At 43.3% G+C, this 488465-nt stretch overlaps 3 protein-coding genes and 1 non-coding gene across 6 annotated transcripts; 3 read left to right on the top strand and 1 right to left on the bottom strand.

The window, feature by feature from the left end:
- Positions 1–1116: 1116 nt before the first annotated feature.
- Positions 1117–206054, top strand: LOC143924325 (neurobeachin-like protein 1). The gene is made up of 53 exons (XM_077448575.1): positions 1117–1256; positions 5183–5264; positions 20906–21033; positions 25957–26039; positions 26148–26233; positions 33521–33827; positions 39514–39620; positions 45875–45961; positions 48544–48627; positions 52040–52138; positions 53676–54256; positions 56283–56415; positions 64335–64463; positions 70454–70754; positions 70926–71011; positions 72517–72606; positions 80625–80793; positions 83882–84015; positions 95631–95790; positions 96237–96339; positions 106178–106325; positions 106417–106575; positions 109869–110028; positions 124029–124117; positions 128299–128883; positions 132602–132777; positions 134088–134238; positions 134342–134470; positions 141236–141541; positions 143287–143436; positions 148537–148694; positions 151763–151887; positions 153447–153567; positions 154586–154734; positions 157237–157370; positions 157516–157617; positions 161823–161918; positions 162065–162189; positions 165443–165583; positions 167462–167592; positions 169814–169923; positions 170002–170119; positions 170445–170542; positions 176867–176983; positions 177154–177243; positions 180461–180570; positions 180731–180903; positions 182325–182419; positions 183602–183718; positions 185075–185236; positions 188680–188828; positions 189937–190072; positions 195634–206054. The coding sequence occupies exons 2-53, from the start codon at positions 5241–5243 to the stop codon at positions 195730–195732; spliced, it is 7800 nt and encodes a 2599-aa protein (XP_077304701.1). The 5' UTR covers positions 1117–1256; positions 5183–5240; the 3' UTR covers positions 195733–206054.
- On the top strand, positions 160102–160290 carry LOC143925775 (U2 spliceosomal RNA). The gene has a single exon (XR_013262048.1). It is a non-coding gene; the product is annotated as a U2 spliceosomal RNA (small nuclear RNA).
- Positions 206055–208848: 2794 nt separating the features above from the next.
- LOC143924323 (alpha-aspartyl dipeptidase) lies at positions 208849–285779 on the bottom strand. 3 transcript variants are annotated; one of them, XM_077448573.1, is made up of 9 exons: positions 285651–285779; positions 258817–258964; positions 258380–258468; positions 234615–234689; positions 225898–225977; positions 220012–220185; positions 214410–214469; positions 212154–212236; positions 208849–209006 (listed from the first exon to the last, which is right to left on the bottom strand). In XM_077448573.1, exons 2-9 carry the CDS (start codon positions 258918–258920, stop codon positions 208949–208951), a joined length of 723 nt encoding a protein of 240 aa, XP_077304699.1. In that variant the 5' UTR covers positions 258921–258964; positions 285651–285779; the 3' UTR covers positions 208849–208948. The 3 variants fall into 3 exon arrangements, with proteins under 3 accessions (XP_077304699.1, XP_077304700.1, XP_077304698.1); XM_077448574.1 differs by having other exon boundaries at positions 285744–285759; XM_077448572.1 differs by lacking the exon at positions 285651–285779 and having other exon boundaries at positions 258817–259040.
- A 578-nt stretch (positions 285780–286357) lies between these two features.
- Positions 286358–406789, top strand: CYP20A1 (cytochrome P450 family 20 subfamily A member 1). The gene is made up of 13 exons (XM_077448571.1): positions 286358–286562; positions 298456–298505; positions 302647–302813; positions 304898–305043; positions 311623–311790; positions 317641–317719; positions 322022–322137; positions 337076–337130; positions 351735–351855; positions 364911–365022; positions 380521–380585; positions 381925–382014; positions 404847–406789. Exons 1-13 carry the CDS (start codon positions 286491–286493, stop codon positions 404995–404997), a joined length of 1392 nt encoding a protein of 463 aa, XP_077304697.1. The 5' UTR covers positions 286358–286490; the 3' UTR covers positions 404998–406789.
- The last annotated feature ends 81676 nt before the right edge of the window (positions 406790–488465 follow it).

The raw sequence follows: 488465 nt of genomic DNA, 5'->3' as shown, positions 1-488465 counted from the left end.
AAATAATGTAAGTCAAATCTGCCACATATGCATTTTAAACTCAAAGTCTATTTTCGCCTATGGGAAAGCAGCTGTAATGCATTAAAAGCCTGGGACACAATAATGGTGCAACTCATTGAATAGAGTGAGGGCTGCATGGCAGTGTATCATTTTGTGCCTTCGGTTGAGAAAACACTTCTCAATATAATTACAACAGTACATACTTTTCTTACCGCTGTTATTTAAAAAAGCTTACCTGTTGTGAACATCATCCACTTTATTCAGGGTTCCAAAGTAAGTTCCACAGAAACAAGAGGAAAGTACACACTAGAGCACTATTGGTTCACATTTCTTAAACCACAAGTTTAGTCGTGGTCAGGAAGGTGTACAGTGGTTTATAAATTATATAGAATAGTGGTATTGTGATATAGTGGCTATTTTGTGACTTTTTTTTGCTTTAAAGGGCAACTCCACCTTCATTGAAAAAAAAAAAGAATATATAAAAAAAAAATTATAATATAGCACATACAATTGCAACAAGTCATATTATAGTTGAATGTTATTTTCAATCTGCAGCCGCTGAATTTTCACATTTAATGTGACTTTATAACTTGACCCACTAGTGTACTTGGTGACATTTTGCTTTATCATTTTAATGTTGCCTCGCTCAAAGTATCATATATGAAAAAAGGAAACAAAGTTAAAATGAAAGGGATAGTTTTGTATTGGTATTGAGATTTCTGCCTTGTAGTTCCAGGTGAGCCCAAGAAAGATGACGCTGAGAATTTTTTTTAAATCCTGTTTTTATAGCTTGGAAGTGTCCACCAAAGTTTTATTATCTGGATGCAAAGAAAAATATGCACATAAATAATGACAAACAGGTGGTCCATTAATAGAAGAGAAATGTTTCCACTCTCTGCACAATCCAGGACATCCATGGACTTACCCCCACACTGTGCTGGCAGTGCTTTATAAATGTGCTATAGGAAGCTTTATTTGAAAAACAATAATATGGCCGCAGTTTTAAATGGGCCCCTGTGTGACTAACCTGGCCATATCTGGCTGGCTTTTTCTATTACCATTTTATCCTATTTCCTATTATTATTGTCTTGTAGGATTGATGATGAACCTCCAGGTTTATCGCTGCTTCCAGATCATATACTGCAAGTGCTCAGGCTCCAGCTGCTGTATTGTGTGCAGAAGACCGCTGATGGGCTGGAAGAGGAACAGCAGACACTTTCACTTTTGCTCGTCAAATTCTTCATAATCATTTGCAGGTAGATATTGTTAAAATATTTTTGCAAATTATGTTGTTGCAGTCTTTTGATTGAATAAAGAATGTTTCCTGTATACTACTAGGAATACAAGAGGGTAATTTTGATTCAGATGGATTGTGATCTTGTTGGTCCTATGATGGATTTGCCATAAGAATGCAGTCCATTGAGGGTACCCAGAAACATCTGCCCATGGAAGAGTTATGGCTATCAGTGTAGGACCAGTAAGCTTGGTGTAATGTCCCCTACATCCAGTGTTCTCACACAGGAGCCATGCGTCTGCATTTCTGTTTTTCTTTCTTTCTCTCTTTCCTTGTTAGGGTTTCTTTGTCTTTTTGTATTGGTGTCTTTACTTTTGCACATTCATGTCCCCCCCCCCCCCTTCCTTTTCTCCCTAATTTTTTCTGTCTGGCTTCACACTTTTTTCCCTCCTTTTCCTTTTCCTTTTCCTTTTCCTCCTTTCCTTTCTTTTTTCATCCTTTCCTTTTTTCCCTCCTTTTGCCTTTTTACTTCCCTGTTTTTCTTTTTTCTTTTTCTTCCTCTTTTTCTTTTTTCTTTTTCTTCCTTTTTTTTTCTTTTTTTTTTTTTTCTTTTTTCTTTTCATATTTTATTTCTTTTTATGGTTATTTTTATTTTTCATTTATTAATATTTATTTTCCTTTCTTTTTCTTTTCTTTTTTTCCCTTTTTTTTCTTTTTGCATTCATATTTTCCTTCAAATATTTTTATTTACCTTTTATTTATTTTTATATATCTTTATATTTATTTTTATTTATTTTTATTATTTTTTTTCATTTATTTTCATCTTTGTTTTTGTTTTTTATTTTGTTTTTTTTTTCTATTTATTTTTTGTTCATCCACCCCCTTCTTTTCTTAATTTTGGCAGTTTTCTCCTTTCTTCTTTCTTTCTTTTCTATCTATAACGTTTGTGTATTTGGTTTTCCTCCCCCTGGCTCTCTTTCTCCTTTATTCTCTACTAATGGGTCTTCCTTATTCGGCTTCTCTGTTCTATCCTTGTTGCTCTTCTCTTGCGCCTTGCTCGCTCTTCACTGATGTGCTCCTGCACTCTCACGTATTCCTTTCACATTTTTTACATTCCTCTGACGCTGTGGCGGCCGTACGTCACTGGTTTCCGTGAAGACGGCGGCTCCGCGGCTAGGCGTCCTCCCTATCCCCGGTTGCCATGGCTACTACACATGCGCAGCTACGTGGCTGCCGTGATTGGCGGCCAGAGCTGCTGACTGAAAGCAGGATGACTGGGTCCTAGTGGTATTGTGTACCGCTCGGACATTGTTCGCTAGTGTACCTGATCTAGCGTGATTATACTGACATATTACATGTGGTTTGCATTATGAGATTTTATCAGCCAATACCCCTGTCTGCAGTAAGTTACTTTTATACATAGTAGTTTTTAAAGTTTTCTAGCAGGATACTGACGTCATTTGACGTCACAGTGAGGATGTGTAACTATTTTTTTTTCTTTTTCACATGTTTTGATTGGTTATTGATGTGTATATAAATTCTGTCTTTGACACTTTTACACTGTATCGCATTCCCGATGAAGGGTCCTGCGTGGCTCCGAAACGTGGCACTTTTTTTTGTGATGTGATTCTTTCCATTAAACCTTTTGGACGAAAAATTGTCTATCCATGGTGTGCTGGCGAATATGTACGCTCATGGAAGAGTTATGACTATCGGTGTAGGACCAGTAAGTTTGGTGTAATGTCCCCTGCTCGAGTTCCATTAATGCCCTAGTATGAAATCAAATGATACTTTATGCCACCCAAGATATAAAAAAAAATGTGTAGCATTCCACATCTGTTTGATGACTTAATACTCTTTTGAGAGGGGGGTACAGTACATTTGCTCTAAAAGAAAACAATCCTTTACATTTAAAGCAGCGTTCCACCCAAAAGTGGAACTTCCGCTTTAAGGCCTCCTCCCTGACTCCTGTTTGCGAAACGGGGCTTTTGGGGAGGAGGGGGGGGGAGCAGGTACACAAATTTGACAGGTACCTGTTCCCACTTCTGTTCCGGTCGCCTAGGCGAATGGATAGCGAAGCTCTCGCTCCCGAAGTCTTTTTGGACATATGACAGGTCCTAGAAGACTTTGGGGCTAGTCACAGAGCACAGCGCAGCTCGCTGATGCACAGTGGGCACCCGGCTGTGACAGCTTGCGGCTTGACAGCCGGGTGCCCACTGCGCATCCCCGAGCTATGCTGTGCTCTGTGTCCATTGTATAGATGCCGGTGCCGCCGAGGGAGGACACAGGGAGAACACCACTGTGGTGAGTACACACTGGGCCATGGGACAGGTAAGTGGCTGTTTAATAAAAGTCAGCATCTACACTTTTTGTAGCTGCTGAATTTTAATAAACATACAAATGACTGGAACTCTGCTTTAAATTTTTTGTAAGTGTAAAGCTCTAGTTTATACTCTGATGGGATATCAGCCATAATATTCAAGAGTATGTTTTCATTATCACTATCGCTCAGTTTTATAAAGCATTAAATGAAAGTTAACTCAATTGAATATTTGGAATGAGAAATTTTATGAAGCGTCAAATACTCCAAGTCCAACAAATAAACTATATAACGGACAAATAAACACTGGCCTATGTCTAGCAGGCAAGCAGAATGATATTTTTCATTTAAACTACATCTAAAGCCAAAACATTTTTTGTATTTTGGATAGAGAAGATATTTATTAAAATCCCCTTTTTTTGTACATTTGTGTCCCAATAAGGTGATCCCTATACTTCCTTACTTGCAGATGCAACAAGAAGTGAGAAAAATTGTCTCTGCCTGCATCAGTTACAGTGGATGGCTAAATATGTTGCAGGTTGACCCCCCTGTACCCAAGGACCTTTTTGGTCAAGTTTAGACTTGCTACACATTGATATCTAAAGGGTCATATCTCACAAGGGAAGAATTAAAGTACGCTGCATGGGTAGGTTTGGCTGAATATTGAATTGGGTCTTGATTCTCCAATAGCACGTTGAAGGATGGGCAGATATCTTCCCTCCTATCTGTCTCAGGTAGGGATTTGCTCACCCGACTGCAATCTAAAAATTGCTATACAACAGTCTTATTTCGTTAAAAAAAAAAAAAGCTTGTTTGATTTTCTAAACCTTAGTAGCGTTAAATGGATGTTTGACCGTAGTGATAACATTTTTTAACGGAGCAGGTGGGGAAATCTTTCACTAAGAAATTAATTCCTAAAAGTTTGTCATTTTTCCTCTGGGAAATTACATTATGTCCAAAATCCAATGTTAAAAAAACAATTTTGAAGTACTTCAAACAACTTTTATTCAGTCTTCAAATATACAAAGAATTTTCATATAAAACATTAATTTGAGAATCTATCATTGTGTAGCCAACTTAAAGTAGAATTCCAGCCTCAACCTAACTAGTATTAAAAATGTCCCCTCCTCCTACTAACACCTAGGCTATGGGGAAAAAAAAAAAGTAAATACCTATTCGCAACCCTCTCTGGTCCAGTCACGTGATCCCATGTGCCAGCCAGCAGCAGCTGCAGGGGACAGGAGTGAGTACTCATCAATGGCTGGGAATGCTATGGGGCATTGATGTCACCTATGGGCTACCATGTCTCAGCCATTGTCCTTGTACCCTCCACTGCCCTGCAGCTACCGCACAGGGGGGTCAGATCACATGACCAGACTGGAGCGGGCTGGAAATAGGTAAATACATACATCCTTTTTTTTTTTTTTTTTTACACAGGTTAGTCAGGATAGGTGTTAGGGGGGCAGAGGGGACATTTTTAAGACTAGTTAGGTTTAGGCTGGAATTCTACTTTAAGCATACCTCTGAAACGAAATTACATGTTGCTGTGAGCTTTGGTCTTTCTCTTTGTGGACATAGATGGTAAATAACAAGACATTTTTCCAATATATTTTTTTTTCTTTTCTCAGAAATCTTTCCAACGTAGAGGAGATTGGATGCTGCTCATACATTAACCATGTCATCACAATGACAACACTTTATGTCCAACAGGTGATGCCTATTTTCCCTTTTACCAATATAGTTGTTTTCCATTCCTTTAGCAATGGTGATTATTTAAAATATCATGTAAATGCTATGAAGATTGTTTAGTAAAGGTGGAGCAGATTTGGAAAGTTGCCCATATCATCTGAATTGGTATTAATTAGTATTAAAGTGTAACTAACTTTTTTTTATGTTTTTTTTCGTTTTTTGTTTAGTTTTGGATAGAGGGGAGAGGGATTAGAACACCTGTCAGTTTTTATTGCTGTCAGTGCTCCCTGTTAAAGAGATTTACCCTCTCTTTTTGTCCTGTTTACCATTATCATTGAAAGTGAAAGTAAAAGAAAATCCCACATTTTGGGTTATTCCCAGAAAAGTAATTTAGGAGAAATCTTCCAATGAGGACACTAGTTTTGGTGACCTTGGGGTCCCCAAGGGATTCTCTTAATTTGCAGGGATTTCCTCTCGCTTCCAGTTTTGGCAATGAGACAAGAAGTGAAGGAAAATCTCCAAAATGGGATACAAATGGTAAGAAAAATTATGACAGGGGTTATAACCCTCCCTTGCGCTATCCAAAATGGAAAAAATACGTTTCTTTCTCATACATCATGGGACACAGAGTTAGACTATTATTCGTTACTTACTGGGTTATACACCATCTTCAGGTGAATGGACACTGGTAGACAAAGTCTTAGACAGGAAGTCCACCCCTATATAACCCCTCCCGTACAGGAAGTACTTACATTTTTTACCAGGGTCTGCAAGGTGGATGGGCTCGTTTTATTGAGCTCTCTATAGCTCCAGGTCTTGAGTCCCTAAGTAGTTCTTATAATGAATCAAGGGATTGACCAATCAGATCCATTTGAAGAAAAGCTTATATGCTTAAATAAATGGTAATCGAGCCTTGCAAAGAAGACGCAACGATCCTGCAAGCTTTTGCCTGTAACACGACCTTTTGAGTACCTTTACCTTGTTGTCTTGGCTGTTTTTTCTTATGGTTGGTCCGCGCACGAGGGGGCACCATTGTGCATCTCTGTTTGCCAGAGTGCACGAGTGTTCGCGGCTCTTTGGTGGCCATGGCGCACGAGGCTTCACCACAGATGTGCACACTCATGCAGTCGGGCATACGCCGTAGCCTGATCTTGGCGCGTGAAGATTTGTGTCTTGTGCGAATACAGCTGAGTGCGTTTGCCGGGACCGCTCATGTATGTGCATCGTGTTCAGTGAACATTTAAACAGAGAATAGCTGACATACGGTGCTTCCAGGAGAAAGCTGTGGGACAGAGAACAGGCTTTGAACCATTCACTTCAGCAGTTCATTTCTCCTTACCCGGGTCACGTGAGTCACCAGGTGTTGGTTGACAGGCTAAGGTGCTTAGCAGGATTGTTGCATAGGGGCTTAGTGAGTTCTATTTAAGGGTCTCCCTTCTGCGGTGTGTAAATACTAAACCCAGGTACTCCCTTTTTGTGGCTTGCAATGTCTTAAACAAAGAGAGTGGAATGAACGCTACAGGGAAGAACACATCTGTGTACATCTGTTGACCCCAAATGATGTCTACTTAGATGAAACGCTTCGGGACAAACCCTGCGGATGCCACTGCATTGGCCATGTTGTACATTTTTAAGCGCTTTTTATACACCTACTAAATGTGAGTGTTCCATTTATCTTTTATTAAACGTATTATATTTTTTTACTGGTTCACACTATATGGAGTTCTTTTTTTGGCTATACTGTTTGACTGCATGAGAGGATCCAGTACATCATTGATATGCAATTAGCGGACATCCAGCTGTTGCTAAACTACATGAGAATTGTAGTTCTGCAACAGCTGGAGGTCCGCTAATTGCATATCCCTGCAGTACATCATGCTGGCACATTTCTGCTTTGTGTTGATTTCTGGATGGAGGGACCATCTTCCACTCTGATCCTGGCTACATACCTAGATGCTTCATGTATTGGTGTCTTACACCACAAGCTTTATCGACTCATTGAGCGTAAGCCCATTGGAGTCCTATTTCTCGGGTAAGCCTTATTACAACTGGTGGTGGTTTTGTCACAGTTGTTTAACATAATACTGCTGTCATGTGGATATTTCTTTTTTGGTTTAGAAGTTATTCTTTTTTTCATCACTCCTTTATGGTCTTTTTTTTACATCATACACATTTTTGTATGATTACATATGGACTCATTGAACACTGGATGCTTTTTTCCATGTTGGTAGTTTATATAATTATGCTTACTGTTTGTAATTATAGATGTTTCAATATTATCTTTTCACACCACTATTTAATGTATTGTATATGGCTATTTACATCACTCAGAATGTGTAGAAGCACATCATTTTATTTTATTTGTATTAATTTTTTGTTTGTGGTCATTCACATTTTACTTTACTACTTTTGCATATACATTTCTGAGTGTTGCCCATTATTTTCATCTCAAAGTTTTTATTGAGTCTTACCAATAATAAATCCACACAGAATAAGAACATTGTCTGTCCTATGAATGTCATAGTATGATGAGCATCTCATTCACAATTTACAGCTCAGAACCCCCATGAAGTGAGTACTGCTCGGTGAGACCAGAAAAAATAATAAAAAGAAAAATGTAGAGAAGTACAAGAGATTGGGTACCATCCCTCCCTCCCTGACACCCCATATGGGATCTCACTGTGTTGAAGGGGATAGACAATACACCAAAAATCAATAACAACTCTACTCAAAGAGACTGCTTTGCCCAGTACCCATGCATATGAACAATAGGAGGAGACAAGAGGTCTGAACTATAATTATATGTAATAAGAATCATTGAACGATTGAAATTTTAATCTAACAACTTGTCCATTGTTATATTGCCAACAATAACTACCAAGAGGACTAGTTCCCAGTACTGAAATGAGAGCACATAAAGCTTTATCATTGGACAGGATGAGTGAAAGAGATGGAAAAGCGAAGAAGAAAGGCAAATAGGAAGGAAGGGTAAGAGGGCACTATGGAACATCTTTGAGAAATAGTTCACAGCTGAAAATCACAAAGGCACTTTAAGATAATTCTTCCAGGGTTCCCAAACAGTGTCAAATTTATCTGAAGTATCCAGGATATGACTAGCAGTCTTCTTCGGGGTGATTATCCATGATATTTTCTGTTTAGCAGTTGCAAAGGAAACTGAGGGTCGTTTCTAGGCTCAGGTGATCGTTATCTTGGCCCCCAGTAACATAAAGTGAATACGTTTCCGTAAAGATTCATTACAACCGACCGGCCCACTATTTAATAAAGCCAATTCGAGTGTTTTTTGCAGAGCTTGACCGGTTACTTTGCGTAGCAAACAGAAAATTTTATTCCAGAACACCCGAATCCAAGAACATTCCCACCAGGTGTGAAAGAATGAACCCAGTAGGGAGGCCAGTCGGGAGGGAAACATATCAGCGGGTGATAACCTTTTAGATTAGCTTCCATCAAAGAGATTTTTACCATTCCTTTAAAAGATTCCACTTTCCAATTGACATCCACATCAATTTCCCAGTTCAGGGCGTATGGGGTTTATCCAGGCTCTCCACCAGCGATGCATAGATTAATGATATACCTCCTCTCTGGTCCATGGCTTCAGAACACCATCTCTCATACATGGTAATTTTCGATGGGTCTGGTTTTGAGGCCCAAATGGAGGATAGAAAGTGCCGAATTTGGTGTAGGCAAAACCTTTTGGAAGGGGCCATATCCAGGTTACTGACACAGTGGCCTAACGTATATATAAGCCCTTATACGTTCACCATTTAAACACTCTAATATCTTGTCCAAGAGGGAACTAGGGGTCATTAAAAAGATGATTTAAAGGGTGGGTACCCAAGATCTTGTAAGGCGATTTGTATAAAACGTCACATAGAGCCATTAAGTGTGAAAAGGTAGGGGCTAAAATTGGAGGTCTCTGTTTGGGGGGAGCCCATATCAAAAAGTCAATAGTGTGTAATGGAACTGCCTGTCTATCCATATCATACCCAATCTGGTTTATTACCGAGAGCATAGACAGTAGAAAATTGTGCTAGTTGAGCCGCCTGATAATATATAATATTTCCATAGGTTTGGTAGCCTTAGACCTCCCCGTGTGTATCTTCTATACAGAACACTCTTAGGGCATCAATAGCCTTTGTTACCCCAAACAAATTTCATCATCTGGGATTGAAACTTCTCTAATTGTTGTTTCTTTACCGGTATGGGAAGGGAGCAAAAAATATATACGATCCTGGGAAAGAGGGTAATTTTGATCGAATGCACCCTAACCAGGACAGGTTTCCCTGTCCCCAGCTAGACCTATCCGCACTCAATTTCTTAAACACGTGAGGGTAATTACTATTATATATTTGATCTGTATTGGCTGCCAAGTTGATTCCTTATTTCGGTATGTGTGACGAATTCCAGTCAAATTCAAAATGTTATTAGCCTTTATACAAGTGCCGATGGAGTGGTGACGTTTGACTCCGCCAATTTGGTCACATTTACTCAAAGTCCCGAGGCCCTCCCATATTCCTTTAAGAGTTTAACAATATTTGGAGTAGAGATAAGGGGGAAGTGATGAATAATAGCAGGTCGTCTGCAAACAGGGCACATTTATGTGTACGTTGGCCACATCTCACCTCATGAATGTCAGGGTTATCCCTAATTGCAATTGCCAGGGTTTTATTTATAATGGCAAAAATTAAAGGGGAGAGAGGGCACCCCTGTCAAGTTCTTTTTGAGATTGGGAAAGGATCTGAGTAACAGCTTTGAAGCTTGACCTGGGCCCTGTCAAGTTCCTTTTGAGATTGGGAAAGAATCCAAGTAACAGCTTTAAAGCTTGACCTGGGTTCTCGGATGGTCATATAGAACCAGTAAAATTTTCACAAACTTTGTGCCAAATACCCACCTATTGAGGGCCTCGAATAGATATGACCAGTTGACCATGTCTAAAGCTTTCTGTAAGTCCATTGAAAGTAAGAACCCCTCCTGATGAGGACCCCCGTCCCAGTTTGACTGTAAAAGGGATACTGTATCCACGGCCTTACGTATCTGATCTGGGCCTTGTCTCTCTGGGATAAATCCCACCTGATCTTTGTGGACATATCTTCCTATGAATGCAGACAATCTGTTGGCCAAAATTTTGGTAGTACTTTTAGATCATTGTTAATCAAAGAAATAGGCCTATAATTACTGATATCCAAGTGGTCCTTACCTGGTTTGGGGATGACCTAAACAAACGCTAGATTAGCCTCGTTGTCCAGGGAGGATCTGTCACAGAGGGAGTTAAAAAACCTTGTTAAGAATGGGGTAAGAGTAGGGGCAAAAACCTTATAGTATCCAATAGAGAACCCGTCCAGGGGCCGAGCCCTTCTTTAGGTTTTTGATCACTTCCAGTACTTCTGAGTCTGCTATTGGTTGATCTAGGGCTAGTCTATGTCTGCATTCCAGCTTGGGGAGCGGACTCTCATCCAAAAAATCTGTGAGATTGGAAGGATGGGGTCTCTTCTCCCTCCGATATAGTTTGGTGTGGAAATCGTGAAACGCGGCCATAATCCGTTAAGGAGTTTGTGTGAGAGTTCCCGCAGAATCACAAATTTTAGGAAAAGAGAGAGTGGAGCCTGGGGGTCAGCTTGGCAGGCAGTTTGGGCCCTATTCTGTCTTTTTGGAGGTAGGAATGGGCATTCTTCTACTGTATATACCTCTCTGCCTGGGTGGTTAATGCAAGATTTAGGGTTGCCCTCCCTGATACCAATAATGTTTTAGAATGAGGAGTCGGATATTTTTTTAAGGTTTTTTAGATTTAAAAAATTCCCGTTCTAAGTTTGCTATATCAACCTGTCTTTCTTGTTTAAGTTTTGTGGAGAGTTGAATAATCTTACCCCTCATCACTACTTTGTGTGCTGCCCAAAGAGTTTAGGAGGTGACTTCCCCATTGTCATTAACTCGGAAGTATTCCCCATAATCATTATCTAGCATGGTGCAGTGGACTGGGTTGCATAAAAGAGATTTGTTCAAGCACCATCAAAATGATCCCTTGGGACCATGTGGTGTCATAAGAGAACACATTACCATCGCGTGATCTGACAGTGGGAAATCCCTAATTATCGACTTGGCGATGAATGGGATTGTTGAACTTGCTGTCAAGATATGGTCTATTCTTGCTATAGTTGAGTGGGGAGCAGAATAGTAAGTATAGTCTTTCGTAGCTGGGTTAAATTCCCTCCAAATATCTACTAGCCCTTGGGAGTGTAGAAGTTTGGTGATCTTAAGACTTTGCTTGGGAGGACGCAGTGAGTGAGCGCGACCATTTCCCGATTTGTCTATGTTATCCAATGCAATATTGGAGCCGCCTCCGAAAATTATAGTGCACGTAAAATAAGGGGAGAGGGTGTTTATTGAGTGGAAGAACCGGGCCAGCCTTCCAATGCTCCTACCAAAAGAATATATCTCTGATTTCTTTATGGGGAGAGAAGGCAGTTTTTTTGGAAAAAAATATTCCCACCCCCTTAGTCTTGTGTGCTGCATTAGCCAAGTAGAATTGGGGAACTTGGCATGTAGAAATTTAGAGTTATGTTGTTTTAGGAAATGTGTTTCCTGCAAGAGGAGTACCTTGAGATGTTGGGGGTGGGAGAGCTGAAAATATTTCTGATGCTTCAATTCAGCCCTTGGACGTTGTGAGAAGCTACGTTAATGGGGGTAGATGTTTTGTTAGATAAAGCCATGGATCAAAAAGGAAGGGACATGCATTGCTTTATAGAGACCTACCTTCCTCCAAGAGAAGTCCATCAAGAACCTTGTAGGAGAATAGAGGAGGCATACCTGCTTTGGAAGTTTAAATATATTGCTTCCATAGTGCCTGAAAGAAGAAAGAGAAGGTAAGAAGAGCCAGGAAATGAGGAATAGAAGAAGAATCGCAGCAAGAAAAGGCAAGAATGGGCCTGGGAAGTTAAATGTTAAACCAAACATAAACGAAACATAAATCAAACAGTGAAAATAGTAACACTGTATAATTGACTAAACATCCCAACAGAGTAGAGCTGCACAATTAATCATCAAGAATCGTTATTGTGATCTTAACTAAAGTGTTTCACAATTCTTTCTATGCAAAGAATTCTCTCTGCTCTTCTGAAGCCACAGCCCTCAAAAGAGACAAAAGAACTGGGCAGTCTGCCAAGAATCAAAACATTCTTTATCAGTTGAACTTAAGTATAAACATTTGTAACAATTTGTCAAAGGAATAGAATTTGTGTGTAAGTGAAAAAAGTTTAACCACTTAAACCCTAAACCTTTTTCTGACATTTGTTGGTTTCAAGTTAAAATAATTTTTTTTAGCTAGGAAATTACTTAGAACCCCTAAACTATATATATATATATATATATATATATACACATACACATATTTATGGTGGTTGTTGCAATATTTGATGTCAATGTATTTGCACAGCGATTTTAATACAATTACTTTCATTTCATTTCAATTACTTTCATTTAATTAAAAAACAGTAAAGTTAGCCCATTTTTTATTTTTTTTTGTATAATGTGAAAGATTTTACGTCACGAGAATCGTGAGAGAATCGTGATCTTTTTATTCTAAGCAAAAAAATTGTGATTCTCATTTTGGCCAGAATCGTGCAGCTCTACAACAGAGGAACCGTTAATTCAAAGGAGAACCAATAGACTACCAGAAGGAGGAGTATAAAGCCCTAAGCTGAGAAGTCACAAGCCAACTCCTGTAAATCGAAAAAAGGGAAGGCATGAATATGGAAGTTCAAGGCGGGTGAGAGTCCTTTGATCTCTTCGGCTGTTGCTTCTGCCACATCGGAGCTATTGGACTCTGTGGCGAAGGTTGCTTTGCCGATCCAGAATTCTTGTGGCCTGCGGAAGATGCAGGGTCTTGGGAGATGAGGCCAAGATGATTTAGTAGACGCACGCCCTCCTGGAATGTGGACAATCCATGAGTCTTGTCTTTATAAACCAAGGACAGGCGAAAAGGGAATGACCACCGATATTTGATGGACTTTTGGGTTAAAACTTCGAGAAGAGGTTTCAAGAATCTCCTCCTTTGGATTGTGTAAAGGGATAGATCTGCAAAGACTTGGATAGGGTGACCTTTGATAGAAAGCTGCGATGCATTTCTAGAGGTGCGCTTAACTTCTTCCTTCACTCCGTAGTAGTGGAGTTTGAACACTATGTCCCTGGGCAGGCCACCTGAGTGAGGGGGATGCAGGGGTTTGTGAGCCCTGTCCAGTTCTAAGTGGTACTTCGAGATATCAGGAATAATATCTTTTATAAAGAACTGCCTGCTGAACATCCGTGACAGATTCAGAAATTCTAACGCCTAGAGCGATTTTCCAAGTCGTTGATTTTAGAGAGGGCAGTGTCTAGTTGGTCCTGCAGATCTTGAAGGCAGGAAATGTTCTCCAGTGTCCTCTCAAGGAGGGACACAGTGGAAGCAGGTGATAGCAACTGGGGAAGCAGATTACTTACAGTATCCAGCCCTGACTGAGAAGATAGCTGTGGTCCTCCATCTGCTCCTGCCTCCATGTCCTCCTCCCTGTCCTCCTCCCTGTCCTCCTCCCTGTCCTCCTCCTCACACTGTGCTCCTGATGCCATCTTGCCAGCTACTGGGGCTGAGTAAAGGAATCCGGGTTGGAGGGACAAGTTTCTCCTAGCTGACCCTGAGCATATGGGCATTATGCCCAGCTAGTTTCCTAGATACTGGGCTCCAGTGAAGAGGGGAAATGTCCAGCTGACTGTGGCTGTGGAGCTGGGAAGGCCAGAATCATGGCGAGGCCTAGTAGGCCGGAATGGTGACAAGGCTAAGTAGGCCGGTGTCAGGCCGGGTAAGCTCCGTCAATCTCGAGCGATCCTGGCTTCTAGGATGCAGTCTCTGGCTTTGCTAACCCCGAGGAGAGGACCAGGAGTCTGGCCTCCTGCATCCGCGGGATTGTGTAGGCCGTACTGGAGGCAAGATCATGAAGCCGGGATGTCTGAACCTAGACGGGGCTCTTCTGTCCCCTCTCGGATGCTCCCCCGTGTCCGGGTACCCTCTCTGGCTGGTTCGCCGCTAGTTTAGCCAGGGGGGTAAATTGTAGGGCCGGCTGGTAGCTGAGGTGGTGATGGGTAGGCCGGAGCGTGATGGAGCTCCGAGTTCAGGCTGCCATCTCGGACACTCCTCCTGCTGCACATTTTTTTTATAGACATATATGAGTTTTTAGCAACACTCATTCTACACGGCTTGGTAGGATTTTTGCACATATATGTGTATCGTCAGTAGCTCCTGAGGAGTCTAGTCGGAACCCTAGTGTTGTATCCCCTAAAAGACCAGAGGCTTCCGGGCAATCTGAGCCACTGAGCCTGTCTAGTATGGTGCCTACTGTCAACGTTGCTGCTTCAGCCTTTATCACCAGGGATGAGCTGTCCTCAGATCTATCCGGATTAGAGGACATAATTGTTGGCATGATTGTCTCCATCTCGCAGGGTGGCAAGAAGCGTGACTGATCGACCTCCCCTGATCCTCTTAAATTGGAGCAGGAATGTGTTGATGGGAAAGAGCTAAATGCCAAGGATTCTGGGCCTGGCAGATGAGTCTACTTCTAAACAATCTGGGCCAGAAGATGTTCAGCTGGTATCAGCCTTAGTCGCAGAGGCTTTTGATCTAAACTCTTACCGAGATGGTTCATTCTGCCCTTAAAGTGGATGTAAACCCAAAATAATTTTTTTTATTTTTTATGTCATAAGGTAGAGTATAAGATTTCCTATCATTTGCGCTCAGTCTTGCCACAAAGAGTTAATCCAGCTTTGAGCAATCCTCTTTTTTTTTTTTATTGAGATAAATCTTGACAAACAGAGAAAAACTTTGTCAAATCCTCCCCCTTGCTGTGAGTGACAGGTGATTTACATATCTCGTGCACTAGCCTAAGAGAAATGCATTATTTTATAATTCCCTCCAACTCCTTTCTTCTGCTGCTCTGCAAGGATTGGCTGTTCCACACCTCAGCATGATTTGACATGCTGAAGTCATGTGGGGACTTTCTGGGTTTTGACTGGATGTTAGTGATTATAGCAGAAGTTCAGTGTAAGGAATACACAGAAGAAAATGCATGTTGATAAGGGGAGTGTAGAGGTGGGTGGGGAGTCTACGACTTCAAACATTGAGCCCTGGAAAACAGACACACCCACAAAACCTGCAGTTTTTTGGATCTCATAGCAGACAGAGGGAAGACATTTGACAGATAGGTATACATGCAGGAGGCATGTATATCCTTCTAGATAACCAATATTGCAGTAGCTTAGAAAGGATGAAAGTGGTTTTACATCCACTTTAAGTTACCTCCCACAGAGGTTTCTGAGATCCCCTGGTGCTCTTTGGGGTCCTTAAGGCCTTCTCAAGCTGCACAGGCTTTCCCTTGCGCCGACTGTTGGAACAGGTGGCGTATGCTGAGTGGGAACATCCTGACAGAATTTTCATTCTCTCCATGAGGTTTTCCCTTCTATATCCCATGGAGGAAAAGTTTGTTCAGAAGTGGAGCATGCCAGCCGTAGATGTGGCAGTCTGTTCCTTAAACAAGAACTTAACTTGTCAGGTGGATAACGCACAGGGCTTGAAGGACCCTGTTGACAAGAAACTGGAGTCACTATTAAAGGCTTCCTTTTCTTTGGCCAGTTCAGCTATTCAGCCAGCTGTCACAGCAATTGGAGTTTGCCAGTCCTTAAAGGATCAGATCAGACGGCCTGATAGGCCTAACCAAGAGGACAATCCAGCTGAAAGCAGAGTAGATATACCTGTGTTTTGCTGTAGATGCCTTTAAAGGACTCGCTACAGCAAGTCTCTCGTATGACTCTTCTGTCTGTGCACATGCAGACTTCTATGGTTTAAGAACTGGTCAGCTGATCTTCCTTGTAAGAAGTTATTGGCAGGGTTCCCCTTCCATGGGGAATGTTTGGTGATGACTTGGACAAATATATCCAAAAGATTTCCGGAGGTATCAGATAAGGGGCACCAGGCAGCCCTCCATTCAGCTCTGTACGAGTTTTCTGGGAAGGATGGTGTCCTCCGAGGCAGTTCCCTACACCCAGTTCCATTCCAAGCCTATACAACAGGACATCTTGTCGACTTGTAACAGGAGAGGGCAAGCCCTTGATAGCTTAAGCCTAAACTGGTGCTTGCAGTATCAGAACCTGCGAAGGGGAAGATCCTTCCTCCCGTTGTCTTGGAGGGTACTGACCACAGACGCCAGTCTCTCCGGCTGCGAGGAGCGACCCTAGAGGGGCGTTACAGCTCAGGGGAAGATGGTCAAGGGCAGAGGAAAGCCTGCCCGTTAAAATCCTGGAGTTGCTGGCAGTACATCTGGCTCTATGTTCCTAGACAGTGGAGCTTCAGGACTGCCCTATAAGGGTTCAGTCTGACAATGCTACTACGATGGCTTAACCCACCAGGGCAGTACCAGAAGTCGTTCAGCTCAGGAAGAGGTGAACCACATATTTCCCTGGGCAGAGGGACATGTGCCGGTTCTATCAGTGGTCCATATCCCAGGGGTACAGAACTGAAGGGCAGATTATCTCAGCCGCCAGCAGATTCCAGGAAATTTGTCAGTGCTGGGGATGGCTAGATGTCTATCTGTTGGCATCCAGTTTCAACAAGCTACATCAGTTTGTGTCCCGAACAAGGCAGTCGGAGCAGATGCTCTGTTAGTTCCATGGACCCAGTACTCCCTGGTTTATGCTTTCCCCCCTGATCCCTCTCCTTTCACATTTGTTGTGCAGGATTCTGAGAGAGGGGGTTCCAGTCGTTCTGGTGGCACTAGTCTGGCCTAGAAGGCCCTGGTTCCCAGAGATTGTGAGATTGGCAGTAGACGGACCATGGACGCTTCCACACCACCCCTATCTACTGTCTCAAGGTACTATATTCCACACCAATTTATCGTCTCTAAATTTGACAGCATGACTATTGAAGCCAGGGTGCTGAAGGTTCTTGGCATCTCAGGACCGGTGGTGTCTACCCTAGTGAATACTAGGAAAGTGGGTCACTAGGAATATCTCTCATAAAGTCTGGAAGACTTATATTGCTTGGTGTGAAGCCAGAGAATGGCATCCTCAGAAATACATGATTGGGAGAACTCTTTTCTACAGTCAGCTGTGGAAATCAGATTGGCTTTGAGTACAATCAGAGATCAGTATCGGTATTCTTCCAAAGGCTTTTAGCCTCCCATTCGCTGGTCTGAACCTTTATGCAGGGGGCAATTCGTTTGCTTCCCCCCATAAGGTCACCTATGTTTCCTTTGGACTTAAATTTCACATAAGCTAGCCTTCCTGATGGCCATCACCTCATCTAGAAGGGTGTCGTAATTGGCGGCCCTTTCATGTAGGGAACCATACTTCATTCTTCACCACAACAAGGTGGTATTGCGTCCTATTCCATCCTTCTTGCTAAAGGTGGTGTCGGCCTTTCATTTAAATCAGGACATTGTTTTGCCTTCTTTTTTCTTTTTGCCTCACTTGGCGGAAGAGAGACGACTGCATTCCTTCGATCGTCGTCTAGGCATTCAGTTTATTTGTTTAGATCTGTGGAGATCCCACTCCTTTTTTGTTTTACCAGAAGGACCCAAGAAGGGGCAGGCAGCTTCCAAAGCTTCCATTGCTAATTTGGTCAGCCAGTTGGCCATTCAGGCCTATGGTCTGATACGTAAGGCTCCTCCCTTAAGGGTGAGAGCTCAATCTACCAGGGGTGTAGGAAACTCCTGGGCGTTTCATCAGGTATCTGTGGTTTAGATTTGTAAGGCTGCTACCTGGTCTTCAGTGCATACATTCACAAGATTTTATCAGGTAGATGTTAGATGTTTCGGCCGTAGTGTACTACAGGCTGCCGTTTAACCACTTCAGCCCCGGAACATTTGGCTGCTCAATGACCACACTTTTGCGATACTGCACTGCGTCGCTTTACCTGACAATTGCGCGGTTGTGCTATTCTGTGCCCAAACAAAATTGACGCCCTTTTTCCCCCACAAATAGAGCTTTCTTTTGGTGGTATTTGATCATGTCTGCAGTTTTTATTTTTTGCACTATAAACAAAAAAAGAGCAACAATTTTGAAAAAAAACACTATTTTGTACTTTTTGCTATAATAAATATCCCTAATTTTAAAAAAAAAAATCTTATTTTTTCCCTAGTTTAGGCCGATATGTATTCTTCTACATATTTTTGGTAATAAAAATCACAATAAGCGTATATTTATTGACTTGCACAAAAGTTATAGCGTCTATCAGGACTGCGACATTATGGCAGACAGATCGGACACTTTTGACAAATTTTTGGGACCGTTGACAATTATACATCGATCAGTGCTAAAAAAATGCATTGATTACTGTGTAAATGTCACTGGCAGGGAAGGGGTTAACACTAGTGTGTGCTCTAACTGTAGGGGAGTGGGACTGACTAGAGGAGATGATAGATCACTGTTCCTAGCTAGTAGGAACTCACGATCTGCCTCCTCACAGAACAGGGAGGTGTGTGTTTACACACTTGCGCCCCTGTTCTGGCTCTCGTGCCTGCAATTGCGTGTGGCCAGCGGTTATTGCGACCACCGTCCATGCACATCGGCACCCCTGAAGTGCAGCGGGCACGTGTACACGCCTGCTATCACGCTTAATGGAGCTGACTGCTTGTGGTATTCATGCCGAACCTGCCGCAGTATAATGATGGCGGCTGCTTGGCAAGTGGTTAAAGTCTGATGGCTATTTTTGTTTGGCAGGATGTCTCCCTCCCCTCAAGGCTATTGCTCTAGGATGTCCCAGTAAGTTATTAATAATAGCCTAACTCTGTGTCCTGTGATGTATGCTAAAGAAAATTGTTTTTTTTCGTCATACCTTTGGAATCCTTTTCCTAAATACATCACGGGACACAGAGGTTCCTCCCATCTTTTGAGCATTCAGTGCTTGCTACAAAACTGAAGTACTTCCTGAATGGGAGGGATTATATAGGGGTGTCTAAGACTTTGATACCAGTGTCCATTCACCTAAAGATGGCGTATAACCCAGTGAGTAATGAATACCGGTAATAGCCTAACTGTGTCCCGTGATGTATTTAAAAAAAAAAAAAAAAAGATTTTGTGAAAAAATATTGAAAAAAACTATTTTAGCCTATAGTGCTACTTTAAAGTCAAACTGTAATGTTTTAGGATCACCTTATTTATTTTTTATTTAAGTTTTCACGATAATAAAGAAAGAAAATGTACCCAAAACCACTATTCATTCCATTTAAAGGTAATGATGTTCTCCCAAGCCTGATGATTTTTTTTTAGGATTGGTGGAAGATCTGATGTCTGTAGATCTTGACCTCTTGGGACAAGTTAGAAATTTTTCCCTGCTTGTTGTTTTTGGAGACTGGAGAAGTCTTGGAATTGTCTGTGTGACCGTAGCATTTCTGGGCCTGGAAACAGTGAGCGTTTTATTTTTATAAGACTGGGGAGTGCAAAATATAGCATGAACAAGCTGAAATTAGATGCTGATTGGCTACCATGCACAGCTGCACCAGATTTGCATTTTCCAGTTTTAGTAAATCAACCCCATTGTGAGATGACCAGATCATGCTTGTAACTGTTACAGTCTGGTCAGCCTTTATTTCTTTTTACTATTTTATAATATTAAAAAAAAAAAGTTTGCTGTACCTTTATTATTATAATACCTGTATGTAGGTGAATGACTCTCCTAACTATACAGTATATCAATCTAAATGGTCGAGATTGTAAACATAATGTTATTGTTTGAAAAATAGTGTGGTTTTAAAGACCTGATTTTTTTTTTTACCTTCATGCATTCTTTGCATGAAGGGAAAAAAACTTCTGTGTGCAGCTCCCTCCAAAGCCCCACTTATACTTACCTAATCCCCATCGTGATGTGCATGACAGCAGCTCCTGCTGCTGTCAATCAAACTCTATGACAAGGGATCAGGGACTAGGCCATGTCCCACTGTGTATGTTTATGGTGGACACAGGAAGTGGTGCTTGGGACCGTGCTCGCACGAGTGCTCCCATAGGTAGCAGCTTCCTATGGGGGGCACTGGATGAAGAGGAGGAGCCAGGAGCACCTCCTGGGGACCTCAGAAGAAAAAGATTGGGCTGCAAAACAATTATACAGAGAAGGTAAATATGACATGTTTGACATTTTTTTTGTAAAAAAATTGAACTCTGGGAAACATGAGAATTCTTAACGGCTCATTTAGGTTTAGGAGGCATAGAAAAAGATTTACCTACCTCGATCCTCTGCTCCTCTGTGTTGCTAGATTGGTCCCAGTAGCATCTTCACCCCCGCCTGCTCTAGCAGTCTATGGTCATAACTTCATCTAGGCTAATGTAGGGTCCTGCTTTGGATATGATGACACCAGGGCACAGTACAACACCAGAGCATGAAGGGGAGTGACATTTGCTGGGGGAGTGATGGATCAGGTAAGTGAAAATAGTTTTACTCTCCCTTATAATAAACAAGCAGTTAAACCTTGATGTGGTCAACCCCCCCCCCCCCCCCCCCTCCACTGCAAGTGAGAGTTTTCAAGTTTCCCAAAGTTGGGCTTAAAGACCCAAAATCTGCAGTACTTTGTCAAGCAGGTCTGAGATTGTAATACTACTTACAGTTTACTAACCATTTTGAATTGTTATGTCTGCAGTTGAAGAGTAAAACTAAAGAAAAAGAAGTCACAGACCAAGCCCCTATTGAAGAATTTGTAAGACATGCTTTGGTGTTTTGTGAAAGCCTCTATGACCCATATCGGAATTGGCGGCATGTTGTGTCAGGGTATGTTACCTGAAGAATGTACAAAGCATTCCAGGCTTACTGGTCTGCTAATTAGACACTTGAAATATGCCATTTAAAGATGTGTCCTTTTCAGTTGGTTAAGTAATGTGACTACTTGTGTAAAAGTTTATGGAATATATGATTACTACTTATCTGCCTTACAAATAAACACATTTTCCACTTAGGCCATGTTTAGATACGCCTATGCCTAAAAGGGACAATAATAATGTTTTATAACTTGCTGAAACACCTGCTTTTTTTTTTATTGTTTTTTGCTTATGTGGTAGTTTAGTCATTTGTGGCACTCATTCCATTTTACTAGGTTTATTGGAGTCCTGCTTTAATCGATTCTTTAAAATTCAGTTGTTTACAAGTCTGGATAAATAAAGTCCTGGCATCACAATATGTATAGTTTTAAACCAAAAACCACATCTTTTATTATTAAAAGTCCTTGAGCTTTATGCAGATGATATTACTGTTATCTGTCAGATACATGAAATTGAATTGATTGCATCGCCCTCAGGTGGCAATCAAACACCTAGGTATAAATGTGCCACATCCTATGTAATCTATAAATGCTGAATAAAGGAATAATGGACTTTGTAGGCACGTATAAAAATATATAACAATTTTTAATAATTAGAAATATGGAACACAGTGGTTTATCCTAGAGGTTACACTTGACTAATACTTCATATGTGGCAATATTGAAGAAATGCCCACAATGAGATGTATGCATTCCTCTTGGTAGTTCCGACAGTCCTCATAGATTAAAAATAATTGCTCGCTCTACATGTTTTTTGCGACCTAAAACATTGCTTATTCAGGAGCTTCAATAATTCTAGTTGGAGAAACCTACTCAAATTAAAATACAGTACATTTTATTGACATGAAGATACAGGTGTGTGTGTATGTACATGAACTCGCCAATAATGAGGTTGTGGTGCTCAAACAAATGGTCTCAACACTCATCTATGCCGGGAATGCCGTGAACACCAAACAACCCCCTCCAAATGGATATGACAACCAGGGACACCAGGGCCAAGTGGTAGCTACAATAAAGGCACAGGGGTCGGGATATGGGGATGTACACGTAAACTGGGTATAAAGCATATGGCAATAAATATTAGTGTAAGCTACTTCAATTAGGATTGGGATATACTATAGTATTAGGTCCCATACTCACATATCAGACAGTATACCTCCACTACTATGCATGTCGCCTTAAACCTGATGCTTTTCAATCTATGGAAAAAAAAACATATAAATGGAAAGTAAGGGAACTAGCAAGGCTCAAAATATCTTGATTGTCTGGTCCTGGATAGAGAAATTAGATCAGAATCATGTGTGCACAGTCACAAGGAGTATACAGGCACCCAGTACAGGCAGGTTTAAACATTCACTGTCTGGGGAGCAGAACACATACTAAGAAAATAAAATTATGCAAACCAAAAAGTGCTAGGTTAAATACCTGGGTATGGGTTCTAGGTTCCAGGTGTGAGGCTGCAAGTTTGCTGGTTCCAGTGGTTGAATGGATGTCAGCTTCCCTCAGCGCGCCCAGGGAACATCGTCCTGACTTCTCTATATGTACACTCCAACCGAATTATTGAAGCTCCTGAAGAAGCGACATTTTAGGTCATGAAACATGTAGAGTGAGCACTTCTTTTTAACCACCTCAATACAGGGCACTTACACCCCCTTCCTGCCCAAGCCAATTTTCAGCTTTCAGCACTGTCGCTGTTTAAATGACAATTGCGCAGTCATGCTACACTGTACCCAAACAGACATTTTATCATTTTGTTCCCACAAATAGAGCTTTCTTTTGGTGGTATTTGATCATCTCTGCGTTTATTATTTTTTGATAAACAAATAAAAAAAGGCCTACAATTTTGAAAACACTGATGGGTACTTATGGGTGGCACTGATGGGCACTGATATGCGGCACTGATAGATGGTATTGTTAGGCATCACTGATGGCACTAGCAGGCATTGGGGATGGGCACTGATTGGCAGCTACCTGGGCACCAATTGTCATTTCCCTGGTGGTCTAGGATGGCATCCTGGGTTGGCATCCAAGGGGGGGCTGCACTGATAAACTTTCAGCACAGACCCCTCCCTGTCAGTAGAGTAGCCTCTGCTAGCGTCTGTCAGACGTGAGTGAGGAAAAGCCGATCAACGGCTCTTCCTGTTTACACCGTGATCAGCCATGATTGGACACGGCTGATCACGTGGTAAATAGTCTCAGTCAGAGGCTCTTTATCAAGACTTATACACCACACCACTGATCACCGCGATGCACGGAGGGCACGCGAGAGCAGTCGTTCTGGGTGGCTGTCATATGACTGCCTCCCAGAACGAGAGCCGCACCGCCTAGCCTTCATTTGACGGCCAACGAGCGGGAAGCTGTTAATCTGAGGACTATGGGAACTACCAACCGGAATGCATACATCTTAGTGTGGGCATTTCTTCAATATTGCAACACAGGAAGTATTAGTCAAGTGTAACCTCTTGGATAAACCATTGTGTTCCATATTTCTCTACCACATATATTATGTGTCTCACAAAAGTGATTACACCCCTCACATTTTTGTAAATATGTTATTATATCTTTTCATGTGACAACGCTGAAGAAATTACACTTTGCTACAATGTAAAGTAGTGAGTGTACAGTTTGTATAACAGTGTAAATTTGCTGTCTCCTCAAAATAACTCAACACACAGCCATTAATGTCTAAACCGCTGACAACAAAAATGAATACAACCCTCAGTGAAAATTCAGCCCAATTAGCCATTTTCCCTCCCCAGTGTCATGTGACTCGTCAGTGTTCCAAGGTCTCAGGTGTGAATGGGGAGCGGGTGTGTTAAATTTGGTGTTATCACACTCAGTCTCTCATACTGCTCACTGGAAGTGCAACATGGCACCTCATGGCAAAGAACTCTCTGAGGATCTGAAAAAAAGAATTGTTGCTTTACATAAAGATAGCCTAGGCCAGTGATGGCGAACCTTGGCACCCCAGATGTTTTGGAACTACATTTCCCATGATGCTCATGCACTCTGCAGTGTAGTGGAGCATCATGGGAAATGTAGTTTCAAAACATCAGGAGTGCCAAGGTTCGCCATCACTGTATCAATCGCTATAAGAAGATTGCCAAGACCCTGAAACTGAGCTGCAGCACAGTAGCAAAGACCATACAGCGGTTTAACAGGACAGGTTCCACTGAGAACAGGCCTTGCCATGTTTGAAGTTGAGTGCACGTGCGCAGCATCAAATCTAGAGTTTGTCTTTGGGAAATAGACGTATGAGTGCTGCCAGCATTGGTGCAGAGGTTAAAGGGGTGGGGGGTCGGTCTGTCATTGCTCAGACCTTACGCCGCACACTGCACCAAATTGGTCTGCATGGCTGTCATCCCAGAAGAAAGCCTCTTCTAAAGATGCATAAGAAAGGCCGCAAACAGTTTTCTGAAGACAAGCAGACTAAGGACATGGGTTACTGGAACCATGTCCTGTGGTCTGATGAGACCAAGATAATCTTATTTGGTTCAGATGATGTCAAGCCTGTGTGGCGGCAACCAAGTGAGCAGTACAAAGACAAGTGTGTCTTGCCTATAGTCAAGCATGGTGGTGGGAGTGTCATGGTCTGGGGCTACATGAGTCCTGACGGTCCTTGGGAGCTACAGTTCATTGAAGGAACCATGAATGCAACATGTACTGTGACATACTGAAACAGAACACGATCCCCTCCCTTTGGAGACTGGGCCGCAGGGCAGTATTCCAACATGCTAACGATCCCATACACACCTCAAAGACGACCACTGTCTTGCTGAAGAACCTGAGGGTAAAGGTGATGGACTGGCCAAGCATGTCTCCAGACCTAGACCCTATTAAGTATCTGTAGTGCATCCTCAAATGGAAGGTGGAGGAGCGCAAGGTCTCTAACATCCACCAGCTTTGTGATGTCATCATGGAGGAGTGGAAGAGCAGTGGCAACCTGTGAAGCTCTGGTGAACTCCATGCCCAAGCATCCATGCTGTTATACAAGCTGTACACTCACTGGTTTACATTGTAGCAAAGTGTCATTTCTTCAGTGCTGTCACATTAAAAGATATAATAAAATATTGACAAAAAATGTGAGGGGTGTACTCACTATTGTGAGATACTTTATATGTATGAATTTTATGCGAATTATTAAAAATTGTTATATATTTTATATATGCCTACAAAGTCCATTATTCCTTTATTTAGCATTTATATATATGTCAGATACAGGCAGAAATAACCATTTCCTATTGTTTATTGATTGGATTACAATATTGTGACTTGGTACCAAGTGAGAGGCATAGGCTGATCTGTGTTAGAAATTTGTGAACACAGCCAAGAACTGCACAAATAAAAGGATTTACATGATTGTTGTTTTGGAGCCAGCATCTCAGTCCAGGAGTTTGATGCTGATCCTTAATAGTGCCTGAATAAACATGACTGTCGTTCTTGAGAGAAAAATAGACTGAGGTATTGCAAGTGAGAGTACTGTGGTCTTTGAGAGGTAATAGATACCTGTAATTGTACTTTCATATTACTTAGAACACACACGCTAAATATGATATCTAATGTTATGTCTAATTTAGTCTTCATTATTTGTAGTTGTTGCTATGTGCTATCCAATGGGCACAGCCAAATGTTGTAGCCTCACCTTTTTGTTTGTCTAATTGTGTATAGATCCTCTAAGGCTGGCCATACAGTATACAATCCTATGGTACAATATTTCTTTAGATTTACCAAAAATATAATATGAGGTCAAATATAAACACTTTGTATGCAATCAGGCAGACACTTTCACTACATAGTTGAAGGTAAATCTAAAGGAAATTAAATAAAAAAATTGTATAATATATGGCCAGCCTAAAGATATTTTTTTTGTTTTGTAGAAGAATCATTAGCCCAGTAGAGAAGAGCAGACAGAAGTACAAAGCGGCCCCCCTTACAGTGGAATTTATACCCTTCTTTTACCGTGAGTACAGCCATTGTATGACTGCTAATAGCATGGCTCCATTGTTTTATTTATGTAAAAATGTAATTATGTAATAACTTAATTATATAATAACTTTCTCTATTGCAGAATGCTTTCAAGAAAGTGAACATCTTAAAGAAAGTTTAAAATGTTGCTTGTTACATCTTTTTGGAGCGGTTTTGTCTGGAGGCCAAGTAAGAATCATTTATACTGTTCTCTTTGTGTAGGGATGTTGGCAAAGCCCACTGCTATTTTCTTATTACGTGATACAAATATTTTTTTTGTGGTGGTCATCTCTGCTGTCCTCCTGTCTATATTGTTGATAGGTTAGATTATTATTACAAGTTAGAACCTTTTAAATCTAATCAGCCTATAATAATTTTGATGGACCATTCTTTAAAGTGGTTATAAAATCAGAAGTTTTTTTATCTTAATGCATTCTATGCATTGGGATAAAAAGCCTTCAGTGTGCCTCAGCCCCCCTAATACTTTTTTTTTATAATTTAAATTTTATTATATTTTAAAAAGGAAACAACATCTCATACAGTGCAAATACATATATTTTCACCTTTAATCTCTTTCAACTTAATCTTATTTGCGTTTCTTTTCTGTTTTCCTTATAAACCCTCCCCGCCTCCCCGTGGTCTGTTGGCCCTCCTTGAATCCATTCTCATTTATTCCGATAGTGCCTGAATGAAATGTTCCGTCTTTTTGAATGATCTCCACTTTTCCCAGATTACTCAATATCTTTTCATTTTATTTTCCTCCATTTTACTTAGATATTCCATATTATTAATATATTCTACTCTCTGTATCCACTCTCTGATGGAGGTTTTTTTGGCTTGTAACCAATTTTTAGGTATCAAGGCTTTTGCCAAATTAAGCAAAAACGGTACCAGAGTGTTTTTTATTTTTTTTTCCTAAATTGATTACTGTTTTTTTCTTCTGCCCCCAGAAACAAACACTCCCCCGGATCACATGATATTCTTTCACCAGTTATTATTTCTATATAAGCTATTATGTTGTGCCAATATTGGTTTATCTCTGGGCATTGCCACCATATGTGAAATGTTGTTCCGGGTAATCTGCATTCTCTCCAACATTGTTTGGATTAGCCCCCCTAATACTTGAGCTCCCCTTGATCCAACGTTGCTCGAGAACCTCGGCTGCCTGGGACTTTCCCTCCTGATTGGCTGAGTCAATGAGCTAATGAGGGGAGAGCATGGGGGCCGGGCTGAGCCACAGCTCCGTGTCTGAATAGACACACAGAGTAGCAGCTTGGCTTGGGTTCCCCCATAGCAAGATGCTTGCTGTGGGTGCACTCTGCAGGAGGGAGGGGACAAAAACACTGTCAGGGGACCTGACAACAGGAAGATCTGGGCTGCTCTGTGCAAAACCACTGCACAGAGCAGGTAAGTATAATATGTTTTTATTTTAAACCCCCCAAACAATAAAAACAAGACTTTAATATCACTTTAAGATCATTTGTAGTTTGCATGGCCAATTCTGCTCATGTTAAACATGTAGGCCTACCAATCTGAGCAGCTGTGCTGTTTTTGATATGGCACATTATGACGTCCCTGCTAACACAGACAAGCCCCGCCCCCCCGCTCCTTAATCACTGGCTTTGATTGACAGCAGTGGGAGCCAATGGCTCCAACTGCTTCAGCAAAGCCAGAGAGACCAGAATATGAAGGGAAAGAAGAGCTGCAGATGGGAGCGACACTGGATCGAATGAGGGGCAGGTAAGTGTAAGGGGGGTGAGGGGGTAAAACTTGTGCGTAAACATTTTTTATCCTAATGCATTAAAGTTTAAAGTGGATGTAAACCCGACAAAAAAAAAAAAAATTTGATTAAGGCTTGCACCTTGTACACTACAGTACAGAATTTCATGTCATCAGTGCCCAGTCTTGCCATGAAGAGTTAATCCAGCTCTGAGTAGTCCTATAATTTTTCAGTGAGATGAAATGGACAGAGAAATAGATGTCAGTTTCTTCCCCTTGCTGTGATTGACAGGTGATTTACATGTCTCATGCACGAGGGTGAGAGAGGCATTCTATGTACATTCTGTGTACTTCAGATCCCCAGCTCTCCCAGGATTGGCTGCATCACACCTCAGCATGATTGGGCATTCTGAAGTCATGTGGTGACTTTCCTGGGTTTTGACTGGATGTTAGTGATCATGGGGCATAATCCACAAGACCAGCAGAAGTTCAGTGTAAGAAATATCAATGCCTGGCCAAGAGGAGTGTAGAGGTTGGCAGGGAGTCTACTGACATCACGACTCCACCCACCGAGCTCTGGACAACAAACCCACCCACAGAATCTGCAGTTTTTCGGGTCTCATAACAGACAGAGGGGAGACATTTGACAGGACATGAAGGAGTCATGTATATCCTTATAGATAACCACTATGGCAGTAATTTAGAAAGGATGAGAGTGGGATTGCATCCACTTTAAGCTTTGAAACCACATTAACCAACCTAGAAGCCCCCCCCCCCCCTCTTTTATTTCACTCATTCTTGGAGGTTGATGTGGTACACTTGGTATGTCTTTAGCTCCATATTTTTATAATGTTAGAGCAATAATAAAGAATGTTATCTGTACTTTGTTTTAAAAGTATTTTTTAACTGGAGTAGTTGATGCTTGGAACAGACTACAATCAGGGGTAATGAGTCAGTCGACAAAAAGTGAATTTATACATAGGACAATAGATCTACGCTCAGACATAAAGTATATACTTATACTGCCCTCACTTTTCTATGTTTAGATACCTCTTTGCACTTTTTGAATTATTTGACAGGTTTTGCTTTTTCTGGTTGTAGATCCCCAAAAAATAAATAAAAGTGCATAAAAATAGCAAGCACATTCCACCTGTCACCATGTGTTTTTTTTTGTTTGTTGTAGAGCCACTTTAAATACTAGATAACTATTTATGTGTGTCATCAGGTTACCTCCAATAGTGATCTAACATTCACAAATCATTCACCAACATTGAATGTTTGGTGAAGGTCACATTCACTGCTTTATAAATATGCCTTTGTGTTCGCCGAATTCCTGTGCTTCATAAGAGTAAAAATGAAATAATCTTTGTACGAATCATGTGTACTGTTGACAAATCATTATGACGTGACAGTGCTAGAAATTGGAGTTAAAATTCAACTACTACCATTTACGAAATCAGTTCCTTTAGGTGTGTCCTTGAAAGTGTTTTCAATTTCCAGAAAAAATGTTCTCTACCTGTTTTGACCTTACATTGTTTGCCTAAAGGTGACATACATTGATTTTTTTAATAGCAATGCAACAATATAAAGCATAACCCTAACCCAAGACTTTTTCTAGATTGGGATGGTGGGGAAGGCTGATTAGAGGCTCTATAGGTTTCATTGTTGTCTGTGTCCCTATTGAGTATATTTCATTCCTATCAGAAGCAATTGGAAACAGGGACATAAGCAATGTTTTTATTGTTGTCTGTGCCTTTCTGTCTCAGTGATACATCTTCTTGTATGGGCATCACAGAGACGGAGTGAGGGAAAATTTCCCTCTGGTGTCAGAGTCACAAATAACCTGCTAATAATAATAAAATAAAATAATACATTCTTACTGTTCCCCACTTCCCTCCAAAATGTGTATTAGCTGGAGGGGTTGGTCAGTGGCTATGACTTTTGTTTATACTTAAAGGGATTGTAAAGTGTCAGAAACCATGAAATCAGACCGAGACAGAAGTACAGTTAAATCACACTTGTTTAATAATAAAAGTAAAAAGAACACACGAAAGGCCCATACACACGATCAGACTTTTTGACAACAAACATGCAAATTAGCTGTTTTGGAGCAACATCCGACCGTGTGTACGCTCCATCGGACAAACTTTTTTGGTTTTCATCGGACTTTTGTTGGCTGTGCGAACGGACAAACTTTCTGGCAACAAAAGTCAGATGGAGCAAAGTCTGATCGTGTGTACAGAAAACCATAGGACTTTTGTACAAAGTACAAACAGGTATGCTCAGAACCAATGCAAAAGATCAGACGACAATACAGAAGTTGACCAAAGGTGGTGGTAAAGAGCAGAAAAAACCACGTGGTTTGGTGAAAGTTGGCTGAAAAAGTCCTGCCGTGTGTATGCAATACAAGTTCAGGGCCGACGCCCTTTGTACAAAAATCCAAGGGAAAGTTTGTACAAAGTCCTATCGTGTGTATGAGGCTTTAGTCAAAACATAGCCAAAGTTCAGTAACCGGAATGGATAGTCAGCCAAGCCATAAGTCAGGGATCAACGTAGAGAAACAGCACGCAGGATCTGAAGCCAGAAGGGATGACAGCAAGGCAAGTCTTTAACTACTTGCTTACTGGGCACTTAAACCCCCCTCCTGTCCAGACCAATTTTCAGCTTTCAGCGCTGTCGTACTTTAACAATTGTGTGGTCATACAACACTGTACCCAAATGAAATTTTTATAATTTTTTTCCCCACAAATAGAGCTTTCTTTTAGTGGTATTTGATCACCTCTGCGGTTTTTATTTTTTGTTAAAATTTTTTTAAAAGACAGAATAAAAAAAAAAAATATATATTTTTTTTATAAAATTTTGCAAACAGGTAATTTTTATCCTTCATTGATGTACGCTGATGAGGCTGCACTGATGGGCACTGATGGGCTGCATTGGTGGGCACCAATAGGGTGGCATTGGTGGACACTGATAGGCGGCGCTGGTGGGCACTGATAGGCGACACAGAGGTGGCACTGAAGGGCATTGATAGGTGGCATTGGTGGGCACTGAGAAGTGGCACTGATAGGTGGCACTAATTGGTGGCACTGATAGCTGGCAGTGATGGGCACTGATAGGTCACAGTGATGGGCACTGATGGGTGGCAGTGATGGGCACTGGTAGGTTACACTGAAAGTCAGCACTGCTAGAGGTGGCACTGATGAGGCACTGATTGGCACCACTGGTGGGCATTGATAAGTGGCACTTATGGGCATTGATAGGTGGCACTCATGGGCATTGATAGGTGGCATAGAGGAGGAGGCAGATGTGCCTCCTTGCTCTTTGGGACCAATGTCCCTTGAACATAAGCCGGTGATCGGCTTTTTTTCTCCTCACGATGTCAGCTGACGACACAGAGCCGCTCCAGACTCTAGAAGGATCCTGACCATATTGTCAGGATCCACCCAGCTGCCTTCCAGGGTCTGGCTCTCATTGCACAGCTGAGAATCGAAGCCAGTTCAGAAGAACTCACACTATTTCAAAGCTGTGTTCAGTGTGAACGAGGGCTGACAGTCACTTCTCTTCACTTCAAGAAGACCAAAAATTGAGTAATCAATGGTCATGTGATTGCTTAGTTCTATGTCTTAGAGCGGGCAGGGGGCATCTGCAGCATTAAACGGATGGTGTAGCATAGAGGTGGGTATGTGTTTTGTTTTGTTTTTTATTAACCCCATACATCTCCTTTAAAGGTACTTTATGTGAGTTTTAGATTTTTAGATTTTTTTTTTTTTTTTTGCACCATATTTTAATAAATGCATTACATGTACATATTTAGTGGTTGTTAACCCACCAATGTAACTCTACATTTTCCTCTCAGTTTTTTACTGTAATGGCCCCGTGTGACTGTGCTTTATAAAAATAATGCTGTATACACCTTGAGTACAGAGCACTGATCTGCGCTCATTGACCTGCCACCTATCTCCTCTCTCAGCCCGACAGATGCTGCGGGCGGGGCCGGGTGGAGGAGGAGAGAGTTGGCCCCACCTGCTGCATCTATCAGGCCGAGGGAGGAGATAGGCGGCAGGTCAGTGAGCGCAGATCAGCGGTCTGTATACAAGGTATATACAGCATTATTTTTTATAAAAGACTGTCACAGGGGGCCATTACAGTAGAAAAAAGTAACTTGAGCAGCAGGATGGGAGGGGGCGGCGCAGACACGAAGCTGATAGGCAGAGAGGAGAGGGGGGAAGGAGAGGAGGAGGGAAAGGACACAGGAGACATAGAGAAGGCTGCAGCTGACGGCTCAGCAGCCCTGATATATTGTGGTCAGCGTACAGGGGGAGGGTAGAAACTGGCAGGATCAGCCTGGTATTACAGGTGATACAGGGGGCCAAATTACACAGCACAAGCACTGTGCTTCATAACATGCTTTATAGGAACAGGATCTTTATTTATTTCTTTGGGTTAACAAATGCTTGAACCACTAGCCGACCAGACACCGTCATTATACTGTAGCAGGTTGGCTCTCTCCTGCAAATTGCCATAGCTGTATGTCGGCCCTTTAAACAGTTATAGCAGGCTCATGCGCTGCACGGCGAGGGACCTGATGCACGTGGCATGCGGTCACGATGACCGCCAGCCAATCGCGAGCATGAGAGACAGAAAGGGGATTTGTGTGTGTAAACGCACAAATCCCTGTTCTGTCAGGCGAGGAGAGACAGATCATCTGCTCCTACTAAGTAGGAACAGCGATATGTCACATCCCCATACAGTTAGAACACACACTGAGGGAGCACTTTTAACCCCTTGATCGCCCACTAGTGTTAACCCATTCCCTACCAGTGACATTTATACAGTAATCAGTGCATTTTATAGCACTGATCGCTCTATAAATGTCAGTGGTCCCAAAAATGTGCCAAAAGTGTCCGATCTGTCCTCCGCAATGTCGCAGTACTGCTAAAAATCGCAGATCACCGCCATTGCTAGTAAAAAAATAATAATAATAATAAAAAGGGTATAAATCTTTCCCATAGTTTGTAGATGCTATAACTTTTGCACACGCCAATCAATATACGCCTATTGCGTTTTTTTTTTTTTTTTTACCAAAAATATGTAGAAGAATATATATCGGCCTAAACTGATGAAGAAAATAGTTTTTTATTTTTGAGGATATTTAACAAAAAGTTAAAAATATTTTTTTTTTAAATTGTCACTTTTTTTTGTTTATAGCAAAAAAAAGAACAAAAAAAATGCAGACGTGATCAAATGGTACCAAAAAAGGATGGCAATTTTGTTTGGGTACAGCGTCACATGAAGGTTAAAGCGACGCAGTGCCGTATTGTAAAGAATGGCCTGGTCGGGAAGGGGACAAATTCTTCCGGGGCTGAAGTGGTTAAAGGTTCTCTGTTTATTGAAGTATTAATATATCAAGAAAAGGAATCTATATCCTTGACAACTGCTAAGAGAAAGCTATTACAGGATATGTTTCTATAGATTGTAGTGTGGTCAGTTAATCGTTAGGAGTGTAAGAAAAACATAGACTTAAGGGACAAGTAAACTGGAAAAAGTAGAAAAGTACTATTATAATGTACTGCTAAGTAAAAGGCACAGACTAATCAGTAAACAGAAAAAACTTGAATGGTCTCCAGGAGAAAATGATTATTTGTAGGCATTTACTTAGTATGTATAGTGAGAGCTATACATAGCAAATTCACTTTCACTAAAGGCCACATATCAATTCTAATTTATCAGAATATCTGATCTATTTTGTTCCTCTAGAGAAACGCCCTTCAAGTCATTTCTCCTGCCACAATGGAAGTTCTGATGCGTGTATTAGCAGATTGTGACACATGGGATGAGCGGGACCCGGATGAAGTGAGTCGTAAAGCAGAGCTAACCCTTAAGTGCCTGACAGAAGTTGTACACATCCTACTAGTGAGCAGCTCTGACCAGAGACAAGTGGAAATCGGGACCATCTTAGAGAACTACTTCAAGCTGCTTAATTCTGATCATTCAGCCTTACCAGGACTGAGAAGGTCCAGACAATGGGAGAGCAGGTTCATCACACTACAAATAAAGATGCTAAGTAAGTTTACTCACCAGGTTTACAGATGTTTTTATTTTCTCAAGACAATGTTTTCTTTTCTATAAGTTTTATGAATTTAACTAAAATGTAATTACTTAAACTGTACATTAGCGTAAGAAGAAATATGGGCTCCCAATAAATTACATGTATATAGCTAGGCTGCACATACAGTATATTGTGATACAACATATACTTCATAATAGTGCAAAGGTTTTCTCCGCCTTCCACAGAATACCCCATCCAGGATAAAAGTTTGGTTCATTGAATCTGATGTGTTTTTTGTTGGCTATGAAAATATTGTTATTAATCTTCTAACAAAACTTACATTTAGGCCCCTTTCACAAGGACGATCCGTTCAGGTCCGCCTGTCAGTTTTTCAGGCGGACCCGGATGGATGCTTCATAGAGCTCTGTGGAGCGTCGGATGTCAGTGGTGACATGTCCGCCGACATCCGAGCCGTTCTGACCCCAAAAGCTATTTTTCCATCCATCATCGGATTGGATCGGATGACGACGGACACTGCGGTCCATCGTCACCCGATCTCCCATAGGGGAGAGCGGACCTGTGACAGGTCCATCCCCGCACAGTGTGCAGAGACGGACCTGTCATCTTCCTGCTCAGAGCAGATCGCTCCGGCGATCCCCGCTGAGCAAGCGGATATCCACGGGGCGGATCATCACTGATCTGCCCCGTGTGAAAGGACCCTAATAGTCCAGTCAGGATGAATGTTACATTAGTATTAAAGTGGTAGTAAAGTCTTTTTTTTTTTTTTTAACTTGTACCTACAGGTAAGCCTATATAATAAGGCAGGGCTTGACAAATTTGCTTTGAATTTAGGAGCTAGTTAAAAAAGTTAGGAGCCAGTTTTTTTTTTCAGCTCCGGGGGTAAGGCCACTCATTTTCACCCCCTATCCCTAACTCACAATGGAGCACCCAGTCAATAACTCCATTGAAACGCTGTTACATCAGGGGTATGGGCTGACCAGAAAGAGTAAGGCTGGCAACAGATGGAACTGGCTGGCACTGGCAGGTGGCACTGGTTGCCACTGGAAGGCACGTGGAACTGCCAGATGGCACCGGCAGGTGACACTGGTTGGCATTGGCAGGTGACACTAGTTGGAACTGGCAGGTGACACTGGTTTGGAACTGGCAGGTGGCACTATTGGCACTGGCAGGTGGCCCTGGTTGGTGATGGCAGGTGGCCCTGGTTGGCGGTGGCACTAGTTGTCACTGGCAGATGGCACTGATTGGCGGTGGCACTGGTTGGTGTTGGCAGGTGGCACTGGTTGGCTGTGGCACTAGTTGGCACTGGCACTGATTGGCGGTGGCACTGATTGGCAGTGGCACTGGCAGGTGGCACTGATTGGTAGTGGCAGGTGGCACTGATTGGCAGTGACACTGGTTGGCATTGGCAGGTGGCACTGGTTGGTGGTGGCACTGGTAGGTGGTGGCAGGTGGCACTGGCTGGCGGTGGCACTGATTGGCAGTGGCAGGTGGCACTGATTGGCGGTGGCAGATGGCACTGGCAGGTGGCACTGATTGACGGTGACACTCAGCACTGGCAGGTGGCACTGACTGACGGTGGCACTGGCGGGTGGCACTGATTGGCACTGGCAGGTGGCACTGGGTGGTGGTTGCAGGTGGTATTGATTGGCAATGGCACTGGTTGGCACTAGCAGGTGGCACTGATTTGTGGTGGCAGGTGGCACTGATTGGCGGTGGCACTGATTGGCGGTGGCAGGTGGCACTGGTTGCCGCTGGCAGGTGGCACTGATTGGTGGCACTGGCAGGTGGCACTGGTTGGCACTGGCAGGTGGCACTGATTGGCGGTGGCAGGTGGCACTGATTGGCAGTGGCAGGTGGCACTGACTGACGGTGGCACTGGCAGGTGGCACTGGTAGGTGGCACTGATTGGCGGTGGCACTGGTTGGTGGCAGGTGGCACTGGTTGGTGGTGGCAGGTGCTATTGATTGGTGGTGGCACTGGTTGGCACTAGCAGGTGGCACTGATTGGCAGTGGCAGGTGGCACTGGTTGGCGCTGGCACTGGTTGGCGCTGGCAGGTGGCACTGGTTGGTGGTTGTAGGTGGTATTGATTGGAGGTGGCACTGGTTGGCACTAGCATGTGGCACTGATTGGTGGCAGGTGGCACTGATTGGCGGTGGCAGGTGGCACTGATACTGGCAGGTGGCACTGATTGGCGGTGGCACTGGTTGGCACTGGCAGGTTTCACACGGAGCACTCTGTTACTGGCACTGGTAGGTGGCACTGATTGGCGGTGGCACTGGTTGGTGGCAGGTGGCACTGGTTGGTGGTGGCAGGTGGTATTGATTGGCGGAGGCACTGGTTGGCACTAGCAGGTGGCACTGACTGGCAGATGGCACTGGTTGGCGCTGGCAGGTGGCACTGGTTGGCGCTGGCACTGATTGGCGGTGGCAGGTGGCACTGGTTGGTGGTTTCAGGTGGTATTGATTGGAGGTGGCACTGGTTGGCACTAGCAGGTGGCACTGATTGGTGGCAGGTGGCACTGATTGGCAGTGGCAGGTGGCACTGATTGGCGGTGGCACTGGTTGGCACTGGCAGGTTTCACACAGAGCACTCTGTTACTGAAATGTAACAGAGGAGCTGTCAGAATTGAGCTTAATGTCGGAATGGGCGGGACCCTGCCGGGGTGTGAAACTGACAAGTAACAGAGAGGCGGATATGTCAGATTTCAGCCTGATGTCAGGGTGGGCGGGAACCGGCCGGGGTGGGCGGAACTCAGCAGCTATCAAACACCAGCCAATGATTGGGCTGCTTAAGAAAAGGGGCGGGTCACATACACGTAGCGGCCCGCCCAGATCCCATTGGCTGGTGTTTGATAGCTGCTGGGTCCCGCCCCCACCCCGGCCGGGTCCCGCCCACCCCGACATCGGGCTGACAGATCCTCCTCTCTCCATTGCGTGTCAGTTTCACACACTCAGCGCGGCGCTGCTGAGTGTGGAGAAGGGAGGAGGACGGCAGTCAGTGTTAATGCTGCTGCATGTCTGGGGCATCGATAGTGAGTGGGCTGGTGGCAGCTTAGGCGCCAGGTCGCGATTTCTGGTCGCATTGGCGACCTGGCGCCTGGGGTTTGTCGAGCCCTGTAATAAGGCTTACCTGTAAGTACTGTGAATATCTCCTAAACTTGCACTGTTTAAGATATATTCACACTGATGTCATCAAGGGACAGCATATCTGCGCCATCTCCAGAGCTCTGTGCCGCAGCTGTGACTGTCATCGCAGCGCGGACATTTAGATGGCCGGAGCATGCAAACCCGGAAGGAAGAAGAAGGGGAAGATGGAAGCCCTGTATGGGTGACAGCGCACCGCTGGAGGGCTTCATTCTAAGGTAAGCATTTCAAAATGTGCTAGTATGTGATGCAGACTAGCACATTATGACATTCATTTACAGAGAAGATTTTTTTTTTTAAAGGCTGCGGTTTACTATCGCTTTAAAATAGATTTTTACTATTATTGCACACAGAAAATACTTTTTTTTTTTCCAGTTAATGTTGGAACAAAGCTTTTCTTGCATACTTGACTGGAGATCAGGAGCCTAGCCTAGATTTATATTGTTCATTAAAAAAAATTGTAACAGAATAAAATTACAGGTACAACATTGCCTTTAACAGACCCTACAGTAGAGTCACTGGGAGTGTGGCCTTATTTAAGTACTGTAAATGGTGATTTACCGTGTGTACAGTGCTAAAGCAGGCTTCGGCACTGAGGCTGTAAACCAGCCTTTCTCTGCTTTTTCAACAAAGAGGAGCCCTCTAAATAATGTTCTGGTCTCAAGGAACCCCTGATAAAATGACAATATCTACAACTCATGACAGCCCTCCTGTCACGAAACTACAATTCCCATCATGCCTCTGCCTTCGGGAGTCAAGCTTGTAACTGTCAGTGGCTTGCAATTCCTCATGGGACTTGTAGTTCCGCAACAGCTGGAGGGCCACAGGCATTAGTGTGATGGCCATTGGAAAGAATATTCCTAACGCTTGTGATCATTGGTAAGGATTACCCCCTTACAGATGGCTAAAAAAAGATCAATAGTGTCAATGGGAACTTATTTGAGAGGCAGAAATTGCTCAAGGAACCCCTAACCCTGCTGTAAACTCTGGTTGAGAAAACCTGCTGTAAACATTGAAGGATGCTGCCTCCATCAGGAAGAGTGAGCCTGTGACTGGGCAGCTGTCACCTTTACAGGCTCACTCTTCCTGATGGAGCTGCGGCCGCGTTAGCGCTAAACTTCTGCTCCCTTTTAACCCCAAAGAAGGGGTCAAAACGCCCATATTGCAGCGCTTCTAAAGTGCTTTTCATTTAAATGGGCAGGGTGTTTTGGGAGTGCTGTATACAACGCTCCCAAACCACCCCAAAGACTTTTCATAACGTCCCACAAGCGCCACGCCCCAGTGTGAAAAGACACACTGAAACGAATGGGAGGTGGTTTTCTGGCATTATTTCGAGCCTATTCCTAAAACGCCTAAAACCGCCTCAGTGTTAAAGGGGTCTAAGCCCTTGTACACATGGTCGGAAATTCAGACGGAAAACATCCGATCGGACCGTTTTGTCGGATAATCCGACCGTGTGTGGGCTCCATCTGACTTTTTGCGTCGGAATGTCCGACCAACAAAGTTTGAGAGCTGGATATAAAATTGTCCGACAACATGATCCAATCAGACTTTGTCCGATCGTTTGTAGAGAATTCTGATCGGACAAAGTGCCACGCATACTCAGATCAAATTACGAGACCAAAGCTATTTGCTACTAGCCTGAACATAGTCCCGTCGTAACGAACGAACGTCATCACGTTCTGAACGATCAGATTTTCCGACAACTTTGTCCGACCGTGTGTATGCAATACCAGTTTCCGAAAAAATCAGACGGATTTTGTTGTCGGAATGTCCGACCGTATGTACAAGGGCTAAGAGACAATAACAGGATCAGCTGTAGCCATGATCCTGGTATAACCGCTTGCTTCTGATATAAAGCGGTTAAAGTGTATTTTCACTTTTGCAGCCAGGCTGGGATAACACCTACTTTATATTTGTTACATATCCCCATTAACATAGCATAGACTAAAAAAAAAAAAAAAAATAAAGTAAAAATTACAGTTTAACTTTTTGGGATTATCTATTCTGTGCCCTCTTGCAAAAAAATAAACTAAAAAAAATCCTAGGTAGTTCTTTGTTTATAAGGGGGTGGCAGGCTGTATTTGTCATAATTAACCCTGTCTGTATTGTGTAGGCAGATCTTCATTATCAGTTGTCACTAGATTTGAACACTCCCTGTCCTAACAAAGAGTTGAAGGTGTAGAGGCTGGCCTTTTTTGCATTGTATGTTAATGAGAACAGACTTGGGACAGGTTCACTCTAACATTGTTCAAAGAACCAACCATGACACACCTCCTTCTGAAAAAACATCCAAAAGATAAGAAATATAATTTTTTTTATTTTTTTTAGGCACACTGTGTGAAAGGTAACATCTAACAACCATATAGTGGGGTTTTCGCAAATTCGACTGCAAAAGTGGACACACTTAAAATAAGTAGGGGCATTTTAAGTAGTGGTACTGGAAGGTTGGGCATTTTGAGTTGTCTCTTAAGAACTTATTTTGGGATTATTATAATGACTTTTATTATATTTTGTATTTTTTTTTTCTGCACAGACTGTATGACTGATATGTTAAACTGTACAGACAGGCCGGTACTGCAAACTATTTTCTTAAACAGCAACTGCTTTGAACACCTTATCAGATTGCTGCAGAATTGTAGGGTAAGTCGCTTTAGACAGCAATCTAATTTTGTATTTTTGTCAATGTACACAAGTGTGAATTGCCACATGGGAAACTATTTGCAGCTTCTCTCATCACTATTGTAGTAAAATTATGTTTTTAAACAGAATGTGACCTTTGTGTTTAAACTAAAACATTGTACTAGTTACAGTATTTCTAGAAAGACAATTAGTAACTTCTGTTTCTCAGGCTAGTTAGCATGTCCTTTAATATAAACCCAGACTCTGCAGCATACCATCCTATTTCATTTAACATGCATGTGCAGTTCGTAACTTGAGTTCTGTTAAGATCACAGAAAGATCTTTGACTTTTCTACATTACTTAACCATTTTAACCAGTGCCTGGAACTTACAGTGCATGATGCTAAGAAGACTAATCCATCATTGAAAGCAGCATTATGAGGTTGTGTTTATTGTTTTGCTTTTCTTGGCCCATCAAAACTTTATTTTCTCCAAAATTAGTTTTCCTAAAGTATAAGCGCTTCAGCCAGTAAAAATAATAACAGTCAGCAGTTACAAATACTGTAACTTCTGACTTTTAGTGAAAGGGCACTTACCTGTCCAGTAATCCTGTGGTTTCACATCCTGCTTCCCACTGCGAATGCGCGAGTCGTACTTCGCATTGTGAATGGACCCGTTGCAGGGGAGTGGGGGCACCAACTTACATTTCAATTGCTTTGATGGTCAGAGCCTGCTCCTCAAAAAAATAAAAGTGCAAAATATAATAAGGGGAGGGGCAGAATTAAAAACGCTTTAACTTCCCTTTTATGGTGAATCTCTGATTTAAATAGAGACTAGAATATTGTTATCTTTTTTAATGACACATGACCTCATTTGCTTTATGATATATTGCTCAGAATTATAGTGAACATGTACTTTGCCCATGCAGGGCAAAGCAGCAGCTGACCATTCTGGTTCCTGTAGCAATCTGTCTTCCTTTTGGCCACTGGACGGGGAAGAAAAATAATTGGTAGTTCTGAGTTTGAGGGGCATGTCTTTGTCTCCTCTTCCTCACATGTGACATTCCTAGTGCTTGGCAATTAGTTTATCAGGCACTCGGAGAGTCTTTAGATCTTCAAGTCATGAATTAAAGAGGAAGTAGTCTTCCTTTTTAATTGTACCTACAGGTAAGCCTATAGTAAGGCTTACCTGTAGGTACTGTAAATATCTCCTAAACCTGCAACGTTTAGGAGATATTTACTATATACGCTGCCGCCAAAGTCATTGGCACATGTACACTGAAGGAACGGCTTGCTCGTGCCGTTTCTTCAGGGCCCGAGCCCACGCCATGCCATAACTCTGGGAAAGATGTCCAAAGCTCATTATGCCTATGTCGGCCGGTTTCTATCAAACTGGCCAATGCCCCCTGAAAATTCGTCCATGTATACTAGGTTTTAGAGCTCACACATTGCTTTTGCTTCTTCCCCAGAGCAAATATATTGGCAGGGGAGTGAAAGAAAGATGAGCATAAGTTGCTGCCAAGTTGGAATTAAATGAAACCAATTGCTTTAAATAAAACAAGGGTTTATTATCACTTTAATATAAGTCTGACCTACTTGGTGAAAAACCTTTTAGGGGTGCTTCTTTCCATGTCAATCATATATGGAACATTGCAATTATATCCTCCTGTTTGGTTAGAATTTCACACCTGCATCCCGCTTACTTCCTGTTTTCAGTGTACGAAGTAGTTCAGTCCCAAGATTACAAGAAGGCATGTCGAGGGTAGGGCTTTAGTACACGTACCTTGTTCGTGCTGCAGTGGTTACATCTTTATGTGAACAACATCTGAATTTTAGAAAATCCTAGCAAGCTGAATATTGAAATAAGTCTTTTTTTTTTTAATAACCTTTTTTACAAAATGGCTAATGTGGCAATTGTTTTTCTGGTAAAACGAAATTTACTCTCAAATAAACATTTTACATTATGAGTTAACTAAATGGCTTACATCTCATATAAGCGTTAACTTGTTAGCGCAGGCACTGCAATAAAATGCATGGTCTGTTTATTAGATCTGGGCTCCCTCCCTCCTGTAAAAATTGATGTACGTGAAAAATTTACCTGTAAGAAAAACCTTGGCAATTCTATCATAAAGAACATTGTGCAGCCCTGTTAAAGGATAACAATGCTTTTGTCTTTGCCATTTAAGTGTCCTTTTGTATTGTCCCCTTGTCACATAGTCAATGCACATTGAACAGGCATGGTACACTGTCACCACCAGCAAGCCTGCCTTAAGAAATGATGTGCAGAAGTTGCTGAAATGCATGTATGTAGATAGAGAGAGGTTGCAAGTGATCAGTGGTTCTCATATGTAACAAGGAATGAAAAAAGTATTTTATTTAAAAAAAAAAAAACACAGTTTATGATGAAATATGCTATAGTGAACTAAATGTAATTCCGTTGAGATTAAATTTAAATAGCTGTTAAGGATCCATGCACACTAGGCAGCTGAAAAAATGCCTTGAACCTCTGGCAGAAAAAGCATCATAAAACTGGGCATAGTGGCTTGTATTGCAAAAGAGTTTATAGTGCCTTGACATTTTACACATTTTGTCAAGTTGCAACCAAAAGCGTAAATGTATTTTATTGGGATTTTTTTGGGGATAGACCAACACGAAGTGGCATATAATTGTGAAGTGAAAGGAAAATGATAAAGGGTTTTCAATTTTTTTTACAAATATCTGAAAAGTTTTGTGTGAATTTGTATTCAGCCCCCCCGTCAATACTTTGTAGAACCACCTTTCGCTGCAATTACAGCTGCAAGTTTTTTGGGGGATGTCTCTACCAGCTTTGCACATCTAGAAAGTGAAAATTTTGCCCATTCTTCTTTGCAAAATGTCTCAAACTCTGTCCGATTGGATGGAAAACATCTGTGAACAGCAATTTTCAAGTCTTGCCACAGATTCTCAGTTCAGGACTTTGGCTGGGCCATTCTAACACATGAATATGTTTTGATCTAAACCAGGGGTCTCAAACTGGCGGCCCTCCAGCTGTTGCGAAACTACAAGTCACGAGTCATGCTTGTAACTGTCAGCCTTGCAATGCCTCATGGGACTTGTAGTTCCGTAATAGCTGGAGGGCCACCAGTTTGAGACCCCTGATCTAAACCATTCCATTGTATCTTTGCCTGTATGTTTAGGGTCGTTGTCCTGCTGGAAGGTGGACCTCTGCCACAGTCTCAAGTCTTTTGCAGACCAACAGGTTTTCTTCTACGATTGCCCTGTATTTGGCTCCATCCATCTTCATGTTTCACGGTGGGGATGGTGTGTTCAGGGTGATGTGCAATGTTAGTTTTGCACCAAACATAGTGTTTTGCTTTTAGGCCAAAAATTAAAAATATTGGTCTCCTCTGACCAGAGCACCTTCTTCCACGTGTTTGCTGCGTCTCCCACATGGCTTCTCGCAAACTGCAAACAGGATTTCTTATGGCTTTCTTTCAACAATGGCTTTCTTCTTGCCGCTCTTCCATAAAGGTCAGATTTGGGGAGTGCGTGACTAATAGTTGTCCTGTGGACAGATTCTCCCACCTGAGCTGTGGATCTCTGCATCTCCTTGGAGTTACCATGGGCCTCTTGGCTGCTTCTCTGATTAATGCTCTCCTTGTCTGGCCTGTCAGTTTAGGTGGCCAACCATGTCTTAGTAGGTTTACAGTTGTGCCATACTCTTTCCATTTTCGCATGGTGGATTGAACAGTGCGCTGTCCAAAGCTTGGGATATTTATTTATAACTTAACCTGCTTTTAACTTCTCCACAACTTTATCCCTGACCTGTTTGGTGTGTTCCTTGGCCTTCATGGTGCTGTTTGTTCATTAAAGTTCTCTAACAAACTTCAGAGGGCTTCACAGAACAGCTTTATTTATACTGAGATTACATTACACACAGGTGGACTCTATTTACTAATCAGGTGACTTCTGAAGGCAATTGGTTCCACTAGATTTTAGTTAGGGGTATCAGAGTAAAGGGGACTGAATACAAATGCACGCCACACTTTTCAGATATTTATTTGTAAACATTTTTGAAAACCATTTATCATTTTAATTCCACTGCACAATTATGTGCCACTTTGAGTTAGTCTATCACATAAAATCCCAATCAAAATACATTTTACGTTTTTGGTTGTAACGTGACAAAATGTGGACAATTTCAAGAGGTATGAATACTTTTTCAAGGCACTGTATGCACGGTTATGGGCATTCATTTTTATAAGTGTTTTTACAAAACATTCCCTGTGCTCATTTTCACTTTGCTTTGGCAGGCAAGACCGTTATGCATAATTAATTCAGTTGCCCTTTAAGCTGTTTACCTGCAGTTCAGCTTTAAAGAGTATCTCTACTGTTTTAGAAAAGCATAAAACAAATTAAAAATAATATAGTATATGCAATTGCTACACAAGCCTATTTTGTTATTTAAAGTTTTTAAAAATTACCTTTTCCAATCTTCAGCCACTGTAATTTCCTGCTTGTGTGATTTGCTTACGGTACTTATTTTTCCAGAAGTCTGCACAAAGATACAAGTCAAATTTTAGACACCATCTGCAATAGAAATTTCAGTTTTTGTAAGATACTTCCCAAGGGTTAGATACTCTTACAGGGATGTTGACCCTGCAGCTTTTCTCATTAAAATACTGAGAGCGCACCAGCTGATTATAATGAACCAGCTCCTCCCCCACATTCAGAATCAGTCTGGTGAAAGAAACAGCTAATTCTTTAGCGCAATTAAAAGTAGGAATCTGCTACAAAGTCTGCTAAAATTCCTTCAGGCTAGGTTACCACTAGTGCAATTTCCCCATGGCCACATTTGCGCGGACACAGCAGCCCATTCATTTGAATAGTCTGCTGTATCTGCTGAAAACGCAGGGAAAAGCTGCCTGCAAAGAGTGCACAAATAACTTTTTTTGTAGTCATGTACATATTGTAAATATATTAGATAACCAAATAAAGATTTGCTTTATGTCAGACTAGCAAAATGGTGCCCATTTGTTGAATAGATGAATACCAAAGTGTGCGTTGGTGCAGTAGCAGCGGGTACAGGGGTGTAGACATGGTAGTTAGATGTGGGATACGGGGGGTGCGGGCACAGTGGTAAGATGAAATGTGTAGGCAGGTTTTAGTGCTTAATTGAAATATAAAGGGGGTTTACCAAAAGTTTTGAGATTGTTCACACAATATTTGTACAGATTAAATAGGTAAACGGGGGTTTTCTTTTTACATGATTTGATAATTTTAGTGAGACTTCACACAATATATTGTTTAGCATGAAGGAAGAAATCTATGTGTATATGGATAACCAAGAGTTCAGATCTCAAACAGACTTCATGTTTCCTGTAGAGGTTATGCACTCTAGGTTGTAAATCTCTCAAAGGCAGCCCTTTCTAAGTGGAAGGGATTTCACACTTTCCCTAAATATACTTTAATGAACAATTCCACCCGACACTGAGAAGTCAGACTTCCACAGCATTTTGGTTTGCAAACCACACAGTGTCTTGTGACCTAACATGGTGGTTCCTGATGAGACACCAGCTGCTGATAAAATTCCCATTCTGTCTTCTCAGCTGCTGCATTTCCAATTGCATTCTAAGTAACACAAAATACACGTGTTACAGCTACCCCATCTGATTTCTCCATTCATTTTATTTGAGTTGGGTGGCAAGATTGTGACAGCTGCATTTTAGTTGACTTTAACTATGGCAGCTGAGAGACCCAGCACAGAAGTTTTACTGCTGGCTCTCATTAATGAGTGTATTAACTGTCCAAGGATTTTAACTGTTGGATGAGCTTGGGAGTTTTTAAAACTCACCTCTATCTGATCATCAAAGGCTGTGTCCGTCATTGGCCAAAGCACATGCAAAGTGAGGGGATGCTGGTGACATCTGTGCCCTTATGTGAACACATGACACCGTGTCATTGACTAAATATGGGCACATAATGTCCCTGATGTCACCAGCATCTCACCCCTTTGTTTAAGTGAGCTATAGGGCAATGAATGACCCAGCTCGCAGTTGATTGGACTAACTTGATGTTGGGACATAGCTACGTTTGGAGGACGCCTGAACTCATCTCTATAACACGTTTATGTGCCATGTTTAAACCTTTAATAAAGCTGTTTTCTTTATATGCATTATGTGCAATGTGCCAAAGGTGTTAATGTGCATGTTCCTGTTGAAACCTGTCCCCCTTGCCCCTTGGCTGCTGCTAACTGATAATCCACCTCTCTGCAATGTTCTTGTCTCCATCCTGCAGCTCTTGTTAAACGCTAACCCTAGAGGGGCAGACAAGAGTGAGAAAGACCTTGCCAACAAATTACTGACAGAAATGAATGAAAATCAGGTACACATAGCTGACAACACAGCAAAACTAGACTGAAGACTCCCCAGAATAACATTGCCACCACCTTACTTCAACCCAGCTTGTTCATCTGCTTTATTTGTCCTGTTCTTACCAACATGTTTTATTTGAGAAATAGAAATGAGCAAAATTATAAGGCTTACTGAGATTTGTGAAAGAAGATTTAGAAAGACAAGGCAGTACAATATATCACCATGTAAAGCAGTAATATTTTGTAGTGTACTTCCTAAACAAGCCATATACAACTTTCTTTTCTTCAACCACAGGTTGAAGGTAAGAAAATTGCTCAATTACGCATCATCACAGTCATTGTTGATGGGGGAGTTCCTATCGCTGTGCTTGTGTATTCTGACAGCAGGAGATTCCCAGCTGTCAGAATACAATGATCACTGCCAGTAGCTATAGCCTCTGGCAGTAATCAACTGAAAAAAAAAAAATGCAGACAGGCTGGTTGTACTGAAGTTGATCAGTGGATCGACTTCAGTACAACCAGCCTGGCCATAGGGGGATTGAAATTCGTCCAGTTCCAAGCTGGCTATATTTTGATCCGCTTATGGTTGGCCTTCAGGTAAAGTACAGGTGTATCTGTCATTTTTTTGATACTACTAAGCAGAAAAGTCACTTTGTATATCTAAAAGCTCATAGATCTACCCCCATTTGAAAAAAAAAAAAAAGACGACATTTTCTACACAAAAATGTCATACTAAACACAAAAGCATATTTATGAAACATTAACACACATTGCAAAGAGCATTAATGTTAAATTGGAACTTTTATGAAATAAAAAATTTAAAGCAACAGTATGGTTACGTATTAAAATATATTAGGATGAACATCATCTTTAACACCACTAGTATAATAACCTAAGAACACTGATTGAAAACAATACTGTCCAAGTAATCTTTAGATACTGCAAGGATTCTAGAAAACCTTATTGCAGTAAGTCGTATAACACTGTTCTGGAACAGACCTCTAAGTAGGAGAGTCTACCTTTAATACTATCACATGAACAATCTCAAGTAAAAAAAAAAAAACAGTCCCATTATGCTTTAGGAGTGAAAACTATGAGACTGCACAGAACCCCTAAAATAAAAAAAAATTGAGGCAAACAACCAGCAAGAACCACATCCCAATATCATAAATTATACAAAGGTAAGGAAGCAGGACTTGGGTGACAAAAAAATCCAACAATCTTTGTTAAAAAAAAGATTATAACAATTTTATTGAGACACTGCATATAAAATCATGTAAAACAAGACAAAATAAAGAAAAAAAAATACACGTGGAACTGGCATACCTGAAATTTTAACTCATGCCCAAGTGGCATTAAAAATTAGATTTTTAGCTAGAGGAATTTTCCTTCAAAGTTATTTGAATGATCAAAGTCAGTGCTGTAGCTCACTTATTTTCTGTTTTTACATTATCTGCTGTAGGTTTAGTGGCCACTTTATGAAGTGCTGTTGCTGTTAATTGAAAAGCACTAGAAGCAACTATAGCATGGCTGCAGAGTTTGCTTGTTCCATTTCTACAGACTTCAAAGTGGATTGGCGGTGGGCTCCATGTTCCTGATTGAGATATTGCTTCAATCAGTGCTCTTATCTTCAGATAGTAGATAAAGCTGTATGCAATAATGGTAAACTATACCCAGTTTTCATGTAAAAAAAATCGTAAGGCAAGTAACTTTCTCCTGCCCACATTCCCCTAAGTATATACAAAGTCATTGGGATTTGTCTGACGGTAGTTGCTTAACTGCCTGTAAAAATGTTATGAATTTAACTTATGAGAGGGATATGAAAGCTGACCACCAACACAAATTCCTTCTTCATAATCTTTGCTTGGTATTTATTAATCTGCCATTTTGGCTGAATTGGAGCAATGTGCTGGCAATGTTTTTTTTATTGTAGACATAGTGATGCAGTGAAATATTTCCATATTTAAAGTACAGTTATAATTTTAGCCTTTCGGTGGACTGGTATTCTGGGCTTTCTGTGTATGTGTGGACATCTGTGTGTGCGCGCGTGCATTCCTACTCTAAAAAAAACCATTTACATGACAGTTTTCCTTATGTTTAACCCTATAGTTTGTCAGCTTGTGGATTTTACACTGGTAATTATCACCTCCCAAAGAAAGCCCAATTATTACCAAACAAATTAGTAGTAACCACTTTTATAAAAAAAAAATAAAAAATTATTTATAGAGACACAAAATCAGATCCTTCAGCTATTGGTTAGCCCCTAGAATTCTGGAAACACCAAATCAACAATAAAAATTTAATTTAATATTTTTATTTAAGCGGGTGTGATAGATTTGTTTTCCTGTTTGCCTACATGAATTTCTGAGTGCGTGTTCTGTCTTGCTTTTCTTTTATTGCTTTACAGGCTGTTTTATTTTTAGAAGTACTGGTGGTGGGATTGTGTTTATTAGTGATAATAAAAAAAAAAAAAAAAAAAAAGCTAAAACTTTTAAATGAATCACACTTTTTTTTCTTTTGATTCCAGCTGAAAGGTCCAAATGCCTTATTTGAAATGATCTCTAGTTCAGTATTTGTTTTTCTACCATTTTAGGTGTTTCAGGAACAGTTAGACTGTTTGTGTGTCTCAACACTTAAAGCACTTACAGCTGTGAAGCACAAATCTCCTGCAGCAAAGGTAAAGCATGTGAAGCTATGTCCGCTTTGCTGCAAATTCTATTTTAATTTTTACAACTTTATCAGTGTTTCTTGGTTTCGCATCTTGGTTAGGTTACTGTTGTGCCAGTATGTATTTATGAATAAGATTTAGCACTTTAACATGATCAGCGAAGGGCACTTGAAATGAATAAAAATGCAAACAAGGGCAATGATTTTTCTTTCATGTTGTGTTCTTGAGACCACGGCAGGAGCTGTGGGAGAAGAACTACAATCCCCAGCTGTACACTCTCCTTGATAGATAATAAAAAAAATGATTACAGTGGTTCAGCTCATTACCATCCACTCATTCAATTGTTTTTCTTTTAATAACAGACCAATATTTTATAATATTGCTTGTGCAGTAGGCAGTGAGGGGGAAGCGCCATATTGCCAGCAGGGATCCACTGTTGCAATCCTTTATGAATATGTATATAAAAAAAAAAAAAAAAAAAAATCATTGGGTCAACTTAGCACCATCCCATTATAATTGAAATCATCAGTATGCGTATTAAAATGTTGTCTTTCAAATACACCTGGGGTCTCAAAACTTTCTAACAAAGCGTCAGTTTACTGTTCTTCAGACTTTGGGGGGGGGGGGGCACACTTTGGCCTTTGGGAGTAGAACCTATCCCTGTGTCAGTGGGAGGAATAGTGCCCCATCATTCGTGTCAGTGGGAGGGAGAATGCCCCGTCATTGGTGTCAGTGGGAGGAATAGTGCCCTATCATTGGTGTCAGTGGGATGAATAGTGCCCCATCATTAGTGTCAGTGGTAAAAATCGTGCCCTATCATTGGTATCAGTTGGAGGAATAATGCCTGATCGTTGGTGTCAGTTGGAGGAATGGTGTCTGTGAGAGAAATATTGCCCCGTTGTTGGGGTCTGTGGAAGGATTGTTGGTGTCAGTGGGAGGAATAGTGCCTCAAGGGCCAAATAAAGGCAAGCAGAGGGCCACATCCAGCCCCTGGGCTGCAGTTTGGAGTCCACTAATATACACAGACACATCTTTGACGCCTTATTGTAAACAATTATGACTGTAAATTTCCTCTGATGACCACCTCCTCTTGCTGATCCTTCTGGCACTGCCTGTCAACTTTTGGCCATATGGACATATTGTAAATGAGGAATCCTGCAACGACAAGCGAGACAACCAGCAACATCTGCAGTGGAGAGGAGTTTTTAGGCAGAACTTAGGGGAATCATGTTGATGATATTAAACTACATTTAGGAAGCAAATATGAGTAGAATTTTACATAGGATCATGTCTTACACCCTCCCCCTAAAAGAAGGTTTATAATTTCAGAGTTCTCAGCTCTGATACGACCTGAGGTTATTTATCCATTTTAATCAGAATGATTCTAGTCAGCTTTTTTTTTTTCTTTCTGAAATGCTGCATAGCTTGTTGGAACAGTGAAGTTAGCCCCATTTTCTACCCCCCTGGCTAGAGTATAGGGAGGCCGATTTTTATGACAAGGCAATATTTAATAATGCTGCTTGTGAAATAATTACTGCCAAATGATTGTGTATGTATAGTACACTTTAAGCAACAATTGGAATTTTTTTTGGTGTTGTACAGTAGTACCATAGTAAAACAAAGATTGTGTATGTTAAAAAAAATAAATAAAAAAAAACTCTGATTTAACAGAGTAAAAAGCTGGGGCTCGAAAACCTTTTATTTCCTTTTGATGTGAAAAACATTTATTTGCAGTCCAGGATCTCTCACATCATTTTGGTTTGTACAGTTTATGTAGAATTTACAAAAATAAGTTCCTACTCCACACAGGGAGTTAAGATTATTATTTTTTATCTTTTTTTTTACCGGGTTCAGTTCTGCTCCGCTATGACATTCAGAGGAGGAAGAGCTATATAAGGATCATATTTTATATTCAATATGTTCATGCTTGCTTGATTATTAACCTGTTGCCGCCATTGTAACACATACACACGGCTTTGTGGAAATTAGCCTTCTGTCGAGGTGCCACTTATTTGAGCACTGGCGTTTTTACGGTGGACTTATACTTCATAGCACACAGAGACCAATTTGTTTTCAACAGCTCCAGGTCTCATACTAATAATTTAACTGGAAGGACCTGCTGTAATTTGCCGTGATTGCTTGTGATTAGCTATCACAATAAGGAGTCAGTAATACCTGTCCCTGTACTCGTTCTCCTTCTGAATGGAGAAAAAGATACATTCTAATCAAGGGGAGAAGAATGTAAACATAAACGTCTGTAAAAAAAATAATACTTAAAGTGGAAGTAAACCCTTCTATCGTTTTCAGTCAAGGAAGCTGCCATCTTGGCCTCTAATGATTCTTCAACTGCCATAATGCTGCACATGTGATCAGTTATGAAACCAGACATTGGATGGTTTGAAAGTTTGGTTGAGAGCACAACCAATGTGAAAGTTAGCATTTCCGGCATGCCGGGAATGTAAGTGTTTTTTTAAACTGGGTTTACTCCCGATTTAATAATAAAAAATAGCTAGATTATGGCTTAATCCAGGTTAGTGGGAGGGTCTGGTTCAAATGCAGAGTATGTTTATTATGTAGGATAATAAGAACTTTTTAATATTTAGTGACAGTGTGTTTTATGTAGGATTTTTAAAATAAGCAAAACGCAAACTATTATTTCTTGGGAACAAACATCAACTAATGTACACATATATGGTATCCCCATGAACATCAAGAGAATGTATTAGGGTTTTTTCCTTGGTATTGGGTAATGGCAAGAAATATGCTATACTAACATGGGGTGTTTTTCTTTGATTAGAAAAAGTCAGCAAAATATCTAGTTACATTTACCACCAAATGAAGGTCCAATTTATCTTGAGAAGTGATATGAACAGTTCTAACACATGACAAAGCTGCAAAATGTATTAGGATTTGTTCTACCTTCAGGCATTAAGAGGGTAAAGACACACAGATTTCAAAAGTGCTTTTTTTTTTCAATTTGCATGTTTCTAGTGAAACTCTCCTTTATCATTATGGTCACTATATTGTGTATTAATTATATAATTCAAAAAAGTCTAAAACTTTGCAAATTGGAAGGGGTTACTTAAAGTCTCTTAAAGTATATTTCAAACCAAAAAGTGTTTTCTAGTCTTGGTTAGAGTGGGAAAAGATTAGAACCTTGTTTGAATTTTACTGCTATTCAGTGCTCTGATAAGAGTAGGTTATCATCACTTCCTGTCCTGCTGGCAATCATTTTACCAGACAGGAAATGAGAGAAAATCTGTGGAAGTCACAACAGTAAAAGGTCCCAATTCTTTGACATTCTATCCAAAACAAAGAAAAAATAGTTTAACACATGTGTTAATGCTGTAACCTACTTATATATGTATGTGTTTTAGTACAAAATGTGTATTATTGTTTTATTGAATGCTTTTTGTTTTAGGAAGTATTTAAGGAAAGAATTGGTTACACTCATTTACTTGAGGTGCTGAAATCTCTTGGACATCCATCTCGAATGCTACTTGAAGAGCTTCTTAACATGGTAATCGAATTCGTTTTTTTCTTTCTTGGACATGTCTTTTTGTTAAGCAAGTGCTTTTTGTAACAAAATAAAAAATACATAAAGGTTTTTTCTTTATTGTGCGTAGGGACACAGGGTCAGCAGTATTTCATAGACAATAGGTTATACTGCTGCCTTCAGGAGAAACTCTGCATCAGCAAGCAAAAGAGTCATCGACAAGCCAGCTATAACCCCCTTTCTTTTTTATTTGGAGCATCTCTTGCGGTATAACACTATGGGGGTTATTTACTAAAGGAAAATTTGCTTTGCACTGCAAGTGCACTTGGAAGTAAAGTCGCTGTAGATCCGAGGGGGTAATGCAAGAAAAATAAAAAACAGCATTTTAGCTTGCACATGATTGGATGATAAAATCAGCAGAGCTTCCACTCATTTCAGATCTACCCCTTAGATTTAGAGTGACTGCACTTTCAAGTGCACTTGCAGTGCAAAGTGGATTTGCCTTTCGTAAATAACCCCCTATGAGTATTTTGCTTTTTTGGTATCCTCCAATACCCACTTTGGAGTGAGTGAGGGGGATTTTTTCTAAGGACACAATATTGAGAGGTCACAAGGGAGTAAAGATAATTCAGTAGCGTTAAATAGAAAGCTTGCTTTTAAAGTTGGAGGGTTAGGCTCGGTCCACATAGATGCAAATTTAATGCATTTTAAACTGCATCCAAATCGCATACTATGTGAACCGGCAGCCTTCACAATGCAGCTGTGGGGCTGCCGTGGTGTGGTTTTAAAAAGGGTCCTGTGCTTTCAGGTAAAAATTTGCATCTGAATCGCACCTGAACCAGTGAACAGAACCACACCAGACTCCTGAAATGAAACCGTGGCCTCATATGTGTGAACCCAGCCTAAGAGTACATACAAAGGTGTCATATGAGCAGACCAAACGGTTATTGTAACACACTTCTTTAAATGTGAGCACATTTATTGGTATTTTGATCATTTTTGGAGTGGAACATACTGCACTATATAGTTTTTTTGATTTTTCTTTTGGAGATTGGTTATCCTGGAGATTGGAATTCCATAATAAAATTCAAGACAACGAGAGACATTTAGGATTCAGAGAAATTTGCTTTATTGGACATACAGATCAATGAGGGCACACTTCATGGACAAATCTGAGAATACCATTTGTCTAAGTGCTGGTTTTAACACATAAATGATTCTCTTCTACTTGGGGTGGCAGATTGTTTCCAGCTGTTGTGATTGCCTAAGAGGATTTGGTTCTAGTGCACTGGTGCTTGGTATTAATGTTGCCAAAACCACCTTGTACCACATCTGTATTTAGCTGTGTATTTATTAAATAGTGAAAAATGAAGAATTCCATTTGGCCGAAGAAAATTTAAACTGCATTTCATATAAGAGGCATCTTGTAACACAGGTTAATATATGCTTGCTACCCTTTTCCACTTCTATGTCCTCTTCAAACAGATGATGTTAGGTCTATACTGCATGCGTTTATTAATCTTCCACTCTGCTGACCTGTTTGTTCTTTCTCCATCTTCAGGCTGTGGAAGGTGAACATGCTTCCGTTGGGATTTTTGGCATCAGCAATGTCCAGCCTTTGCTCCTTCTTATACAGTGGCTACCAGAAATTGGGTCTCATGATCTACAGAACTTCATCTCAGACTGGTTAAAAAGGATTTGCTGTATAAATAAGCAGAGTCGGACTATGTGTGTCAATGCCAGCATGGTCATTCGGATTATTGAGACACTCACTGCTCACTATTCCTTGCACCGAATCTGTGCGGAAAACTTAATCAGTCTTTTGGGGTCATTGGGCAGCCAGTCAATGAGCTCGGAGGAACTGTTTCATCTTACTGCTATGCTGAGGACAAGTGAACCCAAAAAGGGCCACCCTTATGTTGTTCCTGTCACCCGAGCCATGCTCACTATTGCCCGTAAACAGGGACTTGAGAGTGCCTTGCAGTACTTTAATTTGTCCCATAGTTCATCGGGAATTGCTATACCCACCATTCAGAAATGGCCTGGCTCTGCATTCACTTTTACTGCCTGGTTTTGTCTTGACCAAGACCAGTCCACCTTTGGAATTTCCAGCAGTGGCATGAAAAGAAAGCAGCTATATAGGTAGTGTATCTGGACAATATAAACACAAAGTCAGTCAAAACTTTGCATTACTTTCTATGACAAATGTTACATGCTGTTATTCTTACTGATTTTTGTAAAGAATGAATGATTCATACAAAGCAGCCTGGAATAAGAGTAGGTAAAAAGGACATTGCTTATGAAAGAATTGTCATATTCTAAAATGTAGAGGGCATGTAACGAACATTGATAATATAAAATATTAGCGACACACAAGATGTAGAATTCATTTAACTAACATTTTTAATATAAAATATTATTGACACACAGAATGTAGAGTGCATGTAACTTACATTTATAATATGAAATATTAGTGGCACATAGTAAACATATATGGACATACATGTTTGTTTTAGATCATGGTGTAATTATTAATATGGTTGGAAGTTGGTGGAATTAAAGAAGGTCACTATTCCCTGAACTTGTAGATACATTTTACGGCATGATCAGATAAATCCTTCTTATTGACTAGCTTCATCCACCAAAAGTGATATTTTAGTTTTATGCTGAAGTCAGACACTGGCTACTTTGATATTTTGCATACTCTAAAAGTTAAATGTCCTTGTTGTTTCTGACTGCAAGATGTGGACATCTCCACTGATTTTTGTCTGCTTCAGCTCCTCCTGTAGCAAACATCAGGTAGAGAAGAAGGTATGTATGCCTGGGAATTCAAATGCAAAGATGATATCAGTATTGAAATATCAGTTTTGGGTAGAGTGACCTATTAAAACAAGTAGACAAATTATACATTTGAGGTTACTATGCCTATGAACTGTTTAGCCTTAAAATGTAACAACTTAAAAGTAAAACGAAACCCACTGATGTAACAGTTTCTGATAGCATGTTACATTCAAAGCATGCCACTAGTGATGGCTCACGCACACTTGAGCTGAAAAATGCTGCTTTTACTGGCGTATGAACTTTTTATTTCTCTGCCTCCATTTTGGCCTATGAGTCCATACACACTATAGTTGTTTACATGTAAGAACCCCCCCCCCCCCCCCCCCCCCACCAAAGTCACATTCAAGAGAGGAGTTTTGAGCATAAATAGACTGATGCTTCTAAACACTCCGAAGCACTAAGTGCGTTTAGCGCTTGTGCTTTTTTTCATTTTAATTCCCAGAATAAGTTAATATTCTGCCCTATGAAAGAAATGCCCAAGCTCTTGATGCTCCTAAATGCATCTTCTTATGCATGTTTTTTTAAGCCGCTTTTCTTCTGCAAGGAGAATAGATTTTTTTAAAAGCCCCAGTGTGCGCGAAGCCTCAAGGTTTGCCAGTGTTCTTGTATCAAATGAACCTTCAGGCCTTTACATGGATGGTGTCATAGCTGGTCACATGTGCAACACCATGGCCACTGCAGATCTAGAGGCCAAGATGGCACCTTTCATGGGTGTAAAGGATAGGCGAGTATAGTGTTTCCAAAACTATTTTACTGAGTGGTTAAATCCCCTGCCAATTTTCCTAGGGATGCAAACTGGAAGTGAGGAAATCTTCCCAAATTTAGGGGAACCTCCACCTTAGACAGCCGTCACGAGAACGTTTGTCCCTATTATAAGATTTGCCCCCACCACTTGCTGTCATACCAAGTCAAATATTTTAGAATTTTCCCTTTTTGTCTCGGTGACCGTGGTTAATAGGACAAAAGCATAGGCAAATTTCCCCAGTGGGGATACAGACAGCAATAAAAACTTGGCAGGGGGTCTAATCCCCTCACTCTGTTCACAATTAAAAATCAAACTTTTTTCTTCACATACTCATTACTTATACTTACTTTATTAGAATGTGCTATGGTAGCTGACATTCATTTTGGTAATAGATGATGAAGCTGGGGTTTTAAGATTTTATTTTCTTGTCTATGAGCATCATTTGACTAGTGACCTTCAGTGTTACCAAGTGACACTCAAAAGCAGTGTTTTTGGTTTCAGAATTCAGTTAATGAATACTTGCAATAAGATTTTGCTTTACAGCTAGTCTCTCTTTCATTGACTGATTTTCTTTGATTGCAGCTTCTTTACCAGCAGTGGTATGGGGTTTGAAGCCTTTATCACATCCTCTGGATTCCTGGTTGTTGCAGTATGCACTAAAAAGGAGTACACAACTGTTATATTGCCTGATCACTGCTTCTGTGATTCTTTGTGGGTAAGTACAGTTTACTACACATCAGCTGTAGATAAAAGGTCAACATAGAGCCTACATTACATTCATTTGTTTAAACAGAATGTATAGTAATTTCATAGCGTTTTTAGGTATACGTGTACAATAAAAGAGATTAGCTTAATGTAAAAATATCAGTGCTTTTTAAAACCTTGTTTCTATGTATCATAGGAAGTTACAGTACCGGTATCTTACAAAAGTGTGTACACCCCTAACATCTTTGTAAATATTTTATTCTATCTTTTCATGTGACAACACTGAAGAAATTATACTTTGCTACAGTGTAAAGTAGTGAGTGTACAAAACAGTGTAAATTTGCTGTCGCCTCAAAATATCGCAAAACACAGCCAGTAATGTCTAAACGGCTGGTAATAAAAGCGAGTACACCCCTAAGTGAAAATTTCCATGGGCCCTATTAGCCATTTGTGACTCGTTAGTGTTACAAGGTCTCAGGTGTGAATGGGGAGCAGGTGTGTTAAATTTGGTGTTATCACTCTTACTGGTCACTGGAAGTTCAACATGGCACCTCATGGCAAAGAACTCTCTGAGGATCTAAAAAAAAGAATTGTTGCTCTACATAAAGATGGCCTAGGTAATAAAGATTGCCAAGACCCTGAAACTGAGCTGCAGCACGGTGGCCAAGACCATACAGCGGTTTAACAGGACAGGTTCCACTCAGAACAGGGCTCGCCATGGTCAACCAAACAAGTTGAGTGCACATGCTCAGAGTCTTATCCAGAGGTTGTCTTTGAAAAATAGATGTATAAGTGTTGCCAGCATTGTTCCAGAGGTTGAAGGGGGGATGAGGGGTCATTCTATCAGTGCTCAGACCATACACTGCATCAAATTGGTCTGCATGGCTGTCGTCCAAGCAGGAAGCCTCTTCTAAAGATGATGCACAAGAAAGCCTGCAAACAGTTTGCTGAAGACAAGCAGACTAAGGACATGGATTACAAGAACCATATTCTGTGGAGTGATGAGACCAAGATAAACTTATTTGGTTCATATGGTGTCAAGCCTGTGTGGCGGCAACCAGGTGAGGAGTACAAAGCCAAGTGTGTCCTGCCTACAGTCAGGCATGGTGGTGGGAGTGTCATGTCTGGGGCTGCATGAGTGCTGCCGGCGCTGAGGAGCTACAGTTCATTGAGGGAACCATGAATGCCAACATGTACTGTGACATACTGAAGCAGAGCATGATCTCTTTCCTTCGGAAACTGGACTACAGGGCAGTATTCCAACTAGAGCTGCAACTAACGATTAATTTGTCTGTCGACTAATCTATCGATTATTTTTTCGATTAGTCAACGACTATCCGATTATTTTTTTATTTTATTTTTAAATTAATCTAGTGTGTTCTTTTTGTGATTAGATAATAATCCTTTGGATAACTTTACAAAAAAATGATACGTACAACTTCTAAATATAATATTTCAACTTTTATTAAATTGTTTCCAAAAAGCACTTCAATGTGGTAAAGTCGTTACAGTATAAAAAAGTGCCAAAAATAAAATGTAAACAACACTTTAGCATCAGGCACGAATAATGGTTATGCCATTGCCATTAATTCAGAGCCTGAAGCATTAAAAAAAATGCCATATAAAAATGCTACAAAAGCACTGCTGCTCTGCACTGCTGCTCATGCTCAACACTGTGTAGTGTGTACAATACACATGAAAGACATAATATACCAAAATAAAGTGCCCAAAAATAAAAAGGTAATGCTTTAGGGCATGAGGCATGAAAATTCCATATAAATTCTGCCTAACACTTTGCAAAAGATGCATTCTGAAGGCATTGTGTGTTACCTTACTACTCAACCACACATAATGCCTTCAGAATGCATCTTTTGCAAAGTGTTAGGCAGAATTTATATGGCATTATGCCTCTTGACCTAAAGTGTTGTTGTTTAACACCACAAAAATGCTGGTCAACATACAATAACACTATGTATTGTAATTGTAATCATCATTGATTGAATTAAATACATTATTGTAGAGAGTGCTGATTGAGCAGTATTTATGTGGTGTGTTACTTTAATTGTAATGTAAAACATACCCGAGGAGGTAACATAGTTTTCAAGAAGGAGGCGGAGCCATATCCACAAAAGCACTGCTGCTCGAGTCTGAACTGCTGCTCAACACTGTGTGTGCAAAAACACAAGTGCCAAAAAATACAAGGTAACGCTTTAGGGCATGAGGCATGAAAATGGCATATAAATTCTGCCTAAAACTTTGCAAAAGATGCATTCAGAAGGCATTGTGCAACAATGTGTGGTACTAACGTAACTAACCTTACCTTACTACTCAACCACACATAATGCCTTCAGATCAGAATGCATCTTTTGCAAAGTGTTAGGCAGAATTTATATGGCATTATGCCTCTTGACCTAAAGTGTTGTTGTTTAACACCACAAAAATGCTGGTCAACATACAATAACACTATGTAATTGTAATCATTGATGATTGAATACATAGTGTTATTGTAGAGTCAGAGTGCTGATTGAGCAGTATTTTTGTGGTGTGTTACTTTAATTGTAATGTAAAACATACCTGAGGAGGTAACATAGTTTTCAAGAAGGAGCCATATCCAACAAAAGCACTGCTGCTCTGAATCTGAAGTCTGAACTGCTGCTCAACACTGTGCAAAAACACAAGTTCCCCCAAAAAAACGTAACTCTTTAGGGCATGAGTCATGAAAATGCCATATAAATTCTGCCTAACACTTTGCAAAAGATGAATTCAGAAGGCATTGTGCTGGGTAACCTTGCTACTCCTCAGCCACACATAATGCCTTCAGAATGCATCTTTTGCAAAGTGTTAGGCAGAATTTATATGGCATTATGCCTCTTGACCTAAAGTGTTGTTGTTTAACACCACAAAAATGCTGGTCAACATACAATAACACTATGTAATTGTAATTATTGATGATTGAATATATAGTGTTATTGTAGAGTCAGAGTGCTGATTGAGCAGTATTTTTGTGGTGTGTTACTTTAATTGTAATGTAAAACATAACTGAGGAGGTAACAGTTTTCAAGGAAGGAAGCAAGGAGGAACAAAGCCCACCAAAAGCACTGCTCAACACTGTTTGGCTGTGCAAAAATATGGCCAATACAACACTGAAGGCAGCCATGAGCCATCTCAACATAAATACACTAATACAGCCCAACAAGAACACAACACAGTCATGACAAGTGCAAAAGGTTGGGGCCCTGTGTTACTTCCTCCATTACAATGCTATATTTTAGCATTGCAATGGAGGAAGGTTAGCATATCAACATGCTCTGCTGTTAGGCTTGCTCTTTTTTTAGTCAAAATGTTGCCAGCAACTGAGAAAAGCCTTTCAGATGGGGTTGATGTTGCAGGCACAGACAAGTAACTCTTTGCCAGCATGGCCAAGATGGGAAACCTCTTTTCATTTTCCTTCCACCATTTCAGCGGATTTTCTTCCTTTAGAATAGCCTGCTCACTGAAATACATGTCTATCTCATTCCACACAACTTCACTGTGGGTTTCTTGATCCTGGATGTGACCAGTGTCATCCTCGCCATTACTGTGGTGGTCATCTGAATCTGAAGAACCGAGCAAAGTGTCTAACAGAGACACTTGCCTCTTCTCAGAAAATTTCATGTCTGCACTGGTTGACCGTTGTTCCTCACATCGATGTTGCGTTTGCTCTTCCTCGTATCTTCTTTTCACTTCAAGAGCAAGAGCTTGGACCTTGAGGTGAACTTTTAAACTGTCCTCTGCTGGCAGGAATTTTAGTTTGCAGAATCTGGGGTCCAGGGCTGCTGCAATAAGACATATATTTTCTCCACCATCATCTCTGAATTTAGTTTCCCGCTCCCATCTTGATGTCATCTCCTGTGCAGCAACACTTTGGAAAGCTTTGACTGCTGCTGTCTCGCAAATTGTGCTTTGTATGGATTTCTGGAGGCCCTTTACCAGAGGAGGTAGAGCGGAAGCAGTCACATAGGACTCTCCACTCAAGAGAACAGTAGCACACTCAAATGGCTTCAGGACTTGTTCCAGTTCCTCAAGTAAGCTCCACTGATCATGTTTTAAATCTAGGAAGCGCTTCCCTTGTGGTGTGACATCAGGATCGGAAAGAGTTGCAGTCACAGGCCACCTCTGTTCAAGCAGGCGGCTGATCATGTGTAAAGTACTGTTCCATCTTACGGATACATCATTTATTAGTGCATGCTCAGGGGTACCCATTTGTTGCTGCTTTGCTTTAAGCTTTGTAGTGGCCAGCTCACTTTTTTTTAAATGTTCCACAAGGCACTTTGCAGCCCTCAGGGTCTTGCTGATCTGGGGATCCCTCAGGGCATGGTTGACAACTAACTGCAATGTATGACCAGCACACCTGAGAGAAGAGATGCCATGCTTATCTTCCAAAATACGCAGAGCAGCGACAACATTTGCAGCGTTATCATGGACAACTACATTTACATTGGCCATGGATATCTCAAACTTTTCAGCTGCTTTTTCCACCCAGTTAGCAATGTTTTCAGCTCTGTGCCGATCTTCAAGTGGCATAGTGGTCAGATTGTACGATGTAAGATTCCAGTCTTTGTTGATGAAGTGGCATGTGACACCCAAGTATGCCTCTGTGGCAATGCTGGTCCATGCATCTGTGGTGAGAGCTATTTTTGATTTCACATCTTTGAGTGATGCTTTCAATCTTTCAAAATTCTCCTCATATTTCTTCTCCATCAGCTTAGTGAAATGGGACCTGGAGGGAAGTGTGTATCCTGGGTAAAACGTGTTGATCATCTCACGAAATCCTTGACCGTCTACAATAGAAAGAGGTCTCATATCTTTTACAATCATGTGGAGTATGCTATTGGTATATGCAACGGCCATTTGGGGTGAGCAAACAGTGACATCCTTTTTATGGAAGAAGAACTCCTGTGCACAGCTTTGCCTCTTCCTGAGAAAAGAAAAAAGACACACAATAATAATTAACATTTAGGAACCTGAACCAAGTTTAACCAACATGAATGCTCAATGCTGCTAATAATGTACTCGTACTGCATATTTAAAAGAGGGTATGGGTAGTGTAGTAAATGTCTGTCTGCAATTAAATTAATATTATATTGTTGCTGCTCTGTGTATTGGAAGAAAAGCATGGCATCTCTTCTCTCAGCTCATACATTGCAGGAAGTTGTCAAACCATGCCCTGAGGGATCCCCAGATCAGCAAGAGGGCTGCAGTGCAAAAAGTGCCTTGTAAATGTGATTGTGAAACATAAAAAAAAAACATGAGATGGCCACTAAAAAAAAGAAATTAGCAAAGCAGCACAGCAACAAATATGTACCCCTGGCCCCTGAGCATGCACTAATAATGATGTATCTTACTTACTAGCAGTAGCAGCATGAGCATATAAAATATATTAATAAATATTGACCACAAATTACTCCCAAAATGAACAAAATACTAGTAAGTAAGTAGTAAGTACTTACAAAGATGGCTCGTCCGTTTGAGGCCGTAGTGCGCCAGGATGTTTTCTTCTGAGGTGCTCGTGCATCGCAGTAGTGCTGCCGTGGTACGCCAGTTCGGTTTTGCAGAGGGAACAAAGGACCATTTTATCTGGCCTCACTTTAAAGAATTCCCATACCTTTGAAAGTCGTGGTCTGGATTTTCGTGCTGCACCGGAACTTTTTTCCCCATTCCCGGGAGCAGGAGCAGGAGCAGCAGCTGCCGCCGCCGCCTCCGCCATTACGGCCATTTACCCGCGAAATGACACGTGCGTGACGCGTCGACGCCATTTATGCACGTCGACAAATTTTATTAGTTGACGTAGTCGATTACGTCGACGCGTCATGGCAGCTCTAATTCCAACATAACGACCCCAAACACACGTCCAAGATGACCACTGCCTTGCTAAAAAAAAGCTAAGGGTAAAGGTGAAGGACTGGCCAAGCATGTGTTGAGTTATTTAGAGTAGACAGCAAATTTACACTGTTATAGAAGCTGTACACTTAAAATGTAATTTCTTCAGTTTTGTCACATGAAAAGATATAATAAAATATCAGCAAAAATGTGAGGGGAGTACTTACTTTTGTGAGATAATATATATATGCACATGGGATGGGACAGCCATATTTGTGTGTGTGTGTGTGTATATGTATGTATGTGTGTGTGTGTGTATATGTGTATATATATATATATATATATATATATATATATATATATATATACACACACACACACACACACACACACACACACACACACACACACACACACACACACACACACACACACACACACACACACACACACACACACACACACACTGAGCAAAATTTTAAACGCAACACTTTTGTGTTTGCCCCTATTTATCATAAGCTGAACTCAGAGATCTACGACTTTTTCTATGTACACATAAGGCCTATTTCTCTCAAATATTATTCACAAATCTGTCTAAATCTGTATTATTGTGCACTTGTCCTTTGCCAATGTTGGTCCATTCTTTTTCAATGGATGTGCGAAGTTGCTGGATATAGACAGGAACTGGAACACGCTGTCGTATACGCCGATCCAGAGCATCCCAAACATGCTCAATGGGTGACATATCCGGTGAGTATACTGGCCATGCAAGAACTGGGATATTTGTGTACTGATCCTTGCAACATGGGGCCGTGCGTTATCATGCTGCAACATGAAGTGATGGTCGTGAATGGCACACCAATAGGCCTCAGGATCTTGTCACGGTATCTCTGTGCATTCAAAATGCCATTAATAAAATGCACCTGTGCTCTTTGTCCATAGCATACGTTTGCCCATACCATAACCCCACCACCACCATGGGCCACTCGATTCCACAACATTGACATCAGCAAACCGCTCACCCACGCGACTTCATAAACGCTATCTGCCATCTGCCCTGTACAGTGAAAACGGGATTCATCCATGAAGAGAACACCTCTCCAAAGTGCCAGACGCCATAGAATGTGAGCATTTGCCCACTCAAGTCGGTTACGACGATGAACTGCAGTCAGGTCAGGACCCCTATGAGGACAACAAGAATGCAGATGAGCTTCCCTGAGACTGTTTCTGACAGTTTGTGCAGAAATTCTTTGATTCTGCAAACAGATTGTTGCAGCAGCTGTCCGAGTGGCTGGTCTCAGACGATCTTGGAGGTGAAGATGCTGGATGTGGAAGTTCTGGGCTGGTGTGGTTCCACGTGGTCTGCGGTTGTGAGGCCGGTTGGATGTACTGCCAAATTCTCTGAAACACCTTTGGAGATGGCTTGAGGTAGAGAAATTAACATTCAATTCAAGGGCAACAGCTCTGGTAGAGATTCCTGATTCCTGCAGTCAGCATGCCAATTGCATGCTCCCTCAAAACTTGCGACATCTGGGCATTGTACTGTGTGATAAAACTGCACATGATAAATAGGGGCAAACACAAAAGTGTTGCATTTATAATTTTGCTCAGTGTATATATACAGGTTCTGCATCCAACTTTTAAGTGCTGAATAATGGATGCACTTTACACTCCTCCTTGCAATACAAGCCTATAAGTTGGCTGACTTCTAAGGGGGGGGGTTCGGTCTCATGTATAAAACAAATGAAGAATTTTGCTCAGTCAGGAAAGGGAGAGGAAGTTCTTTGTTTACATTATGAGGTTTGTGCATCACTTAGTACCAACATTTGGGATTTATTTGGACTGTCAAACAGAGACTTTAGTAGTAACTTAACTTGCTTCAAACTAATCAATCCTTGTTGGTGCTTACAAAAAACATATATTATAGATAAAGACATGCTTAACAAATATATTCATTAGAAGGTTTTCAAATTGTAACAGTTGCAAAAAAATTAAATTTTTGAGTCTTGTATGTTTCTGACATGTGTATTGGATTGACATTTTAATGGGCTTTGTATTTTCTTTCAACAGCACAGTGTCACAGTTGTCCATGTACCAGCAAAAAGGTCCTTGGGATTCTTTGGCCAAAGCAACGTGTACATATATGTTAACGGACAGCTAAAATTATCGTCCCCTCTCAAGTTTCCCTCAATGAGTGAAGTAAGTAAAGCTTAAAAGGAATCTTTTTGGAAAATATAATACCCATTTAAGAATCCAGAGGCCACTTTCCCAACACTTGGGCTGCAGGATTTTGTAGTCATGCTACTCATACAGAACTGGATTCTAAGTGTGAGCTAGTGAAGCTGCTTCTACCTGTAGCTTTACGCAGAAGAAATTTGGGTTGTGGCAGATTAATTTAAGTGTACAATACATACAGAACACAGACTTTTTAATCATTATAGCAGGATGTTATGCAGCTACTTTCAGGTGATTGGACAGTCAGGAAAAAAAAAGAAGGCTGAGGGCCTACTCACATCAGAATGCAATACAGAAAACCCCCATTCCGTATATGTTTTCTGCACTGTGTTCAAATGCGGGTGTCGATGTAAAGCTAATGACACCCCAAATGCAGGATGTAAACACAGTGGGTTTGCCTGCACTGGATTGCATGGTACAGAAATACCATGTGATCTGGTTGCAGTGCGTTTTTTTAAGTAGTGCAAGCACTACTTTTGGTGCAGTGCAATGTCAGCATGGGTTGAAAATCCACTGCACTCAAATTGCTTCTGTGCGAACCAGCGATAAAAGGATATTCCCGTATAAAACCCCTCCCACTTCCAGCTAACCTCAGTTTTCTGCTAGTGTCCCTAGGTATTGGACCTCTTCTTTCTACTAAGAGATGGCTACCTTCGCTCTATCTTTTTCCAATGATAATATGCCAGATTTTCCCTCTTCTGCTCCACAGAATCAAGATGGATTCTTGTGATTCTTTTTGCCCCAAATTGATGCAGAAAGACGTAGTACCCAGACATTTTTAGTCTCCTGGCAGATGCTTCCACCTGTATCGTCCAGACCTTCTGTCCCAAGGTCCATTGTTCAATCCTGCTTCTCAGTTGCAGGCTTTACCAGCATGGCTCTTGAAACCATGATCCTGAGGGACAGGAGCCCTTCAAACTTGGTCATCCCTCCCCTCTTGAAAGCGAGGTAGAGAGATTTACTAAAGCTGGAGCACTCAGAATCTGGTGCAGCTGAGCATGGTAGCAAATCAGCTTCTAACTTTAGCTTGTTCAGCTAAACTTTGACAATGAAACCTGGAAGCTGATTAGTTTCTCTGCAGAGCTGAACTATATTTCTGATATTGTCTTTCAGGACAGCAACCTATGAGAGACCTCGGCTCCTCCCTTCTTAGGAAACACTGCCCAGCCTAGATTTAAAAGGCATGCTTCCCCGCCGGCTCCTCAGTTTTGGTGTTTCCTCTGGCAAAGAGACACTGTGAGGAGCCATGGCTAAAGACAGCCAGGGAGGCTGAAGCCTGTATGTCCAGGAAGGAAACAGAGGTCTCTGAGGACTAGTGGTGCTATGCCTTGGAGAGGGGTAACTTGGCAGCCACACTGTTGTTTCTGTTGCCACCCCAGCTCTCCGAAAGTTGTGTCATGGGATGCTTGGGGGCCTACCTTCAGGTTCTCAGTGGAGACTTAGGAGGAGTCGCTGTTCCCCCCTTGAACTCTGGTGCGAGCCTCGATGGAGCTTACAGCGGGGCCAGGTGGAGGGTGACGTCCATTTTGGCAGGGAGTGTTCACCTCTCCTTGATTCGTGGCTTCCGGTTCCAGCCGCGGAAGCTGAAGGTGGGCCGTTCCTTGGGCTTATGGGGACCTGGAAAGGTCGCATAGGCGGTTGGAGGGCCCAGAGGCAAGACCTTCCTTTTCACGGCGGGAGCATGTCAGAGGCAGGGGCCATCCGGGCGGCTTCTGCCATTGCCTACATCAGCCATCTTAAGGTAAGGAGGACCAGGGGGTTGCATCCCTTACCTATCACCTGTAGCTCCACAGGTGGGGTTCCCTCTTGGTGGTCGGAGGGGAGGAGGCACATGGGACCCAGGGGTTGGTGGTTCTATGATGTGCTCTCCTGGTGGTTGTCCCTACAGGTCTGGCTGGTGGAGGGAGGAAGGTCCCAGGGTTCTGGACTGCCTCACAGAAACAAGGGGTGGGTGGTAAATCCCACAGCCCAAGACTGTACCTCACCAGCGGTAGTAGGGTACCGTACCCTTTTCTTCAGGTCACCCCCTCTGGGGGAGGAAAGGGGGGCAGGAGGTTTCCATTCTTTGTTGCATACAAGTCGGCCCCATTAACGCGATCGCATAGGTGACATGGTGGCATAATTTTCCCTTCCGACAGCATGGCTGGTATGTCCAGGGGAAAGAAGGAAGCAGCAGTGAGCGAGGGGGCGGAGCTATTGCGCTCCAAGCTGGCCCACAGGAAGCATCTAGCGAGGTCGCTTCCGGGGCGTATGACGTCATCAGCGGGCACCGGAGACACTGGTTGCAGTCTACATGTGGTGCAAACAGGGAGCATGGATGGTAGCTCAGAGGCTAAGGGCTCTGATTGGTCTGCTGGGACCTAAGTTCAAATCCCAATGAGGGAAAGCCGTTTGTATGCTAGGTACTGCAAAGCACCTGCACCTTCTGCTGGACATGTGGCGGCCCTGTGGCCTAGAGGTGAGAACTTTGGCCTGGCATCCCTGCTGCTCTTGTTTTCAAAAGAGGAAGACCCAGCAGCAGCTGCGCACCACCAAAGGGGTGGGATGGACTTTTCTGCGACACCTGCACAGGCAGCGGAAGCAGACCTCAGCATCATTAAGCCTGAAGTGTTTGTACTTTCCATGCACATCCTTTGAATGTTTTTTCCCCCTTGTAACCAGTAAGGACTGGGTGAAGGGGAAGATTTTTTTCTCCCTCCTGCATGAGGTGTATAGAGTGGGTATGGCTGAAATCGCACTGTGTGGGAAAACACGAGGCTGGCGCTGAAAGGCAAGTCATGGCTCACAATCAGTGCAGCCATGGAAGTCTGCCTGGAGACATAGGATCTTGTCCTCATGTCAGCTCCTACTGACCTTTGACAAGTCACTTAATGAAGTGGCTCAACGGTTAACATTTCAGCTCTGGGTCACTGATTTGATGGGGCTGAGAGTAAGTTCCCTAAGCAGTCTCCTGGTGACTCGGGCGTGTCTAGCTAGGGGAAAAGGCCTGGGAGGCTGTTACTTCTACTTGGCAACACTGGGGTGGTTAGTTTAGATCCCCCAACATTCTAGTGCTTGCATCAAGTTGTGGGTTCTCCCTGTGTTTGTGTGGGGTATCTTACATGTCCCAAACTCAGGCTGGCATTTGATATACTTGACACATTGGCTGGGTAGAATGTACTCATGACCAAAAGGGTCAGTTCATACCAAGTCTGCACTATAGACACTGCAGAGAAAATGTTGCCTGTTTAGGACCAGCAAACCAGCTTGCCTAAAATTTTAAAGCAGGGGTCTTCAGGTTCTCCTGGTCAACTCACAAACCGTGAGGAAAAAGAGCTTGCATTGAAGGTATTGCACCTAAACTGTGCCTTAAATACTGAAATCATGAGTTTGAATCCCAACCAAGCTAGCACCCTGCATGTTTCACTAGTGTTTTGTTACAGGGTTGCTGGCCGGATGGTGCCTGATGGCTATATCAACTGTATGCACCTGATATAGGAAACTAAACAAGGGATCTCTGGTGACCAGGGCCCTATATCAGGGGGTGGCCCCCTGTATGGCATCATGGAGGGTTAAAGACCTTCAGGTGACCAGAACCTAGTAAGTTTTTAGAACACTTGTTAAGAAGTGGGAGAAGGCCTGGATGGTGAATCCAGTAGACCCCTTCATTACAAAATTTATCTGGAGGAGTTGGTTGCAGGAGGACAAGAAAAACACTCCTGCTCCACGACCAGGGATAGAGCAGTGGAAAAGAGAGCGTTCCTGTTCATTGGGTCCGTTGGAAGCCAGGAAAGTCTAGGGTCCAGCTTCTCTGAAGGCTTTGGTTCAGTACAATCTACTCCCTCCAGATGCAGTTTTTTTCCACAGATCCAGACTTACCAGCCTAGTACTGGGAGACGGAGGGGTATTGTTGGATTCCATTTTTGAATCGCATAACAGACAGGAGCAGAGCCCTTTCTGTGAAATTAAAGGGGGACCCAGGTGGGAAGGCTGGGCTATGGCCACAGCACCCTGAATGCACCCGATCGCATCTGCGACGGAAGTTATGATTAAACTCAGTGGAGTCCTCTTCTTGCAGTTGCAGGCACTTCCATAGGAACCGTCTATAGGGCGGTTAACCCTGGGATCTCTAGTTTCCCCCAGGAACTCTGGTTTCCTCCCATAAAACCTCCTCTTTGGGCCTAAGCCAGTAAAGGGTTGGTGCTCCTGGGTAGATGCTGTCACTCAGAGCTGGCATTTTCCCCAGGTGCTATGCCATCTCGCCCACCCACAGTCTTACTGGTGGGCATAGAACACTTTGGTTTTTCTCATTGTATCACACTGGCTTAAAGGACCACGGTTCTCTGTCTTGAAGGTTCTGGGAACCAGGTGGTCTGGCTACTAAGAGGGATCCCTTAAGATTATATTTTATTCTCCACTTACCTGAGATTTTGAGGCATTACGGCAGCTGGACCAGTGTTAGGTGTACATTTTTCCATGTAGGACCAAACTTTACTCATTGTAGGCCCTTGTGGGATCTTTCTTTGAACTTTCATGTGTCAATAAGGGGTTTCCTTCCTAAAAAGTAAGGGTTAAAATCTCTAGTAGTACCTGGGCAAGATGACATTAGCTAACAATCGGACGAGCCTATATGTAGGGAAATCTCAGAGAAGCTGATGCTACTCCATGCCAGATCTGTGCAGCAGCAACGTGATTCAGCTCTCCTTCCTTTTACCTGACACTAGAAGCTGATCTTGTTGTCAGCAAAGTGATCAGGCTCTTTGGACACAGAGTCCTGTAAGCCGTAGTCCCACCCTAAGGGTAAGTGCTCGCTTATCCTCTCATAGGTTGCTGTCCTGAAAGACAATGTGGGAAAATTAGTTACTTACTGGTAACCTCTTTTCCGGGAGTCTTTCAGGACAGCACCATATACCCACCCTTGTTGGGTTATCATTTTGGGTTCCTGGCTCGGGAACCATCAAAAAAGCAGTTTAAGGTGTATGATGCATTCTTGTGTCTCCCCAGCTGGCCGGAGTTGCTCTTGAATTACTGAAGAGCCGGCGGGGAAGTATGCCTTTTAAATCTAGGCTGGGCTGTGTTTCCCAAGAAGGGAGGAGCCAAGGTCTCTCATAGGTTGCTGTCCTGAAAGACTCCCGTAAAAGACGTTACCAGTAAGTAACTCTAATTTTTGCACTCTCTAGTTTCATTAAATCTGCCCCATTCAAGAGGAACTGGCCAAAATCTGATCAATATGTGGTCAGTGCCGCTCGACAGAAGGTGGATCCATCTGTCAGAATACAATGTCCCAGGTTAAACAAAACACAGCCCACTGGCTGACCGAAGTTAAACAAAAAAAAAGTTTATTTAGGTTAGCCATACAGGTCTAGATTTCTCACTTGAATCTCCCATCCACACCAAACAGCATGGAGGAACCACTTCCAGCTGTTTTAATCAGACATCCGCACACCCATGGCTGCTGATTCCTTCAAATTTTTCAGAGGGATTTCTTTACATCCTGGTGGTGCTGCCAGGGACACCCACAGCGAATTTTAAGCGATTTAACAAGGATCAGCTGAAGTTCAAGTCGAGCAAGGCTAGCATGCGAAAGAGCAGTGAGCTGCCCAGGTAAATGAGATAAAGCATATTTTTCTGTGTCTAGGCCTGCAATAATCTTTAGTGTTAAAATGTTGGAAGCTATTAATCATTGTGCTTTAGACAAGGTTGATAATAAGTAAATTATTTCCAAGACAAACACCTTTTTTTATTTTTTTATTTTTTTACTTGTAATTGTAATTTTTGAGTGAGTTGATAGAATGTTGTTTTTCATTGTAAATACAAAAAACGGCTTGCATAATACATACCATAGAGTGAATTATCCTTCAGAATATTGCAAAATTGGATCATCATTATTCAAATTTTGAATTAATTATGGGTAATATTTGTATCTTTTTTTGGTCTTGTTCGCCACTTAACCTTTGTCTCATTTTGTCTTTCAGCCATTTACTTTTTGCTGCATTGGATCTGCAGGCCAAAAGACCAACACGCCACCCCCTTCTCAGATTCCAGACCCACCTGTTTCACCACCATCCAACACAAGCCGGTCATCACTGGGTGGTATTTTATCTTCACCCTCCAGAAGTGGCTCTCAAGGAAAAACCGATTCTTTGAAAGTAATTTCTGCAGGAACTCAGGATAGTGAATGGGGAACGCCGACATCACTTGAGGGTCAGCTTGCATCAGTTCTCATATTTCATGATGTATTGCAAGCTACACATGTGAAGGGACTGTATTTGGCAGGTAAGTGCCATCAGCTTCATTTTTTATAATTATCATTCGTATTTTATATGAAGCCAAAACTATTGCATGCAGAAGATTGCAGACGAAAGCGCTGCATAAACTGTTGGCGCTATATAAATCCTGTATAATAATAATATTGGTATTTTTATATCTTTTCATTTCATTTTTCAGGTCCTAATAGCTTGAATCCTTGGAAATCAGGAGACTCAGAATTAGCAGATTTACCTAACAAACTTCTCCTTTATTACACACCAAAGGTTAGCTGAAACTTTTTTTTCATTTGTGTGTAAAAAACGTATGACAAGTATCTTACATTATTGTATGTGACTCCTTCTGCTCTGTTTTATTTTCTCAGAACCAATCATGACTAGGCAAGATACTAAATTCAAATATTATTGCAATCTTGCATATGAAAGATTTATATTTACTTAATGTATCTTGTCTTAGTCTGGCTGTTCAACTTGAGTAGTCTCCTGAGGTAGTATTGTTGCCTTTGTCTCCTCCCTGAACCAGCAAACTACATAAACTTTATAGTGAGCATAGCAGTGTCAAATAAAAGAGCCTTGTAGGGATGAGCTCCCGCGTGTTCACATACTCCACGGGCAGAGCCCGCCAGGAAGTCGGCGTAGCGCTGCGACAATCAGGCAGTGAGACATTGGCTGATCTCTGCAGCCGCACATTGGAGCAATGTCTCACTGCCTGTGATTAGCGCTGCGCTGACTTCCTGGAGTCTGCACGTTGAGTATGCGAACACGCCGTAGCTCATCCTTATTTGTTAGGAATATAAGCAACTACTGGATGATATTATATGGCACTGTTTTGCACTACCTGAAAAAAGTGAGAAAGACCTGTCCCCAACTAGCATACCTCAAGTGACCACTCACTTTTGACTATGAAGCTGAAGAATCGCTCAGTTAGTAAAGCCAAATCAATTAAGTGGGACTAATATGAATATTTCAAAATTCTTGCATGACGGTAATAATATGAATGCATTATGAAAGCTAGCGTCACCATGTGCACATGGCATCTCATTTATACAAATTACATTAAATTAGAGATGCATGCAACATCATATTGTTATAACAGACTATACTGTTTCACTGTCTATTCATACTGTGCTGCTCAGTGATGGCCCAGTGCAATGACAAGCAGATATCTGTTGTTTGCAGTAGGCCCACCTTACACCTCTGCACTTTGTTAGTGTTCACTGGGTGGAAATAGAACATGCTGTATTTAAACAGTGCAATGCATTACAACACGTCGCACTCACAAAGAAAAAAAAAAAGGTAGTTTGGCTCCTGTTGTGAAAAAAAACTGCACATCAACATCAACAAGTTTTATGAATTCATTCTTACTAGGATGCATACAAGAGACTAAAATGTATTGAAGTTGACATAAGTATACATGTATTTGTGCATGGACAGGACGTGAGTATGGTACAAATTTTCCACTGTAAGCATGCCTGCAGAGGGTCAGTCCTTCAAAAGCTAATCTTGCAGTTATGAATATACTTAAATTTGCTGAAAACATACATTGAGTTATCTTATTACACAAGGCTTCTTAACAGAGTTAAAATAGAAACATAAAGAGCAAGACGCTTTAACAGGTGAATGAGTGTGATGGATAACAGTATCAACTTTGCAGTGCTTAGGTCAAAGTCAAAGAGGTCAGCTGACTCGTTCATACAGCCGTATGCTAATATTTGTGTTGGTTTATGATCTGATGGTCAGTATAATGCATTTTGTTTAATCTGTTTGCACAGGCTTGTGGAAATCCCATCTGTCTCGATTTATCGCAAAATCTATTGCATGGACGATTAACGGGGAACAAAGTTGTGAACTGGGACATTAAGGTATCTGGTTTTATGCTTTCCTCAGATAACAAGTCATCATATATCATAATAACTTATATCTAGGGGTTTATTTTTAAACCTTTTAACAAATTATTTAAACATTTGTTCAATCAAATTAAATTAGAAAATATGTAAACAAATATGTAAATCTTGTGTGAAAACATTTTTAAACAGACCCCTTAGTGTAACTTGACTATTTTCCAGACGATATACAATATTTAACTGTTGCATTAGATTAGCTACATATAATTAAAAATAAAAGTAAGCATCTGCATGCATAATATTAGGAAAGCATGAAGATTCACAATTTAACATACTGCAGCCTGCTGTGGAAATTTAGTAAAATGCAAACTAAACTCCAAATTAAATTTCTTGTGCCTTTATTAGAACATCAGGAGGCACGAGAAATTTCATTTGAAGTGCGGCTGTCCAGAATTTTCTACTCACCTTGATTTGCTTTATGCATTAGCTGGCACTTGGGGCTCTTCATTTGCTGGAAGAAAAACCTTTTTGTTTCAGCAGACCTACCTGGAGCGGTGGTAACCCCATCTCTTTATTTGGTCATTATGAGTTACTGTTTTCCATATTATGTAGGGCAACTTCTACCATTATAAAATTAAGTAATTTACTTAAAGTGTTTAGTTTCCTAAAATAAGCTAATGAGTGCATACTTGTCCCTGTACTCCGTCAATTGTGTGTTCATAAACTAGAATCTTATCTTGCCAGCTCGCCAGACCCCTTTGCTATCAACTTGTTTTTGCCTGGATTATAACTAAAGGAAACGGAGGCAAAGACATACAGTGTTTCTGTGAAGTACGTTCCGTAGCTGCCCCGTAGACATGTCAACCGGCTCCATAGAGAGCCGGTCACCTTCTCCTGCTATGCGAATTGGATGGGGGAAAAGCCGCATCCAATTTGCATAGGTGTGAACCCAGCCTTAAGCTCAACTTCAATGAAGTTTTTATTTTGGATACAATGGAGGTGGGTTAAGACTTTATAAAAAAATTTGTTGCTGTCTCTGGTTTTTGTTGGAGATATTTTCCTCACTTCCTGCCTTAATGACCACACAGGAAATAAAGTGTGATGAGCATGAAACACACAGTAAAATGATATATTCTTTTTACATGTATACAGTGCCAACAATTTAAACAGTACCTTACATACGATACATTCCCTACCCTTAACCACTCCCTGCCCAAGGTACGTCATATGATGTTCTGGACTTTTAGTAGGGATATCTGAGTGATGCCGCCCTCCAGTGCTTCTCCCAACTCGGCCCTGCGCTTGGCGAGCTGGAGAATGAATCGTTCGCCGCCGGAAGTTTACCTTAGAGATTTCTGGTGACCAAATGGTCCCCAGTCATCTCTATGAGCCTCTGAGGACAGGGCGCGACGTTATGATGTCACGTCTGGGCCAGTGGAAGTAAAGAAAGCTGAGGACACCACTGGAAAGGCCAAGAGTTTTTCTTTATTTTTTGATCTCAGCCTTTCCTGCCTGAAGGAGTGATGTGGAATCTTATTGATCCCACATCTCTCCATAAAAAGTACCTGTCACGCATTATTTCTATTACAAGGGATGTTTACATTCCTTGTTATAGGAATAAAAGTGATCAATATTTTTTTTTTTAAAAGAGAAAGTGTAAAAAAAAAAAAAAAAGTTATAAAAAAATTAAATAAAACAGCATTCCCTGCATGCTCACTCACAGAATCAAACGCATATATAAGTCGCGCCCGTATATGTAAACGTCATTCAGATTACACATGTGGTATATTGCCATGTGCGTTTGAGCAAAGGCAACAATTTTAGCCCAAGACCTCCTCTGTAACTCTAAACATGTAACCTGTAAAAAAAAAAATGTAAAGTGTCGCTTATGGAGATTTTTAAGTATTGAAGTTTGGCGCCATTCCATGAGTGTGTGTAATTTTAAAGTGGGACATGTTTAGTATCTATTTTGCTCAGCGTGACATCATCTTTCACATTATAAAGAAAAAATCCCAGGGTCTCTGCTAAAAAAAATAACATACATAATGTTTGGGGGTTCTGAGTAATTTTCTAGAAAAATAATTCAGATTTTTTTACATGTAGGAGTGAAGTGCCAGAATTAGCCTGCATGGGAAGTGGTTTAGAAACTTAGTCTAAAGCTGGCCATAGACATTTTTTATTGTTTTTTTGAGGGGTTTATTTATTTATTGACAGCAGGATTGATTCCTTCATCCACACTTGCGAGGTGAATGTAGGAGTTTCTCTCAGATTGTATTCTGACAGTGGGACTTGCCTCTGTCAAAATACACTGATCTGTCAAGTTAACGATCGACTTCTACACAGGGGCAGCCACACATGCATCGAAATTCGGCTAATCACTGCTGAAAAAGCTGAATTGTGATTTATCCATGGCCAGTTTAAGGTCCCTAACACATATGCATTCATACATACAGTGTCTTGCAAATGTATTCACCCCCTTGGCATTTTTAATTTTTTGTTGCCTCACAACCTGGATTTGAGGTATTGCATAATTTAATTTACAGAACAGGCCCACAGCTTTGTTTTTTATTGTAAAGCAAACAACAAAAAAGGACAAAATAGCATAAAAAGTAAATGTGCATAACTATTCACCCCCCTAAAGTCAATACTTTGTAGAGCCACCTTTTGCAGCTATCACAGCTACAAGTCGCTTTGGATAAGTCTCTATGAGCTTGACACATCTTACCACTGGGATTTTTGCCCATTCCTCCTCGCAGAACTGCTCCAGCGCCTTCAAGTTGGATGGTTTGTGCTTGTAAACAGCAATCTTTAAGTCTGACCACTATTGGATTGGATCCATTTTAACACATTTACATGTTTCCCCTTAAACCACTCAAGTGTTGCTTTAGCAGTATGTTTGTGGTCATTGTCCTGCTGGAAGGTGAACCTCCGTCCTATCCTCAAATCACACACAGAGTGGTACAGGTTTTGCTCAAGAATATCCCTGTATTTAGCACCAAACTCTGACCAGTTTCCCAGTCCCGACTGCTGAAAAAATCCCCACAGCATGATGCTGCCACCACCATGTTTCACTGTGGGGATGAGGTTCTTTGGGTGATGTGATGTGATGTGTTGGGTTTGCACCAGACATAGCATTTTCTTTGGGTAAAAAGTTAAATTTTAGTCTCATCAGACCGCTGTCGCTGTCACCTTCTGCTTCTTCTTCTCTTCTTCTTCTTCTTCCGATGTTGACATGACGCTCTCTCTGGCCGTAATGGCAGGGACACGTTGTGTGGCGAACTTATAAAGGGACAAGGGGCGTGGTTACCGGGCGATGTCACATGGCGACCCCGCCTCTTATGATGTCACAGTCCCAGCATCCTCTGGGGCTGTGACTTCATAAGGGGTGGGGTCACCATGTGACATCACCCGGCGACCCCGCCCCTTAAAGTCCGGTCGTGTGTGGGCAGGTCCGCTCGTTCAAAGTCTGGCGGGTTGTCCACCGGATAGTCCAATCGTGTGTACGCGGCATTAGATTGCACAGGTGGACATCCTTTCACTAATTTTGTGACTTCTGAAGGTAATTGGTTGCACAGAGCTTTTTATGGGCTTCATAACAAAGGGGGTGAATACATATGTACATGCCAATTTTCATTTTTTTATTTCTGAAAAATAGTTTTATGATATTTTTTATCAACATAGACTATTGTGTTCTGAGCCATCACATATAATTCAGATTAAAAAAAAACATTGAACTAAAGGCTGTAATGTAACAAAATAGGTAAAAAGCCAAGGGGGTGAATACTTTTGCAAGGCACTGTACATGCATACATTCTAGGGGCAGTACAGACATGTATATAGTACCAACAATTTAACCACTTGCCGACCGCCGCACGACGATATACGTAGACAGAATGGCACGGGCAGGCATATGGGCGTACCTGTACGTCCCTGCCTTCCCGCGGGTGGGGGCCCGATCGGTGCCAGCGGCGGTCTGTATCCGTGCAGGAGCGATCCGGGATGAGGGGGCGGCCATTCATTCATGGCCACCCCCTCGCGATCGCTCCTGATGAATGGAAGTGAAGCATTGCATCACTTCCTCTCCTGTAATGTAAACACAGGCAGAGGAAGTGATGTAATCTCTCCTCCGTTTCGGTATTTTTCGTTCCGGCACCGAGGAGAGAGGATCGGTGAGTTGCACCAACACGACACTACACAGTAGAACATGCCAGGCACACTCACACCCCCCTTCACCCCCCGATCACCCCCCCAATTACCCCTGCCCCCCCAGTCACAGTGACACCAATTGCATTTTTTTTTTGCATTGGTGTCATTTGTGACTGTAATAACTGTTAGGGCAGTTAGGGTTAGCCCCCTTTAGTTCTAATGTACCCCCCTAACCCCCCCAATAAAGGTTTAACCCCGTGATCACCCGGCGGGTGTCATTTGTGACTGTAATAACTGTTAGGGCAGTTAGGGTTAGCCCCCTTTAGTTCTAAGGTACCCCCCTAACCCCCCCAATAAAGGTTTAACCCCGTGATCACCCCCCGTCGCCAGTGTCACTAAGGCTGGGTTCACATTGCAGCGGTTTATGAGAACGGATGTGATTCGCACCGCACTGCAGTGCAAATCACATCTGATCTCTGTGCGATTCGAGTTCAGCCATACAGATAGTATGGCTGAATTCGCGCCGCACCCGCCGCAAACTCGCACGGGACCCTTTTTTTGGTCCGCAGCAGAATCGGATCGCATGGGTGTTCACACCATGCGATCTGAGTTTGCAGATCGCACTGCGATGTGCAAACTGATCTGGGGGTGTCATTAACATTTCACTGACACTCCCAGCAGTTCGCATAGGGCAGTGTGAACTGCCGCCGGGAGCCATGCGATGCGGGAACCCGCCGCGGATTCGTGGCGTTCCCGCATCGCTCCAGTGTGAACCCAGCCTAATAAGCGATCGTTTTTCTGATCGCTGTATTAGTGTCACAGGTGACGCTAGTTAGGCAGGTAGGTATTTAGGTTCGCCGCAGCTTTTTATAGCGCCAGGGACCCCCATATACTACCGCGTAAAGCCCCCTGATTGCCCCCTAGTTAACCCTTTCACCAGTGATCACCATATAACTGTTACAGGTGACGCTGGTTGGTTAGTTATTTTTTTATAGTTTCAGGGCACCCGCCATTTATTACCTAGTCTCACTAGTGTACCCCTAAATTTAGGGGTGTCTACTTTCCAAAATGGGGTCATTTGGGGGGGGTTTGTGCCATCTTGGCATTTTATGGCCTTCAAAACTGTAACGCCCTTAGAAAGCCTGAAGGCGGTGCTTGGTTTTCGGGCCCCGTACGCGGCTAGGCTCCCAAAAAGTCCCACATATGTGGTATCCCCGTACTCAGGAGAAGCAGCAGAATTTAGTTTGGGGTGTCATTTCACATATGCCCATGGCATGCGTGAGCAATATATCATTTAGTGACAACTTTGTGAAAAAAAAAAAAGTTTGTAATTTTCCCGCAACTTGTGGCAAAATATAAAATATTCCATGGACTCAACATGCCTCTCAGCAAATAGCTTGGGGTATCTACTTTCTAAAATGGGGTCATTTGTGGGGGTTTTGTGCCATCTTGGCATTTTATGGCCTTCAAAACTGTAATAGGTAGTGAGGAGTGAAGTCAAAAATTTACGCCCTTAGAAAGCCTGAAGGCAGTGCTTGGTTTTCGGGGCCCCGTACGCGGCTAGGCTCCCAAAAAGTCCCACATATGTGGTATCCCCGTACTCAGGAGAAGCAGCAGAACTTATTTTGGGGTGTCATTTCACATATGCCCATAGCATGTGTGAGCAATATATCATTTAGTGACAACTTTGTGAAAAAAAAATAAAAAAAAATAAAAGTTTGTAATTTTCCCGCAACTTGTGCCAAATATTAAATATTCCATGGACTCAACATGCCTCTCAGCAAATAGCTTGGGGTGTCTACTTTCTAAAATGGGGTCATTTGTGGGGGTTTTGTGCCATATTGGCATTTTATGGCCTTCAAAACTGTGATAGGTAGTGAGGAGTGAAATTACAAATGTATGCCCTTAGAAATCCTGAAGGCGGTGCTTGGCTTTCGGGGCCCCGTACGCGGCTAGGCTTCCAAAAAGTCAACCACATGTGGTATCTCCGTACTCAGGAGAAGCAGCAGAATGTATTTTGGGGTACAATTCCACATATAACCATGGCATGTGTGAGCAATATATCATTTAGTGACAACTTTGTGTAAAAAAAAAAAATTATTCAATCTCTTGAGGCAAAAAAATAAAATATTCAATGGGCTCAACATGCCTCTTATCAATTTTCTTAGGGTATCTACTTTCCAAAATGGGGTCATTTGGGGGGGGGGTTTGTACTGCCCTGCCATTTTAGCACCTCCAGAAATGAGATAGGCAGTCATAAACTAAAAGCTGCGTAAATTCCAGAAAACGTACCTTAGTTTGTAGATGTGACAACTTTTGCGCAAACCAATAAATATACAGTTATTGACTTTTTTTTTACCAAAGACATGTGGCTGAATACATTTTGGCCTAAATGTATGACTTAAATTGAGTTTATTGGATTTTTCTAATAACAAAAAGTAGAAAATATCATTTTTTTTCAAAATTTGCGGTCTTTTTACGTTTATATCGCAAAAAATAAAAATCGCAGAGTCAGTCAAATACCTTTAAAAGAAAGCTCTATTTGTGGGAAAAAAAGGACGCAAATTTTGTTTGGGTACAACATTGCATGACCGCGCAATTACCAGTTAAAGCAGCGCAGTGCCAAATTGTAAAAAGACCTCTGGTCTTTGACCAGCAAAATGGTCCGGTCTGAAAGTGGTTAAGCAGTGCCTTACATATTGTACGTTCCATGCCCTCAAGGAGCTTACAGTCTACAGCTAACCTTAAAGGGTTTATTTTTTATTTTTCGTTCAGCCAGCAGGATGGATTATTCCATCCACACAACCAAAGTAGATTGGGGAATCTTCCCTGCTGAGTTGTATTTTGACATTGGAACACTGTCAGGGAGAACACAAAAACTCAATGCAGATTGCAGCCTGGCTGAGATTAAGTACTGGTTCACACTAATGCAGTATGAGAAACCACATGTGATTTGGACAGGAATCACAACCGCATTCTTGTTCAGGTCATTCATTTTGTATGGCTCAAATTACACTGCACCCACACATAAAAGGTGCATTCACCTGCACTGGAATCAGATCACATTGGGTGTCCACACAGTGGTGTAGCGGTTAGCACTCTCACCTAGCAGTAAGAAGCGTCACTGGTTCGAATCCCAACCAATACACTACCTGCTGGAGTTTGCATGTTCTCCCTATGCCGCGTGGGTTTCCTCCCACAATCCAAAGACATGCAGGTAGGTTAATTGGCCTCTGTCCAAAATTGGCCCTAGTATATGAATGGGGACCTTGGATTGTGGGGACTGATGTGAGTGTGCAATGTACAGGGATAGGGACAATTGTAGACACTCACTCAGGTTGAACTGGATGGACTGGTGTCTTTATTCAACCTTACTAACTATGAAACATATGATCCGATTCAGCCAATTGCACTGCGTTTTATGACCTGTTTTTGGGGTGACGTTAACTTAACATTGACACCCTCAGCAGTTCATATGAATGGAGTATGATTGTGATGTGGTGTGGGAAATGCATAGAAATCGCTGCAAATCCTGCACCCCATCAGTGTGTTCTGAGACTAAAACTAAGGACCCCAGTGTTGTAAGGCAGAAGTGCTATCAGCTAAGCCATTGTGCTGCCACTAAGCTCACTTTATAGCAATTTTATGTACAGCAGTGTTCAGATAAAGACTCTCTAGTACCATTAAGAAATTTACAGGGAAAGAAATCTCTTGATCTACATCAAAAAGTGATACAGAGAATCGGAACAAAGAGGTATTGTTGTACAGGAAACAGGTGTGCTCTCAGTTTTATGGCTGTATCATTATACCTGAGATTATTGTGCTATTAAAAGTAGACACCAGGAGTGCAAATGAATTATTTTACTGACTTCCTTTTATTTCTTTTTTAGGACATGATTAACTGCGTTGGTGGACTAAATATATTATTTCCACTGTTGGAACAGATCAGCTTATTAAATGAATCAGCCTGTGAAAAATCAGAGCCTGTCATGCTGCCCCCAGAACTAATAACCCCAACAGAAGGAGATTTTGTAGTTCTGTCTTCTACAAAAGCTTCAGGTATAAATACACAGATAGTGTGTGTGTGTATGTGTGTGTGTATGTATGTGTATATATATATATACAGTGGTGTGAAAAAGTGTTTGCCCCCTTCCTCATTTCCTGTTCCTTTGCATGTTTGTCACACTTAAGTGTTTTGGAACATCAAACCAATTTAAACAATAGTCAAAGACAACACAAGTAAACACAAAATGCAATTTGTAAATGAAGGTGTTTATTATTAAAGGTGAAAAAAAATCCAAACCATCATGGCCCTGTGTGAAAAAGTGATTGCCCCCTAAACCTAATAACTGGTTGGGCCACCCTTAGCAGCAACAACTGCAACCAAGCGTTTGCGATAACGTGCAATGAGGCTTTTACAGCGTCCTGGAGGAATTTTGGCCCACTCATCTTTGCAGAATTGTCCTAATTCAGTTACATTAGAGGGTTTTCGAGCATGAACGGCCTTTTTAAGGTCATACCACAACATCTCAATAGGATTCAGGTCAGGACTTTGGCTAGGCCACTCCAAAGTCTTCATTTTGTTTTTCTTCAGCCATTCGGTGGTGGACTTGCTGGTGTGTTTAGGATCATTGTCCTGCTGCAGAACCCAAGTTCGTTTCAGCTTGAGTACACGAACAGATGGTCGGACATTCTCCTTCAGGATCTCTTGGTAGACAGCAGAATTCATAGTTCCTTTTATCACGGCAAGTCTTCCAGGTCCTGAAGCAGCAAAACAGCCCCAGACCATCACACTACCACCACCATATTTTACTGTTGGTATAATGTTCTTTTTATGAAATGCAGTGTTCCTTCTACGCCAGATATACTTGGACACACACCTTCCAAAGAGTTCCATTTTTGTCTCATCGGTCCACAGAATGTTGTCCCAAAAGTCTTGGGGATCATCAAGATGTGTTGTGGAGAAATTGAGACGAGCTTTGATGTTCTTTTTGCTCAGCAGTGGTTTTCTCCTTGGAACTCTGCCATGCAGGCCATTTTTGCCCAGTCTTTTCCTGATGGTGGAGGCATGAACGCTGACCTTAACTGAGGCAAGTGAGGCCTGCAGTTCCTTGGACGTTGTTGTGGGGTCTTTTGTGACCTCTTGGATGAGTCGTCGCTGTGCTCTTGGGGTAATTTTGGGCGGCCGGCCACTCCTGGGAAGGTTCACCACTATTCCATGTCTTCGCCATTTGTGGATAATGGCTCTCACTGTGGTTCGCTGGATTCCCAAAGCTTTGGAAATGGCTTTATAACCCTTTCCAGACTGATAGATCTCAATTACTTTCTTTCTCAATTGTTCCTGAATTTCTTTGGGTCTCGGCATGATGTGTAGCTTTTAAGGATCTTCTGGTGGACCTTACTGTGTCAAGCAGCTCCTATTTAAGTGATGCCTTGATTGTGAACAGGTGTGGCAATAATCAGGCCTGGGTGTGGCTAGAGAAATTGAACTCAGGTGTGGACAACCACAGTTATAGTATGTTTTAACAAGGGGGGCAATCGCTTTTTCACACAGGGCCATGATGGTTTGGATTTTTTTTCACCTTTAATAATAAACACCTTCATTTACAAATTGCATTTTGTGTTTACTTGTGTTGTCCTTGACTATTGTTTAAATTGGTTTGATGTTCCGAAACACTTAAGTGTGACAAACATGCAAAGGAACAGGAAATGAGGAAGGGGGCAAACACTTTTTCACACCACTGTATATATATATATATATATATATATATATATTTATATATACAATTTATCAGGTTTATTTCAGTAAAGCACAGCAATAACCTCATCACTGGTTACTATTCTTGGCAACTGCACACAATCTATCTAGATTTACTTTAATCCCCTTAAGTCAGTTTAGGAGACTAAACTTTGCCACAGTTTGCACTTTGCCCTAAACTATACATTTACAGTTTCCTAAAGTACATTTAAAAGTACAACTCTGATTTTAAAACAAGTTGGATTAAATTGACTTGCCCCCTTCACTCTCCCCATTTCATAGACATGCCCCATTACAGACTATGCTTGCTCTGAGCCAACGTACTGCATATTCCAGCCATTTCCTTGTAGGCTCTAATAGAGAAGTCACCTGATTTCGGGCTTTCAAAGTTTCAACTTGCCCTGTAAAAGGATTGATTAACATTAGTTATGTGTTCACTGCTGAATGCAATGTTCTAATTATATTCTCTGAAATATCATGTATTGGATAAAATAAATGATGTACTCCACTTCACTGTTGATTGTATGAAGTTCCAGAAGTTTATTGTTTTTACTTAGCAAATAAAAAAATAAGCTGATGATGCCAGTACTTTAATAGAATCATAGAAAGTCCTAGGATTACATTTGTATACTGTGATGGTGTATTTGACCTTTGAAAGAGGTACAACTCTAGAATGAGATATGTATATCTATTTTTGCAACCATATTGTGATAACACCTAGTTTATATTTGTTGCATGTTCTTCCCATTTCCATAACTTAAAGATTATGTTACCCCAACAAAGTACCCCTACTTTCTTATTTCAAACTGATCACACTAGGCATAGAAGCATATCCTTCCCAGTGTGGTCAGTTTTCTCGCTGTGCTGGGGGAACAGCCTTCCTGTCCTCCGATGGACAAGACTTCTGCTGACATGCCCCACTCCACAGCCATTTGCTGGGAAGATCAGGGCAGTGTTGCTTCTCCACCCCCAACTCTCTAAGCCCTTTATGCAGAGGAGAACAGAGATTATGTGACCATTTATAAAAATAAATAAGAAAAAAAGGTATGTATAATGAGATACATGGATTGAAATTCAGCCGGTAGAGCAGGGACTGGCCAAGATTTGATCAATCTATGGGCAGGCTGATTGTACCCAAGTCGATCCATCAGTCGACTTGGGTAAGCCAGCCTGTTGGATTTTTTACATACGATTACTGCCGGTGGTTATAGCCGCTAGCAGTAATCTGCAAATGTTTGTGTTTTATCAAAAAAGAAGAACTAATTATGAAGTTAATGATGAAAGTTAATGATGAAACCTGTGTAATTGGTATTGTGGCCTCACTAAATAGGATGATACCTGGTCACTTTATGCAGTTTTTTGTTTCATGCACTGTTTTTAACTTTACAGAGGCCCGTCTGGAGAAGAATATTGTTGCTACTTTCATTTTGATGCTCAAACACTTTATTCAGAGACATCCAATCAACCAGGATAATCTTATTCATTCCCATGGAGTAGCTACACTGGGGGCTTTGCTACAGAAGGTAACACTGAGCTGTGTACTATTAAAAGCTGAATTCTAGGCAGCTATAAAAGACTCAATAATTCAGCTCTGTGATCATTAATATGTCAATAAATACATTTTTTAAATACAAGCAGTGTACGGATCTGACAATGACCAGGCATCATCAGCCTGTTGCAGTCTCTGTGCAGAAGATTAATGGATTATGAGAAAAAGCAGTATAAGGAGCAAATCAACTTGTGTGCTGACGCATCACATACTAGCACATTATGTGACACTTACCTGCAAACAAAGCCTGTGTCGTCCCCGCTGCTGACCACATCCATCTTCGCCCGTCATCTTTGACAGTGTAACTGCCGGAGTTGTGTGACGTCCCTCGCATGCATGGGCACAGGAGCCGCCGGTCACGGCATACGATCCAGAAGAAATGGCACATAGGTTTATAGTAAATATCTCCTAAATGGCACAAGCATTTACAGTAAATATCTCCTAAATGGCACACGTTTAGGAGATATTTACAGTACCTGCAGGTAAGCCTTATTCTAGGCTTACCTATAGGTACTAAGTATACAGGAGAGTATACAACCTCTTTAGGAGGGAGGAGAGAAAGGAAAGAATGAGGAAGGAAGGGGAAGAAAACTGGAAGGGAAAAAGGGGAATCACCCCCGGGGAGCAGAAATTACCATCTCCAATTGGGCAGTATAACCGGTGAGTGGCGCAGCTTATGCATATTGGAGGAATTCATCAGAGAAGTATAAGTGATCGCAGTAAAACCATCAAGTCTGTTCTGCAGATTTATCCTGAAGAGCAGAAGCCGGTTCTTCCATTTGTTCAATGTCATTCACTAGGAGTATTTCTTTAATATTTTCCTGGCCTATTTAGGCTTTGGAAAAGTTTTAATGTGCCTATTTTTTCCTTTATGGAAAGTGCAAAGTGAAGGTACACATCCTGTCCATTTTTTGCTGGATCCCCCATAGACTCCGATATCTTTGAGTGTCATCAGCAGATATCCCTGGCCGGTGGATCTTGGCCAAAAAAGTCTGTTGATTAGGTTGGATTGCTTTAAAAGGAGATTATTGTTCTCCCTAGATAAGTGAAGCTGGGTTACCTATGGTGCACATCATGTTGATTAAATAAATGTGCTGTATGTCTGTGTGCACATTTATCAAATAAAAATCTCATCAGGTCCATGTTACAGAAAGCCAGAAATGAAAAAAGAAAATAGATGGCAGATGCGGCTGTAATTTGGTAGTCATCCATAGCAACCCAAAAACCAGATACTAATACTGGAAATGCTGAAGGAAGAGGATTGGCAGACATGTCCTCATGTATCTACCAAATGTAGATTAACTCAAGCTTTTTCATCAAATATAGTATACCCCATTTAGATTGTATGCACTAGGCTTTTAATCACCAAATACCTGCTGTAAGAGATACAGTAGCTGACTTTCTTCATACAATATGGTATTGTAAATATATTTTGTGAATTCTGGCACCAAATCACAGAATGCATTGCAAATTCCTATGCCTTTCCTAACATTTATAGTCTTAAAATTTGCTTAGGACTTCTGGAGGACCTGTGCTTGTCCACTCACTAGTGAAAATGTTTTATTTTTTTATTTTTTCTAAAAGCAATGTATCTGAGATGGACGACTCCGTACTGTTCAACCTTAACTGTGTGGATACAGTTGATCAATACCAGTCTTGCTTTATATAACATGACATACGAGATTAGGGACACCCTAGGTTTTCTAATAAGGTGTGGGATTCCTGAATCTCTGCCTTAGCTGATGTGCGTTTTTTTTCTTTAGGTGAACTTATCCATTAAGGATATCAAATGTTATAATGGGAGACTTCCACTGTAATTGTTTTAACTGTGTCTATTGTTTATTTGATGTGGATGTGGATCTTCCTCATTATTGGCAGAGAACCACTTTATGAAAATCTCTGCTAAGCATGAGTATGCTATGGGAACCTGGGAACTGTGTGCCAGTTATTTCAATCAAGCTTAGGGGGCAGAGCTGGTAATAGTAGAAGCCATCTGAATGGCTGCAGTGTTCAGGACAATCAATAAGAGTTTGAGAATATGGCAGTATGAAGAAGAGTGGATCTACACACAAATATACATAGATCTACAACTAAGTGCAGACCTCATTCCCATGTCAGTGCCATGTTCTTGGAGGTATATGTTCCAAGAATGAAAAGAAAAACATAATGACCATAAGGTATACTTTTTGGCAAAAAGTTTAGAAAATGACAAGAATAATCATAAAAACAGATTTCCAATCGTAAACCTGGTAGCAGTTGAAGCTTAATATTTAGGCAGAGGAAGGTGGGGGGATTATTTAATCCTACTTCAGATTGTGTGGGGAAGTGGGAGTGTACCTCTGGATTTGTATATACTGTATAGGTATAATAGGATTATGAAAGGAGACGTACAGCCAAAGCTTGTGCAGCCAAAGGGTGCAGGGCAGAGAGCTGGTGACTGACCGTCGCCAGCTTTTTGCCTAGAGAGCCCTGAGAACCAAGCAAGCAGTAGAGTTTGATCGCTCGGTTCTCAGTCTTAGAGCTGGCAGGGGATGGATGCAGCATTGGACCAAAGCAGCTTTAACCACTTGACCACTGGGCACTTAAACATCCTTAATAACCAGACCAATTTTCAGCTTTCGGTGCTCTCACATTTTGAATGACAATTACTCAGTCATGCAACACTGGACCTATATGAAATTTTTGTCCTTTTTTTCACACAAATGGAGCTTTCTTTTGGTGGTATTTAATCACCGCTGGGTTTTTTATTTTTTGTGCTATAAAAGAAAAAATACAGAAAATTCTGTAAAAAAAATGAATTTTTCTTCATTTCTGTTATAAAATTTAGCAGATTAGTAATTTTTTCTTCATAAATTTTGGCCAAAATTTATACCACTACATATCTTTGGTAAAAATAAGTACAAATTGGTGGATATTATTTGGTCTTTGTGAAAGTTAGAGTCCACAAGCTGTGGTGCCAATATCTGAAAATTGATCACACCTGAAGTACTGACGGCCTATTTCAATTCTTGAGACCCTAACATGTCATAAAATTACAAATACCCCCCAAATGACCCCTTTTTTGGAAAGAAGACATTCCAAGGTATTTAGTAAGAGGCATGATGAGTTTTTTGAAGTTGTCATTTTTTCCCACAATTCTTTGCAAAATCAAGATTTTTTTTACTTTTTTTTTTTTTTTCACAAAATTGTCATATTATCAGTTTATTTCTCACACAGCATATGCATACCACAAATGACACCCCAAAACACATTCTGCTATTACTCCCGTGTACGGCGATACCACATGTGTGAGACTTTTACACAGTGCGGCCACATACAGAGGCCCAACATGCAGGGAGCGACATCAGGCGTTCTGGAGCACCCAGGACAATTCTGACATTTCTCTCCTACATGTAAAAATCATCATTTATTTGCTAGAAAATTACATCGAATCCCAAAACATTATATATGTTTTTTTAGCAAACACCCTGGAGAATACAATGGTGGTCGTTGCAACTTTTTATCTCGCACGGTATTTGCGCAGCAATTTTTCGAATGCTTTTTTTTGTGCTTAAAAAAACACAGTAAAGTTAGCCCAATTTTTGCATAATGTGAAAGATGAAGTTACACCGAGTAAATCGATACCTAACATGTCACTCTTCAAAATTGCACAGGCTCGTGGAATGGCGCCAAACGTCGCTACTTAAAAATCCCCATAGGCGACGATTTAATTTTTTTTTTACTGGTTATATGTTTTGAGTTACAGAGGAGGTCTAGGGCTAGAATTATTGCTCTCGCTCCAACGTATGCAGCGATACCTCACATGTGTGGTTTGAACACCGTTTTCATATGTGGGCGGGACTTACGTATGCGTTCGCTTCTGCATGCGAGCACATGGGGACAGGGGCGCTTTAAAAAAAAAAAAAAAATTTATTGTTCATTTTACTTTATTTATTTTAGTTTGACATTTTTTTCTCCAAAAATAAAATTTTTGATCGCTTTTATTCCTATTACAAGGAATGTAAACATCCCTTGTAATAGGAATATGGCATGACAGGTCCTCTTTACAGTGAGATGTGGGGTCAATAAGACCCCGCATCTCACCTCTAAGCTGGGAAGCCTGAAAAAAAAAAAAAAAGATTCTGGATTTGATAGTATTGGCGAGTTGGTAGAAGCACCGGAGGGCGGCGGGAGGGGGGGGGGTGTCTATGGCTGGGTATTGCAGGGTATCACCGACTATGGCTGGGTATGGCTGGGTATATCAGAGTATGGCTGGGTATCTCAGAGTATGGCGTTGCAGAGTATTGCGTTGCAGAGCATTGCAGGATATTGGAGGGTGTTGCAGAGCATTGCAGAGTGTTGCACGGTATTGGCAGGTGTTTCAGAGCATTGCAGAGTGTTGCAGGGTATTGGTGGGTGTTGCAGAGCATTGCAGAGTGTTGCAGAGCGTTGCAGAGTGTTGCAGGGTATTGGCGGGTGTTGCAGAGCGTTGCAGGGTATTGCAGAGTATTGCAGGGTATTGCAGGGTAATGCAGGGTATTGCAGGGTATTGCAGGGTATTGCAGGGTAATGCAGGGTAATGCAGGGTAATGCAGGGTATTGCAGAGTAATGGAAGGGTAATGCAGACTATTGCAGACTATTGCAGACTATTGCAGGGTATTGCAGGGTATTGCAGGGTAATGCAGGGTAATGCAGGGTAATGCAGGGTAATGCAGGGTATTGCAGAGTAATGGCAGGGTATTTGCAGGGAATTGAGGGGTCATTTTCGGTGAGCAGCGATGTGGGCACTGCAGATGCAGCCCACATCGCTGCTGACACCGATCTCTTCCCCCTCCCCTGTTCCGATCGGTACAGAGAGGGGGGGGGGGGAGGAACCGGCGTCATAACATGACGCCGGTTTGTTTACAAGTGATCACTCCGTCATTTGACGGAGCGATCACGTGGTAAACGGCTGCGACGAGCGGCCGTTTACCGTGATCCGTGATGCGCCGGGTCCTGTGGACCCGGCGGTCACGGATGCTCTCGAGTGCGCGCCCCAGGGGGCGCGCGACAGCGGAATTCTGGGAGGACGTCATATGACGGCCTCCCACAGTTAAGAAACCGCCCTGAAGCCGTCATTCGGCTATAGGGCGGTTATTAAGTGGTTAATCTAGGTAAGTATGATTCTACAAAAAAAAAAAAACTTCTCTTTTAGCTGCTGTAATCCTGAAAACTTATTTTTAAAAGCATGAAATGTGTGGATTTCATCAAAAAGTCTGTTTGAGGTGATTATGTTCTAAAATCAAAAAGCCTTAAAGTGGTTGTAAACCTCAGACATGACATATGAACAAAGCATATCCCTCTAGTGTGTACTTGTCTCAATCCAGAGCACTAAGAGTAATTTCTGTCTGCTGCCCCAGTCTTCTACTATCAGCATGAATCACTTCTGACAAGTTTTCCTGACACCAAGAGAAAAATGGTGACAAGGGAGGGAGCTCCAGCATATTGACAGCCTAAACTCTGTTCTTTGTTTGCTTTCTGAAAGGAGGTGTGTCCCTTTCCTCCAATCAGCTCTGTTCACTGATGACACTTCAGCTCCCCGCCACCTGCTTTTCAGAGCTGAAATATCCAGAGTAAATTCTGCGCTTTGAATGGATATAGGGGAAAGACAACTGTATTGCATGTACATCTTGTGTAGGGAGATTTTTCATCCCTGTGTACCACCTAAAGCCAGTCACTTCACTGAGTATATGTAAGGGTTTACAACCACTTTAATGGCACACGCATTGAATGATCGAGTAAACCCATGACTCCTGTAGTAGGTAAGTAAGCAAAAAGTAATTTTCCTGCCAAATGTTTTTCTGCACTTGTATAATAAGCTGTGTGGGATCTCTAACTGACTATTGTAAATGAATAATATGTAATTGTATATATCAGTATAGTATAATGGATTATTGGTGGTTGAATTTATCCTAAAAATGACAGGATATATGTCACTTATTTTCTTAAATGCCTTCATAAGGAGAATGAAAGAAAGTTTCACTGTTCAAAAAGACACAGGTTTTAAGTAAACCCTTTTACTATTTTACTGGTCAAAAATATATTATTCCTTTGTGTAGATCCCCTTTGATTTATACTTCCATACCGTTTCATGTTCCCTCATATAATTGTGCTTAGAGAGCACTAGTCATGCTTCCCACTGTGGTCCTGCAATACCTTCTTCTATCAGCTACACTGCATTATCTCAGAACCTGAGACTTTTCTGAGAATATTATTATTATTATTATTCACGATTTATATAGCGCCAACAGTTTATGCAGTGCTTTACAATGTATAGGGGGGACAACACAATTACAGTACAATACAAAAGGTACAGGAGGGCCCTGCTTGTAGAGCTTACATTCTAAAGGGAGAGGGTGGTGGTACAAAAGGTAATAGCTGCAGAGAATGATTTGATGGGGGTGGCTCTGGGACAGTTAGGTTGGTGTGGGATAGGCTTCCCTGAATAAATGAGTTTTCAGGGAACTCCTAAAGGTGGACAGGGTAGGGGCTGATCGGACAGACTGGGGCTGGGAGTTCCAGAGGATGGGAGAGGCTCTGGAAGGCGAAGGCGAGCATGAGAGGAGGTAACAAGGGAGCTAGAAAGCAGAAGGTCCTGGGAGGAGGAGGGGATGATTTGGACGATATCTGCAGATGAGGTTGGTGATGTAGATGGGGGCGATGTTGTGGATGGCATTTTGAATTTTACACGGTGGTGTAGGGGAAGCCAGTGAAGCGATTGGCAGAGAGGGGCAGCAGTCACGGAATGATTAGTGAGGTGTATTAGTCTAGCAGCAGCATTCATAATAGACTGAAGGGGGGATAGCCTGCTTAAGGGTAGGCCATTAAGGAGAGAGTTGCAGTAGTCAAGGCGGGAAATAATCAAGGAGTGAACGAGTTGCTTTGTGGTGTCATTAGTCAGGAAGGGTCGAATTCTGGAGATGTTGCGGAGATGAAGGTGGCAGGATTTAGCCAGTGATTGGATATGGGGGCTGAAGGAGAGGTCAGAGTCGAGGATTACACCCAGGACCCTGGCATGTGTGGAGGGACCAATGGCTGTGTTGATATTAATGGTGAAGTCACGGGGGGGGGGGGGGGGGGGGGGATCGTGAAGGAGGAAATATAACAAGCTCAGTTCTAGAAAGATTGAGTTTGAGGAAGTGGTGTGACATCCATACTGATATGTCATTCAGTAAGTTGGAGATCTGTGAGGAGATTGAGGGGGTTAGTTGAGGAGTGGAGAGATAGATCTGGGTGTCGTTGGCATAGAGGTGGTATTGGAAACCATGGGAGTTTATCAACTGGCCCAGGGAAGAGGTATAGAGCGAGAATAGGAGGGGCCCAAGGACAGAACCTTGGGGTACCCCAACAGAAAGAGGAAAGGGAGCAGAGGAGATGGAGTTGTAAGTGACACTAAAAGTGCGCTGAGATAGGTAGGAGGAAAACCAGGATAAAGTAGAATCGCAGAGGCCAAGGGAGCGTAATTTGCTGAAGAGGAGCAGGTGGTCAACTGTGTCAATCTATGTATGAGATCTCATTAAGGTCCCTTTCACACTCCCGCAACTTCAGAGTCGCACAATTTTTGCCGCGATTTCAGGGAATTCCTGTGTAACTCACATCAAAGTCGGACCAAAGTAGTGCAGGGACTACTTTGAAGTCGTACTAATATGAATGGTTGTCATTGGAAATCATGGGGAACGACTTGTCATGCGACTTTGCAGTCTCAATTCACAGAACAAGTCATACAAGTGTGAAAGGGGCCTAAAGCTGACTTGAATTATAAAAGGGACGATTGTCTATAATTTCAGGAAGATTTAGAAATGTTAATTGTGCCTACACATTGCCTTGAACAGTATACAGTGCTGTGCAAAAGTGGTCGGAACTTGTGGAGAAATGCTGCAGAATGAAAATAATGGGAAAATAAAATCTATATTAAATCAGTATTTGGTGCATCCACTCTTTGTCTTTAAAACAGCATCAATTCTTCTAGATATACATGCACACAGATTTTTTTTTCTTTTAAGGAACTCAACAGATCAACATGGCTATTGTAGCCATCTGGGAGAACTACAGAGCTTCTTTGGATTCTCATTTTCCTCTGTCTGTATGTAATCCCAGACAGACTCAAAGATGTTGAGATCAGGGCTTTGTGGTGACCAACCCATCTTCATCAGTACTTTACAACATTGGCTGTATGTTTGGGGGTCATTGTCCTGCTGCAAAATTAATTTGGGACTCATCAGACACTTTAGGGATGCATTATGGACACGTATCTGACTGCACTTTTCAGCACTGTGGAGACCAATAATTCTGACCACATTCCCCAATCCATGTGCAAAATTACAGCCCAAAACCTGCAAGAAAATCATCTTTATATTGCTCTGTTCCTTTGGGAAACAATCTGCTTTAAGTTACAGAAACATTTCTTAAATTGGGACATCAGCCCAAAGCACCCTCTGGCATTTTTCTAAGCGTGGGTCTTTTCCTTGATACATAGGCTATTGCTTGGCATTGTTTCCATAGAAGGGATGTGGCTCTTTGACCACAAGTAATTCTGAGAAGACTTCTCCAGACTGTAGATGAGTGTATTTGGGTTCCACAAGTCTGTTCCTCAGGATACCTTCCAGTTGTAAATGGAAGTCAGTATGATAAGTCTTTCATCTGCCACACTAGGTTTGCTTGACTGACCACTGACTCCCTTTCAATTCTCTTTTTCGCAATATTAATACAAGACAATCCTGTGTCTCATTACCGTGTTCAGTCTTGCCATTGTGTAAGATTTTTTACATAGAATTTTCTTCAGTGATATCTTTACCCAGATTTGTTAGGGCTCATTTACATTATCAGCCTTGGGCACTGCAAGAACAGGGCAATTTCCAAGTCAAAAACAAATAAAACATGGTTTAAAATGGTATTAAACCCAAAAGCAAAAATGTATTATTTTACAGTTTACAAATTCTTCAATGTGATGGCTGCATTCTTTTTCATTTTTAGGCTTTCTTACTTCCTGACTTAGACAATTGCCCCCAGAAAATGCATCCCCATTGGCAGATATCCCATTGTCTCTTATTCTGGGGATAACGCAAACATTTTGGATTTCTCCTTCCTTCCTCTGCAACAATGGTCTCGGTTAAAGGGGCAAATCTCCCCAGTGGGGACACACTTTCCCCACTCTATGAAAAAAAAGTTTTCCTAGATATACACTTTAACCAGTTCCCAACTGGCGCACGCCGATGTACTTCTGCAGAATGGCACGGCTGGGCAAATGGGCATACCTGTATGTCCCTTTGAATTTTCTGCCATTGCGTGCGCGCCCGCTGGGTGCTCCGTGAGTAGGATCTCTGGTTCCGCGGACTCGATATCTGCAGGGATACGCGTGATCGTCTCACGGAGAGGAAGAACGGGGAGATGCTAATGTAAACCAGCATCTCCCTGTTCTGCCTGCCACAGTGTCACTGATCTCTGCTCCCTGTTGTCGGGAGCTATGATCAATGATGTGTCACAGCTAGCCCATCCCCCCTACAGTTAGGACACATCTCTAGGACACACTTAACCCCTACAGCGCCACCTAGTGTTAACCCCTTCACTGCCAGTCACATTTACACAGTAATCCATGCAATTTTAATTGCACTGATTGCTGTATAAATGTGAATGGTCCCAAAATTGTCCGACATGTCCACCATAAAGTCCATAAGTCGCCCTTTTTGCCTTTTCTAGTGTCCACCATAATGTCGCAGTCACAATAAAAATCGCTGATCGCCACCATTACTATTAAAAAACAAATATATTAATAAAAATGTCTCAAAACTATCCCCTGTTTTGTAGACTCTATAACTTTTGCGCAAACCAATCAATAAACGCGTATTGACATTTTTATTTTTACCAAAATATGTGTGAAAAAATGTTTTTTATATATTTTTGGGGGATATTTATTATAGCAAAAAGCAAAAAATAATGTTTTTTTTTTTCAAAATTGACACTATTTTTTTGTTTATAGCGCAAAAAATAAAAACCGCAGAGGTGATCAAATATCACCAACAGAAAGCTCTATTTGTGAGGGAAAAAAACGCCAATTTAGTTTGGGCGACATGTCGCATGACTGTGCAATTGTCAGTTAAAGCGACGCAGTGCCGAATCGCAAAAAGCGCTTTGGTCTTTGGCCAGCAAAATAGTCCGGGGCTTAAGTGGTTAATGATTTGTTTTTTTTAACCTACGTGTTCTCTTGTTGATCATTTAGCACCTGTTTGGTACAAAATAATTATGCATGCTTTGGACTATAAGCCCTGGTTCACACTGCTGTGACTTGTCATGCATCAAAGTCACATGACAAGTCGCACCCCATTAATGGCAGTGGAATCATTCTAATCGGTCACTCCGACGTAGAAACAGGTTCCTGCACTACTTTAAGGCGACGTGACACAACTTAAAGAAGTTGTATGCAAGCCATGGTGAAGTGGTACAAGGATGTCGGCTTCAACGGTTATGGATTCCTTCTATTTATTATAAATGTGTATTAACTTGTGTCTATTCCTATAGTTAGCTAGTCTATGAAAGCTCTGATAAAGTTTATGGTGATAGTAAAACAACAATGCTAGCTATAAAATAAACACACTGCTTATATAAGCAAGGATCTAATTTATTATAAAGAAAGTAGAAACGCTAACATAAAACACTAACAGAATATTACAGAGCATATAAAACAAAAGAACATATATAATTATGTAAGGTCATCCTAGAGATGCTGTCTTGACTGAGCTCACTGGAAAAGAGGAAATAACTCTAGCTGGCCACTACTTTTAAAGCTCACTCAGACACCACCCACACAAACGCCCTGTAAAGCCCTCTGTCCAATCAAAAATCCATAAGAGGCAGTCCTTCTTAATGAATAGGAAGTATATTCTTCTTCTGCCCATCCTCCAGGAAGCATGCTGTAGTCTCCACTAGGGGCAGCATTCGTTCATGAATCACCGCTATTTGACCCAGGTCATTCTTCAGTAACAGCTGGCCTTTGATGTTGGTGTAACCTCCCCAGGAGGTCTTATCTGGTGTTACTCTAACCCCATACCTCACATCAAGAGGCCTATACGAGAACATGCTGTTAGGATATTAATTCCCATTTATGACTTCTTGTTTCAAACACCCTGCTGGGTAAACTTGCTGTACTGGCATTCTAAGAGGCAATTTCCAACATGGGCCAAATGGCTTTATCAACCAGGCGGTACAACTCCAGAAATAAAAGACATTAAGCCATGTTGCCTTCCAACAGAACTTTTTACTTTCCTTTACTGCTTCTGTGTCAAGAACGTGAAGTGGAACAAGGGGCAGATGGATTCCAAGAAGTAAATGCAACATGAATCATCTGCCTTTACTTAAGATGGCCACTGCCAGAAATGCTCTGGTCTTTTTTTCTCAGACAAAAGCATGGATATATGGATGGTTGTATGAGTTTGATTTGAATATTAAAAATGTATTAAATAGTATTTTGGTTTGTGGCACTAATATTGTCTATAAAAGGATCAGTGACTGGTTTACTTTAAAAGTAAGATTTATTTTTTGTAAATTAGTTAAGTTATCCTCATGTGTCTTTTCAGGTACCAGGGCACCTAATGGATGTGAATGTGCTCATGTCAGTCCAGTTACTAATAGAGCAAGTGTCGGTAGAAAAGAATACCCCCCTGCTACAGCAGATGTACCAGTATCTTCTTTTTGACTTCCGTATCTGGAATCGTGGAGATTTTCCCTTTCGAATTGGTGAGTTTCAAATATGGTCACATATTAAGGTCCAATATCATGCAATGACCTTTCGTTTACAGTACAGTCCAGTTTCGTTTGGGATAGAATGGGAATGAATTAAAAATGTATTTTGGGTTTTTAGTTGTCTGACACCATTGGCGAGACCTCACTTCCTGTCCTTATGATGCTGTACAAGAAATGGCATAGGCTGTGTCACCGAAACTTGTAACAATACAACCATTGTCCGAAGTTCTAAACACCCCTCTCAACTCTGCTAAATCTGTATTTTGTTCCCATTTAATAATTGAGTTGCCTAAAAAGAACTTTAGATGTTTTACCACAGCCAATAATGTAACACCAAAAATTTCAGAAAAACCAAATAGCTAGCATCTTTATAATTATTCATGCAAATTGTAATTTGAATAGATCATCCGTTTTGAACAATGTCTTTTCTTTCTTTGTAGGGCACATACAGTACTTGTCCACCATTATAAAAGACAGCAGAAAACTCTTCCGCAAAAAGTACGGTGTTCAGTTTCTCCTTGACACAATCAGGATATACTACAGGTAGGAATAAAATAGTTGTATTATTGTCATGTGGGACAACGGTAATTCGAAATTCTCTCCACTAAAGAAACTGTTCAACACAGCATTTCTTCTTAAGGGGAAAAGTATACTCAAAGATATTTTGGCTATGCTTCTTCTATGGATCACAGGAGTGCAGTTAATTCTGCAATTCTGTAACACGTTGATGTCACCAGACATTTGGCTTCAACCTGTCGTCGGCTGATGTCACTCAGCCAGTCCAGGCTTAGGAAAGATCCTGACTTTAGTAGTATCTGATTGTTCTTCTTAACCTGACCCCTCTTTCCTGTAAAAAGTACCATAAATCTTTGCTTAAGCATTTACTTAACGCAGCTAGAGCATGTATCCCAGCCTTGTAGAAACAACAATCTCTCCTCCTACTTTTGCCCAATGGTTTGCCAGATTGACTCACATAGAAAGCATGGAGCATCTGACCTCTGCTTTCCGGGACACATTGGAAGAACGTAAGAGCAGATGGTTTTACTGGGATCAGTTTAGTTTCTCTTATGAATATTCTCAATACTTATGAACCATCTTATTTATGCCTATCTTGAACTGAATGGTGTGTGGCCATCCTCTCCATTTGCCCCCTCCCCCTTTTTTTCCCCTTTTTTTTTCTCTTCCCACGACTTTTTCCTTTCCTTCCTATCCCCATTCATCCCTCTCCTCTCTTTCATAATCTTTTTTTTGAGCTTAAAAATTGATGCACATTGTCACTGTGCCGTTCATTATATTCAGTCATTGTTAGATTCCATCTTGACAGATGTTTTGTAATCTTTATTGAATTCACATGACTGCCCTTTTCCAGTCCAATTTGCAGGTACTGTTGAACTGTGGTTGTTTCGTTAAGTGTTATTACCCTGTTGACTGTATTGTTTCTTGGCACACTAGCCACTTGATGTTTACTTTTGATTGTCGTCATTTGTGCATCTTTGAATAAAAAAATAAAGAACTGAATGATCAGTGGTAAATTAATTCTGCTATATAAATGTGTGTTTCCTAGGTGTGAATTCCCATTGTTAATTGAGTCACCTATTGTTTCTGTCTGTTGGCTAATTATATCTAACTCTTGGAGGTTCTTATGGTGGGATTGGCCTTGCATCAGCTTTAGCTCATTATCTAACCATTGTGTGATGTTTTGGGTAAATATTTGATTTTATTGTTAATGTGGTGACTGACCTACTTTTTCTGTTAAATAAACAGTCATTCTTTTGGGTTCTAACTCAACATCAATGTCTGTGTACAATGTTTGGGGTAAAAAGGCTGGTATTAGCTCTCAGTCTGGTGGAAGGGTTTGCTTGGCGGAAGCACCTAAGCGAGGCCCCGGGCGGTAAAATCACAAGGGGCGTGATCTCCAGATGATGTCACTGTATGGCCACGCCCCATGCCTATATAAGAAATGGCAGACAGCGGGAGCCGACACAACAGTGGGAGACAGCGTCAGGAGAAGAACCGGAGGAAGAAACAGAGGAAGAAGACTTCAGCGCAGTGAGAAGAACCGGAGGAAGACTTCTGCTCACAATACGAACTGGAGGGAGAAGAGCTCACCGGAGAAAGAAGACATGTTGGAGCTTTGATGGGACATATTTAATAAAGGACTTTGTCAAAAACCTGTGTACTGTTTTTATTTTTGACACTTTTTTTTTGTGTGAATGAGTTGGGGTACAGTGTACCTCAACTCATTCACATGGGAGGGTAGGGATCTGGGGGGCCCCAAGCTTCCAGATTCCTATAAGCTCCCTGCCCACAACATGTAAACAAGGTGCTTTGGGGTGGAGGAGTGCAGAGCCCCCCTTGCCCCAAAGCACCCACCCCCCCATGTTGAGGGTATGTGGTCTGGGTGGGAGGTGGGCGCTCCCCCTTTCCTGACCTGCCAGGCTGCATGCTCGGATAAGGGTCTGGCCTGGATTTTGGGGGGACCCAACACCTTTATGTTTTTGCGTGGAGGGTTCCACTTACAATCCATACCAGAACGAAGGGTCTGGTATGGTCTTGTGAGGGACATGACGCAGTTGAATCAGTTAAGACGATCCGACTTTTATGCGGCTTCAATTAATGGGCTGAAATTGTGCCCGATTCAGACCAAAGTAGTGCAGGAACCTTTTTCAAAGTAGTACCAACCAACTTGTGTAGGACCAGTTATGATGGCTCTCATAGGAAATCATTGATTTATACACGTCATGCAACATGATCTCCCAAAGTTAGAGCCCCAGTGTGAACGGGACCTAATGCACCATTCAGTCCATTGTGTAATTTTTCTTTTCTATATTTAAGTACACATATGTAATGGTGAACAAGTATCCTTGGATTTGGTTCTTCTCATTTATCTGGTGGACTAAATTTTAAAGTGCAGATTGAATCTTTATGTAGTGCCAGCTGCCTGAGGTAATTTTAACTGGAAATGTGTGGTTTAACCAGTTGCCGACCGCCGCACGCCGATGTACGTCGGTAGAATGGCACGGGCAGGCATAAGGACATACATGTACGTCCCTTGCCTCCCGCGGGTCGGGGGCCCGATCGGGCCCCCGCCCGGTGCCTGCGGCGGTCGGTTTTCGTCCGGGAGCGATCCGGGACGAGGGGGCGGCCATTCATTCATGGCCACCCCCTCGCGATCGCTCCCGACGAATAGAAATCCCCGGTGACATCACTTCCTCTCCTGTAATGTAAACACAGGAGAGGAAGTGATGTATTCTCTCCTCCGTGTCGGTATTTTTCATTCCGACACGGAGGAGAGCGGATCGGTGAGTTGCACCAACACTCTACACACACAGTAGAACATGCCAGGCACACTCACACCCCCCCTTTACCCCCCGATCACCCCCCCAATTACCCCTGCCCCCCAGTCACAGTGACACCAATGTCATTTTTTTTTTTTTTTTTGCATTGGTGTCATTTGTGACTGTAATAACTGTTAGGGCAGTTAGGGTTAGCCCCCTTTAGTTCTAATGTACCCCCCTAACCCCCCCAATAAAGGTTTAACCCCGTGATCACCCCCCGTCGCCAGTGTCACTAAGGCTGGGTTCACATTGCAGCGGTTTATGAGAACGAATGTGATTCGCACCGCACTGCAGTGCAAATCACATCCGATCTCTGTGCGATTCGAGTTCAGCCATTCGCCACACCCGCCGCACCCGCCGCAAATTCGCACGGGACCCTTTTTTTGGCCCGCAGCAGAATCGGATCGCATGGGTGTTCACACCATGCGATCCGAGTTTGCAGATCGCACTGCGATATGCGAACTGATCTGGGGGTGTCAGTAACATTTCACTGACACTCCCAGCAGTTCGCATAGGGCAGTGTGAACTGCCGCCGGGAGGCATGCGATGCGGGAACCCGCCGTGGATTTGCGGCGTTTCCGCATCGCTCCAGTGTGAACCCAGCCTAATAAGCGATCATTTTTCTGATCGCCGTATTAGTGTCACAGGTGACGCTAGTTAGGCAGGTAGGTATTTAGGTTCGCCGCAGCTTTCTATAGCGCCAGGGACCCCCATATACTACCGCATAAAGCCCCCTGATTGCCCCCTAGTTAACCCTTTCACCAGTGATCACCATATAACTGTTACAGGTGACGCTGGTTGGTTAGTTATTTTTTTATAGTTTCAGGGCACCCGCCATTTATTACCTAATAAAGGTTTAACCCCCTGATCACCCGGCGGGTGTCATTTGTGACTAATAACTGTTAGGGCAGTTAGGGTTAGCCCCCTTTAGTTCTAAGGTACCCCCCTAACCCCCCCAATAAAGGTTTAACCCCGTGATCACCCCCCGTCGCCAGTGTCACTAAGGCTGGGTTCACATTGCAGCGGTTTATGAGAACGGATGTGATTCGCACCGCACTGCAGTGCAAATCACATCCGATCTCTGTGCGATTCGAGTTCAGCCATTCGCCGCACCCGCCGCAAATTCGCACGGGACCCTTTTTTTGGTCCGCAGCAGAATCGGATCGCATGGGTGTTCACACCATGCGATCCGAGTTTGCAGATCGCACTGCGATATGCGAACTGATCTGGGGGTGTCAGTAACATTTCACTGACACTCCCAGCAGTTCGCATAGGGCAGTGTGAACTGCCGCCGGGAGGCATGCGATGCGGGAACCCGCCGCGCATTCGTGGCGTTCCCGCATCGCTCCAGTGTGAACCCAGCCTAATAAGCGATCGTTTTTCTGATCGCTGTATTAGTGTCACAGGTGACGCTAGTTAGGCAGGTAGGTATTTAGGTTCGCTGCAGCTTTTTATAGCGCCAGGGACCCCCATATACTACCGCATAAAGCCCCCTAATTGCCCCCTAGTTAACCCTTTCACCAGTGATCACCATATAACTGTTACAGGTGACGCTGGTTGGTTAGTTATTTTTTTATAGTTTCAGGGCACCCGCCATTTATTACCTAGTCTCACTAGTGTACCCCTAAATTTAGGGGTGTCTACTTTCCAAAATGGGGTCATTTGGGGGGGGGTTTGTGCCATCTTGGCATTTTATGGCCTTCAAAACTGTAACGCCCTTAGAAAGCCTGAATGCGGTGCTTGGTTTTCGGGGCCCCGTACGCGGCTAGGCTCCCAAAAAGTCCCACATATGTGGTATCCCCGTACTCAGGAGAAGCAGCAGAATTTATTTTGGGGTGTCATTTCACATATGCCCATGGCATGCATGAGCAATATATCATTTAGTGACAACTTTGTTAAAAAAAAAAAAAAAAAAAAAAAGTTTGTAATTTTCCCGCAACTTGTGGCAAAATATAAAATATTCCATGAACTCAACATGCCTCTCAGCAAATAGCTTGGGGTGTCTACTTTCTAAAATGGGGTCATTTGTGGGGGTTTTGTGCCATCTTGGCATTTTATGGCCTTCAAAACTGTAATAGGTAGTGAGAAGTGAACTCAAAAATTTACGCCCTTAGAAAGCCTGAAGGCGGTGCTTGGTTTTCGGGGCCCCGTACGCGGCTAGGCTCCCAAAAAGTCCCACATATGTGGTATCCCCGTACTCAGGAGAAGCAGCAGAATTTATTTTGGGGTGTCATTTCACATACGCCCATAGCATGTGTGAGCAATATATAATTTAGTGACAACTTTGTGTAAAAAAAAAAAAAAATTTTTTTTTTTGTCATTATTCAATCGCTTGAGGCAAAAAAATAAAATATTCAATGGGCTCAACATGCCTCTTATCAATTTCCTTAGGGGGTCTACTTTCCAAAATGGGGTCATTTGGTGGGGTTTTGTACTGCCCTGCCATTTTAGCACCTCAAGAAATGAGATAGGCAGTCGTAAACTAAAAGCTGCGTAAATTCCAGAAAACGTACCTTAGTTTGTAGATGTGACAACTTTTGCGCAAACCAATAAATATACAATTATTGACTTTTTTTTTACCAAAGACATGTGGCTGAATACATTTTGGCCTAAATGTATGACTAAAATTGAGTTTATTGGATTTTTCTAATAACAAAAAGTAGAAAATATCATTTTTTTTCAAAATTTGCGGTCTTTTTACGTTTATATCGCAAAAAATAAAAATCGCAGAGGCAATCAAATACCATCAAAAGAAAGCTCTATTTGTGGGAAGAAAAGGACGCAAATTTTGTTTGGGTACAACATTGCATGACCGCGCAATTACCAGTTAAAGCAGCGCAGTGCCAAAGTGTAAAAAGACCTCTGGTCATTTACCAGCAAAATGGTCCGGTCTGAAAGTGGTTAATACACATATATTATATTATTCAATTTTTAGCATGAAAATGTTAGTATAGAGCCATGCAAAAATTTATACTATACAGGGTTTTACAAAAGCACAAAGATCTCAGCACCATGATAAACAGCATATGTTTGAAGCTAACAGCTAACCAAAGTATTTTAAGATATGGTAGAATGAATATATTGTGCTATAAATACCAACGTAATAGTGAAATAAAATAAAGCAATATATAACAAACTTACTAATACCAGATATTAGATCGCAGAAAGGTGTAGCCCCTGGATATCTTCAGAATTTCAAGGTTAAACCCACTTCATCAAGTCCATATCCCACCTACAGAAGCTTGTGCTTAAAGGGTATGCATCCTATTGTATATATTAAACATTTTAACTGGAGGCATACTGAGTGGAACAAGCCAAAGCAAGAACAAAAATATTCTCTAAAAAGTATAGTAACATGATGGGCACAAAAAAATATATAATTTCTTAAACTATACTAGTCATCTCTATATTTAAAAACAATATTGCAGACCATTAGACAGACTGGGAGTTTGGCTTATCCTGTGTGTATCCTGTGGGTGTTTTGAGAATGACACATTATAAATTTTCACAAAGTCTGCTTCCTCCGTTTTTATGATGGTAATTTGCATATACTCCAGAATGTTTGAAGAGTGATCAGATGAATTGCAACTAATTGCAAAGTCCCTCTTTGCCATGAAAATTAACTTAATCCCAAAAAAAAAATTCCACTGCATTTCAGCCCTGCCACAAAAGGACCAGCTGATATCATGTCAGTGATTTTCTTGTTAACACAAGGCTGGAAATCACTCTGTAATGCTGATTGAGTTAGAATAACAGACTGAAAACTTTAAAGGAGGGTAGTGCTTAAAATCATTGTTCTTTCTCTTTTAACCACGATTACCTGCAAGGAAACATGTGCAATCATCATTGCTGTTTACAAAAAGGGATTTACGGACAAGGATATTACCGCTACTAAGACTGCACCTAAATCAACCATTTATCGGATCATAAATAGCTTCAAGAAGAGACGTTCAATTGTTGTGAAGTAGACATCGGGGTACCCAAGAAAGGCCAGCAAGAGCCAGGATCATTGATTCAGCTGCAGGATCAGTGCACCACCAGTGCAGAGCTTGCTCAGGAATGACAGCAGGCAGGTATGAGTGCATCTGCACGCACAGTGAGGCGAAGAATTTTGGAGGATGACCTGGTGTCAAGAAGGGCAGCAGAGAAGCCACTTCTCTCCAGGAAAACTTTGGGGAAAAAAATGATTGTGATAGACTCACCCAGGACAGAGGTTTTTGGAGGGGACTGTGTGCTAGCCTCTTGCATACCGACTATGGGCACTGGCATTTGAGGGAGCTACAATCATTTAGGAAGATACTCTGTTAAGTAATGCAAAAGGACATTATTAAGGAGGCCACGATGGTCTCTGCCAGTCTGGACTCTTGGACAGATATATATGAAAGGAATGCAGATTAATGAGATCTGGAAAGCCTGAGTCTTTCACCCAATAGTTTATTATGTTTGTTAACACACCTTTGTCTCCTAGCAAACTATTGAAGCATGTGTTTATACTGATGTGTATTGTAAGTTGTGAGTGAGGAGACGGCAAGTCTACCATGAAAGGTCATATCTCTGAGTCACTTATTCTGGTTAAATGATTCGATAACTAGCTCATGTTAATTGGGTTTTTGGTTACAGTTTGTATTGTCGGCCTGCTGTATATATTTGTGTGTCATCTCAAATAAATCAGACCATGTTCAGCAACCAAACGAGTATTGTTTTGTGGTTGTTAGCAGTTGGAATATCTGATAGCTATATTCAGGCTGGGAGGAAGCGGTATATGATGAAAGCACTCAAGCGGCGTGTGGGATGTTTTGTCATACTGATATTCTGAAAAAGGTACAGGGATTGGACTGCTGAGGACTGGGGTAAAGTCATTTTCTCTGATGAATACCCTTTCCGATTGTTTGGGGCATCCGGAAAAAACCTTGTCCAGAGAAGAAAAGGTGAGCGTTGCCATCAGTCCTGTGTCGTGCCGACAGTAAAGCATCCTGAGACCATTCATGTGTGGGGTCGCTTCTCAGCCAAGAGAGTTGGCTCAATTACAATTTTGCCTAAGAACTCAGCCATGAATAAAGAATGGATACAAAAACATCCACCACAAACATAAAAGAACAGTTTGGTGACAAACAATGTCGTTTTCAGCATTATGAAGCACCTTGCCATAAGCAAAATTGATAACTAAGAGCCTTGGGGAACAAAATATCTACATTTTGGGTCCATAGTGACTGAAAGTATTAAGACCAGAGATAGCCAGACAGCTAAGTATTTGCCTCTCTGACAGCACATGTAATACCCATTGAAAAATATGACCAGTGATTTCTCATAAAAGCCAACTTCATTACAAAGCAAGGGGCAAGAAAAAATGAAAATATTTACACATCAAACAAAAAGGGTATACACGAAGGGCTGAGTTACTAAAGACAAATTGACTGTTCATTTTGCAAGGAAATTTTACCCTTAAGCCTGGTATACACCACAATTTTTTTTTTCGTTCAACCTGCTGGCTCGGAGCTGTTATACTAACGATCCGAAGTTAGTGCAGCGTTCTCCCCTGCTGTTCTATTGTGTTCTGACAGGGAGGCGACTTTGGCGGAGAGCACTGATTGGAAGCTGGTCAGCTGTTGGTTTCTCAGCATGTTGGTTTTCCAAACAGCCAGTCGGCTCGGCTGCCACACAGGCCGCATGTTGGATGTTTTTTATTGTCGCCCAACATTTGGCCCATGTGTATTAGGCTTTAACCTAGTGAATAGGGTAAAGCTCTACTCACTTCCATCGTCCAATCATGACCACGTGAAAGTAATGTGTTTTTTTTTCCTTTTTATATGATTGGCCATTCTTTGCAAAGTAAATTTTTAACCATGATCTTTAAGCTTTGCTCATATTTGCTGGTTGAACGAAAAAAAAATGATCCAAATTCCCCCATCCACAATTTGAGGTGGATGGGAGATTGCTATTGTGTTCTAACAATGGGGAGAGTTCCCTGCCTTCAGAACACACTAATCATTATTGCCAGCTAAAACCCAACAGGCTGCTTGTACAGAAGTTGATCAGTAGATCAACTTTTGTGCAACCACCCTGCCCATACATGGTTCGAAATTCAGCCAGAAAATGTCCTTGCAAAGTGAACAACCAATTTGCTTTTAGTAAATCAGCCCCTATGACTTAAAGCCTAAATCACATACATAAAACTAGCATGATGTGTTTCTTGTGTAGAGTAAATTTGTGAAATCATGCCTTTTACATTGTGCTCCGTTTATCACACAGTAAAGGGTGGTCAGTTAGCACCAAATTGGAGTGGCGAGGTTGGATCTGCAGGGCATGTTGCAGGTGAAGATACCTGAAAAACTGTTGTCTAGGCAAAGCAAATTCCCCTTGTATGTAGATTAGAGAAAAAATTTAATATATTTTGGCTGTATAGTTGAGATACAGAACGGATACCCACAGCCACCCAGATCTAAAACCCCTCCAATTTATGTAGCTCAGTGTACATGAGATTGTGCCATAGTGTTTCTTGCAGGAAATCCAACAGTCCCAAGCTATGCATAACTACAGATCAGAGCCTTTTCAAAAAAAACACAACAGACCCTGAAGCTGAGATAGATGGAAACATTGCTGTATAATTCGAAGCCCCAAAAAGCAACAGGTTGTGAGTCGGATCAGAATAGTTGAGAAGCCCATATCCCCCTAGATGCTGGAGCTGGGAGGCCAGAAAATAAAGTCTGGGATTGGGTACGGCTAATCCACCCTGATCCTTGCTATACTGCAACGTGGATAGTAGTTGTATTCTAGCTAGCAACAGGTAGCTCAATCTTTGCTTGACACATACGCTGTCGCAAAGTCCACATTTATGAAGCAGTCATAAAGCTGTTGTCGTTTCTTACTCATGAAGAGTTCTTCAGTTCTTTTGAATATGTATATGTTGATTTTGAATGTTGAATAAGTATCACAGAATTCATAAATCCTCATTGCCTGGATTAATAAATGTTTTGATTCTCCACAGACTGGTCAAACCTGCAGGCTTTGTAACTTTTAATATTTTCTTTATCTAAAACCTCCAGCAAAGAAACTTCATTGGCATCAGAAGATCTAATAACCATTAGAACATCTCTGTTTGGACTCATTAAATATTTTCTGAGCAAAGGTGGAACTCAGGAGGAGATTCAAAGTATTATTGGTTACATAGCAGCCACTAGTGATGAACAACAGGTAAGACCATGTTTCATAATTCTAGTTTGGAGAAGTTTTATATTCTGAAAATGTTACACAAAAGACAGTTATTGGTTTTATTTTATTTTAGCTGAATGGCATCTTGGAGATTATCTACCACCTCCTAATGACCACTCCCATGATAGATCAACTTTTTCTGATTTTGTTTGAACCAGGAAGCGCTGATATGCTTTATGCTTTGCTGTTGAATCAAAGATACTCTGATCGACTTAAAGAACTTGTGTTCAAGGTATGCTTTCTATTTGTTACTGAAAAGTGCATGTTTACATGAAGGAATACAATATTTTGGCTTAATGAATAAAAATAATTAAAAGTCAGCAGCTATAATCCTGTACCTGCTGACTTTTAATATAAGGACACTTGCCTTTTCTTTTTTTTTTTTAACAATCTTTTTATTAAAAGTTTCACAAATTAACATTCCACAGATACATGTACATGCACAGTGGAACAAACATAAAAAAAGAGTACATATCTTTTACAGTAACGTGAATGTATGAATTATAAAAAAGAAAGCAGTAATACCTTTTCCTATAGCAATGTTTTACCTTAATGGGCGGGTCGATAAACGATCATATAATTTCAACATATGGATGAGACAATGGCAGAATTTCAAACAATTCACAACAAAGCTAGCAGATAGATTCAAAAAACAGTGTAATGACGTTTTCTAAATTTGTCCCATAATGCCCATTTTCGAAGAAAGGATTTTAATCTATCTTCCTGATATGCTACCGTTCTTTCATATTCAAACGAGTGGTCAACTAGGGTCACAACTTCTGAAACCAAAGGAGATGCATTTGATTTCCATTTTCTTGTAATGCTTAGCTGAGCAGCGAATAGTACATGTGTCACTAATGTGCGCTATGGGATGGGGTAAATATCCAGATCCACCCCTAGGAGAGCTTGTTCTACTCTAAGGGGATTTAAAATTCCTGTCAGTTTAGCTATCATCTTACTTATTTCTCCCCAGAAGCTTCGTAAGGATATGCAGAACCAAAATATATGTGCCAGGTTTCCTACCTGGCCGCATCCTCTCCAGCACGTGGTCGAACCCTCTCCCGCATATTTCGCTATTATGTAAGGAGTCCTGTACCATCTAAATCGTAACTTATGTGCGCCTTCCCTAAAATTGGAGCAACGGGTGGAGTTGTAACTGCCTTTAATAGCTCTTACCCATTGGTCCGGGGATATAGTGATATGTAATTCCTCTTCCCATTTGGCCAGCTGATTATACACCTCAAAATGCAGTTAACCGTGTAAGAGATTGTATATAGCCGTAATACCTTTTTTTTGTGTGGATGCAGGTTGCCACAGCTCCCAAATACACTCCGGGAGGCTAAAGTACTGTGTATGTTCTTTAGGAATCATGCTAGTCAGTCTGGCGAAAGTCAGATATTCAGTTTTAGGAATGCCCTGAGTAGCCATCAAATGTCCAAATGACCGTATGCCACCCTGCGTAAAAAGTTGGTGCAGAAAACGAAGTCCATAGTTTGCCCAATGTGTGACTTGTAAGTCAGGGGTAAGGAAGGACATGGCCGAAAGGGGAATAGGGAGATGTTTAAGGTCGATATTGGATGGTTGGTGTTTACGTAAATAAGCCCAGGCCTGCAGTGTCGCATTTATGATGGGGTGGTGTCTATGTGCTCTAGGGTCACCTATCAGTGTGGCATATAAGAGCCCTGGGAGATCCTTCTGTTGAGTTTGTTCTAGTTCACATATATGCCACCGTTTCTGTTCAGGTGCATGGAACCAGACTCTAAGTTGGTCCAAAATAGCCGCCATATGATAGTCTCTTAGCTCCGGAACTCCCATTCCTCCCACCTGTCTGTGCTTGACTAGAATTTTGAAGCTACATCGGGCAGGCTTCCCTTCCCATAGATATCTACTTAGTTGGTGTTGTAATGTTGTATAAAAAGAAACTGGCAGCACAATTGGAAGTGTTCTGAAAAGATACAAGAGTTTTGGTAGTAAAAACATCTTATACGCGGCTAACCTGCCGGACCAGGAAAGGTAAAACTTTTTAAATCTAGACAATTCCCCCTCAAAGCTTGACGGGATAGATGCAAAGTTGCATCTATAAAGTTGAGACAGGGAGCTGGTTAGTCTTATACCTAAGTATTGGATGGATTCAGATGCCCACGTGTAAGGTAGAGAGAGCATAATTCGGTTCTGCATATCCGAAGGAATATTAATACCCAATATGCTGGACTTAGTGGCATTAATCTTGTAATAAGAAATCTCATTAAAATTCTCCAAGACTTCGTACACCTCTTTCAGGGATTCCTCCGGGTCAGCAAGAGACAGAATCACATCGTCTGCGTATAGAGTGATAGGGTGCCTTGTCAAACCAGAGCTAATACCTCTTATATTCGGATGAGTCCTAATCCTCTCCGCCAATGGCTCCATCACCAGGGCAAAGATCAGGGGTGACAAAGGGCACCCCTGTCTTGTGCCATTGGTAATAGAGAACTGTTCAGAAAAAAGGCCTTCTGTGAATACATGTGCTGACGGTTTAGAGTACAGTGCAGAAATGGCAGAGAGGACCGGGCCCGAAAAGCCAAACCTCGACAGAACCGCTGAGAGGTACCTCCAATGGACCCTGTCGAAAGCTTTTTCGGCGTCCAGCGAGAGGAGGACCGCTGCCCCCCCCCCCCCCCCACTGGAGACACTTGCCTTTTCAATCAACATCCAGTCCAGGTACCGGCACCTTACGTAAAGGAAACTGGCTATGTAGCTTTGGGCTTCACAGCCGGCTGCGCATGTATAAGCTGCGCTGCACTTTATGAATAGTCCTGCAGTCTTCCGGGACCTGTGACGAGAGGGGGTAAGAAGTACTTCTGCTTGGATTGCCAAGGTAATCCAAGCAGAAATGGGAGCAGTTACCTCTCAAAACCAGGTACCCGCTCCCCCCAGTCTCCCAGAAACTTCCAATAATTAAAAAGGAGGGGGAGGAAAGGATGCAAAGAAGTGAAACGTTCCCTTTTGGGCGATGTTCTGCTGTAAGATTTTACTGGATAGAATAGTGAATTCTTAGAGGCTTTCTCTCTCCTTTTTTTTTGCTGTCTCTGACCCTATTGAGGAGAATTGTTACTTATTTTGAGATGTGCATGGAGAATCTCCTGAATACAAATATAGTGATGACAGTGGATGCTGCAGTGACTGCAGGAGAAAGTACTTCTACTAGGACCTCAAAGTGTGCCAATGCTGAAACAGGCCCTGAAGATGCATGACATTGATACATGAACCTCTCTGCACCTCACTATTACATTTTTGCTCTGCTTATATTTGCTCTTAAATCATTCCTGAAAAGTGTTGGGGACTGGCAGAATCATAAACCTTCTAGGTCCAGTCAGCCTGATCTTGGTTTAGAGTCCCAGTAGGCTGGCACAAATTAAACACTTGATTCAAGTCAGTAGATAATTAGCATCTCCTAATATTTTTGTGTCTGTGTATACACTATATATATCTCAGCAATCTCTTTCAACCTATGGTGTGATTTATTCAAACATTTTATCTGTGCAGATATTAGAACAGATGCTGAACTGCAATAAGGTGTATGAGAAAAGCAAACAACGAATTCGGCTGAGAGAAGTAGGATATTCAGGGCTAGGATTGCTACTTAATGAAGCCCATGTCTCTACATTACTGATAAAAGGACTTCTTAATCAGATCCTTAGGGCAGGTAAGTTTTTTTGCTTTACTTTTATGTGTCTTTTTTAATTACTACATCCTAAGGGCTTGCAGTTTACAACTTGCCAGTGTACATCAGATACATCATAAAATGCACTCATTTTGAAAGGCCCATTCATTCACTGCCCTAGAAAATGCAGGCTAATGCAACAGAAATTCAGCATACATTCACAACAGAAATAAAGAACATAATTTTCGACAAAACGTTTCTTAATAGTACATTAGGGTACACAATGTGGTAATTCAAAGGCATAGGGCTATGCTTCTGCCTTCAAGAGATTGGACGCTAGCAAAGCAGAGAGTCTAGTATAACTCCTGCTACTTGCGTCATCTTCCAGTTTTTCCTTTTTTTTATTTTTATTTTTTATTTTTTGCTAATGTCCTAGAACAAATGTCTTCTCTCCACTGTGAGAAGCAAATTAATTCTTGCTTTTTTTTTTCTGCTATTTTATCAAGATACATTTTTCGTCCAGAAAGATTCATAGTTGCTGCAGAGCCTTTGGGGCTCATTTTGCAGTTATCTGGATTGGTTGATCCACAGCATAACCTTGGAGGCTATACCCAAATCCCACCATGAGTAATAAGTGGGGCAGGTCTGTAATGTCTCTTCCAGAGCACCGGAATCTGCTGAAGGCTCTCTCCTAGACACTTGGTGTAATGTTGGTGTTAGTGCTTTACAGGGCCAAGGTCATGATCCATCTGTCTAGTTGAACTCTGTTTCTAAAGACTCCTTAAGGGAAGTATGCCCACTGGGAGGGTGAAATCATATCCCCGTTAACTTCTTATCTCACCAATCTACTTGGAGACTGCAAGGGCCCTAAGTACCCCTGCTGTGGTAAGGCCACCAGTCTGGATACTCTTAAAGAATCCTCAGCCTGTTAAAACCTATCCCATAACCTCACTTTTACAATCTGGTGGTGATTGGCCTAATCCTGAAAAAAATCTTTCTCTTTCCAAGCATTTTGCCCAACAATATCCTAATGAGGTTCCCTAAATGGTTGGCCATCCATTCAGGAGCTACAAGCTAGAATTTTATTCTCTTCCTCCACTCCGCTTTATGTTTCGAACCTGCCAATGTCTTTATAAAGAACAGAGGAACCTTTACACTGCACACAGCTCCTGTCTCCAGTATTCATTGTTCAGCAAAAGGAGAGTTTCCAAGGTTTTTACTCAAACCTTTGTACAGTCCCCAAAGGGAAAGGGGGTATTTACTCCATTTGGACCTAAAGGTTGGCTAAAACCAACTTACCACTTGTAGTACCTAGTTCTTCTCCTAGATACTGCTCTTTCTACGGTCTTCCTCCTATCGGGCAAAGTCCAAACTCTCTGCTCCCAAGTTCAGATACTAGAGTCCAGGTGATAACAAACACTCTGTTTTTGCATGAATGTTCTGGGCTTAATGGTAGCCTTTTTCAAAGCAGTTCCATATGGCAAATTCCATTTCAGACCATTGCAGCTCAAGATTCTGGCTGTGTGGGACAAAATGACCAGTCTCTGGATCATCACATACACCCAACATCTAAAACCACACTTTCTCTGGCTGGTTGACTCCCAAGTCCTGCCCTGGAGTCTGTTAATCCTTCCTACCGCTGGTCCGGAAGGTTCTTATGATAAGGTTCTTATGATAAATGCCAGTCTTTTGGACATGGGAGTCCTGGACACCTTTTTGATGCATAGAACTTGGTTGTTCGAGGAAGCTTGTTTCCCGATCACCAAACTAGAATTTAGAGTGATTTGGTTATTCTTTCAACACTGGACCTCAAGGTCGTATAACCAGGAATATGTTGAAGAGTGCCTTGGCAGTGACTTGCATCCACCACCAGAGGGGAACCAGAAGTCCCACAGCTCAAAGAGAAAGTGTCTTTCCTTGATCATCTGGATATTCTATCCCAAGCACTGTTTTACCATCCTGCTTCTTAATTACTGGCTTTAATGGTCTGGCTGTTGAAGCCCAAGCCCTGAGGGATAGGGACCCATCTTCTAGCCACGTAAGTACTCCATTGGATGACTTCTGTCTTTTCCTCAAGTCTGGACTGGAGCAACATCTGGCTTTGAGTACCATCAACAGTCAAATTTCAGCCCATGTGAGTCTCTATTAAATGCTGCTGGTATTTCAATGCCTAGTGAAATTTTACAGGGGATTGGCACATTGTATCCCTCAACTTTCATTCGTTACTTTATGAGATCTCAAATAAGTGCACCTCCAGTGGCTCAAGGTCTCTCACCAGAACATGTGCATTTATTTCTTTTTTGGAAAAGGTGAACTTGGCCTTTAATCTAATTTTGCTTCTAGCTTTGTATTTTTTTAGTTTAAATAGGATATTAATACAGGTGCTTGTTTAGGAGAGGGGATTGTAAATTAGTAAGTGCAGTACCATGGAGTGTGTTTACAGAGACAAGGTTGTCTTGAGACCTAATGCCTTTTTTTCTCCACACTGTGGTTCTTCCTTCCACCTTAACCACTTCAATACCCGTCCATAGTAAAATTACGTCCTCTAGTTTGTGAGGGGATATCTGAATGATGCCAATCGCTACAGGCATTATTCAGATATCAATCTTTCCGGCCGGTGATTCTGTGCACGATAAGAACAATCATAGCGGCAGTTCCGCCGCTTCATCGTTCTTATAGGTAGGGATGAGCTCAGGTGTGTTCGCATGGAACACGTGCAGAGCCCACCAGGAAGTCGGCGCTGCGCTAATCACAGGCAGTGAGACATTGCCCCGATGCGTGGCTGCAGAGATCGGGCAATGTCTCACTGCCTATGATTAGCGCAGTGCTGCGCCGACTTCTTGGCGGGCTCTGAACGTGTTCCATGTGAAACACACCTGAGCTCATCCCTACTTATAGGCAACGGGAGGAGATGTCCCCCCCCCCCTCCCGCTGCCATTTGGTGAAAGATTCGCCCGCCGCCGGATGACGAGCATAGAGATTTCCGATGACCAGATGGTCACCAGTCATCTCTATGACCGTCGGAGGCCCAGGCGCGACGTTATGACCCGGAAGTAAACCAAGCCGTGATCGCGGCTGTCAGCATGAGATCGGTGAATGTTTTTTTCCCGATCTCATGCTTTCCAGACTGGAGGAGAGATCTGGGGTCTTACTGACCCCATATCTCTCCATAAAGAGGACCTGTCACATAGATTCCTATTACAAGGGATGTTTACATTCCTTATAATAGGAATAAAAGTGATAAAAAAAAAGAAAATGTAAAAAAAAGTGCAAAAAAAAAAAAATTTAACGCCCCTGTCCCCGCTAGCTCACGCTCAGAAGCGAATGGTGACGTAAGTCCCGCCCACATATGTAAACGCCGCTCAAACCACACATGTGAGGTATCGCCACGTGCGTTAGAGCGCGTGCAACAATTATAGCACTAGACCTCCTTTAAAGATTTTTATCCAAAAAAGACTGAGTACTATAATAAAATCAAAAGGCGCTTCAACGTATTAATTTAAGGGTGTGCACGCTTATGCAACCATGTTATTTTAGTTTTTGATTTTTACTTCCCTCCACCCAAAAGATTTCAGTTTGTTATTAAACTAGGTCATATTAAAAGTGGAAAAAGTTCTGAAATTATTTATCTGTCTTATTTTTTTCCTTCACAAAAACCTGACATTTTAACAGGGGTGTGTAGACTTTTTACATCCACATATATATATATATATATATATATATATATATATATATATATATATATATATATATATATATATATATATATATATATATATATATATATATATATATATATATATATGAAAATTGATCAATCCTGATGTATTGATGGCCTATCTCTTAAGGCGAAAAAATGACATGCTGTTACTAGTGTAGTACAGCATCATCATATAACTGGTGTGGTGGTGATCATGGGCACTGACTGGTGACAATACATACAAAAAGAAAAAAAGATAATATTAATCGTTTTTTCATTTTTTTTATTTTTTTATTACGTTTTTGTTTTCTTTTGTGTTTTTTTTATTTTTTATGTAGCACTGTCTCCCGAAGGAGCGGCTGATTTGATTTGGGCCTGCACTCTAGTAACAAAATCCCACTGACTTGCCTCAGTCCCCTTGACACAGCTGTGGTGCAATACAATACAATATAATATATCACAATATACCTGTATTGTCCTCTCAGGATCCACTGGCTCTACCTGCTGGGAGAAAACAATACTCCACACAACGAGATACTTAACCAAAGTATATTTTAATATATATATATATATATATATATATATATATTTGTAAATAGGTGATTACAACAATTGTACTGTCATCCAACATAGATTGACAGGACAATGAACTTTGGTAAAACAGTTACAAACAATATATATATATATATATATATGTGTATATGTATGTGTATATATATATATATATATATATAGGAGCAGGGCCAGTGCTACCACTCGGCAAACTAGGCAGCCGTCTAGGGCACACTGCTGCCTAGGACCACTGATTTCCCTCCGTGCCTGCATGGTCTACAGGCTGCAGCATGTATCTAACTCAGTCTCAGGCAGCTGCTCCGTCTGGCCGGTAGTGTAATTAGAAGCGCAGCGCAGCACTGGAGCCAGTGCTAGAGGAAGCAGAGCCGAGGCTTCCTGTATAGCGCCGCCTCCTCTGAAATGGGCAGGGCAAAGTGGGTGGAGTTAGGGGTGGAGCCAATGGGGGCAGCAAAATGAGGTTTCGCCTAGGGTGTCAAAAATCCTTGCACCAGCCCTGTATGGGAGCCCCCCCTACTTTTGTAGCTATGCGTGAGATCTCACTTAAAGTGCTCAGTCTTTATCTTCGGATCTTCGCTAGCAAGGGTAACACCATATAAATTTGTAATCCAAGGTTAAAGCAGTTAAAATTAAATTAAGGATGATCCTACTATTGCTTCCACAAATATAATACAGTGCTTGAAGTATGATGGTAAGTAGGCCTTATGCCTGCCTAGCGTCAGTTGCTATACTCCTTCTCCGTGGGACTAGGTATCCCAGCGAGGCCTGTATATAAGTCTGACTAGGTGCAATGGTTTAGAAAACTGTGGGTAGCAACCCGCTCACCAACTGGATCAGAACCTTAGTATGGTAACTTTGGTCTGGTAGTTGCAGCTGGCTTCTGTGTCAGTCACGCCGTCCCGTTCCGACAGGTGGACCTGGCCTTCCGATGCTCAAACAAGTGTCTCTGGATCCTCTCAATCTGATCTCTGAGTCGCTGGCACTTCAGGTCACTAACACAACCAAGCAGGGTTGCGCTCCGCACAGGCAATAGGTCACTTCCTCCAGGAGGCCTCTGCACAAGTCCTCACAGGCAGGCCATGCGTTCCCAAGAGACCTAAAATGGCCGCTCAGGGTCCTTTTATGTCCTACCCAGCATGCAATGCAAGAGAAGGTGTCCATGGGTAGGTCACTCAGCATCCTGGGTAAAGGGGTCAACTCTCCAATGTAAATAACAGTCACTTCCTGTAAATAGTTCAATGCTTGAAAGCCAAATATCATTTAAGTTCACTTTCAGTATTTGGCTGCTAGATGGCGCTAAAAACACTAAGCTATAGAACCGTCCATAGACTTTCATTATAATGCTAATACACATCAGAAGACAAGGATATCAGTGCTACATTTATTTTTCTTAACACACTGTGACCAGAGCAATATAGTGTTACCACAGTAACATTGTACTGCTCCGTGGAAGTGATTAGGATTTTTTTTTTACACAATATGATTGCTTATACCAGTGAATTTCACTGTTTATTACCAAATTTTTTACTAAATGAAATTGATTCATTCAGTGTCTGAAGTAACTGATCAATACACTCTATTCTTATTATTATCAGTTATGTATTCCTTTGTTTAGTCCCTATAGTTTAGCTATCAATCAATAAGCCAAGCACATGTTATTGTTACTATCACAATGCTATCACCCTTGGCTATGAAATCAATACACGTTTAAGGTCAATTAAATCTCATTTATTTCCCAAGGAAATAAGGAAAATGTGCATCAAGTATCAATAAAAGTTACAATAATATACATAGCATACAATCACAGTGCAATCTAAGCCATACTTATCCGACCTTCGCAGCCACACCTCATGACTGGATCTCCTGATGGAATACAGAGGGACAGAGAAAGACCTCATGGTTGCGAACCTTTTTGTTAAACATACCTCACCCATACCACACCCTACTGCCAGTCCCATTTGGTTTGGACCAATCAGTGTTCACATGACAGCCCTCCTAATATCACTGACTGTTCTGCCATATTTGGCTTTGTGGCCAGTCCCATCTGATGTGCCCTGGGCCGTCTTTGTCATCAATCTCTTTGAAGCTTGTGTTCACCATTTGGGCTGAAGGTAACTCCTTTGATATGCAGATTCTGCCACATTCCTCTACACATTCTAAACATGTGTCATGCAAACATCAACATGGCTGAGTTCGGCTGTACAAACAGCGGTGTAGATGTATAATAATAACTCCTGTCTGATTCCAACATATGCCGCTTTGCGCCTAAAAGGCGCATACCACCCTTCTTCAGACACGGCTCCTTTTGAACAGTCCATAACTGTCTTAACGTGTGTGGTTCCCCAACATGTGCTTCCGAACCAGCACCTGTGGCACAGTCCTTAGCTTGTGTAACGCGTGGTTGTTTCCAACGAGCGCTCCAGAGACATCTCTTATGGAACAGTACACAAGTGTCTTACCACGCTGTGTTTTCAACGTGTGCAGAAACAGGTCCTATGGAGCAGTCCATAATTGTTTTACCACGTGATGTTTCCCAACACGTGCCGCTTTGCCACTGAGTGACACATCTCCACCATTCTTCAGCGACAGCTTCCATGTCACCATTCTGTATCTTGGGTATCTTCAGGACGGCAGTACAGGCAAGGGGTGCCCATTCATTCACCATTCACCAGTACCCATTCAGAGCAACATATCACCCAGCTTTCAGACCCAGAGTCTTGAGGAGGGCCTTCTTGCCCATATTACTAGCCTACAATACCCATAGGTCATACTCTACCACAAACATAAATCAACTCATTACCATAATATATACTTATATGTGTATTCCGCACCCCGCTCCCAACCTCCTATAACCTTTTACTGTAAATACGGGTCGGGATTAGGCAGGCTTGCTCGCAGCGGCGTTGCAGGGCTCTGACTTGGCAGAAACGTCTCCAATTTGTACACAGAGAGCTCACTGTCAAATCGTCCCTCAACTTGCATAGACAACTGGGAGACCCTTCTAGATAAATATCGCTTAACTACACATATAAGTTTACAACAATTACCAAACCCACACAATTCCACCCCTGTGCCTGGATTTCAGAGATCATGCCCATTGTGTACCATGCACCTCTACCTACGGTTAGGTTCAAGGAACCCTCGAGTCCCATGACTAACACTACACCGGTATTCTTTAGGACAAAGAAACAAAAACTCGCCTATGTCCTAAATAATACCTGGGTGCCTTCTTCCCAGCAATGACCTCTCCATCCAGAATACAGAGAGAAATAACTTCCCAACATTACTCGTTCATCCCCATGTATTGATCTAGCCTAACCAAGGACATCATGGTCATGCTTCCGACAAAGGGAAATATCACCCTGCCTCCAGCGTTCATCTTCTCTGATCACATGTGTGATATAGCCTCAAATGCAACAAGATAGAGTCCCCAGTCAGTAAGCCCATTGATGCCACCAAATATACAGACCAAGTCTGCACTTAACTCCTTTCACAATCCAACTTAGTACCACCCATACAGGCATTCGACCGCTATTTTGGATTAGTGTAAGCAACGTGTTTTGGCAAAATCTTACTGAGCGGTGACGCTAACTCATCAGGCCACTGCCCCTCATACAGAGACAGTACAATCAGCTTGATGTTGGCTGATATTTCCACCTGCCACAGAGTGCGCGCCAGAGCCAATGACAGGTTTCTGTCCTCCCTACCAACCTCTCAACATGGTTGACAAAATCCGGAGCCACTCTGACCTGAGTGTTTCTGTGACTTCATTGAATGTTATCAAGGATGCCACCAATCTCCCAGGGTAACAAAGTCACGCTCCTTTTCTGAAGCTATGGCTGTGAGTTTGTTCCTCAGGAGGTCGATGTCCCCTCCATTAATAACACCCCTCCCAGCTATTGTTCCCCCCCAATATAGTGCTGAATACATCCCTCCTCTTTCGGGTTACTCCCCAGAAATAAGCATCCTGCATGGACCTCATTCTCATCTCTGGGAGTAAGTCACTGGTACAATAACCGCACCTGATTCAGTGTATACTCAGCACATATAGGGTGATAGGTTTTGTCAACCACCATGAGATGTTGCAGCACCATGTGGTGAAGTCCTACGGTACCCTGGTAGCCAGCGTTTGTTCCCTTTATTTTAACAGAGCATGCTCCTGTGTGTATTCACTGGCATTATCTGTGCAGGGTTTCAACCTCTCAGGTGAGACACCAACCGGGCGTATCTTCCTCGTGTCTAGTTCTGGTGTCCCGCATGTCCTGTAACCGAAAGCTTCTCTCTAGGACCACTAGGATTGAGACACCACCCCTACGAGGAAGTTTTCACCCCATTGATGTATCACCTGGCACCCTTTAGTCTGATCCACAGCTACCTTATTATGCATAAGCGCCAGTATGCCTCCTGGGTACCTGCACCATATTAACTCCGTTACACCAATACATGTAATACATTAAAACCTTTCTTCTTTCAATTCCTCCTTCCAACAAAAAACCACATATTTTACATTTTCATGTTTTGACGGATTGGATGTGTCATAACTCTTCCCCAACCTCCAACCCATTGCACATGTATAAATAACATGTTTGCATTCATCAGGAGAGACTTCAGCAAAAATATTTCACAAGTTCTCTTGCTAGGCACAGTCTTTCAGATTCAGCATTAGCACCAAATTGTCCATACCAAAAAAAACAAGTATATTCTGAATCTTTCAAGTTTTTCCTTTTTTCCTCTCCTGATGTTTATCAGAACAAATTTGTGGTATGGTGTGGCACAGACAAACTGCCAACCAGATGATCATCTGTCATCCATCTTCCAGAAGCCTCTCCAATTCTCGCTCCACTTGGATTCTGGAAGTGAAAACAAGAGCAGTATCAAATTCTTATCCACAATATCTGATCGCTTACCATGTTTACTTATAGTTCCCTCCTTGGAGCCCAGGACCTCAGTATTCCTGGCTTCTGCAACTCTGACCAAACTATCCAAACAACCATGACCTCTTTAGGCTACACCCGCTGTAAAATGGATCCCCATGGTATGATCAAAAACCGTTTAAAACTGAACGTCAGTGTTGCTTCTCAAAAACTTCAAATTTTACAAACTAAAAAAAACAATGCATCTATCTGTATCTTTACGATGTATGTACTACCCCCTTTCAGGTGACTGGTTCTAACTGAGGGCATTGTCAATTCCCCCCCTTTCAGGTGGATTAGACCTACTACTTTTCCACCTGAATAAAAATATAACTAACATAGAGGACTAAACCAATATCAACAAAAAAATTTTTTAGAAGAAAAAAAAAATAAAAAAAAAATACAAATAAAAAAAAAATAAAAAATAAAAATGAAAATAAAAATAAATTAAAAAAAAAAAAAAAAAAAAAAATCTGGCCATGATCACACAAACAACATGACAAGACAACCATCATAAAACAATGACAAACACTCAACTTTTAGTTAACACCATCCATGGACTTTTCTCCTGCAAAGAGTGCTTATTCCAATCTGAAATACAATTAGTTAATGGGGAAAACAAAAACAAAACAAAGCATATGTATCATCACAACATTTTAGCTTCATTTGTAACTCTTTTTAGTACTATTTATTTTTCATTGTTTGCAAACAATTACTAACTAATGAGCTCATGGTACCATGTGATAATCGATTATGCATTTACAATAACCTAACCCATGTTCTGCTATATTTTCCCATTGTTCTCACTTTGAGAGACCTGCAAACAAATGCAAATGTCTGTATACGAACCAGTTTAACTCCTTCCTGGTCTCTGGAAAAAGGAACACACAAGTGATTACACCCAATTCTTATGTTAATCAGCAGTATTGGATACTCAGGAAAAGTTTACAAAGACTGACAATAAGAGAAGAGTAAAGAAGCATAAGATTAAAAAAAAAAACCTCATAACAGAAACATCTTTTAACCACACAAACGAAAAACCACAATACCAATTCAGGGGTTTATCCCTAAAAGTACAAAACAAAAAAAAATGTATATCTATATCCAGGTCCTCTATCATATTCTGAACTTGAAACTTACATCAAACCTTTTTCATAGCCGGGAAACATTGACCAGAATATTCTTACCATGCTTGCAGCTCACTAAGTTCTGCTAACATTGTTTCCCCCAGTGCTATATTTGAGTAACCATGCGTCTATCTCCATTTTGACTCTACACAACTGTCCTACATATTGCTTTTTAGTTTCTAGACCCCGCATTTGCGTTTTACACGGGAAATGGGTTTGATTACCATTGGTTCTGTGCTGTGGATGGCTACCCCACCTGGCTGAATAACACACACGAAGCCTTGGGGTCGTTTTCGGGTATAATTTCCTTTCGATATCATTATTCGCCGCCCGACAATATTTTGAAGTGTGACCCCCCCTTTTACACAAAAAACATTTTAGTTCTGGTTTCCCTGCATAGGCCATTTTTTTAGCATATGGCGCTGGAAACCCACATTGCTGGATAATATTACTGCGATTGGAATGCACAGACTTTACACTTTCGTTGTCTGAGGAGTCATCCGAAGTGTCAACTCCTGAGTCAATTTCAAGTGCAGTTATCCCACCTTTATTTGCTTCTTCCACATCGATTCCCATCACATTACTATCATTTGCAGTGATAATAGCATACGGGTTTTCTTCATGTTTCACTTCTAGCTTTTCTCTACCCTGAGCATGTGCGGAGGGTACCTCCACTATTGCACACTTGGAGGATAATTCCATTATGGCTGCTTGTGCCTTAAGCCTTGTGATAACCTGCAAATTCTCAGCCTCCCTTTGATTCAAAGAGGCAATGCAACTTTCTCTCAATTTACACGTTTGTTCTAATTCATCTAATCTCTGTTGCAATACACATTTCTCAGCCACTAATTGTTTAATCCGACTACAAGCATCCGCATCAGCCTTTTCAATCCTGATTGATATATCACTTACCTGTTCCATCACTTTTTCTCTATCAGCAAACCATTCTAATTCTTTTTGTTCCGCAATTTCTTTCATTCTCATTAACATGCATAAGGCATTGGCCATTCTCTGTTTCCTGCCTTTTTTTGATGTATTAAATATGCGACTGTTATGTGCATCACATTGTTTTAAAAGTTCATTAAACTGATATGTTAATTTACCTTTGTGAGTAATTTGAAATCTAATCCCACCATGCTTGCTAACGAAACCTTCAATGGCTTCCATTGATATGCTAATTAGCCTATCCACACCAACTGGTTGAGCAATCTTGCTTAGACAAAAGAAAACAGATAACAAATGGACAACAAAAAAAAAAAAAAAAATACGAACCGTTTAAATTTCCAGTGACTTGTGGTTCTACAGCATACAAGACACAAGGCACACTCTTAATCAATGCCTTGGTCTTCTATTGGACCAGAGCTATTTCACTCTCACGTGTGTAGAAATAAAAAACCTATACTTCTCCCACTTTTTCCTCAAAGATGTATGGTAATTCCTGCCACTCTCTAACCAACACTGTGCATTAGCAATACACTAAACAATCAGATACCAAGCACACAACGACATAGAGGAAGCTGTTTAGAAGCTAGCTTTGACCTGTGGTCCCAGTCCAAAAAAAAAAAAAAAAAAAAAAAACAACAACAACAAATACAAATCCGTTTACCCACGAATTTCTGTAGGAGAACACACTCTTATTCAATGCTCTTCTACCCGATAGCAGGTCATAGGGAATTTCTATTGGGACAGACCGCTTTTTCACAATCACGTGGATATTTCCACTTTTCCCTCAAAATTGTATGATTTATCCTGTCAATCTGCGGTTATATCACATAACCAGGGATGATCAGTCCCTTATCTCGCCAGTGCGCCAATTTGCCCTCTGGTTACAGTTTCTGCAGCAAACACAACAATAATGTACATATATATATATATATATATCAGTCACAATTCTCACCAGGTTTTACGCGTCCGTTCTACCAGTGGAATATCTCCCAGAATCCTCCTGCTCATCCAAGCGTGGTTTCAGAATTCGCGAGCCAGCGCTAATCTTGTCCACACTAAAGATGACTTCCAGTTCTGGGTGGCTTTGAGCATCTGTGCTTACAGGGACTCAAACAAAAATACCTTAGATTTTTGTGGATTCTGTGTAAAAATACGTTTTACACGCCTTCTGGGGTGCCAAATGAAGTAACTGATCAATACACTCTATTCTTATTATTATCAGTTATGTATTCCTTTGTTTAGTCCCTATAGTTTAGCTATCAATCAATAAGCCAAGCACATGTTATTGTTACTATCACAATGCTATCACCCTTGGCTATGAAATCAATACACGTTTAAGGTCAATTAAATCTCATTTATTTCCCAAGGAAATAAGGAAAATGTGCATCAAGTATCAATAAAAGTTACAATAATATACATAGCATACAATCACAGTGCAATCTAAGCCATACTTATCCGACCTTCGCAGCCACACCTCATGACTGGATCTCCTGATGGAATACAGAGGGACAGAGAAAGACCTCATGGTTGCGAACCTTTTTGTTAAACATACCTCACCCATACCACACCCTACTGCCAGTCCCATTTGGTTTGGACCAATCAGTGTTCACATGACAGCCCTCCTAATATCACTGACTGTTCTGCCATATTTGGCTTTGTGGCCAGTCCCATCTGATGTGCCCTGGGCCGTCTTTGTCATCAATCTCTTTGAAGCTTGTGTTCACCATTTGGGCTGAAGGTAACTCCTTTGATATGCAGATTCTGCCACATTCCTCTACACATTCTAAACATGTGTCATGCAAACATCAACATGGCTGAGTTCGGCTGTACAAACAGCGGTGTAGATGTATAATAATAACTCCTGTCTGATTCCAACAGTGTCTATTGTTGTACAGATGTGCTGTGATTGGCCCTGTCTGTACCATGTGATCATTTTGACCAATCACAGCTAGCAACACAATTGTACATAATGAATGGCATAAACAAAAGCCATCTATTGTTTACAATTGTCATGTCACCATCATGTGATCCAGTGGACACAGCCGGTGACAGATCATGCAAGTCGTGTTCTGGGAGGACGTCATATGACAACCCCGAATGAAGAAGGTCCAGCCCAACTGTCATTTAACAATAAGCTGGGCAGGAAGTGGTTAAAAGTCAAGTTGAGTCTTTAAGACAAGTCATTTTTTTTATCTCAGTAATGTAAATAAACTGTTACCAGGTGCAGAAATTTAATCTAGCCCTATTGTAGGTTTTGAGGTCATTGGTCCAGAGCACAGAATAAGCATTGTGTTGAATTTCTGTGTTTCATTGCATTTGGCTGGTTACCGGTGTTCTGCCTAATAGTGTCTGCCCATCAAATGGTGTCCGAAGCTGAACGGCGCCTGCGCCGTGAGTGGAGGTGGTAGCCCCACCATCCAAGCGGACATAGGGTTGTGAATTTTAGAGGGCCCCTCACGGGCGAGCTTCGCTCGCCACACTTCGGGCTCGGCCTTGCTCCGCTCGGCTCTTTTTTATTCTAACTCTATGTCCACTTGGATAGTGGGGATAGAACCTGGACTCACGGCGCAGGCGCCGTTCATCCTCGGCAATTTTCGGAATCTGTGTTCCTGTGTACTGCACATGCGCAGTACGCAGGGGACACTATCTGATGGAGGACGCTATTTGACAAGACACCTATAAATGAGGTTTGCCTGTGACACCTTTTTTTTTTTTTTTTTTTTTTTTCATGCAGACTTAAAAACGATGGCTTCAGTAATTTGCTGTTTTTTTCCCCCTGACTTACAGACCCAGTTGTAAACTATAAAGATCTGTTAGCAGTTGTGCATATGTCCCACAAATCTGACCTATCTGTACGTGTGGCCATCTGTAGAAAGGTAAGTAAAAAGGTTTATTTAAACAAAAACAATTTGATGACCACACACACATGCGTATAACTAAACCATAGAATAAAAATGTAATATATTGCAGCTTATTAGTCCTCCTTAGGTGTGGCGGCTGCATTTGTTTTACAACAAGTACAGAACATTTCTGTTAATCATGCCAGTCACTTTTTGTGAGGTGAATTGGAAGCAAAAACAATGTTCTATATCTTAAATAAACTACTAATTCCATCAAACCCCCCCCCCCCCCCCCATGTAGTGGAGTGGAGAAAAGGCAGACACCATTGACAACCATGGCTTCCTCACTAGATGTAGTTAAGGAGTGCGCATAGCCACCCAGGGACGGCAAATGTGTTATTCACAAAATTACCAGGTAAGAATTAATTAAAGTGGAAGTAAACTTGAAATCTCAAAATTGAAATAAGCAGTCTACCTCACACAGCAAAGCAATAGAAGCCATCTGCCCCCAGTCTGGTCAGGAAAGGACCAGCCAGTCATCTACAATCCTCTCCAATTTCCTACAGTGAAGGAAACGGACACACAAAAAATTTTGGGTCGTTACCTCCCGTATCCTGTGACCGACAGACTAATTAGGAGACTTATGCATGGGCATGAAAGAAGGGGCATGTCTCCCACAGCCAATCTCAGATCGCTCCTGAAAGAGCTCCAGCCCCAGGAGAGAGGGAGAGGGAGACATCACTGTCATTATCAACAGAGCCGAACAGCTTCACACAGCCGAGCAGGAGGATACAATTAACCCCTCAATGGCTGGGCACTTTTACTTGAAAGTAGGGCATTACAGTAAAAGTGCCCCACCATTGAGGGGTTAATTGTGTCCTTGGCTCTCTCCCTGGCAGTTGTAGGGTTAAATCTGTGTGAAGCTGTTCGCTCTGTCCATATTGATGTCCATAGTGATGTCTAGCCCCCCTTCCTCCTCTGTTAGCAGAGAGAAGCACAGATAAGCAGTGTCCATGTACTGATTACTGACATTTGCTCTCCTGCTATAAAAGTTTGCATCCCCCTGTGCCCCAAATGCTGCCTTGTTTATGAGAACTAATTTTACAGATTTCAGCTCAGCATTTAAGCTGAGCTAGTGTGATTGCTGGGGGAAGGGGGCGTGTACAGATGGGAGGGGAGTCCTGTGATGGTCCCTCGACCTACTGAGCTCCAGCCTGTAGACACGCCCACAGATTGGCATTTTTCGGAGGGCTGTGACACAGGCACAGGGATGAGAAAATGCAGGTACAATTAATGTACCTCTTTAAAGAAAGGGCTAACACAGTGTGTTTATCTCTAATTGTTTAACATGGGGTTTACATCCACTTTAACTTAAATTTGTTCATTCGATGCCAGAGATTTTTTTTCTCAATCCACACCGATCAGAAGAAAGCCCGTAATGACATTGAATTATATTCAGTGACCTATAGAGTGATCTGTCTTTAGCAGCAAATAAGAGGATGTGATTATGCTGGACACATAAAATGTGTTAAAGAACCACAATCACACGTCTTATAGACATATCTGCTGACTAAAAATGTATTAATAAGTCTCAATGTATAACCAATATGCCATAATCAGTCTCGTAGCAAATAATGCTCAGTACAAATGCAAAATATCACCTAACTTAATCTGTATGCTACAAATGCAATAAAAGAGAAAATACAAGAAAATTGTCTAAGAAATAGTCTGTCTCTTTTTCCAACTAATAACATTTTATAAATGCTTCTGCGATAGTGTAAAATATAATTTGGGTTCATATCATCCTTGTGAAAGGGGAAGCTCCCCTTGTTTGCCCTAACACCCCCCCCCCCCCATCACATTTGGCACCTTTCGGCAGGGGAGCGGGTACCTGGTTTAGAAAGCTACCCACTCCCACTTCCGGCTGAGCTCTCAGCGGTGAACTCAATCAGAAGGTCGGCCTCCCTCCTCCTCCCACCATCAGGCCATTCACAAAGCACAGCGCGCTTCGCACATGTGCAGTAGGAAACCGGCTGTGAAGCCTCAAGGCTTCACTGCTGGTTTCCCTTAGATGAGATGGCGACGCCAGCACCCCGAGGCCACAGAGCTTCTTCTGTATGCTTGCCATATGGTGTCACACTCCTCCTATCCACAAGGGTGCCACAGGACTCTCTCAGGCTCTGCCCTATGCGGTGCATCACAGGTCATGTGACCTCATCAGGGGAATCTACATTTTAAACTTTCTAATTTTGTAACTATGGTTTTAGGGACTAGGTTCAGCTCTGTGATATTATCGACTTTATGCTTGTGGTGTTACCCACAATCGGTGTTCGCAGAGCTGATCTCTTTGACAGTTGTTAAATAGAAAGAGTGTGTGTGTGTGTGTGTGTGTGTGTGTGTGTGTGTGTGTGTGTATATATATATATATATATATATATATATATATATATATATATATATATATATATATATTTATTGTGTGTGTGTGTGTATATATACCTCTAAGGTATTCATACCTCTTGAAATTTACCACATTTTGCCATGTTCCAACCAAAAACAGAAATTTATTTTACTGGGATTTTATGATAAATGTGAAGTGGAAGACAAGTGATAAATGGTTTGCGATATTTGTTTTACAAATAAATATATGAAAAGTGTGTCATGCATTTGTATTCAGCCCCCCGAATCAATACTTTGTGGAGCCACCTTTCACTGCAATTACACCTGCAAGTCATTTTGTTTATATCTCTACCAGCTTTGCACTTCTAGAGTGACATTCTTGTTCATTCTTCTTTGCAAAATAGCTCAAGCTCTGTCAGATTGGATGGAGATTGTCTGAAATTTTCAAGTCTTGCCACAGATTCTCAATTGGATTTAGATCTGGACTTTGTCTGGGCCACTCTAACACATGAATATGCGTTAATCTAAACCATTCCATTGTAGCTCTGGCTGTATGGTTAAAGTTATTGTCCTGCTGGAAGGTGAATCCCCGTCCCAGTCTCAAGTCTTTTACAGACTCTAACAGGTTTTCTTCTAAGATTTCTCTGTATTTGGCTCCATACATTATCCCATCAACTCTGACCATCTTCCCTGTCCCTGCTGAAGAAAAGCATCCACACAACATGATGCTGCCACCACCATGTTTCACAATAGGGATGGTGTGTTCAGGGTGATGTGCAGTGTTAGTTTTTTGCCACACATATTGTTTTGCTTTTAGGCCAAAGAGTAAAATTTTGGTCTTATCTGACCCGAGCAATTTCTTCCACATGTTTGCTGTGTCCCCCACATGGCTTTTTGTAAACTGCAAACAGGAGTATGGCTTATGGCTTTCATATGGCCATAAGCCATGTGGCTTTCAACAATGGCTTTCTTCTTGCCACTCTTCCATAAAAGCCAGAGTTGTGGAGTGCAAGACTAATATTTGTTATGTGGATAGATTCTCTGCAGCTCCTCCAGAATTACTATGGGCCTCTTGACTGCGTCTCTGATTAATGTTCTCCTTGCCCAGGCTGTCAGTTTAGGTGGATGGCCATGTCTTGGTAGGTTTGCAGTTGTGCCATACTCTTTCCATTTTCAGATGATGGATCGAACAGTGCTCTGTGAGATGTTCAAAGCTTTGGATAGTTTTTATAACCTATCCCTGCTTTAAACTTCTCCACAACTTTATCCCAGACCTGTCTAGTGTATTCCTTGGCATTCATGATGCTGTTTGTTCACTAAGCTTCTCTAGCACACTTCTGAGGGCTTCACAGAACAGCAGTATTTATACTGAGATTAAATTACACACAGGTGGACACTATTACTAATTAGGTGACTACTGAAGGCAGTTGATTCCACTATATTTTGGTTAGGGGTATCAGAGTAAAGGGGTCTGAACACAAATGCACGTCACACTTTTTAGTTATTTATTTGTAAAAATAAAAATAAAACACATTTATAATGTTCCTTTCATTTCACAATTATATGGCACTTTGTGTTGGTCTATCACATAAAATCCCAATAAATACATTTACATTTTGGTTGTAACATGACGAAATGTAGAAAATTGCAAGGGGTATGAATACTTTTTCAAGGCTGTGTGTGTGTGTGTGTGTGTGTGTGTGTGTGTGTATATAAAAAAAAAATATATATATATATATATAATGTGTATGTAAAAGCAGGTAACAACTGCTTTAATTGTGTAATTTCTCTATTTTGTTTTCTTTCCTTTTGTGTAGGTTTTGCAGCTCCTACAGTTCCAACCAGATGCAGCTTATCAGATTGCCCAACAAGTTAGCTGGCAAGACACTTTTATTAGATTCTTCTTGAAGGAAAATTCTGAATTCAAGAGCAATTCTAAAGTAAATTGTCCTGACAGTATTAAAGAGGAAGACAAAAACAGCACAACTGAGGAGTCTCAGAGAAGTTATTCAGGAAGGGTGACTGTGGATAAAATGGATAGCATCAATTCAAATAATATTAATCACAGCTGGTGCTCTGAAGAACCCAGATCCTTGAATTCAAGTATCCAGTCTACTTGCACACTGCTGGATGGTGATGACCCTTCTTTCAGTGAGGCCCAGCTTAGAGTGGAAGACCCAGACATGTGGCCCAGTGATCATTCCCATCTAACCCTGGAACTGGCTTGTTTTGACTTGGGGGACACTGAAAATCCAACACCTGGAAGCCAAATCAGTACTCCTTCACCAATAGAGTCTTCTAAATCCTTCCCTACTGATCGAATGGACAAAGAGTCTATCAGTTCTACTAATCAGCTTTTCAGGGATGACCTATCCCTCACTGTGAACTTAGAAAGCAAAGAGGTGAGACTTAATTTAGGGCTATTACAACACGGGGCTAATTTTATAAATCTGAAAATGTATTGTTTACAACTATTGTAAAACTGGCTCTTATGTAAGAAAGAGAGCAGAAATTGTTGTCCCAAGCTTTTGTCTCACCGCCTTTCTGCAGAAAGATTCCCTGATGTACAGGACATCTGGGGGAAGTGTGTTCCTGCCAGCAGGAATAGAAGCAGAAGTTCATGTATGTGCTCAAATGTACTGCAGAAATATTGCAGTCATGTGTAAAATGTGTAAAAAACATCCATCTGTCTGCTGGTCTACAATAGATCTTGCTACGGTATCCTTGGCAAGTATGCTTAGATAGTAATTGACATTAAGTGCCAGCAGTTTCAGTTTGATAATTGCTCTGTGTATATGGTACAGATACCATTGGCACTTTGGTAAAGCTTCTTTACAATAAAGGCAGGTCTGAGACTGGTAGAGGTAGAAGAAGAATACTGAGAAAAAAAGAAAATTTTCAAAAAGTACTCCAATCTACATAACTCTTGAATCCTTTCCTATTCTGGAATGCTTTAGATCTCCAAATGTAGCCTGTTGACATTTTATCTCAGTTTCTAAAGCTGGGAGGGTATGCCAATTAACTGGTTTCCTAAACAGACAAAATAAATTGTGGTCTATGCCGGGGCTCAACAAATTTTTGGTATGAAATATTATTCTGGCACCTGAGCTGCCGCGCACCCTGCCCATGCTATGTATCCCAGGCTTCGCTTGCCCACCATCTGCACCATCTGCAGGCCTGGGACCGGCATAGCGGGTTGCATCGGGAAGAGAGGAGAAAGGAAAGCGGACATGCGTGCGTCCCTCTCCTTGTTGCTGACCCAGAAGTGACGTGCATGATGTCACTTCCATGTCTCAGTTGACAGTTTCCCCGGCTTCAAGGTTGGGAAGGAATGTAATGCAGTGCGATGTACATTCAGTGGAGCACAGGGGAGACACGCCAGAATGAGAGCAGTAATGTTAACACCAGACCTCCTTTGTAACGCTAAACTGATTACCTATAGGGGGCTTTTAAAGTGTCGCCTATAGAAATTATAGGGTACTGAAGTTTGTCGCCATTTCACAAACGCTTGCAAATTTAAGATTTGACATGTTTGGTATCTATTTACTTGGTGCAACCTTGGCTATTATCGTTTACCAAAAAATTTAGCAGTTTATTGTGTTTTTGTGCCCCCTAAAATCAACTTTAATGTTTTGTTTTTTTACTGAAATGTTATTACTTTTGCAGTAATATCATGGGATATATAAAAATTGGAACTAACAATATTTTATTTCCTAGCATGTCTGCTTTCAGAAAATATATAATGTTTTGGGGGTTTTATTTTATCTTTAGACCTAAAATTATTTTTTTAAACGTGTGCAAAAACGCAAAAATGGTTCAAAAAAGGGTTAAAGGATAAGTTCACCTTCCGGAACATGTTACATGTTCTTCTACCTATAAGCTTTGTTAGATAAAAAACACTGGCTTCTAACTTTTTTTAGCTGGTTTCTAGTTTCAAAGCAAATTTGTTAAGGCTTGGTCTATGCCGTCACCTATTTCAGTGGGCCTGGCATGAAAATACAAGGTCTGCTTATTTCTTAGCACCCCCCTTCCCCCAATAATTAATAAAGCTAGTTTAAACTTAAAGATAATATTTATAATAAAACAAAAAATTACCTTCCTTACACCTGGATTCTGGTGTGTTCGATAAGGGTAACACCACTTGGCCTTCTTGTAAAATTTAGGGAAAGCTGAGTGTCCCTTATCCCACAAGAATGTGCTGCTTTAAAAATAATTGGGAGTCATGCAGTGTCTATATCTTATACATGAAAACCACACACTGGAAATCTAATAGTTATATATTATATGTCATACTTACCTGCCCTGTGCTTTTGCTCAGAGTAGCCCCGATCAGGTCCTTTGACGGTGCTCCTGGCCCCACCCTCCTGTTGAATGACCCCGCAGCAAGCAGCTTGCTATGGGGGCACCCAAGCCGAGCCACAGCTACCTGTGTCTATTCAGACACGGAGCTGTGACCTGGACCCGCCCCCCACCCCCTTTCTCTCCTCATTGGCTGACTGTCTAAGCCAATGAGGAGGGGAGTCCCGGGCAGCTGAGCAACTCCTGCAACATCGCTGAATCTAGAGGGACCTCAGGTAAGTGTTGGGGGGGGGGGCTGCTGCACACAGAAGGCTTTTTATCTTAATGCATAAAATGCATTAAGATAAACAACCTGCCTTTACAATAACTGTAAATATCAGACAAAAAAAGTCACCCAAAAGCTAATGAAATTCATTATTCTGTTCCACAAACATATTGAACTTCACACACCAAAATATTATAACATGAGCGTGCTGGAAATGCTCATTACGTACAGTAATCTATACTTGTGTGTTAGGCTATAGAACCATAGTTGCCAACATTTTGAAAAAATAAATAGGGACACTTTTTTGTGTGTAGGTAGAGTGTTATTTTAATTAGGGGAGGGACATTAATTTATTGGAGTGATTTATCACTGAGAAAAAAGGTGGCATGATTTAAACTAAATATCGGGTGTGGCTTAAAGGGGCTGTGGTTGGAGTCTGAGGTGAAAAAGAGGGATGGAGAGAGGAGGGATGGAGGAAGAAAGAAAGGGAGAGAGAAAGTAAGATAATGGGAAAAAGAGGGAGAGAGAACAAAGAGAAAGGGAGGGAGAGAGAAAAAGAAAGAAAGGGAGAAACAGAGAGGGAGAGAGAAAGAAAGACATACAAAGGGAAGGAGAGAGAAGGAAGGAAAGAAAAAATGGAGGGACGGAAGGCCCAGATCCTACACCACAATAGCAATATGTGTATTCAAGAAAGTTTAACAATCAGCAGATAAAGATACTCCAAACACCACCCCCCCAGGCTGATCCCATCAAACAGATACAAGAGATGGTCAGAGACTGCAGACATTATACAAGAGCGGGTCAGAGAGTGTGCGGACATGATACAAGAGACGTTCAGAGAGTGTGAGGACATGGTACAGAAGATGGTCAGAAAGGGTGAGGACATGGTACAGAAGATGGTCAGAAAGGGAGAGGACATGGTACAGAAGAGGGTGCAGACATGGTACAAGAGACAGTCAGGGAGTGTGCGGACATGATACAAGATACGGTCAGAGAGTGTGCAGAAATGATACAAGTGATGGTCAGAGAGTGTGTGGACATGATACAAGAGACAGTCAGAGAGGGTGTGGACATGGTACAGGTGACGGTCAGAGAAGGTGGGGACATGCTTAATGAGACAGTCAGAGAGGGTGCGGACATGCTACAGAAGACAGTCAGAGAGAGTGCGGACATGGTACAGGAGATGGTCAGGGAGGGTTCAGGCATGCTACAGGACATAGAGAGGGTTCAGGCATGGTACCGAAGACGGTCAGAGAGTGTGTGGACATGGTACAGAAGACGGTCAGAGAGGGTTTGGACATCATACAGGAGACAGTCAAAGAGTGGAGAGGGGAGGGGCCTCCGACCCGGGCAGCTAATCTGCTTCAGTTGCCTACCGTATTCCGGGACAAAGCCAGTTTCCCGTGATTTTTCCCGGGAACATATAGGAGCTTGAAACAATTGATCTATGGGTCCAAGTATTGGATCGCTCACTGGTAACATCAGGTGAAATTAAATCATGTCTTTCTTTGTAAACCACCTAACATTAACATAAAAATCCTTCTCACTCTTTGCAGGACTGTGAAGAGGAGCTCGTTCAGCTGCTTACAGATATTCTGCTCTGCCTGATGTGGAAAGGCCTTGACAAATCTGACCATATGACGTGGATAGAACGAGGACAAGTATTCTCAGCACTCACCAACCTTGGGATGTCCAATGAACTGCTGCGGCCTTCAGATGAAATTAAGCTTAAGTATGTGCATTGTCCACGTTTTTTTTCTGAATTCCTGAGAATTGGAGGCCCAGAGAGATTTCTTTTGCATCATCACGCTGCAATTTTGTACAAAGCTTGGTTAGAATGGGACTTTGAGTGAAAAAAAGACTGGGGTGTGGGCAGGGGTGTAAAGATACAGAGTATAGGATTGATTTCATGTATAAAAATACCATTAAAAAAATAGAGACTTCCATTGTTGAACTCCTTTACAAAACAATACATGACTGTCTGTTGTCCTGGAACAAATTTTCAGATCATGAAAGTCAACAGGCCTTATCTGCACATAGGGTCCGGTAAGTCAGAGGGTCAGCATGACAGCTGGGCTACTAGAATAATTAGAAGGCGACTTTAGCAATGGCAGCTTCTATATTTCTCTGAACACTGCACATCTGATTTGTGGCACTGGGTTTAAAACCAGTGACCTGAGTGATGTAGAGCCAAAGGGTCTAAAATCCTGACAATAGAGGGATATGTCTCACTGCAAAGAACTTATGTCCTTTGGTAAATGCGTCTTTTATTTTAAAGTGGTTGTAAACCCTTCCATATACCCAGTGAAGTGACTAGCCTCACTTGATACACAGAGATTAAACAAATCTTAATCCATAAATTGTACCTGTTTATCTGCAGTCTTCTCTTCTCTACATCAATTCAAAGTGCACAATTTACACAGGATTTCTCAGCTCTGAAAATGAGGCAGAGAGCTGAAGTTACATCAGCCAAAAGAGCTCTGAGAGCTGATTGGAGGGAATGGACACTCCATTAAATCAGCTGGAGCTCCTTCCCCTGTCACTATTTTTCTCTTGGTGTCAGGAAAACTTGTCAGAAGAAACTCATGTTAATAGCAGACGAATGAGGTAGTGAAAGGAAATTACACTTAGTGCTCTGGATTGAGACAAGTAGACACTATAGAGGAATATGCTGTGTTCATATTTCATGTTTTACAACCACTTTAAAGAATCAAATGACGGGAATCTGTCATGAAGCCTAGCTCTTGTGTGGAATTTCTCTGATCGAAAATGCCAATTCCAAAATCTGAGCTACATACTAGTTCTAAAACAATGCAACTTAACCTGTTTAGCTTCAATGTGAGTAAAGTCTCTGGGCAGCATCTAGTATGTAGTTTTTGATTTGGGAAATGGGTGTTTCCATCAGAAACTACTGACACAGGTGTTTTGCTTGGTAAATGTTCCCCATAACATTCCGCATTATAATTCAGAAGTTTAGTTCCCAATGACTTGTGTGATTGTGCTTATGTAATCTATTTTGTATTTTCTTCCTATTATGCACAGTTTACTGGAAAAAATGCCAGAATGGGCTGTAACTGAAAACAGAGACCCCAAATCTCAGATTCATGCTGAAAATGCTAACAGATTGTTGCATATTGTACAAGACTTCTTGCAGTCTGAGGGCTACGTAAACCCCTCTTTGTGGACAGAGAAGGTCTGTAATTTTTTATTTTTTGCTTTAAATAGGTGAATGATTTATTTTTAAAGTATTTCAGACAAATTTACCTTTTTTTTTGTTCCTATTTTGTCTTTTACAGCTGTTGGAAGAGATAGTGACTCTTATGGATAGCCTGTCAGTGTGGTACCCTGCTGGGCTTGAATCGGAGACGCTTTCCCAAGTAGAGTTCCGTCTTCTGCTTGGTTTCATTGCCCAGGATAATTTACAGGTTGGTTGAACTAAATAATTTTTCATGTAAAATTTTGAATGGGAATCGTGGAAATTATTTAAAAGATTTGATGAGTTACATGAAAGAATGGTCTGTAGAACATTGAAAGCGACCTAAAAGCTTCAGGTTTTTTTCTAATTGAAAGAGCAAACATGTCATACTTGCCTGCTCTGTGCAATGGTTTTGGACAGAGCAGCCCCCAATCCTTTTCTTCTGGGGTTCCCCGCTGGCTCTCCACACTCCTCCTTTTCGGCAAGTGCCCCCATGGAAAGCCGCTTTCCATGGGGGCACCCCTGCATGCTCACTCCTGAGCCACCCTGTCTGCATCTACTGATACAGAGCGGGCGGCTCGGCCCCACCCCCGCTCACTCGGCACAACATTTGATTGAGAGCAGTGGCCCCCTAAAAATGATGTATTGTGGAGCTGCCACTTCCTTATTTTTCCAGTTTATTGGCAAATTATAAAAAAATAATAATAATAAATTGCACTACCTTTTCCCCCCAAGGTGTATGTATAGTAATTGTTTACCCTTACAATGTGCCACAGGAAATATTTTTTTTTACAGAGTACTGAACACTCCACAATAGTAAGCATGCATTTTCATGTTTTGAGCTTGATTGCTGCGACTGGGCTAATAATGGTGATCACATGATCAGGAGTCATGCAAAGTGTTTAATGTTATTCTGTGCAGGGTTTGAAACTGTAACATAAAAATTGTAAAAGTTAGCTGCGGAGCACCTTCTAAGTCCAGACTCGCTGGCATTGCCAGAGAACTTGCCTTTAAAGACTCAGTAAGTGGGCAGGTCTAGCTGAACTGAAGCTGTCTGGTTTGCATAGGGAACTGGGTGCCTTTATTCCCTTTCCCTGCCTTTTTTGCTACAAAAGGGGTTAATACTGTGATACTAAGTGATAACGTAATCTATAGATTCATGTGTGTGCTCTGTGCTCTCTTGTCCGCCATACAGGGTCAAGTAAGCATCTCCGCTGCTGCTTTTGCTTTGCAAAGAATTGTGGAATTTTGATCTTTGATAATTTCCTGCTCCCTGCCTTCAGTGGCTTTAGTATGATCCTCACTAGCTGTCCAGGTTTCATGAGTGCCTGAGTACATGAGGGGACAGTTAATTTATGGGACAACTCATGCAGTTACTAACTCTAATTGCAGAGGCCACAAACACTGTCTTGCACTCTTTCCTGCAGATGCTATTTCTGATTTGCCTGTGGCCTTGGTGGCTTCCAAGCCATCTGCTACAGAGAATGTTGTCTGCTTCTGAGTCACTCAAGCCCTTGACTGATGAGCTAACCTCTGAGAAGAAGCATAGCATACTGCTATTACTGCCAAATTAACAGAGACTGGTTCAGCTCTTATCAATGCAGTGTGAACCACTCTGAAACTACAACTAGAAGATTTATCCAATCCACACTCAGCCCAACTCGATTTTGTTTTGAGAGTGAGTGTTCCTCAATGGACGAGAAAGAAGATTTTGCCATTCACTAGAAAATTATTTTCTTGGAGTCAATTGAAAGACACAGGTCCCACCCATCTTCGTATATAATCATGCTCCCAGTACTGCTACAGAACTGAAACATGCTGATAGCAAGAGGGGTTATCTTAGGGTAGCCTACAGTTCGTATTTTTGTTTGCCAGTGTAGGTGTCAGTATGGCACAAAGGTTAAGGACTTCCTGTGCCTCAGAGTGGACTCCAAGAAAGGAATTTTATAGTGAGTACAAAAATCCCATAATTTTAATATTCATTCTTAATGGCAGGGTACATTCGAAAAGCCAATGTGTTTCTTTATCGTACATCATAGGACACAGGGCCTTAAGTATTAACTTAGTGGGTTATAGCTACCTTCAGGTGTTGACACTGGCACACCCAATAGAGGAAGTTGACTCCCCTATTTAACCCCTCCTCTTTCCAGGAGTACCTTCCCCAGTGTCTAAAGGCACGAGTGAAGATGTGCTCTGCGGAGCTCCAGGAGAGATCCAGGCTGGATTTAAAAAGCCTCCACAACCGGATCCATCCCACCACTGCGGTTCCAGGATGGTACCTGGGGCTCGCATAGAAGAATAAGGTTTTGCCTGTAATTCTCCTCTTTGAGGGCTGGACCCTAGGAACCAGGACTCTTTTTGGTCTTGCTACATTACCTAAAGCTGTCCTGAGGGGTGCTATACATGGTCCAAAGGAGTGGAACCCCTATTAAAAAGGGACCCGGTCTTTGAAGGTTTAACCACGCTGCCCGTAGTGATGGGTGAAGTTTGGATCTGTCTGTTTACAGCAGTATCCTGCAGCAAGGAAAAGGTAAGAGGAAAGCATAGGAACTGCAAAGTCCACCTATGACTTTTCTTTTAATTATATTGTAAAATGCCTTAAAAACTCCTCTAGCGGGAGTAATAGTGTATAAACCCCATTTAAATCTGTGCTAATACAGCGTGTGTCTCAGCAGCTGGGGGGGCTCTCACCTGAAAAAGCTTAAAGATGATACTCTGGGAAACAGACAGTGTCTGTCAGAGCAGCTGAAGCAAGGCTGCCACAGGACACAGAAGCGCTGTTGCACGTGAGCGGTTTACACAGGCATTTGCAGTACAGGATAAAACTTATTGTTTAGCATTAGATCATTCTAAGCTACCACTGTTTTTCCTACTATTGTTCAAATAAATAGAACAGTTCTTAGAGTACCTTTGCTTTTTGTGCTTTGCACTATGGCTTCAAGGCTTACTACTAAGGCACCAAAACCACCCCCAGGCTCTGGGAACTCCAGCCATGCCTCCACATTGTCATCCTCTCCAGAGATACCTGACATGACAAGCCAGGGTGAGTCATTGGAAGCAATTGGTGGTGCAACTGCTTCTCACACTTCAGCCCCTGTATACGTGACTGAAGATGCATTTTCCTCTGCCCTGCAGGGCTTAAAAGTAGGGATGCACCGAATGGGTTTTTTGGTGCCGAAACCGATACCGAAAATAAATCTTCCTTGATCCCGAAAACCGAAACCGATACCGAAACAGCACCAATACCGAAACTGACTATTTTTTAAAAATATTTTTATACAGGAGATGGTCAGAGACTGGGGACATGCTACAGGAGATGGTCAGAGACTGCAGGCATGCTACAGGAGATGGTCAGAGACTGCAGGCATGCTACAGGAGATGGTCAGAGACTGCAGGCATGCTACAGGAGATGGTCAGAGACTGCAGGCGTGCTACAGGAGCTGGTCAGAGACTGCAGGCATGGTACAGGAGCTGGTCAGAGACTGCAGGCATGGTACAGGAGCTGGTCAGAGACTGCAGGCATGGTACAGGAGCTGGTCAGAGACTGCAGGCATGGTACAGGAGCTGGTCAGAGACTGCAGGCATGGTACAGGAGCTGGTCAGAGACTGCAGGCATGGTACAGGAGCTGGTCAGAGACTGCAGGCATGGTACAGGAGCTGGTCAGAGACTGCAGGCATGCTACAGGAGCTGGTCAGAGACTGCAGGCATGCTACAGGAGCTGGTCAGAGACTGCAGGCATGCTACAGAAGCTGGTCAGAGACTGCAGTCATGGTACAGGAGCTGGTCAGAGACTGCAGGCATGCTACAGGAGCTGGTCAGAGACTGCGGACATGCTACAGGAGATCAATGCAGCCTCACTGTGCCCAGCAGCCTACCAGTGCCTGCCATGTAGCCTGCCTGTGCCTCACCAGTGCATATAAACATACACATATAAAAACGCGCACACACACACATATATAAACATACACACATATAAACATACAACACACATATAACACTTACATGCGCGTACACACACATAGAAACATACACATGGCAGCTGCAGCTCTGTACATTAATCTCCATGCTGGGTACTGCACTCTAGGGGGAGGCAGAGAGCACAGAACACACTGCTAGACGCCTCTCCTTTGCTTTCACTTTCACAGTAAACATCGTGCCCAGCTCCTGCACAGTCGATTTACACATCGGCTGAGGAGACATATGCAGCCACCGCTGTGGAGAGGGGGACTTTAGAGCGAGACCCCACAGGCTGACTGCAGCATGGGTGAGGAGGGAGGGGAGGAGGAGAGCTGAAGACAGAATGACACCCCTGTGATGGATGGCACGGGGGCGGGGCCAAGCCCCGCTCCATTTTCGGTACCAGTATCGGCGGAAATTCTCTTTCGGCTTTTTGCCGAACGGGCCATTTTCAGACTATATGTTTTGTGGCCGAAATTTCGGTGCATCCCTACTTAAAAGGAAGATTAGTAGCTTTAATTTCATTCTCCGTTAAAGGGGATAAGAAGCGCGCTGGATACCTCTCTGCCACTCCAACCCTCTTATCACGATTATTGACTCAAGGGGTAATCATACAGATCCCCACAGAAGAACAAGGTTTCTATTTAAACGTGTTTACGGTACCAAAACCGAATGGAGATGTCATGCCCATTCTGGATCTAAAAAAATTTAAATCGGTTACTAAAAATTTGCTAATTTCTAATGGAGTCGATCAGGTCAGTGGTCTCCATCTTACAAGGCAGAGAACTTCCTTCAATTTGCCTTTGCATGAGGTTGTTAGCAAAGATGGTAGCTTCATTTGAAAGCAGTCCCCTATGCCCAGTTCCATTCAAGACTGTTGCAAAATCAGAATCCTCTCTGCTTGGAACAAGACAATCCAAGCTTTGCACTTGCCAATGCGGCTGTCCCCAAGAGTGTCTCAAAGCCTCAATTGGTGGTTACTAAGCCAGAATTTGCTGAAGGGGAAATCCTTCAGACCAATAATCTGGAAAGTAGTAACGACAGATGCCAGCCTCTGGGGAGCTGTACTAGAGGAGACGACTGTCCAGGGACAGGGGTCAAAACTTGAAAGAGCCCTGCCCATCAACATCCTAGAAATTCAGGTGGTGTATCTGGCTCTGAAAACCTGGAACTCCAGGTTAAAGAATTGTCCAGTCCGGATTCAATCCGACAATGCCATGGCTGTAACCTATATCAATCACCAAGGGGGCACCAAGAGTCTCTCAGCTCAGAGAGAGGTGAACCATATCCTAACTTGGGCAGAAAGGAATGTCCCATCCCTATCGGCAGTTTTCATTTCGGGAGTAGAAATTTGGCAGGCGGACTATCTAAGTTGCCAGCAGTTATTCCCAGGGGAATGGTCTCTTCACCCTGAAGTGTTTTCGGTTGTTTGCCAAAGATGGGGGACTCTGGACATAGATCTTCTAGCGTCCAGATTCAATGTGAAGTTAGTCAACTTTGTGTCCAGAACAAGGGATCCACTCGCATACGGAACAGATGCGCTGGTAACCCCATGGGATCAGTTTTCACTTATCTACGCTTTTCCCCTGATTCAGTTGCTACCTCAACTTCTTTGCAGGATCAAGCTGGAAAGAAAGCCGGTAATTCTGGTAGCACCAGCATGGCCCAGAAGGTCATGGTATGCAGAGATCGAAAAGATGGCAGTGGAGAGTTCTTGGCCTCTCCCACTAAGGCCAGACCTGCTATCGCAGGGGCCAGTATTCCATCCTACTTTACGAATGCTAAATTTAACGGCTTGGCTATTGAAACTCACATTCTGAAGAAGCGTGGGCTTTCCAGGTCTGTTATCCCAACTTTAATCAATGCAAGGAACCAGTTTCCAGAGCTGTATATTATAGAGTTTGGAAAGCTTACGTTTCTTGGTGTTGTCACCCTCTGAGATATATTATAGGCAGAATCCTTGCCTTTCTACAATTGGGCGTAGATGAAGTTGGCCCTAAGTACTATTAAGGGCCAAGTCTCGGCCGTTTTGGTTTTATTTCAAAGACCACTTGCTACGCATTCTTTAGTCTGGGGTTTTATGCAAGGGGTGATGCGGATTAATCCGCCAGTTAAATCACCTTTAACCCCTTGGGACTTGAATTTAGTTTTGTCAGTGTTACAAAAACCGCCATTTGAACCATTACAGTATGTTCCCTTAGTCCTGTTGATATTTTTGGTTGCTATATCCTCAGCAAGGGGGGTTTCAGCATTGGCTGCTCTTTCTTGTAAAGATCCATATTTGATTATTCATGAGGACAGAGTGGGGTTACTCCCTCGTCCAGGCTTTTTGCCAAAAGTGGTTTCAGGCTTTCATCTGAATGAAGATATTGTCCTGCCGGCTATCATTTTTCCCAAAACCATGTTCCAGGGAAGAAAAATCACTACATTATCTTGATGTAGTGAGAGCAGTGAAAATCTATTTAAAGAAAATTGCTCAGATTCGTAAGACTGATGTCTTATTTATTCTGCCAGAAGGTCCTAAAAAAGGACAGGCAGCCTCGAAATCCACTGTTGCTAAGTGGATTCGGCAAGTTATAATTCAAACTTATGATTTCTCAATCTTTTGTTGGCTCAATCATGTTCTCAATCTTTTGCTGGCCGAAATTCCACCAGCAAAAGTCCGATGGAGCATACACACAATCGCATTCTCCGACCAAAAGCTCTCTTCGGACTTTTGCTGGCGGAATTTCCAATCGTGTGTATGGAGCATTAGGGGGCTATTTTCACACAACTTTCAGCCAAGATGCATTATTCTGTGGTGAAAGTTGTGTGAACCTTGTAGGAAAATGTATAAATAAACTGCCCAGTGTCTATTTTGTTACTTTTGTAATGTGTATACCATATACTGGATCTATTCTGAAGTTTGTAACATTTGTTTTAGTTTTATTTTTTAGCCACTCCTTTTACTAGTAGAAATATGATGTTTGCTATTTTATTATTTTTACTTCATAAAATTGTGACAGCAAATGCATACGCTTTAATGTCTTTGCATAGGTATGTGCTATGGCCACAGCGAAGCTGAATACCTTACTGCAGACCAAAGTGATCGAGAACCAAGAAGAGGCTTGTTTTCTGTTGGGGAAACTGGAAGGGATTCTCAGCAAATCTATCCGAGAGAAATCAGAAACCTATTCATTCCTTGTTCCCATTGTCAGGACTTTGGTGTCTAAAATCTATTACTTGCTTTTCATGAATCTCCATCTACCTTCACTTCCAATAACTAATGGCAGCCCTTCCTTATTTGAAGACTTCCAGGAATATTGTAGTTCTGAGGAATGGAGAATCTTTATAGATAAATATGTAAGTATTTTTTTTTTTTTTTATTGCCATTGATTTTCCTACTAACATGTTCATATTGCAGAATGTGTAGGTAAGCTGCATCTGACTCTGTGTATAACAGAACAGGCACATTCATGCTGTGTATAATGAGGAGCAGATACAGACATATTCTGAGGTATTCAACAAAGCATTCCCAACAACTTTCTTTAAATTTACCTGGACCTATTACAAACAAGCATTTGCAACAGTTTTGGTAACTGTACCAACACATGTAAAACAATCAAGTCATCCTTACAACCAACACTTGCTATGGCTGTAACAGATTCATAAACAATTGTCAGCAGTTCACAGAATACATAAAAAACGAACAAACTCTGGACAGCCGCACTCCGGATTAGATGAAAAATAAAAGTGCCTTTATTCCTTCAAATGAAAAAACTCCACATCACACGAATCACCACAGCAAAGGGAGAAAATGTAGAACAAAATCCTGACGCGTTTCACGCTGAAATGCGTCAGAATTTTGCACTACAAAAGGCACTTTTCATCTAATCCGGAGTGCGGCTGTCCAGAGTTCGTTTTTTATGTTTTTGGTTTGTGTAATCAGCCTGCACCTGGAACCCCCACCTGCCTGGAGAGCAAGCAGTCTACCGGTGGACTGACCTGGAGCGGTGGATCTTTGCTTTCTTTGTCAGCAGTTCACAGACTAGGAAGCTGGTGGTAATTTAGATCAACTGTAAGCTGGCATACAGTGATGCAAGTGCAAGCATGTCTTTGCCTTATTGAATTCCCCAAAATACATCTGAACTTGCTACTTCATCATCCATAGCATGTACAGATACCCTATGTATGAGAGAGAGCAGGTACAGCCACTCTGTGTATGACAGAGAACAGGTACAGACACCCTGTGTAGGACAGAGAACAGGGACGGACACCCTGTGTGTGACAAAGAACAGGTACAGACACCCTGTGTGTGACAGAGAACAGGTACAGACACCCTGCGTGTGACAGAGAACAGGTACAGACACCCTGCGTGTGACAGAGAACAGGTACAGACACCCTGCGTGTGACAGAGAACAGGTACAGACACCCTGCGTGTGACAGAGAACAGGTACAGACACCCTGCGTGTAACAGAGAACAGGTACAGACACCCTGCGTGTGACAGAGAACAGGTACAGACACCCTGCGTGTGACGGAGAACAGGTACAGACACCCTGCGTGTGACAGAGAACAGGTACAGACACCCTGCGTGTGACAGAGAACAGGTACAGACACCCTGCGTGTGACAGAGAACAGGTACAGACACCCTGCGTGTGACAGAGAACAGGTACAGACACCCAGCGTGTGACAGAGAACAGGTACAGACACCCTGCATGTGACAAAGAACAGGTACAGACACCCTGCGTGTGACAGAGAACAGGTACAGACACCCTGCGTGTGACAGAGAACAGGTACAGACACCCTGCGTGTGACAGAGAACAGGTACAGACACCCTGCGTGTGACAGAGAACAGGTACAGACACCCTGCGTGTGACAGAGAACAGGTACAGACACCCTGCGTGTGACAGAGAACAGGTACAGACACCCTGCGTGTGACAGAGAACAGGTACAGACACCCTGCGTGTGACAGAGAACAGGTACAGACACCCTGCGTGTAAAAGAGAACAGGTACAGGTTGTGGAAGAATGTTGTTATTAACTGGCCTCCTCCTGTAGGCTAAACATAGAGTATATTCCAGAGGTCTGATTGTGTTTTCTCTCAATAGATTATACCATACATGAAACAATATGAAGTGGATACATTCAGCAAAAGTCATGAGCAGATGGCACTTTACTGGAAAGAATGTCATGAGGCTCTCATGGTGAATATGCACAAACGGGAAAGAGAGCGTGGTGAAAGCAAGCTGAAATTTCAGGTAGCTTTTATATAAAAAAACATTTTTTATCCATAATGTTTTTATTTTATCAAAAGAGAGCATAACAATTAAGATTGTTTCAAATGGTACATATCATTGTGATGAAAAAACATTGTAAAGGTATATAAAATAGGCTTCATTCAAATCTTGATGGCCCAATCCAGCCTACCCCAAATGGGTTCACGCTGTAGGTCTGGGAGGTCACCACATTGAGCTGCTAGTTGGCCTGTACAACTATAAGTAAGGGAATAACATTGGGAAGGGAAGGGTAACAATATAGGAAATTCAGAGAGTAGAGGATAACATAGATAGTGTTCTACGTCCGCCTATTACTTAGTTAATTGAACAGATTGTTTCAGACTGTGGGGTAAGTTAGAATTTGCATTCTTTTAAATAATTGGAGGCTCTAGGGTGAGATATCGAAAGCCCTAGGGTGGGATATACAATTATAAAACAATTTCTATCCTTTATTTTCTTTCTAGCTCTAAAATATTTTGGAGCTGATTTACTAAAGGCAAATAGGCAGCTCACTTTGCAAGGGAATTTGCCCTTGCAAAATAATTTGCCTCAGAGCCTAATGAATGTGGTGAAGTTTCACTTTGAAAAAAATACCCAATCACGTGCAAGGAAAAAAATAATAACATTGCTTGCACAATATGGGTGATTAAAATCATCTGAGCTTCACCTTGTTCATTAGGCTCTGCTAAGAATTCTCTTGCAAACTGCAACTACCCTTGCAAAGTGATCAGCCTATTTTCAGTTCATAAATCAACCCCTTTTTGTGGCAGAGTTTGCAAAACCTTTCTCTGACTATTTAGATAATGTACCTTGATTATTACTGCAACATGAATGTCTGGGCTCCCTCTCTACTGAGCTTTCTAAAGTTATTGTAAAGTCAGAAGGTTTTTTATTCTGTTGCATTCTATGGATTAAGATAAAAAACCTTCTGTGTGTAGCAGCCCCCACCAGCTCCCCCTCTCTATCCAGTGATGTCCATGAGTACCACAGGTATCTGAGACTTTCCCTCTTGGTTAGCTCCTGCTGCTGTCAATCAAACTCAGTCAATCAGGAGAGAGATGGGCAGGAGCGAACCACAGCTCCTTGTCTGAAAGAATACACAGAGCTGCAGCTTGGCTCGGGTGCCCCCATAGCAAGCTACTTGTTGTGGGGGTACTCAACAGGAAGGAGGGACCAGGAGCTCCAGCCAGGGACCCCAGAAAAGGAGGATTTGGGCTCCCCTGTGCAAAACCACTGCACAGGGAAGGTAAGTATAACTTGTTTGTTATTTTATATAAAAAAAAAAACAAGACTTTACAATCACTTTAAGGTATTTTGTTTAAAGGGTCAGTGCACCCATAACTGATATTTAAGTTCTGCTAGATTATTTTGACTTGAACCTATTTTTTTTGTTTTGTTTTTTTACTTTGGTCTTGGAGTTTTCAGTAATGAGGCCTCTGAATTATCATCGTTAATATTTGTAAAACATAGTTACATAGTGGTTGTTGTAAAGAAAAGACATCTTTGCAGGCAACATACACATTTTAGTAAATCCTCATATAAATACCTGAAAGTTACACGTGGTAATAAACATAATAACTAAAACTATTATTTTCCTGCCAAAAGTCCTCCTCTGCTGTATAATGCTAGTGATGGTGGGAGGAGTTCAGCAGAGCTAGCATGTCCTTTCCTTCCACTGTGCTAGAATCTGCATCTCCCACAGGGAACTACAATTCCCATGAGTCCTCATGCCTTTTATCATGCTCAGTCAATTTTACATAACACACACCCATCTGCCAATCAATAGCTGGGTGTGTGCTGTGTAAAACAGTACAAGGTTTTTTAACTGTAATATCTTATATATTTTTTTTTAAATAAAAATCTGTGTTCTATATTTTTTAAAAATATCTTCATTATAAGGCCTCATGCCCACAGATGATATAAAAAAATGAGCTGTAAAGCTAGTACCGTCACAAGGAAAAAAGCGGCGTTAAAAACTTGATTTTTATCAGTGTCTTGCATTGACGTCAATGCATGTTTAGCCACACTAGCTTTCAGCCGCGTTTCACCTATGCCAAGAAAATGGCATAGGTGTCCCCCCAAGATCCATACCAGACCCTAAACCAAGCACGCAGCCTGGTAGGTCAGGAAAGGGGGAGAACAAGCGAGCGCCCCCCCCCCTCCTGGACCATACCAGGCCACATGCCCTCAACACAGGGGGTGGGTGCTTTGGGGCACGGGGGACCCTGCGCCCCCCACCCCAAAGCACCTTGCCCCCATGTTGATGAGGATAAGGGCCTCTTCCCGACAACCCTAGCCATTGGTTGTTGGGGTCTGCAGGCATGGGGGCTTATCGGAATATCTGTAAGCCCCCTTTAACAAGGGGGCCCCCAGATCTTGGCCCCCTACCCTATGTGAATGTGTATGGGGTAAATTGTACCCCTACAAATTTACCTAAAATAAAAATGTCAAAAATAAACACAGATTTTTAAAGTATTTTATTTAGGCAGCTCTGTTGTCTCTTCCAATTTCTTCTCACCTCTCCGGCTCTTTTCCCTCTTCTGGCAACGTCTTCTCCCTCTGTCGGTCCTTCTCCTCTCTGCACTTCTTCTTGCTTTTTCGCCGGGTCTTCTCCCTCTGCTCTTCTTCCAATGTTGACTTGACGTGATCTCCCGGTGTAATGCGGGGTCCGTCGTGTGCAATGACCTACTGACCTCATCCATAAGCCCCCGCCCCCTTGTGACGTCATCGCCCCAAAATGCACCGGGCAATGACGTCACAATGGATGGGGCCTCCTGTTGACATCAGCGGGTGGCCCCACCCCATGCCAATATAAATCATTGCACACGGCGGACCCAGCATTACACCGGGAGATCACGTCAAGTCAACATAGGGAGAAGACCCGGCAAAAGAGTGAAAAGACGCAGAGAGGAGAAGAACCAGAGAGGGTGAAGGACCGGCAGAGGGAGAAGACGTCACCAGAAGAGGAAAAAGATGACGCCAGAAGAGGGAGAAGACATCACCAGATAGGGGAGAAGAAATCGGAGGAGACGCTGGAGCTTCCTTAAAAAAATACTTTAAAAATCTGTGTACTGTGTTTATTTTTAACACTTTTTTTTTAGGTAAATGGGTAAGGGTACAATGTACCCCATAGTCATTCACATAGAGTGGGGGGCCAGGATCCAGATTCCAATAAGCCCCCCGCCTGCAGACACCGACAACCAACGGCCAGGGGTTGTCAGGAAGTGGCCCTTGTCCTCATCAACATGGGGACAAGGTGCTTTGGGGTGGCGGGGCGCAGGGCCCCCCCTGCCCCAAAGTACCCACTCCCCCTTGTTGAGGGCATGTGGCCTGGTATGGTCCAGGGATGTGGGGGGCCACCTAACTTCCCCCTTTCCTGACCTACAGGGCTGCGTGCTTGGATAAGGATCTGGTATCGTCCTGGGGGAGAACCCCACACCAATTTTTTTTTCGTTTTTGGCGGGGTTTCCCTTCAAAATCCTCAGCACACAAAGTCGTGCCGCAAGTCGGATCATCTTGATCCGATTTCTGGTGTAACGTCTATTCAAATCAGTGGGATCCCTTAGGGAACCATTGATTTTGAATAGAAGTAAAGAAGCCTGACGAGGCTTAATGCTCTGTATACAGCGTTAAGCCACATTTAACAGCTTTTAACAATGTCTGGCGTTTTTACAGCTCTGGCGCTGCAGCCTCGGAATGTGCTGGTCCTGGGTTTTGTTTTAGAGCTTAAAAACGCCTATGCCATTTACAGCTCAATAATGCCTCAGTGGGCATGTGGCCCTAGGCTAACATGGAGAGGCATTTTTAAGCTTCAAAAAACGCTCTTAAAAGCGGCAGTTAAAACACCCGTGGGCATGAGGCCTGTTTTTACCTGCATGTTAGTTTGCACAAATATTTTTATATTAAGCCACATTTAACAGATTTTAACAATGTCTGGCGTATTTACAGCTCTGGCGCAGCAGCCTCGGAATGTGCTGGTCCTGGGTTTTGTTTGGAGCTTAAAAACGCCTATGCCATTTACAGCTCAATAATGTCTCGGTGGGCATGTGGCCCTAGGCTAACATGGAGAGGCATTTTTAAGCTTCAAAAAACGCTCTTAAAAGCGGCAGTAAAAACACCCATGGGCATGAGGCCTGTTTTTACCTGCATGTTAGTTTGCACAAATATTTTTATATTAATTCTATTTTCTCGTCTGTTAATTGGTAAACTAACAGAAGCAAAGCTGGGAGCAGCCTATATACACAGAGCAGTGGGCGGGCAAAGGCGAGACATAGGCAGGAGTAGGCGGGGCTTCACTGGCTGATCATGAGAGGGCAGTTGGCGGAGCATCTTCAGGACTTCTGGGGAGAATGAAATGCCAGAGCTTTCCATGGACTGGAGGAGCACCTCCCCCTCAGGACGGCACGCTGTAGTCTCTTCAGAGAGGCAGCACGCAAGGTTAGAAACAGAGGAAGCACCGTTGTCTCCTCATTAAGCCTAGGTTCACATTTGTGCGAACACAGACATAGCATGTGATTCGCACCTGCACTGCAGGGCCGATTGCATGCAATGTTTGTGCAATGCGAGTTCAGCCATACAGTTGTATGGCTGAACTTGCATTGAATTTGCACAAAAAAGGTGCAGGGACTTTTTTTTCCCCCATACTGAAATCGGATCGCATAGGTGTTCTCACCTATGTGATCTGATTCCTGTGCAAATTCACTGTTCGCACTGCGATCTGTGAACAGATCTGAGGGTGTCATTAACAATGTATTGACACCCGCAGCGGTTCACAGAGGACAATGCGAACTGCCTGCGAGAGAGATGCGAAGCGAGAAACGGCGCTGTAATCGCGCTGGTTCCCACATCGCACAAGGATAAAGGAAGTGAACATGAGAGCTTTGAGCTGCAGGGGACAAGGTAGATATCTCAAAAGATATTTTTGAGATGAGATATTTTTTAACAGAGATCTCAAAATCCTTACCGTTTGTTTGCAAAACGGACTGTATAACAATAGTTACACAATATATTGATTGTTTTCATTTTGACCATAGTTCTTCTTTAAGAACAATTTTGTCTTAACACTGCTGTTTTACTACTCAGGAGTTTTTTCTGGAGCCATTTAACAGGAAGGCCCGTCAGGAGAACTTGCGCTACAACAATATGCTGAAACAAATGAACAGCCAGTGTACAGCCACTTTAAGACAGTGGAAAGCTGCTCAAAGATACTTCACCTGTGAGCGAGGCCCCTGGAAAGAAAGGTCAGTTTTATGCCATTTGTTTACAATGTTTTCCAACTTTGGTTCTCAACCACACAGAGATCATGTGTTGTAAACTTCCGAAAACATACACAGCTGTGATCATCAGTGTATATGAAGCAGCACACTAGTAATGTCATATATGATTCCGTGAGGAGATCTGGAAATTATGACCTGTAACCAATCCCTAAAGACTGGTTTAGGAAGCAGTGTCAGGTGGCTTTGCTTGGTCATTGTGTAATTACCATTATTTTCTTTACCAGATCCATACAACCACAGGCGTTATTCTCTATGCAGCAGCATTTCATGACTCTCAAAATGTTACACACCTTTTGTTTAAAGCCACTTTTACACAGGCAGACCAATCGGGTCCACCTGTCAGTTTTTCAGCAGGCCCGATCGGACCATTCGTTGCCTTCTATAAAGCAGTGGATGTAAACGAACATGTGTCTGTTTACATTCACCGAAATCCAGTTCTATCCGCTAAAAACGGATGGGGGATCCTTTCCCCATCGGTCTGGCAGATTGGATCGGATGACATTCAGATGTAAATGAATAGGTGGTCCCTTTACATCCAAACACCTATAGAAGAAAGCAGGCTGTGTCTGTGTCTGCTCTGCATCAGCAGGATGGACACAGACCTGTTGTTCACCTGCTTAGGGGGGGATCAGCAGACAGATTCCCCATCGAGAAGGCAGATCTGCTGACGGCGTCCACCAGTGTAAAAGAGCCCTAAAGGAAAAAAAAATCTGAATTTCTGAGATGCATATAGCAAATGAAAATCTATACCGAAACCAATATACATTACCTCTGATTGTCTGCAAAACATTGCAGTTATCAGTTGGAATATGTGGTTCCAGCATGGTGTTAGGAGGATACAGCAGGATAGCTCATTTCTAAATCTATTTAATCTCACTGTCTAAACCTCCTGGAACAGCCTTAAAGCTGAATTCCAGGTATGGATTTTATAGCAGAGTTACATTGCTCCAGCTTGCCAAACCTTTGGGATCCTTGTGAAAGCTGGAAATTATTGTAGTATTTTCTGCTACTATAGTAATTGCCATTGCTTTCCAGGTCCCATGGTGAGCAGCTGCCCTACTGCTTAGTGAACACAGGGGATTGTTCGCTTGGCCACAGGCACCATTTAGAGAACCCCGTGCATTTCCTTCAATTGAAAGCAAGGTGTTCCCTGATGGATTAGGTGAATCCGATCCACCGCTCCCCCTCCACCATGTCCAATCAGAGAATGCCTTGCATTTATTAAGAAAAGTGCAAGGTGTTCTTTGATGCCCATGCAGAGCAGGACTCCCTTTGGGTACTGTGCAGCAGGGCAGCTGTTTGGTATGGACCTGGAAGACTGTTGTGATCACTGAGGTAGCAGAGCCTACTGCAGTGATTTACAGCTTTCGCAGGGTTCCCACAGATGAAGACTATGCATACTTACATTGCTTCAGTCTGGATCAATGTATACAGTACATACTTGGAAATCAACTGTTAGTGCCAGTTCCCACATGGAATCGCACAGGAACGTGGTCAGTGTTGCTGTGAGATTCCTGTTCCATTCAGTGCAATGCGATTTTCAACCCATTCATTTGAATGGGCTGAAATCACACTGGATTCCATCAAATGTAGTGCATGCACTACTTTTAACAATGCCCTGTAACCATATCACATGGTACTGTAATCTGGCATAGGCAAATGCACTGCGTTTGCGATCTGCGATTGAGGTGTTGTTAGAATTACGACAACCACAGCAGATTGCACACACAGTGCATTTTGAAGATGGTGTGGGAGACACGCATGAAGCATGGGTTTCCCACACCACGTTCATGTCCTTCACTTTCTGTCCTAGAGACGCAATAGAAAGTGAGAAGAAATCATGGGAACTCCCCCTCTTAGTTGCAACTGGAACAGGTCTCCCTTTTTGAAGATTTACCATCACTTTTTGTTCTGGTGGCTACTCCAAATTTTTAGATTTCCCTTTAGGCTGGCCATATATTATACAATTCTTTTGTACAATGTTCCATTACATTTACCAAAACCATATATTATGAGGTCAAACCTAAACACTTTCAATTTGTATGCAATCAGGAAGGCCCTTGCACTACATAGTTGAAGGCAAATCTAAAGGAAATTGAATAAGAAAATTGTATAATGTATGGCCAGCTTTACTTTTGTATTGATGACAATGACCACAAAGACAAATAGAAGATGGATTTCTTTAGCCTAATAGGGCTTCTAAGAAAAAAAAGTTGTAGCTATACATACACTGTAACACATACAGTGCAGAACATTTTCATTTTACTGCTTGGACTGTGGCTATACAGATATTGCCCCCAATTTGGCACAGGTCATAACCACAGTCCTGGATACATAACATGCTGTATACATGTTAGTATTTGCTACACTTCAGGTGCTTGTGATTGGCTGACAAAGGGCAACCACCTTTTTTTTAACAATCCTTAAAGCTGTAAACTTTCTTTAAAAAGAAAAACAAGTTTACTGCCGCTTTAAGTTGGGATTTTTTCTGTTTGTCTTGTATTATTGTGGCCATTGCAGTCTGCATATTCATGTTTTAACATGGCTAGCTACACCTGGTTTCTACATGATTCCCTTCGAGTGGTTCCATCTGGTTCTCATCTAGTTCGGGAAATGAGAGGCATGTATTTTCATTTTAGTACAATTGGTATATTTTATGCTTAAACCACTTGTACCAGTTGTCTAGGGCTTGTTTGTTCTTGTCCTTGTGTATAAGTGGTCATCTTATGTCGCACGTAAGTCTTTTAGCTGGGTCCAGCGTTGGCATCTTTGCTTTGTTTCCGTTAAACTGGAATATGCTAGGAGAGGTAGGCAAGGAAGAGGAGCAGTTCTTAACTTTATTAGTGCCCTAATTTCATCATTTGTCTCTGTGTTCACCTACCCAATATGTACTTAAAAAAAAATAAAAATTAAGGTAAGTCAATATCTAAAATAAGAGAAGTCTTTCTTTTTTATTTTATTTTAGTGACCATATTTTAAGGTGTTGAATAATTTCATTTGTTGTTATTTAGTGCTACATTTCCTGTTGACAGGAAAGACAACTTGGAACATTGGAAACTTTCCAATGTTGAGAATTACTCCCGAATGAGGCTCAAACTGGTCCAAAACATAAATTTTGATCCCCATTCTGAAGCAAGTAATTTGCGTGATAACCTTGGTAAGTTTACACTAATAAGGTAGTGCGCTTTATTGATGTACCCGTTAGGTGACTAGGAATTCATTAAATGAGTTTGTATCTACAAGAGTTTCACTTGGAATTTTTCTGCAGAATAATATGTCATTTAATTCCCTATACACATGGTAAAAAAAAAAAAAAAAAAGTGAAGGGTGGTGTGCATGTATTAGTGTTATCAGACTGTTGAGTTCCATTGATTGTCAGATCAAGGTGATAGTAAAGCCTGACACCCAATATCGTTTTTTGTTTTTTTCATTCAACCCAGCGGGTTGAACGTAAAAAAACTTTCAGCTTCGGTCAGAGCCACTGTACTAACAATTCGACGTTAGTACAGCGGTCTCCCCCACTAAGCGTTGTGTTCTGACAGGAGGACGGCCTCCCACCAGAACATTGCGATCAGCGCTCTCAGCTATTGGCTGAGAGCGCTGATTGGGAGTTAGTCGGCTGCTGGGTTTTCCAGCATGCACATTCGACAGAAGCTGACCCGGCTGGCATACACACAGGCCGAATGTTTGTTTTTGTTTTTTTAACCATCCGATGTCTTCCGACATTCGGCCCGTGTGTACAGAGCTTTAGGCTGGCTACACATTATACAATTTTCTTGTATATTTACCAAACCCATATAATATGAGGTAAAACCTAAACACTTTAAATTTGTATGCAATCAGGCAGGCCCTTGCACGACAGAGTTGAAGGTAAATCTAAAGAGAATTGAATAAGAACATTCTATGATGTATGGCCATCTATCTGTACAGTACATGGCTACAATTACCATGATGCACTAGATATTCCAGTTGTATTTACATTTTTACTTTTGTTGTCTTGTCTAAAGACCTCTAACCAACTGTGGGTACAGAGACTTATGCCGCGTACACACGACAGGACTTAAGTCCGGCAGACTTTCAACGGAGTTCTGACGTAGTTCTGACAGAGTTCTGATGGACTTTCCGAATGAACGGACTTGGCCACACACAATCACACCAAAGTCCGACGGATTCGAACGTGATGACGTATGACTGGACTAGAATAAGGAAGTTCATAGCCAGTAGCCAATAGCTGCCCTAGCGTCGGTTTTAGTCCGTCAGACTAGCACACACACGAGCGGATTTCTGGGTCCGGCAGAGTTCTGTCGGAAAAATTTGAAACATGTTCCATTTCTAAAGTCTGTCAGACTTTTGCAAATCAAAAGTCCGCTGCAGCCCACACACGTTCGAATAGTCTGCCGGAATCATTCCGTCAGACTTTTGATGTTGAAAAGTCTGGTCGTGTGTACGGGGCGTTACACAAGTTTTCAGTTTACAATTAGTTATCCCCTTTTTATCTGTAGACCTTTCATTGGTGGTCTGTACAGACCAATGCTATTTACACATATACAAACCAACATCTGCAAATAGTTTTATTTTCTCCTAAATACTTATGTCATTTTAGTGATGGACCTTTTACAAAAGGGTGTCACCATACACATGTGTCTAGGACAGTATGAATGGTAAATATGACCTAATTTAAATTGTCACTCATGTGTAGTTATTCATATTATACAGGAGTTCAGCAAACAGAACCGTCAAGTGAGTCACTTCTGCTGGAAGCGGTAAAGCAGGTGAAAGTTAGTGACCTAGAAGATGATGGACTTGAGCTTCCCGAGGAGGACAACACAGCTACAGTGTATGGTTAAAGTTAATTAATATCATTTTCATGCTGCATTCACACTCATGTTGTTATTTTTATAAAAGTTTTGCTTCTTTGACTTGTGTGCAATCCAAGCCTTAATGTATGCAGAGTGTTTGACAGTCCTCTAAACAGGAAATCCCCGCCACCATACTTTTCAAGTGATTGTAAAGTCACTATGTGATTTTACATGTATCATCTCTGGGCATGCTACCATTCACTACAGTGGATTTGTTTTTTTTAAATGAAAAGGCTGAATGACCTTTTGTCACGCTGCAACTGTCACATGATCCCCCTGTGCTGTGCTGGCTGGCCTCAATCTATGGAGAGAAGTGGGAGACACTGAGATTCTCCTGTGACATCAGCCGACCAGCACAGGGGAATCTCGGCCTCTCCCGCTTCTCTCCTTAGATAGGGGCCGGCCAGCACAGGGGGATCATGTGACCGCATAGGTGCGGTGTGACAAAAGTTATTTAGACTTTTCATTTGTAAAAAACAAACCCACTGTAGTGGATGGCACCATGCCCGGAGGGGATAATTGTATATTAGCTGCATTATGCAGGAGAGACTGTCAGAAGTGATCAGCAGATGCCGGCGACATGTAAACTGACCATGGTAATCAGGGCTCAGCAGCCCTGATTACCGTGATCAGCAGAGGCAGGGGACACGGGAACTGGCAGGCTCAACCAGGTTTTTTACAAGTTAGGAAGGGAAAAATTACATAGCACAAGCACTGTCCTATAGAGCATGCCTTTAAAGAACAGAATCTTAGTTTTTTTTGTTAGGGCTACAACCACTTTAACAGCAGAATGCTTTTGAAGTTCAAATCCTGTTTTGGGATCAAACGCCCTCTTCAGAATCATGGGAAATCACAGATATACATGCATCCTGCTCAGTCAGTTTGTGTTGAAGAATAGTAAGTGTGGAGAATTACCATGGATGTGTTCTGTGCAGTATAACATTTCAATTGTATGTTAAGATGAAATGTACTGACATCAAATATCTTTTAATCTAGAAGTGAGAAAGAAGAGCAGAGTCAAAAGGAGAAAACAGTGTTGTCCGAGGAGTGTGAACTCATCACTATAATGGATGTGATTTCTGGTCGATTAGAGGTCACCACTCAACATATATATTTCTATGATGGCAGCACGGAAAAAGAAGAAGGTTATTGTTTCAGTATACTTTTTTTTTTTTATATTCACATACTTATACATGCACCAATATTATGCATGTTATATTACAGTAGCATTAAATTAAACTGAAGGCAAAACTTTTTTTTTAAATGAGAGTAATTAAAGGGATTACAACATCTGTCAGGTTTTTATTGCTGCCTTTGTTCCTGTTACAGAGATTCTCCTGCTTTTTTTGTGGCAGTAACTTTTATCACCAAAGTAAAAGAAAATCCAAACTTTTTAATGGTCACCACAACAGTTATCTTCCATTCGGGACATTAGCTCTGCTAATGACTACAGGGGATTTCCCTCACTTTGGAGGAATTTCCTCTCACTTCCTGTTTTGGTTATAGGACAGAAACTAAAGTGTAATCTCCCTAATAGGACGTTGCCTTAATTTCTACTTTATGAGTATAAATGTGTTAAATGCTTTTAAAGAGAGATTCAGGGTTACATCATGTCCTTAACTAAAATTTATAAGGGCCTGTGTCAACGGGCATATGTAGCATACTTCCAGGTGCACTTGACTTGCATTTCAAATCAGTTTGAGTTCATCTAAGTACTTTCACAGCTACAGTGACTTGAAAAAAGTTTTCATACCCCTTGAAATTTCCCATATTTTGTCACATTACAACCAAAAACATGTATTTTATTGTGATTTTATGTGATAGACCAATACAAAGTAGCACATAATTGTGATGTGGAAGGAAAGTGATAAATGATTTTTAAAATTTTTAACAAATAAATATCTGAAAAGTGTGGCGTGTATTTTTATTCAGCCCCCTTTACTCTGATACCCCTAACTAAAATCTAGTGGAAGCAATTGCCTTCAGAAGTTACATAATTAGTAAATAAAGTCCACCTGTGTGTAATTTAATCTCAGTATAAATACAGCTGTGAAGCCCTCAGAGGTTTGTTAGAGAACGTTAGTGAACAGACATCATCATGAAGGCCAAGGGAACACACCAGACAGGTTAGGGATAAAGTTGTGGAGAAGTTTAACTGCTTGCCGCCCGTGTAACATCCTATGACATTGTGGACTTTGAGCAGTGATATCTGAATGATGCCTGCAGCTACAGGCATTATTCAGATATCGTCTTTTAGAGCCGGCAATTCCCATCACCATAAGAATGATCGTAGCGGCTGTTCTTATAGGCGGCAAGAGGGGACAACCCCCCCCCCCCCCGCCGCTCCAGGTCCTTCTCCGGGCTCGTCCCTGCCATAGGCGAATGGAAGAAAGAGGTGAGATCTGGAGACTTATTGACCCCAGATCTCACTGTAAAGAGAACCTATCAAGCACTTTTCCTATTGCAATGTATGTTTACTTGTAATAGGCATAAAAGTGATCAAAAAAACGAAATTTTTTTTAAAAAGTGTCATAACAGAAAAAAAAAAAGTAAAAAAAAAGTGCCCCTATCCCCGCGTGCTCACTCGCAGAAGTGAAGCATACGTAAGTCACGCACACACATGTAAACGGCATTCAAACCCTACGTGAGGTATTGCCACAAACATTAGAGTGAGAGCAATAATTCTAGCACTAGACCTCCTCTGTAACTCAAAAAATTGAACCTGTAATTTTTTTTAGAAACGTCGCCTATGGGGATTTTTACTGAAGTTTGGCACTTAGAAGAAAACCTGTTAGTCTGCAAAAGACTTGAGACTGGGCTGGAGGTTCAACAGCCAGAGCTATAATGGAATGGTTTAGGTCAAAGCATATTCATGTGTTAGAATGGCCCAACCAAAGTTCAGACCTAAATCCAATTGAGAATCTGTGGCAAGACTTGATAATCGCTGTTCACACACTCTTTATCTAATATGACAGAACTTGAGCTTTTTTGCAAAGAAGAATGGGGAAAAATGTCACTCTCTAGATGTGCAAAGCTGGTAGAGACATCCCCAAAAAGACCTGCAGCTGAAATTGCAGTTCTACAAAGTATTTACTCAGGGGGGCTGAATACAAATGCATGCCACACTTTTCACATATTTATTTGTAAAAAAATTGAAAACCATTTATCATTTTCATTCCACTTCACAATTATGTGCCACTTTGTGTTGGTCTATCACATGAAATCCCAATAAAATACATTTAAGTTTTTGGTTGTAACATGAAAAAACTTGGAAAATTTTAATCTCACCTGCAGTAGGCCTTGTTCCGATATGCTTCAAGCTGCTTTTGCATTTCTGATGACTTGCATAGAGAGAAATGCGGTTCTGAAGCAAACAAGCACACATATATGCAGCATAGCATGCTAGTTATACTCACTGACAGATCAGCCAAAAAGTTATATAGTGGTAATATTTTATTGTAAAAAGAAGATTTATAAGCTATGGTCATTGTATGTGTGGGTGGGGGGGCAGATTAACTATTTTCATATTACTTTGTTTAGTAACACTTTGACTTTTTGATGTTTTTGATCTAGTTTTGCAAAAAACGTGTTTAATTGTGTAGAAGGTCTGTGCTTAATCTGATTTGTTTCCAATCTTCGGCGAATAGGTGTTGGTTATGATTTTAAGTGGCTCCTTTCTCAGATCAGAGAGATTCACTTGCGTAGATACAACTTAAGAAGATCAGCCTTGGAAATCTTTCTTATTGATCAAACAAATTACTTCTTGAATTTCAAAAAAGAGGTGAGTTATTTGAGGTTTTTGGTTTTTAAGCTTTTCATTGGATTTTTTAAATTCTGTTGTGAGAGCTCATATGTGAGAGGTCTGCCCCTTTCATTGGGAGCTGTTAATATTTGGCTCCCGCTCACCATTTTTTTTTCTTATTCAGGTCAGGAATAAGGTATACAGCCGCATTCTTTCATTACGTCTTCCAAATATATATGGGACTCGGTCACCGCAGGAGCTGCTTAAGGCTTCTGGCCTGACACAGGTAAGAATAATTTGCCTAAAGCCTGGTACACACTGAATTTTTTTTAGCTCAGCCCAACAGGCTGAACGAAAAAAAAACCTAAAGAGCTCAGAAGAAGATCCTATTAACAATCTGACATTAGTACAGCTATCTACCCTGCTAATCTATTGTGTTCTAACAGGGGGTTGGCCCCTCGCCAGAACACTGATCAGCGCTCTCAGACATTGGCTGGGAGCGCTGATCAGATGCCAATCGGCAGACCTTTTTCAATCGCACCCCTTCGACAGAAGCCGAACCGGCTGCTGTACGCCCAATATTCGACATGTGTGTATGGCCCTTAAGACTAATGCTAGGAATAATTACTTATTTGCATTTACAGAAAGGTACTGTGTTACACTCCCCTTCTGCTTGTGCAATGTTTGGCAGTTTATTTAAATGGAACCACCTGAGCTGATGATACCTATTACAGCCAAGAGTCCCACTGAGCACCAAAGGTTGTCAGAGCCCAACTCCTAAAATTGTTGCTAGTTCTGGGGCAGCCAAAACCTATGCAGCACCACACACAGCCACATACCTGCCTCCTTTTAGGTGTCAAGTGGTGGGATCCTTGTTTGTTTTAGGTAACAGCTATCTTGACAGATTCTTTGTGTGCCTTAGATAAGGGGAATGGCTTTTTTATGTTTTTTTTAATTAATTTTACACAGCAGATAGATGTCAGTTGGTCAGGTTATGGGTGGATCTAATAGCTAATGCTAAACACTAGTCAATAGAATTGTTCCAATAGTTTTTATCCAGCTTTACGAATTGTCAGCCTTACATGCCCTCAGTTTCATATGTTTTAAATAATTATACAGCTATACCGGTTTCAGTGAAGGTAGGCTAAAAGGAACCAAAAAGCCCCCACTTACCTATTAAGAAACACAGTAGAGCCTTCTTAAAACAGAGGGTATTTGCATGTCTTCCATCACAGATCCAAAGATAAGGGTTTTATTTTTCATTTTAGGACAGTGAGAAGAGCCATGGAAATGATTCCTTTATGCTCTAAAATGTATATCTTGAACCCACTGGTTTATAGTACAGATATCTTTAAACAGTTGTATGCAGTTTGAAATAAATGGCTCCATGATATTTTTATTTATTACAGGTACCTATATAGTGCCGTCAATTTACGCCACACTTTACATATATATTGTACATTCACATCAGTCCCTGCCCTCAAGAAGCTTACAATCTAAAGTCCCTAACTCACAATCATACATCCACATACTATGAACAGGGCTCAAAATGTCAGGTCCTGAGCTACTAGCCAGGCCTCAAGGGTTACTCACCACCAGTTGCCCCAGCCCGCCTGCCCCGTCTTGCCCCATCCCGCCCGCCCCTAAACACGCCCTCATAAATTCTCATGAAATGACACTTAAATGTTTTATGCAGAATTAAGTTATAAATATTAACAACAACAACAACTTTATCTGTGCCCACCAATGCAGCCTTGTGCTCACCAATGCAGCCTTGTGCTCACCAATGCAGCCTTGTGCTCACCAATGCAGCCTTGTGCTCACCAATTCAGCCTTGTGCTCACCAATGCAGCCTTGTGCTCACCAATGCAGCCTTGTGCTCACCTATGCAGCCTTGTGCTCACCTATGCAGCCTTGTGCTCACCTATGCACTCTTGTGCTCACCAATGCAGCCGCGTGCTCACCAATGCAGCCACGTGCCTACCATGCTGCCTTGCTCCCACCACTGCAGCCTTGTGCCCACCATGCAGCCTTGTGCCCACCGTTCAGTCTGTGTCCACTATGCAGCCTATCTGTGCAGGAGAGGAGAGGGAGAGGAACAGGAGAACTGTGCAGCTCAGGGAACACGGCGATAACTGCTTTCATTTCAGTTGCCGTGTTCCCAACACTCAACGTCATATACAGCCCCCCCCTGGCTGGGCAACTTTGATTGACAGATCATCCATCACCGGGATTGGACAGATGATCTGTCTATCAAAGTCCTGGGACCAGGAGGAGGGGCTGAATCTAACAGCGAGCGGTGGGGAACACGGCAAATTAAATGAAAACTGTTCTCGCTGTGTTCCATGCTCTGCGCACTGATCACCTGGCCGGCTCTCTCTCGCTCTTCCCCTCGGTGATCACTGGGAGAAGGACTCCCATTCCACCCAAGCTTCCAGCCGTGCTCACCCCCCGCTCCCAGGCAGCCATATAGCTCGCCAAATGCGAGCAGGCGAATGGATTTTTTTGAGGGCTGCTATGAACGATTTTGACAGGCGCCAATTAGGAGCCACTGTATTAGGCTGTATCTGTACTATAAACCAGCAGTTTTGGATGTCATGGCTCTATAAACTATGCAAAAAATAAAAGTAATAAGGATGGAAGTGAGACGTGCAAATATTTTTTGTTTTAAGAAAACGCCATTGTTGAAATGAATGTGTGACATGTCCAAGCTGAATTAAGTCCTGAACTATATTCCCCTTTGGTCAAAAGTAAAGCTGGCTATATATATATATCACTTTCAGCCTTTTGGCTAAGATCAAGTTTAGTATCTGTTCTTATTAGTTTAATATCTGATACGTCCCCTATCTGGGGACCATATATGAAATGTATTTTTAGAACAGGGAAATGAAAGAAGAGCTTGCTCTGTTCACTTCACTCAACCTGGTCTTGCAGTACCTCCAGGACCGAAGAAAGCAAAAAAATAAAAGTCAGCCATATGGATGGAAATTTAGTTGTTTCAGCAGGGACCAGCTGAATTTTGATCCATGTATGGGCAGGCTGAGTGTACCCAAGTCGATCCATCAATTAATTTAGGTACAACCAGCCTGTTGGATTTTTGGCATGTGTTTACTGCCGCTAGCAGTAATCCTTGCTGGAAAAGCTCTCCTCACCACCCCGACACCACCCAACACCCATGGAGGAAGGAAAGAAAATACAATAATCTATTGGCTGCCTAAGGCTAAATCTGGCAGATCTCAAGGTAATTCAATAAACTGAATTATGCAGGAGGATTAGAAAAATACATCTTGACGTAATAAAGAGTAAAATCAAAAGGTTTGGAATTGTTTTGTTGGGGTATCTGATTTAGCTTTGTATTTATGGTCCATTCTTACTACTGCTTTTCCACAAAACTGAAGTATTATGGGAGTGGGATTGGATATAATTGGCTGACATACAGTTTTCTGTTTACCAGTGTCCAATTCTCCTGTAGGCACCAGTAGACTGAGAACTCATACTGACCCTGAATTCCTTAGGCTTAATGTACACGGGACGTTTTTACAACCTCTCCTAAACGATTTAACAGATAGTAACCCACGTTTAAAAGCGTTTGAAAAAAAAAAATATTTTTTTTTCAAAATAGCTAAAAAGGAAAACACCTATAAACGAAACGTGGCTAAACTCGAGTTACCGTGTTTAGAAGTGGTTGGCGCTTGAAATGCCTCTAAACTCAGCGTCTGAACTCTTTTTTGCTTTCCAAAAAAGGCCTCTATACTCTGCCTAGAAATGACTATAAATGACCCTGTGTACATGTACTGATAAGATAACAGAGGAGAGTTCAGGAGCAGTTGAAAAAAATGCCCAACTGCTCCTAAACATCCGTTTTGTAGCAACAGTGTACATATAAGGCCTTAAAGTGACACTAAAGGTTTGTTTAAAAAAATAACAAACATGTCATACTTGCCTCCACTGTGCAGCTCGTTTGCACAGAGTGGCCCTGAACTTCCTTTTTCGCAGGTCCCTCGTGGCGCTTGCGGCTCCTCCCCGCATTAGATAACCCCCTGGGAGAAGCGCTCTCCTGGGGGATACCTTGCGGGCACACTACCGACTCATTCATTTGGCTTCCATAGAAGCCGAATGTATGACTCGGCCCCGCCCCCCGGCGCCTGGGTCATTAGATTTGATTGACAGCAGCAGGAGCCAGTGACTGCGCTGCTATCAATCCATCCAATCAGGACCCGAGACACCGGTTTTTGCTGGTGTGCTTGTCCCCGGGACGGGATTGAAGGGGTACAGGTAAGTAAAACGGGGGCTCGTGGGGGGGGGGGGGGGCTGCAGCATTAAAGGAGGTTTTTCACCTCAATGCATAGAATGCAATGAGATTTAAAAAAAAAAACCTTGAAGGTTTACAACCCCTTTAATGAACTCCAAGAACATGGGAAAAGAAAAAAATAATTTCTAAACTTCTGACTTTTGTGCTTAAGTTGTTTTTTCATTTGTTTTACTCTTTAGAAATGGGTGAACAGAGAGATTTCAAATTTTGACTACCTCATTCAAGTGAACACAATAGCTGGGAGAACGTACAATGATCTTGCACAGTACCCAGTTGTAAGTTTCTAATATAAATATTTAATGTTTAAAATTGACCAATTTTTCTTATTTTTAAGAAGCCTTAAACATATAAATAATATTACATATAAAACAATGAGGTTTTATGTAAAATTGTTAGAATTTAAGAGGATTTTCTGTTTCAGTTCCCGTGGGTGCTGCAGGATTATACATCAGAAGAGCTGGACCTAAACAACCCAACTGTGTTCAGGGACCTGTCTAAGCCCATTGGTGTGGTGAATGAGAAAAATGCAGCAAGTGTACAAGAGAAGTAAGTTGTTTTCATCAATTTAAACAGAATGTAGCAGGTTTTTAGAGCAAAAAGATGCCGTGGGACTTGTTTTGCTGCTTGTTTTTAGGTAATTTGTTAAGTGGTCATCTCCATCCTCAGAATGAGATCTCCAGTCAGTGGTTGTGACCCATAATCTGTGCTGCCTTTCTTCTGATGTGATATTCTTAGATCTATTACCATACACAGTGGGTAAAGAAAATAATCACCCCCCCTCCGGTTTAAAATGATCAAATTTTGTTGCTTTGCCTAGCCTAGCCTGAAATGAAGACGGTCAGCTTTCGTCTTATCCAGCTGTAATTACTAGTGCAACTTATAACATTCAAGTGAAGGATATAACTTCAGCATGTCAGGAAAAAAAAAAATCAAAAACTGAGTCATGGAGTTGGATCACTCCTCTTATGTCAGTATTTAGCCTGTTGGAATAATGCCACGTACACACGATCGGATTTTCCGACAACAAATGTTCGATGGCAGCTTGTTGGAAATTCCGACCGTGTGTAGGCTCCATCCGACATTTATTGTCGGAATTTCCGACAACAAAAATTTGAAAGCTGGTTTTCAATTTTTCCGACAACAAAATCCGCTGTCGGAAATTCCAATCGCCTGTACAAAAATCAGACGCACAAAATTCCACGCATGCTTGGAATCAAGCAGAAGAGCCGCATTGGTTATTGAACTTAATTTTTCTCGGCTTGCATTACGAGTTGTATGTCACTGCGTTCTTGTCGATCGGAATTTCCGACAACATTTGTGCGACCGCGTGTATGCAAGACAAGTTTGAGCCAACATCCTTCGGAAATAAATCCCAGGATTTCGTTGTCGGAATGTCCGATCGTGTGTACGCGGCATAAGTCTCTACTAAATCTGCACATCAACACTTTGCAATATTTGCCCACTCTTCTATTCAGAACTGCTCATGTTCTGTTAAATTTGATGGTGAGCATTTGTGGATTGCAGTCTTCAAGTTATTCCACAGATTTTCAATGGAGTTTAAGTCTGGGCTCTGACTAAGCCATGCAAGGACATTCACCTTTTTCTCCTTCAACCACTGTGTGATCATTTGTGATGTGTGCTTTGGGTCATTGTCATGTTGGAAGGTAAACCTACTTCCCACTGACAACTTTCTGGTTCAAGTCCCGATTTTCCCAAAGAATTTGATGGTATTTTGCCCCATCGATTTTTCCTTCTATCCTGACAAGTGCTCCAGTCCCTGCTGCAGAGAAACACTCCCATAACAGGATATTACCACCTCCATGCTATAATATAGGAATGGTGTTATTTGGATGGCGGGCTGTATTGGATTTATGCCAGACATATAGTTTGGCGTTGAGGCCAAATACATTTTTTTTAGTCTCATCTGACCATTACACACTTTTCCATGTGGCCTTAGAATCTTCGAGGTGTGTTTAATGTGGTCATATGAGACTACAATTGAATTATGTCTGGCAGAAATCCACTACAGCTCACTATCCAAATAACACCATTCCTACAGTAAAGCATAGAGGTGGTAATAGCCTGTTATGGGGGAGTTTCTCTGCAGCATGGACTGGAACACTTGTCCGGGTAGAAGAAAAATGGATGGGGCAAAATACCACCAAATTCTTGAGGAAAATCGACTGCCCTCTGCCAGAAAGTTGTCAATGGGAAGAAGGTTTACCTGCCAACATGCCAAAGCACACAGCAAAAATGACCACACAGTGGTTGAAGAAGAAAAAGCTGAATGTCCTTACATGGCTTAGTCAGAGTCCAGGCTTAAACACCATTAAGTCGTGAACGTCTGAGCGAGAGCAATAATTCTAGCACCAGACCTCCTGTGTAACGCAACATGGTAACATGTAAAGACTTTAAACGTGTCTCCTATGGAGATCTTTAAGTACTGTAGTTGGTCACCATTCCAAGGGCATGCGCAAATTTTAAAGCATGACTTGTTTGGCATCTATTTACTCAGTATAACATTATTTTTTCGATTTTACCAAACAATGGGGTATTTTGTTGTGTTTGTGTGCATTAAAATTCATCAAAGTGTTTTTTTCCCCAAAAAATTGCATTTTAAAAATGGCTGTGCAAATATCATGTGACATAAAAAATTGCAACAACTAACATTTTTTTCTCCTGGGCCTTTGCGTTTAAAAAATATATAATGTTTGGGGGTTCTAAGTTATTATCTAGTAAAAAAAAAAAAATGCTAATTTTTACAAGTATATGAGAAGTGTCAGAATAGGCTTGGGAGTCAAATGATTAAAGAAGAACTCCTAGAAGTAACTTTTGCATCTGAACTGTACCTTATAGCAACATCCATTTGCTATTTTAGAGAAATGGACCTCACTCTGTAAAAAATTAAATAAAAATACTTTTTGACAGTATCAGTCCATGAGATGCAAATAATATGAAACTTTGGCCTCTTTTGCATACCAATGCAAGCAGCACTGAACCATATAAATTATACAGCATGAAACCTTTCTTGCTTCCCTACATGTGAATTATTTGCACATAAGCATCCCCCATGAGGGGGCTTGAATTTTTTATTTTATTTATTCATTTTACACTGTACCATTTTTTTTTCAACTTTATTGATATCACAAGGAATAACAATACTTCTTGTGATAACAGGGACCGTGACATGTGCTCTTTTTGGAGATATCTGGAGTCTATTACATAGAATTGATTTGAAAAACTTGTCTAACAATATGAACATAACGTAATCCACTTTGAATTTAATTATGGTACCCTAAAGTGCTTCTAAGGGCAACATGTCTTTTACCTAAATGCATTCTCTGCATTAAAGTAAAAAAAAAACTTCCAGTAACAGCACCCCCCAGCTTACCCTAAAACACTTACCTGAATCCTCAATCGAACCAGTGCTGTACTTGGCTGCAGGTCTTCTCTCTCCTCTCCCTTCTCTCACAAGCTTCACTGAGAGCAGCAGGAGTTATGGGGACACTCCTGAAAAGAGAAGGAGTGGAGATCGTTATTGGGGGACCCTGGAAGAGGAGGTAAGAGACTGCTCTGTGCAATACCATTGCAGAGAGAAGGTAAGTATATAAGTATATCATGTTTGTTATTTTGAGAGAAAAAAAACCTTTACAACCACTTTAAGACAAATGGGCTAGCTTAATAGAGCGTACACGGCACTTCAGAAAACCTGTCTGAAGCAAAATCTTTAGAAATACTTGTATACTTTACAGATATATATATTTTTCAGTATCTCAGTCTCTAAAATTTTAATTTGCAGATATGAAAATTTTGAAGATCCTTCTGGGAAGATTGACAGTTTCCACTATGGTACACATTATTCCAATGCTGCTGGCGTCATGCATTATCTGATTCGGGTGGAACCTTTCACTACACTTCACATCCAGCTTCAAAGTGGAAGGTGATTTTATTATACTGGACTTATACAAGAATCTGAATATTTTATTTCCTGAATTGTTATACAATTGTGAATGATTACCTATGAAAGATTTATATTCTTTTACTTATGCTGAGTTTGATTTTTCAGCTTTTGTCAGGGGTCAGAGGTGCTATCTGACCTTGCATGCCGTCTTCTAGCTTTTCAGTACTTTTCAATGTATGGGATAAGGCAGTAAAGGTGGTCATACACTAGTAGATTTTAGAACGAACATTCATAGGAAAATTCCTGTCAGCACATTCAATAACATGACAAATGTTGTTCAAAAGTAATTCAAGATTTCAATTGCTTTTAACATTCAATTATAGAGCGAATGTAATTTCCTGAACGAAAAACATGTTCACTGTTAGACTATTAGAAATTCGTACTTTCTAAGTATTTTCCATCCTGTTCTTTCTAATCACATCACTACAGAAAAAAAGGAATGCTGATTGGACCCCACCAGATACTAGTGTATAGCCAGATTTACTCTTGGAGTCAATTCACACTTGTGCGACTTTACCCTGCGACTTGATGCGACTTTAAGTAATAGTGACTTTTTACGACTTTGGCTTTGACCAATATGATCATTTTGTTTGTGCCCTACAAAGTCTGTTTTGGTTTGTTCGCATCAGTCAAAAATTGATCAATTCCAATTCTGTGTGAAGAATAGCTGATTGTTAAAAAGGGGGCTGGAAAGCTGGCGTCCTTAACAACCAATGAATCATCAGCTGTCAGTGAGTTTCCCCAATGACAGCTGAAAGTAAAAAAAAAGAATGCCGGCAATGAAATGCATGGTTTCGTTCTGCACACAAACACCAAAAAGTGCTCTGGCACTCATTTAAAGCTGAACTCCTTGGAAATGAAAATACTATCCTTGGATTTTTCAAGTTTTGAGTGGTCATTTTTGCCTAAGGTACCATTAAAAATAACTTTTACTTACCTTATTCTTCACTTCCGCAGACTTCCTCCTCTTTATGCGACTGGGCTCCGAAGTCACTTTTCTTCAGCGCTCCATCCAGCAGTTGCACTCTGACATCACCATGTACAATGCAGGACCAGAAAACCTGCATTATAACTGAGCATGTTGAGGGGCTGCCTACAACTGGAGTGTCGGAGGGAAGAGGAGAGCACTACTTTTTAATGGGACCCTAGGAAAAAATTTGCATTTAACCATTGCACCCACTGCAAGGGTAGTTTTTCAAGGTCTGCTTTAAGACCCCTTTCACACTGGAGGCGTTTTTCAGGTGCTTTAGTGCTAAAAATAGCATCGGTAAAACGCCTAAAAATTGCCTCATCTGCAATCGAGTGCTTTCACACTGGGGCGATGCCCTAGCAGGACGTCACAAAAAGTCCTGCAAGCAGCTTCTTTTGAGGTGCTTTAGGAGTGGTGTATACACCGCTCCTAAAGTGCCCCTGCCCATTTAAATCAATGGGCAGGGCAGCGCAGCCAAAGCAACTGCAAAGCGCCTCGGCAGCGTCACTTTGCGGGCGCTTTTAAACCTTTATTCGGCCACTAGGGGGGTTTTAAAGCACCCCACTGGCGGCCGAAAAGAGCCTTGAAAACAACGGTAAAGCTCTGCTAAAATTAGCGGCTCTTTACCCCCGATGCCTCCATGCTTACAGTGTGAAAGGGCTCTAATATAAAGCAATAAAATCACTTATACATCAATTATAGTGGCCTCTCATGGAATTCCATGAGTAAAACATCAAAGCTACATTACCTTACTCAAGCAATGCATGTTGAAGAGGTAACATAACAGTGGCATTATACTTCGGCATGGAGAGGCTGCTTGCCTGCATCTCAATAAAAGAAAGAGCAGAGCAACTACCCTCTTACAAACTTGATTTCTTCTGTTGCAGATTTGACTGTGCTGACCGGCAGTTTCACTCCATTCCTGGCACTTGGCAAGCTCTTGTGGATAATCCAAATGATGTGAAGGAACTCATTCCAGAGTTCTTCTACTTTCCTGAGTTTTTGGAAAACAAAAATGGTAATACAAAGAAGATATGAATAGAGTGACATGTCAATACAAGATACACAGATCCCCTATACCAAGGGTCTATGGCTGCTGGTTTCATTGAAAATAAATATCACGCAGTGCAGGTGTACACCTTAGGAGTTAAGCAGTGGATACAGACAATTTTTTATATAATAAAGGAAGTTGGAAAATGCATTTCCAGCCGCTGGAAGGACCACATATTCCGCCTATGGTTTTTTAAGCAATCAGGTCCTTGTGTAAGTAACACCAGGGTGTCAAATGTGGGGTAAGATAAAGTAGTTTATAGTCAACCATAAAGCTGAACTCTGGGAATTGGGCAAAATGTACCCTTTTTTTTTTCTTTTTTAATGAAAGTTCACTGTAGCGGGGTATACACACTGAGTTTTTTCTCTATAAGCAGCGTGTTTAGCAAAAAACAAAAGAACAAAAACGCAAACGATATTGATGTAGGAATCTCTCCCACTGTGTCTTTATAGTTGACAGGAGGTACTCCCCCCTCGGAATATACAAATCAGCATTGTAGCCATTGTTTGCAAGAGCTGATCAAATACCGGTTTTCTAGCATGACCGTTTCATAGAAGCCGGCCATTAGACAAACTTCTTTTGAACAAACAGCGTTACACACCTACTGAAAGTCGTCCGGTTTCTGCAGAACAAGCTGGCTTTCGGTACGTGTATACCCGGCTTTAGTCTTTAACCACTTCCTGCCTGTATGATGTAATATGATGTCCTGGACTTGGAAGTGGCAATATCTGGATGATGCCTGCAGTTACTTGCTTCCTCCAGATATCTTTCTTTTCAGTCTTCGATTCCCTATAATGTAAAATCCATTCTAGCGGCTGATTAACAGCTGGATTGTTTTTGCAGGCAGCGGGTGGGGACGACCCACCACCAACCGACACGTCTCCGGGCTCTCCTATGTGATCGGAGAGCTTGTGATCCCAACCCTAAGCTGGCAGGTTATCAACTGGTCCACGGCCATCTCTATGATCATAGAAGGCTTGAAGCAACCTCACTTTTTTTCTCTGGCAGATGTGAATACTGCCATGTTTTTTTTTTCCTGGAAAGCAAAGATCAATTTTTTTTGCTCTCATGCTTTTCAGGGTGGAGGAGGTATCTGAGGACTTATAGACCCCAGATGTCTCCATAAAGAGAACCTGTTATGCTATTCTATGATAAGGATTGTTTACATTTCTTGTGATAGTAATGAAAGTGATTAAAAAAAAGTATAAAAAATAATATAAATAATAAAACATTTTTGTTTAAAGCACCCCCATCCCCTCGTGCTCGCATGCAGAAGAAAATGCATATGTAGGTCGTGGGCACATATGTAATCGGTGTTCGCACAACGCATGTGAGGTATAGCCGCAAACATTATAGTGAGAGCAATAATTCTAGCACTAGACCTCCTCTATAACTCTAAACTGGTAAACTAAAAAAATGTAAAGTGTTGCCTATGGAGATTTTTAAGTATCGTAGTTTGGCACCATTCCATGAGCGTTCACAATTTAAAATTTTGACATGTTCACTATCTATTTACTCGGCATAACATCATCTTTTATATTTTACCAAAAAATTGGCTTATATGTTGTTTTTTTCTTGCGTTTAAATTCACTAAAGTGTATTTTTTCCAAAAAAACTTGCTTTTGATAAATTACTGTGCAAATACTGTGTGATATAAAAATTGCAACGACCACCTTTCTATTCTCTAGGGTCTCTGCTAAAAAAAAAAAAAAAATATGTTTGGGGATTCTGAGTCATTTTCTAGCCAAAAAATTGATTTTTACATGTAGGAGAGAAATGTCAGAATTGGCCTGGGTGGGAACTGGTTAAAGTACAGCTTTAACTATGATGTAAATGGGCAAAGTAACAGGTATTTTTAATACCCCTTTCCCCTGGTTGTCTACTTTGTCACACTCTCCATTTGCCACATTTGACTGCCGCAGACATGCAAAATACCCATCACTTCTAAGTATGGGAGAGCTGGTGTCCTAGCCTTCCTACCATGATGCAGTGTTGTCGCGTGGGCATAGGGTAAGGGCATTACCATTTGTAAACACAGGGCTTTTAACTCAAAGCTATAACACCCGGTTTGGGTGACAAAGTGATAAGGGCAAGGTATGTATTAGTGGGGAGAAGCAATCACACTCAGTGACAGGGGTGTATATTTTTTTATTTCATTGGCCAATTTTATTTTCATTTTGTATTGTAGGATTTGATTTGGGAAAGCTGCAGATATCTAAAGAGAGGGTAGATGAGGTGATTCTCCCGAAATGGGCCAAAAGTCCTGAAGATTTTATCCACAAGCACAGGAAAGCACTGGTACGTGTTTATGATATTTCACGCTTTGGCTGACATAGCAATAATTTATGTATTCACTAATTCAGCCTTCTCTCGCAGGAGTCAGAGTATGTTTCTGCTCATCTTCATGAATGGATAGACTTGATCTTTGGTTACAAGCAGAGAGGACCGGCAGCTGTAGAAGCTCTCAATGTTTTCTACTACTGTAGCTATGAAGGTACAGATACAAACCAAACCTATATTTTATCAAGAATAATGAGTGTGCATGTTTTCTGTGCGTTCTATTGTGTTGCATGTAGGGCAGCCCATTCATTTTAAGGCTGCTCTACTTGCGAGAAATGCGAAAAAGAAGTCCCTATTGAGCTGCATTGAACCTCAAGGTGATGTGAGTTCATGTGGTTTTGGCACACACGTTAGTAGATGCATGGGGGTGCCTTTAGACATTATTGGCACCGCTGTGTGTATTGTTCCTGTAAATACTGTATAAGTTCACCTCGTTATTGCAAATTCTGATCTTTCCCCTGTTTTTCATACCAAATCAGGTGCTGTGGATCTAGATGCCATCGCTGATGAGAAAGAAAGAAAAGCAATAGAAGGAATGATTAATAACTTTGGCCAAACACCTTGCCAGTTGTTAAAGGTTTTTATTTTTCTGTTGCCTGTTAAGTTGCATAAAGTATATCCATTTCAGCTCTGGAAGATTTTACCCCCTTTGTGGCAAGGCCATTTTCTGCTGTTCTGGGTAACATTGGCCATAACATGATTTCATTTAATGTTAGCTGTAAGCAACAAACACATGGGAAATATAAAAACACTTACCTTTAAGAGAGCAAATCTTCCAAGGATGAGCGCTGCTCTCCAGGACTTGGAGGGAATATTGCCATAGGTGAAAACAGAACAGAAATGGGAATTCTTTAAAAAGACTGCATGCAAACTCACTGCAAAGTATATTCCCGTGATCAATTAATTTAAAAGGCTAAAAATAAAACCTATGTGGCTCACGGCCAAAGTTAAACAAGCTACTGTATTTATTGGCGTATAACACTCACTTTTTCACCATGAAAATTGGGTGCAAATAGCGTGTGCGTGTTATACGCCAATACAAAAATGTAAATTTTTTCCTGAACTCTCCCTCTTAAAATGAATGCGCGTGTTATACACTTGTGCGTGTTATACGCCGATAAATACGGTACAAATAATAAGAAAAGAGCTTTTAAAAAATATAAAAATGAAGGAACACTATCATTCTTTAAATGTTACAAAGAATATAACAGAATATGTAAAAAGGAAATCAAGGGCGCAAAAAATCAAAATGAAAGACAGATTGCAAAAGATAGTAGGACAAACCTCAATTTTTTTTTTATATATTAAAGGTAAAAAGGTCAGCTTTGAGCATGTAGACCCATTACTATCTTTTTAATCTTTATTAAATACTTTCTTCAGCTCTGTGTATAAAAAGGAGCATGGGGGAGCTCATGTCCATAATGGGGATGATATTGACACAGCCCCAAATGATCCACAATGGCTCAAAATTGATATGTTCCAGAAATATTTACACAGAATAAAGGTGGATAAAGCACCTGGACCAGATGGCATACACCCATGGAGCCTAAAAAAATTGAGCTCTGTCACTTCAAAGCCATTGTTTATCATTTTTAGGGACTCATTAATGACTGGAATAGTACTACTGGATTGATGTAAGGCCCATGTGGTGCCTATATTTAAAAAGGGATCAAAGTCTTTACCAAGTAACTATAAACCTGTAATGCCGCGTACACACGACCGGACTTTCCGGCAGACTAGGTCAGACGGTCTTCCCGACAGACTTTCGGCGGAGTTCTGACGGACTTTCTGAACGAACAGACTTGGCCACACATGAATGGACTAAGTCTGTTTGAAAGCCCGTTCATTTTGAAGGTGATGACGTAAACGGGACTAAACAAGGAAGTTCAATAGCCAGTAGCCAATACCTTCCCTTGCGTCGTATTTGGTCCGTCGGACCAGCACACAGATAAACGGTTTTCCCGATTTTAGTCCGTCGGAATTGAGTCCGTCGGGTAGATTTGAAACATGTTCTAATTCTAGGTCCGTCTGATTTTTTTTATTTGAAAAAAGATTGGACTAGCCCACACATGATCGGATTGTCCGACGGACTAATCCCTTTGGACCTAGTCTGCCGGAAAGTCCAGTTGTGTGTACGCAGCATTAGTTTTAACTTCTATAGTCGGGAAGGTACTGAAGAGTTTAATAAAAGACCACATAGACAAATTCTTGCTGTAAAAAAATATTTTAAGCAACAGACACCATGGATTCATGAAAGACAGAAGTTGTCAGACAAATCTAATTTTATTTTTATGAGGTAAGTAAAACCTTAGACAAAGGGGTGGCAGTGGACATGGTATACTTGGATTTTGCAAAAGAGTTTAACACAGTTCCCCACACATGGCAAATGTGTAAGGTAAAGTCTACAGGCTTGGAAAAATCAGTTTGTATATGGATAGAAAACTGGTTAAAAGACAGAATTCAGAGAGTAGTGGTTAATGATTCATACTCTGAATGGTCTAAGGCAGGGATATGCAATCAGCGGACCTCCAGCTGTTGCAGAACTACAAATCCCATGAGGCATAGCAAGACTCTGACAGCCACAAGCATGACACCCAAAGGCAGAGGCATGATGGGACTTGTAGTTTTGCAACAGCTGGAGGTCGGCTAATTGCAGATCCCTGGTCTAAGGTTATCAGTAGTGTATCCCAAGGTTCATTGTGGGGACCCTTAATTTTTAAAATATTTATAAATTGCAGGATGTTTCCAACGTACAAGCCAACCTCAATGCACTGTTTCATTGGGCAACTATATGGCAAATTAGGTTTAATGTTGATAAATGTAAAGTTATGCATACATCATACATACTAGGGGGAGTACAACTAGGGGAATCCATAATGGAGAAGGATCTGGGGGTTTTGGTAGATCATAAGCTTAATAATAGCATATAATGCCAAGCTGCGATTTCCAAAGCAAGCAAAGTCCTATCTTATATTAAGAGAGGTATGGACTCCAGAGAGAAAGATATCATTTTGTTCCTGTACAAATCAGTAGTAAGACCTCATCTGGAATATGCAGTTTAGTTTTGGGCACCAGTTCTCAAAAAGAATATCGGGGAACTGGAGAAAGTGCAGAGAAGGGCAGCCAAACTGCTAAGAGGCATGGAGGAACTCAGCTATGAGGAACAATGAGGGGAATTGATTTTATTCTCTCTTGAGAAGAGGAGATTAAGGGGGGATTTGATCAACATGTACATATGCATAAGAGATCCATATAGTGAACTTGATGTTGAGTTATTCAGTTTAAGGTCATCACAGAGAATAAGGGGGCACTCTTTACGTCTAGAGGAAAAGAGATTTTATCTCCAAATACGGAAAGGTTTCTGCACAGTAAGAGCTGCGAAAATGTGGAATAGACTCCCTGCAGAAGTGGTTCTGGCCAGCTCAGTAGATTGCTTCAAAAAAAAGGTCTGGATTCTTTCCTAGGTGTACATAATATAACTGGGTATTAACATTTATAGGTAAAGTTGATCCAGGGAATATCCGATTGCCTTTCTGGGGGATCAGGAAGGAATTTTTTCCTCTGCTGTAGCAAATTGGATCATGCTTTGCTGGGATTTTTCACCTTCCTCTGAATCAACTGTGGGTATACTTGTGTACAGGCATATGGGATTGTATGTTGTGTTTTTTTTTTTTTTTTTTCTATTGGTTGAGCTAGAGGGACTTGTGTCTTTTTTTCAACCTAACTACTAACTAACTGCTTTAACTGGCAATTGCGCGGTCATGCAATGCTGTACCCATATGACATTTATATCATTCTTTTCACACAAATAGAGCTTTCTTTTCGTGGTATTTGATCACCACTGTGTTTTTTAATTTTTATTATATAAACAAAAAAGATCGTAAATTTTGAAGGAAAAAAAAAACAATATTTTTTTTTTACTTTCTGTTTTGAAAAAAAAATTCTTCATAAACTTAGGCCAAAATATATTCTGCTACATGTCTTTGGTAAAAAGAAAAATCCCAATAAGTGTATATTGGTTTGCTTGAAAGTTATAGCGTCTACAAACTGTGGTTATACACTGGAAATTTTTTTTTTTTTTTTTTTATATACTAGTAATGGCAGCAATTTATAGTGAGATTGTGATAGTGCAGTGAGCAGGCAGTCTGCCACTAACTGCCACTGACCTCCAGTGACACTAATACAGTGATCATTGCTAATAATATACACTGTCACTGTACTAATGAAACTGGCTGGGAAGGGGTTGATCTCTAGGGGCAATCAAGGGTTTAATCGTGTCTAACAGTGTGTAATATGTGCTGCTTATTACTACAGATTGATTTATAAAGTGAAAAAATAAAGCAATTGTTCCCTCTGTACAGAGCCCTGTGTTGATTGTCAAAATAAAGCTCTGGGCTGTGATTCGACACAGTTGATCAGCGGGGGTGCCAATCAGCGCCCGCGATCATTCCCCACAGAGACAGAATGCAGATCATGGCCATTATTAGTTAAAAAAAATAATAAAAATGCCAAAAATCTATCCCCTATTTTGTAGACTCTATAACTTTTGTGCAAATCATTCAATATACGCTTATTGGGGGGGGGGGGGGGGGGGGTTTAACCAAAAATATGTATTAGAATAAAAATTGATGAAGAAATTCGATTTTTTTTTAAATGTATTGGGTGTGTTTTATAGCAGAAAGTAAAAAATATATATTTTTTTTTCCAAATTGTCAGGATTTATTGGTTTATAGCTCAAAAAATAAAAAACGTGGAGGTGATCAAATTTCACCAAAAGAAAGCTCTATTTGTGGGGAAAAAAGGACATACATTTTATTTGGGTACAGCATTGCACGATTGTCAGATAAAGTAACGCAGTGCCGTATCACAAAAAATGGCCTGGTCAGGAAGTGGGTAAATCCTTCTGGAGTTGAAGTGGTTAAAGTGAATTTCTAATGTAAACAATGCTAACAATGTTTTAATGCAGAAGAGACTCTTTATATCCCTTCTGTGATGAATGCTGCTAGCAATTTTTTTCTGATTGCATGCGCAGCTAAGTGTAATCGGTGCGAGGATAGTTATCTCCCGGGCACATGCTCAATAGTTGAGACAAACCAAACAAGATTGTCAATAACAATAAAAAATGATACTGCGCCAGCACTCAAAAAATATTAAGCTGCTGACACTACAATAGAACTTATTGCATAAGTAAATGTGATATAAAGAGCAGTGCTGAGAAATGAACGATGTCGGCACCCCAGCTGATCTTTAGATCCTGTGTCGGGTGCAGCCTCTGATATTCCTGGTAAGGGAACCCGGCAGTGAAGACTTTCGGCTTCACAGCTGGTTCCCTACTGCGCATGCAGGAAGCACACTTTCTAATTGGCCTGGCAGCGGAGAAGGGGGCCAAACTTCCGAGAGACCGAGCCGTCTCCGGAAGTGGAGAATGGTACCTGTCAAAAAACAGGTACCCCTTCCCCCCTCCCCTTGAAAGGTGCCAAATATGGCAACAGAGGGGGGGAGGAGATGGATAAACAACATGTTGCAATTGTTAAGAACTCGTGTCAATGTGTGTTCTTGCAAATGCTGCAGACAAGAAAAGGCTGCATGTGACCTTATTTGCATCCAGATCAAACGCACCTTATTAGGATATGCTGATTCCAAAGAAACAAAGCACATTGCAAAGCAGGTCAAATGCAGCCTCTGAACTGCCATGTGTACTACTCAATTATGTCAGTGGTATCCCTTTCTTTTTTGGTCTCCTGCCTGCGCTCCTGGCTCCTTCCCCTCTCTGAGTGTCCACCATAGTAAGCCACTTGCTATGGGGGCACTCGTGCAGGCTTGCTCCAGAGCCAGCTCTATGTGTCCCTAGACATACAAAGTGTGGCCTGCCCCGCTCCTTCGTCACTGGCTGTCATTGACAGCAGTGGGAGCCAGCGGTTCCATGCAGAAAGTTTTTTTTATCTTAATGCATAGAATGCATTAAGATAAAAAACTTCAGTCTTTACATCCATTTTAAATCCTAAAAATTAGGTTCTGTTATTTGGTAATTTACAGTTAAATATACCATTGAAAAATGTTATTATAGCTTTTTAATAAGTACAAAAATAACCTGTTGATCCTAAATCTTGTCAGCTAAAACATTCTGTATTGTTTACGTCTGCCGCACTGTTATTAGTAACATTGTTCCTAGCTGTCTGTCTCCCTCAGTCCATATTATTCAGATAAGGAGGGGTCCTATAGTCCTGTCACATTTTCTTGCTTAGAGTGACAACTCTGCTTTTCCATAGATAAAGTACAGTGAGCGAGTGTTGTCACCCTAGGACAGAAAGTTTGTTACTAGCAGGTTCACCGGCTGAAAATGAGGAAGCAAAGCTTAAAAAAATGCAGCCACCACATCTAAATACTTTTTTAGTTCTTAAATTTTAGCTGCTCTAACTCACAAATTGACTACCGGTACTAATATTTTTATATTTTAAAACAAAATCAGTGGGCATATACCATACACAAAATGTGCACCCTTGATAGTTACTCTATAGAACCCCACTGTTAATGCCACAAAAAAGGGTAATGAAAGCAGAAACCTATGCAATATTTGTGTGAATTGACTGTTGCATACAGAATACAAAAGAAACTAAAATGCAATCCGGACAATAAAACTTTTAGGAAAATTTTAAAAATGATCTTGATCTTCCACTCAAACACTTCCAATTGTGAAGACCAGTCTACTGAAGCTGCTCTGCATGCCAGTTGCCTACCATTTTTGTTGTTGCCGCTCTACTGAATGTCATCATGCCCGTACTGTAATTAGTACAGAACCCATGCCCACACCAAAAAAGACTATAGTTTTTATGTAGGCTTAAATTCTTATTGCAGTAATCTATGATACTGAATGGATATTCATTTTTTTTTTATGAAAAAGGAGCCTCATCCTCCTCGGTTATCTGCAGGGGAAGTGCTAATGAGACAGACTAAACTGGACAACGCACCACTGAATTTATTCCAGAACCTCACAGAGATGAAATCATTTTTCATAAAGGTAACTTAATAATGAAAAAGAGAAATGCATCCACTTTAAAGCTGAATTTAGGGTCATATATGAACAAATGTTTGTCTTGCTTTTAATATTTGTTATGTTTCCCTTCCTTACTGTCTGAATATAGTCTTTGTCAGCTGAAAAACTGCACAGGGTTTGTTTTTATTTTCCAGGGAATTAGCGATGACATCCCAGTTGTTAAAGCCATTGTCCCAAAGAACCAAATGCGTTCCTTCATAACTCAGGGAAGTTCAGAAACGCTGGTGAGTTTTTTCTTTGATTTGCGGTTTTAACATTTGACTTGACTATCTTAGTCTAAAGAAGTGTTTCTTAACCTTTTTGCAGTCAGGGCACCTTTTGAAAAGTATGTTCAGTCTCAAGGCACCCCAGTCTAAAGATTGGTTCACGTTACTAGGTCAGGGAACGTGCTGCTTTAGCAGACGGGCAGGGGTGTCATTATTCTTAATGGCACCCCCATGCAGTGCATTTTTAGTGTGGTGTGATTTTAAAGAATGGGTCAGGAACTTCTTTCCCTTTTTTTCTATGCCTAGGGAAGCCCTTTGAAATGCCCTACACACAGCATGCAGTTGCACAGATGTGGACCAAGGGCTTTTTCACATGTGAAGTGGGGGGGGGGGGGTATTGGGGCAGTTTTTACCACTCCCAACTGCTCCCTCTTTAGCTGCAGTGGGAGTCATATATATATATATATATATATATATATATATATATATATGTATATGTGTGTGTGTGTGTGTGTGGGAAGGCTGGCCACAGGCCAGCCTGTATTTGTGGGAGGAGTCTGAGGGACTATTTAACTCTCCTCCTCTGTCAGGGCCAGGGTTGGTGATTTCTAGGTGCCCACCCACCCGTTTCCCCCAGCTTTGTCACTCATACTCGTAGTATTTTTTCTCATTCTTACATTCAGGGTATGCCCTCTTTTCAGGCATACTGACCATCCAGGCCATGGCACACCTCAGGCCTTGTTTCTTAAGTAATATCGCATTTCCCACTTGAAGACTCCGATTGTGGGCACGGCTGGAAGTATACCTCCAGGTGAATTGGACTGCACTGCAACTGCAGTTGTGACATGGTGATGCTACATTTAGGGGGTTAAAAAGGCATTAGGAGGCAACATCTATCACCTCTTCATCGCCTGTCAAATGCCTCTGAAAATGGTCCGAGCAGGGATCGTTTTCAGAGGCGTGACAATCCTTGCCACTGTTATGAACGAGCCCTAAATAGGCATACATACAAACGTGTATATACATACAGTATATACATACACACACACATCCTGTACTGTACACTACAGTACTGCACTGCCCTGTAGGGGGAGGCGGAGGACCCAGGACTCAGGAAATCACCTTCCCATTCCACTGCTGAAGTGAATTCACTGCCCTGACCGAGATTCTGTGCCAATGTACAGTTCGACAGAGGAGTGGGAGCTCGGTCTGGTCTGACAATCTTTCTCAACCAGAATGCCGTAGCACCCCTGAGGACCTCAGGCGGCACCCCAGATGAGAAAGGCTGGTATAAAAAAAATAGAAGAAGATGGTGGAGCTGTGTGTGTGAGGTCAGGCAGATATCTGCTGGTCGACCTACTTGAAACAGAAACTGTAATTGAATGGATTGGAAAAACTGTTACAGCCTCTATCCTTCTTGATTAAAGCAACACTAGTAGCTTTTCCTGCAGCACACTCCTTTTTCTCATCCTGTCTCTATATGCATAAAAACAAATGCTCAGCTTAGCAAAGAGGTCTTGTTTATGGAAATGCCAGCTGTCAGAAGTGCAGGAGGAGCGGTTAAATCAAACCTCCTTGGTAGTCCATCCTTCTTTGTCTACAGAACCTGTCTCTGATTACACCTCAGATGGAACAAAGCAGTCCTGCTATTATTCACATACACATTACAGCCTAGAAAGTTTTAAAACTCTCTCCCAAAGCCTAGCCTATGTTTTTAGAAATCACAAGCCTCAGAGAAATAATAAATGATCCTATTGATTTTGTAGAGTCTATGATAGCTGCACAAATTCATATCAAAATACATAACAAATATACAGTATATCAATTTAAAATGTTATATTGTTGGAAACTGTGAAAATTTATTTTCTACAGAAGTGAAATGATTTTAGAGGTTCAATTTATGGAGACATAAGCTGGTCATAGAAGGATCGAAATTTAGCTGGCTGAGCAGGGACCAGATGAATTTCGATCAGTATGTGGCCATCACTCTTCAACAGAAGTAGTTCATTATAATCAAATTGTCAAATGTACACGTTAAACTATCAGTAGCTGCAGCTGCTGATCAGTGTATTCTGACAGCCCCAGGTGCAGCTGTCAGAATATCCTGTTCCATTCCTCCATCCACCTTGTTTGTGTGGATGGAGGAATCTGCTTTTTTTCCCATCTCCCAGCACTCAGTGATGGTGGATCTGGAAGTACTAATGACTTTGCAATTTCAACTATTTACACACAGAAATGTATCAGTAAACATGAGAATCGTATTCCCTGATATCCCTGGTTGCTGTTTCGAACAGAGAATTACATAGACAGGCAGCAAGACAGGTGGCAGTCTTCATGCTGGAGGGTATGTGAATGGGTGGGCACCCATTTCATCAGGGGGCCGCCCAATGTACAGCAATGATGTAAAGCATGGGTTAAAAGGACTTGTGAAAATAAAGGGGAGGTATAAGATCTTCACGTGAAAACACAGGATCATATTGCTCAGCACTGGATACATTTTAACCTGTGGTCTTGGCATGCCTTATATGCATCAAAGGTGTGCCCAGTATTGTATTTTCCATTGGTCTGACTGTTTTTGCTTTTACTTCATAGCATGCCGGTATTGTCACATATATGGATGTTCATGTATCTGCTATCCTTCTACTTAGTATCAGTGGAGGAGGTTCCCTTGAAAAGCTTGATGCTTTATGATCATACTTGCATTTGATTTTCATTATGTTACACACTGATCATGTGTTTAAGTGTTTCCAGACACGGGCTTCATGGGAATTTCCAAGAGGTGTTGACAACCCAGTCATCAGTTTAACCACTAAATGGGATTTTTTTTAGGTTGAGGGTGTCATGCAAGTAGACCATTGTGTGTTTCTATAAACTTTGGATATTTTTACATTTAACCCTGATTACCGTTTCTTGTTATTTTTGAATGTTTATCGGTTTAGGATACTTGCATTTACACACATTAATTTATTACACTTTTCCCTGTGTGCAGTTTGCCACTGGGAGTCTGGAAAATATCCAGTACTTCCATGTATGGGGGGGGGGGGATGTCATGTTACACTGATCAGCAATGGCAGACCCCATAATTCCTTAGTAAACACTTTTAGAGCACACTCGCTAAAGGGTGCTAAAGTGTCTCTTCAGATTAGATCTAGTTTAAAACTAAAAGAACCTCCAAAATGTTTTACAGTTGCTGGTTTTTTAACATATCTGGTTTTCTTTGTGTTTTTTTGTTAAGGTGACAATAAATCAAAATTTGATTATTGGAACTCATGGATGGTTGCCTTATGACAAAAGTATTTCCAATTATTTCACCTTTACCAAGGATCAGACTGTGACTAATCAAAAGTAAGTGAACTATGCGACCATTTGATTATGGCAGAATTACCTGGCCATTGCTGTTTATGAACAATTATACAAATAATAAATGTTGCCTCTTTAATGATTCTAAAGTAACAACACATTAAAAATGGCATCAATTTTACCTGTTATTTCTTCCTAATGACAGAACCCAGCGCTTTGTGTCCGGTCCATTCGCCCCTGGCCTTGAGGTTACCTCCAAGCTGTTTGTGGTGTCACATGATGGAAAAGTGCTGTTCAGTGGAGGCCACTGGGATAACAGTATTAGAGTGACATCACTGACAAAGGGCAAAGTGATTGGACAACATATTCGTCACATGGGTGAGAGTTAGCAGCCAGGTTAATATGCTTGTTAAAAAAACAAACAAAAAAAAAAACACCACTCCAGTCAGCCATAAAGGCTATCATTTTTCAGTTACTCTTTTCACATTCTTGTGTTAGAAAACATTTTCCATAAGGCTCCATTCACATTTGCACATCTCCAAAGTCGCATTATTTCCAGTGCTACTTTAATGTGACTTTTGGTGCAGCTTTCATCCGACTTTACATTTTTCTGGACAAAAGTCACACCAAAGTTGCGCAGTCACCTTTTCAAAATCACTTTAAGTCGCACCAATTTGAATGCATGCAATTGAAAAGAATGGGCTGTGACTTGTCATGTGACTTCGATGTCCAAAGTCACATGACAAGTTGCACCGATGTGAATAGAGCCTAAAGCCCCTTACAGACGGTGCGGGTACCTTTGGAGTCCGCCTGCTCAGTGGGGAATCTGATCCCCGCTGTGCAGGCGCATGGCTGATCCATGTCCGCTCCGCCTATGCAGAGCAGACATACACAGCCCGCTCTCCTCTGAGTGGTCGGATGTAATCAGTCCACCCGTGTGAAAGGGCTCTAGAACTTTGGACGGTAACTGGAGAACAGTGGTGGCTGTGTTTTTTTGTTTAGGGGGGGAGGGCAGAAAACAACTGCACCCATTGCGCATGCGTGGGAGTGATGTAATCGTGGCTCCGGCCAATCACAACACCGGAGTCCGCGAGCCTGGAAGTAATGTTTTTTTTGGGGGGGGGGGGGGGGGGGTTGGAAGTCTACAACCTCTTTAAAGCGGTAATAAACCCAAAAGCAAACATATTTTTTTTTATATATATATATATATTTTTTATATTACTAAATCTTAGCTATGATGGCTGTATTTGTTTTTTGTTTTTTTAGGCTTTCTTTGCTTTATTTTCCTCTGGTTATCCAACCAGTAAGCATGTTGTTTTTCAACAGAACACACTTTCTTGCAGATGTAGCAATTAGAGTGTAGACAAACCATTTACCACTGACCAGGGTACTTCTAATGGTAAACTTTTATTTATTCATGTAAAACCTTTATCCCAAAAGAAAAAAATGGTTGCTGTAACTGCAGTTTGGTTTCAATTTGTTAGTATATTTAAATCTTCCAGTACATCTAACACTCCCCTCCTCCCAGACTGACAATGCTGCTGTCTGCTGTGCACCCAAGTCTCCTTCATCCAGAGTGGGGACACTCTAATACAGGAGGTGTGTTACTGGCCAGATCACCAGGTGAAAACAGATGGGAAAAGGGCCTTGAAAAAATAATGCAGCCACCACATCTAAGTATTTGTAATCTGCAGTATATTGCATTTTTGGTTTTGAGTTATATACCACTTTAAGGACATACAATGCCTATTTAGTGTTTTCTTAGCTTAAAGTTTGCCTTTGTTTTATCTGTCTGATAGACATTGTGACCTGCCTTGCTACGGATTACTGTGGTATACATCTCATATCTGGGTCTCGAGATACAACGTGTATGATCTGGCAAATCTCGCAGCAAGTGAGTATTAACTTTCCTTTCTATTTAGTTGTTTTTGTCATTGGATTTCTATTTTGCTCAGTTTAGAAATCATCTAATAAAGGCTGGCTAAAAAAAATCCAAATCGTGCCACAGTCCAGAAATTCCTCTGCTAAATCTGGGTATAGATTCACCACTTAAAGGGTGTAGAGCTAGAGACCCTCAGGCACTTACTGTAGTTAAAATCTGAAAACCGTGTAACCTAGGAAGAGTTCCTCAGGCACTTATGTAGTTAGAATGTGAAAATGTGTAGCCTGCCCATTCCCCTCCTCTGAAGTTGGCCACACATGTAAAATTCAATGGATTGTTTTGGTAGACTTCCATAAAAATCTGGTAGCTATAAGACATACAACAAATCCGATTGTAAGGTTTATGGTCAGTTTAAGTGAAATGACCAAATGATTAATGGGGAAAAAATGTCCAGATGATGTTTCAAAAATGTTTTAGTAACTCCATAGATGTATTGTACATTAATTGTCTGTAAGAGAGGTTTGGGCACTACATTGTAGATGGCAAGAAAACCAATGTGTTAGGAGTAGAACACATGGGAAAATGTCCTGTACAGATACCTGTAATGGTATGATAGTGATGGACACTTTCCTGATCAGCAGGGGATCCGTTCGAGCGAGTGGATGACACATCCATGTCCACTCAGTTTCTACAGAGTGGACACGGACAGAGCCTACTCTGCTCAATGGGTGTCTGGATGTAAATAGACAACTACCCTCTGATCCACCTAAATGGAAGAGGACAGATCCTCTTTCATTTTTTTTTTTTTTTTTTTGCGGACCGGATTGGACCTGGAGATAGGTGGGTGTAATCAGACACAAGTCCTTTTACACTAACCTGTCCATGGGGATGAGCAGACCATCTGATCAGGTCCACCTGAAAAATTGACAGGTAGAACAGATGTGAAAATGGTCTCAATCACGTCTTGACATTTTTTTGCTTCTGTATGGTGAGAATTGATCATATAGACCAGTGATGGCGAACCTTGGCACCCCAGATGTTTTGGAACTACATTTCCCATGATGTTCGTGCACTCTGCAGTGTAGTTGAGCATCATGGGAAATGTAGTTCCAAAACATCTGGGGTGCCGAGGTTCCCCATCACTGATATAGACAATCTCTGTACCTGCTAATTGTTATTTTTTTCTTTCTTCAGGGTGCTGTTTCTGGTGACCTGTCGGCCAAACCTTTGCAGATCTTATACGGACACACAGATGAAATCTCTAGTGTTGCCATTAGCACTGAGCTAGACATGGCTGTTTCTGGTGCCAGAGTAAGATTTTTTTTTTTAAATAGTTGTTTAAAACTCAAATTAACTTTTAGTTTAAAAGATAAGTTCACCTTTTATAGCATGTTACACCCATATTCAGGGTGTAACATGTTATGAAAGGACCAGCCCCCCGCTGTAACAACTAGTAGGGGATCTTCAATGCTATCAAATTTGTGAAAAAATTCGGTCCATCTGGCCGAAATTACTCATTAACAGTTCTCTGTGAATGGAAAATTACAATGCCCGACAACCTTAGCAGCTGTTGGCTTGTAGTTTCTAATGAACTATCATGACGCTGTGGTAGTTCATTAATTCTTCCTGTCAGCATGTTTTTGCTTGCTCGTACGAGGTGACAGGTCTGCAGGAGACATGCATGGCATCAGTGATCTGCTGGTTGCTGGCGCAGTGCTTTACAGTCTCCTGTAACAAAAAATTATAAACGCACATTTTTTACCTGCAAAAACAGTGCCTTATTATTTTTTTGTCGAAAGGTGAACTTATCCTTTAAATTTTGCTTAACACGTTTAGCAGCATCAAAACAAAAGGTGCCCAAAGTTTTACAGTCTGAAAAAGAAAGCCTCTCCCCACCAGTATGCTGCAGAAATAGACCCTTGCTCTCTATGTGGAAGCAGTGGTCTCTCTGCAGGTATGACACGCATCTGCTCCTAAAGTTCTGCAATCAGTGAGGTTCACATTCCCTTACTGGTTAGCTCTAGCTCTTACAGATGCTTTCCAAAGGAAATTAACTCTAATGCCGCATACACACGATCGGAATTCTCGTCGGAAAAAGCTCTGATGGTTTTCCCGACGGAATTCCGCCGGAATTTGGCTCAAGCTGTCTTGCCTACACATGTCACATCAAATTCCGATCATTTATAACGCGGTGACGTACAATACTTACGACGTGACTAGAAAAAGGAAGTTCAATAGCCAGTAGCCAATAGCTTCTGTCTCGTAGTTGAATCTGAGCATGCGTGATTTTTGGCGTGTCAGAATTGCATACACACGATCGGAATTACCTATAGAAATTTTTTCTATCTGGAAAATTGAGAACATGCTATAAATTTTTGGCTGGCGGAAATTCGGACAGCTAAATTCGGATGGAGCATACACACGGTCGCATTTTCTGATGAAAAGCTCCCATCGGTCTTTTTCTGGCCGGAATTCCGATCATGTGTATGCGGCTTAACACTTTGAGCATCTTTTGCTCTAATGCATCTGAAATGTTTTTAGCTGAAAAAGTCACCATTCACTTGGGTTTTAATAAATCATTCATTTAGATATTTTACTAAGAGCATGATCCATTTTCACACCCTGGTGTACTAAAAGAAAATTGAATTCATTTTGCCTTTGTGACAGGATGGAATAGTGATTATCCATACAATCCGACGAGGCCAGTACATGAGGACACTGAAGCCACCAAGCGATAGTTCCCTTGTCATGACTATTCCCAATTTAGCTGTGTCCTGGGATGGACATATTGTCATCCACAGCAGCCTGGAAGGCAAAGGAACCCTTAAGGTATGTTATTACGTATTACTAATTAAAGCTGAACTTTCAGGCAGATATAAAAATGCCAATTAATGCAGTTATGTATTGATTATAAAACCAATAAAGTTATTTCCTAAATTCACGCTAGCACCTAAAAAATAGGATTTTCGCACTTATCGTAAAATACTTTTACTGGAGTTCTTGAGGGACACGCATGGATGAAAGAATCCTCTCTGCTGTTATTGTATTCTGATAGGGGAACACCTCTGCTGCCAAAATACACTGATCAGTGCTGCAGCCGATTCGCTGCATGTGCCGATCAAACACATATTTTTTAGTTATTACTAGACTAGCTCCTTTCAAATGGGAGTGGCCGTAGATGGATCAAAATTCAGCCGGTTCAATAGGGACTGGCTGGATTTCAAACAATCTTTGGTCAGCTTAACATACCCAATCTAAGGTGAAACCTTAAGAGAAATGTATAGATCTGTAAGCATGTTTCAATTTGACCTTCATATTCTAAACCTGAGTAATCTGTTCATTTAATGAACAAATACCATAGTAGCACTTATACCCCTAAACATGAAATCACTATACTGAACTCAATGCCTTCTCTTCATGTATATCCTATTCATGTACTTATCCATTATTACAAACATCCCAATACAAAAAAGACAATTACCATATTCATCTGCATATAATAAGAACAGGCGTATAATAAGCATAGGCTTCTAACACCCACTCTAATTTTGGGAGGCAAGTTTCAGGAAAAAAAAATTTCACAGCACACGGGTCCCCTGCACAGCACACAGATCCCTTTCCCAGCACACTACATAGACTCCTTTCATTATAAAGACCCTCTGAACTCCCAGGCGACCCCCAGTCTCCTGGGACAGCGCTGCCAGCATACTTTAAAAAATTAAGAAAATATTACTGACAGCACTTTCTCATATACCGCTCCTCCTGTGTCACTCTTATTGTAAATAAAAGCTTCTATATACCTCAATTAATGCCGCTGTCTTGTGGACACAGTCATGTGACTCTCCTCTGCTGTTTTATTAATAGTCACATTGCTGCTCTCCTCCAATGAAACGCTATACTCGAGGAGAAGGCAGAGCAGGTGGAGGAGAGCGGCCAGAACGAGTGGCGTTACTTGAGGTATTACAGGCTCCCATTTACATTGAGAATGACACAGGAGGAGCGGTATATGAGAAAGGGCTGTCAGTAATATTTTCCTAACTTTTTAAAGTATGGAAGCGCTGTCCCAGGGCCAGGCGGTCCGACACCCTCCCAATGGGTGACATCCGGGGCAGACCACCCAATTCCCTCCCCAATTGGTAAAAAAATAAAATAAAAATATCGGCGTATAACACACAGGCACGGTTTAACCCGTTTTCAGGGGGGGAAATTGCGAGTTATCCGCCGATGAATACGGTAATTATGATGTTTGAAATACTAGATAATATATGAATATGATATAGTTGAGGAAATTGATTCAGTATTATCTTGAGTGGCAGCAGTTTAATGTTTAGGGCCACATCTCTTACTGTGGTATAATTTGTTCATTATGAATAAGCATATTTAAACATCAGATTATTCATGTTTGGAATATGAAGTTTGAATTGAAAAGTGCCCGCACATCTATCTATATATTCTTCTTAAGGTTCCACCTTAGATCAGGTATGATATAGCTGCAATTGGAATGCCCAGTAGGGGGCAACATAGTGCAACAAATGTCATGACACTCTTTAGAACACTCACATTTCTGTTGCTTTAATAGAACTTCTAGTAAGTCACATCCCCTCCCTGGCCATCTTTATCCCTATAAATAAGCCTATTAGGGAAAAACGTGTTGAGGGGAGGAGGGCATTTTGTATGTGGTAACGCTGTTCATGGATTAATAAGAGTATCAAGAAGTGGATACTGGTGTGCAGTTCCTGATGACTTGACCCTCCCTTCTAGATTGTAAGCTCTAACGAGCAGGGCCCTCTGATCCCTACTGTATTGATTTTTATTGTAAGTGTACTGTCTGCCCTCATATTGTAAAGCGCTGCGCAAACTGTTGGCGCTATATAAATCCTGAATAGTAATAATAATGACTAGTGCCATGGATGATGAGCACAGACAGGCTCTTATGCCGGCACCCAGAGTGTCTGCAGTGGAGTAGAGGCTCAAGTCTGGAAGAGTGCTGTTCGCCTCTGATGCTGTCCATTTTGTCATTGAACTTGGAAGCCAGAAGGTCCACATCCAGTGTCCCCAACCTATGACACAGGTCATGGAACACCTTTGGGACCACTCCCCTGGGTCAAGGCTTTACTGGCTAAGGAAATCTGCCTGATAATTATCTGGAATGTACATGGCTGACCAGAACAGCATCTAGTCTACCTCCTGTGCTGTGGGAAGACCTATGGTACCTCACTGATGATTGATGTATGACAATGGTGTGGTGTTGTCTGACTAAATTTGGATCAGGTGGCCCTCCAGTGGAATGGCTCAATGCTGTAGAGACAGTCAAACTGGAGACGGAAAGCTGATTGGGAGCTGGGACTCCTCCTTGAGGATTACTTCACAACCCCTGTGCTGGCATATGTCATGTGCCATCCAAAAGATGGGAAGGAAAGACTTCCCAAATCCAGAGCAAGATTTCTGAGCCACCAAGCAAGGGACAACCTAGTACTCGGTGAAAAACAAATTGGTCTGTACAGAGATTGAATTAACTTGCCCTATGTCAACAGAATGTTGTGTTGTAGAGGCCTGGAGTGAAACTGGGCACATGGAACTGTCTTGAAAGAGGCTACCATCTCACCCAGGACTCTCCTGCACAGAGTTGGATGACTCTTAAGACTATAGACTCTAAATTTTCTCTTGTGGAAGATGCGCTCTAGCCTGAGCTGTGTCCATGAGTAGACCCAGATACTTTACAACTATGCAAGCAAGAAGCAGCAGCAGGGAAATGCTTCCTCAATGCTATATGGAGGGAAAGACAATGACACGCGACTGCAGGCGACACTCCACTATGATGACTTGAGAAAAGTCTCTACCAAGCTCTCCCTTCGGTGTTTTCCATAAGTCTGAGGACCTAGACGCTTGGTCACATGATGTCTGCTGGAAGGAAGGATCATCCACTTGGAACCTTGACCCTGCCTTTAACATAGTTTATATAACCAGTTGCCGAGGCTTTCAGCCATATGGTAAGCACTGTAGAGGATCTGGAGAGAAACAGTTTTTGCCAGAAAAAATAAGAATGTAAGTCCCTGTAATATTCTTTTTGCATCCATCCCAAACTAGAAGCATAGCTGTAAGGTACATTTAGAGTTCATATGGCTGCTTCAATTTTCAGTGACACAATTTAAATCCATTATTTTGACAATTTCCTACACAGCCTCATCAATATATTGGAGCACAATTTTACTTTGTTCTTGCTTAATGGCAGTGGGCTGTGGTTTAATATTTATGTGTATTTCTGATTACAGAACAGGAATGCCTTACATCTGTACAGTGTAAATGGAAAGTACCTAGGCTCTGAGAGTCTGAAGGAGCAGATACTGGACATGTGTGTGACTGTGGAGAACATTGTGACTGGCAGTCGCCAGGGACTTCTTTCAATACGTGATCTATACAGGTATTCTGATTTTCCATGCAAAGTAATTTCAGTCATAAAATAAAAGTTGTGATAATTTACAAGTGTTTGTGGGAATGATGTTTATCTGGAATAGAGATAAGGGTTCTTTTTTGTGATAATGGCAAATAATATTGCACATGTGTGTAAAGGAAATCTATAGTATAGAATGTACTCTGAGAGGGCCCATATGTTTTGTTTTTTTTGTTTTTGTTTTTGTTTTTATCAACAATTAAGTGATCTGATTATATAAACAAAAGACTTCTGAGAAGAACCTGAACAGATCCGAGCCTCTACACAGTTGGAAAAAAAATTCTCCTCAATGCACGAGACCCATTCCTACTATATCACTTGATCAGCCTTTTTCAACTGAGGTGCCATTTGAGTTCTTCAGGGGTGGAAAAACGCCTAAAAAAATTCCCCAAGTTGCCCAAAAATTGTCAAACTGGTGGGTGGATCAAGCCTGCCCTTTTTTGTTACAGAAAGCCACAGGTTTTATTGTACAGCATTACAACCATGAGCACATGCAGGCCAGCTGTCTGCGTCCTAACAACTGATAACATAAGGAGCAGCTAGGGCAAGTGCACAGCATTCCTGTTTTCCCCTCCCCTGTCCTTCTCCCATCAGCTCTGGTGTCACGTTAGGTGGATGTAAATGGTGAAGGTTTTTTACCTTCATGCATTCGGTAGAAAACCTGTGTGCAGCAGCCTTCCCTAATACTTACCTAAGCCCTCTCTTGACCCAGTGATGTCCATCAGAGCCTTGTCTCTTCAGGGACTCTCACTCCTGATTGGCTTTTGGCAGCAGCGGGAGCCATTGGCTGTCAATCACTGCCAATGAGCCAATCGGGAGACAGAGGGGGCGAGGCCAAGTCGCGGCTCTGTGTGTGAATGGACCTTGGGTCGGGAGGACGTCTGCTTGGGTGCCCCAGCAGGAGGGAGGGACCAGGAGCGTCGGCGTGGGACCCTAAAAGAGGAGGATCCAGGCTGCTCTGTGTAAAACCATTGCACAGAGCAGATAAGTATGACATGTTTTTTAGAAAAAAAAAAAAAAGACGTTATTATCCGTTTAGCTGCGTGAGTTACTTAAGTTGACTTTATTTTGTTCACAGCTTGAGTCTCAGTGTCGCACCTCTCACCATGCGAGTTCCTATCCACTGTGTTTCTGTGACAAAGGAGAATAGCCACATTCTGGTCGGACTGGAGGATGGTAAACTCATCATTGTTGGTGTTGGTAAACCAGCAGAGGTATGTATATTTGTATGTGAACCCGGCTAAGAACAAAATGTACTGGGGTTTTTTGTTTATTTTGAGTCATAATCCAAAGACATGTCTGAACCAAATGGAATCTATTCAGAAACGGTGATCTAAGGCAATGCATAAATACCTTCCAGTGCACAAAATCCATTAAGGTCAGTAGTGTCCAGCTCAGACAATGAGGCATTTTTACTGCGATAGTTGAGATTCTTAAAGCTGAACTCCAAGTGTGTGTGTGTTTTATTTTTTTATTTTGCATATGTCCAGTGTAAGGCCTCATGCACATTGGACATTTTTACAGCTGCTGTTTTTGGCTGCAGATATTTTTTCTACAGCCAATAAATTCCCCAACATGTTATCCTATGTATCCATGCACACATAGGCTGTTATCAGCAGTTTTTAGCAGGGGACATTTTCTGTCTGGAAACCCCCCTCCAGAACTAGTGGGTTTTGAGAGGAGTTTTTCTACTGTAAAAACGTTCTAACTCTGATAAAAGTTGGAAAACATGGCTATTCGGCATTTACAGTGCCTTGAAAAAGTATTCATACCCATTGAAATTTTCTGCATTTTGTTGTGTTACAACCAAAAACGTAAATGGTAGTTTAATGGGATTTTATATGATACACCAACACAAAGTTGCACATAATTGTCAAGAGGAAGGAAAATGATAAATGGTATTACATTTTTTTTTTTACAAATATCTGAAAAGTGTGGCATGCATTTGTATTCAGCCTCCTTTCCTGTGAGACCCCTAACTAACATTTAGTGTAACCAATTGCCTTCAGAAGTCACCTAATTATTAGAATCCTCCAGTGTTTAATTTAATCTCAGTATGAATACAGCTGTTCTGTGAATCCCTCAGAGGTTTGTTAGAGAACCTTAGTGAACACACAGCACCATGATGACCAAGGGACACACCAGACAGGTCACGGATAAAGTTGTGGAGAAGTTTAAAGCAGGGTTAGGTTATAAAAAAATATCCCAAGCTTTAAACATGTCACGGAGCACTGTTCAATCTATCATTCCAAAATGGAAAGAGTATGGCACAACTGCAAACCTACCAAGACATCGCCATCCACCTAAACTGACAGGCTGGGCAAGGAGAGCATTAATCAGAGAGGCAGCCAATGGTGACTCTTGGATCTACAGAGATCCACAGCTCAGGTGGGAGAATCTGTCCACGGGACAACTATTAGGCCGCGTACACACGGGCGGACTGTCTGTCCAACTTAGTCCGCTGAAACACATTTCAGCGGACAGTCCGCTCGTGTGTGGGCTTCAGCGGACTTTTTCAGCGGACAGTCTGGCGGACTAAGTCTTTCGGAATTTCCGTAATATTGTCCGTCCAACTTTGGTTTCAGCGGACAGTCCGCTCGTGAGTAGGCAAGTTGGACGGACTAAGTATGGCGCATGCTCAGAAAGGATTTACACGGCCGAAGGTTGCATTGCAGTGTATTGGACGTCATATTTCTAGTCCCGTCGTACGTGCTGTACACGTCATCGCGCAAGCTTTCAACGGACTGTCTGTTCATCGTGTGTGGTCAAGTCCGTTCATTCAAAAGTAGGACGGACTGTCTGTCGGATTGTCTGACGGACTTAGTTGGCCAGACAGTCCGCCCGTGTGTCATGTACTTCACAAATCTGGCCTTAATAGAAGAGTGGCAAGAAGAAAGCCATTGTTGAAAGAAAGCCATAAAATTCCCATTTGCAGTTTGCGAGAAGCCATGTGGGGGACACAGCAAGCATGTAGAAGAAAGTGTGTTTGGTCTGATGAGACCAAAATTTTACTTTTTAGCCTAAAAGAAAAATGCAATGTATGACGGAAAACTGCACTGCACATTACCTTGAAAACGCCATCCCCACCGTGAAACATTGTGGTGGCAGCATCATGATGTGGGGATGCTTTTCTTCAGCATGGATAGGGAAGCTGGTCAGAGTTGATGGAGCCATCTTAGAAGAAAACCAGGACAATCACCCTAAACATATAGCCAGAGCTACAATGGAATGGTTTAGAATTTAGATCAAGGCATATTCATGTGTTAGAATGGCCCAGTCAAAGTCCAGATCTAAACCCAATTGAGAATCTGCGTCAAGACTTGAAAATTGCTGTTCACAAATGCTCTCCATCCAATCTGACAGAGGTTGAGCTATTTTGCGAAGAAGAATGGGCAAAAATTTCACTCTATAGATGTGCAAAGCTGGTAGAGACATCCCCAAAAAGACGTTGCAGCTGTAATTGCAGTGAAAGGTGGTTCTACAAAGTATTGACTCTTTATTATTTTTCTTCAACTTCACAATTATGTGCCACTTTGTGTTGGTCTATCACATAAAATACATTTACGTTTTTAAGGTGTAACATGACAAAATGTGGAAAATTTTCAAGCAGTGTGCATACTTTTTCAAGGCACTGTTTCAGCATTTTTGAGCCATAAGCTTTTGTGGGAGTATAGTTTTGCAAAAAAACTGAAGAACGCATTCTACAGCTAACGCTACTGGCATTTTTATAACATCCAGTGTACTAGAGTTATCCTTACTGTCTTCTGTGTGCCCTGCTGCATAGTTACCTCAAGGGGTCGGCCACAGGGGCCATTCAGAGGACAGCTTGCATTTTTCTCAATAATGCAGAGCATTCTCTGATTGGATGAAGTGGAGTGGTATGACAGTAGCATCCCAATCTCCACCTTGTCCAATCAAAGAACACTTTGTATTTATTGAGAAAAATACAAGGTGTTCTCTGAATGGCGTCTGTATTAAGTGAGTTACCTCCTGAGGTTATTTAAAGCAAGGTAGCCGCTCAGCACTGGATCCGGAAAATAGCAAGGATCACTGTAGTAGCAGCGGTTACTACAGTGATTCTTTGCTTTCACAGGTATGGAATATGTATACTTAGATTGCCCAGGCTGGAAAAAAGGTAACCATGCATGAAACCCCCATACCTGGATTTCAGCTTTAACTGAAAAAGGGTGAATTTTAACTTTATTTAATTATGTGAAAATAGGAATTTATTAAGTTTTATCCCAAATGTATTGTACATTTAGCAGCCTAATCTTAACCGCTGTGCAGTTCCTGTGCAATTCACATGCAGTCCTGTGCAGTGTGATTTCAGCCCATTTATTTTGAATGGGCTGAAATTGCACCACACCAAAAGTAGTGCATGCCATACTTTTTTAAACGCATGATAACAGCATTGCATGGTACTTTTATACAGTGCAATCCAGTGTGGGCAAACAGACTGTGTTTGTAACTTGTATTTGGGGTGTTGGCAGGCTCGGACTGGGACAAATAATAGGCCCAGGCATTTTAGATTAAGCAGGCCATATCAGGCATGGACTGACAACTCATGGAGCCCCGGGGCAGTAGAAGATCACAGGGGCCCCCTGTGTCACTGCCCACACTCAAGCTACAGCTACACAAACCCCACCTACATATTGCAGCTAAGCTGCATAGACCGGACATAGCCTGATGGAAGTTTCCATTAGGCTTTTTTTCCATAGAAGCTGTTGGGCACTTCCAAGTTTAACCACTTGACCTCTGGAAGACTTACCCCCATTCATGACCAGGCCATTTTTTTGCGATATAGCACTGCATTATTTTAACTGACAATTGCGCTGTAATGCACCGCTGTTCCCAAATAAAATGTATGGGTTTTTTTTCAAATAGAGCTTTCTTTTGGTGGTATTTGATCACCTCTGATTTTTTTTTTTCGGGTTATAAACAAAAAATAAAATAATAATTTTTTACTTTCTGTTAAAAAGCATATGTAAAAAATCTAAAAAATTAATTCTGCTACGTTTTTGGCAAAAAAAAATCCCAATAAGTGTATATTGATCGGTTTGCGTAAAAGTATTAGTGTCTACAAACGGGAATATGGGATATAAATGGGATATATACTGAAATTTTTAGTTATTTTTACTAGTAATGATGGTGATCAGCGACTGTGATATTGCGGCAGACATTTGGACACTAGCTGACACTTTGTGGGAACCAGTGACACTAATACAGTGATCAGTGCTAAAAACATGCACCGTATGACATTGGCTGGGAAGAGGTTAAACATCATGGGCAATCAAAGGGTTAAATGTGTGCCTAGCTAGTGCTTGTGTGTACTGTGATTGGTGCTTTTACTAAGGGAAGTCGTGGATTTTATGCCCTGCTTTGCAGGTAAAGAAAATCTATTACTTCCCCGCTGACAGGACAGAGCTCTGCCTTATTACACAGGCAGGGCTCTGTCCGGTGTAAATTCATGTCTGTGTTTACTCACAGCATGACTGGGTTGCCGGTGGTGTGCACTGTCTACACGCAAGTGTCAGATCACATACTAGGTACATCATCTTGTTCCGCCGTATATCTATGTCTAGGAGGGAGAGAGAGAGGTGGGGAGGCAAAGTAGGAGAGAGATGGAGGAAGGGAAGAGAGGGGGGGTAAGAGAGAGGGGTGTGAGAGAGAAGGGGAGTTAGAGGGAGGGGAAAGAGGGGGTTTGAGAGAAAGAGGTTGATCAGTGTGTCTGCTATGTCCCACCATTATACTGTATGAAGTACAGTACATCCACCACCCACATACACAGGTCTCCTCTCAGAGTGGTCTCTCCCCTGTCTGTGTAGAAGGCAGGCTGTCACACTCCGGTTCTCAGATGCTTGCCAGTCTCTCTCCCTCCCCTCCTCCCTCTGTCACAGCCAGTAACACTTACCTAGTCCAGGAAGTGTCCTCCTCCTCCTCGGCCTCTCTCGGTTCCTCGCTTTCCTCTCAGGACCAGGAGGCATTGACACCATCCATCCCGTGGCTGACTGCACCCTGCCCCATCCACCTAGGAACCTCTAATAGGTCCTCCTACTGGCTCTGGCCCTCGGGCGGTCAGCCAGCCAGAGAGCCTAAATGGTCAGTCCGCCCCTGGGGGCGGTCCTTGCAGCTGCCACCGAGCAACCATGGCTGGCGCTGAATGGCGCTCGCTCAGCATTGCCACGCCCCCTAGGAGTTGGAAGAAGATGGCAGAATGGAATGGAATGGAGTGGTGGCATGGTTTCAACATCGGATCAAATTTAAAACATGTGGCCCACTGGGCAGATGCCCGGTGTTCCCTATGTCCAGTCTGGGCTTGGGTGTTGGTAACTATGAACTGACCCCCGCAGCAAATTGCAAGGGCAGTGTGATTGAAATGCTCTCCCACATTGCATTCTAGTGTGAATGAGCCCTAAATGTGTGAGTTTTTTATATTAAACATATTTATTTAAAATCCTTAACTAAAAAAATACTTGCCCAAAGCCTTCAAGTTTTCCTTCAAAAATACATAACATATGATGTGTATTTTTGTTGCTTACTATCCATTGTCACCATACACACGTGAACATGCACTGAGTATTTGTAAAAAAAAATTTAAAAAAAGTGTCTATCTGTCTTGCAACAGGTTCCTGTATTATTATGTGTATAAACCTCTAGAAACAAATTATATAAACTCAATAGTTCAAGTGGTGAGATTTGGCATTAATTAGCAAGACTTGTATGTTATATAACATAATATGTTCTATATAATAGCAAATTTGCTTTCTTTTTTTAGGCAAAGTCAGGTCAAATATCCCGAAAGCTTTTTGGTTCTAGCAGACGACTTAGCCAGATTTCTTCTGGAGAGACGGAATATAACACGCAAGATTCTTAACTTCACTCTGATAGTAATTTAATGACAAGCCTCTTCGCAATGCCTTATGGAGGTTTCACAAAGTGAATTTCAAGGGTACATGCTTCTATTTAAAATGAAATGAAGTCCTCCGGCTGCATTGATGTTACCTGTACTGTACACAGTGCTGGCTTGTATAAACCACCGATTTCAGAGGCTCTACATTCAAGTGTATTATTTTCGACACTAAATTGCTGCTTAACTCTTTTGCTGCCAGGAATTTACGCAAGTCTCGCAGCGGAACAGTAACCCACTGAATGAATCTCAGATAACATCTAATCACCATATCTTCCTTTTGTTCATTGCACTACATCTTTCTATGCTCTGTAATATTTCTCGTTTTATTGTAGAGGGTTTCCAAACACTACAGGGAAGTGGGGCTACATTCCTTCTTCAGCAGAATCGCAACAAAGCACTCACAAATTTAATTTATAGTTTTTATTATAAGCGGTTCTATAAGAATCTGCAGATGCAGTTAAAGGTTTATTTATGTGTAACTGGATTGTAACATAATCAATCAATTGTTTTATATATTTTTTTTTTCAAATGCACGTTTCATTTGACTTTTTTTTTTTATAAATGTTTATGTAAGATACCACAGAATTGTATATCATTATCTGCGTTTTTGATTGTTTTCGACAGCTTTGCTTTACCATGATGCTGATATTCATTTATTTCATGGCAATTCTCTCTTCTTGTCCATATGGAGAAATTTACCATAAAGAAAATCAGTCTTCTGAATTGAAGAAGCAGGTGGCCAATAGCTTAACCCCCTACTTTAAAATTAAACTCTAGGTAGATCATAAGCATCACCAGTTAGTGCATTAAATTTATTTTTAAGTACCTTTATGGAAGTGCAGCAGCACTCAAGTTGGTATTGAGAGGGGGCAGCACTAAAGGAGAAGAGAAGAATAATGTCATCAGCATTGTTGGTGCATCTTTCACTGACCAGCAGGCTAGAGGTAATCCATTCATGAGAAGTTGTGCAACTGCTGCAGTTGTGGTCGAGGACCTGGCTGTATTAGCAGTGGTGTCTAGTTCACAAATCTGGCCATCAGTATTTAAAGAATTAAAATCATTTGGTAGGTAAAAAGGTCTACCTGCAAGTATTTCCAAAGGGGGATAAGTTTGCATCTAATCAAGCTTAACCTTGGTTCAGGACTGTTTTAGGATTCATGTAATTAATAGCCTGTATAAGTAATGTAATTTTTTTAACTCACTGTTCAAGTAATAGGCTGTATATGGATGACTGGTGGTGTTTGCCTCTTCATTAGTAATTCAGTTTCTATTTCCATGTTACTCCCTGCATCTGGCTGCCTAACAAGCATTTACCCCTTTAGAGCAGGGCTTTCTGATCCAAGCATATCTTGGGCCCCATGCACACAGGGTGCTTGCCCAACTCTCCTAAACATCTTACCTCCTAGCAGCAGCAGCATTTTGGCAGGATATGATATGTGTAAACACGTCTAGATGCATTTAGGCGCGCCAATCGCTTGGGCGTGCATTCATTTAATTGGCCAGAATCAACGATTTCCATTTCCACTGTTTTTAGTATGTTTTCAAACAGTGGTACCAATGCAGTACAGTAGAATGTTACAATACAGAATAATATTATTTAACCTTGTGAGGAGGTAAAATACAAAATCCCCAAAATTACAAAAATGGCACAGAGGCCAGAGTAATAATTCTGGCCACTGAAATTCATTAAAACTGAACTTCACCCAAAAGGGGGAGTGCCACTTATTTACCTCCCCATCCTCTGCCACATTTGGCACTTTTTAGGGGGAAAGGGGAGAGCGGATACCTGGTTTTGACAGGTACCCGCTCCCACTTCCTGTTAGATCACATCACATGCGCCAGAGGACTGAGGGACCATTCACAAAGCACAGCGCGGCTTGTACATGCACAATGAGAAACTGGCTGTGAAGCCTCAAGGCTTCACTGCTGATTTCCCTTAGTCAAGATGCCAGCGCCTGGACCTGAAGTCGATTAAAGAATTGGTTCGGATGAGGACAATGCTGGATCCTTGGACAGCCAAGTGTCCTTATAGCAAAAGTCAGCATCTACAGTATTTGTAGATACTACATTTTTTGAGGGGAGACTGGCGCTCCTCTTTAACGAGCAAGCCCTTGACGCCCCTAGCGTTAACATGCATTTAGACATGTTTACACGTATAAAAAACATTTTTCTGCCAAATTGCTGCTGCTCCTGGGCACGCTGCCAGTGGGATTTTTTTACCTCTAAACTCCTATGTGTGCATGGACACATAGACTTATATGGAGGCGTGTTTAGAGGCAGAATAAAATGCCAGAGGTCCCTAAATCAGCATTTATAGTGCTTAGTGTGCACGAGGCCTTAAACTTTTGCTAGATGTGTGTTGCCAGCTTTCTAAAACAATGGGGGTTATATAATAGAGCAGGAAGCAATATTTGGTGATCTATAGGAGCCTGTTGCAATCTAGTTTGCTGTAGTCAGGCCTGTAATGCATATATTGTACTTTTATTGCTTGCTCTGTGTTACTTCCATTTCTACATCCTACCCCTATCTTTTTTTTAGTTAAGGCCATTATAAATTTTCACAGGAGCATTGTGGGATCTTTAAGATCTATAGAAGTTAAAGGACTTTTAATAACCTTCCTTTGTACTGTCATAGCGTAATTTTAATCATAAATACATTCTGCTGATAATAGGAGGATAGGTATAATTCTTTACAAAAAAAAAAAGAAAAATAATCAACACTGGTTGTTTTTCCTCTCACAAAAATGCTTTTCTGTATTGATTTATATGTAAAGATGTGTTTGCCAAATGTAACACATCTTTAAACTGTGATTTAATCAATACTGTAGTATTCTATTTACTTGAAGTAGTTGTATAAAAGATGCATTCAGTTGGAGGTGATCAAGCAGTCTGTCATGCTTTGCCAATGTAGCACTCTGATTGTGCAATTTACTAATCTATTTATAATGTGATTACTGTGTGCTGTTACATTTCCGAACATTACGTATTTTCCGTGTTTGTCAGTCTGCTCTGCATGGTTTCATTTCTCTTCCATATTTTCCATTGAGTATATCAGTGTAGCTGTCATTCCAGCATCACACACTTTTTAAATGAGCCCTTTACATACCATATTTCTTGTACATGCAGACTGCTATATGTTATTTACCTATTTATAAGAGGTTAGTAAGCTTGTGTGTTTTGGTTCATGTAACAATATGGCAAACATATTTTTCCAGGCAGACTTTTTTTTTTTTAATTATATTTGTCCTAATAAATATATTTTTTTTTTTTTATTTTGCTAGTGGGTACAAAATCACACATGGGTCCAGAGGCTTTAAATTTTAGAATTCTATCCAGACATGATAACAAAGCCATTCATTATTTTCCATTGTCCAGATTTCTTTACCATTTGCTCAAACACTGTTGGGAATAGGAGATATGTGGCTTATAATTTGTTGTATTTAAGATCCTATCTACCGCCTGTATATAGATCATTTTAACTTTAATTATTGTATATCTTTATTTTATCCTGAAAAATTCTATCTAATTTAAACTGTCTATTTCTATTTATATACATTCTTTACAGAAATGAAGAGAGGATCTCTATTCTGTTTGAAAGCACAAATGTGTAAAGTTTATACATAGTTTTCTTTTTTTCTAAAACGCATACAAAACTTTACATTTCTTGGTTATTGATATGTCTACAGTTTTAAAACGGATTTCCTACTTTCTAGCATTGGCTTTATATGTACATATGTTTAATAATTCTTTGCTGCTGCAGAGGTATGCCTTCCTCTTGTATTTGGTACAAGATTAGAAAGATTTTTGAATTATTTTACTTTCACTTAATTCTAAAGCTACATTTGTCACACTACACCAAATATTTAGTTACATATGTGTAAACTGCAGAGGTTTTGTACAATTTCAAATGACTTTACCAATAAACGAAATCTTTATAGTATGTGTACGCTACATCATGTTGTCCTTATATACATTGACCTGGGACCCTTCTCATTACTTGTACAGCTAACTGACATGTATGCATTATTGAACCCCATTTTCTGAAAGCAATTTTGTTTTTTGTATTAATTAGGAATCATGTAATAATGTTGTTGTTTTCTATACACCTAATGGGATCAAAATGTAAGGTCTTCCAGTATTTATTTATTTAAAGCTGACCCATCATGCAACACTGAACTACTTAAAGTACACCTGTCACAAGAGCATCATGTAGGCTGACCTCTCTGGAAATGCTAGATGCCTGGCTGTCACGCTGACCTTCTTGGTTGAATAATGTAAGTCACTGACCTGCAATAAGCAGACAGATAAGGACTTTTTTCAACTTTCCTCATCTGCTTATTTTTTTCTCAGTGATTAAATGTTCTGAAGCCAGAGGGTCAGCAATGCAGACAGACAACTGGCATTTCCAGATAAAGGTCAAGTAACGGCAGCCACATTTATTTTGTGGCATGTTTCCTTTAAAGTAACTGTCACCACTTCACACACTTAAATGTATGCCGTCAGCACTGGAAGTACTGGTGGTACCTTTAGTATGTCAATATGATTCCTCTATTTTCAGCAAAGATTGCTGCAGCTTTCTCAATTTTTCTGACAATTTCAGGGGACACCTATCAGTAAGGCTGGATTCACACCTATGCAGTTTTAGTGCATTTTGCAGATTTGCACTACAGTCCATTTAACATGGTTTCCTATGGAACACGTTCTGTAGTACAAATTTGCAAAATGCAAAAAGCACTAAAAATACATAGGTGTGAATACAGCCTAAGTGATAATTGTATGCATTTAAGTGATAAGTTCAGCCTAAAACATGTGAAGTTATGACAGGATCACTTTAAACCAAAGTAAAAGTTGAATCACAATAAACAATTATAAGAAATTTAGTATAAGAAGTATCTGCTATAAATCTAGCCAGGCTATTGCTTTAGGAGATACCATGGCGAAAGCACTATTACACTAAACTGCAGCTGGTAATTTTAAACCAATGAAGAGTCTAGAGGTTTTAAAAAAGTAGATGATAGGTCTGCCTTTAACTTATTTTTCTTAAACTACTAAGTGCTTATTTTGATGTAAGCTTCATATTTATATCATATATGTTATCGATTTATAAAATTATCGCTGTGGCCTTTCTTTTTTAAGCAAATCTGGGAGCACAATGGATTTCTAAACTCTCTCAGCAGATTTAAGTTAAGATTTTACTGAGTGCAATATAATTATATTTGTGTTTTTGTTACAATCATGATTTATTGAAAGAGCAATATTATTCAGTGATTCATCATATTGTTGCTTCTTGTGTTTTTTTATTCTGGTACAATATAATAGCATCTCTATTTTTTAAACCACAAAATTCAGCAAGATGCTATGCCTTATTGTTTTATTACAAAGTGACTCCCAAATTGGAGGTGCTTTCATTTACATAATGGGAGCAGATTAACGTAAAGGATCAAGATCAGATTAAAGGGGTTGTACAGGTGAAAAAAAAAAATCTTAGTAGGTTTAGGACTTGCATAATAATTTGAGCTTTGTGGTTTCTTAAGGATTGATTTACCAAAACTGAAGAGTGCAAAGGCTGGGGCAGCTCTGTATAGAAAACTGTTTTGTTTTTTTGTTCAGAGCTTAATTGAACAAGTTGGAGTTAGTTTATTGGCTACCATGCGAAGCTGTATAAGATTTTTGCATGCTCCAGTTTTAGTAAATCAACCCCTTAGTGTCTATTTTTCTTATAGGCGTCCTTTCTTGCGCTCTGTTATTTGACTCTTCTGGAATAGAGCGATGATAAGGTTATCGCTACACAGATCATTTTATCTTATTGCTAATGAGAGATTTAACAATTTGCTTGTAGTCGCCTCACAAAGATAGAGCTACAACAGGGATTTTCAGTAGCTCAGCCCCACTACTAAAATTGCTAGTTCTTAAAGAGGCGCTCCAGTCATTTTTGTGTTTATTAGAAGTCAGCAGCTTACAAAAACTGTAGCTGCTGACTTTTAATAAACAGACACTCACCTGTCCCAAGATCCAGCGATATGCTCACCCGAGCCATTCTTTCCCATGGGCCTCTCTCCCTGGTGCTGGCATTTCAACTGTGGGCACCCATAAGACTGGAGGGAGGTGAACTTATGCTATGCTTCGTAAATAATCGCTAGTGAGTTATAGTAGCATGACTGAGCTACCAACAATCTATTACTCTTAGTAGCAAGAGATTAAAATCAGATGTGAAGCTTAGTATTAAACCTGGGAAATTCAAACTGAGCATAAAAATGTAAAAGGACAGAGCACCTTGTAAAAATGATCCGAAGATCTAGAGCTAGAGAATACTGAAATTGTATGCACATCTGTTTCCTATAAGAGTGGAGTTTGGTCCTACCTCCTTCTGTGCCTTCTTTTATTCTATTCTTCTATTAAGCCTGCAGAAAGCCTGGGTGGTGGCCAAGTTTAAAGAGGAGGTCCTCCCACCCATGCAAAAATGAAAAGCCAGCAGCTACACATAATGCAGCTGCTGACTTTTAATAATAGGACACTTACCTGTCCTGGAGTCCAGCGATGTCGGCACTGCAGCTGATGCCGCCACCACTGCGGGTAAAGAAACCTGGCAGTGTAGCCTTATGGCTTCACGCCGGGTCCGCACTGCGCATGTGCAATGCACCGCTGCGCTCTCCTACTGACCTGACGGCGGGGGAAGGAGGAGGGAGCTGAGCTATGATGTAATTTGCCATGGCCCGGACTCCTGGAAGTTGGGACAGGATACCTGTCAAAGACATTTGGCACTGGGGGGGAGACAAATGGGCAGGAGTTCAACGTTTGGGTGGAACACTGCTTTAACTATTACTGAAAAAGTTGAGTTTTTTTATATGAAGCTGTGTATTTAAAGTGGAGCTAAACTCCACAGTACTTACCTCCCTTCAACAGTGTGACATCCCTTGCAGGCACCAGCATCTTCTACCCAGCTTCTCCTGGGTGCTAGACTGCAGCCTTCTCTTAGACCGAAGCTGGATTAAGTCACTTCTGCGCATTTGTGGGGGTGCAGTCATCCTGGGACACAAGCGCTGTGCACTTGCGCAGCTCAGTGTACATTCCAAAGAAAATTGCAAGCAGGCAGTTTGGTTTCCTTTTATTGTACAAGAAATGTTGCATATCTCTCCTGCAACAAAGAGCCTGCCTGCTTGCAGTTTTTAAAAGTGGGACTTTAGTTTATTAAGGTAATATTTAATACCATGTTTCTCATGTGTGCTTAAATTGCTTCAATCTAATCCTAATAGTTGATGTGAAGCGTGCACCTTGTACTGTATAATATTTAAAATTTGAAGATAAATTTCCATTTTAAGATGAAGAGCATATGGCAGTGAACAGTTTTATGTATTAGAAGAAGGGGATTTCTAATTGATGTGAATATGCTATGATGGTAACGTTTGCTTGCGCAAATGTTTATCATATACTCTTGACCTAGGATTGTGGCAGGCTTAGGGGGAGGTCAAAGGGAGTTGAATAAGCAGCAGACACAAACCTATTGCTCCTATCAAACAGAACAGCTCTTAGTTTTTAATCCCCCCCTTTAAATTGTTATTTGAGATTCCCTAGCAGAGAGCACCACACTGTTGAATAAACAGTTTGTGTTTAACCACTTCAGCTCTGGAAGGTTTTACCCTCTTCCTGACTAGGCCATTTTCTGCAAAACGGCGCTGTGTTTGTTGAACTGACAATTGTGCGGTCATGCGACACTGTACCCAAAGAAAATGAGTGTCCTTTTTTCCCCACAAATAGATCTTTCTTTTGGTGGTACTTGATCACCTCTGCGGTTTTTATTTTTTGCGCTATTAACAAAAAAAGACAGACAATTTTGAAAAAAAAATATATAGCTTTCTGCTATAAAACACATAAAGACACACATAGGTTGGACTTGATGGACTGGTCTTTTTTTCAACCTCACCTACTATGTACCTATGTAACATCCAATAAAAAAAATCGAATTTCTTCATCAATTTAGGCCTATATGTATTCTGCTACATGTTTTTGGTAAAAAAAATAAAAATAAATCCCAATAAGAGTATATTGATTGGTTTGCGCAAAAGTTATAGCGTCTACAAACTATGGGATAGATTTATGGACTTTTTATCTTTTTTTACTATTAACCAGTTCCCGACCGACTCGCATACATTGACTGCCACACAATGGCACCACTACGTGAAACCCCGTATATATACAGTGCTCCTTTAAGAGCTACCAGAGGGCGCATGCACGAGCGCCAGCACGGGGATTTGTGTGTGTAAACACAAATCCCTGTGCTGTCATAGGTGAGTAGACATGTCGTTTGTCCCTAGTAAGTAGGAACAGCGAAATGTCTCCTCTCCTACTCAGTCCTATCCCCATACAGTTAGAACACACCTAGGGAACACACATTTAACCCCTTGATCACCTCTTAGTGTTAACCCCTTCCCTACCAGTATCATTTACACAGTAATCAGTGCGTTTTTATAGCACCGATCGCTGTATAAATGTCAATGGTCCCCAAAATGTCAGATTTGTCCACCGCAATGTCACAATACTGCTAAAAATCACATAAAAAAATCACTAGTAAAAAATAATAATAAAAATGACATAAATCTTTCCCATAGTATGTAGACGCTATAACTTTTGTGCAAACCAATGAATATACGCGTATTGCGATTTTTTTTTTTACCAAAAATATGTAGAAGAACATATATTGGCCTAAACTGATGAAGAAAGTAGATTTATTTTTAAAAACATTTTTGGGGATATTTATTATAGCAAAAGGTAAAACATTGTTTTTTTTCAAAATGGTTGCGTATAGCGCAAAAAACACAGAGGTGATCAAATAGCACCAAAAGAAAGCTCTATTTGTGGGAAAAAAAAGGATGCAAATTTAGTTTGAGTACAGTATTGCATGACTGCGCAATTACCAGCTAAAGCGACGCAATCAGGAAGGGGGTAAAACCTTCCGGGCTGAAGTGGTTAATGGCGGCGCTCAGTGATTTTTAGCGGGACTGCGACATTGCTACAGACAAATCTGACACTAAGTGACACTTTTTGGGGACCAGTGACAGCAATACAGTAGTCAGTGCTAAAAAAATAAATAAAAAATGCACTCGCTGTATAAATGACACTGGCAGGAAAGAGGCTAACATCAGGGGTGATCAAAGAGTTACGTGCGCTCCTAGGGAGTGATGTCTAACGGGGGGGGGGGGGGAATGGATGCACTAGAGGAAAACGGAGACCCGTGTTTCTGATTAGCAGAAACACAAGATCTCCATTTTCCTCTCTGACAGAACAGCGGTCTGCCTTGTCTTTCATATGCAGACCGCTGTTCTGCCTCTCCTCGGAAAGCGATCGGTGGGTCCCGGCCGCAGGACCCAATAATTGGCTCCCAGTGTGTCAAACCATAGCGGGAGCAGGGCTTAGGCAGTGCTCAACCTGCTGCAGCATATATGCAGTGGGAGGAAGTAAACTTCCATGGATTGTTTGTACCTATAGGTAAGCCATAAGGCTTACCTATAGGTAGTGGAAATATCTCCTAAACATGCTTGACTGGCATGCGACTCCGGCTAGTCACACAGGATCCGGAAGGAAGATGGGCGAAGATGGATGCAGGCTTTAGCGGTGACGACGAGGGCTTCATTTGCAAGTAGGTTTCACATAATGTGCTAGTATGCATTGCATACTAGCACATTATGCTTTTACTTTGCAGGTCAGGAAACATAAAAAAAAAAGAGGCAGTGTTTACTTCCTCTTTAACTTACTCACTCAAACCTGCTCATTTTCTTACTGATTTTGTCTTTTGGTATATGGCATTTGACCTGAACAACCCCTGAAAATGTGGTCAGTGTTCTTGCACATTCCCCTATATTTCTGGTTGGCAAGTCCTTAGGTTTTTACTTTACATCTTTGAATAATATCTTTAATAGTTTGTACTGAAGTTCCCTGGTGTCTTTTGTGCAACATATTTTGTTTTTAGTTTGAAGTGTACAGCCTTTCTTCTAAAGACTGACCTTTTGTGACATGACATTTTAATAATTATTTTACTCCTTTAAGTGGCAAAGAATGTCCCAGCCATTTGCGCGGCAATGAACCAAAGACATCTCTGCCATTGAAAGGACTCTGTATATCTGCTCTATTTTGTGTACAGGGTGATTGTGAATTTTAAAATGTTTTGCACTTTTCTAGAAACTTAAGATTTGTAAACTGTAATAAGTTAGTATTTTGTACAGAATACATTTGAATTCATTGTTGTATATAGTGTAACTTTTGGCAGCAGAGAATAAAATGGAATGCCTTACATTTCTGTGTCCTTTATTTTGTATTTAACCAGGATACCAACACAAAGTATTGTCTCTACATTTCTGCAAAATATATAATGTACACACAGTAAGGAAGATTAAGGCCAAGTTCACCTTTTTCAGGCAGAATTTCACTTTTCATAATAAATAGAAGCCTTTTCTAATGTCCTTTCTGCCCAGGCCATCCCAATGTGCTCACCTATTTTACCTCATGTTTTCTGCCTCCATCACTTGCTGTATGTAGATCATGTGATGACCATCCAGGAATCTTCATATCCCATCATTCACTGCCTTGTGCATCACAGATTAGGACGTGCTTACCTTTCTGAACCACTTGCCGACCGCAATAAGTATATATATGTTGCAGCTTTTAGGTGGTCTATTTTTGGGGTTATGACTGAAGCTTCTTTTTTTTTCTTCAGCTGGCGATTATTCTGTTTCTCATAAAAGCGATCCTAGCCACTGGATTTCTATTTGAAGCAGCGGGTGTTTTTCAGGCTTACCCCCACGCGCCAGTGTTTTTCGGGCTTACCATTCTTACCGTCAAGCCTGGGGAAAAAATCCAGTGGTTTGCATGGCTAGTCACAGAGGTGGACAGAGACCAGATGGGTTATGATCTGAGAGAGCCAGGGCGACATACTGCTTCTGCTGGCTTTTAACAATAGGACACTTACCAGCACTGCAGCTGATGTTTCTATCAGCTGTTGGGTGCTGCCACTACCATTTCAGGTAAGGGTACCAGGCAGTGTAGCCTTACAGCTTCACACCGGGAACCCTACTGCGCACAAACGAGGCCCCATTCCTCTCCCCTACTGGCCCGGCCACAGGGGGAGGAGGAGGGAGCCCTGTGGAGATGTCATGAGCCGCAGCCAGGACTCCTGGAAGTGGGAACAGGATACCTGTCAAAGACAGGTATCCTCTCCCCCCCAAAAGCACCAGAGGGGGAGAGGAGATGAATGATCGGAAGTTCCACTTTTGGGTTGAACTCCGCTTTACGCAAAAGATCCATTTTTTTGCTTTCAAAAAAGCATTCAGTGAGAAAGGTGGTCATAGACATTAATTGTATGCGAGTACAGAAGAGGGCTGGAGGGGGAGGGCAGGTGCAGGGTGTTTATCAATGAGGTTAGCTGCTGAACTCCTTCCTGTGTCCCCATGGTTTTCCCAACCCAAAAGACAGATACCAGGATGTAATTGTTACCAGGAGGCTAACTGGATACTAAAGTCTTTCATAGGACCAACAGAAATCTTTTTTCTTTTCTGCAAAAGATGTATGTTAATGCAGCAGGTTGGCTCCCCGAGGCGAATCGCTGTTGCTGTACGCCATGTGCTTTAAGACCACTAGGGGGCACGGGCGCACGCCCTCTGCATGACAACGGAGCCAATGCATGTGCCCGGCGGCCACTATGTCCGCTTCTGAGAGAAAAAGAACGGAGATCTGTCAATGTAAACAGACAGATCTCTGTTCTGTCAGGAGAGAGGAGACAGATTTGCTGTTCATACTGATTATGAACAGCAAATCGGTCTCCTCCAGGTAGTCCCACCCCTTCCCCCCAAGTTAGGGACACACATTTAACCCCTTGATCTCCCCCTCCCCCTTCCCAGCCAGTGACATTTATACAGTAATCGGTGGCTATTTTTTAGCTCTAAACGCTGTATAAATGTCAATGGTCCCAAAAAAGTGTCCGATGTGTACACCGCAATGTAGCAGTCCCGCTAAAAATCGCAGATCACCGCCATTACTAGAAAAAAATAATAATAAAAATGCCATAAATCTATCCCCTATTTTGTAGCCACTATAACTTTTTCGCAAATCAATGGATGCTTAGCTTTTTTGTTTTTTTTTTACCAAAAATATGTAGAAGAATGCATATAGGTCTAAACTGAGGAAGACATTTTTTTTTTTATTGGGGATATTTATTATAGCAAAATAACATTCTTTTTTTTCAAACTTGTCGGTCTTTTTTTGTTTAAAGCGCAAAAAATAAAAGCCGCAGAGTTGATCAAATAGCACCAAAAGAAAGTTCTATTTGTGGGAAAAAAGGACATCAATTTTATTTGGGTACAGCGCCGCAGTGCCATATCGCAAAAAATGGCCTGGTCCTTAAGTGGTTAAAGTATACCCAAAACCAACATTTGTATTTCTTGGTTGTGGCAAGGAATGTCAATTATTTTATTTTTTTCATCTCCGTTCAATTGATTTCAAGTAAATAACATTTTTTAAGTACTTTTTAATGACATTTATCAAGCCTTAGATTGTACTAAGCATCTTTCATAAGAACATTTGTTTGCAAAATTTATTACGTTATGACCAGCTTTAGGGCCCTTTCACATGGGCTTTCCAATCAGGTCTGCCTGCCAGTTTTTCAGGTGGACATGACACGTGTCCGCTTACACCTGCTGCCATCTGATCCGATCGTGCCCGCAAAAATCAGACAGATGATGGTCCTATTTTCCATCCGTCCGGCAGATTGGATTGGATGGAAACGGACAAGCAATTTGCTTCCATCCGATTTAGCTATAGAGGAGAGTGGGACTGTGTCCTGCACAGTGGAGTGGACGCAGACTTGTCATCTGCCTGCTCAGCAAGGATCAGTGGAGCGATCCCCCGCTGAGCAACTAAAATCCGCTGACTGGCTACCATGCACAGCTGCACCAGATTTTGCATGTGCCAGTTTTAGTAAATCAACTCCATAAAGTCCACCCATCTATTACCAATAATGTCACTAACCCTTTGCATTTGACCTGCAGCTAGCTCCTGATTAAAAAAAGTAAGAAAAAAAAATGAAAAGTCTGTATAATATTTTATATAATTGTATTTTCAGTTTTAACCTGTAGTTTATTAAAAACACACAAGACTGCACAAAATGTTTGTTTTACTATATATTTTGTTCATCACTAATCCAAGAGGAAGCTGAAGTCTTGTCCTGGCTCATGTTCTGTAGGGTCTTTGTCTCTGGAGCAAGAAAATAAAGAGAGTGTGTTGTTACATTTCATAACAACTGTTATATCCACGCTATTGTGTGGAGGTATATCCATACCACTGACAGCAACCAGTCAGATTATAATCCTGTTTCTAACCTGCACTGGGTTCTGGTATGGTCTGTTAAAGTGTATGTAAACCCTAAAATGAAACCTATTTGCTCCCTATTTTTCTGTGAAATATACCAAAGTGTGTAATAAATACCTGTTGATTCTGCCAGAAATGCTGTGATAAACCTTAGATTAAAGTGGAGTTTTAATTAAAACAAACTGTGGACAGGCAGGATTTTTTACCTCAAAACAGACATGCCATGTCTCTTTAACCACTTCCCACCCTGCCCAATGTAAAATTATGGCCAGACAGGAGCACTATTATCCTGGGAGAATGTCATATGCAACCTCTGGGTGCGTGCTGCATACAAGCCCTAGGCCTAGGGTCACACAGCAGCACAATCTTTCGCATGTTGACAAATTGTTGTACTGGTCTGGCCCTGGTACCATGTGACCAGTCACAGCAATCACATGTCAATAGTACACATTTTCATTCATAGCCATTCACTGTGTACTATTGTGATCTCTGTGATTGGTCACAGTGATCACATGGCACAGGGCCCAATCACAGTGAATCTGTACCATGTCGTCAATTACAGCTATCACAATAGTACACAATGGCACATAAACGGATGCCATTCATAAAATGTATCGCTAATAACAGTGATCAGATCATCACTGTAATAAGAAATCATAGCGAAAATAAAAATCTCACCACCTCCCCAGAGCAGTACAGAATCACTATGGTGACAATGTACTGCTCTGGTCACAATATGTAAAAAAAAAAAAAAAAAAAATGGAAAAAAAATATATTTTTGAACAATATCACCAATCCATTAGTACATCAGAATTGATCAATTTTCAATTTATGAAGAAAGATTTATGAAGAAAGATTATTAACTTGCAAAAATCCATATGAACGAAATTAAGAAAAGCGTGTTCTTTTCAAAATTTTGGGGTATTTTTTTCATTTATAGAGCAAAAAAAAAACAGTATTCATTAAATACCATAAAAAAAAGCTCTATTTGTGTAAAAAAAATGATAATTACATTTGGGTAAAGTGACTGAATAATGAAAGGTAAAAATTAGCCTGGCCAGAAAGAGGGTGAGTGTGTCCAATATTGAAGTGGTTAACCACTTGTCGCCCACCCACCGCCAAATTATGGCGGGGAGGTGTGGCTCTCGTTCTGGGATGTCGTCATATGACGGTGCCCCGGAACGACCGCTCTTGTTGCTCCCCCGATCTCTGTAAAGAGCCGCAGCTCTTTAACCATGTGATCGGCTGTGTCCAATCGCAGCCAGTCACATGTAAACATGGAGGTGCCGGTAATTGGCACTCCTTGCCTCACACGGACAGAATGTGTGGCGAGGTGAGCCGATGAGCGGCATCTCCTCAGGGAACATCTAGATATGTAATCAGGGCACTGATCATCAGTGCCCTGATTACAATAAATCCCCCACAGTGCCAGCAATAAGTGTCCATTAGTGATGTCAGTCAGTGCTGGCTACCAGTGCTATCCATCAATCCCACCTATCAGTGCCATATATCAGTACCCATAAGTGCAGCATATTCGTGCCTCCTTATCAGTGCCCCATCAGCGAAGGAGAAAAATTACTTATTTACAAAATTTACTGACAGAAACTAAGAAAAGCTATTTTTATTAAGGGAAAAATAAAAAACACATAAGTGATTAAAACCACCAAAAGAAAACTCTATTCGTGGCCTGGGCAATTAAAATGCCTGAGGATTGATATGGAAGCCGTTGGATTAAAGCTGTCAGTGGCCGGAGGGGAGCTCAGCTTTCAGTAAATTCGTTTTGTAAAAGATTACCAATTGTCCTCTCAAAGGTAAACTTGTCAAAAAAATCTGAATTTTTCTTGTTCTGATTCTGGTTACAGAATCTACACATATACTTTAAAGTAGACGGCAAGTTATGCACTCAAACGTATGCTGAATGCAGTAATGACAGCCTCTTCAAAGAAGTAAAAGCATGTTTAAAAAAATCATTCTATAGCCATAGTTTATAAAAATTGTATTGTGGTGGTCCTGGGACCACCAATACTTTGAGCTCTTCCTCTATAGGTAGTTGGCGGAGTCTGCTGGAGTGAGGCCAGAAGGTGATAATGTCAGAGCTGTGAGTGGTTTTGAGACTCACACTGGAAGGACAATAACATAGCTGTGAATTTAGGAACACAGCATTATCTTTGATGGCCTACCATATGAAATGCAGGATTCCCAGAAGCAATGGCAAAATCAACATGTAAATAATCCAAACTAAAGGGGGATATTCAAGACACTTTAAATTGTGGTGACTATAGTCAAAGTAGCATACATTTTTAGAGTTTGATTTGTGGGTGGAATTCTACATTAGGTCTGAACACTGGTTTTAGTAATGCTTTATTTTTCACTGAGAGTGTACTTTTTTTTTTTTTTTTAACAAGAAGTCTGAGAATGTACTTAAAGAAAAAAGTAGGTATGAGCAATGCTTTGTGAAGGACATTTGAAATGAAACACGCTTGCTACATGGTATATTTGGTACAAACCATTGAACGCACATTGACAGGTGCTGTAGGCTGCACTGGTGTCGCCATGCTGCCTGGATGATCGTTTTGGACCCTGTTGTTCATCTGACATTCACTAAGATGTGCCTGCTTTTATCCTGTTTCAAGTGAGTGCATTACTACTAAATTAAATATGTTACAATATTGCTGCACTTAGATTGGTGCTGCTTGTCTGTTTTTCTTGTATTCTTCCCATAGGTTCTTCAGCGTGCTGCCTTCCCTGTGCAAGCTACATTCCCTGTGGTAATCACCCAGGCTATGGACTTTTCTTAAAAAACCCTGTACCCCTACCATGAGTCATTCTTAACATAATTTTATTCATTTATTGTCTGTCTGCTGTTCAATGGTCAGAACTTTGGACTATATGTTCAGTATCCTGACATTATAACCATTCCCTCATCACCCCAGATGATACAGCTTTGCCTGCTGGAAATACCTTAATGCAACAATTATTGTGTTTTTACATTTGTAATCATAAACTGCCCTCTCAGATCAGGTCAGCTCTTACCTTAGAAAGAGTCGAGCTTTGGTTTTGCCAAGAAGTGTTGCTTTATTCCCTTCAACTAGAAGCATACAACCCTCTCGAAGACCCTGAAAACAGAATTTCTGGTGAAGAAAATTTCACACCTTTCATAACCAAATACATATACTTCTGTACACATATATATTACTACAGGAAAGGAGGAAGAAATAGTTGCGCTAACAATGAAACCACCAGTGATCAAAAAAAAAAAAAATTTGAATATATGTACATGAATGTGACACAAAAAAATAATAACACAACACAACATTAATTAATTCTAAACATATGGTGACAAAATATAAGTGAATGTGCAAATTGAAAAATAAAAATCAAAAAAGATTGCAAAAAGTAAATTAATCAAAATCTTAAAAATAACGTCCAAGCAATCTCTTATTAGTGATATGAACGCCTGTGATAACTGATAAAAATGATATAAGTGCAGTCTTCCTTCAGTGAAGTGGTGGTTTCTCCTTTCTTGATAACATGTGTGTATTTCATGTATTAGTTGCTGCTTTTTAGTTTAGGATCCAATATTATTACAGCCCTTGTAGTTTATGGGCTCTTCCTGCAGCCAAGTAGTTGTCTGATCATACGGAGGTAAGGGCAGGTGGCTGTAGTGAGTGTCTGCAGGAACCTGACATTGCACCTGTGATCCATTGCTTGTGGGTGAAGCGCTGTGCAAATTCCATTTAAGAATCAATAAATGAACAGGTTTTTACTAGCAAAATAATGTGGATTTATTTATTTATTTACAAAATGGTGACTTAGAACTTAGTCTCGTGGTTGAGAGATTAAAAGCAAATTACATGTATGTGATTGACTTTAAGTGGTTATTACCAGGATGATGCCTGCAGCTACAGGCATTATCCAAGTATTGCTTTTTTTTAACCAGCAGATGAGTGTTTTTTACAGGCAGCAGGAGGGGTCACCCCCCCCCCCCCCCCCCGCCAGTGGCTCTACCGTCCCACCAGCAAACCCGGCACTGAAGAAGGCGGTTCTATCGGCTTGCCATAGAGCTCACCGAGGACCGGATAGGTTCCAAATGAACTCCATGGTATAGGAAACTGGAATCGACGAATATTGTCATCGCTTCTGGTTTCCCCCGATGTAAACAGCACCATTTTTATATTTGGAAAATATCTGATCACACCAATCTTGGCGTTAACGCTTACCGTTGTAAAGATGGTGGATGCGGGGTCTTTTAAAAAAAAATGGTGCCCAACAGTACCAACTATGAGGCAGTTTTGCTTGCCAGAGATGGGTCAATTTTGTTTAGTTCATCCAGCGGGTTGAACAGAAAAACTGACTCGATTCCCCCATCCACATACTGTGCATAAGGAAATCCTCCCCACCGAGCTATTGTCTTTTGACAGTGGAGAATGATCGAGCAAAGAAAATCCAACAGAGCAGTTGTACAGAAATTGATTGGAAGATCGGCGTCTGTACAACTTCAGTGCCCATACATGGATCGACTCAGCCAAACTTTAATCCATGCATAATTGAGTGAAATGCAGAGACAGGGTCACATTAGACAGACTTTCCGAAGAACAAAAACATTTGGTTCTGGAGACATGATGCATCAGCATTTGTTTTCTCCATGACTAGTAGCCATGACAATAAATAACTATTCCTCTATGATTAAGAGAAAAACTGAAGTTGAAAAAACAATTTAGAAGCTTAATAGTTAATGTTAATGTAAAACCTGCTTATGGCATCTCATAAATGCAAGATATGCTTAAAGGGGTTGTAAACCCTTGAGGTTCTTCATCTTAATGCATTCTATGCGTTAAGGTGAAAAACCTCCTGTCATGCAGCAGCCCCCCTTTTACTTGAGCCCCATAATTCCCACTACAGGAACACGCACACCAGCTCCAGCCGGTGTTTCATGTCCTGATTGGATAGATTGATAGCAGTGCAGCCATTGGCTCCAGCTGCTGTCAATCATATCCAATTACGCAGACGCAAGGGGGCGGGGCTGAGTCCCGCTGTCTGTGTCAATGGACACAGCAGGACTTGGGAGCATGCCCGCACAGGTGTCCCGAAGGAGCGTGCTTCTCAGACGGGGTACATGACGAGGAGAAGCCACCAGTGCCACTGGGGAAACCTCAGAAGAGGAGTATCAGGGCCACTCTGTGAAAAACCAACTGCACAGAGGAGGTAAGTATGATACCTTGGTTATTTAAAAAGAAAACAAAAAAAAAACGAGGGTTTAGTAACCCTTTAAATTCAGTTCATACATACAAGGACAGGAGGAGTGTCTGGTTCTTCGTGGTACTGAGATATCCGTTGCTCTCGTGTCTCCTGAACAGACAAAGCAGTACATTAGTACGTACAGATAACATATTTAAGTAACATCACAGTGAGCAATAAATGGACATAATTGACTAAAATTCTTTCTGATTTCGGCTTGTCAGAAGCTGATCTAAACATCTATGAAAATAGTTCACACGATGGGAAGACAATGGTCAATTGCTTTCAAAAACACCACTTTTAAAGGCTTCAGACATTTTTTTTTTTTGAGCCTACAAAAGCACCTCTATGTTAGCCTATTTGGCCATGTACACACGGGGGTTTACAGACATATTAGATGAGGAGCATTTACAGTCTTAAAAAAAAAAAACCATCACCAGTGCTTTCAGGAGAGCAGTGTTTAAGCAGTAAAACAACTTGTGTAAATGCGCTTAGACATGGTTTAGTGCTTGAGCGTTCATTCATACCAATGGCCAGTAATAAATGAATATTCTGGCAAATGGAATCTATTAACCCTCAAACAGTTGATGCTCCTGAATGTGTGTGCAAAACAAGTATTCAGTGCATTTTTTAAACCGATTAAAACTGATAGTTCTTTCTGCTTCTGGTTTATGGCTCCCTGGGCAAACATATGGAAGATGTGAAAAAGGGAGACCTCTTGTGGAAAGAAGCATGCAAGACAAGTAATCTACTCATTTGATGACAACACAAGAGTGAGTCACAATGGCACAAGCCCTTTGAATTTTTTTGATTTGGATCTAGAAGATATATTTCTTTGGACACTTTATATAGGATTGGTTTTCTGATTGTGGACTGACACAAAAGAACAAGCACTTTATATTGATTGGTGTATAAAGCAATGAACCTTATAAACAAATCAGCCATAACATTATGTCCACTCGCGTAATATTAAGTAGACCCCCTTTTGCCACCAAAACAGCCTTGAGCTATTAAGGCATGAACTCTGCTAGACCTCTGAAGGTATGCTGTGGTATCTGGCATCAAGCTTTCAGTAGATCCTTTTGATAAGTTGTGATGTGGAGCCTCCATGGATTGGACTTACTGAAGATCTGCACTGCGAGTAGCTGGTGACTACAGGCATGTGCAATTCTTTCCTTTGCCCTGCCACAGTGGCCACAGTGACCCCTGTCCTCTGCCGTTCTGATTCCCAGTACACTGCCTTACCAACTCCTGTACACTGCCCAGCTGATCCCTGTATGCTGTCCTAAAAACTAATAGCCCCAATACACTTGCCTACAAACTGCTGCTGCTACCATGTGCCCTGCTGACCCCCTGTACTTCCCTGCGGACCTTCCATACTCTGCCCCCTGAAATTTTTTACTGCACCCCCACATCAGACAGGATAGATCCAGCACTCAGGTCCTGACCACTGCAACCCAGGATCATCCCCTAAGAGCTGCTGATTTAGAGATACTCTGACCTAGCCATTATAATTTGGTTTTTGTTAAAGTCATTCAAATCCTTACCCTTGACCACTTTTTTTTTTTTACAACATAACTTAAGGGACAACATTAGGTCAGAAACTTACAAAAGATTTCTGTATGGAGTCAATCTTTACAGTAAGGGCTCTACTACACCACAACTGTTTCATGGTATAGTTGGACCGAAGGGATGCGTATTTACACGTCCCTATAACAGAGGCCTTGCAGAAGTTTCTACGCCTTGCTGTAGACCTAGGTGGAGAAAGAGTACACCTACCATTTGGGCTATCATCTTCACCCCACATTTTTACCAAAGTCCTGGCAGAGGCCATGGCCTTTCTCCGGCTCCAGGGGATATCAATAGTAGCCTACCTGGACGACCTGCTCTTATTTTCAGAGCCCCCAATAAAGTTAGCAAAGATCTCAACCTAACAAAAAGGGTCCTTACAGACCTGGGGTGGCTACTGAACTTAGAAGTCCAGCCTGATTCCCTCACAACTTGCTGCTTAATAAATCCCACCCACTTACATATGCCACTGTCATGAGATCAAAACAAGGAACTACAAGTGATCTCATTGGAGATATAACTTGACTGGAGTGACCTTTTTATGGACATTTGTCGATCTATTGTTCTCTTGCATTATATAGTTATATTAGGGGCAATGCAGGTGGTTATTTTAACTTTATGCCTGGCCTAGTTTTTTAGCCATTTGTAATGTTGAGTTTGATGTGAATAAAATAGTTGTATTTCTATATAGGAGCTTTTAAACTTTGGTGTGTTTTTCTATTGATATTATTGCTTTCAATATAAGATAAAAGGTAGAGTTTCAGAGTCATAGAGAGATATTTTAGAATTTTTTGGAAAGCAAACACTCTTCTGGATACTCACCCTGGTAGTAATAATTGTCATCACATATTCAGTCAAATATTGAAAAATCACAGATATTACCTTTTTTCTTACAGCAAGTTATGTGATTTCCTCAAGGAGTGTTGTAGATTCTCCAGGAAAGGCCCAACTTTGGTTTCCCTCTCGTCACCTAGCCTATTTTCATCATCATCTATGGTGAAAACATGGCTTACTAATAATCGATCATACAGATGTGGCAACTATACTTGCCGCTATTGTCGGGTCCCCTTAAAAACTGGTGATACAATCTGTGGTTACTGGGGACAGATGTCTTTTGGGACAGCAAGTTTTGTAGATCCTAAATTGGCCACCCATTTACTACAGGGATTAAAGTGTTACTGAACTCAAAACAGCTCAAGCTCTGTCAGATTGGATGGAGAGCATCTGTGAACAGCACTTTTCAAGTCTTGCCACAGATCCTCATTTGGATTTAGGTCTTGAATTTGACTGGGCCATTCTAACACATGACTATGCTTTGATATATGCTTTGTAGCTCTGGCTGTATGTTTAGGGTCATTGTCCTGCTGGAAGGTGAACCCGCCCCAGTCTCAATTCTTTTGCAGACTGCAACATGTTTTCTTCTAAGATTGCCATTGCCATGTGTTTGGCTCCATCCATTTTCCCATTAACTCTGACCAGCTTCCCTGTCCCTGCTGAAGAAAAGCATCCCCAGAACATGATGCTGCCACCACCATGTTTCACGGTGTGGATGATGTGTTCAGGGTGATGTGCAGTGTTAGTTTTCCGCCACACATAGCATTTTGCTTTTAGGCCAAAAGGTTAAATTTTGGTCTCATCTGACCAGAACACCTTCTTCCACATGTTTGCTGTGTCCCCCACATGGCTTCTCACAAACAGGACTTCTTATGGCTTTCTTTCAACAATGGCTTTCTTCTTGCCACTCTTCCATAAAGACCAGATTTGTGGAGATCACAACTAATAGTTGTCCTGTGGACAGATTCTCCCACCTGAGTTGTGGATCTCTGCGGCTCCTCCAGAGTTTCCATGGGCCTCTTGACTGCTTCTCTGATTAATGCTCTCCTTGCCTGTCTGTTTAGGTGGATGACTAGGTCTTGGTAAATTTTCAGTTGTGCCATACTCTTTGTATTTTCAGATGATGGATTGAACAGTGCTCCGTCAGATGTTTAAAGCTTGGGATATTTTCTTTATAGCCTAACCCTGCTTTAAACTTTTTCACAACGTTATCCCTGACCTGTCTGGTGTGTTCCTTGGCCTTCATGATGCTGTTTGTTCTCTAACAACCCTTGATTTACTGTATACTGAGATTAAATTACACACAGGTTGACTCTGTTTACCAATTGGGTGACTTCTGAAGGCAATTGGTTCCACTAGATCAGGGCAACCCACAGGCCGCACCCGGCCCGCCACCACTGTATGTCCGGCCCGTCCCTGCCCGTTTATAATTCCCAGAAACCTGGCCCCTGGACATTTTTGCTGCTGTCCTCTTCATTGGACAGCGGCCTCACAGGATGGGGGCGGGAGTTAACTTTTTCATTAAAAAGCGCGTGATTGGTTGCCAGGCGATCCTACCAATCAATCACCAGCCTGTTAAGGTGAAAAGTTAACTTCAGCAGTTCCTGCCCCCATCCAGCCCTGTTATGCCGATCTCTGCTGCTCTGCTTGCTGTACACCTGTAGGAGAGTTCTACCTACACAGTTTGTCTTTGTGGGGTGGGGTGCAGGGGACAAAGGACACTGCTATAGGGGGGACCCTATTAGGGGCCCCATTCCCCCTGGGGACAAGAAACCCTTCTCCCCTGGGGACAGGGACCCCATCTCCCCTAACGGCAGAAACCCCATTTTCCCTAGGGACAGGAACCCCATCTCCAGACCATGCTGGTGGGTGCCAGGATGGGGAGGGGGGCAGTAAAATCTGAATCCCCAGCCACATACTCCCTCAGGGTGACCTGGTTTTGTATTAGTGAAGCGCCTTAAAGTGATGTAAACCTGTACTGTTATTATTACTATGTTAGCATTTTGAATACCTTCATTTATTATCAGGTGACTGCAGCCCTCCATGCATTCACATACATTGAATCTGGCCCTTAAGTGGAAAGAGGTTGCTGACCCCTGCACTAGATTTTAGTTAGGATATCAGAGTAAAGGGGGCTGAATATAAATGCACGCCACACTTTTCAGATATTTATTTGTAAAAAAATTCCTTCCACTTCACAATTATGTGCCACTTTGTGTTGGTCTATCAAAATAATATCCCAATAAAATATATTTTCGTTTTTGGTTGTAACATGACAAAATTTGGAAAATTTCAAGGGGTATGGATACTTTTTCAAGGCACTGTATACACACTGTGGAACCTAAGGGTTTGATCCTGCGCATTGTGTAAAAAGGCTGTTAGATCCGGTCTTCTGTGATTCTCCCCTTCCACTTTCCTCAATCCATCTATTGATAGAACAGTGCCACACTCTGCACATGCCAAGTTTGGTGTGTATTGCTAGAGGTTTTTTTTTTTCTTGCGAGTGTGCATGTGATTGGCACAGGGCCAATCAGCACTGTCCAGACAGAGGGTCAGAGATCCTGCAGCCTCATAGGACAGTTAGAGTAGAATAAAAACTCATCCTACAACCTTTAACTAGACACTGATAGAAGTCATAAGACTGCTATATACTGCTGATAAGAAAATGTATTTAGCAGTTTACATTTACTAAAATAATTGCATTTCAGTGTACTGTGGGAGACCAGATATAGTGAATGCAGGGCCCTGGGTTTAGTAACACTTTAAATCAAAGATGGGATCTGAACCTTTCTATAAAATGTATTTTATTAAAGAGTTCATAATGACAAATGCACAATATTGCTTAATGAATTAAGCAACCAATGTTTTGTTCCACATACAGTATGTCCAGCGTTGTGTGATTTTTTTTTCTTATTTGTTTTATACTACCTTGTTATTGGTTTTAATTGACTTGCTTGTTTTGGGTGGAGTTCTCTGTTAAAAAAAATCATGATTGTGTTTCTGTGTAGCCAGGTATGATTAAGTCTATGTAGGCGTAAACGCGTAAACAAGTGCTACCCTGATGCTTACTTTGTATAGCAATAAAGTCATACTTTCATTTTAAGATATTGTTGGTTGACAGCTTTCATTCAGCTAATGTGGTGGGTTGCGGTGCCATGCAACACATCACATTACGTAAGCCAAACGCATAGTCGTGAAAGGGGACTGACAGCCTCAATTAAACTGACAATATAAATAAATAAAAACATACCCCCATGTGCCTGCTGTTGACATCTGCATCCAGGTAGTGAGGGTTTATGTTGAATGTTACTAATCCAAGAGCCAGTAGAGATGGTGGGTACACAATTGGCATATCATTAGTTGTGTTGATGCTAACAGTAGCCACATTAGTACCAGCACTGGAACCTATATAAGGGATCCCATCCTGGAATCAGATACAGGAATACATGAAAAATCATATTTTTGCAAAAATTTACAGGGAGATGTACATGCCAGAAATTCAAATTTGCAGTGTATATGTATAATCACCCACATCAATCACTATCTTCAACACATTTCACATTTTAAACATCCAACACTTCAATAGCATGACAACAGTCTGTACTTTAATTACCAATAAACCTACCTAGGTCAGATTCTATTATTGTTCTTATTTTATAGCATTAACAAGCTAACTGATGCTTTATACACTACACCCAACACTATTCACTATATGTTCTCAATATCTAATATCACTTCATCAGACATTCAGACAAGCAAACTAGGAACATTATTTGGGTGGAAGCCAATTAGGCTACCATGCAAACATGAGGAGCACATGAAAACTATATCTAAATATGGTCTTCAAGTGATGTTGAATAGGGATGACTGAACATTACAGCTTTCTGTTGTCAATTGTTGCTGTATAAGCAGTAGGTGCCTGCACTCATCACATCCTTGGCAACCACTATTGTCACCCGGCCTATTCACTTACATAGCCAAGGACCTAGGAGAAGCGGGTATAGTTGCATCAGTCACCCCCTTGTGAGTGGTTATTTTGATCATGTGATGGCTTCACACGATTACATTTTACTTTTATTCTACAGCGCACATCCACAGTGCACCCACTGTTGCACAGCACTTTACAAAATAAATGTGGAAAAATAGGTATGGTGCCCTCACCCTGCTGGTCAGACATTCATTTTGGCACTCTTTCCCGGACAATGAACAGTCTCTTGCTTGTTTTTTTGTTTTTAATTAGGGGATTAAACTTGGATGAAAAATGGACATGGGATGCCCAGATAATGAATCCTTAGCAATGGAAATAAATGTACAGTAGTTTGAATCCAAAATCTGAAAGTTTCTTCCTCTGCACATCTCCTCCTGCACACTACTTGAGATCACTTGCTTCACTTCACTGTCCAAATCTAGGTTCCTGACTGTCACCATTAGCACATGGCTAGGCCTCACTCTGAATAAGGCCTAACGTTTTCCTTATAGCCCATTACAGGCAGGGGTTTGCAGTCCCCTTTGTGGTAGCAACATTTTTAGAAGAGAAGAATAAACGTGCTGACACTTGGTGGACTACTGATCCCAGCACGTCCAAAGCAAATCCTGCCAGCCCTCCTGGCTGCAATGACACCAAAACAACCCCACAGTCTCTCCCTTTGGCTCTAATTCCTGGCATGTCTCTTCCAGAGCTTTCCACTCACTGACCCCGGCATGGATACCTCCTGAATAACTTGCCTGGCAGTGCTCCCAACTGTCCTCTTTCCCACTCCTGTTCCAGGACACCTCTCAATGACCGTGCAGAGAGTGGCTCCCCCCCCAGCTCCGAGCCCCAGGCCTGAGGTACACCCCCCTCCCTGAAAGGGGGCCCCCTCAGACCATGACAGTCTAAGCCCTTGTACACACGGTCAGAGAATCTGTCGGAATGAGTCTTATCGGACTGTGTCGTCAGATAATCCGACTGTGTGTGGTATGCATCGGACTGATTCTGTCCGAATCTCCGTCCGACCCAATTTTCCAACATGTTGGAAATATTTCCCGACCAACTGGGCCGGACGGACCTAATCCGATCATGTGTAGAGCATTTTGATCGGACCAAGTGCCACGCATGCTCAGATCAAATTCCTACATCAAAGCTATTGGCTACTAGCCTGAATGTAGTCCCATCGTAACGAAATTACATCATCACGTTCTGAAAGATCGGATTTTTCGCCAACTTGGCCCAACCGTGTGTATGCAACAGTTTCGGACACAATCCGTCGGACTAAATCTGACAGGCAAAATCCGACGGATTTGGTTGGCAAAATCTCTGACTGTGTGTACGTGGGCTTACACTCCCTCATTCAGTTCATCCACCCAACAACTCCCCCCACAGCAGGCTGACCATGGGTATATATAGGAGGCCTGCCCTCTGCCAATCCTAGTTGGGCATTGGTCAGCACTCCCAGCTCTCTGCCCTGCCTCTTTTCCAGAACCTTCTCCCAGGAAACGGAGGAGGGACTTAAGAGCTGAGGCACATGTCAGTCACCTGCTGCTACACTAAAAAAACACTCCCCTGCCCCCAGATTAAAACAAACAGGCCTAGCTCACAACTAGGCCTGCCTAAATTTACCTGTACTGTCAGCATACACAAAAAACCATACTCTAGCACCTACCTAAAAGGTAAAGGGTGCTACATAGGAATTTTGATATTCCTATAAATTGCTTATCTTGGAGTACAGTATAGGACCCAGGACTAATAACAGACCATGGGTTACATGACTAAGCTCCGGGGTGCAGAGAAAAATGCGTTGGGGCCATGGCCTAGTGGGAGCCAAGGCTAGCACCAGTGATTTTTCCTTTCCTCCTTTCATGGGTTATATGAAGACTATCTATCCAGTTGACTGGATACTGGCAAAAAAATCGTGATTGAAGCTTGCAATAGGCTAAGGCCTAAACATCTACCTGGTTGAACTTGGAGAGTGTGTGAACAGAGGACCATGTGGCAGCCTTGCAAATGTGGGATACAGATGCTTGATGCTGAAAAGGTCAAGAAACACCAACAGCCCCAGTAGAATGAGTATGGGGAAGGGAGGAAACATTTCGCTAAGGTGTATTTCCACTTTTGCAGCCAAATTGGGATAACACCTACTGTATATTTTTTAAGCTCTCTCATTCACATGTCAAAGCTTAAAAAAAAATGCATTTTTTTTATATGTTCTGTTCTGGAAAGCCCAAACTAAAAATTCTACGAGTTCTCTTTATGAAGGGGCTGGACAGCTCTGTTTGTCATAATTAACCCTGTCTGTACTGTGCAGGCAGATCTTAAAGCGGAGTTCCACCCAAAAATGTAACTTCCGCTTTAAGTGCAGGTGACCCCCTGACATGCCACATTTGGCATGTCATTTTTTTGGGGGAAGGAGCGGGTACCCTGTTTTTACAGGGCACCCAGCTTAAATGGGTGGAACTCCGCTTTAAATATCAGTTGTAAACTAAATTTGAACATTACTTGTGCCAACTAAATTCGGCCATACATAAGTTCTCGGCCCCTCTCACTGGAGCTGTCAGATGGGGAGAGGAGAGAGCAGAGCAGTCACGTGAGCCGGGAGGCGCTGTGAAATCAGGTAGAAATCCACATTTTTTTATATAAAGCACAGACACTAGGACACATGTTGTTATCTAACAGAGGGGATGGTATGAACATGGTGGCTTAACTACTTTAATGCAGCCACCACATCTAAGAATTGGTACCTGCAATTTAATACATTAGTGTTTTTGAGTTTAATACTTTAACCATGTCACCAGGCCCATTAGGAGTCTCTGCTTTGCCCGTCACAGTGGGCATATCCCTAAAGGGATCTTCAGGGTCTGGAAACCATAGAAATGGACCATGATCCTAGACCAATGTAGCTAACCACACACACAGCCCTTTGTGTCAAGATGAGCAGGATCCAGTGAACATTACAGACTGGCCCTACACAGTGTGGTATGTCAGACAGACTGACATACACACAGAATGGCAGCCGCTTTTTTTTTTTGAACCAGCAAATTTCTCCTGACATTTTGCCCATCTGTATGGGGTTTTAGGGTCTAATCACACCAGTCACTCCTTTACAACACAGCGGCCGATGTGTAGTGGGGTGACTGCAATGCCAGTGCGCCAATTGCATGACATCTCATTATTAACTTTTTTATTTGGTTCTATTTGCCATCGCGCAGTGAGAGGTGGTGGATTGACTTGCACGGAGCTGTGCTGAAGAAAAGGTACATGTAAATATCTGCAGCCACCTCTAGACATAAGTGTTTAACATTAATCTTCCTTTAGAACTAGATTAGTGTTACATATGGCCTTGGGTGATATGGTATGAAGGGCCTTTAGGAGAGATATGGTTGTCTTATCTAGCGTCATTCCTTCTGCACCATAAAACAATATACAGATCGGTACAACTTGCACATACAAAATGACTATGCATGACTTATAAGCAGATGAAATACAGTATCTCATAAAAGTGAGTACACCCCTCACATTTTTGTGATGTGACAACACTGAAGAAATGACACTTTTCTACAATGTAAAATAGTGAGTGTACGGCTTGTATAACAGTGTAAATATGCTGTCCTCTCAAAATAACTCAACATACAGCCATTAATGTTGAAACTGGTGGCAACAAAAGTGAGTACACCCCTAAGTGAAAATGTCCAAATTGGGCCCAAAATGCAATTTTTTCTCCACAGTTTCATGTGACTCGTTAGTGTTACAAGGTCTCAGGTGTGAATGGGGAGCAGGTGTGTTAAATTTGGTGTTATCACTATTACTCTCTCATACTGGTCACCAGAAATTCAACATGGCACCTCATGGCAAAGAACTCTCTGAGGATCTGAAAAAAAGAATTGTTGCTCTTCATAAAGATGGCCTAGGCTATAAGAAGATTGCCACGACCCTGAAACCGAGCTTCAGCACGATGGCCAAGACCATACAGCTATTTAACAGGGCAGGTTCCACTCAGAGCAGGCCTCGCCATGGTTGACCAAAGGAGTTGAGTGCACGTGCTCAGCGTCATATCCAGAGGTTGTCTTTGGAAAATAGATGTATAAGTGCTGCCAGGTTTGCTGCAGAGGTTGAAGGGGTGGTGGGGTCAGCCTGTCAGTGCTCAAACCATACGCCGCACACTGCATCAAATTGGTCTGCATGGCTGTCATCCCAGAAGGAAGCCTCTTCTAAAAGATGATGCACAAAAAAGCCTGCAAACAGTTTGCTGAAGACAAGCAGGCTAAGGACATGGATTACTGGAACCATGTCCTGTGGTCTGATAAGACCAACATAAACTTATTTGGTTCAGATGATGTCAAGCGTGTGACACGAAAACCAGGTGAGGAGTACAAAGACAAGTGTGTCTTGCCTGCAGGCAAGCATGGTGGCGGGAGTGTCATGGTCTGGGGCTGCATGAGTGCTGCCGACACTGGGGAGCTACACTTCATTGAGGGAACCATAATTGCCAACATGTACTGAGACATACTGGAGCAGAGCATGATCTCCTCCCTTCAGAGACTGGGCCACAGGGCAGTATTCCAATGTGATAACGACCCCAAACACACCTCCAAGATGACCACTGCCTTGCTAAAGAAGCTGAGGGTAAAGGTGATGGACTGGCCAAGCATGTCTCCAGACCTAAACCCTATTGAGCATCTGTGGGGCATCCTCAAATGGAAGGTGGAGGAGCGCAAGGTCTCTAACATCCACCATCTTTGTGATATTGTCATGGAGGAGTAGAAGAGGACGCCAGTGGCAACCTGTGAAGCTCTGGTGAACTCCATGCTCAAGAAGGTTAAGGCAGTGCTGGCAAATAATGGTGGCCACACAAAATATTGACACTTTGAGCCCAATTTGAACATTTTCACTTAGGGGTGTACTCACTTTTGTTGCCAGCGTTTAGACATTAATGGCTGTGTTTTGAGTCATTTTGAGGGGACAGCAAATTTACACTGTTATACAAGCTGTACATTCACTACTTTACATTGTAGCAAAGTGTCATTTCTTCAGTGTTGTCACATGAAAAGAGATCATAAAATATTTACAAAAATGTGAGGGGTGTACTTACTTTTGTGAGATACTGTAATTAAACTATAAAATGTATGTAGTGTACAAGCCTGTATGATGAGCACACATTACCTCAAGTACTCTTTTTCTGATGGCTGGTATCAAGCCATTATCATACAAGGCTTTCAGAAGTCGGAAAGTGTTCCCACCACCTGGACACAAATTACAGACATTCAGTTCAAATACAGTGGGTTATACAGTAGTTTTTTTATTTGTGTACGAACCATGGATGACATTTAGTTTGGCAAAGCAATGTGTGTTATAAACAATTTGCACGTTAAAAAAATAAATAAAAAACTGTTAATTTTATTTTGCATCTCAGTGCTGCTTTTTGCATCTCTTCCAACATTTTCTGGCACTTCTTGCCTTCAAGCATTTGCTTCAGCATCAGAAGCTCTGTTTTGGCTTTCTGATAGTAACGGAGGTAGCCCAAACTTGTGCTATGTGTGGTGACATGGCTGCTTGTAGTTTCCACCAAAGATGTGTGTGACAGGATTATAACTGGCAGACAGTTGTCACCTCATCACAGGAAGTGCCTGAAAATGTAACTTAATTGCAGGATCACCAATTATTCTTTTCATGAAAAAGACCCAGAACAACTTTTGGAATTACACATAACATGTTTAAACCTGTATTAATCCCCAAACCAAAAATGTTATATTTAGTATCTTCTGCATTCACCCCCCCCTCCCACCCTCCCCCCCTCTATTTTTACCTGGTGATCTGGTCAGTATCATACTTACTGTAATAGAGTGCCCCCAATCTGGCACACAGGAACACCTTGGACAGCAGTGGTAAATGATTTGTCACAATACTCTTGGCCCTTGTACACACGGTCGGACATTCTGACAACCAAATCCGTTGGATTTTATCCGACGGATTTTGTCCGAAACTGTTGCATACACACAGTCGGACAAAGTTGTCGGAAAATCCGGTTGTACATAACGTGATGACGTTATTTTGTTACGTTCAGGCTAGTAGCCAATAGCTTTGGTCTAGGAATTTGATCTGAGCATGCGTGGCACTTTGTCCGTCGGAGTAGGCTACACATGATCGAAGTCAGATTATCCGACAAAACGATCCAATAGGACACATTCCATCGGAATCTCCGACCGTGCATACAAGGGCTTCACATATGTGCAACTGTGGGTTCGTGCCTGGGGTTCAGTGCATGTCTGTTCACCGTTTCAGGTGCGATTCAAGTCCGAATTTGGGACTGAATTTGCACCTGGACCGGACTTAAATACGCACAGGGTACTTTTGCAATCTGCTCTGCGGCCACCCAGGACCTGTGTGAACCGATTCCATTGAAAGCCAGTCACACTCGCCTGTCATGTGAATTGGAAGCGGTGAAGCCCACATCTAATTTGTACATACAGTACACTATATTACCAACAGTATTGGGACGCCTGCCTTTATGCGCACATAAACTTTTATGGCATCCCAGTCTTAGTCTGTAGGGTTCAATATTGAGTTGGCCCACCCTTTGCGGCTATAACAGCTTCAACTCTTCCAGGAAGGCTGTCCACAAGGTATAGGGGTGTGCCTATGGGAATGTTTGACCGTTCTTCCAGAAGCGCATTTGTGAGGTCATGCACTGATGTTGGATGAGAAGGCCTGGCTCGCAGTCTCCGCTCTAATTCATCCCAAAGGTGTTCAGGACTCTGTGCAGGCCAGTCAAATTCCTCCACCCCAAATTAGGGCATCCATGTCTTTAGGGATCTTGCTTTGTGCACCGGTTCAAATTATTTTGTAAAGGGGGATTATGGTGTGGGTTTGTTTTTCAGGGGTTGGGCTTGGCCCGTTAGTTCCAGTGAAGGGAACTCTTAAGGCGTCAGAATGCAATGACATTTTGGACAATTTCATGCTCCCAACTTTGTGGGAACAGTTTGGGCGTAAAGAAAGGTCCATAAAGACATGGATGAGCAAGTTTTGGGTGGAGGAACTTGACTGGCCTCCACAGAGTCCTGACCTCAATCCAATAGAACACCTTTGGGATGAATTAGAGTGGAGACTGAGGTCTAGGCCTTCTCATTCAACATCAGTGCCTGATCTCACAAATGCGCTTCTGGAAGAATGGTCAAACATTACCATAGACACAACACTACTACCATCAAACCTTGTGGACAGCCTTCCCAGAAGAGTTGATGCTGTTATAGCTGCAAAGGGTGGACCAACTCAATATTGACCCCTATGGACTAAGACTGGGTAAACACGATCCGATTAGCGGATGAATTTTCGTCCATTTTTTGTATGCTGCTAGTCTCATATCGAAAGTGAAGAGGTTACTCACCATACGAAAATTTTCGTACGACAGAATTCAATGTCAGAAGTGACATAATGTGTTGAATTGTTTTGTATGTGTTTTGTTTCTGAGCATGCATAGTCTTGCTATGACTAAATTTTAGAGCCTACACATCCCGTTTTTGTTGTCCGAAACTTTATAATCGGCTGTTGAAAGCACCATACTAACGATCAGATAATCATCAAGATCGTCCATCGGATGAAATTTTACTTCCGACTTTCACTACTTCCATGTGTACGGGCCTTAACCACTTGCTTACTGGGCACTTAAACCCCCCTCAGTCCTAGACCAATTTTCAGCTTTCAGCGCTGATGCACTTTGAATGACAATTGCGCGGGCATACAACACTGTACCCAAATGAAATTTTTATCATTTTTTTCCCACAAATAGAGCTTTCTTTTGGTGGTATTTAATTACAGCTGGGAGTTTTATTTTTTGCTAAACAAACAAAAAAGATGGAAAAAAAAAATCATGTTTAATAGTTTGTTATAAAATTTTGCAAACAGGTCATTTTTCTCCTTCATTGAAGTGCGCTGATGAGGCGGCACTGATAGGCTGAACTGGTGGGCACTGATAGGCTGCACTGGTGGGCACTGATAGGCATAGTTAAGGCGGCACTAATAGGCACAGATAAGGTGACACCGATGGGCACAGATAAGGCGGCACTGATGGGCAAAGACGGGCACAGATAAGATGGCACAGATGGGTGGCACTAAGGGGCACTGATAGGTACCACTGATAGATGGGACTGATGGGCACTGATAGGTGGCTCTGATAGGTGGCACTGCTGGGCACGGATATGTGGCACTGGGGTGCAGCACCTTTGTTGAGGCAGATTGTGGGCACTGCTGGGTGGCACTGTGGGCACTGCTGGGTGGCACTGTGGGCACTGCTGGGTGGCACTGTGGGCACTGCTGGGTGGCACTATGGGCACTGCTGGGTGGCACTGACAGGGGGGACACATTTTTTATTAATGTGGCAAAGCAGGGGGCAGGTGGGCACTGGCAGGGCTGGCCGTGATCGGGACTAATGTCCCGATCACGGGCGCCGGTGATCGGCTTTTTATTTTTCTCCTCGCGCTGTCAGCGTGAGGAGGAATAATAGCCGATTACCGGCTCCGTTATATCACATGATCAGCTGTCATTGGCTGACAGCTGATCACGTGATAAGGGGTCGGGATCGACCCCTTACACGGATCGGTGATCAGGCGAGTCTCGTAGACTCGCCGATCACAGAGCGCGCCGCGCGCACCCCTCAGGGGGCGCGCAGGCCGCTCGTGCACAGGACTATGTCAATAGACGTAGTCCCGGCAAAGGAGATCCGCGTTGTAGCCGTCATTCGGCTATAGCGCGGGTCTCAAGTGGTTAAAGGAGTTGTAAACCCTTGTGTTTTTTTTCACCTTGATGCATCCTATGCATTAAGGTGAAAAAACTTCTGACACTGACCGGCCCCCTAGCCCCCCGTTTTTACTCACCTGAGCCCTTCAATCCCTCGATGGAGACGCACTCTTCCTCTCTGCCCGGGGGTTCTCGGCTCTTGATTGGATAAATTGATAGCAGCACAGCCATTGGCTCCCACTGCTGTCAATCAAATCCAATTATGCGGGCGCCGGGGGACCCCAGAAGACAGTGATCCAGACCACACTGTGCAAAATGAACTGCACAGTGGAGGTAAGTATGGCATGTTTGTTAATTAAAATAAATGAGAGTTTACAAACCCTTTAAGACTGGGATGCCACTCTGTGTAAAGGCAGGTGTCCCAATACTTTTGGTAATATAGTGTATGCGAACCCAGCCTGAACTGCTACAATTGTGGAAGAGCTTGTTCTGTAAGAAAAACACCACACTTACTGGCTGGATCACAGGTTAAAATAAAAAAAAGAAAGCCTAAAGAAGAAAATGAATACAGCCACCACACCTAGGAACTGGTAAGCTGCAATATAATAAATATTTGCTTTTGGCTTTAAAGTGTTTGTATTTTGTATTTTTTTGTACCCTGCAAGGTAAAGCCATAATGTGCTAGTATGCATCACATACTAGCACATTATATTAAAAAAAAGCAAAGGAAGAGGCGCCTCTGGGTGTAGAGATAACAAACACTTTAATTAAAAAAACGCATTTATTTCAGGCAACTCACATTTTGGATGTGGTCTATGAGCATTCAGTCACTTTAAAAGCTGAGCATGGATGTGGTCATCTAGTAGTCCATCAAGCTGAGGCACTGTAGCCGCTAGTGGCCAGGAAGTGGCACAGACGCGGAGAGAGATGACATCATGAGGTGGGTGCGACCGGTTTCGTGAGCGTACAGGCTGAGGTTGTTTGACAGCCGCGCTCCTTCATCAAGCAAGTGGGACAAGAAAAAAGACTGGTATATATAGGCCATGCACAGGAGGAAGGGGAGGAGGCACTTAAAATGCAGGTGCAGAGGATTACAAATCTTAGTTGCAAAAAATAAAAAAAAATAAAAAAATAAATAAAAAAAAGGGGGGGTGTCAGCGAGAACATGAAATAAGATATAAATGGATTGGAAATGGAAGATGAATAAATAAAATAATAAAGATGATGAATGTAAAAATAAAATTAAAAATAAAATAAATATAACAATAGTACTGAAAAAAAAAAAAAAAAATATATACAAGACTCATGGGTCAATACAAAGACAGCAATAGATAAATGATATACACACTATATCATAAATAAATTAAAGTTAAACCGACATGATATGGAGAAAAGGGAGGGAGAGAAAAGGAACAATATAAAAATAACTGGCATGAGGAATAAAAACTAGTTGTATAAAAATCATGTATTAAGAACTTACTGCTGATGCAAAAATATAGATATGTATATAGGTCAAAAAATGTACACATATAAACATATATGTACATATGCACATAAAACATAGGAACTATAAAGTATGTACGAGGCGCATGGCTACACAGAGGTGGATGCATCTAGAGCTTTGCGCACACATATTACATGTATATATATATATATATACACACGCACACACATACACATATGCACATACATATACAAAAACATGTGCATATGTGTATGTGTGTGCGTGTGTATATATATATATATACATGTAATATGTGTGCGCAAAGCTCTAGATGCATCCACCTCTGTGTAGCCATGCGCCTCGTACATACTTTATAGTTCCTATGTTTTATGTGCATATGTACATATATGTTTATATGTGTACATTTTTTGACCTATATACATATCTATATTTTTGCATCAGCAGTAAGTTCTTAATACATGATTTTTATACAACTAGTTTTTATTCCTCATGCCAGTTATTTTTATATTGTTCCTTTTCTCTCCCTCCCTTTTCTCCATATCATGTCGGTTTAACTTTAATTTATTTATGATATAGTGTGTATATCATTTATCTATTGCTGTCTTTGTATTGACCCATGAGTCTTGTATATTTTTTTTTTTTTTTTTTCAGTACTATTGTTATATTTATTTTATTTTTAATTTTATTTTTACATTCATCATCTTTATTATTTTATTTATTCATCTTCCATTTCCAATCCATTTATATCTTATTTCATGTTCTCGCTGACACCCCCCCTTTTTTTTATTTATTTTTTTATTTTTTTTTATTTTTTGCAACTAAGATTTGTAATCCTCTGCACCTGCATTTTAAGTGCCTCCTCCCCTTCCTCCTGTGCATGGCCTATATATACCAGTCTTTTTTCTTGTCCCACTTGCTTGATGAAGGAGCGCGGCTGTCAAACAACCTCAGCCTGTACGCTCACGAAACCGGTCGCACCCACCTCATGATGTCATCTCTCTCCGCGTCTGTGCCACTTCCTGGCCACTAGCGGCTACAGTGCCTCAGCTTGATGGACTACTAGATGACCACATCCATGCTCAGCTTTTAAAGTGACTGAATGCTCATAGACCACATCCAAAATGTGAGTTGCCTGAAATAAATGCGTTTTTTTAATTAAAGTGTTTGTTATCTCTACACCCAGAGGCGCCTCTTCCTTTGCTTTTTTTCACAGACTTTGGAACATGGTTTCTGTCCTTCACTGATGGCAGCCCTGGATATGGAGCTCCTGGTTTTAAATGCTTTCCTTTGTTCTACTGGACAGTAGCTTTTATATTTATAACCATACGGATCTTTTCATAATATGGACTCTCATTCATTTAATTGGATCTTTGGTTTCAATTGGTGAGAGACTGGTGGACATTGGGAAAATCTTTGACCCTGTTTTTGCGCATTTACTTGTGTATAGCACATTATATTAAACTTACCTTAAAACAAAGCTGTTCCAGCGCAGAGATGTCAGAGCTGCAGGCGCTCCCATTTTCACCCATCTTGCTTCCGGGGTTTGCGGAATCCAGCTCTGACTGTAGCTTCCATGCGGGAGCCGACATTCACAGCGCAGGTCTCTGAAGGAACGGCATGGCTGGTCGTTCATTAAACCCTTTCTATATTTTAGTTGAGGAAGCCCAGACATACATATGTACAGCTATCCCAGGCCTCCATTGATCTAATGAGAACCTCCAGGGCCAGGGATAGCTGACATCATTATGTATGTAGTGGGTTGTGAGACATAGTGGGTGTGGAGTAGTTAAAGTTATTGGGGCACCAGACACTTCTTGGATAAAAAAAAAGGTTTATTTGTCTTAAAAAATGTTTTGGGGGAGAGAGGGTTAGGGCCAGGACACCCTTAGGTAGTTGCAAGATTAATTGGCAGAATCTGAGACTTCATTAGAAGGACAGCAATGCAGGGGAAGGCATCCAGCAAGATGCCACATCTGCATGTGTAGGAATGATGTCTCCTATGTCCTCCTACAGTCTTTAACAGTTCTAAACACAAATCTTAAAAGTTCCTTCCCTTTCACTACAATCACTCCTTGTAGTTCTTCAGCACACTGAGCTCCCGGTCTCTCACTAGATCCACTGATTCACTGCCACTGAATCCCTTGGGCTCCTCCAATCTTCAGGGTGGTATCTTCCTCAAGCGTCTCTGCTGGGTCCCTAGCTTGGCACTATAGATTCCTCTCAAGCTTCACCTCCCAGCCTGCTTGGTCCCTGGCTTGACACACAAGGCTGCTCTGCAAGCGTCACCACCACTGGCTGGGTCACTTCCCTGTCCCCGGTTGGTGAGAATGCTGCTCCGGTACTTGCTTCAGTTACTCACTGTGGTCCCTGGTAATTAGGGAGATAGTCCCTTACTGGCAACGACTTCCCCTTCTAACTTCTCCGGCCGGCAGAACCGACAATGTTGGTTGGACTGCAAGCCGCAATCCCAACCCTTCGCTGCTCTCCTGCTTCTGGACAGGCCCTCAGACAGCCTAGCAGCCAGATGTGCCTGGGATAGGCCCAATCTCTGTCCTAGCAGCCCAGGCAGTACAACACAAGTCCACCCAAACAGCCACCCAGGTGGCACAGAACACAGATCACCTGACTCCATATGAATATATAGGCTCTCCCAGCAGGCCAAGGGATCCTAGAAAACCCCTGCTCATTGGCTGAGACACCCCACATACCCATGATCTGACCTTGGGTGCCCTTCTCATGTCTAGTACCACCAAGTACCTGACCACCTAGTGGTGGAAGAGAAAAGTGCAACAAGGCCAAACTTAGGGAGAAATCAATAGATCTCTAACCATCAACCAAGATAAATACTCCTGGCAAGTAAATTTGTGAGGAGCAACCCTGCCTAAACTCCAGGGTGCTACACATAAAATGTACAGTCTTCTTGTTGGAAAATGTGCCTCTCTTTGTTGCTTGGCCAGATGCTTAACCACTGCTCCTGCCTCCCTGTTCACATGTATCCCCTTCAGCTAGCCGGTTGATAAGCAGACACCTGTATATGCAAGCTCCTAGCTAGAGCTGTGTGTGTAGTAAAAAGCACGCCCCTGCTCCCTCCTCCAACAAAGATGTAAGATTCTGCTAGAGACAGTGCGTACTACATCCCTCATCCGCCTTCATATTGCAGGGAAGACCACTGCTTTCTTCTTATCTGCCTCTATCCAAGTTGTAGGGACTATTAACAGTCTGCATCTGTGAGGACATCTGTCAGGTGCCAGAATAGCGATAATCCTTTGGTATATAAAACTTTGCTTCTACATATTGGAGACACTATTGCTTATGATTCAAATTTCTTAAAAGGGACTTCTGCACCCTATGACTGGTAATTGTTTGGGATGCTTTTCAAAGATACTTTTACCGTGTGGACTCCAGCTTTAATAAAGCTTATTTATTGCCATTGATGTGTTAGTGGGTTTTCAGGTCCAGTTACATGGTGGGTCATTTCTGGAAACAGTAGGAGAACCTATCATTTACCAGGAGCTCCTGCAGGAGTGGGTGCTACACTGTATTAAAATTATATACCATAGGAGTACTGTACTGCAAATTAAATTTACCAATATGTATCACTTATAATTTCTGGTGTTTTTTTTCCCTTACTGAATGAATGCATTATGTACTGTAACTGTACTTTGCTGCAAATGGTACTTACCAATAAATATGGCTTCCGATTTCTGCACCGCCTCTACAGGATCCACTGCCTCATGTATGCTGTCTAGGCCATAACCTGAAAAAATATTAAGAGGTTGTATGAAATATGTGAATAAGGTCAAGAAATCTCACAACGGTGACTATGTAATGTTCACAAATGTGAGCATTATGTTAAGAGAACCAACTGTTTGCATTTTTAATCTCTTATCTACCAATGTATGTTTATAAACATCAGCGTATACAAGGGGTTAAATTAAGCTTAAGGATAATGTTGCAAGCCGTGAGCTTGCTATTGATTTTTAAAGCCAGCTTAGGGATTTTTGAAGGTGTGCCCCAGTTGGCAGCACCTGGCAGTGGATTTCAGGCGCTCCCATTCCACCAGGTAAACACTTCCCACAGTGACAGCAGGAGGGGATCAGGCAACAACCTTCGCCAATACCCCCTACAGGACTAATGAACTGTCTATTACACTATTATACAGGATTTATATAGCACTAACAGTTTGCACAGGGAGACAGTAAAGTTGCAATACAATAAAATCTGATGGTCATACTCTATTACCGACATGACCCCCATTCGATTCATCTCCCGGAATGTCCGGGGACACAACGATAAGATCAAGAGATCCATAGGATCAATGAGCCCATAGGCAATGCAGACATTATTGTGTACTACGGTTTTATTTAATCCTGTTCTCAGTGAACCTCGGAAAGTTATTGCTTGCTATACTTTGTGATATCTATGCCATGATTACTTGTACTGTATTACCATTGTAAAGTGTTTTACCTTACCTGTTTGTTTATATCCTATGGCAATCAATAAAATTACAAATTGTTTACTTATTTACTTTTTTGCAACCGCGTGTCTCATTTAAAATCCCATTTCCCCTTGCTCCCTCCCCTCTTTATGCTGATGTTAGGGATGGAAATGTATAAGCTTACCGGGCCATACTTTCACTTAAAGTCCCAAGGGATGGACAATTGACCTTACCAGGCCATGTCTTCATTTAAAGTCCCTAAAAATATTTTCACTTTAATACTCTGAATATTCGTTGTATCGTATACAATTGTTCCATTTATATTTTTAATAGTGCCTATACCTGGCGGGCAATCTTGATTACGGGCTATTGCTTCTAAAATATGACCTACCTGCTCCCCCATTTCATAATGTTCTTGTTTTAAAAAAAAAATCTACTATTCTCTGATTTTGATAAAGAATGTTCTATACTTTTTTGGGCTTCCTGCCAAGCTAAACATATATCTTCCGTAAGATCCAGTATAAAATCCTGCTCTACTTGGTTCACTTTTTGCACTACTTCTAAAATTAAGAGATCAACAAGGCAAGGAGAGGTAGAACTTACTTTGATTATCAGTCCTTGCAAATAAGCTTTCATAGTGTCCCACACTACTGACAATGAGGTTGAGTTCTTACTCTTGCAAAAAAAGGCTGATAGCAAATACTCAATTCTATTCCCCTCTGGTATCAAGGATAACCACTGTGGATTGACTTTCCACAGTAATCTGGGTAGTTGCACCCCGGTCCTCAAGGATAAGATCATAGAAGAATGGTCTGAGAGACCAATCGGGCCGTACTGAATTGAATCTAGCCACGGAGAAAAAGAACCATTCCCCAGGGCCAGATAAATTCTTGTTAACAATCCGTAGGTGCTGGAACAACGTGAATATTCTCTACTTAATGGATGTCTAAATCTCCACATATCTACCAGCCCCATTTCCTGTAATTGACTAGAAAAGACTGTTACATGTCCCCTCCTATTAATCTTATTAATACTATCTTCTTCCTTATTTAATAGATTATTAAAATCTCCCATCAAAAGCGTTGGGCGTTGGGATATCCAGGCATTGTGCTATTTTATTAAACTCTATTTTCAATGCATCATCTTTATAAGGAGGAGGAATATAAATGTTTACCAGTAAAAAATGTTTTCTCAAGTCATCTTCCAGGACGGCACACCTGAGAGATGAGAGGCTCCTCCCTACAGGAAACACAATCAATCGACAGCTGTTTTAAGTCCCCACCCTTCCCCTTGATCCTCAGTTTTTGATTGTGTTTCTCCCTACACAGCGAAACTGTTTGTTTTTTTCCAAATGACCCGAAGCCTGGGGCTGGTGGTCTCCCCCTGGGAGCCGGACCACAAGCCTGGGAAGCCTCTGGGTCTGGTAGGATATTCTTGTCCTTCCTGGGGGGTTCCCCTATCTTTTCCTCAGGGCGGGCAGCAGAAATTGGAAGAGCCGCCCTGAGAGCTGAAGGACCCTGGGTACAGTGGTGTACCCAGAACTTCAGGGGCCATTATCCTGTCTCCCCCTCCTTACCTGTACAGGTGGCTGTTCAGACGGGGGTGCTGGCCATCGGTTCTTTCCAGGGGGATCTTGTCCCCGACTCCTGGGTCCCCGGTAGCTCGCGTGGGCTGCCGGAGAGGGCGTGGCAACAAGCACCCGCGTCATTTTCAAACTTCGGGAAAATGGCAGCGGCGTTCTTACCCAGGAGGGAAGGCTGAGAGTCAGTAGGAGCAGGCGCCCACATCCTCCTTTCTCTAGAGCGAGGAGGCACCAGTTTACTACGGTGGATGTCTGCCTTAACCACCTCAGATATGAAGATGGGAATGAGGAATGGAAGGCATTGCCCCCCCCCCCCCCCATGTATATAGACTGACTGACTGGTACAGTGCAGGACACAGCCTAACCTAGCACCTCCCTATGGGGACAGCAGTTGGGGGGGGGGAGCACGTTGGCGGCTATCCTCCTTGCGTGTGGACCATAAGGATGGAAAAGCAAGCCCGCTGGCTGTGGCAAAAAGAGGAAGACGACAACGGTGAGTACTTTACTTTCCTTTTGCCGTGGGAAATTATCTGCAAAATCCCCAATTCCAGCCAGAGGGTTTCTGGGCATTTGAGATCTCACCTGGGGTCTGGATTCAAATAGCCCTTAAGCTTCTGCTAAAAACACCAGCCGCAGCTCCCTCTTACATCAGAGAAGCTGTATGGTGGACAGGTGGTGCAGAGGAACGAGTGTGCCTAAACCACCTCAGATGAGAAAGAGGTAGGTAGGCCATTGCTCCCCCTTCCCCGTGTATATACTGACTGGTGCAGTGCAGAACTTGGGGTCGGGATACAAATAGCACAGACGCCACTGCTAAAACCACCAGCCACAGCTCCCTCTTACAGCAGAGACACTGTGGTTATCGCAGCAGTAGGTTGCCAGCCTCTCCCTACATGCCCAGTTGTGGTACATTTAGTAGGGATGAATATAGCGTACAGAGGGGACCTGGTAGATACAAAGTTACTTACAGGCCAGGTATACCACTGAACAGGTTATTAATTGGGCAGTGGTTGGTGGATTCAGAAGCTCCCCTGGTCAGCAGGTGCACTAGGTTACCGGCCCTATTAGCCCAGCTGCTAGGAATCTGAAGTTGCTTCACAATGTTTAAAAGCTGACCTAACATTCAAGGATGGGCAGAGACCAAGCTACTGTGTGGCACAGTAGGGGTTCCCTTGTCACAGATCCTCCTTTTGGGGGTTGCCTGCTATAGTTAACTTTCATAAGCTCCAACCTCCCACTCCACCTTTACACTGTGTTTATATTATAATGTAGGAGGTAAGAAGAAACTTTTTTTATTGGTTTGGGCTACAATCCACTCAGTGGCAGATCTAAAGGCGATTCACCATAGATCGCTCCCTACATCCTTTTAATTGAGGATTTTCTGTGCAAACCTATGCAAGAGCTACATAATTGATTGTTTGAAGCCTGCAAATAGCTATTTACCTCCCAGGCTAAACTGGTAACCACCTCTTCTAGAGAGCTCTTAAATTGGTCTCTAGGGCTGGGCTCATTGAGACTTTAGTTGCTAATCAGCACCACCTGGATTTGTGCTGGCTAGCGTTTGCTCAGTCTATGGAGGTAAGGTAGGACAACAACTACTACTAATAGTAGGGTGTCCAACCATTTTAGGATCTGTTCCTTCACTGGTGGTGAAGGTTTAGTATCTACAGCCCAGGCTATGCCTATGAAATAAATTGCCTGTTGGTTATTTCATAAAGGGATAGACCATGACTCCTCATTGGCTGCACACCAGTAGACCTCAGTAGTGAAGGTTTGTGCTTGCTGGGATGTTTTTGTGGCACAGCAGAAATACACATTGAGATTTGTGACATCTCTGCTTAATAAGGACTATATTGCTGTACATCAGAAATGCACTGCACTGAAGCTTGTTTGCTGTCCTTTATATCCTAAAGGTACTGCTTTGTTTGGCTACAGATCAGAAAAATACAACAGTGAAGGTGGTCTGTACTTTCTGGTTTTGTGTTGCACAGCAGAAATGCACATCATTGAGTCTGGTGACATCTCTGCTCATAATGGTTATATTGCTGCACATCAGACATACACAAGATTGAGGTCTGTCTGTGGGGCTTTGTGTCCTGTTTTACTGCCTTGTTGGTTACTTATCAGAAAGGCAGCAGTGAAGTCTGATGGTCCTGATTTGCGTGGCGCTGTGCTGATTCAGACAGTGCTATTAACAGCAATGGCTGCCGAGTTTAAACATGCGATTTGACATGTTGAGTCGCATGACAAATCATTTCAATATGGATGTGCTATCTCTATTCATAGTGTTTTATTGTTGCACATCAGATTTATACAGCATTAAGGTCTGTGAGGTTTTGTGTCCTGTATTACTGCCTTATCAGAAAGGCAGCAGTGAAAATTGATGGTTCGAATTTGTTGGGCTACATAGTAGAAATACAAATTGAACCCCTGCCAGGTGTAGTACATATACTGCCTTTGGTAATCCATGTAGCACCACAAAGTGGTGTTGTGCTGATTTTAGCCAATGCGATTTGACATGTTGAGTCGCAAGGCCAAATCGCTTCAATATGGATGTGCTATCTCTATTCAGAATTGTTATATTGTTGCACATCAGACATATACAAGATTGAAGGTTGTCTGTCCTTTTATGTCTTGCATATACTGCCTTATTGGCTGCATATCAGAAAGGACACAGCAGTGAAGGTTGCTTGTCTTTTTCTGATTTTGTTTTTGCTGCTCAGCTGAGAGACACATTGAGGATGGTGGCCTCTCTGCTCAGTATTGGTATATTACTACACATCAGACATACACAAAGATTGAATGTTTGTGTCCTGTATGTCCTATATTTACTGCCTTATCGTTTGTATATCAGGCTAAGCAGTGTTTCTCATGGATCTACCTTTCTGCATCTTGGGGATACACAGCAGGGGTTTGTTGGCTGCAATCCTCCAGGGAGTCACAGCATTGGGGACCCCTTACTTGTTCGACCTGAAAATTGCTATTTGTTTTTTTCCCTGCGACCTGTGTAATCTTGAGGTCTGTGGATCCAGGAATCGGGGACTGCTGGTGTCGCACAGACACAAATGGTACCCATTGGAAGCCATAGTATATGACTTCTCATGCGTCTTGCAGTCCCAAGTCGCAGGTTGGGTCGCACGGGTGTGGGAACCCTAAACTTATCTGTCCCTTCTGATTGAGGTTTTGCTACACAGCAGGAATACTCATCATGACGTTATTGTTTTATTTTGCAGCAGACCAGAAAGATTGCAGCTGTAAAGGCTGTCTGTCTTTTTCCTCAGTGTCTGCTTTTATGTTGTTGCACAGCAGAAATACTCAAGATTGAAGCTTGTTGGTGCTTTCTGTTTCAGAAAAACACAATGCTGCAGGTTGCTTGTGTCCTTTCTCAGTGTTGGTTCTATCTGAACTACACTACAGAAGTGCATGACAGAAAGGATTGTCTTGTGTTCCATATTTTTCCCTGTGGCATAGCAAAAATGCACAACACGGGAGTTTGTGTTCATATTAATCTTATAACTGTGGTGGTTTGTCAGAAATACACAACATAGAAGTTTGGGTCTTTCTGTCTTTATAGCCTTGTTTTGCTGTACATAGGTAAAGCACAACAGTAAAGGGGGTTCCTGTCCTTTCCGTATTTATATATCAGTTATGACCTAGCTAGCTGCACTAAAGAAATACGCAGCATTTAGGGTTTGCTTGAGTCTTAATGTTTTTACGTCTTGGCAGCACATCAGAAAACCAGACTATGAGGACTGTTTGTCTACGTTGAGGTTCAGATTTGGGTCTCTTCCCATATTTGATATATTGGTTTAGCTAGTCACACTCAGGCACACAACATTGTTGTCTATGCTTGTGTCCTTTCTGTCTAAATCTATTGTGCCGTGCCCACAATCTATGATCATTTTATTTGTGATATTAATAATGCATGTATCACCTTTTTGTATTTCAGCCTTCTTTTCCATGGAGGGGCCAGGAGTTCGGGCTGCAGCTGCCACATGTCAGAAAACCTTGACCACTTGCATTCAGGGATGCCAGAACCATTTCCTAGGGTTGAAGCCCTGTAGGGTTATGGGACACTGGAGGAAGGGGATAATGAATCGCCCTGTTTAGTAAGAACTTGGAGAGTTCTGTTCAGAGGAGTATTAGGGCCTAAGGATGAAGTATAAAGATGTATACCCGATCGAATAGGTTTCGGCTCGGTTCATGGCCTTCATTTTGCCCTTTTAGCAAAACTAGACATAGCAATATGGGTAGTCTACTCCTGCTAGGGACTTTAATCTCCTGAAGAAGGCTCTCAGGCGTAAGTAAGGACATAGATTGGGGCGTGCCTTAAACCCAGGGTTCAAGCTTCTGTTAATCTATTTCCCTTAAGTAGGCTTCCCTTTAGTCTTTTGCTGACATAAAGATAAAAAGGAAGCAGTTTTATTTCCCTCAACAGGATAGTGTTAAGACAGGCCCTCTTATTGATTAATGTAGTGTCCTTGTCTTACACAGGTCTCTTATTTATCTTTTTAGTGGTTCTAAGTAGCACCTACAGGCATAATAGGCCATGGTTGTTAGATGTGTGAGATAGGCAACATTGCTAACCTACAAGTTTAACATGTTTTCTGATTCCATTTTTAAGAGCCCATTTCACCTAGATACTGCATCCGAAGCGGAAAAGGCAGGAACATCTGTGGAGCAGACCTGCAGATCAGCCGCATGATCCAGCTAAGATGCCTTCATCAAGCATATGAGCGTATGGAGTGGAGGTAAAGCTCACTGCAGAGCCAAGGTTCGCCAAGAGGGTTTTGCAGTGGCCCCACCCTAAGGTAGGCCTGAGGTACTTGTTTATCCTCTCAGGTGTGCCGTCCTGGAAGATGACTTGAGAAAAGTACCAGTTACTTACCGGTAACTGTCTTTCTGGGAAATCTTCCAGGACGGCAGGCCTACTTCCCGCCCGTTGGAGGAGGGAAAATTCTAGAACACTAGAAGGTGAGTACCTATGAGGAATGATTTCCCTTGTGAACCTGGTTCAGGAGTTACTTCTCTACAAACTGAGGATCAAGGGGAAGGGTGGGGACTTAAAACAGCTGTCGATTGATTGTGTTTCCTGTAGGGAGGAGCCTCTCATCTCTCAGGTGTGCCGTCCTGGAAGATTTCCCAGAAAGACAGTTACCGGTAAGTAACTGGTACTTTTCCCTCCAAAGTACAAATAAGCATCAAATAATGACCATTGGGGTCTTTGATGCTCTGTGTACATGAAAAAAGGAGAGAACTAGAACTTAAGGCACTTACTCCACATGAATAGGTAGAATAGGTGGCATAATACTGACACCTATATCTAGAAGTTCCAAACAATGTAATATCTTCCCCTCCCAAATGAGTCTCCTGCAAACACACTATTTCAGGTTTATAAAATTCAAATGATTCCAGCACTGTTTGTCATTTATTCCTATCCCCCAAACCTCCGCATTCCAGGACATCAACTTTATTTTACTCAACATCATCAACATCTTCTATCAAATGAAAAAAAAAAAAAACAGGATAAAGCCCCCTCCCCCCAAAAAAAAACAAAAAACAAACATGATTTTGATGTATTTTACCTTCTGTAGTATACAACCATCCCTCAACCCTCATACAACCTGTGCCTGAGAGCAATCCAAACCAGCTGAAAATTCTCCCCTAAAAAAAAACAATATGGGAGATTTCAGCTCTGCAAACCTGGTCTTCACGGGACACATACAGAGGAGCCATTAGTAGCTGGTCACGGAGTCTCATTAGTACCTTAAGAAAATTGGAGAGCGAGGAGTGACGACCCCGGGATAATCCAGCAACCCATCACCCCTTCCTCTCCTCCCAACCTCCTTTCCCTGGCCCCATTTTGACACCCGCCACCCCAAAAAACAAAAAAGGGATAAACACCCCCAGAACCCCCCCCCCCCCATAAATTTGAAGCGAGATTACCGCCTCTTATCTAGTCAAGTATTTACTGCTCCTGGAGTATCAAAAAAACTGTACTATATCTCCATCATTGATGCACAATCTAGCTGGGAAAAACATTGAATAAGTAATTTTCAGCAATCGTAATCTACGTTCAACAAATTTCGCCCTTTGTTTCTGCACTTTGGCTGAATAATCTGGGGAAAAAGACACGTTGTTACCATTACATTCAATATTACCCCATTGGCGTTGTCATGGAAACTCTCTTGGGCTTTGTACACAAATCCACACCGTGCCAAAATGTGCACTTCCAGCATCAAAATGCACACAAAGCACAAAACAATTCCTTCGTGCTTAAAAGCATGTTTGTATCAAGCTCTTCGGTATAAGGAAATTTAAGTACAGATAGAATCAGAAAATATGCTGCTTCAAGCTGGAGTCTCAATGTGTCTGTCCTCACGAGCACAGGCACTTTGTTTATTTATGGGCAACAAAAGGAATGACAAACAGGAAACCATGACCCCAACAGCCAATTGCTTCCCCTATGCAAAATGACATCACAGGAAATGACAACATAGGAAATTACAACAGTAAAGGGGAGAGCATCCACAGGAGTGGGGGGGAGAAGTGCATGTCTCATCCACTTGAGACATGTACACTGACCCCTGCCTACTACATGCATGCACATCCACCATCTTGGTCAGCATGGAGCCTATTCAATACTGCTCAGAGTAACCAGTATCTAGTAAGATCATATTCTTACAGGCTTGAGACGATCTGCGGGGACATTGCTCTTGTCAATATACGGTACAAGTATACCAACAAGGCAGATATAAATGTTCTCTTATAAAAGAAGATATATATCCAAAAGAGATAGCATAACCACAATAGAGATACAATATATATATATATATATATATATATATATATATATATATATATATATAAATTAGTTTCTCTCGTTTTGCGGACTTCTCTTCTCTAATGTGCTTAGATATTTGAAGAAGCCCAGCGTATTGCGCTTGATACTTACAAACCAGCGAACGCCCACACACACTGAGAACACGTCTCCAAGCCCATGAGAAGGATTTCATACTGATGGTTTTACCGCTGGTCCCAATTCAACCCAAGTGCGTTCTGCTAGAGCGCGCCTCAGTTAAAGCAGACACAGAGAGACAGATTTATAAATATTGGGGAAACCGCGCTAATGCGTTCTAGGTGTAGGATTGACAAAACCAGAAATTGAACTAAAAAAAAAATATATATATTTTTTAGGTTGCAGCCCCCCCAAACGAAGAAAATCCCCACACGGGGTTTCCACAACAATAAATAAAACCTAAAAAACTGGGGTATCTACCTCTTACTAAAAAATAATAATTAATAATTACAAACACCTAAAAGGAGAGTATATTTTGGTGGGAAACCCTAATAATGCCAGCAAGTCCAATAATGCACCAACTTATTCTAAGAACTATCCTGTCTCTCAAATAATAATCTTATATATCCAGTTACCACCACATGAAGATATTGACTCCCTGTCAAAGGAGATACAATGCAATACTTAACCACTTCCCACCCGGCCGATGCATATATACGGCCGGGTGGGAGCCGTCTACTCCTGATAGGACGTTCAGGAACGTCATTCAGGAGTAGCGGGATCGCGCGCGCGCCCGCGCAGCGGCGCGATCCCGATGTGCTCGTGTCACCCGGACACGGCACATCTCAGATCGGCAGGAGGGCTCTGTGATTGGCCCCCCTGATCACATGACGGCCGTGTCCAATCACGGCCGTCATGTGATGTAAACAAACAGCCGGTTGCTAGGCAATCGGCTCTCCTCTCCTCACACGGAAGTCACCGCTGAGGAGAGGAGAGCAGAACGCTGCAGCCGGCTGATGATCAGTGAGTATGGGCTGCTTTTTACAGCTTTTTACTCACTGATCATCAGTGTAGTGTAAACACACAACACACCACACAGTACAAACACAGTCCCCACATATGTCCCCAAAACACACATGTCCCCAAAACATACATGTCCCCAAATAATAAAAACACATGTCCCTAATAATAAAAACATGTCCCCCACATATGTCCCACTAAAATCACATGTCCCAATGATTATCTGCACACATATGTACGTGATCACCTGCACACATATGTACATGATCATTTGCGTACATATATCCGTGATCACACAAACCAATTATTATACACTTAACGGAATTTTTTTTACCAAAAACATGTAGCAGAATACATTTTGGCTTAAATTTATGACAAAATTTGATTTTATTGGATTTCTTTTCAAATAGAAAAAAGAAAATATTGTTTTTTTTTCCAAATTTCCGCTATTTTTGCGCTTATATCGCAAAAAAAAAAAACGGAGTCGTGAATAAATAACACCAAAATAAAGCTCTATTTGTGCGAACAAAATGATAACAATTTCATTTGGGTACAGTGTAGCATGACCGCGCAATTGTCACTGAAAGCGCTAGAGCGATGAAAGCTGAAAATTGGGCTGGGAAGGAAGGGGGTGAAAGTGCCCTGTATTGTAGTGGTTAAGAACCCACTAGCTCTAATTCTGTACAAAATTAGACAGAATGGTAACCTCTGCTATTGACATCTAAAATCACATAGATTGACCCTTTGCGATTCGGACAAAAATATAGTAAGTGTGACCTTATCTAGTGTATTTTTTACATCCGTGTTGAAAGAATTATAATTTACCAAGAAAATATATAAATTATGTGAAAAAAAATCTAAATAACAGTGATACTCTATGCGACCATGACCTTAAAGTCGCATGAGTAGTAATAATGTGACTTATCCAACAACTCATCAGCTAAATTTGTAAACAAGTCTAATTTGAAAGTGCAGATATATGAAAAAGTGTATGAAATGCAATTAGATACAAGTAAGACAATTCAAATTCAAATTAAAATTCTAAAGTGCAAAATACTGTAAACATATATCACAAACAAATATTCCTAAAAAATACCCAACAAAGTGAATGACGCGTTTCATCATTGACGTCTTCAGCGGCGGTGTCACGCCACTACACACTACGCATTAAATAAGGCATAATCATTATGGCGTTTTTTTCGTTTTCTTACTTCCTTATTTAATGCGTAGTGTGTAGTGGCGTGACACCGCCGCTGAAGACGTCAATGACGAAACGCGTTTGACGGAGTTAAGCTTACTACGTCACTTCCGGGTCGCCTACGGTGGTTGGAACGCAGTTGGAGCGCACGCTGCGCATCCACCGAGCGGAACCCGCAGTGTGTTTAGGAGATTCGGTAATAAGGGCTCTACCCTAGGGGAATTTACAAATAATATATTTTTGCAAACGGAACTAATCTGGGAATATTGCTCACTCTTATTGGAGCAATTTATACTACTCAGGATTGTTCCTGTCCCCTTTGGGCCAGATAGCCATTAGCGTATATTTTATCTGTGTTTTTTATTAATTTTTTTATATTTCTTACACACATTATCTTGATTCTTTCATTTTATTTTTTGGGGTTGATATATAAGAAATGGTTTAATAACCCACGGAGTCTATGTTAAGTGGAAGTTTTGGACTGTGTTCCATATTGATTACCATTCTCTTTTATAGACCCTTTATCAAGATTATATGAATTTTGTTTTTTGTGGAAATAAACGTTTTTTAAATTTTTTATCAGCATCTCCTTTAAAATAATTTTTATACATATTACACTATGGAGACTATAATTTTTTTCCTATGAGGGCAAAATGGAATTTTCTTCTGGATACGAATGACCATACAGCATATGGACCAAGGAGCTGGATTTCCTCAAAGCTGGTTTAAAGGCGAAGTACCCCTGTAGGTGAGTGGGGCACCTTGTGGGGGAGCACGGAAGTCACTTTGAAGAATTTACAACAAGCACTAAAGTCACCTTATGAACATCTACTGTTGGATTTGCACAATTGAAGATTTTTGACAGTGGACACTATAGACTTTTTGGGGGGTTTTTTGGTTTTTCCCTCTCTTTTTTTTCTTTTTAGAATTAACCCCTTTTTTTGCTTGTTTTTTGCTTTGTGTTTTTTTACTTGGGTTTTTATTTTATTTTTAATTTTTTATTCTTGGGTTTTATTTATTTATTTCTATTTTTTACTATTTTTTGTGATTCACTTTGTTGGGTATTTTTTTAGGAATATTTGTTTGTGATATATGTTTACAGTATTTTGCACTTTAGAATTTTAATTTGAATTGTCTTACTTGTATCTAATTGCATTTCATACACTTTTTTCATATATATGCACTTTAAAATTAGACTTGTTTACAAATTTAGCTGATGAGTTGTTGGATAAGTCACATTATTAATACTCATGCGACTTTAAGGTCATGGTCGCATAGAGTATCACTGTTGTTATTTAGATTTTTTTTCACATAATTTATATATTTTCTTGGTAAATTATAATTCTTTCAACACGGATGTAAAAAATACACTAGATAAGGTCGCACTTACTATATTTTTGTCCGAATCGCAAAGGGTCAATCTATGCGATTTTTAGATGTCAATAGCAGAGGGTACCATTCTGTCTAATTTTGTACAGAATTAGAGCTAGTGGGTTCTTAAGTATTGTATTTTATCTCCTTTGAAAGGGAGTCAATATCTTCATGTGGTGGTAACTGGATATATAAGATTATTATTTGAGAGACAGGATAGTTCTTAGAATAAGTTGGTGCATTATTGGACTTGCTGGCATTATTAGGGTGGTTTCCCACCAAAATATACTCTCCTTTTAGGTGTTTGTAATTATTAATTATTATTTTTTAATAAGAGGTAGCTCCAGATACCCCAGTTTTTTAGGTTTTATTTACAGAGAGACAGATGACAATCTATAAAACACACATCCTAGAATAAAATGTCCACATGAGTCCATATAATAAAATTTCCACAACAGTGTGCCTGATATAATATAAGATCTCTGTCTCCAGAATTTAATAACTTGATGATAACTGGTCTGGGCATGCCTTTGGGTGGCGGGGACTGACTGGGTATACGATGGGCATGCTCAATTGAAAAAAGCCTTGAAAAACCCTCCACCCCCAATATATCCATTAACCATTTCTCAAAAAAAGCAACAGGGGATTGGCCTTCTTCCTGCTCCGGGAGGCCTAAAATGCGAAAATTATTACGTCTCTGTCTATTTTCCAATCCTTCCAGTTTCTGTCCATAGGATTTTATCTGTGTTTTGATTGGCTGCAAGTCCTGTTTAATTAGGGATAAAACATCCACCAACACACCCACCCCTTCTTCTACAGCAGTTGTACATTCACATATTTTTGGATTCTCCTGCTTCATAACTGCAATATCAGTCTTTAATTCCAACATCTGATTTGTTAATGATAATAACAAGTTATTACAGGCCTGTGCGGCCATTAAGAAGTCACTTAAGGTGGGTTCCGCAGTTAATAGAGAAGAGGATGGGTCATTCTGCAGTTTGTTTGCTTACCCACCGCCTTTTGCCTCCTGGTCATGTGGCGGATGGCCCACTGACTCTGCATATATTTTAGAGTCCAAGTTTGACATTAAAGACATACTAGATATTGATCTCCCCTCCAAACCCCATGAGACCCGAGGAATCCAAGACACCTGTGTTAAATCAGAATCTACCAAATTGTGAACAGTCTTGAGTCGATAGGAGGCTCTTTGAGAGATGTCCTGTATGTCCTGCTTGTCCTGTGTGTCATTGGTCTCCATAAAGCTCGATTTAGAAAATTTATTAAATTCAAGCCCCGTTTAACAACATTTTCTCTAGACCCTTTTTTAGAAGCTGCCTGGGTTTTACCATGGAAAGTATTGGGAGCACCTTCCACACCGGGTTCTTCAGTGTCCTTTAATGCCTTCTGCAATTCCTCCATTTCCTGCTCCCTTCTCCTTTTGATGGGTCATAACCCACAGCACTTTCCCTGTAGCAGACAGATCACTTATGTATAATTGTGTATTATAGAAAAAAAAACACACTAGGATGTTGGTATGTTAAAGTGTTATCGGATATCAAACACAAACAGAACTTTGATTTCTTGGGCCACCATTTTACTTCCTCTACCGGGAAGTTTCTGATAGTAATATAGTATAATAATACTAGAGTCCCCATGTATATCAGGTCACTAATGCTATAAATTTCCACACCACCAATTAATTAATTGGGTAAGAAAAACAGGGCTCCTCTCTTCTCCACTCTTTATTTCTCCACTCAGGTATAATGGCTTTTTGCTCCCCAAGTTAAAGCCGCAATTATAGAGTATAATAAGTAACTTACATACTTGTGTATGCTTATATACTTGCTTTTATACTTGCCTGGAGCAAGTTGGTAAGTAGTAGACATCTAATGCAGACTGAATGCTGGTAAATGACTAACACATGGTAACGTCTGGTTGCCAGTTTAAACAGATTACTGGGTCAACTGAATGACAAATTGAGAAGTCCTTCAGTCCTTCAGCCTATGGTATAATAGAATCAGTGGAGGAGAACAAGAGGCCTGCCAGTTATCAGCCGAATGATAGACACAGTAACCAAGTAGTAAGTAATGAATCAGCCTTTAGCCCTGCTGAGTAAGCCCTATGGACAGTAGAACCGATAGACGGTTGGCAGCTGGTGGAGGGCAAGAGCGAATTGGCGGATGATCACCAGCTTAGAACGAGGTGGCGTCTGATGGGCGGCCAAAGCCGATTGTCAGTGTCCAATTGACGGCAAGAGGCAATTGTTGGTGTCTAACTGGTGGCTGGAGCCGAGTGGCGGCGTCTGCTTGATGGCTGGATCCGTGTAGCGTCGTCCAATTGACGGCTAGAGCCAAGTGGCGGGGTCCAATTGGCGGCTGGAGCCAAGTGGCGGGGTCCAATTGGCGGCTGGAGCCAAGTGGCGGCGTCTGCTTGGCAGCTGGAGCCGAGTGACGGGATCTGTTTGATGGCTAAAGCCGAGTGGTGACGTTTACTTAGCGGCTGAAGCTGAGTAGTGCCATCTGATTGACAGCTGAAACTGAGTGGCAGCCAGATAACAGATGGAACAGAGTCACCACCGATCCACAGCCCTAACGTCCAGAACGAGGTGAAGAACAAAGGGAAGCTGAAGTAGGCAACCAAAACAGGAAAGCAGAGTGGTGAGACGAGGCCAGCAGGCAGCTGGAGCAGAACAAATGGTAAGCGGTTGTATCAGGTTTGAAAACTGAAGCGTGGTAATGGCTGGTTGATGGCTGTAGTAGCGGCTGCTATAGTGTAACTCACTGGAACAGCTTAAGAGATCGGCCAGCCAGCAGAACATCAGCAGGGTGGCAAGGTATCAAGGTTTCGATAGCTGTGGGCTTTAGCGAACTGACATCAGGGGTCAGCCGGGGTCCACAATGTACTGGAATAGCGGGATGTCGGCTCACAGGGCCTGGTTCCAGGAAATGTCGGCATTAAGCAGGATGGTCTCGGTGCATCTTTGGCTTGGAGCTACGTCCATCCGCTCGCATTACGTCCATTCCATGGCCACTTCCTCTCAAAAAACCAACTACGCTACTGGATTTCTGATAAAACAATAGGAATTGAGACCTCCAAGTGTATCTCTGATTTCTGGTTGTCAAATGCTGGATCTACTCCCCTACACAATATGTGGGATGCCTTCAAGGCATATATCAGAGGGTGCTACCAATCATCTCACGAACCTGTCATAATCCCAAAATTTCTATTGAGGAGGTACAGGGTCTGGAATCTCAGTGTGTTCTAACACAGAAGATATGCAAGCGGCCTACTGAGAACTAATGCTTCTACGGGTGGCAAGGGCTAAAAAGCAGCAACTGGCACAAACGCAGCGCATCTTTGAGGAGGGAGAAAAAACTGGACATCTCCTGGCTTGGCTAGCTAAGGAGCAACAGCCCAAAACCACCATTGCTCATATACAGGATGCCAAAGGAGTGCCAGTAGTAGATCCGGTAGCCATCAACGCCCGTTTTGCCTCGTATTATAGTGTCCTTTACTGTTCTAGGGCGGATTACTCAGGAGAAGAACTGGATTCCTTACTTGGGCAAATCACCTTCCTTACTCTTACTGACGAGGCCCGTACCCATCTGGGTAGTACAATTATCCTTGAAGAGGTACAGCAGGCCCTATGCGAATTACAGACGGGGAAAAATCTGGGTGAGGGCAGCCTCTCCTCAGAATTCTATAGGCAAAATGGGGAACAGTTATCACCCAGATTGCATGAGATGATAGTCAAAACCCTGAAAGAAACCACTCTCCCAGGTTCTATGACAGAAACAATCATTTTTGTTATCCCCAAACAGGTTAAAGACCCTGAACTCTGCACCTCCTATTGCCCCATATCTTTGCTCCATGCGAATGCCAAGATTCTTACTAAAGTTTAGCTAGGAGACTTAATGAGGTTATTCTTACCCTAATACATAAAGACCAAACCGGATTCATGCCGGGTAAGGGGATGGATATAAATCTCTGCAGACTGTATACAGTTCTGGGCGCTAAGGATTCTCTCACCTAATTTGATGCAGTGGCCTCCCTGGACGCAGAGAAAACATTTGATTTGGTAGAATGGAATTACCTGTAGGAGGTTTTGCATCGCATTGGCCCTTAACATTTTATCCTGGGTGCAGACTCTCTACAAGTCACCAAGGGCTAGAGTTTGCACTGGATCGACTCTCCACCCTTCTGTCTCCACAGGGATACCAGACAGGGCTGCCTGCTGTACCCTGTGCTTTTCACATTGGCTATAGAGTCGATGGCGATTCTCATGCGTTCCTCACCCTTAGTCAGCGGTATATCTATGGGTTCTGTCCAGGAGAAAATATCGCTCTACGCAGACGATACCATGCTATACCTTAGGAACACCTCAAACTCACTGGGGGCTGCCCTATCACTTATCAACACCTTTGGTAGATATTCCGGCATATGCATTAACTGGGGAAAATCTGTTGTTATCTTTGCACTGCACTCCTCAGATGCCTCGATACCAGTGGATACCCCATTGCAACTGGTTTCACAATTAAGTTATTTGGGTGTAGTGATTCATAGGAACCTATCACAGTTCATCCCGCTCAACCTGATCCAGGTAAAGTCCCTCCGGACTCAGAGCTGCGCTGCTTGGAAAACGCTGCCCTCTACCCCAGTCGGAAGGGTCAACCTCGTTAAAATGTCCGTGCTACCCAAACTTTTGTACATCTTTAGACAGACCTTGGTCCGTATTCCAAACGCATTCTTTAAAAAACTGGACAGCTTGATTATCTAATTCATTTAAAATGGTAGCATCCCTAGAATAGCCAAATCCACTCTGCAACTGCCTATAACCTTGGGAGGCCTTGCACTACCCTGCTTTCTCAAATACTATTGGGCTGCTGTCCTTGACACGCTCAGATGGTGGTTGTCACAGGAGCCAGCCAACCCTACGTCCACACTGGAGGCGGCGTTGCTTGGGTCCTATTCTGAACTACAGAATCAAATGCATTGTGGGCCTAGGTCCAATCCAAATATTACTCACTCGATGTGGACCACTGTAAGGGTCTGGGAAATTGTTCAGGCAAAGGTCCAGAAGCCCAACGGCTGGTCTCCCCGCACTCTGCTGTGGGGAAATTTGCAGTTGCCACATTTCCAATCTATCCTGGATCCTGTGCTGTGGGCCCGCTTTGAAATTAAGACTTTGGCAGACATTGTATCCCCCTTCCTCAGAGCTAGCCCGAAACACATTAGCTGTACCCCGTGTTCTGTGCATGTCCATGCATTGTTTTTATGGCCTTTTGTCAGCTGCATTGTGTGAGTACTCACTTTTATATAAAACATTATTATTATTAAAATTATCTTTGGTAATGCACTAGGTGTGCGCATCTTCCATTTCTGTTTTTCAGGTATTTACAGCTCCACCATGCTTTCCGGTCCCAGTTCCCTCTATCCATTGTGCTGGAAATCACTGGTGTCAAACGGTTATTGAATGCAGCGGATGAAACTAAACCCTTCTCTACGCTATACTCCGTCCAGGAGGGACTGGACACTTCCAAAGTTTCTCAGCTGTTCTCGGTGTGGCAGGCAGATATACCCACACTAGCCAACAATGACTGGGAAGAAAGCATTCAGCAATACCTCTCTCTGGTGATATCAGATTCACTCGAATTACGTTTTTGCATAGGGCGTATTTCTCCCCCCAACAACTAGCTAGAATATATCCCAATAGAGGCTCGATCTGTCCCAAATGTGCCTTGGAGGAGGGTTCTTTCTTTCATGTTGTTTGGTCCTGTCAGCATATACAAACTTTCTGGAGGAGAGTTGTCAATGTCATTAATTCTGTAAGTAAACTAATGGCGCGTACACACGATCAAACAATCTGGTGGAAAAGTCCGGCAGACTCAAGTCCACCGGACAATCCCCCCGTGTGTGGGCTCCGGCTGACTTTTTTTTTTTACCCAAAAGTCCGGCGGACTAAGAAAGTAGTTTTGCACCAAAATATGTCCACCGGACTCGCAGGACAATACGGCCGTGTGTGTGCTAGTCCAGCGGACAATACGGCCATGTGTGTGCTAGTCCGCCGTACTTTTGAAATGAACTGACTTTTCCCGCCCGGAGAAAAGTCTGCTCATTTTGAGCGTGGCTCCAGGTAGCCAGGACCAACGAAGGAAGCGTCGCTGACACCTGGTATGGATTTAAAGGGGAATCCCTACGCCGAAAAAACGGCGTGGGGTCCCCATCTAGGTCCATATCAGACCCTTATCCGAGCATGCTACCCTGCCGGCCAGGTAAGGGGGTGGGGACGAGCGAGCGCCCCCCCCCCTCCTGAGCCATACCAGACCGCGTGCCCTCAACAAGGGGGGTGCTTTGGGAAAGGGGGGGCATGGGGCCCCCCCCACACCCCAAAGCACCTCGTCGCCATGTTGATGAGGACAAAGGCCTCTTCCTGACGACCCTGGCCGTTGGTTGTCGGGGTCTGCGGACGGGGGGCTTATCGGAATCCGGGAGGATGCTGGGACTGTGACTTCATAATGGGCGGGACATCATTCGGCGATGTCCCTATATAAGTCGCCGCACGCCGCGTGCCTGTCATTGTGGCCAGAGACAGTGATGAGGCAACAGCTCAAGAAGAGAAGAACAGAAGAGAAGAAGAGAAGGCGGCGACAGAAGACCGGGCCACCGCTTGTAAAAGAGCTAGAAGGCGCGGAGGCCCGGCAAGAAGAACCGAAGAGGGGGACAAGACCCCCGAAGTCGGAAGAAGACCCCTGGGCGGCGACGAAGAAGGAAGCCGGGCTCCTCCGCTAGTAAAAGAGCTAGCAGAAAATAGCGGAGGAATCCGGCGAGAAGACCCCCCCAAGACGGAAGCAGTGCAATAAATTATTTTTAAACCTTGTGTGTTGTGTTTTTTTTTTACTTTTTTTTTCACAAGTGAATGGGTAGGGGTACATTGTACCCCATACTCATTCACATAGGGTGGGGGGCCGGTATCCGGGGGCCCCCTTATTAAAGGGGGCTCCCGGATTCCCGGATTCCGATAATTCCCCACCCGTAGACCCCGACAACCAAAAGAAGAGGCCCTTGTCCTCATCAACATGGAGACAAGGTGCTTTGGAGTGGGGGGGGGGGGGGCGTGCGGCCCCCCTTCCCCAAAGCACCCCCCCATGATGAGGGCACGCAGCCTGGTACAGCTCAGGAGAGGGGGCCACTCACTCATCCCCACCCCCTTTCCTGACCGGCTGGGTAGCGTGCTCAGGTAAGGGTCTGATATGGACCTAGAGGGGGACCCCCACGCCGTTTTTTCGGTGTAAGGCTTCCCCTTTAACTCCATACCAGGTGACGGGGCCAGAGACGCTTCCTTCGCTAGTTCTGGCTACCTGGAGCCGCGTTCAAAATTAACAGACTTTCCTCCGCGTGTGTGGGCGAGTCCCTTCATTTAAAAAGTACGGCGGATACTCTGGCGGACTAAGTCCGCCGGACCTAGTCCGCCGCAAAAGTACCGTGTGTGGGCAGGTAGCTCATTCGGACAGTCCGGCGGACAGTTCGTCGGTTTGTCCGCCAGACTAAGTCCGCCGGATAGTCTGATACGTGTGTACATGGCATAAGAGTACCCTGTGACCCGATACCGTTATTGCTTGGTATAGTGGACACATTGGAAGCCTCACAACCAAGAATTTATTTGTTTTTACACAGCCTTCTATGCCAGGAAGGAGATTTTGCTACAATGGAAGGGACCCTCCTCTCCAACTATACAGCAGTAGAGAACCCTGATAAATGCGGCCCTGCCTTTGTAGAAGCTGGCCTATCTGGGACGCCCCAAACAATTTATTAAGGTCTGGGTGACCTGGGTTTACTGTAAGGAGCGGCTGCCTCTGCAGTAGGGATTGGAGCCAAGAGACCACCACCCTTGCACTATGTTGAATACTATTCACTTAGATGAATGCACACCATAGATTACTCACAACTGATGCTCTTGCCGGTTCCCTGTGCCCTGGTATTGATGCCCCCTCCATCTTCTTGCTTGATACCTATCTGCACAATTCTAAGTATATGATGCCTCCATGGAAGTTGGGAATCCTTACACTCTCCTCGTTTCCCGTTTGCTATACATGTTGATTTAAATGTCTGTATCTTTCCCTGAGTAGAGCGAATGCCATTTTCAATTGTAACAGGAAAATTTAATACTGACCACTGTCTTAATCCCCTTTTTAAATGGATTACCATTTCTTTTTGTACCATCTACATTGATCTTTATGATTGTTGTGAATGTAACCACTGCTTACTGTTTTTTTGTTTTTGCTGGATAAATAAACTTTATGTTACAAAAAAAAAAGTTGTAAGAGCAATGGGTAAGCATGCCAACAGTTGACAGTCCAAAGGTGAGAGGAGGAAGCAAGACCATGGAAAAAAGCTCGCTGAAAGGCACAGCCAGCTGCCAGGATCCTTACATAGCCTGGAGTGGCTCTACTCCATCAGCTGACAGCAGGCAAAATCCTGCTATAAACTTACTCTGGGTGAACAAAAGTAAGTGTACTACTGACCCACAAGAGAAGTATGGCAAAACAAGCTTTGACCCTACTGCTCTTTTATTTTCCCTTGCATAACACAGCTATACATTTTTACCAACCATTAACTAAGCAAGGCGGACATAGACTGTTTCCTGGCCTCACAGCTTCAGCACCTGGGTGCTTGGGGAGGAGTTGATATGGCAGACCCTATCTGTAACATACTATTTCATGGCGCATTGGGCCTTCCCGCCGCTCCCCATCTTGAGGCAAACATCCCCCAGCACCCCAAATCGATACTTACCATTAACTTACTATGCAAGATATGGGGCCACATTAAAGATAGCCTAGGTATGAAGGGCTTCACGGTACACACTCCACTGTGGCACACAGAATAAAAAAGGCATCTCAATATATAATACACTCATCTAGAACGCAGGATGCAGCTAAGCTTCCGTGTAGACACAGGTGGGAGCAGGACCTGGGAGAGATTGGGGCGAGGACTGGGAACTGTGCTTACAGTCCCTGCCAATTGGCTCATTGTCTCCATCGTACAGGCTCTCCCAGCTATTCATTTTACACAGAACAAACCATACCTCGGTGCTGCACCACAGATGGGGCAGGAGGGGATCCCTTCTGTGCCCCAGATGTAGGGGGGCTAACGGGGATCTTATACACCTGATGTGGCGCTACCACAAACTATTCAGATATTGGAGAGCAGTAGCTACTACCATTTCATCTGTCTCTCAATCCACTGTTCCGCTACACCCTCTCACATGCTTGCTGGGTGTGGTGGATGAGGAATTTTTCACCCCCCCCCCCCAACTAATGTAGCAGTTTTGAGATTACTGTACATTGCCTGCAAGCAGGTAGCTTGTTTATGGCTATCACCGCATAGCCCAACAACGAAGCAGTGGATTGAACAGGTAAATAGTACTCGAATAAAAGAAAAGCTGACATATCAACACAGAAATGCAGTTAATAAGTTCTATAAAATCTTACAACCTTGGCTAGACACCCCGGGCTTGGCACCCTCTCAGCTAGTCCTCAATAGACTGCTCCAAATGTAACCTTCTAGATCCTTAAACTATTAGGCAATTATGTGCACCGTATCACGATAGTATAAAGCCTTGAGTATGATTAAAGGAATCAGTATCAATAGCCCCTTCCTCATTGACCAGCCAGCGGTATAGACCGCTGCTACCCAATGGGGTCTTGATTGTGATGGTAAGCTCCAGTTCATTTCACCTTCCCATTGGAGGGTAGTTAGTTCAACCACAGTTTCCTTTTGTTTATGACTACTAGTGTGTCACTTACATTGTTATCAACTTACTAGTGAAATGTATGGTCCTAAACACAGAGACGAAACACTCCTGATAAAAGTATTTTGTTAGCAATGTTATGTTTCAGTTCTATGCTTTAGGCCAATACCTGAATACTATACTGTTACTAATGTACACCCTGAAGTTTGAGCAAGCATGTTACTGCACACCATACATTGTTGATATGATGTTTTGTATAATTTTTCTGCTTTTTTAGAAAGAAAAGTAACAACATATTTTTGCATGTGTTTATTTTTCAAAATAACCTTTTTAAAGCGGGAGTAACCCCGCTGATGTGTTTTTTTGGGGGGTTTTTTCTACCTGCAAAGGAAAAGGCATAATGAGCTAGTATACACCGTATACTAGCTCATTATGAAATACTTACCTTAGAACGAGGCCCGACATCTGGTCCGATACACGCCGAGGGAGCTCGACGTTTCTTCCGGGTATCGGGTAGCGCTGTGAGTGACCGGAGCCGCGATATCGTCACTCACGCGCATGTGCGCGGGGGATTTCTTCCCAGCAGCGTCCGTAGTCTGCCGGGCCTTCAGCCGGCAATCCCCTGTGCGCATGCGCCGCTGCAGTCAGTGGCGCATTGCGAGGGGAATATCTCCTAAACCGTACAGGTTTAGGAGATATTTTTTTTACCTACAGGTAAGCCTTATTATAGGCTTTCCTGTAGGTAAAAGTCCCAAAAAGGGCTATACAACCACTTTAATGAAAATTCTTTTTTGTACTATGTGTTTAATAAACGATTATGTCATTTTTAGAAGTGGTGCCTACAAAGTCCATTTTTTCTTTATGTGCATTTTGATCTACACCCTGAAGTTATATTGCTATATCTGCTAATATTGTACATATGTTTTCGTGACACAATAAAAACCTTTCGGATTAAAAAAAAAAAAAAAGCAAGGCAGACATAGCATAAAAGGATTTGGAAAATGCCTCTTGTACAGAAATATCACATTGAATGTAATCAAAACATAAACAGGATCATTTTAAAACGATTAATTAACATAGAATAGATATCGCCAGCGTTGTGCTTTGTCTTTTATTAGATTGCAGTAAGAACTTGTAAAGGGAAGCATTTGAGATCTTTCACTTGCTGAAGTTACTGCTGGGAACGCACTTCCTGTTTTTTTCAGTTGGCAGAGAGAATGTAGAAAACTTGTGATTTGTTACAGTTTTGCAGGCAAATAACTGGGGATAAAACACTGTCACTCAAACTTACCCAGACTCTCAAATTTCTGCCTGGCAGTCCTGGCATAGTCATCTCTGTCATGAAGCGCATAAGGCACAAACAGGACACGTTTCACTTGTCTAAAAAGAAGAAAAAAATATAAACCATCAGAAGCTGTGCACATCTAGAACAAATTTGGTTTAAAATGTGAGATTACTCAGTAAATAAATAGCTCTCTGTGTCACAATTCATGGTACGGAGAGCCCTACTGATATGCTGCATGAGAAGTAGAATTGTATATATAATATATTTATCAGTTCAATATCAAATGTCTGGTCTGCCAAATCATTCCCAGACTTGGTAGCAATAATTCTGGTGATGATTCCTTACAGAAAAATTTCAGAATGAGTGATTAGATTGGTTAATAAAGATATAAAACCAACAAAATCCAGTAGTAACAATCACAAGCCATTAATGCATTCACTTACGCCCCTAAAAACTTTTGTATATGTTCTTGGCAGTGTTCCAGATATCCCCCGCCATGAAGCGTTGAGTTGGAAATAAGCAGCAGATGCCGTTTGAGCGTCATCATTAATGATGGTTTTCAGCCAGAACAGTTGCAGAGGGTATAAGCTGCTGAGAGAGGAGTTAGAGAAAAAAAAGTTTTGTGACTCATTTCATAGCAACTGCTGAGATCAGCATGTCCTATCATCTGTACTACAAGAACAAAGTTTCTTCCTTACTTTATTGTACTGCTTTCTCCACAGATAATGCTGACCTAACAACTATGTCTCACAGTCTAAAGGTTACATACTGCTATGCATTTTAACACTGCACTGCAAAAAAATATATATTCATAGCCTTGAAATATACAATATTTGTAGCATAATTATCACCCATAAATCTATGCTGAGCACCTGTTTCATACATGCCCCTGGTCAGATCACCTGATCACTTCTTTTACTACCTCTAACATTGGTCTCGCACATACATCATATAAATGGCGCATTAATGACGCTCTATTAACAGACCACTTGAACCTACAGCAACTATCATCCAATATGGAAGAGTATTTTACACTAAATTCTTCCCCAGACATTCTTCCCACAACACGATGGATGGCCCACAAGGCCGTCATGAGAGGCCATTTAATCAAATTGGCCTCCACTATAAATAGAACAAAACTAAATGACATAAAAACACTAACTAGAGATTTAGATAAATTATACCATACATACAATCAATCCCCCACAAGCGATATACTTAAACAAATCCAAGAAAAACTTATGACCCTAGACACTTTATTAACATCTGAAACAGAAAAGGCTCTCAGGTGGTCCAAGGCTAGATTCTTATTATATAGTAATACATCATCCACTATGTTTGCTAGACAGCTATGATCTTGGCAACTAAGGGGATAAAGACGCTCAGGGACGTTACTCATATGGGGGATTTGCAAACCTTCTCACAGTGGCAGACTAGACATGACTTTCCCAACTCCTATTTTTTCAGTTTTTTTCAAATTCGACATGCATACCAGGCTCAATTTGGGGAGTTGAGGGTGGAATCTCTACCCTCGACACTCGAATCGTTGCTGTCCTGGGAGGACCTGCCTAAAACGCTCTTCATAACGTATAAGGAACTTTTTAAACGCTTACTAAGTGCAGGACTAGGTGGGAAGTGGAAGTCCCTGATATTCAGGCAGAGGACTGGGATGATCTATGGACTCAGCCCTTACAGCATTTGGTATCGGCCAGGGACCGCCTGATCCAATTTAAATTCCTGCATAGAAGCTACTACATGCCGGCCAGAATAGCCAGGATATATGGACTGGCAGTGGCAGAGTGTTGGAGATGTGCTTTCTCTCCGGCTGATGCTGACCATGTATTCTGGTGCTGCGCACACAAGAGGTCACAACTTGTATCTCAGACGTATTGGCGGTGCTGATTCCCCCGACGGTGAGGGTATGCTTGCTAGGGCTGGTGGAGGAGGTGGTTCCTTCCAGGGCGTTGAGAACACTGCTCAACATCCTGTTATTTTATGGTAAAAAGGCCATATTACTTAAGTGGAAGAATAAACAGGCCCCGGACATTGTTTATTGGAAGCACCTGATTAACTCTATGTTACCGTATTATAAAACAACATACAGGGCGAGGCGAAGTGGGAAAAAATTTGATAAGGTCTGGAGGGCCTGGTACGAATCGGACAATACAGTAGGCTGAGTGAGGAATTCCTGAGCTTCTTGGGCCATACATTGGAGGTGGAAAGCATGGGAATACAGAACCGAGGATGCCAATGAGATGGTAGAGTGCAGACAAAGCGGGGAATAAACGAATTGTAACAAATTGTAATAAGTAACTACAGATACTGGAGCCGAGGATACTGAAATTGTATGCATACCAGTATTATTCAACCAGAGACTGAGGGAACCTAGATCCGAGGTAGTAATCCGCATAGTAGAGGGGCTGAGCTGTGACAAAATGGGGTGAGGGGTTGGAGGGTGGTAGATAGTAGAGGGATTGTTAGTACTAGGATGTTAGGCCCTGCATGGCCAGTTGGTTGGGCTGCTGTTATGTTAACAGGGCTCAGCTCTTGTTGTATGTGTTCTTTGAAAAGGAAAAATTTTAATAAACAGAATTTTATTAAAAAATAAAAATAAAATAAAAACACCTTAGGAGTTTCAATTTGTATGCAATCAGGCAGGCCCTTGAACTACATGGTTTTGGTAAACCTGAAGGAAAAACTCAGCAGAAAAACTGATAGTGTGTATGGGGCTTTACACTATATGGCAAACCCTCAAACCTAAAATCATTCACTAAAAACAATACTTTTTGTTCATTCTCAGACCTAAAATCAGAATATAAACTTGCAGAAGCCAAACGCACAGATTATAATAATATAAAACATTTATACCAAAAATACTTTTTCCTCATTCTTCAAACACCCTTCATGGTATTTGAACTAATTTGTCTTTCTTCACCACATGATAGGGGGTTAATATCCAGAATCTACAAAAACCTCAACGAACAAAACATGTCTGACAAAACACGACAAATGTCTCAATGGGAAGCAGATTTAAAAGAATCTTTCGATTTGGAACAATGGGATGTCATAGTTACCAATCTACGTAAATGCACTAAAACAGCTTCCATCAGAGAATCGGCGATCAAATTACACTACTGATGGTATCTCACCCATCAATCTCTCCCCTATGCTTTAGAGCAGTGATTCTCAACCAGGGATCCCTGGAACCCTAGGGTTCCTCCAGAGGATGCTAGGGGTTCCTTCAGCATTGGGCAATTTCTGCCTCTCAGATAAGTTCCCACTGACACCATTGATCTTTTTAGCTATCTGTAAGGAGGCAATTCTTCCCAATGACCACAAGTGTAAGGACCATTCCTCTCTCTGACCGTCACACTAATGTATCATGAGTTGTAGATTTCTAATTTTTAGCAGGTGTTCCTCGAGACCGGAGAACGATTTCAAAGGGTTCCTCTGTGTTGAAAAGGTTGAGAAAGGCTGCTTTAGAGGTTGCCCGTTCCAGGGCTCTATTATGCACACTTTTTGGGACTGCACACAGCTTATTACTACCTGGCAACTTGGACAAAGTAAGATAGAAGAAATTACAGGGAAGAAAATTATACTAACACCCAAAAAATGTGCCTCCTGTTCTTCCCAATTCCAGATATTCCTGTAGCACAGGCCAGACTTATCTATTCCTTATTTAGCGCAATACACTGGGCTATAGCTCTTAACTGGCGTTTCGCTACTGTACCATGGTCCCAAATTATGAACCGTATGCTTTCTATCAAACTATCAGAGCACATCCATCACACATTTGATACTATGATCACATATGAAAAAAAATGAAAACCATGGGATTGAAACAATGATTTAACGCTTGGTTCTGCAAATCTATTCATCATCTTGCATACCTGAAAGTGTTCTGTAACTACATGACGCAATTTCTGTGCCTTAAATATACATTTTTCGATTTGTACCTCTCTCTTTTATGCCTTTGTTACATATATTTTGATACCTTGTGCACCCAATGCTATGTATGTATTGTAATATCAAACTGTATTGAGACTTATTTTTCAAATAAACCTTTGTAAACAAAAATTACTAGACATATGCATACTGAAACATTTTGTTTTGTTTCGGTTCGGATAGATTCGCTATGTTATTAATTTAGTTTAGTTTGGTTTCGGAATTTGTTTTTGCAAAATTTTGTTTTGTTTTCATTAAAATTTGTTTAATTTATTAATTGTTTAATGAATGCCAACTTTTTAGAATGATTAGAATTCAGATCGGACAAAAAACTGTCGTCCAATTCAAATTCTGTGTAAAGAAATAGCTGGTTGTTAGGGGTGCAATGTATTGTCACCGATCCATGATCTGAATGGGTCACCCTGTTCGGATCGGCACACGACACGATCCACGGAGCACTCTGTGGCCTCGGCTTTGGCCTAGCTCCGGAGTGGTGGCCATCTTTATACACCCGGTGGCCATTTACAATGCAATCGCTCCGTCAAATGTCATGACGCTGGTTCCTCTCTCCCCTCTGTGTACTGATCTGTACAGTGGAGGGGAGAGATCGGATGGCAGCAGCGCTGTGGGCTAGGATCTGTAGTGCCCACAGCACTGCTCTGTGACAATTGCAGTCACAGCCATCCCTGCCAATACCCTGCCATACCCAGCCATACCCAGCCTTACTCTGTAATACCCAGCCATGCTCAGCTGTACCCAGCCATGCTCAGCCAATATTATAATGGGGGAGATGAGGTGGATATTACAGTGGGGGAGATGACGTGGATATTACAGTGGGGACTATATGTGGGTGGAATTTTCACAGGTTTTTGCAAATTCAGTTATTTGCTGATCTGAAAAATGATCCGATCCGTGACTCTGATACGAGCAACAATCCGATCCCTGAGTTTTTAGATCTGTTGCACCCCTACTGGTTGTTAAACTGCAGGACAGGAAGACAGCCGCCCGCATCCTTAACAACCACGAGTCATCCCCACTGATGGATGAATGTAAAGATAAAGAATGCCGGCAATAGAAAAATGTTAAAAAAACAGCATGGGGTCCCCCCAGTCCATACCAAGCCCTTCAGGTTTGGTATGGATTTTAAGGGGAACCCCACGCCAAAATGTAAAAAAAAAAAAAAAAATGGCGTAGGGCCCCCCCAATCCATACCAAACCCTTCTCTGAGCATGCAGTCCCTCAACATGGGGGATGAGGCTCTGTGCCCCCCGACCAAAGCACCTTGCCCCATATTGTTGGGGGTAATGACCTCTTCCTGACAACCCTAGACTGTGGTTGCCAGGATCTGCGGGTGGGGGACTTATCGGAATCTGGAAGCCCACTTTAACAAGGGGGCCCCCAGATCCCACCCCTCTATGTGTATCGGGTACATCATACCTGTCCCATACACCAAAAAAAGGTCAAAAAGTAAAAGCCGCAGGAAACATTTTTTGACGAGTCCTTTATTTAAAAAAATGTAAATAAAAAATTGTATCCCTTGATGTCACCCATCTTCAATCACAACGCCCGTCGACCTGAAAAATAGAAGAAAATTGCAAAAAAACGCTTTGCCTCCTGAGAGGCTACCCACCGTCTGCCTTCGTTTCGCTTTGACAGCTCTTATATAGGCAAGGGGCAGGGCCACCCAGGGATGTCAGCCGTTGACACCGCCCCCTTCCTATTCAACATCTACTAGTAAATGGCCAGCCCTCCTTGCCCATAAAGACCTTACAAGCTACAGGCCCTATCTCACTTGCACACAAAAATGGGCCATACTCAGTCATTGCTCTTAAAGAGCTTACTGTCTAAAGACCCAATATCATACACATGCACACACACATTAGGACTATACAAATCATTGATATCATTCCCTGCCCATACTTTTAATATTAGGACACTTACGTGATAACAAAAAACTTGCCACCGTCCTCATCTATAGCTGGCTATCGCAGTAAGCAGCATTGGAAGGTTAAAACAGGTAACAAAGCCTGGGGAATGCCCAGGTAAAAAAAAAAAAAAAAAGGCTACTTAGAAACCCGCTCACAGACAACTGAATTAAACTGTCTAGCAGTATGTGTTAAAAACAGGGGTTTAGTCCGCACGCATTTGGAAACACATGCGTGAGCCACAGAGCCATGTCACGGCAGTGAAGGTACATGCATTCTGATGGATAAATGAGGGCAGGTGGACTGAAGGAGAGCCCACCCCTTCTTAAAGGTACAGGAGCACACAAAACACCCAGCAAGTACCACAATGGCTGCAAATGTGTTGGTGCGTTGCTGGACCAATACAAACACCAACGTGATAACAAACTTGCCACCACCCTCATCTATAGCTGGCTATCGCAGTAAGCAGCATTAGAAGACTAAAACAGGCAACAATAAAGCCTGGGGAATGCTGATGTTTCCATCAGCTGCCGGGTGTAGCTGCTGCCATTGCCAGTAAAGGGCTTCACGGCTGGGTCCCTATTGCACATATGCGTTGTGCGCTGCGCTCTCTTACTGGCACAGTGGCGGAGGAGGAGGGAGCTGGACTTCTGACATAAATCTATATGCTGTCATATATGTCTTATGCACATGCATTGGCATATATAAATGTGTCACGCTATGTACCACAGAATAACTGAATGCGATGCAACCTCCTAATATTGTTATGAAAATATTCCTATCCCCATAAAGTGCTAATCAATTAGGTTACAAATCCATATATGAGTATAAGTATAAATACATGAAAAAATCTAATAATATATAATCATGTGAAATACATAAATATCCAGTGCCTGATGATATAGCATCTATATATATCTCCAGTGCTCAATTTCCAATAATAAAGTGCTCGTGCTCAGTGAATATAACGTGAATAGATCAATACAATGACATCAAGTCCATCAAAAATGTGAAAATTATAAAATAATAAAAATAAAAATGACAATAAAAGCAAACAGTCCTTCTTTAAAGTGCCAAGTGACTTTGTGCAAAATTGTGCTCTCCTCCCCCGTCAGGTGTGCCCTCACCTTAAGGGCTTAAGTTTTAAGCCTGAATTGATTGGCATCATCCGGGGATCTTGATTCTTTCTTTTTTCCTGTAGTGGCTGCTATAGACACCTCTGACTGCAAGCCTCCTCCACACACTGGCTGTACACCTTCCTCCAAGATATCTCCACCTAGCCTCCTCACATATCCCATAGGGAGAGTAATAAAGGCACACAATAGTGTAATACCGCTTAAGTAATATTTAATTCACGTTAAAACATTTAATCCTTCACACTCACATTTTAATAAATAAAAACCGCTGTATAAGGTGTTTATAGTGCTGTAGTGGTAAGAGGGGTAGGATCACCCATTCACCGCCTCCCCAGGCAGTCAAAATCCGACCGGTTTCGTCACTATCTTTGTGACTTCCTCTGGGATATCTGACTGGCAGATGTGTAGCATTGCTTTATATTGCGGCGTCCACCGCCATTTTACTGTAGCCCCAGCTTATAATTCTATTATCAAGTCGATCACCGCCATTTTGCCTTAGTCCATCTGTTGTATTAGCACTATGTCGGCGCTCGGATGTATTTATATTAGGTGACTTCTTAATCCACAGAATCTGATGTTTTAAAACAATCTATACAATCCCTCTCCATAGACATCATATTCTTACTATTATGTTGCTGCATTTGATAGACTGTGAATAGCTTATATACTGATCTTTAGCGGTGACAAAGACCCCTAGTGGGAGAAGATGATATCTATTACAATAAAATACTGATCACAATTGCCATCTGAAGATCTTCTTTCTATGGTGTTATCACATATCATTATCCAAATAAGAAAATACAAATATTGCAAGATAGGATATAATACACATCTAGAGATTTTGCAAGCAAAAGAGAGGGTTAATTCTATTGGATTTTGTTTTAATTATATTTTCTTATTTGGATAATGATATGTGATAACACTATAGAAAGGAGATCTACATCTACATGCACACAAAAATGGGCCACACTTCTTCCCTGCCCTTAGCCTAAAGAACCGATATCATACACATGCCCACACACACACACATTAGGACTATACGAACTATTGACTTCATTCCCTGCAATCTAAAGGCCCAATATATACATATACACACACTTTAGGGCCAAATTACTCATAGACATCATGTCCTGCCCTTAAAAAGCTTACAACTTAAAGGCCCAATATCATATACAGTGCCTTGCGAAAGTATTCGGCCCCCTTGAACTTTTCAACCTTTTGCCACATTTCAGGCTTCAAACATAAAGATATAAAATTTACATTTTTTGTGAAGAATCACCAACAAGTGGGACACAATTGTGAAGTGGAACGAAATCTATTGGATATTTTAAACTTTTTTAGCAAATAAAAAACTGAAAAGTGGTGCGTGCAAAATTATTCGGCCCCTTTACTTTCAGTTCAGCAAACTCACTCCAGAAGTTCAGCGAGGATCTCTGAATGATCCAATGTTGTCCTAAATGACTGATGGTGATAAATAGAATCCACCTGTGTGTAATCAAGTCTCTGTATAAATGCACCTGCTCTGTGATAGTCTCAGGGTTCTGTTGAAAGCGCAGAGAGCATCATGAAGACCAAGGAACACACCAGGCAGGTCCGTAATACTGTTGTGGAGAAGTTTAAAGCCGGATTTGGATACAAAAAGATTCCCCAAGCTTTAAACATCCCAAGGAGCACTGTGCAAGCGATCATTTTGAAATGGAAGGAGTATCAGACCACTGCAAATCTACTAAGACCTGGCCGTCCCTCTAAACTTTCAGCTCAGACAAGGAGAAGACTGATCAGAGATGCAGCCAAGAAGCCCGTGATCACTCTGGATGAACTGCAGAGAACTACAGCTGAGGTGGGAGAGTCTGTCCATAGGACAACAATCAGTCGTACACTGCATAAATCTGGCCTTTATGGAAGAGTGGCAAGAAGAAAGCCATTTCTCAAAGATATCCATAAAAAGTCTCATCTAAAGTTTGCCACAAGCCACCTGGGAGACACACCAAACATGTGGAAGAAGGTGCTCTGGTCAGATGAAACCAAAATCGAACTTTTTGCCCACAATGCAAAACGATATGTTTGGCGTAAAAGCAACACAGCTCATCACCCTCAACACACCATCCCCACTGTCAAACATGGTGGTGGCAGCATCATGGTTTGAGCCTACTTTTCTTCAGCAGGAACAGGGAAGATGGTTAAAATTGAGGGGAAGATGGATGCAGCCAAATACAGGACCATTCTGGATGAAAACCTGTTGGAGTCTGCAAAAGACCTGAAACTGGGACGGAGATTTATCTTCCAACAAGACAATGATCCCAAACATACAGCAAAATCTACAAAGGAATGGTTCACAAATAAACGTATCCAGGTGTTAGAATGGCCAAGTCAAAGTCCAGACCTGAATCCAATCGAGAATCTGTGGAAAGAGCTAAAAACTGCTGTTCACAAACGCTCTCCATCCAACCTCACTGAGCTCGAGCTGTTTTGCAAGGAAGAATGGGCAAGAATTTCAGTCTCTCGATGTGCAAAACTGATAGAGACATACCCCAAGTGACTTGCAGCTGTAATCGCAGCAAAAGGTAAAGGTGGCTCTACAAAGTATTAACGCAAGGGGGCCGAATAATTTTGCACGCCCCACTTTTCATTTTTTTATTAGTTAAAAAGTTTCAAAAATCCAATAGATTTCGTTCCACTTCACAATTGTGTCCCACTTGTTGGTGATTCTTCACAAAAAATAAAAATGTTATATCTTTATGTCTGAAGCCTGAAATGTGGCAAAAGGTTGAAAAGTTCAAGGGGGCCAAATACTTTTGCAAGGCACTGTACATACAAACATATTATGGCCACGCTATTCAATGACATCAGTCCCTGCCCTTAGAACTAGAAACAAAAAGTCCAATATAATATACATGCACACACATCCTTCTATGTAGAAAAATTCTATTTGGCCTGTGCCAAGTGATATAAATTGTAAAATATGGCACCACATTGGCACCATGACAACCACGCATTTCAATGGGAAATTTTGAATAAGAAGCCAAGCTTTTCCTATATGAAAAGCATCTTGGCTTACCCAAATTCCACTTGTTTCATACTAATTGGGCATCCTATATAGAAACCAGGTACCGAGAGAGAGAGGGAGGAAACCAGGGACCAAGAGGAAGGACCAGGAAAGAGGAGACAAGGACAGAGATAGGGGAGACTGGCGAAAGAGAGAAAAGAGTAAACTAGTGAAAGAGAGGGTACTGAGAGAGATGGGGACTAAAAGAGGGGACCAGGATCAATAGAGGAGACTTGAGAGCCAGAGAGAGAGGGATGGAGACTGAGAAAGCGGGGAACGTGAGAGAGGGGGAGAGACTTGGGACCAATAGAGGAGACCAAGGACAAAGAAAGAGGAGACAAGGACAGAGAGGGGGATAAGGGCCTAAGAGGGGACCAAGAAAGGGGGGGGCGGTAGACGCCAGGGACCATGGGGTACTGAGGACCAAGGAATGAGAGGGTGAGAAAACCAGGGACCAAGAGAGGGAGGAGGGTGGCCTGAACATGGAGAGATAAAGACGTGCATTCCTAGAGCTCCCGGCTGTCTCCCACCTAATCTGACGACTCTGGCTGATTTAGCACAATATGTATGCTTCGAGAAAGAGATCCACAAAGAGGAATAACAGACCCACCAGACCCATGGCTCAAACTCCATAACCGGGAGAGACTGAAAGACTTTTCCAGCTCTCCCAACAACACTCGCCGGGAGCTAAGATGGCGGCTGCACGTGGGGACATGGAAAGAGACCGGGCTGCCTGCCACTCACCGGTCTTAAGCTTGGAGGCTCCTCTCACTGACCCGTACCTCGGCACCCCACCGGATATACACCCAGATGCCACTGAGTACACACGAACACCCTCCCAGCCATTACAGGTAGATGCTGAACTGCGATCTCTGCTGCAAGCTCTCCCCACTAAGGCAGACATTGCAGCCCTCATAGGAACGGTGGAGGCTGCCCACCGCAAAGAACTAGCTCTAGTAAGAATGGAAGTGAAGGACCTTACCACCAGAATCACAAGAGGTGAGTCCTCCCTGTCAGCCCTAGAATGCCGGGTAGTGGCAATGGAAGATACCCAGGGTACACAGGAGAAATCGATGATAGAACAGCAACCGCAGGAATAACCTGCGTATAAGGGGACTACCGTAGGCGACTGGCCCGGAAGACCTGGCGGACACGGGAGCAGCTATATTCCGAGGCATAGCGGGGGTTGATCTACCACCCCGCCTGGAATTTGACAGAATCCATAGGGCACTGGGAACAAAGTAAACTGACCCTGCCAGACCGAGGGATGTCGTCTGTAGACTACTAAATTACATCCATAAGGAGGAAATTATTCAGAAATCCTGAGAAGCTAATGACCTGGAATTTGATGGAGTAGCGATTAAAATACTCCCGGACCTCTCCCGTGCCACTCTGCAGAGACGAGCATTACTGAAGCCGCTATTGGAATTAGCCCGTGGCAGAAGTGCAACTTACCACTGGGGATACCCGCTGTCCATCACGTTCCGAAAGGACCAGAGGTCCTTCACTCTTTGCAAGCAGGAATCGCTAGCAGATCTTTTTGCCTTCCTGGGTGCAGACCCCATTGTAGTACCAAACTGGCTCGCCCTTTTGCCCCAAGCTCATGGTTTTGGAAATGTACAGGGCCACGAGGAGATCTACCGTATACGGTTTAGGAGGTATATATAAAAAGACAGGCACCACTGTCTACGGCGCATGCGCCGTAGACATCGGCGTGCAGGCGCACTGAGCACGGCGCAGATCACGGCGATATGACGCTGATGTCGGCTCCCGTGCGCATGTCACAGTAATCCATAAGGAAGGGAAAGACCCAGCTTCTTGCGGTAGCTATAGACCGATATCGCTTCTGAATGTAGACTTAAAAATCTATACTAAGATCATAGCTACCATGCTGGCAGGTCACCTTCAACACCTCATACACCTCGACCAGGTAGGCTTTATCGCCTCTAGGGAGGCAAGAGACGGTACCACTAAGGTGCTGAATCTGCTTCATGTGTTGAGAACCGCTAACACCTAGTGTGTATTGTTGAATATCGATGCCAAAAAGGCCTTCGATCGAGTGAGCTGGTCGTTCATGTTTGCAGTACTTAGACACGTAGGTACTTAGACACATAGGTCTAGGAGAAATAATGATCAATAGGATAGCTGGAATATATTCCAGCCCAAGTGAAAGCCAATGGAGTCCTATCGGATTCCTTCCCAATAACAAATGGGACAAGACAGGGATGCCCACTATCCCCTCTCCTGTTTGCACTGTCCCTAGAACCCTTCTTAGCCACAATCAGACTGAACCCCGATATACAGGGGGTGACTGTGGGGCGATCACAACTAGAGGTTGACCGATATGGGTTTTTCTCTGGCCAATGCCGATACCGATATTTAGAAATTGCCGTGGCCGATATATGATGCCGATTTTTTTTTTTTTGGGCCGATATGTTAGGCCGATTTTATTTTTTACATTTTTTTTCCCCTTCATCTCATAAAATCTAACAGTTAGAAACCTTTCATACTGGGCGTTTTTCAGGCGCTTTTGGGCTAAAAATAGCACCTGTAAAGTGCCTGCAAAACGGCTCCCCTGCAGTCTGTGTGGAAGCCTGTGTGCTGGCTGGACGTTAAAAAAAAAGTCCTGCAAGCAGTATCTTTGGAGTGGTGTATACCGCTCCTCCACCACTCCTGCCCATTGAAATGAATGGACAACGCTGCCGAAGCACCTGCAATGCGATTTGGCAGTTGCACTTCACAGGCACATTTAACCCCTTCCTCGGCTGCTAGCTGGATTATAAGTGCCCCGCTAGCAGCCGAATAGCGCCGCTAAAATGATGGTAAAGCGCCGCTAAAACTGGCAGCGTTTTACCGTCAACGGCTGCCCGCTCCAGTGTGAAAGCAGCCTTAAGTGATACAGAAAATTTTCTTACATTTAAACATTTATTAAACAAAACAAACATCCAATTAGTTCACTTGTATGTATAATTTAGATTAAAAAATTATATATATATTATATTAAACACACAAAAACAGGTAATCAAAACTTTTGGATGAAAAAATTGGCTAACTTTATACTGTTTTATATTTTTTTAAAATCAGTGTATTTTTTCCAAAAAAATTGCATTTGAAAGACCGCTGTGCAAATACCATGTGACATAAAATATTGCAACAACCGCTATTTTATTCCCTAGGATCTCTGCTAAAAAATATATATAAGTTTAGGGGGTTCTACGTGATTTTCTAGCAGAAAATACAGGATTTTTATTTGTAAGCATCAAGTGGCAGAAAAGATTTAGTCTTTAAATGGTTAAACTGAGAACTTCTACACACAGAGCTGAAGTCATTCAGAAGTGGGAACATTGTATCTCTTTGATCTTTTCTTGGCAGACTGCCCAGAGGGGAGGAAAGTCACTTCACTGCTGTCTTCAGGCAACTTGCATTAACTTCTATTACTGAAGTCATTTGCAAATTGCGCTGAAGATAACATCGGATTTTTTATCAGCACAATCTGCCAATGCCGATGAATTAAAAACGCCAAATATCGGCCGATATATCGGTCGACCTCCAATCACAACACAAGATATCGGCTTATGCCGATGACATGCTCTTTTCGCTAACCAACCCGGGAGTGTCCCTGCCGAACTTGCTTAAGGAATTTGGAGAGTTATAAGAAATTGTCTAACCTAAAGATAAATTTCTCTAAATCAGAGGCAATGGGAATATCAATACCACCGCATATGCTTCATACCATACAATCAAATTTCCAGTTCTGGTGGACATCCGCCACCCTGACTTATCTAGGAACTAGCATCCCATCCGATCTTTCCTGTTTATATGAGCAAAATTTTCCCCCTCTGTTAGCAAAGGAAAAGCTACTCTTAGGCTCAATTCACACTAGTGCGTTTTTTGATGCATTTTGCAGAAATGCAAGGAAATTTTTTTAACATGGGTTCCTATGGAACATGTTCACGTCAATGCATTTTTGTGCCTTTTTTTTGGAAAGGGTCGGGGACTTTTTTTCATGCAAAATGCAGCGTTTTGCATGTAATAGAAGTCAATGGGCCTGCATCAAAAACGCAAGTACCGCTTTTTTACCGCTTTTTTTACGCGATTTTGTTTTTTTTGTTTTTTTTCCACTGTATATATATCTGGTTGCTAAGCAACCACAGTGTAAAAAAAAAATGCAAAACGCGGGAAAATCACGGTAAAAACGCATGTCCAAAAACGTGACAAGCACCGCAAAAACGCTCAAAAGCAACATGCATAGATGTCGAGCCTTATGCTGGATTCACACCTCTGCACAAATCTGCAAAATGCAAAAAGCACTAAAAATGCATAGGTGTGAATCCAGCCTTAGACTCCTGGCACAAAGGGACTCACTCCTAGTTTGGAAGGTGTAACTTGCTGAAAATGTGTATACTGGCCAAATTTCTTTACCTCTTCCAAGCCCTACCGATTAAAATACCACCTGCGTACTTTAAGCAAGTACAAGCTTTATTCACCTGCTTTATTTGGCCACACAAACAACCACGGAAACCCACGCTCCCAACTTTCACTGCGAAAACAATACGGAGGTTTAGCAATACCGGATATAAAAAAGTACTATCAGGCAACCCATTTAAGCAGGATAATTGACTGGAGTCACCAACCAAGAAGTTAAGCTATGGGCACAAATAGAACAACATCAGAGCATAGTCCTGCTAAAGACAGCGCTGTGGTGCAGAGACTCTCTATCATTGGAGACAAAATCACACGCTCTGAGGCCGCGTACACACGGGCGGACTGTTCGCCCAACTTTGTCCGCTGAACAGTGTTTCAGCGGACAGTCCGCTCGTGTGTGGGCTTCAGCGGACAGTTTCAGCGGACAGTCTGACGAACAAAGTTTTTCGGAATTCCCGTAAGACAGTCCGCTGAAACTTGGTTTGAGCGGACAGTCCGCTCGTGTGTAGGCTTGTTCGTCAAACTAAGTTCCGCGCATGCTCAGAAAGGATTTACACGCCGAAGGTTGCATTGCAGTGTATAGGACGTCGTTTTTCTAGTCCCGTCGTACGTGCCGTTCACGTCATCGCGCACGCTTTCAGCGGACTGTTCGTTCATCGTGTGTGGTCAAGTCCGCTCATGCAAATTTGGAGCGGACTGTTTGTCGGATTGTTTGACAAACTAAGTTGGGCGAACAGTCCGCCCGTGTGTACGCGGCCTGACGGGTAATACCCTCAGTCAAGGCTCACAGGCAGCACTACAACACTCCCTGACAACCAAAATATCACCATTAACCCCAATTCTGGGTAACCCCAAATTCTCCCCAGGGATTGCAAATACACAATTCCAGATGTTACGAGACTCAAACCATACCACAGCCTCTCAGTTTGTAGTGCAAAACAGATGGCCCTCCATCTCAGAACTTATGGACCCTACAGGTCCATTTCAACTGGATTTCTGGAACGCTGCACGATTACACCACTTTCTTCAGACAATCCCGAAACCCCAAGACTACACCAGACCTAAGACCATGTTCGAAGAATATAGCTCGGAAACTGAGCCACTGCCACGGGTCCTCTCCAAAATGTATTCACTATTAAATACACCGACCCAACAACCACAACTTGCAGGTATTACAAAATGGGAAGTGGACTTAGATCGTACTTTCATGGCACCCCAAATTCAAAACATAATAGAATTCTCCCTCACGTCATCTCTATGCACAAAAATACAGGAGACAAATTATATCCTCACGAGGTGGTACCTCACACCTAGTCGCCTACACATTATCTTCCCTGATGCACCAGAACACTGTTGGCGCTGTAGAGAAGATAAAGGAACAATGCTGCACATATTCTGGTCCTGCCCCAGGCTGACAGCATTCTGGATAGCGGTCTGTACCATATCACAAAAATTTACAGAATATCAGATGCCGAATGACCCAGCATTCTTCCTGCTGCATGTAGCGACTTTGTCCCCCAGGAAATATAAAAAATCCCTACTATGCCACCTGACCAATGTAGCCAAGTCCTGTATTCCTCTGCTTTGGAAACAACACAACCCACCGACCACAGCAATGTGGCTACGACGGGTGGAGGATATTAATAAAATGGAAGACTTGATACTGACAGCCCAAGACAGGCAAGAAGCCTATAAAAAGACTTGGACTATCTGGAACATGTTCATATATTCAGAAGAAGGTAAAGCCCTCTTCGGAACCTGAGTTACTATTGAAACAGCACACAGATTACTTCACCCGCAATGCCATTCCCCCGTCCCCAATTCTCCTCCCCCTCTACGCTTCCCTCTCCCCATATTCCACTCTCACTTTATCTATTTTCTATTTCTTAATTTCGGCCGTGGCCCCTAACATGCCTATCTCACTCTTCTTGCAAGATGTTTGCTTAGGGTTTCAGGATATACGATATCCACCAATGTTAACAAGTTACCCTAATAGGTGCTTACAGCAATGTGGGATCTACACAAACTAGACGACTCTTATTGACCCTCTGAACGGTTATGTTGTACAACACTTCTGATTGTAATGCAAGTTTGGAAGGCTGCGACCTTCACTGTTTAAGCTATTACTGTATTTCTTGGGGCTCTACCCCAAATTTGAAAACTTAATAAAGATCATATTTGGAAAAAAAAAAAAAGAGAGGGAGAAGACAAAGGACTGAGAGGGAAGACAAAGAAAGAGGAAACAAGGAGAGAGAGGGGAGAATAGGTAAAGAGAGAAATGAGCTTAGAGACCAACAGTGATGTGGACTAACAGAGGGAACAGGGACTGGGACCAGTAAAGGAGACTGGGGACCAAGAAAGAGAAGATCAGGGGCTGAGATAAGTGGCAAAGACCAGGGACCAAGAAAAAGGAGACAAGGACTGAAAGAGGGGGATATAGGCTGGGAAAGAGGGGACCAAGAGAGGGGAGGGTGAAGAACAGGGGCCAAGAGGAAGGAGATGAGGGACTGAGGGGGTGGGGTATGTGGTCAAGTCCATCTGCCACCCCACTACTAATGGAGCACCAGCCACCACTGCTGCAAGGACTAAGGTCACTTTTACACGTTTTAGCTATAAAAATAGCACCTGTAAAGCTCCTAAAAAAGCCTCCCTTTTGTGAAAACCCGAGAGCTTTCCCACTGGGGCGGTGCTCTTTCAGGACGTTAGAAGAAGTCCTGCAAGCATCTTTGGGGCAATTTGAGAGTGGTGTACACCGCTCCCAAAATGCCCTGCCCATTGAAATGAATTAGCAGCGCTGCCAAAGCGTTTGCAAAGTGGGTGCTTTTAACCCTTTCTTCGGTAGCTAGTGGGGGTTAAAATCGCCCAGCTAGTGGCTAAAAAGCTAGTGGTGCTTTACCGCCAACGCGGCCACTGGTGCAGTGTGAAAGCAGCCTTATAACAAGAATTGATGACGGACTGGGACTGAGATCTGGGACTGTGTGTCTGTAGGGACTGCTATTAGGAAGAGGTCGGGAATGTGATTGGTTGCTTTGGGAACAGCCCTAGTGGAGACAGAACTTGTCTGAATTAAGATGGATCGGTCACCTACAATCCTCATGTACAACTATTGCCTTTGCAATTCTTTTCTGTGATATTGTGGCAAACTTTTCTGATAAAAAGATTATGAAAAAAAAATCGAAATGTGTTCCTTTTTATATATATCACGGTCACAGTCTGGAATCTTCTCCTATTTGTGCTGTTTGAGGATCCTTGGTTGGGCAGTGATATGGACAATCCCTATGGTAGATCCACCAGTGGGGTCCTCTCAGGACTGAGAAAGGACTGACATGATCACAGTGGGGCCCCAGAGGACCGGAGGTCTTGGGATGCCATGGCAAAGCTGGATTAGCAACCCCCTGTACCACAACTCGTGGTAATAAGAGACCTGGATGGGGGACTCGTGTATTGCTGGCTGCAGGGGGTAAGAGGGAACATAGACAGTCAGCACTGGATGGGGTCATCTTATTATAGGGGGGCTGGAAAGAAGCTAATAATACATTATAAAAATACCTAATTATTATCATCTAATATTTTTTAAATGATAAGAGATGTAATAATAGATTGATGATAATGAAGAAATCAGATAATAATGTGTAGCTTTGATATCTAAGCCGCTTCCTCTCCTGTGTTCGGAGCTCTCTCTCACACATCCTCTCCGGAGCTCCTCCCACACACAACTGCTGTCTCTGCTCTGCGCGCTGACACTTTTTATCACTGAGCAAAGCGTGGGAATGGAGGAAGGGATTATTACGGTGCCAAAAAGATTGCATATACAATTAGAAAATGATAAAAAATTAATCTTTTCCAATTGTTGTATATGCAATCTTTTTGGCACTGTAATAATCCTCTCCTCCATTCCCACGCTTTGACTTGACACTTTGGGATGAGGTGCCTTATTCAAAACGGACCCTACCGCCACTTTTTGTCTACTCTTATCACTGATCGTGATGTCATGTGGGAGGGGGCGGAGTCTGCAACCATGACAACAGCTAAGGAGGTGTTCCTCTCAGCCCTTGTACACACGGTCGGAGATTCAGACGGAATGTTTCCGATCGGACCGTTTTGTCGGATATTCCGACTGTGTGTGGTCTCCATCGGACTGTTTCCGTCTGAGTATCCGACGGACCAACTTTTCCAACTTGCCGGTAAAATTTTCCGACAAAATGCTCCGATCGGACATACTCCGATCATGTGTAGCCTATTCCGACGGACAAGGTGCCACGCATGCTCACAATCCAATTCGGACACGGAAGCGCTCGCTCAGGTAAAACTACTGCTCGTAATCGATATAGCACATTCGTCACGCTGCAATGTTAAAAATTCTTTCATGAAGCGCATTCTCTTGTTCTTTACAATGCTGCAAGAATGAACTTTATTTGATGCTCATAGTCACACACACTTCTCCCGAACGTATTTCTTCAGTGTTTTTTACTCATTTCAGCAATACAATATTTTAAATCGTCACATCTACACATTTTTTTTGTTTTTTGGGGGAATTTTGTTGTTGGTTTTTTTCATCAACATCTCCTTTTTTGACAGTTTGCTCATCTTTGCATTTTTTGGGGTGTGTTGTGTGTGTCAACTTACCACAACAACATTATCTTTTTTGTATTTTCTTTTTTAATCTACAGGAGGTTGTTTAGTGTTGGTGCCCCTTGTTATTCATGTCGCTTTGTATTTTTGAAATGTACCTGCCTGCTCACAAATAAACTGTCCTTTTGGAAGTAAAACACATACGCAAGTATTTCTTCAAACAAAAAAAAAAACTTTATTTAGGTGTCATTAACAAATAAAGAGGGAGGCAGCGATGGAGAAACTGGGGAGATTAGCGAAGCCATTGGCCCCCAGGGCACACATCAACTATTTAAACGCAAAAATTGGTGGCCTGAGGAGTACATGTCTGAGGGAGAGAAGTCTGGTCCTGAATTCCAAGAAACCCGGAACAGCAGCAGATGACATCTATGTTCCCAGGCTGTGGTACTACAAGAGGCTGCATCTTCTGTCAGACCAGACTGAACCCAGGTTCTCACACTCTGGTCTTCCTTCCACGTTTCCTTCCAGGCTGTGGCTGTGGTGCTGGAGGTGTGGCAGGAGGAGGAGGGGCATGGGCCAAATCACACGTGTGTTGCTTGTGTGATTTGGCCCAACAGACCCTTGTTGAGGGTGTGTATAATTATCTCCTCACACAAGAGCTTTTGCCCCTCCTCCATTTTCTCCAGTTAGCACGCAGCCAAGGCGGCAAAGGCCTCTTGATAGGAGGGGGTGGCTTGGAGGGCCGCTGAAGCCTCCCCGATCAGCCTCAGAGCTGACTCCTCCACATTCCCCCCTTTCTCGCCCTTTTGTGTGGAAGGCAGAGGGGAGGGACCTGGCATTCTGTCAGGCTCCTCCGCCCGCCCACCGCCTGGCTGCCACTTACCCCTGCCTCCTCCTGGCTGCCACTTTCCACAACCACCTCCTGGCTGCTGCATTCCACACCCTCCTCCTGGCTGATGTCTTCCTGTGTATGAAAAAGGGACATAGTTTTAGTTTTTGGTTCATCAAACACACACACAATTTTCACATCAAGACTGTTGCAAACTGTTAACCAATAGAAAAGACTATCATTCTGAGCCCAGCATTTTTCTTTCTTGTCCCAAAGGTTTTGGCCACTACTGTCTATTGATATGTGAAACACTTTCTAAAATCAGCAATTAGTGAGCACAAATCAAGTTAACATCATTAATTTTTACTCCCAAAATGTGTACAACAATACTATACCTGGCTCAAGCTGGGCTCCCCCAGTTCTTCCTGAGTGGAAGGCCCAGGTTGGGCATCAGAAGACTCAGCGGGTGTGGAATGTAGCATAGGACGCGTGGAAGGAAGGGTAGAGAGTGATTCTCTGACCTAAGCCTGGTCTGACAGAAAATGCATCCTGTTATATTACCACAGCCTGGGGACATAAACCTCATCTGCTGCAGCTCCAGATGGCATGGACTTCAGCACCTTCTTCCTCTCCTTCAGATATGTACTCCTCAGGCCACCGATTTTCACTTTTAAATAGTGGTTGTCTGCCCTGGGGACCACCGGATTCACAAACTCAACCAGTTTCTCCATCGCTGCCTGCCTCTTTAGTCTGTTACTGTAATGAGGGTGCGTCGATTGCCACAGGCAGGGCAGCTCCCTGTATTTATCGATGATCAGAGGGAGGAAACTGATCATTGAAACCGTCCATAATCTCTGCAAGACACAACACAAGACAAACCCTATTGTCAGGCTAAACTCCACTAATGCAGGCCTCAATCTAGAAGCATTATAGGCTAGTGATGTACCAAGTTCAAAATTTTACCTTCGTTTGCATGATTGTCGCATCAGCTTCTCCCTCTGTTCACAGATCGTACGTACGACACACGCATATTGCGTTTTATATACAGTACGCATGCGTGAAACTCCGCTTGCGACGTTCTTTCTAGGCTATTCCCGCCCCTTCGCTTTCGGCGCAGTGGGGAGAGCACATGGCGGAGAGAACGCAGGTGCGCAATCAGAGTTCCACTAACGAGGAGGAGGGTGAGGAAAGCCCGGAGCCTGAAACGTTCCGATCCAGGAAGAGAAGATTTAAGGCCTCAAATATGTCTTTTGTAGAGATGTTGGAGATGGTCGACATATTGAAGAGGACCGACTATGATGGGAAGTATGGACCTTACCCAAACCCAAATATCAGAAAGGCCAAGATCATGACTAAAGTTGTGAAGAGTCTTCTGAAGAATTTTGGGGTACGCCGATCCAAGGATCAACTGAGAAAACGCTGGTCAGACCTGAAACTGAGGGAGCACGATCAGAACAGAAGGATCAAGCGTGTTCTTCAAAAAAGTAAGAAGTTGTTGTGTGTTCATATGATTATTCTTGCTTGCATACATGCTCCATGTGTTTTGATTTCATGTTGTGCAGTTTAAAATGGCCACTTTCAAGTTCATGGTTTCATTCGTTCGTAAGAAACATCGTTCTGCAGGTAAGTATTCCAGCTTTAGAAAGTGTCCACAATAATGTTCTCACCTTTGAACTCGGCCAAAAAACACAATCGTACCACACTTCCAAGCAATGTTTCATATTCCTATTTCTGCCTTCTGTGTGCTATGTATTCCTTTTTTACATTCTCATAGGGGAGAGAAGACTCTGGAAGTCTGAGGACACCAGGGACCCCACCCCTCCCAAAGAAGGTGAAATTCCAACACCAGAAGCAGAGGAGCAGGAGAAGGAGGAGGAAGGAGAGATCGTTGAAGTTGGACAAATTGTCACCACAACAGGTGAGTGTCGGAGACCACAGCTTCCGGTAAGCTCATTAATGTATGTCTGCATATTTATAATACATGGTATATTTTTTTGCAGGTGATGTGGAAGAAGAATCACATTTTACCAGTGAAAGTGCCCAGATCCTGATTGTGGAGATAATGGGGTGCAATCGGGATTTATAAAATATACAGCAAAACATCAATGATGTTCAAAATAAAATGAAGAACAACATTGATGTTTTGGGGAGAGTGTGAAACACCCCAAACTAGCTAGGGTTTTATTTTTGTGTTTTTAAACAACAACTTTTGTCTTTTACAAAAAGCCAAATTTGGAAGATGCACAGAGTGTGTCAACATGCGCTATCTCCCATCATAGGGGATTAATGTACGTGTTTTGTGGAAAGTGGCTGAGTTGCCCCAAAACATGTACATTGATCCCCCATGATGGGAGATAGCACATGTTGACACACTGTGTGCATCTTCCAATTTTGGCTTTTCCAGGGGTGACACCCCATGTGATGAAGGCAATATCAGCCCAGTTTGTACATACTCATGTCTGATATTGTCTTCACTTTTCAAAGTTGAACTTTGTAAGTTCCTGTGTTCTGTATGTTACGCTTTGATACATGCCTGTTTACACAAAAACACCAAGTTACCCAAAAATGACCTTAAATAATGTTTTTGATACAACCAATATGTTGGTTTGTTGTAAAACCCTTTTCTAAACGCACATGTGAATGTGCTTCGATTAAAAAGTGAAATTATCAACAATGTGTGGCTTCCTTTTTCAATGCGCAAAAGCAGTATTTGGAGTAAAATTGTTGTTTTCGGTGACAATGGGTGTTATTTACTAAAGGCAACTCCACTTTGTACTCCAAGTGCAGTTTGAGGTGCACTTTTGCAGTGCACTTGTAGTGCATAGTGGATGTGCCTTTAGTAAATAACACCCACAGTGATGTGTTAATTTTCAGAATCATGCCATTTTCCTGACCCCATATACTTCTGCCATGGTGCTGAAAATGAGCAAGATTTTGGTCAGTAATGCACTACATACATTAGTTAACAAAAACAAGATGTGTGTGTGTGTAGCAGACCCACAACATAATAACATTATCTGAAGAAGAGACTGTCCCCTCATCTCGCTCAAAACTTGGGTTTGCACTGTTGTAGAAAAATGCACAACAACAAAAATCTAAAATTTACCTAGGAGACACCTAAAACCAAGCCAAGCAGTAAATGAAAACAAAGATTATTGGAGTTTCAAAGAAATGCCGCTCAGACATTGTCTGGCATATCAATGGCCCCCCTACCCACAAAGTACTCCAAGTATTGGGTTCGGACCTCACGGGCGCTTTGGGGGGGCAAGCCAGGACGAGCAGCTTCAAGGCCCGTGAAGTTCTCATTTTCAAGCAAGTCTGCATCTTGGCCAACTGAGACCGCATAGTTTACTGAATGTCTTTTTAAGAAATTGTGCAGAACAAAGCAGGCAAGCACTATGTGATTTATTTTATATTCCGCCATGTGGATAGGCATTAAAAAAGGCGGAACCGGCTGGCCAGTATTCCAAAAGTGTTCTCCATGACTCTTCTGGCTCTGGCCAGCCGGAAATTAAAAATCCTCTGGTCCGGGGTGAGGGTCCTCATCTGGAAAGGCCGCATCAGATGGTTTGCCAGGGCAAATGCCTCATCCGCGACGAAGACAAACGGGAGTGCTTCCTGATTCTCCTCTGGGGGTGGCAAGCCCAGACTGCCACTCTGGAGATGCCAGTAGAATTCCGTCCGTGCGAACACTCCACCATCCGGCCATTTTGCCCCACGACACCACCGCCAACATCATGATACTATTAAACCCCTTGTAGTTAAAATAGTAGGACCCCGAGTTGGGGGGTGGGACGATGCGGACATGTTTCCCAATCATTTGCACCTCCACAATTGGGAAAGTCCCAACGACTGGCAAAGTGGGAGGCCACAGTCTGTCATTCCTGTGGCGTTGAAGAAAACTGTGGAGTGAAACAAGACAAACAATTTGTAATTTTGCAAATCAACATTGCAAGCAGATTAGACACCAACATTTTTGGCCAAGATCAGTATAACATTTTGAGAAATTAGTATTTAAAGCCTAAAGTATAAGGTCCCCTTATCAGAGTCATCACCCCCCATCTGATGGGCCCTTGCTAAAAATGAAGGGGAGGGGATGTTTTGGACAGGTAACCCTCTCCACTTGATTGAGAGCTGAATGCCTAAATAATGTGTGATACTTTGGGAAGCCCCTCCTTACTTACACTATTGGCAGCCCGCGGGACAGGTAAGAAGTGTCATAATACCAAAAATTTTAAAAAATAAAAGCACATTTTGACATTCTGCTATTACATATCAAGATAATAATAAGGGGAAAAAAATTGAGTTTGGTAAAGTCAGCAGATAGAGGATTGCTATCAGCTGACCTAGCAGTTGGGGGGGGGGTTCCTAATGAGTTTGGCATAACCAAAAAAAAAAGTTACTCTGCATGAATTGAAGCACACACATAACATTTGTAGACATTTTAGGGGGTGTTTAGGGGAAAAGCAATACTATGGAGCTGACAAAAGACATTGGTAAGTTTTCAGCAAAGAGCGGGCTGAACTCTGCTGTGTCTGCTAATGTCACAGTCAGTCCAGGCTCGGGTATCATCGGAACCATAGAGTCGGGATCCACCGACATGCCTGGGTCGACACCTGGCTCAGCCTCTCAGCGAGCTGCTGAGAGCCTGAGCCGGCCACTCCTGCCCCTCCACAGTCCAGCGCTCATATGAGTGAGGAGGGGGCAGAGCAGAGCGCTGGTGACTGACAGTTCTCTGCTTATGTAGCTATGAGAACACCACCAATCACTCGGCTCTCAATGTTAGAGGTGCTGGGGGAAAGATGCAGCATTGATCCGATACTGCAGCCACCTAGGTAAGTATGAATCTAAAAAAAAAAAAAAGCCCTATACGTCTCTTTTAAGATAAAAGCCAAATATATAATAGTCTTGTGCAAAATCAATTACCACATAATCAAATAAAGTGCCAATGTCCATGAATTGCAGTCCACCAATAATTGACATCAGTTCCTGCCCTAAAGAGCTATTTATGTAAAGAATATATAAAGCTCAATGCATGCAGAAAAAAATGATAAAAAATTCATACGAGTACAGTGTTGCATGACCGTGAAATTGTCAAAGTGCAACAGCAAAGCTGAAAGAAAGACAGGGAATCACCATTTAAGTGCAGCAATGCTTCCTACCAATCATGGAAAGCCTTGTTTGCTCTGCTCACAGGTCTGGAGAAGATGTAGATCTTCTCCAGACCTGTGAGCAGAGCAAACAAGGCTTTCCATGATTGGTGGGACGGGACACTATGACCATGCAGATTTGGATTTTATATGTACTTTTAACATGTGAGTTGCTTTGTCACTGAATGGGAAACATGGCAGCAAAAAAATCCTTTGGAGGTGGCAAGCAGATTCATGTACATGGACTACATGGCTTTATCTAAGCAGATGGCACATTATGACCATGCTTGCACCTCCAGCCCCATTCCCTGCCATGCCAGACTAGCCCTACTACCAAAGAACTGGGGGTGGGGTACAGCCGGCATAGAGGGTTGTAAAATGTCTGACATGGAGCAAGTGGGAGGGGGCAGAGGACATGTAACAGAAGAAGTTGGGTCTTGAATACACAGGGAGGGCTCAAATTGGAGAATATGGTACCTCAGCTCGCTCACGTGCTCCCTTCCCTACTCCCCAACTTCAGAACCCCTGCAACTACTTGTGTTACCCCCCCTTTGCCAAAGACTACCCCCTTCTTATTTACATACAGCAGACAACATTCCCCTGCACCAGAAGTTCACCTCCCACCCAGGAGGGTGCACACACTGTGAGGTGCCAACTGGGGTAGTTGCTTGCTGCTGCTGGTTGGTCCAGGGACAATGCAGTGTCAGGTATGGGGGGGGGGGCAGAGGAGTGTCAGCCCAGCGTTGGTCACCTTGAGCCAATCTGAAGCATTGTCAGTGTGGGCACTGCGCCAATCATGATTCCCCCCACCGCCACCTCTCCAGGCCAGCCACGGGTGAGACTGGTGACCAAGAGAGAGTGGAGATCGAGAATCCACAGAGTGGACCAAGAAAGAGGAGATAGGGACTTAGAGGGGGGACTGGGAAACAAAAAAGCAGGGACCGAAAAAGAGGAGACAAGGCCTGAGAGAGAGGGATAGAGACTAAGGACCAGAGAGGACCAAGAAAGAAGACACAAGGACGGGGAGACTGGGGACAGAGAGAAAGGAGCTTACAGACCAAGAGAGGGAACCAGGGACTGACAGAGGGAACTGAGAGAGGCAACAGGGACTGGGACCAGTAGCGGATACTGGGGACCCAGAGAGAGGGGGGCGGGCACATTGTGTACAGGGACTGATAGAGGGTACAAGGACTGTGTGTACAGTTATTCAGAGAAGGCAGAGGAGCATGTGTGTACAGGACTCCTACAAAAGACAGCACTACGTGTGGATAGGGACTGGAGGAGATGAGTACCATGTGCATGGGGAACTGATAGCACAAGGAGACAGGGACTATCCTAATCTATATGAACTAAAGGGGAAGATGGGGGACTGCTTGAATATGGGCTGACATATAATGGAGTGTGTGTATAGGGACTGACCATCACAGGCGATTGGGGACTGTGTTAAGGGGCTAATAAGCACAGGGAACAGGGACTTTATGAACCTGCAAGGACTAAGGTTACTTTCACACTTATGCCGCGTACACACGACCGGACTTTGAGGGACTAGGTCCGACGGACTTTCGGCGGAGTTCTGATGGACTTTCAGAATGAACGGACTTGGCCACACACAATCACACCAAAGTCCGACGGATTTGAACGTGATGACGTACGACTGGACTCGAATAAGGAAGTTCATAGCCAGTAGCCAATAGCTGCCCTCGCGTTGGTTTTTGTCCGTCGGACTAGCATACACACGAGCGGATTTCTAGGTAGGAACTGGGTCCGGCGGAGTCCCGGCAGAAAAATTTGAAACATATTCCATTTCTAAAGTCTGTTGGATTTTTGCAAATCAAAAGTCCGCAGCAGCCCACACACGATCGAATGGTCCGCCGGAATCGTTCCGTCGGACCTTTGATGTTGAAAAGTCCTGCAAGCAAGCAGCATCCAAGATTATAAAAAAAAAAAAAAAACATCAAAATGTATGGGCAATCCCTATGGTAGATCCACCAGTGGGGTCCTCTCAGGACTGAGAAAGGACTGACATGATCCCAGTGGGGCCCCAGAGGACCGGAGGTCTTGGGATGCCATGGCAAAGCTGGATTAGCAACCCCCTGTACCACAACTCGTGGTAATAAGAGACCTGGGTGGGGGACTTGGGTATTGCTGGCTGCAGGGGGTAAGAGGGAACATAGACAGTCAGCACTGGATGGGGTCAACTTATTTAAGGGGGGCTGGAAAGAAGCTAATAATACATGATAAAATAATACCTGATTATTATCATCCAATAGTTTGTAAATGCTAAGAGATGTAATAATAGAATGATGATAATGAAGAAATCAGATAATAATGTGTAGCTGTACTTTTTAAGCCGCTCTCTCTCACACTTCCTCCACGGAGCTCCGCCCACACACAACTGCTGTCCATGCTCGCTGACACTTCTCACTGATGGTGACGTCTGTGCGGAGGGGCGGAGTCTGCAACCATGACAAAACCTAGAGGGGCGTTCCTCTACGAGGACTCAGTGATATTTGGCCACGGATGTACAGTGTATTATTAGTGACAATAATGTTAGATATTAATAATAATCTTTCCTAGCTATAGATAAAATCTATAGACAGCTCGGCCCACAGACCTGCACATATTATAAGATCAAAAACAGGCAGTGGTAAAAAAAATAATAATCTTATAATAAGTGCATATAGTGGTTCTCCTACTATCTATTTTCATTGTGGTCAAAATTGGTGTGTTTCTTGCGTATGACCGCTGAGCCTTGTTATTCCTCTTCCTATATAGACCTCACCAAAGATGGCCGCTCCCCAAGCCTGAGAAAGGAGCACGCATGCTCCAAACGTGAGCTCAGCCACGCCCTCCAACTGTCACAATGAATGCACGAATGACTAATCGCCACCCGCTCAGCTGATCAGCTTCAGTCCCACAACCCACGTGTCACGCCTCTGCTACTGAACACCACTGTGCACTGTAGTCGATTGCTCTTGGCTGGCAGGAGGTGGAGTTGATGGTCGAGTAGACTGAGCAGAACGAGCAGAACTGCCTGTCTTAGTGTAGGGGGGTTTGTTGTTACTGAGCCAGGTGTACAGGACTGGAGGATGTTGGACTTCGCTATATTCGCCATCACCTTCCTCCTGATCCTGGTGGGAGCGGTCCTGTACCTGTACCCGGTAAGAGTTGGCGAGATGATGACAGTGGCTGCTGATGTGGCATCTGTTAGTGCAGAAGAGTGAGCCTGCTCATCTAGTCACACTACCATGTCTGCCACAGGCCTGTACAACTATACTATGGGGGCAACTGACACATGCTTCCACCAATAGAATACTATGGGGGGCTACTGACACGCGCTTCCGCCAATAGAATACTATGGGGGGCTACTGACACATGCTTCCACCAATAGAATACTATGGGGGGCTACTGACACGCGCTTCCGCCAATAGAATACTATGGGGGGCTACTGACACATGCTTCCACCAATAGAATACTATGGGGGGCTACTGACACATGCTTCCACCAATAGAATACTATGGGGGGCTACTGACACGCGCTTCCGCCAATAGAATACTATGGGGGGCTACTGACACGCGCTTCCGCCAATAGAATACTATGGGGTGCTACTGACACGCGCTTCCGCCAATAGAATACTATGGGGGGCTACTGACACGCGCTTCCGCCAATAGAATACTATGGGGGGCTACTGACACATGCTTCCACCAATAGAATACTATGGGGGGCTACTGACACATGCTTCCACCAATAGAATACTATGGGGGGCTACTGACACGCGCTTCCGCCAATAGAATACTATGGGGGGCTACTGACACGCGCTTCCGCCAATAGAATACTATGGGGGGCTACTGACACATGCTTCCACCAATAGAATACTATGGGGGGCTACTGACACATGCTTCCACCAATAGAATACTATGGGGGGCTACTGACACGCGCTTCCGCCAATAGAATACTATGGGGGGCTACTGACACGCGCTTCCGCCAATAGAATACTATGGGGGGCTACTGACACGCGCTTCCGCCAATAGAATACTATGGGGGGCTACTGACACGCGCTTCCGCCAATAGAATACTATGGGGGGCTACTGACACGCGCTTCCGCCAATAGAATACTATGGGGGGCTACTGACACGCGCTTCCGCCAATAGAATACTATGGGGGGCTACTGACACGCGCTTCCGCCAATAGAATACTATGGGGGGCTACTGACACGCGCTTCCGCCAATAGAATACTATGGGGGGCTACTGACACGCGCTTCCGCCAATAGAATACTATGGGGGGCTACTGACACGCGCTTCCGCCAATAGAATACTATGGGGGGCTACTGACACGCGCTTCCGCCAATAGAATACTATGGGGGGCTACTGACACACGCTTCCGCCAATAGAATACTATGGGGGGCTACTGACACGCGCTTCCGCCAATAGAATACTATGGGGTGCTACTGACACGCGCTTCCGCCAATAGAATACTATGGGGTGCTACTGACACGCGCTTCAGCCAATAGAATACTATGGGGGGGCTACTGACACGCGCTTCCGCCAATAGAATACTATGGGGGGCTACTGACACGCGCTTCCGCCAATAGAATACTATGGGGGGCTACTGACACGTGCTTCCGCCAATAGAATACTATGGGGGGCTACTGACACGCGCTTCCGCCAATAGAATACCATGGGGGGCTACTGACACATTCTTCCCCCCTTCTCGTCTGGCCCATCACTGTACACCCCCCCCCTTCTTGTCTGGCCCATCACTGTACACCCCCCCCCTTCTCGTGTGGCCCATCACCGTACACCCCCCCTTCTCGTCTGGCCCATCACCGTACACCCCCCCTTCTCGTTTGGCCCATCACCGTAAACCCCCCCTTCTCGTCTGGCCCATCACCGTACACCCCCCCTTCTCGTCTGGCCCATCACCGTACACCCCCCCCTTCTCGTCTGGCCCATCACCGTACACCCCCCCTTCTCGTCTGGCCCATCACCGTACACCCACCCTTCTCGTCTGGCCCATCACTGTACACCCCCCCTTCTCGTCTGGCCCATCACTGTACACCCCCCCCTTCTCGTCTGGCCCATCACTGTACACCCCCCCTTCTCGTCTGGCCCATCACTGTACACCCCCCCTTCTCGTCTGGCCCATCACTGTACACCCCCCCTTCTCGTCTGGCCCATCACTGTACACCCCCCCTTCTCGTCTGGCCCATCACTGTACACCCCCCCTTCTCGTCTGGCCCATTACTGTACACCCCCCCTTCTCGTCTGGCCCATCACTGTACACCCCCCCTTCTCGTCTGGCCCATCACTGTACACCCCCCCCTTCTCGTCTGGCCCATCACTGTACACCCCCCCTTCTCGTCTGGCCCATCACTGTACACCCCCCCTTCTCGTCTGGCCCATCACTGTACACCCCCCCTTCTCGTCTGGCCCATCACTGTACACCCCCCCTTCTCGTCTGGCCCATCACTGTACACCCCCCCTTCTCGTCTGGCCCATCACTGTACACCCCCCCTTCTCGTCTGGCCCATCACTGTACACCCCCCCTTCTCGTCTGGCCCATCACTGTACACCCCCCCTTCTCGTCTGGCCCATCACTGTACACCCCCCCTTCTCGTCTGGCCCATCACTGTACACCCCCCCTTCTCGTCTGGCCCATCACTGTACACCCCCCCTTCTCGTCTGGCCCATCACTGTACACCCCCCCTTCTCGTCTGGCCCATCACTGTACACCCCCCCCCCTTCTCGTCTGGCCCATCACTGTACACCCCCCCTCCCTTCTCGTCTGGCCCATCACTGTACACCCCCCCTTCTCGTCTGGCTCATCACTGTACACCCCCCCTTCTCGTCTGGCTCATCACTGTACACCCCCCCTTCTCGTCTGGCTCATCACCGTACACCCCCCCTTCTCGTCTGGCTCATCACCGTACACCCCCCCTTCTCGTCTGGCCCATCACCGTACACCCCCCCCTTCTCGTCTGGCCCATCACCGTACACCCCCCCTTCTCGTCTGGCCCATCACCGTACACCCCCCCCCTTCTCGTCTGGCCCATCACCGTACACCCCCCCCCTTCTCGTCTGGCCCATCACCGTACACCCCCCCCCCCTTCTCGTCTGGCCCATCACTGTACACCCCCCCCCCCTCTCGTCTGGCCCATCACTGTACACCCCCCCCCTCTCGTCTGGCCCATCACTGTACACCCCCCCCTTCTCGCCTGGCCCATCACTGTACACCCCCCCCCTTCTCGTCTGGCCCATCACTGTACACCCCCCCCCCCTTCTCGTCTGGCCCATCACTGTACACCCCCCCCCCCTTCTCGTCTGGCCCATCACTGTACACCCCCCCCCCCCCCTTCTCGTCTGGCCCATCACTGTACACCCCCCCCCTTCTCGTCTGGCCCATCACTGTACACCCCCCCCCCTTCTCGTCTGGCCCATCACTGTACACCCCCCCCCCTTCTCGTCTGGCCCATCACTGTACACCCCCCCCTTCTCGTCTGGCCCATCACTGTACACCCCCCCCTTCTCGTCTGGCCCATCACTGTACACCCCCCCCTTCTCGTCTGGCCCATCACTGTACAACCCCCCCCTTCTCGTCTGGCCCATCACTGTACACCCCCCCCTTCTCGTCTGGCCCATCACTGTACACCCCCCCCTTCTCGTCTGGCCCATCACTGTACACCCCCCCTTCTCATCTGGCCCATCACTGTACACCCCCCCCCCCCTTCTCATCTGGCCCATCACTGTACACCCCCCCCCCCTTCTCGTCTGGCCCATCACTGTACACCCCCCCTCTTCTCGTCTGGCCCATCACTGTACACCCCCCCTCTTCTCGTCTGGCCCATCACTGTACACCCCCCCCCCCTTCTTGTCTGGCCCATCACTGTACACCCCCCCGCCGGTCTGGCCCATCACCGAAACCCCCCCCGCCGGTCTGGCCCATCACCGAAACCCCCCCCCCGCCGGTCTGGCCCATCACCGAAACCCCCCCCCGCCGGTCTGGCCCCTCACCGAAACCCCCCCCGCCGGTCTGGCCCATCACCGAATCCCCCCCCGCCCGGTCTGGCCCATCACCGAATCCCCCCCCCCCCCCCCGCCCGGTCTGGCCCATCACCGAACCCCCCCTCCGCCGGTCTGGCCCATCGCCGAACCCCCCCCCGCCGGTCTGGCCCATCACCGAACCCCCCCCATCCCCCCCCCCGCCGGTCTGGCCCATCACCGAACCCCCCCCCCCCACCCGCCGGTCTGGCCCATCACCGAACCCCCCCCCCCCCGCCGGTCTGGCCCATCACCGAACACCCCCCCCCCCCCCCCCCCGCCGGTCTGGCCCATCACCGAACACCCCCCCCCCCCCCCCCGCGGTCTGGCCCATCACCGAACACCCCCCCCCCCCCCCCCCCCGCCGGTCTGGCCCATCACCGAACACCCCCCCCCCCCCCGGCCGGTCTGGCCCATCACCGAACCCAACCCAACCCCCCGCCGGTCTAGCCCATCACCGAACCCCCCCCCCGCCGTCTGGCCCATCACCGAACACCACCCCCCCCCCCCGCCGGTCTGGCCCATCACCGAACCCCCCCGCCAGTCTGGCCAATCACCGACCCCCCCCCCCCCCGCCGGTCTGGCCCATCACCGAACCCCCCCCCCCCCCCCGGCTGGTCTGGCCCAGCACTGTAAACCCCCCCCCCCCTCCGCTGGTCTGGCCCAGCACTGTACCCCCCCCCCCCTCGCTGGTCTGGCCAAGCACTGTGAGCCCCCCCCCCGCTGGTCTGGCCCAGTACTTGCAGGGAAGGGTTGGAGACTATTAGGTTTTTAACGGTCATCTCTGCCTCATTGGAGGGATTTCTCTTCATGTTCTCTCAGGACAGGAATGGAGTGAACATTTTCTCCAACAGGGGCACAGACAATAACCGATTTTAGCAGAGTGTGGAAAGATTAGAACTTCTGATAATTTTGTCATTGTATCTATACTAGGGTTGCACCAATGGCGAGTATTTTTACAAGTACTAGTACTCCTGAAAATGGTGCAATATCCAAAACCAATACCTTTGCGGTGCAATTTGAGCCCATAAAAAAATGAATGTGTCCATGCAACCTTAAACTATACCTGGTCCTACCCACAACCACCACCCCCCACCCCTTCTTATACAGTTATCACAGGGCAGGAAGTAAGGGAAAATCTCCCCAGTGAGGTAACATACAGAAGGAAAAATCTGACTTTTTTTTTTTTTTTAATCAACACATTATCGCAAACTAAAAATATATATTTTTTGTTGTAGCTGGAGTAGGTAGGAAAATAATGCAAATTCATATTTGAATGAAAAATATCCTTTTACACTTTATACTGGAGATAAGTGTAAGTGTCACGGAATGCAAAGTTTATTTAAGGTGTGTGTATAACATTGCTTCACAATTACTCAGCTGTGTAAACATACAAAGAGAAATTTAATAAGTTTTTTTTTTTTTTTTTTTCAGTTTGTGAGGTTACTAGAATATGCATTTTAGATGTTAAAGAGAAGTAGAAACTTGTGTTTTTTTTGTTTTTTATCTCAAAAATAAAGAGCTAACGCATATACAGAGAACCATAGGGCACAGTTTGCTCCGAGATGTTACAATAATCATAGTAAAGAGCATCAACCTTGCAGTACACATTATACATTGTCCAGAGAAACAAATAAACCCAAAGTAAAACCATAGGCATTAATATCTTTTAGACCCAAGGATTACATCTAAAATAGCATACGCATAGCAGGAGGGGGAAGGGGGAGGGCTGCTAAAGAACCAGGTCTGGAAAAAAAAAGTGTGGGGTGGGTGGGCAGAAAACCCATCCTATCTCATTGTCTACTACCAAATGAGGTGAATCCTAAGCCTGGAATCTGCACCCACATTGCTGCACGATCGCATGCATGATGTGCAGTGCAAATTCAGCCATGCCGTTACATAGTAGGTCCATCAAGTCAAGCCTATGTGTGTGATTATATGTCAGTATTGCATTGTATACCCCTGTATGTTGCCGTCGTTCAGGTGCTTATCCAATAGTTTTGGGAAACTATTGATGGTCCCCACTGAGACCACCGCCTGTGAAAGGGAATTCCACATCCTTGCCGCTCTTACAGTAAAGAATCCTCTATGTAGTTTAAGGTTAAACCTGTTTTTTTTTTTATTTTAATGAGTGGCCATGAGTCTTGTTAAACTGCCTTCCACAAAAAAGTTTTATCCCTATTGTGGCGTCACCAGTATGGTATTTGTATATTGAAATCATATCCCCTCTCAAGCATCTCTTCTCCAGAGAGAATAAGTTCAGTGCTCACAACCTTTCCTCATAACCAATATCCTCCAGGCCATTTATTAGCTTTTGTTGCCCTTCTTTGTACTCATTCCATTTCTAGTACATCCTTCATGAGGACTGGTGCCAAGAACTGGACAGCATACTCTACGTGCGGCCAGACCAGAGCCTTGTAGAGCAGGAGAATTATAATTTTATCTCTGGAATCCCCTTTTTAATGCATGCCAATATTCTGTTTGCTTTGTTAGCAGCAACTTGCTGAGCCTATCATCTACTACAACCCCCAGGTCCTTTTCCATCCTAGATTCCCCCAGAGGTACCTCCCCCAGTGTATAGATGGCATTCATATTTTTGCCACCTAAAATGCATTATTTTAAAATTTTACTACATTGAACCTCATTTGCCACGTAGTTACCCACCTCATTAATTTGTTCAGATCCGTTTGCAAGGTTTCCACATCCTGCGGAGAAGTTATTGCCCTGCTTAGCTTAGTATCGTACGCAAATACAGAGATTGAACAGTTTACCCCATCCTCCAGGTCATTTATGAACAAATTAAATAGGATTGGTCCTAGCACAACAGAACCCTGGGGGACCTCACTACCCCCCCAACCATTCTGAGTGCTCCCCATTTATCATCACCCTCTGAACTCTAATAGCCAGTTTTCAATCAATGTACTCACCCTATGGTCCATGGCAACGGACCTTATTTTGTACAGTAATCATTAATGGGGAACTGTGTCAAATGCTTTTGCAAAATCCAGATACACCGCTTCTACAGGCCTTCCTTTATCTAGATGGAAGAAAACATAGGTTAATTGGTTTGGCAAGAACGATTCTTCATGAATCCATGCTGATTACTGCTAATGATATCGTTCTTATTACTACAATCTTGTATATAGTCCTTCCAAGAGTTTGCATACTATTGATGTTAGGCTAACTGGTCTGTAATTCCCAGAGATGTATTTTGGGCCCTTTTTAAAATATTGGTGCTACATTGGCTTTTCTCCAATCAGCTGGTACCATTCCAGTCAGTAGACTGTCAGTAAAAATTAGAAACGATGGTCTGGCAATTACCTGACTGAGTTCCCTATGTACCTTCCAGTACAAGCCATCTGGTCCTGGTGATTTATTAATGTTCAGTTTTCCAAGTCTAATTTAAATTTTGTCCTCTGTTAACCATGGAGGTGCTTCCTGTGATGTGTCATGAGGAGAAACACTGCAGTTTTGGTTACTGAAGCCCCTCGATTCCCTCGTGAAGACTCGGGAGAAGAATAAATTCAATACCTTCGCCATCTCGTCATCCTTTGTAACCAGATGTCCATCCTCATTTTTTATGTCCCGCCTTTTTTACTGTTTACATTCTTAAAGAATTTCTTATGCGCTCCTCCACTATGTGTCTTTCATGTTCTATCTTGGCTGCTTTTATTGCACCCTGTTGCATTTTTTATAAGGTCTGAATGTTGATGATGATCTCTCAACCTTGTATTTATTTTAAGGCCTTCTACTTTGTTTTTATATGCATTTTTACATTGGCGTTAAGCCATTCAGGACTTTTGTTCGCTCTTTTAAATTTATTACCCAATGGGAGAAAAAATAAAACGCTACGACTTTAAACGAGGCGGTGACCGGGTAAGGTCAATTGCCTCCATCCCTATCTAATTAAAACAAACAGGAGGACTGGGGTTTGGGACTTTAAACGAAGCAGGCAGATGTAAAACGTTTATGTTTATTAGAAATCGGTGATAAGTTACATGAGGGTAATCGTGAATACACCAAGAAAACCAATATATTTTGTTCAGTGGATAAACATACAGCGATGACAATTAACCACTAATAATACAAATCACATATTAAAAGTGATCATTAAGTAGAGAAAACACATAGTTGGCATAAAAACATGGCATACAATAGCTCTATGCATTTTGTGGATTCATCCACTCTTCAGGAGCATGCACGTGGAAAACTGAATGCTGTAGTATAATGGTAGCAAGAATATCTGTAAGGTCTGACCCGGTCATGGAAAGAGATTAAAATAAAGCAATTAAAAGGTCATCTTGCCTAGGCTAAACCCCCCCCCCAAACCACTCTCAAAAGTACTTACATTGTCTGTGTCTATGCAGTACCAATGTGCCAACATGAATCAGAAAACCCCCTAGGGGTATCACTGGTGGGAGCTGAGGTGGTAATGACAGACCAGGACTCAAAGGCCCCTTTCACACGGGACGGATCAGTAATGATCCGCTTGCTCAGCAGGGATCGCTCCGTTGTCCCCGCTGAGCCAGCAGCGGACAGGGCGGTCTCTGCACACTGTGCAGGGACCGCCCTGTCAGCTCTCCTCTATGGGGGATTGGATGTACGCGGACACTCTGTCTGTGTTTATCCGATCCGCTCTGCAGACGGATAGAAAAATAGGATTTTCCTCCGTCTGCAGAATCGGACAATAGTGGAGGCAGACGATAGCGGGTGTCTGCGGTTGTTTATCTGCAGCCACCCGCTATCCCATAGAAATGCATGTATGTCTGTATTTCATCCGCAAACGGATGGATGAAATATGGACATACTGTCCCCACGTGTGAAAGGGGCCAAAGATGGTTTCCAAGGAAGGAAATTCCAAAGCATAATGGTCAAAAATGACCATGAGTGCTGGGAACAAAAGTGAGATTATAAAATGGATTGGAAACTCATAGTATGTGGTACAATGGTTCATATGTCCTAAACTAGGTAAAGGATAGGGTAATGAGATGCTAATGAGTGTATAGGTTAGGTTAATGAAAGTAGAAGGTAAAGATGATGAAGTACATAGAAATTTTAAGAATATTAAGAAACCATATTAACCAAAGAGATTAGGTAAAATAGAATGAAAGTGCAGCATAAATTGGTGAAAAAATGAGGTCAAATTTACCTAATAAACACTTCAATTCTGAGTGATCCACAAGGTGTGCAGGTAAAAAGCTGGAACCACCATGTGAGTCAAACCCCCCCCCCCGGATTGATTATAAGGGCTGGTCTGCCACACCCACCAACATCACATAGGCGTGCACTATGGGGGGTAGGCAACTGCAGCAGGGCAGAACTGCTTACCTTGGGTTTATGAGCTTTTGTCAACCTACCACTAATGCCCCCAATACTACCCTCTGGAATATGTTCTGCACTGACTAACTCTACCTCTGGGCCCCCCATCGCCTAGTTTAAAACCCCTCTAACTTTCTCGCCATCTTCATTCCCAGCTGGCCTTCCTCAGCCCTTCCCAGCAATCTGTCCACCAGATCCATGATGTGCCGAACCCGATCGCTCAGTAGACAACATACAGTTTGCCGATTCAGGTCTTTGTTATGCCCCGTACACACGAGCGGACTTTTCGACATCCAAACTCCGACGGACTGAGTCCGGCGGACTATCCGCTCGTGTGTGGGCTGCAACGGACTTTAGCTTCGCAAAAGTCTGACGGACTTTAGAAATGAAGCATGCTTCAAATTTTCCCGACGGAACTCCGCCGGACCCGGTCCCCTTCGAAAAATTCGCTCGTGTGTGTGCTACTCCGACGGACTAAAAGCGACGCTAGGGCAGCTATTGGCTACTGTCTATGAACTTCCTACGTCGAATCCAGTCGTACGTCATCACGTTCGACTCCGTCGGAGTTTGGTGTGATGGTGTGTGGTCAAGTCCGTTCGGTCGAAAAGTCCGCCAGAACTCCGGCGGAACTCCGCTAGAACTCTGTCGGAAGTCTGTCAGACTTAATCCCTCTCGTGTGTACAGGGCATTACAGATTGGCCTCTCTGTCCTTTTACCATCAGAATCTTTCCCTTCCCCCCCCTGGAGGGGAACTGGAGGAGTTCTTCCCCTGACAGCTAGGAGAGTGCCTCAGCTCCAGTAGTGCTGATCCCTGACTGGTTTCACCAATGTCACTCAATGGAGCGTACTTATTGGGATGCTTCAGCCCTGGATTGGCCTCCCTGGCACTTCCCCCTCTACCCTTCCTGACTGTCACCCATCTACTCATTCCTAGTGCCTGCACCTCTTTGTCTCCACCTGCCTCTGTGCTGGCCCCTGCCGTGTACGTTCATGGCTCTCCTTTTAGTATGGAGGGACTTCTAAGTGCTGACAGTTGCTTCCCCAGATTCAGAACCTGGGCTTCCAGAGAAACAATGTGCTTACATTTTACACAGCAGTATTCACCCTCGATCGGATGATCAAGGAATGCATACATGCTGCAAGATGTACGACGAGTCTCCTCTCCACACCCGTCGGGCATCGTACCTATTAAATTTAATGAGGATTGTGGATTACACCCTGTCCAAAAAACCCTGTTACAAGAACTAACAATCCACGTACTACCCGGACAACACTCAGACGTCATAGTACCTGTGTAGTGTGAGTACCTGTTATAACCTCCGGTTTTCAACTCTGGTTTTTAACTCACCACTTAGTCCAATTGTATGGCTGAACCTTTTTTTTTCCCCCGCACTATAATCTGGTCGTATGGGTGTTCATCCAATTCCTGTCCAAAATCCACAGTTCGCACTGCGATCTGTGAACTGATCTGGGGTTGTCATTAACTTTATATTGACACCCGCAGCGGTTCGTAGATGGCAGTGTGAGGGAGATGCAATGAAGAAACTGGCACTGGAATCTCTCTGGTTCCCGCATCGCATATGTATGAACCCAGGCCACATTTCTAAGGATCTGGCCTCGACCCAAACAGCCCAGATTTTATGGATTTTTTATTTTTATTTTTTTGGGGCCATTTCTGCTCATATAGGTATGTTTTTATATAGGGGTAGGGTGGAATCAATCGCAGATCTCCACTGCGAGACCATGGTAGGGTCAGCCTGTTTTTTAATTGGATAGAATTGCTTTTCTTCCGTAAAACAACAAATAGCTGTGAGTGTTGGGAGCAATTGAGTACGATTTCTCAAAACGAGTAACCTAGGATCCATTTCCACAGACAGACCTTCCACTGAATTTATCTCAGTTACTGTTTCCCTCCAGAATCCTTGAACAAGGGGGCATGACCACATTAATTATACGTACCATTCTCATGATGACAGAAGTAGAAGTTTATGTTAACCACTTCAGCCCCGGAAGATTTTACCCCCTTCCTGATCAGAGCACTTTTTACAATTTGGCACTGTCTTTTTAACTGGTAATTGCACGGTCATGCAATGCTGTATCCAAACGAAATTTGCGTCCTTTTTTTTTTTCCCACCAATAGAGCTTTCTTTTGGTCCTATTTGATCACCTCTGCGGTTTTTATGTTTTGCGCGTCACACAAAAAAAGACAATTCTGCTATAATATCCCCAAAAAATGTTTAAAAAATAAATAAATAATAATTCTTCATCAGTTTAGGCCAATATATATTTTTCTACATATTTTTGGTAAAAAAAAATCGCAATAAGCATTACTGTATTTATCTGCATAAAAACACGTACAGAGCGTTTGTGCTGTGTAATCTGCCCCCCTGTAAACAAAAAAAAAAACAAAAACCCTGAACATTGCACTTCCTGTATGCCCTCTCTAAATAGACCACGATAACCAGGGAAGCCCCACCCTGACCACCGTGGTCTAAGTGCGTTCCTCCATCACATGCTGTCCCCTCTGCCAGCTCCCAATGATGTAAGCAAAGAAGATGGCAGCATGGTACCTAGTGTTGGATTACAGCAGGACATCACTGATTTTGCTTGATGTATAGTATATGTTTATCAACATCTTCATCAAAATGGAAAACTATTTGTTTTAAAAAAATATATATATATATTTTTCTTTTTCAGTCTTCCAGACAAGCATGTGGTATACCTGGCCTTGCTCCTACAGAAGAGAAGTGAGTTATCCAGTGGCAGTAATAATTTAACATTCATGGTGTTCTCCATATACTGTATCTCTTCAGTTTCCTCACTGACAGAATTTGTGTCCCTGCTTAACCCACAGTAAAGCGGGGGGGGGTCTTATTCCTAATTTTCATGATGCCCTTTCCTTTCTTTGGTCACACCCTCATCATTATCAGTGTCCCTGTCTTTAACCAACTATCCTTCCAAACTGCAAAGGATTACCCGTAAAAAACCTTTGCCATCTTAGCCCTTTGCTTATCTATTCTGCTACTGACCACCTTTATAGCAAATGTCACCCCTGTCCTGCCCTGACCTGGCCACTTCTGTCTACAATTCACTGTCATCCTCACTGGATGTACTTGCTCTGCTCACCACACACAGAATCAGCCCTGACTTACAACCTTGGCAAGCTGATGACATCAGAAATCTCAAGAGACATACCTTTGCATTGGTGCTACTGTGGTGTAAAACCAAAACCCTGCAAGCCTTCTCCTTAAATAAATCTGCATTCCCAAAATTCAATTCAAGCCTACTTTGTCACTCTCATTACTCTGTCATCCAGTCCTTGTCATCTCTTTTTATACCTTTTTTAAAGAGGAAGTAAATTTTGAAGGGTTTTACTTTGTTTCCCTGCAAAGGTAAAGCATAATGGGCTACTCTGCATCGCAGAGTAGCCCATTATGTGTCGCCGGAAACTGAAACCTGTGATGTCCCTGCTGGCTGAAAGCGTCCATCTTCAGTTCTATTCCTTCCGGGGCCGCGGGCTCTAGCTCTGTGACATGGCATGACCCCAGCTAGAAACGTCACAGCGTGTCCTTTCTGAAGTGCGCATGCACCGAAGAAATCATTGTTTGGGGAATTGTAAATATCTCCTAAACCGTGTAGGTTAGAAGATATTTCTAGCACCTACAGGTAAGCTGTAATCTAGGTTTACCTGTAGGTGAAAGTGGTTGTACGGGGTTTACTTTAACTCTCTACATCACATACACTTTTAATTTTCTACATTGTCCACCACCACCTCCTCAACCCAGTAACTCACTCACTGCTCAGGAGATTGCCAATCACTTCAAAACAAAATTGATGCAATTCATGGGAACATCTCCACCGTACATATAGCTATCCTACTTGACATACCCTGTCCAAGACCACATTTAATGCTTTCCTTTTGTGAACTTGCTACAGAAGAGGTCACCAAACTTTTCTCAAAAGCCCACCTTACCACAACTACTATGATGTAACGATTAATAGTTATCCTCGCGCCACAATGGTTCAAACAGCACAAAAGAAATTATGAAATTATGGTTGCAGCAAAAACACAGACAGGGGTGTAAAACCCTCCCCTAAGATTGTGATATCTAGTAAATGAATAGTGTTGCGCTCCACAAGAAAAATCAGAATAAATGAATAAAATCTAATGAATAAGGATTACCTGCAGTACCTATACCAACTGATAGCACCATTGTTATTGCTGGAATTGGGAATTGTTTGCTGTTTACCTTACAGCAGGGAGGTAAGGTAGCCATTGCACTCAGTGTGTAAACACCCGACTCTGAGGATTCACAAGATCACTGGTGGAGCCACTATTTTTTTTTATTTTTTTCACGGAGCCAGTCTATCTCATGACACAGTGTGGACTCACATACTGCATGTGTTTACTTTGATGTTATAGATAAAAGATATCTTTACCTTTTATTGGACTTTTTTTCAACTGTGCTTTTTTAGATTTTTTGTCACTTGATGCACTGTATGGATTGAGACACAATTTGCTGCAATCACATTCACTTTATGCACTTTATAGATTGAGTTTCAATCTGGAATTATCTATTTATCGTCCGAATATATTTATAATTTTCAGTAGGATTGTCACTGCATGCACTTTATCTGGAGTAATCTATATTCGATTAAATTTTGTTTAAATTGGCACTAATGCACTTTAGCAGATTTAAAGCAATACGTTTTGAATAGCCATATTTAGCTACTATCTTTTCTTTATTCATTAGATTTTATTCATTTATTCTGATTTTTCTTGTGGAGCGCAACACTATTCATTTACTAGATATCACAACTACTATGATCACCCTCTTCTATCCTACTCTCACTCACATCTTTAAAGCGGGAGTCCGCCCTTTTTTTTTTTGTTTTTTTTTTAAAAGCCAGCAGCTACAAATACTGCAGCTGCTGACTTTTAAAATAAGGACACTTACCCGCCCAGCGTGCCCGCGATGTCGGCACCCGAAGCCGATCTCTCGATCGTCTCTCGGGTGCTGCCGCCGCCATCTTGGGTATGGGAATCGGGAAGTGGAGCCTTGCGGCTTCATTTCCCGGTTCCCTACTGCGCATGCGCGAGTCGCGCTGCGCGATAAGGCTGGTCCCCACTGTCTCTGGGATCCGTGTGTTTCCCAGCAGACAGCAGGGCACCTTCGGAAAGGGGCGTAGATTCTGCGGAAAGGGGCGTACCTTCTGCAGATATCTATGCCGGAAGTGGGTGCAGATACCTGTACTGTACAGGTACCTGCACCCCCTCCCCCCTGAAAGGTGCCAATTGTGGCGCCGGAGGGGAGGAGGGTTCCAATGAGCGGAAGCTCCACTTTAGGGTGGACATCCGCTTTAACCTATTTTTTCCCTACTGGCACCCTCCCCTCACCTAAAACATCACCCCGCATGCTTAAAAATCCCTCACTGGACCCCACCAACCTGAAAAACTTAAGACCCATCTCCTTGCTCCCATTTACCTTTAAACTTTAAGAGCACCTAGATTACAACCGTCTTGGTTTTTACCTCCATTGAGAACAGCCTTCTTGACCCCTTGCAGTCAGACAGTTTCTGTGGCGTGCTATGAGCGAAAGCCAAACTAAAACTCATAATTTACCAACTGCTAAAACCAATGGCCACTACTCCATACTCGTACTACTAACCTTTCTGCTATCTTTGATAATGTTGACCATCCGCTCCTCAAAAATCTCTACTCCCTTGGCCTCTAAGACTCTGCTTTTTCTTGGTTCTCTTCCTACCTTTCACAGATTTTTCTTTCAGTGTTGCCTACAACTTTCTCCTCCATTCCCCCAAGATTCTGTCTTCTCTGTAGGTGTCCTTACTCTTCTCCATCTACACCTCCTCCCTTGGTCACTTGATAAACTCACAGCTTCTAATATCATCTCTATGCTGATGATATCCAAATCTGTTTCCCTACCCAGCTCACCCCTTCAGTCTCTTCTCGCATTATTAACTGACATATCAGTTTGGATGTCACACACTTTCTCAAACTCGCTGTTTCTAAAACTGAGCTCATAATATCTCATACGCTCTCAGAAGCAGCACCCTCCAAACCACCTTACATTGAATTGTATTGTTACTTTACTGTTTCCTATTATTTTGTGAAGCTCTGCACAAACTGTTGGTTCTATTTAAATCCTGTACTAGATTAATAAATTAAGACTTTTAATGATTGGGATCTGATGGCTGATCTACACAAACCTATATCCATCTGGCATGGTTGGACCCTGTTTTCAATATTTGAGTACAGCATATGCACACTTTAATGAATAGTATACACTTTTATAGGCACAAAATGGTGTTGGTCAAACATTTTAACTCGTCTTATAGGGGTTTATTTACTAAAGCTGGGAAATGCAAAAAATAATCTTACTTCTGCATAGAGACCAGCTTCCAGGATTTATTATCAATGCTTAATTGAACAAACTGAGGTTAGAAGCTGATTGGGTTTATGCAGAATTGAGCCTGATTTTGCACTCTCCAAATTTAGTAAATACATCTCGTAGTGTATCAATTTACTGAATTCTACAGAAAGGGTTTTGCTGGAGCAGCAAGCTACTTTTATAGATATGTCCTGTAACATCCAGTCCTGACTAATTTTCAGGTATCTGGAATAGATGATTCAGTATCTGCTAGTTCAGTAGATGATATTTTTCTGCAAGTCGCTGATTTGCTGCTACCTTTTAAATAATACCACAAGCAAACAGAAAATATGAACTATTCTAATATCCTAAATTTTGTAGCAGTTTTTTTAGAATGGTTCTAAATTGTGAAGGTTGCCAATAATATATTCTATATAGTGCATCTGTTTTTTGCTTGCTGGCATATACATTTTTCATTTGATGTTTTTGTTTTTCCCAGAGATGGAAATCTGCAAGACATTGTGAACACTGGAAGTTTACATGAATTCCTGGTTAACTTGCATGAGAAGTTTGGACCTGTTGCTTCCTTCTGGTTTGGTCGGAGACTTGTTGTCAGTCTTGGATCCTTAGACCTCCTAAAACAACACATAAACCCTAACAGAACATGTGCGTTGTGTTTTTTCTTCCTTTTTTTTTTTTTTTTTCTGTGTGTTTAATAAATACACTTCTTTTGTAAGACTAGCTTGATATATAAGGCCCTAAGTTACCTACACTTAAAGGGGTTGTAAACCTCAAGGTTTTTTACCTTAATGCATTTGATGCTTTTATTTACCTGAACCTGGTCTTTCCTGTGACAGAGATGAGCACACCAGCTCCAGCCAGTGTCTCGGGTCCTGATTGAATAGATTGATAGCAGCGCAGCCATTGGCTCCTGCTGTTGTCAATCAAATCCAATGACGGGGGGAGTCAAGTCCTGCTGTCTGTGTAAATGGATGCAGCAGCAGGACACAAAAGCGTGTCGGCAACAGTGCCCCCGGGGAAAGCGCTTCTCTGACAGGGCACTCGATGCGGGGAGGAGCCAGGAGCACTACCTGGGGACCCCAGAAGAGGAGGATTCTGGCCACTCTGTACAAAACCCTTGCACAAAGGAGGTAAGTATGACATGTTTGTTGTTTTAAAAAGAAAAAAAAAAACACACAAGACTTTACAACCCATTTAAGTCTTGTACAAATGATGAGAGTATCGGCCAAATTATCGTTTTTTATTTTTTTGGTTGTTTTTTTTTGCATTCTAGTCTCGTATCAAAAATGAAGAGGTTACTAAAGTTACAGAAATTCTCACATGGCAGAATGCAACTTTGGAAGTGATGTAATCTTTAGTTTCCAAGCATGCATGGTCTTGGTCTTCTGATAATATTATTATTTATCTTTTTGAATACTGTACTGATCAAACAAATATCGTACGTTCTAGTATCCTACAAGAAAACTTTTCATGTTTGTCCCTTTTGGATAATTTCTCATGAACTGTCTTGATCGGCTCTTGAAAGCTATGTACTAATTTGATTATTGTACTGATTTGATTATCGTGCAATCGCTTTGAAATCTGTATTTTTCATCCCCTTTCCTGATCATTTGTACTATGCATTATTGAAACTGATTGATTAGGGTTATTTCGTCTGCATTTTTGGAATGATCAGAGAATTATCACGTTAAAAGCATACCTAAAAATATATTGCAGCTTACCAGTTCTTTGGTGTACTGGCTATATATATATATATATATATATATATATATATATATATATATATATATATATATATAATATATATAATATATATAATAACATTTTTAAGGACTTTTCCTTTATTTTTTACCTGGCGATCCTGCCAATAGCACACTTATTGAACCAGCATGAAAATGCTCACGAACAGCACTATATCTTTGAAGCGGTGTTCTCACCATAGGCTGATGGAGGTTACAAAGCCCAGTGGAATATTGGCAAGATCAACTGGTATTTTCCGTACTTGCTTAAAGTGTTATTTTCCTGAAAAAGAAGACAAATGCATCCATCACATCTACGTACTGTTAAGCTGCAATATTTTCCATTTTTGTTTGTGGCTTTGGATATACTTGAGTACTGTACATACCATGTTTCCCCGAAAATAAGCCCGGGTCTTATATTAATTTTGGCAACAAAAAACCCAGTAGGGCTTATTTTTGGGGTAGGGTCTGTCTGTGATAAACACCCTGTTACAGCACCGTAACCTGCAGATCCCCTCTTTCCGCACTGACCTTAATCTTATGGTGCAGTTCAGGGCAGGCTCCGAGCATTGCAGAGGGAGGGGTGGGCCCGAGATCGCCCCCCCCGGCAGAAGAGGCAAAGAGGAAAGCGGTGGGGATCAGCTGAGCGCTGCTCGGTGCTTACATGGCTGCCGGAGCCTCCTTCCCCACTCTGAGCACTGCGGGGGAGGGGGGGAGCTGGGAGAAGAGGGGGGAGAGAACAGCGGGGCATAAGCTGAGCGCCAAGCGGCGCCGAACAGAAGGCATTAATCACAGCAACAAACGGGAACAGTTCACAGTATATACGGTAACGCTGCAATAAAGTGCATTTTAGGATTTTACAACACTTTTAAACTAGGGCCTATTTTCGGGGTAGGGCTTATTTTTGGGGAAACGCGGTAATACACAACTTTTTAAGTTGCTTTAAGATATGTATGTCTGTGCTAATAACTATCTCTTTTGCCTTCGTAGCTGATCCATTTCAGATGATGCTGAAATCTCTCTTGGGTTACCAATCAGGAGTTATTGGAGAAGCAGCTGAAAGTCATGTACAGAAAAAGCTTTATGAGAATGGAATATACAAATCTTTACAAAGCAACTTCAGTGTAATAATTAAGGTACTAAACCTTTGAGTATTTTAACCATACAGTGTCAAGGCAGGTATCTGTTGTTGCAGCAGTCATTTGCGGGCTGTAACTGTACACTTTCTTTAGGTCTCTTGTAACCTAGCAACATAGTCTCTAAAATAAATTTTTTTTTTTTTTTTTAATTTACCATTGCTGTCTGTGATAAATAGAATCTTTACACTTTTTTTCAGAGTTGCAGGTACTGCTAGTATTCAGCATTCAACACTCCTGGGTGTGCTGAATGTCTGCATCTCCAATGCTGTGATTTCATGCTGGCTGCTCCAACACTAGTGTGTTCTGTAGCAACAATATACCCCAGGAAAGCCCAAGCATTTCTTTGTTTTTGGGTAAAGTTTATTAATTGCATCTTCCAAAGCAACAATAATCCTCTCTAGGGTGATTCCACATTCCTGTCTGTACCCTGTAATTATTAGGATTTTCCCTTATGTGTTTAATAAAAGTCAGTTTGTCCATAGCAGCCAATCGGGTCTGCTTTATGCCCACAAAAGCAAAAAAAAAAAAAAAAAAAAAAAAAATCTAAAACCAATGACCCCATTTTAGATTTCTAAAAGTAAGTCTTGCTACAACGCAGATACAACTATTTGCCTGAAAAGCCTCTTCTGTGCTCCCCTCTTAAATGTGTTTTCTTTGTTATTAGGGACAAGAATTTACTGTCTGGGCCAATCTCTGCCAATTTACATCCGCTTGTCCAGTAAGAGCTCTAAGTGGATCATTTACACTGGACAGAGGGATGACCTCTGAAGAAGTTGGTGATTTCATGCCCCGGTGAAACTAGTTTGAGAGGACAGAGAAAGATTTTAAAGCTAATAAGGCTGATACCATGCATCTTGTGGTGTCTGCCCTTTATTTGGAATTTCTTTTTTTTTTTTTTAATGGCTAAAAGGTTTGGGCTAGGTTGACAGACATACTGTTTGCACTGGACATGTGTGTCTGTTGTCGCTGTGAATGAAAAAAGCCATTTGTTTCAGCGTTTTTTGGTGCGGTTCTGATGCAAATTTGGTAGGCTCAGAAATGTTCCCATATAACTCAATGAGCCTGGAATTTGCACACAAACCGCACCGCAGTGCCCATAAAATGCACGGTACTAAATTTGCACCACATATATGTGAACAGCTAGAATGGAAATCAATTTTATTTCATATGTCATGCAAATCGGATACAGTTCAAAGCGCATCCAATTCGCATATATGTGAAAGGAGCCTTGCATTAAACATTCTGAAGAGTTTAAATCTCTACTTCTCGTGAAAAATTTGTAACGGTTTTAGAATTATTTTGGTAATAAAACTGATATCACTAAGTAATTTAGGTATTTGTAAAAGCATAAAATGTTTGTCAAGCATTTGTGCACTATAACTGGTTACCAACAGTAAATGTTTTGCATTACAATGGGTATTCAAGATACAGTGGTATTTGAAATACACTCTTGAACTACTAAACAATAACTGGCGTTAGACTTGCTAATAACTTAAGGGAACCCGGCATTGAAGCCTCTTAGCTTCGCAGCCGCTTCCCTATTGCACATGCGTGAGCCACGCTATGCTATATAATTGACCCGGCAGAGGAAGGAGGAGTGGGGCCAAGCTTTGCCCCACTGCCGGCCCCCTGAAAGGTGATAAATGGGGTACCAGAGAGGAGGGAGGAGACTGTGAAAGCGAAAGTTCCACTTTTTGGTGGAGCGCTGCTTTAACTAGGGATGCCTGCATACCTGCCAAACTGTATGCTTCCGTGCTTGTTGTTCTGATCCATCTGGCAGTGGAGGATTTAGAAACTTTAAACCCCTTGCGTGCACCAGCAAAGTTAACAAATAAGGACTCTAGAAAGCCAAAGTCCCTGTTGACCTTGAGATAAGTCAAAAGGCTTCCCCTAACGTATAGAAAACTAAAATTTCCCTCATCAACCTCTGAGGGGGGATTAAAACTTTGGCGGGATAATCCTCCTGCATTCTATGAAACAAAGAGGATACTTTCGGGAGAAAACCTGGGTCTGTTTTGAGCACAACCCTATCTTCCAAAATTAACAGAAATGGCTCTCAAACTGAGTGCCTGCAACTCACTTGCCCTTCTAGCAGAGGTGATTGCTACCAAAAAAACTGTCTTTAAGACCACCCACTTAACCTTTGATTTCTCCAGAAGTTCAAAGGGACTGCCTGTAAGCGCCCTGAGGACCAAGCACAGATCCTAGGCAGGACAGGCCCGCACCCTTACTGGCCTGGATCTGGAGAGGGCCTTGGAAAAATTTCTTACAAATCAATCTTGCTGCAGGGAGACCTGAAGAAATACACTCAAGATGGAGGTGGCCTGCACCTTTTAGCATGCTGATAGAGGGGCATAATTTGACCCCGCCTGAGAAAAAATCCAGGACTCCCAGAATGTCTAGTTGTTCCTGTCCCTGATCTCAGGAATTGAACCTTTTCCAAATCTTGGTATAAATGGCCCTAGTTACTGGTTTGCGGCAGTCTAGAAGGATTTTTATCACTCTCTGAGAACCCCTGAGACCTTCAAAGCTGTTCCTCAGATACCATGCTGTTAGTTTGGGGGTGCCAGATTGGCCCCTGCATGACTAATTGGGGGGATATATGATGAGCCTCCTTAGGCCTGAAAACCAGGCTCTCCTCAGCCAAAATGGAGCTATCAGCATAAGGTCTGTCTTCTCGCTCAAGAACTACTGCAGAAATTGGTCTTACTGTGGTGAAGGCATTCCAAAGGCTGAACTCCCATGAATTGGCAAAGGCATTGCCTTGGCTCGATCATGTGGCTGCAGGGAGAAGAACTAGACTACCTTCCTGTTCTGAGGTAAAGATGTCCACCATTGGTCGGCCCCAAGACCGTACAATGTCCTCAATCACCTCCCAGGTTGAGTGATCATTCATCCTGTCTTACCTGTTGGTAGCTCAGAAAATCTGCTAGGGAATTCTGGGTCCAATTTTAAGTAGATCACAGCCAACAAAGCCAGGTTTAGTTTGGCATAGCCAAAAATCTCACCTGCTATTGGTTTCAAGGAAGGGCTCTTGGTTCCCCCTTGTTTTATGTATGTAACTGCTGCCGCATTGTCCGTATGCATCTGGAGGTTATGACCCCTGATAAGGGACTGGAAGGCCTCTAGAGCCTTCTGCATCGCCAGCAGCTCCCTCTGGTTCAAGCACCACCTGGCTTCTACTGGAGCACAAGCACCTTGAGCCAGGTTGTTGTCAAAGTGAGCCCCCTAGCCAAAGGAACTGGTATCTGTTGTCACCACCAGAGCTGTCAGTCTGACCCACAAAAGACTTTTGTCTAGATTGTGACGGCTTGCCACCACCACAGCAACCTCTTGACTCTGGCTTTTAGGAGCATAGATTGGTCCAACGTCTGCTGGTCACCATCTCGGCAACGTGAAAGGTGACCCAGCAGGAGGTGTTGGTGAAACCTTGCACAGGGTACTGCGCGGAAGCAAGATGTCATAAGTCCTACCACCCTCATGACTTCTCTGTTCGGGGCTTCCCGATTTGGTCTGAAGCTGTGCCACCGCCTTGAGTCGGAAACAAGCTGGGATTTTTTCCGGTTGATCAGCCAACCGAAAGAACACAGGAACTCCTGCAGGTCCCCCTCCAGCTGATTAAAAGACCAGGTGACAAACAGAAAATCATCTAAGTAGGGTATCACTGTAATAGCCTTTGTGTGCAGTGGGGCCAGGGCTTCTGCAAAGCCTTTCATAAATATCCTCATAGAGGATGCTAGCTCAAATGGCAGTGCCCAAAACTGTAAATGAAAAACCTCAGAGTTCACTCTGACTACCAGTCTGAGGTACCTCCTGAAAAATCCCAGTGTTTTGGGATTTGGAGGTTTGCATCCCTGAGATCGACCATTGCCATATAGCACTCTGGAAACAGAGGATTTGTTGTGAAGATGGACTCCATCTTAAAGTGTTTGTACCTTTTTAGAGCTCTGTTGAATGAGCGTAGATTCAGGATTAGCCTGAACTTGCCTGAGGGTTTTCTGACCACGAACACGTGGGAATAAAATCCCTGGAATCATTCCCCTTGGGATACCTGAGTGTGGACCTGCTGATCCACCAGCTCGCCTTAAAGCAGACTCTGTGCCCTAGCCTATTCCCAATCTCTAGTTAACGTGGTGACAAGAAAACTGTAAGGGGAGTGTGAATTGAACTCTAACTTGTAGCCATTCCTTATGATCTCCAAGATCAACGGACTTGAAGTTGCTGCAGACCATTGTGGAAAGAATTTCACCTGGGACATGTCACAGGTCCCAGAAGAATGCCTGGCAAATAGCAGAGCTCAGTGCGACTCGCGCAGTGTGTGCCCAGCCGTGAAGCCATAAGCTGTCACGGCCGGGTGCCTGCAGTTGCTATGACGGCACCACGGAGAGAAGGGGAAAGGAGCGACTTTTAATAAACTAAAAAAAAGGGGTGGAACTCTTCTTTAAGTTTGGACGCTGCATCCCCCGTCCAAGCTTTCAACCACACAGCCTTTCACTGCGTTCACCAGTGCTGCTGACCTGGCTGCCGACTTCACCGACTCTGCGGTTGTGTCTGCCAAAAAGAAGACTGCTTTGAATAGTAATGAGAAAGATTTGTGCAACTGCTGCCTGGAAGTGCCTGTTGAGATGTGTGACTGTAACGGCGACGAGCATTACAAGTTCCTGGCGACGCAAGTGGCTGCTAGGGCTGGCTTCAGACTGATGGAAGAAGCATCCCAGGCCCTTCACAGAAGGACAATCCCCTCTTTTGTCAATCGGGTCCCTAAGGGATCCTAGATCATCAAAGGCCAAAACTTTTTAAAATCAAAAAAAAAAAAAGTCATACGTACCTGCTCTGTGCAATGGTTTTGTAAAAATCGGCCACAGTCCTTCTTAGTTTCTGGCTTCTACAAATACTGCAGCTGCTGACTTTTAATATATGGACACTTACCTGTCCAGGGAGCCTGCGATGTCGGCAGCCGAAGCCCCCCCCCCCCCGAAAGGTGGCAAATGTGACACCGGGGGGAGGATTCCAAAAAGTGGAGCTTCCATTTTTGGGTGGAACTCCACTTTAACCACTTCCCGACTGGCGCACGACTATGTACGTCGGGAGAATGGCACGGGCAAGCAAATTGGCGTACAGGTACGTCCATTTGTATTTGCTGCCGTCGTGTATGCGCCGCTGGCGGTGTGCATGCCGATCGGGGCCCCCGTGAGTCCGCTCGTGGTTCCCGCGGACTTGATCGCCGCGGGGATACCCGCAATCGTCTCACGGAGAGGCTGAACAGAGATGCCGATGTAAACAGCATCTCCCCGTTCTGCCTAGAAACAAGTGACACTGATCTCTGCTCCCTGTGATTGGAGCAGAGATCAGTGTTCACTAGCACACAGCCCAGCCCCCACAGTTAGTAACGCGCCCCTAAGACACACTTCACCCCTATACTGCCACCCCTGGTTAACCCCTTCACTGCCAGTGTCATTTACACAGGAATCGGTGCATTTGTATAGCACTGATTGCTGTATAAATGACTGGTCTCAAAAATGTCCGATGTGTCCGTCATAATGTTGCAGTCACAATAAAAATCGGTGATTGCCGCCATTACTAGTAAAAAAAAAAAAAAAAAAAAAATTTAAATAAAAATAAAAATGCCATAAAACGATCCCCTATTTTGTAAATGCCATACATTTTGTGCAAACCAATCAATAATTCCTTATTGCGATTTTTACCAAAAATATGTAGAATGTGTATCAGCCTAAACTGAGGGAAAATATATATAGATATATAATAGCAAAAAATAAAGCATTTTTTAATTTATTTTTTTCAAAATTGTCGCTCTAGTTTTGTTTATAGCACAAAAATTTAAAAACCGCAGGGGTGATCAAATACCACCAAAAGAAAGCTCTATTTGTGGGGGGAAAAAGACGGCAATTTTGTTTTGGAGCCACGTCACACGGCCGCACAATTCAGTCAGTTAAAGTCAGTTAAAGCGACGCTGTGCCGAATCGCAAAAAGTGGCCTGGTTTTAAGCCAGCAAAATGGTCCGGTCTGAAAGTTGTTAAGAGGCTGTGGGTTGAGTATTTGTTTTTTTGTTTTTTGTTGTTTTTTTTTTTTTTTTTTACCTTTTTTAAATTAAGAAAATGCATTAAGGTAAAAAACCTTTTACCTTTACAACTCCTTTTAGGAAAATTGTGGTACAATGATATGAATAATTACTTCAGTCCAACCTCCACCTATGCTTTAATCTAGTGCAGGGATATGCAATTAGCGGACCTCCAGCTGTTGCAAAACTACAAGTCCCATCATGCCTCTGCCTTTGTGTCATGTTTGTGGCTGTCAGTCTTGCTATCCCTCATGGGACTTGTAGTTCTGCAACAGCTGGAGGTCTGCTAATTGCATATCCCTGATCTAGTGCTATAAACCACTGTATTTCTCTGGAGTGTACTAATATAAAAGGGTTGAAGTCCCAAAATATCAGTAGCTACTATGCATACTATTAAAGTTCCTATTTACAACTTGACAAGGACATAGGGAATTTTACTGATTTGATTGTTATCTGAACTTTGTAACACTGTACTAAATAGACTCTTTCTATTGCAGCTTTCAGAGGAGCTGCTGGCAAAGTGGAGTTCCTACCCTCAGGCTCAGCATGTGCCCTTATGCCAGCACATGCTTGGGTTCGCCATGAAATCTGTCACTCAGACTGCAATGGGAAGCGGCTTTGAAGATGATCAAGAGGTCATTCGTTTCCGTAAAAATCATGATGATGTGAGTATAGGGGGGTTACAACCCAGCTTTAACTTACCTTAGCATAATAAATAGAATATAAAATCAAATTTTTGTTAACCACTCTCTACCAATCTCTCACCCTTTACAACACCTTAAATTGCTGCTCTTCCCCATAAACCACCTCCCTGGAGTCTGTCTGCTCTACTGATCCCTGATTTACCACCACGGTCCAATCTTCTATTGAACCTTTTCTCCAGCAACACTGTGTCCACTTCGATCTGTCTGTCTATTTCTCTTTGCCCCTAACAGCATTTTTCACAAAAATCTTCCCTATACCCTCTTTTCCTATCTATCTATTTCCTATCCTATTTTCCTCCCTTCCCAGAACCTGTCTTGTTCTCTTCTGATAGTCTCAGCAGCACCATACAGTCATCCTTTTGCCCCATTCCCTGTTAGCTTTTTTTTCTCTGTTTTTTTTTCCATATCTGCCCCTAGAGCAGTAAACACTGCGTTTTCTTAGTGCATTTGTTCTGGCATCTGTGTGCACTCCTCCTCTGAGTTTTGATTCAGGTAAGTTTAACAGAAATAGATGAGAGCAAGACTGCACTCTGTATTCTTTTCTTACATCAAGGGACACAGAGCCATAGTACTTACTATGTGGGTTATAGGGCCACTGATAGGTGATGGACACTGGCACACCCTAAGGCAAGAAGTGTACTCCCTATATAACCCCTCCCACTACTGGGAGTCCTCAGTTTTTTTCGCCAGTGTCTAAGGTGTTGGTCACGAGTAAAGATGTGCTGTGCTGAGCTCCACTGGAAGCTTCCTTGCTGGGGCTAGCCATACTGACCGGATCGGTTCTGATGTGTTTTCATGGGCTAAATGAAATGGTACCCGGGCCTCGTATCTGAAGAAACATGGTTTTGCTTGCGAACGATTCTCTTTTAGAGAGCTGGACCCAGGGATTCAGTATTTTTTGGTAGTAAGGCCATAAAGTTTTTTACTGGCAGGGTGCTGTTGCAGGTCCAGGATTCTGGGTAACCTGAGATTCCCCCTGTTCCTGAAGGTTTCGGTGCCCACCGTGAAAGGTGAAGATTGGGTGTATCTCCGATAACCCTACTTCAAGGAAAGGTAAGGGAGATTTTCTCAGGAATTTCTCCTTCTATGTATAATGCTATAATGCTGTCATGCCTAAGTGTCACCACTGGGGGCTGTATTAATCACTCACCGACCTGATGCTGGGAACAGCGCAGAAGCCTTCATTTCTCCTCTCCTCCGGCCACAAGCAGATCCTCCGGTAAGAAAGGGGGGTCTGGTTCTCCTCCTGCGCCCCCAATGTTTTTTTGTTTTGATATGCCAAATCGGTTTCCTTTAAAAAAAAAGAAAAAAAAGAAAATGGAGACAGACTGCGTCGGCCATTCAGCGAAGGATTTACTCAACCCCCCCCCCCCCCCGCCATGTCTGCTGTTTCACAGAACGCTGCTCGCACGGGAAAACACTTTCCTTTTGAAAAGTGTTGGGGGCGTAATTTGCGGGCGGGGCGTTCATGCATGGCCAAAAGTGCAGGAAGTTGTTACAGCAGTGTGTGTGAAGCTGCTGCCTGGCTGGAGGGACAGAGCAGGAGGATGGCTTGTTTCAGCTTGACATTTTCCTATTGCAGCCAGTGCGAGATGCACAGTACCCTGTCGCCGAGAACCAGCGCAATGTGATTGTGCTGGAAACACAATCTCAGGTCAAATACGTAAGTCAGAGCCTAAATTGGTGGTTGATCCAGCAAAAGAGAAAATATTTTCTATCTGTATCCTGGAAAGTGTTAACAATAGATGCCAGCCTTCTAGGCTGGGGAGCAGCCTTGGAAGATGATTTTGTCCAGGGAAGATGGTCTAGGTTAGAGGACCTTGCCTATCAACATTTTGGAAGATTCGGGCAGTCAGACTATGGGACTGTCCTGTCAGGATTCAGTCCGACAAGGCCACGGCAGTGGCTTACATCAATCACCAGGGAGGTATGAGAAGTCGTGCAGCCCAAAAAGAGGTGAATAATGCTCTAGCTTGGGCAGAACGCGACATTCCTTGCCTATCGGCAATTTTCATTTCAGGAATAGAGAATTGGCAGGCGGACTACTTGAGTCGCCAACAATTATTTCCAGGAGAATGGTCTCTTCACCCCGACATGTTCCTAGCGATATGTCAGAGATGGGGTATTCTGAACATGGACCTATTCGTGTCCAGATTTAACAACAAAGTTGACAACTTTGTGTCTAACAAGGGATCCGCTAGCAGGCAGACTCGTTCACACTCAGTCTTCCCATGGGATCAGTTTTCACTGATCTATGCATTGCCTCCAGTTCTGCTACTTCCGTGCCTTCTCCACAGGATTAAGCAGGAACGAAAGTTGGTGATTCTGGTGGCCCCAGTGGGTCCCAGAAGATCTTGATTTACCGAGATCATAAAGATTACCGAGATCATAAAGATGGCAGTAGGAGTCCTTTGGACTCCGCCATTATAGCTAGACCTTCTCGCACAAGGTCCGGTATTTCATCCTAGCTTGCGGTTGAAAAATTTAACAGGTTTGACTGTTGAATCCCACTTTATAAAGGACTGTGGTGATCTCCTTCGGGAGTGTCTACTTTGATTAATGCCAGGAAGCCGGCTTCCAGAATCATTTTACTAGTTTGGAAGGCATATGCTTCTTGATGTGGATCCAGGGGTTGACACCCCAGGAAGTATGTCATAGGCAGTATCCCTGATTTCCTGCAAATGGGATCTGAAATGAAGCTGGCCTTGACTTCTATCAAAAGCCAGAGCCTGGCCTTGTCAGTGTTTTTTCAATGGCCTCTTGCTTCTGACTCTTGGTGCGTAGCTTATTCAGGGGGTAACACTGATTAATCCCCCTATCAAGGCACCTCTAAATTGGGAATTCAAATTTTGGTCTTATCGGCTTTGCAGAATCGGCCGTTTGAGCCTTTACGAGAAATTCCCTTGGTTCTTTTTGACAAGAGAGATTTCTGGTTGCTATTTCTTCTGATAGAAGAGTATCGGAACTAGCATCTCTGTCTTGTAAAGAGCCATATTTGATCATGCATAAGAATGAGGTGGTTTTATGTCCTCATCCTGAATTCCTACCACAGGTGGTAACAGGTTTTTTCATTTAAACCAAGATATTATTCTTCTTTCTTTCTCCCCAGAGCCTCAATCTAGGGAAGAGAAGGCACTACATTCTCTTGATGTAGGAAGAGCGATCAGAGTCCATTTAAAGGCTACCGCTTAGGTTCGCAAAACACATGTTTTGTTTGTACTGCCAGAGGGTCCAAAATGTGGACATGCAGCATCAAAATCCACTATTTTCCAAATGGATTTGTCAAGTGATTGTTCAAGCTTCAGCTTAAAGAAGAAAATTCTTCCTTATGTTAGAGCACACTCATCCAGGGCGATTGGTGCCTCTTGGGTGGTGCATCATCGGGACTCTATGGCTCAGATCTGTAAGGCCGCGACTTGGTCTTCGGTTCATATGTTTTCAGATTTTATCAAATCGTTATTAAAGGTCATGAGGATATTGCCTTTGGGCACAGTATACTGCAGGCTGCAGTATGAGTCCTCTGGCCTCCTGTTTTTTGTCTCCCTCCCTTCAGTTGCCATTGCTATGGGACATCCCACATAGTAAGTACTATGGATCTGTGTCCCCTGATGTAAGAAAAGAAACCAGGATTTTTAAAACTGCTTACCTGTAAAATCCTTTTCTTTTGATGTACATCAGAGGACACAGAGGTCTCTCCCTTCTTGGTATACACTTGTATTGCTTGGCTACAAAACTGAGGACTCCCAGTAGTGGGAGGGGTTATATAGGAGTACACTTATTGCCTTAGGACATTCCAGTGTTCATCACCATCAGTGGCCCTATAACCCACATATGCTGCCTAAGTACTATGGCTCAGTGTCCCCTGATGTACATCAAAGAAAAGGATTTTACAGGTAAGCTGTTTTAAAAATCCTGTTTTTCCAGCAATGCCAAAATGAAAGCTCTAATTCAGTGATACAGTAAATAAAACATAGCTGTCACAAGCAGTTTTTATCATGGTTTCTTCCAGACTGTGAAAAAACACAATGTTGCGCTAAGGTATTCCAGCAGGCAAAGCTGTGTCATCAGGGGTTATGAGGGAATGATGTTGATGTCAGGATCCTGAACATGTAGTCCAAAGTTCTGACCAATGAGCAGCAGAGAGTCAATATATAAATAAAATTATGTTAGGAATCATTCATAATAGGGGTAGTGGGTTTTTAAATGAAGTCAATAGCCTGGGTGATTACCGCAGGGAGTGTAGCTGGCACAGGGAGGGCAACACGCTGAAGAGAAGAAAAACCTCTGGGAAGAATACAAGAAAAACAGACAAGCAGCACCAATCTTAAGTGCATCAATATTGTAACATATTTAATCTAGTAGTAATGCACTCACTCGAAACAGGATAAAAGTAGTCACATCTTGGTAAAAGTCAGATGGACATCAGGGGTCCAAAATGATCATCCAGGCAGCGCTGTATTGTATTGCTCGGCGGCGCCAGTGGTTTCCGGTGTTCCGGCCTAGAGCGTACAGGTGTGCTTTACAACACCCATTTCCAACCCGTCGGCTTCCCTAGTGTGTATGGTTACTAAAAAGGGGACTTCCCCATGATCCGATTGGCCCACCCTCCCTGCCAGCTCTATATACCACACCCAAGATGGCCGACTATGCCTGATGGAGCACACATGCTCTGAATGCGTGCACGTCATAGCTTCCTTCCACTGAGACCAGGGACTTCCTGAATGACGGCTTCCTCCTGCGTTATGTACGCTTTAGCCCGGAACACCGGAAACCACTTCAGCAAAGCAAGACGATATACAGCGCTGCCTGGATGATCGTTCTGGATCTCTGATTACCATCTGGCATTCACTAAGATGTGCCTGCTTTTATCCTGTTTCGAGTGAGTGCATTACTACTAAAATAAATATTTTACAATATTGCTGCACTTAGATTGGCGCTGCTTGTCTGTTTTTTGTATTAAATAGTATACCATTATCTTTCTCTGGGAAACCCTGTGCAGAAAATAATGGCATAGCGTTCTCTCATGCAGTGGTAACAACCTATAGAACCACTTCTACCTTTTTTAAATTGGTTGTAAAACCTCACATATACCCAGCTTAGTGACTGGCCTCAGGTGATGCCCAGATGAAACAAATCCTCCTACTTAAGTTTTTTTACCTATTTATATACAGCTGTTTTTCCCCTGCATACATTCAAAGTCCAGAATTTCCGCAGGATCTATCGGCTCTGAGAGGAAAACTTCCTGATGTCAGGAAAACTCATCAAAAGTCACTTAGGAATATGCTTTGTTCATGTATCATGTCTGAGGTATACAACCACTTTAGTGAATTTGGACTTAAAGTATGAGACGTATGATTAGCCGTACACATCTTCACCATAGGTGATGCACATTAGGACTTAGAATGTGTGCACTATTCTTGCACTATTGCCATCTACTAATGGCATAAGATTAACAATATGGATGGAAAGCAAATCCTGCTTCTGTGGTCTGTATTTTAGAGATGGCATTGTACTTGGTGCCCATGGGCCTCTCGGAGGGCATGGTGTTGGCAGCACAATGACGGTTATGGATTTCTCAGTAGTGCAAAATGAAGTGTGAGTTTGTAGGTAAGGTCTTGAGTATTTTGGTTGCATAACTGTTTCTGAGACACCGGTAGGTGAAACCTATGTTAGTCATGATGATATATCATGCCTATTTACTCATGCACAGATATATGTGCAAATTCCTGTGAAAAAGGAAAAAAAAATATTTAAAGAAGAGACCTTCCACAATGTTTTTACTTAATTCTTGTGTATATCTGTTCCATTTAGATTTGGTCTGAGATTGGAAAGGGTTTCCTTGATGGTTCAATAGAAAGGAGTCCAAGTCGGAAAAAGCAGTATGAAAATGGTGAGCTTAAAGAAGTTCTATTTACTGCAAAGATTGCCCATATGCTCCTAAATCTCTAACACTTGGCTTTACCAATGCTAATAAGTAACTTTTGTGGTTGTGAAATTTTAAGATTTCTAAACCCAAGAACAAAACTTGAATATCTTTCAGCTAACCAGTCTTTGATGTGGAGACTGATTTTGTTTTATTTTCCTTTTTTTTTTTTTTTTTTTTTCCACTGCAAACACAGAAAAATATCTGATCTTGCTAGGATTCCTGTGTCCTTGTAACTTCCTGTTCACTGAACTGAAATAACAAACCACGTTATCGGCTTTCCTAGGTATCGTCTGTAAATTACAGAGCGCCTCCTATCTGTGCAATAGAGGGGAAGGAGGTATTTATAGGTTTCGATCAGGCCTAAGGTGATAAAGCTGTTTCTCTGTACATACGGTACAGTGAGTGAGCGTTGTCACTCTGGAGCAGGAAGTGTTACTTGTAAGATCACCATGTGAAAATGGAAGAAGAAAAAAATGAAAGCTACTGCAGCTACTTTAAGCACTGATAAGCTGCAATCTGGTAAATTTTTGGTTTTGGGTTTAGAGATGCTTTAGGATTTTATGTCATTAAGAAACCTGAATGTTTAGCTTACTACTTTATTGTTCCTCAAATCCACTGATGTTGCTTCTGTGCTGCTCTGCCTATGCTTAGAGTGAGGTAACACCCTTATTATAGAGCTTTGAGTGATGGCAAAGGCAATGCTTAAAGCAGACATTCACCCAATAAAATAGCTTATTTGCACCTGACTCCACCCCCTATATTCCCACTCTTACAGTTGAATTTTTTTTTTTTTTTTTAAAGTGTTTCTTTGGGATCCAGCGCATACGCAAAGATATCGTAGGTATAGCGGTCATGAAACCTCAGGGTGAGCGCATGCATAGTTAACTGTGTCAACCAATAACTGATGAGAGCTCCCCATGCATGTGCAAATGTGCCACAGGTCTCTCCTGGGCCTGAAGGAAATAGTTAACTTGGGAAAACTAGGAGTTGGTCTTACCTGTAGCTCAGTTTCTAGGAATCTTCCACAACAGCATTACTTATTTCACTTTGCTTTTTCTTGCTTCATTTTTAGCTATTACAGAACTGGGATGTGGTTAGAAAAGCTCATCCTTTTACTTTTGGCGGCTTTATATATGGACAGGGAGGAGTCCTCATTTTTGCCAGTACTCTTCTAGAAGCTTACTGAAAACAAAAATTCTGGTAAGACTAATCCCCAGTTTTCAAGGCCACATACCTGAAAGCCATACAAGCCTGTAGAAGCCCTGCAGTATTTATCGTGGTTCTAGAAACCAGTGCTCCATGCCACAGAAGTTGGCCACATGGATCAGGTGACCATCATTTGTTATCTCTAATGAAGGGGGTGGAGTTCAGCATAGTTACTCTTCCCCCTTTAAAGAAGAATTCCATGTATGTATATTTTATACATTGTTACATTTTTTCCAGCTTGGACCAATGTATCTATTAATATACCATACCTGAAAGATTCTCCCTGGAAGCTGGAAACCACTGAAGTAGACATTGCAAATCCAGTGATCTCCACTTGCTTCCGGGTTGGGTGGAGAGCACCCCAAATCTCCACCTCGTTCCATTAGAAAGAATACTTTGTGTTCAACCAGAAACTGCAAAGCATTCTTTGGTGCATATGCTAAGCAACTGACCTCATGTGTTCAGAATGCAGCTTGACATCCACTCAGCAAATTAACTGGAAGCGAGTGGAGATCAGCGGAGTACAAGATGATTGGCACGGCAAGGTATGGTATATGCATAGGTACATTGCTCCAAGCTGGACCAATGTAGCTATGTATAAAATATTCATACCTGGGATTCTTGTTTAACTAGTTGCCGCCCGCCTGCCCACCGTCAAATGACGGCGGGCAGTGCGTCTCTCGTTCTGGGTCACCGCGCCATGTTGCTAGGGCACGTTGCGACCCCAATCTCTGTAAAGAGCCGTGGCTGTTTAACCAAATGATCGGCTGTGTCCAATCGCAGCCGGTCACATTTACACACCGAGATGCCGGTAATCGGTGATCCTCGTCTTACACTGACAGAGTGTGTGGCAAGGAGAGCTGATCAACGGCATCTCGACACAGGGGGACATCTACACATGTATTCAGGGCACTGATTATCAGTGCCCTGATTACAATATAGCGTCAACAGTGCCACCAGTCAGTGCTGGCTATCAGTGCTGCCCATTAATGCCCATCACTGCTGCCGATCCATGCCGCCAATCAGTTCCACCTATCATTGCCCATTAGTGCCACCTCATCAATGCCCACCAGTTCAGCTTATCAGCGCACATCAGTGAAGGAGAAAAATTACTTGGTTACAAAATTTACTGACATATATATCTTAAAATAATTTAAAATATATCTCTACACACCCGTGTTAATTTTTTATATATGTATATATTATTTATTATTTTTTTTTTTTTTTTGTAAAAAAAACAAAAAAAAAAACACAGCAGTGATTAAATACCAACAAAAGAAAGCTCTATTTGTGTGAAGAAAATTATAAAAAAAATTGTTTGGGTACAGTGTAGCATGACCGCGCAATTGTCATTCAAAGTGCGACAGTGCTGAAAGCTGAGAAATGGCCTGGGCAGGAAGGGGGTGTAAGTGCCCTGTAGGCAAGTGCTTAAATGGATTACATGAGCAAATACCTTGTCATTTTATCACAATGGCAGCAGCCATTGGATCCCATAGCAGTGGTTTTTGTGACCAGGTAAGTATTTAATGCAATCAAACTTTTAGGATAGAAGTGTCTTATACGGGGATAGGGCCACTTTAATTATGAGCATGAAACGGAAGCATTTTCAGAGTAACGGATTATTTTCTTTGTTTTATGCCCCAAAGTTCTCTCTTCTGGTATGTGAACTACACAGCACAGCCACTCTGTGGATATACAGTATTTTAGCTCAGTGTGCATAGGACACCTGGGCAATGCCATTGTATTTTGCTTTATTATTTGTATCGAGCAGCGACCAGGGTTTCTCAACCTGGCCAATTATAGGTAAATGAGTAAAGTCCCTCATGCACACTACTAGTGTGTGTGTTTTTTTTTTTTTTTTTTTTTTTTTTTTTTTTTTTTTTATTAAACAGACAGGTTAAACTGGAACCACTGTACTAACAATCCAATGTTAGTGCAGCAATCTCCCCTGTTGTGCTATTGTGTTCTGATGCCCCCCATCCCCCCCCCTTCTGCCCTGCCAGAACACTCAGGTCAGCGCTCTTCTATATTGTTAATTAAATAGTTAACTTTTTCTTACCTGTTTTAAATGATATTTAATTGTATTCTCTCTGAACATCAAAATTAAATAAATATCTGAAATACATTTGAACAATAGTTGGCTCCGTTCCTAATCCCATCGGTTATTTCTGTATTTGGAATAGGCTATTACAGTTTGTGTTAGTGCCACAACTATGAGTGTTTACGTTTTTAAAATTAGGACAGCTAAAGAATAGATTGATATATTTTCTTAGCTTTTGTAGGTTTATTTTTACCCTAAAAAAAGAATAGATTTTCAAAGAAGCTACTTCCTAGCTAGTTTGAAAGCTGTCAAATGAGTGCTTCCCTTTAGTGAAAAAACGTGCGTTAAAGGATCTTCAGATCCTGTCATTTATATAAGCTTTGGGCTGTTATATGAAAACCAAATTTTGCCCCTCACTTGTCACCTCTCAGTTCTTAATGGTGGCCTTTTTATTGTGATGGGTGGCCTAACACACCAGTAAGGGGTGGCAGAAGAGGATGTCTAAGGCTGGCCATACATTGTACAGTTTTTTTCCTTTAGATTTACCAAAACCATATAATATGAGGTCAAACCTAAACCCTTTCAATTTGTATGCAGTCAGGCAGGCCCTTGAACTACATAGTTGAAGGTGAATCTAAGGGAAATAATAAGCAAATTGTTTAATGTATAATCTATGGTCAGCCTACCGTAAGTTTAAATTTTACTGGAGAAGTGAAGATTTACATGTATATTCAGCTCCCTGTGTATCTAAAATTAGTCACTAATAATAAATTAGGTTTATTGGGTCCTTCTTTCAGTTACCAACAGTTGGCAGAACACCCACAGGTTCTAATATTGCCAGAATCCTATGTTTTAACTTATTGGCATCTTTATAATTTCATACATGACTGAAGATTAAGGTGGCGATGGAACTCCTAACAGCATTATCTTGGTTTAGTTTTCCCCTTAGACAAAAGTTTACGGAAAGGTTGTTCTTTATCAGATTAAGAGAAATAATCATTTCCTTTTTGTGGTTTAAGCTCTAATGGAGATGGAAGCTCTGCTAAAGAAAGCTATTAAAGAGCGACGAGGGAAAAATCTTGGTCGTCATGTTTTTGTGGATGCCTTACTACAAGGGAACCTTAGTGACAAGCAGGTACATAAGCAGCCATCAGAGTACACAGTTTCAAAGCTTGCCATTAACCTGTTTGTTTTCGTTTTCTGTTCTTGCTTTCAGTGCAGTTCTTATCCAGCTAACCTAACTGAAATGTATTTATAAATCTGATCAAGGAATTACTCACTTTTTTTGAAATGTTTTAGTTTATTATTTTTAAGTTACCCATTTGACCCCCAGGCCAGATTTTGTAAGTTTGGCCACTTGCAAAGAAATTAGGGGTCTATCATTTTTTTTGTAATAGAAGTATTTAATATGATAGAGACAGAATATCAACCAAAAAGCCAGAAAAACACACAATACCAATGTTATAAGTTTTCAGTGAGTATAAAAAAAAAAAAGTATTTGATCCCCAAGCAAACCATGACTTGGTACTTGGTGGAGAAGCCCTTGTTGGCAAGCACAGAAGTAAGACATCTCTTGCAGTTACCAGGTTTACACACATCTGTGGAGGGATTTAGGCCTACTCTTTACAGATCTTCTCTAAGTAATTTAAGGTTTCTTGGCTGTCACTTGGCAACTTAAAGTTTCAGCTTCCTCCATAAATTATCTATAGGATTAAGGTCTGGAGACTGGCTAGGCCATTCCATGAACTTAATGTGCTTCTTCGTCTTGAACCACCCCTTTGTTGCCTTGTTGGTATGTTTTGGGTCATTGTCATGCTGGAAGACCCATCCATGACCCATAGTCTGTGTTCTGGCTGAGGGAAGAAGGTTCTCATCCAAGGTTTTACAATACATGACCCTTTCCATTGGCCCCTCAGTGCAGCAAAGTCAGCCTGTGCCTTTAGCAGAGAAACTGCCCCAAAGCATGCTTCCACCTCCATGCTTGACTATAGCGATGTTGTTCTTGGGGTCATTGCATTTTTATACCTCCAAACATGGTGAGTTGAGTTAATGCCGAAGAGCTCAATTATGGTCTTATCTGGCCCCAGCACTTTCTCCCAATTATTTTCTAAAATCATTTAGATGTTCATTGGCAAACTACAGATGGGCCTGTACATGTGCCGCCTTGAAGACGGGACCGTGCAGGCGCTGCTGCATTTCAATCCATGGCAGCGTATTGTGTTACCAATGGTTTGTTGTTGACTGTGGTCCCAACTGCCTTGATTATTCTCCAGCGCCTTCTGTGTAATTCTGGGCTGATCCCTCACTTTTCTCATGATCATCCTTGCCCCACGAGGCAAAATCTTGCAAGGAACTCTAGACCAAGGGCGATTGATGGTATTTAATTTGTGAATAATCATCCAACAGTTGTCTCCTCCTCACTAAGCTTCTTGCTGAAGGTCTTGTAGCCCAGTCCAGCCTTGTGCAGGTCTACAGTCTTGTCTCTGACATCCTTTAACAGCTCTTTGGTCTTGCCCATGATGGTGAGCTTTGAATGGAAGAAAAAGATTCTGTGGACAGGTGTCTTTTTTTTATACACCTTTTTAAAAGTATAAAAACTGCGCTCTGAGACTGTATGTAGGAGCTGGCACTTCAGTAGACATGTAGTGCAAAACATAAAATAAACAATAGTGCAGCGCTCAAAGTGATATGTGGAACTGAAAACAATATAAGACTGTAAATAATACAATTATCTCAAAGTGCTTTTTTGAATAATATACCAATGTGTAATCGCAAAAAAGATCAAGCAAATCATAAAAAAATATATATAGATGCATCCAAAACTAAATGTATATTGTTTTCCATTCCAATAACACTTTGAGTACTGCAGTATTGCTTATTTTACACAGGACTAATTTGTGTACCACATGAGCACACACTGTAGCCAGTCTGTGGGAGCCAGATTTCTTGTTGGTTGGTAGTGGATCAAATACTTATTTTACTCTGCAACTGCAACTCCATTTCCAACATTTTATTGTGTGTGTGTTTTTTTTTTTTTTTTTTTTTCTGGATTTTTGGTTGATATTCTGTCTTATTTTAAAATACACCTATGATAACAATTCTAGACCCTTCACTTATTTGTAAGTGGGCAATCTTGCAAAATGTGCAGGGGATCAAATAATAATTTTCATCACTGTACATGTAAAAATCATTTATTTTTTTAACTAGAGAATTACTTCGAACCCCCAAACATATATTTTCTGAAAGCAAAGGCCTAGGAGAAAAGTGGTTTTTGCAATTTTTTTAATCGAAAGGTATTTGCCAGGTGATTTTTCAAATGCAAGTTTCTTTTGGAAAAAATCACTTTGAATCTTGGTGCACACAAACACAATATAATGCCCTATTGTTTGGTAAAATATAAAATTTGATGTTAAGCTGAATAAATAGCTACTGAGCTTGTCACACTTTAAAATTGCTGTGGAATGTCGACAAACTACGGTACTGAAAAATCTCCAAAGACAATGCTTTAAAAGACTCTGTGTTACCAGTTTAGAGTTGCACAGGATGTCTGGTGGTAGAATTATTGCGCTCACGATGACATTCACGAAAATGTCTCACATGTGGTGCGATTGACATTTACATATGCGTGCGGGACTGATGAGGATTTTGCCACTTCCAGTTTTGGTTTCTTTACAAGCGGTTACCAGCTTGTAAAGCATCTGATCAAACCAATCTCTGTTTTAATAGACCCCCAGATTTTTCACCAAGGAATACCCTTCGCTGCCCAAGCTATCAAAAGTAGCAGAGTTTGGCTGTTCCTCACCCAGTTTTAACCACTTGACCACTGGGCACTTAAACACCCTTAACCACTTGCCGACCGCCGCACGACGATATACGTCGGCAGAATGGCACGGGCAGGCATATGGGCGTATATATAAGTCCCTGCCTGCCCGCGGGTGGGGGGCCCGATCGGGCCCCCCCCCGGTGCCTGCGGCGGTCGGCATTCCTTCGAGAGCGATCCGGGATGAGGGGGCGGCCATTCATTCATGGCCACCCCCTCGCGATCGCTCCCGACGAATGGAAATCCCCCGTGACATCACTTCCTCTCCTGTAATGTAAACACAGGAGAGGAAGTGATGTATTCTCTCCTCCGTGTCGGTATTTTCCGTTCCGACACGGAGGAGAGCGGATCGGTGAGTTGCACCAACACTCTACACACACAGTAGAACATGCCAGGCACACTCACACCCCCCCTTTACCCCCCGATCACCCCCCCAATTACCCCTGCCCCCCAGTCACAGTGACACCAATGTCATTTTTTTTTTTTTTTTTTTTGCATTGGTGTCATTTGTGACTGTAATAACTGTTAGGGCAGTTAGAGTTAGCCCCCTTTAGTTCTAATGTACCCCCCTAACCCCCCCAATAAAGGTTTAACCCCGTGATCACCCCCCGTCGCCAGTGTCACTAAGGCTGGGTTCACATTGCAGCGGTTTATGAGAACGAATGTGATTCGCACCGCACTGCAGTGCAAATCACATCCGATCTCTGTGCGATTCGAGTTCAGCCATTCGCCGCACCCGCCGCACCCGCCACACCCGCCGCAAATTCGCACGGGACCCTTTTTTTGGCCCGCAGCAGAATCGGATCGCATGGGTGTTCACACCATGCGATCCGAGTTTGCAGATCGCACTGCGATATGCGAACTGATCTGGGGGTGTCAGTAACATTTCACTGACACTCCCAGCAGTTCGCATAGGGCAGTGTGAACTGCCGCCGGGAGGCATGCGATGCGGGAACCCGCCGCGGATTCGCGGCGTTTCCGCATCGCTCCAGTGTGAACCCAGCCTAATAAGCGATCATTTTTCTGATCGCCGTATTAGTGTCACAGGTGACGCTAGTTAGGCAGGTAGGTATTTAGGTTCGCCGCAGCTTTTTATAGCGCCAGGGACCCCCATATACTACCGCATAAAGCCCCCTGATTGCCCCCTAGTTAACCCTTTCACCAGTGATCACCATATAACTGTTACAGGTGACGCTGGTTGGTTAGTTATTTTTTTATAGTTTCAGGGCACCCGCCATTTATTACCTAATAAAGGTTTAACCCCCTGATCACCCGGCGGGTGTCATTTGTGACTAATAACTGTTAGGGCAGTTAGGGTTAGCCCCCTTTAGTTCTAAGGTACCCCCCTAACCCCCCCAATAAAGGTTTAACCCCGTGATCACCCCCCGTCGCCAGTGTCACTAAGGCTGGGTTCAGATTGCAGCGGTTTGAGAACGGATGTGATTCGCACCGCACTGCAGTGCAAATCACATCCGATCTCTGTGCGATTCGAGTTCAGCCATTCGCCGCACCCGCCGCACCCGCCACACCCGCCGCACCCGCCGCAAATTCGCACGGGACCCTTTTTTTGGCCCGCAGCAGAATCGGATCGCATGGGTGTTCACACCATGCGATCCGAGTTTGCAGATCGCACTGCGATATGCGAACTGATCTGGGGGTGTCAGTAACATTTCACTGACACTCCCAGCAGTTCGCATAGGGCAGTGTGAACTGCCGCCGGGAGGCATGCGATGCGGGAACCCGCCGCGCATTCGTGGCGTTCCCGCATCGCTCCAGTGTGAACCCAGCCTAATAAGCGATCGTTTTTCTGATCGCTGTATTAGTGTCACAGGTGACGCTAGTTAGGCAGGTAGGTATTTAGGTTCGCCGCAGCTTTTTATAGCGCCAGGGACCCCCATATACTACCGCATAAAGCCCCCTGATTGCCCCCTAGTTAACCCTTTCACCAGTGATCACCATATAACTGTTACAGGTGACGCTGGTTGGTTAGTTATTTTTTTATAGTTTCAGGGCACCCGCCATTTATTACCTAGTCTCACTAGTGTACCCCTAAATTTAGGGGTGTCTACTTTCCAAAATGGGGTCATTTGGGGGGGGTTTGTGCCATCTTGGCATTTTATGGCCTTCAAAACTGTAACGCCCTTAGAAAGCCTGAAGGCGGTGCTTGGTTTTCGGGGCCCCGTACGCGGCTAGGCTCCCAAAAAGTCCCACATATGTGGTATCCCCGTACTCAGGAGAAGCAGCAGAATTTATTTTGGGATGTCATTTCACATATGCCCATGGCATGCGTGAGCAATATATCATTTAGTGACAACTTTGTGAAAAAAAAAAAAAAAAGTTTGTAATTTTCCCGCAACTTGTGGCAAAATATAAAATATTCCATGGACTCAACATGCCTCTCAGCAAATAGCTTGGGGTGTCTACTTTCTAAAATGGGGTCATTTGTGGGGGTTTTGTGCCATCTTGGCATTTTATGGCCTTCAAAACTGTAATAGGTAGTGAGAAGTGAACTCAAAAATTTACGCCCTTAGAAAGCCTGAAGGCGGTGCTTGGTTTTCGGGGCCCCGTACGCGGCTAGGCTCCCAAAAAGTCCCACATATGTGGTATCCCCGTACTCAGGAGAAGCAGCAGAATTTATTTTGGGGTGTCATTTCACATACGCCCATAGCATGTGTGAGCAATATATCATTTAGTGACAACTTTGTGTAAAAAAAAAAAAAAAAATTTTTTTTTTGTCATTATTCAATCGCTTGAGGCAAAAAAATAAAATATTCAATGGGCTCAACATGCCTCTTATCAATTTCCTTAGGGGGTCTACTTTCCAAAATGTGGTCATTTGGGGGGGTTTTGTACTGCCCTGCCATTTTAGCACCTCAAGAAATGAGATAGGCAGTCGTAAACTAAAAGCTGCGTAAATTCCAGAAAACGTACCTTAGTTTGTAGATGTGACAACTTTTGCGCAAACCAATAAATATACAATTATTGACTTTTTTTTTACCAAAGACATGTGGCTGAATACATTTTGGCCTAAATGTATGACTAAAATTGAGTTTATTGGATTTTTCTAATAACAAAAAGTAGAAAATATCATTTTTTTTCAAAATTTGCGGTCTTTTTACGTTTATATCGCAAAAAATAAAAATCGCAGAGGCAATCAAATACCATCAAAAGAAAGCTCTATTTGTGGGAAGAAAAGGACGCAAATTTTGTTTGGGTACAACATTGCATGACCGCGCAATTACCAGTTAAAGCAGCGCAGTGCCAAAGTGTAAAAAGACCTCTGGTCATTTACCAGCAAAATGGTCCGGTCTGAAAGTGGTTAATAACCAGACCAATTTTCAGCTTTCGGTGCTCTCACATTTTGAATGACAATTACTCAGTCATGCAACACTGGACCTATATGAAATTTTTGTCCTTTTTTTCACACAAATGGAGCTTTCTTTTGGTGGTATTTAATCACCGCTGGGTTTTTTATTTTTTGTGCTATAAAAGAAAAAATACAGAAAATTCTGTAAAAAAATGAATTTTTCTTCATTTCTGTTATAAAATTTAGCAGATTAGTAATTTTTTCTTCATAAATTTTGGCCAAAATTTATACCACTACATATCTTTGGTAAAAATAAGTACAAATTGGTGGATATTATTTGGTTTTTGTGAAAGTTATAGAGTCCACAAACTATGGTGCCAATATCTGAAAATTGATCACACCTGAAGTACTGACGGCCTATTTCAATTCTTGAGACCCTAACATGCCAGAAAAGTACAAATACCCCCCAAATGACCCCTTTTTGGAAAGAAGACATTCCAAGGTATTTAGTAAGAGGCATGATGAGTTTTTTGAAGTTGTCATTTTTTCCCACAATTCTTTGCAAAATCAAGATTTTTTTTTTACTTTTTTTTTATTTTTTTTCCACAAAATTGTCATATTATCAGTTTATTTCTCACACAGCATATGCATACCACAAATTACACCCCAAAACACATTCTGCTATTACTCCCGAGTATGGCGATACCACATGTGTGAGACTTTTACACAGTGTGGCCACATACAGAGGCCCAACATGCAGGGAGCGCCATCAGGCGTTCTGGAGCACCCAGGACAATTCTGACATTTCTCTCCTACATGTAAAAATCATCATTTATTTGCTAGAAAATTACATCGAATCCCAAAACATTATATATGTTTTTTTAGCAAACACCCTGGAGAATACAATGGTGGTCGTTGCAACTTTTTATCTCGCACGGTATTTGCGCAGCAATTTTTCGAATGCTTTTTTTTGGAAAAAAAACAGTTTTGTGCTTAAAAAAAAAAACACAGTAAAGTTAGCCCAATTTTTGCATAATGTGAAAGATGAAGTTACACCGAGTAAATCGATACCTAACATGTCACTCTTCAAAATTGCACAGGCTCGTGGAATGGCGCCAAACGTCGCTACTTAAAAATCCCCATAGGCGACGATTTAATTTTTTTTTTTACTGGTTATATGTTTTGAGTTACAGAGGAGGTCTAGGGCTAGAATTATTGCTCTCGCTCCAACGTACGCAGCGATACCTCACATGTGTGGTTTGAACACAGTTTTCATATGTGGGCGGGACTTACGTATGCGTTCGCTTCTGCATGCGAGCACATGGGGACAGGGGCGCTTTAAAAAAAAAAAAAATAATAATTTTATTGTTCATTTTACTTTATTTATTTTAGTTTGACATTTTTTTCCGCAAAAATAAATTTTTTGATCACTTTTATTCCTATTACAAGGAATGTAAACATCCCTTGTAATAGGAATATGGCATGACAGGTCCTCTTTACAGTGAGATGTGGGGTCAATAAGACCCCACATCTCACCTCTAAGCTGGGAAGCCTGAAAAAAAAAAAAAAAGATTCTGGATTTGATAGTATTGGCGAGTCGGTAGAAGCACCGGAGGGCGGCGGGAGGGGGGGGGGGGGGTGTCTATGGCTGGGTATTGCAGGGTATCACCGACTATGGCTGGGTATATCAGAGTATGGCTGGGTATCTCAGAGTATGGCGTTGCAGAGTATTGCGTTGCAGAGCATTGCAGGATATTGGAGGGTGTTGCAGAGTGTTGCATGGTATTGGCGGGTGTTGCAGAGCATTGCAGAGTGTTGCACGGTATTGGTGGGTGTTGCAGAGTGTTGCAGGGTATTGGCGGGTGTTGCAGAGCGTTGCAGGATATTGGAGGGTGTTGCAGAGCATTGCAGAGTGTTGCACGGTATTGGCGGGTGTTGCAGAGCATTGCAGAGTGTTGCACGGTATTGGCGGGTGTTGCAGAGTGTTGCAGAGTGTTGCAGAGTGTTGCAGGGTATTGGTGGGTGTTGCAGGGTATTGGTGGGTGTTGCAGGGTGTTGCAGGGTGTTGCAGGGTAATGGCAGAGTATTTGCAGGGAATTGAGGGGTTAATTTTCGGTGAGCAGCGATGTGGGCACTGCAGATGCAGCCCACATCGCTGCTGACACCGATCTCCTCCCCCTCCGCTGTTCCGATCGGTACAGAGAGGGGGAGGGAGGAACCGGCGTCATAACATGACGCCGGTTTGTTTACAAGTGATCACTCCGTCATTTGACGGAGCGATCACGTGGTAAACGGCCGCGACGAGCGGCCGTTTACCGTGATCCATGATGCGCCGGGTCCTGTGGACCCGGCGGTCACGGATGCTCTCGAGTGCGCGCCCCAGGGGGCGCGCGAGAGCGGAATTCTGGGAGGACGTCATATGACGGCCTCCCACAGTTAAGAAACCGCCCTAAAGCCGTCATTCGGCTATAGGGCGGTTATTAAGTGGTTAAGCCTCCTATGCAGCTTTTTCTCTTTTTAGTTAAGGACTGTTTCAACCTACATATGAAATTAACGATCATTAGCACCTGCTTGGCATATTTTTTTCATCATACACCTGACTCTAATCCTAAAAAATGACTTTGTGCAAGTGTAAGAATTTATGCTAGTTTTGAACCAAAGGGGTAGTCACGCTAGATATTGATTTGTTTGATTTATGTTTTTTTCTGTCCGCTTACTTTGCATTTTGTAATTTTTAATAAAACAATTTAAATATATATTTAAAAGAATTCTTGCTTTTCAGCATTTCTTTACACCTGCCTAAGAAGTTTGCATGGTACTGTATATACGCAAATGTTTTGACTTGCATTTTCTTTTTTAAACTGTATGCGTTGTTTTATAACCACTTTCAGACCGGACCATTTTGCTGGTCAATGACCAGAGGTCTTTTTACAATTTGGCACTGCGCTGCTTTAACTGGTAATTGCGCGGCCATGCAATGTTGTACCCAAACAAAATTTGCGTCCTTTTCTTTCCACAAATAGAGCTTTCTTTTGATGGTATTTGATTGCCTCTGTGATTTTTATTTTTTGCGATATAAACGTAAAAAGACCGCAAATTTTTAAAAAAAATGATATTTTCTACTTTTTGTTATTAGAAAAATCCAATAAACTCAATTTTAGTCATACATTTAGGCCAAAATGTATTCAGCCACATGTCTTTGGTAAAAAAAAAGTCAATAACTGTATATTTATTGGTTTGCGCAAAAGTTGTCACATCTACAAACTAAGGTACGTTTTCTGGAATTTACGCAGCTTTTAGTTTACGACTGCCTATCTCATTTCTTGAGGTGCTAAAATGGCCGGGCAGTACAAAACCCCCCCAAATGACCCCATTTTGAAAAGTAGACCCCCTAAGGAAATTGATGAGGCATGTTGAGCCCATTGAATATTTTATTTTTTTGCCTCAAGCGATTGAATAATGACAAAAAAAAATTTTTATTTATTTTTTTTTCACAAAGTTGTCACTAAATGATATATTGCTCACACATGCTATGGGCATATGTGAAATGACACCCCACAATAAGTTCTGCTGCTTCTCCTGAGTACGGGGATACCACATATGTGGGACTTTTTGGGAGCCTAGCCGCGTACGGGGCCCCGAAAACCAAGCACCGCCTTCAGGCTTTCTAAGGGCGTACATTTTTGACTTCACTCCTCACTACCTATTAGGCTGCTTTCACACTGGGGCGAGAGCAGCGTCGGCGGTAAAGCGCCGCTATTTTTAGCGGCGCTTTACCGTCGTTTTAGCGGCGGTGTGCGGGCGCTAGCGGGGTGGTTTTAACCCCCGCTAGCGGCCGAAAAGGGGTTAAACCCGCCCGCAAAGCGCCGCTGCAGCGGCGCTTTGCCGGCGGTATTGCCGCGGTGTCCCATTGATTTCAATGGGTAGCAGCGGTATAGGAGCGGTGAATACACCGCTCCTTCACCGCTGCAAAGATGCGGCTGGCAGGACTTTTTTCACCGTCCTGCCAGCGCATCGCTCCAGTGTGAAAGCCCTCCGGCTTTCACACTGGAGTTAAAGGGGCCGGTTTTTTTCAGGCGTTACACAGGCGCTATTTATAGCGCTGTAACGCCTGAATACCGCCCCAGTGTGAAAGCAGCCTTACAGTTTTGAAGGCCATAAAATGCCAAGATGGCACAAACCCCCCCCCCCCCAAATGACCCCATTTTGGAAAGTAGACACCCCTAAATTTAGGGGTACACTAGTGAGACTCACAGGTAAAAAAGCACCTAGGCTGTCAGCGACTGTATCAAAACGCTACAAGAAAAACTGTTAGCGATCGCAGGGATCAGGCCTGACTCTGCGAACGCTGCAGTTATGCGTGTTGTGTTTTGTAAGTGACAGTGATCGATCGATACTGCACTTGGGTGGGCTGGTCTGGGCTTGGCGGAGGGGCTAAACGCAGGTGCTAGCAGGTATCTGGGCTGATCCCGCTAACAATGCGTTTTGGGAAACCTAAACTGCTGGCGACGCTAATATAGATCTGATCAGATACTATATTACTAAGGGAGGTGTATGCTTTGTGCGTGGGTGTTAGCGGTACTGGCACTAACCTGACGCTGCCTGGGGCGACGCAGACCTTATCTGACCCTCAAACTTATATCACCCGCCGGGTGATCAGGGGGTTAAACCTTTATTAGGTAATAAATGGCGGATGCCCTGAAACTATAAAAAAATAACTAACCAACCAGCGTCACCTGTAACAGTTATATGGTGATCACTGGTGAAAGGGTTAACTAGGGGGCAATCAGGGGGCTTTATGCGGTAGTATATGGGGGTCCCTGGCGCTATAAAAAGCTGCGGCGAACCTAAATGCCTACCTGCCTAACTAGCGTCACCTGTGACACTAATACAGCGATCAGAAAAAACGATCGCTTATTAGGCTGGGTTCACACTGGAGCGATGCGGGAACGCCACAAATCCGCGGCGGGTTCCCGCATCGCATGCCTCCCGGCGGCAGTTCACACTGCCCTATGCGAACTGCTGGGAGTGTCAGTGAAATGTTAATGACACCCCCAGATCAGTTCGCATATCGCAGTGCGATCTGCAAACTCGGATCGCATGGTGTGAACACCCATGCGATCCGATTCTGCTGCGGACCAAAAAAGGGTCCCGTGCGAATTTACGGCGGGTGCGACACAAATTCAGCCATACTATCTGTATGGCTGAACTCGAATCGCACAGAGATCGGATGTGATTTGCACTGCAGTGCGGTGCGAATCACATCCGTTCTCATAAACCGCTGCAATGTGAACCCAGCCTTAGTGACACTGGCGACGGGGGGTGATCACGGGGTTAAACTTTTATTGGGGGGGTTAGGGGGTACCTTAGAACTAAAGGGGGCTAACCCTAACTGCCCTAACAGTTATTACAGTCACAAATGACACCAATGCAAAAAAAAAAAAAAAATGCAATTGGTGTCACTGTGACTGGGGGGGGGGGGGGGCAGGGGTAATTGGGGGGGTGATCGGGGGGTGAAGGGGGGGTGTGAGTGTGCCTGGCATGTTCTACTGTGTAGTGTCGTGTTGGTGCAACTCACCGATCCTCTCTCCTCGGTGCCGGAACGAAAAATACCGACACGGAGGAGAGATTACATCGCTTCCTCTGCCTGTGTTTACATTACAGGAGAGGAAGTGATGTCACGGAGCATTTCCATTCGTCGGGAGCGATCGCGAGGGGGTGGCCATGAATGAATGGCCGCACCCTCATCCCGGATCGCTCCCGAACGAATACCGACCGCCGCAGGCACGGGGGGGGGCCCGATCGGGCCCCCCACCCGCGGGAAGGCAGGGACGTATATATACGCCCATATGCCTGCCCGTGCCATTCTGTCGACGTATATCGTCGTGCGGCGGTTGGCAAGTGGATAAGGTGAGGGTTCATATAGATATAGTGAGGGAGGGCTATATATAGCCACGTACACACGACCGGACTTTCCGGCAGACTAGGTCCGATGGTCTTCCCGATGGACTTTCGGCAGAGTTCTGACGGACTTTCCGAACGGACTAAGTCCGTTCGAGAGTCTGTTCATTTTGAGCGTGATGACGTAAACGGGACTAAACAAGGAAGTTCAGTAGCCAATAGCTGCCCTTGCGTCATATTTGGTCCATCAGACTAGCACACAGACTAAAGTTTTTTTCCCTATTTTTAGTCCGTCGGATAGATTTGAAACCTGTTCTATTTCTAGGTCTGTCGGATTCTTTTTTCGAAAAACGATCGGACTAGCCTACACACGATCGGATTGTCCGACAGACTGATCCCGTCGGACCTAGTCTGCTGGAAAGTCTGGTCGTGTGTTTGCGGCATTAGATTAAAAATTTGTTGAAGCAACTATTCATTTTATGACCGCATTCACTCCTTTTGGGGTAGTGGTCACATCTTTCCTTGGAAATCTTTGCCCACTCTACCTTGGAAATCATTCCAAATTGGTCAATTTGCAAGGGCATCTCCTTTGCACAGCCCTCTTCTGATGACTCCACAGACTTTTTCAATTTGGTTCAGGCCTGGGTTCTGGATGGGCTATTACAAAATGTTGCTCTTCTTGTGCTGAAGCCTTTCTTCTCTTCTGGGAGGCTGCCAAGGCCCACAGCAGCAATAAAGTAGCTGCAGGAATTTCTTTCAAATACTGGTTGTGTACAACATGTGACCACAATCTCCTGCATTCTTCATATGTCTGGACTGTGGGGTAGGCTGGCAACATCCACGCCTAACTACATTTTGCAAAAACCTACATCAACTTCCAAATCATATTAATATCTGATTAGAACAAAAAATTTAACTTTGCTATAGTTCAATAATATATTTTTGGTGCAAAACCAACACTGCACATTACTATAACTACAGTGAGAGATGGTGGTGGAAGCATGCTTTGGGTCTATTTTTCTTCAGCTGGAGTTGAGGCTTTAGTCAAGGCAGAGGGACTTATGAAAAAGTAGAAAAAAATATTGACATTTTGGAATGGTCCAGCCAGAGCCCAGACCTGAATACAGTTGAAAATCTGTGAGGACCTGAAGGCGGCTCACCGGAGATGCCCTCACAATCCTGACAGATTTGGAGCATTATTACAAGGAAAGTGGGCGAAAATTCCCAAGGCGAGATGTGCCATGCTGATAAACTCCTAAATCAGGGCTACTCTATTTTATTTATTTATTTTTTGAGCAGCAGCTGGGTATCTATTTAGGATAGATTGTTCCTTGTTTATATTGTGCGTGTGTGTCTTTTATACCATTTAGTATCCTACCCCAAAAGATTAAATGCTGTAATAAAAGCAAAAGGTGCTTCAACAAAGTATAAGGTTTAGGGTTGCATATTTATGCAACCACGTTTATTGTAGGTGTGTTTTTTTTTTTTTTTTTTTTTTTTTTTTAAGATTTCAGTTTGTTTTTAATTGTACCGCACAGATTATAGGTCACAGAGGTGGAAAAATAATTTTTTATTTTGGATTTATTTTATATCTCAAAAACCTAGCATGTTACAGGGGTGTGTAAGCTTTTTACATCCTATCTATATCTACAGCCAGTAGGTGTAGCTCTGATTATTTTTTATTTTATTTATTTTTTTTTTTTACACCATTCTCGACCTTCTTGTATTTGCTTTGTTAAAAACTCTGGTTTTCAGAGCTAAATTGTTCAAGCTAAAAATGATATACAAGACAAATGACTTGCAGCAATTACCTTTTTCACCCCTCTAGCCACCTTTTTAAGTTTAATCCTAATGAAGTGTTAATGTGAATGCATCAGTTTTAAAGCAAATGGATTCTGCTGTTCTCTGTTTTTAAACACCCCCCCCCCCCCCCCCAAACAGTGTATTTCCAATTTTGTGATCAAATTTTGAGAAAACCCCTCCTATGTTTGTGTTCCTGTTCACCATTTGGCTGCAATAGTGGAAATGCACTTAATCGGGGCCGGCCCAACCATGGGACCCAATGGGACCATTGACACAGACAGGACTTTTAAGAGGGGTGGCAGCCGTAGGTCGGCAGGTGAGTGGGCGGGAGGCTCGGCAGGTGGGCAGCTCAGCGGGTAAGTTAATGGGCAGGAGGCTTGGCAGGTAAGTGAGCGGGCAAACAGGCGATCCAGTCAGCGGATGAACAAGCAAGTGGAGGCAGTCCAGTCAGCGGGTGAGCCAGCGAACAGAACAGTCGGCAGGTTGGGGAAGGCGCTGGCCAGAGAGATGACATCTCTCACCGCCCGCCCTGCATCACTGCAGTTCTGCCCTCACTGTGACTTCACTCTGGGTCACAGCAAGTGAAATCTGCACCTTAGCAGGCAAGTGACGCAGCAAGTGACAATTGTAGTGGGCAAGTAACAATCCGCAACGTGTGGCAAGTGACAATCCGCATCTAAAGGCAGGTAAAGGTTTACTAGTAATGGCAGTGATCTGCGATTTTTAGCGGGACTGTGACATTGCAGCTTTGTCAGAATGGGGATCTGTCTGATTACAGTGATGTATAGACCCCCGACGGGTCCTTTTTTTTTTCCCTCTCCTATATAAAAGGTCCTCTTTTTATACTCCTACATACATTTTATACAGCCATCACAGGTCCTCTTTGTACTCCTATAAACATGTAGAGCCATGACAGGTCCTCTTTATATTCCTTTACATGTATAGAGCCATGACGGGTTCTCTTTCTACTCCTATATACATGTATAGTGCCATGACAGGTCTCCTATATACATTTCATTCATTCTTGGTCCCAGACAGCACAATGTCTTGGGATGGCCCTGCATTTAATTATGTATGAAGGTGAACAAAATATAACCATTGACTTCAAACCATTATAGTTTCACTTTAAATGTTAGATGGCTGAATAGCGTTAGGCAGTTTTTCACCATCACATCAGGTTATCTTATCTGTGCACATGCAGATACATTAATAATCCTGAAATCTGACATTTGTTTTCTTCAGGTCTTAGAAGACAGCATGATATTCTCTTTGGCAGGATGTGTGATAACTGCAAATTGTAAGTATTCACTCCTCTGCAATTTTTTGACATCACTGTGCATTCCTTTAAAAAAAAAAAAAAAATTCCTAAGTTTACCTTAAAGTGGATGTAAACCCTCTGCTATACTCAGTGAAGTGAATGGCCTTAGATGATACACCAAGTTGACAAAAATCTCTCTACATAAGTTTTACATGGATATCTGCTATCTTTAGCTTTCTATACTCTTTAGAATGTGCACATGGTGTTAGAAAATGTTCTTCCTGTTTCAGCAGTGGGTGTGGAGCTTGGGCATACACTGTGTGAGAGCTGATTTGAGGAAAGGCACACACCCCCTTCCACATAGGCAGAGGAGCGAAGAAACGTGCAGAGCTGTACTGTGACTAAACCAGCTCTCTGCTTATCTATCTCCAAGCACCCTCCCCTGTGTTGAATAACTTGTCAGAAGTGACTCTCCTGATATCAGAGGAACGGAGCAGCAGAAAGACATGGGACTTGAAGCTTTGTAGAGATATAAGTAAACGCTACAGATATGTGCCCAGGCCAGATTACATGAATGGGGTTTACAACCACTTTAAGTACTACTGCAGGACAGTGGGGTAGAAACATATATCACAGTTGGAATGGATAGGTGTCAGGAATACAGGTCCACAAATTTAGTTCTAGGTGCAAAGACCTAGTAAAGGAGATGCTCTATATTTCCAAAAGTATTGGGACACCTTCCTTTACACACACATAATATTAATGGCGTCTTAGTACATATAGTTCAATATTAAGTTGGCCCACCCTTTGCAGCTATAACAGCTTCAACTCTTCTGGGGGCGGGGGGGGGGGGGGGGGGGGCTGTCCACAAGGTTTAGGAGTGTGTCTATGGGAATGTTTGACCATTCTTCCGGAAGCGCATTTGTGAGGTCAGGCACTGATGTGGATGAGAAAGCTTGGCTTGCTTTCTCCGCTCTAATTCGTCCCAAAGGTGTTCCGTCGGATTTAGGTCAGGTCTCTGTGTAGACCAGTAAAGTTTCTCCACCCCAAACTCGCTCATCTATGTCTTTATGGACCTTGCTTTGTGCACTGGTCCAAATCATTTGTTGGAGGGGGGATTGTGGTGTGGGGTTGTAGAATAGAAAAACACATGTGTGAGCTACTGGTGCTGCATACCCCATAACATTTATATAATGAAAAAATTCCCTCGTGGGAGTTTTTTTAGCAGCCAGGAATTTGTTCAAAAATCATTAATTAAAACTCTGTATATTAGATCAAAAAACAATTTGACAGTTACATGGGATTGTAAATTTTTTTAGCTCTGGCATTCTCATGACAAAATGACAAAACAATCAATCATGATGTAACTACATATTGTATGAAATCTTAATAAAATTGCATTTTACTGCAAAATATGGTCTTCCACATAAACTCTACGTGTTTCGACCCTTCTAATTATGGTCTTCAGGGGTTATTTTATTCTATGCATAGAAAAATGTATTTTACATTTTAGTAATCATTTGATTTGTTTGCCAATATAACTAATCACATAAATGTATATTTACCAATCAAGACTATGGAAGAAAGAAAAGCATATCCTATAGCCAGAAATGTCTTTAAAAGTTTATTTCAGCTATTCCAAAGACATGAGGGAAGGTAGTGAACAGGCACCTGTGGTGTGTCATAATAGACTTACTTTTTGAATTTAATGTAAAAATAGTAATAAAGAAAATAAAAATATTTAAGATATTTGAAATATTACCACTGTGAATAACCAATGATTAAATATTAAAATAGTATATAAGAAAATTTTATTCTATCCTTATTTTTAAGACAACAATGACAGTCCATATAAGTGCCACCCGACACTAGTTAGTTTTCACAATCCATGACTTAACTTCACAGTTCACACAAATAGGTTTTAAATTCAAACTGTAGCACTGACGTAAGTAATTTTTTTTTTTAAATTAAACTTTAAGAAAAACATAGACAGTTAGTTTAACTTTAATTATAAAACGTATCTAGTATATGACTGTCAGTCACTTTATAGTAGGCAAGTAGGCATCGCTTTAGCCAGTCACGCAGACATACCAGAGTGTTTACATTGTGTTGTGGTGTTTTTGTTTTTTTGTTTTACAACAATATTAAAAATGGAGGTTATCAAATTTTGCCTACACTTAGCTCACTGAGTGATCCCAGTTAACCACATCCATGTTTACCATCACTGTCCAGGCCGTCTGGTGATGTCACAGACATTGACGTCACTGGACTCCTCCCCCTTCCCTTCGTTAGCAGACAGAGGCACTTGCGGAAGGGAGGAGTCCGGTGACATTAATGTCCGTGATGTCACTGGATCTCTGACAGAACTCCCTGAAGACCTGGAAGCCGGCAGAGAGGTGAGTAACGATCAAAAGAATTTTGATCGATCAAAAAAATTAACAGTTAATCGAGGAATTAATCTTTAATTTTCCCAGCCCTAGAGCATACATATGACACACAGTTGAAGTAATAGAGTAACAATGCAGATGGAGCATGGAAAGCTTCCAAAAGTCTATCTATGTTGGTGAATTAAAATAAGGATTTAAATATTAGTAACTATAGAAGCTTTTTTTAATAAAAGAAATTCAAAATGGTATTGCATTCCCTATCCCAAGATGTACTTGTTAGCAGAGTTTTCAATGTGTCTGTGTGTCAACAGCTTGCTGGGATCACTCCAGGATCCACAAGAGCTGTTAGCATATATATACTTCCTTATTTGAGTACAGGTGCCTGTCTTCCAAAAAACCAACCCCCCCCCCCCCCCTTTCCAAAACCACCTGTGTGCTACGACCGCCATCATGGCGGTCTCGTCAGCGTTCCGGAAGGCATTGCCCCGGAAGCTTCTGTCATTTCCGTGACGTCACGTGACGCTAAGGCCACGCATGCGTGCCACGCCGAATGATGCTGCCAGCACTACAAACAACCCCTCTTGTGGCGCTGATGGATTTTGTACCAGTCGAGAGAAAAAGAATGGGAGAAAACAGATGCTTCAAACTTCCTGGCACGGTAAGTGAGAAGAGCAGTGGGATACCATCAATGGATGCGGGGAGGACACTGAATTGGGATGCTGATAGGAACTGCAAAACAGAATACATAGTTACAAAATACATAAAGTTAAATATCATTCAATATTTTACATTTTAAACAGTACATAATTGCAAAATACATGCAGAAAAAAAATGTTAATACTCTGCAATTCAAACATTTTTCCATTAATTTATTTTAGGGTCTAACCAAAGCCGGCTGATTTTTATTTTTCTTTCTTTTTTTTTTTTTTCTTCCCTTTCGTCTTTCCAGAAAATAATTGAAATACATCAAAAAGTTTGTTCATAAAGTAAAAATGTATCCCATTTTAGTTAGTTCGTTTTGCCAGACACAAATCCTTTTAGGAAGGGGGCAAATGTTATGGATTCATTTAAGCCAGGAAAAGTGGTGGTCTGTAATTTAAAAATCCAGCGTTGCTCGTGTTGAAGCAAGACTTTATTCCAGTCTCTACCTCGATCAGAAATGTGTATTCTGTCGAGGGCAACAAAGGTAACTTTTGGCATTTGATAATGATGATGTGAGACTACATGTCTACCCACTGGTAGATGTCTGTTTCCGATTTCCATACTCAATATGTGTTGAGAAATTTGCCACCAAAATTGTTGTTTTTTTGTCTTGCCTACATAATATGCCCCACATTCGCAAGACATCATGTGGACGACCCCAGATGTTTGGCAGTTGGCAAAGTGCTTGGCGTCAAACACTTCGCCATTGGGAAGTAGGAAAGCAGAGGCGGCTCTCTAATTAGGCAAATTAGGCGATTGCCTAAGGCCCCGCAGTCTCAAGGGCCTCGCAATCGACTAATTTGCCTGTGATCAATGCGGTGGCAGCAAGTGCGGGGAGCGGGACAGTAGAGTCCTCTAGGTGGCGCAGTGGCTGGATGACAGACGGCATGAGGGCGGCATATCCATGTGGGACCCTCACCTGAGCTTCTCTCTTGTGCCGCTCACCAGACCTCTCCTCCGCACCTGCCTCCTATTTGGTTCTGGAGTGGGGGGGGTTGCTGAAAAACCACCCAGCTGGATAGTCCCACCATGAGTGTGAAGAGGGAGGAACTCTTATGCTGCCGACCAGAGGAAAGGTGAGTGCCCATGCCGTGCAGCCTTCCCTGTGTGCCTGAATAGGAGGAGCGGTGGGGAGACTGCACATAGATAGTGGAATTGATTTTTTCCATATTACTCCATACAGCCGCTGAATGTCTGCAGGGAGGAGAGGTGATCATTCAGCGGTTGCATGGAGGAATATGGAAAAATCAATTCCACTATCTATGTGCAGTCTTCTCCACCACTCCTATCTAACTTTTTCTGCATCCCCCGTACTCTCCGGCCCCTCTGTGTACTCCCTGGCTCCGCCCCTCTGTTCTCCCTGGCTCCGCCCCTCCGTGCGCTCCCTGGCCCCGCCCCTCCTGCTATCCAGCCCCTCCGTGTGCTCACTGGCTGCACCCCTCCTGCTCTCCAGCCCCTCCTTGTGCTCCCTGGCTCCGCCCCTTCTTGTACTCCCTTTCTCCACGCATCCTGCTCTTCACCCCCTCCCTTTGCTCCCTGGCTCCGCCCCTCCTGCTCTCCAGCCCCTCCTTGTGCTCACTGGCTCCGCCCCTTCTTGTGCTCCCTTTCTCCACGCCTCCTGCTCTTCAGCCCCTCCCTTTGCTCCCTGGCTCCTCCCCTCCTGCTCTCCAGCCCATTCTTGTCTTCGCTGGCTCCACCCCCATTTCGCTAGCACCCCCTGCTCTCCAATTCTTTCTGCCTCCCCTCTCAAGCTCCCCCCCAGCACTCTTCACCCCCCACCCTTAGCACTATCTGGCCCCCAGCACTCTCCACCCTACACCCCCTGCGGCTCTCTCTGGCCCCCAGCACTCTCCACCCCACACCCCCAGCACTCTCCACCCTCCACCCCCAGCACTCTCCACCCTCCACCCCCAGCACTCTCCACCCTCCACCCCCAGCACTCTCCACCCTCCACCCCCAGCACTCTCCACCCTCCACCCCCAGCACTCTCCACCCTCCACCCCCAGCACTCTCCGGCCCCCACCCCCCAGCACTCTCTGGCCCCCAGCACTCCCTGCCCCCCACCCCCCAGCACTCCCTGCCCCCCACCCCCCAGCAATCTCTGGCCCCCACCCCCCAGCACTCTCTGGCCCCCAGCACTCTCTGCCCCCACCCCCAGTAATCTCTGGCCCCCACCCCCAGCACTCTCTGGCCCCCAGCACTCCCCGCCCCCCCACCCCCCAGCAATCTCTGGCCCCCACCCACCAGCACTCTCTGGCCCCCAGCACTCTCTGGCCCCCAGCACTCCCCGCCCCCCACCCCCCAGCAATCTCTGGCCCCCACCCACCAGCACTCTCTGGCCCCCAGCACTCTCTGGCCCCCAGCACTCTCTGGCCCCCAGCACTCTCTGGCCCCCAGCACTCTCTGGCCCCACCCCCAGTAATCTCTGGCCCCCACCCCCAGCACTCTCTGCCCCCCACCCCCCAGTACTCTCTGGCCCCCAGCACTCTCCGCCCCCCACCCCGAGCATTCTCTGGCCCCCAGCACTCTCCGCCCCCCCACCCCAAGCATTCTCTGGCCCCCAGCACTCTCCGCCCCCCACCCCGAGCATTCTCTGGCCCCCAGCACTCTTCGCCCCCCACCCCGAGCATTCTCTGGCCCCCAGCACTCTCCACCCCCCACCCCGAGCATTCTCTGGCCTACAGCACTCTCCGCCCCCCACCCCGAGCATTCTCTGGCCCCCAGCACTCTCTGCCCCCCAGCATTCTCTGGCCCCCAGCACCCTCCAGCCCCACCCCCCAGCACTCTCCAGTCCCCACCCCCAGCACTCTCCGGTCCCCACCCCCCAGCACTCTACAGCTTCTCCCTGCTCTTTGCCCCCCCCCCAGGGGCTACAGACAGGGACAGATCTCTAGATCTCTCTCACCCCCTTTCCCTCACCCCCCCATTTCTCACTTCCCCCCTCTCTCTCTCTTACCCCCTCTCTCCCCCTCTATCTTTCACTCCCTCCCCCCTCTCTCTTACCCCTCTCCCCCTCTCCCTCCCTCCCCCCTCTTTCTCTTACCCCCCTCTCCCTCCCCCTCTCACCACACTCCTCTCCCTTACCCCTTCCCACCCCTCTCTCTCTCCTTTCCCTCCCTTCTCTCCCATCCCTCCCTTCTCTCCCATCCCTCCCTTCTCTCCCCTCCCTCCCTTCTCTCCCCTCCCTCGCTCTCTCCCCTCCCTCGCTCTCTCCCCTCCCTCGCTCTCTCCCCTCCCTCGCTCTCTCCCCTCCCTCGCTCCCTTCCCTCCCTCGCTCCCTTCCCTCGCTCTCTCCCCTCTCTCACTCCCTTCCCTCGCTCTCTCCCCTCTCTCACTCCCTTCCCTCGCTCTCTCCCCTCTCTCACTCCCTTCCCTCGCTCTCTCCCCTCCCTCACTCACTCCTTCCCTCGCTCTCTCCCCTCCCTCACTCCCTTCCCTCGCTCTCTCCCCTCCCTCACTCCCTTCCCTCGCTCTCTCCCCTCCCTCACTCCCTTCCCTCGCTCTCTCCCCTCCCTCACTCCCTTCCCTCGCTCTCTCCCCTCTCTCACTCCCTTCCCTCGCTCTCTCCCCTCTCTCACTCCCTTCCCTCCCTCACTCCCCTCCCTCGCTCTCTCCCCTCCCTCGCTCTCCCCTCCCTCGCTCTCTCCCCTCCCTCACTCCCTTCCCTCGCTCTCTCCCCTCTCTCACTCCCTTCCCTCGCTCTCTCCCCTCCCTCGCTCTCTCCCCTCCCTCGCTCTCTCCCCTCCCTCGCTCTCTCCCCTCCCTCGCTCTCTCCCCTCCCTCGCTCCCTTCCCTCCCTCCCTTCCCTCGCTCTCTCCCCCTCTCTCGCTCCCTTCCCTCGCTCTCTCCCCTCTCTCGCTCCCTTCCCTCGCTCTCTCCCCTCTCTCGCTCCCTTCCCTCACTCTCTCCCCTCCCTCGCTCCCTTCCCTCGCTCTCTCCCCTCCCTCGCTCTCTCCCCTCCCTCACTCCCTTCCCTCCCTCCCTTCCCTCGCTCTCTCCCCTCCTCGCTCCCTTCCCTCGCTCTCCCCTCCCTCGCTCCCTTCCCTCGCTCTCTCCCCTCCCTCGCTCTCTCCCCTCCCTCACTCCCTTCCCTCGCTCTCTCCCCTCCCTCACTCCCTTCCCTCGCTCTCTCCCTCTCTCACTCCCTTCCCTCGCTCTCTCCCTCTCTCACTCCCTTCCCTCGCTCTCTCCCCTCCCTCGCTCCCTTCCCTCGCTCTCTCCCCTCCCTCGCTCTCTCCCCTCCCTCGCTCTCTCCCTTCCCTCGCTCTCTCCCCTCTCTCACTCCCTTCCCTCGCTCCCTTCCCTCGCTCTCTCCCCTCTCTCGCTCCCTTCCCTCGCTCTCTCCCCTCCCTCGCTCCCTTCCCTCGCTCTCTCCCCTCCCTCGCTCTCTCCCCTCCCTCACTCCCTTCCCTCGCTCTCTCCCCTCCCTCACTCCCTTCCCTCGCTCTCTCCCCTCTCTCACTCCCTTCCCTCGCTCTCTCCCCTCTCTCGCTCCCTTCCCTCGCTCTCTCCCCTCCCTCGCTCCCTTCCCTCGCTCTCTCCCCTCCCTCGCTCCCTTCCCTCGCTCTCTCCCCTCCCTCGCTCTCTCCCCTCCCTCGCTCTCTCCCCTCCCTCGCTCTCTCCCCTCCCTCGCTCTCTCCCCTCCCTCGCTCTCTCCCCTCCCTCGCTCTCTCCCCTCCCTCGCTCTCTCCCTCCCTCGCTCTCTCCCCTCCCTCGCTCTCTCCCCTCCCTCGCTCTCTCCCCTCCCTCACTCCCTTCCCTCGCTCTCTCCCCTCCCTCACTCCCTTCCCTCGCTCTCTCCCCTCCCTCACTCCCTTCCCTCGCTCTCTCCCCTCTCTCACTCCCTTCCCTCGCTCTCTCTCCCCTCTCTCACTCCCTTCCCTCGCTCTCTCCCCTCCCTCACTCCCTTCCCTCCCTCACTCCCTTCCCTCGCTCTCTCCCCTCTCTCACTCCCTTCCCTCGCTCTCTCCCCTCTCTCACTCCCTTCCCTCCCTCACTCCCCTCCCTCGCTCTCACCCCTCCCTCGCTCTCACCCCTCCCTCGCTCTCACCCCTCCCTCGCTCTCACCCCTCCCTCGCTCTCACCCCTCCCTCGCTCTCACCCCTCCCTCTCTCCCTTCCCTCTATCCCCCTTCCCTTTCTTCTCTCCCTCCCTCTCTCCCTTCCCTCTCTCTCTCCCTCCCTCACTCCCTTCCCTCGCTCTCTCCCCTCCCTCACTCCCTTCCCTCGCTCTCTCCCCTCTCTCACTCCCTTCCCTCGCTCTCTCCCCTCTCTCACTCCCTTCCCTCGCTCTCTCCCCTCTCTCACTCGCTTCCCTCCCTCACTCCCCTCCCTCGCTCTCCCCCTCCCTCGCTCTCTCCCCTCCCTCGCTCTCTCCCCTCCCTCGCTCTCTCCCCTCCCTCACTCTCTCCCCTCCCTCACTCTCTCCCTCCCTCACTCTCTCCCCTCCCTCACTCCCTTCCCTCGCTCTCTCCCCTCTCTCACTCCCTTCCCTCACTCCCTTCCCTCGCTCTCTCCCCTCTCTCGCTCCCTTCCCTCGCTCTCTCCCCTCCCTCGCTCCCTTCCCTCGCTCTCTCCCCTCTCTCACTCGCTTCCCTCCCTCACTCCCCTCCCTCGCTCTCTCCCCTCCCTCGCTCTCTCCCCTCCCTCGCTCTCTCCCCTCCCTCGCTCTCTCCCCTCCCTCACTCTCTCCCCTCCCTCACTCCCTTCCCTCGCTCTCTCCCCTCTCTCACTCCCTTCCCTCACTCCCTTCCCTCGCTCTCTCCCCTCTCTCGCTCCCTTCCCTCGCTCTCTCCCCTCCCTCGCTCCCTTCCCTCGCTCTCTCCCCTCCCTCGCTCTCTCCCCTCCCTCACTCCCTTCCCTCGCTCTCTCCCCTCCCTCACTCCCTTCCCTCGCTCTCTCCCCTCTCTCACTCCCTTCCCTCGCTCTCTCCCCTCTCTCACTCCCTTCCCTCGCTCTCTCCCCTCCCTCGCTCCCTTCCCTCGCTCTCTCCCCTCCCTCGCTCTCTCCCTTCCCTCGCTCTCTCCCCTCTCTCACTCCCTTCCCTCACTCCCTTCCCTCGCTCTCTCCCCTCTCTCGCTCCCTTCCCTCGCTCTCTCCCCTCCCTCGCTCCCTTCCCTCGCTCTCTCCCCTCCCTCGCTCTCTCCCCTCCCTCACTCCCCTTCCCTCGCTCTCTCCCCTCCCTCACTCCCTTCCCTCGCTCTCTCCCCTCCCTCACTCCCTTCCCTCGCTCTCTCCCCTCTCTCACTCCCTTCCTCGCTCTCTCCCCTCTCTCACTCCCTTCCCTCGCTCTCTCCCCTCCCTCGCTCCCTTCCCTCGCTCTCTCCCCTCCCTCGCTCCCTTCCCTCGCTCTCTCCCCTCCCTCGCTCCCTTCCCTCGCTCTCTCCCCTCCCTCGCTCTCTCCCCTCCCTCGCTCTCTCCCCTCCCTCGCTCTCTCCCCTCCCTCGCTCTCTCCCCTCCCTCGCTCTCTCCCCTCCCTCGCTCTCTCCCCTCCCTCGCTCTCTCCCCTCCCTCGCTCTCTCCCCTCCCTCGCTCTCTCCCCTCCCTCGCTCTCTCCCCTCCCTCGCTCTCTCCCCTCCTCGCTCTCTCCCCTCGCTCTCTCCCCTCCCTCACTCCCTTCCCTCCCTCACTCCCTTCCCTCGCTCTCTCCCCTCTCTCACTCCCTTCCCTCGCTCTCTCCCCTCTCTCACTCCCTTCCCTCGCTCTCTCCCCTCTCTCACTCCCTTCCCTCGCTCTCTCCCCTCCCTCACTCCCTTCCCTCCCTCACTCCCTTCCCTCGCTCTCTCCCCTCTCTCACTCCCTTCCCTCGCTCTCTCCCCTCTCTCACTCCCTTCCCTCGCTCTCTCCCCTCTCTCACTCCCTTCCCTCCCTCACTCCCCTCCCTTCTCTCCCCTCCCTCGCTCTCTCCCCTCCCTCGCTCTCTCCCCTCCCTCGCTCTCTCCCCTCCCTCCGCTCTCTCCCCTCCCTCGCTCTCTCCCCTCCTCGCTCTCTCCCCTCCCTCGCTCTCTCCCCTCCCTCGCTCTCTCCCCTCCCTCGCTCTCTCTCTCCCCCCCTCCTCTCTCTCTCCCCTCCTCGCTCTCTCCCTCCCCTCCCTCGCTCTCTCCCCTCCCTCGCTCTCTCCCCTCTCTCACTCCCTTCCCTCACTCCCTTCCCTCGCTCTCTCCCCTCTCTCGCTCCCTTCCCTCGCTCTCTCCCCTCCCTCGCTCCCTTCCCTCGCTCTCTCCCCTCCCTCGCTCTCTCCCCTCCCTCCTCACTCCCTTCCCTCGCTCTCTCCCCTCCCTCACTCCCTTCCCTCGCTCTCTCCCCTCTCTCACCCCTTCCCTCGCTCTCTCCCCTCTCTCACTCCCTTCCCTCGCTCTCTCCCTCCCTCGCTCCCTTCCCTCGCTCTCTCCCCTCCCTCGCTCTCTCCCCTCCCTCGCTCTCTCCCTTCCCTCGCTCTCTCCCCTCTCTCACTCCCTTCCCTCGCTCCCTTCCCTCGCTCTCTCCCCTCTCTCGCTCCCTTCCCTCGCTCCCTTCCCTCGCTCTCTCCCCTCCCTCGCTCTCTCCCCTCCCTCACTCCCTTCCCTCGCTCTCTCCCCTCCCTCACTCCCTTCCCTCGCTCTCTCCCCTCTCTCACTCCCTTCCTCGCTCTCCCCTCTCGCTCCCTTCCCTCGCTCTCCCCTCCCTCGCCCTTCCTCTCTCTCTCCCTCCCTCGCTCCCTTCCCTCGCTCTCTCCCCTCCCCCTCGCTCTCTCCCCTCCCTCTCTCTCTCCCCTCCCTCGCTCTCTCCCCTCCCTCCCTCCCTCCCTCGCTCCCTTCCCTCGCTCTCTCCCCTCCCTCACTCCCTTCCCTCCTCTCTCCCCCCTCACTCCCTTCCCTCGCTCTCTCCCTCTCTCACTCCCTTCCCTCCTCCCTCCCTCACTCCCTTCCCCCACTCCCTTCCCTCGCTCTCTCCCCTCTCTCACTCCCTTCCCTCCCTCACTCCCCTCCCTCGCTCTCACCCCTCCCTCGCTCTCACCCCTCCCTCCTCTCACCCCTCCCTCGCTCTCACCCCTCCCTCTCTCCCTTCCCTCTATCCCCCTTCCTTTCTTCTCTCCCTCCCTCTCTCCCTTCCCTCTCTCCCTTCCTTCCCTCTCTCCCTTACCTCCCTCTCTCCCTTACCTCCCTCTCTCCCTTCCCTCCCTCTCTCCCTTCCCTCCCCTTCCCTTCCCTCTCTATCTACCTTCCCTCCCTCTCTCCCTTCCTTCCCTCCCTCTCTCCCTTCCTTCCCTCCCTCTCTCCCTTCCTTCCCTCCCTCTCTCCCTTCCTTCCCTCCCTCTCTCCCCTCCCATTCCTTCCCTCTCTCCCCTCCATTCCTTCCCTCTCTCCCTCCCTTCCTTCCTCTCTCCCTCCCTTCCTTCCCTCTCTCCCCCCTTCCTTCCCTCTCTCTGTCCTTCCCTTCCTTCCCTCTCTCTGTCCTTCCCTTCCTTCCCTCTCTCTGTCCCTTCCCTTCCTTCCCTCTCTCTGTCCCTTCCCTTCCTTCCCTCTCTCTGTCCCTTCCCTTCCTTCCCTCTCTCTGTCCCTTCCCTTCCTTCCCTCTCTCTGTCCCTTCCCTTCCTTCCCTCTCTCTGTCCCTTCCCTTCCTTCCCTCTCTCTGTCCCTCTCTCTGTCCCTTCCCTTCCGTCCCTCTCTCTCTTCCCTTCCTTCCTTTCCTCTCTCCCTCCCCCTCCTTCCTTTCCTCTCTCCCTCCCCCTCCCTCTCTCCCTCCCCCCTCCCTTCCTCTCTCCTCCCTTCCCTCCCTTCCTCTCTCCTCCCTTCCTCTCTCCTCCCTTCCTCTCTCCTCCCTTCCCTCCCTTCCTCTCTCCTACCTTCCCTCCCTTCCTCTCTCCTACCTTCCCTCCCATCCTCTCTCCTACCTTCCCTCCCATCCTCTCTTCCCCCTTCCCTTGCTCTCTTCCCCCTTCCCTCGCTCTCTCCTTCCCTCTTCCTTCCCTCTCTTCCCCCTCCCTTTCCTCCCTCTCCTCCTCCCTCTCTCCTCCCTCCCTTCTCTTTCTCCTCTCTCCCCCTCCCTCCCTTCCCTCCCTCCCTTTTCTCCCTTCCCTTCCTTCCTCCCTCCCCTCCTTCCCTCTCTCCTCCTCCCCTCCTATCCCCCCTTCCCTCCCTCTCCATCCCTCCGTCTCTCCTCCCCACCCTCTCTCCTCCCTTCCCTCCCTCCCCTCTATCCTCCCTTCCCTCCCTCCCTCTATCCTCCCTTCCCTCCCTCCCTCTATCCTCCCTTCCATCCCTCCCTCTCTCCTCCCTTTCCTCCCTCTCTCCTCCCTTTCCTCCCTCTCTCCTCCCTTTCCTCCCTCTCTCCTCCCTTTCCTCCCTCTCTCCTCCCTTTCCTCCCTCTCTCCTCCCTTTCCTCCCCCTCTCCTCTCTTTCCTCCCCCTCTCCTCTCTTTCCTCCCCCTCTCCTCTCTTCCCTCCCCCTCTCCTCTCTTCCCTCCCTCCCTCTCTCCCTTCCCTCTTCCCCCTCTTGCCCACCCTTTCTCTCCTCCCCCTCTCTCTCTCTCTCTCCTCCCTCTCTCACCCCCTCCCCTCCTCTTTCCACCACTCTCTCCCCCTTTTGTGCACCCTTTATCTACCCCTCTCTCACCCCCCTCTCCCCCTCTCACTCACAATGTCTTGCTCCCCTCCCCCTCTCTCTCTTTCCCACCCCCTATCTCTCCACAATCTCTCTCTTCCCCTCCCCCTCTCTCTCCTCTCCTCTCTGTCTCCCCTCCGCACTCTTGCTCCCCTGCACTGTGCTGGGATCCCCCCGCTCTACTTCCTCTGCAGATATGGAATGGTTCAGTGACATCTCCTCCCCATTCTCCCAAGACACAGGACATTCTTAGAGGGGTTGCCACCTTGGTGGGCCCCAGATGTTTTAATGGCTGCATATGTCTGATGGGTGAGGAGGGTGCCCTGGAAGTGGTGCAGATGAACTTTTTGCTAGATCTGTGCATCTTTTTGCAGCCATTTTTATTGCTTGAATTTTTTTCCCATTATGGGCGTGATTGGGGCCTCATGTGTAAGTTTTGCCTAAGGCCTCACAAATCCTAGAGCCGCCTCTGTAGGAAAGACTTCTCTCTCCTAATAAGGTAAGAGTGTGAACAATGTCCACAGGGGAAGGAACCATATATAGCAGTGGTCATCAACCCTGTCCTCAGGGCCCACTAACAGGCCAGGTTTTATGTATTACCTTGGGGAGATGCAGGCTAGAATACTGCAATCACTGAGCAGCAAATGATATCACCTGTGATGTATTTCAGTTATCTTGCAAACCTGGCCTGTTAGGGGGCCCGGAGGACAGGGTTGATGACCACTGATATATAGGACAATTATTATTTTTTTTTTTTATGGATTTAACCTTATATTCACGCTGAACCAATTTATCTTTAATCAAAGAAGCGCGTTTTATAAGTAATCAAAGGGTTAGTTGATATAAATTGCTCTACTCTTTGGTCGCCTGTCAGAATCAACCAATGTTTTTTTTTAATAATTTCTCTAATTTCTGTGTTGACTTGAATAGCGCATAATGATCCTTATAGGATCAAAATTGGAATTCCTTTTGGATTTTGGTTGGAATAAGAGATTTTGATATGACTGACCAATAGTTTTATTGTAAGCCTTCTGTAGGCATGAACGACTATATCCCCAGGCTAATATTCTGCCCTGGAGTTTACCAGCTTCTTGTCTAAACGACTCCTTATTAGAACAGTTCCTTCGCAACCGAAGATGCTGTATATAGGGAATCAAGTCTTAGAGGGGTAGGGTGTAAACGTTCATCTCTGGCTATAGGACGTGTTTTTCTCTCTTCCATCATTGATTGGTAAATATACATTTATTTGTGTGATTAGTTATACTGGCAAACAAATCAAATTATTACTAAAATGTAAAATACTTCCTTTTTTCTCTGCATAGAATAAAATGCCCACCTGCCCCCTAGAAGAAGACCATAATTAGAAGGGTCAAAACATGTAGGGATTTATGTGGAAGACCATATTTTGCAGTAAAATGCAATTTTATTAGGATTTCATACAATATGTAGTTCCATAATTGTTTTGTCATTTTCATGTAAATGCCAGAGCTCAGTTTTTTACAACTCCCATGTAACAAAAGAATGTTAATTAATGATCTTTGCACAATTTCTTGGTGATAAAAAAAAAACACAAGGGAATTTTTCCATTATATGGTGTGGGGTTGTTCTTCAGGGGTTGGGCTTGGCCTCTTAATTCCAGTGAAGAGAAGAGGTTTCAGCATACCAAGACAATTTCATGCTCCTAACTGCTGCCGACTGCTGAAATGAGGTGGGGTCGAAGAAGAGGGCGTATCACAGCTACAGGGGAGGTGCGAGGGCCACATTAAATGGCCTGTCGGGCCTTCTGTTTGAAATGTTCCTTATTGGATGGATGCAAGCAGTTTGTCAGACATAGCCAGCTTCAAAACTGGCAGATTCTGTTCTGCTGTCTTTTATGGGAGTTTACTTCTTCTTTTTTTTTTTTTTTTTTTTTTTTTTTTTTATAGAAACATGTAACCTTTATTGTGATACCCTGCCATTGACTTTGTTTTCTAGTGTGCACATGGGCCATTTATTTCTTAACAACCACAGAAGGTGTTCAGGAAAAGTTGTACAAGGAAGTGACCCAGGTCCTTGGGAAAGGGCCCATCACAGTGGAGAAATTAGACCAGCTCAGGTTGGCTTTGTTTTTTTTTAATTTTTAATTTTCCATGATCGTGTTCACCACACTGTCAGATGTGCAAAATCCTTGCGTTGAGGCGGTCAACTGGGGTCTAAAACAAAGGTTAGGGAACACTGATTGTTTGAGAAAAATATATTCATGCTCCTTTGGTTTCCCATGGAGAAATTGATGATGTAGCCAGTGAAGTACATCATCCCCCTCAACCTGTAGACCAGGGATATGCAATTAGTGGACCTCCAGCTGTTGCAAAATTACAAGTCCCATCATCTGCCTCTGTGTGTCATGCTTGTGGCTGTCAGTCTTGCTATGCCTCATGTTTTTTTTTTTTTTTTTTTTTTTTTTTTTTTTTGCACATTCATACTTTGGCTAGGTGGATGCAGCCTCAGACCGAAGCTGCATCTGACCCCACTGCCTCTTCACTGAGAACCAACCACCGAACACTGCCGATGGCTTGGTTCTCACTTTCCTGAGCCGAGGATCTACTAACAGTCAGCATCTCTCCTGCTCTGCTCCTCCATGCTCATTGATCCGCTGAGCTGTGGGGAGGCGGGGAGTGGCTGTCTCAGCGGCTCACCATCAGTCCAGGCAGCTGCCGGATCCAGACGTCCTAAGTCGGGATGATGCGCTGCCTCAGCTGATCCTGGTGACATCAGCGGAGAGCAGAATTCAGAAACTCAGCTGAAAACGGGTCACAGGAGTGCAAAGCGACTTGCACTCCTGTGACCCTTAGGAGAAACCCAGCCTAAAAAGCTCAGGCTGGACTTTTTTTTTTTTTTTTTAACTGTAGTATAATTACAGAATTACACATAGCCACCTCACCAGTTGATGCCTTGCAGGTTGCCCATTCTAAGAATACATCTCAAACCTTAAATTCCAGTTCATGTTTTACAGAAACCTTTTTTTTTTTTTCTTTATCGTATATCACTCGACACAGAGCCTTAAGTAATTACTTAATGGGTTATAGGCCACCTTCATGTGATGGACACTGGTATACCCAATCCAAGAAGTTCACTCCCTATATAACCCCTCCTCCTTTTTTAGGAGCACATCAGTTTTTTTTTGCCAGTGTCTAAGGTGTTGGTCACGAGTGAAAATGTGCTCCTAGGAGCTCCAGGAGGGATCCATGCTGGATTTAAATAGCCTCCATAAAGACCAGATCCATCCAAAGTGCCAAAAGGATGGTACCTGGTGTCTTGTATCCAAAACACAAGGTTTTGCCTGTAACGCCTCTTTGTAGGGCCCCAGGAACCCAGGCTTAGGTCTTGTTACCCTTAACTAACTAAAGCTTTCCTGATGAGGTGCTTTTACAGGTGAAAGGGAGTTATAACCCCAATATTGGGGACCCGGTCCTTGAAGGTTTTCTAAACACAGCCAGCCGTGATGGGTGAAGGTTGGATTGCCTGTTAATTCAGCAAATCCTGCAGTGGGGATAAGGTAAGGGAACAAGCGTAGGTACTAACACCTATATATTCCTCTTTGTGGAAATTTTTTTGTCATGCCTTAATTCTCCACTAGAGGGAGTCTATGCACACACCTTACTCTGTTGTCTTCACTGTAAAGCTCAGTCTGTGTGTGGCCGCAGCAGCGTGTGGAGGGAGAGTTTTATCAAGTAAAATCTGCCAAATGTTTTCTTTCTCCCGCTTGAAGGGACCAGAGGTTAGGGGAACATCAGAGCTGTAACCCCTTAGATCACCCCCCACCACGGAGGGTGTGGAGGTCCCGCTGGTACTGCTAGTATTGTTACTGTTGGGTGCCTGCTGCTGGACAGGTCTCTGCCTCCCCTCCCCTTCCTCGTGTTGGGTTTGTGGACCTGAAAACGCTGCGCATGGGAACATTTTTAAATGTAAAAAGAGCAGAATTTTTTCGGAGGGGGCGGGGCCTAAACATGTGCCGTGAACGAGGACGCACAGCAGGCAAAACAGATAAAATTACAGCTGTGACGGTCTATCCTTGTCTGACGAGGAGGAAACGAGCAGCCTGCACACAGGGACACGGGAGCCATGGGACACGTGAGTTGCAAACTGGCATGCCTGATACAGGAAGCGATTTAAGTGCAATTGTATAGTGCCTCTGTTTTTGCACTTAGGACTATGCCTACCAAAAAAGACCAAAAAAGTACTAAAGGTTTCACCCCCAGGCGTTAGAATCTCGAGTCTCATTTTTAACGCTGTCATCCTTGCCTGAATTACCAGTTATGGCAAGCCAGGGTGAGCCATTGGAACAAATTGATTGTGCAACTGCTTCTCACATCTCAGCCATTTTATATGTGACTGAAGATGTCCTTTCCTCCCACCCTGCAGGGTCTGGAAGGAAGATTAGCGGCTTTAATTGCATCCTCCATTCAAATGGATAGGAAGTGTGCTAGATCCCCCCCCCCCCCCCTCCCCTACTTCAGAACCTTTGCAAGGGGAACAGTGGGCTCGGGATGAGGTGTTGCCCTCAGTTGAACAGGAGGAAATACAAACTGATGATTCCTCTGTGGAGGAAAACAATGGTAGATGAACCTTTCAGGCTCACAATCTGAGAAATTGCTGATACAAACTCTTACGGAGATGGTTCATTCCACTTTCATGCTGCCCCTAACGCAGTCTCCTGAAAGCTCGGTTTCTTCCTTGGGTTCCTTAAAACCTTCTCAGCCTTTGCATGCGTTTTCATGCATTACTAGAACAGCTGATGGGATCACCCGGATAAGCATTTTCTCCCTCCTAAGAGATTTTCAATTCTCTTCTCCTGGAGGAGAAATTCTCCAAAAAATGGAAAGTACCAGCCGTTGACACTGTGATTTCCAGTGTGAATAAAAGCATAACTTGTCTTATAGACCATGCACAAATGCTTATTAATCCAACTGATAAAAAGTTGGAATCCCTGTTAAAATCCCACTTTTTTTTTTCTTGTCAGGTGGTGTTACTTAACCTGCAGTCGCTGCAATAGGCTTCTGTCAATCCCTAAAGGACCAATTTAAACAGGCCCTTAGAGAGGTTCCTGCACAACAAGCTCTGGAATTAGCTGAACTACCAAAAGCATTATGCTTTGCCAAAGATGCTATTAAAGATTCTATTCACCAGGCCTCCCACCTTACGCTTTTGCTTGTGCATATACGTAGAATCCTGTGGTTAAATTGGTCAGCTGAAGCACCATGAAAAAACCTCCTAATTGGGCTCCCTTTTCATGGGGAGCGGCTATTTGGAAAAGACTTGGACAAATATATCCAAACAATTTTTTTTTACTTTGGATTCTCTTTATTTTTTTCCACTGTACAAAAATTTCATTAAAAACAGATTATATACACGGCAGTTAACTTTATCCACTATACAAATTCACACTTTCTGTTTTAATTTAACCCACATTCTATTACCCCCCCTCTTCTCCCAGCCCATCCCTCCCTCCCCTAGTGTCCCTCTTTTTCTGGGTTGATCTTTATTATCTCTAGGCTAATTTCCAAACCTGTATTCCATGGTTTTTAAGCTGCCTTGTACTTTATTTGCCTTTTTTCCTCTACTACTATTGCTGATCAGGTGGATACCCTTTTTCATTCAGCCACGGCCTCCATATTTTCTCAAACCCTATAAGGTTTCCTCTACGTATATATACAATTTTCTCCTTCCATATTAAATCATTGATAACCTGGGTCCATTCACTCACAAGAGGTGCGCTCTCGGACTGCCATTTCTGTGCTATCAGTTTCCGCGCTTGAAATAAGCAACGTATAACTGCAAGCGTAGTACTTTTCTGTTCGCCCGGCATTTTCCTGTATCCTAGTATACAGGTTTTAGGGTCCAGGTCCAGCTTGATCCCAAATGTTTTGTTTATAATTTCTACTGTTCCTTCCCAATATCGAAACAGCTTTGGGCACCTCCACATCATATGTAGAAGGTCCCCATAGCCTCGGCATCTAGGGCAGTTGGCGTCCGTCCGTCCTTCCAAACAAGAACAGCCTCTTGGGAGTGTAATAGGCCCTGTATATCAGCATCAGGTGTGACACTTTCTGTGATGGGGAGACCGATAATAGAGGCCCCAGTTCCAGTATTCTCTTCCACTGTTCCTCTGTGATCTCTCCTACGTCCTCTTCCCACTTCTTCTTTTGCTTGGCTAAGCCAGGTTCTATTTTAAGACCCCTGCCTAGTAACCCATAAAGGGTAGATATAACTCCCCTAGATTTATCTATTTTAATTATCTCCTGGGATAAGGATATATTGTCCCACTCAGGGATCTGTGGACCAAACTGCGCTTTCAGAGCGTGCCGGAGCTGTAGATATCGAAAGAATGTCTGTTGCGATAGGTCATATTCCCTTTTTAGGTCCGTAAATATTTTCAAAATTCTACCGTCGTAAATTTGACCCAGCCTAACTATTCCTTTCTTCTCCCATGTGTTAATTCTCCCAATTTAACAATATTTCCTGCAAGTTCTTGTTATCCCACAGGGGCGTGTATTCTGACCAACCTGTACATCCCAACATCTTTTTTACCGTTCTCCATACTTTACTCAGCATATTTATTATGGGGTCCTTGCGCTGAAAAGAACTTGCTTCCAGTGCATCCACCAGTATTTTATGTGGGGCTCCTATCAGCATTGCTCTGCCATTTGGATTGCCCTCCCCCCTCCTGATCACATCCCACCAGATGTTGCAGCTGCGCTGCTAAATAATAATTCCTAGGGTTGGGCACGGCTAATCCCCCTACCCCCCCCCCCCCCCCTGTCCATTGGCTGTTGTAGCGCCTGGAGTCGAATTCTCGCCTGTCCCCTTTTCCAAATTAACTCCCGAAAGAGTTTCAAACTTTTTAAACCATTTTTTCCCTATCCAAACCGGGGCATTGTGCAAAACATACAACAATTGTGGCAGCCATATCATCTTTATCAGGCTACAACGACCCGCTACCGACAAGGGAAGTCGACTCCAGGCGTCACAGCTTCGCTTAAATTTACCCAATAGCGGAACCATATTTTTATCAACATACTGCTCTAAATTTGCTGTTAAATATATACCAGGATATTTCATTGAGTCTACCACTTCTAATTGCGGTATCTCAGTCGCGCTCACTGCGGCTGGGATGTCTACTTGGAGCAGCTCTGACTTTCCCCCAGTTTATTGTCAAACCCGTGAATCCTCAAGTCTTCTACAAGTTTAATTGCCTTCGCCAGAGATTGACCAGTATCCCCTAGAAAGAGGAGAACATCATCTGCATAAAGTGCGATTCTTTCCTCTCTACCCTCTTCCCTTTGAAAACCAGATATCTCAGGATCTGACCTAATGGCGATCGCCAACGGCTCCATTGCAATAGCAAAGAGCAGCGGGGAAAGAGGACACCCCTGCCTTGTCCCTCTGCTCATCTCTATTCTTTCAGATTGTTCTTTGTTTATTCTTACTTTTGCACTAGGGTCACTGTACATCATTTTAATCCATCCGATGACCGCGGGGCCGACCCCCACACCCCTCCAGGACACGCCATAAATACCCCCACTCTAGACTGTCAAAAGCCTTTGTCATGTCCAAAGATGGGATGTCCCTCGAGCCCGCGTTCATCGGAGGGGTCTGAATGTTTAGAAATGCCCTTCTTATATTCATACTGGTTGATCGTCCGGCAATAAAACCTGTCTGATCTATATGTATCAGCCTATTAATGACTTTATTTAACCTATTTGACAGTACCTTCGCTAGAATTTTAGCATCAGAACATAAAAGTGATATCGGCCTATACGAAGCTACCTCTTGAGGATCTTTTCCTTCTTTAGGTATTACAATAATGGTCGCCTCCATCATAGATGCGGGCAGTTTCCCCTCTACCTTTGCCCCTTTCAAGGTCCTAAGTAGCTCTGGGAGTAAAATTTCACTATATTTCTTGTATAGTTCCACCGGTAGGCCATCTGGCCCAGGGGACTTTTGGTTAGCCATACCAGTCACTGCCTGCTGTATCTCACTAAGGGTTATAGGGGCTTCCAGATCATCCCTCTCCTCTTGAGTGAGGGTTGGGAGTTTCACTTTCTCCAAGAATGCGCCCATATCTTCTTCGTTCCTCTGGCCTCGAGTTCTATATAGTTCCTCATAGAAAACCCTGAAGGTTTCTACAATCTCCTTTTCACTTGTGAGAACTGTCCCATTCATGGACTTAATCGCTGGGATTATAGCTGAGGGGGAATTAGTTTTTACTAACTGGGCCAATGTTCTCCCAACACTCTCTCCCTCCCCAAAATAGCGTTGCTTCTGAAATAGTCGCTTATTTTCTTCCCTTTTAATAATTGCCGACCTATACCCATGCTGTTTATTTAACCATATTCTTTGTTTTTCATAGGTAGGATCCTGAACATAATTCTCCTCTGCCTCTATTACTTCCTTCCTGATTTTCCCCTCCCAGCTCCTAGATTTCTGTTTGATTTTAGCCACCTGGTGGATCAGAATACCTCTAATATATGCTTTTAGTGTATCCCATGTTGTATTAGTTGGAGCGGTATCTATATTGAATACTAAAAACTCTTTTAATCTTTTTGGGATTTCTTCTACATCCTTCATTAGTTCAAGCCAGAATGGACTTATTCTCCATCCCCCTGGTATTTTTCTTTTTTCCCCTGTACTCAATACTATTTTCAAGAATGAGTGGTCCGATATTCCCCTAGGCAGATACTCTATATTTCTTACATCTTGCAGCGCTTCCTCATTGCCCAGGGCCAGGTCTATTCTGGATAGTGTTGAATGCGAACTTGAAAAACAAGAGTATTGCCTTACATTCATATTCCTCACCCTCCACATATCCAGCAGTCCTACTTCCTTCAGGAAGTGACTTAGTCTTGTTGACCCCGTCTCTCCCAATTGAAGTTTAGTGGGGAATCTATCAGCCCCTCTATCAAGCACTTCATTAAAATCCCCCAAAATTATAACCGGTACATCCTCCTTGTCTGCCAAAAAGTCCATTAGTCTATACACCACCTCCATCTTAAACGGGGGCGGTACATAGACACACGCTAGGACATATGGTTTATCCTCCCAAACACAATATAGAAAGATATAACGACCCAGTTCGTCAATACTGGCCTGTCTGCAGACGAATCTCACCCCTGTTCCTATCATCACGCACACTCCCCTCGAGTAGGATGTGTGAGTGGAGTGGTATTGATTTTGGTACCTCCTATTTTTGAATTGGGGTATGGTTAATTTTGTAAATTTGTCTCCTGCAGACAGGCCAGACCGATCGCATGCCTATCCAGCATAGAAAAAACTGCTGCTCGTTTAATCGGGCTCCCCAAGCCTCTTATATTCCAAGAGGCAACATTAAGTATCTTATTCAGCATATGATGGCAAAAAAAATAAAGAAGGGGGTGAAAATTCAAATTTTGTGAAAAATATCCTATAATATCTCATTCTACCCGTGTTCCCCCCCATATCCACCTAGTTTACAAAATCCCTGCAGGTGTGTCATCTTTATAGTAGTAGCTTCCAATTGAGCTACTGTTTGTGTGCAAAATATACAGTGTACAACCTTCAACCTTCCGTAATCCTCCTATATTCAAAATTTTTTGACCCCTTCTACCTTCTCTCCCTTTCCAACCCCCCCTCCCTCCCTATCCCCCCAACCCGCCACCTATCTAGGCACTCCCTTAAGGGGGTATACATGGCCCACTCACACTCCTCCCTTCACTTCCCCACACTTATTACACTCTTCTTCCACCATAGGGGAGACAAACACCACAAGTAGAATAAAACAGAAATAAAGAAGAAAAAGTGAAACCTTAATCCCTATCTCCCCTACTATCATTGTTTCATACCTCATTTAAATCTCCCTCAACTCTCTCCCCGTGCTCCAAAGAAGATATTCAAAAAAAAAAAACCCCCAGTTCCCCCCCTCAATGCATCTATAATGACTCCTTATTAGCCTCCAGCCATAAGGTTACATCTCCCGGGGAGTCAAACAACCGTATTCCCCCCAGTGTCGCTATTCGCAAGCGCGCTGGGTATAAAAGGGCATATGTAATCTTATGGGATCTTAAGGTACGTTTTAACCTCTAAAAATTCGGCCCTACGCCTCTGCAGTTCTGGTGAATAATCTGAATAAAAGGAGATCTTCACACCATCATACATAACACTCCCCATATCCCTAGCCTTACGCATCAACATCACTTTGTCATTATAATTAAAAAATTTCAAGATCATTGGTCTAGGACGGCCCCCAGGAGGTGGGGCTTTAAAAGGAACCCGATGGGCCCTTTCTATTGAGAAAAAAGGTGAAAAATTTTCTCTGCCAAATAGTTCTATAAACCATGACTAAAAATTTTATAGGGTCAGGGCCTTCACTTCTCTCAGGCAGTCCCAGCATCCTTATATTGTCTCTTCGAAGTCTATTTTCTATTTCATCCATTCTGGCGGTTTGGCTAGTTAGTTGTTTTCTCATACTGTTAACCTCTTGATGTAGTGGGTGTAAAACATCTTCCATTTGACTTATCCTTGTTTCTAATACTGCCGTTCTTTCCGCTGCGTTATGCATGTCCTGTCTGATCAATAGTAACTCCTCCTTCATACATTTAAATTGACCACATAATTCTCCCAACGAGTTTTTACATGCATTAACAGCTTGAAGGACCTCTCTTAATGTTGGGTCCTCCTCAACAGGGGGGTTACCTTTAGCACCCACTTCGGTCTTACTTTGGGTTGTCCCTTGATGTTTGCTTACATTCTTTAAGCCGGGTACTGCTGCAGTTTTTGAGCCTGAGTGACCTTGGCTTTTTCTGTCCACTAATCCCCCCCTGTTGTGTTTTTACTTCTATAGGCTGGGCCTGTTGTTCCGTTTGCTCTCCCTTTATTGGAGACTGACCCGGCATACGGTATACCGTTCTAATTTTGCTGCAGCTGATCGTGCTACCTGAGCATTCTTTTCTTTTGAGGAGCGGAGATGTTGTGTCCCTTCATTCTCCTCCAGTGCCTGATCCTCTCCTCGCCGCCTTGACATCTTTGCTCAGGATTGCTGTAAAAAGTGTAGGCCTGATCAAAAAAAAAAAAAAAAAAGCAGCGCGGCCAAAGAATAAATGGAGGTAGTAATAGAGTAATAGCTCAAAGCAGCTTAAAGGTAAAAAGAGGGGGGAAGGGGGAGGTGAATCCCTGTGCTGGGTTAACCGAGTGTGTATAGACCAGTCAGTTTTCCTTCAGTGAGAGCGTGCGTCAAATGTCTTGTTATAAATAATTATACCGCACTTGCGGAGCATTTATAAAACATTTAACCTTTAAGCAGCTGTCCTTTCAGGGTTCTTTTGCCCGGATAGCGAGACACTGATATTCACACAGTCTCTGTTCCTCCCTGTCAGGGTTACCAAAATATTAACCAGCCTAGGATATCCTTTAAGAACTTCCTTAATGCACAGCTTATTTCCACTTTAAAAGAGCAAATATTTTCCTGCCAAAAGCACTTTGTGTCTGGGATGAATACATAAATAATGCTTACTCCAATCCTGGTCCCTGCTCACTGCTCAGCGCTCTGCTTTCTGTCCGGTCTCCCCACCTCCGCTTCACATACCTCGGGAGCCTTCTAGCTTCCTCCGGGCTCAGCCGCCGGGGCGTCTCTCAAGGCGATATTCAACTCGCCGCTATCCGTGCCGTGTCTCGCTATACTCTCGCGGTCTTCACGCTACTCTCCGGCAGTCCTCGGCGGCCTTCGGCGTAGCTCGGTAATCTCCGGTAATTTCCGGGTGGACTCGGGTACCTTCGGGAATCTCCGACCTCAGCGAGTTCTCCGGAGCTCCTCGAGCATTCACATAGGGCCGCTTCGCCACTCTGCCTTCCCAGCCAGGGTACACTAGACGTCAGAGCACAGGGAGAGAATCCGCCGGCGAGTCATTCACCTCACATCACCTCGCCTTCTCCAAACACACCTTCCACATCCGGCCACTCCCCCCACACATTTCCTTGTTCATCCAAACAATTTCTAGTGGGAAAAGTACTCTTTTGCCAGTCAAAAGAAAGTATAAACGCCCTTCATTTAAACTGGTTCTTTCCCCTGCACCAGGGGCTTCCACCTCCAGGCAATGGCGAAAACCTCAGGTTCAGACCCAGGCTCAAAAGTCCTGGGGTCGGAAACCTGAAAAGCAGAATCTTAAAGCCTCATCATGAAGAGGCAACCCCCTTCACCAAGGTGGGGGGGGGGGGGGACTTCTACAGCTTTCAGAAGTCTGGCAAGAGGAAATTCGGGACAGATGGATCATCTCCACGGTAACGCTGGGGTACAAGCTGAAGTTTCGGGACTTTCTACCATTTCCTGAGGTCAAGCATTCCCAAAGATCCAGAGAAAAGACCATCTCTGTTTCAGATCCCCACAAAAGAGCAAGGTCTGGGGTTTTATTCAAATCTTTTTAGGGCACCAAAACCAAATGGAGACGTCCGACCCATTCTAGATCTAAAAAATCTAAATCAATTCCTGAAGATCCGCTCCTTTTGCATGGAGACAATCAGGTCAGTAGTTTCTATCCTAGGAGGAGAACTTCTGGCATAAATTGACATCAGGGATGCATATCTGCATGTCCCTATATTTCCCGCTCACCAAAAGTTTCTGTGGTTCGAGGTAGAACAGCAGTATTTCCTGTTTGTAGCCCTGCACTTCGGGCTAGCCACAGCACCCCAAGTCTTCACCAAAGTGCTGACCCCATCTCTAGCCAGGTTAAGAGCACATGGCATAACAGTTGTAGCGTACCTAGATGATCTATTGCTAATAGACGAGTTGGTGACTTGTTTGGAGACGTTTGGGTTGGATTCTCAACCTAGAGAAATCTTCCTTAAAAAAGGCTGGAGTACTTGGGTCTGACCATAGACACAGCCCCGAAAAAGGTGTTCTTGCCTTAGGCAAAAATCAACTCCATAAGAGAGCTGGTGTGGATGGTCAGGTCAAACGGTGAACCCTCGATTCGCCTTTGCATGAGGTTGCTAGGGAACCAATGTTGGCTTCATTCAAAGCAGTTCCCTATGCCCCATTCCATTCAAGACTGTTGCAAAGTCTTGTTGCTGTCCGTTATGGGATTGTCCTGTAAGGATTTAATCTGACAATGCCACAGCTGTGGCCTATATCAATCGCCAAGGGGGCACCAAAAGTCTCAGCGCAGAGAGAGGTGAACCATATCCTAACTTGAGCAGAAAGGAATGTTCCATGCCTATCGGCAGTCTTCATTCCAGGAGTAGAGAATTGGCAGGCGGACGCCAGCAGTTATTCCCAGGGGAATGGTCTCTTCACTCCGACATATTTCGGACTGTTTGCCAAAGAGGAGGGACTCCGGACATAGATCTTCTAGCATCCAGGTTCAAGCTGAAGTTAGTCAACTTTATGTCCAGAACAAAGAGTCCACTCGCATGCGGAATGGATGTGTTGGTGACCCCTTGGGATCAGTTCTCACTGAGCTATGCTTTCCCCCCTATTCAGTTGCTACCTCGACTTCTTTGCAGGATCAAGCTGGAAAGAAAGCCGGTAATTCTGGTGGCATCAGCATGGCTCAGACGATCATGGTTTGCAGAAATCATAAAGATGGCAGTGGAGGGCCCATGGTCCCTCCCACTACGGCCAGATCTGCTCTCACAGGGACCGATATTCCATCCTACCTTTACGGTCTCTAAATTTAACTATTTAGAGACTATTTAGCTATTCTGAAGCTATGGAAATCCACATTCTGAAGAAACATGGGCTCTCCGGGTCAGTTATCTCTACTCTGATTAATGCAAGGAAGCCAGCTTCCAGAACTATATATTATAGAGTGTTTCCTGGTGTGAATCCAAGGGTTGGCACCCTTGGAGATGTATCATAGGCAGAATTCTTGCCTTTCTACAATTAGGGTTAGTAATTAAATTGGGTACTATTAAAGGCCAAGTCTCAGCTTTATCGGTCTTATTTCAAAGACCACTTGTTACACATTCTTTAGTCTGGGGTTTTATGCAAAGGGTGATGCGGGTTAATCCACCAATCAAACCTCCCTTGAACCCTTGGGACTTGAACTTGGTTTTGTCTGTGTTACAAAAATAGCCATTTGAACCGATACACCATATTCCCCTAGTCCTTCTGACAAGGAAGTTGGTATTTTTGGTTGCTGTATCCTCAGCAAGGAGGGTTTCGGAATTGGCTACTCTTTCTTGCAAAGAGCCATATTTGAATTTTCATGAGGACAGCGTGATGCTACGCCCTTGTCCAGACTTTTTGCCAAATGTGGTTTCAGGTTTTCACCTGAACCAAGATATTATCCTGCCATCGTTTTTTACAAAACCGTGTTCCAGGGAAGAAAAGTCACTACATTGTCTTTATACGGTGAGAGCAGTGAAAATATATTTAAAGGCAACTGCTCAGATTCATAAGACTGTCTTATTTATTCTGCCAGAGGATCCTAAGAAAGGACAGGCAGTGTCGAAATCCACTGTCGCTAAGTGGATTTGTCAAGTTTTATAATTCAAACCAATGATTTAAGGAGTAAGATTCCCCCTTTTCAAATTAAGGCGCACTCCTACCAGGGTGGTTAGTGCTTCTTGGGCAGTGCGTCATCAGGCCTCCATGGCTCCGATCTGTAGGGCCACAACTTGGTCTTCAGTGCATACATTCACAAAATGTTATCAGGTGGATGTAAGGTATAAGGATATCGCCTTTGGGCGCAGTGTGCTGCAGGCAGCAGTATAGGTCCTCAAGTCTGGGGGTACCCTCCGGGTTGTCTCCCTCCCCTCAAGTAGCATTGCTATGGGATGTCCCATTAAGTAATTAAGGCTCTGTGTCCCATGATGTATGATAAAGGTAATAGGATTTTTAGAACTGCTTAAAAAATCCTTTTCTTAGAGTACATCATTGGACTCAGAGGTCCCTCCCCTCTTTTTGGGATTTAAGTATATTGCTTTGCTACAAAAAACTGATGTGCTCCTGGAAGGAGGAGGGGTTATATAGGGAGTGAACTTCCTGGATTGGGTATACCAGTGTCCATTCCCTGAAGGTGGCCTATAACCCATTAAGTAATTACTTAAGGCTCTGTGTCCCTTGATGTATGCCAAGAGAAGAATTTTACAGGTAAGCTGTTATAAAAAATCCTATTTTTTTTTCTTCTTCTTTTGCCACAGCTATTGCCGACAGATATTGTGTGAAACAGTGAGGACAGCAAGACTAACCCCAATCTCTGCACGTCTACAAGAACTAGAAGGGAGAGTAGACCAGCATGTTATTCCTAAAGAGGTATGTGATGGCCCAAAAAGTCTCTGCCAAACATATCCTTTTCCAGTTTTTGCAATATAGAATATTCAACACAATATAGAAAAAACATTGAGTACAAATAAGAAACAAATCTGTACAATGAACAGAATACCAATATATCTTAAAGTGAGAGAGAAAATAAACTGAAACTGGAATCTGCAGCTAAACCTGAAGGGTGTCATGGCAGCCAAATGTGAACAAAATATATACAATAGTAACCAGTTGGTGAATACAAATAAAATGGGAAGGTAAAGAAGCATTTAAAATTTGATGGTGCAAAGTGGGGTAGAGTGACACAGTATACCAATATAAAAACGCAGACTGCAACAAGTGGCATAGTTTGGCACTTCAGTCTTGGATCCTTTGGTTCTTATCCTGACCAGGATACTATCTGCAGATACTATATGGAGTTTGCATGTTCTCCCTGTGCTCTCGTGGGTTTCTTCTAGGTACCCTATTTTTCTCCTGCACTCCAAAGACCTGCTTGGTTCCCAAGATGGCTGCCTCGCCACCTATGCGCAATCCTTAGGAAGAAAAGCACTATGGGAAAAAAAGTTTGGGCTGCACCTGTTAAATCCCGTACTTCTCCATCAGCTGCCACTCCCTCCTCATTATCACCTGCCAAAATGATAGCCAGTAATTTCTCTGTTTTACACAGAAAATGCAGCTTCTCCCATATAAAATGACAAAAGCAGATATTCTCCAAGGATAAATAGTGTAACAAATGTATTGTTTTATTGTATTTTCTGTTTCATTCTTGTGTAGATCAAAGATGTCTCATAAAAGAAAAAAACACTTTTTTTTTTTTTTTATATTCTATTTTTTTATTTGGAAATAACTTTTTAATGTGTTGAATCTGAAACATCATTTTAGTGTCATTTTTAAATTGGATACATTTTAGAAATTTTTTTTTTTACAGTAAATCTACGTTTTAAAAATGGCACTGGTCAAAACGGTCACAAATCTTATTGTGTAGAGATTACATAGAAAATAAGACTAACTTTGCAAGACCATATTACAAAAAGAAAGGGAACCTAGTTTATCTCCCTTATAACCCCCACCCCCCCCCCCCCCCCCCCCCCCCAAAAAAAAATTTTTTATTACTGTCTTCTTAAGTAATGGCAGTTATCAAATAAACAGGCCCGTGGTGGAAGTGTAAAAATTACTCTGATCCATAAGGATTACCATAAAGCCAGCACACAAGCATTTCATATTCATGTTCATATAATAGTGCTGAATATAAGAAATGGCAGCCATTGGTGGGATGAGAAATCCTGAAAATAAATGTACCGGTGTCAGCTTGTTAGTAGCAACAGCTTGTGAATCAGATTAACAGATCTGAGCTTAAAGGCCATGCAGTATTTTTCATTGATTATGCACCTACTGTATGTCTCCTATCATGCTGATATGCAGACTATAAAAATCTCATGAACAGAAATGGTCACGAACAAATGCTAAATATAGAATAAAACAGACGATAATGGGATGAGAAATTGTGCAAATGAAAAGATACTTTCTTTTGAATAAAATTTCAATATTGAGACATGCACAAATAATTCTATAAAGTATTAGCTGAGTTTATAAATAACATCGGTGAATGAGTGATCCTGTTTAACCACTTTAAGACTGCACTGTTTCACTCTCTTCCTGCCCAGGCCATTGTTCAGTTTTCAGTGTTTCAGTACTGTCAAACCTTGAATGACAGTTAATCAGTCATGCAACACTGTACCCAAATTACATTTTATCATTCTTTTTGAGGCCAATAGAGCTTTCTTTTTGGTGGAAAAATGATTGAAAATTTGGAGGGAAAAATGTTTGTTTCCGGGAAAACTTGGCAAATTTTTCTTCATAAATTTTGTGCCAAAATATGTTCTACATTTCTTTGGTGGAAACAAATCGGTGTATGTTTAGTCGGTTCAGGGGACATGATTGCCAGGGGAGACCCATCTTCTGATCCTCTGAGGTACAGGGATCCTTAAGCAGAAGCAGTGAATGCTCTGATGACTCAATGGGGTCACTGCACCCTTATCTATGCCTTTCCCCCTCTGAAACTTATTCCTGCTAGACAGGATCTTGGTGGGAGAATTCTGGTTATCCTAATTGCTCCAGATTGACCTGGTAGGATCACAATAGATTATCTGGACATTCTGTCTTGAGGGCTGATTTTTACCATACTGCATCACAGTCACTTCTTTAAGAGATTAACGCCACTGCTTTTGAAGGCATTGCTGCTGAAACCCAGGTTCTGAGAAATAGAGGCATCTCTGAATCAGTGAATGCTACAATATTAAAAACTTGGAATTCCTATAATTGGACATGGAAGGCATACTTTATTTGGTGCCAACCCTCAGCGTTTCTCTATGGGACACATCCTCTCCTTCCTTTTAAATGTGACTGTGACAGACCTAGCTGGGACAGAGACTTTTAGAGAGGACTGAATGTATGCCTGGGGACCCCTGAGGTGGTGTTACTTTGGATTCAGGTCAATGTCCCCCCAAGACACACAGACTCTGGGAACCCTGTATATGTCATATTAGAAATAATGGCTGATTCATAAGGCTGGGACAAATACTGTTAGGAGATGCTGATGTTAACTCCACCCACCTGTCTGTTGTCTGCTATAATGTAAATTAGTCTAGTATGACTGGTCACAGCTTCTAAGAGTCTTTCATCCATTGTTGTGCTAATTAACCCTGCAATTGTATGAAGGCGTTCTGTGTGGAGTTGTATGATTAATATATATTGTAGTTAGGGAGTCACATCAGCTGCTTTAAGGGATTAGTTAATTAGCTCATGCTAATTTATGTATCTGGTTACAGGTTTATTGTTAGAGTAATATGAGCAGGAGGTAGGAACCTCCTCGTTAACTGTATATAAGACTTGTATTCTTGTTCTAATAAACTGTCTGATGTTTTAACCTACACTGAGCTACTAGTAGGGAATGGGAAAGTTAAGGGGTCTTTGGATTGTGTGGTACCGGACAGAGGAGCAATACGGCGAACAGACTCATATAGAGCACGGGGGCCAGTCAGTGTCTAAACCTGATTTGGGCTCTCAGAGCCATCAAAGGTCAGGTTTTTACCCTTTCTATCTTGTTTTCAGAGACGTCTGGGCTCTTCCCCTTGCTTCAGACCTTTTGTACGGCGGGTACAGACCGATCTCGCTGTTGAACACTGATCTTAAACTATTCACCAAAATTTTAGCAACCCGGCTGGCCCGTCACAGTCCCTGGTTCATCTAGATCAGGTGGGCTTCATCCCTACGAGTGAAGCTAGAGACAGCACAACTAAAGTGTTGAACTTAATTCACATTGCAAACCAGACTCGCACACCTTCCGTTTTCTTAAACACAGACGCAGAAAAAGCCTTTGATAGGGTTAACTGGCAATATATGTTCACCGTTCTCCGACATATATAGGATTGGGTGAAAAAATTATTGGATGGATTGCCCAAATAAATACTACCCCAACGGCACAAATTAAATGAATGGGATCTTATCGGACCCCCTCCTAATTAAAAACGGAACTAGGCAGGGCTGCCCATTGTCCCCCCTTTTTTTTTTACCCTCTCCTTAGAGCCTTTCTTATGCAAAATTAGGAACAATCCTGGTAGCGGGGGATGCCCAATACAAGGTCTCTGCATATGCGGACGACTTGATGTTTTCCCTCTCAAACCTGGTAATATCCCTCCCAAACGTCCTCCGGGAATTTGAGGAGTACGGGCGGATCTCTAATCTTAAAATTAACTACACTAAATTGGAGACCATGGGGGTAGCACTTCTGCAAGCAGCCATGCAAGCACTCCATTCCAGTTTCAATTTTAAATGGACATCCACGGCATTGGCATACCTGGGGACCTCTGTCCCAGCAAATTTAAATCACGTCTTTAAACTTGACTTCCCTCCCCTACTGGCTAGAACCCGGACCCATTTAGGTCCATCCTGGAATAAGGGCCTTCACTCCTGGTTTGGCAGATGTAACCTTATTAAGATGTGCATCTTACCCAAATTCTTATATTTACTGCAAGCACTGCCCATCCTGGTCCCCACATTGTTCTTTAGACGAGTGCATGGTCTGTTCACTAGCTTCATTTGGGCACATAAAAAACCGAGACTAGCCCGGACCTTACTCTCCCTACCCAAACTTCACGGCGGCCTCGCTGTCCCGGATGTAAAGAAATACTATCAAGCGGTGCTTTTCGGTAGAATTAGACTGGTGCCGACACCAGGATCTGAAGTTGTGGATCCATCTAGAACAAGCCCAGATGCAGGTGCCGCTACAGGGTGCTACCTGGTGCTATGCACATCTCCCAACAAACATGAAAAGACATCCCCTGATAGGGATGACACTCCGGGTGGGGTCACAGTTCTGCTCAGCAGGGTCACTATCCACACCTAATTCTCCGCTCGATCCTATTATGGGGAACCCGCAATTCCCTCCGGGGTTGGACCCCCGAATTATGAAAGCTATGTCCAATAGAAATCGCACACAAGCACCACACTTACGGACAAATAGAGACGCTATGTACTACGACGGGCCCTTACAAACTAGCTTTTTGGACTGCAGTCCAACTTGGACACTTCCTCAGAGCTCTCCAGTCCCCACAGCGATTTGATGAACCATTGACTGCCTTTGAGGAATATTGCTCTGGGAATGGGGCACTTCCGAGAACGTTGTCCACGATGTACAACCTGACCTTCCTGAAAAAATGGGGGAGGGAGTTGAACTGCACATTTACTCCGAGCCAGACTCAACGTATTGTAACATTTGCCCTAAAATCCACCATTTGTACGAAAATACAAGAAACTAAATACAAGCTCCTGACGAGGTGGTACCTAACCCCTCAAGTTCCTTCTATCCAAACACCTCAGCGCTTTGCTGGAGATGTAGGCAGGAGCAGGCCACATTGTTGCATATATTTTGGTCCTGTTCGAAGCTGTCTTACTTCTGGTCTACAGTCAGGACCATTATCCAAAAATTCACGGAGTACAATGTCCCCGTCGATCCGGCCTTTTTTCTCCTACATGTAAATACCATGTCTACTAAAAAGTACAAAAAATCTATTCTATGTCACCTAGTAAATGCTGCCAGAGCCTGTATACCGCTCCAATGGAAAAGCCGAGCCCCACCATCGGTGGCGTCCTGGATTCATAGGGTGGAGGACGTTAGTAAACTGGAAGACCTGGTGCTCACTGGGAGGCAACAACAGAAAAAATAAAAAAAAAACATGGGCACTCTGGCACCAGTTCATCTTCTCACCTGAAGGTGCATCTCTAAGGACCTTGTAATGTAGTCGGCATTCTGGACTACATATAAGACGAGGCAGTCCTGAATCAACCAGAACCTTCTCCCCCCCTTAAGTGTTCCTTTCCCCATTCCTGATGGCCTCTGACCTCGGGCACTGGGTTTTTGCCGGGGTAATGGGGTTTTGATGAGAGGGGTAGAGAAGAATTGGGCTCTTAGTATACTTCTGGCTTCTTAATGAAGATTTTCTGCTCAAATAGGCAGTGGTAACCAGACAATGGATCGAGCTAGATCTTCCATAGACTCATGTTAAGTATGCAATGTGTACCTGCCTCTCCCTCGATCTCTAACAAACTCACTATGCACTTCCCTTCCTTCCTCCCCATGTATCCCACTTGTATGTCTTATGTTATGTCCACGCCCATGTTGGCCATTGTTTTAAATAAATAAAATGTATATTTGAAAAAAAAGAAAAACAAACAACTTAAATATTTTAACTAGGGTAGGGGGAGTAAAAATTAAAAAAAATAATGTGGTTGCATAAGTATGCACACCCTCTTATAGCTGGGTATGTAGCTGTGTTCAGAATTAAGCAATCACAATCAAACTCAAGTTAAATAGGAGTCAGTGCACACCCGCCTTCATTTAAAGTGGCTCTGATTAACCCCAAATAAAGTTCAGCTGTTTTAGTAGGTCTTTCCTGACATTTTCTTAGTCGCATCCTACAGCAAAAGCCATGGTCTGCAAAGAGCTTCCAAAGCATTAGAGGGATCTCTTTGTTAAAAGGTATCAGTCAGGAGAAGGGAACAAAATAATTTCCAAGGCATTAGATATAGCATGGGACACAGTGAAGACAGTCCTTATCAAGTGGAGAAAATATGGCACAACAGTGACATTATCAAGAACTGGACTTCCCTCCAAAATTGATGAAAAGACTAGAAGAAAACTGGTCAGGGAGGCTGCCAAGAGGCCTACAGCAATATTAAAGGAGCTGCAGGAATATCTGGCAAGTACTGGCTGTGTGGCACATGTGGCAACAATCTTCCATATTCTTCATATGTCTGGGCTATGGGGTAGAGTGGCAAGACGGAAGCCTTTTCTTACGAAGAAAAAAAAAAACCAAACAGCTAAATTTTGCAAAAACGCATCTGAAGTCTCCCAAAAGCATGTTGGAAAATGTGTTATGGTCTGATGAAACCAAGGTGACCTTTTTGGCTATAATTCCAAAAGATATATTTGGCAAAAAAACAACACTGAACATCACCAAAAGAACCCACCGTGAAGCATGGTAGTGGCAGCATCATGCTTTGGGGTTGTTTTTCTTCAGCTGGAACAGGGGTCTTAGTTGAGGTAGAGGGAATTGTGAACAGTTTCAAATACCAGTCAATATTGGCACAAAACCTTTAGGCTTCTGCTAGAAAGCTGAACATGAAGAGGAACTTCATCTTTCAGCATGACAATGACCCAAAGCGTACATCGAAATCAACAAAGGAAGGGCTTCACCAGAAGATTCGTTTTGGAATGGCCCAGCCAGTGCCCAGACCTGAATCCGAATTGAAAATCTGTGGGGTGATCTCAAGAGGGTTGTGCACAGGAGATGCCCTTGCAATCTGACAGATTTGGAGTGTTTTTGCAAATAAGAATGGGCAAATATTGCCAAGTCAAGATGTGGCATGCTGATAGACTCCTACCCAAAAGGACAGAGTGCTGCAATAAAATCAAAAGGTTCTTAAAAAAAGTATTAGTTTAACAACTTCCTCCCCAAGTACGTCATATGGCGTCTTTAAATTTCAGTGGGAATATCTGAATGATGCCTGCAGTTACAGGCATTATTCAGATATCCTTGCTTTCTCCCGCCGCCATCCGGTGCTTCTCAGGGCTCTCCCGTGCCATCGGAGACCCGAAGAAAGAATCGGCCGCCGCTGGATGACGGCCGTAGAGATTTCCGGTGACAGTCATCTCTATGACCAGCGGAGACCTGGGCGCGACGTTATGCTGTCACGTCCGTGCCACGGTTGTAAACAAAGCCGCAATCATGGCTGGTAAGCATGAGATCTTGTGCTTTCCAGCCTGGAGGAGAGATGTGGTTGATCATAAAGAGGACCATCTCTCCATAAAAAGGGGCCTGTCACGAACGATTCCTATTACAAGGGATGTTTACATTCCTTGTAATAAGAATAAAAGTGATCCAAAAAGAAATGTAAAAGAAACGTAATTTTTTTTTTTAAATACCACTGTCCCCAGTAGCTCGCGCTCAGAAGCGATCACACACCTTAGTCCCGCCCACATATGTAAACGCCATTCAAACCACACATGTGAGGAATCACCGCGTATGCTAGCAACAATTCTAGCACTAGACCTACTCTGTAATACTGAACCTATAACATGTAAAAAAAATTTAAAGCGTCACCTATGGAGATTTTTAAGTATTGTAGTTTGGCCTCATTCCATGAGTGTGTGCAATTTTAAAGTGTGACATGTTGGGTAACATCATCTTTCACATTATATAAAAAAATTGGGCTAACTTTACTGTTTTTTATTTATTTTATTTTTTATTTATTTATTTTTTTTCCCCCAAAAAATTGTTTGAAAAATTGTTGCGCAAAAATACCGTGCAAGATAAAGTTGCCATTTTAAACCCTAGGGTGTCTGCTCAAAAAAAAAAAAAAAAAGATAGAGATATATATAATGTTGGGGAGTTCTCAGTAACTTTTTCTAGCAAAAAAATTAAGATTTTTACATGTAGGAGAGGAGTGCCAGAATAGGCCCGGTATGGAAGTGGTTAAGGGTTATGCAACATTATTATTATTATTTATTATTATTCATTTTTTTTTTTCTTCACCTAAAAGATTTCAGTTTGTTTTTCAACTGAGTTGTACAATTTATAGGTCACTTTAAAGGTGGAAAAATCGGGGGCGTGGCCAAGATGTCGGCGTGAGCAGACGTGCTTCCTGGAGCTCTGCTAGAGACCGATCCTGCTTTATCCTTATACCCGTGCTGTTAGCCGCTGGTTGCCTGTCTGCCCCCCCCCCTATGCCGTCCCGTTCCTCGGCAGGACACAAAGGAGGTAGGAGGATTCGGTTTCCCCCCGCAGAGTCGGCGCTAGACGCTCCGGAGACACGTGGAGCGGGAGGCTCATGCGGTCATTCCAACATGGCTACGCAGACCGCGCCGGCGGAGACAGATACATCGCCTCTCCCGGGCATTCCCGAGGCGATGGCTGCTATAGCGGCATGCCAGACGGCGCTGACGGGGAAGATGGAGGCTGTGCAGACGGAGGTTGGCCTGATAAGACAAGACCTGGATAAGATCCGCGCAAGGCTGGGAGTAGCAGAGCAGCGAGTAGGCCAGGCGGAGGATGTGCTGGCGGAACACTCGGTGGCGATCCGGACCTTGCAGAACAAGGTGAGGACCCTTGAATTTCGTGCGGAGGATGCCGAGAACCGCAGCAGGCGGAACAACCTGCGGATAGTTGGCCCGGCGAAGGGGGGCGGAGGGGCAGAACCCCACGGTATTTGTGGAAGACCTTCTTCGTTCCCTATTCCCGGGGGCGCAGCTGTCCCCGCACTTCACGGTGGAAAGAGCTCACCGGGTCCCTCCACAGAGGGGCCCGGCTGGGAGCCCCCCGCGCACCCTGATCCTACGCTTGCTGAACTTTAGAGACCGTGATGAGGTGCTCAGAACGGCGAGGCTGTTGGAGGTCAAGTATCAGAACTCCAGGCTGCTAGTGTTTGATTACACCATGGAGACCCAGAAACAGCGAAGAGATGCTGCCTTTTGGTTGGAGACACTACCTGGCTGAATAGCTAGCTAACCTCCTCCTGGCTGGTGGGTCAGATAGGGTTAATTTGCCTTTGCCTTTTCTTTTTTTTGAGCTGGGGAAGCTAAATACGGTTTCTGGTGGGGGATCCTCTGGTACTATTCCCAGCCTGGTGACTATTCAGAGGGGGGTGGCTTGGGCACGGGGCCCTGGCCTTTGTTCTGCCATGGTTATTTTGGGGTTTTGGATTTTTTATTTTTATTTTTTTTTCCATTTTCTTTTTTCCTGTTTCGGTGACTTTCCAATGGATGGGCCCCGGACATGGGGTATAGCTGGCACTTCACCCCCCGCTATCATCATCACCTTTGTCAGGCTGGGAACCTGTGAACTGTTAGCTCGTCCCGGCCTAACCATGTGCACCCGGAATAATTGGCCGTAAAGTCTCTGCATAGGACTTTGCCATGTGCAGTAGTAGTACACCCATGTTACAAGGACTGCTGTTCTCTAGCAACTCTTAAGGGGGGGCTAAATGCGCCTGTGGCAGTTTGTATAGTGGTCTCTCCCTCTGTGTGTTTGAGGTGAGGGGGGGCTGTGTCCTCCTGACGGTCTGGTGCACACCTACCTGAGTAAGTTGCTCACAAGGACTTAGGGGTTATATGCAGGACTCCACTGTTGGGGGACCGCGGGGTGGGGGAGGTCGGCCATTGCTGATCAGTTATGGTTCTGGTTTTGTTTAGTTCTAGTTTTTTTATTTTTTATTTTTTTTCACGGTTTATTGACACAAGTGCAATCCTATTTTGGGAGGTGGAGTCTGGGCTCAAGGCTTAGCCTTAAGAATCAGGTGACTATATCCTGGGACACATTCCCCTCAGTTGACAGGTATGGCTGAATTTTCTGTTCTCTCCTTGAACGTGAGGGGTCTGAACTCTGCAGTCAAGCGCTCGTTGGTGTTTAATTTTATACAAAGATACTCTCCCCATAACTGTATCCTTCAGGAGACGCATTTGGTGGGCTCCCGAGTGCTTGGCCTCAGAAGAGCGTGGGTTGGCTAACACTATCATGCCACCTACTCGAGTTATTCTAGGGGGGTGAGTGTCCTTATTCACAGATCCCTCGCGTTCCAGCTTCATGAGTTAAAAATGGATCCAGGGGGTAGGTTTGTTCTGTATGCTGCCATCGCAAATGTGGACTATGTCCTGGTGGGTATATACTTGCCTCCCCCTGCGGATACTGACCTTTTGTTTATCATTATGAACTTGGTTATAAGGTATGGTGTAGAGAATGTTCTGTTGATAGGGGATTATAACATGGCCCTGTGCCTGGAGCTGGATAGGCTCCACCGGTCTTCCCGTGGGGCGCCGGGTCTGAGACGTTGGGCCGATACTTTTGGGTTGATGGTCTGGCGCCACTTTCACCCCTCTGGCAGAGAGTTTACTTGCCATTCCTCCACGTTTCGCACCTTCTCCCGTATAGACCTGGGGTACGTCTCGCAGGCTATGCTGTAGCGAGTGGCGAACGTGCGGATTCTGCCCAGGAGGTTGTCTGATCACGCTCCCTTTCTCCTTGGGGTATCCCTTGGGCTCCCTTTGCGGAGGGGACTGTGGAGGCTGTTGGGGTATTGGATATCAGACATTGGGGTTCAGGAGGACATGCCGGAGGCCCTGTGTCGCTACTGGTTGGATAATGCGGACTCTACTGAACCCCTGGTGGTCTGGGATGCGTTTAAGGGCTGGCTGAGGGGTGAATACATTTCCCGAATTGTCAGGTGTCGCAAACGGTCTGTGCGGTTGCTGGAAGACTTAGAGGGGACGTTGAGAGAAAAGGAGAGTAGACACGTAGCGGACCCCACCCCCTAGCTATCAGGAATGGCAGATGGTACTTAGGGCGGTCGAGCTGCACAGGATAGACATGACTAAGAAGTCTATGCTGGGCACTGCTCAGAAAATCTTTGAGTATGGGGATAAAAATGGGAGGCTGCTCTCATGGTTAGCCCGGGGAAATTCTACCAGCGCCCATATTGGCAGGGTCCGAGACGAGGGGGGGGACCCCTATCACAGACCCGGAAGAGATCCCGACTAGGTTTGTGTGCTATTATAGCGCCTTATATTCCACTAGGGTAGACTACGATGACTCTGCTCTGCTGGCCTTCCTGCACGGGGTGGAACTTTCTGCCCTATCCCGGGGGGCAGTGGACCACCTGGAGTGGGACATATCGTTGGAGGAGGTTCAGGTGGCAATGGCCCAAATGCAGGTGGGGAAGTCCCCGGGGGCGGATGGTATTCCCGTAGAATTTTATTCCACTTATCAGGAGATGGTTGCCCCTAAGCTAGTATCTTTGTTTGCCCAGTCTCTGGAGAAGGGGTTGCTCCCTGATTCCATGTCAGAGGCGATTATTGTGTTGGTGCCCAAGCCAGGTAAGGATACAGAAGACTGTGCGTCCTATCGTCCAATATCCTTGATTAATGTCGACGCCAAATTGCTGGCAAAGGTGTTTTGCGATTCGGCTGGCGCAGGTCCTGGAGGAGCTTGTCCATGTTTACCAGACGGAGTTTATGCCTGGTAAGGGCACCAACATTAATCTACGGCGTCTGTTCCTTAATTTGTCTATCCCCCCATGACAATGCTGGGACCAGGGTCATTGTCTCACTAGATGCCGAAAAGGCATTTGACTCAGTGGAATGGGGATACCTATGGGCGGTATTGCGCAGATATGGGTTTGGTCCCCATTTCCTGAGTTGGCAGCAGCTCCTTTATAGGTGACCCAGAGCTCGGTTGCGGATTAATGGTAGGCTATCGGAGGGACTTCAGTTGGAAAGGGGTACCCGCCAGGGCTGCCCCCTCTCTCCCTCATTATTTGCGCTGGAGCCTCTGGCGGTAGCCCTGAGGGCGTCCGACGGTAGAGGGGTTGAGAATTGGCTCCCTTGAGGAGAAGGTGTCGCTCTACGCCGATGATGCCCTGCTCTACTTGAAGGACGCGGACTCCTCATTACGAGCGGCACTGGATATTTTTAACGAGTTTTTGATCATTTTTCTGGGGTCAGCATAAACTGGACCAAATCTGTCCTCTTTCCTCTGGACCTGGGGTCGAGAGCGGCTGCAGTGGATACCCAACTCCAGTGGGTCAATGAATTTAAGTATCTCGGAGTGGTGGTGGGCAGTGACCCGTCGACCTACTACGACCTTAACTTAAGGCCTGTCCTCCTTCAGCTGAAGGCTAGATGTGCCTCCTGGGGGAAGCTTCCTCTGAATTTGTTGGGTCGCATCAACCTGTTGAAAATGGGGTTCCTCCCCAAATTCATCTATCTATTCAGGAACTCCCCCATTTTGATCCCGGGCGTATTTTTTGCTGATCTTTAGGGTCTAACTTTAGGGTCTAACTTTAGGGTCTATTACTGGGCAGCGATCCTCGTGTTGGTCCATTGGTGGTTTGCCCGTTCTAGGACAAACGCCGCTTTCTGCACTGAGGCAGCTGGAGTAGGTTTTTGGACGACCTTGGCAATTTAGTCTACAGAGGGCCTGGCGCACGCCCTGGGCTTCCACTGCCGACTAGGACGACACTTAGGGTGTGGGGGTTGGCCAGGAGACGTTTTTTTAGGCCAGGAGTCTGGTCACCCGGGCAGCCGCTGTGGGGGAACCCTGTGTTCCCGCACTTTCGGACTGTTTCTGACCCGATGGTGTGGGTGCGCTACGGGGTGAAGACGGCAGGAGACATTATCGTGGATGGAAGATTGGGGTCGTATGGGAAACTTGCCACCAAATTTCAATTACCCGGGTGGATGTACTTCCGCTACCACCAACTACAACATGCAGCCAGGGCGCAGCTGCCAGAAGTCACGTGCCTCTCCATGGACCCCGTGGAGGAGCTATTGACCCAGGACCAACTCTCCAAGCCTCTCTCGTCCTTATACATCTCGCTAATTAGTATGGACTCTCCTAAGATGGAGAAATTGTGGGAGGCCTGGAAGAGGGATATTCCATCCCTGGCAAGGGAGGATTGGAATGACTGCTTTGAGGATAGCCTAGGCCTGGTGATTTCATCTAGGGATAAAGTAATACAGACCAAGTTTCTACATAGTTTACCCCACAGCGGCTGCACAGACTATACCAGCAAAGAGACTCTGCCTGTACCAGGTGCAAAACGGATATGGGAACATTCTTTCATATGTTCTGGAGCTGCCCGGCTGTGGCAGGCTTCTGGAATGACGTGTTTGACACCATTGATGAGCATCTTGGCTTGTCCCTACCCCGGCCCCCGGAGCTGGCTCTCCTTGGCATTCAGGAGGAGGACCAGCGGTCTCGCTACTCCAAACTCCTGGTGGCGTTTTTGCTTTATTATGCCAAGAAGGCCATTCTCCTTCGCTGGACTTCTGCTTCCCTCCCGTCGGTGGCTTTGTGGGATGACATCATTAATAAGGCCCTACCATTATACAAAATTACATGTATAAGCAGGACGTGTCCTAAGAATTTTGACGGCATATGGCTGCCCTGGACGGGAGGAGATAGAGAGGGTATATAGAAACCAGAGCTGCCACTGCTGGATCCGTAGGGAATGGTTTCCCTCCCATCCCCCCCTTCCCCCTCTCCCTTTTCTTTCCCTTGTCATGCTCCTCCTTTTGTTTTCCTTCTCCCTTTGTCTTCCCCTTTCCTACCCGCTCCCCCCCCCTCTTCCCCCCCCCCCCCCCCCCCTGCAGGGTCTGATGGGGGGGGTACAGTGGTTACTTTGTTACATTGACTGCTCTGCGGTATCTGGATGTCCACTGGCCTCATCTGGTTAATGACGGAAAAGTTTGTACAAAAATCTTGTATTACACGTGGTGTATACTGTATTCCTATTCCTTTTCTTGCTGTACGTTTTAACACTGTTTTTTCTGGATTGTAACCTGTGTGTCAATTATCAGCAAAGCGAACTTTATTCACCGTGGAAAAAGCTCTGAAATTATTTCTTTGTCTCATTTTTTACATCACAGAAACCTGACATTTTGACGGGTGTAGATGTGATAGCTTTCACACAAACCAAATATACACTTTTTGGGATATATATATTTTTTTTTTTCCAAAGACGTAGCAGAATACATTATGGCCTCATTTTTATGAAGAAATTTCATTTTACTGGATATACTTTTGATAACCAAAGGTAGAATAATATATTGTGCTTTTTTTTTGTTTATTTTTTTTCAAAATGTTTGGTCTCTTTTTTTAATTAATTTTTTTTTTTTTGTTTATATAATAAAAAACCCAGTGATGATTAAATATCACCAAAAGAGAACTCAATTTGTGTAAATGAAATGATAAAAATTGAATTTGTGTACAGTGTTGCATGACCACGCAATTGACAGTTAAATTAGCACAGTGCTGAATAGCAATAAATTCCCTGATCATGAAGGGGGGTAAAACCTTCCAGAGGTCAAGTGGTTAACTGACCCATTCGAAAGGCCAAGTTTTACATTTCAATGGCCACTAGAGTGCACTTATAATCGTAAGTATCGAACCCAATACAGTGGGATCTTGGCTTGCGAGTAACGCGGTTTACAAGCATTTTGCAATGCAAGCTATTTTCAAAAAACATTCTTGAGCCGCTTTGCGAGTGTTCTCATAGGACAAGCTGGATTCAAGCCACGGTGGGCGCATGGTGATGCTCGGAAACACTCAGTTTCTGAGTTTCTCCGCCGCCCCTACACCTCTGGCCACATGCAGTACTGCATAGACAATCCGTTTCACAGCCACTGCTTATGAGTTTCCATTATTTCCTATGGGGAAACTCTTTGATATACGAGTGCTTTGGAGTCCAAGCATTCTTCTGGAACAAATTATGCTCGTAATCCTAGCTATTACTGTACAAGGTTAAAAACAGAATGTTGCAGAGATGTAGATATCTGAACATTTGTTAAGAAACAATACGGTATCAAAACGTAATGTAAAAACAGTATGAACTTCTAAAGCAGGGGTCTCAAACTGGCGGCCCTCCAGCTGTTGGGAAACTAAAAGTCCCATGAGGCATTGCAAGGCTGACAGTTACACGCATGACTACCACAGGCAGAGGCATGATGGGACTTGTAGTTTTGCAAAAGCTGGAAGGCTGCCAGTTTGAGACCCCTGTTCTAAAGTATTGGAATTCTAGAAGGTCAATTAAATATATAAACATGAAGATTAACTCAAACGGCCCATGCTTGGACCAGCACTTAAAGTGCCACAACTCTTTCCCATCTGACACCTTCCATATCCTTGCTTAGTTTCTCAGTTTTTCTTCTTTTATTGTTTTACCTAAAAACTTCATGCCATACTTTGGTATCCGGATTGGAAAGGAGTTTTATTTATATACATTATACACTGTGGCCTGGTTAGAAGATCAAAAACAAAGGTCATTTGTATTAAACCCAAACCAAAATCAGCAGTATTCATTATGCAACATCATTATACTATCATTCTAAGCGTTGCATTAAAAAAAAAAAAAAATTCACCACTTTTCTATTTTTTGCAGACACTTGTTCTTTATGCTCTTGGTGTTGTTCTCCAAGACAACACGACCTGGCCATCTTCATACAGGTATGCACTTTTGACATTCCTATTATACCTTTTTTTTTTTTTTTTTTTTTTTTTTTTTTTTTTTTTTTCCTCCTTTGTTTTATGTTATATTGACAGCGTTCTCCAGGTGCACTAATAAGACCTGGTGTAATATATTATGCACACATGGGTCAAATGTAATTTTAATGTTCATGGTGTTGCTGCTTACCTCACTGCTTTCAGATGGGGTGTATTGGTTTATATGGAGATAACCTGCAGTTGAGCATGGAGTAAGGTGTGTGTGTGTGTGTGTGTATATATATAGATAGATAGAGAGATAGAGATATATATATATACACACACACCCCCTTACCCACAGTTGGTCCCAAGGAAGGCAAAAGACCCTAATAAAGCATGTTCCAATTCACTCTAATGGGGAGGAAAAACTGTCCTTCCCGATTCCCCGTGAGGAAATCGCATAGTCCCAGGACCAACTTCCCCTGTCATTACTACCTTCAAATATTAATAACTAGTTATATTTTGTGCATTTAGAAATGCATTGGGCTCTTTTTTTTTTTTTGCAATAATCTTATGTTCTGAGTTGGCCAGAACCTGTTTTTGAGGGAGTTTATTCTACATTTTTACACCTCTTACTGTGAAGAGGCCTTTCCTTATGTTAAAGTTAAATCTCTTTTCCTCCATATGTAAAAGTGGTCCCTTGTCGTCTTTAATGACCTGAAATTAAATAACTCCACCAAGTTCATTATGGACCACTCATGTATTTGTACATGTTGATCATATCTCCCCTTAATTTCCTTGGAGAATAAATTTGGTTACTCTACTCTATTCTCAATGCTGATCTCCTCCATGCCTGTTATCAGTTTGGTTGCCCTTCTCTGCACTTTCTCCAGTTCCCCAATATTGTATTTGTGAACTGGTGGGCTGGACCACAACACTGGCTAGTGTGTGGTTTAGATCAGCGCAGTGATGTTTCCTCCTTTTTTTTAATTTTTTTTAATTTTTTTTTTCTTCTAACTAACTTTATTGAGATGTCACAAAGACATTGCATAAAGTTCAATCGCCAGCCTCATGGTTCAAGGCAGGGAATTTCCTCACACTGAACTGCACAGAAAAATACTGCATGCAATGTTGTGAACTGGGCATATAAGAGACAAGGTATTTTGCCTTGTCCATGCGGTGGGACTGCACTGGAATAGCTGCCCGACGCAATCCCACCACATCTGGTGTGATCAAGCCCTTGTCATGTTTATATTATGTCTGAGTTTTTTGTTTACTCTGCAAAAAATATTTTGTATGCTTATATTTAGGTAAATTGTTACAGAATACTGCATTCGTTATATTATATGCTATATTCATTCAGATTCAACCCAGACAGATTTGAAGAGGAATCTGCGAAGCAAAACCTTACTTTGCTGGGCTTTTCAGGAAGTCAAGAGTGCCCAGAGCTTAGGTAAGAGTAATTATATATGTCAAAATTTCAGGAAGTACACATTTTGAATCATTTTTTACATCTAGCATCTAGTTATAGTAAGGTTGAATAAAGACACCAGTACATCTAGTTCAACCTGAGTGAGTGTGGGTGCGTGTCCACAATCATCCCTATTTATTTAAGGTACCCATATAGTGCCATTTATGCAGCGCTTCACACATACATCGCACAATCACATTGGTCCCTACCCACAATAATAATAATTGTAGACTTTGCCTGAAAGCAGTTCATGCTGTGACATTTTATATTACTTGCATCTTTTCATGGCAGCGTTTTTCGTAATTAGATATTTGAGCCTAGCTCTGAGGAAGGGGGTGCGCTCCCGAAATGCGTTAGCTGTAATCTGTGTTCTGTGCATGTCCATGCATTGTTTTTATGGCCTTTTGTTAGTTAAATTTTGTGAGTACCTGCTTTTTTTATTCTTAAATCTTTGGTAATGCACTAGGTTTGCACATCTTCTATATTTGTAATTTATTTATCTAGTGGTAATCACCGCCAGCACATCCCCCATGCTGAACAGCCGCCAAGAGAAAATTACGTCTACCATAAGCCACACAGTGAATATATTGGGTTCAACAATTGCAAGAAGGCTAAAGCTAGGAAGACATGGGTGGTTTTAAAATTATTCACAATCACCCAAAGGTTCCATTTATCAGGGCCAGTTCTCGCCATAAATCACACAGAAGTGCAAATCCCAGTGCAGTGCAATTTCAGCCCATTTATTTGAGTGGACTGAAATTGCTCTTGATCGCACCAAAAGTATTGTATGCACTACTTTACAAAATGCACAGTAACCAGATCACATGGTACTACTGTACCATTTAATCCGATGCAGGCAAACTGATTGTATTTGCGACCTGCATTTGGGGTGTTGTTGAGTTAACACTGACACCCATTGCAGATCACAAGTGCGTTTTGAATGTGCAGGAAAAACGCATGGAATATATATATATATATATATATATATATATATATATATATATATTTTCCCCGCCTCTTTCTGGTGGTGTGAAATGGCCCTTTAATGTTTTCACACAAGATTCACAGATTTTCTAATTGGGTTCAACTGGAAAAAATGTGTGTATCCTGGATGAAAGTTATATAAACCCTGTGTGTAAAAATAATAAATATATATATATATATATATATATATATATATATATTATAATATAATATTTTAATATAATATTTTATAAATGGCCTTCCAAAGAGTATTAATTGCCACACAACAGACACATTTTCATTTTCCCTATGGAATGAGGTACAAAAGTAAATGCTTATGAGCACAATATTTCAAAAGTGATTGACTTCTACGCATTACTCGTTTATTTTAATATAAAAGTATGATGAGAAACGAACCTGCTATCTTCTTTCTGTATATTCTACACTCCATATGGAGCCATTTGTTGTTCCATATGTGTAGTAATCAATCACTGCTTGCAATTAAACTACTAAAAATCGCTTGTGTGCTCCTAGCCTTATAAACAATACTGGGTGGGGCCCTAACAATGCATTACATTAACCACTTAAAGACCGGAAGATTTGACCAGGCCATTTTTTTGCGCCGCTGTGACTGGCGGCCCCTGTTCTGATGTATCAGAGGATGCGGACCAGGACCGTTCGGACAGTGAGGATGACTCCGTGTCCGGGTCAGCGCAGGAAAAGATGCTTGCAGGAGCACTTATTACAGCAGTGCAGGGTACCTTAAAAATTGAATATACGGCGGGGGCATCTACAGAGGTGTCGGTCCCTTTTGGGTCGTACAAGCCGGCCCGTACGCCTAAGGTGTTTCCTTACCTAACTTATTTTGATAAGTTTATTTACAAGGAATGGGAAAACCGCAGCAGCCTTTTCAGTCCCGAAACGCTTGGCGGTGCATTACCCCTTTGAGAAGAGTCTCCTGAAGCAATGGACATCTCCTCCGATTGTTGATCCCTCGGTGTCCAGGTTAAATAAAGTAACCATGATTCCGGTGGAAGGAACTCCTGCTTTCAAGGACCCTGCCAACAGAAGGGCCGAGGCAGTTGCCTGGTCCATGTTTACTGTGGTGAGGTCAGCATTGTGGCCAGTGTTGGCCATGGCCCTGGTATTGCAGACGCTGTCTGAATGGGCTAAATTGTTGCACCGTGAATTGGAGAAGAAACAGGCTTCCCGGTCTGCGTTGAGCTGGCAGACCAGTTGGTACAGGGCCTTAAGTATGTCTGTGATGCGGCCTTAGATATGGCCCCATTGCTCTCTAGAGCCTCAGTATTAGCTTGTGCTACATTGCCTGATTTGGCTGAAATGCTGGTCTGCGGACCAGGCATCTAGTTACGTAGTTATTTAGTTAGTAAGGTTGAATAGACACCAGTCCATCTAGTTCAACCTGAGTGAGTGTGGGTGCGTGTCCACAATTATCCCTATTTATTTAAGGTACCCATATAGTGCTAAATAAAAAGGAAAATATTGCCCTAACCAAAAACAAGTGAGAATAAGCAGCTACACACGAATGTGACCAAATTCATATACAAACGAAAAACTACAATGTAGCGCTAAGAAATGATACAAAAATGTGAGGTGTCTGACATTGAAATGAACAAGTAAAGTCCAAATCTCAAACAAATAAATTAGTCCTTGGAATCCATGTGAAGCTCTGATGTGATATTTCACACAATGTATAAAACCAAGAAGTAATCCCAGAGACATTTCACATCAGTGACATCAAGGTAGGTAAAAATAGGTACTCTTAGCGGAACCACTGGACCTGTGCCTGAACACTAGGTCATACAGGCATGTATAAATGGAGCCTCGATGAATCCCCGCGGGTCTGTCCACTACTGGAGGGGGCTGTAGGTCCTCAGGCCAGTAAAGGGGTGGTCTGCAACATCAAAGAGGTTCCAGTCTTCTCCAAAGATCCAAATAGAATGACAAAAGAGGAGAACTCCAGCCAATAGTTTGGCAGTATGTAAAGCCAAACTTAAACAAAGACCACAACAGGTCTAGTGGTGCTTTTAGGAGAGGAGTGTGGAGTGAAATGGGATTTTCCAAAAGCACCATATATTAAAGCCTTGTCAGACCAGCTGTGGATTTCAATGCAGGTGAGGAGAGCGGAACGTGAAATGCCATTAAGGATTTGTATACCAGAGTGCCACCATGTAAGAATGCACATCGCTTCCTGAGTGAGTAATAGACCCTTCCCTGGTTAAGAAGTGCATCCAGCCTATGTGTATCTTGCTGAGCAGACACTGGCAGCTTTGCTAGCAACACCCTGAGAGACCATGTGTCAAAGGGACATAACATTTTCGAAGTAGAAAAACTTCATTTTCAATTTGTAGCCTTGCCTTTCGGTCTAGCTACTGCACCTCCGGGCATTTACAAAACTTCTGGCCAGATTAAGGGCTCAAGGTACAACAATAATGGCATACCTAGATTACCTTCTCTTGATAGACCGGTCGGTAGCCCGCTTGGACCAAAGCATGGAACCTAGAGAAATCTTCTTTAAAACCAGTAAGAAGATTAGAGTACTTGGGTCTGGTTATAGATACAGCCCAGAAGAGGGTGTTTTTACCCCAGGTTTTGTACTGCCTCAGGGCAAAGAAGGGTCTTTCCTTTCGCCTTGGTAGGAGGTTGTTGGGGAAGATGGTGGCTTCATTTGAAGCAGTTCCCTATGCTCAGTTTCATTCGAGACTGCTGCAAAACAGTATTCTATCAGCCTGGAACAAGAAGGTCCAAGCACTAGAGTTTCAAATGCATTTGTCGCAAAAAGTACACCAGAGCCTCAGTTGGTGGAGGATATCTGAGAATCTGCAGAATCATTCTTACCGGTTACCTGATAGGTGGTAACAGATGCCAGCCTTTCAGGCTGGGGAGCAGTCCTGGAAGAGGTGTCTGTCCAGGAGAAATGTTCCAGAACCGAAAAGGACCTTGCCCATCAACATTCTAGAGATTCAGGCAGCGCGTCTAGCCCTAAGGGCCTGGACATTTAGGTTGCAGAATTCTCCTGTCAGGATTCAATCCGACAACGCCACAGCAGTGGCTTATATCAGTCACCAAGGGGGCACCAGAAGTCAGGGAGCCCATGTAGAGGTAAACCATATCCTAACCTGGGCAGAAAAGCATGCACCGTGCATATCAGCAATCTTCATTCCAGGGGTAGAGAACTGGCAGGCGGATTATGTAAGTCTCCAGCAGGTTTTCTCAGGGGGAATGGTCCCTTCGCCCCAACATCTTCCTAGCTATATGCCAAAGATGGGCGATCCCGGACGTAGATCTGTTCAACAACAAAGTCAACAACTTTGTGTCAATAATATGGGATCCACTCGCATACGAAACAGATGCATTGGTGACCCAGTGGGATTAGTTCTCACTGATTTATGCATTCCCTCCTATTCTGCTGCTATTTCTTCGCAGGATCAAGCAGGAAAGTAGTTCTTATGGCCCAGAAGATCTTGATATGCAGAAATGGCAAAGATGGTGGTAGGTTGCCCCATGGCCCCTACTACCACGTCCAGACCTGCTATTGTAGGTTGAATTATCGTGGGCTTTCAGGCTCAATGATATCTACTCTGATTTAATGCAAGGAAGCCAGCTTCCAGAGTAATTTATTATAGAGTCTGGAAGGCATATGTTTCCTGGTGTGAATCCAGGGGTTGGCATCCTAGGAAGTATGTCATAGGTAGATTTCTTGCCTTTCTGCAAATGGGGCTAGAGATGAAACTGGCCTAGAGTACTATCAAGGGCCAGGTCTCGGTCTTATTGGTATTGTTTCAACATCCGCTTGCTTCACATTCTTTGGTCCGAAGCTTTATACAGGGGGAAACGTGGCTTAATCATCCGGTTAGAGCACCCCTGAACCCTTGGATTTGAATTTAGTTCTGTCGGCATTACAGAAACAGCCTTTTGAGCCGATACAACATATTCCTTTGGTCCTTTTTGACAAGGAAGCTAGTTTTTTTCTGGTAGCCATTTCTTATGCAAGAGTGGACAGCTCTTTCTTGTAAAGAGCCATATTTAATCATTCACAAGGATAGACTAGTATTGTGTCCTCATCCTAGCTTTCTGCCAAAGGTGTTTTCAGCTTTTCACCTAAACAAGGATATTGTTTTACCTTCATTTTTTCCAGAACCCTGTTGTAAGGAAGAAAAGTCACTATGTTCTTTGGATGTAGTGAGAGCAGTCAAAATCTATTTGAAAGCGACTGCTCCAATTCGGAAAACAAATGCTTTGTTTGTGTTGCCTGAAGGTCCTAGGGAAGGACAGGCAGCATCAAAATCCACTATTGCCAAATGGATTCGGCAAGTAATTATTCAAGCTTATTAAGCTTATGAAGAGGAAGGTTCCACCTTTTCAAATCAAAGCGCACTCCACTAGGGCAGTTAGTGCTTTTTGGGCAGTGCATCACCAAGCCTCCATGGCTCAAATCTGCAAGGCCGCAACCTGGTCTTCAGTCCATCCATTCACCAGATTCTATCAGGTGGATGTAAGAAGGCATGAGGGTATCGCCTTTGGGCGCAGTGTACTGCAGGCGGCAATATAGGACCTCAAGTCTGATTGTATTCTGCTTTTGTTTGTGTCCCAAACAAAAGCAGAGTGCATTGCTCTGGGACATTCCATACAGTAATTACTGTGGTTTTGTGTCCCGTGATATACGATAAAGAAAATATGATTTTTATAACAGCTTACCTGTAAAATCCTTTTCTTTGTGTGCGTCACGGGATACAGTGGTTCCCCCCCATTTCTGGCTACACGTGTATTGTTTTGCTAAAAAACTGAGGTACTCCCGGTAAGAGGAGGGGTTATATGGGGAATTTAACTTCTTGTCTAGGGTGTGCCCATCACTTGAAGTTGCCGTATAACCCATACAGTAATTACTGTGGCTCTGTGTCCTGTGATGTACTCCCAAGAAAAGGATTTTACAGGTAAGCTGTTATAAAAATCATATTTTTTCCCTTTGTTTCCAGCAGGTACAGCAAATGCATCCTGCAGCAAATGCACAGATGCTCAGTGAGCCCAGCTGCAGAGAAGACTGAGCTGTGTCATCTATCTCTTTCCCTATCCCCAAAGTAGAGCATATTAGGGGTCTGTTTAGACCCCTGATAATTCGCTGAATTTATTTAGATAATATTTGTTGAATTGATACAGTTTTAGCTTTTAGATTTAGTCTGAATTTTGTAAGTTCGGTTGTGTTTGTGAGGCCTAATAGGGATTTTAGTAAATTTTTACTGTCACGGAACCTTCCAAATTAGTAGCACTATCATTTTAGTCTACTTTAATGAAAAATTGCAAAAATTGTCTGTCCACCTGAGGTTTAAAGTAGAGTGTAGGGCCTGACAGCAAAAGGGTTAAACCCACTACATTGACCCATATTAAAAGAAAAAAAAAAAGTTATTCTCTGCCAACGTTAAATCCTAGTTTGATCTTTCCTATCGCTTTAAGTAGTTTGTTTAGGCTAAGCTGGCCCTAACTTTTTTTTATTTATTATGTACACTGTTGATGCTATATAGACTGTATGTAGCTGATGATGCTTACCATACACAGTGTTGTGTTCTGGCTCAGTGCTTTCCATCTCACTCCTAGAAGAAAAATCGGGTTGAACTCTGTACTTAGCGTTTCCCAGGATGCCTTGTATTTTTATCAATGAATACAAGGCTTCTTCTGAAAGGCTAAGGTGGATCATGACATCCGTCCACCTCAGCCATTTAGAGGAAGCCTTGTATTCATTGATTAAAAAAGGCTTGTTCTGGGAACAGCACTGACAGAGTCCTGCCTGTACACAATGCTGTAAGTGTATGCAGCTGATGCCAGGGGCCAACTGTATTGGTAAAGGAAATGTTTAAATTTTAATGTGATAGCAATGCTGGCATTAGGCTCTACAGCGCTAGTTCATATAGGAGACACAAAGTACATGTGTAAGGGTTGTTATTCACCACACAGAGCACCTACCTACCACACAACTTGGAAATGGCTCGTTGAAGTTAGAAAGGTAGTTGTATAAATGACAATAATGTGACCTGAGCAAGTACACCAGCTCAGAAATGCATGTTAGCGCATCCTAAAATATAGCTAAGATGAAGTATTTAATGGAAAGCGGGGAATTTAAATGTTTTCTAGTGGTAGATGACCTATGTCACATAGGTAAATCTCTGCTATTACCTTTACGATGGACAATCTGCTAACACATTGTCCAGTGAGAATGCCTCAGTGAACAGTTGAAGCACTTTCATTGTTTGACACCTTGTTTTGCCTGCTTTTAGGCTGAACTTTATTTAAAAGTAGCTAAAAGATTTGCTTTATACAGTGCCTTGAAGTATTCATACCCCTTGAAATTTTCCACATTTTATCATGTTGCAGCCAAAAATGTAAATGTATTTTGTTTTTAAATTTTTATTTCATTTTTCATTAACAATACATGCATGAGTAAGAAGTTGAACATTGACAGATAAAGTAAACATATTGCAGTAAAAGACAATAATGGTTACATTGTATTGTAACAATATGCAGTGATAAGTAGCTAAGACATTGTATCATCTACCCCCCCTTGGACACTCCATTTGGGAGCTAACCGTGTCAAATGGGGGGGGGAGATAATTTTCTCATAATGTTATTTGCGTTAGGTGTGGTGTAATTGGTGCATCAGTTATGGAAGAGGGAACAAACATTGGATGGTGGTGCAATAGTATTCAAAGGAACATTATCGACTCCAAGGTACAGTCTGTCATTAGCAAGTGGACAATCAAGGAGATCTTATCTAGTTGTTTTCCATCTGCAACCCTGTAATTTTATATAGTTGACTTATGATGTTTGAGTAAGAAGCCAGGGTTTCCATGCAGTGATGTATTTTGTAACCGTGTTATGTTGCAGAGCTAAATTTGAATTCTTTATAGAAAGTTGAAATTTGACATCTGTGATTGTTGGGATTAGGAAGCTTCTCCATTTGTGCATAATAAGCAGTCTAGCCGCAAATAGTGTGTATTACTAGCGTTCTGAACTCTTTTGGATAATTCCTAGGCTGAGAATGGCTAAAGATGGAGAGGGGTCAGTTTTGTGCCCCATGATGTCTGAGATAAAGGTGAAAACCACTTTCCAGAATGGGTTAATTCGTGGGCACTCCCAGAGGATGTGGATTAGGGATCCTTTAGCAGAACAGCCCCTCCAACAGAGATCATCATCTAAATGTGCAAATTTATACATTTGGATTGGGGTGAGGTACCATCTATGTTGGCGTTTTTTGTGAATGTTCCCAATATGTGATGCTTTTAGAGGTTTTCAGGTTGTATTGAATGGCTTTGCACCATTGGTAGTCAGAAAATTAGGTTTGTAGATCTTTCCCATCTTTTATATGTTGGCGTTTTTAGTAAATTGGTCCTTGTTCTGCAAGGAGTTAAACATAAGAATGATTCCTTTTTGCTTTGGGAGAGGTGGATGTCCAGAAGGACCACACTTTGTGTGATAGTTTAGCACATGGGGCGGGGTGTTTTTTCAGGTATGAGGCCATTTGCTTGTGAGTGTATGCTCCCCTGTTGAGCTATGTTGTGGTGTTTTTGTAGATCTAGAAATGATAATAGGTTGTTTGTGTATTAAAGTTGGTGGTTGATCTCTGATGTGGGACCAGTGTTTTAGTGATAGATCTGGTATGTGGGATTTGAGGTCTTCTATTGCAACGGGTATGATTTGTTTATCATCGGAGGGTGAGGGGCTTGAGGATAAATTTATTTTATTTGGATTTTATGTGATCGACCAACACACTGGCATATAATTGTGAAGTGGAAGGAAAATGATAAATGGTTTTCTAAATTTTTAACAAATATCTGAAAAGTGTGGTGTGCATTTGTATTTAGCCCCCCCCCCCCCCCTTTACTCTGTTACCCCTAACTATATAATCTAGTGGCTTAAATTCAGAATTTGTGTCGATTTTTACTCATGAGCTGCTATGTATATGCATGCATATGCTATGTATATGCAAACTGTGGGGAACTGCTTCACCATTGACAATGGTTAACACCTACTACACAACTAAATAGAATGGTGCGCTATTCAAATAATCACATACATTTTATTCCTAATAATTATTATTATACAGGATTTATATGGATTTAATAATCCATATAAACACTGTGCCCAAGGATAACATACATAAAAGATGCTGATATTACAACAATCATCCAAAATGGTTGACATAAATATTTCAAAGGTGTAAAAAATTATATCCATCCATTTGCAGGTAACTGTATATTAAAGAGCCATCACATGACACCTCTGGGTGCGATGCCTGTTCACCTTAAATTCAGACCTACTACAGGTCTTGTGTTTTTGGGATCATATACTGTTTTCCCAGTATGCTTACAACTGGATAGTCTCCTCTTATGGTATAGTTTCAAGGTAGAGTGGAGACATCAGATTGTATATGTTATATTTCAATTAGAGTTGTACCGAATGGAAATTTTGGTACTGAAAATTCAAGATACACCTAGCCAAAAAACAACAAATTTCAGTTTTTAAAAAATTTATATTTTTTATATATAATTGTATTGTATTCCACTTTTTAATGTCATCAATTTAAATGAATATGAATTTATTGTTGGCCATTATTGGCACCTTTTTAGTGCAAGAAAAGCTCAAGAAAAATGCAGTCTGCAGTGTCCATCTCTTGTATCATGTCTGCAATCTCTTAAACTTAAACACATTGCTAATAGTAGTTGCAACATTTTCATTCGGTGCCCCTTTAGCAGACATGATACAGGAGATGGTCATAGACTGCAGACATGATACAGGATAAGGTCAGAGACTGCAGACAATACTACAGGATACGGTCAGACACTGTAGATATGGTACAAGAGATGGCCAGAGACTGCAGACATGATACAAGAGATCAATGCAGCCTAACCAGTGTCCATGACATGCAGCCTCTCCTGTGCCTGGTATTGCAATCTCATGCTATGTCACAGAGCTGGATTTAAATCGCCGGGCAGCCGCTGTAACAATGTCCCACCTCCTAGATCTACTTCTATAACACACAGCACAATGTTTCCCGCATTGGGTGACCGTGCCGTCTATTGCAAGAGACTGTCTAGGAGGCGGGACATTGTTACAGTAGCTGCCTGGCAATTTAAATCTAACTCTGTGACACTCTCACAAAGGGAGGAGGGGGGAGGGGCAGACTCTGACAGGGGTGCACCAGGATGACATGTGTGGCACCCGGGGTGGACAGCCCCCCCCCCCTTTCAGTTCCGTTATGCACTTTTTGTTCTTTCGGTGGCCCGAAATTTGGATACACCACTAATTTTGTGTCTGATTGTATATTAAACTGAATTCTATGTATTTTCTATACACGTTTTTCTATATTTGAATATAAAAATGTTTTTTAATGAATACCTGTGGTGATCTGCTTGCCCTTAAAGCCCTGTCCAGTAGGGGATTCTACTTTCTAGACATTTTCAATATTCTCAACAGACACCTAGTTCTGAAATAGTGGAAATCCTCTTTCAATGTAGACAAAACGTATGCTCCAGATATGTGAAAAAAATAAATATACACTTATAGCGTATTATACTTTAACCACTTTGCCCAAGCCAATTCTGACACTTCGCTCCTACATGTAAAAATCATCCTTTTTTTATATAATATATAGTGTGTGTGGGTTTTTTTTTTTTTTTTTTTTTTAGAAGAGACTCTAGGAAATAAAATGGCGGTCGTTGCAACTCTTTACATCAAACGGTCTTTGCCCAGCGATTTTTCAAACAACGTTTTTTTTTGGAAGAAAAAACTGTTTCATGAATAAAAAAGCAGCCTTTTTTTTTTTTGTATAATGTGAAAGATGTTGCACCAAGTAGATGCCCAACATGTCATGCTTTAAAATTACGCAAGTTTATGGAATGTCACCAAACTTTGGGAATAAAAATCTCCGTAGGCGGCGGATTTTTTTTTTTTTTTTTACAGGTTACCGGTTTAGAGTTACAAAGGAGGTCTTGGGCAAGAATTATTGCTCTCACTCTAATGTTCGTAGTGATGCCTCACATGTGGGATTTGACCATTGTTTACATATGCGGGCACGACGTACGTACGCGTTTTCTTTTGCGTGTGAGCACCCAGGGACGGGGGTACTTAAATTTTTTATTTTTTTACACTTTCCCTTTTAACATGTTTTTTGATCACTTTTTTTCCTATTATAAGGAATGTAAACATCCCTTGTAATAGAAATAGTATGTGATAGGTTCTCTTTATGGAGAGAAGTGGGGGGGTCCTTTAGGCAGGAAAAGCTGAGATCAAAAAAAAAAAATCAAAATCTCAGGCTTTCCTGTTGAGTTCCCGGCATTGTTTACTTCTGCCGGCCCAAATTTGACCTCATAACATTGTACCCGGGCCTCTTGGATTTCTCTGACTCTTTTGGCATTGGCGAATTCCTTCTCCAGGTCACTGATCGCACGGGAGAGCCATCCGAACTGCCACTGTGATTGTTCTTATGGTGCACAGAGTCGCCAGCTGAAAAGAACAGGATATACAGTGCCTTGCAAACATATTTTCCTATTATGTTACATTACAGCCTTTAGTTCGATGTTTTTTTTTTAAATCTGAATTATATGTGATGGATCAGAACAAAATGGTCTAAGTTGGAGAAGTAAAATTAGAAAAATATATATGGTACTTAAAACTTTTTCAGAAATTAAAAACTGATAATTGGCATGTGGGTATGTATTCACCCCCTTTGTTATGAAGCCCATAAAAAGCTCTGGTGCAACCAATTACCCTCAGAAGTCACCTAATTAGTGAAATGATGTCCACTTGTGTGCAATCTAAGTCACATGATCTGTCATTACATATACACACCTTTTTTTAAAAAGGCCCCAAAGGCTGCAACAAACAAGCAAGAGGCACCACTAACCAAACACTGCCATAAAGCCCAAGGAACTCTCCAAACAAGTAAGGGACAATGTTGTTAAGTACAAGTCAGGGTTAGGTTATGCTGCGTTTCTGGCAATGGTGCTGCGTTTCTGGCAATGGTGCTGCGTTTCTGGCAATGGTGGGTCTGCAGATGTGCACTGATTAGGCTGCATTGGTGGGCACTGACCATTATTTTGCTTCACAGTTCTTTATTTAAAAAAAAAATTTTTTTCCTGAAACTTCCCTCTTAAAGTGAAGGTACGTGTTATACACCAATTAATACAGTATGTACAAATACGCCCAAGCTCATCTCTTCCCACACACAGCCACAAAGGCAAGAGAATTCTTGTTGGGCAGTGTATTAGCGCTCAAACGAACACACTTAGACCGAATTTTAACGGTTCAAAGAATGTCAGGCAAAATGGTCGGCCCTCGCGCATGTTCACTTCATCAAATCCGGCCCTCTTTGAAAAAAGTTTGGACACCCCTGAGTTATGCACATTGACTTTTTCTGTTATTTTGTCCTATTTGTTTGCTTCACAATGAAAAAGAAATAAAATAAAAAAAACTTCAAAGTTGTAAGCATGTTCTGTAAATTAAATGGTGCAAATCCTCCAAACAATCAATGTTAATTCCAGGTTGTGAGGCAACAAAACACGAAAAAATGGCAAGGGGATGAATACTTTTACAAGGCACTGTAAATGTATAGATCCTCCACCATAGATCACCTCCTCGCTGCTGCTTCCCGGTACTGGAGACACTGGAAGGTGATGTCACTGGCTCCGCCTGACACGTTGCATCACTTGTCACAATCCGGAAATGTGATAAAATAAAGGAGCATATCTTTACAAGCAGACTTTTGTCTAAATTGAAACTATACCATAAGAGGAGAGGCTATGCAGTTTTAAGCATACTGTTGAAACAGTATATGATCCCAAAGGCTCAACAAGACCTGTAGTGGGTCTGAATTTAAGGTGAACAGGCATTGCTTTCAGAGGTGTCAGGGTGTGTCTCTTTAATACGCAGTTAACTGCGTATGGATCAATGCCATTTTTGTACCTTTTTTTGAAAGATTTAATTCACACAGTGGACTACTATTTTGGATGCTTGTTGTAATATCACCATCTTTTACTGTATATGTTATCACTGGGCACAGTGTTTATATGGATTATTAGGAAGAATTTGTATGTTATTTGAATAGTGCACCATTCATTTTAGTTATTTGCCTTCAGGAGTCACCTAATTAGAGTCCACCTGTGTGTAATGAAATCTCAGTATAAATACAGCTGTTCTGTTTTAGAGAAGCTTAGTGAACAAACCATATCATGAAGGCCAAGGAACACACAAGATAGGTCAGGGATAAAGTTGTGGAGAACTTTAAAGCAGGGTTAGATTATAATAAAAAAAAAAAAAAAATAATCCAAAGCTCTGAACATGTCACGGAGCACTGTTCAATCCATCATCCAAAAATGGTAGAGTATGCCACAACTATTAGTTGTACACTGCAAGAATTTGGCCTTTATGGAAAAGTGGCAAGAAGAAAGCCATTGTTAAGAAAGACATAAAAAAATCCTGTTTGCAGTTTGTGAAAAGCCATGTGGGGGACACAGGAAACGTGGAAGATGATGCTCTGGTCAGATGAGACCAAAATGTAACTTATTGGTCTAAAAGAAAAATGCTATGTGTAGCAGAAAACTAACACTGCACATCACCCTGAACACACCATCCCAACCATGCAACATGGTGGTGGCTGCATCATGTTGTGGGATGCTTTTTATTCGGCAAGGAACAGGGAAGCTGGTCAGAGTTGATGGGAAGATAGATGGAGCCAAATAATGGGCAATTTTAGAAGAAAACCTGTTCGAGTTGGCAAAAGACTTGAGACTGGGGCGGAGGTTCACCTTCCAGCAGGACAAGACCCTAAACATACAGCCAGAGCTACAGTGGATTAGTTTAGATCAAAGCATATTCATGTGTTAGAATGGTCCTGTCCTAAATCCAACTGAGAATCTGTGGCAAGACTTGAAAATTGCTGTTCAGACGCTCTCCATCCATTCTGACAGCTTTGGCTGTTTTGCAACGGTGATGGGCAACATTTTCACTGTCTAAATGTGCAAACCTGGTAGAGACATAAAGAAGACTTGCAGCTGTAATTACACTAAAAGGTGGTTCTACAAAGTATTTACTCAGGGGGGCTTGAATACAAATGCACATCACACTTTTCAGATATTTATTTGTAAACCATTTTGAAAACCATTTATCATTTTCCTTCCACTTCACAATTATGTGCCACTTTGTGTTGGTCTATTACATAAAATCCCAATAAAAATATATTTACGTTTTTGGCTGTAACATTGCAAAATGTGGAAAATGTCAAGGGGTATGATTACTTTTTCCAGGCACTGTAAATCTTAACCTGTTATTTATATAGTATGATGAATTGCATTATGATGATCACATGAACAACCGGCTTTATCTGTAGTCATAAATTAGATTTGTGTGCCTTCTGCTCAGTGAAGCTTGGCAGACACTGATAAACATGCTGCTGCTATTCGTATCTGATGTGATACTTTGTTCTGCATTGTGCACTGTTACAAAAACATTAGTTTGCTAACACTTTTGCATCATCTTGTGGTCTAGGTACTTGTAAGTTACCTGTATAATCCACTTAGGGGGGTCAGTCTACCCAGTATTGTACATGTGGCCAGTCAATCCCTGGCCTGCAATACAGTATCTCTGGTATCTTGGATACTCAATATAGACACTTCAGTGCAGAATACAATGCATAGTAATGCGCTGTATTCCAAAAATGGTGTAGTCCACCGCCTTTTTGCTGCTTTGTACAGTCTTTTCAAATGAATGGGCTGTCTTCCGACAAATAGAGAAAGAGACGGCGCTCTCTAAGTGCAGAAATAAAGTTACTCAAATTTATTAAAAACGGTTTAAAAACACTCACATTAGATTAGTGGTGTAATCTTGGATACAATTTTTCATCCGTATGTCCATAGGCACGACTCATGGGGCTGTAGTGCAGGGTTCACAGCATCTAACTTTTTGGCCGATAGTTAGTGGCTTAGGCTTGATTATTAAAGCTTGATGAAGGAGCATGCATGCTCCGAAGCGCCGCCTATCCCAGCCCGTCTTCTGATGACACAGACCTGAAGAACACAACCAAGGGTACTACAGCGACCAGCACTACCTCGACCATCCTGAAGAACTTCATGGAATGGACTAAGCCACTAACCATCAGCCAAAAAGTTAGATGCTATGAACCCTTTACTACAGCCCCATGAGTCGTGCCTATGGAAATGCGGATGAAACATTGTATCCAAGATGTGCCTTTACACCACTAATCTAATGTGAGTGTTTGTAAACAGTTTTTAATACATTTGAGTAACTTTATTGCTGCACTTAGAGGGCGCCATCTCTTTCTCTATTTGTTTCCTAGAGCTACTTCTTGCTTTAAGACTGGCAGCCCACTAGGGTACAGCTTGTACTATGGACCCTCCTCACGGACCACCTTGATGATCTACATAGACCATAAATCCCTTATTGTGGACACTGGTGTGTGGATATATTTACAACCCACACATACAAATCAATTTACGTTTGTTATACAGACACGATTCATTGCTTATCTTAATATTTTAATTCATTGTTGTATATAATATATATTGTTGTTATTTATTTATTTTTATTCCCAGAGAGCGCCATATTACCCTACTCCCTCTTCTGTTGTGTCTTCCTACAAAGCATGTTAACAAACCACAACAGTTTGAATCTGACATAAATGATCCCACAGGAACATCCACTACTGGTCTTCCCCTGCATGAGCTGGCATAGGGGCCTGAAACTTGCAGAAATTCAACATTGCCTGGCCCTTTAGCACAGTGGATGTCCACCTATGAGCTAAAGGGGACCTCTGATGGGGCCCCTGACATCACCAAAGGGCGGCGCATAATGTTCAATATATGTAATGGGAGGAGAGGACTGCCAGAACCTGAAGCCCTATTGGAGTCAATGTGTGGAAATGCTACAGGTGACAGTATGAAACTGGGATCGTGTTACAAGAGGCTAGTAGAGATCCATGCTATTCTCTAATCAATGTTCCCATTACAGCCTGCTGAGGTCCAGTGGCTGCATATCATATACCAAAGGGGCCGCAGGTTGGGAACCAAGGATTTAGGGACTCGGAGGATCACTTAAAATCGGTATGAATCTTCCTGCAAGGTTTTTTATTTTTGTACAGATTTACAGTACATTACTAGATAGTCCTGTGTTAAGATGCTCAGATTAACCATTCAGCCTGCTGAATGAGGAAACTGACAGATTTCTCCATCCACACAAATGAGGTAGATGAAGGAACTGTCAGAATACACTGATCAGCAGCTGATTTTCTGCAGTTGCTGATCGCTAAAATTTGTTTGTTCCTTCGAAAGATGTCGCTCAAAGGATCAACTTCTGTCGAGCAGAGACAGTTGCACACTGAACAAAATTCTGCCAATCCCTACTAAACCAGATGAATTTTCGATCTGTATGACTAGCTTTACCTGTAGACAACAAACCGCTAGCCGAGATCAGATGAGGAGCAGTGTCTTTCAGACTTGACTCCTATTCTAAATACAGACAAATGAAGCTGTCACACAAAATATTTAAGTAAACTCAAAGGCATCTGTGCAAATGGCCGTGCCTTTTATCTGTGTCCACTGTGTGAACATGTTTACAAATGACAGATGATGACCTGCATGTTGAAGACCTGACCAATCGACCACCTGAGCAAGGCCAAAATCAAGTTGCTAATTGTGCTAGTATTGTACAATGCCTTCATGGGGTCTATGCTTAATAAACCTATATCCCAGAATATCTTTATGGCAATACAGGCTTATAAAAAGCAATCAAAAGATTTATATCTGGTTATTTTATGTTTACACTTTATGATGTCTGCTTTTTTTTTGGCAATGGAAGGGTGTGATTGCACAATCTTTAGCTATTTCTTGCTGCTGTTATCTTTTACTGACTGACATGTAGTTCTTGGAGGACTATGGAGGGCAGTTAATCCAATTACAGGAGCCATCTGTGAGGATGCAAATAACAGATTTTATGTAAAGCACTTTTTATGTTTCTGACACAAATGATACACGTGTGTTGAATTAGATGCCAAAAGTAAACAAATCGGTCCTGTTAAATGTGTTACTGGCAACATTTACCAAAATTACAAACGAGCCTGGAAAAAAAAGAAAACGAATGCAGCTGACTCATATATGTAAAATATTGCAACTACTAAGTTGCAATATATTTTTTTATACTTTGGCTTTTGATGCACTTTAAGATTATAGTTCTTTGTTAAGCTACAAATTATTTAGATCCATGGCTGACCCAGCCTCTGTTAGAATGCCCTGACCTGCTTGTTTAACCCCTTTAAGGTCAGCCATATAGCAGTTTTACTGCTACAGGGCAGCACTTCTGCACCCGATCATGTGTGTGTATATATAGGCGATTCGCCCCCCTTCCATGCAGGCACGCGGGCGGCACGCTCATGCTGTGATCATGCATAGTAGGAGGCTAAGCAGGAACTAGCATCCATGTCTTCCCCTAGTAAGAGCCCCTCCCACAGTTTAGTAAAACACAGGTTAGGTGCACGGTTAACCTTTTGATTGTCCCTGATGATAACCCCTTCCCAGCCAATGTCATTAGTACAGTGACAGTGCATGTATTTTATTTATTTTTTTATAGCACCGATCACTGTATTAGTGTCCCTGGTCCCCAAAAAATGTCAAAAGGATCAATGTCAGAATGTCCACCGCAATATTGCAGTCCCGCTATAAGTTGCTGATCACCGCCATTATTGGCAAAAAAAATGAAGTGAATAAAAATTTCCCATCGTTTTGTAGAAGCTATAACTTTTGTGAAACACTAGAACTTTTTTGAAAACCAATATACAGTCAGGTCCATAAATATTGGGACCACGACACAATTCATAATCTTTTTGGCTCTATACACCACCACAATGGATTTGAAATGGAACAAACAAGATGTGCTTTAACTGCAGACTTTCAGATTTAATGTGAGGGTATTTACATCCAAATCAGATGAATGGTGTAGGAATTACAACAGTTTGTATATGTGCCTCCTGCTTTTTAACCTCCCCTGGTGGTATGATTATTTCAGATTTTAGGTGCTGAAAGCGGTACCATTATTTTGCATGGAAATTTGGCGTTTTATATTGTAGGCCTGTAATTCTTAGAAATCACTTAAATCCATCTAAACGAGTCTAATGGGCATCCCGGGTAAAATTTGAAATATGAAATCATAAATTATATATATATATTACTATAAATAATAACAAATATAATAATAAAAATTATTCAATAATGTAATCAAATCAAAAACACTGAAATGTGCTGATTTGCAGAATTGTCGCTGTCATTACTTTTAGTGTTTGACGAATTTCCCCACAAATTACTATCGCTCAATTCTGCGAGTGATTCTAATTATTGCTGTTTTCTAGCTGGTCTATAACCACTTTTGATGTAAACGGACATTTTTTGGTTGCTATGGCCAATTTCCAGTTTCCTGGCATAAAGAATAGTATTTATAATATAAAACTGCATGCAGGACACTGGACAAACCACTAGGGACAAAGGGGATGTGTAATTATTTGATACAGTACTGTAATCTGTAAGATTACAATATACTGTATCTATACTGTGTTTTTTACTTTTTGAATTTGGTGCCGAACTCCGTCCTGTGCGTCACAACGCTCGCAGGGAACGGAGCTTGGCACTGTCACAGATCGAGCGAGACACGACGGGGAGACATCGCTGGATCCAGGGGACAAGGTAAGTAACCCCCTCCATGGATCCAGCGATGCGATCCCGAGTCTCGGGAATACCGCTTACAGTAATGAAATCTTACCCCGAGCCAGACTCGTTAATACCGCTAGGGAGGCTACGGGACCAAAACTAATGGGACAATTGGCTGCTCAGCTGTTCCATGGCCAGGTGTGTGTTATCCCATTTACTAGGAGCACATAAAAGGTCCAGAGTTCATTTCAAGTGTGCTATTTGCTTTTGGAATCTGCTGTCAACTCTCAATATGAGATCCAAAGAGCTGTCACCTATCAGTGAAGCGAGCCATCATTAGGCTGAAAAAACAAAACAAACCCATCAGAGAGATAGCAAAAACATTAGATGTGGCCAAATCAACTGTTTGGAACATCCTTAACCACTTCAATACAGGGCACTTTCGCCTCCCCCCTCCTTCCCAGCCCAATTTTCAGCTTTCATCGCTCTAGCGCTTTCAGTGACAATTGCGCGGTCATGCTACGCTGTACCCAAATTAAATTTTTATCATTTTGTTCGCACAAATAGAGATTTATTTTGGTGGTATTTATTCACGACTCCGTTTTTTATTTTTTGCGATATAAGCGCAAAAAAGCGGAAATTTGGAAAAAAAACAATATTTTCTTTTTTCTATTTTAAAAGAAATCCAATAAAATCAAATTTTGTCATAAATTTAAGCCAAAATGTATTCTGCTACATGTTTTTGGTAAAAAAAATTCCGTTAAGTGTATAATAATTGGTTTGTGTGATCACGGACATATGTACGCAAATGATCATGTACATATGTGTGCAGGTGATCACGTACATATGTGTGCACATAATCATTGGGACAAGTGATTTTAGTGGGACATATGTGGGGGACATGTGTGTTATGGGGACATATGTGGGGACTGTGTTTACACTGTGTGGTGTGTTGTGTGTTTACACTAGACTGAAGATCAGTGAGTAACAAGCTGTAAAAAACAGCTCATACTCACTGATCATCAGCCGGCTGCAGCAATCTGCTCTCCTCTCCTCAGCGATGACTTCTGTGTGAGGAGAGGAGGAGCCGATTGCCTAGCAACCGGCTGTTTGTTTACATCACATGACGGCCGTGATTGGACACGGCCGTCATGTGATCAGGAGGGCCAATCACAGAGCCCTCCTGCCGATCTGAGATGCGCCGTGTCCCGGTGACACAGGCGCATCGGGATCGCGCCGCTGCGCGGGCACGATCCCGCTCCTCCTGATGGACGTTCCTGAACGTCCTATCAGGAGTAGACGGCTCCCACCCGGCTGTATATGTGCATTGGCCGGGTGGGAAGTGGTTAAAAAGAAAATGCACGGGTGAGCTCAGCAACACCAAAAGACCTGGAAGACCAAGAAAAATAACTGGTGGATGACCGAAGAATTCTTTCCCTGGTAAAGAAAACGCCCTTCACAACAGCTGGCAATACAGAGGGTTTACCATAAGATGTAAACCATTGTTGAGCCTCAAACAGGAAGGCCAAATTAGAGTTTGCCAAACAACATCTAAAAAAGCCTTCACAGTTCTGGAACAACATCCTATGGACAGATGAGACTAAGATCAACTTTTACCAGAGTGATGGGAAGAGAAGAGTATGGAGAAGGAAAGTAACTGCTCATGATCCAAAGCATACCACCTCATCGGTGAAGTATGGTGGTGATGGTAGGATTATGGCGTGGGCATGTATGGCTGCCAATGGAACTGGTTCTCTTGTATTTGATGATGTGACTGCTGACAAAAGCAGCAGGATGAGTTCTGAAGTGTTTTGGGCAATATTATCTGCTTATAATCGGCAAAGTACTTCAGAACTCATTGGACGGAGCTTCACAGTGCAGATAGAAAATGACCCAAAGCATACTGCAAAAGCAACCAAAGAGTTTAAGGGAAAGAAGTGGAATGTTATGTAATGGCCAAGTCAATCACCTGACCTGAATCCAATTGAGCATGCATTTCACTTGTTGAAGACAAAACTGAAGGGAAAATGCCCCAAGAACAAACAGGAACTGAAGATAGTTGCAGTAGAGGCCTGGCAGAGCATCACCGGGGATGAAACCCAGCGTCTGGTGATGTCTATGCTTTCCAGACTTCAGGCTCTAATTGACTGCAAAGGATTTGCAACCAAGTATTAAAAGTGAAAGTTTGATGGATGATTGTTAAAAAGTGTGAGGCACATATACAAACTGTTGTAATTCCTACACTGGTCACCTGATTTGGATGTAAATACACTCAAATTAAAGCTGAAAGCCTTCAGTTAAAGCACACCTTGTTTGTTTAATTTCCATTCCAAATCCATTGTGGTGTATAGAGCCAAAAAGATTAGAATTGTGTCGCTGTCCCAATATTTATGGACCTGACTGTATGCTTTTTGTTAACCAAAAATATGTAGCAGAATACGTATTGGCCTAAATTTATGAAGAAATTATATATTTTTTTTTTATTTTTATTGAATGGGTTTTATAGCAGAAAGTAAAAAATATTTTATTTTCCACAATTGTCTTTTTTGTTTTATAGCGCAAAAATAAATGCAGAGGTGATCAAATACCACCAAAAGAAAGCTCTATTTGTGGGGAAAAAAGGACATCAATTTAATTTGGGTACAGCGTTGCATGACTTCACTGTTTTTCAGGTTTGCTTTTGCAGCTTTCTGTGTTGCCTGCCTGCTTAGCAGTGTAATGATGCCAATAACTTGTTCAGTAGCGGGAGGGAGATCCCTCCTCTGAATCATTCACCCGTGCAGGGAACTGCTGATTCATAGAGCTTACCACCTGGTGCGTGTATGATGTCAATTTTTTAATATTAATTTGCAGTGTTTCATATTTTTCTGAGTGAAATGTAGAAAAACATTTTCAAATGTGACTGTGGAAGAAACCTAATAAATACATAAAAATCTATGTACATTCTGATTTAAGTTTTGTTGTTTACAGCACAGCTCTTCAGTGGTGTACATTTTCTTGGTTCTTTCACCTCTTTATTAGCGTCACTAAAATACCTCAGGATCACAATGTTAATGGACCTCAAACATTCAAACGTTCTATAGGCGTATATGGACATCTTCTCTAAAACTGACTTGGCTATCAGAAAAGGAGTAACAGTACTGGCAAGTGGGGACGCTAGAACGGCGGGGAGAGATTAATCCCATAGTCAAATATTCAGTAGGAACTTGTCCTTATCTGAATAAATAAACTTGTTCCAAGGAAGCCATGTTTTCTTATATCGCTCTCGTCTGTTCTGAGCAGAAAGCATAGGGGGGTTAATTTACTAAATGCAAATCCACTTTGCACTACAAGTGCACTTACTGTAGATCTGAGAGGGACATGCAAAGTATAAAAGAAAAACAGCATTTTCGCTTACACATGATTGAATGATGAAATCAGCAGTGCTTCCCCTCATTTCAGATCTTCTCCTCAGATCTACAGCGAGTGCACTTGTAGTGCAAAGTGGATTTGTCTTTATTAAATCGACACAAAACTCTTCAAGTTTGTTGATATCCTCCTACCTTGCTGAGCCACATTGAAATAGACGGAGGGTCAGGGTCTTTCTATCGCAAAGTGATGCAGGCTTTGGCAGCATTAAGTAAATGACAGAGAACTGACCTCTCATATGGGAGTTTTTAACCTGTCAAAGGATGTGTGTGCATAACTCTGTCTGAGGGGGCAGGAGACATGATTTTTCTCTGGTGCAATGAAGTAATGCAGCAAGGTCCTTTTTCATGCCCCTTGCCTGTAAAAGGACAATACTGGATAAGAAACAATCTGATGAGCTTCTCTTTCCATCTGTCAGCATGCTCCTTGTTGGCACATGAGCACTGCAGCACAACTGATTGACTCCTCTTGCTGCTTCTCCATCTCCCAATCTGAGCCTTGTTCTAGGACAGGCCACAAGAAGCTGTTCAATTCAGCTGTCTGCATTTCCAAAGTGATGAATACTGAGCTGCATTTATTTGTTGTTGTTTTTTTTTATTTATATATATATATATATATATATATTATATATAAATAAATTTGCTTGCACTTTAAGTGGCTGTGTTGTTCCACAAGATTTTGTTAATCATATTCATTTTTTTTTTTTTTTTTTTTTTTTGTCCCTAGGTTTGCCTACATGGTGGCAACAGTCCTCCTCAGTGTCCTTGTGCGGAAACTGCATTTGTTACCTGTGAAAGGTCAAGTGATGGAGACCAAATATGAGCTAGTGACTTCTCCTAAAGAAGAGGCATGGATCACAGTGTCAAAAAGAAGCTAAGCCAACAAGTCGAGTGGACTTCATGGTCAGCTGGAGAGCCCAGAAACATTTGGGAAACAGCTCCATTTTCCAGCAGATGGAGGTTGAGACAATATTGGCTACATTGTCTGCCTATTAATCTGTTGTAAGGAACTTTTTTTTGCATGGTAAAATGAGTGCACTATGAGAACAGTGGAACCAGTGTTAATGCAGACAAAGCTGATTTCCTGATTTACCCACATGTTCTAAATCACTGACCAAATCCTTTAATATATTTGCCCTAAAATAGCATTACAACCTTGTCCTAGAATGGACAATTACCCAGTTATTGGTATAAAGCAATATTTAGTAATGCAGTCACTGCCATTTTTGTCTAGATCCAGATGGAAACACGCATCTTCCTAACTCACAATATCTGTATATTATTTTGTAATGTTGAATTTATATTCAGGAAGGGCGTTTTTTTAAACTTGGGTCTAATTTGTTCTACAGTGTACACCCTGTTTTAAAAAATATTTTCATTGTGACAGCAAATATCACCAGACTTTGCAAGTATTACCTTAGTGCCATTTCTGTTTAAAAAAAAAAAAAAAATGTAATCTCTGTATTCTCTGGAGCTGTAATTTCCCTCTACCTTTTTTTTTTTTTTATAGTACTCAGTGAGTCTCTGACCTCCATATGAGCAGGTACATACCAAGAGTTCCAAAATATTGCATTGGCCTAATGCATTTCCCAGTGATGGGATGTCTGAATTGCAGACACTTGCTATAAGAAGTATGTCTCATTAAGTAGTGAAACGTTAGGCTGACCATTTCAGAGCCTGCACCACTGAAATTAAAAATGACAGCTCCTATAATTGTAACTTGGCGATTCTTTTTTCTGTTCTGGTGCATTGGCAGTGAATGGCCCTATAATATAAAGCTGACCATTTTTGGAAGGCACGACTTTAATCATCTTATGCCTGACGTTGCCATGATATTTACTCCTGATTCATGTGACATTTCATACAACCTTTGTGAAAACACAGTGAAAGGTTGAGATTGTCTTTTCTTGGCCCAGAAATGGAAAGTAGCAAATGACCTCCATAGAAATTCTTGATGTGTGTTCAAGGAGTCCTGAAGAAGACATAGGAAGGTTCTAATCCTGGACTGTTTGTGTTCTAGTCTTGGCAAAGTATCATCTTTACCTTCTGCCCATGTACATTATGCTTATATTGTGGATATATGATAGATTCCATAAAGTTTTCCACTTTTTTTTTCTGAAACAAACTATTAATGGAGAAGAGGCGGCACTCATTTTGGCTTGCCTTACATTTGGACAAAATGTGTTCCTATTTTAAATAGGCAGAGCAGTTGCATTCCTGTGTGAACTATTCTTTGAACTTTTCGGTTGTAACACATATAAGCACACAAACACTTTGGCAAAGATTATCTGATTTTGGGCAAATCCTGAACATCTTTTCCATGAACTGTACTTTTTCAAGCCATCAATATGGAGTGCCCCAACATTACTGAATTACCTTCATCTTCATTGAAGTGCATAATGAATCTATTAAGGACGGTTGCATTATTGCCATATACCATATTGAAATGTATGCTTTCTACTACTAGGTGTACCTAGCCCATTAATATAAATCATGTTGCTGTTGATATGTATAAATCACTAGGAGTGATATCTTTTATCAGTTACAATTGATAAACCTACTGTGCCTTTTTCAGACATGTATTCTTTGTAAACATCACTGCCATGTAAATTAATTTTTATCTATGAACAAAATGACTGTGAAAAATATACATAAATTTTACAAATGTAATCTGTTTGTTTTGTGTGTATTTGGGAAAGACATTTGCTATGAATACATAATTCTAACCACTGACTATTGGATATATTGTCTTTAACTCGACATCCTTCTAAAATAAGCTTGTTGAAAATCTTCTCTGCACTGTTAATAATATATTGTCAGGTTCCTACGAGGGATGTGTCACACCTTCTGTGTTTTATCGCAGAATATTCTAGCACATCTGTTCGCCATTTAACAATATGCAGTGTTATAGTTACTCTGCCAGGCCTATAAAGAGATTTAATTCCTAGCCAGATAAAACACTTGGCTTCAGTAAATGGCTGAAAAAAGAACAGCCCACAATAACCACTCCATTTGAAGCTTTTTTTTTTTTTTTTTTTTCAACTGCTTCAGCCCTAATGAGGTTTCAACTGGATTGTACACTGTTGGGCACTCTCTCTCTCTCCTTGCCAGCCATCGCAATTGTACACCGGCAGAATGGCACGAGCAGGCGAATCACCATCATGTTGCGTCGCTCCTTCTGGTGGCCACTAGGGGCTCGCCTGCCCCGCCCCCCGGAGCCAATACGAGTGTCCACTCTCGACTGCTGGGCTTCTGCGTTCACCTGCAACATGGTGAGAACCAAGATCTCTGTGTGTAAACCTGGTTCTCTGAGGGAAGAAGTGACAGATCGTATGTTCATACAAAGTATGAACAGCGATTTATCTCCCCCTAGTCAGTCCCCTGCCCCCTTCAGTTAGAGCGCACACACTAGGGAACACAATCTCTTGATCGCCCCCTAATGTTAACCCCTTCACTGCCATTGACATTTTTACAGTAATCTATGCATTTTTCTAGCACTAAAATAATAATAAAATGCTATAAATCTAGCTCCTAATTTGTAGATGCTATTTTTGCGCAAACCAATCAATGTACGCAGGCGTTCCAGAGCTGACAGCCAGAGGAGCCGGAAGAAGAAAGATAGACTTGCGTAACCAGGCACGCCTCTACATACGTTTCGAAGTCCCGTCCTCAGGAGGCGTGCCTGGTTACGCAAGTTTATCTTTCTTCTTCCGGCCCCTCTGGCTGTCAGCGCTGGAACGCACACTGTAGCAGAATACAAATACAGAGCGGTTTCTCCATTATTGTATGCGCTTGTTAGCCCCAGTTCTGGGTGCTGGCACCATCAAAGGTAAGTGGCCATTTGGCATCTTGTTTTTATCATATGTTTTATTAAAATGGGTATACACTATGTTGCTGCCTGATTTCTTTGCATAAATACCCCTTCTGGCATACACTGGTGGAGAGGAGGTGCATAAAATCTGCATGGGACAATGCTTGGTTGAGACAGCAAGCTACACTTGCAGATGGTGCATTTGACCTTTTTCTAACCATTAAGGTCAACAGCTGCTGGTAAGGAGACATCCATACTTTGAGCACATTTGGGTGTGTGTTACAGTTGAAGGTGGTTTCAGCTGCACATGATCATAAACGGCTCGGATTGGAATCTGCACAGAGGACATTTTATATATATATCCGTTTTCAGGATTGCACAGATTTTATGTACCTTATTGCATTTTTTTGGACTTTTATGTTTAATAGCACTATTTTCACGTTGGGTTTTTTTTTGTGTAGATTTGGTGATTATCGGTCAGTTTTTTTCATATCGTATTTTGTTTTAAAAAAATGTTTTGCCCGCCATAGTTCCAACGGCTAGGTATCAGTGTTCAATTTTCAGCACCCCCTCATTACACAATTTTTATATATTGAATTATATATTGAATACATATTGGAATAAACTGAGAAAAAAATTTGCTTTTAAAAAAAAAATATGGATATTTATTATAGCAAAAAGTAAAAAAAACATTTTTTTTACCAAAATTGTCGCGCTTTTTTTGTTTATAGCGCAAAAAATAAAAACTGCAGAGGCGATCAAATACCACCAAAAGAAAGCTCTGTTTGTGGGGAAAAAAGGACGTAAATTTTGTTTGGGTACAGCGTCGCATGACCGCGCAATTGTCAGTTAAAGCAGTGCCGAATCGCAAAAAGTGCTCTGGTCAGGAAGGGGGTAAAATCTTCCGGGGCTGAAGCGGTTAATCCACATCTTTACCAAATGCTGGGTTGTCCCCCATTTACATACTCACCCACCCAGCAAATTCAGGATTGTTCTGCTACGGTTCACATTCCATTGCCACAGGTCAGGTCCCTTGCATTTTTGCAGGAGGCACTGGGAGAGGAGCACGCAATTCTCTCCCAGGCAAGAATGGAAGCCAAAGGGACATACTAAAATGTTAAAGGAAAACAAAAAGAGCCCAAAAAATGAAGGGTGAATATCTTTGTCTGTAAGGGTGTATCACTTGGGAGCCGATGTGCATGCCTGGTGGCTGCAATGCCCACCAGGCACCCGTGATTGCTGGTGACAGAACAGGAACCTGGATCTGTGTGTGTAAACACACTGATCCACGTTCTGTCAGGGGAAAGAGACAGATTGTGTGTTCCTAGTAAATAGGAACACCGGTCGGTCCAATCCCCCCACAGTTAGAATCACTCCCTAGGTAACAGTTAACCCCTTGATTGCCCCCTAGTGTTAACTCCTTCCCTGCCAGTGACACTTGTACAGTAATCGGTGAATATTTATAGCACTGATCGTTGTACAAGTGTCACTAGTCCCAAAATAGTGTCAAAAGTGTCCGATCTATTTGATGCCACGATAAAAATCGCAGATCACCGCCATTACTACTAAAATAAAAAAATAAAAATGCCAAAAATCTATCCCCTATTTTGTACACGCTATAACTTATGCGCAAACCAATTAATATACGCTTATTGCCAAAAAAAATTCTAATTATTTACCAAAAATATGTAGAATACATATTGGCCTAAACTGAGTAAAACATTTTTTTATTTTTTTATTTTTTTTTAACACGTAAGGCTCTTTACCACGTGATCAGCCGTGTCCAATCACTGCTGATCACAGTGTAAACAGGAAGAGCCGTTTATCGGGTTTTCCTCACTCACATCTGTCAGACGCGAGTAGAGAAAAGCCGATCAGCGGGTATCCTGACAGGAGGGGTCTGCGCTGATTATCAGTGCAGCCCCCCCCCCCCTCCCCCCGAGGATGCCCACACTGGACCACCAGGGATGCCCACCACACATGGATGACCAGATACCCTCCATGGCCACAGGGATATCACACTGCCCACAAATAGTGCCAGTCAGTGCCCACTACTGCCTGCCAGATGTCTCATCAGTGATGTCTAGCAGTGCCACCTATAAGTACCCATCAGCTTTTTAGTGCTGCCTATCAGTGCCAGTTAGTGCAACCTCATCAGTGCCTGTCAGTCAAGGAGGAAACTTATTTACAATTTTTTTTTATAACAGAAATAAAGCTTTTTTTTTTTTGCAGTCGGTTTTTTTATTTGTTGTGCAAAAAGTAAAAACCCCAGCAGTGATCAAATACCACCAAACGAAAGCTCTTTTTGTGGGAACAAAATGCTAAAAAATTTGTTTGGGTACAAAGTAGCATGACTGTGCAATTGTCATTCAAAGTGTGACAGCACTGAAAGTTGACCTGCAGTGATACTGTCTGGTGACAGTATGTAAAAAAAAAAAATAATAATATATATATATATATATATATATATATATATATATATATATATAATTTTTTTTTTTTTTTTTTAATTAACTACTTAAACATTTTTTTTTCTTTTATCCTGTCATCAGAGTAGCTCAGTGTTACCATAATGACATTTGTTGGGGGCGGGGATTAGGGAATACACACACACAATTGTGCTCATTAGTTTACATACCCTGGCAGAATTAATGATTTCTTGGCCATTTTTTTAGAGAATATGAATAACACAAAAACATTTATTTTACTCGTGGTTAGTGCTGGAGCAGATTATTATCAATCAACTGTGTTTATTTTTTTTAAATCATAACAGAAGCTACCCATATGACCCTGAACAAAAGTTTACATACCCCAGTTCTTAATACCGTGTATTGCTCCCTTTAACATCAATGACAGCTTGAAGTCTTTTGTGGTATTTGTGGAGGCTCTCAGGCTTCTCAGATGGTAAAGCTGCCCATTCCTCTTGCGTGTGTGTGTGTGTGTGTATGTATATATGTGTGTATATATATATATATATATATATATATATATGAGAGAGTAAAAGCAAGAGTTTTAGCTGTTAGGAATGGGTTTCTTGCTTATGATTGTGATCTGTGATTTGGCTACAGGTAGCCGGGTACCATGCGATTGCTGTCAGCCAATCGCAGATCACAACAGTAGGAAAGCTGTTCATGAATGAAAAGCCATTCATGGCAGGTTTAACATTGTTACATTGGTCATAACGATCACATTATACCTGTAACAGTAATCCACTGTGTCTAGTGGACGCCGCTGTTACGGACAGAAGTTTCCCTAGCCCGGAAGGGTCAGTAGTATATTACATCTCATTACAAATGTTCTACCATGGCATGTCTACAGAATTTTGCCTGCTGCATATGGGCCACATTTGAATCCGCAGGCTCTTTCATTTACATTGAATCCCAGCTGCCCTCAATAGGTACCCTGCCAGGCTACATGTTCACTTTCATCTGTATGTGATCAGCACTGTTTTTGTCACAGATCTCCCTCTGTGGAGCGTGATGCTGCCTGCCCCACATGAGACCCCTGCACACTAACCTTTTCTTCAGTGGAATAACTCTCTACTGGCATACTTCTTCTGTGCCTAAATATACCATGTTATTAGAAACAAATGATCCACTATGAGGAAATCATTTAATTGCAGGACAGGCGACAACCCATATCGGCACCAGGTATGCTTCTTTATCCAGCCCTTCTTTGTATGAAACAATGGTGGAAGATCATATTGAGTTTTTTTTTTATGTTAAATGCATATAAAAGGCTTATTTGCTGTAGTAAAACAGTAGTTGGCGCTTGTGCAAAGCTCAGTAATAGAGATACGTGAACTACCTCCTGTTCAGTTCATGGCAGAACTTTCAAACATACGCAAAAGTTCGGAACCGAATAACGAAAAACCCATTGACGTCTATGGGACCCCAACTGGAAAAATCAAAAATGGCCATTTTATTTACTTATATGCAAGTATTGGGCATACAATGGTTATGGGGGTCTGATTACTACCCTGGGAGACATGTATCAATGGAAAAAGTTTGCAAAAAACATTTTTAAATGAACAGTGATTTACTGATGTTTAAACCATCAAAATGAGATGTAACCATAAAAATGAAAAATTATTTTAAGTATAGGGGTCCCCTTAGTCTGTAATGTGGCACATCTGTACCGTGTGTAGAGCCTGCTGCAGCAATAATGGCATTTATAAAGCCAAAAAAATAGATATTTTTTTTTGTATAAATTCTCATAGAATTTGGATAGAAGTAATGGGTGCGGAAAAATTAGGCTTTGGGTGTTGGTGGTGCCTTCATACCGTAACCCTATAAAGGTACTCTTGATGAAAGCGAAAAGAAAAGGGAACCGAGGTGTCCGTCGGAGTAAACCTTGGCGCACTATTTTTTTGTCTCCTTAGCTAAGGAGAGGAGAAAGTGGTGTATGCCTTAGCGATATTTAGAATTTTGGTTATTTGCTCTATAATGCCATGTTTTAAAACATTTTTGTATTTAGTGTATGTGACATTTATTTTGTAATATTTAGGTATATTGTATTTGATGGATACTTGCCTCTTTTGTATAAATAAAGAATAAAAAAAAAGAAAGCAGAACTGGCCATGCTTTCAAAAATTGCAATGATATACACTAGTCAAATAGGTGCATAAAAATTGGTCTTTTTGCTGTCTGTGATGCCTTCACACCATAACCCTATTGAGGTACTCTTGATGGAAGTAAGAACTGGCATTGCTGTCAAAAATTGCAATAATATGCACTTGTCACACAGCTGTGGAAAAATTGGTCTTTGGGTGTTAATTGTGCCCATGAAACCTACACCAAAAACAGTCTTGCAGAGATTTGGGTGTCGGTGGTGCCTTCACACTGTAACCCTATAGAGCAGGGATCTCCAAACTACGGCCCTCCAGCTGTTGCAGAACTACATGTCCCATGTGGCATTGTAAAACTCTGACATTCACAGACCTGACTAGGCATGATGGGAAATGTAGTTCCTCAACAACTGGAGGGCTATAATTTAGAGACCCCTGCTATAGAGGTACTCTTGATGAATGCAAGAATTGTCCTTGCTGTCAAATTGCACTGATATGCACCTGTCAAGCAGGTGTGGAAAAATTGGTCCTTGGGTGTTAATTGTGCCCATGAAACCGACACCAAAAAAAACTGTCTTGCAGAGATTTGAGATACAGAAAGCACTTAATCTGCAACATCGGCATCAGGGGGTTTGATAGTTGATGCTAATCCAGGACTGATTCATTTTGAAAACTGTCAGTTGGTGCATGGAGTCTGTGGACAGATGTGCTCTCTTATCTGTCACAAAACCTCCGGCAGCACTGATTGGAAAGCAGGTTGGATGCAGGGCACCAGACTGTAACCTACCAGAGTCGGGAAAAGGTGTCAAATAAACTCCTCTTTAAAGTGTTCTAGAGAATTCATTTTCTGCTCCCTCTGTGGAGACGGGATGAGTTATGAGACTTTCCCCTTGTAACAGTGGTCAAGGAGGGTTGCCAACCAATAGTGATGCTTCTCCTTGATGCCACGTATTCTCTGGTCCTTTCACAGGCTTTGAAGCATGAGGGAGCTCATGCACCACAAATTTGCGGAGGCACGAGAAACAGCCTCCTCAGGGTCAATGAGAATTACAGTATCTCGGACTGCCTCCTCCCAGCCATGTACTACTCCCTTTTGGGGATAGAAAACCATCTGTTAAGATGGCGTATGTCTTGCTCTGCTTCAATGCCTCCAAAGCTGCCAGAACCCCCCTCCTCCCTCTCCTCTTGTGTGTTCTGTGGCAAAGGAAGAGTGGAGTCTGCATAAAGAAGGCCTTGGGAGGAAAGGAAGTCCTCCTCTTCCTCCCACTGTTCTGCCTCGAGTGTCCTGTCCATAATGTCATGCAAAGTCTGCTCCAGCAGCAACACAACACGGATTGCGTCACTGATTCATGCATTGTCATGGCTCACCATCCTTGTGGCCTCCTTAAATGGTGACCGTACAATGCATGCATCTTTTATCAGCAGCCATTGGTGTGGGGAAAAAAAGCAGAGCCAACCTAAGCCTGTTCTTGTGCCATACTCACACAGGTACTCCTTGACAGCCCTCTACTGCATGTGCAGCCACTGCAGCTTTGCCAAAATTCAGTTCCACCAGGTGGACATGTCACAAATCAGGCGGTTTTAGGGGCAGGTGGAATTTCCGCTGAATTTCGGCCAACCAAGCATTAGCTTGTATGACTGACTGAAATGGCTACAGCCTCTTCTGACCTGCTTCAGCAGATCTTCCAACCCTGGGTACCTATTTAAAAAATTCTGCACCACTAAATTGAGGACATGTACCAGGCATGGCACATGTATCAACTTTCCCTGTCTAAGGGTGGACAGGGGGTTTGTGCCATTATCGCACACCACTATTCCTAGCTCCAGCTGGTGGGGTGTGCCCCTGCAGAGCTGCCAGAATCTCTGCTCCGGCATGGTTCTTGTGCCCTAGACAGACCAGCTGAAGCACCGCATGGCACCTTTCAGCCTGACTCATTGAATAACCCCTTGAACGCTTAGAAGGTATTTGTAGTTCATGGGACAATTCAGCAGCAGAGTAGAAGGAGGTGGAGCTGACAAATCCTGCAGTATCACCACTAGCTGTATGTAGATGTGGCGGCACAGCAAGCTGCAGCAGTGAACCCTGTCCTGCATCCTTCTGAGTTTCAAGCAGAGTTACCCAGGGTGCTATGAACTAAATATATCGTCCCTGCCCATGCTTGCTGGACCATGTGTCAGCAGTAACGTGGACCTTTGCGGCTGACTGCCTTGCCCAATGATGCCACAACATTGCCTTCCACGTGATGGTAGAGAGCTGGAATAGCCTTACGTGAAAAGAAATAGCGACTGGGAACCTGCCATTGTAGTACAGCACATTCTGCAAAAGCACGGAAGAGGACAGAATACACCAAACAGAAAGGCAAGAGTTGTAAAGTCAGCAGCTTTGACAAGCTTGAATTTAGATGCTAGGCATGTAGGTGGCAGTGACTGTATTTTTTATTTTTTTTGCAGCAAATGGGGCAGAGAAATTTACCTGCTGTAGTCTACAACTGGTGGTGTGCTGCTGGCAGACATGCTCCATGGACCTGGGACACCCTGTGCTATACCATCATCCCTGTTAGTGGAGGCTGCTGAGAGGTATATAGTGGGGTAGACCAGAAAGGTGAGGAGCAGAATTGTGTCCCTTTTGTGCAGCTTTCAGGTGTTCTTGCCAAACAGGCTGCGTGGTGGGAGGTTAAATGCCTTGTCAAGCATGTGGTACCCAAATGGCTGGTGTTTTTGCCACGACTGATGTGCTTGAGCCAAAGTTTGCAAATTGCAACAGTGCGATCGGCTGTACATGTGCTAAAAAAAGGCCCAAACAGCTGAGCTGTGGAAAGTGGGCCAGGAGATAATAGCTCCACAATCTGTCTCCACAATAGGGTGGCTGTTCTCTACTCTTCCATGATGGCTGTCTCTTTGGGGTTGTCTCACGCTCACTTTCCTCCACTGCTCTATCTGGCACCCAAGTTGCCTCAGTGACCTCATCATCCCCTCCATCTTCATTATCACTGGAGACAACTTGACAATATGCCAGGGCTGAGGAAACATGCCTGCCAATTTGTTGTTTACCGGTGTTCTCCATTCTCTGTAGGCTCACGTTCCTACCTTCCTCAACCTCAGAACCAAGATCTGAATCAAGTAATGGCTCTGTATTGTCAAGGAGCAAGTGGCTGATGCTGTGTTCAAATAACCCATGCCTGAGGTAGGAGTTGTTGTGGAGGCAGAATAAGCCACTCTGGCAGCTGCAGTGGACTGCACACTAGTCTTTGCTTGGGTGATGGGGGATGAGGTGAATGATTGTTTAGTAAGCCAGTCCACCACCTCCTCTGCATGGTGGGACTGGAAGGCACAGGCAACATCGCTAAACAAAGAAAATTATGCCTAGCCTGAGGACAGACCACGTCCACCTTTTCCTGTGGACACATACGCTGCTAGCCCCCTTTACAATGCCATGGGAATGTTTGCCTCTCCCTGCTGGCCTCCCAGACATGATGGGGGGGGGGGGGCTCTTATTAACAAAATGTTATAAAGATGTGGAAATGTGTACATGGATGTACTTTAATCAATGGAAAATGTATACTGCAGTAAAACTGCACTGACGCACTGCAATACAGTGCCTTGAAAAAATATTCACACCCCTTGAAATTTTCCACATTTTGTTATGTTACAACCAAAAACGTAAATGTATTTTATTGGGATTTTATGTGCTAGACCAACACAAAGTGGCACATAATTGCAGAAGTGGAATGAAAATGATAAATGGTTTTCCAAATTTTTTACAAATATGTGAAAAGTGTGGCACGCATTTGTATTCAGCCCCCCTGAGTCAATACTTTGTAGTACCACCTTTTGCTGCAATTGCAGTTGGAAGTCTTTTTGGGTATGTCTCTACCAGCTGTGCACAGCTAGAGAGCGATGGTTCCTATGGAGAAATCCGTTTGTATACTAGTCCAACGGACAAAAAACGACGGTAGGGCAGCTATTGGCTACTGGCTATGAACTTCCTTATTCTAGTCCAGTCGTATGTCATTGTGTTTGAATCCATCAGACTTTGGTGTGATTGTGTGTGGCCAAGTCCGTTCATTCGGAAAGTCCGTCGAAAAGTCTGGTTGTGTGTACGCGGCATTAGATTGCCCTGTATATGGCTCCATCCATCTTCCCATCAACACTGACTGGCTTCCCTGTCCCTGCTGAAGAAAAGCATCCCCACAACATAATTCCTCTACCATGTTTCACAGTGGGGATGGTGTGTTCAGAGTGATGTACAGTGTTAGTTTTCTGCCACACATCGTGTTTTGCTTTTAGGCCAAGAGTTCAATTTCGGTCTCATCTGCCCAGAGCACCTTCTTCCACATGTTTTGTGTACCCCACATGGCTTCTCGCAAACTGCAAACAGGACTTCTTATGGCTTTCTATTTGCCACTCTTCTATAAAGGCCAGATTTGTGGAGTGCACGACTCATAGTTGTCCTGTAGACAGATTCTCCCACCTGAGCTGTGGATCTCTGCAGCTCCTCCAGAATTATATGGGCCTCTTGGCTGCTTCTCTGATTAATGCTCTCCTTACCCGGCCTGTCAGTTTAGGTGGATGGCCATGTCTTGATAGGTTTGCAGTTGTGCCACACACTTTCCATGTTCAGATGATGGAATGAACAGTGCTCCATGAGATGTTCAAAGCCTGAAATAATTTTTTTTCATAACCTCACCCTGCTTCAAACTTCTCCACAACTGTATCCCTGACCTGTCGGGTGTGTTCCTTGGCCTTCAAGAGTTTGTTCACTAAGGTTCTCTAACAAATCTCTGAGGGATTCACAGAACAGCTGAATTTATAATAAGATTAAATTACACACAAGTGGACTCTATTTACTAATTAGGTGACTTTTGAAGGCAATTGGTTCCACTAGATTTTATCTAGGGGTATCAGAGTAAAGGGGGTTGAATACAAATGCACGCCACATTTTTCAGATATTTATTTGTAAAAAATTTTGAAAATCATTTTATCATTTTCCTTATACTTCACAATTATGTGCCATTTTGTGTTTGTCTATCACATAAAATCCCAATTAAATATATTTACGTTTTTGATTGTAACATGACAAAATGTGGAAAATTTCAAGGGGTGTGAATACTTTTTCAAGGTACTGTATACTGTGTTAAACGTGCAGTAACGCACTGATATATACTGCGTTAAACGTTCAGTAACACACTGATATATACTACATTAAACGTACAGTAATGCACTGATATACGTTAAACGTGCAGCAACACACTGATGTGTACTGCATTAAAGTACAGTAACGCACTGATATATACAGCATTAAATGTACAGTAACACACTGATATTTACTGCTTTAAACAAGCAGTAACGCACACAAATATACTGTGTTAAATGTGCAGTAACGCACTGATATATACTGCATTAAACATACAGTAAAACACTGAGATATACACTGCATTACATGTACAGTAACACATGATATACTTGTGTATCTCACAAAAGTTAGAACACCCCATACATTTTTGTAAATATTTTATTATATCTTTTCATGTGACAACCCTAAAGAAATTACACTTTGCTACATTGTAAAGTAGCGAGTGTACATCTTGTATAACAGTGTAAATTTGCTGTCTCCTCAAAATAACTCGACACAGTCATTAATGTCTAAACCGCTGGCAACAAAAGTGAGTACACCCCTAAGTGAAAATGTCCAAATCGGACCCAAAATGTCAATATTTTGTGTGGCCACTGTTTTTTTTTCCAGCACTGCCTTAACCCTCTTGGTCATGGTGTTCACCGGAGCTTCACAGGTTGTCCTTTTCCATTCCTCCATGAAGACATCACAGAGCTGATGGATTTTAGAGACCTTGCACTCCTACACGTTCTGTTTGAGGATGCCCCACAGATGCTCAATAGGGTTTAGGTCTTTAGACATGCTTGGCCAGTGCATCACATTTACCCTCAACTTCTTTAGCAAGGCAGTGGTCCTCTTGGAGGTGTGTTTGGGGTCATTATCATGTTGGAATACCACCCTACGGCCCAGTCTCCAAAAGAAGGGGATCATGCTCTGCTTCAGTATGTCACAGTACATGTTGGCATTCATGGTTCCCTCAATGAACTGTAGCTCACCAGAGTCGGAACACTCATGCAGGCCAAGACCATGACACTCCACCCACCATGCTTGACTGTAGGCAAGACAACTTGTCCCTGTACTCCTCACCTGGTTACCACCACACTCGCTTGACACCATCTGAACCAAATAAGTTTATCTTGGTCTCATCAGACCACAGGACATGGTTCCAGTAATCATATATAGTTACATAGTAGGTGAGGTTGAAAAAAGACACAAGTCCATAAAGTCCAACCTATGTGTGTGATTATATGTCAGTATTACATTATATATCCCTGTATGTTGTGATCGTTCAGGTGCTTATCTAATCGTTTTTTTTAAAACTATCAATGCTCCCCGCTGAAACCACCACCTGTAGAAGGGAATTCCACATCCTTGTCACTTTTACAGTAAAGAACCCTCTACATAGTTGGGGTTAAACCTCGTTTCTTCTAACTTTAATGATTGGCCACGTGTCTTGTTAAACTCCCTTCCATGGAAATGCTTTATCCCTATTGTGGGGTCACCAGTATGGTATTTGTAAATTGAAATCATATCCCCTCTCGAGCGTCTCTTCACCAGAGAGAATTAAGTTCAGCGCTTGCAACCTTTCCTCATAAATAACATCCTCCAGACCATTTATTAGCTTTGTTGCCCTTCTTTTTACTCGCTCCATTTCCAGTACATCCTTCCTGAGAACTGGTGCCCAGAACTGGACAGCATACTCTAGGTACTCTATGTGCAGCCAGACCAGAGTCATGTAGAGTGGGAGAATTATCATTTTTATCTCTAAAGTTGATCCCCTTTTTAATGCATGCCAATATTCTGTTTGCTTTGTTAGCAGCAGCTTGGCATTGCATGCCATTGCAGAGCCTATCATCCCCTAGGACCCCCAGGTCCTTTTCCATTCTAGATTCCCCCAGAGGTTCTCTCCCCCACCCCTTCCCGTATAGGTTGCATTCATATTTTTGCCACCCAAATGCATTATTTTACATTTTTCTACATTAAACCTCATTTGCCATGTAGTTGCTCACCTCATTATTTTGTTCATATCTTTTTGTAAGGTTTCCACATCCTGTGGAGAAGTTATTGCCCTGCTTAGCTTAGTATCTTCTGCAAATACAGAGATTGAACTGTTTACCCCATCCTCTGGGTTGTTTATGAACAAATTAAATAGGATTGATTCCAGCACAGAACCCGGGGGGGGGGGGGGGGGCACTACCCACCCCTGACCTTCTGAGTACTCCGCATTTATACCACCATCTGAACTCACCCTTGTAGCCAGTTTTCAATCCATGTACTCACCCTATGGCCCATGCCAACAGACCTTATTTTTTACAGTAAACATTTATGGGGAACTGTCAAATGCTTTTGCAAAATCGAGATACACCACGTCTACGGGCCTTCCTTTATCTAGATGGCAACTCACCTCCTCATAGAAGATTAATAGATTGGTTTGGCAAAAACGATTCTTCATGAATCCATGCTGATTACTGCTAATGATACCATTCTCATTACTAACATCTTGTATATAGTCCCTTATCATCCCCTCCAAGAGCTTGCATACTATTGATGTTAGGCTAACTGGTCTGTAATTCCCAGGGATGTCTTTTGGGCCCTTTTTAACAAATTGGTGTTACGTTGGCTTTTTTCCAATCAGCTGGTACCATTCCAGTCAGTAGACTGTGAGTAAAAATTAGGAACGATGGTCTGGCAATTACTTGACTGAGTTCCCCAAGTACCCTCAAATGCAAGCCATCTGGTCTCGGTGATTTATTAATGTTACGTTTCCCAAGTCCAATTTAAATTCTGTCCTCTGTTAACCATGGAGGTGCTTCCTGTGATGTGTAATGATGTGACATAATCCATGTACATAGTCTGCTTGTCTTAAGCAAACTGTTTGCGGGCTTGTGCAAGAGGCTTCCTTCTGGGATGACAGCCATGCAGACCAATTTGATGCACTGTGCGGCACATGGTCTGAGCACTGACAGGATGACCCCCCACCCCTTTGCAGAAATGCTGGCACCACTCATACATCTGTTTACCAAAGACAACCTCTGGATATGATGCTGAGCAGGTGCACTTAGCTTGTTTGGTTGACAATAGCGAGACCTGTTCTGAGTGGAACCTGTCCTATTAAACCACTGTATTATCTTGGATACCATTCTGCAGCTCAGTTTTAGGGTCTTGGCAATCTTCTTATAGCCCATTCTTTTTCTTTTTTTCCAAATCCGCAGAGAGTTCTTTGACATGAGGTGCCATGGTGAACTTCCAGTGACCAGTATGAGAGAGTGAGAGCGATAACACCAAATTTAACACACCTGCTCCCTATTCAAACCTGAGACGTTGTAACACTAATGAGTCACATGACACTGGGGAGGGAAAATGGCTAATTTGGCCCAATTTGGACATTTTCACTTAGGAGTGTACTCACTTTTGTTGCCAGCGGTTTAGACAATAATGGCTGTGTGTTGGTTTATTTTGAGGTGACTGCAAATTTACAATGTTGAACAAGCCGTACAGTATATATATCTAAAAACTTCTGCGCTCTATGGGAAGAATGGAAAATAACTAATAGAAAAAAGCAGCAATCACTAAATGAGTTGTCTCTCACTACTGGAAAATAAATTTAAAAGTTGCGATGCGCTAATTTCAAACCATAAAATAATCGAAGTAAACCACAAATATACAATTAAAAATACAAAGTGCAACTGTGCATAAATTAATCAAATAATGCTTCTGTGCATGCATAAAAGTGATAGCTAGTGCCTAAACCGTAGAGTGACTATCTGTGCAAATAAACGCAAATTTGTCATAAAGACCAAAAAACATACATATATATAGTGTATGAACTTTTTTGCAAAATATATATAATAAAGCAAAGACAAGTTAGGAGTGTACGTTTAAGTGATAACTGGTGTAAGGACCATAAAGTGGCTAAATGTGCAAAAAACGCAAATTTACGCAAAATTATCATATGAAAAAAACATATAAAGAGTGGATATTACTTATAAAAACATATAAAGAGTGGATATTACTTAAAAATGAAAAATACAGGTATCAAACAAATATAAACTGTTCAGTACAAGTGACCAGCGTGATTGGAGATAAAAATGTCCCATACACAGGCAGATCATGCAATTCGGTAAATGCACTAAGTGAGATGTGCAACGTGCTGGGCAATCAATCCATCCGTGATGATCCGTGCAATAAAGTGCAAATAATATGCAATTACCTCACTGCTGTGAGTAAACAGCAATATAAATGATGATCACCAGGATGATTGCTGGAAACGGCAGAGTAACACAATCTTTTGGGAGACTTCTCTAACTTCCTCGTAAATGGCCAGTAAACTCAAAGGAATAGATTAAAGGAGACCGCCATAGTGTAGTATTTCAAACATCTAAGTTTTATTAAACAAGTTTAAAAACTACTCACAAACGATGCTGGTTTAAGCACATCAGACAAACAGCATTAGAGCAAAACCGGATATGGACGTCACTTCCGGGTTCCTACGCGTTACGTCTTGGAGACTTCAACTGGGATAGTTACACAGGGTACAGGAAGTGACTTATAGGTGTACTGGGCGGGACTACGCCGCCCATTTCATTGATATGCTGATGCAACGCTGTGTAGCCATAGTAATGCTAGTGGGGGGCGGGCCGAATGGATTTAGATGTTATGGATGGCCTCCCATCTAAATAAAGCATTAGACAGCGCAGCGGAGACAGTAAATACAGGGGCGCAAACGGAAGAGCGGGGGGAGGTTTGACCAGACATTATACTGAATGTGGCGAACTGATTAAGTTATAACTCCGGACTGTGCTATATCATAGATCGTGCTATATGCTATTAAACTAATGTAAAATGATAGAGCACGTCCGGCGGCCATTTTGTTGGAGCTCAAATTTAGATATGTAAGTGGCCATGTTTTGGTGGTTTAATGTTATATAAAGCATTAAAATTATAGAACTAAAATTGAAACTAAGATACAAAACACGGGAACCTCAATAGATATCAATCTATCTTATTGGGCCAGCAAAGAAAGGTAGAAAATGGCTAAAGGAACCATATCTTATATCGGTAGATATAAAAGGCTACATATACACAGCTGTATTTAGAAAACTGGAAAGGTAATTAAAATCAATTTAAAATTATTGTTCAATTTTAAAATAGTGTTCAAATTTAAAATAAAGTCCAAGGGGAGGTTACTAAGCAGGTTACAAACACACATAATGTGGAGGCACGGAGGTGACGTCCACATTAGACATGTGATACAAACATAGCAAGCTAAAACTATAAAAAATGCATAAAATCGCATAAAATTGTTTAGCCTAAAATTATAGGAGCATAGGTTTAAGAACATATGATATTAAAATGACGGTATGTAGATAAATCATTTTAAAAGGTATAAGAAAATTAAAATATTGAAAGAAGATAAAGGACCATAACATGAAATCGCACATAAAAATTTATATCTAAAAGGGGTTAAAAATCGCTAATAAAACAGTTCAAGTCGAACTCTATATTTAATCCCCTGGGGGCAAAGGTATCGAGGGTATATATCCATTTGGACTCTATCTGACTTAGAGTCCTCACCTTGTGCCCTCCCCTCCAGTGTCTAACATAGGGGACAATACCCCAAAATTTCAAATGCTTGGGGTCTCTATTATGGTGAGTAGCAAAATGTTTAGAGACATTATGCTTATCGTACCCCTTTTGTATATTTTGTATGTGCTCTTTCAATCGAATTTTTAAAGGCCTTTTTGTGCGGCCTACATACTGCAGACCGCAACTGCACTCTAAAACATAAACAGCGCCTACTGTATTACAGGAGATAAAATCTTTAATCTTGTGGGTATTACCGGTACTTGAGGCTAAAAATTCAAAGACTTTAGTAGGTTTACTCGCTCTGGTGCACGCTAGGCATCTTTTACAAGGGAAGAAACCTTTCCCGGTGAAGAACGTGAAATTATTCACAGGAGGATCAGGTATGTTTTTCACTAGCATGTCTCTGAGGTTGGGGGCGCGTCTATAAATAAACTTCGGTTTAGGAGGTAGAACTTTGTGCAAATCTTTATCATTCAAGAGAATGTGCCAGTGTTTTTTGATTATACTTTCTATTTTTTTTTATATTGGTTATTATAGTCCAGAATTATTGCTCCTTCTACACCTTTTTTGGCTTTGTGTTGCGTCACTACTTTACATTGTAGCAAAGTGTAATTTCTTCAGTCACTTTTCTGAGATACTGTATACTGCATTAAACGTACAGTAATGCACTGATATATGCTGCCTTAAACACGCAGTAATACACTCAAATATACTGCGCTAAATGTGCAGTAATGCACTGATATATACTGCGTTAAACATACAGCAACGCACTGATATGTACTGCATTAAACGTGCAGTAATTCACTCAAATATACTGCGTTAAATGTGCAGTAATGCACTGATATATACTGCACTAAATGTGTAGTAACACACTGATATATACTACGTTGAACGTGCAGTAACGCACTTAAATATACTGTGTTAAACATGCAATATCGCACTGATATATACTGCATTAAATGTACAGTAACACACTGATATATACTGCATTAAATATACAGTAACGCACTGATAAATACTGCGTTAAACATGCAGTAATGCATTGATATTTACCGCGGTAAACAGACAGTAACACTGATATATACTGCGTTAAACGTGCAGTACCAAACTGATATATATATATATATATATATATATATATATAATGTTAAACGTACAGTAACGCACTGATATATACTGCGTTAAACTTGTAGTAATTCACTGTTATATACTGTGTTAAACGTCCAGTAATGCACTGATATATACTGCGTTAAACATGCCATAACACACTGATACATATGGCGTTAAACGTACAGTAACGCACTGATACAGTATCTCACAAAAGTGAGTACACCCCTCACATTTTTGTTAATATTTTATAATATCTTTTCATGTGACAACATTGAAGAAATTACACTTTGCTACATTATAAAGTAGTGAGTGTACAGCTTGTATAACAGTGAAAATTTGCTGTCCCTTCAAAATAACTCAACAGAGCCATTAATATCTATCTAATTAATATCTATTAATGCCCCACAGATGCTTAATAGGGTTTAGGTCTGGAGACATGCTTGGCCAGTACATCACCTTAACCCTCAGCTTTTTTAGCAAGGCAGTGGTCGTCTTGGAGGTGTGTTTTATGTCATTATGTTGGAATACTGCCCTGCGTCCAAGTCTCCGAAGGGAATGGATCATGCACTGCTTCAGTATGTCACAGTACTTGTTGGCATTCAATGTTCCCACTAATATATACTGTGTTGAACGTACAGTAAGGTACTGATAGATACTGCAGGAAACCTGCCCTGACAAATTAAACTGACACTAAAGTAAAAATGAATGGTCACACTGAACTATCATGAGATTCATACTAATCTGATATTCTACACTGACAATAGCACACTAACTAGCTAGCAGCACTGAACAGAGCCCTGTTCTATCTCTCTCCAAACCAATATCACACTGCAAATGGCCGCTATGGGGAGAATATTTTTATAGTGTGGGGCAGGATTAGGAACAAAGAGCGATGATTGGATAGAGTCATCATTACTTTTTCCAATCATGGCTCTGACAGTGCTCTGTGCCCTGATTGGGCAAAGCTTTCATTACTTCAGCCAATCACTGAGTGGCGGTGCAGTACATTGTGGTCAATCGGCAGGCCGAACAAACAATTAAATGCCCTGATAATTCGGGTGATCAGCGAACAATGAACAGCCAATATTCGGCCCGAACTCATGCTCGGGCTGAACCGTTCACCCAACTCTACCACTGGCAACTAATCCGGTTTCAGTTTATTTTATTTAGATCACCTAAAACTGTTTACGGATTGGTTTCCCTGTGTTCTTGTACTTTACTATTTTATAAGGCTCTTGTTTAAGGGCAATGCAGCCTTAGCCCTTGTACAAATGGTCGGACATTCCAACAACAAAATCCGTCAGATTTTTTCCAACGGATTTTGTCCGAAACTGGTGTTGTATACACACGGTCCGACAAAGTTGTCGGAAAATACAATCATTTGGAATGTGATGACGTTCATTCGTTGCGACGGGACTAAGTTGCGGCTAGTAGCCAATAGCTTTGGTCTCGTAATTTGATCTGAGCATGCGTGCCACTTTGTCGGATCGGAATTCTCTACAAACGATCGGACAAAGTCCGATTGGACCATGTTATTGGAAAATTTTATATCCAGCTCCCAAACTTTGTTGGTCGGACATTCTGACGAAAAAAAAAGTCAGATGGAGCCCACATACGGTCGGATTATCCGACAACATGGTCCGATCTGACCTTTTCCGTCGGAATTTCTGACAGTGTGTACAAGGGCTTATTCCCTTGTGTGTGATGTTCTCCTATGTTCATTTTAGGCTTTTAGTAGTCTTATTGTGTGCTAAAATATTTGGTTTACATGCAAAGCTAGAGAGAGGTGATGATTGTAAGTTATTTTTTGCTGCAGGGAACCTTGAAGATTCTCTTAAGCCCTATATCTATCCCACCTCCTTCATTTATGCTTCTGGATGCATGCACTTATATAAAATAAATAAATGAATGCTGGAAATAATATAAAGTCTTGTTTTTTTAAAAAGCCCATATAGGTTGGCAAACTAACATCTCCTGAAATACCAGTAACAGTCGGAGAAGGTGTACTGTAGCAACAGCTGGCAGCCCATAAACACTGCTGACACCAGAAGGAAGCGCTTCTTCGTACATGTGTGTTGTGACAGCTGTGAATGCAGCTTTCTCGGCATTCTTATTTATTTGCATTTTTTTGTTGATTTGCAGTAATAGGGAAAAAAAAATCACATCTGCAGAAAGGCAGGGCAGAGGAATCGTTAACTCTCATTCTTGTAGGTAGGCAACCCCTTCCCTTCTATCAGATACATGGGGGTGGGAACTAATTGTTACGTCGTCGAAGGCTTCAAGGGAAATGCAAATGCATTCAGAATGTTAAAACTTGCCCAGATTTTAAGATACTTCAAGGCACGTTACCATGACAACAAGCTTTTTTTTTTCTTTTTTGTTAACTACTCCTCTCCTTTTTTGTGTGTGCGTGAATGGAGTGAACAAGGGACACATTCCAAATTGTGCTATCTCCATAGCCACATATATATAGGTTATCTTGAGATATTCATTACAACGCCAAATATCTTCTATGGAAAAAATACAGGCTCTGAGTCCAATTTGGCAAGAGGGCTCGCAAGAAAAAAATATTGCCATTGTTGAGATGCAGGCCTTTAGCTCATGTGGAAACTCAGTCTATTAATATATCTTGTGAAGCACTGTCTGGGCTCAGAGAACGATGAGAATTTAAGATTTCTACTCAGCTATCTATTCTGTGCATGCCATAGTGCTGCTGCTCATTTTATTTTATTTTCTGCAAGTGAGAAGCCTTGTACTATTAACTCTTTCACTACCTTTGGGCAGGCAAACAGTCATGTCTTTCAGATGGGCATAATTATTTTAAAATGTATTTTACTGATGTTTTGAGTGGACCGTATACGTACTGCATACAGTATACTGTACGTGTATACTGTAGTTACTATATTAGAGGTTAGCGAACACTGGTGGTGTAGGTAATCATATTCTTATGATCCAAAACTGTTTCTTTCATGTCTGTGTCTAGGAGTCAGATGATTATAAGCTTATTATAAAGGCAGATGGGAAATAGTTAATACAACTTACTAACAAACATTTTCCTGCCCTTTGTTATTAATGAGTACCATTGCTTTTCTGACTCCTGATGTGAGTCTAGTAGACTAGATTGCAGAAATGTAGGAATTCTCTATAAACAGTCTGGAGATGAAGAAGAAAAGGAGAGAATGCAACGGGAGAAATCCAAATCATTGTAGTGGTTTTGATGCAAAAATTATGTTTCGGGTTAAAGATTGGTAAAAAAAAAATAAGGTGTACTCTGGAGGAACATATACCTTGTTGTCTTTAGATGCTGGTGCTATCAATGAAGTGGGAGAATTTAGCTCCCCAAAAAAAGTGGTCAGCAAAAGGAGCCATGCTAAAAGAGAAGGCTTGAATGTTTTCGCTGAAGAAAGTATTTATTTGTCATTAAAAAGATTACACCACCACTAAATAGTTTGTTATGAGAAAACCTTCAAGCCTCTTCTTTTATTACAGGCATCTCTGCTGACCTCTTCTGTTTTTTGGGGCCAGTGTCTCCCACTTCATATTAGATAGCAGGAGGCTAAGTCTGTCCTGCAGCTCATTGTTATACTGCAGTTAGTTGAGAGTAAGGCCCTTTCACACAGGCTTTCACTTTTATGGAGCGGTGGATGTCAGTGGTGACATGTCCACTGACACCCATTGCTATCCGATCCTGTCCGTGAAATTCAGACAGATGGTGAACCTATTTTCCATCCGTCTGGTGAATGACATTGGATGGGATTGGATGAAAATGGACAGGCAATCCGTTTTCATCCGATCTCGCCATAGAGGGAGATCGGAGGTGGACCTGTCATCTGCCTGCTCAGCGGGGATCAGCGGATCGATCCCTCTCTGATCAAGCGAAGTCCGCCAAGCAGAAAAGCCCATGTGAAAGGACCCTTAGAGTTCCTACTCCATGTTGATGTGGATAAGAAGGAGAATCACTGCTGTATTATGTCATTAGAGGTGTCTTCCTAAGGTGAAATATTCTTTACAATGCAATTAACTGTGGCCATGGGAATGTAGCAACTGAGATGTGTGAAACACTTTAATCACTTCAATACTTGGCACTTTCACCTCCTTCCTGCCCTGGCAAATTTTCAGATTTCAGTGCTGTCACACTTTGAATGACAAATGCAACACTCTACCCAAATCAAATTTTTATAATTTTTTTGGGGGATAGATAGAGCTTTCTTTTGGTGGTATTTAATCGCCACTTTTTTTTTTTTTTTTTTTACCAGACAAATGAAAAAAGACCAAAAATTTGAAAAAAACTCAAAGTGTTTCTCTTATAAAATTTTACAAATAAGTCATTCCTTTACTGATGTGTGCTGAAAAGACTGCACTGATGGGCACTGATGGGGCTGCACTCATGGGCAATGTTGTGGCTGCATTGATAATCAGGGCACTGATGATTAGTGCCCTGAGTATCAGTATAAACAATGTACTCACTGTGCTCTGTAAGACTTGCCGGTTATCGATTTTCCTTTCCTCACACAGAGACAGCATGTGAGGAAAGGAATGCCAATAGCCAGCAAGTCTGTTTACATGAGATTGAACACAGCTGATCAAATAATAAAGGGCTGCTGTGATTGGCCCTTTACTGCAAAAAGGATAAACTGACTAAGAGTCTGGTGCCCTGAAAGGGCACACTGGCCATGGGAGAGGAGGCTGGGGGCATATGCAGAGTCAATTTGCTATTTTGGGTTATCACACTCCCCAAGGAATTATTAAGGAATTTCTTAGATGTTCTTTAGAATTCCCTCGCTCGTCCACACAACAAATTTTGGTGTAGGCAATGGATTCCTTTACCTGCCAGGAAGAGGTACATGAATCGCTCACATTGACAGGGGTGCCATGTCAATGTGAGAGTGCATCCTCAGTGCATGTTCAGACCAGTGCCTTTTTACAAAATAATGAGAATAAGCTAATAATGATTATATTTTTTAATTCATCTGCGATCTGCCTCACCTCAGGCAGGTGCAGGTCGACAGGCAGATCTTCCGACGTGATCTGCTCTAATCCTGGCAGGATGGCTAGCACAGTTCCCTTCCCTCGCACCACGCTGGAGAAGGAGGATGAAGGTGAAGAAAGCTTTCACTAGGAGCGGAGGAGGAAGAAGTTAAATAATACTTTGCTCTGAATGCTGGGGCCTCACTTTCCTCCTCAGACGTAACGTCACTGGTTGCTAGACACCAGGTGTCAGGCGATAGCAACCAGTGCGGCGGCCAGGTCAGCAGTGGTGCAATAACAAGAGGGTCTCTGCGCCACTGCTGCTGATTCTGAATATGAGACTCAGGGTTGGCACTATTTTCTATAGGGGGGCAAATGCCCTGTTGCCCCTCCCCTGGATCCGCCCCTGGTTCAGACCCTTGTTCACTAGGACGCTGTCAGCAATGCATTGGGGGATTCCCCAGTCGACATCTGAAAGTAAACAAAGGACATCATTGTCCAAATATTGCCATAGCCATATTGGGACAATTATGTCACGAGCATCTCCACCCCTTTGTTTACTTTTAGCTGTTGGCAGGAGAATTTCCCAAACAAAAGATGACTCAGCCTGGGGATGAATCAATGGTTGCTCTAATGCAGATGGCCACCAGCTTCCTAGTTATTAGGGAGCCCTGTGTGGCAAGCTGCCGTATTCAAGAAAGCTTTTCACCACAAAATGCCTGTCATGGTTATGCAATAGTTTGTCTGCTTACCTGTTCCCATGTGTTCATCTAGAGACCAGCCAACCCTCACCTGTCTGCTTTTATAATCCATCCTCTGGCATGGCTCCACCCTAGCTCCTATCAGGGAGCTCTATATTAACCTGTGCACTGCAGGCCAACGCTGGTGTTCAACCTTTGTGTGTTAGCTTCCTGTTACCTGCCATGTGCTCTTCTGTTGTTCCGTTACCGACTTTGGCGTGTCTTTGACTATCCCTGTTTGCCTGTGATCCTGACCTTTTGGCGTGTCCCTGAATATTCCTGTCTGCTTGTGGCCCCCGACCTTGGCTTTGTCCCTCACCATCCCTATCCACCTGTTGCCTACTGTGGGTGTGAGCTGGGGGACCCTGGGGATCGCGACCTGGAGCCAGTTGCAGCCAAGTCCATCCTCACCACTCGAGGCTCTGGTGAACACCTGCTGGCTCTTAGACTCCGCGCCCCAGGGAATCTTACACTCTAACCCCAGTGGAATCTGACTCCCGTCTGCAGCAGTCAGCCGTAGGGTCCACAACCTTGCGGTGCACTCCTGATCCCTACGGTGTGCATCTGTCACCTCGCCTCAAGGTGACCTGACAATGCCCTACTCTGAGCACTAGCATGTCTCTGCACATCAGGTCAGAGTTGGTCTTAAAGAAGTGCTTCAGTCATATTTTGAAAAATTAAAAGTCTACCAAAACTATAGCTGCTGACTTTTAATAAATAGACACTCACCTGTTGCAGGATCCAGCGGTGTCCTCACCTGGTCGATTTCTTCACCGGGCTTTGGATGCCGGCAGACTGCTTGAGGCTCCACAGCCGGCTGCTCACTGCACATACATGAGCTGATTGGTCCCACAGCTTTCGGTGGCCTGTTACATGTCCCAGAAGTCTGCAGGAGAAGGGGGAGAAAAACTTTGGATACCTACCCCCCCCCCCCCCCAAAAAAAAGAATATGTGCCAAATGTGAAGGAGAAAGAGCAGAACTTCCGCTATTGGGCGAAGTTCCACTTTACTTACCGCTGCAAACTTGCAGCAATGATTTTTTAATCTGTTGCAGCTATAGAGACAGATTCTAAAAGTGGCCAAAGTAACAGCTAGCTCAATCTGGCACACATGTCAGTACTGATACAAAACCTGGCATACAGCTTTCATGACACTTTTTTTTTGTAATTATTCCTTTATTGAATTCTCTCCTTTGTGTTAAGGCAGCCAATTCATGTTGAACAGGCTGGCTGTTCACCTTAATGCTACAAACAATTTTTTTTATTTTTATACAATGCACAGATAGTTCACATTTGTGTGTTGGCCTACAAAGCAAGCGCGTTAGGGTGACATTATTTTTATTTATTTATTTTTTTAATTTCCATATTTATTTATTTTTCAACAAAATGAACAAGATATACGTTTGTTACAATATGTCAGATGTTCCGACTGGAGCAAGTAAAACCAGTGACATTATTTTTTATGCACCACAACCCACAGATGGTTAACATTTGGACATTGTGCTGCTTTGGTTTGGGGTGCCATTCAAAATGAATGGTATGCTGTGCAAAGCTCTGCATTTAACACAGTGCCACATCATGTGGCACCAACATGTGATTGTCTGAGTGGGCTAAAAGCATCTTACTTTTAATATATAATAATCTGGATGTTACATTGAAGTTGTCATTCATGCTGTATATTTCACAGAAAATATATGTTTTCACTGTTTATCATCATCTGTTGCATCCAAGTGCAACTATCTACTTCTAGGCACTTCGACAATGGCTGCATTGCATTTTTCAAGGCTGACTATAACATCAGTGAAGCGTGCCTGCATAATGTAATGTGTGATAAAAGAAGCCCATGTAACAAGTGCAGAGCATTGCCACCCTTTGAAAAGAAAGTACCTGATGAAGGACTTTCATGGCCAGATCAAGAGGGTACCATTTGTTTCCCTTTTGTATCTTTTTCATGATCATTGTTTACATTGGAGAGGATTTTTGAATGAAATACCATCAGCTTATCAGTATATTGAGCTGTTCCTGGCTCTTAAAGGGGAAAAAGTATTATGACCTTTATTTCTTAAAGGTTTTTCTTTAAGATGAGAACATAGCCATTAGTTGCCCTGGTGGTGGTTTAACAGGAGCACATACTCATCAAGATTGTTCATTACTTTTGGCAGCACATTTGCTTATTCATTATTTGAAAAAAATCTGTCAATCCAAAAGTTATATAATTAATTCTGAAATTAATGTTAAAGCTTATATGAAATGTTAGTGATTGGATTTACATATATTGTATGAAAAGAAGGAAATTGTGAGGCCTCAATAAGAGATCCTCATTAGTTAGACCACGTAGGTCTGGTACCTCATCCTATTCAATGATATACAAAATAATGGACACTAACAAACTAAATATAAGGACTATAACGATACCCAATTTTTATAAGAAATTTTAAATGAAACAAAGTGTTGGAAAAAAGAAAGATGTGAGGAACAGTGATGTTGCAAAAAAAAAAAATCCCCAAAAAATAAAAAACATTTTGATTTGTTATCAAGGCTGAGGAAAAAACACTGATTTTGTCAAGGAAACTTGCTATGTTTGTTGCATTGCAGAGGAAGCAAGCCAAGGTGGAGAAGTGAGAGAATAACAGGAATGCTGAGTATTTAATCCTATTCCACTTCATGCTAGCCCAATCAAAGTAATAGGATTTAAAGACGAGACAGTTTTAGAACAAAAGAGAATTGAAATAGTGAAATGTTTTCACAACGTTTCAGTCTTTTACAGTCTTGATTAATTGACATGTCGTTTTGGCTGATAAAAGCAATGTATTCACTTTTTTTTTTTTGTTTTTTGTTATATATTTTTTCTGAATACAACATTAAAAAAAAAATATTTGGTGGGCTGCATAAACATACGATATAGGATAGTCTATAAAATGCTCATCTCTGCTCTTTTCAGCTGTTTTACAAATTATGTCACTACATTTCTTTTTACCTGACAAGAACTGATTGATTAAAAAATTAAATAAAAATCAGAGTTCCTTATATGTATGTGATCAATGGGCATCGAAAACTGTAACATTTCTCCTCTATGGTTTTAGGCCACTAACATATTGGAAATAAACAGCATTTCCAGGCAGCAAGTAAAATTAGGGAGCTGAAAATGTTATTCAAAAAATATTACAACTGTCTAAAATCAACATACATGTTCAGTTATATAATCCCCAGCAGCCAGATTCATTCATTCAGCTGTGTTTCACCTAAAAACCCTGCTATTCAAGTGTATATTCTCAGCACAACAGTGAACCAACAAGGACACATACTCACTGCCTATTTATATACAAGATTTCATGTTTGCCTGCCTTAAAAAATACATTTTGGAAAATGTTACAAAATTTTATATTTCTTTATTTTGGACACTATTATTTATGTGTTTCCATACATTTTCTGTGTGTACCACTATGGTACACACAGAAAATGTATGGAAACACATAAATAATTATCTTTAAAGGTGAATTCCAGGTTTGGTACATTTTTTAACAGCTACATTGGTCCAGCTTGGAGGTTGCTACTCCAGTAGTCTCCACTTGCTTCTGGGTCTCATGCTGGCCTGATGCATTCTGAACACAGAAGGTTGGCCACTCAGCACAGGCGCCAGAGAATGCTTTGCATTTTCTAAATGAATGCAAAACATTCTCTGATTGGATGAGGTGGAAAGGTGGGGTAGTGATGTCATGCTCTCCACCTCATCCAATCAGAGAATACTTTGCATTCATTCAGAAAATGCATTTTGTTCAGAATGCAAGGATCAACACGGGACCCAGAAGCAATTGAAGATCACTAGAGAAGTTGTATCTACTTCAGCCATTTCCAGGGGCATCAGCCAAGTGTGGTATATACATAGTTACGCTGGTTCAAGGTGGACCATCATAACTATGTAAAAATATAGTAATATACATATCTGGAATTTATCTTTAAGGTTAAAGTGTTACTAAACCCAGATCCTGCATTCACTATTTCTGTTCTCCCACAGTACACAGAACATGGAAATGCAATAGTTTAAGTCAGGGGTGCCCAACCAGTGGCCCGGGGGCCACACGTGGTTCGCAGAGCCCTCTGATGTGGCCAGCGACCTTCTGCTCTGGGATGGTGGGTTGGCAAGCCCAGATTGCAGGTTGTCTACCCACCATGCTGGAGCATCAGTGTTGTGAATGAAGCCAGCGGTAGAGGAAACAAGCAGCTGTGGAGCAGAGCTGCATAAGCCAATGCTTCCTGTATAGCACCAGCTCCTGTCATAGGTGGAGTCATACCAATTGCACTCTGCCTGGGACAGCAAAATCCCTTATTACCGTATATACTCGAGTATAGGCCGACCCGAATATAAGCCGAGGCCCCCAATTTACCCCCAAAAAAACTGGCAAACTTATTGACTCGTGTATAAGCCGAGGGTAAGACATGCCTGTCCATCCCTGTGTGTGTGTCCGTCCATCCCTGTGTGTCCGTCCATCCCTGTGTGTCCGTCCATCCCTGTGTGTCCGTCCATCCATCCCTGTGTGTGTGTGTCTCCATCCATCCATCCATCCCTGTGTGTGTGTGTGTGTGTGTGTGTGTGTGTGTGTGTGTGTGTGTGTGTGTGTGTGTGTGTGTGTGTCCAGCCTACCTGTGTCCTGAGCCTTTGTCCCGAGCCTCCGTCCCGTGCCGAGCCTCCTTGCCTCCGTGCCTCGCCGCCGTGCCTCGCCGCCATGCCTTGCCTCCGGTCCCGTCCCGTCCCGTCCCGTGCCGTCCTGTGCCTTGCCTCCGTCCCGTGCCCTCTTCGTTCGTCGGCGGCCATTGTAAAATTCAAAAGCTGCGCCGCCGCCTTCGCCTGTGATAGGCGGAACACTGAATTTCCCAGCAGCCTGTGTTCCGCCTATCACAGACGTCGTATCATCCTCGTCCGTAGTACGAGGATGATACGAAGTCCGTGATAGGCGGAACACAGGCTGCTGGGAAATTCAGTGTTCCGCCTATCACAGGCGAAGGGGGAGCCGGAGGCGCGGCTTTTGAATCAGAATGGCCGCTGTCTGTCTGCTCGACACGCTGATCGAGCGGGCAGACAGCGATGACTCGAGTATAAGCCGAGGGGGGCACTTTCAGCCTCAAAAAAGAGGCTGAAAATCTCGGCTTATACTCGAGTATATACGGTACTAAAAATCACAGTGTATATATGGACATATCTGTTCTGGGCTGCTTTTAAACTGATTTGCAGGTGTAGCGCAGTGTACCTGCACTAAGCCATAGACTTCTCATCTTACCTGTGGGTTTGGTGCACTTTCAGAAATAAATTCTATGGCAAAGTACAACTAACCTGCAGGAAAGCCACAGATGTGGGTAGACCACAGACCATCAGTGTAAAAGTAGCCTTGGGCCCCTTTAACATGATCTGTCTGACCCAATCGGACCCTCCATTCACCTCTATGGAACGGCAGATGTAAACAGACTTGTACGTTTACACCTGCCTCCTTCCAATCTGATCTGCTAAAAAAACAGAAAGTGGATCCGTCCCCTTCCATTTGACCAGATGAGAGGGCCCATAGAGTAGAGTGGGCTGTGTCTGTGTCCGCTTTGCATATGCAGAGTGGACGCAGAACTGTCATCTGATCATTGTGGCCCACGACTGGTTACTAAGTCGCTTAAGTGGCCCTCGCTCTTCAAAAGGTTGGGCACTCCTGGTTTAAGTAAATGCAAATGGATAAATACCTTTTATAATCATCTGTATATAGCAGTTAGAGCAGTCTTGTGACTTGTATCAATGTGTGCTGATAGCTTGTAGGAGTTTTCATTTCTCCCACAATTGTCCTATAAAGCTTCAATGTGCTGATCACATATGCACCCTCCCAAGAAAAAAAACTCTCTACACACCAAACTGAGCAGCCTGACTCTATAGACTCTGTAAATATTCGTTGTTTTTTTTTTTTTGAGTCTATGGAAGAAGGGGATGATCAGAGAAGACAGAATCGAATAGCCTTTTTACACAATGCAGAGGATTAACCCCTTAGGTTCTACACTAAGGGGTATAACAAGCATGCTTCACTGCATATACACACTGATTTTACTGTTGTGGGTTTAGTAACACTTTAATCATTCACCTGGGTTGGCATCTTTATTGTTAACATAGTGTTCCATATTTCAATAAGCCCCATCACCACACATTTTTGGGGAAGAGACCCTTGTCCTCTCAACAATGGAATAAGCTGCTTTGTCAATGTACGTGTTTGGAAGCTGGCAGTGGGTTATAGTGGGAATGAGGATGACAGGGGGTAGGGTGTTAACAAGGTGACAGTGGTGTGCCAGGTGTGATGAGGATGAGGATGACAGGAGGTAGGGTGTTAGCAAGGTGGCAGTGGGGTGCCAGGTGTGATGACGAGGACAGGGGGTGGGTTGGTTAGCAAGGTTGCAGTGAGGTTCCAGGTGTGATAAGGATGCGGATGACAGGGGGTAGGTTGATAGCAAGGTTGCAGTGGGGTGCCAGGTGTGATATGGATTAGGATGACAGGGGGTAGAGTGTTAACAAGATTGCAGTGGGTCACCAGGTGTGATGAAGATGGGGTGGCAGGGGGTGGGGTGTTAACAAGGTATCAGTAGGGTGCCAGGTGTGATGAACAGGAGGATGAGGATGAAAGTGGGTGGGGGTTGTTAGCAGGGTTGCAATGGGGTACCAGGTGTGATGAAGATGAGAATGACAGACGGTGGGGAGTTAGCAAGATTGCAGTGGGTTGTCAGGTGTGATGAACATGAAGATGAGGATGACAAGGGGTGGGGTGTTAGGGAGGTTGCATTGGGGTGCCAGGCAGGATGAGGATGATGGGAGGGAGAGAGAGAGAGAGAGAAAGAGGAAAGACACAGAAAGAAAGAAAGAAGGATCACAAATATGAAGAAAAGAAAACTAACACATTTTTGGCACAATCTGTATTATTTATGAATTTAGAAATTGGGAAATAAATGTATTTTTAAATGTCTAGAAATACATATTACCTCAATATACATGTCAGCAGGCTATAACTGATGCTGTTGAGAGGTCAAAAAAGAACATTGCAAAAACATGTACAGGGGTGTTATCTTATTTATGGGAATCACTGTCTCTTGAAATACACTACAGTAGGGATATGCAATTAGCGGACCTCCAGCTGTTGCAAAACTATAAGTCCCATGAGGCATAGCAAGACTCTGACAGTCACAAGCTTGACACCCAGAGGCAGAGGCATGATGGGACTTGTAGTTTTGCAACAGCTGGAGGTCCGCTAATTGCATATCCCTGCACTACAGCCTGTACTTTTATGGGAGGCGGAGCATCCATCAATCAAGATGTGACATCCCACCCACTGTGTTCTTTTTTAGTTACTGGGCATGGAGGAGGGAGGGAGGGACTCGGCTGTCATTTAGGCTCTGTATACACACCAAAATGTGTGATGTCAATATCATGTGACCTGAACAGCTCAACTGAAACAGGAAATGTTCTCTCCAGCAATAGAGACCAAACTGAGCATGTGCCGCAGGACTACCCTCACTGTGTCTTATCTAGACTTGTCCAGAGTGACCCTGCATGAGAGGGAGGATCTGTGCATAAATAATCAAAGAGCCCTTTTACACAATGCAGAGGATTAACCCATTAAGTTCCACAGTGAGTATAACAAGCATGCTATTCTGCATACACAGACAGATTTTATTGTTGTGGGTTTAGTAACACTTTAACTGTACCGTATGTTTCATGAAAACATATTATTCACCATATTATACAGTATGTTATACCAAAATATAGTTTAGTATAGTATTTCTCAACCTTTTTCCAGTCAGGGTACCCTTGAAAAGTATTTTCAGTCTCGAGGACCCCATCCAAGTCTTGGTTCACATTACATACACATACAAACACGTGTACACATAATAAAACACACACATACAAACACATGTACACACGTGCATATAAAAACAAACACACATTAAAACACACACACATACAAACACATGAGAACACACACATACAAACACATGTACACAAACACATGCACACAAACACATACACACATACAAACACATACATACATACAGAAATGTACACACACACACACACATACTGACACATATAAAAACACACACATAGAGACACATGAACAAACAAACACATAAAAAAAATAGGCACCGGGCAGTTTAAGTCATAATGGGCTAGTAGGCATAGCTTACCAGCCCTTTATGGCAGACTTACCTGAAAACGAAACCTTCCAGCGGCACACACTGTCACTGCTGAAGGTGCTTTCATCTCCACCCAGTCTTCCTTTTGGGTTTGCAGGCTTCTGTGATATGAATGGCCAAGCTGGAAATTACTCCACTTCCACGCATGCGCATAGTAATCACTGTTTACGGCGCAGCTCTGAAGGATCGGCAGGGGTATGCTGTTCCTTCAGAGTGCATGTGTCAGTGACATCATGGGCTGCATTTAAAGTAAATATTTATTAATATTATCTATTACAGGTACTTATATATATTGCCCTCAAGTTATGTAGAGCTTTACACATTTAGGAGATATTTACTGTACCTAAAGGTAAGCCTTATTATAGGCTTACCTATAGGTAAATATAATACAAGGGAGTTTACTTCCACTTTAAAAAGTTGGATTACAGTGCTTTCCCTCACACAGCTGGGTACTGCACTGCAGGGGGAGGCAGAGAACACGGCACTCACTCCTTCCTTTGCTTCCACTTTGTTGAGTATTTTCAACTGAGCTCCGTGCACTCCTAATGCCGCGTACACACGTAGCCGTCTGTCCGACGTACTTAGTCTGGCGGACTTCCCGCCAGACTGTACGTCGGACTTTCCAAACGGGCTACTTGCCCACACACGGCACTTTTTCAGCGGACTAATACGGCGTACTAATTCCGCCGTACTATCCGCCCTACTTTTGAAATGAATGGACTCGCCCACACACGCGGAGGAAAGTCCGCTCATTTCGAACGCGTCTCCAGGTAGGCGGGACCCGCGAAGGATACGTCGCTGGCCCCGCCGCCTGGTATCGACTTAAAGGGGAACCCCAACGCAGAAAAAAAATCGGCGTGGGGGTCCCCCCAGGTCCACATCAGACCCTTGTCCGAGCACGCTACCCAGCCGGCCAGGAAAGGGGGGACGAGCGAGCGGCCCCCCTCCTGAGCTGTACCAGGCCGCGTGCCCTCAACATGGGGGGTGCCTTGGGGAAGGGAGGGCCGCACGGCCCCCCCACCCCAAAGCACCTTGTCCCCATGTTGATGAGGACAAGGGCCTCTTCCCGACAACCCTGGCCGTTGGTTGTCGGGGTCTGCGGGCGGGGGGCTTATCGGAATCCGGGAGCCCCCTTTAATAAGCCACCGCACCTTCTTCTAGCTCTTTTACAGCCGGTGGCCCGGTCTTCTGTCGCCGCCACCGCCTTCCGTTCTTCTGTTCTTCTCTTCTTCTTCTTCAGATGTTGCCTCACCGAGTCCTCCGCTCACAATGACGGGGACTGGGTACGCGGCGACTTATATAGGGACAAGGGGCGGGGTCTTCGGTGGATGTCACATGGGTTGACCACTTGACTGTGACATCGTAATGGGGCGGGGTCACCATGTGACATCAACCCATGTGACATCCACCGAAGACCCCGCCCCTTGTCCCTATATAAGTCGCCGCGTGCCCGGTCCCCGTCATTGTGAGCGGAGGACTCGACGAGGCAACATCTGAAGAAGAAGAAGAGAAGAACAGAAGAACGGAAGGCGGCGACGGCGACAGAAGACCGGGCCACCGCCTGTAAAAGAGCTAGAAGAAGGCGCGGTGGCCCGGCAGAAGAACCGAAGAGGGGGACAAGACCCCCGAAGTCGGAAGAAGAGGCCGGCGGCGAGGAAGAAAGCCGGGCTCCTCCACTAGTAAAAGAGCTACAAGAAGATAGCGGAGGAGTCCGGCGAGAAGACCCCCGAAGACGGAAGACCCCCGGAGATGTGCAATAAACTATTTTATCTTGTGTGTTGTGTTTTTTTTGTACTTTATTTTACAGGTGAATGGGTAGGGGTACATTGTACTCCATACTCATTCACATAGGGTGGGGGGCCGGTATCCGGGGCCCCGTTATTAAAGGGGGCTCCCGGATTCCGATAAGCCCCCCGCCCACAGACCCCGACAACCAACGGCCAGGGTTGTCGGGAAGAGGCCCTTGTCCTCATCAACATGGGGACAAGGTGCTTTGGGGTGGGGGGGGCGCGCGGCCCCCCCTTCCCCAAGGCACCCCCCATGTTGAGGGCACACGGCCTGGTACGGCTCAGGGGGGGGGGGGGGGGCGCTCGCTCGCCCCTCCTTTCCTGGCCGGCCGGGTAGCGTGCTCGGACAAGGGTCTGTTGTGGACTTTGGGGGGACCCCCACGCCGTTCCCTTTTAAGTCCATACCAGACGGCCGGGCCAGCGACGTCTCCTTCGCGGGCCCCGCCTACCTGGAGACCCGCTCGAAATTCTCCGGGCGGGAAAAGTCCGTTCATTTCAAAAGTACGGCGGACTGGCATACACACGGCCGGATTGTCCGCCGAAATGCGAGTCCGGCGGGAAGATTGGAGTGTAAAACTATATTCTAAGTCCACCGTACTTTCGGGTCAAAAAAGTATGCCGGAGGCTACACACGGGGGGATTGTTTGGCGGACTTGAGTTTGCTGGACTTTTCCACCCGCTTGTTTGATCGTGTGTACGCGGCATAAGGACCTCTGGTGGCACCCTGTTTGAGAAAGGCTGCTTTAGTATCATGGCCTATTCATACTGGTCAGGTCCATTCAGTACATTTACCAAATGTTGCATTAAGATAGCCCATTCATTTGAGCAGGCTTATTTTGAAATTGATTTAAAATGAATTAAAAATGAAAAGCAACATAACTGTTTATCCTGCTCAGGGTTTACTATACCCTCAAAAAAACAGTTTTCCTGCAGGCAATGCATGTCACCTAATTGTCCCAGGTGCTCCAGGGACATAGGTACTATAGTACCCATATGCAAAAAACTTGGAGCAATGCTCAAAGCACTACAAAGCCTCCCCCTACAGTCCAAAGCACAAAACATCAAAAACAACAAAGCACCTGGACCAGATGGCATACACTCACGGATCCAAAAACAATTGAGCTCTATGATTTCAAAGCCATTGTTTCTCATTTTTAGGCACTCTTTAATGACTGGAATGACTGGAACCATTGGATTGGCGTAAAGCCGATGTGGTGCTTATATTTAAAAAAGGATCAAAGTCTTTACCAAATAACTATAGACCTGTTAGTTTAATTTGTATAGTTAGGAAGAGTTTTCGCTGGAAAAAAATATTTTAAGCAACAGACAGAATGGATTCATGAAAGACAGAAGTTGTTACACAAATCTGATTTCTTTTTATGAGGAGGTAAGTAAAACCTTGGATAGAGTAGTGACTGTGGACGTGGTATACTTGGATTTTGCAAAAGTGTTTGACTCAGTTCCCCACACATAGCTAATGTGTAAGGTAAAGTCTACAGGATTGGAAAGAGCAATTTGTAAATGGACTCCTCCGCTATGTGTGTGTAGCTCTTTTGCTAGCGGAGGAGTCCGGCTTTCTTCCTCCCCGCCGCCGGCCTCTTCTCCCGACTTCGGGGGTCTTGTCCCCCTCTTCGGTTCTTCTGCCGGGCCACCGCGCCTGGTCCGGTGGCCCGGTCTTCTGTCGCCGCCTTCGGTTCTTCTGCCGGGCCACCGCGCCTTCTTGTAGCTCTTTTACAGGCGGTGGCCCGGTCTTCTGTCGCCGCCGCCGCCTTCCGTTCTTGTTCTTCTTCTTGTTCTTCTTCTTCTCCTGGAGATGTTGACTCGACGATCTCTCCGGCCGGAATGCCAGAGCCGCGCTGTGCGGTCACTTATATAGTGACAATGGGGCGGTGTCACATGGTATATGTCACATGGGTTGGTCACATGGTGACCCCGCCCCCTTACGATGTCATAGTCCCCATGTGACATCAACCCATGTGACCAACCCATGTGACATATACCATGTGACACCGCCCCATTGTCACTATATAAGTGGCAGCGGAGCGTGTCCCTGGCATTCCGGCCGGAGAGCTCGTCGAGTCAACATCTCCAGGAGAAGAAGAAGAACAAGAAGAAGAACAAGAACGGAAGGCGGCGGCGGCGACAGAAGACCGGGCCACCGCCTGTAAAAGAGCTACAAGAAGGCGCGGTGGCCCGGCAGAAGAACCGAAGGCGGCGACAGAAGAACGGAAGACGGCGACAGAAGACCGGGCCACCGGACCAGGCGCGGTGGCCCGGCAGAAGAACCGAAGAGGGGGACAAGACCCCCGAAGTCGGGAGAAGAGGCCGGCGGCGGGGAGGAAGAAAGCCGGACTCCTCCGCTAGCAAAAGAGCTACACACACATAGCGGAGGAGTCCGGCGAGAAGACCCCCGAAGACGGAAGACCCCCGGAGCTGTGCAATAAAATATTTTTTCTCTGTGTTGTGTTTTTTATTGTACTTTAGTTCACAGGTGAATGGGTAGGGGTACATTGTACCCCATACTCATTCACATAGGGTGGGGGGCCGGTATCCGGGGGCCCCCTTCTTAAAGGGGGCTCCCGGATTCCGATAAGCCCCCCGCCCGCAGACCCCGACAACCAACGGCCAGGGTTGTCGGGAAGAGGCCCTTGTCCTCATCAACATGGGGACAAGGTGCTTTGGGGTGGGGGGGCCGCGCGGCCCCCCTTCCCCAAGGCACCCCCCATGTTGAGGGCACGCGGCCTGGTACGGCTCAGGAGGGGGGGCGCGCTCGCTCGCCCCCCTTTCCTGGCCGGCCGGGTAGCGTGCTCGGACAAGGGTCTGGTGTGGACTTGGGGGGAACCCCCACGCCGATTTTTTTCGGCGTTGGGGTTCCCCTTTAAGCCCATTCCAGGCGGCGGAGCCCGCGACGTCTCCTTCGCGGGCCCCGCCTACCTGTACACGCGCTCGAAATGGGCGGATTTGCCTCCGCCTTACGTGGGCGAGTCCGTTCATTTCAAAAGTTGAGCGAACTGTTTGCCCAACCTTGTTCGTCAAACAGTCCGCTCGTGTGTGGGCAAGTCCGCTCATGCAAATTTTGAGCGGACTGTTTGATGAAACTGTTTGCCGAACAAGGTTGGGCGAACAGTCCGCCCGTGTGTACGCGGCCTAAGAAAGAGTATACCTAGACCAAAAAGAGGGTCCAAGGTTCAGCGTTGGGATGCTTACTTTTTTATATCAAATGTATCAAAAATGATATAGGGTCTGCGATTAAAATAACGATTTCAGTCTTTGCAGATGACAGCAAGCTATGCAGTGAAATAACGTCCTTACAGAATGTCTCCAACTTACAAGCTGACCTCAGTGCATTGTTTCATTTGGAAACTACGGTATGTTGCAAATGAGGTTTAATGTTGATAAATGTAAAGTTATGCACTTGGAGGCTAAGAATATATATACGGTACATCATACATTCTAGGGAGAGTACAGCTGGGGGAATCAATAGTAGAGAAGGATCTGGGTGTTTTGGATAGATCCTTGGCTTAATAATAGCGTGCAATGCCAAGCTGCAGTTTCCAAATTGAGCAAAGTCCTTTCTTGTATTAGTAGAGGCATGGACTCCAGAGAGAAAAATATAATTTTCCCAGTGGCGGCCCATCCATAGGGGGTGCATGGTCGCTGCCCCGACCCCCCTCCAGGCAGTCACAAAAAAAATAATTTTTCAAACTGGCCCTTTTAAAAAAAAAAACCACGGTCAGATTTTCAGAAAATGTGCGATCGGATCATGTTGTCAGAAAATCCAACCATGTGTGGGCTCCATCGGACTTTTTTCGTCTCTTTTTCCAACCACAAAGTTTGAGAGTAAGATCTAAAATTTTCTGACAACAAAATCCGATAGTATAAATTCCGATCGTGTGTAGACAGTTCAGACGGACAAAGTGCCATGCATGCTCAGAATAAACTAAGAGACGAAAGCTATTGGCTACTGGTCAGTTTATAGTTCCGATCTTTGTGCGACCGTGTGTATGCAACACAAGTTTTGGCTAAAATCCGTCTGAAAAAATCCGACGGATTTTGTGGCCAGAATGTCTGACCGCATGTATGGGGCAGAAGAGCTCTCCTCACTGAGCTTTGCAGAGTGACTTCAGCTCTCTACCCCTTTTTTTCTGACAGCTCAGACAAGCTTTAGACATTCTGTACTTTGAATGGCTGTAGAAGAGAAAGAACAGCAGATAAACAGGTATAGTTTATGTATGAGGATTTGTTTAATTTCTTTGTGTCACCTGAGACTAGTCACTTCATTGGGTATATGTAAGAGTTTACAACCACTTTAACCCATTAAGAGGAATATTCATAACACATTTTTGCATTTTTTTGCCGTGAAAACTCCATAAAAAAACATTTGCCATGTTTATAAAGCCTATAATCTAGATAAAAGCTTTATCACTGCCATACTAAATCATTTTGAATTTTGAATAGATTTTTGGTTTATTGTAGAAAAATGTAAAATAATGCATTTGGGTGGCAAAAATATGAGTGTAATCTAGTGTAATCTATACACTGGGGGGAGAACTTCTGGGGAAATCTAGGATGCAAAAGAACCTGGGGGTCCTAGTAGATGATAGGCTTAGCAATGGCATGCAAGCTGCTTCTAACAAAGCAAACAGAATATTGACATGCATTAAAAAAGAGATTAACTCCAGAGATAAAACGATAATTCTCCCGCTCTACAAGACTCTGGTCCGGCCGTACCTGCAGTATGCTGTCCAGTTCTGGGCACCAGTCCTCAGGAAGGATGTACTGGAATTGGAGCGAGTACAAAGAAGGGCAACAAAGCTAATAAATGGTCTGGAGGATATTAGTTATGAAAAAAGGTTGCTGAACTTATTCTCTCTGGAGAAGAGACGCTTGAGAGGGGATATGATTTCAATTCACAAATACCGTACTGGTGACTCCATAATAAGGATAAAACTTTTTTTGTGGAAGGGAGTTTAACAAGACACGTGGCCACTCATTAAAATTAGAAGAAAAGTGGTTTAACCTTAACCACTTAAGGACCAGGCCTCTTTTTCAGACTTGGTGTTTACATGTTTAAAACAGTTTTTTTTGCTACATTTTGTATTGTTTTTTTCTAACACCCTAGAGAATAAAATGGCGGTCATTGAAATACTTTTTTTCACACCATATTTGCACAGCGGTCTTACAAGCGCACTTTTTTTGGAAAAAATTCACTTTTTTGAATAAAAAAATAAGACATCAGTAAAATTAGCCCAATTCTTTTTTATATTGTGAAAGATAATGGTACGCCGAGTAAATTGATACCCAACATGTCACGCTTCAAAATTGCGCCCGCTTGTGGAATGGCGTCAAACTTTTAGCCTCAAAAATCTCCATAAGCGACATTTAAAAAATTCTACAGGTTGCATTTTTTGCGTTACAGAGGTCTAGGGCTAGAATTATTGCTCTCGCTCTACCGATCGCGGCGATACCACACATGTGTGGTTTGACCACCGTTTTCATATGCGGGCGCTACTCACGTATGCGCTCGCTTCTGTGCGCAAGCTCGTCGTGACGGGGTGTTTTCAAAAAACTTTTTTTTTCTTATTTATTTTAATTGATTTTATTTATTTTTACACTGTTTTAAAAAAAAAAATGGATCACTTTTATTCCTATTACAAGGAATGTAAACATCCCTTGTAATAGAAAAAAGCATGAGGCCGCGTACACACGGGCGGACTGTTCGCCCAACCTTGTCCGCTGAACAGTGTTTGGGCGGACAGTCCGCCCGTGTGTGGGCTTTCAGCGGACAGTTGGACGGACAAAGTCTTTCGGAAATTCCGAAAAACTGTCCGCTGAAACTGTGTTTGAGCGAACAGTCCGCCCGTGTGTAGGCCACTTTCGAAATGAGCAAACTGTTCCCGCTCGGAAAGTCCGCCCATTTCGAGCGCGTGTACAGGTAGGCGGGGCCCGCGAAGGAGACGTCGCGGGCTCCGCCGCCTGGAATGGGCTTAAAGGGGAACCCCAACGCCGAAAAAAATCGGCGTGGGGGTTCCCCCAAAGTCCACACCAGACCCTTGTCCGAGCACGCTTCCCGGCCGGCCAGGAAAGGGGGGCAAGCGAGCGCGCCCCCCCTCCTGAGCCGTACCAGGCCGCGTGCCCTCAACATGGGGGGTGCCTTGGGGAAGGGGGGGACGCGCGGCCCCCCCACCCCAAAGCACCTTGTCCCCATGTTGATGAGGACAAGGGCCTCTTCCCGACAACCCTGGCCGTTGGTTGTCGGGGTCTGCGGGCGGGGGGCTTATCGGAATCCGGGAGCCCCCTTTAAGAAGGGGGCCCCCGGATACCGGCCCCCCACCCTATGTGAATGAGTATGGGGTACAATGTACCCCTACCCATTCACCTGTGAAATAAAGTACAAAAAAAAAACACAACACAGGGAAAAAATATTTTATTGCACAGCTCCGGGGGTCTTCCGTCTTCGGGGGTCTTCTCGCCGGACTCCTCCGCTATCTTCGTGTAGCTCTTTTACTAGCGGAGGAGCCCGGCTTTCTTCCTCCCCGCCGCCGGCCTCTTCTCCCGACTTCGGGGGTCTTGTCCCCCTCTTCGGTTCTTCTGCCGGGCCACCGCGCCTTCTTATAGCTCTTTTACAGGCGGTGGCCTGGTCTTCTGTCGCCGCTGCCTTCCGTTCTTCTGTCGCCGCCTTGGGTTCTTCTGCCGGGCCACCGCGCCTTCTTGTAGCTCTTTTACAGGCGGTGGCCCGGTCTTCTGTTGCCGCTGTCGCCGCCGCCTTCCGTTCTTGTTCTTCTTGTTCTTCTTCTTCTTCTTCTCCTGGAGATGTTGACTCGACGAGCTCTCCGGCCGGAATGCCAGGGACACGCTCCGCTGCCACTTATATAGTGACAATGGGGCGGTGTCACATGGTATATGTCACATGGGTTGGTCACATGGTGACCCCGCCCCCTTACGATGTCATAGTCCCCATGTGACATCAACCCATGTGACCAACCCATGTGACATATACCATGTGACACCGCCCCATTGTCACTATATAAGTGGCAGCGGAGCGTGTCCCTGGCATTCCGGCCGGAGAGCTCGTCGAGTCAACATCTCCAGGAGAAGAAGAAGAAGAAGAAGAACAAGAAGAACAAGAACGGAAGGCGGCGGCGGCGGCGGCGGCGGCGGCGGCGACAGCGGCGACAGAAGACCGGGCCACCGCCTGTAAAAGAGCTACAAGAAGGCGCGGTGGCCCGGCAGAAGAACCCAAGGCGGCGACAGAAGAACCGAAGGCGGCGACAGAAGAACGGAAGGCAGCGGCGACAGAAGACCGGGCCACCGCCTGTAAAAGAGCTATAAGAAGGCGCGGTGGCCCGGCAGAAGAACCGAAGAGGGGGACAAGACCCCCGAAGTCGGGAGAAGAGGCCGGCGGCGGGGAGGAAGAAAGCCGGGCTCCTCCGCTAGTAAAAGAGCTACACGAAGATAGCGGAGGAGTCCGGCGAGAAGACCCCCGAAGACGGAAGACCCCCGGAGCTGTGCAATAAAATATTTTTTCCCTGTGTTGTGTTTTTTTTTGTACTTTATTTCACAGGTGAATGGGTAGGGGTACATTGTACCCCATACTCATTCACATAGGGTGGGGGGCCGGTATCCGGGGGCCCCCTTCTTAAAGGGGGCTCCCGGATTCCGATAAGCCCCCCGCCCGCAGACCCCGACAACCAACGGCCAGGGTTGTCGGGAAGAGGCCCTTGTCCTCATCAACATGGGGACAAGGTGCTTTGGGGTGGGGGGGCCGCGCGGCCCCCCCTTCCCCAAGGCACCCCCCATGTTGAGGGCACGCGGCCTGGTACGGCTCAGGAGGGGGGGTGCGCTCGCTCGCCCCCCTTTCCTGGCCGGCCGGGTAGCGTGCTCGGACAAGGGTCTGGTGTGGACTTTGGGGGAACCCCCACGCCGATTTTTTTCGGCGTTGGGGTTCCCCTTTAAGCCCATTCCAGGCGGCGGAGCCCGCGAAGGAGACGTCCCCGCCTACCTGTACACGCGCTCGAAATGGGCGGACTTGGCTCCGCCTTACGTGGGCGAGTCCGTTCATTTCAAAAGTTGAGCGAACTGTTTGGCAAACAGTTCGCTGAAACAGTCCGCTCGTGTGTGGGCAAGTCCGCTCATGCAAATTTTGAGCGGACTGTTTGCCGAAACTGTTTGACGAACAAGGTTGGGCGAACAGTCCGCGTGTGTGTACGCGGCCTGACAGGTCCTCTTAAATATGAGATCTGGGGTCAAAAAGTCCTCAGATCTCATATTTGGGCTAAAATGCAAAAAAAAAGAAAAAATGACATTTAAAAAAAATATACCTTTAAGAGGTCTGGGCGGAAGGGACATTTTGACGTCGCTTCCGCCCTCCTATGGTTTAGAGACGAGTGGGGGCCATCTTCGCCTCACTTGTCTCTATGCCCAGCTAGGAAGAGGACCCGAGCGCCTCCGCCGCTACCGACGGCTCCGGTAAGCGGCGGAAGGTGCGGGAGGGCGGCGGGAGGGGGGGTGGCACCTCTCCCGCCGCCGATAGTGGTGATCTCGCGGCAAATCCGCCGCGGAGACCACTGTTATCGTACAGCCGACCGACGCCTGAAGAGATGGATATCTCGGTTGTGGCAGCAGCTGCTGCCGTTACCGAGATATCCCTCTTCAAAAATAGGACGTACATCGTCGTGCGGCAGTCGGCAAGTGGTTAAACTACGTAGACGGTTCTTTACTGTAAGAGTGGTAAGGATGTGGAATTCCCATCCACAGGCGGTGGCCTCAGTGGGGGCATCGATTGTTTAAAAAAACAATTAGATAAGCACCTGAACGACCACAACATACAGGGATATACAAGGTAAAACTGACATATAATCACGCACATAGTTTGAACTTGATGGACTTGTGTCTTTTTTCAACTTCACCTACTATGTAACTATGTAACATTCAACATCCTGCAAATGATTTCAGCCTAAGATCCTTATTTATAGGGACTAAGTCATTTTGCCTATTCATAGCACAGTGATTGTATAAACAACATTCTGTCCACTGATTATCTTCATCTGCTCTGTACTTCCACTAGATTCACCTGCCCAATCCCTGTTTAAGTTCTATCTCAGAACTTAAAGTGGTTGTAAACTCTCCCCCACAACTTTGTCCCATGTACATCAGCATAAAAAACCCTAATGAACACTGCTTGTAGATATCTCCTTACTTGCTTAGTATTGTTGTAATTGTTTTTGTTCTTTAGAGTGACGTCACTGAGCATGCCCAGATCTCCCCTGATTTATGGCACACTCTCTATGTGCTTGTCTATCTGTTATCAGGACTTCCTACGGCACACCACTGATATCCCAGGAAGCTGCAGAATCATTCAGAGCTTCTTCCTACACACCATGTGACCATGTGAAATCACATACAGTGTAAACCTGGCAATTACTGCAGTCTTATCAGTTGAAGCTGATAAGACTGACAAAGGCAAACATTAGACAATCGGCACAAGTAAATACTATGAAATAAAACAAGTCAGCTATGAACAGGGAAACGGGGTTGCCATAGAAATTTTGGATTTTGAAGGAGGCTTGGTTAACAGTACAGGAAGTGCTCAATGTAAGGGCGTAAATACACTCCACTGTGGACTCAGAAAACAATACTTAAGATGGAGCTGCCTAACCCCTGGAAACAAGTTTTTTTTTAAGTTTCTGTAAACAGTAATATGCGATTTGGGCTTCATTGGATTACAGTGGCTATAGTTTGATAATTACTTCTTATAATGGACTAAATGAAAAGAAGCATCAGAGTGGGAGAGTTTACTTCCTCTTTAAAGCTTACAAAATTGAAAGTGGAAATCCACCCTAACACTAAAATCGCTATAGACATCCACAATCTAACACTAACATTTCTAGCCCTGTAAAGAAGAAATCAGTATACATACATTTTTTTAAGCTGCTTCAGTCCGGTCTCCAGCGCTAGAAGCTCTGCAGTGGAGACAGCCAACAGCGGCTGTGAAATTAATGGAAAGTGACGTCACCCATAGATGTACTATGGGGCTTTCGTTGTCGGCTGCCTCTTCTGCACCCACCTCCATAGTGAATTCGCAGCTGACAGGTCAGCATGGGATCGGGTCAAATTTACTCCAGAAAAGGTATGTATAGTGATTTATTTTTTACAGGGCTAGATAGGTTAGTGTTGGAATGTGGATCGTGGCTAGATAGTTAGTGTTAGATGGTGAATTTCTATAGATGTAGAGATTTTAGTGTTAGGCTGGACTTAAATTTTAACTTTTTTCCCCCTCTCCCCCATGTCGGAGTGTTTAACCCTGGTCAGTGACCTCTCAAGCCCAGGCACTGCCTCCTGGGGTGAAGTTTCATGATCCCCCCCATATCCTAAAGGACCAAATATTTACCAAAGGTTCCAACAGAGCTGCAGGGGAGTGCGGTATCTACTTCAGCGATTCCAGGGACATCGACTAGGTATAGTATACACATCATTAAGTTGATTTAAGCTGGACAAATGAATGTCAGTGTATCGTATTATCACTGATCACTGTATTAATGTCAATGGTGATGTCAGTGGCAGTTAGTACAAGATTGCTGCACTATCGCAGTCCCATTATAAGTCGCTCATCACCACAATTGGTAGTATAAAAAAATAAAAATTCCAGTATACATCCCATAGTTTTTAGGCTCTATAACTTTCATGCAAACCAATCAATATGCATTTATTGGGATTTTTTTTATCAAAAACATGTACCAGAATACATTTTGGCCAAAAGATATAAAGAAGTTCGATTTTTTAAATTTTTTTATTGGATATATTTTATAGCAGAAAGTAAAAAATATTGTTTTTTTTTTTATTTTTGTTTTTTTCATTTATATATAACGAAAAATTAAAAACCCAGGGGTGATAAAATACCACCAAAGGACAGCACTATTTGGCCTGGCCATGAAGGGGCTAAAATCTTCCAGAGCTCAAGTGGTTACCCTCACCATTCCTTATCTATGTGCACCATCATTCATTTTTCAGTAATGGTGGCACAAAATAATATTTTTATCATTAATAAAAGTCATTTTAACTGAGCATATAGCATGAGCATGATATGCACTAGGAATACATTAGTGTAAACCTTACTGTAGGTCCTGCTAGGGGACAGAGAAATGAGTCACAAAACAATGTGTGGGCATTTCAAAACGGTTCATGCTATTTCATAGGGAGAAAAATGAGGCTTCCAGCTTACGCCTTGAGAGAGGGGGCGTTCTTTGGCTCTAACTGTTTGCATTCTGTAAACGCTGCTCAATGAGGTGCATAGTCTTCCATTTATGCTGATCATTATTCTGCCTGTTGGTTTACAATTTGTCACCGCTAATTACAGTGTTATAGGCTCTGAAAATATTACGTGCTGTGACATGAAAAACAAATTCTTTTTCCATGACCCTCGTTCAAGTGAGCGATTTTCATCTTTTTTTTTTTTCCTTTTCTTTTGTTTGTGATAATTTATAGAGAAACATATCAGTTGAATGTGCTGATAGGAGATCTGCATCCTTGGAGCTTATTTTTCATTTGCAGATTTGCCATGTGGGAGCTGGCTGCCATAGTGGAAAGCATCTTGCTAAAAAAATGGCTTAAAACTCATTCAAATATTAAAGAAGAAACCACATAAGAGCTGAAGATTAAATAAACATTTGACGAGCGCTGGAAATTCTGAGGCATTTTAACCACTTCAGCCCCGGAAAGGATTTACCCCCTTCCTGACCAGAGCACTTTTTACGATTTGGCACTGCACTGCTTTAACTGGTAATTGTGAGGTCATGCAATGCTGTACCCAAACAAAATTTGCGTCCTTTTTTTCCCACAAATAGAGCTTTCTTTTGGTGGTATTTTATCACATCTGCAGTTTTTTTTTGAAAGAAAAATAATTTTTTCTACTTTTTAGTTAAAAAAAAAATATAATAAACTCAAATTTAGTCATACATTTAGGCAACAGCCACATGTCTCAGGTAAAAGAAAATTCAATAAGCGTATATTTATTGGTTTGCGCAAAAGTTATAACGTCTACAAACTAGAGTGCGTTTTCTGGAATTTACGCATCTTTTAGTTTATAGCCCCATATACACTATCAGATTTTCTGCTGATTTTTTTTTCTTTCAGATTTACCAAAACCATATAATATGAGGTCAAACCTTAGGAGTTTCAATTTGTATGCAATCAGGCAGTCCCTTGCACTACATGGTTTTGGTAAATCTGAAGACAAAAATCTGCAGAAAAACTGATAGTGTGTATAGGGGTTTAGACTTCATTTCTTGAGGTGCTAAAATGGGAGGGCAGTACAATAACCCCCCCATGACCCTATTTTGGAAAGTAGACACCCCAAGGAATTTGCTGAGAAGCTTGTTGAGCACATTGAATATTGAATTTTTTTGTCACAAGTGATTGAAAATTTACAAATAAAAAATGTTTACACAAAGTTGTCACTGAAATGATATATTGCTCAAACATGCCATGGGCATATGTGAAATTACACCCCAAAATACATTCTGCTGCTTCTCCTGAGTACAGAAAAACTACACGTGTGATACTTTTTGGCAGTCTAGCCGTATAGGGGACCCCGGAAAACCAATCACCGCCTTCAGGATTTCTAATGCCGTGTACACACGATTGGAATTTTGGTCGGAAAAAGCTCTGATGGTTTTCCTGACGAAATTCCAACGTGATTTCTCTCAAGCTGTTTTTGCATACACACGGTCACACCAAATCCCAACTGTCACGTACAACGTGTATGGCGGAACTATGCGTGGGTTTTTGCGCGTCGGAATTGCATACACACAAACCAATTTTTGGATAGGAATTTTTTCTGACCGAAAAATTTAGAGCATGTTCTCAATCTTTTGCTGGCCAGCAAAAGTCCAATGGAGCATGCACACGATCACATTTTCAGACCAAAAGCTCTCATTGGTCATTTGCTGGCCGAATGTCCAATCGTGTGTACGCGGCATAAGAGTGTAAATTTTTGATTTCACTCCTCACTACCTATAACAGTTTTGGAAGCCATGAAATGCCCACATAGCCCAAACCTACCCCCCAAATTACCCCATTTTGGGAAGTAGACACGCCAAGCTATTTGCTGAGAGGCATGTACAGTTCATGGAATATTTAATATTTTTCCACAAGTTTCGGGAAAATTACAATACATTTTGTTTTCACAAAGTTGTCACTAACTGATATATTGCTCAAACATGCCATTGGAGTATGTTAAATTACACCCCGAGTGCTCTGGGGGGGGGGGCTCCCTCACTCCCTGCGACTAGCAGAATGGGTCTGAAACAAATAGTAAGACCAACCCAAAGGTAAAGATCCTGTAACACCTAGAAAACTGAATTAGGTAAAAAAAATTTGAATAAGATGAATGTAACTGAAGAGTTGATAGGAAAGAGAAAGGTGAGAAGAAAAGAAGGAGGCGGGGGGGGGGGGGGCAAGGAGGAGACCAATCACCTGGAAGGAGTTGAAGAGGAATTGGGTACCTGGGGGATCGTAGTAATGGGAATCCCAACCAACAAAGCACTCCCAGGGTTCTCAAATAGCTTCAAATTTGGACGTAGAGTCTGTTAAAATGCCAGATAATTTTTCTTGGGTGATAATCCATGACATTTTTTGAATGGCAGCTGCAAGGGAGACCCTGGGTTGATTCCATGCTTTAGCAATGGTTATTTTGGCACCAGTCAGGACGAAGAGAATTTATTTACAGGTGTGTTTGTGAGTCTTTGGTAAGTTGTAATTCTTGAGGGCTATGGTTGAGGTTCTAGGGAGCAGACAGTCAGTGATTTTGTAGATCAAAGATCTTTTTCCAAAATTGCCTAATTCGTGGGCATTCCCACCATATTTGGGACATGGTAACCCAAAGGTGGCATTCTCGGAAGCATAGGGGATTCGCTGTTGGATCCTCTGGCACTTTTCAATATTCCAATGTATGTGAAGCTCATCTTCCCAAGCTGTCATGTAGGAGGATTTGTCAGTTGGGTTGGCAAGAGATTGTTAGATTACTGTGATACCACCCCTTAGTTCCCCTGGCTGACTGCACCATCTTTCATAGGCTGTAAGGGGGGGGGGGGGGGTTGGTTTGTTGGTCCATATTTTGTTTAGGAGATGGTAGTGCTCACACAGTAGCTCAAGGATAGAGGACCCATGAAATTAAGAAGTGACCAATCCGATACACTCCCTTGTCCAACCACCACCTGAATGACCTTATGTCTACACCTGGAGGAAAGTCGGGGTTGTAGAAAATGTGCGCCAGTGGGTGGTAATCTGAGGTCAGGGAGATCGAGGGTCTCAATTAGGGATGAGCTTCGTGTTCGAGTCGAACATACGTTCGACTCGAACATCGGCTGTTAACCCGTTCGGCGAATTCCGAACATTATGGGCCGTTCGCACAAAATTCGTGTGGCGCTCACGGCCCACAATGCACTGCGATGGCGCAGTGCATTGCTGGCTCATGATTGGCCAAGCATGCACTGTGACCCTGCATGTTTGGCCAATCACAGCACCAGGAGCGAGGAGAGCCATGATTGGCCACAGGCAGGATGCCTGTGGCCAATCATAGCTCAGGCTGTGTAGTACACGCCCCACACTATATAAGGCCGCCAGCGGCGGCCTTGTGTAGTGTGTTGGCGTCTAAAGCAGTCAGTGGGTGTTCTGTGTACCTTCAACACAGTATACACCGATCGTTCAGGAGTGCAGGAGTTAGTGGGTGTTGTGTGCCTCCAGCACAATATACACTACCCAACTGCTGTTTTACCCAACTCCCTTCAGGCCATTACCATGTCTGGAAGGCCAGCGAGGAGAGGCAGACAGGCGCAAGCCGATAAAAGAGGGCAAGCAGGCTCTGTGTCTAGAGACAACAGTGCTGGTCGTGGACGCGGTGCATTGTCATCAGCACGTGGCCATGGGACACGATTGTCCTTCTTTTCGGCAGCTGGACATGTTGAGCCGCAACATGCCAACGACTTGGTAGAGTGGATGACCAAGCCCTCTTCATCCTCCTCATCCTCTCTCACCCAGTCTCAGGGTACTAGCAAAGCAGCTGCAAACGCATCGTCTTCCCTTGTCTCAATGTCATCATCAGTGACTCCTTCCCTAGACCCACCACGTCCTCCTGAGGAGTCTCCTGAACTCTTTGAGCACAGTGTTGGGTACATGCTCCAGGAGGATGCCCAGTGTTTTGTAGGCTCTGATGATGACACTCAGCTAGAGGAAGGCAGTAGCGTGAATGCAGAGAGAGGGGATGCTCAAGAAGGACAGCAATCTGGCAATCATGTTCCACAAGCTGCAGCATACTGCCAGGTTTGCTACAGCAATGAAGAGGGAGGAGATGATGAGGGCACTGACTCCATGTGGGTGCCTGGAAGGAGAGAGGAGGAGGAGGAGGAGGAGGAGGCACATGTCCAACGAGGCAGGATGCCCTCCGGGGGCCAGCTTAGGGGCAGCACACCGACTGAATCACACCGCAGAGCTCCGCCTGTGCAGGGCTCTGCCTCTGCACGTTATTCTAAAAGTTCTTTGGTGTGGGCCTTTTTTGAGACGAGTGCATCAGATCGCACCGCTGCTATTTGCAACATATGTCTCAAGCGTATCTCGCGTGGCCAAAACATCAGCCGCTTGGGCACCACATGCTTGACCAGACATATGTTGACCTGCCATGCAGTTCGTTGGCAAGCGTACCTCAAAGACCCACACCAAAGAACAAAGCGGACCTCTCCTTGCTCCTCATCAGCTGGCATCTCCAACCCCACTAGACCTTCAGTCCTCTCTGAAACCTGCTCTGAGAGGAATGAAGGTGTAGAATTAGGTGTGTCACAGCCAAGTGCTTCCGGGCACTCTGCTAGCAGTACACCCACGTCCGATTATAGCAGGCAAATGTCCCTGCCCCAGCTGCTGGACCGGCGAAAGAAGTTCACTCCCAGCCATCCACATGCCCAGCGGTTGAATGCTAGCTTGGCTAAATTGCTAGCACTTCAACTGCTGCCTTTTCAGTTGGTAGACTCTGCCCCCTTCCGTGAGTTTGTACAATGTGTGGTTCCTCAGTGGCAGTTCCCCAAACGCCACTTTTTCTCACGGAAGGCGATTCCGGCTCTCTACCGGCATGTGGAAGGCAATGTCCTTGCCTTGCTGGACAGGGCGGTCAGCGGTAAGGTGCATATTACCGCTGACTAATGGTCCAGCAGGCATGGACAGGGATGTTACCTGTCTTTCACGGCCCATTGGGTCACTCTTCTGGCAGCTAGGAAGGATGCAGGACAAGGTGCAGTAGTGTTGGAGGTTGTTCCGCCACCACGCCTCCAAAATGCTACTATTGGTTGTGACACACCTCTCTCCTCCACCCCCTCCTCTTCTTCTTCTTCCATGGCCTCTTCCAGTGCTCTGTCCTCAGAACCAGAGGTGCTCCGTAGGCATTCCAGGGGCTACGCAAGTACGCAGGCAAAATGATGCCATGCCGTGCTTGCGCTGGTTTGTTTGGGGGACAGGAGCCACACTGGGGTGGATGTTTTGTCAGCTCTGCAGGGGCAGGCCGAGAGGTGGTTGACGCCACGCCAGCTTAAGACATGGAATGGTGGTTTGCGACAATGGCACCAACCTCCTCTCCGCCCTCCGACAGGGACAACTGACCCATGTGCCCTGTGTAGCTCACGTCCTTAACCTGGTGGTGCAGTGGTTCTTGGGCAGGTACCCTGGCTTACAGGATGTCCTGAAGCAGGCCAGGAAAGTGTGCATTTTCGCCGATCATTTAATGCCTGTGCTCGGCTGGCTGAGCTCCAAAGGGAGTTGAACCTGCCCAAGAACCGCCTTATATGTGACATGCCCACCAGGTGGAACTCAACGTTGGCCATGCTGCAGCGGCTGCACACGCAGCAGAGGGCCATCAATGAGTACCTGTGCGACTACGGCACCAGGACAGGGTCAGGGAGCTCAGTTTTTTCTCACCACGCCAGTGGGGCATGATCAGGGATGCATGCACTGTCCTGTCACCATTTGAGGAGGCCACAAGGATGGTGAGCAGTGACAGTGCATGCATCAGTGACACTGTACCTCTTGTCCACCTCTTGGAGCATACGCTGCGCGGAATAATGGACAGGGCACTTGAGGCAGAACAGAGGCAGGAAGAGGAGGACTTCCTTGCCTCTTTATCCAGACAGTGTTCCTGCTGTGCCACCCATCACACAGGAAGAGGATGAGGAGGAGGAGGATGATTGTGTCAGCATGGAGGTGGAGGCTGGCACTCAGCATCAGCAGCAGCAGCAGCAGTCTTGTAGGGATGATTTACAGTCCCAAGAAACACGTGGACTTGTACGTGGCTGGGAGGAGGTAGCTGCGGATCATGTTGTCCTTAGTGACCCAGAGGACTCCGGACCGAATGCCTCAGCTAACCTACGCTGCATGGCCTCCCTGATCCTGCAAAGCCTGCGGAAGGATCCTCGTATTCTTCGGATCAAGGAGAGGGACCATTACTGGCTGGCCACTCTCCTTGATCCATGGTACAAGGGTAAGGTTGCTGACCTTATCTTGCCATCGCAGAGGGAGCAGAGGATGAGACATCTCCGGGAGGCCTTGCAGAAAGGTCAGTGCAACGCGTTCCCAGAGACTGGGAGGTTACAAACTCCTGGTCCTGGACAACGTGTTGCTGAGGCATCGGTCAGAAGGAGCGGTGGAGAAGGTGGCCGTCTGACTGATGCTTTCAGACAATTTTTTAGTCCGCAGCCCTAAGGTATGATCGGTTCCAGCAACCATCGCCAGCGTCTGATTTACATGGTGCAGGAATACCTAGGGGCAAGGTCAGACTTGGACACCTTTCCCACCGAAAATCCTCTGGCTTACTGGGTCTTGAGGATGGATCACTGGCCAGAGCTTGCACAGTATGCAATTGAGCTACTGGCCTGTCCTGCATCCAGCGTTCTTTCGGAACGCACCTTCAGTGCTGCTGGTGGCTTTGTTACCGATCACAGGGTGCGCCTGTCCACCGAATCAGTTGATCGACTGACCTTCATCAAGATAAATCAGTCTTGGATCACCCACAGCTACCAAGCACCTGAAGCTGATGTAACCGAATAATTTTTTTAGAAAAATCACATCCCTTTAAGACTGCCTATGCTGATGCTGAGTGACTGTCCTGTTATGTTGATTGTCTATCCTCTTCCTCCTCCGCTGATATGTTGGAAGAACATTTCTGGTTCTGGGTGATGCCATCAGCCCAATTTTTCTGCCCCTGTTTAACAGGGGCGTTTAATTACAATTTTTGATGCAATGCTTTGCAGCAGGGCTAATTCCTGCAATAAAACTAGAGTATATGGGAGAGGTTGCAGTGTTGTGGCACCAGCACCAGTGAACAAGGCCCAATTTTTCTGCCCCTGTTTAACAGGGGCGTTTAATTACAATTTTTGATGCAATGCTTTGCAGCAGGGCTAATTCCTGCACTAAAACTAGAGTATATGGGAGAGGTTGCAGTGTCGTGGCACCAGCACCAGTGCCTAAGGCCCAATTTTTCTGCCCCTGTTTAACAGGGACATGTAATTACAATTCTTAATATAATATTTCACAGGAGGGCCCGTTCCTGTGCCCACCCAGAGTAACTGTGAGGACTTATAGTGTTGTGGCACCAGCACCACAACCACCAAAGGTCAATTTTTCTACCACTGTTCAACAATGGCATGTAATTACAATTCTTGATATAATCGTTCACAGCAGGGCGCTCCAGTGCCTACCAAGAGTAACTTTGAGGGCTTACAATGTTGTGGCAAAACCAACACCTTGTTCCGCCATTTCTGCAGAGCATATAGGGCAGGCCCCTACTTTCAAACATCCAACTTACAAACATCTCCTACTTGCAAACGGAAGGAGACAACAGCAAGTGAGATGAAAAAAGATGGACGACAAAACAAATTATACAGGGGTGATAACCCTTCCCTAAAAAGCTTAAAAATAGTTTTTTTGACTGGAGCTACACTTTAAAAATGTACCAGTTGAAAATTACAAACAGATTCAACTTAACACAACAAACCTACACAGTCCCTGTCTTGTTTTCACCGCCTGTATACTGCTGTTCTGAGTATATAGGGCCTGGGGGCCACACGCATTTCCTTTTTTTAATATGGGTACGGGGTTCCCCTTAATATGCGTACAAGACCCAAAGGGGCTGCTAATGGGCAGGGAGGGCTACCCATGCCATTTTTCTCAATGATTTTCAACCATATTGCAGGAACCAGATATAACATTAAAACCGCAACCAGTTTTAAATGATGTTATTTCCATTTAATGTCATTTTGTGCAGGGACTGTTCTAAACACGGGAAACACGTGGCACTTCACAGGCATACCACAGACACCCCCCAGGCACGATATTTAAAGGAATATTTCACTTTTTTTTCACTTTAATCGTCATTAAAATCAGTGCTCCCGCCAAAACGGCCATTTTTAAAAACATTTTAGGCATTGACCCATGTCCCCTGGGGCAGGAGCCAGGTCCCCAAACCCTTTTTAGGACAGTATCTTGCATATAAAGCCGCGTACACACGGGCGGACTGTATGGCCAACTTAGTCCGTCAGACAATCCGACGGACAGTCCGTCCTACTTTCGAATGAACGGACTTGACCACACACGATGAACAAACAGTCCGTTGAAAGCTTGCGCCATGACGTGTACAGCACGTACGACGGGACTAGAAGTAGGACGTCCAATACACAGCAATGCAACCTTCCGCCGTGAAAATCCTTTCTGAGCATGCGCCATACTTAGTCCGTCCAACTAGCCTACTCACGAGCAGATTGTCCGTTGAAACCAAAGTCTGACGGACAATATTACGGAAATTCCGAAATATTTAGTCCACCAGACTGCACGCTGAAAAAGTCCGCTGAAGCCCACACACGAGCGGACTGTCCGCTGAAATGTGTTTCGGCGGACTAAGTTGGACAGACATTCCGGCCGTGTGTACGCGGCTTTAGCCGTTAAAATTAGCACTTTTAATTTCGAACGTTCGAGTCCCATAGACTTCAATGGGGTTCTAAAGTTCGTACGAATTTGGGGTCCGTTCAAAAGTTCTGGTGCGAACCGAACCGGGGGGTGTTCGGCTCATCCCTAGTCTCAATATGTCCCATAGGACAAGGGCTTGCGATAGGATGGGAGATAAAATTGGTGTTCGCTCCCTGGGGGGAACCCAGAGGAGGAAATTGAGCGTGAAGGATGGAACTGTCTGTCTTTCAAGTTGGAGCTAGTCTGGTTTTTCAAATTTAGAAAAAAACATGGACAACTGAGCTAATCTAGCTGATTTAAAATACTATAGGAAGTTGGGTAGGCCCAGCCCTCCTTTAAGTTTAGGTTGAAATAAGGTCCTACGGGGAATCCTGCAACCCAAGCCACCCCAGACGAATTTAATTATTTTGCTTTGGAAGGATCTTAGGTGGTCCATCCTGAGCAAAATGGGGAGGCCTCGAAACAAGTACAGCATTCTAGGGAGGAGCGTCATCTTAATTGAATGAATTTTGCCTAGTCAGGATAGTTCCCCTCTGGACCAGTTTTTCAAGTCTGATTAAATTTTTTTGTACATAGGGGGATAGTTCGCTGAATATAGGTTTAAAATGTTATCTGTAGGGGTTATTCCCAGATATCTGATGGATGATTTACTCCAAGCAAACTCAAATTTATTTTGTAGGGAAGGGACTGGGGAAAGTGATATGTTGAGGGCTGGAATTTAGACTGGTTGACTATAAGACCTGAGATGTCAGAGAAATCTTTAAGGACTTTGCACAGGTTGGGGAGCGAAGTCAAGGGGGACGAAAAGAACATGAGGATGTCACCTGCAAATAGGGCACATTTGTGGGTCTGGAGACCACTGGAAACCCCTTGTATATTTGGGTTGTGTTGAATGGCCACCGCTAGTGATTCAATTGCAATCGCAAAAATCAGGGGGGACAGAGGGCATCCCTGTCTAGTTCCCCTGAAAATGGTTAAGAGAGCTGAATAATGGCCATGGATATGGATCATTGCTTTTAGGGAGGAATATAGAGTGTGGAGAATACCCATGAATCATGGAGTAAAATGCCTTGTGTAAATCTAGAGAGAGTATCATTCCTATGGCCCTTCTGGTCTAGTTTGGGCCCTGTCTGTCTGGGATGAATCCCACCTGGTCCTTAATAAAAACTTTTATGGAAAAAAAAAAAATGAATGTAGCGACCTATGAAAGAGGCTAGAAGGTTGGCTAAAATCTTTGTGAGTATCTTCAGGTCATTGTTAATGAGGAATATGGGTCTATAATTACCAACTTCTTCTGGATTTTTGTCCTGTTTGGGTAACACTGTGATGTAGGCAGTGTTCAATGCAGGGTCTAGGGGATTACCTTTAGTTTTGTAGTTGAAAATTTTTGCCATGAATGGGGCTAAGGTTTCTGCAGAGGCCTTGTAATACGGGACCAAGAGGCTGTCTGGACCAGGATCGGATCCTTTTTTAGGTCCTTGATGACCTCCAGAATCTCTTCTACTGTAAAGGGCTTCTAGCAATTTTCTATAGGGGAGGGATGTGGCAAAGGGAGGTCCTTTATGAAGTCAGAGAATCTTGGTCCTACATCCCTGGATTTTGAGCTGTAGATCTTGGAGTAGAACTCATGGAACGCCTCCAGTATCTTGTTTGGGTTGGCGGTGGGGGGGGGGGGCCCTGGGATTCTGATTTTTGGAATGGTGTGAGATCTCAATCAGGGAGAAAGTTTGGAAGCTAACATAGAGTCTATATGATTTTTCTGGGTATATAACTTTGCTCCAATCCAGCGGATCTATTTTTCTGTTTTAGTGGCAAATTAAGCTCCAGTCTGGCCTTATCTAAATGTGTTAGGGATTCCTTTGTTGGGATTCTTATGCTCTTTTTTCCTTTATGAAAATGCCTGCTCAAGTTTCGCATCGGTGGATTGGCGCTCCCTTTTAAGCTGGGTTGCTATCTGGATAATTTTGCCCCTTATTGTAACTTTATGAGCCGCCCATAAAGACTCCGGGGAGATGTTGTCTATATAATTTAGCACAAAGTATTCCTTGAGGGCATTCTCAATAATTTGGGTTTGGATTGGGTCTCTTAGAATTGATTCGTTTAGGCGCCAGTGTAAGATGGATCTTTGGCTGGAAGAAGTCTTAAAGAGAGGACTACTATCAAGTGGTCTGATAGGGGGGTATCTATTATGGCAGCGCTATGTGCGGAAGGGATAAGGCTGGCGAGCATCACAATATGGTCAATTCTAGTGTATGATTGGCGAGGGCTAGAGAAATGGGTATAATCCCATTTTCCAGAGTTCAGTTCCCTCCAAGCGTCAACTAGATTGTGGGAGTGTAGAAGTTTAGCTATCCTGAGACTGTCCTTCATAGGACTTGTCCAACCTTTGTTTGAAGGCTACATTGGAATCCCTGCTGAATATCACCGTCTCCTCTAGATGTGGTAGTAACGTTTTGAAGAGTGATTGAAACAAATCAACCTGCCCTTTATTGGGAGCATAATAAGAAATTCAGGAGAATAAGTGGCCCTCAATCTTGTCCTTGACCAGGATAAACCTCCCCTCTAGGTAACTGAGATCTGACCGCCAGGCAAAATGACTGTTTTTGGAGAAGAGGATAGCTACTCCCCTGGTTTTGTCCTCTGTGTTAGCGAGGTACAAAGTGGGGTAGTTGGTGTGCAGAAATCTGGGACTGTATAAGACAAGAAAGTGGGTCTCTTGGATCAATATAATGTCCAGCTTTTGAGAGCGATAGATGTGAAATACTTTTTTCCACTGAGTTGGGGAATTTAGCTCTTGTGTATTGTGTGAGGCAATCCTGAGAAGTGGGGACATGGTATGTAGGTCAGCCATGGGGAATCAGGGATGGAATTCAAAGGAAGCCACCGTCACTTACCCTCTGTCGTTTTCTTTAGATTGAGGCTGGTTGGGCAGCTAAAAAGGGATCGTTCCGGGATGAGGATGGAAAAGAATTTGGTTCCAGGTGGTTGGTTAGGAGAAAAAAAGAGTTAGAGCTGGAAAGAGAGGAAAAACCAATGGAGAAGAGGAGTAGATATGACCTCCCTGGATTGGCAGATATGTGTCTGTCAATCAAAATAACATAATGCGCCAGCTTTGAAGGTGGGTCTGGTGACCTGTCCTACAATAACGGTTTCCCGTGACTATGGGGTAGGAGAAGGCACATGTGGGCCACCTCAGACCACGGCCTCCAATTAATTGAAACTCATGAAAAACAACAATAGCAATGACATTCAAAAACATTAACGAACATTGTGGTGGGGTGTGAAGACCCCGGGACCATGTCGAGGATGACGTCTCCCTCTCTGAAAAAAGTGGGGGAGATGAGGTCCCCGAGATGCTTAAGATGGAATTCTGTCCCCGAGATTCTTAAGATGGAATTCTGCTGAAAGGGGCATTGGAACAGTGGCCTCCAGACCAAAGGGCTCTTAGCATGAGAGAATCTCCCCCCAATTCAGGGAATATTCAAGTCCCCAAATAATGGACGGGCCAGAGGGAACGTGGTCGATATTCTACCTTGACCTTGCTTGCTGGAATTTTCTGTATCCTGGAAGGCACTGAAGGGCAGGCCCATTATACAATCTGTCTGTAAGGTGCCTAAAGGAAGTTTGTGTCCTCTGGATGGGCTTAAGAGGGAAGGGTCCCTGAGACTGCAATGGGAAAATGGATTGAGGATTACATTTTTGGGGAGCTCCCGAGGCATAACAGGAGTACAATGCCTACTTGTTGGAGCGTCATTCAGCAGGCAAGGGAGAAAGATCCACGGTCAGAGTGTCCAACGTCCCTGTCAGGAATGTGAAGTTCAGGAAAGGTGGGAGCTAAGGCTCCAAATACGGGTTGAGCCCCAGATGAAATTAGGGCTTAAGGGAGTCCTGTAGATGTGGAAGTGGAAAGGGCTATGAGGACCTGATGATCTTTGATTAAGGGGGCCTTGTGTCAGTGGTTTTCTTGCTCTTGTTCCAAACTGGGGCCACCGCATAGCTCCCAACTGTCTCCGATTTGGAGGCACTGTCCCTGATTTGGAGCAATGTCCCTCCGTCCCTCATTCCTCCTCATTTGTCCCTCATTTTGGTCTGATCTATATAGTTGTATATAAAATGCACTTTTATCTTTCAAAAGTGTTTCCCAGAGCTAAACTTTTCACCTGATTTCTAAATTGCTGCATTTGTACATTTTAAAAGCCAATATAAAGGAATAGTAGTGGTAAAAAAAAGTCCTTGTGTATTTAATACATTTTTTTGGGTTAATTCTCCTTTAAAGGGGTGTGGCAGGGGATGTGTCCTATGCCTACATACATTTGTTAGTAGGTGTCCCTCATTCCCATCTCAAAATGTTGGGAGGTATGCCATCGGGCTGGCTGGAAGGGGGCGCTTGGAGGTTCCAGTTGCTGCATTAGTAAAATCCATGGCCGATTCTTGTGTGATTAGTTTCAGGTTCAGCAGGGTTTTTTCTCCGTCTGGGAAGTCTTTGAAGGATTATGATTTGCCCTTAGAGGTGAATTTAACAGCAAACGGGAATCCCCATCAATATTTGATATCCTTTTGGGAAAGAACATTCAGGAGGGGTTTTGTGAAGAAGGACCTCCCAGTGATCTAGTGGTATGTGGAAGACCTGCCCACAGAATCCCTATCCGAAGAGCTAACCATCACACGTGGGAACGGGCGCACGATATCGCGAATGTGTGCACGCGGGTATGCGATGGCGTGAACGGGAGTGCCTGGCAGCGCACAAGTGTGCGCGGGTGCGCACAGATGCGCCATGTGACTGTTCTTGGCGTCCAGAGGTCTATTTAAGGGAATCTGTCACAATGCCTCCTTGCTGTCTAGTCTACAGCGGTTCCTGTGACTCTGCTACCTGTTACCAGTTGACTTGTTTCCTGTCTACCCAGCCTGTTCCTGATGATGTCTGTTTGCTGCCCGCCTGTTACTGACCTGGCCTGTACCTCGACTACCCTCCTGCTTCTGTTTGGTACCTGCTTTGCCCGATAGTGTTGACCCGGCCTGTCTGACTCTGCCTGTGTTCCTGCCTGACCTCAGAGCACCTTCCTGCAGCCTGCCAATCAAGCCCTCCTGCTGTACTAAAGGACATCTCCTTGCTGTCAGCTGTTTCAGAGTTCCTGCCAAGCTCAGGCACCTCCGTACCACCGCTGCTCCAGTGTTCCTGCCAGGTTCCTGTGCACCTCCTCGCAGCCTGCAGATCCTGTGCTCCTGTTGCACTGCAGAACTCCTCCCAGCTGTCTGCGGTGTTCCAGCCACCAGTTTCAGCTTGCTGTTCCTGCCTGTCTTTCTTCAGCTACTCCAGAGATCTGGACTAGCCCCACACTTACCATCCATCAGGCACTTGTGCCCCTCTGAACTCTTGAGTCCCTGTCTCCACTACCAGGGATTCTCGAGCCAGAGGCTTACGAGAGCCCGCCCCCTGCATTCTGGGCTCCAACACCAGGTACTTGACAGGTTTGAGGGAACTTGTTCTTTGAATAGTCATGGAAGAAAGGGAGAATATTTAGATTTGATGACCCTGGCGCATCACCTGCTCTTTGGGTCGAAAATTATATCTTACCGACTTATTCTCAAGGTCATCTACTCTGGAGAGAGCTGTGTCGAGCTGGTCCTGTAATACTTGTGGTCAGAGTTTTGATTGGTCCTTGAGACCGTGATGTCCAGTTTCTTCCCTATGGCATCTATTCTGGCACCCACATTTTGAAAATCAGATTTAATGCTACACGTTATTTTTACAACTGTATTGGATAGACCCCTGTCAAGTAATTCTGACATACTGCATAATAGATCTGCAGAAGGGAGGGCTGTGTCTAAGCTTGGTAATCCTGGAGAGAAGGCCTCAGGGGGGCAGACTAGGGCAGGCCCTGCTGGGGAGAAGTTATAGTCCTCCATAGTGTGGCACAGTAAAGCTTCTGTGGATGCTGGGGATAGGGCAGGGAAGTGCTTTTACCTAAGAGATGGGGGTGTAGGTGAGGGTTGCTGGAGAGATGAGGTACCTGGTGTCAGCCAGCCCTGGGGACTCAATGCTGAGAGCCATAGTTTGTTCGGCCGTGGCGGCCATCTTGGTACACCCATCCAGAGTCTGGCTGTTGAAATGATGTCTGAGGTCCCTCCGAGCGCCCTCCTCCGACACCCGCAGGTGTGGAGTAGTGCTTGGGGGGAGTCTATGTCCCGATGGCTGTGCTTGGGCACAATAAACGCGGTTGGTCCTAGGTGGTGCGGAGCTCCAGGGCTAGGCTTCCATGTTGGAGCTCTCATGAATGCTCCTCCCAGATCTTGCTTTTTGTCACAAAGTTTTGAAAATTGAAAAAAGAAAAAAAAAATTTCTTTCTTCATTTTAAAAAACAAATAAGAGCTGAATACTCACCATGCCTCTCATCAAATAGCTTAACCACTTTCAGACCGGACCATTTTGCTGGTAAATGACCAGAGGTCTTTTTACACTTTGGCACTGCGCTGCTTTAACTGGTAATTGCGCGGTCATGCAATGTTGTACCCAAACAAAATTTGCGTCCTTTTCTTCCCACAAATAGAGCTTTCTTTTGATGGTATTTGATTGCCTCTGCGATTTTTATTTTTTGCGATATAAACGTAAAAAGACCGCAAATTTTGAAAAAAAATGATATTTTCTACTTTTTGTTATTAGAAAAATCCAATAAACTCAATTTTAGTCATACATTTAGGCCAAAATGTATTCAGCCACATGTCTTTGGTAAAAAAAAAGTCAATAATTGTATATTTATTGGTTTGCGCAAAAGTTGTCACATCTACAAACTAAGGTACGTTTTCTGGAATTTACGCAGCTTTTAGTTTACGACTGCCTATCTCATTTCTTGAGGTGCTAAAATGACAGGGCAGTACAAAACCCCCCCAAATGACCCCATTTTGGAAAGTAGACCCCCTAAGGAAATTGATAAGAGGCATGTTGAGCCCATTGAATATTTTATTTTTTTGCCTCAAGCGATTGAATAATGACAAAAAAAAAATTTTATTTTTTTTTTTACACAAAGTTGTCACTAAATGATATATTGCTCACACATGCTATGGGCGTATGTGAAATGACACCCCAAAATAAATTCTGCTGCTTCTCCTGAGTACGGGGATACCACATATGTGGGACTTTTTGGGAGCCTAGCCGCGTACAGGGCCCCGAAAACCAAGCACCGCCTTCAGGCTTTCTAAGGGCGTAAATTTTTGATTTCACGCCTCACTACCTATTACAGTTTTGAAGGCCATAAAATGCCAAGATGGCACAAAACCCCCACAAATGACCCCATTTTAGAAAGTAGACACCCCAAGCTATTTGCTGAGAGGCATGTTGAGTCCATGGAATATTTTATATTTTGCCACAAGTTGCGGGAAAATTACAAACTTTTTTTTTTTTTTTTTTTTTTTCACAAAGTTGTCACTAAATGATATATTGCTCATGCATGCCATGGGCATATGTGAAATGACACCCCAAAATAAATTCTGCTGCTTCTCCTGAGTACGGGGATACCACATATGTGGGACTTTTTGGGAGCCTAGCCGCGTACGGGGCCCCGAAAACCAAGCACCGCCTTCAGGCTTTCTAAGGGCGTAATTTTTTGAGTTCACTTCTCACTACCTATTACAGTTTTGAAGGCCATAAAATGCCAAGATGGCACAAAACCCCCACAAATGACCCCATTTTAGAAAGTAGACACCCCAAGCTATTTGCTGAGAGGCATGTTGAGTCCATGGAATATTTTATATTTTGCCACAAGTTGCGGGAAAATTACAAACTTTTTTTTTTTTTCACAAAGTTGTCACTAAATGATATATTGCTCACGCATGCCATGGGCATATGTGAAATGACACCCCAAAATAAATTCTGCTGCTTCTCCTGAGTACGGGGATACCACATATGTGGGACTTTTTGGGAGCCTAGCCGCGTACGGGGCCCCAAAAACCAAGCACCGCCTTCAGGCTTTCTAAGGGCGTTACAGTTTTGAAGGCCATAAAATGCCAAGATGGCACAAACCCCCCCCCCCCCCAAATGACCCCATTTTAGAAAGTAGACACCCCTAAATTTAGGGGTACACTAGTGAGACTAGGTAATAAATGGCGGGTGCCCTGAAACTATAAAAAAATAACTAACCAACCAGCGTCACCTGTAACAGTTATATGGTGATCACTGGTGAAAGGGTTAACTAGGGGGCAATCAGGGGGCTTTATGCGGTAGTATATGGGGGTCCCTGGCGCTATAAAAAGCTGCGGCGAACCTAAATGCCTACCTGCCTAACTAGCGTCACCTGTGACACTAATACAGCGATCAGAAAAACGATCGCTTATTAGGCTGGGTTCACACTGGAGCGATGCGGGAACGCCACGAATGCGCGGCGGGTTCCCGCATCGCATGCCTCCCGGCGGCAGTTCACACTGCCCTATGCGAACTGCTGGGAGTGTCAGTGAAATGTTAATGACACCCCCAGATCAGTTCGCATATCGCAGTGCGATCTGCAAACTTGGATCGCATGGTGTGAACACCCATGCGATCCGATTCTGCTGCGGACCAAAAAAAGGGTCCCGTGCGAGTTTGCGGCGGGTGCGGCGGGTGCGACACGAATTCAGCCATACTATCTGTATAGCTGAACTCGAATCGCACAGAGATCGGATGTGATTTGCACTGCAGTGCGGTGCGAATCACATCCGTTCTCATAAACCGCTGCAATGTGAACCCAGCCTTAGTGACACTGGCGACGGGGGGTGATCACGGGGTTAAACCTTTATTGGGGGGGTTAGGGGGGTACCTTAGAACTAAAGGGGGCTAACCCTAACTGCCCTAACAGTTATTAGTCACAAATGACACCTGCCGGGTGATCAGGGGGTTAAACCTTTATTAGGTAATAAATGGCGGGTGCCCTGAAACTATAAAAAAATAACTAACCAACCAGCGTCACCTGTAACAGTTATATGGTGATCACTGGTGAAAGGGTTAACTAGGGGGCAATCAGGGGGCTTTATGCGGTAGTATATGGGGGTCCCTAGCGCTATAAAAAGCTGCGGCGAACCTAAATACCTACCTGCCTAACTAGCGTCACCTGTGACACTAATACGGCGATCAGAAAAATGATCGCTTATTAGGCTGGGTTCACACTGGAGCGATGCGGAAACGCCGCGAATCCGCGGCGGGTTCCCGCATCGCATGCCTCCCGGCGGCAGTTCACACTGCCCTATGCGAACTGCTGGGAGTGTCAGTGAAATGTTACTGACACCCCCAGATCAGTTCGCATATCGCAGTGCGATCTGCAAACTCGGATCGCATGGTGTGAACACCCATGCGATCCGATTCTGCTGCGGGCCAAAAAAAGGGTCCCGTGCGAATTTGCGGCGGGTGCGGCGGGTGTGGCGGGTGCGGCGGGTGCGGCGAATGGCTGAACTCGAATCGCACAGAGATCGGATGTGATTTGCACTGCAGTGCGGTGCGAATCACATTCGTTCTCATAAACCGCTGCAATGTGAACCCAGCCTTAGTGACACTGGCGACGGGGGGTGATCACGGGGTTAAACCTTTATTGGGGGGGTTAGGGGGGTACATTAGAACTAAAGGGGGCTAACCCTAACTGCCCTAACAGTTATTACAGTCACAAATGACACCAATGCAAAAAAAAAACAAAAAAAAAAAAAAAATGACATTGGTGTCACTGTGACTGGGGGGCAGGGGTAATTGGGGGGGTGATCGGGGGGTAAAGGGGGGGTGTGAGTGTGCCTGGCATGTTCTACTGTGTGTGGGATGTGTTGGTGCAACTCACTGATCCGCTCTCCTCCGTGTCGGAACGAAAAATACCGACACGGAGGAGAGAATACATCACTTCCTCTCCTGTGTTTACATTACAGGAGAGGAAGTGATGTCACCGGGGATTTCCATTCGTCGGGAGCGATCGCGAGGGGGTGGCCATGAATGAATGGCCGTCCCCTCGTCCGGGATCGCTCCCGAACGAAAACCGACCGCCGCAGGCACCGGGCGGGGGCCCGATCGGGCCCCCGACCCGCGGGAGGCAAAGGACGTACATGTATGTGCTTATGCCTGCCCGTGCCATTCTGCCGACGTACATCGGCGTGCGGCGGTCGGCAAGTGGTTAAAGTGTCTACTTTCCAAAATGGGGTCATTTGTGGGGGTTTTGTGCTATCTTGACATGTCATACCCTCCGAAACTGTGATAGGTAGTAAGGAAGTGAAACTGTACATCCTTAGAAAACCTGTGATTGGTTTTCGGGGTCCTGTACACAGCTAGGCTCCCAAAAAGTCTCACACATGTGGTATCCCCGTACTCAGGAGAAGCAGCAGAATGTATTTTAGGGTATAATTCGACATATGCCTATGGCAATACACCATTCAGTGACAACTTTGTGCAAAAAAAAAAAAGTTTGTAATTTTCCAGAAACTTGTGGCAAAATATAAAATATTCCATGGACTCAACATGCCTATCAGCAAATAGATTGGGGTGTCTACTTTCCAAAAAGGGGCCATTTGGGGGTTTGACCTGTCCTGGTATTTTATGCACAACATTAGAAGCTTATACCACACTTCACCCACTCTTCTAACCACTTGAAGACAAAGTCCTTTCTGATACTTTTTGTTTACATGGAAAAAATTTTTTTTACTAGAAAATGACTCTGAACCCCCAAACATTATATATTTTTTAAAAGCAAAGGCCCTACAGATTAAAATGGTGGGTGTTGCAAAACATTTTTGTCACACAAATTTTAAATTTTTTATTTTAATGCACTAAAACCGACTATATTGCCCAAATGTTTGATAAAAGATGATCTTATGCTGAGTACATAGATACTAAACACAACATGCTTTAAAATTGTGTACAACCGTGCAGCAGCGATAAACTACATACATTTTTAAAAGCCTTTAAAAGCCTTTACAGGTTACTATTACAGATTACTGCCCTAGATCTGACGTGTGGTGATACCTGCATGGTGCAATTGCCGTTTACATATGACACGAGACCGACTCTTGCGTTCGCATTTGCGCACGAACACGGGGGGACAGGGGTGCTTTTTTTAATCATTTTTATTGTTATCACAGAGAATGTAAATATCCCCTATGATAGCAATAGGTAGTGACAGGTAGTCTTTTTAAAAATAAATTGGGTCTGTTAGAGTCTAAATGCTTGTAGCTTCTGCTTTCTTAGGCCATAGAGATAATTGGAGCTGTTCTGATCTTTGATCAGCTCTATGGTCAGCTGGCGGAGCCAACGGCTGCATTATCAGGTTCCCCAGTGGGATAGGAGAGCTAGAGAAAACCAAGGAATATGAAGGGGGGGGGGGGGGGCGTTCCCTCCCACTGCTTGTAAAAGCAATTGCTAGGATTGCCTTTTACATGGAAGCCAACTGCTGGCTGAAAATAATCATACCAAAATGATATCTAAACCTGCAGGCATCATTCTGGTATAACCACTCAAAATCCAGCAACATACCAGTACGTTGCTGGTCCTTGTTGGGCATATATTGTAATGTTCTTTTTTTTTCATGCAGCCTGCGGGCTTTACGAAAAAAAGGTATTGAACGGTGGGTATGCCCACCATTAGAATACCGCTCTGCATCCATTCACTTCTTTTTTTTTTTTTTTTCACAATCAAAAGTTTTATTGAAAACAAAATCAGGTTTACAGTCAATGATCAAATACACGTATCATAGCCGTCTATCTGTAAACAGTAAAAAAACAAATAATTACATCTCCAGTGTGTTCTAATTTGGTTAATGATAAGATATGAGGTGATTACACCATAGAGGATGCTAAATAGCGTGCAATATTTAAGGAAGGGTGAGTATTTTGGGGGGGGGGGGGGGGGAGAGGTGGTGGCAGGGGGTGAGGGGGGGGGAGGGGAATGTGGGATGTGGTTCGCTCTTTGCAATAGCATATAACTCCGCTTGTTACATATACTCTTTGTCATTCTGAGCCTAGTTCCTACTCTGTTGAGGGTCAAAGGATGTTGAAAAAGTTAGCCTTTAAGTGTACGAAATTCGGGAGAGAGTGTGAAAGCCAGCCACGGTTGCCATGTTTTGTTAAAATTTGTGCTGTTTTCATGTTTGGTTGCCACAATCTCCTCCATCTTGTATATATAGTGTACTCTGTTAAGCCAGTCTGTAATTCCCGGGGCTTTGGTCGTTTTCCAATGAATTGGTATCAGTGTTTTGGCAGCTATGAGAAGATGTCGGGTCAGCGATTTTTTGTATCGGTTTAAATTGATGGGGACCAGATTAATCAAGCATGTGGCCGCATTCAATTCTAGGCGAGTTTCTGTGATGTGCTTTATCCAGGTTCTAATTGCATCCCAATAGGTTTGTATTAGTGGACACTCCCACCATATGTGCAGGAAGGTGCCTATATGTGTTTTACATCTCCAGCATGTGTCCGAGGCGGAGGGAGACCATCTCCTGGCTTTTTGTGGTGTAATATACCATTGGGCGAGAATTTTATAGGATATTTCCTGGTATTTGGAGCTTAAGGAGCACTTATGTGTCAAAATGCATGCCTTGTTCCATTGCTCGTCAGATATACTGGTCTGGAGATCACATTCCCACTTTGTTTTGAATTTAGTTTTGTCATCATGTGACGCTTGAGTTAACATCGAGTATGCAAGTGATGTGGTATTCGCTATTGGTGATCTCTGTAAACATATATTCTCAATCGGAGTCAATGGGAGGCAAAATTGATGCTTGTGTTTGTTGTTTACCAGGAAGTCCTTTAGTTGGATGTAAAACCAACGTCCAGGAAACAGCTCCCCCACCTCGGCGTTTAGTGTTTCGAATGTCTTGACTTGTGAACCTGACATACAAGTGTGTACCAGGAAGTCTTCTGGCATTTTGTGGTGTAGGCCAGGAATGAATTCAGGGTTGTTCGTGAGTGGTGTCAGGGGACCTGGGTTTGTTGCGATCTTTTGCAACTTTACCAGTGCTTGCCAAATCTTTATGGTGTTTTCGATTAATGGGTGATCTATAAGTTTTAGCTTTCTGGAGTGAAGCGACCATGGGAGGTAGAGAGTGTTGCGCGTTGCCAAATTACTTTCTAGTTGGACCCAATCCTTATGCGATCCGTGGCAATGCCAGTCTATCACTCTTGTGACGTGGGTGGCCTGGTGGTACTTTTTAAAGTCCGGCAATCCTATACCCCCATCCCTTTTAGACAGTGTTAAACGTCGGAATTGGATTCTAGGCTTCTTATCTGCCCAAAGAAATCGTCTTTGAATTTGGCTCAGTGTGGTAAAAAAGGGTTCTGGAATTTTAATTGGTAGAGCGTTAAATACGTACAGAAGCTTGGGAAGTACCGTCATCTTTAATATTGAGGCCCTTCCAAACCAGGAGAACATTTTTACATTCCATTTGAGAAGGTCCCTTTTGATCGATGCAAGTAAAGGTTTGTAGTTTACATCATATAATGATTCAATTTTACTGGTTAAGTTTATGCCTAAATACCTAAGGGTGCCTCGTTCCCATTTATAGGGGTGATTGTCTTGTATACTTTTAAGGTGGTTCTGTGATAGGGTAAGGTTCAGAGCTTCAGATTTCGAATGATTTACTTTAAAGTTGGATATATACCCAAAGGTTTGGAATATTTTGTGGAGGTTAGGTATCGAAATGTGGGGATTGGTGAGGAAGAACAGGAGGTCATCTGCATAAGCAGCAATTTTGTACTCTCTATCCTTTAGTGTAAAGCCCTGAATATCAGCGTTAAGATTAATCGTTCTGATTAGAGGTTCTTGGGTAAGGATGAAAAGGAGTGGCGATAAAGGGCAACCTTGGCGGGTACCATTATGGATGGAGATAGGGTCTGAGAAAATATTATTAATTTTGATTTTGGCTTGGGGATTCCGATAGAGAGCCGAGATCCATGACAACATGTTTCCGTTGAGGCCAATATGAGCGCATGTAGCCATCATGTAGTCCCAGGAGACCCTATCGAAGGCCTTCTCGGCATCAGTAGAGAGCAGCATGCCTTTGGTGTCAGATTTCCGTGCATAATGAATTAGGTTCAAGGCCTTGATGGTGTTGTCACGGGCCTCCCTCCCCGGCATGAATCCCACTTGTTCGGGGCCGATTATTTTTGCTAAAAGAGGTTTTAGTCTAGTGGCTAGAATTTTAGCTAGGAGTTTAAGGTCTGTGTTAAGAAGTGAGATAGGTCTAAAGTTAGCGCAGTCCGTGTGTTCCTTATTGGGCTTGGGGATTACGGCTATATGTGCCATAAGGAAGGATTGGGAGTCATGTTGGTTCTTCGCTAGGAAATTAAAGGCCGAACGAAGGGGCTTTATAAGAGAGTTAGTGTAAGTCTTATAGTATTGTGACGTGAAGCCATCGGGCCCGGGGCTCTTTCCTGCTTTTAAGTCTGCAATCGCGTTCGAGATTTCAGTGGTGGTTATGGGGTCCTCTAGTGCATTCTTCTATCGTCAGGGAGGGCAGTCCACTATTCTGTAGGAAGTCACGTATAGCGTCCTGTTTTGTGCTCGTCAGGTGGGAAGGTTTGTGTTGTGTCGGGATTTTATATAGTTTAGAATAGTAGGCATGGAACAATTCCGCTATTTCTTCTGAATTGTGTTTTAAAGTACCCCTTTTGTCTTTTAAGGCATGAATATGGTTCGACAACGTGGCCTCTTTTAGGGCTTTGGCCAGTTGCTTGCCACTCTTGTCTCCGTATTCGTAGAAAATGCTTTTCTTAAAGAAAAGAGAACGTTTAATCTTCATGTCTAGCAGAAGCCTCAGGGAGGTTCTGAGTTGTGTTAATTGGTTTTCTAGTCTGAGTGACTGGGATTGTTTATGTTGTAGTTCAAGGTTTGCTATTTGCTGGGAGAGTTTATTAATTTCATCTTCCCTTTCTCTTTTTTTCCGGGCACCCCATTTGATAAGTTTGCCTCTTATCACTGATTTGTGAGCCTTCCAGTTGTTTAATGGGTTTGTGTCAGAGTCGATGTTGTGGGAAAAATATGTGTTAATGGCGTTCAGGATGTCGTCTTTTATAATTGGGTCGGTGAGGAGGGTGGAATTTAATCTCCAATTAAATGCGGACTTGTGCGGTGTATTGAGGTGTAATGTGACCGCCGTGGGTGCATGGTCGGAGAGGGCTATGATGCCTATCCCCGCTGAGAGCAGGTTACCAAGGTCCCTTTGCGAGATGAATATCATGTCGATTCTCGAGTACTTTTTATGGGGTGCCGAGAAGAAGGTGTAGTCCCTGCCTGTGGGGTGCATGGACCTTCACGTATCTACCAGTGTAAGGGACTGCAGTAGCGCTTTTATTCGTTTGAGGGTCCTGTACGGGACTTGCGTGTGTCCTGTCGAGGTGTCTGTAAGGGGTGCAAGGGGGACATTAAAATCTCCACCAAGGATGGTGCACCCTTCAGCAAACCATTTGAGTTCCTCTACCAGTTTGCTGCAGAAAGAAATATGAGAGGAATTCGGGAAGTACACATTAGCTAAGGTTACAGGTGACCCCTCCCAGGAGCCTTTGAGAAATAGAAATCGTCCCTCGGGGTCTGTCAATTGTTGTTTTAGCACAAAGGGAGCATCCTTGTGAAGAAGAATGGATACTCCCTTGGTTTTGGCCAAGGGGTTGGTGGCGTGATACACTGTGGTAAAGGTACCATCAGTGAGTCTAGGGATATTGCTGCCTATAAAGTGAGTTTCCTGTAGGAATACGATTAAGGGTCGAGCTTTTTTAAGTTCCCTTAATAATTTGGACCTTTTTTCGGGTACGTTCAGACCATTTACATTATGGGAAAGGACAGTTGGTGCTCTCCCTAAGAAAGCGTATGCCATGTCGTAAGCAGAACCGTAATAGGTGGATGTCCAGAGATATGTTGAGTACACCAGCAATGTACTCTGTATTTGCTGCGGTCGCGGGGCGTAAGCGGGCAGTGATAATATAGAAGGGATGGAACAATTGTGTAGTTAAGGGATAAATGTAGTTGGGGGGGATGGGGTGATACTTGTGGGGTGATGTGAAGGGATGAACTAATCTGTCCCTACTGGAGGGTGAGTCAGCCTGGTGTCTGACTCGTTCTAGAGTAAGGAGGTATTTCCCCTGTGGGGGGGCAGTGGGGGGTGTTATAGTAAAGGTAGTATTGAATGTTGCGCTAGGTAAAAGCGCAGTATGTATTTGTTAGTAGGTAACCCTGAGTAAAGGTCCAGCGGGACCTGGGGATCCAGATATCAGGACGGGGGAAGTGTCCCCCTGAGAGTAGGGTAACTGGGATCATGTGTGCGAACAATCTTAGATAGAGTTAAGCAGCTTATGGTGTCATGTGAGATATCGACTTTACATTGGAACTGTTTCCATTCTGTCTGTTAGCATCTTATACTCTATCAACATTTTATAACTGCAAAATACTTACAAAATAGTCAAATAGGAGAACTTCTAAAGAAAAAAGGGTAAAAAGAAAATAACATTTCAAGTCATATAGTGCTTAAACAGAATGATCTGTCAACCAAAAGCAAGAGTTTAACACTCTGCAACCTAGTACGAGATAGCAAACATTAGGTGACTCTACACTGTAGCGTATTCATTAATCCTATTAACAAGGAGTGAGGGCTTAAGGTAAAAAAGCAAATAAGCTCAACTATACTCCCCGGCATGTACCAAAGGTCTCCTCCGAGGGAGAGTCAGAGTGTCTTGCACCGGGTTCTAGATATGTAATCGCCTCCCAGAAAAGGGGTTAGTGGTAAACCGGGCTATCAATATACCGCAGTTAGGTTTAGCAAGACGTCCAGATAGCAAAAAGTGGGTAAACAGTGTTGGGGTATTCCCTCCTCTGTCTTGGCCAGTCCCATTCCCATTGCAAGGCCTTGCGTGGTACAGGCTAAAAGATTTGTGTCAACCCTTACATAGGTTGCAAAGGGGTAGCAACCAAGGCCTCTACTTCTGCAGAACTTCAGCCGGGAATGAACTGTACAAGGTTCCTCCCGGGAGGCAGTAGGAGGTACGGATCGTGTTACAGTTCAGCTAGAGGCAGTGGCCCAAGTTTGTTAGCAGGTTATAATTACCGGGGGTCGGTCATTGCAAAAATATGTATGTGGGACTGGCTGGTTCCCGAAAGGTCAGAAAAAAGTTAAGAAAAGCTGCCGAGGAAGGTGTGGCGGTGAGGTTGGCAAGCTCGATAGTCCAGTGTAGGCTGTGAACCGGTCGCAGTTTGTGTTCAGGTGCTGATCTCGCACTAACTTGGCGCCTGTTAACCTAAGGCAATCTAACGACCTTAGCGATCAGTAGGTGACAGAAACTTGCAACTTGCAGGAACAGAACTTATGCGTAGCATCTGCATGTCAGTAGCCCCTCGTGTCTCTTCCTCTTGGGCTCCTCGCACTTCTAGAGGGGTACGGAGGCTCACAACTGCTCCTGTCTGGATTTCTGCGGTGTTTGCTTGATTGGTAGGGCGACTGTGCATGGGACGGTCCTGGCGAGAATTGCGGATTGTTCACTTCTGGGGGTGTGCGGAATTCTGCGTACCATTCCGGGAGGTCCAGGGTGTCGATCTGGAGGTCTTCACAAAATTTATTTAGATCCTCTGGGACTTTGAGCACAAATTGTTTCCCCAGGAAACTTGCTTGGAGTGCGAATGGGAACTTCCATCTGTAATTGATTCCCTTTTGCCGCAGCACCTCTAGGAGTGGCTTCAGGGCCCTCCTGTTTTTGAGCGTAATGGGCGACAGGTCCTGGAAAAGTTGTATTACAGCCTCCTCATGTACGATCCGTTCTTTGGCCCTGGCCTTTTGGAGAATGTCTTCCTTCAGGCAGTAGTTGGGTAGGCAGCATATGATGTCCCTCGGGGGGTTTCCGTCTGGTGCTCTAGGCCTGAGGGCTCTATGTGCCCTGTCAAAATCAATAGGGGATTGTTCTGGTCTGTCTATGAGGGTATTGAATATGGCAGTGAGAGTAGGCCTGATTTGTTCTTGGGATATAGTCTCAGGTACCCCTTTGATTCTGATATTGTTCCTGCGTCCTCGATTGTCTAAGTATTCGATTTGCCGGTTCATATCGATCAGGTGTTGAGAATGCGTGGTTGCGATGTCGTCTAATCTAATCAGGGCTCTGTCTCTCCTCTTCCCCGCACGGTCTGATATTGCCAGTTGTTCCGTTAGGCGCAGAATTTCCGTTTTGATGTCAGTGATCACCGCAGCGAAGGAGCTTTTAATGTCAGCCGCGATGTCTGTCATGGCCGCATAGGTAAGCAAATGTTCATTCTTATTAGCGCCAGTATTTGAGTCTTCAGAGGCTGGTAGCGAGACCTCGTCATCATCCATGTCTTCTATAATACTGTTACTCTGTGTAGGTGCTTTATTGGTGTTTCTACCGCCGCCAGAGTATTTAAATTTGCTTAGGTTTGCAGATGATGTTTTGCTCTGTGGGGTCCCCAAAGAGCGTAGGGTATGGTTATGTGTACTTCTCCGTGAGTGCGCTGACATAGTCAGTATGATCCGTTTTCACGTCTCAGGTCCCCAGGTCACCAGGGTTTTGTTACAGCATCACCTTAAAGGCTATACACCAGGCCACTGCCCCTATTGTAAGTTCCTGAAAGTAAGTGGCAGGCCAATGACTAAGTGGGGTGTACCTTAAGCACTGTAGTTGTTGTGGTCCTATTGTGCCCAGGACAGCTGGTCCTCTGGGTAGGCTCGTAAGGGGGTAAAGTAAGCTGAGTGTAGCAAGATGGCCACTGGCTTTTTATCTGTATGCCTGCTGGCACATATAGTCCCACAGCCTGCTTCTGACCCCTAAATGTCCCAGGTCTTGTCAGGTGAGGTGTCGGGGGGGGCTCCCCAAACTTTACGTCTTTGCAGGGTTCAGGATGTCCAGCAGATGTGGCCTGTACTCCTGCGGAGCCTAGTCGCGGTTTGGGGCTCGCCGATGGTGGTCCTTAGCTTCCCTGGGCCTGCCCGGATGCTGCAGTACTCGGCCCCGGGTGATGCACTCCCGGGATGCTGCGTCTCAGATGGCGGTGCGTGGCGTGGAGCGGCTCGTCAGTAGGCCCCAAGATGGCGCCCGTTACTGTCCACAGCCTCGCGGCGGCCCGCGGCCTCAATACTGTCCCCGCTGCACAAATAACACTCCGGTATACAGCCCAGGGTTCGTGGCAGCCGCCCCGTACAGGATGGGTGTTTGTTTGAGTGGAAATAGCTCCGGATGGCAACGGATTGCGATCGGCCTCCCGGAGCTCAGCTTCCACACGTCTGCTCTCCTCCTCGGCTGGACACGCCCCCCCATTCACTTCTAATGATGAGCATACATGCACCATTTTTTTGTGGTGGTGAAATCACCTCCTACACCACTGGAGTCACTGATTTATGTATTGTGAGAGCGAAAATGCTGTTGCTGTCAAGATAAATAAATCAGTGCTGCAGCTGAATGGTATACCTGAAAAGCAAACAATGGTAACAATAAAACATTAACTCAATAAAACCACAACAATCTGTGCTCAAAAAAAAGAGTAAAAAATATGCGGAAGCATGGGGGCAAGCACCCCTAATGTTAGGGGCAAATCGCCACTCCTGCCCCCATGCTTCGGCATATATGCTCTTTTTTTATTATGATGGTGAAATCACCCCCTGGAGTCACTGATATACGTATCGTGAGAGCAAATGCTGTTGCTGTCAAGATAAATAAATCAGTACTGCAGCTAAATGGCGTACCTGAAAAGAAAAAATGGTTAACAATAAAACACAGTAAACAGTAAAGTATAAAATAATTACATCCCTTAAAAGCAAACATGATAAAACATAGTAAGCATAGTAAAAAGAGAAGAACAATAGAGAGAGAGAACAATAGAGAGAGAGCAATAAAATGACAACAATTTTTTTTAATATATATATTTTTTAATTTTTTATTTTATTTTACACTTTTATTTGTAACAGTAACTGTAACGTTTCCATGTTTGGAGACCCAGTGAAAGTTTGTCCTATTCTGTGCAGTGCTGTACCCTACACTTATACTCAACTAATGTGTGGTAGCATTCAAAACATTCACCAATGCAAAGATGAGGATGGTCAGGACAGAAGGGACAATAATAGCGGGTGTCACGCCTATATAAACGTTTGTTACAGACATGACATCTTTTTTGGGGTGATCGTTGGGTATGGGTACCAGGGAAGACATATGGAAAAAGACTCCCATGCAGCCGGCTTACTGCATGTGCGTTGGGAAGCTGGGGCACAGCACTGTCTGGAAAAAGAAGGGCTGTGTGTGATGAAGATGAGTCTGTCCACCATAAATGCTTCCTCTGTCTGGTACCACACAAGCCAAGACCCCTTAGCTTTTCCATTCACTAGTCGTAGCTCAGTGTAGGGTAAAACATCAGACAGTTTATTAGAACCAGAATACAGTCTTATATACAGTTAAAGAGGAGGTTCCCCCTTCCTGCTCTTATTACTCTAACAATACACCTGTAACCGGAAACCTAATTAACATGAGCTAATTTACTAAATCATTTAACCAGACATGGTGACTCAGAGATATGACCTTTTAGGGTAGACTTCACGTCTCCTAGCTCACAGACTCTACAATACACATTATCATAAATATCAACACAGAACTTGTTCATACAATAGCAGGGTTAATTAGCACAAATAACAATGGGTGAAATACTCTAAGCCCTTGTACACACGGTCGGACATTTCAACAACCAAATCCGTCAGATTTTGTTCCGACGGATTTTGTCTGATGGATTGTGTCCGAAACTGTTGCATACACATGGTCGGACAAAGTTGTCGGAAAATCCGATCTTTCAGAACGTGATGACGTAATTTCGTTACGATGGGACTACGTTCTGGCTAGTAGCCAATAGCTTTGATGTAGGAATTTGATCTGAGCATGCGTGGCACTTTGTCCGATCGGAATTCTCTACACATGATCGGAGTATGTCCGATCGGACCAGTTTGTCGGAAAATATTTCCAGCAAGTTGGAAAATTTGGTCCGACGGATATTCCGACGGAAACAGCCCGATGCATATCACACACAGTCGGATTATCCGACAAAACGGTCCGATAGGACACATTCCGACTGATTCTCGACCGTGTGTACAAGGGCTTAGAAACCACACTAGTAGACAACAGGAGACCCAGGGCTTTCCAGATATCATTAATCAGAATTCCTTTCGCATACATCTGATATATGAGTCCCAAGCATGCAGTGACCATCATGGCCTCCCTAATAATGTCCTTTTGCATTACATAACAGAATATATACCTAAATGCTTGTAGCTCCCTCAAATGCCAGGGCCCATAGAGGCTAGCATTCAGTCCCCTCCAAAAGCCTCTGTCCTGGGTGAGTCTGTCACACTGTGACGATCTCTTCTTGGAATTTAAGGAAGGATCCAGTTTGTCCTGATGCTTTGTATAGCACATAAGCGTTCAGCAGAGCCAACTGGAATAAGTATGCAGACACTTTTTTATACCAGCGTCTGGGCTTATCAGCAATTAACTATAGGGCCATCAACTGGTCGTCGAGGTCCACCCCTCCCATATTAATGTTGTATTTATGGACACAGGGGGGTTTCTCCACAACACCAGTCGCCATTTGAATTTGGACCTTCGTGTCTGTGTGAAGGGAGGACAGAACGAAAACATTCCATGAATCCCTCCACTTCAATGCAAGCAAATTATTACTTCTCAAGCAGGCTCTCTCTGCCAGCCTAAGACAGCAATCTACAAGCCCCCCTGGAGTAAGCCCACGCCGATCAGATCGCACGGCGTCACATGCACCAATTCCATGATCAAACAAGTGACTAAAAAGTGGTACACTTGTGTAATAATTGTCCAGATACAAGTGGTAACCCTTTTCGAATAAGGGCGACACCAAGTCCCACACAATCTTACCAGCACTCCCTATGTAGTTTAGGCAGTTCTCCGGCTCCACGTGACTATCTTTTCCCTTGTAAATCATAAAACTATATGTATAGCCTGTTACCCTGTCACAGAGCTTATACACTTTGACCCCATATCTGGCACGCTTACTGGGAAGATACTGTTTGAATGACAAGCGGCCAGAAAACTTAATCAGGGACTCATCAGCGTAGACAACTTTATCAAGAGTAAACAAGGCAGCAAACTGTTGGTTGAAGTGGTTTACGAGGGGCAGAATTTTGTGGAGCCGATCGTATTCAGTGTCACCTCGAGGATGACAGAGTTCATTGTCGTCATTCAAGTGCAAAAAAATCACAAGATCTGCTCATATCTAGCCCTGGTCATGGAGGCAGAGAACATGAGCATATGGTGAATTGGGTCAGTGGATCAATATGACAGCAACTCACTTTTTTTAGTTATGCCCATGAGGAGCGATAGGCCCAGAAAGGTCTTAAATTTGGAGCTAGGTCTCCAATCTCTGGCAAGGGCCAACTGGGGATTAGCGGCGCAGAATTAACCAGCATACAAATTGCTTTGGACCACAATAGATCTATAGAGATCTTCAGTGAAAAACAGCGAATAATAATCAAGTGATGTAAAATCCACTTTTTCCACCTATACCGGGTTGGCCAGTGAATGGGGGACCTACAGGTGCTGCAGAAGTGGTGGTCTCCCAATTTGGATTGCAAATACAGCAGGAAGGGCACTATGAGCTCAATGGGCCTGTCTTTGTCTTCTCGGTAGCTGTGGGACACTAGTTGTGCTAGCCATATCACCAGCTTGAACTGGACTTATGGGACTCGCCACATCACCACGTGATACAGCAGTGCTGTTTTGACTACGACCAGGGTGTACGGGGCTGCTGGTGCTTGCCAGTTCAGGAGAATGATTAGCGGCACTAAAATTGGCTCTCTGTTCCATATGAGAGCCCTGCAGTTCTTGCACCTCAACAATAGCAGAATAAAGGGGTCGGGTACGCCTGACCTTGGCAGGGACCACTACTCCATCATCAGAGCTATCTGTCAGGGTGCCACTGCTGTCTACAGGATCGTATTCTGAGCCTGAATCTGACAGATGGGTGATTTTCTCTTCACTCTCATCTGTCATGCTCAGAAACTTGTAGGCCTCTTCACTAGTGTATCTTCGATTGGACATTGTGGCCTTTACTGGTTTACTGGTACAACTAGTGAAACTCACAGGAAAAAAGAGCACCTGACTGTCAGCGACTGATTCAAACTCTACCAAAAAAACTGTTAGCGTTCGCAGGGATCAGGCCTGTCTCTGCAAACGCTGCAGTTATGTGTTTTCTGAGTGACAGTAATCGATTGATACTGCACTTGGGTGGGCCAGACTGGGCAGAGGGGCTAAACGCAGGTGCTAGCAGATATCTGGGCTGATCCCGCTAATGTTGCATTTTTGGGAACCTTAAACTACTAGGGACACTAGTATAGATTGGATCAGATCAGATATTGATCAGTTCAGACACTATACTACTAAGGGAGGTGTATGGTGCGTGTGTGGGTGTTAGTGCTACTGGCACTAATCTGACGCTGCTTGGGGCGGTGATCACTGATGACAGGGATTGAAAGGGTTAACTAGGAAGCATTTAGGGGGTTAAAACCTTTATTACGTAATATATGGGGGTACCTGACGCTATAAAAACCTGATGGTTTTCATTCGCCAAAACCGATCAGCAGGTCCAGGCCAGAAATAATTGGCGTGGACCTGAAGACTAATTGGTTCTGCTAAAAAAAGATCAGCGCAGGCATGGCGGTGGTGCTCGTGCGACCCTGGCCCATGGCCGCGAGCTATGTACAGGTACATGATTATGCGCACCCATGCCACTTTGCTGACGTATATCGAAGTGAGCTGGTTGGCAAGTGGTTAAAGTTGTACTCCAGGCAGATATAAAAGGTACCAATGGATGCAGCTCTGTAATCATTAATAAATATTTTTTTTCATTGCAAGTAGTGTAATTATCCATATTTGACTTGACAGAAGCTTCTTGCAATCCTCTGTACAGACAAACTTAGACTGAAAGAAGGAGGAGCAGCACTGGTACCCAGTCAAATGTACTGCATGCAGATGTGTTGGCAATAAACATAGGAGGGGAGGGTAGTGGTCTCCTGTTGCTCGTTTACTGTCTTGTCATCAGACCAATGGTGGGAAAATGACGCAACTGTATTCCTTAAAGTGAACTGGCAGTTTACTTACTTTTCTGGTGGTCCAGGCCTTGAAATATTTTTTCCGTGGTATTCCCCGGCCACCACAGATATTTCAAATTTCCAGATGTGTGAATGCCTGCTCCTGCAGCCAGCATTTTTCCATATCATCAGTACCCTCTCCTCCTGATTAGTACAGTTGATGGCCTGCCTATTAACATCTATTACCTTTCTCTGCCAATTATAATTTTTGCTATTTTGCTCTTTGTTATATGTGGGGGGATCTTTAGGGCTGGCATCGGTCACTGTACAGCTGTTCCTGATCATTATATGAAAGAACACATCTCTGGCATCCATTTACATGTGTATGGTTCTCCCTGCTGGCCACTAGGTGGTGCACACTTTAGCTGTTCAATTTTGCTGATCAGATTCAGACCACACAGCTAAAGTTTGTAGCACCCAGTGGCCTGAAGGGAGGAGCATGCACACCTACAGGGATGCAAGGACATGTGTTCCTTGATATAACACTCAAGGCAGGATCCTTTGAGTTTTAAACTCCCATCAACATGATTTTACTACTAAGCAAGGATCAGCAGAAAGGCCAAGTGATGATGTCATTGGGTCTTAAAAGAGGAGTTTCTTGAAAATAATATGATTTGATTGAAGGGTCACTAGGTCAAACCGTGTTCACACACAGTCCAAAACATAAAGGCTACAGCACAGGTACCAAGAGTTCAAAGGTTATGACATTTTAAATTTAGTTTATTGGATTTTTCTAATAACAAAAAGTAGAAAATATAATTTTTTTTCAAAATTTGCGGTCTTTTTATGTTTGTATCGCAAAAAATAAAAATCGCAGAGTCAGTCAAATACCTTTAAAAGAAAGCTCTAACTAACCAACCAGCGTCACCTGTAACAGTTATATGGTGATCACTGGTGAAAGGGTTAACTAGGGGGCAATCAGGGGGCTTTATGCGGTAGTATATGGGGGTCCCTGGTGCTATAAAAAGCTGCGGCGAACCTAAATACCTACCTGCCTAACTAGCGTCACCTGTGACACTAATACAGCGATCAGAAAAAAGATCGCTTATTAGGCTGGGTTCACACTGGAGCGATGCGGGAACGCCACGAATCCGCGGCGGGTTCCCGCATCACACTGCCCTATGCGAACTGCTGGGAGTGTCAGTGAAATGTTAAAGACACCCCCAGATCAGTTCGCATATCGCAGTGCGATCTGCAAACTCGGACAGGAATCGGATCGCATGGTGTGAACACCCATGCGATCAGATTCTGCTGCGGACCAAAAAAAGGGTCCCGTGCGAGTTTGCGGCGGGTGCGGCGGGTGCGATGCGAATTCAGCCATACTATCTGTATGGCTGAACTCGAATCGCACAGAGATCGGATGTGATTTGCACTGCAGTGCGGTGCGAATCACATCCGTTCTCATAAACCGCTGCAATGTGAACCCAGCCTTAGTGACACTGGCGACGGGGGGGTGATCACGGGGTTAAACCTTTATTGGGGGGGTTAGGGGGGTACCCTAGAACTAAAGGGGGCTAACCCTAACTGCCCTAACAGTTATTACAGTCACAAATGACACCAATGCAAAAAAAATGCAATTGGTGTCACTGTGACTGGGGGTGCAGGGGTGATTGGGGGGGTGATCGGGGGGTGAAGGGGGGTGAGAGTGTGCCTGGCATGTTCTACTGTATTGTGTAGTGTTGGTGCAACTCACCGATCCTCTCTCCTCGGTGCCGGAACGAAAAATACCAACACGGAGGAGAGATTACATCACTTCCTCTGCCTGTGTTTACATTACAGGAGAGGAAGTGATGTCACACTGCACTGCCATTCGTCAGGAGCGATCGCGAGGGGGTGGCCATGAACGAATGGCCGCCCCCTCATCCCGGATTGCTCCTGAACGGATTCCGACCGCCGCTGGCACCGGGGGGGGGCCCGATCAGGCCCCCACCCGCGGGAAGGCAGGGACGTACATGTACGCCCATATGCCTGCCCTTGCCATTCTGTCGACGTACATCGTCGTGCGGCGGTCGGCAACTGGTTAAATAGAAATAACATCATTGAAAACTGCTTGCGGTTTTAATGTTATATCTGGTTCCTGCAATATGGTTGAAAATCATTGAGAAAAATGGCATGGGTAGCCCTCCCTGCCCATTACCAGCCCCTTTGGGTCTTGTACGCATATTAAGGGGAACCCCGTACCCATATTAAAAAAAGCAAATGTGTGTGGCCCCCAGGCCCTATATACTCAGAACAGCAGTATACAGGCGGTGCAAACAAGACAGGGACTGTGTAGGTTTGTTGTGTTAAGTTGAATCTGTTTGTAATTTTCAACTGGTACATTTTTAAAGTGTAGCTCCAGTCAAAAAAACTATTTTTAAGCTTTTTGGAAAACATAGGGAAGGGTTATCACCCCTGTATAATTTGTTTTGTCGTCCATCTTTTTTCATCTCACTTGCTGTTGTCTCCTTCCGTTTGCAAGTAGGAGATGTTTGTAAGTTGGATGTTTGAAAGTAGGGGCCTGCCCTATATGCTCTGCAGAAATGGCAGAACAAGGTGTTGGTTTTGCCACAACATTGTAAGCCCTCAAAGTGACTCTTGGTGGGCGCTAGAGCGCCCTGCTGTGAACGATTATATCAAGAATTGTAATTACATGCCATTGTTGAACAGTGGTAGAAAAATTGACCTTTGGTGGTTGTGGTGCTGGTGCCACAACACTATAAGTCCTCACAGTTACTCTGGGTGGGCACAGGAACGGGCCCTCCTGTGAAATATTATATCAAGAATTGTAATTACATGTCCCTGTTAAACAGGGGCAGAAAAATTGGGCCTTAGGCACTGGTGCTGGTGCCACCACACTGCAACCTCTCCCATATACTCTAGTTTTATTGCAGGAATTAGCCCTGCTGCAAAGCATTGCATCAAAAATTGTACTTAAACGCCCCTGTTAAACAGGGGCAGAAAAATTGGGCCTTAGGCACTGGTGCTGGTGCCACCACACTGCAACCTCTCCCATATACTCTAGTTTTATTGCAGGAATTAGCCCTGCTGCAAAGCATTGCATCAAAAATTGTACTTAAACGCCCCTGTTAAACAGGGGCAGAAAAATTGGGCCTTAGGCACTGGTGCTGGTGCCACCACACTGCAACCTCTCCCATATACTCTAGTTTTATTACAGGAATTAGCCCTGCTGCAAAGCATTGCATCAAAAATTGTACTTAAATGCCCCTGTTAAACAGGGGCAGAAAAATTGGGCCTTAGGCACTGGTGCTGGTGCCACCACACTGCAACCTCTCCCATATACTCTAGTTTTATTGCAGGAATTAGCCCTGCTGCAAAGCATTGCATCAAAAATTGTACTTAAATGCCCCTGGTAAACAGGGGCAGAAAAATTGGGCTGATGGCATCACCCAGAACCAGAAATGTTCTTCCAACATATCAGCGGAGGAGGAAGAGGATAGACAATCAACATAACAGGACAGTCACTCAGCATCAGCATAGGCAGTCTTAAAGGGATGTGATATTTCAAAAAAAAATATTCGGTTACATCAGCTTCAGGTGCTTGGTAGCTGTGGGTGATCCAAGACTGATTCATCTTGATGAAGGGCAGTCGATCAACTGATTCGGTGGACAGGCGCACCCTGTGATCAGTAACAAAGCCACCAGCAGCACTGAAGGTGCGTTCCGAAAGAACGCTGGATGCAGGACAGGCCAGTAGCTCAACTGCATACTGTGCAAGCTCTGGCCAGTGATCCATCCTCAAGACCCAGTAAGCCAGAGGATTTTCGGTGGGAAAGGTGTCCAAGTCTGACCTTGCCCCTAGGTATTCCTGCACCATGTAAATCAGACGCTGGCGATGGTTGCTGGAACCGATCATACCTTAGGGCTGCGGACTAAAAAATTGTCTGAAAGCATCAGTCAGACGGCCACCTTCTCCACCGCTCCTTCTGACCGATGCCTCAGCAACACGTTGTCCAGGACCAGGAGTTTGTAACCTCCCAGTCTCTGGGAACGCGTTGCACTGACCTTTCTGCAAGGCCTCCCGGAGATGTCTCATCCTCTGCTCCCTCTGCGATGGCAAGATAAGGTCAGCAACCTTACCCTTGTACCGTGGATCAAGGAGAGTGGCCAGCCAGTAATGGTCCCTCTCCTTGATCCGAAGAATACGAGGATCCTTCCGCAGGCTTTGCAGGATCAGGGAGGCCATGCAGCGTAGGTTAGCTGAGGCATTCGGTCCGGAGTCCTCTGGGTCACTAAGGACAACATGATCCGCAGCTACCTCCTCCCAGCCACGTACAAGTCCACGTGTTTCTTGGGACTGTAAATCATCCCTACAAGACTGCTGCTGTTGCTGCTGATGCTGAGTGCCAGCCTCCACCTCCATGCTGACACAATCATCCTCCTCCTCC

Source organism: Lithobates pipiens, unplaced genomic scaffold, assembly GCF_037356315.1.
Source record: "Lithobates pipiens isolate NorthernLeopardFrog02 unplaced genomic scaffold, aLitPip1_a1.2 Scaffold_22, whole genome shotgun sequence".
Taxonomy (NCBI): Eukaryota; Metazoa; Chordata; class Amphibia; order Anura; family Ranidae; genus Lithobates; species Lithobates pipiens.
This window is presented reverse-complemented; position numbering and strand designations above follow the sequence as displayed.

Bases quoted from the DNA above. Each gene is read 5' to 3' on its own strand.
- CYP20A1 (XM_077448571.1), top strand. From the start codon at position 286,491: ATGTTGGACTTCGCTATATTCGCCATCACCTTCCTCCTGATCCTGGTG. The intron at 351,856-364,910 runs GTTGGCTTTGTT...CTTTTGCCACAG, and splicing joins GAGAAATTAGACCAGCTCAG to CTATTGCCGACAGATATTGT. The intron at 365,023-380,520 runs GTATGTGATGGC...TATTTTTTGCAG, and splicing joins AGCATGTTATTCCTAAAGAG to ACACTTGTTCTTTATGCTCT.
- LOC143924323 (XM_077448573.1), bottom strand. From the start codon at position 258,920: ATGATGACGCTCAAACGGCATCTGCTGCTTATTTCCAACTCAACGCTT. The intron at 220,186-225,897 runs GTAATGTGTGCT...ATCTGATTCCAG, and splicing joins TCAGAAAAAGAGTACTTGAG to GATGGGATCCCTTATATAGG. The intron at 212,237-214,409 runs GTATGTATGAAC...TTCTGTTTTCAG, and splicing joins CAGACACTCCTCCTGTCCTT to GGTCTTCGAGAGGGTTGTAT.
- LOC143924325 (XM_077448575.1), top strand. From the start codon at position 5,241: ATGACAACACTTTATGTCCAACAG. The intron at 56,416-64,334 runs GTAAGTACAGTT...TTCTTTCAACAG, and splicing joins GCTTCTGTGATTCTTTGTGG to CACAGTGTCACAGTTGTCCA. The intron at 180,571-180,730 runs GTAAGTGAACTA...TCCTAATGACAG, and splicing joins CAGACTGTGACTAATCAAAA to AACCCAGCGCTTTGTGTCCG.